The following is a 510,000-nucleotide window of genomic DNA, read 5'->3' as shown; positions in this document are numbered from 1 at the left end:
TGGGAGCGGATAGAGCAACTCATACAGATAGATTTACTCATACACAAACACACAGCTGCAGCTGCTGAGGTATGCACTCTCAGCCTCCACAGCACAGAAGGACACAGGCAGGAGCAAAGAAATTGCAGCAATTGCATTCATTAACTCATTTCCCACCCACCATTGTATAACTGGTTCATGTCTTTAAAAAAAAAAAGTATGTTTTCCATGGGGAATTTCCTCTAAGGTACTCCCCCTCCCTGCTCCCCTCTCTCTTTCTGTCTCTCCTTTTTCTCTCCTCTGAGACAAGCTGTAGGGCAGCCAGGACAACCTCCTGGGACACTTAGAGACTCAGGCCCCAGCTGGAAGATTCGAGCACAGGGATAAAGCCCAGGTGTTTCCCGTGGACTCCAACCATATTCTGACAGCAAAGAAAACAAGGCCCATAAGGGAGACATAAGCTCTGCTACTGCTGGGCAAGGTTGACGCTGGCTGTTCCTGCCACCTTTGGTTTGCAATGACGGGGAGAAAGCAGCCACCCTTGCCTGGTCTGCCCGCAGCAGCTGGTTTCTATTGACCCTTGCCTAGCTCTCTCCCTCTCCCTGTAGGAAAGTAAGAAAAGGTTAAGTGAATACTTGGTAAAGTAGTTTTGAGCCAGGGTCCTCTACCAGCTCAATTTGATTTTTACTTGATTCTTTGAGTTTTGAGCTTGGAACCTGGCCTATAATAAGCATATTACATTATTCTTTATTAATCTTTTTCCTATTACTCTTAGGACTATTTTAAAATCAAGATCAGGCCATGGAATGTTTGGGGAAGAATTTTTTCTCTTATTTGTTGCATGTTATGTCTGGAAGCCACCAAGGGAACACTAAAAATAACAGAACTAAACCACAAGGTCATCATATATTCATTCTTCCAGCAAACAGCCATGGGAATCATTCCAAGGAAGGAAAGAAGAAAGAGAGACAGACAGAGAGAGACAGAGACAGACAGACAGACAGACCAATTTACCATTTATTTCCAAAAAACTGATAACATCTTTATATGCTGGGCATTTTATGCAGTATTTTCAATATCCATTACCCTAACCAAATCACTGTCAACCTAATTCAAAAAATAGCACAAGATTCAGAAATTCTAAGTCTTGGACATTAGGCTATAAGATATTAACGCAATATCTGAAAAAAGTAATTAGGATAAAAGCATGCATAAGAAATGGAGAAAAAAGATTCTTGCTTGTATATACAAAAAAATTATACTCTCTATACTCTCGGCAGTCAGGAGGCTGAGACAGGAGGCTCAAGAGTTCAAGGTTAGGCTGAGCTCCATAATGAAGGTCCATATTTCAGAGAGAGACAGCAATCAAACTAATTCTACATAGCCTCTTCCCTGTAATAGAGGAAATTATTTCCTGACTCACTTAATGAAGTAAATATCACACTAAAATAAAACCAGATGACAGTATTAAAGAAGAAAACAGGTGAGTATCCCTCATAAACATAAATTTCATAGCAAATAAAATTCAACGATATATAAACAGAATTATTTGTTACAGCCAAGTGTGTGTACTTGGTTTACTATTCAAAAATCAGTCAAGGTAGTAATCATGTGACCACATCAGCAGAGTCACAAGAAAACAAACAAACAACAACAACAAAAAAAAACTGACTACACAGGAGACTGAGACAGGAGGATTGAAAGTTCAAGCCTTGTCTAGTCTCCAAAGTGAGTCAAGGCCAGACTGCCTTGTGAGACCCTGCCTCAAAATAAAAAGTAGAAGAGGGCTGGGGACGTAGTTCAGTGGGGGAGCACTTATTTAGCACTTACTTAGCACTCAGGAGGCCCTGGGACCAACCCTTGACACCGCAGAACAGCTGATGAAAAGGCCGAGTACAGGCACCTCTATTCCTAGCACTTCGGAGTCTAAGGCAGGAGGATTGCCACCAGTTCGAAGGCCAGCCTGTCTTCCATGGTGGGCTCCAATGCCAGCCTGGGTTATAGTAGAGACCCTGTCCCATCCCCCCAAAAAAGGGGCAAAAAGAAGAAGAATCTACAGAGAGCCAAACAAGTGAACTGGATTCTACAGTTCCTATGAAGAGGCAACGAAAAGGCAAAGCTAAGAACAATTTCAAAAGAGAATAAAATGGGAGGAACTGCCTTCAGGATTTCAAGACTCCTTTCACCGCTATTGTGGCCAGTGCCCCATTGTTTTCACACGACTTGATTAACTCAAATGCCTAAGACTGAAACATAGAAAAGGAAAAAAATTAAGTAGGAATTTTTAGCCTCTAGGGATAGGCAGACTTAAGACGCCAAAAGAGCACCTGGTGAAAGGACAAACTCATAAACAAGGCTCCTTCAAAGTCAGATTGGCTTTGCAGAGGTACTTCCCTCTGCGTTCCTCTTGGTTCTGCTTTTCCTGTCTGCTGTTAAGTTTCTGTTTTGGAGACAAGATCTCACTATGGAACCAATGCTGACAGTGAAATCCTGATCCTTCTGACTCGGCCTCCTGCATGTCGGGATGCCAGACACGCACCATTACGTCCGACCCTGCTAAATGCTGGGAATGTTTGTCTGTTCCCATTTGTCAGAATAGCTCCTAATTTCCCCTGTAATTCTTACATTGCTTGTTCGGTTGTGTTGTTCAGTGGTCACGTATTTGTCACTTTTCCAGTTCGCTTTTTGCTAAATTCCAGTTTCAGTCCATTGTGGCTGGAAAAGATACTTGCTGTTATATCATGTGTTTTAAGTCTCACTTCTGTCTCTTTTAGCAGACTATTCCACATGCACCTGAGAAATGATGTGGGGTGGTTTTTTTCTAACTTGATCATTCATTTATGATGATTTTTATTGGCAATTCTCTTGCATCATTATTTGGAGGCATACAATGTATTTCTGTTCATTATTCACCCTATGGTGATGCATGGCACTGGAATTAACCGCAGCTCTCAAACAATAGCGCTGTACAAACTGATTGGCCTCTCCTCCCTTCCTCCTATTCTCCCCACTCCTCTGGCAAACTGGGGTCTAGTCTGTTGAGAAGTAACTATAAATGATATATTTTAATGTCAGTGTTCACATGTTTACTGCTAGCATGAAGAAACAACACCTGATTCTATGTCCATCTTCTGGCCTGTATAGGGTTTCTTTCCTCATATATTCTTGCTGGATGTAGCAATTAGCTCCAGATTCATCCCTTGCCTTGCCACGCTGGCTACAATCCACAGCATGATGCAGAAGAGTGACCAGTGTGCACGGCCTTGGCTCATTCTCCATCTTTGTAGGAAAGCCTTTAGTGTTTATCATCAAATGTCATCTTTACAAAGATAAAAAGAAGCCTAATTATCCATCAGTAGACAGATGGATTATTTTTTTCATGTGATAAAGAATGGATTCAGTCTTTAAAAAGAAGAAAATCTTGACATTCACTTCCGGGGTGAAGCTCTGGAGCAGCATACTAAGAGGACTGTGACTGTGCCAGGCAGCAAAGACAATACTGCATGACTCCACTTGCAAGAGGGGCCCGCAACAGCAAGTTCAGTGGTGGCTTCCAGGAGCTTGGGGAGAGACAGAAGTTGTTCAATGGGTATAGCTTTTCAAGCTGAACAAATTCAACAGGTCTGTTGCATAACTTTAAACATGTAGTTACAATAGTAAATTTTATGTCATGTGGTTTTTAACCACACTTTAAAAAGGACAAAAAGGGAGGAGGCATTCTTGGTATATAAAGAAAACCTGGATGGCTTTCCAAGGAATTATGCTGCCGAAACCCCAGAAGGTTACGTCCTTTATGGTTCTGTTAATGAAACATTCTTGAACTAACAAATCTGTAATGATGGGAGATTGGTGGACTGGAGGCTGTGCAGTGGAGGATGTGGGTGTGGTGAATGTGGCTAGGGGTGGGTGCAGCAACAGGACTGGAACCCTGGTGCAGACCCAAATGATTTTTTTTTTCTTTTGAGACAAGTAGACCCGGCTAGCCTGGAACTTACTGTGTAGATCAGGTTGGCCTTGCACTTACAGAGATCCACCTGTCTCTGTGATGTGGGAGTCCCCTCTGTGTGCTGTGATTACCATTAAGTAAATAAAGAAACTGCCTTGGCCTGTTGATAGGACAAAACTTAGGTAGGTGGGAAAAACTGGACTGAATATTGGGAGAAAGAAGGCAGAGTAAGAGAGACACCATGGAGCCACCAGAGTCAGACATGCCGAGTCTTTGCCGGTAAGCCACTGCCATGAAACACTATACAGATTACTAGAAATGGGTTAAATTAATGTGAATTAGCCAATAAGAAGCTAGAGCTAATGGGCCAAGCAGTGTTTTAATTAATACATTTCTGTGCGATTATTTCAGTTCTGGGTGGCTGGGATGAACAAGCAGCTCCTTTTACATTTCTGCCTCCCAAGTGCTGAGATTAAAGGCAGCTTACACTATGCTCAGTTGAACAAATGCTCTTTACACTGTGTTCCTATCCATCTTCTTCTACTTGATAATTCAGGATGTCATCCTCAGCTCAGCATAGGGGCTCACATCTGTAATCCCAAACTCAGGAAGCTGAGGCAAGGGGATAACTGTAGGTTCTAGGTCAGCCTAGGCTTCAGAATAAGACCTTTTCTCAAGAAACAAACACAAAGAGTAAGGCATCAAAGGATACTGGATAAGGAATAAGAGACCTCTTTACACTGTTTCCTACAAAACATACATATCTGCAGCTATCACAGAAGAAAACGCTTAACTCATTTTAAGAATTCCTAAGTCTCAAATAGAACTATTAACTTTAAGTGATGTAGAGATTTTAGTTCTTAGCTTGTCTGAGGGCTGGGATAAGGAAAATGAACTGAGTGACTAGAGGGATGGCTCAGTAGTTTAAAGCACTGACTGATCTTCCGGAGGACCAGACTTCAATTCCCAGCATCCACATGACCTCTAAAAACTGTCTGTAACTCCAGTTCCAAGGGATTCAGCACCCTCTTCAGGACTCCATAGGCACTGCACACACACAGTGTACAAACACATATACAGGCAAAACACCCATACACATAGAACAAAAATAAATTTTAAAAGAATTTTAAAAGACAGTAAGAGGAAAGATGGGCATGGTGACACACACCTTTAATCCCAGCACTCAAGAGACAAAGACAGGTGGGTCTCTATGAGTTCAAGGCCAGCCTGATCTACACAGTAAATTCCAGGGCAGCCAAGGAATAAGACCCTGTCTTAAACATACACACACACACACACACACACACACACACACACACACACACACAGAGGAGTGAGCTGAAGCAGAAAAATCCTTCACGTTTCATGATGTCCTAGAAAATAAGAGTTTGGGTTTTAGTTGCCCCAGATTATTACCTGATAATTAAATAAAATAAAAAATTAATTTTAAAAAGCAATTCTGGGAAAGTTTATGCATTCAGTTCTAAAGAGAATGCCTGGCCAGAATGCTCCCTGTATTTTTGTCTCCTATGATAAGAAGCAAGGAATAACATTGGATATCAGGAGAAAAGGGAAGAACCCTCAGACCCCAGACGCTGTGGCGTGCAAGCACATTAGCTACAGAGACAAGCAGCCTTCATGTTGGAAGCCTTCTGATCCTGATCCCAGTTAGTCAGGGCCAGCATAATCCCTTGTTATCTTTTGAACAGACAGCAATGACAATGACTCCTTCATTTCCGCGGCACTTGCTTAGAAATCTGCCTGAGTGTTTGGGGATACACTGAATACAATTTGGAAGACCTACTACTCTGGAATTTCTATGCTGGTTATGGGAGCTCAACCACTTGTACCATGAAGAGACCATCACCCCCAGCAGGATGCTGGCTAATAGTGCCCATAGCTGAACGTAGGCAATGGTTGCAGGGGAGAAAGAGGTTCATGGTAGGCCAACGCAAATCTTCTCTGGAACATGCTTATAGGCTTCCAGTCTTTCTCTCTGAGTCCCCACCCCCCAACTCTAAAGTGCTGAGGCACAGTTCTCCCATAGCAATGAAGTCAGCAGCAACAAGCATTCACTGGTACCTTCCAGCATGGGTACTGCATTCCCTTGACAAGCTGGCAGAAAGGCATGCGATTAAGGACCCACCTTACAGCTCAGGGGACAAGGTTTCAGAGGATTTACAAGGTTTGCCTAAGTACAGCTCAGGGGACAAGGTTTCAGAGGATTTACAAGGTTTGCCTAAGGTCACTCAGCTGGCAGGGCCAGAGCCAGATTCTAGGATGCTAATCTACAAGTCCATAGACATCACATAAATTATGAAATCTAGTCTCTGCAGTCACAGGTTTTAACAGGTCCTTTCTACACACAATGGAAGAGCTGAGAGAAAAGGTGCTAGCCATACTTCTTTCAGTGGAATGGCACACAACAGGAACTCAGGAAAGGACCACTGAGCTAATGTCGGCTGCAGGGGCTCCCTTTCCACTCTGCTGTGTTCAAGAAGGTCTACTGAGGAGACCCCCACCTGCCTTTCCAGATGGCAAGGCTGTTGTTGACATCCTGGCTTGCCTGGATGCAGCTGTACCAAGACCTACAAGGCAGAGACAGTCAGTCTCTCTCTCTCTCTCTCTCTCTCTCTCTCTCTCTCTCTCTATCTCTCTTTCTCTCTCTCTCTCTCTCTCTCTCCCTCACCCACCCCCCACACACATAGTAGAATGCTCTAAAGTGCTTGGGCCAAAAAAAAAACCAAAAAACAGAAACAGGGTGAGCCCCAGGGAATGGGTGATGACCTCAGATACAAAGTATGTAGTGAGCCAGTTCTGGAACCTCAGCAAATTCAGACTAAACAGTGGGGGTGAGCCAGCTCTGGGCCTTGTGCTGAGCAGGGAGGGTTACAGCATGGCTGCTGGGTTGGCAGAATCCTCTATCTCTCCTTTCTGTGAACATGCTAGAAACAAACCAGCAGGCAGAGATCCCTGGACAAGAAACATGGCGGTCTAAGCAGTCCCTTAGCCTCCGGCTTCAGGGATTTCCGCTGCTTCTTCTTACATTTGTCCTCAAGGAGGTTGGACTGAAGTAGAGAACAGGCCCCCTTTGCTGAGTGAATCTGAGGCTGCTTCAGCCAAGGGGACTGTGACAGGGGCAGACAGTGGGGGAGGAGGGAGGGCAATCAGAAAGCTTCAGAGAAGAGAAGAAAGAAGACATTAACGAAGGAAAAATATCTAATGCAGCCACACTAAAAATACTTTCCAGGCACATACTTCTCCCAGTGCTTAGCAGTTCTTTCAATTAAGGATGTGTCATTTCCTGGGCTATTAAATCCAGATCATGGAACATTCCCCACTCTGGGGCAGCAAAAGAAGGGTCACGTTCCCAGCCTCTTCAAGCACTCAAAACACAGGAATGGTGGCCCTTGGCATCAAACCACTCCTCGCTGAGCTGCATGCAAGCTTCCCTTCAAGGAGCGATGTTTGGGGGACCTCTGGGTAGCTTTCTCATGTGTACCCAGTATCCCCACGACCACACTGGGGAGCAGCAATGTATCAAGCAGGTAAGGCCTCACAGGAACCATGATTTGGAGTAAGAAGCAGTGGTACTGGCCACTCCCATTAATGTCAGTGATCTTCAGCATCTTCTGAAACCAAAACCTCACTAGACTCTAAGAAACATACGGGATCTGTCCCATCCTGTCCTCTCAGTGTGAGGGACAGAGACTCTCATGCAGTGGATGCCCAGCAGTCTTTCTGGTCTGTCTGTGTTTGCCTCCCTCCTTCCCTCCCTCTCTCCCTCTCTGTCCCACCCCTCCTTCTTGTCCTCTGAAGACAATAGGATTCCTAGAACAGTCCTCCTAACAAGGAGCAGAAGACTGCAGTTCTTCCTGACTTGCATTGGAAACTCTTCGTTTACAACTAAACAATCTGGACAGATTATAAAGGTGAAAAGGGAAGAAACTGGATGCCAAAATGGGCTTTGGGAGGTAATACAAAATCTGAATTAGCAAAGATCCTGAGAGACCAGACAACTTTGGAATGTACTGTTTTCCAACAAAATTTGAATGTCACCAACATTTAAAAGTCAGCAATTTCAGGATTAAAAAAAAAATTCTAACTCGTGTTCCAGTTAAAATAACCAGCAGAGGTGGGGATCCTAGGCCTGCAGGCACTTTTGTCTGGAACCAAAGACTCTTATCCCCTTGGGCAGGGCAAGAGCATGGGGCAACAAGTGCAGTTCAGTTCTGTTTGATCTGGTAGCCCTGCCCTGTGCTCCTTACCCTGCAGACACATCCTCAAAGGTGTGAGCTGGCAACTTCTAATCTACTCCCCACCCTCCTAACTTCACACCCTCACACCCAGTTCCTTTGCCATAGGCGGAAGTGTCTCTAAATCTGTCCCCAAAGAGCAGATAGTAGGTCCCTCTACTGGAAGATGCAGGAGACCCAATACAGAGCGATAAAGGCAGGTACAGCCAACAGGCCTGCAGCAAAGGAAGGTGCCTGCCTGATTCCACCTACAGTCCCCTCTCTTCCCTGCACAGGTCAGAGTCCAATCCCATGAACCAGCACTTGCAGACTCAGGATTCAATCTATCATTTCTGGTCTGCTCTGGTGAGAAAGCAAGCACTGTTCCACTTCTGTACATACTGGGGTACCCCCACCCCCGCTCAGATTGTGTGGGAAGCATCAACACAAATCCTGAAACCATCCATCGTAAGGAGTAGTCCTCTCAAGGACTCTACAATGAGGACTCTCGGGACACAACAATCCTGTAAAAGACCATGACTAGCGGCTGTGAGTGACCACAGCGTTCAGGACAAGAATGAAACTCAATCATTACAAAACCTGTGTGTCTGACACAGGGCGGGGCATTTTATATTATGTTTTCTTTTATTCCTCTCTCCCATGAGTGTGTGGGCGAAGTGTGGAGGCGCTCACACGCATGTGGAGACTGGAGGGTGCCACCAGGAATCTTCCTCTACGATTCCCCACCTTATCCATCGAACCCAGAGCTCACTCAAGTGGCTAGTCTGGCCAGTCTGCCTGCTCCAGATCTCTGAAGTGCTGGAGTTACAGACAGGCCTCCAAGAGACCACCTAGCATTTCTCTATGCTCTAGAACTAGAACCCTGATCCTCACTCTTGAGCAGCAGCCACTGCCCCAGCAACACATTTTCTTATTTTTACTACAACCCTCCAAAGAGGGAAGAATTTAAACGCCAAAAATTCCATCCCAGGATGAGTGGTTCAATTTGTTAGAAGAAACTAGTGGAAAAGGCCTCTCCCAGGACCGGCCTGGAGGCCTAGGGTGCAAAGGGGGCCAGGGGCGTCTACTTACTGTCGGCTCTTCGCCTCCTCCCCATTGCCTGCTGTCTGTGCCTCCACAGCGCTGTTGAAGCTAGAGATGTTCTCAGCTGAGTAGAGGCCGGTAGGGTTGTTATACTGGTTTGTGATGATCCGGGGGGCAGTGCTGGGAGCAGGTGAGGCAGTAAATGGCATCGCACTTCGGTTGTGGGCACTTCCTATGTGCAGGACCTCCTGAACGCAGGGAGCAGAGGAGAAATCAAGGAGGTGTCCGCCCTGTACCCCATCATGTGTGATAAAGGCTAAAGGCCAAGGAGAACTTGCCGCTAAGCTACAGCAGCCCTGGTTCACATCTAACTTCAGCTGGAGACGGAAGGGTTCAGACAAACACAACGAGACAGTGAGCGATGACCCGAAAGCGTCCACAGACGCACACTGCACATCCCACACACGCTCAGTCAGCCCCATCTCTAGTTCTTCCGGCAGATCTGATCTCTGGGTATCTCTGGGAGGATAACACTTCATGCCTTAGGCTACCAGAACCCAAGTTAGGGCTGAAAAAGCATCCTTTCAGGACACATTCCAGAGGCATTAGAAAGAGGAAAAGAGGTGGCTTAGGTCATCCCTGAGCTCTCAATGCTAAAAGGTGTAGATAAATTCCTGGGTTGGATCATCAAGGAAAGTAGGTAATAGGAACACGGGAGAAACAGCTGCTGACTATATAGTCTCAGTCCTTACAATGAAGGCAGAGGGGCTGAGGGCCTATTGTTCCCTGTGGGTAAAACACAAAGTGGAAGGTTCTAGAAGCCAGGTTAAGGCAGAATCTGTGGAGGGAGGACTTTTGAGTTTCTATGTCCACATTCCAACTATAACCTCTTGAGACATCTATAAAAACACACCAAAGTCCTTGGCGGGGGAAGGGGGAGTCAAGACAGGGCTTCTCTGTGTAGCTCTGACTGTTCTAGAACTTGCTCTGTAGACGAGGCTGGCCTCGAACTCAGAAATTTGCCTGCCTCTGCCCCCCAAATGCTCGGTTTAAAGACATGCGCCATCACCACCCAGCTGTACTTTTTAAACTAACATTCCTTCAAAAAATAACCAGAGGTTACCTGATGAATCAGTTAGCAAGGTTCTCCCTGCTTTAATGCTCAAGATCAATTCCGGCTTCCTGTGCCGCAAGCTCTCTGTAGCCTACTGACCTCAACATGTTTTCTTAGTTCCCAAGGAAATTCTGATAACCCCAATTTCTTTCTTAAAAATCCAAATAACTGGAAAGAATCCCAGGCCCTCTATTGCTCTTTTTTCCTACTTTAAAAAAAAAAGAAACTCAGTGTTTAATCGGAAAACATTATGAATGAAAACTAACCTTCTAATGCATTACAAAGCTAATTTAAAGTAAAAGGCGGCATAGACATATTTTTATGATAAAATTTTTTTCATTATTCCAGTAAATTTTCGCTTCAAGATTTAGATGGTTTAGTAAGGTTTAGTTGACGTTGTCTGTGTCTGCACAAATAACCAAAAAAGGCTTGTAGATTTTGGGGGTTTTTTTATTTTGTTTTAAGACAGGGTTTTTCTACATAGCCCTGGCCTGTCCTGGAACTCACTATATAGACCAGGCTGGCTTCAAACTCACAGAGATCCACCTGTTTCTGCCACTAAGCCTAGCTACAAATAATCACAAAAGAAGATGGTAAAGAAAAAAATAATGGCCATCATCAAGGAGCGGTTAAGTAGTTTTATGTACGCCAACTCAAAGGAATTCTGAAGTCACTGGCTGTGAAGGCAGCAGCTGGTTTACAGACGAGGCCTGGGGCTCTCACCCCATCGCTAGGGCAGTTTGGGCAGCGTGACAGCATCCAGCATGCATTCTTCTGTCTGCACAGTGATTCTGGGAGTAGCACAGGATGCTTATTCTTTAGCCTTGGCTCAAAGTGTCCCTGACACTTAGTGTTTGGCTGTGGGCAAGTTATGCCTCTCGGAGCCCATTTCTCTAAGCTTCCTCGGAAGGACACGGGTGTGACTTGCCAAAAAGCACAGTGCCGGTTCAAGCTAGGCTTAGCCTTTTCTCCCGTAAAAACAAAAATAGTCCCGGTGAGAACAGAAGTTCATAGAGAGTCATGTCGCAGATTCATATTTATTTATCCACTGCCTGCATTTATAGATCAGAGGACAACTCAGGAGAGTCAGTTCTCACCTCCCATTTTATGGGTCCCAGGAGTCAAGGGTGCTCAGGCAGCCTGGAAGGAGGGGCTATCTCCCCAACCTCCCAGTCCCACCCCCAACCTGTTTTCTTTGGTGTGAATGGTGGAGTTTTTTCCTTTGGGGTAGCTTTTTCTTTTTTAATTCTTGAGTCTGGCTTTCTAAAGCATCTTTCAAGAATGCATCTGGTTTGTACATAAAAGAAACATCTCTACCCCCATGTGGATTCTAGTCTTTCCAGAAGGCAGGCGGATTTAGGGCTTGCCTTTTGGAAAGGGTGATGTCATTGTTTGGGCTTTGTATTTATCAGTCTCCAAGGAAACGCAATAATGAGGAAACACAAACTAGGTATGTAACTGTGTTGACCTCAGATAAGCTGGGGTGTTGGTTAGCTTTGTGTGAACAGGCAGATCTTTACAATATCCATGAACTCTGTTCTCACTGTTTGTCCTCTAGCTAAGAAGGCATAGAAATGGAAGACCTGGGAAAATGGGAGGTGGGAAGATTTTTGTATAAATAAAGAGAAAAATATACCCAAGCTAGCCTTCATAGTACCTTGAATGATTATTTTGATCTTCAACACATCGGTATTGAAGAAAAGGTATGAACAAGATATCAATAATGACTCAAGAGAAACATGAGCATTTTGGATGAAGCTAAACCAAAATATCCCTCGTGTTATGAAACATATGAAAACTTAACACATCAAAGGTTAACATGCACATAAACTTAATAAGTCGCTAGACTATCAGAGAAACTGAAATTAACTCTGGCATGATTCAAGTTTGTTTATACAACTGCCAGTTTGCAAAATTACATTTGATGAAGTTCCTTATAGGACTTATACAGAATAATATGCTTGCGTCAGTTTCGACATGGCAGATGCAAAACGATCCTCAAAAGTTTGATTGCTACTCATAACAGAGAAAAACTATAACTGCATTTCTGAAATTTTAATGGAATAACTTTTAAGAAATAAAGACTTGCTAGGTGGTGGTGATGTATGCCTTTAATCCCAGCACTCGGGAGGCCGAGGCAGACGGATCTCTGTTGAGTTTGAGGCCGCCTGGTCTACAGAGTGAGTCCTAGGACAGGCTCCAAAGCTACAGAGAAACTCTGTCTTGAAAAACCAAAAAGAAGAAGAAGAAAAGAAGAAAGAGAAAGAGAAGGAGGAGGAGGAGGAGGAGGAGGACGAGGACGAGGACGAGGAGGACGAGGAGGAGGAGGAGGAGGAGGAAGAGAAGGAGAAGGAGGAGAAGGAGAAGGAGAAGGAGAAGGAGAAGGAGAAGAAGAAGAAGGAAAGATTTATAATCAACCATTCAATTTATACACACCAAGGCAACATGTGAATTCAATTTCATCCAATTTCTATACTATACATAAGATAGTTGATTATGTTAATTTTTATTGCTATATAAAAACTAGTGTCTCGAACTTAGAAAAGAAAAATTCAATTTCAAAATCTCAATTACTAAATATTTAATAATCACAAGCCTGGTTTGAAAATTTAAAAATATATATCAATTGGTGGGATTTTGTTTGTTTTGTTTTTGCATGTGGGGTGGGTGTGCATGCACGCACAGGCGGTGCACAGGCACACTCACGCCTGCAAGTGTATGTGGAGGCTAGAGGCTGATGTGAAATATCTCCCTCAATCACGTCTCCACACTTCAGACACAGTGAACTGGAAACGTGGCCGTCTGTTGGAACTGGTGGACCAGCTCGCAGGGATCGAGATGCAGTTGGACACAGTCGTGCTCAGCTTCGATACACAGGCGCTGGGAATTCAAACTCCAGTCCTTGTGCTTGTGCGAAAGCACTTAACCCAAAAACCGCTTCCTGAGGCCCCTCACTTATCAATAATCCATTCATTTATCCAAGAGAGACTATACTTTGTTACTAGCAACATGGGGAATTTTACAAAGATGTTCTAAATATCTCTCTATTTCAAAACATACCCACACAGTGTAGATATTGTAGAAGATGCAACTAAGAGGAAAATTAAGACACCTAGAAGCAGTTATCTGCTGAGAGATTCACTTAAAAATACGGGGTCTCAGGACAATCTACTGTTCCAGAAAATTCAACTTGACCAACAAACAATGCAGTGACTCCTTACTATATTTTTTTTTCAAGATTAGCCACAATCTATTTTAACTAATTTTAATGTCTTTCTTCAAGTTTTACTGTAACAAGTGAATGACAACAGATTTCCACCCCGGACTCACAGGGAAAGAAAGGTTACTAGTAAACGCTGGTGTTTGGTTTTTCACTCTGCTCCAGGCCTAAACATCCTCACCACTGGATGATTCTTTTGTATCTAAAATCTGTAAGAGCAGAGTTAGCGCTCTGGTTCACTAGTGTCCTACCAATCCTGCGTGCAGAATGACTCTGCCCTCTTCTCTCATTGCCTGTCTTCCCGCTCCTAGCTTCCAGCCCAGCCCAGGCCAAGCCCCCTGCCCTGGGGTTTTCCAGCCCTTTCCTTCGGCAGTTCCCTTACGGGAAGAACTGAACTTGAGCCAGATCCCAGCAAAGACAGTGGAAGGCTCTCCCTGCCACTTGATCCCCAGACCTCCAGTGCAGGAAAAACAAGAGACTAGCTGAACAATGCCCAAGCAGGAAAGCAGCTGGCAGAGGAGGGGCAAAGATAAGCACTTACTTGGGGTTCCGACGCTAAATTCATCTTGTATGGATGCCGTTTCCCTTCCTCGCTCACTAGAGGAGACCAAATTTTCTGTTCAGACCTGCGACAAATGAACAAAGCTGTTGTTCCCTTCTATTTTGTTTTATTTCATTCTGCTTTGCAGTGCTGGTGGTCAAACTCAACATCTTACACAAGTCAAGCAAGGGCTCCAGCACTGAGTACCCTCCCCAGCACGAAGCTGCTTGCTGTCTCATTCATGTTAGATAAAGAATCCATTTCGACCTCTGTATCTACAGGTTCTGCTTTGATTCAGTCAGATGTAGAGACAACTCTGCACCGGTACTAAACATGTACAGATCTTCCCCTTGTCGTCATTCTCTAAATAATACGGTATAGCAACCATGTGCGTAGCACTTACTTTGTATTAGATATTATAGGTAATCCAGGGATGACTTACAGAATGCAAGAAGACACACACACAGTATGTACAATATTAAACTACTTTGTACAGAAGAGACTTGAGTACTCATGAATTTTGATATCCACAACAGTTCTGGGCACTGACCCCCATGGATGTCAAGAAACAACTTTACATACTAAAACAAATTAGTAAACTTCCCCTTTTCCCTGACTTTTCCCTTCTGAACTTGTACCCCGCCATCAGACCCACCTTCTGTTTGTCAGTTAGATGATAGCCATTTTGGACAACTCCTACATACAGTCTCAAGGGATTTCCAAAGCTGACCTGCCTTCTGATCTAGTCTCAGCCTCCTCCCTCGGTACAGTCTGAGGAACTGACACAGCCACCAGGCCCCTCTGAGTTGCTGGATCTGCCTCATCCTGCCACCTCCACTCAGGGTGGGACAGACTTCTACTGTGTCTTGGCTCAGCGTTCTGAGCCTGGACCATATCATAATTATGAATCGAGGATCTCTTTCTTTCTTTCTTCCTGCCAATCACACAACAACAGTCTTAGTCCAGTTTCTTCCATCAGCACTGGGGCTTTTTCTCTCTTCACGGTGAAGAATATTTAAACCTCCTTTGTATTTGTCACAGTAACCAGTGACAGACAATTATCAGACACACCTGCACAATTTGTTGGCAAGTGAACGAGAGAGAAAAAAAAAAAAAACCTCCTAATAAACGCACGAATGAGCTGAACATGAATTTGAAGGAGAGGGACATGGGCTGAGATGGAACAAGAGACAAGAACATAGCGTCAATGTGCTTTTGAAAGAGTCAGAGTGAAACGGTTCACCTCCCACCAAGGAAGTAGAGCTCTGAAAGGAGCAAAATGGTCTGGCATTTCTCATCGACTCTTGGTCTGTCTACCAACCACACAGCACAAGTAGGAGGGGGAAGAGGTCACAAAATGTACCTCGCAGATGAGAACCTGGTGCAGAACTATACCAGCTGAGGTTAGTAAGCCATTAAATGAAACAGGTTCACACAGCAGAAAGAACCTGAACCTGATCCAACAGGAACTAGGAAGCCACTAAAAGCTGAACCAATCACTCCTGACATCTTGGCTTCGTACGGCCACTTCCAAGACCAAGAGAAAGAAGAATGGAAATTCTACCCTAATTACAGCTTCCAAGGTGCTTTCCTCACCTGCCTGCTCGATGCCTGTGCTCCTTCCTCGCGGCGCACCTGAGGCTACACTTGGCACTTGGTCTAGCAGGCTCAGGTCCTTCCCTGCTGCTGTGATCTCACGACACAGCCCCCACTATTCAAGGTCCGACAGCATCCTACACTGAAACTCAGAGGGCCTCAGGAAGACATTTCAGTTCATTCTACCTTAACGGTGTTTTAGCTCATTTTACCTTTTCAGGATTTTCGTTAGCTGTATTAGATCAAGTGGAAATGTGGTAACTTAGATAAAGAGGCCTAGATGATGAGACATCCCGTGAAAAATCATTAAATGAACAGCCTCAAAGTCAGAAGCCTTCCAGAGTGCTTTCATCCAGTATAGTACAGAGCTGGGGAAAGCATCAGGACTTCTGAGATGGGGGAGATGGGTGCTGTCCACAAATAGCTTCCAGTCTATCAAGCATGAACAGACACTTCCACAGCCTCACCTGGATACTGTGAGGGTCATGTTGTCTGTGCAGCCCTTGATTTTGTTCTGAGCTTCCAAGTGTGTCATATTGCTGGTATCTTCCCCATCGATGGCCGTGATTAAATCGCCAATACATAAATTAGCTATAGCAGCCTTGCTTCCGGGAGTGACCTGGCAACAAAGGGGAGAGCACATTAGTTACCATTCATCTTCAGGAAAACCGATGAGTAAATACCATCAGGTTAAGTAGTCACTAATAAAGATCAAAGCATGGAAAAAGGGGAGCTTGGCATGGTGGCGCACACCTATAATCCCAGCTCTGGAGAACTTGAAGCAGGAGAAGATTTGAGGCTAGCCTGAGCTACGTAGTGAGTCTGAAGACAGTCTGGGATACATAACAAGATCCTCCAAGGATGAAAGAAAGAAAAGGAAAGAGCAGGGACAGAAGTGCTCAAGAAGGGGTGCTAAGATCATAATTTAACTAGCAGCCATCCTTCACATGAATACAATCTGTTACCATTTACCGAGCCCTTTCCTGTATGTGACCTCATTGTCCCATTACAAGAACGGAGAACGAACACCAGAAACAGAACTAGAAAGCTCTATGACCTAGGATCACCCAGTGAGTACATTACTAGCCATAGAGCTAGCCCACTGCAGACTCAGACCGTGAGCCTCACTTAGTATTCTAACCTCAAAGTCACCAACACAGTTTTTTGTTTGTTTGTTTTGTGGTTGTTTTTCTTTTATTCTTTGTAAATTTCACACCACGCATCCCAATCCTACTTTCTCCCTGTCCCCTCGTATCTGCCCTCTGCCTTTGCAACCTCCCCAAAAACAAAACAAAATAAAATTTAAAAGAAAAACCAAAAACGAAACAAAATAAATAAATAAACAGAAGAAGAGGAGGAAAAAGAAGAATACTCTCATTGTGAAGCTGTAGTGTGGCCCACTGAGTCACACAGTTTATCCTTTAGTCCAAATATCTTTACTTGTAAATGTTCATTGCTACGAGTCATTGGTCTGGTTGGAGGCCTCTGGATTCTGCTACCCCCTTGATAATGGGCTGTCCCTGGGACTCCTCTTGGCCATCCTGCTGTTGCCCTGTGTCATAGAAATTTTGCAGTTTTGGATCTGTAGGTTCACCCCCTTCACAAGCTCCAGCAGTTCATGGATGAGGTGGATATCAGAGTGGAATAACTCATAGCCCTGGCTCTGAGCCCAGGTGGTAGCTGAGCTGGTCGGTCTGCCAGCTTTCTCTCATCCTCAGGACCCAGGCAAGCTCTCCCGCTCTGCCCCAGCTAGCTCACCCAAGGCAACCCGCAGCAAAGAGTGGGACCAGTTCTCCTGCTCTCCGGTCCTCAGGTCTGACTCACCTACACTCACACCACCAGAGCCAGCCTTACTGTTCTGCCCAGGCGAGGTGCAGGGCCCACTCTCCTGATTGCTGTTGGGGCATGAGAGGGAAGGGGGTCAGCTCTCCTGCGCTAATGCCCTCAGCCAACTCACCTGCGTCCCTGCCAACAAGGTCAGCTCTAGTGTGCGACAGGGCGCAGGGCCCACTCTCCTGCACAACACATTTTTTAATCTCACACATTTAGAAAACATTGTGTACAGTAACTTCTATTTCTGTACACTCTTAGCATATGTCATGAACTATAAGCGCAGCAGACAAAACTGGAATTTCTCACAGTAACACATTTCAGCAGCATGTTAGTTTCTTTACAATTAGCTTGAGTAACTTTTACAATAAAAAAGCAAGTAATAAAGATAATTTTTAAATATGATAGTGTGGGTTGGCACCATGAAATCAGCTATGGTTAGGGTCCTACCCCACAAGTGGTTTTCTACAAGCTGATGCTTCCAAGTCAATAGTTCCAAATGTGTAGACCTCAGATGCCTGGGGAGGCCAGTGAGTCACTATCACAGGTCCTTAAGTCCATCTGCCCACCGAGGATTCCCTGTGGACAGAGTAAATGTGCCCCACACAGACTTTGCGAGTGGACACAGATGCTGGTGTGACGAATGGCACCCATTCTGAAACAGCACTGGCCTCAGACAGACTGTTGTTGGATATTTTCTCAGGCAGGATACACCAAAATACTACTATCACCACGCCAGGGCCAGCCCAGGACTGTATGCTATTAATAGTCCATTCTGGATGGGAACCCAGGGGCACAATGGTCCAGCCCCTAGTGACCAAAGGGCTCTGGCTTCCTCTTGGATACCCCATAGCTCCTGGGAGCTAGGAGATGTTGGAAACCACAGGTTGTCTCCAGAAGCTGGTTCTTCAAAGTGCCAAATCAGGAGACAAGACTACGGCCCTAAGCCTCAGTTTTCCACAGTCATGTTCCCAAATAGTCCTCACCAAACAGAAAACACAGCCCTCATAGGGCTGCTGGTGTGGGGGCCCTGCCATGGCCCACCCCTCCCTGGCACCCTGACCCCACAAAATGAGGGGTTGAGTTAGCCCTTGAGGTCCCTTCTGGCTTGAACATGTTCTGGCTTCACCAGAAAAAAAAAACCTGGAATGTGAAGACGTGGAACCAGTACAGAGCTCCTGACCTCCTAACCTTCCTCTCCCACTCTCCTGACATGTGTTTACAGAGATCTCTCTCACCAAACAAGAGCTGTGTCCCAGGCAACCAGTGAGTGAGATGTCTGACACAGGCCTTCCTCCCTGTCAGCAAGAGGAAACTCACTCTGAGTGACTCAGTGTGGCTAGCCTGGTGTTCTACCGTATACAGTCCACTTTTTCTAAAAGACAAAGCAGAGTTTTGCTTTCTTGTTTTTGCTTGTTTGGTGTTTTTGGAGAATGTCCGATGTACCCCAGGTTGGCTTCAAACTCTCTACGTAGCCACTGGCTCACTTTTTAACCGTCCGACCTAAGAATCCATTTATTTGAGATTGGTAATGGCTCTCACCCGGCAAATTCTATCTCCAAGCACACTAGCTGAAAAACCAGGAGAATAATGCCACTTATTTATAATAAATAATAATAACATGTTATTATGTTATTATAAAATTATATTATATTATTATAAAATAATATAGTAAATAATAAATAATGCCAAAGCCACTTATTTATGGTCAAATATAACAGTATAGAAGAGCACAGCAGTTCCCTTTAGAATACCCCAAAACCCTCTAGCAAGGCCCCCCTCAAGTTACCCCCTACTAAGCTCTAGCTTCCTCCTCCCTAGGTACTCTTAACCCTGCCTGCCGACTTTTCTCATCTTTTAAGTCTCTACTTAAATCATCCTTCTGAGTGTTCCCTGAGCGCCAATGTATGGCACCTATCACATGACAGTAGGAGTTCAAAATAAATAATCAATGAATGATTCGAATTAAAATACCCACTGCGGTTAAAGATGTTATCAAGAGCTGGGGAGATTATCCAAAGGGTTAGAGGTCTTTTGGTGTAAACATGAGAGAGAACTTGAACTCAGGTCCCCCAAACCCATGTAAAAGCTGGGTGTGTTCGCACCCTATAACCCAATGCTCAGACAGTGGGAGGGAGGGGAGGGTTGCTGAGGCTTTCAGAAAGCCAGCTAACAGAACTGGCAAGTTCCAGGTTCAGTAAGAGACCTTGTCTCTCAGGGCTCAGGGAACTACGTGGAAGAGGAGGTGGAAGATCATAAGAACCAAAGGGCATGGACACTACCAAGGAAACAGTGTCTTCCAGACACAACAGAGCTGATATCAGGCCTGCACAGGTTCAAACCAGACAGTCCAACTGTTCCTAACCAGAAACTATCTCCAATTAACAAGTGTTCACAAAGGAAAAAGTCAGCTTCTCCAAGGGAGTCACTGGGTATACAAATCACACTTAAAGGCCAGCCCCATGTCCAACAGCAATTGCCAACTCAAAATGTACTTAAAGGTATTTTTGGACCTGTGTTTTGTTTTGTTTTGTTTCTTGTTGGCTTTTTTGTTTGTTTGTTTTGTCTCATATTGCTTTGTTTGGGCATTTATTTCTTAACCTTACTGGTCTTTTGCTTGTATATTATGGTTTCCAATTTTGAGTTTTTATGGTGTGTATGCGCATGTGTGTGTGTATGTGTGTGTGCACATGTGTGTGCATTTCTCCTGCTCTTAGTTTCTTTATTGCTTGTTCATTTTCTTTTATTTTCTTTGTTTGTCTTTTTATTTGTCTGTTTTCTGGAGAGAGAAAGATATAGACTGTGAAATGTGGGGAGTTGAAGAGTCTGGGAGGAGAGGAGAGAGGGAAACAGTGATCAGAATATATTGTACAAAAATAACTTTATTTTAAATTTAAAAAGAGAGAGAGAGTCTGCCTGAAGGGGACAAGGTGGAGAGGGACGGGGAAGGCACTGACTACCTCTGTACCCACATGGCCACACACTACTTTACTATTTGAAAGAAATATTTCAAAATAATCAATTTTTTTTTAAATCAAGTAACCATTTCCCTTAAAATAACTATCCTGAACCAAAAATAAAAGTTTCTCTTTATGCTTTATGTTCAGTTGCTAAGAAGTCTGGAATTTCCAGCATTTGGTTCAAACTGTTTAGTAGGAGTGGCGTTTCTGCAGAGAACATCTCAACAGGCCCCAGACAAGCTAAAACCAGTCCTGGGAGCCCCACACCTGAGTAATTTGGACCTAGCCAGCCTATCCTTCAATCTGATTTCCTTCTCTTTGCCAAAGGAAAGTTTTGAAAATGAGAAGAAAAGATGAGCAGCTCTGACTCTGACGGAATACTCTTCTTTTATGAGCCATCTCTCTCTCTCTCTCTCTCTCTCTCTCTCTCTCTCTCTCTCTCTCTCTCTCTCTCTCTTTTTAAAGGGTTGGGGCTGGGGATAGATACAACGCAAAAGGTAGGCTGCTCACCTGGCGAGTACAAAACCCTAGGACTGATTCCCAACACCATATAAACTGAACCTGCTATCAATTGGGAGGAGGAAGCAAGAAGATCAGAAATTCAAAGTTATCTCTGGCTACACAGTAGGTTTGAAGCCAACTTAGACTACATGAGACCATGTCTCAAAAAAAAAGATGGGAGGGTGGTAGATCAAATAAATCACAGAACTTACCTTTACAGAGCCTATTCAAACCACATATTTAAAATAAAAATAAGGAGCTCACATAGATGAGATGAGCAGGAATATATTAGACAACATTTTAGAAGTAGGGCCAGAGAGAAGCTGCAGGTGGTTCAAGTTCACATCGCTAAAGGCTTCTGCCTGGTTTTAACACAGAAACCCTCGTAAATTCTACCCTTTTTTGCTTTAGTGTAATACCATGGCTGAGACTGTAAGCCCACTGTCAGAGCTGAAAAGAAGCCCAGAATCTAAGGAGGTGTATTTGCCAGGGCCTTCTATACAAAGAACGAGAGTGCCACAAAACCCTGATGGCCAGGTGCCTCCCAGGCATGAGACAACAGCTTCCCTGCTCTGTACTGAGTTGGGGCCCAGAGCCCCACCCATTATCAAACATACCAATTATAAGACAGAAGAGAACAGGGCTGCATGGGAGAAGACCTGGATCCTGCTGCTGAAGGATTCCTGTCCTGAATGGAGGACTCTTTACCACACACTTACTCAACCACAGTGAGCTTCAATTCTAACAGTAGCCACCATTAATGAGTGTGTATTACATGCCAAGTGCAATCTAAGTGGTTAGTAAGGCTTGGCTTATGATCCTTTCGTGGCGCTATCAGGCAGGCAATGTCACTTTCATCACTGAAGATGAGGAAATGGAGGAACAAGGGTAAAGCAGCTTGCTCAAGGTGACTCAGCAGGTGAGTAGCAAGCCAGGGCAGGCTCCAGGGTCCGCTACCCCACAATGTCTAGCCTAATTTCTTAGCAGCCATCACATTCCATCAGAACCAGCTCATGATGGAGTCAGCTTCAATTTCTAAAAAAAAAGAAAAAAAGAAAGAAAAAGAAAAAAGAAAGAAATCCTATACATCCCTCCAAAAACCCAAACCCATTAGTTAAGTGGACATGCCCCAAATTCCCTCAGTCAGACCTTTCCCCTAGAGATCATGCACCTAAAGCATACAACCCTTGCTATAAAAACTAGTGTGGCTTAGGTGCCGCAGTTTCTATTAGGGAAAGAATGTTCTTCTGGTTTCTGTAGCAGTCACTCAAGTTGAGCTCATCCTTGGGCCCACCCCCAGCCCCAGATAGCCACTTCTTACCTGGAGGCCACCACTCCCCACAGACTCTACACTTTAAGTCCATAAGGGGCCTTCAAACTCTGCTAAGATTTTAACTTCAGTTTAAGTAACACAAACCGTAACTGTGGTGTGGCTCTCCCTACTCCTTCAATGAGGCACGTTCACAGAGCCAGCAGAGGCTTAACACCAACCACAAGGAAGAGTTAACCCCCTCCTTGGCACGCCTCATCCTCCCCCATGCTTCCTTTCTCACTCACTCACTCATCACTCATCCCCATGCATATTCTGAAAAACATCGCAGCTTAAGATACAACTTCCGAGAGACAGGGGGGCCAGGACTTGATATCCTGCCATTGGGATTTAGTGCCTCGGTGTGCCTCACTCTTCGCAGCCCTGACTCGGGAGGCTGCTGTGAGGGTTAACGAACAAGATGACTCAAAACAGAGCAAGCGCCCAGAATTCAAAAAATGTGGAGCTCTTCGTGGTGAACTCCGGAAACCACATGCTATGAAAAGGGCCACCAAGGAGCTCATGGTCCCTGGAGAGACAGGCCAAAGATAAATGTTGTACTCAGAGGTACAGCGCAATTCAAATGCTAACAACGGGGGCTGGAGAGATGGCTCGGTGGTTAAGGGTGCTTACTGAACAGCCATGAAGATGTGAGTTTGGATGCCAGCACTTGTGTTACAAGATTGACATGGTCTTGCTGCGAACCTGCAACCCCAGCACTGTGGGAAGGAGAGGGGGTGTAGAGGCAGAAAGATTGCTGGTGCTTGCTGACTGTCACCCTGGGATGGGGAGGCATAAGCTCCAGGTTCAGGGAGAGACCCTGCCTCAAAGGAATAAGGTTAGAAGATACTGATGCCTTCCTCTGCCCTTGTACCTGCACATCCATGTGTACACACACACATGTACACACACACACACACACACCAACACACACATATATACACATGGCTACAGAAATGACTCCCAAAAGGTGGTGCTGTTTAAAACCACGAAGTCACAAAAGGGGACGTGAAATATCAGGCCAAGTCTCAAGACCGCTCTGTGAACTGCGCAGGTGAAACCCAGGGAGCAAAGGGAGGGGAAGAGGATATGAGACTGGGGATACGGAGAGCAGGCTATGAGAGCCCTGTATTTTATCTGGAAACACCAATGACGTTCCCACATAGTATCCACTGTGCTCCGTTACTACAAAGAGACCACCAGACACCATTAGCTGTGTGGAGGGTCAGGTGACCTCGCTGCACGGATACTTTCTGATTTAGTTAGGGTTACTATTGCTGCAATGAAACACCAAGACTGAAAAAGCAACTTGGGGAGGAAAGGGTTTTATTTGGCTTATACTTCCCCATTGTAGTCCATCACTGAAGGAAGCTAGGACAGGAACTCAGACAGGGCAGAAACCTGGAGGCAGGAGCTGATGGAGAACCCATTGAGGGGCTTATTGGATTGTTCCCCAAGGCTTGCTCAGCCTGCTTTCTTAATAAACTCAGCACTACCATCCCTGAGATGGCACCACCTACAATGGGTTGGGCCCTCTCCCTATCAATCACTAATTAAGAAAATGCCTTGCAGGCTTGCCAGAAGCCCAGTCTTATGGAGGCATTTTCTTAATTGAGGTTCGTTCTTCTCAGATGATGTTAGCTTGTGTCAGGTTGGCATAAAGGTACCAACATACTTTATAATGACAGTTCAAACTGGACTCATCCCAGGGGTCACTCACTCAACCCCTAGCTCAGCCATTCCTTTAGTGCAGTGGTTCTTAACCTGTGGGCAGCAACACGTTTGGGATCGCTGGTCAGACATCCTACGTATCAGATATTTACATTACAATTCATAACAGTAGTAAAATTACAGTTATGGAGTAGCAACTAAATACTTTTATGGTTGGGAGGTCACCACAACATGAGGAACTGGATTAAGGGTCTCAGCATTAGGAAGGTTGAGAACCACTGTCTTAAGTGGGTCTTTGGAAGGTCCTACCTAAAACCCACATTCACCTAGCAGCTGAATGCATCCTTTAACTTTCTGCACTTGACATTGGAAGCTGGGCCCATCAAGTGAATCTGGGCCACAATCAAGACTGCTTTGTATTAGTTTTAAATTTTAAACCACATACAAGGAAGACCTTGTAACAAGAAAAGGAAGGGAAATAAGAGTTCCCTACTGGATGATGAACTAATTTCTGCCCTATGATAGGTGTCAGAGTTTCAAGCAAGCATTTGTCAGTTGTTTTATATGTTCTGAGAAGTTGATTTTTTTCCCCCTCTTCCCTTTGAAGAAAAAAAAAAAACCCTCTTTATTCAAATGATTTTCTAACTTTCCCTTTGGTTAGGGCTACAAGTGAGTTCCTTAGTGTTACCGAACACCACTCACCTTGCTGCTTGGAGCTGGCTACTAAACCTGGGGCCAGAAATCAGCCCAGCTCACCACCAGCTCAGAACTGTATTTGCAAGGATGTGGTACTGATTCCCAATCTCTTAACTACCAGATACCCGGGGGGGGGGGGGGTAAATTATACAAAGAGCCCTACACCATCTCAGATCAATACAGAATGATCCAGAAGGATTCAAGCATTCATTCATCTTATTTTACTTTGTCCTGGGGGCCAAACCCAGGGCCTCTGGCACATTAAGCACACATTCTTACTACCAGGCTACACCCTCAGCCACTAATCTCTGCTTTTCCCATTTCCTAGCAAGCCTAATTGATGTTCACTGAATTTGGAGCCTTCAAGAGGGGTGTTGACTGTTTCTTTCCCCATTATTTTCTTCCTGAGTGAAGTTAAATTACTATACAGACAATAAACATTTAAACCTAAAAGTCCAGCTTCTCAAGAAACATCCTGAAGGACTTACACTCCTGTACATAAATGGCCCTCTGAAGACACTTCAGTTAGAATAGACTCACTTTCTCTCTCTCTCTCTCTGTGTGTGTGTGTGTCTGTCTGTCTGTCTCTCTCATTAAAACAGAAGGCAAGAAGGAAAGAAGGGAGGAAAGGAAGGAGAGAGGGACAGAAGAAGAGGGGGCAAGAAGGAGAAAGGGAAGGAGGGAGGAAGGGAAGGAGGGATGGAGAGAAGGAGGCAGGGAGGGAGGGAATGGGGTAAGAAAGGAGAGAGAAAACAGCCCTAACAACGCTGATTAACCTCTGAGAAGGAACTAAAGTCGAGTATTATCAAAGGCATGTCAGCCCAGATGTCCAACACACTCAACATGGTTCCCATTTTGCCCTGGCCAGAAAACGCGCAGCTAAACTCAGTGTGCAATTACAGAAACCAACAGATTTAACATTCCTGAAACACTATTGCTTCTGCTTCTATGTTCCAAATATTTCGTTAAATCTTAAGTATGTCCTTGTGCTTTAAATATCATTAATGTGTGCTTTTGGAGTTGTAAATTCCCTTAAGTCCAAGCGGAACAAAGTGAGAAAGGAAGCATAAATAATGATACATGTCCTGGTAGCACCAACGAAACATGAAATTCAAGTTCCATTGCAATGGCATGTAGACCTTGAAGCATGGTCTCTTGCGCTAACGGCCATGTCAGGGTTTTTAGGCATAAATCTGACAGTCTAAAGAGGGGGTGGGGCAACACGGAGGCAGCCTGGCTGCCACATTAAGTGGTGAATGTGAACTCCTCCCTGGGGCTCTCTTGGCTTGCAGGTTGTGGGTGCAGGCTGCCACCCAGACCCTGAAGCCACATCAAAGTCGCAAACGCTGCATGAGGATACAGAGGTTGGCCTGAAACAATACAGCTTCAGAATGTTCTTGGTTAGTCTATAACCACTTTCTCCAGGAAATGAGGCAATTAAGTAGGCTGGGCGCTTGTAGATGAGCTGTGCCCTAACCCAGCTTCCTTCACGCACAGTGCAAAATAGAGTTGTCAGTCCACAGAGGCAGGAGTTCAGAGAGACTCATTGCTTTCTTGGTCTGAGCAATCACCCTTCTGTAGACAGGAAGTAAAAGAAGCTGTCAATAAAGAGAATACCCTAACTTCTCAGTGAGAGATGTCAATTTGCAAGTGTCCAAAAGCCTGCAATGAATGACTGTGCATGCTTTAAAGCCGCCCTAACCACTGCCACCCACGACCAAAATCTGACGTTCATTTTTGCAGGCTATTCTGGCCGTTTCTGTTCCTTCACTGATCAAATGAAATTGGCAACAGTATCAATCTCATTAGGTTGTTCTTAAAGGGCTGAAAACAGTATCAGGGCTGGAGAGATGAAGCATGGATTAAGAGTGGATACTGGTTTTACAGAGGACCAGAATATGGTTCCCAGCATCTATGTTATACAGCTCAAAACTGCTTCTGATTCCAGCTATATGGGGATCCAACACCTTCTTCTGGACTCTGTGGATACTTGCACTCACCCATATTTATACCCCCCATACACATATACATACACATAATTAAAAATAAAGATAAAAAAATAAATAAATCTTTGTGGCTGAAGAGATAGTTCAGTGGTTAACAGCACTGGGTGCTCTTCAGAGGACCAGGGTTCAATTCCCAGCAACCACATGGCAGTTCACAAGCATCTGTAACTGCAGTTCCAGGGGATTCAGAGGCACCACACACACACACACACACACACACACACACACACTGCACAGATATACATGCAGGCAAAACACCATTCACATAAAATAAAAAAATAAATTTTGAAAGGAAAAACTTTTAATTACAAAAAAAAAAAGTAGCTACCATTAACGCATCTTTAACAGTAAGCTGCATCCCGATGCCTGCTATGGGTTATCCAGAGCGCTGAGCACCCAGCAGGCACCACCCACCTTCACGATTACCTCTGGAGGTAAATACTATTATTCCCACTTCTCAAACAGCTGCTGAGTTTTCAGGAGCTGACCTGCCCGCCCCCACCACTCCTGGACATATAAGTAAGAACTGGGCAAGACAGGGTTTAAACCTACACTCAGCTGAAGCCAAAATATGCATTTCCCCAGGATACTGAGCTATCTTTGATTCTTCATGTGTTGTAACAAAATTGTGACAGAAAATACAGAACAATGACGTCTACGTGATCCACCATGACACAGCAACTGACTCTGAAAATGTAACTTACAAGAAAAACAGGCTGGAAAGTCTTAGAATCAGATTTTAACAGCGATTGCTCCAGGAAGTACAGCTGGGAAAGGCTTTTTCCTTTGCCTTCCCTTACTTTTCCCTTCGACCTTCTGTTGTGAGAGATTTGGGGTGTTTCTTTGCTTTTCTTCAGACAGGACTTCACACTTATAGCTTGGGCTGGTCTAGGGCTTACTGTGTAGCTCAAGGTTTTGGACGTGCAGCAACCTTGCCTCAGCTTCCTGAGCCTCCATGCCTGGCTTCTTCATCATTTATGACAAACACATGTAAACCTACTAAGTGTAACGTACACACGGACAAGAACACAGACTATCACCTAATGCCTGGTGAATTCTCCCCTCCCCCCAAAAAGATGTACTGACGGATGCAGCACCCCATAAAGAACCTGAACATGAATTTTCAAACCTCATTTGTCACAAACCTTTTGACAAAGCTTAGCCCTAATTCTGGCATCTAAGACTCTAGGTTAATTTTGAACCTTTACTTGCTGAGCCATCTGGCCAGCTCTGCTGTGGGGTTTTATGTCATGTGACTCAGTCAGTAGGTGCCTACACATTATAGTTGTTAGTAGTCATCTGGATTATTTAAAATTTAGGACTACTGGGGCAGGGGAGAGGCTCAGTAGTTAAGAGCACTTGAGGACCCAAGCTCAGTTCAATGCCCTTTTCTGAACTCAATGGACACCAGGCATGCACACGTGGCACAGAGGCGCATGCAGGCAAAACCCTCACACATAAAAAATAAGTAAATCTGGAAAAAGCCTTTTTTAAATTTGATATTATTGGAAAATTTGCCATAGGGAAATTCTCAAGCAAGGAGTCATTGTATTAATTATCCGGCTAAAATTGTAAAGTCATAGCAGGTATTTTAGCTTTAGAAGTAGGAGTACTTCTATAATACTTTTAATAATGAATGCAAATCATCTCTGTACCATGTGCATTTAGGCATCTGTATCTTATATAAGTCATATATATCTATATCCTTATTAACTGAGCTTATATAGCTAATTGATTCAGTATGACGTCTATAATAATGACACTCTGAAGCACTGTTCAGAAGCTGGCCCCCTACAAGTCAGTGTGTTGTTTTGCGTATGAAGGGAATGTGCTGTACAGCACTGTCTTTGTGACTAATGAGTGTCCACTCCACCCACCATGAGGCTAAAAACAGTATAACAATCATAAAGGTACTGGAGCCATACAGAAATTACTAACACTTTTGTTTCAGGTGTTTATAAGTTGTCTTGGACATTGTTCCGTTGCTGTGAAGAGACAGCATGACCAAGGCAGCTCTCAAAGAAAGCACTTAATTGGGGGCTGGCTTATAGTTTCAGAGGTATAGTCCAGCATGGTGGCACTCATGGTACCAGAGCTGTACTGAGAGCTACATCCTAACCTGCAAAGCAGAGGGAGACAGACAAAGAGACAGAGGCAGAGAGGAACAGAGACACTGGGAGCCTGCACAGGTTTTTGAAACTTCCAAGTCCATTCTTCAGCAAGACCACACCTCCTAAGCCTTCTTAAATAGTGCCACTCCCTGGTGACTAAGCATTCAAATATATAAGCCTATGGGGGCCATTCTTATGCAAACTGCCACACAGATATGCTGCGTTTTGAACTTGGCTCAACTGACCCAGGCGCGTCTGGTTGTGTTCATTTGTCAGAAACTGTCCCCAGAGCCCGCGCGGGCACCCCAGCAAGTCTTTCTCTAATCAGTCCTTAACTCCTCCACTCGTCCATTCTCGGGGTTCAAGCATTTAGGACCCCAGAACTAACAACACCTCTCCCAGGTGAGGCCTCAGGCCTTTCTGAAGGGTCAAGAGGGGCCATGCTCCTTCCCAGGGTGCTCTGAGCTCAAGCCCACTGGCAACAACACAGGCACCCCAGCCAGTCCTCACAGATGCAGAAGGCTCTCGGAAAAGAAACCCAAGAGGGTCCTACTCTTCACACTGACGCCTGGACCAACACGAGGCTTCCCTGGAGTTCCGCACCGAGAAACACTGTTGGCAACGCAATGCTCATTGCCATGGCCTATCAGGAAGCAGAACAGTGACTGAAGCTACCTGCTGGCAGCCGCTGGTCCTGTACCCACTTTGGTCATGGGGTGCAGACTGGATGAAAGAGAGGGATGCAAGTACATGACTAGCAGAGCATAACATAGTAACAGTTATTAAGATGTCTGACTTGGAGCTGGCAGTGCCGCTCGCTGCTGGGCGGCACAGGCAGGCGATAGCTCCACCTTCAGTGTCCTCATCTGTAAACCGAGGGCCTTCAAGGTGCCTGCCTCACAAGGAATTCACTAAATACGTACAGTAGGGTCTTTCATATAAAAAGGCCTACTGGATATGTTTTGAGTACTCCGATTACTGCAAAGCCGATAAAAAAAAATCTCTCATATGAATCTTTTCTGTGTATATAACAGGTATGCTTTTATGATTAGGGATACAAGTCCATCTGAAAATATTCCTGAAGTTATGGCACATTTTCTCAAGCATCTTACAGTTGAAGGCACAATAACGCTATGAGAGATGCTGGGCTCTGTTATTCAAAGGGCACAGATACAACTTATTTGCTTGTTAACCATAATTTTTTTTAACTTTATCACCTGTCCACCTGGTGTGTGTGTGCTGGTGTCCCATGAGGCTAGAAGAGTGTGTTGCCCTGGAGCTGGAGTTAGAGGTAACTGTGAGACACCTGACATGGGTGCTGGGAACCGAACTCTGGTTCTTTGAAAGAGCCACAAGCACTCTTAACCACTGAGCCATTTATCGTCTTACATATCTTTACAGAGAAGGAACATGGCTTGCACAGGGTCACAGGGCCGCCTACTGAGCTGCCTAGGACAAGAGCTCAGCTTGAATCCCCACACTGAACACAGTACCCGGTCCCATTCTTTCAGCATCTCCCCTCTCAGTCCCCTCCGCCACCAAGACCCATTAGAAATAAACTGTGCTTTTAAAGTCAATTTTATAACATAGGCACTTTGTTCATTTATAACCAATCACTCTGTTACAAGGCAGTCAAGAAGCAGATGAGCCAATTTTTTTAAAAATATGTACATGAAAACAAATTACTTAACCTATAGGCTCTTGAACGTCCCCATCAACACAAAGATACCTGCCCTTGCTGTCCTCCACAGAACATCAGCAAGTCACGGCCAGGAGGAAAGAAGGCAGCTTGGGAGGCAGCCTTAGCTGGGCCCTGACACAGCAACCACTGGGTGCCTTTCCCAGTCCCGATCAGCCCAGGAGGGTACCACCCAAGATGCAATATCTGAAAGCTATTGTCCCTGCTTCATTCCTCATCCAAATTAACCAGCACGGAGCTGGAGAGTTGGCTCAGTAGTTAAGAGTATTTATTGTTCTTGCAGAGGACCTGGGTTGGGATTCCCAGCACCCACATGGCAGCTCATAACCACCTGTAACTCCAGTTCCAGGGGATCCAGCACCCTCTTCTGACATTCACAAGTACAAGGCACACACATAACTCACATATAGGCAAAACACCTATACGATAAAATAAATTAAAATCCATTAATTAAAATTTAAAGAGCAAACAGAACCTAATTTTGAAAAGAAAATTAACTTCCATGGTCAGTATCCTAGAGGTTTAGGAAGGGAGGCTCAAGTTTCCACCTCAGGTCATTTTCTTGGATTCCTCTGCCTCCCTTCTTCCCAGGTCAACCTCGATCAGCTGGAACGGCTAATGCTTCTGTGGTGATTTACTGCATACGACGCATGCAGGCATGCAGCGCAGGTCCTTTAATGCACACAGGGCAGTGTCACGCTGGTCTTCCTTTTTATTACCTAACTGACGAGCCCTGCTCTTCCAACCTTTATGACACAGCGTAAAACTCTACTTGAATCTAGAAATAACCCTCTTGAAAATCAGAAAAGACCTCTGGCTACAGAGTGACCATCATTAAGCACCCCCATGGGGTCCTTGGGCAAAGGACACAAGCACTTACTATAAAACCACAGGCTCTCAGCAAAGGGTTCCCCAGTACTCAAGGGGGAAATAAGTGGCAACTCCAACTAAGAGCATCCCCTTATCACTGGCCCCGCCCCTTCCTGTGTTTTTTCAGTTGTCAGCACAGTGGCAAGTAATTTCAGCATGGGTGTGGATTCTCTGAGGGTTCCCTTGAAAGCTACCCAAGGAAATACAAAATAACACAGAGGAGGGAAACACACACACACACACACACACACACCGTGCGGGGGAGTCACAGGGTTGGAACAGGAACCAACAGAAAAATATTTTAAAGAGCAGTTAAATACTATGTGTCTTCAGCAGCAGGGAGTCAAAGACGAGCCCTAAATGAGATACTAGATAGAAAAACATTAGTTTATAGCCATTTATAGTGAAAAATTTGGGCTGTGATGATTAAATTCCTCACCGAAACATAGATGAAAGCACAAAGGAGTAAATAGAAGACACACACACATACACACACACACACACAAATACATATAAAATGCTCTATATAAATCTGTTTAAAAACAGGCAAAATTCAGCATCTAGTGTTTAGGACGCCTGGTTAGTAAACCTATGAAGAAAAGCACACAGTAATTACTGGATGTCAGAACAGGGCCACATCACCAAGCATCGATGTATCACCAACACTGGAGATCCTGATCAGGGTGTGGCTGTACAGGTGCTCATTCTATAGTCAGGGGAATGCATCTAGAAAAAAAGAAATATCTCCAGTACACACAAGTATGAGCTCTATCCGGCTTCGTTGGTCTAGCAAAAGACAAGAGCCAATACCAGAATAATTCATGCAAGAGAAAGCAAACATGGTTATTTAAGTAAGAGGCACTCCTCTCCCTGCCTAATTTTATGGTTTGCTTTGGTGTGGAGACTTCAAGTCTACTTACACAAAACATACTAGCAAACTGTATCTGCCCAGGATACTAAATGTAGCACACACCAGCCAGAAGGTGGGCAGAGCTTACCAAAGCTCACACCTCACCATTATTCACTGTTTACAGAGCACTCTACATTCTTCAACTGGTAGCCAAGGGCTGCTGTTACCCCACTGCAGTGATAAATATAAACTCTGGGTGCTCACCTTAGGTACCGCTTGGATAAGAACTAGATGCCAGACCAGCGCCAGATCCCAGGCCACCCAGGCAACGTTCATGTCGTGACAATCACTTTCTCATTCCCAAGAGCTGAACAGAGGCAATGATACGATGAAGAAACAAGTGACTTATAGCCATTGTCACAATGGCAATGCCTCTGAGTCATTTTCACTTTTCAATGAAAGCACTTGCCAAAGGCATATAATAAAGATTAGCTTCCCTTCAGAGCCGTATCCTCTCAGGTCTGAGAAGTTTGCATATGCATATGACATGTACTCAATCAACATGAGTGTGGAGTGTGAAAAAAATACATGAATCAGGTGTGAGGGATGTAGCTCAGTTGGTAGGGTGGTTGCCTAGCATGCATGATGTCTGGGCTCAATGCCCTGAATTACATAAACCGACCAGGTGCCATACATCCCAGCACTCAGAAAGTGGGAAGCAGCAGGATCAGAAATTCAAAGTCATCCTTGGCTACACACAGATCAAAACCACCCTGAGACACATGAGAGTCTATCTCAAACAAGGAGTAAGATTAATAAATGCGTGAAGGTCCAAAGCAATGGATTTGGAGTGTTTTCCACCCCATGCCATCTTCTGGTGTTGTCTTTTAGAAGCAGCCAAAATGCCAAGCTAAGACTACCCTTCTAACAGACTGCCAATATAACCTACCCTACTTAAAAAGAAAGTTTTTTGGAAGTGGAGAGGCCTGACAGGTTAATTATAGACACAAAGAGCAGGAACAACTGGACTATGAGGTAACCAACTCCGAATGTGCAGAGGCAGTGCCCTTGGTGGGCAAGCATTCGTATTCTGTCTGCAAGGATACACTAGGTACAGTCAAGTGCAGTCCTGGGCCAGGCTTGGTGTAAGAGCTCCAGACTGGGTAAGGCACAGTTCCCATACTTGAGAACTTTGACTGGAGGCTGAGAAAACAGTTCACATCTCCAAAAACAAAGAAATCTCTGGGAGACAAGATGATGGAGTGGAAGACTCAGCCTTAAAGCCTTAATCTAGGCTGCCTGCTCATTTGGAGTAGGGTAGTCAAAAGAGCCGGCTGCAGGGCCAGGCCCACCTGTGAGAACCTGAGCGGCAGTTCAGCTGGCAGAAAAATCAAGTGGAGGCGGGAATGCTTCCACAACTCCCATCTAACTCCTTGGGCGGCTGGAAGGAGGGCCATCAGGATCTTTCTCTTCCATTTCCATCCTAGAACCCCTCTAAGAAAAAGGGGGATATTTACAAAACAGGGAAAACAAGTTTAAGGTCAGTCTTAGCTAACAAATGTACCAAAGAATAGAATGTGGTCCCTCTAGGCTATAGCTGCAGTTTTCCCCCTCTTCTTAATCAGAAGACATTTAGTAACACACACACACCTTCTATCTGAAGGGGCTAAAAATGCTGACTAGTAGTGGGAAATAGTCCTTGTTTGTCCCAGAAAAACACGTCCAGAATGTGGACCTTCAAATACGGAGCCTCAGTCTCACAGGAGGTTACATTTCATTTATGGGCCACAGTCTAGCAGCCTGCGATGGTCTCGGGCCCTCCCAGAGACGAGGCCGAGCTAACAGGTTTTCGATCACGACCACCACGCACAAGGTTGGAATTACTCTTCCCAGAAGGAAATGGGCTTGTCACAGATAACCTGGAGGGCAGAAAGGTGATCTAACCACCTAAGGCAGGGCGAGACTACGATTTATCTGGGGTTACTTTTCAAACTCCAGTTTCCTATGGAAGACTTTACGGAGCTGAAAACCAGCTTCGGGTCAAACCTTAAGAGTGTAAAATAGTTTCAGTTCTTAGTTACAAGAATCCCACTCGCCTTTCTGGGAACTCCTCTGTACTCCAATTCACCTTCTAGGATTCTCTGCTGTTTCCAATCAGTTCTCCCCGACTCTTCCCCGGTGAAGAGCAGGGCGTGCTAACTCCCAGCGCGCGGGGTCTGCGGAGCTCCAAGTCTCCACGGGCACAAAGAGCGTCTGCGTGCCGGCAGCGCCACGCTTCCGGGGCGCAGGAAGAAAACTGTCGTTGGCCTTGGCACCGCACGCATGGAACCCGCTTGTCCCTGAGCGAAGTGGCGGGGAAGGGGCGGTGGATGGCACTGAGCGCTCAGCGCACAGCACATCTTGTACGCACTGCCGCGATCGCCGCGGGGCTCCAACCACCCTGACTCCCCTCCGCACGCAGCGCGCCGCCACCCTACGGAAGCGCTCCGTTCCCACGCGCGTCCCAAGACACTCTTACCCGGGAAATGGCGAGAGGTTGCTCGAAGTCCTTGCCGCCCACGAGGCGGAAGCCCCAGGGTCCCGAGCCCTGGAGGATAATCTGCTGGGTGGTCATGGCTAGGCACAGTCGGAGGAGTACAGACGGGCAAGGCACAGAACAGCACGGCGCTCAGGGCTCCCAGAGCAGCTGTCTGAGAAAGAGCGCGCGGCGCGGGTTGGGAGATCCTGGGGCGGGCGGGACGCGAGCGGGGGCGGGGATAGATCCGCCCCCGGCCGTGTCGCTGCAGCCCCGCCCGACCTGCGCCTCCACTCCCAGTACCTCGCCAGACTGAGGTCGCCTGGTCGAGTTCTGCGGCTCCACCCAGCAGCCCCGCGCCTCCTCCCGCAGCTCCTCAGCCCTACCCACAACCGCCCTGCCACTCCCAGCCCAGAGGGCGCGATAGTGAGACGTGAACCGTGTCCCTACCCACAGGGGACCCTACAAAACCACGCAGTGTGTTTTGCAAAATCCGAAAAGTGCTGAGCTAAGTCAAGAGTCGTTTTCACTTTTGCTTTTGGGAAAAGGTGGGAACCCGTAGATAGGTTTAAGAGGCGGTTTCAGGTGACCTCACGTGATGTTGTTATAAAGAAGGCTCTCTAGTCTTTTTAGAGATGGAGTGAGTAATTGAGGCTGCCTGAGGTTAAAAAGACACCCCTAAGGCTACACAACAGTTTGGGGTTGCTACTGACTCACTTCCAGGCTCCCTGGGCCACGCTGGAAGTTTTCCAATGCTAATAAGACTATAACAGGAGAGGGGGGGATTATAATCAGTCTCAACAACTTTCTCAGAAACCTTTCCCTGGGGGGGGGGGGGACGTTGGAACTGGAGGCAGGTTCTGATCTTCCCGACAGTTTAATTCTGAAGTCCTGGGTGGGCCAATGCCTGGAAAGCGGTGAGCGAACACTCCTGGGTTCTTGGCTTCCTAACCATTTCTCCTGTGCACTATCCCAGAGGCACATTCTCAAACCAGATTAAGCCACAGTTCCTGTTGTCCACCGAGCGCTTGTTCACCCTAAGTAAAAACCCAAACCTCCAGAATGACTTCAATCTGCTGTGATCTGTCCCCTCCAACCTTGGTCACACAGGCCTCCTACTCAAAGTCTTGCCACCAGGCCTTCAGCAGGGCTACCCTTCCCCAAAAGATCCCCTTTTTTTGTACAGATATCATCTTAATAAGGCCATTTCTGAGAGCCTTTAAACATCCTCTATCTACCCTGCCTTAGTTTTCTTCCTGTCACTGTCTAATCTACTTGTTTGTTTGTTCCACTCACATTCCTAAGCACTAGTTTCAAGACCGGAAGGGCTTTTATCGGGCAAACTGCGTGAGCACTGCGGATGGATCAGCCAACCTCAGGACCACTGACTCCCTCTGGACACCACAGTTTTCCTGGTTCCCATTCTTTCTGAAAGCTGGACCCAGGTTGAATGAATTTGTAAAATAAATGGCTTCCCGTGTTCTTGTCATTCAGGCCATCCTTCTGTGGAGCTCTGCACACAAACTTACACAGGAAAGGGTCATCTGATCTCTCACCCACACGACCGCCTACGTTCGGGAAGGAGCTTGCTCATTCTCACGAATCAAGTTCTTCCCTGCTTTCTAGATCAGATCTTCTTAAATGTTTTCCATTTTCAACTCCTTTTCACCCAGAAAAAATTTACCCCAAGTATATAGGAATATATATTAGGTGGATACACCATTTATTGAAAAGCATAACCCCATTTATTTTAAGTTAGGACAATGACTCTGTCAATAAAGTGTTTGACTGAAATATGTGAGAACCTGAATTTGATTCCCAGAACTCATGTGAAAGATTGCGTTCAGTGACAGTCTGAAATCCCAGCCACTGCAGGATGGGTGGTGGGAATGGCCTCCCTGGAGCCCCCTGGTCAGCTAGTCTAGTCTGCTGGGTGAAGTTCTAGGCCAGTGAAAATCCGTCTCAGACAAAATGTGGAAGGCGCCTGAGGAATGACACCAAGGTTATCCTCTGACCTCCACATGTATGCTCAGACATGTGCATATGTACTGCACCCATACATATATATCCCCACACAGGAACAGACACACACAAAAATCTTTAAAGCTATTCTTTGGTATACACACAATTTTACTACTTATTAATGATAAAGACAAATTTACCTACTACCTATGAGACAGATGTCTTTGTTGACTTTTACATAAAGAATTAAACCCCTGCTGAACATCTGATAGGATAGGACATAGGGTAGCTTCACCATTTTACAGAGTTGATTGATATTTTGATTTTATAATTGTCAGGGCCAAGAGTGCCAGTTTGCATCATGGACATGCATTGGACAAAATGACAGGAATGTGTGTCTTGGGACACTTAAGCAATTGTTGGGGATTCTGTTCCAATCCCAATCTAACATTAATTGCACAGTTTTTATGAAACTCAAGTCAACCACTCAAACAACAATTTATTATGATTTTATATGGTGTGTGTGTGTGTATGTATGTATGTAATCATGTACATATCACAGCCTGTCTGTGGAGGTCATAAGACAGTTTATGGGAGTCCATTCTCTCCTTCCCCCTTGTAGATTTTGAGGTTCAAACTCAGTAGACAGGTGTGGTGACAAAAGCCTAAATCTACCCAATGGATCCATCTTCCTGGCTCTTGGTTTTAGTTTTTGGAGAGAGGGTCTCACTGTATACCAAGGCTAGCCTTGAACTAGCCTTGGCAGTTTGCCTGCCTCTGCCCCACAAGGACCGAGATTACAGGCATAAGTCACCATATCCGGTTATGCATAACCATGTTTATATGTAAGAGTAACTGCATTTAATGCCCAATATTGAAAAAACAAGCAAACAGTAAGACGTTAATGCTTTATTTCTATGCAGAATTTGGTAACATCAGCAAATGTCACCTATTTAACAGTCTTGATTATATTGTGTCCTAGTGAGAGGAGGCTGAAAGGCCACAGCTATGTGCCTCCCCCCAAGGGCGGGGCATGCCTCTTCTTCACCCCAGGTTTGCTGCCAGCGTGGATCTGTTGCACAGTAGGTATTGATGATGTTTTCACTCCACGCAGCTTTGTTTGTATGCAGACAGAGAGTGGGTGCACTAGCGAGATGTCTGTGAGGGCAGTCCCGTTTGCCTTGTTATTATATGTCCCCACTTGTTGTCTAGGTCTACAGAACAATGCCTACACAACGCCAATACTTTCAACCTCTCGGGGCACTGATCCCAAAGGCATGATTTAAAAGAAGAAAAGTTCTATGCATACAGCTACCAATGGCAAAATGCTCAGGTCGGCGAATAACAAAAATGAGATTGCGTATTATGACCACGTGATAAAATAGTGTGCAACATGAAAATGCTAGCCCTGAAGACTACCAAGAAAGTGTCCTCAAACGACCTAGGGAGTGATGGTGGCGCTAGAGCACCTACCCAGTGCACAGGAGATGGTATAGTCACTCCTCAAAAAAAAAAATTTTAAATATGTGAAATGAATGGAATAAATTTATTTGTATACCATGGGTTTAAAAACACCTGTATCTAGCTGGGAGGGGGGGAACCTATGAGAAAACGCAGAAGAAAACTTTACATTAGGGAGAATTTTCAAAGCTGGTTCCCTGGAGTGATGATGCAGTTTTCAGGACCAACCAAATGGCTCCAGCTCCCAGGATGTAGGACAAATGTTAGTCTTCCTTAGGATGGGGACCTTACGACCTGATCTCCCCTTCCCTCCCTAAGCATCCACCGCTGAGCAAGAGGCACACATCAGAAAACATGGCTGGCCCTAAACTTGAGCCTTACCTTAGAAGCCATTACTTATTTATCCACAATTAACAGTTCCCTCAGACGGTTGTTTGACTCCTGTCCCCAACATGGCCTCAAACAAACTCCGAACTTTAACCGCCTTGTTAATATAAAGCATTCCATAGAGTTTGTTGTCCTAAACACCCTTCAACAAACAGCTGGGTATTGGGAAAAGAGGAGACTGCAGGAGGAAAGGAATGAGGGGGAAGAGGAGGAGAAAGTGCCCCAAGAATCCGATGGGGGAGGGAGCACAGTGGATCTCCCCACCCTTAAGCTTTCCAAAGCAGATTGGGCAGCTAGCAGATCTGCGCCAGGCCTCTGCTGAACTGGCCACGCCCACACTCGGGCGTGGGACAATACTGAGTCAAAAGTCTCCGTGTAGACAGAAGTTGTGTAGGGCTGTGCTTGGCTACAGTCTACGCATAGTGTCTTCCTCTCCACAAGTTCTGGACTGACCCAGGGAACTTGGCTAAGATCAGGCTGTTTGTGACTAAACCAGGATTGACCCCGGAGCTCCACGACTGTTGCTTGATCCCCTCCAGCCGGGCTGAGCACTTCCAGCCCAGGGGCCGGAGAAACGTATGGTCCGGGCTGGACTTGCGAGTCAACTCGGATACTAGCGAGGCCAGAGCTACCTGGGCAGCGACAGAACCTGTGGAAAGTCTGGACTCGGCTACGCACGGTGCCGGGTGACCATATCTCCCTGGCCCAACACAAGTGCCACTACCTGTCACGGGACTCAGTCAAATGACATCTGAGGGACTGAAACATAAACTCAGAGTCTTGCAAGACCAACACAATTTTGCCCACTGCTCCTAACCTGTGCGAGTCAACACTGCTTCTTGGTTTACGTGGCCCTTGCTGATACCCCACCAGCCGCTTGTCCTTCAGCCCCACTGCTGCCGACAAGCTCGCTGACAGACACAAGGGTGCGGATTCCGCAGGAGACCGAGCTCCTGATTTGTCTTTTCCCTTGCTTACTGTTCTCCTTAGGCGGGAATCTTGAAGTGGCCTCTCAGGATTGGGCGCCTCTCAGATTTCAATTGCATAGAGCATGCTCCTGGCACCTCTAACCATAAGGACACCTGTGAACCAAACCTGACTGCCATATCTTCCGGCCCGGTGAGGGTGTGAGCCTATGAATTGGGAGGTCAGAGGACAGTGACCATATATACCTAGCAGAGGAAGAATTAAGCAGCCAGCCCCAAGGGCTCTGAGTGTGTTGTCCACTGGTCTTTTGGGCATCATCACACCCAGAGAGTTGTTTTCTGAGGGAGAGAAAGGCATGTGCCCAAAAGAAAACAGGAAGGAAAAAAGGGAAGAAAAGAATGGAAGGAATTTAAGAAAAGATCACATTAATATTGTTCAGTCAAGTATGTGGTGGTACAAACCTGTAATCCCAGCTGATGAGAGATGAAGGCAGGAGGATCAGTTCAAAACCAGTCTTCGATACATAATTCTAGGCTAGCCTACGCTACATAAGGCCCTGTCTCAAAAATTAAGCAAAAAGAAATCCCACAGTAAACAATAAAAGCACATTTTTCATATCTTGTATAAGTATTTCTGTGGCCACAGACACATACATTTATTGTGAAATATTAGTTAAAGATTTGTTATATTCATTTATGCTATAGAACATTTGTTTAATGATGCAAAAATGTGTTGCATTTGTTTAACTTTGTGAAGCTGTGTTACTTTGCCTGTCTAAAACACCTGATTGACCTAATAAAGAGCTGAACAGCCAATGGCCAGGCAGGAGAAAAGATAGGCAGGGCTGGCAGGCAGAAATAACAAATAGAAGGGAAAATCTGGGAAGAAAGATCTAGGAGGAAGAACAAGAAAAAAAGGAGAGGAGGACCCAGTTACACAGCAAGCCATGAAGAAGTAAAGAAAGAAATATAGAATAGAGAAAGACAAAAGCCCAGAGGCAAAAGGTAGATGGAATCATTTAAGTTAAGAAAAGCTGGCTAGAAACAAGCCAAACTAAGGCCAGGCATTCTTAAGAAATTATAAGCCCCAGTGTATTTATTTGGGAGCTAGGTGATGCCACCCCCCATCTGGAAAGAGTAAAGATCAAAGAAAAAAAAACAAAATAAAATAACCAACTACACGTACATACATCTTTCGTATCTCTTTGTATCTAGAAAAACTCCAGAACTCTAAACGTGAGACTTTATCGAACATAGAGTCACACACTGAACACTTCTTCAAGGAAGGGAAGATGCTTGGGGTCAGGGTTTCACTTCAGGCTCTAGTCTAATGCTCAGGTAATAACAGCCCTCACTAGTAAGCAGTGTCCTGAGCTGGGGCGGGTGCTGGGTGCTATGCATACGCCAATATACTTCAGCAAGGTTAGGGCCAAGGGATGGAGAGGCAGAGGAGCTGCAGAATCCAGAGGAGGCAAAAGGTTATTCAGAGGACCCAGGGTCCCAGATAACCCCCCAAGCCTTCTTGTCACAGAGGGGAAAATGACCAGATCTCCTTGTGCCACTGGTAAAAACACAACAGTGGCTGTTGAAATCATAAACTCCCAGCTGCCAACACGAGATCAAGCCAGTCAAAAAATTCAGCATAGATAGGCGAGGGCCACACCCCTAGCTGAGAAACTTTGGCTTTTGAAGGCTGCTAGGGCAGGGAAGTGTGCCCTGATAACTTGTCCAGGTTCCAGTGAACAATCCTACATTTCTGGGCCCCACTGATTGAATCTGTGGGTGAGGAAAAAAGGACATGCGATGGAGGGGATGTGGCGTGTGGTGTGTCTGGGAGGAACTGGAGTGTCGTGTCCCACGCTTCCGTCTCGCCAGCAAGAACCACGCGGGACACAGGATTCTTCTGCAGAAAAGCTTTATGTCTCTTGGGAGCTAGAGCATAAGCCACATGGCGGAGACCCAGATAAGATGGAACCCATCCCTTATATAGGAAACAGACCCTGCTTCGGACGTGTCATTCTTGGATTGGTCAACTGCTCCCAGTCCCAGGTGATACCTTGGGAGTAGTGGAAAAATACCAACACGTGTGAGCTTTCTAGCTCACCTGGCGGTGTAGCGCCATCTAAGGTGGAGAGTGTGGTTGCAGCCTTCTACAGTGTCGGGCTGATTTGACAGAAATACGCTGTGTATACGTATGAAGTCCTCAAATAATAATTTCGCTTTAAATATAAGCAAAAGCACCAGGTAGTGGTGACGCATGCCTTGAGTCCCAGTACTCAGTAAGGAGAAGCGGGCGTATCTCTGTGAGTTCAAGGCCAGCCTGACTCTAGGACAACCAGGGATACACAAAGAAACCCATCTCAAACACACATACACACATACATACATGCACACATACATACATACATACACACATACATACATGCATACATATGTATGAGCAAAAGTATGGAATGGGAGAGATGGCTCAGTGGTTAAGATCACCTGTTGTTCTTCCAGATGGGCTTGATTTCCAGCACCCACCTGGCAGCTCACAACCATCTGTAACTCCAGTTCCAGGAGATCCAACACCCTCTTCTGGACTCTGTCAACACTAGACACACATAGACATACATACAAGCCAAACATACTTACACACAAAATAAAAACAAATCTAAAATTTAAAAAATTTGAATCTCTTAAAGTATAAGCAAAAGCAAACAGGCCATTCTAGGGAACAGACAGAATAAGCAAGGTCATAAATGAGAGGGGTCAGAAGGGTCTTCTCAAATGGCATTGCTGGAGCAGGCTAGATATTTTGGTAGGAGGGCTCCAAACGCCAGTGAGACAATGGGCTGTGCAGTGGGAACACGCCATGGCTTTCCTTTATTCCCTCCTCATTCCAGCCATCCACTCTGTGAATCCATTCTTCCCAGCCAAGTCCACTTCCTTTCAGTGTTGGCCTCTGTCGCTGGCCTGGTCTGGCCGTGACTGATACTGAAGCTACCTATTTATAGAGTTTGAGGACAGATAGAGGACACTAGGGCAGTTTCCATGAGGTCAGGGCTCCTAGAGAGTGGTTTCCAGTCTGCTGTAACCTACCTACTCTCTGTAGGTCCACTTTTTTTCTGTTCCTTCCAAAACTCGATTCCTTTGTGCCTGGCCACGTTCAGTGGGATCAGAGCCAGAGGCCAGTTGGCAGTGACAATATTGATCCCAGGTACTGAGGCCTATTTCCCTCATGTGAACCACATCTAGGAAGGAGAGAAGCTTCACCGTCATTATTGAGCAATGTGCCCTTAGGTCATCCACTCTAACCCCCAGTCCTAGCCACTTAACCTTTAACACTTACCCACTGGCTAACCAGTGAATTTATAAAGACCAGAGGTAGGAAGAGAGGACTCAGACAGAGGTCTGGAGGTAAAGAGGACAGAAAAAAAAATGTGGTGGGGTAAGGACTGTGAAGATTGCTATAGTCCTGGCTAAACGTCAGCTCCCTGAGAACACGGTATAAAGACAATTGTGCCGTGGCCATGCACGTGACATAGGCTTGTGATTCCAACACGTGGAATGTGGAGACAAAAGGATTTAAAGGCCAGCCTGGGCTACAAGAGCTTGAAAAAGCGGGGGGGGGGGGAGGCAAGGAAGAACCGGGGGATTTTGGTACTGTCCAGGCTATTTTTCTTTTTTGTCTCAGTCAATAGCTGTTTACGGAATGATTCTCATTTTTTTTTAATTTTTTAATGTGTTCTGAGTTTCAAACCAAGACAAGAGCGAGAATTACTGTGTTCTTAAAGCAGCAATGTCATAAAATAAAGAAATATTAAGAATAAACAGAGCAGCTGAGCTGCGGTGGCTCACGTCTCTAATCCAAGCACTTGGGAGGCCGACAGACAGATCACTGTGAGTTCAAGGCCACCTAGTCTGCAAAGCAGTTCCCAAACTGCCAAGGCTACACACACAGAAACCTTGTCTCAAAAAAAAAGAAAGAAAGAAAGAAAGAAAGAAAGAAAGAAAGAAAGAAAGAAAGAAAATAACAAGAAAAAAAGTCAAAAAAGATTAAAGAGAGTGGAGACAACCCATATGTGATAGCCGGTGCTAAACTCGGACTATACTAGAGGTGAAAGCTGCTGACAAGGATGTCATAGAATCCACTGACAAAATTGGGTTCATCTGGTAGGTTAAAGGTATCATATTAATATCTAATTTGTGGGTTGATATAGGATGCCGTAAACAAATATTCCTAAGCCTTAGGAAATACATACTGGCAAAATTAGGGATAAAAGGCTTCAATTTCTCAAATAGTTAAGAAGAAAAGCTATGTATAGATACATATAATGTTGAGTTGGGGATGTAAATGTCACAGGAGTGACGGGAAAAGCCATCTCCAGAAGGCTGATTTGAGCAAAGACCTGTGCAAGGTGGGCGGGGATGCCATCTAGCATCTGGAGAGAAAGAGAACACTCCAGGGGAGGCCATAGTGGGTTAAAGGAGAAAACAAGGTTGGCCTGGTAACCAGCAAGGAGGCCAAGGGGCTGGAATTGGGCAAGGGAAAGAGTAGAGGGAACGGAAGTCGGAGAGATGGTAGCCCAGGAGGACAATCCAGGGAAAGCATCCGAGAGCCATGGAGAAAGACAGGTGCCCTGAGGGCTTTGTATAGAGGATTAATAAGATGGATGTGTTCTCCGCGGTCTGATTACTAGACTGAAAACACATGGAAGGGCTCAGGTAGTTCAGTTAATAAGTGATTGGCCTGCAAGCATGAAGACCTGAGTTTAAGCCCTAGAATCCACGTGAAAAAGCCAGGGGCAGTGGCATACATACCCTTGTAAGCCCAGGTCTGGAGAGACAGAGGCAGGGTGATCCTTGGCTCACTCAAAAGTCAGCCTAACCTACTGGAGAAAGAGACCATGTCTCAAAAACTGAGGTAGATATAGCTCCTGAGGAAAGACACCTGAAGTTGTCTTGACCTTGGTACATAAGCACACACATGTTCACCTGCGCATACATACATGCACGCACACAAAAGTAAAAGCAAAGAATAGGGATGGATGAGCTTCAAGATGCCAAGGGATCAGTGGGTAAGCTGCTACAGTGGTTCTCAACACACGGGTTGTGATCCCTTTGGGGCTGAACAACCCTTTCACGGGGCTCACCTGAAATCATCAGGAAACACAGACATTTACATTATGACTCATAACCATAGCAAAATTACAGTTAGGAAGTAGCAACGAAGATAATCTTATGGTTGGGGGTCACCACAATGTGAGGAACTGAAGTAAGGGGTCACAGCATTAGGAAGGTTGAGAACCTCTGTGTTAGCGTAACCCCGGGTGAGAGACCATCATTGGCTTGGACCCAGATCAGGGGCAGAGGCATCTGAATAGCGCCTAGATTCTGCCTTTATTTTAAAGTCCTTTCTGGTGGATAGGAGGTAAGGCCCAGGAGGCTCGGCAAGGATGACTCAGTCCTTGGCCTGAACAGCAGCTACAGGATGGAACTGCCATTCACTGAAAGGGTGGGTGGGTGGATGGGTGTGAGAGATGCAGCTTTTGAGAATATATATTCTTACGGAGCTTTAGTTGCAGAGATATTGAAGTCTCAGGCGCTCATTAAATACTTCAGTTGAGATGTGGAGCAAGCAGTTAGAAGTAGGAGTTTGGACTTTCAAGGGAGAGGCCTGGGCAGGGGTCCAGCATACAGGGGAAATCAAAAGACCAGAGATAAGAAGAGCACCAGGGAGAAGAGAAGACTGCAGAGAGTGGGTGTGGGTAATGAGGAGCAGCTAACAAAGACAGCTGAGAAGGAACCAAGCAAGTACAGTAAGGTCAAGAGAGGGGCGGCCTGGAAGTCAGCAAAAAGCATGCGTGGTGGACGAAGGAACCACGGCGTGTTCAGTGCTGCCCAAAGAAAGCCGCAAGGACAGATAAGATTTAATGCTATGACAGTCACTGGGGTCTTGAAGAAAATCCTGACTGCACAGCGTTCAAGAGGGAGTGAGAAGGAAGAACTGTAGAAAACAAGTGTAGACCGCTCTTTGGGAGGCCTTTTTCTGTAAAGGAATGAGCAAAACGAGGAGAATGAGGTTAATAGCTGCGGAGATCCAGCTTTCCTTTTGTTGCCCCTTCAAGTGAAAAGGGGGCTCAGCCACCTCTGCAGGGTCATGCAAGATTGCTGTAATTGTCCAGGGGCCACTTCATTGTTCCTAGGCAAACAGGGCACCATTGTTACTCTTCTTTCTCCGCCTGACTTTGCCTTGGGTTGATCCTTTAATGTCCCTGCGTTGGAGCTTAACTTCCTGTCTATCACATCTTAAAGCAACTGCCTTGGAAGCTCTATTCTATCTCCTCAGAGTCCTTTCTGCTGTCATCTGACCTTCTTTTCCTTTAATTTTCTAGATGTCCTTTTCAGTTCAGTATCTACTGTGAACTTGCCCTCTCTCCCTCCCTCCATTCCCCCCTTCCTCTCCCTCTCTCTTTCTTGCGCATGTGCACACACACACACACACACACACACACACACTCATCCCATGGCTCCATCCTTGATTCTTGAACACTTTCTTCTTGATACTTTGGAAACTCTCAAAACAATACTCAAGCCCATTCAGCTACAACCAGCCTTCCAGGCTGAAGGTGAGTAGGACACCTCTCTAAACCCACAGTGATTTTATAGGTTGGAAACATTTTATCATAGGATAGACTAGAGGGTGCATTCAGCTAAAGCAGGGCATAGGTTCTTCCAGGGAGCAAGGAACAAAGCAAAGGTAATTCTGAAAGACTGTCAGGTCCCATGTTGACGACAGGAATGTGTTTCAAAACCCGCAACTTCACCTTAGGCTTTGATCTAGCAACTCTATTCCCAGGAATTTAGGGAAATGTAGTCATTCAGGAACTAACAGCATGTCAAAGATGTTTATCACAGTTTCCCATAATTACAAAATCCTGGAAACATAGCAAATGTCGTTAATAGAGAATTGTTTAACACATCAGGACCCATTTATTCCAAGGAATATCAGCCATTATCAAGCTGGTGACACAGAGACCAGTGACTGAATATGTCAAAGAGGAGCTTATTGTAGCACAAATGATAAAGATAAACCCAGAGACAGATAATGGGGTTCAAGCTGAAGACCAGAAAGGCAGAAGAGCCAAGCCACTAGAGAAGCCTTACCTCTACCAAGGCTGGGTGACTGCAGACTGAGCCTCTGTCTTCTTCCGTCTTCTAGTCCCTCTAGTGCTGCAATTAAAGGCGTGAGCCACCACCATCTGGATGTGTTTCTGCATTGATCGTTGTCTGTAACCCAGGGTGGCCTTGAACTCACAGAGATCTGTTGGCTTCTGTCTCCCGCATCCTGGGATTATAGGTGTGTGCCATCACTGTCTGGCCTCTAGTGGCTTAGTTTTGCCTTCTTACTTTCAGGCGAGCTCTATCTCTTAAAACATAAGTAAAATATCACCATGGTTGATGACACAGTTGGTGAATAAAGATCATTGAAACTTGGGAGTTTCTTCCCACAGGGTAGGGAACCCTGACTGCTCTTTGGACTGGAGAGGGAGGGGGAGCGGGAATGGAGGGAGAGGGAGGGAAATGGGAAGAAGGGAGGAGGTGAAAATTTTTAATAATACTACCTGAAAAAAATCACTGAATACAGGTATTGAATCTCTATAAAACACATATTGAGGCGTTATCAGAATTTTAATTGCATACACTTTCCATTTACTTCTTAATGATGTTAACTAATACTTTGTGCTCTTTAGTTTTTATTTTCATCAGGATCTCTTATATAGTCCTGGCTTGTCTCAAACTCACTACTTCTTACATTTTTGTTTGCTTTGGTTTGGTTTTGGGTTTTTTGAAACAGTCTCATGTGACCCAGGCACGCCCTGAACTCCTAATCCTCTGGTTTCCACCTCCTTCATGCTGGAATTAGAAGTCAGTGCTACCACCCTTGGTTTATTTTATTATTTTCTTTTATCCAGTGCTTCAGTCTGTAGCTTAACTAGCCAGGAACTCACTATGTGACCCAAGTTGGTCTTGAACTTATAGCAATCCTCTACTGGACTGAGCTGTATTGTTTAATTTCAAAAGTACAAATAAGTAATTTGCCAAGGAGTACAGTTCAAACAAACAGATTAGATAGAGTTGCCCAGGCAACAGATGGAGGAAGGGGATCCCAATCCTCTCACATTGTTTACCTCCAGGAAGCAACTTCTTGGCAACTAGGAGCAAGCACAGGATTGCTTCTGGCCAGTGAGGTGCCGGGAGGACTTCTGGAAATGATATCTTTCTCAGGCAGGGGAAGCACACACAAAAAACCTGTATGTTCCATGTTGTATCCTACTTTATCTTCTAGATGTCAATATATCAGACGTGAGGCTTAGAATTGCCATGGCAACCAGATTGTCATCATGAGAGAATGGCCAAAAGAATCCAAAATTTTAGCCAGAGTCTGTGAAGTAATGATACCCACCCATGGGGATCACATGAGCTGTCATTTGTTGGGTCATTTATCACTGGTTACTACAGCTAAGGTCTTTTTTGGTTTTTCAAGATACGGTTTCTCAGTAGCTATAGAGTTAGTCCTGAAACTTGCTCTGTAGACCAGGATGGCCTCAAACTCACAAAGAACCCCCTGCCTCTGCCTCCTGAGTGCTGGGATTAAAGGCATGCACCACCACTGCTTAACGGCTAAGGTCATTTTTTTTAAAAAAACACAATTCTTTGGGAATTTCATATCAGGTACCCCCAATTCTTCTCACTTCCCAGTTCCTCCATATCTGTCCCTCACCCCTACATCATGTCCCCAACAAAATTAATTAAAAACAGAATAATAACAAAGAAAAATCACCTCATTCCTCTTTTTTTTTTCAACATCTCTTCACTCATCTAGTAACATTGGGAGCTGCGGGGTGTACTCTTGTGTCCATTAGCCACCTACAAAATGTCATTGCAGTGAGTCTTTGATCTGGTTCAAGGCTTCTGTCACACCATCATCATTGGACCCTCATCAAAAGTCCTCTCCGATATCCTGCTGTTGCCCCGAGTCACAGAGATTCTGCGGTTATCATTACTCAGGATTGGCCCCTTCACACATCAGGTCATAGATGGGGTAGATGTGAGGGAAGGTCAACCCAAGGCCCAAGATGTGGTTCTGGGTAGTCCAGGCCACTGGTACCGCCCCCTCAGGCAAGAAGCAGAGCAAGCTCTGCTAGGCCCAACCATGGTGAGGGGTGAGACCATCTCTCTCAAGTGGTGGGGTGGGGGTGGGGCAGCTCTCCTGCTGCAGTGTCCAGCGAGGGGCAGGGCCAGTTATCCCAGGGCCAGTGAAGGGTAAGGGCTAGGTTGGCTCAGCATAGCCCTTTGATTTCAATACACATAGTTTCTAGTACCCCTTGTGGTAAAATGAACCATGGAAATCATCACGGAGCCAGTGCAGTGGGAACATGAACCCAGACATGCCCTCAGCAGTGGCTCGGGCACAGACAACACCATGGTCTTGGTGGCAATGCAGGCCACCCAGATCAGTATGACCCCAGCAGCAGCAAGACCTTTGGACACCAACAAGGTCTCAGGGGGCTGCCTAGACCCTGGATGTCTGCTCAGCCCTGGTGATAATAGGAGCCATGGACATCAGTCTAGACCCTGGCTGCTGCTGGGTAACGATCCCAGACATGGCCCACAGCAGCAGCCTGGGCCTGGAAGCCACCATGGTCTCTTGTGATAGTGTAGCCCACCCAGATTGTTATGACCTTGGTGACAGCATGACCCTCAGACACCAAAGAGTTGTGGCACAGACCCTGGACATCCATGTAGCCTTTGTTGGTACCATGGGCCACAGACATCAACACAGAACCTGGTCGTGGTAGGACCATGGACCCAGACATGGTCCTTTGGAGCAGTCAGGGTTTGAATGTCATCATGGCCACAGGTGGCATGTAGGCCACTCATATTGGCATGGCTCCCATGGCAGTGTGGCCCTTGGACACCATCATGGCCCCAGGTCAATAACAGGCATTTTGTTTATTTTTATTTTATGTGCATGAGTGTTTTGCCACATTATGTAAGTGTACTATGAATATGCAGTCTTTAAGAGGCAAGAGGAAGGCATCTGACCCCTTGGGATTGCAGTTATAGATGGTTGTGAGCCACCATGTGGGTACTGGGACTCAGGTTCTCTGGAAAAGCAGCCAGTGTTCTTAACCACTGAACCATTTCTCCAGCCCCTAAAGTCACTTTTACCTAAGAAAATAAGAGTAAAAGTTCTAAAACTATAACTATAAACTTAACTATAACTATAACCTTAAACTATAGGACTGCACAAGGGGACCCAGGAAAAAGGTGATAAAGAGTTAGTGTGGTGGCAATGAAGAAGAGGCATGAAGTTGAACCAAACTCCCAAGAAGCTGTGATGACAAAGATGGCATGGAATCAATGGAGGTAGAGGAAGATTTCTTCTGTGCCATTACTGTTGTGCCAGCCCTAGCAGGGAGTGACGGGGACCTTTTTTTAAAAAATCAAACTCTCAATGCTTAAGCCAGGGTAGGCGCTCAGCAAAGTGTCGTCCCTGTTACAACTGTTTCATGATGTGCTGGAGATGCTGTAGTCGTTAGGAAAACATTAGATGATGCAGGTGCATGCTGCTCTATGCTCTTGTCTCAGCTGTCCCATGGAGGCAGCAGAGTGTGCTCAAAGGAAAAGATGCCAGCTCTAGAGTCAAACAGAATCTACTTATTTTTTTGCATATCATATTCCACTGGGCTGCAGTTCTGGGAGTCTGACAGAGATAAGGACACTTCCCTACAATACTGCAAGGGGAGGTAGGTGGTGTGTAGAATGCACGGTAGGCACCAGAAAGACTGCAGGGCTAATGTGGACCTTCTAAGTTGACTTCCAGATATCCTTGTTTTCCTCTTTCCTAAGAATCTCACTCGGACCCAGCCATTTTTGGCCCCTTCATGAGGAAATTAGGTCCAGAATGCTGAGTGGCATTCTGAGGTCTCATAACAAGTGAAACTCAGAGACACTCATCATTTGAACTCAACATTTCATCTGATTGCTAGTAGATGACTTTTTTCTGTTCGTTTCTTTCTTCCTTTTTCTTCTTCTTCCATCCATCCTTCCTTCCTCCCTCCCTCCTCCTCCTCCTTCTTCCCTTCTCTTCCGTTCCCTCCTCCTCCTCCTCCTCTTCCTCCTCCTCCTCCTCCTCCTTCTTCTTCTTTTCTTCTTTTTTGAGACAGGGTTTCTTTGTGTATCCCTGGCTGTACTAGAACTTGCTCTGTAGACTAGGATGGCCTCAAACTCACAGAGATCTATCTGCCTGCTTCTGCCTCCCAAGTGCCAGGATTAAAAGTGTGTGCCACCATCACCTGGCTGCAGATAGCTTTTTTTTTTCAAGACTTTTTGTAGAGGTATATAGCACACTTATCTATCACAGAAACATACCTGGAATCCTGAAGTTCTGAACTGTTTGCTTCTCCTCAAGGGAGTGATCCAAAAGACAATAACTGTGAGTTTTTATGCTCTTACCTCAGAAGTCATAGATCATCATTTCTGCTACATTCTGTTAGTCACACAGACAACTGTTGGGACAAAGGATCCACACCACTGAGGATTGCTGGAGATGGTCTTGGAGGCTGAAGCACCTTACCATTAATCTGTAAGTCACCTGACATTATGCATCCCCTAAGAGCGGGCTTTGTAGACAGAAGTTTCTATCCCTCCTGGTCCCACAGCCATTAAGTCCAAAGAAACACACAGAGGTTTATATTAATTATACACTGTTTGGCTTCTTAGTTGTAATTAGCTCTTACAACTTAAATTAACCCATAATTCTTATCCATGTTTAGCCAGATGGCTTGGTTCCTTTTCTCAATAAGGCATTTTCATCTTGCTTCCTTTGCGTCTGGTTGGAGACTGCATCTCTGCCTTTCCTCTTCCCAGAATTCTCTTAGTCTGGTTGCCCCAACTATCCTTCCTGCCTGGCTACTGGCCAATTAGCGTTTTATTAAATCAATGCAAGTGACAAATGTTTACAGTGTACAAGAGCATTATCCCACAGCAGGGCTTGGGAACTTTGATGTTAGTTTTTTCAAAGTGACACAATCTAGAATCACAGGAAAAGGAATTTCAGTGGGGGATTATCTTGCTAATGTTAATTGAGGAGGGGAAACCTACTCACTGTGGGTGGCACCATTCTCTATGCCGGCTTTTGAAGTGTTTAAGAGTAGAGAAAGGGAGCTGAGCACTAACATACATCCATTAAGTCACTGCTCTTTGCTCTTGACTGGATGTGACGGTAACTTTAATTTCCTGCCATCTTGACTTCCCTGAAACGATGTAAATGACCAATAGGAGACAAATAAACCCTTCCTCTGCAAGTTGCTTCTGTCAGTATGTCTTATCACAGGGATAGGAAATGAAGCTAAGTCAAGGGCCTAAGGGGACCACGGATCTTGCTTCAAGGTCACCAAGGCACACAATTTACACCGCCATTTGGAGCTGATTCATGGACCTACCTCCCTTCTGCACTTCTGCCTGTCAGATCTCTTTAGAGACAAGTCACCAGGGACCAGACTATCTTCACCTACTCACTCTTTTGGGCCTGATGATGCCAGAGCCAGGATCTCATAAAAGAAGATGTGCGTGAGGACAGACTCACCAGGGCCTGTGTGGCCACTCAGATCTGCGTATCCTTTTTGCTTCTATCAGTTTCTTCTAAAACCTGAATATAGCAGCCATCCTGTTATCTGTGGTTTCCCTTCCCACTGTTTCAGTCACTTTTGGTTATTCTGAGACCACACTCACATAACTTTATTTTTGACATGGGGTACTGCTATGTAGCAAAAACTAGCCTTGAATTTTCCTGCCTGTAATTGTTCTGTTTGTGTTAGCCACTATTATTTACTTACTCACTATACCTAACTTATAAATTAAACTTTATCATATGCATGGGCATATAAGTAAAAATACTCACAATGTAGGGCTGTGGAATATTCCTTTACACTATATGAATATGTCACTGTGATTGGTTTAATAAAGAAGCTAACTGGCCAATAGCTGGACAGAAAGAAACTGTGCAGGAGAGCCAGACAAGGAGAATGCTGGGAAGAAGGGCAGAGAGAGAAGTCACCAGCTAGACAGAGAATAAGTAGGACACACAAAATGAGATAGAGGTAAAAGTCATAAACCTCAGGGCAGCACAAAGATTAATAGAAATGGGTTAAGTTGTAAGAGCTAGTCAGTAACAAGCCTGAGCATTTATAATTAATATTAAATCTCTGAGACGGTTATTTGGGAAGTAGTTTGCTAGGACAACAGTGTACAGCTTAGAGTGTAGAACTTCTTTAAATCCAAACCATTTTCTCACTAATTCATTTAGCAAATAACCTGAATCAAGTAGTTACTCTTTCATAGTCCTGAAATCACTGACTTCTACATGCTAAGACTTGACAAATAAACCCATTTCTAGCTCATCCAAACATTTCTTCTTCCTTCTGGAGAATTCTTTCACTTTTAGTATGTGATATACTTTCCGCTGTGCCTTCATGGTCACACTGACTTCATCTACTGGGCAGAAGTCATCCTCCACTGGGTTCCTTCCAAGGTCTGGATCAAAGAGCTTCAGTATATTGTTTCCACTCAGCCACACTGGAATTCTCACTGGAACAAGATAGTGGTGTTTCTTTCCAAAACTTGCTGAATAATTCTCCAAGGCTAGATGCCATGAACTCCATGACTTAGGGACTGACCTACGTGGGGTGACTGAGAATAAAGAACTGACAGACACACATACAGAAAAGCTGGGATTGGGTGGGCCATGTGCACTAATGGAGATGCACCAGAAGTAGCCTGGAACTTGGTGTATGTGTTTTATACAGCACAATTCAGGAGTCTGTTGAGCTAATCTCAGGATGGGGTCTTTGTAAGGATGCAATCTCAGGCTGAAGTCTCAGGGATGTGCAAGCTGTGGATGATCTTTATACACATACCCACCCCCCCACACACACACGCACACACACACACACACATACACTAAACATCAGTGGTTGGACCAGGGGATGGCACCAGGTACCAAAATAAAATCCAGGAGGAATCTACCAAAGAGTCTGGAATTATTTTCTCAGGGGGAGCCAGACAGAAGCGCCTTTTCATCTAGAGTCAGAAAACTAAAAATGACATTCCCTGCACCCCATAGCTGTTCTCAGTAGTAGAAAATGCAGTCAAACAAGACCAGAGAGCCAAAAATAAGATACATACAGCAGAGAAAGTTTGAGTTCCTGGATCCACTCCTGCCTGAGGCTACTTTGAACTCTTTTTGGTATGTCTCCACACATGCCAATAGTGTTGGGTTTCTCACTAAAAGGGCCTTCATAGTGACTCTCTGGCTCATACTTGTACTGTGAAGAATCAGTCCCTTGGGCAGCACATGCTGAGAGAAAGCAACCAAGGGATGAGAAACAGTGAAGATCTCAGAGTGTTGAGAAGCTGCTGGCCAAAACAACAGCCCTTCAGGGAGGCTGGCTGCGGTTTTAATTGGAAGGTGGGAAACACACTCTCTTGGACTTGGCAGGAGTAGAAGTTGGTACCTCAGAAAGGGAACTTGACATTCTCCAAAGGTGTGAAATGTTTCTTTTCAGAGTCAATAGCTCTGCTCCAAACAGCATCGTTCTTTCACTGTGGTAAAAAGCTGGCAAGAATCTCACACGTGTATCAACAACAGAGAACTGGATGCACATCTTTTGGAGCTATGCGCAAGCTCTATTACAGGAAAATCCTAAGACTATAGGAAGTCATGTATGTTTAGCATGTAAGGAGAAACGAACCTACATTCATCAATGAAAAGAGGACAGAATGCTTGAGTGAGGACAACTGTTTCCATCCTATATAAGGTGACCAGGGGAAACCTTAAGCAGAACAAAACGAAGGCCCAAAGAAAGAGAGGAAGTCAACAGCTTTCGGGGAAAGGATCTTCTAAGCACAAGGCGTGGCGAGCATGATGCTCTCGGAGTGCTGACCTTAGGGATACAGGTGAGAACAAGTCACCAGAAATCAGCAGATAGGATTGTGGGTCACTACGGTGAGGTAAGGGTAGTGCTTATGGATTCAGTCCACAACCAAGAGTATACGGGCAATCTCACAATGAAGGCTTTGGCTGTCCTGCCATGGCTGGGGGACAGGAGGCAAGGGAGAAACCAGCAGGCCAGCTACAGTTACTGCAATGGTCTGGGCAAGAGAATACGGCTCGGTTACAAAAGTAAAAGTGGCCAGGCTCCAAATGGAGTTGGGAGAGACGGACAGAGGTACAAGAGAAAGGTCAGCAGTGCCTGTGAAAGTGGACCGGGCTGGAGACCAGCAGATACCAGAAAGCAACCCTCTCCTGACCTGTCTGAGGTCCCACCTCACTGTCTAGCAGTCGCAAACTACTACTTCGAGAAGGCAGAGGACAGGGCAAGAGAGAGGAGGGCTGGGTGAACGCTGCCTGAGTGAGGTGGCAGCTCACAGTCATGGAGTGGAGTGGCTGCAGGGGTGGTCGCAGAAGAGGGAAGGAGACTTGGATAGGGTTGAGTGTTTTCATATACTTGATGTGGGGAGAGAAGCCAAGCAACTCAGCACAGCGGAAGAGTCACAGCCACACTTGAGAGTGGAAAACTAAACGGCACGTTTGCCCATGTTTTGAGGAGCAAACCGAGACATATATATTTCATAAGGTTTCACTTAAGACACAGAGTCATTATTTTTGTTATCAGAACAAATAGTGTACTTTTATCAATGTATCGATGATCAGAGTTAAGCTACAGAGAAAAAATAGGGGGAGGAGAAGAAATCTGGCGGTCGGGGATTAAGAACGGAGAGGCGGGCACGAGAATCTGAAGCAGCAGTGGGGCCTCCCTCTCAGGAAGAAAGAACCAAGGAAGGACAAAAACACAAAGGTGCCACGTAATTCTGAATAAAGTTTATTAAATAATATGTACAGCAAAGTAGTAATTCAACATGTCTATCAAATCAATCCACTGCAATAAAGAAAAATAAATGAACAGAAAAATCTGTGTCTGCATAGTACATGCGCTTGGTGTGGAATTTAGATGCAATACCTTAGTAGGCTACATATGTCAGTTATTTTTTTCTGAATATAATCTTCTTTCTTGGAAGTAACCTTTTCCAGCAATAGGATTTAATACTACTGCAGATGAACAGAACTGCAAAATGAAAACTGTAAATGATATTATAGTTGTCGTCTTTTCCCCAAAGAACAATTTTATATGTTAATAATTTCCAACAACTATTTTTGTGCTAAAAGTCTGCAGGTGAATTATTTGAAATTCCTTCATTTAAATAAAAGTGGGAAAAAAACAACCCTTCAAGACTTCCTTATTTTACTCCATTTCTGCTCAAGTTTTAAAAATTATTTTCTATACAAGGTAGGTACATGGGCTACACAAAGTTAAATATACATTACATATTTACAGTCCCACTTCTCAAACATGATGTTTTTTCTTTTACTGATCCCAGAGAGACTGCAAAAGGTGAATAATTTAGGGCGTGCATTTACCTGGAAGCATGGCTAATATATCAAAACCGTGTTGTGAGGCATGCCGCCAGTTAGCTGCGCTTGCTGTTAGTAAACCTGTATAAACATTTCAGCATAAAAATAGGTACTTTATATTACTAAATGTCTGAAGACAAAGTATTAATTGGAAACCTTCGCTCTTTTCATTTTTTTCATTCATAGGAAGCTGGAACGATTTTTATTAAAGGTGGGCATACCTGGATTTCGGGAGATCATCTGTGTGACGCTGGCATTGGGTGCATATGTGGCTTTTACAAAATGGTTTTTTTTTTTCTAGCTGTATTTAAGGAGGTGTTTGAAGTTACCTACTTAACCAAAAAGCACCCCTCAGGAAATTTAGATACAATTGCACTATTCATGATTGGCATCTAGGAGTGAGCAAGGACTACATTCCAAATGGGTTAAAAAATGCACATATACATTTATTTATTTTATTTTATTATTATTACATTTTTTTTTTGCTATATTCCCTTGAGAGGGGCAAAGGAAAAAAAGAAAGCAGTGCTACCGGCCAGTGAAGCAAAGCTTCCAAAGCAAAAGGTCATAGAGTCACCAGGGCTTTTGTGCCCAGGAAGCTTCTACCCTCTCAGTTCCACACCCTTCTCCCTTGGGATTAAAAGCTCTGCTCTGTCAGTGAAAACAACGCCCCCTGAAGGAGGCAACACATTCCTCCTATCCTATATTTCAGTGTGAATCAATCAGTGGCAGTGTCTTTCCTGAGAGCCTCTTTGGAGAACTGTGGCTGATGGGTGGGAGGGGGGAGCGAGTGAGATTCTAGGCTATCTGGGGCAGCTGTAGAGGCAGCCACTGAAAACAAATGTTTCTGACTTGTAAAGACTCCGGACTTTGGGACAGTGGTTAGCATGATTCTCAACTACATGCAGAGAGCCAGGGGTTCCAGCATATACCCCTATCACCTACAATTCCTGCTATCTGTGACCTTGTCCATGTATTTGTGGGTAGAATACGAAGCTGAGAGTCTGGGGGGAAATTCCAAGTATTCCCAGACATAAATACCCTCAGACAAAGGTTCTCCCAGCATCCTCAGTGAGCTGAGGGAGATGCAAACCTGGCAATGTTTTCTAGGGTACCCACCCCAGGAGAAACTCATCCCTTCTCACACCCTCTGCACGTAGCACAGTCTCTCTAGATTGGGCTCCTTTTCCTATGTCGTCCGCTCAGCTGAACCCCTGGCAAGTAGAGCTCTGGGAACAGGCCATACCTAGCTTTGTGTCAATTAGGGATCTAACAATTAGTGTGGTGACAGCACCCAGGTGTCAAAGGGGTCCCCTCTTCACGGCCAGGACCCACAGAGGACAGACTCCTGGTGGCCATCAGAAGGAGCGGAACTGCAGCTTCATACCCAGACAGTGTATGACTCCTCGGCTCTGAATGGACATTTACCCATGTGCATCAGAACTCCCTGGCCTGGGGTGTTGTGGAGGAGGGGGACAAGGGTCGGGAGAGACAGCATTCCAAGCGGCCTTTGAACCCCTCCATGGGCAATACTGGGATCCCTCCCAGGTCTGAGGGTGCCTTACCATGGTGGCCCAGCAGCCATCTTGCACCTACACATGCTAAGAAAACTAGAGCTCAGTCTGTATTCTGTGGGCTCAGGGGTATCGAGCTCATACTAAGCCAGAGAAGAAAGGCACATCCCACCCTGCCCAGCCACTGATGGTGACCAGGAAAGGAGTATACTCCAAGTGACCTCCAAAGCCCCAAGGTAACTGCCTCAGTCACGTGGAAACACAAATGTAACCCATCTGTCTGGCCACCTGCTCCCAAGCTCAGGACAAATATGGCATGCTTTCTGTCTGAATATCAGAGCAGTCCAGAGCAATGTCACCCAGCTGACTGAATGCCAGGGCACCAGGTCTGCCTCCATTTCTTTACCTAGACCTCATCAAGTCATGGTGCTGAAGGAGAACCTCAGCAACCCAGATTGGCTTCCAGCAGCACTGGGGCTCTACTAGCTCTGGAACAGCCAGGGATAGAGGCGGGATGGTTGGTGATGTTCAGGCTGGGCCTGTGGGACATGGCTAAGGAATTGAGCTATCTGCCCCAGGGGGCCCCTTGGAAATGGGAGTGGGTAAAGACTGAGCACAGTTTTGGCTAACGCTGCCCATGGACACAACTCCAGATCGGATTACCCGAACAGTGGGGGCTGGAGCAGCTCCCAGAAGCAGCCACGTAAATACCAGTTTCCTCAACATACAGTCAAGCCCTGATACACAGCGGGTTTTAACACAGTTCTTTGTTCCTCTCCTTGAATTCTTTACCAACTGCAGTAAATTTCCTACTGACTCAATATTTAAATAAAGAGACCAGTTCATGAATGATGCTTCATCCTCCGAGAAAAATAATCTCTGTGATTTTTCAGTCTTCTTACAGATATAAAGGTTTTACATAGTTGCCCGGAAAAGTACCAAACTGCCTCGTCCTTCTTGAAGTGCCTGCAAGAAACATAACAAGCAAACAAAAACAGACGCCAAATGAGAAGACACGCTGAGTGCACAGAGAATTCTGGAGATTCTGCACGGTCCCTGGGTAACAATCCCACACAGTGGTTTCCATAGCTACATCGTTTGGGCTACAAAATGAGGAAGCAGGGTGGGGAGAAAGGGCAAGATCATACACGTTTCAGACGGAGGGACCCAGAGTTTAAGTAATACTTCTCAGGTCCCTGAGCTTCACCAATGTTGGAGGCCGAATCTGAACCCAGGTCTACTGATGCCCAGCCCCACTGGTCTTCTCAGCACTCTGTCCTCACCGACTAGAAATGCTGGACTGCTAAATGTGTACTCAGCTGTGCAAGGAAGATATTCATCCTAATGTCAACCAGGGTGCCTGCCTTCATGGGAGAACTGGTGTCCCTTCCCTTTGGGTTGGAAATGGAAGCACTCCTAGAGGAACTTAACAGCAACACCATTCTCAACCTCTCCCTCCTTCTCTCAACCCCCCTCCCGCCCCCGCCACTCACTTTTGGAGACACAGTCTTGTGGTACAGCTCAAACTTGCCTAGAATATGACATTCTCCTGCCTCAGCCTCACTCTTTAGTAGGACATCCACATACAATAACTAAAAATTGTGCTTCCAAGAACTTAGAATGAAAACAATATAAAATATACCACTAACATTGTTAATGTATTCAAAAGATAATATCTGAATACTTCAGGCTCATAAAACATCAGAACTAATTTTATGTGTTCCTCTTTATTTTTACAGTGTGACCCCTCTAAAACTTTAAATTTTACACTTGGCATGCCTGCTGCTACTGTGAAACTGTAATATGTCTCTGGCTAACTGATAAGAAGCCTGACTTCTGGGAGGACAGAGCCTTCTCTAGGGGGTGGCTCCCTGTCCTCCAACCTGTCTTCCTGAAGCTTCGTGTTCTGACCACTCCAGTCCCAACACTGCTTTAGGAAGCTTCTTCCGGAGAGTCAGACAAGGGCAGGTGTTGGAAAGGAGGAGACTGAGGCCCAGAGTGAACCAGTGGCTCCCGCTGTACTGACGGCCCAACAGAGAGGATGCATGCTGGGAAGTCTGGCATTTCCTATCAGAGAGACCTTGGAAGACTTATTAAATGCCACTGCCCCTCACTTTTTGAATTTGTCAAGAGAGGCTAATTTTTGTCTTACAGGGATCCTTATGAGAGAAGGCAGTGAAAACGGAGCAAGCACTCTGGGTCTGCAGCGGAATCTCTATGGATGTTGGCCTTTCTCTCCCTTTCCTGAAAAGGTAGATATTGCATTGTCCTCTCTCTCTCTCTCTCTCCCTCTCCCTCAATTCCTCCCTCCCCCTCTCACCTCCCTCTCTTCCTCACTCCCCTTCCCTCTCCCTCCCTCCTTCTCTCTCTCTCTCTCTCTCTCTCTCTCTCTCTCTCTCTCTCTCTCTCTCTCTCTCTATCTGTAGTCTGTGGTACTGGGGAACAAATCCGGGACTGAGTTTTATGCCCTCTATTATCTGAGTTGATTGTTTTTGTTCAAGTTATTAAAAGCCTAGAGTAAATAAAAGGGTGTTGGGAACATTTACACATGTGCTTGAACTTCATGGTGGAGACCTAGTCTAAGTCAGATGTTTCTTGTGTTGTTTCTTAAGAGCTTTAAAAATACAGTCAGTGAATGTTAAACGTATACACAATAGAAATACAAACTGAACCCAATTAATAGCAATGATGAATTTGACCCCTGCAGCCTGTGTCACAGACACCGGCCTAGCTGGGCTTTAGGTTCCACTCAGTAACATTCACACTGCCCTGAGAATGAGAGGCCCAGCATTCCTGCAGGCGCTGAGAGATTGCTCTCTGTGCAAAGAGGACTGCTTTTGGCATGTCCCACCATCTCTTGCCCTTCCCTCTATACACCACTAGGAAAAAAGAATGGTGGGTTCTTACCAACAAACCATCCGTCGTCGCATTTTTCCATGACGTCAACAATATCTCCATCTCGGAGCTCCAACTCATCATCGTTCTGCGGCACATAGCTATAAAGTGCTTGGTAGCTACATCGACAAATCAGGAAAAGGACCAGTGAGGGGCTTGGTTGCTGGCAGGATTTAATGACCATCTATAAATGCCAGTACTGTGACCCCAATATTTACATAATGTTTCCCGTCGGATGATAAAAACATTGTACTGATTATTTCTCTAGCTCTTGAAAAATTAAGACTGACAAGGACGGGGAGTTATTGAATATCGTGAATGATTGATCGTTAACCTTAGTTTTCTTTCATCACAATGGCAGACCTTTATTGTCTTCACCCCTCTCTGTCCACTTTACTGCCTTTAAAGTTAACCACACCCTTTTTGATAATAGGACAATATAGGTAAATTATTAAGAATAATTGGCAGTTATTTAGCTCCATGAGCATTACATTCTGGCCATATACATTAGAGAACAAAAGGGAATTGTAAAACCAGGTAGCAGACATAGGCAGGTGGGAAAATGTTTTGAATGGCTCATGTCTGTGATCTGAGCATGCAGGAGGTTGGGGCAGGAAGACTGTCATTGAGTCCATGCACACTCTGTCCTGCATGCTGAGCTCCTGGCCTACAGAGTGAGACTTTGTCTTAAAAACAAAATAACAACAACAACAACAACAACAATAATATAGCACATTCCCATTGTCACGCTGTTTAACGAAACTTTCTTGAGAGTTTCAAACTGTAGGGCTCCTTTTCAGGAGACTCCGAAAGCTTTCTAATTCTGCTCCACCCCAACGAGAGCTGCAGATAAGGTTTTTATTGACTTGCTCTTTGGCCTAGGACATCTGGCATGCACTGCTCTGTGTCCTGACAACAGTGAAGCTTGTTGTGAAACTGACATCAGCCTCAGCATCCAGGGCCGGCTTTGTTCTCACTCATTCCCCCAGCAACTGCTTCCAGGGACTCTCATAGGCACAAATGCCACAGCAGCACCAGAATCTTGTAAACGAGCCCGTCTAACGCCATTTCCAGTAATGTCAGTGAGTTCCAATGTGGGGTAAGAGCAACTAGAAACAAGCCCGCGGCAATGTCTTCCAGAACCGAGAGGCTTGCGCTGAGTGACACATCCTAGAACACCTGTTTCCACGACCCTTCCCTGGCTGTTGAGACTACAGTGGAAGGACACGGCTGCCAGAGCAAAGGTCTCTGGAGAGGAATTAAACGATGGGGGCAGATCTCCAGTGGGTAAGTGAATACCTTTTCTCACGTTTCTGTCTTTATTTCCTACCTAACCTGGATTCCTACAGCTAGCTGTTTAATGCATACCTGCACTAACATCTTACACTGACCGTCCCCTGAATTTCCACCACGGCTACTTTGTTAGTCCATGTTCTGGAAAATAATTCTGCTTGTTTGTAAGCAAATGATGGAGACAGACTGGAGAAAATCTGTACCCTTGTGGCCTTGGTCCCACTTAGCCCTAGTGTTCCCAGCAGCTCAGAAACCCTCTGGCTGAGATTCTCTGCTGGTTCCGGCACCCTACTCTCAACAGAGTGCTTCACATTCTTGTCCCCACTCTCCAAGATGGAAACTTGCTGACTTCTTCCCTGCCAGACCAGAGTCTGTCCCTTCTTGCTGTCCTGCCCCTGTTACCGTGTGCAAGTACGCTGTCTCCTGGCCATGCTGAACCCTCTTCTTCCACTTACAGCTTCTAACTTGTATCTTTCAATTTTCTCACCTATTTCTTTGGCACAAACATGCCTAAGACTCTGCCCTGTCTCCAGTGTCCCTTGATCTCCAGTCCCCCACCCCATCCCATGCATCGCCAAACTTCCTCTTTCTAATGGAACATTCACTATTGTTACAGTCGCTAGTCATTTGTCCAGCTGCCAGAGGGAATGCCAGGTGAGCCTTCTCATTTTTACTCCTGGTCTCGCAGAGGTGGGCAGCATGGCTGACCAGGCTATGGGCTCTGTCCTATGACAGGGAGCATTCCTGAGCCTGTGCCTGTACCCGCTGCCCTTTCTTGTTCTCCGTCACCGTCGATCACTCTTTACCCAGGCTCTCGGTTGGTAATCTTATATATTTCCAAGGTTACCAAAAGCTCATTCTGTTCTAGCTAAGACCATGACCAACTTCATATTTCCTAACCAACATACTTGTCCCTTATTTCTGAATCCCATTCTCCTTCTGTTGCCAGAGTTACCTCCCTAGAATAAACATGATCAATACACGCCTCACTTTGAAACCTTTAGCGGCTTCCTGGTGTCTGGAGAAGAAAATCCAAACCGATTTCAGCTGCAGTCTAGAATCTGGTCCCACCCCAACATCCTAACTTTCATCTCTGTCCTCACCTCCATGAACCCTCTGCTAGTCACACGGGCCTTCTTCAGGCTCCCAACACAACCTACTCCCTGCCTTTGACTCAGAGCTGGACTCAAACCACTTTTCATCTTCTATGGACAGAATTTTCTCCCATGTGTATAAACCATGGGATGGATCCACTATTTATTTTGGATGAATGAGTAAATAAATCAACACTGTTAATTCATTTCAGCTCAGAATTAACTGTTCCTTTTTCTTTGCTCTCCATAGCACTGATATTGAAACTCATTAGCACAACTCTCATTTCCCCTTGTATGGTCATTATTTCTTTTCTTTTTTTTTTATGTTTTATGAGACAGGGTTTCTATGTAGCTTTGGAACCTGTCCTGGAACTAGCTCTTGTAGACCAGGCTGGCCTCAAACTCACAGAGATTCACCTGCTTCTGCCTCCCCAGTGCTGGGATTAAAGGCGTGCGCCACCACCGCCCAGCATGGTCATTAATTCTTTACCCATCTCTCTCCGAGTTGCTCACGACCTCTTTCATTCACCTACCACCTGTCTTCATTGGCTGACAGGAAATATAGCCTTCCCTAGAAAACCCCAAAGAGGCGGGAAGCAATTAGCTCATTTCCCCCAAACAGCTGCTACGGAGTTAGCCAATCATTTTCCAAAGCAGAGAGTCCAACAACATAAGAACCGAAGTTCTCAGACTACTTACAAATCCTGTGAGGGCTGACTCCTGTCTGGGGTGACTCTCCGCTGCTGGGCTTGAGGTTGCTGAGAAACGATTAAAGATGATTTACTGTCAGAGGGGGGGACCTTGTGACGGAAGTCAAGGGGGTGAGAGACAGTGCTGCAGTAATGGACAGATTTCTCGGCAATGTTTATGATCTCATTGCAAACCGCTTCCTGTGAGGTGGCCCCGCGATATCCAGAAACCCCCATAAAACAGTCAATGTGGGGACACAAAAAAAAAAAAAAAAAAAGAGAAAGGAAGAGATGTGACATTCCAGACGAAGCACGTAAGTCCAGGGAGAAAAACAGAGTTGAAGATCCAGGTTAAAAAAAACAACAACAGAGATTCCAGTAGTGGAGTGCAGGAGGGATCCAGGTAAGCATGGAAAGACAGGTAAGACAGAGGAATTCGGCATTTAGTATGACTGTTTCTAGGGAACAGCAGCACAAAAGCCTGGAATTAGTGAGTAACTGCTACAGCTGGAATAATCTCGGGCTAGAAATACAGGAATGACTCCCCAAGTCATGCACTAGCACATTACTGAATCCCACCTGCAGGCAGAGTGCAACTGTCTCTAAATTCCTCCACTCTTTTAGAGGCGTAGAGGGTGGCCGAATCCCTGGCTCTACTACATCAGTCGTGGGCTCTTGAAAACCACAGCGGGATGTTTACCAGGCAGTTACTCTGGTCTACACGCTGCAGTCAGTAAGGGTTCTCTTTAGGAAAGCCACAGTCTTATTCAACAGGCATCTTACCACATAGTTCTTTTCAGATTCTGTGAGATCAGGTCCTGCGCTCAATGAATGATGAGAAGGCTGTGATCACCAAGCAAATCATAAGGGAGACATTTTAGCAGATGTCACATTGGAAAGGATTCAAAATAAAAGCGTGAGCAAATACACGTACCACACCACCACATTCAGATGACAGCGGGTATTTGTGGCCCGTGGCCACTGAGTTTCCATGACAACGTGGCAGATGCACAGGAGAAAATGCAGATGTACAGAGTTAGAAGCAAGCATCCGGCAATGAGATGGGAAATGGGACACATGAGGTGAGAAGGACAACACAGGGTCCTCAGACTGGCAGGAGAGACACTGAGAAGGGCTGCCTTTAAGAACAGACCTGCTGCCCCCGCCACTTCAAACCCTTTGATCTTAGTGAACACGTTTCCAGGGAGGGGCTGCGGTGTCAAAGGTGGATTCGGATTTTGGTTGATGGGGAGACAATGGTCAGGACCGTGAGGGAACCATCGGGACCCACATTGGGCATTCACAAGGACTACAGCGCTACTGAGATATCCCTGCGTAACAGATGAAGTCTCAGACAAGATCATATGCCTCCAAAGAATCTGCACATGACACAGTCAGGAGAGCTATGGAATGAGCTCCAGCTTGTTTCTAGACGCAGAGCAACGTGTCATTATCACCAGTCCAGGTGACATGTGTTGCTATGGAATTGAGGCCATGCAGACCTTTCTTTGAAGCTGGGCTCTCACAAGGAGGTCAAGTCTCTGTTGGAAGAGAGTTTGGGAACACTTTCTCCAGAGAGGGTTCAATTCTAAGCTCTAGGAAGTCTCTCTGGATAGACACTTGGAAGTCCACCTCTGGAGATGCCCTCCAGGTAACGTTTAATAGCCGCAACAGCTGACTGCAGCCCCACAATCTTTCAGAAGGGCACTCAGAAATCTTCTGTGCAGCACACACTCGCTTCAGAGAGACAGTGGGGTCACATGGGCTGTGCAGCGGTTTCCTGGTCCCGGCCTCTCCCCTGCCTGACCTCTTCCGCCTTCACACCACCATGCTCCCCTTATCCTTCTCAGGTGTGCCAAATGACATAATCACCCGTGACTGCACCCCCAAACCAGGAGACAGGCAGGGTGTGCTAACCACACCGCTCTCTAGAAAAGCATGCCCAGAAAGGAGTAGGGCAGCTGGGGAGAGGTGAACTGCTTAGCTGCCCCTCTTGCTCATCTCCGCCGTAGATGTCTGCACCCTGCAGCGTGCCCAGCAGAGCAACAGCTATGGCAGGCACCACTCTCTTACACTTGGTGTTGTTTGTTTTAGCGTTAGGTTTATTTTTTTAGCCTTATTTATTTTTATGGCATATGTATGGTTGTTTTGCCTGCATGTCTGTCTGTTTACCATGTACATTCGATAGACATGGTAGCCAGAAAAGGTCATCAGATTTCCTTGGAACTGGAGTTAGAGACAGCTGTTAGCCGTGATCTGAGTGATGGCAACTGAGTCAAGGTCCTTTGGAAGAGCAGTCAGTGTTCTTAACTGCTGAGTCATCTCTCTAGCCCCCCATGTTTGTTTTGAGAAGCTCTTCAACTTCTCTAAAACCCTTCCTAGCCTCAACCATTCAAACCTCCCCCTTGGACTCTACTCCGGCAGCAGGGAAAGGGCAGACAAAACTGCAGGGCCCATTATGCTACTCCTTTGATGTCTCAGGACTGCTGGCCTTTGCCAGGGGCCGGAGTCGACTTTGTGCTTCACTCACCATCCCCCTGCCTCTGTGCCAAGGCTTCCTCCAGGTCACAGGAAAGGAATGGACATTTCCAAACACTTGCTATGTGGGCATTCAGAACAGTAACGCTAACTCTGGGCGCCTTGTGTGGGGGATACTGATAGATTGTGACTTGACAGAAGGGACAGGTTTTTCAAGCAAGTGCCGTCCAACCACAGAAATGACTGTCTGAGAGATGGTGGAATCGTCTCCATGAGCTAGTCAGGGTGCTGATGAACAGTTTGCCTAAAATCCTGCTGGATGTTGGTTTCTCCCAAGACCCTACTGAAGCACAGACTCTGACTTTGTTATCTGGGCTGTGCCAGGCACTGGCCACTGCTAGCTGCTGGTGCTGATTGTTCTGGTTCTCAGCCTGACTTTGCAAAGCAAAGTTGCAGAGAATCTCAGGTGAGATTCTCTGGCCTCAGTGTGACAAGACTGGTCTAGGTCACACCTCACGAAAAACAAAAGTTCTCATTAAAACCAAAAGTCCAAACTCCTGTTAGTGACCTGATAACCTCAAGCCAGACGTAGACAACTCTTGGGATGGTGGCCACAGCTTAGAAAAGCCCCTAGCATCTTTCGGTCAACCCAGTCCCAAAGCTGTAGCTGGAATCAATCACCTGGCCAACAGTGCTGCTCCAACGAGGATCTGTGAACCGAATGCGAATGGAGCTGCTCTTTTATAAACACATGAAGGTCCAATGGCTCACACCTCACTTCATACCTTTACTAACTTTTGACTAGGAGAGGGCAGAGGAGGGAATTTTATAACCCAGTAAAGACTGGGGCCTTATACAGAGGCTGTGAACATGAGCTGAGCCCCTCTATGACTCACATGCCACCCCCTCATTCAGGCTGAGAAGGCTGACATTACCTTATCAACACCCAAATTCTACCTCTTCTCAAAATGGACACTGACCTCTCTTCCCGCATGCTCTATTCTAGATGTGTCTGGGCACCATAAAAGACAGCATCTGACAGTAACCCAAGGAACCACGGTATGAGAGGTATCTTGGTTAGCAGTTCCTCTCGTCTCTACCCATACCCGAAGCAGAGCATAGTCACTATCCGAGCTTTAACATCCGGAGAGTAGAGACAACCCCATTCCTGAGAGGTAAGGAGGACAGGGCTCCCCACTTAATATTGGATAAATGAAGGAAGTGGTCAAGATAAACACGATAGGTCTCGGTTTCCCCGTTTAGATTTAAGGAAGCATCTCACACAGCTGGAATGTACACCTCTGGTGAGAGAGGGCGCTCCAACAGAGCTGGAAACCACTGACACCCATTACCTGAATCAGCCCTTCACTTAGAAAGCTGTTTACCTCAGAGGACCTTTTTTCCCTCTAGGTACAAGGTCGTACCTTTCCTGTTCCACCTCTCACTGTCTAATACTTGGCCGGCTTTGCAGTTCCTCCTCAGCCTGGGCTGTCAGTGAGGCACCAACAGTCACAGGGGCCCTGAGTGCAAGAGACACAGAGTGAAGGGAAAATGCTACGGATGCAAAAGTAGACACTGACTTCCAAAAATCTTCTGAATATACTGGGCTAAAGGGCATACGCTATTAAAACTAACTCGGTCACTGTGTTTCATGATGTGGGTTAAAGGGTATACGCTATTAAAACTAACTCGTTCACTGTGTTTCACGATAGCTGCTAGGAAATCTTCGACTGCGTATGTGCTGCACATTCCCTCTGCTGGCAGCGCCTTCCTTCAGGGCGTCAGTCTGACCTTCCTTAAGCCTAAGAGTAGATACATGTTCTCATCAGGCCCCAGCCGGTGCTAAGAATAAAGAGAGCATTAGCTCATGCTATGTACATCTTGGATTCTGAAGTCACATTCCGGCTTTCCATCTGCTTGGAAAAACAGCAACCAGTCCAATGTGCAAGGTGTGTGTGTGCACACACTCAGGCAAGCACACACTGCCCTCCCTTCACCTCCCCACCAAGCATAAGCAGGAACTAGTTTGCTGATCCAGAAACTGCTTTCTCTGGACTCCCACAAGCTGCCTCAGAGCTAGGGTGCTCTTTCCGTTCTCCCCACGAATGTTGTGTGTGGCCTTGCTCTGCTTTAGCTGGCAATCTGTCTTTAGCTGGTAGTCTGTCGGAAACCTGACCTTAGCTTCCCTGGAGCTGATAATCCCCTCTGGACCCAGAAAGCACCTGGTGCTCGGGCAGTTACGTAGCATCCTGTTCCAGCTCTGGGGGTGTGCCAAAGGCGAAAGTCCAAAATAAGCTAACCACATGCTAGAGAACCCTGAAGGAATCGATGGGAGAGACATGCATCCGCTGTGTGGCCTGGGTCCCCACACGAACATTAGGAATCTGCTGTTCTGTTGAGCAGCCACTGGACCTGAGTCTCTGAGATGGCATCACTCTATCGTGCCCTGTGTCTCCTCAGATTCCATCCTACATTATGACAACCTATCCTGGTCTCCTAATGGGACAGTAAACAACCTGAGCTCCCAGACACTGACCGTCTTCTGAGTAAAGACTCCAAATTCCAAAATAAAACAATAGGGTTATGCATAATTCATAGTGTTCTTTTTGGCACTAGCTCTGTGATTGGGGAGTGCCCATCTTATCAATTAATAATTAGGAATGGGCAGCACTGGCATGCTCAAAGGAGGCGGTGATCACAGCCTCTAGACATAGATGGAGAGTTCACGTCTGTAAATGCGGGAGGTGAGGTGTTCACCAAGGAATGCGATACAAGACTGACTGCTCATGGAACATGGGCAACTCTGTCAGTGGAGTGGGGAGGCCTGCAAGACTCAAGCTCCTGTGTTTCTGTCCCAGGAAACCTCCAGAGAACCAGCCAAGAGGTTTCTGGCTTCACGGAGTTCTCCTACAACATCCAACGAGAAAAAGATGGTAATTTCACTATAAAGCTAGCTATCGACAATTATTTGGGCTCCTCACAGCTTAGACAATCTCCTTGCAGACTACCCATGGGGCAGCACACTGACTTCATTGGAATTTTAATGTTTCTAAGGCTCAGCAATACTCAGTCTTCCCACGGCAAACTCAGTCTGCCTTCCCCATTTCTGTCATGTTAGGGGAGATGGCAGGTGTATGGCTCAGGTGTGAGGAACTGGAAGGCACTCCCAGGGCACTTCATGCCTTTTCCTTCACCACACAAGAGAACAGAGAGAGACATTAATGTGCCAAGTACAAATCCCATGTTTTCTAATTCTTTGTTTTGTTTTTTTTTAAATTAAGATTGCATGGTGTGTATGTGAAAGAGGGCAACTGTTGGGAGCCAGTTTTCTTTTTCTACCCCATGGTCCTGGGGCTCAAACTCAGCTTATCGGGCTGAGTGAGTCAAAGAAAAACATTTCCCATCTTTGAACATCTTAATGTGTGTATGGTGTGTGTGTGCAAAGAGCATGATCTTAATGTTTCTAACTGCCCTTTGATCGTACAAGTTACATCTCGAGTTTCCCGTCCATTTCTGATTTCCATTCTCCAGCCAGGCCCCTGCCTTTGTTCTTAGCCTTCTAGGGACTGACTTAGTTTCCATTGGTTACTATAGCACATCTTTCAGTCTCCAGCTAAGTTGGTACTCTCTTTTCTGTAATCCTCCTGCCTCTACTTCCTGAGTTCTGGGATCACAGGGATGTGAGGATTGATTCAGAGATTTGATGAGGTTTTTCACAAACATCTAGTACTCTTAAACACAAATCCAGATTCCAGTCACCAAATTGCTTCTCGCGTAGGGATGGCCGAGATTTCCTCCACTTTGATTTTCTAGACTAGTTGTTCTACATGATATTAGCCAAAATTATGCCGAACAAAATTCAAGAACATGCCAGTTAAGGCTGAGGTGCTGTGTATTTTGTGTATATCTATGTGTGTTTTTTCCAGTCGACAAAGTTGTCACTCAAAAAACCAATAAAAGCAAAGTGTTTCCCAGTGGTGAAGCTCTACAGATCTATAATGAAGCCCGGACTTAACATTTTTTATGTTCTTTCTCATTTCAACTGAAATTCACTTGGGATCCCATCACAGAATACCAGCTGAAAGGAAGTTCAGTTCCCACGCCTGCATCTTTTGTTTATGGACAAGGAAGTTGCCGGGAAGGAGATGTGACTCATCCACAGACACTCAGCCGACTGATGGCAGAGCCAGAACCAGAGCCTGGAGACCAATGCTCTTCCCTGCTTCCCCTGAAGTCCCTGGCACTGATTTATCCCTTCTGTTGTTCAGAGACAACAAACCTAAAACATAAGTAGCCAGCCCATTCTGACAGTATAAACGACCAAGACGTCAGAGCACCTTCCGCAAGAGTTCACACATCCGGACAGTTGGGATGGGGGCAGGTGACCCAGGGGAAGGAAAGCAGCAGAGCAGGGACTGACTGGCAGTGGACAAGGGACAGCAAGGGAGATTCAGAGTATGGTGACTGCTGGAGGCATAGACAGATGTAGACCAAGCTATGGTCCCAGTCTCCTTGGCAAGATCCCACTGATCTATCTGTAGGCACACGCAAAGCTTGCTGAATCTAGGAACATACCCTTCTTTATATATACTTCGTTTTTCCCACCTCTGGGCCTTTGGCCATCAATCACCATCCCAATGTATCTATGGGAAAACTCCCTATTCTTTAAAGCCCACAACCGATGCTACTTACAATCACCTGGCTCCTCCTACGCTTACTATGTCTTCCATCTCGGGCTTCGGGGATAGACCGTCTGCGTCTCTCTCTTCTGCGGTGTAAGTACTTGTGAGCAGGGCTGACTCCACAGTCAACAGCATAAACTCTTCTAGTTCTGCTCAACTATTTTTTAATCTGTTCTTTCATTTAATGAATATTAATTGAGCACATTCCCTATATCAAGTGTCGTGGTCCCTGGCTGTAGGGCCTTCATGCTCTACAGGGACACAGGCCTGCAAGGGCATTTGAGCAAAGGCACGCTCACAGGGATAAGGCTCAGAGCTCTTTAGCCAGTTGAGCAGAGGTAGCCAGGAAGGCTTCCTAGGAAAGGTAGGGTCTATAGGAAGCTGAGAAGGACAAGCAGGAACACATTCAGGCACAAAAGCTGGGGAGACTTTGGAAGATGAGGCTGCCCTGTTGTCTAAACGGTCATTTCCCTAGTGAGCCTTCCAAGCCTGGGAAGAGAGACTTCCCTGAGAGGATGTCTGTAGTAACGTCCAAGGCCTTCGGCTCCCGTGGCACTTAGCACACTGCTGGATACTAGACAGTTAAGGAAAGAGTAAATGACTACAACACCTTGGATTGCCTTTTCACTTAACGCTCTGTTTACTGGTCAGATGCTCAGTCAAGTCTCTTAGCCCAATAAAAGTTCAAACGGAACCCAGGGCTCATCACGGGGAAGAACGGCTGGCAAGTTTCTTGATATTGGAATGTATTTACCCAAACAAGTGACACAGCCTGAGGTCATGTCCTGACAAGGCCACCACAGAACAGATGATGAAGTCAGTCCTTTCCATCTTTAGCATCCCTGTCAGCCAGACAGGCCCCAAGAGGATGGAGTCTCTTATGAAGGACCCATCCCCAGAGCCTCCTTGCGTGAAGTGAGAGGCTGAAAAGAACGTGTGTACACGGCTGCCCTTCACGAGTCCATCAATTCTATTCTCAAAAGGAATCAACCAGACCACGGCTCCCATACACCCAGAGGGAAAGGGCTTGTGCCAGGAATGCAGGAGGAAGGGAGGGAGCAGGAAGTGATACACCTGGTGTCCAGAGACTTGCCAGGAAGGGAGAACCAGTCCTCAACAAGCCTGGCCTTCCAATCAACACAATCTCTAGTATTGCCGGCAACTCCATTCCTGTCCTTGGTAGGAAGCAGGAAGTGTGCTCCCTGAACCTTATTGGTGCTGCAGGACTGTGCGCACTTCCCGCACACACTGAGTCTTGGACTGGGTTGCAGTGATGACTCACCCCTGGCAACCAGGAGGGCTCCACACACCTTAGGTTGATCTGGGACCCACTCCTCTGTCAATCTGACATTTCAATCTTTACAGCCAGTGACTTCATAACCTCTTCCAGTGAGCTAGTTGTTCCTCTGAATCAGACAGACACTTTTCTTTAGGGTACACAGTTCAGGAACACCTGTCCCAGACCCCCGTGCTTACTAAGAGATGGGACAGCCATGCACAGCAGCCATAGCAGGAAACCCTTGTCCAACAGAGACTGACCATATGCCAAGAACTCTACTGATGGCCACTATTTTATTAACCATCATAACAGCCCTTTCAGGGAGGGATGGACTGTCTGCTTCTACCCTTTATACACGAGCAACTATGGCAGGGGCAGGGTGGGGGGTACAGTGTTAACTTTCTGAAGTCTAAGCCCAGTCCAGATAAGCTAGCACACACTTGATTACCCTTGGTGATCTCCACACCAGACACACCGGCACGTGGAGGTCTGACCTGGAATGTCTTATGTCTCTGTGTTCCCGTTACTGGTCTGGTGGCAGAAGTATGTCTGCCACTGTCACTGGGTATGGGCTCCACAGGAAAGGAATTTTAACCACCTCTGGACCCTACCCATAAACCATACAATTCAAGGAGCTCAGAAAGCAAACAGAGCTACAAGGGGAAGCAGGACTGAAGGTCTGAAGGAGGAGCACGGTCGACTGTAGGTACTATATACGATCGACAGCCTGGAGACAGCTTCAGGACGGCACTTAATTCTATTGAGGGTCTATAATGCCCAATCTTAGATCACCTAAGACGGTAGTTCTCTCTTCTTTTCACAAACTTTCTTGTGCTTAACACCCGTATTATTTCAAGGAATTTTCTGGACTGTGCTAGGAGGGGGGGGGGTTATCTTCATTTCAGAAGTCAGAATCTGAGTCTCTAAGAGGGTGAACAATTTCCATAATGGCAATTAGATGGAGTTGATACTCAAATCTAGTTACTATGGAAATGTTGTTCAAAGTCCTTGACTCTCTGGGCACTAAAGAACAAAGGCAAAAATGAATAATGATCTGTCTAGTTGTCAAATTAATGTCCCTTCAAAACACCCTAAGTCTCTCTCGGCTTATATGCTTGAAATCTTTGTAGTTCACTTAGAAGGACCATCATTCAAAACCTAGGATACCTACTCAGTAACCCCAGCACATCAGAAGCCCCTCCATCCTGCATCCTCCCATCTCTGAAGAACCAAAATGTCTCTGCTCACTGTAAACATGGCACCTTAGTTCCACACAAACACAAAACGAGACACAGACCTGACAAAACTGAGCACCATGAGTTATGGAAACAGTGCATCTCACAAGAAAAGCACACCACATCACACCGAAGCCTGGTGTTCTCAGCTGTGTTAGTCAAAGCAAACCAACGACAATCTCTAGGACATGAATGAGACACACGGAAGGCATTCCTGCTCATGGGGCTTCTGTACCAGGGTAGCAGGTATCAATGGAGAAACACTTTCAAATCACCTCAAGAAGCTAGAATACATTTCCTGAATAATCCCCAGCCAATACCCTAGTCTACAGCTCCTCCATTCCCTCTTGGCCATCCCTTCATTTCTAAGGCAAGCAAACAGATCTCTCAAGCACCCCCTTGGCCTCAGTTAATGAACCAGGGGCGAGATATCTGGTATGTTCCACCATGCCAAGCAAGAGGCCAAGGCACCAACCGGTCATGCTTCAGGCCTACCTGGCTTACACCACTCTGAGCAGCCTTCCTGTCAGCCTCGACACCTCTGTGAAGCTCTGGTGGCCCAGCTTCCCATGCTGGGATAGGGCTACCCAGAGGCTTGAAGGACTGGCTGTCACCAGGAGTGTGGAACTCTGAGAGTCTCTGCTCAGAACTCAGGCACCTGACCACGTCTGAAGGTTTCAAGCAGCTCTTCTTAGAGATCTTGGGTCCACCAGGGCATCTCTCACCTGCCTCGCTCTCTGCTTTCCTCTCATAAGGTCCATCTTCTCGCCAGGGCTGTCTCTTGCTCTGGCTGCTAAAGGCATCACTAAGCTCTGAGATGACCCTATCAGAGTTTCCAAGCGGTGGCTGAGAGAAGCCATCTTGGTGGGTGTGAATACCACCATCTCCATTGACGTGAAGAGGAACCTGGGTACTGGGTGCCAGGGAGGAGGCTCTGTGGGGCGGAGGCAGAGCCAGTGGGGAAACCACTGAGCGCAATGTGGAGTGATCTGACAGACTTGAATAGGGGAGGCTGAGTGGCAAGGAGGGGTGGGCCCTTGCTGACAAGGCCAAGTGGTCCGTGCCATACACAGAAGCCTCAGGCAGAGGAGGCAAGGGTGGTGTCATGGCCAGAGAACGCCTGCCCGGGACCCCAACAGTCAACGAGATCCACTCAGAGGTGATGGCGTGCATCTCTGGGGACAGGGCTCGGCGGGAGTGGGGCAGTGATGAAGGGGCTGGCGTGATGAGCTTGCTGTGACTAGTCCACTTGAAAAGAAAAGGAGAGAGGAGAAAACAAAAGAAAGAAGCAAAGGTAAAAGTGTCAGCACAAAGGAGAAAGGAGGAACCACAAGCGGCATAAAGAATGAAATAGAGAGGATGAACAGGACACCCCGGTGTCCAAAACAGAAATATGGGGAGGCTGGGAGAGAAACCTCCTCGTGGCTGAGTGTGCACATGAATGTGTGCAAGCAGGGTGGAGAGAGGAGGGGCAAGTGGCAGGGAGATGGGACCGTTGTGGGGAGTGCTGGCCTGCTTTGCAGAGTCCCATTCCGGAGGAAAGCACTGGAAGTGCCCCACCCCAGCCAACTACACCTTTTCTGCAGCCACAGCCCTGACCCAGAACTGCAGGCTTAGGGGGACAGCCTCTGCCCAGGCCCCTTCTTCAGCTCTGCAGAGTTCTACAGATAGAAGCATGAATTGTGTGGTCATTTTGTATTACAATTACTCTTGGCCACAGTCGAGTGAAAATTCCCCACGCTCTTACAGAGCAGAATGCCCGTTCCAGTCTCACAGCTTCTCATGGGAGAAGGAATGCATTTCCCACCGTTTAGGAAAGCCCCTCTAGTGCTTTAAGCCAAGGGCTCTCTGTCGTGTCAGTGACCGGCATGGGGAGGGAAGGAAATGATAGAGGACCAGAGAAAAGAGACACCATGGCAGCGCCGAGTCCCACAGTTTTCAGCCATCCTCCGATTTCATTCCACAGGATGCCACCCTACCTACCGTATTTCTCTTGAACTCAGAGTTCTCGTTTCCCTTGGTTTTGGCAAAGTGGGCATCATTTAGGATTACATTTCCAACTATGCTCATAATTAATGTTCAGGAAAAAAAATGCTACTAAGGCTATAAACTACTCACTCCCTCAGAGTGAGTATAACTATACTATATAGTTATATATATAGTATATACACTGACCCTCAGAGACTGACACATTGTAAGTTTCTTTATCAACTTGGGTCCAGTGAAGGCTTGCAAAGGTACTCTGAATCTGGTCTACATGTCTAGGATGAGAACATGGAATTACCTCCTAACCCCTCTCATCTGTAAGCCAATCCTGATGGACAATATTGCAAAGAGAAACACGCTGGGCCATACAGGGGCAGCCATCCACACCACCAGCTTCACAGGGATGCACAAAATGACATCACTTGTTTTTTGTTTCTTTCCCCCTCTCGCCTCACCCCCACGGTAATTATCTTAAACTCTTCCCTTCCATTCAGATACTCAGAGTGCTAGGAAATGCCATAAGCTTGTATGAAAATAATCCCTACACTGCCCTGATCAAGGCGGTTCCTTTTTAGAGCCATCAGAGAGTCTTCCCCAGGGGGGCTGTGTAAGATGAAAACTCCGAGCTGAGGATGTAAGCTTAGATACCTGCGGGCTCGCAGTGGTACTGCGACTTGGGGAGGAAGAATAAGGCAGGTCGATGTAATCCACCGGGTTTTTCACCAATGGCCTCTTAAGCACATCCACATAGGTGATGGGGAAGATGCCTTGGCGGGACGTCCCAGGAATCCTCCCTTCGTACCAGTTCTCATCTACCTGTCGGAGCAATGTAATCCTCTCACCCTGTAAGACACAGCCAAGAAAGAGTCCTTGAACCACCACACCACAACCTATCTGAGGTCCCTGCCTGCACCCTACACTACCCTGCATCCTTCATCACACTCTGTCCTCAGGAGAGCCATCTCTATTTGCCATGGATGAAGTACTTGGGTGGAAATGCTAACACAGTAGCACTCCCTTAACCAGGCAGTTAGGCATTTCAGTAAAGAGCTCAGACGTATGCCCTCAGGCAGGAAGGCAACTGTAGTATCTTAGGCTCCTTTAGAACAAAGCAGTCACACATACAGTCTTCATCTGCAAGGCAAAGGCTTCGGAGAGTTGTGTTTGGAGTTGTTCTTTAGCATTACATTATAAAACTAATTTTATTTGTATGAACATTTTATCTGCATGTATGTAAGTGCACCATGCGCTTGCCTGGTGCCTGTGGAAGTCAGAAGAGAGCATCTGGAACTGGAGTTATGAATGGTGGTGAGACACGGTGTGGGTGCTGAGAATCGAACCTGCATCCTCTGCAAGAACAGCAAGTGCTCTGAATCTCTGAGCCACCTCTACAGTCTTTGCTGGGCTTTTTTGTTTGTTTGAGACAGGGACCACACTCTCTTATGTAGCTCCGCCTGGCCTTCAACTCTTAACAGTCTTCTTAATGCAACCTTCTGAGTGCTAGGATTACAGGTCTGAGCCATCACAACCAGGTCAGAAGGTTCTCTCTCTCTTTTATATATAATTTTTTATGTGTGGTTGTGGAGTGCTGGGGGGCACAACATGCAGGTGGAGGTTAGAGGACAGTTGCTGGAGCCCAGTCCTCATTCTGGGCAGCTAGCAGTGCCTTTTGCCCATGTCACCAGACCCTCAGAAGGTTCTCTTTATTTTCCTTTATATACTTTAGCTTGATGTGCTGTTATTGAAAAGTTAGAATAAGAGTAAACAAAAAGTAGAAAATAATTGTCCCCTATTTTGCTATCCTTGGGGATTACAACTGTTAACACTTTGACATAGGTGCTTCCCAGATTTACCTCTATGTGTATGAATTAGACTTGCCTGGTTTTCCTCTATGGAACTTGTGTACACATATTTTGACTTTCATACATGCTATTTTTTTCAAATTCTATTTATTTATTTATTATTGTGTGTATGTTTGGGGATACATGCAATAGTACCTGTGTGCAGGTGAGAGGACAACTTAGGCACTTTTGTGAATTCTGGGGATTGAACTCAAGTCTTAAGACTTGTGTGCTAAGTAATTTACCAGGTAAGCTGCTGCACCTTTGTCCTATGTACTATTTGATACTTAGTGATATAGAGTAAACCTTCTTTATCAAGGGGAACATACACACACACACAATCTTGTTATGTAGCCAGGATGCCCTTGAACTCATTATTATCCTCCTACCTCTGTTTCTCAACAAAACCTCACATAATTATGTATATAATATATATATATACATATTTAGATATATACAATTTAATTGTAGATGTTATACAATTTAATTGACCACTCTAGGGTAGTCTCTTTCCACATATATAACAATTTAATCATAGATTTCCCGTCATTGGGCAGTTAGAAAATTTCTAGTTTTTTTCTTTTACAAGGCATGAGCTAACTTCTCTGGATTCTCAATAAAATTAGTAATTCTAATAACTCTGGCAAGCTGGACAGTTATGACATACAGAGAATGTCTGAATCAGTGGGAAGAAGAAACTTGCCCCTGCTCCAACCATCCACAAGGTCACCGTGCTCACATTCAGCATTCTGAGCTCCCCTGCAGCAAGACCAACAGTGGCAGCCCTGCTCCTGCCTGCAGACTGAGCACTGACCAGGTGACCCGAGTCACACTTGCAATCTCACAGGTACTGCTTCTTTCAGGTTCCTCACAGCATCCTAGAGAGGCCTCCTCTCAGTTTTTGCATGAGGCAGTGGAGGCTTAGATCAAGTATTTAGCTTCACACAAATTGCACATCTGATGACTTTTGGTTTCAGAGCCTTTAAAATTCCTCCTGGTCCCAATGGCCTTCTTTTCCCCACTTGGTCCATATGTATATTATAAACCTAAGTTAAATCACCAACAAAATGCTCATCACTAAATGTTGGTTGAACACATTTAATATATGATGTCTAAGATACCATAAATACTGGCTTGAATTGGTGAGGTCAGTGTGGTTAAACTCTGACTTGATATTTAAAAACAAAACCAACTAAACAAACAAAAACATGGGGGCTGAGAGATGGCTCAGCAGTTTAGAGCACTGACTGCTCCTCCAGAGGACCTGGGTTTGGTTTTCTCAGAATCCACATGGTGGCTCTCAACCCTGTGTAACTCCAGTTCTAGAGAAACCAACAGCCTCTTCTAGCCTTCACAGGGACTTCACCTATGTGGTACACATGCAGGCAAAACACCCATATATGTAAAATAAAAATAAATAAAACCTCATCTCAGAAGAGCTTCTGATTCCCCTTATTACAAATTTTGATCAATTCACTGTGTTCTTAAGGCTACAGATTGGCACTCTATAACAATACTATATTCCCCAGATAACAGCACCATTCAAAGGCCCCAATGCCAGGATGAGACACGCAGCTTACCTTTCGGAAGGACATTTCTACTTGTGTATCACCATTAAAATTAAACTTAGCAATGGCTTCTTCATATTCCAAAACCTGCACAGGCGCCAACTTCTTGGGCTGAGCCTTCTCAGCTGGAGGAAGAAGCTGAGAATGGAAAGACAGCAAAAAGGAAGGGCAAGGAGAGGAGTGGAAGGGAAGAAAACACAAGGGCATGGTGAGAAAATGGTGTCTTAGCTGTGGCTGGGCTCTTTGTGAGAAAGGAGCTGCAGGCTGCAGTACCTCAATGTAGGTGCGTGGGAAGATTCCCACCCGTCCGTGGTGTTCACCTTCGTACCAGTTCTGATCAATCTGTTTGTAGATGTAAACAATGTCTCCCTTCTGCAGAGGCAGCTCCCTGTTGACAGAAGGTCATTGCCTGTTAGCAGGTGTTTCAAAATGTGGGCTTGGTGAAGACACTTCAGTTTTCAGTTTTACTGAGTAAAATAAGACTTCACAGAGTCAAAGGGGATGTGGTGATGTGAATAGAAATGGCTCCCCATAGACTCATGTGTTTGAATGCATGGGCCATAGGGAGTGGTACTATCAGGAGGTGTGGCCTTGTTGGAGGAAGTATGTCACTACTAGGACAGGCTTTGAGGTCTCATATGCTCAAGCTATGCCTAGTGTTGTTCACAGTCTCCTGCTGCTTGTGGATCAAGATGTAGACCACTAAGCTCCTTCTCCAGCACCATGTCTGCCTGCATGCTGCCATGTTTCTCACCACAACAATAACGGACTAAACCTCTGGAACTGTAAACCAGCCCCAATTAAATATTTTCCTTTATAAAAGCTGCCATGGTCCTGGTGTCTATTTACAGCACTAAAGCCTAACTAAGGCAAGGGATAAAGTTACAGAAGGTGGAAGGCTCCATACTTGGAAGTGAGAACTTCAATTGTCAAGAAATTATATCATATTGGGTATTTTTTCTAATCTTTTGTGGGATGGGTGTCAACACACAAACTTACTAGCACTAGAAAGTGCTCAGAGGCCTTATTAGCTTGCTGTGATTTTCTTAATATATTTTTGGAAAATTCTCTCCCTGAGATGTACCATCTGGAGCCCAGCAGTCTTAACTTACATTTATTCAATAGTGAAACATCTCCCTTTGGATACTTTCACTGCCCTACGTGTGCCTCAGCTAGACATGCCTGAACCATTTCAGGCTATGACATTCTGGCATCCTATCCCTCACCCATTCAGCCTTCCAGCCCCTACTTCACCATCCATCTCTGTCAGCCTACACTAGAAAGCTCTGAAGTTAGGCAGAGCTGAGTTCAAAGATTTACTAGTTCTGGGACTCAGACAAGAAGCCCGAGCTCTCAGTGACACTGCTCCTTTGTCTGACCAGAGCACATAAACTGAAGCTGGAGACTGTAAACTGCAGATGGAACACCCAACACAGTGCGTGTTCTGTAGTCACGCCTTCCTTCTCAACATGGGAAACAGGAAATAAAAATGGATGCTTTTTCTCAAAAGCTGTTTGTATCTTTCCCAACTATCTCTTCACACCCAGCTCTTCATTTACCTCAACTGTGATAATATTCACATCTAATGAGGACTTCTTTTGTTTTCCGGAGGAAAAAAAATAAAATGAAATTATATCATTATATTACATCATTATAGATTATATCAATATATATTTCATTATGAACAAAATGAAACAACAAAATTATAACTTGAAATTTTCTTGAATTAAAAAGAAAAATGTCTAAATAGTTTTCATTTTTGCACCACGCCAACATCATGAGAAGGTCTCTCACTGTAATTTGAGGGGATGTGCCAGTTTTGCAGTATGCCAGGGAGCCCCACGTGAGGGATGCTACCTAAACATTTGGAAAAACGTATACAATGTTGGCCATGAGCTGGAGAAAAGCATCTGAGGAGGCTTTTGTGGATCTTGTGTTGGAAGACTGGTTCTAATCCTGAGTAAGTCCACAAAAAGGATTTCATCTTCGTGCAAAGGAATGGCTCTGGCTACACTTTGTCAAAGCCTTCTCCCGGTCTAAGTGTGGCAGTGTGGCAGAGGTGAGACCTGAAATGGCCCCACTGTTAAGCTGAGAACCACCGCCCTGAGACAGATGAACACAGGGAAGTCTGTACTTGTGACCAACAGAGACAACAGGGCTCCTGTGGCTTAAATCCTTCCTATCCTACCTGCAAGGTGACAGACTCAGGCTTCAAACCCGGCCACCTTGGTACCAGCACTGCTGCACCTGACCTCTTCTCACAGAAGGGCTCTGTTTGCTTACTTAGGTGGCAGCTTGGTCTGATGGAAAGAACCAGGAACTAGTCCCTAGGAAAGTGGATCCGCTAGTGTCTCCCTCAGGCCACACGTTCAGCTCCCACGGATCCACATGCTAGAGGACTGGGATTAGCAGCACAAGATGCTTTCAGATGTGTACAAGCTTTTGTTGTTGTAATGCAACATCGTCACCTGCAAACTTCCAGGTCCTGAACCACACACCAAGCCCCTTCCCCATCATACAACAGCCTCATAATGTCTTATGCTTATGGACGGGAATATATTCATAACTATCTATCCTGGGCTATACGTAAAGCACTACAGATGGGACATAAAGATGTTTTCTGGAAGGTTGTTATATGTGTGGCCCTGAGTATAGGGAGACAAAGCCTGGTAGACTTTGTTGAATAAAATGGCCCCAGAGCAGAGTTATTTGTTTTTTAAAGGAACACACTGAAAATAATCCTGTCTGTGAATCCGGAATTTACTCTTTCTACTAAGTTCTATTGATTTTATTATAAGAACAGTATATCATGATGAGAACATGAGCCAGGAGGAAGGAACTGCTCTCTGGCATTAGCAGTATTAATAAATGGTGAAAATCTTGTGGACCTCAAGTCTTCTTACATCTTCTATCCAATAGGGGGGATAGCAAACTTTTAAAATGAAATCTTTGAAAATACATCACCCAAAGTATCAATTTAAAGAAAAAATATTATCTCCTTGATTAATCTGTAAATTAATTCATATATCTTCATCATTCCCTCTGGCTGAAAAATGAGGATAGAGGACAATCTACACTGAGTACTGACTTCTGCTACATTGTGTAAAAATCTCACTGGTTTCACCCTGGCTAGTCTCTTTGCAGGGGAGGAATTTCTAGTCTCATCTTAGTAACGAGAGAAGCTGAGGGTGAAACCCTGTATAACTTGGCCACAGTTACAGAGATGTGTGTGAGTGGCAGAGCCAGGACTTCCTGAATCCAAAGCCCACAAGGCTGTTTCTTTTAGTAAACTCAGGGAATGGAGTAATAACATCAAATCCGACCACATCAGATTCATGTCTGCATTCTTGAGACTTGGTCTGGCCACTCCTTTTGTGTTGAAGGAAATGGAAAACACGGTTGAGGAGCCTTGAGGCAGAGTTTTTCATCACTGATGAATGGAAGCACGCCCTCTCCCTGGTGTCTCCTGTCAGCCGGACAATGGGATGTGGCTGGCCACGTTATCTTCAGCTGCCAAGGAAAACTCACGGTCTGTTTTAATCCATGCTTAGCTATAAGGCTCGCAAGTCCTTCTGGGAATCTGTTTTTGGTAGCATTTCCCAAACTGTGTTCCATAGAAAACAGAAAGGTTTCCGGGTCACCTAAATTTAGAGAATACTTGGGCCAAATAAGCAGATGAAGTTTTGTCTCTGAGAGAGTTCCACGGCCACAAACATGCCAACAGCAGCTCATCTCCCCCAGGGGTCAGGGGCCTAAATATAGTGGTTCTCTGACTCATTTCTACTACACTAGTTTTTTGGTTTTGTTTTTTAGAACACCTTGCAGGATGAACATTCCGAGGAACATACTTAGAGAAATGCTAGCTAGCATCCTGTAGGCATTCTCTTTTGAGAATGCTCTAGTAAAATGGGTCAAGTTCTATTCCTAGAGACTGGTTCGGATTGCTTCTACTAAAGGCTGGGTCAGATCATGCCGCAATCTAATCAAGCAGAGCACCTACTCAGGTAAGAGGTAGTAGCTTCAGACACCAAGTTGCTGGGTTTGAACACTGGCTCTATCACCTCTCAAGTGGGCTAAGCTCCTTCATATTGGTTCCCTAATTTTTGGAAGTGGGAATGATGGCACCCACCCCACAGGACACAAGCCTTATTCACGAGAGCCAAATGAGCTAATATAGGCAGTGTAACAGCGCCTGGCATTGAGTCTACACTTTATTATTTTCATTTCTGTCTTAGTTGTTTCTCCCAACTCTTTGCCCTAAGCCAACAGTATTTTCAAAGCGGCAGCGAAGAAGACAAACATGGCAGGACTTACTTCAGTGTCTGTGCTTTAAAGTCAAACTTGGCTCGGGCAGGTCTCATCTAAACACAAGAAATAATGCGGAGTTAAAAGCTGTGACAGTGGAACAATGAAAAGGAGACATTCTCACAAGGTTCTAGGAAGCAAAGCAGAGAAACCCAATCTAACCAGTTCATTTCGGTTTAGAAATCTGAACCAAATCGCAGCACCTGACCTCATCAGAATGACAGACGGATGTTTAGTCAGCTGCGTCATGCATGAAAATCCCCCTTCAAGAAGGCCACACTTAGGTAAGAGATGGTTTGAAAAGCCCCTCAGGCATGCTGTCAGCCAGCAGTCTTCAGACGATCCTTTCCTGCCGTCTTACTCCTTGTGGGACAGCTCCTATTGGCCTGGTGTAAGCTATGAATTGAAAGCAGACCAAACTCTGGCCATTATCACGGCATCTTCTATTCCACATGCCCCTACAGTCTGTGACGTCATTCGAAAAGCCAGCTAGGGGGACCCTGACTCTACCTCTACATCCTGAAACTCCACCCTGGCTGTGGCAACCTCTTTCTCCTAGACACTTGAGCCTGGAAAGCCAGACCTCGCTGTCTCCACATTCTCATTAAGTTTGTCAGCAGTCACGCCTGCGTCTGCATGCCCTCAGTGGAAAACCCTGTTGCTCTGGGTCTGACCTCTGGTTCCCACAGACACAGAGCTTCCTTTGATTTTTTACCTTCTCCTCACTCTAATCTACTGTCACCCAGGAGCACAAATAACATTCTTCAAATTCTTCCTCACATGGGGTGGGGGGGGGGGGGGAGCGTTGCTTTGATGTTGGCTTGGGCTCTGGACTGTGGAGCAGATCAAATCTCTATCTCTAACCTGGGTGGAGGCTTGTGGGTCACAACCCCCTCACACTTAAATGTCTCTCTGCGTCACAATCTCCTGTGTGCATGCCACATCTCAGCCTTGAATTCTTTGGCCTCGAATTCTCCTCTGCCCTTAAACATTCTTTAAAAAGGGGACTTGTGAAATTGCTAGAATCACATGCATAAGCTATTTCTACAGGCAGAGCTCTGACCTTGTCAGCGGCTGTGGTCTCTGTCTAGGGGAGCAGCATGAAGGAAATGAATGGAAGACAAGGGCAGAGTGGAAGGGGGAGAGTGGAGCCCTCGAGGTGAGAAAAGGCACCCAAAAGCTTCACCGGGCTATTCTACTGTTCTAGTTGCTGTCCTTTGGTCATACACCCTGCATTTCCAGGCTTCTCGAGATGGTTTTCACAGAGATCTTCTAGGGTTCGTACTGCACCACAGCCACAGGAGTTTTTCTGTCTTACGCTGTTTTAGTGGCGCCGAGGCTGGCCTGGAGCTTTGGGTCTTCCTCCCTCCTCCTCCCAAGCTGAGATCACAGGCGTGTGCTGAGACTGGTTCTGCATAGGAAATTTTCATCCTGTATTCTCATGCTCCTGTTCCCTTCTATCTGTATACATATGCATTAAGGGGCAACCAAATAACCACCTTAGAATCAAGAAAATATCATATAATCCTAATACCTATATTTATGGCATACTTCAAGAGTTGTAGGCAAACACAAGCAGAATGGATGTGAGGGTAAGGATAAAGAACATGTCCACAATAGAAGACCCAAAGACCAAACTGCAAGAATAAAAACTTCATAGAAATCGTAATGAAAAAGGTGTCGGGGCAGAGATGGCTCACCCATGTCATCCAGCTATTAGCCGTGTGAACATTATAAAATGTATACCACAGCGGCACACAGCCGTTGTTTGGATAACTTTGAACTCTGATTTTCCTAACTCCACATCCCAGGTGCTGGGATTAAGGTATGTGCCACCTCACCTGCCTGACGTAATTATACATGAAGGTGATTTCTGCATAAGACATGAATTGTGTTGTTTCTACTCTACACGGATAGAGTGCTATACAGAATTAGGAGCTGCTGACTCCACCATCGGGCACAGGGCACAGGGCACAGGGCACAGGGCACAGGACACAGGGCACAGGGCACAGGGCACAGGGCACGCACTTGCTGGTGTCACTGTCTCAACTAACTGTCCTTCAACTAAAGGACAGTGATTCTTTAAACGTGGGCCTTAATACACCAAAGCGTCATACAACTTGCAAATTCTTAGACCCCACCCCAGATCAAAACATCAGTGGTGGGATGCATAAGTCTGCAATTTGGTTTCTGCATTTAGCAGTTCTCACACAATTTGGGAAATACCACTTTGGAGGGGATGCAGGTCCAGTAAGAAGAGCGTGCCTGCCTGTCACAGCTACTCCAGCTGAGCAGCCCTGGCAAGCCCATGTATCCCTACGGCAGTTCTGTAGGCTCCTTCCTCACACACAGGCAGGCTAAACTGTCAGCAGAGCCTTCGAAGCAGGGCTGTGCTGAGAAGGCTCCCTCACACTGAGTGCCACCAGGCTGCCTGCCACTCACAAGTGGACAGAGACTCGCCAACTTTTGTTTCCTCTACTACATTTCTTCTTTTTCTCCATACTTTAGAATCTACCTTGTCCGGCAAATTTCTTTCAAATTTCCTTCTCTCTCTTTTTTCCTTTATCACTTCTTCCCAGGAACCTTCCATTTCTTAAAAAAAACAAAAAACAAAACAAACAAAAACAAACAAACAAAAAAAAACCAAAAAAAAAAACCCCAAAAAGCTAACGATGCCCATTACTGGAAAGACAGAAACGTCAGTTATACCAAAGGTAATAAAACTAGGTCTAGTGTCACTTCCTCTGCCAAAGACACATATACTTTTGGAGAAGACATGACCCTCCACGGGATTACGTAAGGTTATACAGCAGGACATAAACTCCCACTCAAGAAGTAGCCTTTGATCTACCATATTGACCTTGTGAGAGGCAAGACCTGGATAAAATCACTACACTCTTGCTCTTCATTCCTGGCATAGTATTAAACTCTTGTAGGCTAAGCTTAGAAATGTGAAACTTAAGGTAGCAGATGAAGGGTCTCTTCACAGGGCTCTTATCCCCTCCACAGGTTTATCCTCGTGGCAGAAGTCAGAGTTCCAAACTTCTGTGCAACGCTTCAGCACCGCTGAGCAATCAGTACTACTCCCTGAGTTTTCAGCAGCAATGTCACTAAGTTTGGGGGCCTTTGCCAATGCTATAAAAGGTCACTAGGGAACTTTAATAAGGAAAGCTTCATTAACCATCTCTTTACAGAAGACCCTTGGGTTGTTCATCCCCAGGCTTCTGAGACACATGGCCAAAGGGACACAGCTTCTAAGCAGAACACAATGCAACACGGTACCACGGTCAAATGCAAGATGGAGAGAACTGGACTCATGAGGCAGCCAATGCTCTAAGCATGCAGCAGGAGTGTGCACCAGCAGATCCCAGTCCCACAGCCAGGCATGCTTAACATATAGAGCACAAGACATAGTGGGGCTCATTCATGTCTATTCACCAGCCACAAAAGAGCCAAAGCAAGGCTAGGGAAGCCAGGATGACAGACGCTGTTTGGAGAACTAAATTGGCCTACAGAGAGCAATGCCAAAGGAAGGCAAATATTGCTTTGGGTCAAGCAGCAGTTGGCGGCGACCAAAACAGACCTCTAACCCAGATTTCCTTTTTGCAGTATCATCTATATTGAGGAGGTCCCCAAAGCGCTCATTAGTGATAAACTGATGATGCGTCGGGATGACACCCGTGTGGCGTCGAGCTGCAATATCGGCCTCTTCTTGCTCACGCTTAAGTCGTCTCTGGTCCGCTAAAAGTTTCTGCCATGAAATTGTATAAAATGGGCAGTGAATTATCTACTCCAGCTTAATGGAAAATGGCCACATAAGCAACTAAGGAAGAAGGTATGGGTGAATAAGGAGAAGACATTAAGGGTCAGTGTCAAAAGGATTCATGACCATAACTTTTATGTTCCCTTGGTAATTATCTACTGTGTATTTTGTAGGAAGGAGAGGATACTTCCCAGAAGAAAGTGGGGACACTGGGATATGGGGACAAATGAGTCTATATTCTTTAGTGTCTGTCTGACTATCCTTGGGCTCAGTCCAAACCCTGTGCCTTCTGGCAATGAAGGTCAGGTGACCCAAGGGTACATATATAGCCTAGGCACTATTATCACGTTGGGTAGGTAGCTGGCATCCCTATCTGCCTTAGACAATTATACAGTCATACAGTGTTTCTAAGACATATGGTGGTGTGTTATTTTCCCCTAACTACACCAGGCCTCTCAGGCTACAGGTCTGGACTATCCAGTAATTAGGTTATTTTTTGCTTCTTTTATCAGTTACACTATCATCTTCTGCACACAGCTGAGCTGCCCCTTTCACAGAATGGGGCACCTCTTCTCCTAGGACAGCCACCTCTTCCCCTGGGCGAAAGTTCCAGGAGGCCTCAGGATTTACAGAAATGGTTCTCCATGTGGCTGACAGGGAGTCTTGTTACTGTCTCACTGGCTTGTTTCTACACTAGGTGAAATAAAGCTGAGTTTCAGGAATGCTGTAGACACAGTAGAGAAAACAATGGCCTCTGGGGTTAGAAGAAACAGATACCCCTACTAAGGAAATGAAAGGTTGGGAGGGAGAGTTGGGGGAGGGGTATGGGATGAATTAGAGTAGAGGGAGTGGGGGAGGGATTTGATTCAAACATTTGTATATTTGCATGAAATTCTCAAATAGTAAATAATAAAAGTATTTTTAAAAGAAAATAATCATCTATTTTTCTTCAAGACTTTTTTCAAATAATCCATGTTGCTTTTCACCAAATACCATTCATGGCCTATTCCAACGGCCCAATAGAAAAGAATGTTAATGACTTTTCTTATACCACTGCAATTTTCATTCCTGGATTAATACTCCTTGTGGAAAAGTATTTATTAGAACCAGTACTTCTTAACATGCTCAGTTAGATGTAAGTCTTCTTCCAGCAGACAATGGAATGACTCATGTGACATTCAGCTCCAAAAGATAATGGCCCAGTGTTCCTCTGGGATCCACAAAAACAACTCAGCAAATGGCTATGGGTCATCCAGCACTCCGAAAACAATCATAAAGAGTAAGCAAGATGACAGAGTGTTTTGCAAAGCACGGTGTCATAGAAAAAGTGCTGTTACAGGAAGGCGGAGCTTTAGTTCCTGGCTAAATACTTTCGAGAGGTGTCCCTGTTCAAGCCATACCCTTGTTGAATAAAACAAGAGGGTTGGCTTGGTCACCACTTCAAGGACCTTAAGAACAGATAAGTTCTCCTTTTCTGAAAGGCCGTTATCATCAGCATCAATCGTAACAGATGTGCATAAAAGGGTGCAGACTAACACTCTCCCGGACTGTTTCTACAGCAGTGGATTAGACATGCTCAAGGCCCTGTTCGAGAGCCCTAGTGCTCTGGCTGGCGAGTCATTATCTGCAGGGCAGACATCAAATGGAAAGGGTTTAAACCTGGTACTTAAACCTGACTCAGGAAATCCACCAGGTCTGTGGTTTAACTACATAAGCCCATGTCCACGAGGAAAGATAAACTATTTCAAGATCTGTCCATTAGGATCCCCAAGGATGCAAACTTCTCATGTTGAGTGTGCAGCCTTTAAGGGATTAAACCAAGTTAGGAAACTATGCCTCTTAGTAAGACTCACCCACCGAACCTTCCACAAACGTTTTAGTACTAAAATGGATTTTTAACTTTCCTCTCATGGCATGAAAACTTTGTCTCTCTGACAGAACAAGTACAGAAAAGTCTGGAAAAGAATCTGCTCTAAGTCCGGACAGACAGTCATCATTTATGAGTTTTAGATTTGGTAATTTAAACAATTCTGGGCACCAAACACTTCCCCTGGCTTCTGAGAGATAAGCACAATGTCTATAGAGAGACATGTTGGTTTTACACCACCTAATAGCAGTGATTATCATCAGAGCCCTCAGAGTCAGCCTTGCCTTAAACCCTTAAGGAAACTCCACCTAAACTTTGGGACCACTCAAGCCAGACAAACAGGGAAAAGGGGGATGGGAACAGTTGTGATATTTGAACATCCTCCTGCACTGCTAGCAGTTCAGAGTATCCATGCATCTCTTAACAAATGGCAGGATAGTGGACACTGGACTTATCTAATCTATGTGACTCCCTTTTCCTTGGAATGTGCAGCTGGAACATATGTGTTGTAAGGATTTATCCCAGCAGAAGTGAAGATGCTGCCCTCTCAGGCGATACACAAGATGGGCTGTTCATACCCTCCCAGGACAGCTCTATTCCAGGCCCTGAAAGTCATCCCACATGGAGACATTTCAGTGGACCCAAATCCAGACTCTGAAGTTCTCGTGTGGAGTTTGCCATCACTAATGTGACATCTCCTTTCTGCGGTAAAGCCAGCAGAATTACAACCAACTTCTTCAAATTGCTTATAAAGTGTAGTGTGGCCAGTACTGCCATTCTATTTTTCCGATGACAATCCTCTCCCATTGGGAGTATGCTCTGTGCCGATTCTGAGTACCCGAGAAACAGAAGGGTGGATTTCCTTAAATCACAACATGGGATGTATTGTTTGGAGGAAGGATGAGAAACCTGAACTCCGGTTTCTAAGCTTCCAAGGTATTAAGTCCAATACAGGCCATGTCATCTACCTTCAAGACACTGGAGGGAGGTGGCACTTAGAACCCAGTGGCCATAGGGGACAGTCGGTCCTGCTTTCCGGGAAAGCAGACTACTAGAGTGAATGGAGCCCATATCTTAAAGCCACCACTGCTTCTGGTCAATGCACCATAACCCTTCTGACAGATGTCTAGAAAATTCAGTTCCCTCACTTTTCTTTTCTTCCCAAACAAGAGCAAAAAGGTTAAGACAGGAGAATTACCTCTTTATCATCATGCCGTCTCCGGATAAATTCTTCCGCGGACTCCAAGTAATCAGCTGGTATAAAATGTCTTGGTGACTCTGAATCTTCAAAACAACAGAGCAGAGTTAAAACGGGCCAAGGTTTAGTGGGAAGCCAGGTTTTTTCTATTCTTAAGGTCAAGTTTATAAACATTGCTGAGTAACGCTTAATGACAAATGCTGAAGAAAAAAACCCTAAGCCCCAACCCCACCTGCTTTTTTGATTTACTTACAACCAATTTAATACAAAGACAACTCACCAGAAGGCCACCAGAAGGTGAGCAAAGAAAGGGACATTCTCTTAGGCATCCCCACAAAGAGGCGTGCAGGCTCTAACAGGGACAGACCATACACTCACACACATGGGGCCACGGAGAGAGGCTGCCTCTCAAAAAACCACAGGGAGACTGGGGATTGATGCGAACAGGGGTTTGAGAGTTCAAATGAACCCAGTTCTTGAATACAAGCTAAACGGCCAATTTTTCTTTCGAAACAGTTTGGTGGTGGTTAGTCTAAATGAAGTGGGGGGTTTGTTTTTAAAGAAGTGCAGCCACTACAAGCCATGGTTAATTGCCAAGCAAAACAAACAGAAGCAAAGGACAAGGCAAAAGATGAGCACCAGAGGTATACAGAGGGAGGGACAGAGCAAGCCAAGTGGAGACAGGGGAGGTGAGACTGGTCACACACACAAAATGCCACCTCCATGGGCCGCTGCCAGTTCCCTTTGCAGATTGTTGTTCCTGTCCAAGCCATGGTCTGAGTAGGGCATGGGGTTCCCGTTATTAACGGCCCCTGTGCAATCCTCCAGGCCTGCAGATCTGTCCAGAGAGGGCTCTGAGTTGTGGCTAAGCCTTGCCATGGTGTGTCGGGAAGACAGGCGGGTGGGGACCATGGGTTTCCCCTCAGAGTGGGGCTGGTCCTGAGGGCCCTGACTGGGGGTGTCTGCCTTCTGACTGGCAGGGGGCCCTGAGGAGTCATTGGGGAGAGGCTGTTTGGGGTGGTGTTGGAGGGGCTTTTTCAACCGAAAAGGGAGGGGGCTCATCAGGTAGATGTTTCTGAGGAGACTGTTCCTGTCCCCCCTGGAATCGGAGCGCCAGTCTGGCTGCCTGGAGGACTGTTGCTGCTCGTGCTTCCGGATCGTGGTGAAGCGGGTGTATGAGGCCGGGCAGGTGCCCTTGCACTTGTTGAGGCGATGCTTGGGGAAGTCTCCATGGACACTGCCCCCGCTGCCCTCCCTGCTGTCATTAGAAACATTTGAACAGTGGTCTAGCTCATCTGAACAGAGAGAAAGGGGCTCAGAAGGTTCAAGGCTCCTGAAGCTCAAGGCATGGTCCGCCATATTGCTACACGTGGGGGATGCATAGACCCCTCCAGAGTTCATCCCATCCATCTCTCTTGGACGGAGCTTCGTAGACTCAAGGAGGGACTCGGCCGAACGAGCTGAAGTCAGGCCACTTCTAGACAGCACGGGTGTGGGGGACTTGCTCAGCCTGCCAGAAAAGTCCAGGGATGGCATGGACCGGGACCGTTGGATGAGCTGCTCAAAGGCCGTGATACGGGAAGACACAGTGTGCTTGGGGATATGCTCTGAGCCTTCTTGGCTAGCACCCAGCTCACCCCTGGCTAATGCCAGGCTGCTCCTTTCAAAGTGGGAGGCGAGATCCCGCACACTTGAGGAGGAGATGGAGCCTAAGGAGAGGCCAGCTCGGTTGATCTGGTGCATGTCCCGGTAGAACATGGAGAAGTGCAGTCCGGCCTTTCTGGAAAGAGGGCAGGGCCTCCTGGCGCTGGTACCATACTCTTGTAGGCTCATGGTGCTACTGGACCTGCTGTCGTAATCCCGCCGCGAGCGCATCAGCAGGTTCTCGATGCTCCCCCCAACCCGGAGTGGGAGGCCTCTTTTGGGATCATTCAAAGAAACACAAAGGTTCTCACAGCTCTGAGCCTTCTCTGAGGGCAAAAGGACACTCTTCTGTTCCTGCAAGAGAGCGCTGGGAGCAGAGAGCCTGGGTTTGAATTTAGAAGGAAGGATCTCCGAAATGCAGGCTTTCGCAGCCGACAGGGGTTTCTTGTGCTTACACCCGGGGCCTAAAGCATTGCTAGTGTGAAACGTTCGGCTATGGACTGATGATGAAGAAATCATGTGAGCATTCCCGCCTTTACGATCCACTGGTAAGCATGCAGAATAAAATAAACACACCCATTAGGTTAAAGCTGAAAGCTGCCTTTAAAAAGAAGAAAAAAAAAGGAGAGAGAGAAAAAAAAGAGGAGGTAACATGCTCATTTATCATAAGGGCTTTAAAAAGTCTCCGATTGATGTCCAGAAGCAAAATAATTTGTGCTGCAAAGCAGGTGCAAAGATGCAACGAAAGAAATGGCCACCCCGCCAGTTAAGGAAGGCTGAAGCTCGGCTAACTCTAGGAAAAGGGTATTAGAACAACAAAAAGAGAGAGAGATGTTTCAGAGAGAACAAGGTTGGAGTTGGTGGTGGGGACCATTAATACCAGAAAGAAAAATGGCCGGCAAGAAAATAGGTGATGGGGCATAAGAAGGCTCCAAGGCCTGAACGTGGACCTGAATAGGCAGAGCTGTCCCCTGCTGCTGGAGGTCCATTCGCTGCCAACATTCAGGTGACAGGCATGTAGGAGACAGACGCCTGCAGTCTGCAGCCTGTCTGTTACCTTTAGTGGAAGCTGAGCTGGAGGGTCGCTTGAGCCCGCTCAGGCCCTGAAGAGGGATGTCGCCACCTTCCAAGACACTTTTATAAATCTGCCTTTCATTCTCCAAGCTAGCGAGAACCCCGGGGGTCCCATCTGGTTCTCTCTTCACTGCATGGAAGTTGGAAGAATATATACTACAAACAAGGTCATTTTGAGAGAGAAAAGGAGAGGGAGAAAAAACATACAAAGTTAGTTTGTTCAACATTCTTCTAGAAAGCCCCTTTGTCACCAGCTGATAAGAAAGTTGCTTTCTGGTTCCCTCCTCAGGCCCTGGGCTTTCTCGGGGCTTGTTCATTTAGACACAGATTTCTGCCGACCGGTAGGCCACCATGGCCTGGGTGCACAGGAACACTACCTAAGCAACAAAGCTCCCGAAGCTGTAATGTCTTCATTTGTCTAAAGAATAAATAAGGAGCTGAGCGGTGGTGGCGCACGCTTTTAATCCCAGCACTCAGGAGGCAGAGGCAGGTGGATCTCTGAGTTTGAGGCCAGCCTGGTCTACAGGAGCTAGTTCCAGGACAGGCTCCAAAGCTACAGAGAAACCCTGTCTCAGGCCCGCCCCCCCCCCCGCCCCAAAAAGAATAAAAGGAATAAAAAAGCGCTGTGATTCTAGTACCTGGGAGGCTGGGGCAAGAGGAGTTTAAGTTTGAGGCCAGCCTGGGCTACACAGTGAGATCCTATCTAAAAAAAAAAAAAATGGGTAGGATAACAAGGAGCCAAGTGACTAAGCACAAGACGGCACATCCAGGGACACGAGCAGGGGACACAGAGGCCTGATAGGGGAGTTCAGCCTGAGGTGCGGCCAGCAAATTCAAGCCCATGGCCCAGATTATGTTTTTTCTAGGTTACCTTGCATGAGAGCTTTGGCTGACAGAACCATCAAAATCACCAGCTAAAGGAAGAGAGCCCTAGCTATCTGTGGCCTCGGGGAAATGAGCAACCGAGCAAAGTCAGAACCTGGAATTCTATGCGCCCTTATCATAGCTAGGGCTTTGTTTTGAGGTTTTGACTCAGGTGATCTTCCGGTCTCAGCCTCACAGTGGTATAAACCCCTATGCCCAATGTCACAGCCGCATCTTGCATTCATTTCCCTCAAAGCTGTTGTCAGAATCTGACACCGTGTATCATCCACACACCGTTGCCCACTTATTTGCTTCACTTATTATTTTTCAAGTATGAACTTTATTCTGATTATATATATATATGTGTGTGTATACACACACACACACACACACACACATATGAATGCTTTGCCCACATGTATACATGTGCACCACATATATGTCTGGTATCCACAAAGGTTAAAAGAAGGCACTGGACACCTAGGAACTGCAGTTATATGTGGTTGCGAGCCATCATGTGGGTGCTGAGGACTGAACTTGCATCCTCTACAAGACCTACAAGTGCTCTTAACTGCTGAGCCATCATTCCAGCTTCTGATTCATTTATGTGTTTAAAGGTCTATTTATTTTTATTTTATGTGTATGAGTATGTGCCTGCGTGTGCATATATATGCACTACATGGCTGAAGTGCCCAGAGAAGGCAGAAGAAGGCATCAGATCCCCTGGAGTTGGAGCCGCAGACAATTGTGAGCTGCTAGAAACCAACCTGGTTCCCCTGCAAGACCAGTAAGAGCTCCCAAGCACTGAGCCATTTCTCTAGGCCTTCATTTATTTTATCTTCTTTGAAATCTAGGTATTTTTCAAGTTATTACAAACTCTCTTTGGAATGAGGTGCGGCACAGGAAAAACCCCAAAGTATTTACTCACTGAACTCCCTTTGCATATCTGCTTTTCCTGTGGTCTAACCTGCTGAAGCATTAACATGGCACATACTCTGTCTCTTTCTACCTCTACTCCAATACCTCCTCATTCCCCAAGAAGAGAATAATGTCTTTCTCATAAAAGTATATAGGCTTCTGTTTTATACTTTTGATCCTAATGAGATCATAAGATTTGTCGTAAGATTACTGTTATCATAAGATTTGTCAGTTTTGAAGACCAACAGCCTCATGGAATTCATTCACTCTAATATTTTATTGTGTTATCAGATACATAGAAAAGTTTAAAGATTAGGAAGAGTGGCCACTCACATCAATCCCACTGAGGTTTTCCAGGGAACATTGAAAGGTACTTCCTTATCACATGTCTATACATTTGTCTTCACGTCTACCCACTGATGAAACTTTCCATATTCCACAAACCCAGCCCTTCATTCAGCCTGAGTTCCAATAATTACAGATAACAATGGCAAAAAAAAGTATGACATAAAAGACACACACACACACACACACACCTCTTCCTTTGGTTTCAGATAAGGAAATGAAGCCCTGAAGGATTAGAAGCCTGTCAAGGTAGGCAAGATCAGCAGATTACAGAGCCAGAACCCTAGTTACACCACTGGATGTAGGTTGATTCTCTGATGGTGTCTTAGACTATTTCCGTCTGGTCAATGAGGCAGTGTTTCACACGCTGCAGGAGTCAAGGGTTTTGAGTTTCATTTTCATTATCACCAAACATCATCTGCCAAGACTCTATCCCAGGAACAAGTGGTACCCACACGCAGGACTCAAAGAAGAGAGGAGCCCCGGAGATGCAGTGGTGACTACATCTTAGAGTTCCTAAGTGCCTCCAGCATGAGCAACAGCCCTCATAGCTGTTGCCACTAACTAGCCATACCTCATGCTCACAGAAGGCTAAGGGCTTTACCACCATTGCAGAGGACCTGCCCAAGGCTACACGGGCTTCTTACTCTCTAGAGCCTGAATGAAGGGATTTTTTTCTTTGTTATCTGAAATGGGGGGAAAAGGCCACTGGAACCCCAAAGACTTTAAGAAAACTAAGTCTCAAGGCTGAAAACCACGAGAACGAAGCAAGCACCAAGCGGTATTCTCGATTCATCTCTTACTCGGAGACAAATGAAGCAGGCGCCAAGCAATTCATCTCTCACTTGGGAGAAAACGCGGAATAAGGATGGGCTGACCTTTTCTTCAAGGCTTTGCCTTGATTTCCCACAGCCCCCTAGACCACACTGCCCATGAGGGCACCCGGTGAAGACTCTGAATGAGTAAAAGGGTAAAACTTGGCAAACTTGGGCTGAGGTATGTAAAACCATGAATTTAGATATTCTTCCTTTAAAAAAAGTGATTTAGAGATGCTGACCCCTGGTATCTGTCATCACAGGTATCCAGCAAACCTGCCTGAAAGTACCACCATACCCCCAGAGAAAGGGGTTTGGGCTCAGGGGTCAGCCTGGAGACGCTGGCTCTGCCCATGTAGCTTTTGATCTACAGGGTTTGCTTAAAACAAAAAACAAAAAAACAAACAACAACAACAACAACAACAAAAAACCCTCCACCCTCCCACCCCAAGATTATGATAAAAAACTCATGGGCTCCTGTTTAAAAAAAAGGGACCCAAGGATGGGTCAATAGACCCTGCCTCCAGAAAGGACAAGTTCATCTAAATCGATTTTTTTACTTGTTTGGGTTTCCTAATTAAAGATCAACACAACAACGTATTTTATTCCTCTTGTACAAACACCAACTGCAAAACTATCCACATATTTGGTTCTTTGACTTTGTCAACCCCCAGATAGGGGGACTTAGGACTCTGATATGAGGGTCCTGCCCAGCCTGTGGTGCTGGAGAGTAACTTGGACAACTTTCACCTGCCACCTTTTCGTTCTGAATGACCTCAGGCTCAGTCAGACCTCCTACCTACCTTTCCTTTCCCACAGCTGCTTGACCTAGGACCTCTACCTCAGCAGCCCTCGGTACTCCCCCCACCCAGCCTGCCTGCTTTCTGTGTCCCACCCATTTCTTCCTGCTTCTCACAGAATGACAAGCCAGCACTCAGGAAATCTCTGGGAATGTAGCTGCTACAGCCAAATGTTTTCTTTCTGATACCAAAGCTAACAAAAGAATGTTTTTCCCAGATGCCCGAGGTGCAATCGAGGCACCTTATTTAAGAGCAGTGTGTAAGAGCCTCACCACATGTTTTTAAAGTCACCATCTCCAACGGCCTTCCTAATTTAGGGTCATTTGTTCCATTGCTCAAAAGAGGAAACTGAGGACCAGAGTGGTGCCTGCCTTTGCTTAAGGTCACAGAGTTGCTAGGACTTTGCTATATCCAAAAAGATCAGAGCTGAGAGAAGTCACACTGGCCTGCTGGCTGAGTGAATGAGCTACAGCCAGAGTAAGCAGCTACTGACATTAAACAAGACCAGGCAAGTTCGGAAGATCAGCTCTGTCTGAGATCTGGGTTCCGACTGAGAGAGCCGAGCCGGGAGACAGGACAGAGAACTGAGCCTCTGGCTGAGATGCAGAGCTGCCTATGGGGTTTAAAGAGGTTTCAACAGAAACACACTCGCTGGAAGAATAAAGTGAGAGAGCAGAGTGACCACTCTGCATCAGCTGCGTCCAGGTGTGCTAACAGAGCGGTCTGGGGGCAGTGGATAGGGTGTGAAAAGCCAGATTCCAACAAGGAATTCCCGCTGAGACGCACTTATGCTTACATTGTTTGAAAGCTTGCAAACAAGTTGGTTTTCTTGGCTTCAGTTTCTTTCATTTGCTAAACTAACACTGATAGTGAGATTGTCTAGCAAATCCACCAATGAACCTGTCTGTAAGCCTTTCTTTCCAACTCCACGCTGCCAGGCACATCAGCTGGATGCTCTTCAGACATCTCCAGCCCAACACATCCTACCCAAACCTGGCTTGTTCAGCAACCTGCCCATACTCAAGCAGAAAGCCTAAGGAATCAACCCCTTCCTCTCTTTCCTCACCAAACCCTATCAGCCGTCACCTCCAGCTTTCTCGCTAGCCTACATTAACCATCTTCCTCTCTACTACCAGGCTGTCGTTTCACTATCATTATCTATGATCCTGCTACACGAAGCCCCTCCCAGCCTCCAGTCCCAACTCCCTGCAATCACTGTTAGTATTATCTCCAGGAAAGATAGATGGCAATCCAGTATGTGCTAATTTACTAAACAAGTACTTACCGAGCACCTTCTACTATCAATCACTCTCATGGGTGTAAGAGATTCAACTGACCAAAGTTTCTAGCCTAGGAGAGATACCTTGGTAGTTATGAGCACACCCTGCTCTTACAGCAGACTTGAGTTCAGCTCCCAGCACTTCAGCCTGTTCACAACTGCCTCTAACTCCAGCTCCAGGGGATCCAACACCCTCTTCTCATCTTCAAGAACACTGAACTCTGGTGCACATGCCCTCACACAGACATACGCACATATACATAATTTAAAAAAAATAAACCTTAAATCTTTCTTGTTCAGAAACAATTGACAACTTCAGAAAGAAAACCAGGCAACTGTCATTAATGTGGTTTTGGGGGAGGGGTCCATACAGTCTTCTAAGTCATTGTTTTTTTGGTTTTCGTTGTTTTGTTTTGTTCTCCCCCCCCCCCAGCTTAAAAAGCCTTCTGTGATCTCCCGCCCTCTGCATAGTAAGAGGTGCCCACTCCCTTCTGGATCCCAGCATTACACCAGCCTCACTGGATTCAAATTACTGCTAACAAATCTGTTTCCCATTACACAGTGAGCCCTGGCAGACTACTGACTGCATTAATCTTCCTAAACCTGGTGCCATGTGAGGTCTTTTAACAAATGCTGATGGAATGAATGATTCCAAACTCAAATACCTACACACAGAGAAGCTTACAGTGCATGTCCAGGAACTGGGGAATCATCAATGTTTTATATAGTTCTTTAGCTTGTGTTTTGTTTTCAGTAAGGAAACTGCTCTCTGCTGGTTCAGAAAGAGCAGCTTTTCCTTGAGTGCCACCTTCTGGCTAAACAGCGCAAAGTGCTTTTGGTTAAGCGAGGGCAGTTTTAGTAGGCTGAAAAGATAAGCAATGGTTAGATGAAAATTACAAACTTAAAGATCCAGAAACACTTGGGGAATAAAATATAAAACCAGGCATATGCTATGACAGTAACTATAAAACATTCATTTGAGGGAGAGGACTGGTCACTGTGGTAGAATGCTGGGACATTGATTGACTATGAATACAAGATGGTTGACTCTGTTCCCACCCTCCCCTGACCGCCTGCTCTGCCATCATCATCATCACCATCATCATCATCATCATCATCACCATCATTTGCTTATTTGTTTGTCTTTTGAGCCAACTCCCCCAGACTGGCCTTGACCTGTCAGTTATCTGGCATGCTGCCAAATCCAGCCCTGTTAAAACTGTGAGACAATCAGTGTTCATGAACAAAATTCTGAATTTCAGTCAGCCCAAGAAAGTGTGGCTTTAAAACTAATTCTGTAGGTTCCACAAAGCTGCAAAGCTCTCCTTATCCCTTGGCAATGCTTCCTTCAACGTGTCACCCCAGTACCTCCATCAAGAGGCTCCAAGTTCAGTATGCAAACAGCCTGCCTCTGTGCCTAGCAAGCTGGGGTCCGGTTAATTGTGATATATGGGCCCAATAACTGCATGCTTCCCTTTATGTCACGTACCATGCTTGGGCTGGTTCCCCACCAGCTCCAGATATCTTACGTATTTGATCCAGTTTGTCCTACCAAGTATTTCAGATGAGCTATTCCCCCCCCCACACACACACACACCAAAACAAAACTGAGGTCTTTGGAGACTTATTTCAGTAATATAAATAAGATTGGAAGCCTGGTGTGGTGGTGCACACTGTTAACCCCAGCACTCAGGAAGCAGAGGCAGAAAGATCTCTGTGAGTTTTGAGATCAGTCTGATCTACAAAGAGAGATCCAGGAGAACCAGGGCTCTCCTCTGGTTCTCCATATAATGAGACCTCATCCAAAGAAAATAAATGAGAAGGAGGACAGGAAGGAGAAAGGGAGGGAGACTGGCTGGGAAAACAACACATCAAGTATCATCACAAAGGCTCAGAGGGTCTGAGAAAAGGGGGCTCTGTGAAGCACTTTACATTCACCACCTTTAATCCCGCTAGGCCAGTACTGCAAAGAGTTGCTTACAATGGATTTAACAGCTCAAAATCGGCAACCTTTAGTAAACCTCCAGCTACAGTCTTAGCAAGTTAGAATCAGTACAGTTTAGAAGAGGCTCTGCTACCAGCATCTGGTCCAGAGCATCACTACTTCTCTGAGCAGAACACTCACACAGCAGCTGTGGAACTGCGGGCAGGAAATGTACCCATTTCCTCACCAATACACTGGAGACTGATGGTTACACCTGCTCCTGGGGTGCTCAGTAAACAACAACAAAGTATGGGGAGACCCGTGTTCTTAGCCCTGACTGACCACAGTAGTGATGTCCACTTTACACACGTCCTCTGCCACTTTGTCTCTCATCTGTTACGCTCATTTTGTGGGGGTGAGGGAATCTCCCAGATAATCAAGGAACCATTCCAAAATTCCTACTGTGATAAGCAGCATAGTGCCAGCTGACCTAAGGGAGCTGGGCATTCAGTGCAGCAGGCTTCTCTGTCCGGTGTAGTTCAAGGAAATGAGAGGCAGCGAGAAGGCCAGGCAGCACTGTTAACTCCAGCCAACCCTGAAGCAAGGCAAGCAGAGAGTCCTGGTTAAAATGCTCACTGCAATCAAAACCAGCATCTCAATTTTATCAGGTCTACCTGGCACCCTGGAGATAGAAGGCCTTGCCCTTGGGGGGGTGGGGTAATAATCAGCAATTAGTTAAGTATACACAAATAACTCAAGATAGCTGGCAGTAGAGGCGGAGCCCAGAAGCACTAACACAGCCTGGGCATAAGCAAGTTCAGTCAGTAGGTGTTTACACAGCGTAAGAGTTTGCTGTCTACTACAGATCTACTGGGGCAAGATAAGGGGAGCCCTGGAAATACTCAGCCAGGATAAGAGCTGTGCGGAAAAGCCCTGGGAAAGGCATGCTGGGACAGGATTAGAGTTAGGACTCTGATTAAGTAAAGAATGGGATCGACCTCTAGGCGGAGACATGCCCTTGTCTGCTCCCATAAAGATGAATCCCATGGGGCTGTCGGTGGCTTGGGTATGGGGCCATCTCTAGCAAGGCAGGTTTATCTTATGATAATGTACTTTTCCTCTCCAGAATTCCCACCTCCATGTGCAGTCCTTGTGAATCTAGCCACCGCGAGGTTCAGCTAGATGCCCTAGTTTTTCTGAAGCCTGTTGCAGAAAAATGTAACTATTTTCTTCTCCTTTTCTGTCTTTTTTTTTTCCCCAGCTGCTAGCCAGAACTTAAGAATGCCTTTAATCTCCCTAATTCACATTTTGGGCTTCCTTACTTTTTTTCAAAATTTCCTATGCCAACCATGGGGCTGCCTGCTGCCAGGTGGCTGACCTGTAAGGGCCTCTCTCGAGCAAGGTGGCTTTTGTTCCTTCTCCATCCTCTTCCTCCTTCCTTCCTTCCTTCCTTCCTTCCTTCCTTCCTTCCTTCCTTCCAGGCAGCTAAGGGACTGACAATCCTGGGGTTCTCCTTTTCCATTCTAGTAAGATGTCCTATGTGTACCCATTCTTAAATTCTTGAATTAATGAAACTAAAAACCAAGAAGGGCCCCAATTTCCCCAGTATCATATGGTAGCTCTGTTGGGATACCCCAAGATTTTCATTTCTCTCCTGCCTTTCAATTAATTGTCAAAGAAAGTAAAACTATTCCTGCACCCTAGACAGTATCAGTTACTTCATAAAGAAGTGAATGAGGAGTGCATGCATTGTGCAGTCAAAATCTTAAAAATTGACAGAAGGGGAAAAAAAATCCACGTCCATATGAAAATCTAGGCTCTAGCTTTCCATCCTACAAGCCAGGACTGGCCTTAGGACTATCCTACTATCCTACGATCTGCCCCTCTATCTTTACTCCAGGTCTGGTACATCCTAGCTACATTCTGTCCCCTCAAAGATCCAATGAGGATAATTTTGATTCTAATGTAGACAAACAGGTCAATAAGACGGCTCAGCAATAAGAAGCAACTAGTATGTAAGCCTGGTGACCGAGTTAGATTCCCAGAGTTCACAGTAAAAAGAGAAGTGACTCCAAAAGCTTGTCCTCTGACTTCCACAGCCACACCAACACACCCCACCCATACCCACACCAACACCCCCCCCACACACCAACACACATCCACACCAACACACCCCCCCACACCAACACACAGCCACACCAACACCCCCCACACCCACACCAACACCCACCCACACAAACCAACATACAGTCACACCAACACCCCCCCCACCCACACCAACACCCCCCACCCACCCACACCAACACCCCCCACACCCACACCAACACCCCCACACACACCCACACCAACACACAGCCACACCAACACCCCCCACCCACACCAGCACACAGCCACATCAACAACCCCCATACCCACACCAACACACTCCCCCCACACACCAACACACACCCACACCCATACCAACACACATACACACACACACACACACACGTGAAATAAAATTAAAATAAACGTAGACAAATAACTTTACATTCCAAAGGTAACGGCATCAACCTGGGGAAAAGCTAGTAGGAAGGCAACATGAGTCACTGTAACAATAATTCAGAGAAAGAGAACAAAAGAAAACTAATTTGAAAACTACAATACCATCAAACTACAGGATGACAAAGTCCAAAGCAGAGGACTGCCCACTGCCCCGAGCCCTCCTCAGCACCAAAGCCCTTGCTGTTTCCCACCAGACACCACCAGACAGACACAGATGAACACCGTGTCCGAACCACCAGGCTTTCTCACTCTGTCTAGCCCTGAAAACACCGAGTGCCTACTTACTATCCAGGAGGCTCTGAGGTAACGTCTGGAGTCGGGCTGACTGCTGAGCTCTGTAAAAGTCAAACAGAAAAAGGAATAATGTAAAAAAAAAGAAAAAGGAACAGTGATTTGGGTGGATTTACAGGTTGCAAAGCAAGGGAAAAGAGACAGGCCACTTCAGTTCGGTCATGTAGATGGTGCCCCTGAGGGACAAGAGGCTTGGACACAAAGACTGGGGGGTGCCGGGCTCTCATCATTTGCCTCAAAGGAAATGAAGCCACCAACACAGATGGGCCTGGAGGTGGACTTCAGCTCACATTTATCCTCAGCAGCAACCCCAGGCAGCAGAAGCCCCTTCATCTGTGCCCCCCAGTCCTCAAACACCCCACCAAGTCCACTGTGGATCCTTTCATGCACCCCAAACGCCACCACATCCAGGAGGGTCACACAACACTCTAGGTAGAGACTGCATTTTAAAAATGCATTTAAGATGATCACACCATGTTTACACAATCCATTTATGCCTGTAGACTGAGAAGTGTGAAAATGAGACACAGTTTCACAAAATCCAGTGACAGCACTGTCAGTATGGGTTGGGGGATGCTTCATAAAACTACAGGCCACTAACAAAAGGAAGAAGTCAGCCAAGAGCCACTAGAAAGTGAAAGCAACGGAATCTGTAATTTAGAGGGTCTTTGGTTGTATTGGAGAAAAAAAAACAGGCCAAGGGTTCAATATATTTGAATGAAGCAAATCAATGTAGATGCTAACACTCCCAGCTATTCCTATTTAATAACGGCTATCATCATCCTCTCTACTAAAAACCATCTGAAGGAAACAAACTACCTGGAGAAGAGACACTTAGAGGAAAGGAGGCTACAGAAAGTGGAGGAAGGGACAGTGGGTCCGAGAAGAGCAGACTACAGGGAGGAGAGGTGGCTTCATTGGCGGTTCCTCACTGAGTCTTCAGCTCCAGCCTGCCAGTCTGGGTCCTTTTCCCTTCGAGGCACTGATGTCCCAGGGTGAGGTTTGCCTCTCCTCCCCCACAGCCATTACTTCCCAGAGCTCTGCTCATCCCCCTTCCCCATCATCCTCTAACCCTTCTGGCTATATTGATGTCACCTGTCCACCTCCTGCCACAAAGTGCCTACTTCTTGGCATTTGCCCCATTCAGAATTATACTTTCGAAGACCTTGTCAGTATCTCCACCATGAAAAACTTTGACATGGCCCTTTTAAGTCCTTCTGGGTCATCACCTCCCTGTCTTCTCCCTCCCCCATCCACATGTTTCTTCCCCACATGTCCTCAATAATGGGACATTCCTGCAGGACTCCGGTTCCTTTCCACAAACTCTAATACCCAGAAACCAAAGTCTGTACATTTCTACAACCTATCCTGGGGGTTTATCTTTTTAAAATCATTTGCTTATTACTGTGTCGGGGAGGGTATGTGTGCCATGGTGCATTCACGGAGACCAGAGAGCAACTCTCAGTTCTCGTCTTCCACCTACTCCATCCAGCTCCAGGAAGGGGACCCAGGTTGTCAAACTTAGACAGCAGGCAACTCCACTAGTCAGTCAGCTCGCTTCTCAGAATTTCTTTTGATCTCTCTGGAGCAGTTGGGTAGTTCTGTCTTTCTCCTCTTGCTCCATCATGCGACCTTCCACCTCTCTGACCCGTCCTTCCTGTACCTTGTCTTGTCAATGCCATCCAACATCTGAGTGGGTAGCTGTTGGTCCCTACCTCTCTCAATCTTTCATTTGCTGACTGGTGGACGTCTTCACTGACTCCCAAGACCCCCACAATCACCTCCCCGCAGGCAACTCCAATCAGCGTTTTAAGCCCTTGCCTGCTTCCTAAGATCTAGTCTTCCAGTTCCTACCACCTTCTGGATATCTCTACCTGATCTCCGGCCAGCACCCCAGAAGCCAAATACCTGAAACCAACTCCATGACTTTACCTCTGCCCTGATTCTCTTTCTAGCTTCTTCAACATATTGATATCTGTACTTTTCTAGCTTTCTGATCCAAACCCTAAAGGTATCCATCTCTTTCCCTTTCCTCAGCTCACCATTCCTCATGCCAGCTACGCAAACTAGCCCACTGCAACTCCCTTGGCAGCCTCTCTCCATCTAGCCTTCCCTCCTCCCTGCTGGTGCCTCCACTGTGTGGACTCCCACCGCTGTCTGCTTGGACCTTTGCAGCTGCCTCCTCACTGAGCCTCTGACATTCCCGTTTGCTGCCTTCAGTTCGACTTCTAAGGGAACGGTACTCTCACTCAAACACCTCTTTAGCTATATCAACGGTCTGAAGGAACCCAACATCTCCTCAGTCACACTCCTGAGTCTGTAATCTTTCCCAAACCTGTCCATCCACCCGCCCCCACCATTCCCATCAGAGATTTCTCATCTAGCTGGTCTGTCTTATCCCTTTGAACACGTACATCATGTTTCCCTAGTGCCTCAAAATGAATATCCCCAATAAGTGTGGTCTCAATTGCCATGCCCTGAAGGCAGTCTTTTTTGTATGTGTATAGAGCCCCTGCGAGCATGTCTCACATATGTTCAAGACTGACAGCACCAAATAACCAATGGAAATGGTTTGTGGATGCATCAGGCACCATGGTTTCCCTGGCAGGGTTTGTGCCCTCAGAGAGGTAGCTATCAGCTATAGCTGTGCCCCCATCTCTGCATGAGTTGCAGGTGTTCCTTGTTACATTTGACTACTCTGAAAGCATCTCTTGATTCATTTGGGCCAGCCTATTACTACAGACCTCTCATCCAGCACGTCAGTCATTGCTATTATTACCCACAGCCAGACCTCATTAGAGAACAGGCTGGGATAGTACTTCCTTGAATCTTCAACCCCACAGTAATTATACCAGGTCCCAGCATCCACCCTATTAGAAACCCAGAATCCCACTCTATCATCACCTCAATTACCTGCCTGCCTCAACTGGGTGTGTGACCACTTACCTCTTCACCTCTTACAGTTCTGATGGAGGAGAAGGGCCTAGCCACTACTGTCTTCTTCATCCACTGGTGCCTCTACAGACTCCAAGGAAGCAGCCATGACTGCCACAGTTCACTGGCTTCCCACTCCTTTACCCCGGACTCATAGGAAGGCCACCATCAAACAGTGGTTTCTCTTCCCCTTCCTGGGTTTGAGCCTCTAGTCTCTCACCTGACTTTTGTGCCCAACTTCCTTGCACTGGTGTTCCGACTCTTCTCAATAATGCCTACATGGAGCACACGTCCATTATCAACTGTACTTTTCCTCCCACAGACTGTGGCCCTTCCTGGCCACCGCAGCAGTGTCTGTCTACAGTACTTTTTTTTTTTTATTTCTTCTAAAGCCATTATTTTCTCCTATGAATCTCTTCAGTTTTGTCAGGGAACCTAAAGTCCACTTTTACCTTGGACTGGCTCTCTCCTTACCCCTTCCTCCCTTTTAACACAGACATTTTATCACAGGCCCAGTTTCACATGCGTGTTTCCGGGCTGTTTGATATCTGGAGTAGGTTTTCTATTGGGAACTTGCTGACCTCTACAATGACAAACACCATTGCTATTTCTGTTGCCTTGAACCCAGTTACCGCTGCTGTGTCTCTCAAAATGACCTCTGAGGTTGGCATCTCCCAGGGCTACAAAGAGGAAAAAAACTGCCCCCCAAAATAGCACTCTGGAAACTCAAAGAAGACAAAGGAAATAACTTTAAAAGGTCACCAAAGAAGTAGTCCGGGGCATGGTGAGTAGGGGAGAACCCAAATTATCAGCTATCCTGTATTTGAAAAACTCCTTTAAGGAAGACGCCAAGCTCTAAAGGAATCCAAACAAAAACCTGACTCTGTGTGTGTGTGTCTGTGTGTGTGTGTGTGTGTGTGTGTGTGTGTGTGTGTGATTATGCATGTGTTTGTGAGTGTGTGAGTGTGTGTGTGTATGTATGTGTGTGAGTGTGTGTGTGTGAGAGTATGCATGTGTGTGCGTGTGTGTTTGTGAGTGTGTGAGTGTGTGTGTATTTGTGTGTGTGTGTGTGTAAACAGCATTCAGAAAGCCATGCATTTAAAGCTAGCAGCATCACCCTCTGCCATCTGCACAACATAAAGCCAAAGAACAGAGAACAAAGCAAAGCAGGGCTTAAAAAGGAACCGACATGGAGAGAAAAACTAGGAAATACCTGTGGCGAGTTTGCACTGGGTGACTTATTAACCGTCTCCACTTTTTCTAAATCTGCCTCTAACTCTGCTTGGCTGAAGCTGAGATCTTTTTCTAGATTAGTCTGGTTCAAGAAAGAAAAGATGAGAAAGAAGGTTTTAGTTTAGAGAAAAGGAGAAGGAACGGAAGGTTAAGTTTGAAAATGAGGTTTGTTTCTTTTAAAGAGTCATATTTTAATAGGGTCACGAAGACCTAAGGCAACCACAAGAGCTCACTAGAAATTAGTTAAAGACGTGTAAACAGAGAAAGCAACATTAGGCACGTTCAGTGAAATCCTGAGTCTCAGAGCTTCAGACATTTATTCTACTTGGAATGAGAACTACAAATGCCACAAAACCTACCTGTGAGGAAAGGCCTGCTTCCTCTGTGTCAGAGTATAGCGACCATGACAAGGGTTCTTTTAAAAACCTCTATAAACATTAGTATGTCTCACAGACTTTGTTAAATAGTTTCATCACCAGGCCAAACAAGTTACTAAGTTAAAAAAAAAAAAAAGGAAAGAAAGAAAGAAAGATTTAAGAAAAGAGCAGAAACCCACAGCACACTCACGGCACCCAAAGCTAGAGGTCTAGCACCAGTCCGCGGAGGAGGCACGGGATTACCTTTCTATCCTCTCTAGGAAGGATAGAGCAGTCTCCAGGAGTATAGTCCCATATCTTTTTAGGAGGCTGACGGGAAGCAGAGGAGGAAATGAAGAAATGAGCGTAAAGACATAAAGACAAACACGGGGGCTCAAACAAAGAGGGGCACGCTAGGAACCGACCAACACAGAAAGGTGAGCTCAAAGCAAAGGGCTGGGGTCCCGCCCGAGGACACAAAGCTGTCTGTCCTGGGGCGGGGATGGGGCAGAAAACACTAACTAGGAAATGTATGTAAGTCTCTAAGAGTATATCAACCCAGATCCTCAGCATTGGAAATTTAAAATTAAAAGGGGGAGAAAAGCATCAATATAAATTTGAACAAATTAGAAACTTTTTTTTTTTCAAACGAAGACCGACACTGGAGAGTTTATATTTTGGAAATAGTCTCACCTGCTGTAAAAACAAAATCATTTCATGTCAATAGATGTTTAAGTCTACAGATTTTGGCCCAGGGAGGGTGGCCTGAACTAAAGGGGAGTCCGGTTTGTAGCGAGAACATCCAGAGTGGGGGGAGTTCAAACAATGCACACGACCATTTCACACTAGCAGCTTAACTGGTAAGGAGCAGAGTTCCGTGCTAACACTACCCCTAGAGGCACAGCCATCCTCCTAGGCAGATGGGAGGTACTCTGCTTGCTCCGGCGCTCTTCACAGACAATCAGAGAGGTAGGAATCTGCGAGGTGAAGGCTGTATGCTTAACAAGAGTGTGTGTGGATGAAAGCTGAGCACACTTTCAGAGACTGCTAACTCTGAACTTCTCTCACAGGCGATGTTTTCTGACTGTGTCTAGACACACGTGAGATCTCCCATACTATGACCTCTGGGGAGATCAGAAACCGAGATCACTAAGAGTTCCTAAGACAGCACACAAGCTTCATGTCAATTCACCGGACAGAAGCATTTCGAAGGCCTTAACACTGAGAAACAGTGTCCTGAGTTTCAAATCAATTTCCGTAGAAATTGGAGGGGCAGGGAGAAGAAAGGCAGGCCCTCGTGTTTCCGGTAAGGCCTTTCCAAGAGAAAAGCAAACTGACTCTGGCTGCTTCTGCGGACAGCAGCAGTGCCTGTGTGTGAGTCCTGGGCTAAGGTCAGTGACAGAGCAGCCACCATTCATTCTTAGTGCTTCCCACACGCGGGGGCTGTCTGGGAAGTGGACTTTCTACATGTGTTATCCTGTGACTTTCTACTCTCTCTGTCACTAAAGGCCAAAAGCAAGCGTCTCGAAATCACCAGCCCACCCTACCCCAGCCGGCCCTGGAGTCTCGAATCATTTGTCATTTCAGGGCAACTTACTGAGGTCAACAATCAGGATCTTGTTGTAATTTTCAGTTCTTTTTGACGGGCTTTAGGAGGAGGTTGGGAAAGAAAAAGCAGCTCAGCAACTGTGGGCACCAAAGTTCTAGTGGGTTTGACTCGGGAGTAACAGCCCTACGTTGGTGTGAGAGTAACAAAAAGAGCAGAGAGGATGCCTTCCTCTCGTGAACGGTTAACACATCTTCCAAAGCAGCATCCATGGTGCATGCCTGTTTACAGTGGTGCACTCTGTGCTTCATCATAATTAAACAGAGAGAGAAGGAAAAAGTTCTCGCTCTCCTGCTCCTTTCTCAGCTCTGCTGGCTCACCTAGAAAACAAGCTCATCCTAAGGACGGCTCAAACCACAGGCAAATGTTCTCTTGCTGGGGCTCCTGAGGATCATGGCCCATGTTCTTAAGGCTACACAAAAAGACCCCCCCCCCTCCAAAGAGGAGGCATTATTTGACGAATGGCCTGTATCCTCCATGTTTATATGAGGTAAGTTACAGTTTTTGGTAGAACTGTTAATTTATCAAGTTATTCTCAGGACCTGCTTGCTAAAGGCTGGGGTTGAACTACTGTCTAATATCAGTCATCTGCAATGATAGACTTATAAAAACATATGACTAGTATTAATTTAGTAAAGAAAGTTCCCCTAGCTTTTGCCAGAAAGTAGTATTTCAGATTAAAGTAGTTCAGTTATTTGGTAGATGGGGGGAATGGCAGCTCCTGAAAGGGATTTCAAAAATCACTGGCAATGGATTCTGGAAAAAGTAACATAAAACGAATATCTCCCGTCTTCTGCGAGTACAGCATGATACCACTGCTGTGTACATCAATCATAGTGCTTTGGCGTGGGCTACACCTATCAATACGTGCAATAACTGGGCAGGTTTTAAGGAAGAGGATTAGGATACTGCTCAGTATTTGCAAGTGGAAAAGACTGTGTGCATTAAATTTAGTGTCCAAATGGTGAGCAGCAGAAAAAGGGGAGTGAGAAAGGAGAAGAAACGAGGTGTGCACTGTGCACAGCCGCTCTGAGGAGGGGAGAGGAAAGCTAAAGCTCAGTGCAGTTGGGCTAGATGCTTCCTCTCCACTGCCCCTAGGTGGCGCTCTTCATCAACAACAGGTGGAGGTGGGGGGCATGCATGGAGGAAGGTCCAGAAGGGAGGACTACCGGCTCCTACGAGCAGAATGTTGGGAACTGGGCACTCCTAACTCAGAAGATAACCTGAACTTTCAAGTTTAATATCTTTAAGCCAAACCAGCAACTTCAAAGCACAGCCTGATTTCCCGTTGTCTTCCTCATGAAAAATACACAGCATGGAATTTAACATTTTACTGAACTACAAAATCAGTTCCTCTCTGCAAACAAAGCGATCATCCAAGACCGAAACCAATGGTTAGTCTCGTCCACGTGTCTAATGTTTCATTTTTCTATGCCCAACTCTTCCTCTTCCACCTATAAATTTCTTTTACAGTTCTCATTGGGAAGCCAAAGTGACTACAGGTTAAAAGTCCATCGCCCTGAGTGGAGGGATGAGCTCAGATTATCCTCATGCAAAAACTCATCTGGGCACAGGACTAAGGAACTCCCTCCCTAAGGGCCAGACTCAATTTGCACTGCCAAGTCAGAAATACCTCAGGGAAGCCGCCAAACACTAAATTTTCTAGAATTCTACCCTCCATTACAAATCCTGGAAAAAAATGCTAGCACAACTCAGAGAAACCATTCCCTAAAAGCTGCCTTTCACTAGGCTGGATTGGAGTTGTACCTAGAGAGAAGCACTTTTTGGGGGGGGGGGTGGGCTGCTCAGACACATGTCTCCTGCACATGCTTCAGAAACATGATTTGAAGCACTGCAACGCTGGCCTTCTCGGTGATGCACTCCCATGCCTGTCTTCAGTGTACCTTAAAGACTGCGTCAAGTAGTGACTGGATGGCAGAAAAAAAATGCCACCCACCCGGTGATATCTGTTGGGTGTGGCAGAGGGACGGTCCTAGGACAAGATATGTCCCAGTCATGCTCTCTGGATGTTCTAGGAAGGTGTATCCCGGAGCTCACTGTCCTTTCTGGTAGGAAAGCCTCCAGGCTGCTGTAAGATAAGACTACCCGACGACGGACGACCGTCATGGCTGCTCTCACTCCTGAACCCCTCACACAGACCTGACTCTGCAGCAGCGACCGTGCACCAACAGCATTATCTCACAAGGAGGACCACGGGAGCTATCGCACTTACCGGTTTCCCAAACTCCAATTCCGAAAAGAATTTATACCAAGGTTCATTCTTTAAATCTATCTCTTCTGGGCTTATATCCCGACTCTATAAGGGTTGGTGACAGGGAAATGGAAGAAAGAGAAGGATAACATTATGCAAAAGATTACATAGGAACAGGCCAGTAGAGATGCAGCGACTCTGGGTTACACAGCACCTGCTTCTGGAAGGGACCGTCCGGTTTTACTGACACCAGCAAAAATCAGGGCACCGAAACTGAAGGGAGAGGACGTGTTCATAAAAACAGGGACACTGAGGTTGGGAGCAGTGAGGGTTTCTTTTTCAGTCCTGCAGCAGAGGCAGAAGGACTGGAGCTGGAGGACTCGGCACCACACTGCGACCCTTCACCACAAAACAACACGGGCAGAGAACGCTAGTCCTCAGTCATTTCAGTGCTGCAGAAAAGATGGCCCTTATTTCCTCTTGTAAAGATACATTAGCTGTGAGCATATAAACTGGTGAGCACACACCAAACATTCAGCATCTACGTCAGAGTAAAACAAACGGTTTTTATGGGATAGGACAGTTTTAGTACTTATTTGCAAGGCTGCTTTGAGGGTTTCAAAAATAAATGCAAATAATGACATTTTAGAAAAGCCAATTGGTTAATACTGCATCTTTAATGGCACATGAATAGGTGAGATACCATGTGTCATACACGGCAAAGTGAAAAATGATGTAAGTCAAAATAGAGGACACAAGTGAAAAGCATTTTAAACAAGCATTCGTGGGGAATGAGTACAGACAGAATACACTCTGTGTTCTAACAAATAAATGTTAAAGGACTGAGAAAAAAATTAAGTGACAGGAAAGCTGCACAAGACAGAGAACAGAACGGGGGAGAAACTTCTGGGTTCTATGCGCTCCAAAGTCAGATTCCTCGCTTCATATGACACCAGGAAGTATCACATAGATTGATAATTTGATTCTATGATTTAATATTTCATCAGATATGTATTAAAGTTCTGGCACTTCATCTAGGGAATGTCAATTGCTTATTGAAAACACTAACGATGGATGATTAGAAATCACATCAAGTTTTCCAATAAAAGCAGTTTACTCATATGAGGCAGACGTGTTTGATGGTGAACATTTGCTTAAGTTCTTAATAACTTGGGAAATGACAAAAGACTGAGATGTGCTTTTTCTATAACAATCTGAAATACAAAAATGTACACGGTTTCTTAAGAGGTTGAAGATGTCACACAAGAAACTGGGCTGTCTCCTGGCCACAATGCCGAAGGCCACCTACAGGTCTTCAGTGCTTCTTCCAAAAGCCCGGGAAACATCTACACCATTCGTTTATTCTTGCTGTTACAGGTGGAAGACATGGGCACCTCTCAGAGACTGTCTTTAACTGAAATGTAACTTGAAACTAGAGGGGAGTCTATGCTGAACTCCACCCTCTTGCATCTAGATCAGTTTCCTCTACAGTTTCCACCTTGAAGGAGAAGGTCTGCCCATCCAGACATTAATAGTTCCTGGTGTGTGTGGCCACACGTATGTACCGGTGTGTTTACATAGCTCTGTACATGTATGTAGATATCAGAGGATAACTTTAGGTGCTGTTCCTTAGGGGCCGGTTACTTTGTCTTCTGAACCTGGGACTCATTGGCTTAGGGCTTGCCAGTCAGGCGAGGCTGAGTGGCCACTAAGTCCTGAGAGATCCTCCGGGGCTCCGCCTCTCCAGTGCTAGCACTGTAAGCACAAGCAACCAAGCCTGGCTTTTTAACTCTTTTTCTGGTAACTGAACTCGGGTCTCCAGCACTTTACCAACTGAGCCATCTCCCCGGCACAGTCTGCCTTTATTTGGTGAAATGAAGCACAGTGCCCACAGAGATCAAACCACTAGAGAACGATGGCTTAAACATGGGGACATTCTACAACCTAGAATGATGGATTTTCATGAAACCTACTTCATATTTGTTATTTTTACAAAGATTATTTATAAACCATTCCCTGGGAATAGGTTAGGAGGGTTTTTTTGTTTTTGTTTTTGTTTTATAAAATGTACTAACATACCAACCCTTTTGGGAAACTGCCTAACAGTAGTTATGATATTTACAGCCCTGAAAGAATTAACTAATTTTATTCTTGAATGCTGCCTGCAGAATAGTTGACCGCCAAGGTTAATGCTGAGTAAGAACAGGCTATGTTAAATAACTTGGGTCCAAAGCCTCAGTTCTTCAAGCTGCCCAGATATAAAGGTAAACAAGGACTGTCAACAGCACTCATGTGGCATTCGTTTGCCGGGTATAAATGATAAATGAGCAGTACATCCAATCAAGGAGTAGGCTAACAGGGAACATCCTTCTGGAAGCAGAGGAGCTACTCCCATACCCACAGCACTTCCACGCCGGACTCTGGTCTTCCCTGCTGTGATCTGCTCTTTTTCCAGCTTGACAAAATCCATGGAAAGAGCAAGTAGCTTGCCAGAAAAATGTCCTTTCCTCAAAGACAATGTTGTTGCTTGGATAGGAGCCAAAGGCCAGCTTCAGATTTCAATTAGTAAATCATATGAACACGGGGTGCTCACTTCCATCATGCTTTACGGTTTTGGGGGCTCTTAGACCCCTACCACCCATGCTGGCCACATCACCTGGCACACCGTCAGGTTGAAGGGCCAGATCATATTTCTATTCACAAATGAAAACCTTGAGATTCAAGAAGGTTAATTGTCTTGCCTGAAGGCATACAGCCAAGTCAGGACTGGAACCCAGAGCTCAGATCTTCGAGGGCTGATCCAGCCAGCACTGCAAACTACACTCATCCCCTTCATGAGGGTGCACATGGCACAAAACTCAAGCAGGGCTAGTAGCTAGCCTGAAATGCCAGGGAAGGAGCTCAAGTGACAGTTGCGTCAGAAGGAGCAGGACTGGGCAAACCCCCTTGTTCACACTTCCATGTTCATTCTGTGCCTACCGTTACCATCCCACTGTCCTTGCTGCCACACACCTACAAAACAGGAACTCCAAAATCTATGCCAAAGCTAGGCACGAAAAAGTTCTTTCTTTCTATATTTGGTTAAATGAAGCTCATGTCCTTTAAGAGATCTCAGGGAAAAAAGTATAAAGGAGTAAAGTCTAGACATTCTTGCCGAAGCAGGGACAAACCAATATAGCTCTAAGCCCAAGGCCATGGAGAAAAAGTTGACTTATACTTTGGTAGTGAGGCAAAAAGTATTTCAAACAGGTGAACAGGTCATCAAGGCTGAAAGTTACCCAGGGACTCAGAAGGTAAAAGTGTTTCATGGGTCTGGGGTAGTGTGAGCATGCTCCAAGGCAAGGGGTGCTCCCACAGCCCATTAAAATTCTTCCTGATGGTGACAGTTGGCTGTGCCTGGGCCTCTTCCATGAACTGGCAAAATTAAGTAGCTATGAGCAACTCAAATGGAAGAAAAAGTGGTTTTTCTTTCTGTCTTCATGAAGAGACAAAGCAAACTAAAATAAAATCTAACTTAGATTCTGCATCTGTCACCAGCTTACACATTTAATGGTTAATAAAATGATTCTTTAGTTCTCTTCAAAAAGTATATGAACGAGGGTGCCGCTCAAATCCTAGTCAGCCAGTATTCATACTAAAAGTCACATAGAAATTCACATAACAGTTTTTCTGTTCACGTGATAAAAATAGCAGGATTAAAAAGATCAAGCACAATGGACCAATTTAACCACTGTCAAAAAATTAAGATTCAACTGAAATTCCTCTCTAAAAACAACTTCTCTTTGGAAGGACAGAGCTAACTGGGGTAAAGGGCACTGAACCGAACTGTTGGGCAGGTGCCCACATACTGCCATGTGGGCCTCAGGCCTGGAACATCACAGAGGGACGCCTGCACTGGAACACCAGATGGTGTTCTGCTGTCCTGGTGGACAGTCTCCATCACCCCCATGGGTCCTCCATGGGAGCACTGTGGGGCACTTCCCAGCATCTGTAAAAATAATGCCAATGAGCCCAAGCACTGTGGTACCAAAGAGAAAAACAAAATAATGTGTTTTCCTAGTTCTGAATAGAGGTAAAATTACTAAGTCCAAGGGATGGAAATGGAAACAAAGACAAAATTAAGAAAAGGGGTGTACCTTCAATAAAAGCAAGGACAATCTATAAATGGCCACTGCCCAAATAAAAGCACCCAAAGGCCTCCAGAATCCCTGAAGTCACTTGACTTCTGTATTAATGCACAACGGAAGCCAGCAGGTTTATTACTAAAGAGTATGACTTTTTCCCAAGCAACCCTTGGGTTGAAGGTTGCCATGTGCATTTATTTCCTGCAGGTGAGAACCCCCAATGAAGCAAGGACCCAGAAGGAATTCATTTGGCTTGTCTCTTAACTTTCTGCTTAAAATACCCATGGTGCCCAGCAAATACTGAAGAATGACAACTCTAGAAGCATTTCTGTGAACTGATGACCTTTTTCCTAATTAAAATTACTCCAGCACATATAAAGGCGTCACATTTTCATTTCAATAAAAGTCAAATCAATTTAAAAACATGTAGAACAGTGGGGCTAACAGCTCTTAATGAAATCAATATTCAGTGTAACCTCTCCATCCTGCTGTCCAGCCAGAGGGCCACAACGCTGACGCAGCTCTGGAGAATCTCTTTAACCATTTACCGAAATTTAAACCAGCTTTTTCTAATGAAGGGTGAATGAAAGGAAGCATGATTGGCAGATATGGAACTAATCAATCTGTAAAGCCTTCCTATTTCACAGAAGTGACTACATTTCCATGTTGACCTGAAATTTCCACACCATTTTCCCACTCAATTTTCTAGAGATGTAAATTTGTTTAAGGGACAATAAGGCAAACTAATTTCATAAGTGAATTTTCAGCCATGTGCCAATCAAAGACAGAAGACCTAAAACGTAAATTCTAGCAGCCCAGGGCTTTGCCTCAAGCTACAACATTCTATTGCTTATTTATCTTGGGAATGATTTTAGTGCTAGTCTGGTCATTTCTGTAAATTCTATCCAAAGGTGCCTGCGAGAAAGAAAAATCTTTAATCAATAAGCCTGAAAAAGTGATACTTTTTTTTTTGCTAAAAAACAAAACAAAACAAAACAAAAAAAAACCAGAAGATCAATCTTTGTTAGTAGAAAATTAAAATGAGTTAAAACCATAAACCATGCATAATTGGAACAACAGAGCCACAAAAACAAAACAGAACAAAATAAAATAAAACAAAAAACCAGTTGCTCAAAAGCAGACTTGGGACTCATTTTCATCAAGACCTGAAAAATGCAGAGGGTGAGAATACTTCAATTTTCTTCATTGTTCTAAACAAAACAAGCCTATCTCAAGTGGGGAAGAATATGCTCCAACTACACAATGCTTTCAATCTAGACCACATGGGCAGAGGGAAACAAAAGGGCTTTCATATGCACATTACCATCTTCTCATTGGTCAGAACAGAAGACTTGCCCGGCTGATACTCGTAAATGCTTTTGGGCTCTGCTCGGTATTTTCTTGTGTCCACTTTCTTATCTGGGGGCTCCCAGTCGTTTCTGTAGAAAGAAAAATCCTATTTGCATGAAAGCGGCACCAGCTTCCCACACAGTCTGAGCCTGGTTGATCATAGTCTTAAAGAATCTTTATATCCAAGGCATAAAACTGGAATCAAGGGCTAGCAATTTAGGTGTACTGTTTGCTTCTCCAAACAACCCAATTCAATCTCCATCTTGGCTTTACAAGGGACATGAAGATACCCTGTACCTAAAACCTGGCACTAGTAGGTGGAGAGAGGAAGGGAGAGAAAGAAGAGAGGAAAACGAAGCAAGGCTTGTCCTGGAAAAACTCTTTCTCCTTGCTCTGCTCTGACGACTTTAACATTCCCCAAACACTCGAACTCCCACACAATTTATGCAAAGCATAAATGGAGGTCCTCAAGCTGCTAGACTGTGGCTCAAACCCTTGTCACCCAGATAATCACAGACTTTACAAACTCCTGAAGCTTTAGTTTATCCAACTGGAAGGAAGACCACTGTGTGCCAGGTCTACAGCCGCCCGAGGCAAACACCAGTCGTGTGCTAGTTCTTACCGATCCTGCGTCTCAACCTACTACACACTAACTTCAGCGTGCGTCAAAGTTTGGGGGTTCTTTTTATTAGTTTTAATCTGTCTAGGTGTTGGCTAATTTTATGTCAACTAGACACAAGCCAGAGTTGGGAGGGAACCTCGGTTTAGAAAATGCCTCCTTAAGATCCAGCTGTAGGGCATTTTCTTAATTAACAATTGATGGAGGAGGGCCAGCCCTTTGTGGTGGTGCCATCCCTGGGCTGGTGGTTCTGGGTTCTATAAGAAAGTAGGCTGAGCAAGCCATGAGAAGCAAGCCAATAAGCAGCATTCTCCATGGCATCTGCATCAGCTCCTGCCTCCAGGCTCCTACCTTGCGTGAGTTCCTGTCCCGCTTTTGATGATGAACTGCTAGTGAAATAAACCCTTTCCTCCCCCAAGCGTTTTGGTCATGGTGTTTCATCCAAGCAACAGCAGCCCTAACTAAGACTCTGTAGGTGTGGTGTGCATGCATTCATGCGCCATGCCACGGTGCACACGTGTAAGTCGAAGGACAGCTCTGTGGAGTCAGTTCTCTTTCCTCCCATCATTACGTGGTTACCAGAGATCAAACTCAGGTCAAGCGTTGGTGCCAGGCACCTTTACCGGCTGAGCCTCTTGTCAGCCCTGGTTCCAGTTTTCAGTCTGACATGCAGAGATGGGTTGCAAAGTCTACATGAGTCTTTGGAAATCATCTACCAACTTTTCATGCAGGAACATTATTGCACTTGGCACAATGGTTATATTTTGCTTTTCACGAATGACTGGACAATGATTTGTGTATTCTTCTGCAAAGTCTAATTCAATATGCACAGAACGTACCCAGTAGGTGCTTAATAAATATACCTAGAAAGAATTTCTGAGTATATCCAGTCTTTCTTTTATATTCATTATCAGATTCATCAGGTAGATGTGTCAGGCACAGGTGGGCTTTTAAAACAGCCATTCACTTGCCTGTAGAGCTAGGGAGGCATGAAACTAGATGTGACTTTAAGGAGAAATGTAAGTTTTATCTGCACAGAACTTTTAGTTTGTGGAAGTTGGCAAAAACTAAGGTCAGAGGACACATGGGACGCTTATCCAGTTGACAAGAGATGATTACTCCATAGGACATCTGTCTCGATAATACATGTTATATTAGTGAGTAGACATTACAGACTATAGCTGTGTTTAGTATTACAGTCTTTATTGTGAATATGTAAATGATAGTTCCAATTTAAGATTTTTTTATAGTAAATAGAGCCTGGTGGTGACACCTGTAATCCCAACTACTTATAGACTAAGGTAGGAGGGTTGGCAGTTCAAGCCCTGCTTGGGCTACAGGGCACGCTCAAGGACAGCATGAACAACTTACTGAGATGCTGTCTCGAAATAAACAGTGAAAAAGGAGGGCTGCCCAGCTCTGTGGCAGAGGACTTGCCTAGCATTCAGGAAGGCGCTGGGTTCAATGCCTAAGACTGCAAACGTTTCTTCTTGACTAGATAAAAGCCTATAATAATTATAGTCAATAGCAATTATGCTCACACTATGAGCCAGGCCTTAATTGCAAGGCCAAGTGCAATTGCTTGTTTTATCCTTGCAACACTCTCACGGAGAAGTCACGCTATTTTGATTCCTATTTCACGGATCAGGGTATGGACTGACAGGTGACAGCGCAGGGATTCGGTTTCTTGTTCCGAACAAAAGCTCCTGGGATGCAGATACTGGGGAGGCATGGATGAGCATCCAAGGGACCACTTACCTCTCCGGGCTGGACTTCAGTGAAGACGAGCGGGTTGGGAGGGGTAGTGTGGCCGACCTCTTCACGACTTTCTCCCCGTCAATGTAGTTCATCTCACTTTTTGAGCGAGGCACAGAAAGGGGAGACTTTGCTGGAGAGAAAGTACACACAAAATACTTTAGACTCAAATGAAAACTAAACCTGAAGATGTCTCTTCCACCATCCTCCTTTCCTCCCCACAAGAGATGCTTCACTTACTGTCTTCAGAAAAGGAATATCGAGGAGAGTGCAGATCAGAATCATCATCTAGTGAACAAAAAAGAAAAAGTCAGGGGGGACAGACTCAAGTGAGAGATCCAGGGTGCACACCACGCCCCCTTCCACAGTCCTGCAGATATCCAGCCACACCAGGGACCCAGAGGGGAAGGGACTCAAGCCTGGGGCTACATCACACAGACTACACTGCAGAGCAGTGTGGCTTGCAAGAGTTCTTCACACAAGGAGAAGGACCCCCACCAAAGCTGGAATGCAGGGCTCTGCATCTATCAGAGTGAGAAGTGGGGGCTCAGAAGGATCCAGTCACTCAATGCTCAGTCTCGGGTCTTGCCTGTTGGATGCCATGGCCTCTTTCCAAGGCTCATGGCTACTACTGGATAAAAAAAAGAGGTTCAAAGAGTGTGGTTACTAGCTTTCTATTGTAGATTTGACCTGTTTTGTATGCTCTTCAGACAACACAACTGGCAAAGAGGTCCTACAGCTAAGAAAAGAGTTCAAGGAAACCCGGATCATAATTTGTTTTGATTGCACCTCAGCTTTGCTTAGTGAGTAGACTTTTCAGGATCTAACACTACCACACTGATGTAAGGTTGCTCTGTGAAGGTACTGCCTGGGATGACGCTCTGTGAAGGTATCACTCAGGTGATGCTCTGTGAAGGTACCACTCAGGTGATGCTCTGTGAAGGTACCACTCAGGTGATGCTCTGTGAAGGTACCACTCAGGGTGATGCTCTGTGAAGGTACCACTCAGGTGATGCTCTGTGAAGGTATCACTCAGGTGATGCTCTGTGAAGGTACCACTCAGGGTGATGCTCTGTGAAGGTACCACTCAGGGTGATGCTCTGTGAAGGTACCACTCAGGGTGATGCTCTGTGAAAGTACTGCTTGGGGTGAGCATATAAACTGAGTCTGCAACAAGTCAAATTCACATGAATTTCTGTGGTGTGTGATGGGTTCTATAGGTGTGTGTATACACACCCCTAGATAAACTGAACACTGGGTTTTAAGAGGACCAAGAAAAGATCTGAACCCCTCAAGGAAAGGGGTGCATTAAAGTAGAAATCAGACCACAGGCCCATTTACAGGAACAAATCTGCCCCAAGTACAAGCTATGGCATCCATGATAATCCTTCCTAAACATTTCTTCTCCAGAGTGCCGGAGAGTCCAGTATCTTGCTCATCTGAATTCATGGTACTTGCATCTAGAATAAAGACCCAGTTTCATTCACTAAGATCCATAACACTCTCCCAACAAAGCACATGACCTAAGCAGCAAAGTCAAATCAAGGGATTTGAAATGCTGTATTAATGACAGTATTAATCAAGCCCCTGTTTCTAGGCAAATTAAGTATCAGAGCAAAAAAGGTCAGAATGTTCTATGGAATGTAAACAAAGCAAACAATACTATCACGTTGAGTACAGCAACATTCAAAAACAGCTTCTACCTTCTGGCCCTTCCCTTCTCCCCACTATTGTTTGTCCCAGGTGTCCCTCAGCCAAAACAACAGATAGGAATCCTGCACCAGGGTACCTTGTCCTCCTTCCAGCTCCCTTGCCTTTAAAAGAACTGGTCAACACCAAGGTTTGGCAGGGACTATGATTCTTTACCAACACAGCCAAGCCTTTCTTCTTTAGGATAGGATGGGAAGGGCCTTACTATGACGCTCAGGCTGACCTCTAATGTACAGTCTTCCTGCCTCAGTCTTCTGCCTGCTAGGATTACAGGCATGCATCACGACAACCCACTATCCTTTCATTATTATAAACTGAATCTTGTTAAGTTTATTTATGTTAACTTCCAAAAATACGGTAGTGGAAGGATGAAATGGAATCAGAAATGTATTTTTGGAAAAAGGGTTCTGAAGAATTCTGTGTTACTAGCTTTTCATTTGTTTGTTTTTAGAGGTTTTTTTCTGTTTTTTTTTTTTTTTTTTGGAATTTGATGTACTTATAAAGCACTACGGTATCAAAGCACACCAAAACTCAGCTTTAGCTAAGGGCACTTGGCCTGCCCCAACCCAAGTTAACTTCGAAAACAAAACACTGCTTTAAACCAAGCCTAATATTTTAGCTGAAGACTCTAAATCTCTTTGAACCATGGAAGATGGCAGCCTTGCAGCAGGCGGTGGGAAGGTCCGCTCCAACTATCACACAGCTACTAAAGCCCGATCAAAGTATGAGCGCAGGGACGGCATTAAATATGTTTTAACGTGAAGTTAAGATTTTCAACACTGTTTTGTCTAGACATTTCTAATGTCAAACTTTAGAAGGCAGTGAGAAATAGTTCTTATGTGATGGGGAAAAAAACAGTCCAAGGAGCCTGACTTAGGTTGAAAAGCAGAGGAAAGCAAGAAGGGGATGGGACAGGGCAAGGGCAGACTGAGTGGCTGATTCACTCTCTCCCTCTCTCTCCCCCCCTCCTCTTGTTCTCTCCCTCCCATCCTCGCTTCTTCTCCCTCTGAGTTAGAATCTCACTGGAACTATGTAGACCAGATTGGCCTTGAACTCACAGAGACCAGAGATCTACTTCTGCTTCTCAAGTGCTGAGACTAAAGGTGTGTCATCACAAGAGGCTGTGACTGATAATCTTAATGTTATTACTGGGTACAGATGGAAAACGGAGTCTCATCTGCCCTAAGCTACACATGGCCAGGGTGTCGCTGTGAGTGAGCTTTTCATTCTCATGCAACCACAGGACTCCAGCATGGACATAGGTTTAGGGACTGTACGAAGACACCCCGATGTCAAACGGGTTAATCTGAGAACTTCAACAATGATGACAAGGTCCACAATTATTTTTGTTATCTCTTTCATAAATCTAATAAAAGTAAATTTTACTTCATTTTATGAAGTAAAATAGCAATAAAATCGACCATTAATAATAGCAAAAACTAGTTATGCCACTCATTTTATAAACAAGGAGACCAGGGTCCAAGAAGGCAAGAAAAGTTGCCCTTGGTAACTCAGTAAGAAAGAGACAAGAAGGAGAGTCAGGATCTTGCTGAGGTCACTTCAGTCCTGGGATGGAGTAGCTGTTACTCATGACCTTTCACACCTTCATAGCTCCAATCCTGGGCAAGGAGACTGAAAACTCCATTTTTTTTTTTTTAACCATGGAGGAAACAATGAAAGGTGTCATCCTAAAACTGAAGGGCACCACATGCCAAGACATCTCCAGCCTTGAAGCCTTTGCTCTATTTTTCCCAACACCCACCCAGGAGATGCTTAGGCAAGCCTTCACAATGACTCTGCCACACTCACTTTGCCTTCAATTAGCCTCCGGGGATAATATAACATTGCTATATCCTGCACAGGCTGTCGTCTGAAACTTGTCCACAATGAGGAAGCTGGGTACACAGTTAGAATAACCAAGGACTGGAAAGCTGAGTGTAAGGTCATCCTTCAACCCATCCTGCTAGAACTAGTCAAACAGAGTAATATACATGTGCACTGTTTAACCGTAAATACACAAAGAAAAACCTTTCTCAAGTCTTTTATGAACTGGCGACACGGAGTATGCTGTCACATACTCCAAGGGTTCTTGACAATAATGCCAGGGGATTCAGCTGAGCTGGGATCTTGTGATTCCTGCTTGTGATGGAACTATATGCTATCTTTGCCCGTTGGAACAAACACCAGGCAACTGACATCAAACCTTGGCACCAACACTCAGAACTTCCCAAGTCAACCATTCCAGGAAGCTTGAACATTACGCAGCACACACAGGGTGAACTCTGTTGCCTTGAAGGCCCCTGATGGGCTCTGGTGTTGACACACAACAGCTCTCCCTGGCCTTTGGCAGTCTGGCCTTAGTGGCACAATAGTTAGTCCCAGAGCTGCCAGGAGCCGCATAATTGCCTTTTCAAACACAAGAACAACGTTACATGAATTTCTAAAAGTTTTCCTTCAGGGTTGATTTTGCAGTTGCTGTTTAGAATTTATATAATCCTGAAAGTCAGCTGGAGAGATTGCTGGACCAAACCATTTAAAGCTCTACCTAAGTGACAACATGGGATGCTTAGTCAAAAGCAGCATTCACAGAGCCACAAACGGTGCCATTCAATCTCCAGTTAGTGCTTCATAGGTCTTTAAACCTAAAATTATTTTTGTGATATTAATGGCTCACTTTAACACGATCTTATTCTGCCATTCAACATAATTCCTTCTGAGGCTTTACTCCCCTGTGCTTAGCAAGAACAAGGACACAAGGTGGAAACAGAAAACACCCCACAAAAAACAGCCAAGGAAAAGGAGACAGAGTCTGAGGAGGCAAAGAAAAGGCAAGCAAAGGGGGACAAAGAAGGCAGGTACAGGCGGCTTGTGTGGAAAGTCACAGAATACGTATGTTCTGGTTAAAGACTGTCATATATTAAGTCACAGAATATGTATGTTCTGGTTAAAGACTGTCATATATTAAGGGATGAAAAACAAAGGCCACAAGAGAGTGGAGAGAAGCTGCAAAAGACACACTCCTAAGAAAGAGAATTCTGAAAAGTTATTTGAATATGGGAAAGAAACAAACTAAGGGAGACAGCCTAGAAGGATCCATGGGCTAAGGGGACCCAGAGTCTGGAGGGACCCACGGGCTAGAGAAGGCTCACCATTCCCATCTTCATCCGTCCCTCTGGGTCCCGAGGTGGGAAGGGGATGTCTGCTTCAGTTCTTAACTATGCTGCAGACCAAAGACTTTTGCACATGCTGGGCGGGGACCTTCTGGGCAGCTCGCAGAAGGAGAACAAAGGTGACTGCACAAGCCGCTTGGCCCCTCCCCTGGGCAGGACTAGCAAAGTTTGGGGCAGGAGACACAAGTCAACCAAACATCTTCACAACAGAACAACTTCACTCAAACTCAAGAAAAATGAGGCTATTCATAGAAATCCTACACAGCTAGGAGAGTTATTTTTACTCAACTCTCTCTGTGCCTGAGAAAACTGCCTCCTGCAAGCTTTGCCTGAGGGAAAGCTGGAGCAGGAAGGAGGGAGAACATAGACGGACCCCTGTGACACCACAACCCAGAGATGCTTATAAGTGACACCATGAGTCACAGCAACAGAGATGGCAGTCCCAACCTCCAACGGGAAATGGTGCTAGGGGGAGTCACGGACCAGAAGAAAAGCTGCTCTCTGACCTCATCCCAGTGTGGTTCAATAGGTCCTCATAGGTCGTGGGTCACCAGGTAGCCTATCAGCTACTTGGCTTTGCTGTAGATTCTGGGACACAGTGTAAAAATATCTTGTTTTCTTGACATTGAATGTGCCAAGTCATCTGTCCTTACAGGGCCAGAGTTCTGAATCTCCACTCCTCACTCCAGTCCTATATTCAAACTTTCTTAAAATAAAAAAAAAGATTTATTTATTTATTTATTTATTATGTATACAGTGTTCTACCTGCATGTATGTCTGTACGTCAGAAGAGGGCACCAAATCTCATTACAGATGGTTGTGAGCCACCTTGTGGTTGCTGGAAATTGAATTCAGGACCTCTGGAAGAGCAGTCAGTGCTCTTAACCTTTGAGCCATCTCTCCAGCGCCCTCAAACTTTCAAACTTTCAAATTAGCACGTTGGTTCCTTGGTGCAGGGAGTGGGGGGAGTTTTGAGGAAGAAATCTTGATGTTTCAGTGGGCCTGTCGTGCATGGTCTCTGGTGTAGGAGTTCCTTCTATTGTGTGTTGCTTTCATTGGATAATGAATAAAGAAACTGCCTTGGCCTAGGTGACAGGGTGGAACTTAGGTAGGTGGAGGAGAGAGAACTGAATTCTGGGAGAAAGAAGGGCAGAGTGAGAGATGCCATGGATCTCCTGCCTGAGACAGATGCTGGTTAGAATATTACCGGTAAACCACAGTCACGTGGCGATACACAGATTAATAGAAATGGGTTAAATAAAGATGTAAGAATTAGTCAATAAGAAGTTAGAGCTAATGGGCCAGGCAGTGTTTAAATGAATACAGTTTCTATATGATTATTTAGGGTGTAAGCTAGCCGGACAGCTGGGAAAAACAAGCAGGCCCTCTCCCCATGCAACAGGTCTCATTGCTTGGGGAGCTTTCCTAACTGCATGTTCCCACACAGATCCCAAGAGACACTAACTCAGCAGCCCAAGATAGGATTGACTCAAGAGAAGTTGTCATGAGTTATCAGAGAGCTCTTGGCAAGGAGGGGGCAATCAAATGCACAGAGTCTATCAGGAGGGCAGGATCAGCAGAGCAAAATCCTGTGTTCAGAGTTCCCCAGACCTTGGCTTGAATCCCAACTCAACCACGTCCTGTGTGACTTTGCACAAACTACCTAATCTCCCCAAGATTCTTCAGGCTCGATTGGTGGGCTGCTAGGAAGATGAAAATGAGGTTGACAGTAGTGACATGATCCGCACACAGCCTCACACTGGACACCAAAGTCTCTAAAATTGTGGCTGAGTGTGTGGAGCTATGAAAAATTTGGAATCAGTAAAAGTTTTAAATCATGGAATGACTGAAAACGAATTCAAACTCAAAGAAAACAAATTCAAGGTATTTCTGGCTCCACCCAAGTACCAGGAAGCTCCATTGTGTCCTTGCTTCTGAGCAAACATGTACACCATGCACTGCACACAGTATCACACCATAAAATCCTAAGGTTGCCTGAAACACTCTAGCTCAGTGTTTTGACTGTACAGAGAAAGATTTCTGGGGATGATGATGATGATGATGATGATGATGATGATAATTTTGGTTTTTCGAGACAGGGTCTGTGCAGCTTTGGAACCTGTCCTGGAACTCGCTCTGTGGACCATGCTGGCCTTGAACTCACAGAGATCCACCTAACTCTGCTCCCTGGTCCTGGGATAAAAGGCATGAGCCACCAACATCCAGCTTAGGATAAATTTCTTTCTGGTTTATTATCAGTAAATGTTTGATATGTATATACATGAAGCAGCACATACATTTCTCAGGTGAAGAAGGTCACAATGGAAATGTTGAAGCAGCTTTGGTGTTAGGTGGAATAACAGTAAGGGCACGGAAGTCACCACACAATGCTGTCCTTTAAAGAAAATTTGGGGGAGGGGAAAGGTTGCCTTTCAGAGGGAAACAGAGAAGTGTGGGGTAGCGCCGAGCTGCCTTAAGGATTATAAAATGCCCAGACAGCTCTTTGCTGTAATTTACAGAGGTTTATTTTCTTTCAACATTTAAACTCATTAAGAAATGGCCGTCCCATTTATCTTCCAGCATCTGCCTAGAAGTTTACTTGCTCACTCAGGGAGCACATGCTCACAGGGCCCACTCAGAACAATCAGCTTTGAGATACTTAGAAGTATCTTCTTTTTTAAAAACGACTACAATTTAGACAGACATACCAGCACTCAGGTAGGCTGTCGTAGGCTTCTTACAGATAACCCTACTTCCAAATTCTGAATTACAAGACAAGAGAACAACAGTAGCACCAACCAGACTACCCCCCGATGAGACCCAGGGCTCCGATTTCTAGGTTCTCTCTTGTCTGAACTCTCCCTTCCTTCCCCCCTCTTTCTTTCCCTCTCTTCCTGTTTAAGGGTCTCACTAAGCAGCCCTGGCTAGTCTGGAACTTACTATGTAGTCCACTACAGCATTAAATGCATGGTAATCCTCCCGCCTCAGGCTCCTGAGCACTGGGATTATAGGTATGCACCTCTACTGCCTCTACTTCTCAGTGCATGTTAGCACCTATGGCAGAGCCTGCATTCGGTGCTGATCTGTAGTCAACGTGCAGACAGAGCCCCAGAGCAACCTGTGAGGCATGGCACCATGGACAGGGCTAAGGTGGACCTTTGGCACTCACAGACACGTTGCTTATGATGCTCAGACAGGATAAAAACCACAGATTCAGAAAGCCAGAAAACCTCCTGAACATAAAAAAAAAAATTAGACCCAACAATTATTAAAATTTCTCACGTGCCTTGCACATTTGTAAAAAGCCTTTACCTAACTGAATATAATCAGCAATATGCTAGACTTGTCATCTAGGCAGGGTGGGGGCGTGAGAGAATCTACCCTATTTTTAAAAGACCTCTTGGGGAAGACAACGTCTTCAAAATTCGTGTTAAAGCATAATCATCTTCATTAGTATGGCTTCTTATGCTCAACTTAAACTTTTTAACCTTTTAATTTTTTTAAGGCCACTTTTTCATTTTTCTGTCTCTGAAAATATTGTGGGTATACACAGACATACATAAACATACCCACTTCTGAAAATGTGTGACAAGCTCTCTTGCCTTCTCTTACTGTTTATATCTCTAGGCAAAACAGCCCTGCTTCCTCTTGTGCCAGATTTCCCATGTAACAGAAAGCAGACCCTGCTATCAGCCTATGTTGCAAGGTGCAGTGACCAAGAACTTGATTCTGGGCCATGATATCCTGCCTTGAGATCACAGCCAAGACAAGGGAAGCCAAGGGCCCTGTCTAGGACAGGCTTTGGGCCATCTCCCAATCCCGTGGGAGTAACAGGATTTCTCCAAGATACTTTCCTTCACTCACCTTTTACAGCCTTCTTTGATACTGTTCACCCCCATATCACACCCTCCCCCCCCCCTTCCCCAGCGTAAGAATAACTCCAAGGTAAAGGCATAGCTGTTCTCCGTATCAGGTCATACTCCAATCCAGCTCTTGTATGAAATGCTCCCAGTTTAGCCCAAATCTTCTTTTCAAGGATTATCATATCTCACCCAAACTGACACTTAACCTACACACCTCTTCAGGAATTCCCAAAAAGAGACACCCTGAGGACCTATGGCCAGAGGCGCCCAGTGACCACTACATGTAGTGTGGGAAACTGGTAAGCTTCTATTGTTGATAGCTGTCAGGTCTCCCTCCTCAGTTTCCTGAAGTCACTGCCCAGCCATCAGAATACACTAAGTGACACCCCAGACACCAGACCTTGGGTAGTTGATACAAGCTGCTTTTCTCAGAGCCCCACACATTATGAAAGCTACCCCTTAAGGTATGCAAACCCTACAGGGGCAGGTATTAAAATGCCATGTGGAGAGACAGTCACACAAAAGGTTAGGGGGAAGCAAATAAACAGGAAGATTTCCTCAGCTACCAGCAAAAACCCCATGGCGAGAAGTAACAGTACCAGTTAGGAGCAAGGCACATGATTCCCTGTAATTACCTTCAGATTTAGGACTAGGAGTAGATGCAGGAAACTGGTAGGTAGGAGTGTAAGGGTTGTCCTCTGCAGCAGAGAAAACCAGTGGATTTGAAGCCATCCACCACGAAGCGGAGGAAATGATTAACCCCCGGTTGATACTTTCCAATGATCATCTATTTTAGTGTTATTAAAGCACACAGGCATCACACTTAGATTAATGAATTAGGAAGGACTTAGTTATTTTAATATAGCACACCATGCAAATGAGTAAAATAAAATGTTCACAGGCCGAAAACGAATATTAAAAACAAAATCTAAAAACCAAATTGTACACCTATAATGGGACTCTAAGAACTAATTTAAAGCTATGACAACAGGTACACTGTCTAAACTTATGGTACCTTCAGAATTTTGCAGGATTTCAGGAAGTTCAGGGAATTTGTAGGTAGGGAAATAAGGGTTTTCTTCAGGAGTGTCTAGGCAGTGGGAGCACGTTTGAGAGAGAGAGAATAGAAAGATACAAACAGAGCGAATAAGTAGGAATCCACACAGTTTACACTCCTTGAATTCTGGGATACAATAATATAAATTCACTAATGATATAAAATAATTCTAAAATCCAGTCTTTTTGCCTGAATTAAGTCATCTCAAAAATATAGAAACTGGCTCCAATGGACAAGAAGTACTAAACACAAAGTTTCAAATTTCACATTTTTTAAGTCAGCAATGTGAAATATGATAAATGAAAACACTATCCTAAAGTGATTTTTTTTTCCAAATCAAAAGCTGGTTTGTGCATATCAGAATCCAGGCAAACAAGTGAGTCTTAAGCTTTCAGGTGCCTCTGCCTCCACTAGGGCAGGTAGGTGTGTCGAGAATCTGTAATTTAGCTGTGTTAATCACGAGAGCACAAGAAGACCATTGGTGCCTCGGAGCAGAATCACACACTCTGTGATATGCATGCATTCATTCCTGCATTTAGCCTTCCAAAGCCAGTTCTGACGGTGGGGGAGTCACCGATGGCTGGAAGAAGTGGGCAGTGACTTTACCGTGGAGACCCAGTCTTTAGCACCACCATGATGGAGCTTACCCACTTGACCTTAGCAAATGTACACCTGACGCAGAGAAGCTGATATTTAGGAAGAGTGTAGATCATTCTGAACCCAGCAAACCTAATTAACAGTGATGTTTAGCATATACAGCTAGGCAAAGAGAGTGGATATTTGTGACTTAAATGGGAACACTGACCGGAACACTATTTCTTTGGTGTATTTCACGGCAGGCGGCCAGACTGGATTTGGGCACAAAGAAAGACAAGATGCTCTGCTCTCAGGAAGAGTGACTCCCTTCCCACAGTGCAGTGACATCTCTGCCTGTCAACTGACTGGCAGCATAGGCAGCAGTGGGGGCTGAGCTTGTAGGGTTGTGATCTGCCAAAGCACGAGCCTGGGGTCCTGCCATCATGCTGGTTCACGCACTGAAATCCCGGGGCCTCTCGATCTGTAAGCCCCTCTTTCAAACTGAGCAGCTCCAGTGTGTCAGCTCACGACTGATTCTCTACCTGCCAAGCTCTGGTCCCCAGTTGGGGAAGCTTACTTCGCACACTAGCATAGCCTCGGAGATTCACAATAGCATTGCACTTCACAGGGTCAAGCGTCTTCCCATTTGAATGGCCACAGCATCCTTCAGAGGACTGGAAGCAGGACAGACACAGATACAAGATCCACCTAAGAGCACATAAGTGCCTGGAGGCAGGCTCCAGGGAAGAACAGGTTTCTGAACTCCCAGTTCAGGGCTTTGCTCAATCTGATCTTACAAAGCAGTCATGGGCTGACACAAGCTATGCCTAAAGCTGGAAGCAGGTGGGAGAAGGAACTGCCTGTTCCCCAGGCAGATAGGTGTGGGAGCAGGGGCGGAGTGCTACTCTCAGCCTCCTGCGTGGCACAGCAGCTGGGAGGGAGGACTTGCAAGCTGACCTCAAGTTCCCAAGCTGAAGCAGGCACAGGTACAACCCTTCCACCTGTGCTCTTCGGGTGCATGGCTAAAGTCAGGCAGACCAGTACCTAATGTAATCCAACAGAAGGGGCGCACTTCTGGAGTCAAATGAACTGATAACAGGCCCATAACCAACAGTCAACAAATTCCCACAGAATCACATGACTTATATAAATGAAAATTGGTACCTCTGTTCAGCTTGTGGATCTGTTTAAACATGGTTTTGTACCAGTCTTTTGATCTCTCGGTATTCTGGAGAAAAATAGAAGCAAAGGGTAAAACAATGGGCAATTCAGAATATCCATGACGACAAAATCAAAATCAAGCAGGGAGGTACTAGGATAGATCCCAGGGCCTTGCACATGGCAGACAAGTGCTCCACCACGCGCATCCCTGGCTGCAGTATTGAGAACTTTCTGTAAAGGCAAAACTTTTGAGAAAGCAGTCATAATAAAAGATTCAGATATGATTTTGAAAAATGAGATTTGGCCTAAGGATGTAACAGACAAAGGCAGATTTGAAATATGCCATGTTTTCTTTCTTTTAAAAACACATACTTATTTTTAATTTATGTACATGAATGCTTTGCCTGTATTAATTTATGTATACTATGTGCACACAGTGTTGGTAGAGACCAGCAGGGGGCATCAGAACCAGCCATGTGTACCCTAAGTCTTCTATAAGAGCAGAAAGTGCTCTTAACCACTGAACCATCTTCCTAGCCCTGTGCCCTATATTCCTTAAAATTTCATTTTTAGAGACAGTCTCTCTCCACACACAGACTTCAAGAAACCGAAGCTAAGCCTTCCCAGAACCACAAGGCAATAAATCCTTCTTACCACAATCTATCTCTGCCTCGTCTGGATTATTCTGTACAAATGTATGTAAGTCACCTTGCACAAAGCCATGTTTAAAACACATACATTAAAATGGAACCCAGATGGCAGCCAATTCCAGGATTTTCATGCTTACCTGGAACCAGGCCTTTTCCAAAGACAGAAATAAAATAAGGTGGCTAAATAAGATAGTATCACTCCCATTTTACAGATGAGGGAATTAAATAGAAAAAAAATCAAAGTGCATTGTCCCACGTAGAAAAGTGTCAGAAAGTAGAAGGGCCAACTAGTTGTAGACACTCTGCCACCCACACATTGTGAGATCTTGGGAGAGTGATGTGATCCTGCACATCCCTGCCTTTTTGACACTGTGTGCGGATGTGTGTCCTCTGTAGTTAATGGACTTCTCCCAGGGAGGCAGCACTAGGAGGTGCTGGAGAGGTTTAGGAGGTAGGGCCTAGTGACAGGTCCTTAGACCACCGGGGATGACTTCTCCACAAGGATGTGGGATGTCACCCAGCTACCCTCTCTGCTCCCCAGCACACTGTACGAGCACTAATTTTGAGTACACCCTTGTCATGACGTGGGATGTCACCCAGCCACCCTCTCTGCTCCCCAGCACACTGTACGAGCACTAATTTTGAGTACACCCTTGTCATGACATGCTATCCTTGTCAGAGGCTCCTGAAGGGCAGGTGGCTCAAATTTGGACTTGAACCTCCATAACCATGATCCCAGATAGGCCTTTCCTTACTCCATAAGCAGTCTGTGGTGAATATTCATAACAGTGTAGCTAAGCTGACTGATGTAGCAACCTATGAAAATGATAATTCCTTCACCACCCAAGTGGCAATGTAAGATAAAGTCCAACAGCTTTGATCACTCTCTTTCTCTGTTATTACATGTGGCCAAAGCAGAGTTCTTCAATGGCTTAGACTACTACTGTTTCTATCTACCCTCTGAAAGGGGGAAAAAAAAACCAGTCCATTTTCCAAATGGAAACCAAAGGTCTGGTGGACATATAAGGAAGAATGGGATTACTGTGATCCAGTCACAAAGGGCAAGTTTCCCTGAGCTTCTTGGGGGCTTCAGGAGCACCGGCACCTATCCCAGGAAGAGGCCTGTTGGTCCTGAGGCCTTGAAGGGCCTCCTCTGCCTGGTGGCCTTGTCCTGTTTACCTTTCATGATGAGGCAACTCTTATCCACGAATCTCCCTCCTGAACCCAGATACACAGCCCCACTTTGCTGGGGATGCCCTTAACACTGGAACAAGAATTGCTGATGGGTTCCACGCAGTGACAGTCTTGCCTATGGAGCATGGGCAGCCCAAGCCCATTGGCTGCTCTGCGGCAGAAAAGTTCCTCAACTTTGCTCCACCCAGGCGTTCCTTTTCTTATGAGACTTAGTAACACCCTACACCTACTTCGGAGAAGCTCACTGGGGTGCGGTCTGCGCTGGTGTCAAAGACAAAATCCCTCACCTCCCAGCCACTGTGACCCCCCCCCCCCAACGGGGGCTCACAGACACTCAAGGCCATACTCTTGGCAGTACTTGTTTAGGATGAAGCCCAAAGAGGACCTGAAGGTCCATTCGTACCCGGAGTGGGATGCCCACTTCATCCATGGACACATTGCTTAGGTCCTGTGTACTCTTCACCACCCGCCTGCTGCTGTCATCTTTTGCTCTCCTTTCGGTGGCCCTGCTGGGCGAGGTGAGTTCTTCTGGGGTTGGCACTGAGTCCTGCTCACCCACTCTTCTCTCTGAGGCAGGATCTGGAAATGAAAAGCAATCACAGGCTTAAATTCCAAAGCCAAAAACTCTCCCACAATCCAGTTAGGGGAAAGGGACATTTGCTAACTTCCAACTGGAACTAGCCCCACGTAGGTCAGGGGTCAGTGAAGTCCAGCCCACTGCCTGCCACCTGCTTTTGTAAGTAACATTTTACTGGAACACAGCCATGGTGGTTTGTCCACACATTGTTTATGAATGCTTTTGTGTGTTACCGTGGCTGAGTATGCTGTGGCCACAGGGCCTGCAAAGCATCAAATGTTTGTTATCTGGCTCTTTAAGAGAAGCCTGTAGAGGTGTGAAATTGCTCTGAAGATATCAGAAAAGGTGAGGGAGCAGGTAAAGTCTCAAGGAGATGGTAATCATTACTGGAAAGTTCCTTTTTTTAAAATCATGGGAGTCACTTAAATCTCCTCATTTAATGTTCCCATGCCTTAGTTTTCTCATTCAAAAAATATGGGAATGACATTTCCATTGGTAAGCTCACAAATATGCTGTAAGGCAAAGTGCTCAGACAGCTAGGCATTGCTGGGTGCTCATTACAATTTATTTAACCTGGTTTACGACTGGAACTTAGAGAGTCAACAAACAAACCAGGAATGGTCCACAGATTACATGGTCACTAGTTACTGTCTGTTTTTCCAAGCCAGACTATCCAGCTACTGGAGGTGTTCCCTAAGCACCTGCCAGGTGTTATGCCCAGTATTCTGCATGCAGACATGAAGGTGAACCTCTCAGACTCTTAGTCTTCAGGGGGCTTACACTCTAGTGGACCAGCAATGAGAATTTGAGTAGTGAGGGCCGACACCGGAAGTCAGTACCCAGCTTAGTTGCAGAATTTAGTTTCAGAGCCAACTTCTCTAAGAGGAGTCAACCAGATGAAAAGAAAGTGGAGGATGTTCCTGGCAGAAGGAACAGCACCATCAACTATGTGCCGTCTTGAACTATTCCGACTTAATTAGGTGCCTGGCATTGCACTAAACTCAATAAGACAAGAAGAATTCATGGCTTTAAATTAATTAATTAGTTAATTAATTAATTAATTAAAAAGGCCTTAGAGGCATCTAGGAGATGCTGCAGGACCCAGCTGGCATGCCTTGGCAGGATGGAGTTTACAGTTACCAACACAAAGATGATGGCAGATCTTTATGGTAGAAGGAAGTGAGCAAGCAGAGCCCAGGGCTGAAGTCACACACTGAAAAATACAAAAGAAACAGGCAGAGAAGCAGAGAATCCCCAAGCCTGTGTGGGAGCATCTGAGCAGCAGGAAAGGAACAAGAACTCAGAGAGAGCAATTTCAGGAGGCCAACAGGCACAGGCGCCAGACTGCAGAGAAAGGGACACGCGTGAAAAAGAAGCAGGGGTGAACTCGACACAGAGAGAAAGAATTGTGTAAGATGGAAACAGGTGGGCTTAAACAGATGGGCTTAAGCCAAGCAGGGTTGAAGTCTTATCAGTGAAGACTAAAGCAGGTCTCTCCGAGCCCAACCCTCCATCAGCTAGTAAGCACACCCTGACTGAGAAGTGCAAAGTGCTGGCTGGGGAACAGATGTCCCCTGGCAGGGAGGTGGAATATGAGGTTCCATGCAAAGCTGTGACAAAGTCAGAGGTGTCCATGTGTGAAGAAGCGGCTGAGGGGGTGGGAACGTGAAGTTCACATGCTCAGTTTTCTAATGCTGGCTCTACTCAACAGAGTCACTCTCCCCTGACCTTAGACAAGCTTCTTGTGGTCTTGCTCCATCTATGACGGCAGAATGGTTTCTAAACTTACTTGCCAATCTAAGGAGGGCTTAGAAAACCCAATCCCCATATCATTACCACAAACCTCCAAGGAGGCCAGGTCAGACCGCCTTCCTAGGATTTCTGGAATTTCTCAGGAAATTCCAATGCAAGGATAAAGAGCCCTCAGAAAACTCTGAATGTAAGAGGATTCTGAGTTACCAGTCTACCCTTGACTTGGGTCCCCGAACAGTCTCCTCCCACCTGGAAAGGCCTTCCTCAAGTGACATAAAAAAGGGACCAGTGAGCTGATTCCAAACTCCACCTTGCTTGGTAGGTAGACACTATGAGAAGATGTTATAGATATGTGTTCAAGGCTTCTGGGCCAAGTAAATCTTTTTTAAAAATGTAATTTCCCAGTTACTTTGATCTATAAAAAATTAGTGTGTGTGTGTGTGTGTGTGTGTCCTTGTTTAAACTTTAGAGGCTTAATATCATGGGATTCTGACACACAGAAGGCTCAGGCCCCAAAGAAAAAAATGCTATTTGATACAGTAAAACCCTAAAGAGACACAGGTCAAGGCAACCCTCTGAAATTCACAGTACACCTTCTAATCCCTTACATCATATTCTAAGCATCTCTTTCTGGTTTTACAATATGCTTCAAAAAGCCTTGAGTTGGAGGATAGAGAGACAGCTCAGTGGTTAAGAGCACGTGCTAGTCTTGCAGAGAACTGAGGTGTTTCCCAGCATCCACATGGGAAGCTCACAGTCACCTTTAACCCCAGTTCCAAGAGATTCGTTGCCCTCTTTTAGACTCCATGGGCCCTAGGCACACACATGGTATTCATACATTCATGCCTGTAAACACTCATACACATAAAATAAAAATAAATCTTTTTTAAAAAAAAGTTTTGAATCAGTAAATAAATGATAATGACACCCTCAAATGGGGTCTCTCTCGGGAGGAGGTGGGACAGATTTTCTGGATATCCAAAGCTTCCTGACAATCTAAAGTAATGCTTATATTCCTCTGGAGGAAGGGCAGTGGTCTCTCTACACTTTATGTCAGTATCTGCAGTCTTTAACCAAGGGGACCACAAACCACACAAGGCCAACACCACCAAGGCTCCATTCCCAGATAACTCTCCACAATGGTTCCTCTTGACTGTCAAGTTGACGGGAGTCATATTAGTGAAGTACATCCTTGGATATGCCAATGAAGACATTTTCAAAGATGATTACATTGTGAGGACTCTGTCCAATCGGTGGTTTAATCTATCCATGAATTCAAGATTTACTCTTGGAAGGTTGTGAAGCTGAAGCCTGGTTGGGGGAAGCATCTCACGGGGGCCATCATCTTGTCCTGGCCCCCTTCTGTTGCTGCTTCTCTCTGTTTCCTCTTCACAAGGGTGTGAACAGCTCCACCAGGCCCTCCCTGCCATGACAGCTGAATCTCCTAAAAACCACCAGCAACCAACAACTTTCCTTCCTTGAGGTGTTCTGCCAAGTACTTGGTAACAGCAATGAACAGCCGAATACTCTCTCATTGAGTGCTGAGCCCCGCAGATGTTCACTAAGACTGTGCTGAAGGGAAGGAGGCTGGCAGTCTTGAGTTTCAGACCTACAGATGGTGAGTAGACGCTCATATCCTTTAGAGAATTCTCTAGAAGCTAGAGAATGCCACTCCAGGAAGCTCCTGGAGACCAGTGGATCTGTTCTCAAACTCAAGGAAACCCAGGGCATTGTGTGCTAAGCCTGCCTGTGTCGTGGAGAAGCCGCCTATGAACACAAAAATCTCTGGGTCTCTCAACATGTAGCTAGATGCTTTTTCCATCAATTTCAACAATCCTTCCAAATTACCATAGGTAGGAGATGTTTCCTTCTCCCCAACATATGCGTGCGTGCGTGCGTGCGCGTGCGCGTGTGTGTGTGTGTGTGTGTGTGTGTGTGTGTGTGTGTGTGTGTGTGTGTGTTTTCCATCCACGGCCTCCTAGGCTGGCCAGTGGAATGAAGTGTGCTGGAATCTGGTGGTTCAAGAAAGGGTTGTGAAGGGCACCTTGAGATTAACCATAGTTTGTTCTGGTCCTGTAGCCAAGTCCTGATAAAGTTGAGAGGGTGTGAGAACCTCATGTCCTCCCCAGCCAGGCTCTGCCCAAATCACAAGAGCAGCGGTATGCTAAAGTCATGCAGAAACCACGTAGCAGCTGCTCAAAAACCGGTTGGCTTCAGTTACTCACTGGATCAGAGGTTCTTATGCTAGAGCTCATGAGCCTTTGCTCCATGTGCCCTGTGTACACACTGGCTTTGTCTGGACAGCCAAACAACTGCCTTCATTAGCTCCTCCCAAGGAGACCACAAGCAAAGGACAGTACTAAGCCATCACGCCACACCATTAGCTGCTGATGGGCAGCATAGCTCCCTTCAGCAGCCCCAGAGCCTGCCTCTGCACCAGGCCCAAGAGTGGAACTCAATACAGACCAGAGCCAATGTGAGCACCTGAAGACGACGGCGTTTCATGTGCTAAGTGAAGACTTAGCACAAAGCTTGGGGCAAAGTCACCCATTAGCAGAATGTCCCATAAGCTTCCCAACAATCTGGGATACATGGCCACTTTCTTCCTTCACAGAAGAGAACTGGAGTGTGAAAACCAGGGTTGGAAGCAGCAGGAAATGGTTGAATACCTCCATCCCGGGGTTTCTCCAGGATCTCAGCCTCCCTGGCTCGGCATTGTCTCATCCTGCATACCCTCTTAGGAAGGAGCCCTGACAACTGACTCTATTTGCAGTCACTCCACCATCAGGGACCTTGGTGATTACTCTACTTAAAGGTGTAGTCAGCAAGGAAGGAAGTGTCATCTGCTTGGGATCCAGACTGCTACTCCTGTCTATTAAATCTACCCTCTTGAATTGAGTCCCAACGAGTTTTCCAGGAGATACTGACACCAGCTTGAGTTCAAGTGGCAGCTTTGTGCACTGTGTGGGTCTGGGAGTGTTCATTCAGACTTGTCACCTGGGGCCATCCATCTACTGGCAGTATTTTTTTTCTATTCAGAAAGAAAAGAACTTCCCACATTTCCCAGCTCCCGATTCATCTCAGAGAGAGACAGAGCAACAGAGTGCTCTTTAGAGACCTTCCATTGGACTGTGCACAGTCTGGTCTGGCTACCTGGGTGCAGCTCACAGTTCCACAAGGCATGTTTACTACTGTGGTTTATGGGTCTGTCTGCTCCAGGGTATAGAAACTATTCCTATATATTCCTATATTCCTATATAGGATATTTTGCATTATCCCTGTGGCCCATCAATCAACACAAGGGAAATTCAGAAGACTGTGCCGATTGGACACTGGCTGGAACAGGATCTGAAGAGAGCAGGTAAATAAACAGATGGCTCACCTACCTGAAAGACTACTGAGTCGTTTTTGCTGTTCTGTGATGAAAGAAAAGAACACAATGTAAGTGATATTTATACAGCACCCGGCAAGGCTGAGAAGTCCCAGCATAACTACTTAGGACCTCACACTCTGGTCCTTGCTGTTTTCTAGGCTTGGGTGTTAAAACACACAGCCCAGCTGAGGCAGCAGTCATTGACATAGTGAGAGGTTCCCCCAGCTCCCCGACCTACAGATCTGCACCAGGACTTGGGCCCACCAAAGTGTTTTAGGAGTCCCTCTTGTTTCAAGGTGATCTCATCACTCATGACCCTTTCAACCACTCTGGGTTCACACAGATCTTGTAACATCCCAGACTCGGTCCCTTTCGGTAAATATATTAAGGATCAGACATGACAACTGCCATCTCCTGAGCTTGCCAAATGACAGCCCTGTTGTAAGAGCTTTTTTATCTAGCACTTGAAATCTTAGCAACAGCTCTGACTGTTAGGTACAGCTATTTTCCTCAATGAACATCCTTAGCACTGTAGCTTAGTCACCAAACATCTGCCTGCTCCAGGGTAATAAAGGAATTCTAAAAGTAATCATCATTAGCTAGGGGCTACAGGGGTTAGATTACTCAAGATAACACTGAAAACCATCTGGTTCTTGAACCAAAATCTCCAGCTTATAGTCTCCAGCTCTTCCCAACCCTCGTGACTGCCCCCCCAAACTGTCCTTCATGTAGTTGTTCACCCTTCTAGGTAATCATGTAGAGGGGAGCCCAAGGTCTCATTGGCAGCATCTTGTGTGCACTCACTATTCGATAAGCACACAAGTAAACTTTACCTTCTACAGCTGCCAAATATCAAGCAGAGAAATAAAAATAGACCATACTTGTTGGCCCATGCATGCCATTTTCCTATCCCATGGCCGCATTCCTATTCTGATGCTGGAATTGGTATGGGGATGAAGTAAACAGAGCAGTGTGGGAGCTCAAGGCTAATGCACATGGCAGCTGGCCACCTAAGCTTTGAGCAAGGGACTCGCACCAGCTGCACTGGAGCCTAGGTGAGTGTCAAGCTCAATGTAACAACGACCAGTCAAGTAACCATGTGGCCTCAGTTTCCTGATCTGTGATGTCACAGTGCTATGGTCTCTAAAGCGATTTATGGGTGCCACATTCTGTTCTGCGAGGTGTCAGCAGGGTCTTCCTTGTCACTCCTAACTTCAAGGTTTGTGACGGCTGTTCACTCACTTACAGGATTCTCTGGCTGTTCCTGTCTGGACCTGTCTGGGAACCATGAAGGTGGTCCACCGACAAGCACAATGGCCTGCTTGCAAACTTTCTATAACTCTGGAACCTTGTTCTCCTATCCCATCCCCAGAGTTCCTGAATCTGAACTGCAGGTTAACTAGACTCTCATGATCCAACACACAGTACAGGCGGAAAGGTCCTGAGCAGGGGGCCATGTGCCTCTTTCAGCCCTTCGGGTTTCCTGAGTCAAATCCCTGATTCGCTGACCGTGGATAAGCGATGCCCGGAACATGCTGGCATGAAAGCTCAAGAAAGGATGGAAAAGGGACCATGCTGTTCACGGCCACCAGAGTCAGGGCAGAGGCTCAGAGCCTGTTTGTCCCTAGTGGCAGGAGGCTGGCTAGGGGAGACAGGGTCATTGCCAAACAGTGCTCTGTGACAGTCTAGACAGAAAGAAATGGAATTATTTAAAAAGATGACTAAAGTGGAATTTCAGATATAGAATAAAGTTATCACCCCTTAGGAAACCTTGCAATAGTTAAGAATCTGTTCTTCTGTGAGGAGAAGCAGAGACGCTAGGCTGGGTACATTCCAAAGCAGTACCAAATACATTTGCTGCAAACCCCACTGATGGAGTTTCCTTCCCACTTCCCTACCTCTCCTGCCCTACCTGGGATGAACCCATAGTTTCTCTCTTTACGGGAAACCACTCATTAGTTTAAAGAAAATCCATCCGCCTGTGGCACCGTCACTCACATGCTTTTCTGAAGCACAATTCTCATTTTTGAACCCAAAACAGGACTTGGTCAAAATAAAGGCAGGAACCAAAAGTCCTTTTTAATGAATAAGAAAATTTTAGTCATTCAAGGAAGAAACAAAGAGGGAACTCAGACGTTTTGGTGCCTGAAAACGTCCCTGTAGGTGTTGTCAGAGGGACTTGGCAAAGGCAGCTGACATTACGCTTGGCATTTCCCAAAAACCAAGTTGCCTTGGGAATAAATCCCGATTTTTAAGAAAGTGTCTTTCTTTCTGGGAACCAACTTGCTTTTTAGAACAGTGAGTCATGAAGGAGTTCACAGAGAGGCTTTTGCTTTTTCCTGCATTTTTCTTTGTTCTACATGACAGACACTGGCAAAGAGAGGAGCTGCCAGGGAGGGTGGCAAAGCTAGAAGGAGAATGGACACTTAGACGGAGGACTCTTCTGTTCTTTGAAAGAACACTGGGGCCACACAGTGAAAAAAAAAAAGACAGAAAGAAAGAAAAAGAACTGAAACCACTAAAGCAAGCATTTCAGATTTGAGAGAACATATTTTAAGCGCGAGAAAATGCTTTACGCATTGACTTTCTCAGTAAAAAGCAGGAAAGAGAAACCTCTCTTCAGTATGGAAAGCAATGGAAATTAGATTTCAGCCCCATCTTCTCTAAGGGAGAGGCAGGAAGGAGAGGACACTATGACGTGGGTAAGGAAGGTGACAAGAGAAGATTGAAGTCAGGCTCTGAGCTATAGACAGTACACAGCCCTATGCTATTCCCTGGGTTCCACGCAGAAGAGCCCTCTCTGAGGAGATGGCCTCAAAATGTCCCATGCCATGTGGCAAAAGGACTTTTATAAACTCAAAGTTTATTCCTCTATACAACTCCAAAGTGGAAAAGTTGGGATTTAGAACCATTGCCTGAATTTTAAAGCAGAAAGGTAAAAATGTATTATGACTATTTCAAAGCTCTTGGGTTTTTATTGACCCTGAGGCCCCTTCAGAGATGCAACAGGACTAACTGGAACAGCCAGAGAAACAATAGGAACCAATCAGAACCCCTAAGCAGAGTTGTCTGGGCCATGTGGATGGAAGCAGTGCAGACAGACATATGAGTCTCCATCACGGAGATTGCCACTGAATGGCCACTCACCACAGAGTCTTCTGTAAGAAGAGGACTAGCCAGTAACCAGAAGACAGCCTAGGAGCCCCTGTTACAGAGCCACAAAGACATGCTCTACATTGTAGACAATCATCTATTCACTGTTTCCTCTTTTGAAACTTGGTATTGAAAACTATGCTTTCTAGAAACTGACTACTTTGAATGAGTCAGTCATTTTATGACAGCAATTAAAAGACATTGCAGGCACGTTTGAGGCAAAGCACCATCACAAATCATACAGCAAAGAACCAAGAGACACACACTTGCATTTTTGTACATGGACCATCTGCAGATAAACACACAAGATGAAAGCACAGCAATGAACTTGAACTAGCCCAGTTTCACAGATTTGTGACATCATTCCAGATCAGGGGCCTCTGTCTAGGACTGATCAATCTTGTGGGTACTACAAGAGCTGGGACGGATGGCCTGGGGCAGGGTTGGGGAGAGTTGCAGACTACACCCTGCAAGAGACTGCCTTACCTCGGTTGTGCTGCAAGAGCACAATGGTGGGGTTGACGATTGTGGTGGAGGGGTAGGCAGATGACGGTTTGCTTGTTGGAAGGAAGGCTTGGGAATTAGTTTCAATATGGGAAGAAGAAACTTCATTTAATAAAGGACTGCCCTGAAAAACAAAACATTAGAAAGAAGAGTGAATACAAGTTATCTAGAATTAAGACTCTGTAAGAAGGAATAAAAAACCTTTACAAAGACATTAATTATAAACAAAAATGTAACCAATGAGTCAATTCCAGTTAGAAGGTTAATCTGGAAATTTATTCTCCTTGTATGTATTAGTAAGGGGCAAGAGAAGGAAGGTAAGTAAATGTTGCTGAAAGTCTCAGAATCATCCATTATTTTCACCTAGTAATAGTTGTGTATCAATCTGGTTACTAAAAAGCAAATTCAAATCAAAATAGAACAACATGCAAAACTCATGCAATTCTAAATGCGATCCAAGAACGAGAACTGGTTAAGTGGAAAAGTCAGGGAAGTTAAGGCACCCTATAGAGAGATGTCAGAAAGAACAAAGAGGAACCCCTTTATAATAGTTCTCAGGAAAGTTATTATGAACTTCAGAATCACTGAGCAAATCCAGCAGCTTTGGCTTCTGAGCTCTAAGCAGGATCCTACCTTGCTGGGACATTTCTTCACTGAGCATCAAAATAACAGAAGTTCTTTGAACCAAGACATGGGAGCATCTTGACTTAATTTAAATACTTGAGACCGCCCCCAGCAATATTAACAAATTACTAACACTTTGGTAATCTGATGATGGGGGTAATACCAGCCTTTTGTTTCCTCTACCACACTTATAGATTCTGCAAAGTTTTTATTTTATATCTTCCAAACCTTAAAGCAAAGATGGCAATCCTCATGACCTAGTTCTGGGAACTGAACTTAGGGCTGAGCCTGTGCTAGGCAAACACTCTAATATCCTCAGCCCCAGGATGGCATTCTTTTCCCTTTCCCTTTTGTTAAAGATAGGCTCTCACTATAAAGCCCAGGCTAGCTTGAAATTTTCTAAGTAGACCAGGTTGGCATCAAATTCAGAGATCCACTTGCCTCTAGACATGCATCACTATGCTTGGCAAGATGGCATTCTTAAAGGTGTTTAAGAACAAGATATTGGTAGCTATTTTTAAAAAAATTAAGCTCAGAGACAGCTACTGCATATACAGCTGCAAGACAAGGACCCCATGCCTCCCTCTTCTGCCACCACACAACACAATACCCTGCAAGTAGCAGGTGCTCAGAAAAATACTGTGTGAGTGACAGGAGCTATCTACCAGCAAGGAATATGTGGGCTAAGCTTTGTGGCAAGAGAATGCAGGTTCATGAGGAGAAGTGTGGGTTTCAGCACCCTGGACAGCTCTTGACACACAGTAGGGGCTTTGCCACCAATGCCTTGGTTGGGTTTTCTTTAAGATGTTCCCTGGATCGCCACTTCTATGAGCTCAATTTTGTGAGTAAGATCTTTTTCCAAGGCTTGAGGAGTTTGTGTCAACTTACAGCCTGGATGCCACTCACGGGGCATCCAAAGGGGAAGTCAAGCAGTCTGCTTTTAATCTCTAACTGTTACCTAAAGCCAAAGTAAACGTTATTAAGTCAACTTCTGGAAAGTCTACTGCAGAACAATTAGGAAAATTGGACAAATTGTGTACACTATCTCAACTAATCTGTCCTGGCACACACACACACACACACACACACACACACACACACACAAAACAAACCCCAATATGCAAACCTAGAGCTAAACAAATGCCCAAAAGCAGAGTACATACCAGGATGTCTTATAGCAATATCTGAGTGCACTCTGCTAAAACTCACTCTGCTTGCTGCACAGAGAAACACACTAGAAAGATATCAGTACATCCTAAAGCAGAATGCCTTCAAATTCACCTAGGAGGAGAGGAATACATCAGTCTGCAGCAGAGATGAGCTCCAAAGCTCAAGCAGAAGAGCCAAACTTGTGGTTACAGCTGCCCTGGTCCTGGTCTAACTACCCTGAGTTCTATCTGGAGATCGGAGAAGAGTTCCAGCCCATGGTGTCATCGTTCTGTAAGCTTCCTTGTGCCTAACACTTCATTACAATTTCCCTACAGAGCCAAATAAGAACTTTCCTTCCTGTTCTCTGATTTGATTCAGCTTAACAAGCCATTTAAGCTAGCTTTGTTAGCATCCTTCCTCCAACAAAGGATGCTAGTAAATGCTTAGCTCGATCAGCAAATATTCAGCTCACTGTACATCTGTAAATAGTGTTTATGGCCTCAACATCAAAACCCTTTAGATACTTGCAACCAAGTGAGAGGCCCTGGCCCCAGCCCCTTCCCAGACCTTCCAAATCCATGATATATAAACTCGACTTCTCTAGCCTAGAGAGCGGCTGTATTCTACCCCCTCCTCCAGACTCTTCAAGAGCAGGAGCCCTGGCTCATTGTAAGTGGACCTGTGGAACCTAACTGCTTAAAAGCTGGTAGGGATGAAGCCATCACTAACTAACCAGTTACTTCTTCATTCACTAGTCCTCAGCAATGCAGCCAACAGTAACCAGATACTTCACCTATGCTGAACCAAACCATGAGTTCCTATCATGGGAACTGTGACTATTCAACCCCACTGAACCTTATGATGCCATACATTCAGATTCTCTCATCCTGGGCTCCTAGAGAAGAAGACATACTGTGCCGGAAGCAGCTGGGCCAGCTGTGAAGAGACTCACACTGAACTGTCAAGACCTTCCAACTTCCAGCAATTAGTGATATACAAGTTTGTCACCAAAACCACAGTGGCCTCTTCCTCAGGGGCCCTAGTAATTACCTGTCTTGTGAGAGAAGGTCTTGACATACAGGTTTTCGATGCATTTACTCAATTAAACCTCTCCTCCCCCACACCGTCTCTGTACTTCTGTTAAAAAGAGAGCTCACTTATGGAATCAGCCCAGAGGGAACCTGCTCCTCATTCACAACTCTCGCTCCGTCATTCCCACACCTGCCTATGGCTCTCCACGGGACCCTGCAGCTTTCCTCAGCCTTGAGAGCAATCTCTGTCAGGTCTGAGTAATGGCCACAGGTGCTTCTCAAAGGAAAGACAGAGTTCCACCAGGAAGACGTGCACTTGCAATAGAGCAGAGAAGAGAAAGTTCTTCAAAGTCAAGAGCGCTCATAGGTGGCCCACAGGATGCACAGGGAGGCATGCACTCGGAGACAGCAAACACAGGGCCAGCCATCACACAAGCACAGTGGCCAAGGCCTCCTCAGAACTTAGTACTTCAGTGAGAAAGGGAGGGTTTTACTGCCAGGAGCAGACATTCAGGAAGCCGTGGGGAAGGGGGTCCAGCAAGCTTACGGTACTTGTGACAGCTCCCGGGAGGTCAGGCTCCAAGCCTCTGTGGAGGTCCTCCAGTATGGGAGGGACCAGCGGAGGTGGTGGTGAGGGTGGTGGCCTCTGGCTAGCAGGGGGGAGGGAGCCACAAGCACTGGCTGGCTGGCTGTGGTGGGGCCGCCTCTGCAGATGAGGGGGAATGAAATCATCTAGTGTCGGGAAGGTCAAAGGTGAGGCAGCAGGGGTGGTCGCCGGGATAGTGTGGACGCAGCCAAGTGGCCCCAGAGATGCCGGAGTAGTGGCAGTGCCTTCTTGCCCTCTGTCAGTATTAACCAGGTAGAGAGGGACAACTATTACCTCAGACGAGGCTTGGCTGGAGGAGGTGGCATCCTGTGGGAAATAAGGGGTCGTTACGCAAAGGGGACTGCAGAGAGGCAGGAGTTCCACATTTAAACAGTTGCGCACGGACATGCAGTGATGCACTTTGAGAAATATTTAATCAGTGCCCTTTCCTCAGAGTACATGAGACAGTCAGTGCTAGCCAGTGCTAGCCAGCTGGCCTCCTGACACTCTATGACACAGAGGGAGCCCCATCCAAGTTCACTTTCCATCCATCTATTTTTGAATCCTTTTAACACTTTATGAGGGAGAAAGAGAGCAAACAACAGAATACGCAGGCAGGCAAGCAGGCAGTGTCTAACGTTGCTAAACCGCCACACAGCCTGCAAGCTTGGGAATAAATACAGCTTCTTTGGCACCTTCTAAGAGGATACAAACACTCTATCTTACCACATTATTAGTCTATGAATTCCACGCTCTGGCATCCTGAGACATTTACAGACAAGAGACAGGGAGACAGAAGAGGCTACGCTGGGCAGTTTAAAGCGAAGAATTCAGGATTCAAGCGCTGTAGTACTAACGAGGAGAGGGACGGTAGGGAAGCCCAGAGAACAAGCGAGCCACTAGAATTGGTTTTGAGAGAGACAGCATAGAAGACACACAAACATTCCTAGTTTCTTGCCTTGGCTGGATAACACGGCTGCAAAAGGTAAGTTTCTTTGTTCTTCTGGCTTTCGAGATCAGAGGTAACCTGGGGGCCTAGCACGGGAGGTCTCACTGCATCTGGGAACAAAGCCCATGTCCCCAGTGTGGGATTCTCACCACGGTTACCAGCATCTTTGCGGTGGTCAAAGAATAGCTTGGGAGGGTCAGGAGGAGGAGCAGGGGGTGGTTTTCCTGTGCTGGCTGTGGCTGTGCCAGGGACAAGGCTGGGCGCTGGTGCCTGGGTGCCTGCAGCCTCCGAGGGAGTGTCTTTGGCTGAGTCATGTGCAGCAGGAGGGTAGGTTTCCAATGTTGCCCGGCAAATGTTATTGGATAAAGACGGGACATATAAGCTGCTGACCTTTTTATTCCCTGTGGTCTCATGATGTGGGTTAGAGCTCACATTCTTACTATACACTAAACTGGAGCCTACATAGTGTGGCTGGGGCTGGGAGGAAGCATCAAGGACCATGGACCCCAAAAGCAATGAACCAGGACACGCTGCCCTTTTGGGAGCCAATCTAGCTGCCAAGGGAACAGAGATGGGCTGAGGCAGTGAGGGGTCCTGCTGGATGGGGGTGCTGGGCGGGATGTAAGGCTTTGGTGAGCTCATGTAGAGGGAGTCTTTGTGGGTGCGGTGAACGGTGGGGAGCTGCCATGCAGAGCGGTCCTTTTGAGGGAACGGAAGGCGTGGGGGAGATAGAACCTTTAGTAGTGGTTTCAAGACATGACATCAGAACAGGGAGAGAGAAGAAGAGGGAGATGGAGAGAAGGATCATTAGACACAGCACACAGCATGATAAAAGGCAAAACAACTCTTGGCAGACCTTTGAGCAAATCCTTCTGGTGCCCACAGCTGTCGTCTGGGCAGCTCCAAGGACTGACTCACACTTACCTGCAGGGCTGGCCTGACTCACAAGCCAGGGAGACCTGGTCAGCTCCAACACCAATGCTTGTCTGGCTGCATCTTTATTGACCCTCTGACTCAAGAACATGCTCAAGGGCTCACCTGCCAGTGAATGACGCCCCAGAGTTAAGTCCTCTTTCCTCCCCAAACCCCCCCCCCCCGCTTCTTCAAGGCTCTTATTGAAGCCTTTGGTTTTAAAAGTTTAAGTTCATTAGACTTGTCTGAGATACTTTAATTCTTTCCCAGTAGGAAAAAGAGAAAGGGAGGCCCTCCTGTGTCCGTGTTCACAGGAGGCAGATGTCTTCCTTGAGCCTCTGATTCAGCTCTCAATTCTACAAGCATACAAAATTCACTGAGGGGAGGAGGACATTTAAAACTGAGTCCATGTGTTTTCTTTCCTCAGAAGAAATCATCTGATAGAATTAATCACTAAGAACATAGCTGAGAATGTAGCTCAGTTTGCCTGGTGTATATAAAGCTCTGAATTCAATCTCTAGAATTATAATCAAAGGGCATGGACACAGTCAAGAGATTAAAAGCATGTAGTCTCCCACTTCTGAGGCACAGGGTCAAAAGAAGTCTGAGCCATCTGGCATGTAATTAGCCTATGGGGCTGGGCTGAGTCTGGTTTATTCAGTCGGTCCATCACCATGCACAGGAAATCATTTCTATACAACTTTAGTCACAGTGTGAGAGCAAAGCTCTGGTAACAGGCTCAGAGTTACAGTTAAAACCCGTACCTCTCCCTTCTCCACACAACAGCTTTCTTGCATGGGTCTCAGTAGGCAGAGGGACAGGAGGCATGGTGACCCTCCAGCCTGGTCCTTCTCAGCCAACCTGTGGCTCACCTGGGAACTAGACTCCGGAGAAGAAGCACCAATGCTCCCTCCCAGACTTTACTCGCTGGCCCTGATCTTCAGACTTCAGCATGAGAACAAAACCAGAACCGTCCTTTAAGTGTACACATGTGAAAGTCTAGAAGTTGGTGAATTATGGCAGACGTGTTGTAGTCAAAACCTAGGAAGGGGCTGGGAAGATGGCCCCATGAGTAAGCTTGCTTGCTCTACAAGCATGAACACCTGAGTTTGAATCTCCAGGACCAAAATAAAGAGGTTGGCATGTCTGTAAATTCTTGTAACCCTAATGATGTGGGGTGAGAGACAGAGGGATTCCAGAGCTCACTGGCCAGCTGACTGGCCGTAAGGGCAACCTTGGGATTCAGTGAAAAGCCCTATCTCAAAGGTGCAAGAAAGAAAACCATTAAGGAAACCACCTAACATCCTTCTTCTGTCTTCATATATGCGCACACACACATGAGCACAGCTGCATATGCACATGCATGTGCCATACACACTGATTACACTGAGGCTAATTCTCATTTTATTTTATATTTTGTAGGAGTTATGTGAAAAAGGGAAAAGACATTAGAAAGGGGACTAGGTGACAAATTGAAAAAATCTTTATGACTCTGGATCAGACTATCATCCAGAAACAATGAACAGCCTGCACCTAAAACATAAATCTGAGATGACAGATAGTCTAGGTGGAGAGACAACTACCTGGGTATTCTCAGTTAACCAGATCTATGTCTTGTCCCACATAGTGCCAATGGAGTGTGGCCATTTATACACGCCCCAAATCCACAACCAAGAGGCCCTCTGGTGATGAACTTAGGCTGAGTGCTGGGACACTCTGCAGTCTAGCTTACAATACCCAGACACAGCAACTGAACTAGCCCCCACCACTGGGATGGTCAAGTAGGGATAGGGCTGATGAGAAGCGAGCAGAAAATCATTTCGCTCCGGGCTCAGATTTACTTTGACTTTACACTAGAGCATCTTGCACATTATTCCTTTTGTCCAAACATAGAAATCTGCTTCTATGAGTTTTAAACTTAATTCACCCATGGCCATGTATGGTACTAGGACTGCATGACATCAGGCACAAGCCCTCCTAGGGTTGTGACCTTGCAGAGAGGACACTTCCCCAGAGTGTCCGCAATACACACAGAGTCAAAGGACTTCCTGTCTCAGGGCTTCTTTTAACTCTAGAGGAGGAGAGAGTTAGGCTAAGCAAGGACACAAAGGAACAGCTTTTTGCTTCAACCTAAGTATTGCAGCCCAATCTGCCCCCTGACCACTAACGAAATTCCACATCTTTTTGGAAGGTGGGCCTATGGGAGAGGGAGGCTATTTGGAAAACATGAGTTCATAGTTTATATAGTTTCCAAACTCATCCAAACTGCCAAACCTCATCTCTACTAGGATTACCATGCTGATGCTGACATCACAGAAAGGGACACTGTGGTTCCGTGGTCCGGGGAATAGCAGGTAGCAAGCCCAGGTGGGCAAGACATAGGATTCCCACCTAGCCCATCCATCTTCTGGACCCCAACTCAGTCCTTAAGGGAAGATGTTCTGCCAACAGATCCATAAACTCCACAGGGCTGGAACAAAGCCAAGTAGTTATCCAACTTGCTTTGCCTTTATTGAAGCCCATGTGCAATTATAGCAAGCACTACACAGTTAAAGATTCACGTTTACTTTCAGAAACTAAATCTGCAAAGTAGTAGACATTCTTAACGTTCAAATGGCAAATCTTACATTGGATGTGCAGGACAAAATTCTTGGGTCAGCTGTTTGACAGTCTCCCTGAGGGCAGCCCAGGAAACGTGAAGTTGAAGGACAAACAGATCAAAGCACGTGCTGACGTAGAGATATCACAGGATGCTCAACCTTACTATCCAGCTTCCCTTATGAACTCCTGGAGGACAATGTTTAGCCCATTGGCTTGAGTACTAGTACCTAATAAAGTTGTGTTAAATGCAAGTATTTTCAAAGGACTCACATTTATCTCCATGTGATATTTATTTATTTACTTATATGGTACTGGAAAACGAGTTATGGGCCTTGTTCAGGGGTAAGATTTTCATCCCTGAAATACAACCCTACCCTGGACCATGTTTTGGTGTGTATATCACAAAACCAAGAGGCATTGGAGGGTTAGCCTTTGGTGAAAGACAATGTACTTCAATCTCTGCTTTGACTAGATCTTGTGTTCAAATCTGGGTAGAGTAACAGTACCCATCCTTGAGACAACTGCGAGGAAGCGCCACTGCCACAGACAACACGTTACATACTCAGAAAACTTTCAGAAATGGGGAAATTTCAGCAAGTCTTTTAATGGACAAGTGATCTCTGGGAGGCCAGGCATCTCCACAGCTCCTGGCTCCAACCAGGGCCTAGGTGGACAAGGCTGAAAGTGGGGAGGTAAGTCAAGACAGGAGGGAGAAAGGCTTTACAGTGCAGCCTTTTGACAAGACAGATGAGGGACAAACTGCAGAATGAGGAGTCGGGTCTGTTCTAGAAGCATTAGAACGAGGCAGGGCAGCTTGTACCACCCAGGGATCTTCTGAGCAGTAGCATCTCCTATAAGGAAGATGGCTCCATTCCATGTTAGTGGCTCCTCCTTATAAGCATCCTTTACACATCACTAGAATTAAAGAATCTATGCCTTTTAACAAAATAACAGAGTATAGAGAGGAGAAGGAAGAAAGGGTAGGAAACCACCCCAACAACTAAAGTCAACCCTACTCCAAACTGTAATAGCAGTACAGGGCTGCCTCCCATGCAAGTAATGGCCATGCCTAACCCGGCTTAGCTTTCAAGATCACATGAGATTGTGCTGGTTCACGGTAGTATAGCTGTAGATGGGGGATTTTCTATTGCAGAGCAGAGCTGGACTGTGAAGCCAGCCTGTGTGTGCTGCCATTGTGATTTCTGTCCTCAGGCCTTTGGGCTACTGGGTTTATGGTCTGGTCACAAATACCTGATGTCCCTCTGTGACCACAGTGTTCAGAGTCTCAGCTTTAGAAAGTTAGTGGTGTAAATACCGGAGGGTTTCCTCTGATTATGCTCTAAAGAATTCCTTAAAAATAAGCTCAACCTGCCCAAGGCTAAATGAATTCCTTCTTTTAGAACCCTTCCACGTGTCTATTAATCCTAGAAAACAGCAGGCCTATTCCCAACAGCCTCACAGACTAAAACCTCAGCCCATACTCCTGCTCCCTTTGATCCCAACTCTCCTCCTAAGAAAGCTATTTCAGAGATAAGCAAAGACTGAACCCCTACTCCACAATCCAGCTGGGTTAGCAGGAAGCCACAAGTTTGGGCTGCCAAGTTTGAGAATAGGCACCACTACTGAGTTCCCACCCCATCTGTGGGCACACACCTACCTGGGGCTTGTCAGTGGAAAGGCTGGGATGCACGCTTCTATAGCCCTTGGCAGCAAGTGGGGAGGGCTGGGCGTTGCCATTGGCATCAGCACTGGACGAAAGTCTCCACTCCTCTGTGGCAAGACAAAAAACAAAAACAAACCCCATCACTCCAAGGTAACACCCGCTGGCTTTTCTTGAATTCAAGGATCCCGGGTGCCCCAAGGCACACGAGGAAAGTAGGCATGCAAAGCCGTACCTGCTGAAGGGTCCCCTTGCTCCAGGCCTGTGAGCGGAGCGAGAAGGATGAAAACAAAAAGGGAAAAACAGAAACGGTTACGTTTGAGGGAAGCAAGCATGAGACACACTGGCCGATGAAAATCAGCAGCCCTGGCCTGACACAAAACACCCTCAGTCACGACGGCCCCATTACCATAGGAACCCACTTGAAACCATGATGTGTTCACAGGCACTGACCTTTGAGAACACAAGGCTACATTCACAGGAATGAAGAAACAATTGTTCCTTGACGTTCTTTACAGACTGAAAGGCAAAAGAACTCTCTGCCGCCCAGTCCTTCGCAGTCTCATTCCCCATCCCAAAGCTTGCTGTAGGCTAAGCATGACTGCACCTTAGCAGGCTGAGTTAATTACTGGACCCTAGTGGTAGAACATGACTGAAGCCTCTATAGCATGTTTTCGGTTTTGTTTTTTTTTTGGGGGGGGGGGGGCGGTGGCTTGTTTGCTTGTTTGTTTTTTGATCCCTGTCTTCGTCCCATTGCACAAGGCACAAAAACATTCACAATATGGGCTGGAGAGGTAAAACATGAGGACCAGAGTTCAGATCAGAAATTTCAAAGGCTTTGACACGGTATATAGTATCATTCTTCTTCATATTTTTCTATCAGTCATTTAAAATATAAAAGCCACCTTAGCCAATAAGCTGGATTTTGCTCGTGGCCAGTTTGGCCACCCCTACTCTTGCAATCTTTTAACATCCCGTCCCCTATTTCCTGAAGAACCTTCTTTTCTCACTCCTGTAGAGACAAGCAGGGGACTCACTGTCCTTGAAGTCCAAGCCTCTACTTCAGTGTGGGTCTCTCAGACCAACAGTAGACTTCCCAGATGACAAGTTGAGATGTACAAACATTTATTAAGCACCTTTCGGGGGCCAGACATGGCTCCACTTTACACCTATTTAGTATTTAATTTCATTAAATGCTTACTGTACTTCATGGATGAGAAAGGAGAGAGGCCAAATGCATTGCCCAGATCAGAAAGCATCACACAGAGGGATGAAGCAGGACAGTAGCACACACAATGTTGAGTGGGTAGGGAGGTGGGAGTGGATCTACAAGGGGTTGGGAAGGGGAAGGTGATCAAAACGCTTTGTAAGATCTTCTCAAAGAATAAAGGTATTATTTCTAAAATATCCTTATTTGGGAGGAAACAACATATTGTCACACCCCCAAATCCAGAATTTTAAGGTGACTCAGTTATACTCCCTTGTATAGGTTGCCTATTACATCTCTGCCACTGCCTTACAGACAACTCATAGCTAATTGTCTTCTCCAAGAGCTGCCATGTTAAAGACTCACAGGGTATGTGTTCCACACATGCTGCTATTACTGCACTGTACTGGTTGGGTAACCAGAGCAAGGCTTTAACCACACTAAATTTCACATTTCTTATCTGTAAACCAGGATCCCTCCCCCGTGACCTTCTCTCAAAGTTGCCAAGGAATCTGAGATCAAGCATGTGAAGGTAACCATTTAATACTCACTACTAGCTAGGTGCCTGGCCCAGAGAGCTTCATGTACCTGGCAGCCCCGAGAATACAAGTGACATTCTGTGACAATGGCCCTTCATCCTATTCACTCTAACACTTTTCATCTCCCTTCTTTTCCAAGTTGCTGTTTCTAGACACCCCTTGTTGGGCCACTTTTCAAATGCATTGACTTTATATACACACCAGACAGCAATAGGCTTGTTCCTTGACAATGGGGGCAAATGCAGCACACAGACTTAGGGACACGTTCTTCTGCCGACTTTTCGGCTGCCTGCTGGGTAGGTTCTATTCAAGTCACACTAGAAAACAGACACGTCATGGAAACGGAGGAGTGACTGTTCTTCTAAACTACAGGCTTCAGAAGGAAGTGATCCTCATGCAATCAGATCACTTCTTGTGAGCTCAATCTTCTGACTTGTTGACTGCATCCTCACCTGCAAAATAGACATGACTCTTCCATGAGTCACAGGACCAAATGAACGTATATGGCACAGCGGCGGGAGAGACAGATGGCTCAGTGGTCCAGAGTATTTGTTGCTCTTGCAGAGGACCCAGGTTCAAGCCCCAACTAGTCAGTTTTCTTTAAGGGTGTAAACCCTGATATGTCAGCATGGTGGTTCACAACCAACCCTAACTCTAGTTCCAGGGAATCTGATGCCCTTTTCTGACCTCTGCAGGCACCAGGCATATGGCATATACACGGTACATGCAGGCAAAACACATAAAGTAAATTCAAACATATTAAAATAAAATATATGGCATAAAGTAGGGCTTTATAAAGCTAAAATCCAAAGCACAGGGAGAGAAATCCCCACAGATATAAATTACAGGGTATGTGTGTATTTATTATGGTTTGGGGTTTTGTGTATTTTATGTCAATGTGTGTAGAATATATATATATATATATATACATACATACATACATATTTGCCTATGTATGTGCATGTGGAGGTCAGAGGTCAACAACTAAGTGTCTTCCAGTCTCTATCCATCCTGATTTTTGAACAGGTCTCTCACTAGACTTGGCACTCACTGATTCAATTAGACTGCTCACTCACTAGGAAGCCCACAGTGTGTGTATCTCTCTCTCTCTTTCTCTCTCCTCCCCACTCCAGCACTGGGGTTATAGACAAACAGCTATGTTGGGCTTTTACAGGAGAGCTGGGGATTCAAGACCAAGGCCCTCGTCCCAGCACTGGCAGTACTGAGTCATCATCAGAGCCTTGTCTGTTTTTGAATCAGGGTCTTAATATACAGTCTGGCTGTAGCCCAGGCTGGCCTCAGACTCTCAGCAATTCTCCTGTTTCTGCCTCCCTAGTAGTGAGATTACAGGCGTGTAACACTACAATCAGCTCAAAACATCAGAAAATTCCCAGAGATATAAACTACAGTATATGATCTCTCCATTTAATAAAATCAAAGTCATCATACTGCCCTTGGAAATGACTCGGGTTTTCTTTTTTTTTCTCTTCTCATTTCAAATCTTCAAAACTGCTTCCCTCACTGTGCCCAGAAGGTTAGTTCCCCAGATCTCAGTAAGCAGCCTGGTTCCTCCTTACTGAAGGAGAGCATATCTCTGGCATCTTGTCAGTCCTCATCCATTATCTTTTCTTCTGAATCTCCAAGGTTGGGAGCAGCCCTGTGCCAATTATATCTGAGAGCACGAGGTGAAGCTTTACATACATAGTCATCAGTCACGGACTGCTGATGGAAGAGACTGTCAAGATGCTTCCTCCAATAAAATGGAAGGTTGGCTTATAGGTAGACTTGCAGCCTGGAGATGCTTAACCCTTCAGTAAAAGACGTAATCCACTTTGCCTTGTATCCCCATCTGCTCTTTATGGACCTTTCTGTCCCGTGGTTAAAGCCTCCAGAGAGCTGCTTTTATCTTATTCACTTCTAATTTCATTTTGGTTTCTTGCTTATTTAAAAAAAAAACCAAACAGTAATTTCTTCTTGGGGTTTTAGGCTACTGTTCATTAAGGCAGACTCACGTGGTCGGGAAAGAGCTCACAAGGTGATGACCTGTGCTAGAAGTAGGTTCACGTGTGCGCTGACTCTCACTTCTACCTTCCTTTTATTTATGTGACATAGTGGAGCATTTAATATCATGAATGAAAAAGTCTGGCCTTTACCCTAGGCTTCTGGGAGGTAAATCCCAAGTCCCTGGAATGCTACACCGAATAAGAATGTCTTGTTTACCTGGGGACTTGAACCACACCAATATGATTTGGAGCCAGGACTCTGAGCCAGTAAGAGCTTCATTGCCTACTAGACGGGTCTTCAAAGAAGACAGTGGCACCTATGTTCAGAGCCCTAGTAGAACTTCAGACACAGAGGCTCACACACTGGCGCTAGGAAACCATGTGTCTAGAATGCTTTGGTGTTTCCCCAGACCCTATACCATGCACTTCTCTGGGCTGATTTTAATCTCTATCCTTGGCCTGTAGTAAACAAACTGGACCCTTTGAGCATTAGCACTGAGCCTGAGGTGGTTTGAGAAGTCCCCTAAATTTGCAGTGGGGTGTCAGAAGGGAGGATGCTGTCTTCTGAGGCTCTTTCCTTGAACTTTTCAGTGGGCCCTAATTCTTAAACATATGCTCATAAAAATGACTGATTTAATGGGTAAAGAGCACCTAGTTTATGAGACATTTGCCACTGCCAATCAGAAGAGTGTTGCAGGGTATCTGTACACTGTGTGAATATATATTGCTGTGACTTGGTTTAATAAAAAGCTGAATGGCCAACAGTCAGGCAGGAGAGGTTAGACAGGACTTCCGACAGAGAAAGGAACTCAGGAGGTTAGAATCTAGAGGTATGAGAGATGCCAGCAAGACACAGAGCAAGTACGACATACAAAATGGAAAGGAGGTAAAAAGCCACATGGCAGAATGTAGATTAATAGAATTAATAGAAACAGATTAATTTAAATTATAAGCACTAGTTGGGAACAAGCCTAAGTTAAAGGCCAAGCTTTTATAATTAAAAATTTAAGTCTCCGTGTCATTACTGGGGAGTTGGGGTCCCAAAGAAAGCCCAGCTACAAAAGGGCAAACATAAGAATCACACAAGAGGAAACGAGTTAACTGTGGCTGCAAGTCATTCTGTCCTAGGGTAACTTTGCAGCAAACACTGGGGCCAATGAGTACAGTGCCCAAAATGCAAGAAACTGCTAACTAGAGACTGGCGTGTGAGTCAGGGGACAACATCTGAGGTTAGCTATTCGGCCTCCAGACCACACCAGAAAGGAACTGGGAATTGCACCCATGTCCAGCGTAGACTCCTTAACTACTCTTCCAAAAGGGTAAAAACAAAACAACCATAAAAACCACTGACCTAGGACACTGGTAAAGCAAACACCCAGACATGCTAGGTAATAAGATCAAAAGGAAACAAGGAGAAGAGTAACGAGGCTTCTCCCTGGCTCAGGAAGTCAGTACTGAAATTATTCCCACATTCTCAGGTGTCTCTAATCCCATGGTCCAAGGTCCATAATCAGAGCTGAGGTGTTGGTCAGGGACCTGGGGTCCAGCTACCATTCAAAAAAAATATTCTGGGGTACAGAAATGGCTCAGTGGTTAAATGCCCTTGCTGTTCTTTCAAAGAACCCTGGGGTTCAGTTCTCAGCACCTACATGGGACGGGGAAGCAGCCTGCAACCACCTAGAATTCCAGGTCCAGCGGCGTCTGTCACCTCTGTTTTCCACTGACACCTGCACTACATTTGCAACCCACATAGTGGCACGTACATACATAATTAAAAGTGAAATTCAAAAGTTTTAGATGTATATATCATAAACATTGAGTCTGAACAGTGGATTTAAATGGGCCATCTCTGAGGGCCCAGCTTCCTTCTCCCTGCCCTGATGCTCACATGTGTGCCCCATCTTGGTAGCAGCAATCCACGACAGAAGATTTCTCAATTTTCCTCTGGTTCATGTGGACTCACAGGACTCATGGATTCGCACTGTGGACTTTGATTTCCAAATGCCTCCTAGAACTTTCTCCTGAAGCCCTTCTGTCAGGAAACTCAGCATAGCAATGATGGAACAGAACATCTCTTCCCAACATCCTTCACAAATCCCTCATCTCCATGAGAACCATAATCTAGAAAACCACCAGGTCAGCCTGGGGTCCTTGAGTCTCACATCAAGCTTTATTATTTCATTCTTTCAAAGATACTTTATCTTGTCCTCCATCTCCACTGCCCTCACTCCTATCCCAGAACATCATGTCTTCAAACTGATAGGATTCAACCTTTAGCAGTCCTCCTGACGTACAGCAATAATGAGGACTATTAGTATAGGCCTATGCGAAACACTTGTTATGGGAGAGCTCAATTAATGCCACCGACTCCAGTATAATAGCACCCAGTTTATAGATGAGAAGATTGATCCATCTAAGATCCATCTTAGATCCATCTAAGGTTGATGGATTTGCCCAGATTTCAAAGACAGAAAATGCCAACGCCAAAACCCAGGAGACTCTGTGATAGTCTAGCTGTCTCTCTCAAGAGAAGGGAGCTAGAGCAATGGCTGACAATTGGAGGTATCTCTGTAACGTAGGTGTTGGGAGCCATTTAAAGACTGGCGCTTCTAGCTCAGGCAAATAGTCAGCAACATAGAAACTTATAGGGGTGAATGGGGGTGGCAAAGATGGAGAGCACAGGTGATGAAGGGATCCAATAGCCTCGGTTTACTAGGAGGAAGACACTTATTTACTATAAGATGCATCCTAGAGGAGAAACTGTCACCTCTGCTTTACCAAACCAGCATAATTTCTAATGACACTCAAGCATTTATCATTATAGCCACAGGCAAGTATAGTTTCCACCTCTTATCAAGGAAGCTTCTCTTTGCAACAAAGACCACTACAGAAAATCACAACCTGTTAAATGCATGGTTGTGAATCCCAGTCCCAACCAATACATCTGCAATACAAGTCCTACACTTATGGCTCAGGGATCATTGTGGAAAGGTGGGCAGAAAGATTCTAAGAGGCAGGGGAACAGGAAGCTTGCTGTGAGATTGTGCTGCCTAGCATCGCCAGAGATGCTGTATCCATGAAGTCTCACCAAGATGGCTGCCTAAACATGACCTGCACAAGGACAACACCAGCAGACATGATAATGTGGAAGGGGGAAGCTCACGAGGCCTCGACCTTAGACAAAGAACTAGAGGCAACTGAGGAACGCTGATTGCGGCAGAAGTAGTCTTCTCCAGGGAAGAGCACATCGTTGGCTATCCAATGCCAAAGGGCCAGCCCAGAAAACATATATATATACAGGTGGTAGTATACAGTCAGGGCACCCTGCATTCAGATATTTAGGAATACACCCACAACCATCACCACCACCACTGCCGCTGCCACCGTAGCCGCCGCCACCACCATCGTCGCCATCACCACCACCACCACCACCAATAATGACAAAGAAAATGAGGTCATGATCTTAATGAGACTAAAGACTGGGGGTTCATGGGCGAGGCTGAAGGGAGAAAATGAAATTATATGATAATATTTGTTGCTGTTTTGTTTTTCAAGGCAAGGTTTCTCTTTGTAGCCTTGCCTGTCCTGGAATACACTCTGTAGACCAGGAGGGCCTCGAACTCACAGAGATTCACCTGCTTGTGCCACCTGAGTGGTGGGATTAAAAATGTGCACCACTAACACCTGGCACTATAATCTTTTTTGAAAAAAATAAATTTATTTTTAAAAAAGGTGTGCATGACTGATAACTGCCTCTCAGTTCTTCCAAGTACATGTACTGTTAGAAATTTTTTAAAACTTGCTGAAAATATTGAATTCTTTCCCAACAAATTCACTGGGATGAATTTGTAGGGATTACCACAGAACAAAAGATGGTACTTCCTGGAGCACCTCAACTGCACACATAATTCTGTAGCACAGTAGTTCCACAGCATGCGCCACAGTGGAGAGAGCCAAGCTCTGTAGTCGTGCCAGTTACAACCACTAGAGGGAGTTCAAGCCTCCCTCTCCATCGCCTAAGAATTGGTCAGTAAAGTTTGCTTCACTGACTTTCCCTTTGGATCATCTCTTCCCCACACACCCTACAGCCTTCTGAAGAAATTATTTTGCCTTTCTTCTCACCCACATATTTCCCAAAGAAGAGAAAAGCTGCAAACTGCAACAGGTCAGGAATCAAGAGTGGGCTTAAAAATAAGACCAAAAAGCCCCCGGCCAGCTTTTGGTGCAGAGAACTGCTCAGGCCTTCCCTAGGCCTAGGAACAAAGATGACCTCCCGGAGGATTGGTATTATTACTTCTAGGGAGTTTGTGTTTGAACCCCAGCCTGGCCTCATTCTCAAGCATCAATCTTGGTACCCATGACAGGTTGCTGGCGCAGGAAGTCAGGAGATGCAAGCATTACTCATTTGCATCCTACATAATTCCACCACACCCACCTCCCACTGCACCAAAAGTTGCAAGCCCTCTTTCCTTTATACTCTGGTTTCCAAGAGTGTGCTAAGCTTCCCAGTTTCCTGAGAAGAGAAAACCCCATTTTCTGTGGCCATTTTCAAATGTGGTTGATGAGCCAGCTCCACAGCATGACCTCAGAACTTGCCAGAAACATAAAATCAAAGACCTCACCTCAGACTTACAAGCAGGCACCACAAGTCTCAAACTCCGGGCTGGGCACATCTTGCCTGTCTACTTCTGATGACTGTGAGGCACAGAGAATGACAGCCCTATAGAGTGTTTAGAGACCGAACCACTCTATACTAAAGTAGGGATCACGAGGCTGTGCCTTCACCCAAAGCACAAGGCCACCTATCAGTCCAGAGCTTGACTCACTAAGAATCATCACAGAAGGGACAGAGTCACTGCCCTGGGGACCCTGGAGAGGAAGGACTTGGCTGATGAACTCACAACACTTCTCTCTAGTCCTGCAGAACCACAGGATATTCACCTTCTCTTCTGCATATCTCCCCTCCCAGTCTGCAGGGTAACACACCTGACTTGCTCTCATGCTTCGGAGAGTCCTGAGGGCTCACAGGGCTGCTGCTTGGGGTTTCCCTGTAGGAAGGCGAGGCCCGAAGAGTCACTGTTCCTTTTCCAGTGCAGATTTTTGTAGGGTCCATGTCTGAGAAATAAAAATCCAAAGGAGAGAGTTAGATCCAAGATACCTGAGGGAGCTACATGGTAGACTGTTAGCAGATGGTTACAGCAGGGGAATGAGATGAACCTGGGTACATCTATGCCTACTCTCCAACCATCTATGGCCAATGGAAATTAATCCGTAGCAGCATCATGAGATTAGGGAGGAGAGGCAAGGCACGTGCTGAGTAAACGCATGAATTACAATGTCAGCTGAAACATTTCCTGATGGAAGCTGGCTCATTCCTTCTATGAAATGAAGTTCAAATGGTTAAGCGGATTTCTGGCCAGTTAGTATGGCATGGCTCACAGGGGAGTTCGTGAAAGATCCCTCAAGCTTGTAGATCCCCCTTCTCACAGAAAAGGCAGCAGGCAATGAGGCACATCAGGGATGTCCTGAAGAGAATCTCTGCTGCTTGTGTTTCTCGCTGATTAAGACCCCTGAACTCTGAGAAAGAGGAGGTGCTGTTCATGGATGGGAGCTCTCACACTCCAACGTAATGAGAGAACACATAGCCGGCAGGGTGGTCAGATAGGCTCAGTCCTCACGCAGCACAACAGTGTCCTCAGAACCTCTGCTGATCTACATAGACTCCCAACCATCCACCTTCAGAGGCACCAGGGTCAACAACGGATCCTGGGCATCTTTAAGAAAGCGTTCAAAGCATCCATCCATGTCCAGGGCTATGTGTCCCCAGTCCCTCGGTGATGTTTTAAACCACAGACACTACTCAGCCTCCACAAGCAACATCTTTTCCTATGCAATTTAAAGCTTGCGAGGAGCTGTCTGTGTCTAGAAAGTTTCGTTTACTATTTCTGACCGTGGCTCACTGTAACGAACTGACAGTGTGGTTAGCAGAAAGGACGGCTTGCTTTAATGGGCCTGGTGCCACCCTTCAGGAAAATCAGTGATGAGGCAGGAAACTGGGGCAGACCACGCAATTTCTGGGAGCGCATGTGCCAAGTGTTTCCTTATGTGCAGCTAAGCTAAGCTCAACTCCACACTCACTCCCCACACCCCCAAACTGCCCAGAGTTCAGTTTCTAAGCTCAGTTCCACACTCACTTCCCACACCCCCAAACTGCTCAGAGATCAGCTTCTGAGTTCAAACCCACACTCACTTCCACACCCCCACACCCCCAACTGCTCCAAGTCCAGCTTTCTGACCTAAAATTATCACAATGGGGACGAGAGGATGAAGCGCATGTCTGTTTCTGGGCAAGGGGAGTGAGGAGCCAAGCCTCCTTCCTCCCTGTTCTCAATGCCTACCCCAGCAGCCCTCTTCCACGGCAAGGAAAGCACAGGCACAGCACACCACAGACCATGTGGCAAGCTCACAGAGCACCTAACCCCATCAAGAGAGTGAGTGGCTGTGTAATAAGATTATTGGGAAAACCAGACTACGGTCACTTCAAAGGGGTGAGAGGCAAACTGGTAAAGCCACAGCCCATCTGTACGGTCCTGGACACACAGCCAGATCTGCTCAACTTCTGAGCTCCACTTGTCTCTCTGTCTACAGGAAACCCTGAGTCAGAGCCTCAAATGAACGGTACACCCCCGCCCCTTGGAGAGGAGAGGCAGGAAGTAACTGCAGGTGAAGCTGGAGAGGGGCTGGTCGAAGTGCTCCTGGGAATGGCCTGAGCATCATGCAGGGAACCAACATCCGACATCTATAGGAGCTGCTTCTCATTCACCCTGACTCAGAGGTTCTCTGAGAGGCCAGGTTAGCTCTCCCAAAAACTTGTGTTGTCTTAGGAGTTGCAAACCTCTTAGAAGAGCCTCATCCCAGAGTGAAGGTTGAGCGTCTGCATTAACCCTTCTAAAGCAGAGAGGACAGGCAGCAGCCTCAGATTCTTCCCTACACCCTGGCTTACAGACTTGCAACCAGACCAACCACACACACACAAAGATTCCCCTACTTCCTGGCTTACAGACTTACAGATAGAACACACACACACACACACACACACACACACACACACACACACAGAAGAAAGGAAACAACTTAGGGGAAGGAAATGGCTTCCAAACATGCAAGGATTAAGGCTCACAGTATGGTGTTAGAAGCAAAGAGAAGAACCCATGCACGATCCGACAATTAAAAGAAAGAGCCCCAAAGAGAGATACCTGGAGGGAGTACCAGGCCTGAAGGGCTTTTCACTGTCTTCACGGGAATTATTTTAACAGCAGAAATAGAACGAACACGTAAAGGGTCGGCAGTGGCTGAAAACACAAAAGGGTAAACGGTGCATCCAGAAAGAACATTTGGGAGACACTCAGGCAAGTTGAGGAACTGTGCAGAGACAATAGAAGGAAGTTGCCCACGCTAGGAGAACAATGCAAAGAGCAGTAGATGCAGTCATTAAAAATAGCCTGCTTTCTTTCTTTAGGGTTCTGGGCCAAGGCAGCAGAAGCCTTTCTCCAACCATCACTCAAATAGAGTTGGTCGGGGTTTATTGGCGCCTCCTGGCACACCAGGAGCTTGCCAAGGCTCTGGACAAAGAGGTTTACAGAGACCCAGATGGCCTGGCAAGTAGAGGAAGGGGGACACAATCAGAGTACAGGGTGTCCCCTGGTGACAGTGGGTCATCTGCTATGCAATGGGGGCTTGGAGGACAGGATCGTGGCTGCAGACGAGTACAGCAACAGGAGGAACATTCTCGTAGACTGCTGGTCCCTTCGGCAGTCACAACTGCTTCTCCCAAATCACACCTTTTAGGATCCTGTGCCTGCCCTGATGGTCACCACCCTCTGACCTCAAGCAACTCAGAACCCCCATCTGTTGGGAAACAGATGGTCTTGCTTTTCCTGGGGAGGGGGGGTGTCAAGCGTCCAAGTGGATGATTAAGGCTCTAGGCAGCAGCATGGTACACAGTACTGGATGCTGAGACCCTGTTCCTTGCCTGCCCAGACCACCATCTTAATGGCAGGCCCATCCCCAATCTTCTTGTGAGGCCTCCCTCACTCTTTCCGCTCAACGGCAGTAAAGAAAGACGTGCTGTGGTGACAAAGCAACTCCAGTGACGGTGCCCAAGGGGTAGACGGCTTGGAAACCAGACGCTGTTGACTGGGATTGTCAAGGAGGCAGGAAGGAAGATGGGAGACACCTTCAAAATGGGCAGTGCCCCTCCTGCCCATCACACTACTGCTTTGGAAGGCATTTGGCAGGCACGGAGTATGTCTGCAATAACCAAGTCAAACGTGACAATTCTGCACGTATCTAGATAAATGAACTCTCACAGGAATCCTGTTAGCTACCTTAAAATCATTTGGAAGACTGTGTTGGGGTAGGGGTGGATTTGGGGTACCGTTTTCAGAAGAAGAAGTAAGAGGCTAAGCCAACAACTCAGTCACTCTGTTCCCAAGTACAGAGAAAGGCACTCAGTTATCCTGACTTGGTGACTTTGACAGGGCGCTCTGATGATCTTTAAACCTGCCTCTTTGTTTCCTATCAAAGGCGAGTCTTGGTAAGGCAGAAGGAAACCATTACCACCTCCTGTGGTCCCCCCACCCCTAAAAACAAAACAAAACAAAAACCCTTAAGGTTCTTCTATAGACAGATTTATAGAATGGAGCTAGCTGGTAGTCCCAAAATTTCAAAAGCCCCTCCCATGGCCCTGGCTTAAATACCCACTTGCAGCCATTCCACAGCCCTGTCCCTCCATAGTCTCTAAGTGCAAGATAGCCACGATGGGCCAAGACCCCAGGAACGTAGCCCACATGAACCCACACAGTGAAAGGAGGAGGGTGGCAAGCCAGCGAGGTGGGGACCAAGACAGCACTGACCTCCTGTCGCCAAGGAGTTCAGCCTCATACCACCCAGGCTCCCTCTCCTGCCTCCTGCCCTCTGCCTTCTCTCTCCAGGGGATCCTTTTGAGTGAACATCTTCCTTCTCAAAGAGAGTATCTGGATGCATTTGATGAAAATTACAAAGGCTAAACATGGCAAACTCTGAAATTATACTTTGGGAATTTTTTTTTTTAAACTTCAATGTCCCATGCCGGGATTTTAGCCTTTCCTCACTGATACTGTAGAACACGGATAGGTGAGTGTTCGTGGAGTCACTGCAGCCCAGGACAGGATGCAGAAATAAACACTGAGTTCAAACTCCCTTCTTCTGTAGATAAGGGAACTCACACCTGCAGAGATGAAAGGGCCCCCTACAGGTCTCTGTTTTTCACAGGCAGAACTGGAATTAAGTTTATCAAATGACTCCAACTTGCTTCCTGTCACCCCATACTGCAACACTGATATCGGATTGGGGTGAGAGTATCCTGGGCAAACAGGACCTCAAGAGTCTGCTTCCTTCTTTGAAGCAAAGGGGATTTATTAAGTAGAAGAGTAAAAGCCCTCAATTGCTAAGAGGGAGCAGCAGAGAAGGGGCCTCCGAGGTGGGATGCCTGGATCTCAAACACATCATTCCATTCACATTTAGATCTCCTATCTGGAAGAATTTCTAAAGCGAAAATGTGAGGACCAAGAAGGCAGCTTAATGGGAAAGCGCCTGTCCAAAAGTGAGAAGTCTTTCCTGACTGAATGCCCAGCATGGGGTGGGGGGGTGTTAACAACTTGAGAGGATTATACATACAACTGGTGACAGTGAAATAATTTCTGCCATCGGACTGCGGATGTGTTCCTACTCATGGCAAGTGAAAGTGGCAAGCCACATATAGGTAATTCCAGGCCAATGAGAGCCCTATGAACCAGGCGTGGCACTTAGCTGGCACTGTCTGTCTACACTGTCATCCCAGCATCCTTGTGAGCACATCATCTCACAGCTGGAGAAGATAGTTCCAGACCCATGAAGAGCAGGACCACGGCTCAGGTCTCAGAGAGCCGCCATGGGAACTAGGCCTCTTAAGATAAGGCCAATGATGTCTTCCCTAGGAAGGTGGGAATGGCCCCTGCCCAGCATGCCCTGCATCTTCTGAAATGCTTGCTGATACCAAGCCAAGTTTCTCTTCCACAGCCTTACCTTTGTCTTGCCCATGGCTGCCGGGTGCCAAGCCATTCACAACAGCTTTAGAGCTTCCGGCATCATATTCTGAAAGAAGGAAGATGGACAGAGGGTTGGTGACCATGCCCGCTCAACAATCAGAGTCCCATGATGTGGGGATAAAGTTGAGGCATTCTACCCCGACAGAGCGGCTCTATCCACACAACCTATCAGATTTCTCAGGCCTGGGACAAGTCCCCTAGGGTGCACGGGAGAGTTAAGGCCTGAACCAAACAGGACACAAAAGTTATCTGGGAATAGGAAGTGTGTTATGGAGAATGCAAGCGCTACTGCCTCCCTGGCGTGGCTTCCTTGACTTTTGAAAAGTGTCTGAATGGCACCGCAAGTTCTACTCGTCAAAGACAAGCTGTCTTTTCTGTAAACTGCCTTCACATTGCCACCCTTCACTAGTCTAGAACCTTGGGTTACTGTTCCAGAGATGGCCATGGCAGCCTAACCAGTTCTTCCATCCCCTTTCCTATGAAGTCTCATCTACATGCAACAGTCCAGGGCTTCCTGTGTGTTCTCAACTCTGAATATGTGAGAGATTTTCATCTGTAGACCTTGGCTACAAAGCCCTCAGCCAGAAGACCACTTCCCCTTTTCTTTCTTTTCTTCCTTCCTTCCTTCCTTCTTTCCTTCCTTCCTTCTTTTACTTTTTTAAAAATTATTTTTGTTTGTTTGTTTTTTGAGACAGGGTTTCTCTGTGGTTTTGGAGCCTGTCCTGGAATTAGCTCTTATAGACCAGGCTGGTCTCGAACTCACAGAGATCTGCTTACCTCTGCCTCCAGAGTGCTGGGATTAAAAGTTCCCCTTTTCTTACTTTAGGGAAGTCCTATGTGACCTTGAGGCTCACCTTGACCACCACTTCAATGTCACTTCAGATTTTCCTGAGTTCTGCTCAGCAGCAGATAACACTGAGTCCCCCATGCCTAGAAGGTTCTCCATCCATTACTTTAGGGAACTTGGAGACAGTCCAGGTAAGACCAGAGGATGGGAAGACCATGTCACCCCTGGCGCTTGGAAGAACCCACACAGCAAAATACCAATGCAGCTGCAAACACCATCATAACTACAGTTCTTTAAACGTGTTTTGCCAGGATTGCTACTTCTACTTCATGTGAGTATTCCACAATTGCTATTTTCATTGTCTCCTTTAGGTCCAGTTCTTGGGAGCTAGAGTTAGGAATGGCAATTCTATTGCTAAGATAATAGAGGCTCAACGGGCCAAGTCTACCAAAGACCACTAAGCTGAGACTGAACTACTCACTCACAGCCCATCTTCCTCCCCAAGATAGCATTTTTGTTTCCTGACTTGCTATATATTTCCTCAAATGCTGGGCCTACAACCCATATCGCTAACAGCAAACCTGGCTAAAACTAAGTCACCTTAATCACTTTTAATAACCAGTCTTAGACAACAATGATGACACTAAGAGAGATTTACATAGATTTAAGCTACATGGGAAGTAAAAAAAAAGACAAGATCTCCTGAGTAAATTGGGAGCATGGGGACCTTGGGGGAGGGCTGAAGGGGTAAGGGGAGAGGCGGGGAGAGGAACAGAGAAAAATGCTCAATAAAAATCAATAAAAGAAAGAAAGAAAGGAAAAAAACCCAGTCTCTCCAAAGGCTGGGTATCTGATAAACACCAGTCACAGGACAGCCAGGCTGCTGCATATAGAGGGCCTGAGCAGCCCCTCCTTCACAGTGGCCTGGGACTGCCCAGGGTGCATGGGGTTGTGGCTCACATTCACCTGTAGACAAAGGCTCACTCTCTGGAATCCTCAATTCAGGATGCCTGGAAGGAGGGACTTGCTAAAAAGAAATGCAGCAAGCTCCAGCATCCCATTGCATGTTCTTTTGCTGCCCTGTCCCCGCCCACCTGATGGAGTCCCCTTGATCACATCCTTCTGACTGTTGGCCTTGCCTTGAGCCTGCTGGGAAGTTGTGGGGTGTGCCTGTGAGCTACCACCTGGCCCGCATTCTTTCTTCTCCCCTTTCCTTTTGCAATTAAACATAAGAACCAAACTGGAATAAGCGTCTGGTATTTAGTAATTAACACTCAAAGCTCAGCTTTTGCAGCAACTATGTTGCTGTGTATACAGCAGCCCATGTTTGCCTCCACTCCACACCAGCTGGCAACTCCACACAGGTGATTAATTCCTTGAAGCTCAGTTTCCCCATCTGTATCTCAGAGGCAGCAAGCCAGGCCCACCTGGGGGTTGGGGGGGGAGGAGCTGGGTAATAGCTTTCCAGAAGAATGAAACAGGACCCTGGCAGGACAATGATTCCCTCAAAGAGTGGCAGCCCAAGACCAACTGAAATAGTAAGAATACATTGCTTTACTGCGATTCTTTCCACTAAAGATACAACCACATATTTTCCATGTAGCTCTCTTCCCAATGATCAATTTCAATAGCAAGTAAACACGCAGTATACTGCTGTTCACGCCCCACCTTGAGGGTAGCATTTTTGTTTCCTTGGAATTAATATAGAAATTCCCAAGACAGGACTATCAGGCCAAAAGGCCTAGGATTTCAGACCCCTGGACAAAGCTCCCTTCCAGCACCTGCCTGAGAGGAGTCAGGGGAGGAAGGGCATCTGCTACACCTTGAGCATTGGTACACCCTCACCTGGCCTCCTCCTCCTCCCCCTCCTTCCCTTCCTCCCCCTCATCTTCCTCCTCCTCCTCCTCCTCCTCCTCCTCCTCCTCCTCCTCCTCCTCCTCCTCCTTGCTTTAAAACTGCCAGGAGCAGCAATACTGGCTTAGAAGAGACTTCAGGCTGCAGAGCAAAGTTTCTGTTTATTTTTAAAAGGAAACAGGAAAAAGGGCCCAGCCTGTTATAAATGACAACAGAAGCCAAAAGGCAGGACTAAGGGCATGGCTCATCTGTCAAAACCACTGTTAACACATGTGAGGCCCTGCCTTCCATCTCCAGCACCACATGCGCGTGGAGTGGGGGCATGTACACACACGTAACAGAGGCAGGACAATTCGGAGTTCCAGGTCATCTTTGCCTACATAGAGTGTTTAAATCCAGTCAGGGCTATATGACACTGTCTAAAAACAAAAGAACTAACCAAAAAACAAATCAACAATAAAAAGTGAACCAGGATGGGCAGTGGGGGCGCACGCCTTTAATCTCAGCACTCGGGAGGTTGATTTCTGTGAGTTTGAGGCCAGCCTGGACTACAGAGTGAGTTCCAGGACAGGCTCTAAAGCTACAGAGAAACTCTGCCTTGCCTCGAAAAAATAAGAGAAAAGAAAAGAAACTGAGTCAGTAAAGCAGTTCCCATGTCTGCTTTGGCACAGAAAAAAAAGGGGGGGAGTCCAAGGCAAACCACAGACCTCACTCTGCAAAGAGCAAGTCTGGGCTAAGAAGAGTAAGATTGCACTTGGGGAGGTATGGTACTCAATACATTAAGGCTTTGCTATACTCAGTCTAAGAAAACTCCCAATGGATCAGCACTATTACAATGCTCACCTCACAGAGGAAAAAGCAAAGGCACATCTAGCATAGACCCGAGCTGCACAGGAAGTATATTTGGAAGGGTGCAGCCGTAGGCTTCTCCACTTCACAGCCCTCCCAGGCCTCACCACGCACTGTCCTACACAGCTCAGGACTTGGCTAAACCAGCGAAGTATGTAAAGAAATGGGAAAGGCCTTTTAATCTACAGGGGTCTCTGAAAATACTCTCAATATGGTGCAGGATTAGAAGAACTCTGAATGAAATACTCAGGTAGTCCCCTGCCTCCCATCCCCACCTACAGGTTCAGAAGGTCAAGGTAGGAGCAACTCCCGGAAGGAAATGTCTCCAGGCTGGACACTGACAAGCCTCAGCTGCATTAGGCACAGGGATCTGTCCCAACTCTCTCTTCCCTGCTCCAAGATTTCAATCCCAGTCCAAGACTAAAAATACCTGAAACACGAATTTATTTGGATCTTGGTTCTTAAAAGCATAAGTTAGCTGTTCTGAAAGCAGGATAAAGGAAGTGCTGGGTTAGCCCCCATCCGGGGAAGATTATGATTAAACGGTGTATTTTGCACCAATCATCTTGATTAGGAAATGCCGCTAAGGTCTAGAAATAAGCCAAGCTTTATCAAATGCCGACTGAAAATACCAGCAGCTGATTGCATGTAGATTATATGTCACTAAAAGTCAAGGGGGCTCCTGTAAAGACAGACACGGCACACACAGTGTATGACAGAGTTCTTCACATGTGGGTTGAAAACTGTTGACACTGTAAGCAGTGATGTTAGTCCTGAGGACCTTAAGGTCTATGGAAATCTCAGGAAACCACAGTTTTGTATCTTTGTCAAGAGAAAGAGGGTTTGAAATGACTTACCAGAACTCATGCTGGCAGTGGGGCAAGTCGTCTAAAGCGGCAGCTGCGGATGGCTCTGCAGAAAAGCACACAATGGCGTGAATGAATGGCAGCAGCATGACAAATCCCCACAGTTAGTGTTAAAAATGCAAACACTGTAACCCTTGGTCAAACAGAGCTGAACTGGGAGCCACATGGCCAGGTTTCCAACTCATGGCCTGTCACAGATTTGGGGAATTTGGGCATCTCACACAGCTTCCTGCTCATGGCCTGTCACAGATTTGGGGACGTTGGGCATCTCACACAGCTTCCTTGCTTCACTTTTGCCACCAACTGTGTTTAGATGCAACCCCAGATCTCTGCTAGCAACAAGGCAATTAAAAACTTCAATTTTGTAAATGTTAAAAAAAACAAAAGAAAACAAACAAACAAACAACAATCATCAGAGGGTAATAAGTAATTAGGGATGTTTACAGATAGCTCACAATGTACCAGGAAATGTTCCGGATGCTTTAAATAATTTATTTGATTCATGACAGCAAGCACTGATGCAGTGTGAGCTCAAGGATGGGACCCAGGGAGATGAAGCCGCATGCCTAATTGTGCTAGAGTTGATCATGGAAACTGGGTAGCCTGAATCACTCACTGGTCAAGTGCCTAGGCCCTGCCCTCCTCACTTTTAGGCAGAAACTATCAACAATGATCAGGCGAATAGCCCTCAGAATTAGAAGGTCTCAAACCAAAGGAAACTTACAGTGTGCTGTCATTTTATCATCATTGGTCTCCAACAAAAGGTATCCATTTGCTTTGGTTTGTTCGGGTTTGATGGTGAAGATCAAACCCAGAGCTTCAAGGGTATACTAATCAAAGACTAATCTCTAACTACACTGATGCTCGAATCAAACATCAGATTTTGAAAAATAAAGTGGGTATAGTGGTGTGCACCTCAAATCACAGGGAAGTGTATGCAGGGTGATCACCAGTTCAAGGGAGGTGGCTAGCCTACACTATGTGAGATGGTATGCTGTCTACAGCCATACCTAACCTTAAGCGGGCCCAGTCTCATCTGAAGCTAGGAAGGATTGGACCTGATTTGTACTCAAATGGGAGACTATCTGTAAACACACACACACACACACACACAACAACAACAAAACAACCCTGTAACACTTTGACAAATAAACACACCCTATAAGTACCACTAAAGTCACAACATATAGCATTTCCGTCGGTTCCAGAAAAGGTTCCTGTGTCTCCTCACAGTCACGTTGTCACCCCAAGCTCCTAGGAACCACTGACTACCATCACTATGGCCCCACTATTTTCTACACACTATATCACATATATGCAACCTTTTGTGCCTGCCTTCTCATATTTAGTATGACTCTTCTGAAAAACAATGGCTACATATGTGTAAGTGTTCTTCTGGACTCTAGCCACTGAGCTATCTCTAGCTAATAACCCACTTGTTTGACTACTATTTCTACATAACCTTGAAATCAGTTAATATGTTTCCCTACTTCATTCCTATTCAAAATCTTTTTGGTCATTTTTGGTCCTTTGCATTTCTCAATTGTTTTATTTATTTGTTGTTCATTTGTTTTGTTTTTCGAGACAGGGTTTTCTGTAGCTTTGGAGCCTGATCTGACTCTATATTCACTTTGGGGGAAATTAATGTTTTGACAATATTGGATACTCCAGCCACTGAGCATGGTCTCTCCCTTCCGCCAGGTCTTCTTTCATTTCTCTCACCAATGACTCAACAGGCTTTAGAGTAAAGGCCCTGAGCACCCATTGGCTCCTTCCATACAGACACCTCATGTTTTCTCCTCCTCAGACAGGAGTGGGGACTGAACCCTCAAGAGAAGGCTGCTCACAAGAACACTCCCATGTAAAAAAGAAGAAGATAGATCCATTCCAATCGATGTATAATTGCAACACAGAAATACAATGTGAGAAAGCGAGGTTGCATGACTCCTTCAAACATTTGGAACCTCAGTAACTGAGTCCAAGTATAATCAAATATGTGAAATGCTAGACAAAAAAAAATTCAAATCTAGTTTTCAACATCATCGAACCTCAAAGAAGAGTCAAGTAAACAGACAGGTGAAAAGCAGAAATCAATCAAGGATTTGTGTAAGAAATTAAACAACTTCAATTACAAATGCAGAGACAGATTCTGAAAGAAAAATGTTAAGCAAATCTTGGATATGGGAAGCTTAAAGGAAAAAGAAATGCCCCAGTGGAAAACATCACCCATACACTAGACCACATGTGGAAAGACTATCACGGATTGAAAATAAAATTGAGGGCCTATGACATTCAGAAACAATTTAAAAACTAAAATGTAATTATGACCATAACAACTAAGGCCTCTGAGATACAATTAACAGACCAAATCTATAATCTATAGTGTAGAAAATGGAAAGAAGACACAGTCAAAACACATAGAAAAGCTGTTCAAGGAGGGGCTAGATAAGAGCATTTGTTACTTTTCCAGAGGGCCAGAGTTTGGTTCCCGCACCTACCTGTGCTAGGCAGATCACAACTACCCATGATTGCAGCTCCAGGGGATCTAATGGCCTCTTTGGCCTTTGTAGGTGGACATGCACACACGCATACATATAGCATTCAGATGCACACATATACATAAATGTTTTAAAAATTATAGCAGAAACAGCTATATACCTGAGGAAAGAAATGGCCATCTAAACATTAGTCCTTTAGAATATCTAAAATATATAATCAGAAAGATTCCTCCACATCATAGAATTAAAACATCAAGAAAACAGAACAAAGTAAGAACACTGAACGCTCCTTACAAACATAAGCCCATTCAAGCAACAGCAAACCTCTCCACAAAAATTGCTAAGCCCAGCAGAGTATGAAATGGTAGCTTTTATCCCCCAAACAAAGTAACTGCCAACCAAGATTACTTTATCCAAAATAGTTAGCCTTTAAAGCTGAAAAACTGAAGGATTTTACTGAGAAGAATAAAACCAAAGCAATTCATAAGCTCATGCGTGTCATAAGGAATATTACACCAGGAAGATGAAAATATAGAAGCATCAGAGCTTATAAAGATCCATCCTCACAAGGACAGACTCACAAACACAAATTAGAGTATGTTCAAACATTGCTAACTCGGTAAAAACATCAAACCTGAGTAAGAATACAACAAAGAAGAAACCAGGTCAACCTTTCAAGAGTCTCCAAAATCTAAAGACGCGAGGAACTGACTGGATGTTTCCCAAAATAAGATCGAGCTGTTTGCTTCTTGCTGGAAACTCACTCCACTAGAAAAGACACACACAGCTGACAGGCGGACAACGATATTCCAACAGAAAGGCTACCACCAAGAAACAAAACCCAAATGCTAGTGACAATTCAATGGACCTCTGGTGGGAAAGGAAATTAGTGAGGATACCGTGGAAACCACTGCAGAGGCTCTTCCAAACCCTAAGAAGAAGAACTCCTATATGACGGCACCTCCCGCCTTGATTCTCAGGCCATTATTCACAAGAGTCAGCTTATGAAAGTCTAGGCATGTGTCAATGCGTGAATAAATGACAACTTATGCTGGAGAGGTTGTGGGGGAAAGGGAACACTTCTGCATTGCTGGTGGGAATGCAAGTTGGTACAGCCCCTTTGGATGTCAGTGTGACGATTTCTCAGAAAATTAGGAAAGAACCTTCCTTAAGACCCAGTAATACCACTTTTGGGTATATAGCCAAAGGATGCTCAATCGTGCCACAAGGACATGAGCTCAACTATGTTCATAGTAGAATTGTTTGTCATAGCCAGAGCCTGGAAACAACCTAAATGCCCCTCGACCAAAGAATGGATAAGGAAAATGTGGTACATTTACACAATGGAGCACTACACAGCAGAAAAAAACAATGACATCTTGAATTTTGTAGGAAAATGGATGGAACTAGAAAACATCATTTTGAGTGAGGGAACCCAGACCCAGAAAGACAATTATCACATGTACTCACTCATAAGTGGTTTTTAAACATAAAGCAAAGAAAACCAGTCCACAAATCACAATCCCTGAGAACTTAGACAACAATGAGGACCCTAAGAGAGACATACATAGATCTAATCTACACGAGAAGTAGAAAAAGGCAAGATCTCCTGAGTAAATTGGGAGCATGGGGACCTTGGGGGAGGGCTAAAGGGAAGGGGAGAGACAGGGAGGGGAGCAGAGAAAAATGTAGAGCTCAATAAAAATTAAAAAATAAAAAGTATGAGTTACAAGCCAAAAATGAAGAAGTAGTTTGCTACAAAGAATTATGTCCTTTGCAGGAAAACAAAACTAGAGATCATAATAAATGAAATAAACCAGATTCCAAAAAAAAATATGTTTTGTTTCGTTTCATAGGTAGAATTTAGTGTAGTTTTGTTTCACTTAAAGAAAAAGTATAAAAGTACAACTGGAAAAAGTTATGGAACCAGGGTCAAAGGGCAAAGAAGAACGGCAGTAGTAGTAAACGAGACCAAAGACACAGTATCACAAAAAATGTCACAAGTGTGAGGGCTATTGTGAATTGTCTGCTTGACAGAACTAAGGACTGCAGGCCTCTGGGCAAGCCTGTGAGATATTATGTTAATTATATGGTTGGAGCAAGAAGACCTGTGCACTGTGGGTGACACCATTCCGAGACTGCATCTTCCCTGACTGTATAAAACAGAGAAGGCCAGCTGAGCACTGTGCATCAGTACTCTCTGCTATGAAGTGAATGAAGGCTTTTTAAACAATAATAAAGGTACTATATCAGATGTAGAACTCAAATATTTATTTTACATAATAAACCTCTGATACTAGCCCTGGGGAGACGGCTCAGTCAGTAAAGTACTTGTCACCAAACACAGGGACTGAAGAGTGGCTCCCCATCACAACATAAAATGCATGGTACCTATAATGCCAGTGCTGGAGAGGTGGAGACAGGAGGATTCCCAAGGCGTGCTGGTCAACTAGACTAGCTCCAGGGTCAGTGAGAGACCCTGTCTCAAAAATAGGGTAGAAAAGTGATTGACAGAGGTACCTTGTGTCGACCTCTGGTCTTCTCATATATGCTCATGAATACACACACACACATGCACACACACACACACACTGATACTTAATAGTTAAAATTTACTTTCAAGCCATGCTCTAAAACATGATTTGGTTGAACAAATGGCACAGCTTCAAAATCTCTAAATAAGCCCTCTCCCAGTCCAGGCACATTTGGGTAAAAGCCAAAAAGAATAAATGATTCCACGTAGTCGTGAAACCAACCAACTGGTCATTTACTTCCTTGCAGTTGCAGGAACCTAGAGTGTCCCAGCTTGGGTGGGCCAGTGAGAGTCAAGCCGCCATCCTACACCTGGAGCTGCAGGCCTAACCATACTTGGGCAAAACCCTGCGGCATCAACACAGACATTCCACCAAAAGAACAAGCTGTGTGGTAGCCAGAGTGCAGAATGATGATGATCCAGAGAATCAATGGTTCTCCTGGAGACCTCTCTACTTCTAAAGCCTGTCATTCTAAGACAAGCTTTGAAGACAAAGAAGGAATAATCTGCTAAAAGGCAAAAGTCACACTCACGCTTCCAGCTGAAACAGGACCAAATAAGCAAACATGAGCTATTGACCATGAAGGAAAGGCCCATATGTAAACAGTCTGGTGACACAGTGAGGGAAACTGGATCTGTAGAAAAGGAGTCAAGATCAGGCACAGATACTGTGAGAGCCGGTTAACCTCCCACACACCACACTCTAGCACCTGGTGCTTTGCCTTCAAGGTTCATCTCTGTCCCTAATGTAAGACAAGACTATAAACTGGAAGGGAAGGAAAACACCCTCTCACCCCGCCTCAGTGCTGAGTATGCAGTCATGGGCTTTGTCCTTGCCCCTACTCAACCACAGCCAGGAGGACCTACCTGCAGGATCTTTCCTTCAAACAACAAGACTCTCTTTCATTTTACTGCAGTTGCTATGTTCAATCTTTGAAATCCAATCTGAGATTGGCTTCCTGTCCAGGCAACTATTTCCAATAAAAAGAGCAGACAGCTCACAAAGCCCCAAAATTATATCCAGCCCTATTTCCCTATACTTGCTTATCTCCCAGCCTGAGTGGCCTATCTCTCCAATTTCTCACCGGTACCTTCTCAGTCGCTATTAATGTCTTTTCTCTCCAAATTCTCTCTCTGCATTATTGGAGGGAGGGCAGAAAGCTCTTCAGAAAGAGCGAAGGATAGACACTGAGCTGCCAGCACTTCCTTTCAAGGGGAAGAAACAAGGATAGGGTTGGCCTTGACATTAGCTTCGATCTGGAGTCCCAAGACTCAGCTGGAGGCTTGGAACACAACAGGCTGATGGTTTCTGGGGAGGGAGCACTAGGAAAACATGTCAAAAGGGCCTCCCTCTACATCCTCCCATTTCCTCCTGGAGTCCCTCCAACTCGGTTTCCGTTCTAACCAATTATCTGAAATGGCTTTCAGAAATGTCTCCCGTGAACATGCTCAGCCAAGTCCAACAGCTTCTGTACTAGTCAGGGCCTCTGAGGTCTACCGACCACAGTTAAGACAGCCAAACCCTTTTCCTTCCCACAAACATGGTCTGACTCCTGGGTTTCACCAAACACTGTCTTCTATTGGGCAATAAGGATCCTCCTGGTAGAACGGGGCTTCTGTGGATCATCTAGGAGTTCATGGCCACAGGGTCATGAGCTGGGCCTTGCTTCTTTCCAACTTCACACTCATTTCCTTCAGGGTTCATCCAGAGGGTCAGAACAAGACGATTCACAGGCCCTCTGGACTAATTCCATGGTTTCTCAACTGTGCTGGAAGGAGGCTTCACGAGCCCCCTCAGGCCACTGGGTAGGGACTCACCCACTCACTCCCCACCTGTCATGTCAACCAGAGCAACTGAGCCATCTTTCCAGCCCTTCTACACACTTGCCTCCTGCTGCTCATCTTCTTCTTCAGGACAGCCTCTGCCTCCAGCGTGCTGACTTCCAGCCCTTCATGGTCACCTAACAAACTGCATCACTTTAGAAGCTTCCAATGGCACCCATCCTCACTGCACAATTCAAAGTCCAGGTAATGAGCTTCAAGGCCTGGCTGAGTCCATTCGGCATCCCTCCTTGCTGCTCTGTCTCAGCTGCCTGAAGAAGCCCACCAGACAGCACTTACCGGGCTAGTAGCATGGCCAGTGTTCATCTCTGGTTCCTAATATCTACTATAAAGCCCGAGGTAGCACAAACATCCAATAATGTTGGTGAAGAAAGATCTGTCCCTTGAGAGTGTCTAAGGGCAACACTCTCTCTTCCTCCTTCGTATCCCCCATACCTGGAATAGATATTCTTCCCAATTCTTCATTTTCATTGCATGTATATCCTCATGCCCACCAGTCTGCTCACCCTAAAAGTTCTAGACCGTGCTGTTACCCTAATAAGTCTCAGATTACCAGGCGATGGTGGCACACATCTTTAATCCCAGCACTCAGGAGATAGAGACAGATAGATCTCAAGGCCAGCCTGGTCTACAGGGCAAGTTCCAGGATAGGCTCCAAAGTTATACAGAGAAACAAAAGCAAACAAACAAAAGTCTCAGATTCATTCCCGTCCATAACTGCCATGTCCTGACTTGAGCAAGAAAGAGCTCCTATATCTGATCCCAACAAGGGTCCCTCTACCCAAAAATTAGGCAGCACAGAAAGGAAAGAAATTTATCAGCAAAGTTTACTGGTCTAAAACTGTGTTCTTTAAGCACCTCCGACGCATGAGGACAGTGTCCAGCTCTACTGTTGTCTCTAAGACTATCACAAGATGTAGGATGAGAGGTGTGCCCAGAAGATGTAACAAAGCCAGACAGTTCTTCTATTTGACAATCTGGACAAAGTGCAATTAGGAAGAATTTAAAAAATGAAAAAATATACAAAAATTTCGATTAACTAATTGCATAATTTCTAAACTTATCCCAAATGTCCCATTGTGGAAAACGATGATCTATCTTAACATGCCACAGGACCTGGAAGAGCACGGTCGAGTGACTCTTGCAGTTCTGCCTTCTCACATGTGTTTCTGACACCCTAACTCTATGTGAGCATACTCTGACAAGGTGGTCCATTCCCAAGCTTTCAGGGCCCCTCCCTAGGGTAGGGATAGCACTACCCACACTGGAATAGGCCTTCCTACACCTATCAGAAATCAAGAAAATGCCCCCACAGACATGTTCATAAGCCAATCTGATGGAATCAATTCTTCAGTTGAGGGCCCCTCTGCCCAGGTGACTCTAGTTTGTGTTAAGTTGACAAAATAAGACACAAACAAACAAAACCACAAGCAAAACTGTTCATTTGAAATGTGTGAAACTAAAGGACTCTGGATTTTTACATTTTTGAGTATTTGCAAATAGGATAAATGAGGGATCTAAGGGCTACACGAAATTCACTGGTGTTGCATTGCACCTAACGTCCATATGCCTAAGGCCAACTGTAGATATTTTCAGCATGTTTACATTTAACTGCAACCCATCACATGAGGTCTTTCGTTATGTTAGTAGCCAAGGAGTTTTAGAGCATTTCAGCTAGGGCTTCAAGATCAGGGCTGTACAACTGTGTAAGACAATTTTCTTCATCAAAATTCATTTTTCTTAGCTCATCTTTGATATCTGATAGATAACTGTGTAACCTTTAGAACTTTCCAGAGAAAATTCTAGCAGATACACTGAAAAGTGTTGCTTATAATCTTGTCTATGAGAACTCCACACGATACCTTCTTCCACTGGATTAACAACAGCGATCTCAAGTTCAGAATTCTAACATTAATCAGATCAACTGCCTTTGCTTGTGAGGCCAGGCTACTCCAGTGTAGTCCTTATGAGGACTCGGGGGCCACAGAATGATTTGAAGGTTCTGTCAGACTTCCTAAAGAAGCAACTGCACCAAATATTTCATTTTAAGAGAGTTACAGGAATTGCCAGGTGGCAACACACACAGTCCCTCCCTTAGACCCTAACCTTGCCCTCTGCCAATTCCCAGCTCCTCTACCTTTAGCATTCCAGAGCCCCGAGCAACTTCGAAACCTCTTTGTATGTGCCACTTGGGGCACACAGAGATTCTTAACCATGCATTGTTAGCCAAGACGAGCCCTAAAAGTGAAAACTGGCCCATTTGTGTTTCCCAAATATGGTCGTGTCTACAGAACTCAAACAAAGCTGCCTAGCTGTGGCATCTAGTGAATTTGGAGCTCTTCCCTTAGACAATCTAGAGAATTCAAAACAGGGCAGATTCCCAAACTCATTAAATAAAAGCAAAGTGTCATTATAAAGATTTATAAATACAGAACCTTAAAATCAGGGCAACCCCGGGACTGAGCTACGCCACTCATTCTGAAGGGGTCACTGTACAGTGTGAACTCACTGAGAAATCACCATGGAGGCATCTTCTGTTCCCTGGAGGGTCAGAGCTGGGCCACACGCAGGTAAATGAGACTAAACAGTAAGTATTGTGTGAGGCAGAAAAACAAGCCTAGGAAAGTCTTTGAAGAGGGGCTGCTGCAGTTCATGAATGGCAGCAGGGTGGGTCTCCCACGCAGCAGAGCTGTCTGCTCTCACAGACAGTCCCACACAGCTCCAGCTCCCAAGCTAGGAAATCCCTGAGGCAACTTGTTCGCCACAGCCTACGTTACACAGACCTTTACAGTGTAGGCAACACCATGCTCAGGAATGAGAGAACACAGACTCCATTCACTAAAAAGACTTTGTGTCTTTTGCAAATACATAATAACCTAAATGCCTCAATTCATAATACTGGCTTATTCAAAAATTGCTTGTTTTCCTTAAATTTTCAAATTTCACTGCAAGTATATAGATTTACCCCAAAGTCAATACGAAACACTGAAAACATTATCTTTTCTGAGAAGACCTCCCTTCTAAATGTTTAATAACTGAAGTGGAACATATACACACAGGCCCAAAATCAACAGCCCTTGAATTCACACTACGAAACCAAAGATCGTTAGTGTCTAACTGTTTTAACCATGAAGCAGACCCCACTCCTATTGTGTACACTGGATAATATTACCTCCTTTTCTCTAATCCCTCCTCCCCTTTTAAAAAAAATCAGATATCAAATCTGTATCCAAGCATCTGATAATATAATGTCAATTTCTGAGGTATATTTTCTTTAAGAATAAAACCTCCAAAAGACTCAAGATAGTACCAAGCTGACAACAATCAACCAAAGTATTTATTTTAAATTTATGTCATCTATCAAACAAGATTAGCCAAAATAGTAGGGCATATAACATCATTATATGTATAATTAATATGCATAATTAATATGCATGTGTTTACATACAACAAAAACAACATTGAGGTTCCGGGCAGCGTAACTCTGGCTTATTTGGTATCTGGGACCCATTCTGACTTGAGCTTCAGCCAGTGCTTGGCAGCTGCTGGAAGCTGGCCAGAGCCAGAAGAAACAGATTTGGACCAAACTTAGCCAGGGTTGTTTAAATTAGGAAAGCCCTTAATTTGTCTGCTTCATTTTACTGATTTATAAAGAGATTAATAATACCTAATTTAATAAATTGTTCTCAAGGTTAAATTCAAAAATGCGTATTTACGTGTTAACTGTGGGGTAACAAGAGAAGTGTTCTAACAGAGGAGGTACTAGGCTGGCCCTTCCAATCCTCTGTTACTCTCTGGACAACAGCTGACGTGCATGTTAGTACTACTAATCACACCCAAAACCAGGTTTTACCAATTACAAGAATAATTGGCTCCCCCAGCTCTTACACTCTCAAACTGGGCAATGAAAGAACCTCATGTAACTGTCCTCTCGAAAGGACAGATCTCAAGAAACCAAACCAATGGCCGGGTGGTGGTAGTTCAGGCCTTGAATCCCAGCACTCGGGAGGCAGAGACAGGCAGATCTCTGTGAGTTCGAGCTAGCCTGGTCTACAAGAGCTAGTTTTCAGGACAGGCACCAAAGCTACAGAGAAACCCTGTCTCGAAAAATCAACCAACCAATCAAATACCCCACAGGCACCAAAGCTACAGAGAAATCCTGTCTCAAAAAAAAAAAAAAACCCACTATGGATAGATACATGCATGTAAAGTGCTGCGTGCTCACTATTGGACAAACAACGAACCATCTGCATTTCCCCAAAGCTGGTTGGGAACCGCCCACTTTACATATGTCATTTCTGATCTGAAAACACCTCCTTACAATGGAAAAAAACTGAGCCTCAGTAACAACTGCAAGACCTGTTGAAGAGTCAAACTGTTGGGGATAGAGAGATGGCTCAGCTGCTAAGAGCACTTGCAGAGGAACTGGGTGCAATCCCCAACACCCACATGGTGGCTCACAACCATCCACAATCGCAGTTCTAGGGGATCCAAAGCCCTCCTCTAACTTCTGTGGGCACCAAGCATGCACATCATACATATACATTCACACAAGGAAAATATTTATGTGCATAACCATTTAAAAATATAAAATAAGTAAATTTAAAGTTGTAAAACAGTGTCTACCTAAAGCAAGATGTCCCTCCTACACAAAGACTGCTCAGAGCACATACAGATGGCTTTCGCCAGGGGTTTTTTATCTAGCTGCAGCAGCGAATAGCCACTTTTGTCAACTAAGATTACACACAGGGCCTGGCCTCAGAGAGGAGATATTCTATATGTGAAGAAAGAAAAGACTACTAGCCTAGATATAACTCAGAGGCATCCATTCCCAGTACCCTCTTGCCCTGCGAGCGTGCGCGCGCGCGCGCGCACACACACACACACACACACACACACTCAGTCACAACTTGCTCTCTTCTCCCTCCCTTATAAGGTAACATGCTCTGCCTTTTCCTAATATGATTCTCTCTGTGAATTAACTCACATAACAAGTGAGGTGCCTGGTCCCCCTCACAGATGTTACTGGCAAGTGCTGCCTGATTTGCAGGTAAACTTGTCTCCTACGCCTTCTGGTCCTAACAAGCTGTTCTCATGGTTCCCACAGAGGCATCTAATTCAGCTCACAGAGCAGAACACAAGGAAGCAGCAGTACCGAATACACACAGGAATTATGTCAGGGAGACAGCACAAAATGGCCTTGAACACCAGGCAGTGACATTCTATTAGATCAGGTCACCAAATTCAAGATGAGTTCCATGAAAGGTCCCTAATCCAAGAGTCACCCCTGCTGAGAAGCAGCAGAATGCACTCTAGCCATGGGGACTGAGGGGACAGGAGGGCATGAGGCAGTCACAGGCGGTCACATCGATGTCTGGTGCTTTTTATGAGGTGCATATGAAAATTCCCAAGGGCACAAGCATCCTCTGCCTGGGAGGGAAGCTCCCTGCAATTTGGCTTTGAAAAGCTGCGTAGAAGCCTTGATTACAGCAACCACAAGTGACAATTTCTACATTTGTCTTCTTTTGCTTATTTGTAGCAAAAACTGCCATTCAGAAAGAATTTCATCATCTGGACATATTCCCTAAATCTCACTCTGCTATTGCTGCCCATCGGAAGGCTTCCGCCCCACAATTGCTTTGATGACTGACAAGAAAATCACCAAGAAATAAAAGATGTTGACAATCCTGTAGAACTCAAAAGAGCTAAGTAGAAAAACTGAAAACAGAGCAAACTCACCAAAACAGAACACAATGCTAACCAAGTTAGAGATGTTTGCGGGATCAATTTTAAGCTAATAAATGTTAAAGAGAATGGTACTTAACCCCAAATGACCAAGTCTTCACAACTCACACCTCACATAAGCATAAGAAATTGGACAAAGCTGGGTGTAGCGGCATGCATATGTAATCCCAGTATTGGGGGGAGTGGGTAGAAGAAGTAGGAAAATCAGAAGTACAAGGGCATTCCTAGCTGCATACCAAGTAGAAGGCCTGCCTGGGCCACATGTGACCCTATCAGTATACAAACATGAGGACTTGAGTTCAGATCCCCAGCACTCACATAAAAGCAGGTGTGCGGGCACATGCCTAGAACCTCGAGGTTATGGGGTAGACACGAGGAACCCTGAGGTTTGCCATCTAAAGTATGCAAATAATGAATGATATTTTTTCAAATAATAAGGTAAGCGAGAGATTCTTTCACAAAAATAAGGCAGAACTGGCCAGAGAAGCCTCAGTGACTAAGAACACTTGGTGCTCTTCCAGAGGATATGAGTTCACTTCCCAACACCATGTCAGGCAACTTACAACCTCACAACCTCTGTAACGCCAGCTCCAGAACTTTGAACACCTCTGATCTCCAAGGGCACGTGTGCTCATGTACACATACCCATAAGCAGAGAAACACATCTACATACAATTTAAAAATAGTAAAAAAAATCATAAAGAAATAATGTGGAGAGAGAATGAAGACACCAGATGTCAGCCTCTAGCTCACGTGCACACACACACACGCAAGCACATACACACACGCAGAAACTACACACTCAAAAGACACTGCAGGAGAAGAGCCCTCCCTTCTGCAATTAGCTTTAGAAGAGAGCAGAGGCAGGAGTGCGAGATCTTCACGAAGAGAACAGTAAACCCCACATCAACTCTAACCGGCAGAGAAGAGGCTTCACATTGGCTCTGCTACCACTGTAAACTCTGTCCCCACAAGCCAAACGAGTAAAACAGTAAGCAGTAAGGCCCAGATGGCAAGGATTGGGGTCCACTTGTCTGTGCCACACACTGCTAGGCACACAGGAAGCACTTCATAAATGACTGCATGTTGACATGATTGGTTTATTTTCTTCTTGTCTCCCTAGACCTCCAAAAGCAGAAGAGAGCTGGAGATGAGTGGAAATTCTGGTTAATGAAATGCTTCTTTAGTCACTGTTTAACCATAAGGCAACCCACTGGGTCCAGCGTGAAGACGGAAAAGTCACTGCCAGGAACGAAGGCTTTTTTGCCTTGGGCAGAGAATATTTAACTCAGGCGTTGTGGTAACTCCAGCCAGAACCCACATTTGTACAGGAGTTTGCAGGTTAAAGACAGCAAAGTCCTTGGTCTTCTGTGACAAAGGTTAATCACTGATTTCAATGGGGGCTGGGAGAAACATCCAGTCAACGTCATCTGTCTTTTAGGAAGAGATCTGAACATCTTAGAATTTTAGGTCCCCAAAAGTTGTCCTCTGATCTTCATATGTACAACAAAATGTGAGTACCTCTTCCAATTAACATACAATTAATTAATTAATCAATCAATCAACTGATTTTTTTTAACAAAGAATTTTGAGATTTAGGAATGTAATGAGCCATTAAGTTCTGAGCCATGTGCTGAGATTTAAAAAAAAAAAAAATGCACCGTTAGGGTCTGGGAAGATGGTTCAGTGTGTAAAGTGTTTGTCACTCAAAGCTAAGTGAATTTGGATGCCTAGAACCCACATAACGCCAGCTAGGATAGTACACATCTGTAATACCAGCACTCCTACAGGAAGACAGAGACAGGAGAATATAGAAATGAATAAGGAAGGACCTTAACTCAAAAGAGGTGGGAGCTGTTCTCCCATCTTCACATGTGCCATGACACGTGTTTCGCATACATATACATACTATACATACACGTTATCATACATACACCACTCCCCGAAAGAAAACGAAACATCCAAATATATACTCCCCTGAACTGTGAAAATCTCCCTCCCTGACAAGCACTTTCCATAGAGCAAGAGGGAGCCAAGTCAACAACATAGACTAGAGGTGATGCTATGTCTGGGGCCAGGCTGTACTTCCTAGACACTGGACTCCCTGAAGACAGGCGCCTGTGTCTGAGTGTATCACTGGCTGCTCTGAAATCACAAGATCACTAAAGTCGTTTCTGAATTGTTTCCTAAGTTTCACTGTGGCATTTCTTCTTCCCTAATAAAACTAAATAAACCCAAAATAAAATAAAATAAAATAAAATAAAAACCACCAACATATATCTGAACATAAAATCTTATACATAAGTACTAAAGGAATAAATTACCTTTTCCTGTTTGTAAAAAAGTAAACATTAACTAAGGCGAATCCGCAACCAAATGCCCTTTGGTGCTTCTGATTTTCAAATCATTCAAAGCACACTTTGCTGCCTATAATCCCAGCTCTACAGAGCTGGAGGCAGAAAGATGGGGGAGGGGGGGTCAACATCTTCTTCCGCTACACTGAAGCCAGCTTGGGCTATATGAAATCCTGGATAAAAATAAATCAAAATAAAAATCCCACTATATGTCAATGTTAAATTTAAAGAATTTATAGTACGTCTTGTTTATCTGGCACAAACCATAGAAAAATTTTAACAGTGTTTTTGTAAACTCTTAGCAATGTGAGAAAGGGTAAAGGGCCTATATGAGAGCCCTCATTCCCTCTGGAAGCGTGCAGTGAAATTCCTTCAGAAGAATGTAACCTTAGATCTCTGGTGCTGGTTCTCTTCTGCTCACAGGGAGCCGTGGGGTGTATAGGCTTTGGTGACTATATGACATTGCTTAAGGAAACCCAGTTCCAGAAGCCTGCAATTGGAGGCCTTCTTCCGTTGAATCAAAACAGTGCACAACCGAGTTCTTCTATAAATATGTAATAAACATTTATATAAATTCTACAAATATGTAATAAATATAAATATTTGGGGGAAACCTAAAACGTGCCTGAAGCCCTCACTAAAAGCAGAAATGAAAACCATCTGAACTCTCAAAGTGGTTCTGTAGCCCTTGAAGCTCCTATCTGCTAACACCACAGCTCTGCCGTCCAACTAGCAAACTGAAAAGTGGAGAATCAGACACAACGGGGTCCTGGGTAACTGGAAATTCAGAAGGACAATGCAGCTTCACCAACAGGCTTGCTCAACTGTCCCCAGCGGACAAGGAACTAAAAAATTCCAGGGACTGAAAAGGTGCATGTGTGTGATTTGAAATATATTCCTTCTTCACTGCCGGTTATCCCAAAACTAAAGAAGAAGAGAACAGGAAGGCTGAGGATTGTGCCCTAGAGCCCGATCACAAAGGAGGCCTCTGGGAAGGCCCTTTCCTGGAGCCACCCAGACACAGGCATTTCCTTACTTTACAGGAAAAACCGTCAGTCCTTCCAGCGAGGGAAACCCTTCCTTGGCCACTCAACTCAGCAAGCTCATTAAATCGAAGCCAGCTGCTAGGGAAGGCAAAGGGCATCCCAGCTGGGGCTCTGGAAATTCCTAGCTAAGAAAATAAATAGAGTGCCTGGATCATGGGAACCCAGATCTCAGGGCTGGAAGGCAACTGTCCGAAAGATAACGATGTCATCCCTGAGTGTGGCCCTTCCATCTAAGGAGCGGAAAAGCAGAAATGTCATCTGGCAAGACACAGGGGGTGTACTGGGGGTTCCTACTGCTCCCCTCCCCCCACTGTCATTAGAGAGGATTAAATAGATAAAGAGGAAGACAGAACCAGGACGGTGGGAGAGGGGCAAAAACAAATGAAACAACGAATAAGAAGCGGATCAATGTTTACTCTGGCTCAGATAATCCTTATGGGGGTAGTGGTGAAGACCAATTATTAAATTATTAAAGTTGGAGATTATCACTAACATGTATTTACTGCTTTTTACTGATATGTGTCTACACACTGATGAGTTATATAAAGATAATTTATCTCAACTGTAGCATATATTTTGGGTATACTTATAGAGATTTAAATACGTATCAAATTATTCACGAACTGATGTTCTAAGTTTCACCTACGCCTAATTTTATTTATTTTCTGTTAGTGAAATCTACACAAGTGACACTAGCAAGTTATAGGGCCGGGGGTGGAGTTTAACAGTAGAGTGCTTGCCTAGCATGCACAAGGTCCTGGCTCCATCCCAAAACAAACCAACAAACACCTCCCATTCAAGCTGGGCATGATGGCTCATTTATAATCTCAGTATTTGGGGCAAGAGACAGGAAGACAAGCCAGTCTGAGCTACATAATGAGATCCTGACTTTAATGGAGAAGTTCATGCACACACAGATATGTCATGTGAAATCCTTTTTTATTTTTTTGGTTTTTTGAGTCAAAGATAATCAGAGTGACTTTTTTTCATATATACATCCTGATGTTTTTGTTTCTTAAAGATAAATTATAACTATAATATCTTAGCCAGACATAGTGACACGGGCCTTTAATCCCAGCACTCAGGAGGCAAAGGTAGGCTGAGCTCTGTGAGTTTGAGGCCAGCCTGGTATATAGAGTGAATTCCAAGACAACCAGAGCTTTGTAGAGAGACCCTTTCTCAAGAAAACCAATAAAAAAAATTTAAAAAAAAAAACAAATAAGTAGCAAAAAAAAAAAAAACCCAGTAATATCTTAACACAGAATATGACCAGACTCAAACTTTCCTCTTTGGTTTTGAATTCAGCACAAAAGTCATGCCAAAGGGATGCTTTATGTTGAGTATAGGGTTGGAAGACACTCATAAAGTCATCCCTTCCCCCAGAAATGGCAGCGGCTTAACTTTATGCCCATATAAATTAAATTGCATTGTCACTGAGTTCAGCAGTGGTAATGCGCCTTGCCAAAACACAGGTCTTCATCTCTCCTCTCTAAAGTCAGCAATCCCCTGTTTTATAAATTCACAGATAGCTTAATAGTAAATGATTTCTCAAATACAAGGTTTCTTATAGACAGTAAAATGTATTTTAAATTGCTACTTGATAAATTACAGAATTCAGAAAAACCACAGTGATTTTTAGAAGTACTCTAATTGTGTCCTTCCATTAAATGTTTAATTTATTCTTTTAAAAAATCAACTTAATTGCTCAAATTGAGGACAAAGTATACATATAATGCCTTGAAGTTTCAAATCTCATTCATATATTAGTAAAATTATGGGCTCAAAATCAGTCAGCTTTGCTCTCAATTTTTAGGCATAAATTTGAACTCTCTAGATTTAAGAAACATTTCCAACTAGAAAACAACTCAATCTGAATTTATTTTGCTGATGTGTCTGTCGGGAAACTGCTCACACTGCAGGCTTGGGAAGCTACTCTGAAACACTTGTAGGGTCTACTCCTAGACAGCCGGCTGCAAAGCCCTGCAAGGCCCTGCAGTCTCCATTCCTGGAAGACACACTTTTAAAAACACTGATCAATACAATCAAGTATATACAACACACCTTCAATGTCCATGCCCAAACCTGAGCCATCACACAGCTGGGGATGCCTAGGAATTGGTCCCATCGATTTAAATAGTATTTATAAACTGCACTGACTGTGCCGGGCTTTCATTTAAGCAAGGAAACAGTTCTTCCCTTCTTCTCCTGCGAAATGTTCACAACGAATAAAACAGTGTGTGAGTTCAGCTTCACTTACAGGGCCTGCCAGTCACGACTGCCATCCCATCTGCATGCAGCCTGGCACTGGCTGCAAATGAGAAATTAGTAAAAGCACACGCATTTTTTATCTCGACATGTCTCAGCTAGATGTTGGGGAAAGCAAAGAATTCAAATGGGACCTTATTGTGAGGCCATTTCACATCATAATCCATAACGGCCGAAACCATTAAAGTGTTGATACAATATAAAAAGCAGTGTTTTTTAGTTGGGCAGTAGTGGTGCAAGTGTTTAATCCCAGCACTCGGGAGGCAGAGAGAGACAGATCTCTAGGAAGCCAGCCTGGTCTATAGAGTGAGTTCCAGGACACAGAGAAACCCTGTGTCAAAAAACCAATAAATAGATAGATAGATAGATAGATAGATAGATAGATAGATAGATAGATAGATAGATAGATAGATAGATAAATGGGCAAATGTCTTGCTTATTTCTAACTCTCAATTTACATCCTGCCATATAATCCTGTAATAATGTGAGGGCTAAATTCATACGGCAGCAAATCCTCTCCTCAATCAATCCTTCAGACCTTCATCAGTGCATTTTGATCACACTCACCCCGCCTCCCCTAACTCCTCACAGATCCACCCTACTTTCCTACTCACCCAACTTTATGTCCTCATTTTTTTTTTCTAAACCACAGATTCCAATTTGTGCTGCCCAGATACTCTTGAATGTGTGGCCACCCACTGTAGCATGTAAACCTACCAGGGGCCACTCACACTCTCAAAACCTGCTTTCCTTCCCCACCAGCCACCAAGTACCAACGACTAGGGGTAGGATTATGTGCCTACCTTCCTTGTTCATTGCATCAACTCTTAAAATTCCCAACTTCTCCAATTTTCACTAAATACAGTCCCATTACTCAAAAACAATAGTTTCTTTAGGCAAAGACGATTAAAACATAAAACCATCTCATGTGATTTTCGCTATAATTTGTTATATTATCTGGTTATGATAATAATGTATATGTAGTATTTTCTCCCTTGCTATGAAAGCCTTCCTTGGACTCCAAGGCTGAAACCTGCACCGCATTTCAGGTCCTTCCACGTCCCGCTTGTTTTTAAATTCATGTTTTAATGGTGACTTGGAGAATGTTCTAGACAAACCACTCAACACATTTACACAGCTCCTAAGAGTCCCAGAGTGGCACGGCACCCTGTGCTCTGGGGATCACCTGCTGCCCTTGACAGGCCTGCCAGCTAAGGCTCAGCGGTCACGTAATGGCAAGCTGCCGCTTTTTATTTTTAAAGCCATGTGATACCCTCGGAGAGTGACAGTAAACAGAAGCTTCCAATGTGGCCTGAGTAGCTCTGAGTGGCCCCTGTCATCCTGGAAAGGAAATGAGAACCAGTGGAGACCTCTTCACACCTCTGAGTCGCCTCTGAGGCCCTTTGCAGCACAGATTCTAACCCTGGAAATCTGGGCTCTCTAAATGAAGGTATCAGTTGAAAGCAAACATTTAAAAACAAATAAATAAACAGGCCAGATGCGGTGGCACATACCTTTACTCCCGGCACTCAGGATCTCTGCGTTTTAGGCCAGCCTGGTCTACAAAGTGAGTTCTAGGACAGTCAAGGCTACACAGAATAACCCTGTTTCAAAAAAAAATAAAAATAAAAGAAAGAAAGAAAAGAAAAAGAAAGAAGCTGGGGGTAAAAGAAAATCAAGGTTCTAGGAAAACAAAATGTTTTAAAAATCTGTTCGGTTATACCACGGGCATCACCTTCCAATCTCAAGTACCCTGTGAATTCAGCAGCTTCCTCCTTTGACTTGACTCTGTCAACTCTTGTGGCAGAGATGTTCCCAGTTCCAGTATGCACGGGGCTCTTTTAGCTTTGGCAGAGGTGCTAGTTGGGCTGGCAGTGGGGTTTGGCCCATCTTGGGCCAAAGTCTTAAGAGAGTCTTAATTTTCTTAAGGTACTAGCAGGACATGAGGGTTAATCAAGATGGAAGACCCCTAAGTGGATCGGCCCAGAATGGTGCCCCATAAGAAACGTCCCCATTTTAGGAAACATGGCCTTTAATAATTTGGCTCTTCCCTTTAAAAATACAAGGCTGCTGCTTGTCATGTTGTCTTCTTCCCTTAGAGGCACACACAGTGGTTCAGAATATAGGCAGAATAGAGGTGTATGCCTTTAATCCCAACACCCAGCAGACAAAGGGAGAGCAAGTTCCAGGACAGCCAGGGCTACACAGAGAAATCTTGTCTCGCCAAAAAAGAAAAGAAAAGAAGAAGAACATAGGCTATAGGCTATGCTGGTTGTCATGACATCATGATGTGTCTTAAGAGGGAGAAGCAGGCGGATGGATCTCTGTGAGTTTGAAGCCAGCCTGATCTACACAGTGAGCGCCGGGCCAGGCTACATAGTGAGACCCTGTCTCAACACTCACTCACCTACTCACCCCCCCCCAAAAAATAGAGGCTATGGCTTTATCAGGCAGTGAGGTAGCAACTGAAAGTAATAGAATTGATGTTATAAAGGATTTATTAATAGGTTTGCTTAGGAGACATTAAACCACACAAAGTAGAACTTAGTTAGCTGCCTCCAAAGCACTGCAAAGATTAGTGTGCTAACCAGGCCTGACAGAGATAAGCAAAACTTGGATGTAAACGCTTGTTGAACAGGATTGGCCATTAGACCCATCTCCAAAGAGCATGGCTCTTAACAGGCAACTCAGGGGACAGAACAGGGTTACAACCAATGATAAGGCCTGACCTGCCAAACAGCACCTGGTTCTCTTCTTGAGAAAAGCATAATTCTGCCAGATGGGTAAGACGATCCCAGGTAACAACTACTCAAACAGAACAACACTGTTGTACTTAAGACATAACCCTGGCAATATTTATGCTATGTAAACATCCCATCTGCCCAAGTGGCCAGATTTGCAGTTTCAAGTCTCTGTTCAAATTGTTCAAACTGGAACCTGGAGGAGACTTAAGGGTGACAACGTATGTAAAATGCACGAGCCTAAGGTACATTAGTGAAATATATTCAAGATGGCTCCTCTTTGAGCATTAGCGTGAGCTGGACAAGCACACTGAAGACCTTTTGGGAAGACATATTACTTTCATGGCAAAGCATTTGTCACACACTTTTGACCTGAGTTCGATTCCCGGATCCTACTGTAAAAGCCTATCACTAACAGCTGTCCTCGTTAGAACACATTAGAAATGGCTCCTCTCGGCATTTTCACTACATTAATGAAAAAGCAATCTGAGTAAGAAAGGGGGAACTGCCCACAAAGTCATTAAGTGTAGGATCCAACCAGGACTGAAGCAAAGACTCTTCACCTGTCTCGAGCTCTCGCCATCAGGACACGGTCAGATGCAGAGAAAGAGCTTTTCCAAAAGCCTTACCTCTGTGTTTACAGAACAGGTGATAAGGAGAATGCTTTGCTTAAAAAGAATCAAAATTCTTTATTCACTGCAAATATTCTTTCTGAATTTTAACACGGGCCCTTGGGTATGCTAAAGGGGTAATAAAATATAAAGCTGTTTTGATTTTACACAAAAAGGGAAGTGATTCCAAAAAATACTCTGTGTAAATTTCTTCTACATACAAACACCTACTGTCCACAAAGAACTAACAGACTATTCTGGATAAGAAAAAGACCCTCTTGTTAACTGGGAAATCCAACTTTTAAAGAAAGATAGCTCTAGTGAAGTACGATAGCATCACTGTGGACATTAATGACTGCTACCCATGCTGCCTCATAGATCCCAGATGTGTTAGCACTGTCTTGAGTTCAGTTTCCATCTTCTAGTAACAGTAATTAATTTCCCTCTAAATTCTAATTTTTAAGAACTGGTATCTGAATGAATCAAGCCAATAAGCCTTACATACATAGATAGAGACAAGTCTGAGCCAACTGACAAGCCACAAAAGGCAGTCCCAGTGGCTTATCTGCAGAAACCTATGAACACAAAATAGATTGTGTATACAGCCACACATGAGACACACTAGATCTCCCCACTATACAGCCAATTCCCAGCATGACAATGTAAATTCAGCTATCAATAGATTAGCCTTATCCATGAGAAATAATTGCAAGAAAGCACATACCACAGATTTCTCTTTTAAAAACAAACAAACCAATATAAAACAAACCGTCTTTCTAGGTGTAATCTGAGGTCAGAAAACACTGAACTCAAACTCCTTCACTTTCTATATTTAGTAGTTCAATCTTTTCACAGCCAGGAAGTCAAATGTTAAAATGCCACACTCTTCAGAGAGACACAGCTCACGATAAAGGAACTTAGGAGCTCCATTTTTCTCCTCCTCCTCCTCCTTTCTAATAGCTTTTAGGCAGGGTCTCTCTAAGTAGCTCTGGAACTCACTCTATAGGTCAGGATAGCCATGAATTCAGAGACTCACCGAGATTCACCTCTGCCTCCCCAGCGCTGGCATGAAAGACGTGCGCCACCATGCCAAGCCAAGACCTCAATTTTCAAAGAAAGATGCATGCATGGTCTCTGGAAAATCGTCTGTTTTATAAGGATGCTCCTCGATGTGTTCCACAGTGGAAAGGAAGAAAAAGGATGTGCTTTATGGACAGTCCGGGGTTCAGGAGGGAAGCTGCAGTGCACAGTTTAGCTGCGCCCGAGCCTCCTGCAAGGGTGCTTCATGACAAGAGTGGCTAAAAACGGCACGAGAAGAGAATGCTTACTGTGACCGGCCCCCTTCAATCACAGACCCTTTGGGATTCTTAATACGGCATAGTAAGATTTTACTAAAATATTGACCAGATTTCTGAAATTCAGATCCATGATTTCAATCATTTTATATGATGCTTAGTGTATGTAAAAAAAAAAAAATGCCAAGAGCAGGAAGAATAATCTTTCCAAGGAAAGAGCACAATTGGTTACCCCATGCCAAGTGGTTAGCCCCGAAAACATACATATATATTTAGAAATACATACATACAAGTATGTAACAACAGCTTATGAAAAAGGAGGCCATGAATTTGAAAGAGAGCAAGGAGGAGCATACAGAGAGAGGAGAAGGAAGGGGGAAATGTTATAATTTGTTACAATAAACCGCAGTAGTTTCTGATGTTACTCAACTCCCACCAGAGGGCTGAAGCTTTGGTGCCTAAACAGTTAACTCATTTAGTGATGTTCATGCCTTAGAAATAGGTAAGGTGAGTTCTTGTTCGTTTGAGAAGCTAGGAAAGATTGCACTAATTAGATTTGTCTCTCTGGAAATATTGCCAGCTTGTTCTTTTTGCTCTCGGCTTTTAAGTTGTGGGATTATTTTATATTTTAATTATTTTATTGTTAAATTGTATGTCTATGAGTTTTTTGGGGTGCATGTATGCCTATGCATCACGTATATGCCACAGAAACCACAAGTGGGTGTTGGATTCCCTGAAATCGGAGTTACACACGGTTGAGAATTGCCATGTAGGTGCTAGTTATAGAACCTGGGTCTTTTGCAGGAGCAGTTAGTGCTCTTAATGGCTGAGCCATCTCTCCAGCCCCTCCTTTAATTTTTTAAATATAATTTTGTTTCTTTCAATGAATTTAAAATAAACTTTTAAAAAGCCCTTTGGAACAATGACTATTTTGCTTTGTTCTGTTTCTTTAAAAAGAGATTTAAGATGAAAGAATTCCACTGACCAGAATTCTTGATTTCTAAAAATTCCTATTAGATGTATTCTCTGATTTATGAGATGTCTTGATCAGGTTGGTGGGGGACAGGGGCTGTTTGACATTTAAGACCATTTAAAAATATGCCTGTCTTTCAAAAGAGCTGAATGTGTGGCAAGTTCTGGCCTTGATGGCACCCATGGAGAACTGGAGTCTTCAGCACTTTGGGGCGAGGAACGGGCCCAGCTTCAAAGCAGCAAGGCTAGGCTGGCTCCCCATGCACCCTGGAATGGTACAGGGCAAAGACCGGCTCTGCTCCGATGTGGGGCCTCAGACCTGTCTGCCCTTCAAAGTTTCCTGCTGCCTGAGAAAACATGTGAAATATTTCCATGAAGGTCCCGCTGTGTAGAAGCAACAGGAAATAAAGGTTTACTCCAGGGATTCCCTGCGGATGGCGAGGTAGGGGTCCATCTGACAATCACAGTCTTCCAAACAACTTGTTATTTCTCCCAGATGTTTTCAAAGCAGGTCTTGTGCGCCGCAACTGAGGGATATTTTATCTTCTTGTTTTTTAGTTTTGGTATGGACGGTATTTCACTGTGAGCAGTACTGTAATTGAGTGCTAAAGACCACCCCAAATTCAGACTGATGTGGGAACCCCACAGAAGAGCCATTGAAATTGTCTTAGTGGTTAAGTGAAATGAAGTATTCATATACTCTGGAACTTCCTGGAGGAAGTAAAACACAAAACAAAAAACAGTTCTTTTGGAAAGAAAGAAAGAGAGAAAGAGAGAAAGAGAGAACGAGAGAAAGAAAGAAAGAAAGAAAGAAAGAAAGAAAGAAAGAAAGAAAGAAAGAAAGAAAGAAAGAAAGAACCTCTGTGGCCAAATGATGGCTAAGGGGAAGGGTGCTTGCTGCCAGGCCTGATTGTTGTAGTTTGATCTCCAGAACCCATGTGGTGGAAGGAGAGAACTGACTCCCACAAGTTGCCCTCCAACCACCACATGAAAACATACACGCACACAATAAATAAATTAACATAAAAAGTAAATTTTATTTTTTAAAAAAATTTAATCTTTATTCAACTTCTAGCAAAGACCTGCTTGGACTAAAGAAACCAGTTCAAAAATACATCCCATAAACCCCCTCTACCAACTGTTTGCTTGCCTCTTTCTCCAGTCGGCTAAGGCACCAGATGAACAGTACAGCCCTTTCATTCTCCTCCAGCTGCCACGCCCTCCCGGGATGGGCCCCAGGTCTTAACCATCTTCCCTCTCCTCCTCCTAGCCCCTGCAAGCTAAGTGTCTTGCTCACACCCTTTAACTGTTTCTGTCTGCTCCAAAGAGTTCTACGAAGGGTGACAGATGTCACAGCCCCAGCCCACCTGGCCATGCCACTGTATGTTTATAACTCTCTCCCACATGTAACCTGTGTGCTTTCATTGCTCATGTACACACCTGTCTAAGGTACCACTGCTCTCATCTACTGATGCCCCCTTATCAGGCATCCAGCTCAGAACACGAGCACCTGAAAGTCTCAGCACACACAGAAGACAGAGGAAGAAGGATGTACTGGCCACATGCATCCCAGCTATGACTGCAGTCCAATAAGCCCATTTTGCAATGCCAAAAGGTTGGGTACCTCGGGAGAGAGAGTCCAGGGCTACTTGCAGACCCAGCAGGGCAGAGTGCAAACCTCAGTCTCCCACTTCAGGTTTCCTTTCCTCATCTGCAAAGTGTGACGTCATCACACCTACCCTGGGTGGTGTTATGATTGAGCGTGGTACAGAGAAAGCCTTGGGTACAGAGAGAAATCAAGTCCTGCGTCACCATTACCACTACTGCCTTTCCCCCAACTCCTGCCTACACCCTTTAAAAATAGCTCCCTTATTAAAATCTCCTTAAATTACCTGACTTGAATATACCATATGTTTCCTGCCAGGCCTCAGATAAGCTCAGTTAAGTAACATTTTCCTTTCCTCATTTTCCCCACCTCCTCCAAATGTACCGTTTTCTTCCTTTAATAAAATAATAATTTTGCTTCTTTGTGAAAAAATAAAACCATGGGGCTGGAGAGATGGCTCATCACGGGGCTGGAGAGATGGTTCGTCATGGGGCTGGAGAGATGGCTTCATCATGGGGCTGGAGAGATGGCTTCATCATGGGGCTGGAGAGATGGCTTGTCGTGGGGCTGGAGAGCACCAGTTGCTGTTGTTGAGGACCAGGAGCTTGTGTCTCAGTATCCACATGATCACTCACCACAGATCTGGCAGCCAGGTTCTCCCAGCATCCCTCAGTCCCTACCTGGCATACTCCACCCACTACCCTAAACTTCTCCAATCCAGGGACTGGACCACCCTTGCCTATATAATCCAGCTACTTTGCTTACCAGTCCTTTCGTCTTTGATTTACCTTCCTGGTCTCATGGTCTCCTGATCCCCTGATGCTCCCCTTTCTCCTGCCCCCTCTCCTCACATGGTCCAGCTCTGGGTCAGTCTGAACTCTCCTCTGGTTATGCTCTCCCTCAGATCTACAATAAACCTTCTCCTCCACCACACTTAGGAGCAGTCTTATCCTCCTTTTTTCTCTTTTCATTCACGTACCATCTCAACGTCAACTTCTCTGTAAGTCACACTCATTCAAATTATAAATGCTAACATTGTGTCTGACTTAATCTGTACTGGAAATCTCATCCTCAATAATTTATAAGGTCATAAAACCTCAAGGTTCAAAACTTTTTTTTTTTTTTTCCTGAAACAGGGCTTCTCTGTATAACAGCCCTGGCTGTTCTGGAACTCACTTTGTATACCAGGTTGGCCTCAAACTCACAGATGTCTGCCTGTTTTCGTAAAAGCATTCTTAAGTCATCCTTTGCTAAGCGAACATTTCCCAAAGTATGTCCTACAAAGTACTGCTCCCAGAGAAGTCCGAGGGAGCACAGCACAGGAACCGTGGCAAGGTTGCGCCATCCCACCTAAGAAATCTTCAAAGACCATCAGTGACACATCTAGATGTCTGAAAAACCCTGCCATCAAGAATCCTGTCTAAGGTGGGCTCAATGGCACCTATCTACATCCTCCTTCCTAGAGAGGTCGAGGGCAGGAGCAGCACTTGAGCCCAGGACTTCAAAACTAGCTTGAACAACATAAGGGGACCAAGCTTCACTCTTAATCTTCAAAACTGTTTAAATTAACTAAAGGAGCACTCCATTTATTTTCCCCAGAATTCCACATGCATCCCTAAAAATAGGGCATCCATTAGCACCCTATACAACAAAGTACTGCAAGGAGAGAGAAGAAAAACAACAAATAACAACAACAACAACAAAAAAATGTTTCTTAAGTTCAGTCAGATAGTAATGGGGGCGCTGGCTGTACCACCAGATCTCTGGGGCCCTGCCCCTGTTCTTCCCTAAGTAGAGGCTCTCAAACTTTGACCTACAATAAAACCATCCAAACTTGTTGCACAGCAGGCAATGGAAAGCACAGCACACTCTCTAATGTAGTGGCTATGGTGTGCACTTCTAGCTAGTGCATTGCTGCTGATGCAACATCCTTCTGCAGCAGTGAGGCAAGATGGATAGCAACTGCCCTAAGAGAATTAGTGAGATATAAATGTAAAAATGTGAAAAATGACAAAGGCTTCAGCAACTCACAGTTCTACTGAAAACATCCTATCTAATTACCAAATGAGTAGTCCTAGTCCGAGTCAAAGCACTCCAACAGCTGGACAGTGGGAGTTTTAAGGTAAGTTAGATCTTAAAGGACAGAGAGACCCAGGCAAGACAGAGAAGCCTCCAAGTAATAAAAATATTTCTAAGATGTCAAAGACTTCAGAGCAGGAAGGGTCTGGCCTGCTTGTCTTTGGAAAACTCCCTGGTTCTTACATTTGCATAAGGGTGTGACCACTATTTCAAAAATTCACATCAAAGCACTTGTTACATAGAGTAGCTGCTGTCCAAATAAGTGATGCTGGGGTCCTGGCAAAGGCCTTTCTGCTCCTTTTCCATCTGTGCCTTCCCTTTCTCTACTCACCCCTTTGGCCTAAGATCCCAGCTCTGAACCAAGCTATGCTGACCACAAGATCTCAAAGACAAACAACGTGTGCTTTTCAGGAGAAAAGCAAAGCAAGATCAGAAAGTCAGAGTCCTAATGGAGCTCTGATGAAATTAAGTTACTTCCTTGGTACAGCTCTCTTCCAACAGCACAAATACTGGCAAAGGGGTTTCCATGGATGTGCCATAGGCAAATTCCTCAGAGGCACAGCCAGGGTTGAAAGCTCTATCTAAAGAATTCCGTAGGCTACACAAGGCACCAGGCCCCACTCCACTGCTACAGTGCTGCTGCTAGCCACGGCTGTCAAAGAACGAATGCTGGCTTGCACAGCGTAGAAGATGCTACACCTCCCGCTCCTCACTCACAGGCACTCACTAAACTTTGGTGGATTCACTAGTCGAGCGCAACTGGTACAATGCAAGTGAAACTGTTGCAGCTATTGTCACCACCCTCCCAGATTAAGGCAATGAGGCAGGAGGAGCACGGAGCTGAACACAGCGTAAGAGGCTACGGTTGAGGAGGTTACTCCAGGCCACTGAGGCAGGGATATGAAGAAGAGGAGATGGAAGGGAAGAAGAGATGGCCCATGAGCACCTGCTGCTCCGTGCCACACACTGTCGGGTCCTCTATCTGTTTTCTCTTGCCACTGCCATCCCATCTGTAAAGGGAGAACTAAACACCTGAAGCTTAAGTGAGTCTCCTAGGTCAAATACCTAACAAACCTCAGCAAGGGGATTTTTGAATCCAAAAAGGGATGACCTTTGTTGTTGTAAGACAAAGGACTCTTGAATTCCCACTGCTAAAGACAACTAAATCAGAGTAAGAGCACTTTCTAGACATTTCTAAAGATTCGATTGATTTTATAACCTAAAACATGCTGAAATCATTCAATAAATGCTTACTCATGTATGCACACATGACCTATACAGTTACCTGAATATAAACGTCTGATTATTTATTCTAAGGCTGTGATTTAGTCATATGTGGGGAAATCATTTATTAGAGATGCATTTGAGGAGCGTGAATCCACAGTATGATGACTTGAAACACCATCTTCACCCTTTTCTTCTAGGACGTTATACAAAAGCAACAGGAAATGGGAAAGGGTAAACATGGGATCTGAGTTAATCTAAGACACATATAATCCACACACCCAATACTGTGTTACAGCTTCTAAAAGTCACTGAGGTCGCTTCAGAAACATACAGATGTTAAGTCCATCTTAGGATACTTGTGTTCCTACATCTGTCAATATGCCAAGCACTGGTCTATCAGCTTTATATAGACTAGCAGGATTTGGGTTTTTGTAATAGAATATCTTTTATTTATTCTTTGACAATTTCATACATGTAAACAATGCATCTTCATCATATACATCCTAACTCCTCCCTCTTACTTCTTCCAAGCACACCAAATACATTCCCCTCCATGCTTCATGCCCTCTGCTTTTTTTCTTTGGCGTCTTTGTTTAGTTGGTTTGAGTTTTTTTGTTGTTGCTGTTGTTGCTGCTACTGTTGTTGTTATTGTTATTGTTGCTTTTTGAGGTTTTGTTTTGTTTTATGCACAAGTACAATTAATGTGGCCTACTTGAATGGCTGGTGTTGTTGGCTTGATCTTAACGAGGTAACCACAGATATTTATGAGCACAATGGGTAAGACACACCAAGAGAACACATTTCCCAACACTGGCCCCAGCCTCTGCTTGGCTCACATTCTTTCTATCTCCTCTTTATCAATGTTCTCTGAGCCTTGGAGGGGCAAGGTTAATATAGATGTACCATTTAGGGCTGAGCACTCGATAGAGACTAGTGTTTTTAATCTTCACATCCTGACACTAAGATAAATATCCGGTTGTCAGTGGGAAACTGAGGCACTAAAAGGTTAACTGGCTAAAACCACATAGTGCAACAGTAACGGGAGAAAGTAGTTTCAACTCTTGCCCCTGAGTTCTAGAGTTCTGCTTATAACACCAAAGCAGAACATTCTTTAGTGGATGGACACCAACAGTCACACTATGCCATGTATGGCTTCATAGGTAAAAAACTGATCAACAATTGCTTGTATATTATCACACACCCCACATCTACTTTTTTAAAAAACAGCTAGTTTCCAGAGACTATGCAACTCAACTTGTCAAATAGAAGGATCTCCAAGATCATGGATCAAAAGACCACCACGGTTAAAAATACAGTAGAGGGTATGAAGGCATCTGTGCAGGGAAAGACACAAGTGCTTCTGAACATGGAAGACATCTCCAGAAGAGGATGCAAGAAAGTGGTGCCCCAGACTGCCTCTGAGGAGAGCTGTCCAAATACAGGAAGGAAAGAGACCTGCTTTCTACCGCAGATAGTTTTTAATTTTTAAATTCTGTACATGATCACATGGCATCTATTTACTTAAAGAAAACTAAATCCAAAGTGAATTAATTTACAGCGAGGTGGATAAAGTCAAGTCAAAGTAATGAGAGGAACGTACAACAAAATCCTTTGGAGAAGTTGGGTCAGCAGTTAAAATACTTGCTGCTCTTGCGGATGCCCCAAGCTCAGTGGTTCACAACTGCCTATAACTCCAGTTCCAAAGGACTGAATGATATCGTCAGACCTCTGGGGGCACCTGCACACATATAGTGCACATACATACATTCAAGCCCACACACATGCACAAAAATAATAATAAATCCCATTTTAAAACCATGCTCTAAATCGTCCTTTAAACTTTGCATCAAAAAGAAAACAATTTCCTGCAATTTCATAGAGTCTGAATTTTGAGCTGAAAAAAACCAAAAACAAGCAAATACTTGCTTTCTTCAAACATGACACTGTTTCATTAAGATGTCATTAACAGGGCAAAGAATATAGCCCAGTCGTGAGCTAGATCCCCAGCACAAACATAAATAATAAGCAAGCAAACAAACAAACAAATAAATAAATAAATGTGGGTGGCAGTAAGAAAAAAATCCCTGCGTCAATTTGTTCTAGCAAGAAGTACATCATTATTTGTGCATAGAGGGGGTGCCAGAGAGCCCTAAATATTTAAATGAAGACAGCAGTTAATGAACCAGTACAACCACTGAGCAGCTAAAATAGAAAAGTGTATGTCACCTTCATGACACCAAAGAAACAGTCTCTCATGTCCTGAAAAACACGCACGGCATCTTGCCTTGCCAAATTTAAACAGGGGTATTATTTTTAAGCTACTATAATTAGTTCCCATTTGTCTATGAATCAGCCTTTATGAGGCAATAGCATCTAAGCCCATCAGATGAAACACGACGCCACATCATGTCTGTTTATTATTTTGAAGAGGGAGGGTGCCAAGTTTCCTGCAACACCCAAGTCAAACACTGAAATTCGGAGGACAGAATGTCCTGCTGTCCACGTTTGAAGATAGGAATATATTTTCATCTAATACATCAGGTTCAGCTGGCAACAGGAAGGAATTGAATTCCAGAGGCCCAAAATAGGACTTGAGTGCTAAAGCTTTCAGCGCTCATATAGGATAGAAAGTGTTTGTGTTTTCATACATGATGTTAGAGCATTCTTTAAAAGTGTCCATTTTGTCAGCAAACATGATCAATTTTTAAAGATGTCTAAGTGACAGGAAATGAACTAATGTGTTAAAGCTGCCTTGTTGTGGTGGTTTTGGTTTTGGTTTTAGTTTTTTATTCCTCAACACACTGATTTCCTAAGTCTCTCAGAGCTTCAACCCCAAGCATAAAGGAAGGGGGTGAAGAACCCTTCTGATTAGCCTTTTCCCTAAAGAATGTAATACCTGAAGTGAGGTCTCACAATACAATAGCCTTCTTTGGTCTTCAAAAAAGTCCAGCCAGAGAGCAAGGCACTAAGACGGAACAGCTGGTTACCTTGGTATGACCCCAGAGACCCCATTAGAGGGCACAGGGACATCAGACAGCAACAGCACCATAAATAACAGCTCAGGCAAGTTGGGCAGGAGGGAGGTAGTCGAGATGTGTAGAAGAGAGGGCAGGGTCTTCACTCAACACATTCGTGGTAAGAAAGGCTTAGTATTTTCACAGACGGCCATCTACCTACATGAACACTTACAAGAGTGCCTACAGCCACTTGTAAAGCAAGTTCATGGGCTCTGGTACAGCTCTGGATATCTACTGGCCACAATTCCTTCAGGAAACTGCTTTAACCCATTAGAACATTGGCTATCTCACCTATTCAAAAACAACAAATAGGGGCTAAAAGAGTTGGAGTAATACTTGCCAGGGGCAAGCTTCTCAGGAATTCTGAAAACCAAAACTATAGTGTTTGTGTGAATGTGTGTGCAAGCGCATGTGTATGTATATATGTATGCATTTATGTGTGTGTTTAATGAATATTAAATATTTTATCATAACAAGCATGGAGTGCTTTATAATTCCAAATTTTAACAACCCTCTGGTAATAGTACCTCTGGTATTTACTCTTTTTCACAGATAAACTAAGGCCCAGAGAGGTTTAGCAATTTTTCTGGGCTATATACCTAATGGGATTTGAACTTCAGCAGTCCAGCTCCAGGGTATATGCTACTGTGCACTACACTGTGCAGCCTACGATCGTCATCATTATACTATGATGACCCTTACATCAATCCCAATCTCACAAATGAGGGTGATCACAGAACTGGCAAGTGGTCAGGATGTGAAACTCAATCCACATGACTACCATGGGCTCTCGACAAGGGAACAAGTTTCAGTCCACAAATTCTACTTTGCACCAGCTGAGCTCCAGACTCGATGCTCTGAAAACACTTTTAAAAAGATGAAGGCAGCAGATTACTCCAGGAGCCAAAAGGGTTTCCACCTCCCTAGGCTAGATCAGCCCTTCCCACACTCCCGGAGGCAAAGGCCAAACTAGCCGCAAACAGCAGGTGCCCAGAGATCGCGGGTGCCAGCACGGATGATGATGATGACAGACATACTTTAAATACTGGCCTATGGCTTCCAAGGGGAACGACACAAGTCAGTTTGGAGGGGGAAATGCTGGACAGAGCAGAACGCTAGCAATTTCTACAGCATTGTCAACAGGTATGGCCTATCTTAGCAGGTGGGACACTCCTCTTACTTATTCATTCCTAACCTTTCAACTCCCAGGTTCTACTTGGGACGACCCTGTAGTGTCATACCCGACCCTAGAAGGCTATTAGGTTTGACACCCTTGACTCCCCCTCGCCCCTCCACACACACAGACATACACAGTGGTTCTAGCATAGTGCCTTGCACAGAAGAGGCCCACAATGTGTCTCAGTTGACGAGACTGATGGAACAAGATGGTTTTGAAAGCGCTCCCTGCCACCGCGCGCAAGTGTTGCCAAGCAGCAGTCTCCACACTGCTGAAATGACTATGTGAGAATCATTTTAATTAGCACTCTCATTGTTTGTATGCAAATGCACATTCCGAAAGTGGGTTCCTTTAAAAGCGCTCCTTAAATCAAACATCCCTCACTATGATTTGCCTCTTTAAATCCTTTTCCATAGACAGTAAAGAGATCAGTTTCAATAGAGCTGCGAGTCTTAATGATTCCAGATCTCTAACAATAGAGTTGAACTCCTTTTTTCTACTAGGTCAGCTCAGACTTCCCCGCCTTGGACTTGGTCATTCCAAAATAAAATGGATCCCAAGTTGCAGAACAGTGAACCAGTGCCTGGATTGTGGGGTTGAGTGTCTTCAGGGTAACCACAGATTTTTCCAGCTCCCCCTCCTCCCTTCCTCCCACACTTTACTTCCCACTCAAGCTACTGAGCTTCCTAGCAGCCCATCCCTAGCCTGTTCTTTCATTTGGCTTCTGACCTGGGGATTCAGAAGCCCTGGGCCTTGGCCTCAGCTCAGGGAGAGGCCCACAGGCCCCAGGAACATTCAACCACAGTGGAGTTGTCAGTGAACTAGTCGGAACCAGTTCAGCCCAGCCCTGGGTGGGAGTCCTATGGGACAGGTCATCTCGGGAGTGAGGGTGTGCCGAGAAGTTCTGGGTGGTCAGCAGGGTTGAATCCTGTAAGAAGCCATTGCCTCTGCCCTACATTGCTGAACCAGGTAGCCCAGAAAGTCAGCGACAAAACTGGAGGGCAGAGAAGGTAAGAAGCTAAATTCTTGGAAGGGAATAGGGAACTCATGTTTATCTGAGCTCAGAGGAAAGCCCTTTGGTTCAGTGAGGGTTAGGAGGCTGAGAGCAGCAGAACTTTGGGGTCCTTTAAAAGGCTACAAAGCACTCCTAGCACTGGAATGTTCTATTTGTGTCTGGGACACAATGAAGGGGACAGAGTGGAAGCTGAACAAAGCATGCTCAAAAGATAAGGCCTTGGATGACTTAAAACAATGAAGTATGAAAGACCTTCAGGAGATGGGGACTCCATGCGGGCCCTTGAGGACAGCTCAGGGTGTTGTTCCCCAGCCGCCACCCACGGTTTGTGTTGGATCTCACCGAACAGGTGAGGCTGGCTGGTCAACAAGCCCCCAAATTCCGTCTCTGCGTCTCTAGCCCTAGGATTAGAAGAATGAGCCACTGCTTGACTTTTTATGTGGGTTCTGGAGCTGTAGCTCAGGTTCTCAAAAGCATTGTACCAGCTGAGCTATCTCCCAATTTTAAAGTCGTTCTCTTGGTGAGAAAAACGGCTAAACAGCAACACGTCTGTTGAAGTGGCCACTGGCCACTGTAAAACGACAAGAGAAATCTGCCGGGCTAGTCCTACCTGTTCCAGCTACAAGATTTTCCTGAAAGGGAAAACCGGTGAGAGCAACTGAGGAAGAAGGCAGCTGTGGGGCTAGGACAGCTACAGTTGCCTTAGGAATGGCAGGCTTTTGGGCTCAAGTCCATTAGATCATTGACAATTTAAAAAAAAAAAAAAAGACAAAACTGCCATTGATGAATCATTGTCAATAATCCTTCAAAAACCTCAAGGACGAGGATGGAGAACAGTGTTGAAACAAGGTCCTAGAAGCATACCAAGAAGTCTCACATCAGTATCCAGAAAAGTTCTGACCTAGAAAGTTAAATAAATCAACAGCTAAGAAAAGCTAACAGTTTCCCGTGAGCTGACACAACTCACAATAAACAAGTGCAGAGCTAATCAGTTGTCTTTTAAGATTAGATTTATTTGGGGCAGGCAGTGGTGGAGCACGCCTTTAATCCTAGCACTTGGGATGTAGAAGTAGGTGAATCTTAGCAAGTTTGAGGCCAGGCTGGTCTACAAAGCAAGTTCTAGGATAGCCAGGGCTGTAAATTAGAGAAACCCTGTCTTGAAAAAAACCAAAACCAAACAACAAACGAAAAAGTTTAATTAGATTTATTCGATCAATGGTTCAGATGAGTATAATGTCACTTGAACCTGTCTTAACAGAGCTCCACAATCTCCCTGTGAACATGATGAAAGTATCAGCCATCCAGCAAACTTACACACAGATGACTAAGCCACCATCCCCTAAATGTCACCGTTTTACTGCGGGCACCGGAGTTTGGCCCTGTCCTGTACATTTTGATAAATAACATGTGTCTAGAGATGATCAAATGAGGGTCTTAACTACCCTGCTACTATCAGATTGTAAAATGGTACAATTTAAAACACTAAAAATTAAAGATGAATAACTCTAAAGTCTACCTGTAGCAGAAGACTCTGGGAGGGGAAGCCCTTTCATGGACCACTGGATTACCGGAGGGGATGGTACTGTCTCAGATACACGGAGATCCTTACCATGGCCCTCAGAGACAGTCACGTCAGCACACAGTTCTCAGGCTAGTCCTGCCCTCCACCACAACCCCTCACCAACTGCCCCATCCATAACCCTGGTTCCCTATGACCATATGGAAAAGTTAACACATGCCTGGAAGAGGACCAGAGCCTGGGGCCCAAGAACAGCTGCCAGGTCCTTCAGGTCACAGCCCAGGAAGTTCCTGTGGGGTTGAGCCCTTTTAGAACCAATGCAGACTGATCTGTCTCAACATTTCAGATAGTCATTCTTGAAACTAGCCAGTATAGGGGCACCCGTGGGCAGGAGAGGGAAGGGAATGTCAGAAGCTCCTTAAGTTTGGTGACACATTGCTCACACAGTGACCTATGACTGACAAGTTACGATCCCTGAATGGAAATGCCTGGCAGAACTTCTTAGCTCGTCAGACAGGCATCTTTGGAGTTATTTTTTCCAAGGAAGGGGATGTCCCTGAAGGAAGTAAGCAGATGCCAAGCAGAGAATATAGCAAATCAAAACCCTTCTTGACGCAGCCCAAATCCTCGGCTGATGCACTTCCAGTTCAATGCCTGGAACTCAAGACCAGCCCAGGGAGGATCAGATGCTCCCATGTGGCTGGAAGCCAACAAGGTCCAAAGTGGCTTCAGAAATCCCTAAGACCTAAGACACTGGACTTCTTCCAAGACACGGGATTTCTAAATCCTGTGAGCTAAAAGGTCGTTGTACATTGTGTAGTTCTTACTTGAAAAAAAAAAAAAAAAGAAAAGAGGCAAAAAGGAAATGCATACAGAAGTGCCTGGGGGCAGGGCAAACTGCAAAGCTCTGTAAGTGAAAGGTGGCCAGGCTCAGTGGCTCAGGGCCACAATCCCAGCACTCGTGAAGCTGAGGCTGGAGGATTGGAGTCCCAGCCAGACTGGGCTACAGTCTGAGACCCTATCTCAACAAACCAAAACAAAACAAAACAAAACAAAACCAAAAAAAAAAAAAAAAGAAGAAGAAGTCAAAGACCAAAAATCTCTGGTCTCCAGAGTACTTTCCCCAAAAGAATAGGCAATTTTAGCCCTCTACTATTTGGTTAGTTACCAAAGGAGCCCAAAAGTTCAAAGTCATGTCACCCACAACAGTCAACTCAGCACTGATCCTCAGCACTTGGGATCAATGGTGGTGAGGGGCTCACGTGAGCCATGGCGATTTGGAATCAACCACACAAAACTGTATCATCCATGGCCAGGCAGTAAATGAAGGAGACACACCCTATCCTGAGTCAGGCTGAAGATTCGCTCTAGATGGACATGGTTAAGTCACTTTGTCCAGAAGCTTCACAATAAGCTTTGAGTTAAAAATACACAAGCAGGCATTTCTAGACACCCCACCTCACATCCCATTTCCAAGGGTGGGTCTGGAAACAAACAGATTCACGTTTTCACTAACAAAAAACGTCCTGCTACCTAATTGCTTATGGCTTCCCTGGTCCTATGGGCTGGCGGGTGAAACATACACTGTTGCTGTTGTTTGACACACGTTAAGTCGGGGCATTTTGAAGTTTTGAAGTGGCAGTGAGAACAGCCAGGACAGGTGAAAGCACAGGCTCTGAGTATCTGACACCACGAACTCTGAATGAGCAATTCCTCTATTTACTTAGCAACGGTTGCTGATACTTACCCTGTCCAAAGATAAACCGGGACAAACCCGGAAAAGGAGGGGGAAACAGTGAGGTAAGGCTGTTGTAAACCTGGCACACGGCAGAGGAAAAGCTCTTAGCATTGTCAGGACACCGTTTCCCTCCCCAGGAGAAAACTTAGACTCCATAACACACTCAGCAGTCGCTGCAGCCAGGCACTAAGCAGAGGCAGAAAGGTACCATCGTCACACACCAACACATCTGCAACCATCATGGCATGGTGCATTGGGAACAAGAGGAAGGGAATCCTTGCTCTGCCTAGAACAAGCTAGGAGATGTAGGTCTCTGCAAACTATAATATGAATGAGCCATGAGGCTGGAAAGATGGCTCCAAGGTTGAGAGGTTACACTGCTCTTGCAGAGGATCTGATTTCGCTTCCCAGCATCCGTGTCCAGCTCTAGGCAATTCACCCCTCTTCTACCCTCCAGGGATACTTGAGCTCATGCACACATTCTCACATAGAGATGCACACAAGTGCACATAATTGACAGAACGACTGAGTAGATCCTAATCTCATGGCTTCCTTGTAGCTCTAACATTCAGTTTACTACCCAAACTTCAGTTAAGCACACATCCACCCAGCAAGCACATGTCAAACACCATGTGCTAGCTCTGCTAGGTACAGGGACATTCTTACACTCAAGGAACCTTCCAATCCACAAATTAAGAGGCTGAAGCAAGCCTAGACAATGCACATATGTGTACACAGGATGAAAGGTTGCTAGCAGGGAACAGAGAAAGTAACAATTGTCAACAATTTCCTAGAAATGAAGCCTAGATCAAGACTTGAAGTAGGAATTAAGCATGCCAAAGGAAAAAAAGAAAATGGGGCCGAGAATAGCTCATCTGGGAGAGCATCAGGCTAAAGAAAGGCAAAAAATGGAACAGCATGACCAAAAGAACTCAAGAATGGCCAGCAAGGCATGACTTGATGAGAGGGGTCTGGAGAGAGAAAGGGCCTACGTGCCATGCTGGAGAAATCTGTAGCTCATCATTTCCTCATCAGGCTTACCTCTCCTGCTGTTCACCTCCCTAGACAGCCACCTCTCAGGGTCAGAAATAGCTCCACACCAGATCTACTTACACCAACAGCACAGCAAATTCCCAGTCCCTGCCCCCAGACCAGGACTTTGCAAATTCCCAAGTCTCAGTTGACTTCCTGAACACTCACCCCACACCTGCTAAGGTGGTGGCTTCCTCTCGGGCTGGCAGAAGGTCTGTTTTCACTCTTATGTAGCTGATGGTGCCTAACCCACGTCAGCTGTTCCAAATAGTTTCCTTCTTCCTAAAGCCACAACCACATCCCACCTACCCACTTTCACACTCAGAAGACAGCCCCCGCTCCTCCATTCTCGGGGAATGACTGACCATCAAAACTCTCACAGCAATATTCTTGTTCTGCCCACCCAGACAAACCACGGTGTCTCTGTTTACAACTACTGAAAAAAGTAAGGGTAGCTGTTATAAAACAGAAATACCAGACTTGGTGGTTCTTGCCTAGGTGGAGGATCAAGAGTTGAAGGACATATGTAGGATGGCGATCAGCCTAGCATACAAAAGACTCAAAAAGTACAGACAAAACCAAACTAATAAATACAGAAACCTTAGTCAACAAATGCTGTTTCTCACACATGAAACTAGGCTCTAAGACCAGCACATTTAAGTGTGATGCAAATACTTCTTGCTGATCTGTAAATGTTGTTTCAATAAACAAGCAAAGAAACCAACACTTTGATGTTAAGAAGTCATCTATAAAGTTGACACACAGTATCACTGGGTAGTGAACCAAGAATGTAGCCTAGAATTCTGCCAAGCAGATCCTTTCTAAAACACAATGGCAAGACCTTTGCAAGCCTTGATTTCTGGCTTCTCATTGGCTCCACTTAATTAACTCAAGCAGGATTGAGTCATTTCAGTGTCTATTACTTTGCAAATGATTTTCTAAAATTAACACAATATATTTAGTACAATACATACCCACCATGATACATTTTATATGTGATATACTATGAGTTTTGTGTGAAGTGTATGCATGTAGAGATCACACAATCTCAGGTGTCTACCTTGTTTTTTGAGACAGGTTCTCACTCCAGAACTTGACAAGTAGACTGGGCTGGCTAGCCATTAGGTCCCAGTGATCCACCTGTCTCTATTTTCCAAGGGTTACAAGCACATGCCATCAGAGCCAGTATTTTTTATACAGGTTTTGGGAGGTAAAATTTGCAATCTTTTTAATTTTTTTAAAAAAAGATTTTTCATATGTTTTTATCATGTTTTACCCTCCCCTAATTTTCCCCAGACCCTTCGCCTCCCAATCCACCCAACTTTATGTTCTTTTTCTCTATCTTTCAAAAAAAGAAAACAACAAAAACCAAGAAATACAACCACACCAAAAAAAATTCCACAAAAAAGAAAATCAAAACAAAGTCCAACAAAGCAAAAAACATCAAAACAAAGATAATAAAATTTTAAAAAGCAATCCACAAAAATACTACTGAATTCATTTTGCGTTGGGCAACTATTCCTGGGCAATTTTAGATAGCCTCTTGGTTCATTCAGGGTGGGACCCTGTGTCTCCTTCCTCCTCTCAGTATGGGATCCCATCCGGCTTGAACCTGTGCAGGCCCTGTGTGAGCTACCAGTCCTTGTGAGCTCACATGTGCATTAGTTCTGTTGTGTCTGGAAGGTAGCATTTCCCTAGAGTCCTCCATTACCTCTGGCTCTCACAATCTTCCCACCCCCTCTACCATATACATCCCTGATAAAGACATCCCATTTAGGACTGAGGGCTCCAAAATCTCTCACTCTCTGCACTGTCCAGTTGTGGATCTCTGTGTAAATTCCCATCAGCTTCAAGAAGAAGCGTTTCCCATGTGGGCTGAGCAAGGCACAGATCTATGGGTATATCAGTGTGTCAGTAGGAGTCATTTTATTGCTATGTTCTTTTAGCATAATAGTCTACACACTACATATACTCTAATAATAATAGTAGGTTTCCCCTAGTAATAACAGTAGTAGGTTTCCCATGACCTATCTAGACTGGTTCCTGGCCACTGTAACACTAACAAGTGTGGGTTCCATTTCATGAAGTGAACCTTAAATTCAATCAAAACATAGTTGGCTACTGCCCTAATATTTGTGCCACTACCCCCTCAGCATATCTTGCAGGACAGTCACTGTTGAAGGTCACAGGACTTGTCACTGATGATACTGGTAATTACCTTTCTCCTCCAAGCTCGTACAGAGTACCGCAAATGTTAGTCAGTAGAGGTGAAGCTTCTAGTTAGGCAACAGCTCAATTTTTCTAAAGAATTCTCATGCTCATAAGGTATGCACTTTACTAACTGAGTTATCGCTCAAGCCATACTGTGTGTGTGTGTGTGTGTGTGTCTGTGTGTGTGTGTGTGTGTGTGAATAGTATAGGTGTATATGTGTACATTTTCCAATATTTTTAGTACTCAGCCCATGACTGGTAACACAGGCCTACCACACAACACCCTTAGCAGCCCACATTCACTACCCTGTGTTGAACATGTTCTATTACATTTAAATTCGCTCTGCTAAAGCATCTTTACAATTTTTTTTTTGTTCTGACCAACTCCTTTGTCTTATAATAGTCAAGAGACAGTAGACAACTGAGTTGGAACCTGTCATAAAGAAATAAAAGTATCATCCTACATTCAAGAACTAGGTGATCCAAGTCTTATGAGAACCATGAATGAATGGGGTGAGGATGTAGCTTTGTAGATCTAGCCACAATTCCAGAAAGCTAAAAGTCCTCCTGCCTGGCTCACTCCTGCACCAGACTTTCCGAATTCTGCCACAGAATTTCCTCCCTAGGGAGCTATTAAAGGTCAGCACCATGAGTTGACAGATAGGAACTCACTGCTTGGTTGTTTCTCATGAGTACTACAGGTAGCCATGCAGAACACATGAGGAATTAGGGGCCTTCCATCAAGACTCGGCTCTTGTAAATCTGCAAAGGCTGTCAGACCACTAGAGCCTCAGGCTTTCCAGAACTTACCCCCACCCCTAAGTGGGTGCTCCTCATGAACAAACAGGCATTTTGAACTCTAAGAGTCCTATTTTTCTATCAGAAGTAGAGCACATGCAAGGGAGGGCTGGTGGTTCAAGGGCAGGTGGAAATCAGGGTCTCCACCCAGCCAAAGTGAGGGCTCCAGTTTCTCCAGGTCCTGCCCAGCATACCAAGAGTCTGACAAGCTCTAAACCCCAAACTAGCAGCTAAACATGGAATGAGCTGAGATGTTGCTTTCATCCTGGCTACTAGGTAGTGTTCAGAGGTTTATAAAGCCCACTCGGGAAGGGAAAGACAGGAGAAACAAAACCTCTTAACCAGGACAACTCATAAAATGTGAATGGTTTAGATTGTCTACACGGTCATTCAAGTTTTAGGCTAGGTTTGCTGTCTTTTCTTATGGTTGTGAACTTCTTTTTATGCTATCTACTGAATATTGTGGAAAGTAAAAGGTAGCCAAATGCCAGACAACCCTGTGTCTTGTTAAAATGTGAGCAGGGCCTGGGACTTAGCCCAGAGGTATGGTGTTTGCACAGCATACATGTTCATGTAATACACAGATGGATGACAGACAGACAGACATTAAAATGTTGGTGGCAGCAAGAACACAGTTGGATAGAAGCGAAAGTTTTAATGTTCTCTAATAGCAGAATAACTACAGTTGACAACAATTAACTGAATATTTCAAAGCACAGAGATTTTTAATGTTCCCACTGCAAAGAAACATAAATATCCAAAGTAACAGAGAAGCCAATCATCTGGATCCTGATTATCACATGTCCCTCTTTACATGTCCCCATAAACACAAAGACATTTTAAACAGAAACAAAACAACATCTGTAGAAAGATGATCACTTCTATTCAGTCGTAAGTTTGTCTGTATATTATAAAAACAGAAAAATGCCTTAGGACATGGTCAGCCATTTCAAGTTCAGCGGTTTATTATATAAAAGAGAATGCTAAGAATACTTAACAGCAAACAATATAACTAGAAAATTTGTACAAATGTTTCCAACATGGTAACTATATGAGCAAATCCAATTATACAGAGTTCATTATGTTTCAAGACAAATATAATGGCTTCATATTTGTAGAGAATACTAAAAAGTATTACATTATTGCTTTCTTTTTCCTTTCCTTTTAGTTAGATCTCCTTGAAGAAAAAAAGCATACAATTTGCCTAAATATTCCAACTGATTTGCTCCTATTGTTTTAAACTGACTTTCCCAATTTTAAAAGCAGAGGAAACAAAATGTTTCATTGACCCAAAAGATCCTTTGATTTTTCACAACAGGATCTGAGATAAAACATGAAGTTTGAGGTTACAAAAACCAAGCAAGGAAATACAAAGCAAATGAGCAACAACTACTGATGCTCATGCAAGATTTGGCCCCATACTGATAGATGCTCTTGTTTTTCCAAATCAACTAAAAGCCAAAATAACTTAAATTAAAAATTTAAAAACATCTGACTGGCAACATTCTGTCCTCCATTTCAAAACCTTTTAAGACAATGCTGCAGGTGCACATTTAGCGAGCAATTGCCACGGAGGACAACATGCTGTAAAGATGACAATCTCAGGGAACAGCACAGCATCTACAGTCATGGCTTTTGTTGGCTGTCTCTCCATGTACTGTAAAATACATGCATTTTTAAAAAAAAAACAAACTTTTTTTTCCTTGGCCAGAGAAGGGGCTGAAGAGGGAATAAATGAACCTGGGGGAATGGGGGTGAAATTTGGCAGTCAGAAAATAAAAATGTAGAAGGTGTCTCTGCAACAGCAGCTTACATAAGAGAGCATTTCCGGCTTTGGGTTCATATTGGAATAGCTCTGGAAGCTACAAATTGCACTGAAACTAGGCCGCCTTCAGCACAGCTTCATCTAATCAGAAAAGCAATCTTAGAGTCGGTGCCTTCCACTCAGAGCCATCCAGAACTGGCCACATTTAGAACTGTGTGTGACTAAGCATAACTCAGCTGGAGTTGTCACCTCCTGGGAATGCTCAAGGGTTCTATGTGCATATCATATACATACATATACACCTTAATAGAGGTTCTTGACTGCTCCCCCAAAGTTCAAGAACCAACACCTAATCAATCACGGCAGTGAAAGTTGGATTAGGTTAATCCACAAGCACAAAAGGTGCTTTTATTTTTTAATCACACCTCTGTAGAAACTACTTTTTATTTAGACAAGCTCTGATGAGCAGAGCAGAGACACTTGTGCTTGAGGGAAACACTGAATGAGTCATCTCTGTTGACAAAGGGACCATAGGATGAGGGCACTACTGTGCCGTCAGCATGAGACGATGCTTTATCGGTCCCCAGAACAATCAGGATGATTCTGTACTATGATGGGCAGTAATCACTGGACACAATGTCAATCTCCTTGTTCTAAAGACAACTTCAAGTACAACCTAATGTTTATGTCCCCAAACCAAGGAAGAAAAGGAAAGTCGAGAAATACTTTCTTTTATCTGTAGTTGCAATAGTCACAAGATGGAAGAGGGGAGAAAAATATCTTGTTTCTACACATGGCCAGCAAATGTGACATAATTTCCCGCTTGTTTAAAAAGTGTAAAATCAAATGTGTAAATCTCTTGGGAAAACATCAATATCTAAGAACGTCAATGCTGCACAAACTGAGTTTTGGCCAGAAAATAGACTTACAAATGTCTGGTAACAGAATAAAGTTGCAGCCCTAAGAAATACTTCTAGACAATGAAGTTACAGGAACAGCACACACTGCCAACGGCAGGAGGGGGATGGGCACCATCGCTTCCAGGCACCAAAGTCTACCTCCACTCTCACACAGCTCTTATGTCTCTGCATCCAACTCATGCAAACTAAATTTTGAACGCTTTCCTGTGCCCGTGGAGATTGTGGGCGTGTTAAGCGCACACATGTGTAGAGATGTGTGCACATATGGGTACATGAAGGTCAGAGGACACTGTCAGGTGTCATCCTCTATCACTCTCCACCTGGGATCTCTCCCTGAACCTGAAGTACTTTCCTGATAGGTGAAAGGGAGGATAGGGAGAAGAGGGGGGAGAGAGAGAGAATTATCTGCACACGTGTATACAAGTGCATGCACATACATGGAGGTCAGAGGACAGTATAAAGCGTCATCTCTACCACTCTCCACCTTATTATTTTGAGATGGGATCTCTCCCTGAATCTGAAACTTTTTTTTTCAGCTAATCTGGTAGCCATCAAGCCCCAGTGACCCTCCTCTCTGTGACCTCAACAGTGTAGTTACTTGTACAAGTGAGACACAGCCAGGTTGTTATGTGGGTTCTGGGATCTGAACTGAGGTTCTGATGGTCGTGCGGCAAGTGCTCTTAACCACCTCCAAGTCACCCTTCCAGTCTGGACAGACTTATAATACAAAGAAGGAGTTTGGGTTGCGTCTTAATTTACCTGAATTCTGGGACTAGAAACCATCAACCACAATGGATTCCAGATCTCAAGTTCTATTTTACAGTAGCAGGAAGATTTCACTCCACACTTACTTAGGTTCAGTTCCCAGCACCCACATGGTACCTCATTAACATCTGTAACTCCAGCTCCAGGGATCCCATGCCCTCTTCTGACCTACGCAGCCACATGGTGCACAGACGTGCAGGAAAAACGCTCACACATATAAAATAAAATGAGAGATTCTATTTTTAAATTTTTGAAAAGATTTCATTCTAAAGGTTGTGGCAAAGTTCAACTGAGATGGCCTTATCTGTGAGCCAGATCATGGTGACTAAACCACACCTAAGGGGCTTATTTGCCTAAAGCAGGAAAATAAAATGTTGACTAGAAATACCCTTCTATCTTTTCAGAAATCAGAACAGAAAAAGGGAAGACACTGGCCTGACTGACCTATTCCCACGCGTGCAAAACTTTGAAACTCAAGTTATGAACCCTTGTTCTTATCAGAAATGAACTTGAAGCCCCCCCCCAAAAAAAAGATATGGGGCAGAGTGAACAGGCAATGACTTAAATTAAGATAAATCAAGCAACAACAGTTACAGTCCAAGAGATAAATGAAATTAAACTCTTTTAAATAATTAAAAGGGATACTTCTGTGGCCCTGTTTAAAGGTAATAAGCAATGAAAAGAACATGCTTTTTATGTTAGAACATTGCTTGGTATTTTGAGGATGCCCTAAACATTACTGTGGTCCTATGAAGCATGTTGTCTTTTACCCTTCTTCACGTAATTTTTTAGATGATTTATTTTTAATCATGTGTGCAGGTGTGTTGTGGAAAATTCCTTTATACTGTGTGAAGATATTTCACTGTGATTGGTTTAACAAAAAGCTAAATGACCAATAGCTAGACAAGATTTTGGGGACAGAGAAAATGCTGGGAAGAAGAAAGGCCGCGTCTTAAGAAGATACCAGGACTCAGAGGGAGCAGCGGGGGCAGTACAGAGTAAAGGTACTAAAGCCAGGAGACAAAAAGTAGACTGATAAACACAGATTAATTTAAGAGCTAGTTAGTAACAAGCCTAATCTATCGGCCAAGCTTTCATAATTAATAAAAAGTCTCCATATAGCTGGCAGGTGAGACAGAAAAATCCGCCTACACAGATGTGTGTCTGTGTGTGGATATGTGCATGTGTGTGGGTGCATTAAAAGGTCAGAGGTATCAAATCCCCCAGCACTGGACTTACGAGCAGTTTTGAACTTCCTAATGTGAGGTCTGGGAACCGAACTCTGATCCTCTGCAAGAGCAGTATGTTTTCTTAACTGCTGAGCCACCTCTCCAGCTCCTCTCTCCATGGAATTTTGTCACATCTCTCTGTGACAGCAAACTGCTTTTCAGACAGTTTGCACTCAGTGGGCCTTCAGATTATCACTCTTGCATAATGTAATTATGGGATGAAAGAAACCTTAAGTGTATGAGCAGTGAATTAAAGTCAGCCACAAATCCAGCTTGTCAGAGCTCCAACCCATATACAGAACAACGTAGTTTACAGGTTGTTGGCAAGGGACCCTGGTCTTTCTGCTTGTCAGCCAAAGGCAGGCATCTGCCAAGGGCACGAATGCAACTTACAAATTCTCTCGGCAGACCAGATTTTATATTGTGCAAATCTAGAATGAATTTTCTTGATTTGGAGAAATCACAGTGTTTTAACTTTTTAATTAGGGTGAGGCTTTGTTATGGCTTTCATCTGATTTGCACAGTTCCTAGTTACAAACAGTGAAATCATACCACATTTTCTTGCATGTATCCTTTGTTTACTTCTTTTAAAATTTTTCATTGCACTTATTTCGTGTACCTATGCACATGCATACACACTTTACAGTGTAAGAAGACAGAGAACAACCTGAGGAGAGCTGGATCTCTCCTTCTACCACGTGGGTCTCTAGAAGTGATCTCCAGTTGTCAAGCTTGGCACCAAGTGCCTTCACACTCCAAGCTTGATTTACTTCTTGGATTTTTGTTCAGAAAATTCACCCTTTGTCTTTCCTTTCTCTGTCAAAATTCTAACATCTTCTTTCTCTTCCTAAATGGCCTCATTCAGTTTAGCTTTAAATACCGTCTAGATTTGATGACTCTCATAGATACTATTTCCAACCTCAGAGAATTTTCTATCTCTATGGGAATGCTGCATGGGTATCTCAAAATTAATAAAGCTCAAACAAAATTTTTTTTTCTGAGGATCATATAGCCCAGACTGGCCTCAAATCTACTATGCAGCTCAGACTGGCCTTGAATTTATATCCTTTTGCCTCTAGCTCCTGGGTGTTGTATTAAGTTTATGTGGTGCTGAGGAATCAAACTCAGAGTTTTGCTCATGTCAGATGAGCACCATGTCAACAGAGTTACACAGCCAGCCTCGAAACCAAATACTTAGGGTCCTTCTTTGTTTCCTGTCTCAATAAATGGTGGCATCATTTACCAAAAATCCCAGCTTAGCTTTGCCTCTTCTCTTTGCTCATATCCCAAACTGAATCGCAGACTCTAATTTCTAAGCATAATCTGAACCTGACCACTTGAGGTCACACCTCCCCCTTGCCTGATCTCCCAAAAGTTACCTTAGGAGTCCTCTTGCCCTCATTTCTATTCTCCATTCAAGATCCGAAAGAATGACTTTAAAGTACAAGATCACATCAACTATTACACTCAGACTTCTTCAGTAAAACCCCAACTCTATCCTGGCCCTATACAATCTGGTTCCCACCTACACAATCATCCCATTTCACACCACTCCCTCCCTAAACCACCTGCAGCCCAAGTTCAGCCAAACTGGAGTCCTTCCTGCTTCACCACCATGCCAAGCACAGCCTACCCCAAAGGCTTCGCCTTTCCCTGTTCTCTCTGTGAACATCCCACCCCACCCTACTCCACCCCCAGATTCCTATTCCATTCGGGTCACTATAGAAAATAGGCACTCTCTCTCCCTTTCCCACCTTCTCTTATTTTCTCTCCCCAATTCTCTCTCCTGCTCTTATTTTTTTCATAGCATTTATGATTACCTGAAATTGTATTTTTCTACTTGGTTTATCTGCTTGCTTATTCATAACCACATACATAGTAAGTACCCATTAGGATCTAGGGTGCTAAGGAGTGGAGATACAGCAGCAAGTGATGTAAGCAAAGATCTCAGCCCTCTTAAAGCTCCCGTTCTTATCTGCTATCCTTACTCTAGTCTAAACTCCAGAGAGAAGACGCACAGTCTACCTTGTGAACAGCCAATCACCAGTGCCCCAAACAATGCTGTGACACAGAGGAAGCATACACACACACATCAACTGACTGAACAGGATAGCCATCTGCTTCCCTGAAGACACCACTATAAACTCTTCTACCTGACAAAATTCAAGGTGGAACCTAGAATGCCCAACATGTCCCCTGAGAGCAGTCTAAAAAAAAAACCAGTCCCTAACCCTAGGCCGGGTTGTCCCAACTTCCAACTGTAGCACCCAGCAAGCTCATCCAGGGGCTGTGTCATTAGGATTCATCTCACTGGATCACAAGAGTACTAGATCATCTGATGGATGCTGACCAGGCAGCAACATTACACAGCTCAGATTTTCTCTACAAACTGGCCAGGATCTCACAGCTTCCCTGGCTCCTGTGGTCCTCGTCCTCAGGAGATTACAGGACACTGTCAACTTGAACTAGCTGTCACCCATGTGACCATTCCTATTTAAGAAGTGAACACAAAGTTGCTAAGGGTGTGGTTTTAATTCTTACAGCTGCTATGGAGGCAAGACATTTGCCTGCTGTGATGAACAAGTTTCTCCCAAAGAACATTAGAAGCATAAAATGATTTGATCACAAATAAACATGAAGGTAATTGTGAAATACAATCCATTCACTTTAAAAAGGAAGGAAGGAAGGAAGGAAGGAAGGAAGGAAGGAAGGAAGGAAGGAGGGAGAGAGGGAAAGAAGGAAGGAAGGAAAAAAGAAAAAGCACAGCTATGCAAAAGAAAAATTAATTGCTTCACTCAAGGGCAGGCCCCAGACCAGCGGTAGATGGCCAATACAAAGTGAACTCAATGGTATTTTTGGAAGGTTTTTTTGCCTCATAATGCTTTATCTGAGCTTTTTTTTTTAACCTTATAGGTCTCTTGTTTATATACTATAGTTTCCAACATTGAGCCTTTCTAGGATTTCTGTGTGTGTGAATGTGTTTGTCTCTGCATCCGTATGTCTGTCTTGTACCTTTTCTTTGGCTCTTTTTTTGTTTGTTTCTATTCTGGTTTGGATTTTTTATTGTTTCATCTTATTTTCTTATTTTTTAGATGCCTGATTGTTTTCTAATCGGGGAGGAGTATGGATTTGGGTGGATCAGGAGGACCTGGAAGAAGCTGAAGGAGGGAAAACTATATTCAGAATATATTGTATGAAAAAAATATTTTCAATTAAATAAAGGAAAAAACATTGAAAAAAATAAAATACAGCCGGATGGGGTGGCTTTAATCCCAGCACTGTGAAGGCAGAGGCAATGTAGATCTCTGTAAGTTTGAGGCTAGCCTGGTCTACAGAAAGAGTTCCAGGACAGATGGAGATATTACAGAGAATCCTTGTCTCAAAAAACCAAAAACGGAAAGAAAATAGCAAATATAAAACAGAATTAGAGTGGTAGTAACAAATTTAGAAAGAAAAGAAAATGCAAATATCTTAAAGAACCACCCTAGAGGTCTTAGAAAACAAGTATTTCAAACCCACATTACCAACCTGTACACATGTGAGGGTAATGTCTGTTATTTCCGTTTAATGTACTAGTTAACTCAAATGCGACAGGCTTTAGTGTCCTGACTCTCTAGCAGGTGAAGGTGGACACGAGTATCACAGGAAAGGCCCTGGGCTGCAGTGATCTGGGCCTAGCAGCTATTTCTTTCAACATCTGGGAAGCCGGGAAAAGCTGCTTAAAGTAGCAAATCGTGTGTGACAGAGAAGAGCTGCAATGTATCTCAGAACCCAAGGCAGTACGCTGTCTCTGTCCACCATATCTCAGAACCCAGGGTAGTATGCTGTCTCTGCCCACTGTATCTCAGAACCCAGGGCAGCATGCTGTCTCTACCCAGTGTATCTCAGAACCCAAGGCAGCACGCTGTCTCTGCCCAGTGTATCTCAGAACCCAGAGCAGCACGCTGTCTCTGCCCACTGTATCTCAGAACCCAGAGTAGTATGCTGTCTCTGCCCACTGTATCTCAGAACCCAGGGTAGAATGCTGTCTCTGCCCAACACCTCACTCTCCCTTAAGTGTTTTCACAAACATCTAATCCTCAAAGCAAGCAACTCTGCAGGGTAAACAAGACGGGATCTATTTTGCTGTGATGAACCCCAGAAACCACACAATTATTCCAGATCCCTCTGTAAAAGTGGCAGAACCTAGACATGCCTAAACTCAGCTGTGGTGGTTTGAATGAGACTATCCCTCATTGATCCCCAGTTGGTGACATCGTGTGAACAGGTTTAAGTAGTGTACCCAGTTGGTGGCATTGTATAAACAGGTTTAAGAAGTGTGCCCAGTGGGTGGCATTGTGTGAACAGGTTTAAGAAATGTGCCCTTGCTACAGGAAGCATGTCATTGTGGGCAGGCTCTGAAGTTTCAAAGCCACAAGCCATTCCCAGTTCACTCCCTGTTTCCTGCTACCTATGGTTGGAGATAGACGTTCTCAGCTATTCCTGCTACCATGGCTGCCACCTGCTGCCACAATTCTCTGCCATGATGTACCCTTATTCCTCCTGAACGATGCACCCTAATAATCCCTCCCTTCTAGAAGGTGCTGTGGTCATGGTGTTTTATCACAGCAACAGAAAAGTAACTAACAAGAGATGAACATCACTATCTGGAGATCACAGTACAAGGTCAATGTGTCTCTTCACTGCAACAGAAGAAAAACACTTAACTCACCAGTGGTTTAAAGCGGTGGGAAGACACATTGGTCCTGGGCTCTGGGCAGAGAGAGGGTTGCAGATTCTTCCAGTGGATGTCAATTCCTGAAACAACACATAAAATACCATGAGTATACTACAAACACACTGCTTTACCCCAGGAATCTCTCCTCAACCTGGCAGGCACCCCGCTCAGACCCAAAGCCCGCATGGTTCTCATCCGGTCTAAATCCCTGGCTTGGTTCCATTTCCCACAATAGAGCAATAATCTTCAGTTCACACATGGAAATGGCTCCCGCAACAGTGACAGGATCTCAGACGCAAGGATGATCATCTGCAACAGGGTCGCAAACTGAAAGCAAAGGGTCGTTTAACCTGCAGAGGCACAACACTGCACCTGCTTCGTATGTCCTGGAACTCTGTGAGCCTGAAGTTAAAACTCAGGAAAGTCGCATAAAAGCTCAGACATCTTAGGCCTGCAAGATGGCTCCATGTGTGCGCACTTAGACACACGCGCATGCTCACAATAGTAATAAGTTATGATGATGATGACGACAACTACGGTGAACCTCACATTTTTGGCTTCTCTTTGAAAGCTAAACAGATCAGAGGATCTGTAAACACAGCCAACACTCCTGTCAGACAGTGACGATCGTGTAGTAAACAGTAGCCACCCTTCACAAGCAGACTTGCCTGCTCTGAATACCAACCCTAGCAGTCTGTGCTTTCTCTGCACAGCGAACTGCTGCTTTCAGTCCCCACCACCTCATTTGTCTCTGCTTTTGTAGAGAACCTGGATCAATTCCCAGCACCCACATGACTTACGACCATCTGAAACTCTAGTTCTAGGGGATCACAGGCCCTCATCTGGACTCGAGGAGCACTGTACGCACGTGAGGCACATATACACATGCAGGCGAACACTCATAAATATAAAAGACAGTTTTAAAGGGAGAAACCCAAGGGCTGGGGAGATGGACTCCATCAGTAAAGCGTCTGCTGCACAGCTCTGATGACCTGAGTTCGGATGCCCGGAACCCACATGTAAAAACCCAGCCTGGTAGCCAGTTTCTATAATCCCAGCACTGGAGGAAGGGTCAGGGGGACAGCAAGATCCCTGGGACTCGTTGGCCAGGAAGGTTATCTGACTTGGTGAGCTCCACAGTCAGAGAGAGATTCCGTATCAGAAACTAAGGGGGGAGAGTGATTAAAAAGGACAGCCAATGTTGACACACATGCACACACACATATGTACACACACACACACACACACACACACACACACACACACACACGGTAGGGGACAGGCGTGGGAAGGGGTTTAAAGAGTTAGAGGAAAGGTCAAATGTGAGGTGAAGGCTTCGGTTGGGGTGGGAACAGATGCAGTATGAGGACGCCAGGCACAGTCCCCCTGAATGGTGGACAGAATTTCACTAGAACCGCAAAGGTTTGGCAGGTTTCTGTATCTGGCTGAAAATGAAAATCACCTGGAAAACTAAAAAGACTGTAATAAAAATAATCTTATTTTTGGTTTGGCAACACAAAGCACTCCCATGGGCGGTTCTGGCAGGCAGCTGGAGATGGGTGGACTTTACCAGGAGCGCAGAAACTCCAAAATAATCTCCTCAAGGTCATTAATTCAGCATCCTCCAGGAAAGCACCAGGACCTCTGCAGGAGATTTACTCGTCCTCAGTATGTCCATCTAATTTCTATTCCATCACGACACCCGCTGCTTAACTCCATTAAGTAGATGACAGAATGCCTGCCGGCAGCGAAGATGGCAACTGAGAGTGAGGCAGGCCTCCCTCCTTTTAGCGGCATACCCCCAGTCTGCGTGTTCCCAGATGGAACTCGGGCTGCCTTGTCCCAGCAGTCCACCCGCATCTCTACATACCCACGCAGCTACCCCTTCCAGCAAGCCACAGGATCTGCACTCTCCAGCCACAGAATGGCCTTCGAGGAACAGATCCAGCACATAAGCATTCTGACCAGGTCCTCCTGCCCATCAAAGGACAAGCACTGCGGACGAGTGTGACGTGTGGAAGGCTGCCAAGCCAGCTGAGCACTTCTCGGTGCAGATTTCCACTCTGTGGTCAATGTAATGGCTTCAGCCATCCCAAGCCAAAAATGGCAAAGTAAATGTATGTGCCACAAAGATGACAGATTGGAGCAAGCTGCTTCCTTGAATGGACCAGCCTGGAGAGATCTCTTCCTGAGGTCACCAGGTGCTAGCGGGTGACCTTCAGAAATCCAACAGCAGAGAATTTACAGAAAGTCAAGGTCAACCTTCTTGAACAAAAGGCCAAGCAACTAGCCTCACTATCCTACAACAAAACAAGGAGACACTCCCAGAATCCCAAGAAATCCACAGCTAGCCAAGGTCAGCCTTCCTGAACAAGAGGCCAAGCAACAAGCCTCACTCTCCTCCAACAAAACAAGGAGACACTTTCAGAACCCCACTTCAACCTAAGTATCCTCCACGTGAGTCAGAAATCAAGGTTAGAAGGGTGTGGAGTAGCGGGGAGTTTGTGGAAAGCAAAAGGACCCCCTCCTCTCTGGTAGCCCTCAATTTAAACAATTCACTCGTTTTCCTGCCGTTCTAACATACCTGGGCCTAAAATAAGACACTTCTCTAGTCCAGTGCTTCAAAAGACATGACAGTTTTTGTTTCAGGCCCTGCCAGACACCCTGGGGCCTCACCTCCTTCATCTGTACCCTCTTCTCTTCTACTCTATTCCAAGACCACAGTGCCAGCTGCTGTAAAGCCATCTCAGTCACCCTCATTGCTACAGAATGTTAGCCCATCAGTCCACCCTTTCCAGCTGACAGGAGCCTCATGCCCAGATCTCCTCAGAAGCCTATGCACTTCTCCTTCATGGCACGGATTACATCTACTTTAGCAAAGCATTTTCTCCAGCCCCTAGACGGACAAGGATCCATACCATCCTGCTTTGCCTTCTTATTGGTGCTGTTCATTGTTTTCAAGTTTGACTGCCAGTCACGTATCCCAATACAGTACCTCAAAACTCTGGTTTCTGTCAAGATATACCCCAAACTTTGTGCCACCCAGCCAGACTTGGCTGTTCTCTCTTTGTTCTTAATACAAGCCTGAGTTGCTTCCCCAGCTCATGGCAGACGTTTCTCTCCTACCAGCAACAAATCCAGAGACAACCTGCAACCAGCCTTGAGGCTGGCCAACTTGAAATCTAAGGACTTCACCTTCCCAGTTTGTTTTCATGTCACACTGCACTATCCTATTTAAGATCACTTCATAACCCCTTTTAACCTTGAAAGGGATGTCCTGGGGACACAGGGGCTATCACCAGTGCCGACACCCTAAGGGACTGGATTTCAGTGAAGCTTTCACAGGCTCCAGACTAGTGTGGCTCTCTCTGCCCTGGTCCCAATTCCAGCGCATCCTCTTCCTCCTCCTGCACCCATAAGCAGAGAAAGTAGGTTTGGGGGAGCTTTTTTAAACTCTCCCACCTACTCCACAAATTTGGTAGGAGGAAGAATGAATGTTTCCAAGTTCTCTGAATGACACAACACTCATAAATACAACAGAATTAGCTGGAAACTAGCAAAAAAATAATTTTAGCTTCCCTTTAGAAAAGTATAAAAGCACGCCTACTTTAAATGATTCAGAGGGACTTTATGTTGTTTCTTCTACTTAAATACGCATTTGTTTCCCCCAAGCTGATGGTCTCCTCTCTGCTCCGCATCCTGGCACAGTGTGTGTAGGACCAGGCTTCCACAGATACATATTTCGTCTGATCTGGGGCACTTGAGAACATCTTAGCAAAGCCAAGCATACTCTATTAGTGGCCAGAGGCTACCCCCTCAATACACAGCAATGCTATTTGCATTTACTATTTCTAGTGCATAAAAAAATCAAATAACAAAAATTCTTTCCCTATATCTTGCCAAGGATGAGGCATTCTAAGCATTGAGAGCTCAGAGGAAACAATACCTCTTGACCAAGGCCACTTCTGATTCTGAAACCTTACTTTCACCAGCAAAGGCCCCTTTCCTAGCAGAACCTGCCATGGTCCACTATCATATTTATCTACTTCAAAGGAGCAGGGATCTTGTCTGACATGTTCATTTCTATAACCTCAGGACCACAACAGTTCCTGACACATAACATGTGCTCAATAAGAGACACATTACTGAGCAAGTGGGTGGAAGAGGGCTGAGATGCTCCATGGCATGACTCATTATAGTCTCTGGGATGAGTCTCCTAATGCCTCTACCTGTGATTCTTCAATTCTGTCACTACTTAGATGCTGACTTCAATGTATACCTCTACAGTATAGCCTAACTTTCCCATTGAGACTCAATTACCAAACAGGGCTCTTCTTACTCTGCCCCCACCCAGCCGTACACCATTGGAGAACTTCGGATATCCACTGCAGTGGCTGACCAGGCCCAAACTCACACCTGGAGCCACACCTCCATAGCCCACATCACCCTCTCTCACTACCAATGAACTCACAGAATGTGGTTATGGACTCCCATTCTTGAACTCTAAGCCTCCTTCTGCCAGCTCACTGCCCACTAGCTTCTTTCCAACCTTCAAGCTTCCTAGACGTGGTCTGGGCCCAGCGTCCTTCCCCACTACACTACTGTGTCAACACCCCAAAATCATCTTCAATATGTCTATTTTCCTAACTGGGTGTCCCTTAAGGATCAGTACCCAACTTAGCAGATCCCTGGGGGCTCTGAGACTGGCACACAGTAGGTGTCCTGAACCACACACTGACGTACAGTGCCCACATCCACACTGACTCCTTGAAGAGCCTCAACATGACTAACAGCAGTGCCCTATTGATAACACGTTTGCTCAAACCTCCCTCCAAGAAGTCATGGCACGATCATCGTACTGAACCATGGATAGGGAGAGGCAGAGGGCTGCAGCACAAAGGGGTGAGAACCAAGAGCCTTCCCTCCACCGTGCAATCGTAGAAATGTTATTTTCCCTCTCTGGTCTCAAATCTCTTCCTTGGTGAGATGAAAACATCCAGTCAGAAACAAAAGAGCATATATTATATGATTCCATTTACATAAACTGTTTAGAGTAGACAAGCCCACAGAGACACAAAGTAGATTACCGGATGCAAGAGGATGGGGAAGGGGGGATTGGAGGTAAATGCTGATGGACAAGGGGCTTCATTAGGGGGAGCTGAAAAAATGTGGCAATGATTGCACAGCTTGATAAATATGTTAGAAGATGCTGAACTGTTTACTTGAAATGATTAAATAGTGAATTTTATGGAGACTGAGTTTTATCTGATAAAAAAAAAACAGACAGACTAGAATAGAGGTTAAAAATTAGAGACTCGGCAGGCCTACAGCATGTTCTGTGGACCGCAAGTCAAACATGTACATGTACGCACTGTGTGTGTGTGTGTGTGTGTGTGTGTGTGCGCGCGTGTGTGTGTGTACACTTTCCCAGTAGAACCTAATATAGTTCCACCAAGTTAGTTTAGCACTCACTATGCAGCCCAAGCTATATTTGAACTTTTTATTCCCAAGCTTCTAACATCCATATGCTGGGATTACAGGCAAATATTTTAATTGTAGTTGTTATTATATAAATAGTACACACAATAAAACTGCGTGGGACAACACACACATGCACAAATAAACCCCGGTGGACAGAGGTCTATAATAAAGTCTACATAACAATGTGTATACATTGTAACAATGTCAGCTTCCTGTACTAGACACTCTGCTATAGTTATCCACAATGTTATCACCTGAAGAAGTGGTGCACTTTGTCACTTCCTAGCTGTAATTATTTCTTCTTTTCATTATTAAACCAAAGATTTTATAATTTTATAGGGTGGCTTCTCTTTAAAAATAGAAAGGTGTGGTGATGTGGAGCCTCAAAGACCACAACTGTATGGAGCTCGGTAGTAGCCATTTCTAGATAGTCAAAGTAAACACCAGTTATCTGTCCAACACCAAGGCCCCGTGTTGATGGCCATTTATCATGGATGCATGCACTGATTTTCTCTTAAAGGGAACTATTTCTCTATCAACTAGAAAAAGAAAGACCAAGAGTGTCTCAAGTTCATCACACACACACCCCAAAAAAAGAAGGCAAGCACAACATTCCTGTGAAAAAGGAGAACATTCCATCCATTTTGATCTTTATCTTCCACCTAAGTTACCTGCCTGGTCTCTGAGGTATTTGAGATTTCAAACCCTTGAGCTGTGGCTCTTTAGGACCAACTTCCTTAGACTGTCAACACATCTTTAAACAAACCACCAAAGAACACAACTTGAGTACACAGTATCCTGTTCTCCCTAAATATGCTGGTTTCTTGATCTTTTCTTTCCTGGCAGGCTCCTCTGCCATTAATATGTGATCACAACTAGATAAATAAGAAACTGCAGCTGTGTTAAGCAGGGGAGGGAAAGGGCGCTTAGGGTGCATATGCCCTGCCCTTCCCACCACACCACCATTCCCCTCAAAGACAGAGGGTGGAGTTCAAGAAGCCTGGAAAGGGGGTAGGGCAGAGTTACAGACAAGCCATGTAAACTGCCCAGTGAATGTCTAAGGTACAGTCGGTCCCAATTAGGCTGCAGAGAGGAGCATTTGGGGCTCCAACCTGATGGACAGACACTCAGACTGTCTGGTACTGACTGATGTTTGCAAACCAGTCATCTGGAAAACTGTGACTCCCCCCTGCCCCGTCACCTGGGTAGTCAGGTAAGACACATCTCTCTAATCTAGAGATGCTAAAGCCAAACTGTCTTTTAGAGACACTATTAACTCACAAAGCTGCAGAGGGTGACACATGGCTAGTATGACTTGAGGCAAGTCTGGCTAATATATACACTAAAGACGAAATGTAGCTCACTGATTGTCTTGTTTTGTTTCGTTTTTTGAGACGTGATTTCTCTGTGTAACTCTGGCTGTACTAGAACTCATTCTGTAAACCAGGCTGGCCTCAAACTCAGAGATCCACTTGACTCTGCCTAGCACTGGGATTAAAGGTGTGCGCCACCACCTCCCAACCCCAGCTATGTGAGTCTAAGCAAGGTATTCATCTCCTGTGTAGTTAACTTTCTTCCTAAGTGAGTATTATATAACATCCTGAACCCGGGGCTTGGGTTTAAGGTAGAGCAAGAGAAGCTAACTGAAGGTACTTGCCATGTACCTTCTCACACATCCATCCTTCTTTCTTAAAGAGATAAAATTTGATCTCTTAGTCATCACCCAGCTCTATACAGAAGCAGCAGATGGCCCAGTGGTTCTCCTACGACAAGACACACAGATATCATCTGCACCACACAGAGATTAGAGCATCTTGATGCCTTCATCCGGGAGTCACTCACAGCTAAGGAATTGGGACCAGTACTATTAGAAGCGCCTTCGGCTTCTCTGGCCAACAGTCAAGGCAGGCCGGCCTGAACAAGGGAAGTGTGGCCTGTGGAGAGGGAAGAAGACTGTTGGTCAGTATCTTTTCAACCTAGGTTAGAAATAACTATCCGTTCTGGATATTGTTGCAAATGTAAAAAAGGAGCTGGTACTTTCTGTCATCAAGGTGATCAAACAGTACGGACACGGGGCTGAGTGTCTTGCAAAGTGGCAGAGTATTTACCTCTCATGTACAAATCCCTGGGTCCAATCACCAGCATTGCAAAAATACATACGCACACACACACACATACACACACATTCTTTACATATATGTAATATATATATACACATATATACATATATATGTATATATACATATGTATGTATACACACACACACACACACACACACACACACACACACACTACAGACAATGCCATGGCACCTTAAGGCTTTGGCAAGCAGGTTAATAATACTATGCAGTGCGGCCCTCCACCAGCAGCACGCCAGGAGGCTCGGGGTACATGTTCTTTCTGGCCTTGCCTGTGACCCAGTGGCACCAAGCCTTCATAAAGCTCCATGAAGGCCACTCTTCTACAGAAGAAGTTCCTGCTATCTCCAAACCAATACAAAGGGTTCAAGGCACAGACCTGCAAGTCTCAGTAGCATCCGGATTCTGGATCTTTAGCCTCTTGGAGAAAAATCATCATGGAACATGAATGTTGGACAGGCAGCATGCACAAATCGACTGGACCCCAGGAGGCTGGCTGCCAGAGGAAAGTACTCTTTATCTAAGCCAAACAGTTCCTGCTCCTTCTCTTGCCCTAAAAACACCCCACCTCATCAAACCAGTACAAAAGAGCAATTACTTTTGGAGGAAAAAAACTAAAGTATCCTTCTCCAAGAATATTTTTGTGACTAAAATGTGACCTAGAAATGCAAGCTTTTCTTCCTGAACGCAAGTGCCTTTTCTATTGATGGGAAGCACACACTCTGAATGAATGAGCCTACTCCTCCAACGAAACCCAAACCACATCAAACTGCTTTTGAAGATAGGATATAAAGCGAAGAAGCAACTAAATCTGAGAATGCCATTTCTGTGCTTTGTTCTTGTTGGATTTTGTTTCATTTTTGAGCCAGGCTTGTGTAGCTCAGGCTGGCATCCCACTCCTTATGTTGCCAAGGATAACCCTGGACTTCTGTCTTCCTCCCTCCCGCTACCTCAGGACTAACCAAGCACAGTTTATGACAGACTGGGGATGAAACCGCCTCGTCATAAACAGCAGGCATACACTCTACCCTCAGCCATATTTCTGTGCTTCAGATTCAGGAAAGTGACCTGTGGTTCCTTCAAGGTGGCAATGACACAAGCTGACTCCATCAGTCAGCATTTGGGACCTCAAGCAGAGCGTTTCCAAACCCGCCACTCCCTGTCAGCCTCTGCCTTCTAGACTGGGCACGCTGGAGAAGCAATATACAATCGGGCTTCCATGCAGCAGAGCTTTGAGGCACAGGAAGTTATCCGTAAAGTCCCTCCTACATCTCTACCTGGTGATGGCCAGTGCTCCTCCTAGTCCTGTCCTCTGCTCTCCACACCCACCCCACCCTGCTCTTTAAAGCCTTCTCTCCCTCCTCCTTCCTTTGGCTTCAGTTTGCTCTTCTCACACACAAGGACTGAGTCTTCCAGATATAAGTACAGCCATTCTTTAACACACATTCACGTGCAACTGTGACCCTCTCCAGCCCCTGGTCCTCCAAGTTCAGCTTCTACTCATTGCTCTCACTCTATATGAGGAAGCCCAGATACAGCTAACCAAGACAAAGTTGTCCTTAGAAGGCAGAGTAACCGGGAAAGCTGAGTAATAGGCAATGGAATTCTCCTCAGCGGAGAGAAGTTCAAGAACATTCACAGAGGTAAGGCACGAGGAGTAGTGAGCTACAGTCTAGGCATGTTAAATATCGGACCTACTCAGACCAGCTCAGGTCCAAGTTCAAGAAAGATGTCCTTCCTATCCAGGATAGATCTCTGCTGAACAGAGGCCCTCAGAGCAGCCACTAATCAACCACAGCACTTTGGCTTCCAGTAGCTTCCTGCTTGGCTGTATCCACCACCATACTAAATGGGAGAACACAGTATATGGTGAGAGGTAATTCTGGGTCTCGGTCTGCAGCAGAAATCTACCCGTGTGTCTGAGAAGTTGGCAATGATCACAGCACGAAGAACTCTGAGCCCAACACCAATCAGGACTCTGGAGATGGGTCTACTTACAAAAGTCTGGCCGTTACACGCACTTAGACAGTGGGAGACAGAGGAGGAAGGAGAAACTGTGCACTGATTCAGCCTCTGCTGTCAAGGAAGAGGCAGAGGGGATGAGAGCCATATAAGGGAAAAGCGACTCCTGGCTGCAGCTCCTCGTAAAGGGAGTTAGGGAAAGAGATAAGGGGCGCACTTTGTGCTGGAGAGAGGCGACAATCTGTGTTCTGGCCCTGCTACGGATCGGCTGTGGAGCCTTGGGCAAGCTTCTGCATCCCTGGTTCTGTTTCTATTTCTCCAAAATGGGAGGGCAGACTAGAGGCCTTTGAGTTCTTTTGCCGCACGATATTCTACAATACTACAACATTAGGAATACTGGCTGTGGGAATTACAAACAGGTAGGGAGAAGGGAAATACAGAAAACGGAATACAAAGTATGACAAAATCTGTTGTTACTGACACTGATTATAGCTCTAAGAAAATATCCACTGTGGCTTCACACCAAAGGCCAGGCACAGTCAGTGAACACAAGTCACTTTCTGGGCCCTTAATCTTGATGGAACTACAGACACGCGATAGTTTTTGCTTATGGGGCACACTAAAGGGCAGTGACTTCCACTCACTTTGGTGAGAATGCCCTCACCCTAACAAGGCCAGAGCCCATTCCCCCTGGCCTTAGTAGTGCCAGAACAGAGAGAAGTCCATGGTGCCAGACTCTCCATCAAATGCAGAATGCCATTATGTAGGATCCCTGGCAGGCACAGACACTTAGAAGCTGACATACAAACTCGCCTAACTGTCCTAAGAGGAGAGGAGAATCTGACGTGAGAAGCCAAAACTCACCTTTCTTCCCTCCCTGGAGTAGCTCCCCACGTCTCCTTATCTATCCAGGAGACAGGAATTAGGGCTCTCTGTGCTCCCTGAATCTGCAGGGCAGAAGAGAGAGCATTCTGACGAACTGCACGGAGGCAAAGCGGGGTCACTGCTGTGGTTGGGAAACGCCTCCCTGGACTGCTTACGGCCTCAGTTCCTTAGAAGAAAACAATGAAGGAGGAATCCAAATCCAGCTTCAGTTCACATACACACAGTTCCCACCTAGTCTGGCAGAGTGTGAGAGAAAAAGCTCCTGGCCCACCGGTGCCCAGTCACCTCATCTGCTGGGGACCTGTGCCGGCACAGACAACACAGCAGAGTAACAGAAGACACAGGAAGGTGAATGATGGACTAGGACGTTCCATTGATCCAATGCTGAGGTCCTGTTCTGCACAGCCTGATTACATGGGGAAAGGATCAAATGTACAGAAGCAGTAAGAAGTGGGAAGAAATGTAAATCTCAGATCTGCTGCTTTCAAACCTCGAGAACTTGAACAGATCATGCAATGTTTAAGCCTCAATTTCCCTATCGAGTCAGGTGGTGATGGAGCACACCTTTAATCCCAGCACTTGGGAAGCAGAGGCAGACAGATCTCAGTTCGAGGCCAGCCAAGTCTACAGAATGAGTTTCAGGACAGTCAGAAAGACAGCAGAGAAACCCTATCTTTAAAAAAAAAAATCTCTAACAATAAAACTGAGATGAAGAAATGAACTGTCATCTCCTCGCAGAGAAGTTGTAAGGCTCACACGAGATCATCTGTATGGACACTGAACACAGGATCTGACACATAGAAAGGGCTCATTTGACTAATGCCAGCTAACATTACAGTGAGGCTGACTGTAGGGATGACAAGGAATGAGGTGGACAAAGGTTAGCATGACCAAAAGATTGTGCTACTGGGTTTTAGGTTGTTAGATGTTGCTGCATTTAAAAAAGAAAATAAAATAAAGGCAGGTTTATGAGAGAAAACAACAGCATACCGAAATATAGAGATGCAGGTTTCAAAACTGCTTTAACTACAGAACCGTAAACTTGGGTCCTTGACCTAGAAAGTTCCTCAGAGGTAGCAATGAAGACACATGAGTATCTAACAGAAAGGCCAACTCAAACTCCAGCGAAAACAGTGTCAACGCCACTAATCAAGTCAGGTGACTCAAACAGGCAGTTATATCTATCTTTGACCAGGAAAGGGAGATATATTATTAACAAATACTCTTTAAAGCAAAGGGTATTTTGAAGTAACTAAGCATGAAATAACAACAAAAGGACATTTTCGATGACAGAAAGCTGGAGACACAGTTCCCATGGCAGCCCTGGCTCCCTATCCCTGTTTCCATCTGTTATCCCTCCCATAGTCTCCACCTTGCTACCCCTTGGACAGATTGAAAATGGATTCAAAAACATTCATGCTTTTCTCAAAACAAAACATCCCCCCAATATAAAACTAATGCGTGTTCATTAGAAAAAGCCAGAAAAACAATGGTGTCTCGGAATAAATCCACCCATCCACACTAACACGTTAATTTATTGCTGCCCTTGCCCCTCCAGCCCTGGCTTTAAGGTCATTTTTACTGAAAGACTGAATGTCACACTGTGTTTCGTAAGACAGCACGTAGTTCTGAAGGTTCAAGAAAAGCAATAAACGCTAGGAACAGTCTAAGATTGGCCGGAGCATGAAGACAACCCAAGTGTCTACTCACACCCACATGTGTCAGGTGCTGCCTCTCAGACCCTTGGAAACCCTCAGAACATGTGATGGGCACTCTTTATTTAAGAAGTTTAACTCTGGACATCAAGAAAAGGACCCCACCCACTAAAACAATGCTCTTTCAGTATCAAAGTGTCTACCATTTCAAAGGAGCATTTTGGAAAATGTTTTTTAAAATCTAAAACCTCTCCTGTGTACATTGGCACAGAGCTGGGTCAGGTCCTGGTCAGTTCCAAGACAGAATTCCAAACGCTACCTTAATTATTCCTAATGTCACTGATACCGTCCTATCAGACTCCCGTAAATCAAAATCACAGTGAGGAAGACAAACAAAACTGAGCCTTTCTGCAACACACGGTTGCTTAGAAAACAGGAACCTAGGATGAGTCCATTTGGGGGTCCCTCATAAATCCATTCCTGACACAGTTTATGCCACGGCAATAGGAAGAACAATTTTCTCACCATTCCAAAGAACTGTGTCCTAGAGAAATTTCCAGAGGTCCCAAGTACTGAAGGATAAAAAGGCAAAGCTAAATCCTAGGGCAAGCAGGAGATCATGAATCAGCTGTCTATCAGGCTTTATCAGTTTACGGACAGGCTCTGGAGTTCAGCTAAGAGGATCCTCCTACCTCAACCTCCTAAGTGCTGTTACAGGTCTGTGCCGCCACACGGACTCAGTTTATCTGCACCACTACTCAGACACATACACAAATACCTGTTCCTAGTATTTGCAAAATTTGGTCCCCCCAAGGCCTGCTTCATAGTTAATGAGGGAGTAGGTGCCCTCAGAAGCCAGAGGTGGCAGACTCCCGGACGCTGGAGTTCCAAGGAGTTGTGAGCTGCGGTGTGGGTGCTGGGTGCTGATCTAAGGTCCTCTGCGAGAGCAGTGAGTGTCTTAACTCCTGAGCCTTCGCTCTAGTCCCCCTTTAAAAATGTTTCTTCTAAAAAGATTTAAAATTAAACACACACATAGATGGTCCCATACAGGGGTGAGATAGAAAGAAATGAAAAAGAACCTAAGCAAAGCAGTTGGTGGCCTAGGCTATTATGTATCACTATTTGATACTTTCGTAGAATAAAGGCAGAATGTGGTACTTTTCAACAACAAAATGAAGCTCCAGGAAACGGTTTCCTTAAATAGCTTAATGCGATGCTCTGGACGAATGGGACAGGAGATCCTGTAAGTTCCGATCAGACTAGTGAGGTACACAAGGCAGAAGGTTTAAGCCTGACCTATCTAGGCCATACAAGTCCACTGATGTTTCTTGGTACAGTGGAATGTCCGTGACATCTTCTAATGTGCCTGTCGTCCACCTTGTATCACTTCTGAACAAGAACAACGGTTTCTTAACTAGGAGGTGGCTTAGAGGAGCCATCTTGAGCTCCTTGCAGTCAGAGGTATTGAAAGCAGAGCTATTCCAACTGCATGGTTTCCAAGAGTCCTTACAACTTTAAGACTCCTAGTCTTCAAGTATTTTACAGTGGAAACCACAGGGCATGGCCCCTGTGAGCTTCTCTCATGCCTTAAGAATGAAAAAGATGGTAAGATCACTAACATAGCCCCAGTGAAGTCTCCTCCAGAACCCAGAAGGGCCATAAATAGACAAGCAAAGGACAGGCAGTAAGTAGGAGCCACTCAGGAGCCTGGAGGAAACAGGATAAGCCTGGAAGAATAGCCTCTGGAAATGGACAAAGAATTTGGAGATGGCTGGGCGGGGGGGGGGGGGGGGGGGGGGGGGGGGGGGGTTAAAACAAAGCGAAACTGACAATGCTCAGAAGCAGCTCACATGCTATACGCTGAAACCTCGACTGTCGGCAGCTCGGGGGGCAAAGGTGGCAGCACTACTAGGACTCCATGCAGATTCTAACTGGGTCCCCCGAACCCTGGCATCTTCCCCCTGCTCACAAATCCTGGACATTGCCAGCCAAATACAAACAGAAGCTAGCATTTTGCGAGTATCCTGTAGTTCAGAGTTCAGGGAAGGCACCTTCTCTCCTCACGAGGTTAACCAGGTGAGCAAGCACTTCACTGGGGTGGGATATTTCTTCTACCTGCTTTTGAGATAAAAGCCAACACTGATAAACTAGGCTTGTGTTCATAATAATCTGGTTTAGAAAACAACCCCCTTGAAGGTGTTTTAACATCGATCCCAACCAGACAGGTTCTTGCCTCTCTCTGGCTGACAGCCTAGTAACGACACATGGTACAATTCAAACCTGCATCTTAGGATTTTGAAGCAGACTTTAAAACTCTGACAAACCAAATCTTAAGAGGCCAAAGGCTGTGCATGCTCCACATAAGGAGCCCTTGTCCCCTTGGAACAGACGTGACACTCATGACTTTCACAAAAGCAAGACAGAGTTTTTCTTCCTTCAAAAACAAAAGGGGGTGTGGTGTACAGGGAGGAGAAGGAAAGGGGCCAAACCCTCAGGCTCCACAGTGGGAGACAACATAATGTCCCCAAAGTAGGAAGGCATCAAAGTTATTTTTAAATGCAGAAGCAAAAATACAAAATAGATATACTCAGGGAACCAAGGTGTTAGAGGAGAGGAGGCAAGGCACCATGACACTGAAAGGATTTGATCCCTAAAACTATATGCACATATAAGTCCGAGAAAAACTGTGGCATGGGGTGAGTGTGCGTCCTTGTGAGCCAGCAGGGAGTGTCGGACCTGTCCTGTCACTTTCTTCTCTCCTTGAAACAGGGTTTTTCTTTGAACTTGGGGTTAGGCTGCTGGCCAGTTACCCCAGCAATTCTCTTGTCTCTACCAACCAAGGATAACACATGTTGGGGTTACAGGCTCGTGCACGTAGCCACATCAGCTTCTCTTGTGGGTGCCAGCATCTGAACTCAGGTCCTTGCACTCGAACAGCAAGGGCCCTTGACCACTGGACCATCTCTCCAGCTCCAAGGAAAACTTTTGGAGAGAAGAAAAGGAGAAGAGCTAAGACGCCACTAATTTAGCAGATGCTTTCTAGCTCCAGCCATTTCAAAGCAACACATTGGGTAAATGATATCTAAGGACTGTTGGACTCTATTTTTCAGCAACAGCATTAAAGTACTATTTTTCATTGTTTAGAAAATGAGAAAGTAACCCCCCTCAATGGAAGAAAGGTGGGGGCACTAGTACATGATGCAGAGGGGTTTCCACTTTTACATGTACATCCATGTATGGAAACACATGATAGTCTTAAGTTTTTTGCCCTCAAAGCAATAAGACTTTTGTGGGTTTTTTTTTTTTTTGTGGTAAAAGGGGGAATTCAGTCTACAAGGACAGACATGGAGAGTTGTACACGGCACAGTCACAAAATGAAAGCTAACAAGCAACAGCCAGAAAACCCTTTCTTCAAAGTGACGGTGTGAGTTTTTGGTTTTTGTTTTGCTTTGCTTTGAGAATTTCCATCTATAAATTGCATCAGTGAGGTGGGATCTTTCCTGCAAACTGGCTTCATCTAGAGCTGTTCTACTTTCTGTCTCTGCTAAGAAGCCTCTAGTGAATTTTCTGGTCTCTACCTATCCATCACTGGCCTTCCCTCAACCGCACCCAGGCTTCCTGTTTTATTCTCCTCTCCTGTGGGGACCTGTGCCCTACCATTCCACCCTGGCACACTATGGAGCCGAGGGCATTTCTTGGTGCTTTTTGTACTGCAGAATGGAGTTGGATGTCCCGGGGTTGAAAACTGGAATACACTGTACTCCATGCATCCATTTTCTTGGGTCTACTGCTGCCAACTTGCCTCTGCTTGGCTTTGTTGTTTATTGTTGGGATTTGATCATCTTGGAGCTGAGTGGGGGAGAGGGGCCCTCAGAAAAGTAATTAGAAAGGCCTAACCCCTGTCTGGAGACACCAGCACAGACCTGGGGGAAATCTCTGCATATATAAGGAACGTTTTCCTAGAAGAGAAACCAGAGAAAAAGGAGCTTAACTCGCGTCAGCCAAATTTGTACCGATTCTGGGGCACGAGCCCAGCATCACCCCATGTGGGGAAAGCATCAGTCGGTCCAACAGGCAATGTAAATTAAGCACAGAGGGTTTGTCTTTGTTGTTTGAGCGGGGGGAAAGGTGTGGTGCTGATACTCAGGATCATGACTCTGTTTCTGAGCGCTCCAAATGCCTGGTTCTTTTCTTCCACAAGCTTCTTTCAAAGTCAGGTCATCCTTACACTACACATAGAATTATTTTACTTTGCTTTGTTTTGACACTGCGTCTCACATAACCCATGCTGGCATCAAACTCACTATGTAGCTGAGAATGACCTTGGATTCCTCAGCCTCAGGCCTCTACTTACTTTCCAGACAGTATGATTATAGGCATGGGCCACAACACCCGGGTTAGGATAGTTGGGTAATCTAGATGCTAGACTCAATTTACAAGAGCTTTTTAGATTCTAATGACTCTAAAACTAATTCTCATTCTCTCTCTCTCTCTCTCTCTCTCTCTCTCTCACACACACACACACACACACACACACACACACACACACACTTCTCTTTATCTCAGAAGTCTGTACAATTCACATGGTCGCTATTCAGAGCTCTAATGTGTCTCATAAAAAATGTTGACCATAGCAGGTCCAGGAGTGATCCCAAGTCACCACAAGAAGCCTCCATTAGAAGATGTAAATCTAATCTGCTAGTTCAGTCAATCCTGAACCTACCTGCAATCTTAGCACCCAGATTCCATAGGCTCCTAATAGCGTCTTCTGATCAGCTGTCACTGTATCAAAAAATACACTGGTTGTACTTACAGTACAACCCTCAGTCCATGTCAAGAAAGGACAATGAGACAGGCATGGTGGTACTGCCTGTAACTCTAACACCTGAGAGCCTAAAGCTAGGGGGTCGCAAGTTCAAGGCCTCTCTGGGCAAAATAAAAGAAAGAAGGAAAAAAAGGAAGGAAAGAGGGAGGGAGGGAAGACTAAGCAAGACAAGACAGGACTTGGCAAAGCTCATACTCCAAGGATTTACAATAGAGCACTCTGCTGTGCTCTTCTTGGCAACGACTCTCAGCCCATCTCCTGGTGAAGATATACAAAATGAAGGAGAGACATGAAGGTATACAACAGGCAGTTCAATGATTCCAGAGTGTTCCCTCCAAGAAAGTCAAGAGATAGCTCTAGTTGAAAGAAACACATTTTCAAACTAAGTTTTCCACAGGTCCAGAGCTCAGAGAGACCTGTTCTCAAAGGGCACAAGGAAATATGAGTTTTCATGTGCTGGTAAATGTCCCTTTTAGATTTGTTTCAAACCTTAGGGGATGGTTTTAGATAAACAGATTTTCTTGAATTACAGAGGCTATGGGGTGAGTGAGGATTCTGAAAGAAAGAGATTACCCATGATTCACTTTTTCCTGTACAAGGGTCCAGGGCCTTTGCCTGTACCAGGTCTTGACCAGGTACGTGGGATCCACACGAACCTGGGTGGAGGGCACGTACTACGGTGAAGTTCAACAGAGCCATGACTGGTACAGCTTTTAAGAGCACTGAAACGCATTGCTCTATCCAGCAAAGGGCTGGAACATCAATCCTGGCTTAAATCAGCACCCATAAGCCAGAGAGGGAGGTGCGATGTCCTGAACAGCAGTTGGCCGAACACGTGTGAGGGAGGTGCAGCTGCCAAGCCTTTCGTGTTTACCAGGAAGGAAGAGTGTTGATTTTGCAGATTTTTGATAATGTTTTCACAGCCAGTGTTATTCCCAGTCTGTTTCAAAATGCAATCTGAGAAATGCGCCATTCCTCACCAGTCTACTTGTCCTTCAACGGTTCCATCAACCGGAGTCACAGAAGCCCTTTCTCTCTGCTGACCACATCGCCAGGCAGCCAAGAGGAGAACCAAAGGGGAGCCAGGATTCCTGCCATAGCATTGCAGGGCAGGGAGAAGAAAACCAAACTCAGATGCAGAACACCACGGCATAGGACCTAAGGCCAGATAGGAGCTGCTAGAGAGTCTCACAACTCCGTCTTTGAGCCTGAGGTTGTATTTACTGCTCTCACTTTTAAGAGAAGCCACTTAAATGTGATAGGCCATGAAAATTAACAAAGAATAGCATGAACTGGAAGGTTGCTTTGGACTATGGGCAAAGACTAGACAAAGCAAGGAGAAACCTTGCCGACTGGGCATGGATGCTACGACAGAAGCCCCTAGGCTGGAAAGAACCACTAACAAAAAAGGCCCAGGCCCTTAAGAATATGGGTTCGTGATTTGTTCTGGTTTTTGATTGTTTGTGTGTTTCACACAATCTTGAATATTGACTACTTTGTAGGAGAGAGAGAGAGAGAGAGAGAGAGAGAGAGATTGATTCAAAAGAGAAAAACAGTCTTGGGAGATCCAGGAAAAATGCTGTTTGAAGTTAAGACTCCTTCCTGTGTCTCTCTTACGCTCACTCAGCTAGGCTTATGAGCAATCCGTTGCCATGGTTTAACGCCAGCATGTTTTGTCATAGCCAGCAGCCTCTGCCATCCACTGATGCGGTGGGGGAGTTGTCTGGTTTGATCCCACCCTGATGCTGCTGTTTTGGTTAATACCCTACTCTGGTCATGACCCAAACATGCCTGGGGTCTCCTTAGAAGAACTACTAGGAACACTGTTACTTTATCAAGATCATAACTAAAGTTTTGATCATAGATTTGAAATGTATATACAGATCAAATAGAAGTCACTCTGTTAGAAACATCATGGTGAACCAATCTGTCCATCATCATGAATGAAATATGTGTAGCTCCAGCATTCTGTGGACTCTATCACATCTACCACGCTTACAATACATGCTTACAATACAATAATTTCAGAAATGAAATCAGCCCAGAGGAAGCTAAACTATCAATCATACAAATCAAAACAAAACCCCAAACCCTACTGATATACCAAGAAGTTGTGAGAATGGATTAAGCGTGAACTTCAGATGCATACCAGGCCCAGAGGAAGAAGTAGATTTGGATAGCAATATATTGATAGTAGACACTCCAGCTTTTAGCAGACCTTCTTCAAAGTTATAATGGAAACCCTGAGGCTGGCTAGCCACTGTGGACAGCTATGGCAACTGTGGTACCTACAACATGTAGGCAGACTGAAAGTGAATCAAATTCTCTTCGGTTACCTCCCTGAGTGTGGATCTCAACCTGGCGTTAGAATTCCTAAGATCTCTCTAGACCTGAGAAATCAAAATAGTTGAACATGACAAGAGGATCTGCACTTTTAGCCAGCTAATCAACATAATTCCCAAAGTGTAAGAACCACTGCCAACAGTTTTCAATTATGAAATGGGTTTAAAAATAAAATTATTTTGTTACTACTTCATAACTGTCATTTTGCTACTGTTATGAACTATAATATAAATATCTGTGTTTTCCAGTGGCCTAAAGTGATCTCTGTGGAACTGTCCTGACCCACAGGTTGAGAACTGCTGCTCTAGCCAATCTAAACACCTGAGCTGACATCTACACTCACACAACAATAAGAAAACATGGATTTCACCTGTCACTTCTGAGGTGTACGGCTGTGCTGGACTAAGTGCCGTGAGCAGGACTTCTATAGGTAGAGCCACTTAGTCAGTAGTGATGGCCCACACCTACCATCACCAAGTAGGCACTCAAATTTGGGACCACTCTGGGCATACAGGGAAGCAAGCTTCCCTAAATAAACAAAATGAAAGCTAATCACCAGCCCACCACCATCACCTGAGCACTTGCTTAAACTGCATTGTCTACGAGCTCTTGGAGGAGGGGGGAGACAATGGCATACATGTGCTACAGGGGTAGGGGTGGGGAAGCCATCTAGGGAAGGAAAGGGACCAGGCAAAGAAGGGTAGGATGTGAGGAGGATGGTAGGGTGGGGGTAATTAGACAGAAGAATAATGATACACTTGAAAAACATCATAATGAAATCCATTACTTTGTATACTAACCAAAAAGATCACATTTTAAAACTGTGTCCACACTGAAGCAAATCCTCTGATCCCACCCTAAACACACTGAGTTAGAAATTCTGGAAAGAGGTCAGCAACCTGGATCTTCACAAGCCTTCTGTGTGATTTTGACACAGCTGAAGTCTGGGACCAGTGGGTTATGCTATTGATAGTATGATCCACAATGGTTGATCAACAAATGTAGCATCACTTGCACAGGCTAATATATTACCTTAGGGATACCACCCTGAATCCCAGGGCTCTATGATTCATTTTACATCTCAGAGCAATGCTGAGGTTTAAAAAAAAAAAAGCAGCAGTACCATCTTGCTGTGGAATAATCCTTCTACACGCTGTATAAACTATGTTGTTATCAGTTTAATAAACAAGCTGACTAGCCGATAGTTGAGCAGGATAAGGTTAGGTAGGAAAGTCAAACTGAGAATGCTGGGAGGAAGAAGGACAGAATCAGGAGTCTCAAGCAGATGCAGAGTGAAGCAAGATGAGCATGCCATGCTGAGAAAAGGTACCAAGTCACATGGCAAAACATAGGTTTAAAAATATGGGTTAATTTAAATGTAAGAGTTAGCTAGTAACAAGCCTGAGCTATTGGTCAAGCATTTATAATTAATATTTAGCCTCCGTGTGGTTACTTGGAAGCAGCCTGAGGGACAGGAACTGCCTACACTATCCTGCCTTATAAATAAGAAGATTCAAGTTGGAGCAGGGCTGGTACAAATTAACCCTACCCAGGGACCTGGAGCCCACTCACTGACAACCTCATGCAATCAGAGACTTAATTCCAAGTAATTAAACATTACCAGCCCACACTATTTTCTTTTCTCCACAACCCAGAGAGATACTGCTGACAGGAGGCGTGAAACTCACTTTCTTTGTATGGAGTCCATTGGTACTCACCTCCAAGTGACTACTTCTAAGACCACCATAAACTGTGGTGATAAACCGAAAAGGGATTTTAAAATCAGTAGGAGTCATACTCAGTCTCGAAGCTGCCCAGACACAGACAACTGCCTCAAATTAGAAAACAGGCAGAGTGCAAGAAGTTTACTTACAGGTGGAGGGTTGGAACTCACATTGTGTCTTCCTAGAACTTAGTGGAAAGATAGTGGCTAAAAACCCCAGGTCAAGCCACAAAATCCTGTCCGCAGAAGGCAGAGGCAGGAGGACCAGCTTCCTATCGGTTACACAACATGAGAACAAAGCTCACATTATTTAGCATCCTGAACCTCAGTTTCTTCACCCATAGTCACAATACTCACCTTGAAGGATGGTTGGGAGGATCAAATGACAACGTACATAGTCTAGCATAGCAATGACAGTCAATAAATGACTGGTTCCAGAACGACTAAGGGAAAAGAAGTAAGGTGATAAGTTCCCAGGTAGTAGTAGAGCATCCCCTGCTCCCCTCTGCTTTGGACTTGCTTCAGCTATCAGCTCAACAGTCACTTCTTTGGGAACTTTCTGTATTCCCCTGAACAGGGTCAGACATCTCCAGTGTGTGCTTCAGTGGTCTCCACTACTTCCTCATCAAGACTCCCTGTGATCTTGAATTGACTTTTACTGACTTAATGTCTGTCTTTCCTACAAGCCATAAGACTCGTGAATTACACGAGTAATGTCTTTTCTCTCTGGCACTTTGCCCTATGCCTGGAACACAGCAGACGCTCAAGTGTTTGTAGACTGAATCATACTAGAACAGTTGTGCTAGGAAGGATAAAGGCAAGAGGAAGTCGTATGTGCACACAGCTCACAAGTCAGAGGTCTGTGACTCAGGGCTACCTGGAGCACACAGAACTTTTTCTGCACCGATAGAATCTGTTTAGAGCTAGGAAGATAGCACAGCCCATGATGAGTTTGCTGTGTAAGTATCGAGAGCTGAGTTTCAGCCCTAAAATCCACATAAAAAAGAAAGGTGGGATCCCTGAGGCTCACTGACAAGCCTGTCTGGCCTACTTGGTAAATTTCAGGTCAATGGGAGATCCTATCACAAAACACAAAGCGGCTAACACTTGAAGAACACCAGAGCCAGAATGGCTGATTATGAAATGTATGGTGATTAAACCCACAGGCAGCCTCTTCCAGTGGGTGAACACCAACCCAGGTCTTGGTCTGCTCACAGATTTGCATTAAATGAAATGAAGATGCTGCAGGGTGCCATAAAAAGTTTTAAGATTATTGCTGCCCTCCCTATATCAGTCCTGGCACAGTCAGAAGCCTGCATCAAGGCATGGATGGAAAATAATGCAGCAAAATGGGACTACTGAGTGTGACATGCACCAGAAACAGTCCTAAGAGACCTTCCTTCAAAACCTGTTGAGACGGGCAGTCACCATGCTACAGAAAAGGAAACTGAAACTCGGGGAGCTTAAGCTAATGTTTACAAGCAAAGTAAATAAGTAGCACGGCCAGGAACTAGAACCCAAAGGAGCTGAATACAAAGTACCTGGGACACACTCAGCTACCAATCACCAAATGGGACTCAAGCCTCTGTGGAAAGGGGACAATTCCAGTTTGGGTTCTTCCACGGCTTTGTGACCCAGGGTAGGTCTCCTCACCACACCAGGTTCTGGGGACACTCCCTCCCCACTGATGTAAGAGCACAGCACATGACCAGTTCCAAAGAGACTCAGCACTGCTGAGCCCACGAAGTGCTTACCAGTCAAAACCTATCAGGAAATGACATCTGCCTGGCTGGGGACCCAGCCTCGCAGTTGCTAAGCTCTCACCCAAACTGCAGGTTATGAGAAGCTCTGAACTTTTTCAAAATGACAGAGGCCAACAAACTGTTTAAGAAACCCCTGAAACTGGCCTGGAGCTTGGAACGAGTCAACAATAAACAAGGAAAAGGAGACTGATTACATACATCTAAGTAAATCCAAACCCTCCTTCTATGGGAAGTTGAAGGTAAACGCAGTAAAAGGAACATGTATCCCGTCCCTAACCTCCTTGAGCTGACACTGATCAGCAATTACCTCTGCAGCACAACCCCCTCTGGGACATGCCCAACATCTACACAACTGAAGGGCAGTCTCCAATGCCAGGGCCATCCGACAACTAGGTCTCCCTAGTTTCATCCCCTGCACTGCTGTACAGAGCTGGAATTTACAGTCCCTTTCACAAAGCCTTACAAGGTCAAAACCGTTCGTGTTGTGCAATTCCTATGATGAAAAGCCTGTGGAGCAGTCCAGACTAAATGGCCAATACAAATGACACTACAGAATCCCAACAGCCAAAGCGTAGAGTCAGCAACGGGCAGCACTAGAGCCTTTGAGCCTGGTGCTGGCCTGACTTCAGCCACACACACGCCTACTCCTGTACTGGTTCCTACGCCCCACCAGTTCCCACCAAGAAAGTTCACAGCCACCCCCAGCACCCTGCCCTATTGCCCCAGCACCATAAAAGGGGACAGAAAAAAACTGGCAGTTATGTGAGGATGACCCGAGCCTTCGCACTCCACAAAGCCCACGGCAACTTTAATAGGTACAGCGAGGCATGGGGGAAATAGCCAAAGACATTCTGCAAAAATGGATCATCAAAAACATAGAGTGAAGAAAAGGACTATCTATCTTCATTTTTAAACATCAAACATAGCAACACACAAAACATTCCCGGGGCAAGAAAGTAGGGAGAGTCAGGACTAATAAGGAGGGAGAGAAGGAAAGGGAAGAGAGAGAGGGAGTGTAAAGAGCAAGGCCCTGCTCAAGTCCCCCCATCCTAAAGCTGCCAAACTATTGCTCTGCACCCCTATTCGTAACCACGGTCCTGCCAAAATGAGGTCTGAGCCAGGAGGTGATGGCACATGCCTTTAAACCCAGCACTCAGGAGGCAGAGGCAGGAGGATCTCTGAGTTCAAGGCCACCCTGGTCTATACAGTGAGTTCCAGGACAGGCTTCAAAGCTACACAGAGAAATCCTGACTTTAAAAACAAAAGCAAAACAAATGTGACCTGAAATTCTACCCTAAATATCAAGCAGAAAAGACACAACAGAGCCAGGCTGGTATAAGAGGGTCTTCTATGTGCTACTTTCATTGGTTAAATAAAGAGACTGCCTTGGCCTTTTGATAGGACAGCAGCTTAGATAGGCAGAATAGACCGAACAGAAAGCTGGGAGAAAGAAAGCAGAGTCAGGCAGACGCCATGGCTCTTCTCTCCTAGATGGATGCTAGTTAGACTCATGCTGGTAAGCCACAGTCAATTGGCAATACAGATTATTAGAAATGGGTTGAATCAATATGTAAGAGCTAGCCAATAAGAGGTTAGAACTAATGGGCCAGTCAGTGTTTAAATGAATACAGTTTCCATGTAATTATTTTGGGTAAAGCTAGCCGGGAGTGCTCCTTTTACAACACCGGGCAGTAGTGGCACACGTCTTTAATCCAGCACCTGGGAGGCAGAAGCAGGTGGATCACTGAGTTTGAGGCGAGCCTAGTCTATAGAGTGAATTCCAGGACAATCGGAGCTACACTGAGAAACCCTGTCTCAAAAAAACAAAAACAAAAAAGCAAGACTGAGAATAAATCTAATCTATTAGATCCAAAGCCACGATCTCCAAATGAGGAAAGGGGTAGTCATGGCAGCTAAAACAAATCCAACAGGCATTCATGCTGTAGCTAAAATGGACACTTCTACAAAAAGATACCTCAAGTGTCTTTATATAACCAACATCAACACTGAGTCACACTTAGTCTGCAATAGATGGTTCTTGTTCTATTAACATCCTGAATTCAATTACCTCAGTGATAACTATTAAAGATAGGAGTGTACACACCTACTACGTGTCATACCCAAGTGAACTGTGTACCAGATTCCCTTCACTTGGCCCCCCGTTTCCCCAGTCCTGAAACAGCCGTGTGGGTTAAGAATGGAGAAAAATGACAGAAGAGCACACCATCCTTCAGACACAGTGAACAACTGAAGGCAGAGGTGACACCAACGCCAATCTAGCTACGACCTCATCATCACAGAGACCTGCAAACTGCCATCATCCTCTCTCAAGTGGCTTCTGAGTGGCTATTCCCAGCCTTCAGGCCTTCCTGACAAAGGCAGAAATCTTTCCCTGATGTCACCTTGCTTCTGTTCACCAATAAAACAAAAATCTGAAATTAAAGAAGACCTGAGAGGAGTAGGAAAAAGAATGAAATTACATCACTCACTTCCAAAAGCCAACTACAAACAAATCCCATGAGCTCCCATACTCCGACGACTTCAGGTCAATACTCGGAATCAGGAGGCAAAAGCTAGAGGAGCGTCTACAGGGCCAGAGTTCTTTCTGCATGACACCGAAGACACACAGGAGCCAATTTACAAAGTTGGCACTAATGTACTGTGCACATGTTTATAGGTCAGGCATCTGACTGGTGCTTACTGACTGGTGCAAGGTTAAATCAGTTTTTACAACAAATTTGAAGCCAATTTTATCAGCCCAACTTAAAGATGGGGAGGGGGAAATTTTGCCCCAAGTCACAAAATGAATTAAAGAACAACACAAAAAATATAAATCCAGGACTATTCGACAAGCACACTTCACCTCCTGGTGATGGAGAGGAAGGAGACAAGACATCAGAATATCTGGATGCCCTATCTTCTGCATGTGGATATGGCAAGTGGAAATGAATCCTGGGGTAGGAAACCTGCATGGCAGAAATAACATGTGAACAGCTTCTCCATGGCTCTGATAAGGTGGCTCACCTCCTACACTGTTAACTCACATTGCTGCTCTTGAACATGTTTAAAGTTAATCCCTTCCTGCTATGTAAGCCTTTGGTACAAAGGAGCAAAGTGTGGTCCAATCAGGGACAAGTTCCATCCTAAGATTTAACTAGAATTTTCAAGTTGCAAAGTGAATACCACTAGGCTCCTCTCAGGGCTGGCTTCCCTATTTTATCCTAGGCCACCATGGATGAAAATAACATGGTGGCGATACAGCTCCAAGCAAACTGGTCCAGCAGGGATCTACTATAGCCAAGTTCTGTACCCTAAGCTCCCCACAACTGAGTGTGCATGTATGAAATTTGGAAAAACAGTTATAAGAGGCAATTGACTCTCATTAGAACAAGAGAAAATAAAACCACACTTATCAACATTCCTGCCACTGGATTATTTTGGGACATTTCTTTATAGTTATTCATAAATATTTGGCACATGGCTGTGACCACAGCTTATAGATAATTTTATTTGTCTTTCTTCTAACTTCTATTGTGGCTTAAAAAAAAATCAAGATTTATAGGTCCCATAGCACCTCACCTGCCAGCCATCCCCTGCCCAGATGAAACAGACCCTTCCTCGTCTATGCTGCCTCCCACTCTGAACACACCTGAGTAACCCACTTCTGACGTACTACTGATTAGGCAATTCAGCAGGCTCTGAAGCACAGCCTGACTGTAAGCTTTGGTTATTTCCCTGGTAGTACCGAGACATACACCAACATGGGCCAAGGTAGAGCAACAGAGCTCCGGCTAATTTGTTTTAGTCATTCTTCCATTTTCTTTTTAAATGTGGTTTCAGTTTTACTGTAGACAAAATATAATTTCTCTCATGCATATTTAACTGATTGTAATAAAAGTTTCTTAGAACTACTATCGACCAACTGTAAAGTCATCTAAGCCAGAAAGAACTCTGAGGACCTACGATGTGGATCAATGCACTATTTTAAAACAGGAAAGTGAATGCTCTCAAATTTTACAAGTAAATAAGCCCTGACAGCTATAAGCCAATGGTGATTCTTGACACAATTACAGAACAAATGATACTGGGGAAAGGCAGGATGAGTACACAAAGATAAAGCTACTAAAAAAATTTCACTTTTTCATATAGTGGTTATCACGTTGATAGACCAGGTGAGGTGTCAGAGATTTATATTTCAGCAGTATCTAAAATATTCTACCGTAAGGAGCTAGAGTGGTGGCTACTTGGTAAAAGGACTTGCCACGCACACATAGAGACCTGGGTTCAAACACTAGAACTCACATAGAAGCCAGGCATGATTAGCGCATGCTTGAAGTCCCAGCACTGGGAAGGCAGAAATAGCCAGATCTGTGGAGTTTACTCACCCGCCAACATAAACTACAAGCCCCAGGTACCAGAAGGAGACCCTCTCCCAGGAAACAAGGTGGATTGTTCCTGAAGAACACCACACACACACACACACACACACACACACACACACACACACACCACACACAACCACCTACACAAACATGCATATACACACAACACACATACTTCACCCAGAACTCACTTTTACAAGCTAGAAAAACAAGATAGGGGATAGCCACTTCCACTAATTGTCCCTCCTTCGGGTCAATCACACTTATACATACCCCTCATGAACTTAAGTTTGGCTGGGCTACCCATCTGTTTTCCTACAACCAGGAGTCTGAACACCGTGGCCAAAGTCCAGCCCCAGTCCCTCCCCTGTTTTTGTGAAGTTTTACTCTGTGACGTGTTGTCTCTGGCTACTTGGGTACAACGGTGGAAGAACTGACTGCTTACAACAGAGTACAACGAACTGAGCTTCAAGGGAACTGCCCACCTCTCCTCGTGCTTCAGGCAAGAAGGTGGTCTTACTTCCTCTGTTGGTCCTCAGCACTGCCACGGTTCCTGGCACACTGCAAATATCTAGGGAGTGAATAGGTGATCACTGGCATCACTGTCCGCCAGATGACCAGCAAGTAAAAAGGCTGCTGGCAGCATGACACGGGATTTGATTCTTAGCCACACCCTATCCAGTGTCTCTTTAACAATGGCTTGGATAAAGACACAGGAGGTAGACTTATCAAGACCTCAGGTGGCACAAAAAGGGGCAGAGGAGCTAGTGCTTTAGGTAACAGAGTCAAGATTCAGATGATCCTGAGAGTCCAGCCTGTGGGCCAAACACAAAGCCAACTGAGCAAGTATGGGCTGGGATCCGGTCTCAACTTCCCCAAATCCACAGACTCACAGTGTGGCAAGGTCCATCGGAGTCCACAGTGCAGGTAACACAATCTCTCCCAGCAGCGAAAGTAGGACAGTGTGCAGCTCACAAAACCCAGTACCGGGCCCTCACCATCCAGTCACAGATGGGGGTCTCTGCTCAGGACACCACACTTTTTAAAGTATTTTTAATAGACTCCAATCATATACTTGAAAAGGCACCAAACAGTTCATAATAAGTCCCCCACTCCACTCAGATGCCTAGTTCTCTCTCCTCCTCTCATCTTTTTGAGACATCATCTCACTATGTAGCACAAGTTGGTGTTCTGCTTGCAGTAATCCTCCTGCATCAGCCTCTCAAGTGCTAGAACTATAGTCATATATCACTATTCTCAGCTAAAATATGAGTCATAATTCCTGACATAATTCTCAACATATATGTGTCATTTTTCCCTTTGGGTTACATACACACACACACACACACACACACACACACACACACACACATCCTTTCTCAATTACACAGATACTCCTGTAGGAAAAAAAAATCCAACAAACGGAACTTTATAATCCAGATAAATATTGTCAAACTGGATGTCACCTTTTAAACAAGAATAAAACAAATGAGTGTTTTTCCAAAAGAGAGGCTAAAAGTTTGGCACTAGACGAAAGACCTAAAGTGTAGGGTGTTGAAAAGTGGCTGCAGAGGGGAAGGTGAATATGGCTGGTACCAGTGTACTCAGTCCTACTGCTGGGCTTGATGCACAGCTGAAGTGTCTCTACATCACCCCACTGACGTCACAACTACCCTGGGGAAAGTATCATTATCCTTTCATTATGCAGGTATGGAACCCAGGTCACAGTCCTCTTGCCACGGCTCAGGAGAAGAAAGAAAAGAAGCTACACTCAAACCAAGCCAGGTTAACACTACAGTCCAAGTACCTCACCCTACAACCCTGTCCCCTCCTGACTGGGCCCTGGGGTCAGAGTGGCATTCGCAGACTTTTCTGTATCAATGCTGCCCAGAAACGACCCCAGATTCCCAGGTACCTCTTCAGGTGACATCAGGCATACTTTTAACAACTCAACACTCAGGTGACTCCAGTGTGCACAGGTGTTGGTTAATTTTTGTCAACTTGACACAGGCTAGTCAGCTGAGAAGAGGAATGAGAAAACAGCTCCATAAGATTGGCAGGTAGGTAGGCCTGTGGGGCACTGTCTTGACTGGTTATTGACATTGAAGGGCCTCGCCCACTGTGAGCAGTGCCATGTCCAGGCAGGTGATCCTGGGGTATGTCAGAAAGCAAACTGAGAATACCACAGTCAGACACAATATGGAGATCACCAGACTGGAGCCCAGCCTCAGATGAATACATCTGCAGCAAAGCTCTTGCATCCATGGCTCGGTGAACATTGTGGATGATGGGTAGGAAGATTGTGAGTGCCAGAATACCACGATGTCTGCTACAAAACTGTCCCTCCCAGAAATGGCTGTGTAAATAAGACCTGACCAAAGACAACATCAATAGACATAGAGCCAGAATACCAAGATACAAAACTGTTTCTTCTAGAAATGGCTGTGTAAACAAGATCTGACCAAGGACAACATCAATAACACGGAAGGGGGGAATTTCTCGGAGTTCCCAGCACTAGACAAAGATCTACAGACAATGAATGACTGCTAAGAGAGGGAAAATTAGCCTCTCCCAGGGATGGACTCCCTAACTGTTTATCCAGTACAAAATGATCGTCCCTGAACCCACATATACACAACCAACCGGAACAGACTCATCAAGTTGTATTTCTATGTCGGCGCCTGTATACATAAACAGATGTAACAACCACTATCAAAGAGGCTACTAATTTGAGAGTGAGGGGAGGCAGGAGAAGGGTTGGAGGTGAGAGGCATGGGATGGCAGGGGATGGGAAAGAGGAGGGAGAGTGATGTAATTATACTTTAACTAAAAATGTATTTCAAAAGAAAGTAAAGCAGTATTCCTCCCTGACTTCTGGTTCAGCTCCTGCCCCAGGTTCCTGCCCAGCCTTGCCTTCATGCTAGACTGTGTAAGATAAAATAAAGCTTCTCCTCCTCAAGTTGCCTTTGGTCATGGTCTTTATCACAGCAACAGAAGCCACACAAGACAGCACACAAGGCTGGGAGCTTCTGTTGTAACCTACAGCAGTTCTCTAACTAGGCCAGATATCAAAAGCACCTACCAAGAGCTTGTAAAACCGATGGGGGACCCCGCCCCCCGAGTTTCTGAGTCAGCTGGTCTAGGTGGGGCTGGAGGATCCACACTTCTAATAAGTTCCCAGGTGATACTGATGCTTTGGCCCAGGGACCAGGCTAGACTGTCAGAACTACTCCCTAGAAGAAAGAGCTGTCACTACACTTGGTAATTAGCATGTAACATTTTACAAGGTGCACTGTGCCAATGAACTTGTACTGCAAGTCCAGCGGGAGAACGTGCTCTATAAAATGAGAGGAAACAGACAGGAACATGCATGCAGGGACACACAGACCTGCCCATGGGTGCATACTGTACACACACATTTTAAAAAACACAGTGAAACTAGGTGCTCAAGAGAAACTGGAAGACAGGCTAAATTTAGCTCAGATTAAAGAATTTAGTGGGCTAGAGATGCAACTCAGTTGGTAAAGGGCTTGCCTAGCATGCCCAAAGCCTTAGGTTTATCTCAGCCCCACATAAAATCCAAGCATGGTGGTAAATTTATAATCCAAGCACTCTGAAGGTGGAGGTAGATCAGAAGTTCAAAGTTATCCTCAGGAGTAAAGCAAGCTTTAAGTCAGCCTGAGCTGCAAGAGATCTGAGGATGACCCTGAACTTAATCCTCTTGTCTCCATTTCCCAAGTGCTGGGATTACAGATATATCCAAAAATATGAGGAGAGGCTACACAGCTAAGTGACAGAAATGTCATAAAGCACCTATGCACTCCAAGCCAGTGGGAAGCTGACATTCATCACTGCTAACACTTTCACAACACTACAATGAGTTTGCATGTGCTCTAGTAGAGAGCAAGGGCTTTGTAAGTCACTTGCTTCTAGAGGATCCAACCTACCAACAGCTTCATGGTATAACCAGTTGCACTGCTGTGCCTCCGTTTCTCACAGCACAAAAGGAAGATGCTGGTAACCAGTTCTTGGGATTATCTGATCAAGTTGTTTACTAGCAAACAGTAAGCAACTAAAAGCTGTGCCAAAGTACTGAAAATGCACACAAGATCTGCCTTTCTCCCGCCGCAGTTCTACACTGCAACTAATCCTTTATCTGTTATTTTCGTGAAAGTCAAACTTGTAAAGAACCAAGGGCAAATTCAAAACCACATTGATCCAACCTTCACGTTCCATGTTTTTACCAGCTAAATAACCAGCATGTCATAAAAAGGCATTCTTGGGCCAGCAAGATGATTCCATGGGTAAATGAACTCGCCACAAAAGCTGGAGACCTGAGTTCAATGCCAGGGACCCATATAAAGACCCACAAGCCATAGTGTGCATATGTGCAAGGGCACACACACACATACACACACACCATAGTAGTATTTTATTTTAACGTTAAAGCCATATTTTCAACAGCCATTTGCTGTGTACCTCCTCTGAGCAGAGAACCATGCAGGACCCTCGAGGAAAACAGAACAGGTTGCCTTCTTGGTGCCTCTTGTCTCTACACTTTCGCAGCTTAAAGACAGCTGTGGATTCCCATCACCCAGGTGACGCCAAGGGGTTCATCACAACTTACCAGTTGGACATCTGTACTTACAGAGCAAGGAAAGTCACAACACGGAATGACGGTAACAGTGAACCAAGACCCACAAGACGGTTCTCAACTGGTAAGATCTAGGACACAAGGTGTTGAAGGCACTGAGGAGATACCTAAGAGTAATGGATAAGAAACTAGGAATTCCTGGGCAGTAAGTAAAGCTGCTTTTCACTTTGTACATTAAAACCATTTCTTCTAATAAGGGACCATTGGGAAGGGTTATGTGTCAATGAGCAGTCCCTGCCATTCTAAGGTAAATGGTTTCTAGCTAGCCTTTTGACAAAGACTGAACAGATCCAACAGGCTACTTATATGAATGAGGAAAACAATGAAAGCCACAGAGGTAAAATGGTTTGCTCAAGTCAAATCTCCTAAGTTCAAACATAGCTATGATTGAGTATGACTTGACTGTCCCCCAAAAGTCCAAGTACTAAAAACTTGAACCCGGGGGTGGCAGTACTGAGGAACTAGAACCCTCAAGAGGTGGAACCCAGCTGAAGGAAATTAAGTCGGAAAGACTTCACTCTCAGAAGTGGATTAATCCAAGTCTCACTGAAGTTGGGTCATTCCCCAGAGAATGGGCTGTTGTAAAGAGCCAGTCTGGCCCCTCCCTAGCCTCCCGCTTCCTGCTTCACGATATGACTGTTTTCCTCACGTGCTCCAATCCTTGTGATACCACCCACCACACAGACCTCTCCTAAGCTGAGCAGATGTTCTTGAGCCTCTGGAACTAGGAGAGAAAGAACCCTATTTGCTCTGTAAAGCACCCAGACTAGACTACTCTGTCACGGTATCAGGAGATGGTATAAGTCGTTAACGTTAGATGCATAAAGATGACTACACAGGGTTCCCTTGCAGGAAGACTGGATCAAATAGAGCTCTTCTGTTGCTAGAGAACTCTGTCCACAGCCCCGTCGCACTATTTCCTAGTCACACAACTGAGCACCAGCAGGGCCCCGGCTGGACGCCGGTCATCTCTATCACAGGGCAGGTCTTCATAAACTTCTTTACCACAGGAATGAATGCTTTACTTCCCTCTTCCCTCTGCCTAGAGCGCCTTCCAAGACACTGCTGCACCTGGCACACTTCCCACCCAGCCCAGCTCCGATGCCACCTCCTCCTCCACCAGGCACAACCAGGCACCCCCCCCCCCCGTCCCACGGGACCCTGTGCAGGCCTGGTAGCACTTATCATACCTCTCTGTAATCATCTTGTTTACCTACCAGGCAGCTCCTCAAGGGCAATGACTTCCGCCAGGGAAACCTCAGCCCCAAGCTCAGCTTGCCATGAAACACTTGCACGCCCAATGCTTAGAAGGTGTTAAATGAATGGGACACGGGCAGAAAAATTGAGAGGGAGAGAGTAATCCAGAACCTTACCACGGACACAGACCCAAAACCCTACAAAGCTGTGGATGTGTTTCAGTGGGCGGTGGGGACAGGGCCTATCACGGTATTTCTTTTGCTCGTATCTGAAAAGTTGAGGTATTTTCTCTCCAAGCCAGGATGATCAGACTGGGATCTGCTGCACTTGGGAAAAGTCTCATCATCTATGTCCCCTCTACACACCTTTGAGCCACGCTCCACGCCCAGCTCCCTCCTCCTCACCCTTCCACACCTAGCAAAGCAGTCTCTGGGACTCTGCTGGCCACGACCGCCTGTACTCTCTCTGTGCACTCTACACCGAGCACAGGCACTTATATCTGCTCATCACTCTCACTAGCTCCCGTGGTACCCTGGCAAGGTGGCATCTCCATCCAAAACTCCCCAGAGCTCAGGCCGAGGGAGAGATTCCAAACACGCAGGGCTGGAGAGGAAGATTTCAGACAGAGGATCATACTGTAAAGAAAGGCCTAAGCCAGACTGTTGCCCTCAGCCAGGTGCGGAGAGCCTGTTCCTCTGGGAAAGTTCCCAGCCAGGGAGAACATGGCAGTGCCAACCTGGTGTCAGGCTTTGCATGGCTCTGTGCAGATGGCGTGGCTGGCTTCACCTGCACCACTCTGATCCTGATCCCTCTGCCCACTGCGCTGCCAGTCTGGACCCTACTTTGTAACTGTGGGCACTGTCAAGAGGAGAGCCACGGAACTGGGCTCACAGGGAAGTGTCTAGATGCTCTACCTGCTGCTGCCACGCTGCCCATGTTTATCGCAAGTTTACCCAGTCAGCACGTCTGCTCGCCCTCAGTCAGAACCTTCCGTTTCCAGAGCCGACAACCCTTCAGACCTTTCTGAGGGTTTTCCCCCCTCCCTTCACATTTTAACTGCCATACAGAAACAAGATTTCCTGACTCTCTCTTGTGTTTATTGTGCTCAGGATATGTTTCCTAATGCCCTGAGAATTATTCTCATGGGGAGCATTCAGCTCCTTCGGAAACCTGTGACACTGAAACCCCCTTTCCTGAGTGCCTTCCTTTAGGGGCACAACAAGGCTGGCTACCACTGATAAGCCTTGGACTGCATGGAGAAGCAACATGGCCAGGAGGCAGGCAGTCTGCTTCCTAAACTGTGAGACACCCTCCGACCACATCCATTCTGAGTCTGTTTCCCCATCCATAAAGCACAGATGCACCTAACCTAAAAGGTTACTGTGCAGATTTGAAACAATGTACGCCCGGCATATGGGGCACAAGGCTGGCAGGCCGACCTCCCCTACGACGCAGGAACACACAGCATTGTCACTGTTTTTCAGGCACAGACGACTTGGAGCTAGGGAAAATGAGGTAGATTTTATTCTTGCCTCCTGCCGTGAATAATTACAGTCATGGAAGAGAAGAAATGAAGGGGACCGCTTCGACATCACAGGTGTTAAATATGCCTGCTGTCCTAGAGCCAATGGCCTCTCTCTCCCAACCCCCACGTTCACACTGTGGGTTATCTGAGACAAGTCACTAAGGCCCAGTGAGCCTCATTTCCTCAGCTGCACAGCCGAGATAACCTTTCCAGCAACCCTGAGGGCACAGGATGTCACAGCAGTTGTCCCTGGGTGTGCTCAGCAAAGCACCTGTGTACTGGGTCCTGGTGGGAGCCTTGCCAGCCTGGGATCCTGATTCCTCCTTCCTGACCAAGCCTCTGTTTGTTAGGGTACTGCTCCTCTTTTACCATGGAATAAAGCCCACCCTACATCTGGCTTCAGAACCCCACCCCCTTTCTCCACTCCATGGACAAGAAGGGTAATTCCTTCCCAATAACAATAATTGGCTCAAGAAAGACATGTGACTTAAATTCAGCCTATGACTTAAGAAGGGAAGAGTGTATGGTGTACTTCCAGAAGCTTCCTAACTCCTGACAGAGTGCCAGCATCCATCTGGAGCTTTCAGGCCTGAAGTGCCTGACAGGTTTCTGGAAATGCTGCGGCCCTCAATGCTAATGATGGCTAGATAGGTAGGACCTGGGGACTTGCTGCCCTCACGCAGACACTGAAACGGTCAACTCCAAGGCCCAGCCTATGTCTGAAGTCAGAAGGGCACACAATTCATAGTGCAGGCCACAAGAAGCCCCCTTGTCTAAGAAGTAATTGTTTTCCCAGTTGCTAGTCATTCTAGCTTAGGCTTTGTTACCTGAAGCTGAAAATACCCAGATATAGCCTGCATAGTCTAGGAAGCATGTTAAAAATGCAGGTTTTTAACATTCCAATAGGGAATGATACGTATGATAAATAAGTACCACAAAGGGTCCTTCTGTCCCCCCAAAATTAGTAATAGCTGACTTCACAGACCATGGAGACTCCAGAGCAGCATCCGGCACACAGGCTGCACTTGAAACATCGACTCAGAACAGACTTCCCAGAGAAGGACCATCCCACCTCCCTACTTCCTGTGAAAAGCTATTATGGAAAGAATAGATGCGGGGAATCTGAGCTGTTAAACAAATCTCACCTCTTCCTCCCAGAGGCTGCTTCTGCACAGAATTAGGAAATCAGCTGCTAACATTTGGCCAAAAGCCTTTCCCATGACAACCCAATACTGCTGCTGCATCTGAGCCGCCACAGCTGGGGACATCACCTGGACCTGCTTGCCATGCTAACCACAGTCCACAGCGCGGAAAAACTGTAGCTGTTCTCAAGGCTATACCGCTGGTCATCCCCATTCGCCCAGTGGCCTTTTTAACTGTATTAAAAGGTCAATTTCCTGGACTTGCTATTTCTTATCCTGGAATGATCAGCCCTGTGGCACCAGGAAGCTACAAAGGAAGCTGAAGTTATCAGACAAAAGGAGGAGTTGCTGGGCCACCAGACAGAAGAGCCCACAGGGACCACAGCCATCTCCCTCATTCCAGAGTGGGGCTGGGCCTGTGGCTCCCCTTCTGCACCGTCAGAATGACAGGGAGTGGGTTTTCTCACAACACAGATAACATGTGGAAGGGAGAACAGAGACTTCTTGGATTGATAAAAGGAGAGGCTAAAGGGGGGGTAGGGCACTAACTCAGAGGGAGCCTTTGAGGATGCCAGTTGGCCACACAGACCATGAAGGCCAAGAGCAGTGCTGAGCATGTCACCTCTGCTTTTCAATGCTAATGCGTTGGATTCTAGGTTCATTTAACTAATGTGAACTTTTTTGTAACCGGTTCAAGAAATGCCTGAAAAAAATGCTAAATGCAGGAGCTGTGATGACAAGAACAGGGAACAGAGCTGAAGGCAACACAAACGCCATAGACTGAACAGCAGAGATAAGGCAGACGTGATAGAAACCAAAGACAAGTGCCATCTTAGGGAGCCTCCCCAGCCCTCCCAAACTCCACAGAGGTCATACACCCTTTGCTTGGTGCTTCCTCGGCACCCTGAGTCTAACGTTATCACCACAGCCACCATGGTGCACTGTTCCTGACTGTCTTCTGACTCTCTGAGCAAAGTTCACGTTGTTTTCTCCACCGGTATATATCTAACAAAGGCTTGGCACTGGGAAGCACTCACTCAACACTAGCTAGTAAAATAGATGAGGGAGGGAGGGAGGGAGGGAGGGAGGGAGGGAGGGAGGGAGGAATGAATGAACGACTGGAGATTCCAAGGAACTGTGGCCAGTGAGTCAAGAAAGCTTTGCTGACAGGCTGAGGGAGCAGGGCCAGACCAAGTGCAGCTAAAGCCCACTTCCTCCAAAGTGCGTAGAACCACGTTACATACAAAGTTGTTGTCTAGTAATCCAATATAAATCTACCAAACTCACTTGTCTTCAAAAAAAAGGAATCTTAGCTGGTGGTGGTGGCTCACACCTTTCACCCAGGCCCTCGGGAGGCAGAGGCAAGTGAATCTCTGTGAGTTCGAGGCCAGCCTGGTGTGCAGAGTGAGTTCCAGGACAGCCAAGGCTACACAGAGAAACCCTGTCTGGGGGAAGAGAGAGGGGGGCTTCAATTTCACTTCCTACAGCCTTTTGCTTCCTAGAGAGACAAATATAACCCCTCAATAGTAATTAGTGAACTAAGGGAAAGACAACTGCCTGCTGGTCTTGACAAACACTGTTCCGAGACAGTGTGAAAAATGAGGCTACTCCATTTGTCTTGACATGGAGTTTCCAGGACACACTGTTAGGTGATACAAGCAAGTTAGCTCACCTTTCCCCCACCCCCGAATGCTCGAAACTGCCTTCAGACATCTTGGAAGACTACACGAGAAACTAATAAAAAGGATTGCCTATCTGTTGAGTAATATAATTGTTTCTGAGAAAGAGAATGTTACTGACTATATGCTGGGTCAAAGACCAAACACTGGAATTGTATGGAGAAAAATGGAGGACATGCTCACTCTACCTAACGGAGCCTAGAAGGGAAGTAGACCCAGTAGAGGCACGGCTACTGCCATCCATGCATTTTACAGTGTTCTGATTTCCAAACTGCGTGCACATCAAATATCCCCAAAGTAACAACAGTCTTTTATTAGATGGGAAAAAACTTAAGAATTTAGCTTCCCAACTTTTTCAGATAAAAGGGTTCATCTGGGAACACTGCTGAATGGTCAGCCGAAGAGCTCCCCCAGATAGAAAACAAAGTCACCCACCACTCACAGCACCACCACCTCTTCGCAGGGCCCAAGAAAACAGCCTGGGTGGGGAGAGCTGTACATGGCCTAAAAAGGCTGGGAGACCATGTGGGGCTGCTAGGACGGAGGGACAGAGGGGAATATAAACAGTGTGACACAGACATAGAGCAGCTCAGGTTTTACACAATCATGACAACAAAGTGAGATTGATTCAGGACTGAATTAAGCTCTTTATATTGTTTCTACTTAAAAAGGAAATGTATTGACTACAATCCTCCTCGCAGATTTATCTTGCCTGACATCAAGTGCATTCATAACCTATTTTAAATTCCAGAGGACAATGGCAGGCTTAAGAAAGTGAATAGCTGAAGGTTTTGCCAGGTCGTTTGAGACACTGAACTGAAGCTTCCCTGGCTCTTAATTGTTCAGGAAATGGGCACATTGTAGTATTTCTTTTTCTTATCAATCAACTTCCAGTTAAAAGAAGACTTGTTTGCCCAACCCGGAGGCAGGTTTCTCCGGAGTTGCTGTCTGGACCCGTTTAAGAGACTATGCATGGTGTCACTTTCTAACTACTTCCCTCCTTCCAGATAGAACTGCAGTTCCTGAGGCTCAGGCCTGAACTGTCAGCCTAGAGGGCACCTCGTCACCAGCTTCCAGACTACAGCCGGTACTAGGGCCACTGTCCTTCCTAAACCTGCTCAACCATCTCCTGCGGTGGAACCTTCACAGACTGCTCCATAATGATTCGTGGACTGCTGAACCATAAAATTTATCATCCAAACAGGGTCATTTGAAACTGGCAGGGGCACTGTTAGTAATGACACTGGGAGAAATGGTATAGGCACCCCCAGACACCCAGATGAGGCCATCCTCCTATAGAACTGTCCCAATCACTGTAGCAGAGTCTGACTTCAAGCTCCCCACCCATCTGACCCACTCCAACTTCCTGTCTTTTGCATCCTGATCATATCATAGGGTCACCACTACAGGCTACAATTGTTCCACATACCTCGGGCCTGATACCTCTGGACGTTTGCTCACTTCATTTCATCTTTCTGCCTCCACCTACTGTCAGTCTATTATATCCCCCTCTACCATCTATGTAGATCTAAATTCTAGCTTCCCTTCAAGATACAAATTACTCATTACTGCATCAAGTTAACACATGTTCATCAATTGCTTATTATGTGTCTGGCAAATGAGAAACAAAACTAAAACACTTGTACATCTCATAAAACTCGTGTGTGTGTGTGTGTGTGTGTGTGTGTGTGTGTGTGTGTGTGTGTTAGAGAGGGGGGCCTACATATGTATATGTGCATACCACTGGAGATTGACAGAGTAATGGGCCAGAACCATATTTCTCATTCCACAAGGCCATAAAATTAGAGACCCCCACCCCATAAACAAACTGAGTGAAAAATTAACATGAAAGAATCCTACTTACTTAGTCTAAAATGAGTGTGGTTTGTTGGTTTTGTAGTGTTGGGGCTCAAACCCATGGCACAAGCACCCTATACAAGCAGTCTACCACTGAACTATCCCTAGCCCTCTAGGATAGCTCTAACAGCTCTAATGGTGAGTAGTAAGGGCATTATCTTAATAAAGGAAAGAAAGTACAGCTAGCTGAGTCCAAGTTATTTCCATACTCACAGAGATGTAGCCCCATCAATTCTCAGCAGCCTGGACTGAACCCTACCCACCTGTCACCTGCTCAGCTCACGCGCAGCCCTGGGCCACACAGGCTCTCATGCCTTGCTGTAACTTTTCTTCCAAGTCTCCAACTACTACCACCATCACACCGGGCCTCCATGGAACGGGGAGGAGCCCAAACTGCACATAACCAGTCAGGTACAGCAGAAGTCCTTGAAGCTAAAGATTCTCAGACAGGCCTTCCGCTCACCTGTGCAATACATGCGAAAAATCCCAAGCCCCCAGTGGGCCGGGTTTCTTAACCTCCACATGTCCTAAGGGCAACTCTGCTCCAGGGAGTTGTCGTATACAATGGAAGACATTCAGGAACATGCTTAGTCACAATGAAATACATGCCAATGGCTCCTCCAAAACTGTAATAACCCAAAAGTCTCCAGATATTGTCCCCTAAAGTGCAACTACCCCAAGAGGGAGTCATTGAGAAACAGTAACCTCCCTAAATGTGCCATCCCATCCTGATGGGTCAAACCACCGCAATCCATAGTCCAGCAGACAGTGCGGGGGTAAAGGTAGGTGGAGTATTAGATTGAGCAGGCCCCACTCTATACTTCTGATCTTTATTCTCCCTTTCCCCTGCTCCCCTGCCTCACCTTTTTTGAGATGGGGTTTCCCTGTGTAGCCCTGGTTGTCCTGGAACAAGTTCTGTAGACCAGGTTGACCTCCAACTCAGAGATCTAGCTGCCTCTGCCCCAAGTTTAAAGGCATGCGCCACCACCGCCTGGCTATACTTTGGATCTTAAAGACCTATGTGTTGAAGTCTTAGTACCCAGCCTGCAATGCTACTGGGGAATGGTTGAATCTTTGGAGGTGAGGTCTAATGAAAGGGACAAAGGAATGTCTATGAAAAGGATACTGGACCCTAGACTGTCTTTCTGTCTCGGGCTGCCATGAGCAATTTAGCTTCTCTCTTCCTGTGCCTCCACCATCCTGTGATCCCTGGCCTTGCTGACAAGGCCACACCGTCATGGAACCCTGAGCTGAACTATGCCTTTCCTCCTTGTAAGTTTATTATCCCAGACACTTTATCCCAATGACAGGAAAGTGAGCAGCACACACAGACTGAAGGCCTGGCTCTATCTTACAAAGTCTACCATGACACAATCTCTTAATTTCAGTTCCTTTGTCTGAAAAACTATGGGGATGGGGAGGAGGGAAGTACCTACTTTACAGTGAAGCCATGGAAAGTCCAAAAATGACACACGAAGGCTGCCTTGTACAGTCAGTGTTCAATCAGTGGAAACTTCCCTTAGCCAAGCCTACAGTTTACTCTTCTATTTCTGGGGCTTTTGATCTCTCCCCTTCTTCCTAGGCGCTTTACACCTGTTCAAAGCTTCTGCTCTGAAGGAATCCTTCGGGCTGGTTCAAAGGCATCTGAGGTTAAAGTGAAGGAAACGCACCGATGCGCGCACGCAGACACACAGAGGACCTTGCAGACAACCCTTGCCCACACCAACTCTCAGGACAAAAGCTCCCATTGTTGTCTAAATACAAACCTTTCCACAGGGAGCCTTAAAATAGCTCTAAGGACCAATCTTCAGACTTCCACCTCTCATCTCCATCCTGCCCCTGACCTGGCCATATCCTCCCTCCTTTTTGTGTCCCAGTTTCCGAGCTGTAAATCACGGGTCTAGCCATGATGAGTTCTGAGTGCCCCCAGCAGCGGTAGCTGGGGTTTTGAACTATCCTGGAATGCTGCAGCCATGTTTTAGGTAAGTGCTTAACTTGGGCATGAGGTTCACAGAGGCAAGTAATTCTCTTTGCCCTACATTTCGGAGGCAGCCAGCAGAATAACAGGTATTTATTGCCACAGGAGTTGGAAATCCAAACAAAATGAAATACCACTAAGACCCTAGACAAACAGGTTCCTCCCTCCAATCCTACAGCCTTCCTTATCTGCGGCCCAGGATAATCACAGAAGCAGAAATGATGAAAGGATTATTGTCCTAATTCACTTTTTGTTGCTTGGATAGAACACCGTGACCAAATCCAGCTTGGGAAAGAAAGGCTTCCTCTGGCTTACACGTCAGAGTCCATCATGGAGGGAAGCCAAGGCAGGATTCTGAGGCAAGAATGGGAGCAGCAACCGTGGAGGAACGTTGCTTGCTGCTTCGTTTTGCCTGGCTTGCTCAGCTACCTCCTGCCCGGGGTGGCACCATCCACTGTGAGCCAGGCCCTTGACATCAACTAGCAATTAAGAAAATGCTCAACAGAGGTCAACCTGATCAAAGTAATTCTTCAGCTGAGGCTCTCTCATCCCAAGTGTGTCAGGCTAACAACCAAAATTAGCCATCACAATTATAAAAGTAAGACCAGGAAAGCGCTTGAAACAGCTAGCACACACACTGAGTATTCGGAAAGTATGCTGGGCATGGAGGCACACGCCTTTAATCCCAGCACTCCAGAGGATCTCTGAGTTTGAGGTCAGCCTGCTCTCCAGGCTAGAAAGCAAGCAAGCAAACAAGCAAACAGAAAGCATAGACTGCCTGCCTTCTTCCTGGACTCCCTACAGTAAGGCCTGCAGTACAGACCCGGCCATTCCTTCCTCTGAAAAGTCTCTCCTAGAGCTCTTTCCTTCCACTCCTCATCCTTCGAGGTTCTGCCCAAGTCCTCCTATGCCAGAAAGCCTTCTGCACAGATGTTCTCAAGATTGAGGCCATGAGTTTCCCAAGATTGGCCTTGGGGGAGGTGGCAAGTCCAGCAGGTCCTTAACCTAACAATTTCCTTTCTGCGGGCTCAGGAAGATTAACTCCTTCTCTGCTCCACCCCAGAACGCAGCACTTAATTTTCAACACTGCCATCCAATGAGGTTTACATGCCCATTATGTCAGTATCAAGAGCACCCTGAAATGTAAGATGACTCACACCTGATCGCCAGAGTGCCTCCCCTGCCTCCTGCCCATTCCAGGAGAACAAGGAAAGAGGACTATGTGGTTTCTTCTCTCACCTCCTTGGAGTGGCCCCACAAGTCTCCACCCCAGATCCTCCCCTGCCCAGAGCCCAGGACTGTGATCGCTGCAGAGTCTGAACGAAACCCAAACCCTAACAGTGACTACTGTCCCAGGCTCCGGAAAGGAAGAACTGACCCAAGGTCTCTCCATCGATTCAGAGGCGGCAGGACTGCAGTTAGAACAGCTTTCCCAGCTCTTTCAACTGCATCCTCTCCTTTTGAAACCATCTCTCTCTCCCCTCTCTTACTGGTCCTTCAAAACTCTGAGATCTCTTCGCAAGGAAGCCTGCCCTGGTCCCTAGGCGACCCCTCCACCCAGCCAGCCTCCCAGCCAGCCTCCTGCTGCCACCCTGCTGCCAGGGTCATAGAAGCGTGACCTCACCAAACCACAAAATGACCACTGTGAACATTGCCACGTCCCGTCTACCTCCAACCTTGGCATTGGCATGCATCCCAAAAATATCCAAGTGCTTCTTACCCTTGCACTTGAAACCCTCCTTACCTTTCAAAGAACAACTTAAGGCGCCTGCCCTATGAACCCCCACACCACCCCTACCGCCACCCCAGCTGTCTTGATCTCTTTGCCTAGAATGTCCTAATTGTTCTTAAGCCCATGTCCCCTCAGGTCCTCCCTGAAATCCAGGACTTTTGGTACTGACTAAGCTGGGCCTCCCATAATACCTTGAACCAAAAGGATGCCACTGAATGGCTTTCACAGTGAACTGAAACAGAATCTGTCCAGCTCTCAGGCCAGTCTGGGCTCCTGGGTAGCCTCAAGCTCCCAACATCCAAATGACCTCTTACTGTTCTTCCAAGATTGGATTTGGGCCCAGACTGAGTCAAATGACCTCTTATCATTCTTCCAAAATTAGGCTTTCTTCTTTAATTACACCTTATCTAGCCACACTCAATGTGGATTCTAATTACGTAATTACTTCAAGTCCCGGGCTTAAAAACAAAAACAAAAAGAGAAGCGTGAGCTCGATTACACAGGTAAGGAAACACACTACATATGCACACTTACATATACTGTATACCACTTTCTTGTTCACATGCAATGTTGTAGGCCAGAAAAGGGTTCTAAGTCACATTAAGATAAAAAAAATTATGCTAGGTACAGAAAAATAAGACCTTCACTGAGTGGTCTGATGAAGGTCTTAGAAAAAAAGCAACTCCTCCACCATGCGATGAAGAGAGGGACCTGTATGAGCCTGAACATGCTTGATTTGTACAGCATGGTCCCTCCTACCCTACACTGCCATCCCTTGTGAGTCTTAGATACTCCTTGTGCTGTGACCTCCAACGCACCTTTGCACAATTCGCCTCTTCCCAACTAGCCCAGGTCTGTCCTGCCCAGCCTTTCCCATCTGGCATTCTGGTATTCCACATTGCCAAACACTCCCAACCAGAGTAGAGGGCACCTAGCAGACCTTCCTTCCACCCCGCCCTCCAGCCTCATTATAGTATTTGCCCTCGCTCTACACCTTCCATACCTTGCCATTGCACACGCCAGTTACTGTCTTCTCCTGGGCCAGCTCCCACCCCTTCCTGTGTGTCCATATGTCACCCTTGCCTAGCACAGTGCTATCAGACATTGATGTTAAAATGTCTTCATTTCCCTACCTCTTCCAGAGAGCAATAGTCACCAAAGTTTCCATTAGCCATATTTATTTATGAGCTAATTATAAAATCTGCACTACTATAAATAGGAAATCCATAAATTTCTTTTAAAGAATAAACAGAATTTCAACCAACAGCCCTTTTTCCCTATACTTCGGGGATATCTTGAGAAGTCAGTTGAGGAAAGCACGGTTGTTGATTTATTATTGATGGTGGTGGTGGTGGTGGTATCATTTCTCTATTTTCTTGGGATCTTGTGTAAAACCCAAAACTTACGAAGCAATCAAATGGACTCATTTATACCACAGCGAGCAGAGCACCCTCTGTGCGCCAGACACTTGCGAGGCTGAGACGGTGACAAGACACGGCCACTCTCTTCATGGAGCCCACACACTGGTCGGATGGGCAGCCCGACAAGCCTTACCCAGTGGCTGAGACAGATGCCATGAAGAACGTTTCGTCCAGAGCTACAGAACCATGAGAGGCTAAGAAGCTGACTTAGTATGCAGGGTCAAAGGAGGTCTCCCTCCAGCGCATGATGCTACAGGTGAGGTCTGAGGATGGGCGGAGCTAAAGGGAAGGGGGAAAGAATACCTGAGGCCAAGGAGCCTTCATTGGCTGTTTAAACAGTCCATTCAAGGAATGGCTCAGCCCCACCCTAACCCCAACTTCAAGGTAAATCAGAGCAGGTAAGCTCTTGGGCACCCACAGACTTCCTACCCCATCTTTTCTGAGCAGCCCAGGAGCTCCTAAAAGACCCGGGAAAACTATGCAGGTTGTCACAGGTACAACCAATCAAAGGCTCCTGACAGGTTAATGAAGTGTTAACTATTTTACATATTCCGGCAGCAGTCTCTCTGCCTGGCCCGTGGTAAAAAGAAACGCTATATTCCCGAAATTAAAGACTCACTCAAAATAAACTTGAGAGCAGGTGCAGCCCACAAGCTCTGCGCCCTGCAGTCAAGGGTGCCCTGTCCTCCTTGAGGCTTCCTTGCAAGAGCCACAGGCCACAAAACGCCCTCTACACTGGAGCCGAGGAAGGGAAAATTATTCACAACACTGCTTCAGGTGAGCATTGAAATAGCCCAGAACTTTAATAATTAAAGATAAAACCAAGAACGTGGACTGCCATGCAGGCTGGCTGGCAGCCGTGGGGCCTCCTGCAGCAGCTGTCTTGACAAGGCACATATCTTCTATCAGTGTGCTGGGATGACTAATATTTCCCGTTCCCCAAGGGGCCTCGCCCCCTCACACCTGCCAGCGCTGGCTCACTTACGCACCAGGTCCCACAAAGCAAACATGAAATGGTCCGAAAAGGCCTACCACTGCCTTGGTCGGGGTTTGTGGGCCTGGCGATCTGATGTCCAGCAGTCACCACCAAACCGTGCGGAAGCCTGAGGCTCTCCTGGTTTCCTCCAGTGACTCTAATTTCGGTCCCTATTGGGACTTTGCTTTCTCCAGGGCCTCTATTCTCTTTGTTCCGCTTAAACACAGATCTACTCTGGCCTTAGTCTCTCTACCCAGATCTCTACTGACCAGGCCACTGGGGCAGCGATTCAGATCTCCCAGCTCCTGCTGCAGCCCTCCCTACCTCATCCCTACCCTCAAGATTCTGCCCTGTCATGGTGTGCCATGCCCACTGTCTAGGAAGCAAGGCCAAGTGCAGGAGAGCCTGCAGTGTCTGCGCTGTACTGGTCTTGGAAAGATTCCCTAAGAACAACACACTGAGGAGCTGTCCCCATTTCCAACTCTACTTGCTAAATCAAATATAAGCCTTGACCAATACCCTGTGCTCACAGGAGGCAGTCACCCAACACTGGCACTGCCCTGACTAAAGACACACTCCAAGCAAAGAAGTGCAACCTGCAAATGAATCACCTATTTGTATAACCGAGAAGGAAACTGTCCATGCGTACGGGTACCACGCAGACTCTAGGCAATAGGAGACATTGTTTAGATTCTGCACTGTATGACCTTTCATACTGGGAAACCAAGCTCAAAGGTCAGTCTACAGGCTGCTGTCAATAATCAATGCATGAGGTACCATATAAATGAGTAATAAGCATTCATATTGACCTGTGAGCAGAAGGGCAATTCCAGAATCTACTAAACACCCATTCCTATTATAGCTGCCACATATAAGCCAGAGTGCCCACCTCCTACCCAAGGAAAAAAATGGGGAGGGACTGACAGCCAGTCACAGGCTGGGCTTTCAGTAGTTAATGCTCCTGAGCGTCTTCCCCATATGAAGAATTCAGGTTATTGGAAACAGTCTCCTCACAGCTCAGTGCTGGGTCAGCCACTTACAGACATGTGCTTCAGATACGTCACTGAACGCCGCTTGCCCTTTGCTCCCAACTTGGGTGAGACATGATGCCACATCCTTCAGGCATGTCTAAAGTGCCCTTCCCGCCTGAATCTCCCCAGCTTCCACTCTGTCACAGCAAATAAAGCTATCCTCCTTCAATACCAGAAACGCACTGTTAGCTGCCTGCCAGGGGAGACAGGGGAGACCTACTCTCTTGTGCAAATGAGGAAATAAACTTATGAAGGTGGAGCCCTGCCTAACCTCTTCAACACCTGCTTAATGAAGAAATCAGACTGCAGTGGTGTTGGGGTTCATAGCCAGGGCCTACACATGCTAGGCAACTCATCTACATCCCTAACCATAATAGAGGTTTGGTTTTTTGTTGGGGAGGGGGGGTTGTTGTTGTTTCAGTTTTTGGTGTATATGTGTTTGCTGTTGGTGTGTGTGTGTTATTTATGTAACCAAAGCTAACCTAAACTGCAATCCAGTTCTGGAGTTACGGCTGTGCACTGCCCACCATCTGTAGGACACTTCCTAACTAAGTTCCATATAAAAGCATCCCTGAGACTAACATCAGAACTTTCTCTTCATTCTGTGTACACTTTAGTTAGGCCTGCTGGCAAGATGAGGCACTTATGAGAATGACATCACCAAGTCCTGAAACCCTGAAGAAGAGATCAAGCCCCCACAGCTAAATGACCCAACTTCTGTCCCTTCTCTCATCTGAACTCCTTTGGTGCGTATTTCTGTTCTAGTGTATGATGTGACCCCACTCTTCCCAGAGGACAGAGACAGAAGGAGGAACGCAGGAACAAGAGACAGGTCAGAATTAGGTGAGGCAAATCAGGAAGAATAAGACAGAAAAAGATCTAGGGTAGGAGTGACCAACTTGAGGATTCAAAGCAGCCCCTGGCTTTGAAATCTCCAGTTCTGCCCTGCTCCAGGAGGTCAATGGGTCTAGAAACACAGCTTCCCCTGACAATTTCTCTTTCCAGTCTCCAGTCTCCTATTTAGAGAAGCCTTGTGGACTTTATAACTTCTGCCCTTGTTTCATTCTCTGTAAGTGATCAGTGGGTTGAGGATGGTGCTCCCCTGCAAAAATGGTTGTCTAGGCTACGTGAGCACCACATAAAACCAAACACAAAGGCCCGCCTATAATCCCAGACCCGGGAGATAGAGACAAGAGGATCAGGAAGTTCAGGCTATCCTGGGCTACATGAGACTCTGTTTCAATACTGACTCTGACCAGTATTTATGGTGACAGCTGTGCCCAGGCCCTAACACTTGCATGACTGAATCATTTAATCCTCTTCCCTGACGTCTTCTTATTCTCACAGCTGAGGAAACTGGGTTGTTCTGGGGCTCCAGCAGGATCTAGCAGGCAGCAGAGTCAAGACCTGAACCAAGTATCCTGGGAACAGAGTCCACACTCCTACTCACGCTCTACCCCTGCATCCAGCAAGGGGAGAGCCGCGCTCAGCAAGGAGAGACCTAGTACCAGCTTAGTCCATCCAACCTCGTACCCTTAAGCAAACAACTCTCTGTGCTTCTGTTGTCTTTACTATAGAGCAAGCTAGTCACAGACATATGGTAGAGAAACTCGAGTCTTAGGGCTGCAGTACAGTCTGCCTGAAAGAACTGCCTGAAATGAGGCAAACATGCTAGCTCTGGGCTATCCACAGAATGGTCACCAAGCACAGAGAGCCACTGAACATTCAACTCGGGCACATGTGACTGAGAAACTCAATTTATTCAGGTAGTCCATTTAAATGAATTTACACAGTCACAAAGAGCTACTGGCTACCACGCTGGACAACTGGACTCCAGCCTGTAAGTGCCAGGAGAGCAGGTGTCATTCTCTTTGACACTATATTCCTAGAACCCAGTACGTTCCCTGCCGCTCAAAACTATCCACTGAGCAAATAAAAAGCAAAGCTCTTTCCAGGTGCTTCAATAATATTTCATCTCCCTTACACGTATTGATTCTCCAGCATTCCTGTCAGGAGGAGGAGAGCGTTTTCTGAAAAGGTGCCTCAGGTCTCCCCAGGCAATCTGTCAGGGAACCACCCATACCATGAAAGGTCTTCAGTGGAGCCAATCAACAGCTCAAACTTCCACTTACTAATCCTGGCACATAGCTCAAAGGTCTAGGAAAGCCAAAGGAGTTATTAAAAAGCCCTTAAGTGTTTTTAAACACTTATCTATATGTAATATCTATCTATATCTAATCTCTATATGTAACTCATTGTCATAGTTAAGATGACATCCATCTTACATGATAACAATGTGGGGCTCATTGAAAAAGTCCACGACTACAACTCTAGAGGCTAGAGTCCTCTCAGGTCAGGGCTGCCATCCTGAACCCCTATCTCCACCGACCTTAGTATCAACACATCTGAACTTCTCAGCGGCATGAGTGGCCAGGAAATGAGCAGCAGGACCCCAACATGGAGACCTTTTCTCTGAGAAAACCCTGTAGATTCTGGCAGACGGACTTGTTTTCATATTATCTCAAGAACCCTTGGTGGAAAAATCAAGTTACTCTGAATCTCCCATGTGCCAAGGACTGTGAAAGACATCAAAGATGAAAAGATGACTATAAAACCTTCCTACAAGGCAGCCACGGTCTAGAAAGAGTAAGAGATAAGATATACGAAGGACTTGCTCTATAAGACATGGAGTTAAGCTTTAGAGAAAGACATAGAGCTTATGATATAACACAAGAGTTGAACATGCAAAACACTACATGACTGCCCAAGCAATGATCTCTGGAAGAATCCTAATACTGTGCTGTCTTGGTTTGGGATTCTACTGCTGTAATGAAACACCATGACCATAAGACAAGCCGGGGAGGTAAGGGTTTGCTTGACTTACATTTATGACAGCCCATCACTGAAAGAAGTTGGAGCAAAAATTCAAACAGGGCAGGAATCTGGAGGCAAAAGATGCAGAGTGCACAGGCCATAAAGAAGTGCCACTTACTGGCTTGCTCCTCCTGTCTTGCTCAGCCTGCTTTCTTATAGAACCCAGGATCACCAGCCTGAGGATAGAACCACCCACAATGGGCGGTCCCCTCCCCCCATGAATCACTAATTAAGAAAATGCCCTGCAGGACTAACAACAGCCTGATCTTATGAGGCATTTTCTTTTCTTATCTACCCCTTCCCCACCCTACCCTGTCTTCCCCTGCCACAAGACCAGGCTTTGGCTGCCCAGGAGCTCACTTTGTAGACCAGGCTGCCTGAACTCACAGAGATCCGTCTGTCTCTGCCTCTCAAGTGCTAGGATTAAAGGTGTAGCAGTCACCACCACAGCCTGGCCTGAAGGCATTTTCTTAACTCCCTCCTCTCAGATGACTTTAGCTTGTGACAAGCTAGCGTCAAACTATCCAGCACACGGGCTTTGCACCAGCAGCTCCTCAGCACTGAGAACTAAGCCAACACCTGACCAAGCGGGATGAGTCAACTGAGACCCAGATAGCATAATAGATTCTCAAGGTAATTCATGTTGTTACTTATAGGGCAAAATACAGCTCCTGAGCCTCACCATTCATGATGCCAACATTCCACGACCGTGTTTCATGGTACTTTTCTTTCTATATCATGTGAGAACAGGCAGTATCTGCTGCCTATGATTACATCTATTGCAAAATAAACCATGATTTATTTTTGTAAAATTACATCTTTGGGTCTGTCTGGAAGTCTAATGCCTACTGTATTTTCAAAAAAAAAAATACATTCAATTGTTTAGCAACCATCTTAGGCCTGGGGTTACATCAGAGTGGAAGAGCACTTGCTAGCATACCCAAAGCCCTTGGTTCACAGCACCACAAAGGTGTGTGTAGGTGGGTATCTCTTGGGCATATACTCAGTATCAGGTAGCATAAGTTTAGCAGCTTGGCTAAAGAGATGAAATAAATTTCTGATAAAATAAAAAAGCCGAACATTTTGTCCTCTATCCTCTCCTCAAATACCACTAAAAGAACAAAAGAGAAGCTTGTTTCTAAATGAAAGAAAATAACGGCACCACCCAAGCTATGCCAGCAGAACTCGGAGAGACATAGTTGATCACCACACAGCAGCTGACTTGGGATCAGCTTTGTCTACTCTAAGTGCCAGCTGGGAAAGGAACCACTAAACAAGTGGCCAACCCCTGGCAGAGAACCTGAGGAGTGCTGGGGAACTAGGGCCATCAGTGATTGGAAGGGTAGAAGCAGGACAGGGCTACAGAACAAAGCTTACTTTCTGAAAGTTCATACAAGGAGCAGTCAGACCCAGGTTCCCTTCTTGAAGCTACTCAGGTGGTACTGTCAGTCAGCAGAGGACTCAGACCCAGCAAAGGGAGGCATCTCTTAGATGACAGTGCGATTGAGTAAAAGCCTTCAGAGCAAACAAGATAACTATAGCCCACTCCACCCGATACACACACACACACACACACACACCAGAGAGAGAGAGCAGGCTGAACCCTCTACACAAAAACCTTCAGTAGGAAAGCCCCAGAAATATCTATTGCTACCTAAGTTATTTGTGGAAATAAATAAAAAGATTCTCTAAGGGATGACCCCACAAGGAAATTAACAGGCCCCTCTATGTCCCACAGATGCCTGTCCATCTTAAAATATAAATGAACAAGCAAGGATCAGCAAACATGGGAAGATGGCTCCAATGGGAAACACTGCAACCAAAAAAAGCAGAAACAGGGACTTGGAAGAAACAAAGACGTTGCAAAGATCAGCAGAAATTTTCCGAAAGCAATCAAAAGTAAAAATAAAGAAGCCAGACATTTGAAGAACATCTGTAATGCCAGCAAGGAGACAGGCTGGTGGATCTGGAGTTCAAGTCCAGCCTAGAACATGGAGGGAAGGGAGGGGGAAGAAGAGGGAAAGGGAGGGCAATGTTGCAAGAACTAAGGTAGTCTTAGGAAATAAAACATGTACACATATGTCATGTAAAACCATGAATATAGATATTTAAGAACTGAAAAGGGTTGAAGATACAGATACTCCTCAAAATACAAATGTAATAAAAAAAGAAAATGAGAAATTGAAGCTTTTTAAATTATGAACTCAATCTAGGAAGTCTACTAGCGGGACTTCCAAAGACAAAATACAGGAAAATAAAAAAAAAGAAACTGAATATTCATATGTAGGAAATTTTTCAGACTTTGAAGGAGGTAAGCCTTCACCAAAATAACAAAGTGCAGCCTCCTATCTTGTCCTGTGGATCTGAGCCTGGAGCTCATTATGCATCTGAAGATGGCCTTGCATTCCTGATCCCCAGGGCTTTCAAGTGTTGAGATTACAAGTATGAGCTATCACACCTGGCCTAGACCAAAAATGTTTAAAACAAGGAAGTTCCAAATACAGGAAATGAGAAAACATCCTAAATATTAATAAGGTCCCCATAATGATCAAAAATAAGAATAGTATACTAATTTTCAGCCTCAATATTGGCACCCTTTAATTCTGTAATGGAGGTGTCAGGTGTGGTGGCATACATCTTTAATCCCAACACTGTTGTGGGGGGGGGGCAGAAAAAGGCTGGTGGGGGGTTTGTGACAGAATAAAAACCAACACATGAGAACACATAGATGTTTTTAAACTGCTGTCTAAGGCTTTGGGGGTTAAAAAAAACTAACTTGAAGAGGTAAGGCCATTAAGTCAGTAAATTACATAAGATAGTGTCATTAAAGTATATTACAAGGCTCAACCATAAAAACTGTTTGCTCAGTCAAACAATACAAGTATTAAGTACCAATGTAACTAAAACCTGTGATGTTGCCATATGGAAAGGATGGGAAAGAAAAGCTGGGGAGAAATATTATCAGGAGAATTAAACAGTATCAGGAAAAATAATAAAGGGTATAAAGTAACTATAATGGAAAAAATGATTGCCCCTCAAAGGTGTCCAGATCCTAAGCTCCATACTAGGAACATGTTTAGTTATGTGGCAAAGGGGAACGGAGGCTGCAAACGGAGTCAAGACTGGTACTTAGGGGGCTGGAGGGATGGCTCGCCAGTTAAGCACACTTAATGCTCTTTCAAAATAACCAAAGTTCAGTCCCCAGCATGCATATCAGACAGCTTAGAACTGCCTATAACTGTTATTCCAGGGAATCCCAACACCCTCTTCTGGCCCCTGTAGGCACCTGCACACACATGTGCATCCACAGAAACTAACATGGAGCAGGGACCGGGGGGGGGGGGGGGGGGGGAGGACGAGGACAGGGATGATAAATAAATAAAGGGAAAGAAGAAATTTATATTTTTAAAAATTGCTAACCAACTGGTGCTAAAATGGGAGACTGTCCTAGATTATCCAGGCAGCCCACAATAATTACCAAGCTCCTTAAAGGCAGAGAGGGAAACAGACAGCAATGAGACAGTACCCATCATAGCCAAGCAATGGCAGAATGGCTCAGACATCACTGGCACTGGCTGGACTGGCTAGTTTTATGTCAATTTGACATGAGCAAAGTCATCTGAGAAAAGGGAAACTCAATTAAGAAAATCTCTCCAAGGCAGTGTGGGTACACATATTTAACTCCAGCACTCTCAGGAGGCAGAGGCAGGCACATCTCTGAGTTCAAGGCCAGTTTGATCTACAGAGTGAGTTCCACAACAGTCAGCAATACACAGAAAAACTCTATCTCAAAAAAGAACAAAAATCCCTCCATAAGATCAGGCTATAGTTAAGCCTGTAGGGCATTGTCTTAAATAGTGATTGAAGTGGGAGGACCCAGCCCATTGTAGATGGGACCATCCCTAGGCTGGTGGTCCTGAGCTCTATAAGAAAGTAGGCTGAGCAAATCATGGGGAGCAAGCCAATAAGCAGCACCCCTCCAGGGCCTCTGCATCAGCTTCCAGGTTCCCTGTTTGAGTTCCTGTCCTGACTTCCTTCAGTGATGAACAATGAGGAAACATAAGGCAAATAAAGTCTTTCATCCCAACTGGCCTTTTGGTCATGGTGTTTCACTGCAGCAATAGAAATCCTAAGACATGGGCTTTGAAGACGAGGAAGACAGGTTTGAGTAGAGAATGCAGGCAGCTTCTGAAAGATGGCATCAGTGGGCAAACAGACTCTTCTCACAGTAAGCACAGTCCTGCTAGTACCGTGATTTTAACTCTGTGAGACCTCAGATTCCTAAAAGAAGCTAACACAAGCCTGGGTTGCTGAACATCACTGAGTTTATGGCGCTTTGTTCCCGCAGCAAAGGAAAACCCTACACAGTGGCTGACTCTAGGGAATGGGTTACCAGGATGATACTGCCTTCTTTATAAACCTTCACGTTTCTTGTAGTTAATACTGCAGTGTGTATGTGTGTGTGTTTGTGTGTGTGTGTGTGTGTAAAACGCTTAGATACAAACTCCACGCTTAGATACAAAGACCACTGGAGAGGGAACAAATCTTAGCGTCAGAAGAGTCCAGCCTTGAGGATGTAGGAGAACCAGCAGGTAAGGCTGGAGGGTAGTTCTGAACAACAGGTTTGAGTCTGCCCTACTCCCGGCTTCTCCAGCTGGGTTATAGACTACTGTGAGCACTTGGAGCAAGCTCAAGATAAACAGAGCATTTTCCTGGTCCATCAGTTGTATTCAACAGCAAAGCAATTTAAATATGTTTACACTAAAAATAGCACAGATGTTATAGAGTTGAACGTAAAATTCAGGCAGATTTCTAGTAGAAAAACTGGAGACTTCAAAGTACTTTCTTGCTTTTGAGGATCCCTTTAGATATTGAAGTGCCTGACGACTGAACCCCAAGACTCTCAATTTTGGAGCTGGAGAAATGACTCAGTAATTAAGAGGGCTTCCCAGTCTTGCAGAGGACCTAAGTTCAATTCCCAGCACCCATGTTAGTTGACTCACAACTGCCTATAACTCCAGCTCCCAGGGATCTGACGCCCTCTCCTGGCCTCCAAGGGTATCTGCAGACACATGTACATACACAGAGACACACACATAGAGATACACATATAATAAAATAAATGAAATGTTTAAAAGACTCGGTCTTACAGAAGGACATTATGATGCTCACCAACACACTTCCATCGCAACATCTAGAATTTCCCACCAGCAACCTGCTGGTGTGTGGCTTTGCCCAAGATGGGCACAGGATACCCCTGAGTTCGACCCAACATTCATGGGAAAGGTGATAGTATCTTATTCTTTTCTAAAGGGTTCTGCATCCTGCTATATCCAGTAGGGTTGGTGTAGCCTGGGAAACACAAAACCATCAGACTAAATTCTCCCTGGACGGACTCTCTTGGCAGTAGCCTGCCAGCTTCCTACCCCTAAGTATTACCAGACTCATATCCACCACCAGCACCCGTCCAGTCTAAGCCTTCTTATAAAACACATTAATGATAATTCTGCCATTGAAGGAAGTCAAGAAACAGGATACATCTCTTGGGACAGGGTGTCCCTGGTGGCTCACAATATAAGGGTGGAAACTCTTTCTACTATTGTAGCTGGTTTTGTTTTTAAAACAATAACCACATGACAGAGACCCTGGGGGAATTTTTTTTTTTCTAGAAAGAGCCACTACTGACCACAGACAAGAAGGGGGAGAGGAAAATCAATGGAAGGCCACACAGAAATAAAAAGCAGTTTAATTAGGTTTGCTTTTTGTTTTGTGTGTAATATATATATACATTCCAAAAGACTAAACTGCTTTTAAATTAAGAACAGAGAACATAAAATTTTAATGAGACAATAATACATTAAAACACACTACAAAGATATATTACTAAGAGGATGAGGGGAGAGAGCAGGAAGAAGGACACAACAGGAAAGGAGAAAAAGGAAAAGGATGGAGGAAGGAGATGCAGGGGGAAAAAGCCTGGAAAGCAACAAGGTACAGGGTCTCACAATGTGCCTGAAGCAGGAGTGACTGAAAAAGCCACGGGAAGATTTCCTAGCACCTGAGAGCTGGCCAGAGGAAGACCTGCTACTCATGGCTGGTGGCTTGGGCCTCAGACTTCAAAGTATTACCATCTTTTATTCTTGCCTTTGAATGGTTAATGCTCTGGTTATCCACTGCTCACTGCCCTTTAATTGCTCACTGGAACACTGTGACGCTTAGCACAGCAAAGGTGGCAGGCCAGAGCCTTCCCACCTCCCGAAGATGAGCCACAAGTCAGGAGCTCAGTTGTCTCCAAGTCACTCCCCTGAAAAGGCAGTACATGAAATAAATGCTCTCTCATAAAATGTACGGAAGTCAGAGGAAAAAATGCTGCCTGCACTAAAAAGAGATTCAGTCCCTGGAAAACTTTAGTTTTGTGCTGAAAGAAGAAAAAAAAAAAACCACACACACATCAAAAAGAAACTGGAATTTCAGCAGAACTGGACCCAAGTTCAGCTCTCCCCAGCACCTCTAGCAGCGCACCTGACTCTGCGCGTGTTTAAGTTCTGCCTGCTCTGGCTAAAGGTCTTGCTAGGCTCTGAACCGAGCAGCTTCAAACTCATTCTACAATCAGAGAGTCAGCAGGGAGAGTCTAAGATAAGATCAGCATTCAACACCTCCTCAGCACCACACACACATACATACATATACACACATAGACATACACACACATACAAACATATACACACATTCACACACACATGTGTACATATACACACATACATATACATGCATGTGCACATACGTGCGTGCGCACGTACACACACACACACACACACACACACACACAGCTAAGCAAAGGGGCTCTTACTTCATTCTCCACGCCAAGGACACAAAGGCTTGGCTCCAAAGGCTGAAGCTCTGGCTTTCCTCTTCATCTCTTGTTTCCTCCTCCTCACTCTTCTCCCTCCCTTCTTCGGCTCTTCTCACAAAAGGGAGAGTTTCCCTCCAGAGCATAAGACCCAGACTCACATCCCCATCTGCATCTTGCTAGCTGTGACCTCAGACAAACGGTCAAGCCTCCCAACACTCACTCCTCACAGTGAAGGCTGTTGAATGGAGCAATCATAGGGGGAGGTCCCCTCCCCATGTTCCCAACATTTAAATGTTCACCTGTGCAATCATAAATAAAACATAGATGGGGAGAGAATGAATTACAGAAACGCCCTTTCCTCAGCAATCTGCCGTCCCGTCCAACCCTCCCCCACACGCCAACTCACTCTGAGGCCTGTGTCTCTCACTCGGGATCATTCTGAATTATTTACGTACTCTAAAACCACATGAATCGTACCAATCAAGAAAAAGGTAGTCTGAATCCAACATAAGCCCGAGCTTTAAAGTGCTTTTTTAGTCCTGTTGCTAAATCCTGAGAATTTAACATCCAACCAGCAAATAGGAAAGGATCTAAAATCGCCATCACAAAATGTACTTGTGAATTTAAATTACGCAGTGCCATGGGGAACCCTAGAAAGTCATTGCTCTAAAGCCACCCGCTTTCCCAAGAACACAGAATAAAGCACAAATCCAAGGCACAGAGGGTGCTGGCCAGAGAGAGCCAAAGCTGGCTGTGCCGGTTCTGGTCCAAGCTCTTCCACCAAATCTTTATTTCTTTTTCTTTGGGTCATCCATTCCTCCTTCAAAGACAGAGTAGTTAAATCCTAAATTGCCAGTGGGTGCTCTCTGCTTCCACAGTCAGAGAACAGTCCAGAGAGAGTAGAGCTGGGGTGACCAGGTCATTCCCAGTGCCACACAGACAAAGCCCTCTTCTCTGGGCCCTATCCTTCCTCACTCTGCTATCTGCACCCCACTCTATTTCGGAGAAGAAAAAGAAGAGCTGAACGGGTCTTTGTTCTGCCAGGAAGAAGCAATTTTCTTTTCTTCTTTGCCATCATTCCAACCCCATCCTAATAATTCCAATCTCTTCAAAAAGTTTACAGAAACTCTATCGCTATACAAATAAAAGCAGGTAAGAGGAAGACAGTCCACAAAGGGGGCAGGGGATAAGGGGGGTTCCACAGATGAGGATGGTGGTCCTTCACCCCACAGGGTCAAAAGCATTTCATTTCAGTTACTAATTACCTGGAGAGAAGTCACCAGACAGTTATCACAGGGTCTCAAGCTGAGGAAATATACCATCTTTGACACCCCCCCTAAGAACTAACCCTTCCGTAACCTCCAAAGATGACCTGAGGAAGAGTGACCCAAAAGACCACCTTTTTCCCCTCAGACTCAAGAAGGAGACCACAGGGTAGGGCTGGCATGAAGTTATTTAAGGCAGTAGCAGGAGGGTGGGGCAGAAAACTGTTGGCAGTATCTTGCTTCTCCACCCCTCCCCCTCAGTCACACACACACACACACACACACACACACACACCTCTCCCTCTGTAGACATCTCACTCCCCAAAGGCTGAAGCTACAGAAATCTGTGGTCTTCTGTCATTGACACGGCTGTTCACTTCTGCTGTCCACCCCACTTTTAATCCACCCTTCAGTCACCACCAAGCTATCTTTCCAACCAAAAACACACACTCAAACCTAAACAGAGGCATTCAAAAATCAAAGAAACATGTGGTCAGACAAGCCATTCCTGGCCTTCACCTAGGAAAGAAAAGGGCGCACCAGTATGGGGGTGAGGAGGGGCTGAAGGGTGGGGAGAAGCAGTCAGAGGCCTAACATGCCAGCCAGGTTCTATGATGTCTCTAGATGGACCTCCCACCTACTGACAGTGAAATCAATTTGAGCCATTTCTGTAGGCTGGCCCGGTGACAGCAAGGGCATCCCAGAGCTCAGCGATTCAAACAAAAATCTAAAGGCTCATCCAGAACATGCCAGGGAAAACCCTCGGACTGGATGAAATGAGCCCGCTCAGAGGAATCCCTCCTGCTTTTATGTAGCAAGGCATAATAAATTCTGTCAGCCCGAAAAAAAGCATGCTCTGATGAATTTCTAAGCCGTAGTACGACAAGCTGAGGCATCGGGATACAGAATTCGACAGCACATCGCCCTTCAAAGGACCATAATGACTTTAAGACTCTTTTTCCTTCTATCTTGAATGTCACTACCACTTATCAGGAAAACCACGCTGGAAAGCCGGGAAGGACTGCCGGGGAAATAGGAGAATGGAGTAGCTTTCTGTCCCTTTGGCAATGGGCTGCCTAGCGAGAGAGAAGCTGTCATCTACTGGAAGGATGAAGAGGCCTGGGCGGTGAGTTGAAGTACCTTATCCCCGGACACACACCCACCACCACATGCGGGTACAGGCGGGTATGGGCCAGCATCGGAGTCCTTGCGCCCATCCCGCCGCCCTCGGCTTTGGAGATGGGGCGCGGGGGCGGGGGGGCGGTGGTGCTGATGAATGAACACACCTGAGATGCCTCCATCCCGTCGCTCTCTCCCTCCTTCCTCCTCTGACCATCGCAGAGGAGACCCTCGGTAGTTTCACTTTCCAGCACAAACCCACCCGAGATCTCCTGTCTCCATCCACCCACACTGCAGCCAGCCTGAAGCGGGCGGACATTCCCTCCTATCAGAGGCCATGATCGCACTTACCTCCACCTACCCAAACCGAAAAGGCATAAAGAAATCTGGAATCCCCCAAGCTCCCTGCGTCCTAGCAACTTTCCTTGAAGGGATGAAGCGGGGTGGAGGGAACACACGGAGCAGCCCGAAGGCACGGCTCGGCAGAGGTCCCCGGTGGCCACCCGGGATGCTCTGGGGGAGGGGGCCCCCCCAGGTCCCTCTAACAGCTGGCCCTTTAAAAGCACCTCCTTCGCGCGCGCGGAACAAAGGCGCCGCTCCGGGGGCCCGCTGCGCCCGCCCGGGAGCCACCTCCGGAGAGCGCAGCCGCCGCCCGCTTACCTCGCGGGTCTCCGGCGAGGGCTGCGCGCGTCCAGCCCGGCTCGCGCTCCACGCTGCAGTCAGCCCCGCTCTGTTTTTCTGCTACTCCGAGCTGACTTCACCGACACTCCGCGGCCGGCCAATGGGCGGCGGCGGCCAGCCCCTCATTAGCATGCCCTGGAACCGTCCACTCCGGCAGCGCCCAGGGGGCGGGGCCTGGCCGGGCCGTGACAGGAAGGGGCGTGTGCGCCAATGAGGAGGCGAGGAAGAGCCCGCCGCCAAGTCTGCGTCCCTGGGAGCGGAGCGCGCGCCCGCGGATACTCCGGGGAACGCGCGCGCGCACCCGCTAACCCTTTCAACCCTGAGCTGGGCGCGAGTGCGTCCTGACTCCCGGTCTTGTGGCCTCCCTAAGGGTTCGCCCCCAGAGAGCTTGAAAGGAACAGTAAGCATAAACCAGCAGCCAGTGTGTCCTGGCTATATATAAATTCTTAAACCCTGTACCCTTTTGACGATCTGTAAAATGGCACAATAGTTATTCTTTGCTGGAATGTAACTATTCACATGGTTAACATATGTAAGACATTTAGATCCATCAAATCTAGCTCATGACACTGCCACTCTGGTTATATTCTACCAGACAAGTGTCTAATGCTTCCTTTTTTTTTTTTTTTTCATTTGATCTTCACAGCCTTGTGAGAGAGACCCTATTACTAATTTCTCTTTTTTAATTTTTTTTAGATGCTCATGTATTCTAGGGTGGTCTCAAACCCACTGTGTAACCAAGGATGACCCTGAACTTCTCATCTTCCTACCTCCACCCCCTGAACGCTAAGATTACAGGTATGCCACCACATACACACCCCAGGCCATCCTCCTGACTCAGCCTCTGGGATTACAGGCTGCGCTACTCTGATTGACTGGCACTGAGATTTTATTCTTGCAACCTATATTCAAGGCTCAGTGGGCATGAATGCATTAACCCCAGGGGTTACTGAAAAGGACCCTCCCCTTAAGAAGCTAACATTTGAGGGAGGGCAAATAAACCAGATCATCTGTAAATGAACGAGAGTGAGAAACAAGCTTGGGCAAGGACAGGCATGTGTGCAGTTTTGCCCTTATGCTTACTGCCTTATGACCTTCCCCAGTTCCCTACAGAATAGCAGAAAGGAATGGGGTGGAGAGATTGTTGGGCAGGTTCAGTGAACCAGCAAGAAATAGTCTGGAACTTGGTTCTTCCATGACCAGCTTCCCAACATCCCAAGGACATCCTTCAAGGTAGGTGTCCTAGTCAGGGTTTATATTGCTGTGACCAAAAAAAAAAAAAAAATCAAAGCAACGTGGGGAGGAAAGGGTTTATTTGGCTTACATTTCCATATCATAGTTCCTCATTGAAATAACTCAGGACAGGCACTCAAGCAGGGCAGGAACCTGGAGGCAGGAGCTGTTGCAGAGGCTGCTTACTAGCTTGCTCCTTGTGGCTTGCTCCCTGTGGCTTGCTCAACCTGCTTTCTTGTAGAACCCAGGACCACCAGCCCAGGATGGCCCCACCCACAATGGGCTGGGCCTCCCCTATCAATCAGGAAGAAAATGCCCTACATGCCTGCCCATGGCCCCATATTATGGAGGTATTCTCTTAACTGAAATTCCCTCTTTCACATGACTTTAGCTTGTGTCAGGTTGATGTGAAACTTTCCAACACAGTAAGATAGTCACCCTTCAGGCTGAGCACAACTAATTCTTTTCAGCTGCCTTTGGCAAGAATCTTCAGCCCAAGCATGTTCTCAGTTAGCAGGGCTGTGTGGTGGGGTAAGGATAGGCCTTGATGACTGCACCAGCGAGGGGATCCCCATCTGTGAAGGTTCTGAGATCAGGGAACAGTGACAAGTCCTTGCTGAGCATCTGCTGTCCTGAACTGTGTTGTCTGTTAACTTATACTACAGTCTGGACAAATAGCTCTCGGGTCTGTAAAGCAACAGAACAGTATTCGTTTGCCTGTCTGGTCTGCTGTGCACTGCTGTACTTGTGCTAAGAGCTTTATGTGCACTGGTACATACCAAGCAACAAACCTGGGGAGGTAGGAAATAAAAGGCAGAGAAACTGAGTCTAGCTACCTGCCAAATCCAGGTAACAGGATTTAGAATAGGAAAAAAAAATAAGTCATAACAATTCAAATGTTCAGTTTGGGTGGATTGGTTAAAGAAAATAACAATACAATTATTTGACAGAGTTCCAGGTAGCTATGAAAAATGGGAAAATATTTTTGGTTATTAAAAATATCAAGGGCTGGGGGATTGGCTTAGCAGTTCAGAGCACTTACTACTTTTGCAGAGGACCTGGGTTCAGTTTCTAGCACACGCGATGGCTCACAGCCATCAGTAACTCCAGTCACAGTGAATCCAATGCCCTTTTCTGACCTCCAGTGGCACCAGGCATACATGTGGTACATGGACCTACATGCAGAAAAAAATATCTATACACATAAAATAAAAAAATATTTTTTTAAAAAAAAATCAGATCTCCCTCTTTCTTTCCCTGGCTGTCTTTGAACTCCTGAGCTAAAATGTTCTTTCTCCCTCAGCCTTCTGATTGACAGGCACTACAGAATGTGCCACCAGGCCCAGCTGTTGGCATATCAACACTCAAAGATGCTTGTATTATTGAATGGGAAAGTTGATTGAAAAACCCCATTCAAAGTTTTCCTCTAGAATTATGTACAATTACTTTTGTTCATTTTTGGTTTTCTGATTTTTTTTCCTTTATAAAGATCTATCAAATTGTCCAGTACAAATTTTAAAAAAATAATTTTAAAATGAAATGCCAGACTGTGTTCAGGGAAATCTGAAGTCTAGTCAAGGCCATTCCTGGAAGTGAGAAATAAACTCAAGGGACCTACAGTGATGCTGGAGTCTTGAAGTCACCCCTTAGTGGCTTACCAACTGTCCCATTTCTCACTGGAAAGCATAAAATGGGGTGTCTAAGAGAAACAGAAAAATCTGGAATGGACAGGAGGATGGCAACTGGGAGAAACAGAGAGAAAGAGAAACCTTCTACCTCCAAACATCCCTCAGACATCTTTTCCATGAAGACCTAAGTGGGGCAGTTTACGCCTGTGAAACCAACACTTGGAAAACTGAGGCCCTGTCTGAAAGAGCAGATCCACGACTGTGGTCTGATAATAGTTCATAATAAAGGCAACCTGGGAGATCATTAGGTTTAATTATACCAACTCACCCTCTCTCCAGCCATTCACTGCTTCATCTGGGAGGCAGGCCTGGCGCTACGTGTATGAGGCAAGAATGAGACCTGCCTCCCTGCTGCCCCAAGGTGAGGCTCAAGGAAGCAGAGACCCAGTCAAGCTCATGTAGGCTGTGCTGAATAGTTTTATGTCAACTTGACACACGCTAAAGTTATCAAAAAGAAGGGAATCTCAATTGAGACAATGTCTCAATTGGACTGTAGGGCATTTTTCTTAATTCATGATCGATGGGAGAGGTCCAACCCACCTGGGTGGTGCCATCCCTGGGCTGGTGATCCTGGGCTCTACAAGAGAGCAGACTGAGAAAACCATGATGAGGAAGCCAGTAAGCAGCACCTCTCCGTGGCTTCAGCATCAGCTCCTGCCTTCAGGTTCCTGCCCTGCTTGAGTTCCTGCCCTGACTTCTTCTGATGGTGAACAGTGCTGTGAAAATGTAAGCCGAATTAAACTTTCCTCCCCAAATTACTTTTAGTCATGCTGTTTCATCACAGCAATAGAAACCCTGACCAGAGTATGGGCCAATCTCACACTAAGAGCAAGCAGCCTCCACTGAGAAACTGCCCACGCTTTAATGCTGTGCTCACCTCTCTTGGAGCTCTTTATTTTTATACAGTAGATCCTGAATTTTTATTTTGAGCTATACCCTTGGGTTAGGGATAAAGCTCAATGGTAGAACACCTAGCGTGTGTTAGGCCCTGGGTTTAATCCAAGAACTGAGCCCTATAAATTATGTAACTAGTCTCGAGAAGGGGAGACACCAAGGCGAATGGTGTACATCCATGTGAGAGCCTAGAGCAGTGGGTCTCAGCCTTCCTAATGCTGCAACGGTTCCTCATGTTGTGGTGACCCCCAACCATAAAATTATTTCATTGTTACTTCATAACTGTAAGTTTTGCTACTGCTATGAATTAAAATGTAAATATATGCATATTACATATATATATACATATATATTATATATGTGTGTGATATGGTTAAGAACCACTGGCCTAGAGCAAAGACATACAAGTGTCTTCTGCATGGCCCATCTCATTCCCAGCTCCCCGGGGATATGGGAAAGCCCCCACTTTCCAGTCCCACAACACTCTGCCTCTTCCTTTCATATGGAGTTTACCGTATTTGGCATGAACTTGTGTTTATTTCCTTGTAGTTTTACTCCTCAGCTCCTCTTTAAACAGACTGCAAATACCACGAGGTCTTAGCTTGTGTATGCTCATCTCAGTGCTGTTTGCTACTGTTCCTCACACGCTGCAAAAAAATCCACTTAAGTTTAATTTAATCTTATTAGTAACTCCTCATTTTCTCTTCACGTGCTTCGGATTGTTCCCAGCAGTCTCTCTACTACTGGAAAAAGAAATAAAAACATGGAACAGGAGAGTCATCCACACAGGCCAGAGTCCAGTAAGTTCCAGCATCTCTCAGCGGGCCATCTGCATAAGAAATCAAAAGAGGAAGAAACAAGGTTTTACAGAAAAGCTGAGTCGCCGGTCTTTCTGCTGTCCCTGGGATCACACAGGTTTAGTGGTAGATCTCCAGATGACAGTGGCAAGTTACAGACACAGCAAAGTGTCCTTAAAGAGCCAGGGGTGGTGGCGCACGCCTTTAATCCCAGCACTCTGGAGGCAGAGGCAGGCAGATCTCTGTGAGTTTGAGGCCAGCCTGGTCTACAGCGCAAGTGCCATGACAGACTCCAAAGCTACATGGAGAAACCCTGTCTCAAAACAAAAAAAAAAAAGTCCTTAAAGAATCAATTCTCATCCTTGCATGATAGTACAGGGGAGGGGGAAAAGAAAGCAAAACCATAAAACATGTGCCTAAAAGTACAGAACTGATATAAAAAACTGTGGGGGGCACCATTCTGTGCCGAGGATGGCAAACTCCTGGGTTACATCCCCAGTACCTCAGAAAGACACACACATGCACACACACACACACACACACACACACACACACACACACAAAACTTAATGGAATGTCACTTCCAAGAATTCCACATTCTTTGAAAGTCTGTGACCTCAAACACTGCCGTAGGGAAACTTGGTGAAAGGAGTGGGGATTGGTCAGGACATGTCTATGGAGCCAGATAGAAAATAACAAAAGCAATAGGGATGAAGAGCCAGGATAGTATATATAAACCACTAACCCTAAGATTCCAATTACCAAACCTGTGTTTATCAAACTACAAACAGGTGTACAAACAACAAGCAACAACCACAATTCAGATGTGTTTTATGCTGTTCCTTGGGTAAAGGCATGCATATACAATGGAACCCCAAGTACTGTATTTTATTTGACCAAACAAGGTTGGTTGCAGGGGTTGACTTGGACATTTTCATATGCTGTTACATAGTCAAAATAAATATGATAAAAGTGTCCCAAATGGACTTTTGGTAGAAATCAGAATACACTGCTGTCAACCTGTGTCTACAGAAGGGTCCACCACCCTTAGTCAGAGATTCAGAAGGTTGAGAGACAAAACAGCCCGCTGACGGTATTGTTAGACAATGTAGAATAATTTAATTAATGGAGTATCTACTTGAGAAAACCATATTTAGGGTGGGTATCTTACAGCTGACAACTCTCAAAGAGGCATTCTGATTGAGGCTGGAGAAGGGAGAGAGAACTCGGAAGGAGGAATCTGAGGCTGGCACAGAGAAAGAGGGAGGATAAGAGAACCTGGAAAGCCTGGGAGACCGTGTTAGATGGGGCGAGGGAAAAAAATTCAGCAACTTCAGAAATGGGGAAACTAGCCTTACTAAACAAATCGCAATTTAATAAGGGTTTAAAAAATCAACAGCAATGACGTTAAAGAAAATAACTGGCATTCTGGAAGCTGCGGGAGACTTATCAGAGGTAATTGGAAGAGCCCGCCGAGGGACTCATTTCAGAAGACCAAATTAAGTCACAAGAAGGCCTTGGGATGGGAAATTCTGCTTCTTGGGCATTTATCAAAAGGAGTGCTAAGGGAAAAGAGCGTACGGAAGATTGCTGTGTAATGTTTTACTCTCTTGGCTCTTTGAGGGGCCCACCACCCAGCTCCCAAACATATTACACAAGGAGGCTTATTCTTAGTTGTGAAGGGCCGGCCTTGGCTTGTTTCTTGTTAGTTTTTCTTAAATTGTCTCATCTGTCCTTAACCTTGGGGCTTGTATCTGGCTGTATTCCTGGACACCTTTTCTTTCCTTCTTACTCCGTGTCTGGCTGTGTAGCTGGGTTCTGGCTCCTGAAATCACCCTCCCCTTGTTCTCTAGTTGCTCTCCCTCTTTCATCCAGTCTCCTTCTATTTATTCTCTCTGCCCTTCAGTCCTGCCTATCCTTGCTCCTGCATTGGGCCTATCCCTCACTATTGGGCATTCAGCCCTTTATTAGGTATTCTAGACAGGCAAAGAATCACAGCTTCACAGCGTTAAACAAATGCATCATAAACAAGTCATACACCTTAAAATAATATTCCCCAACAGAAGATGGCTAGGGTACCCACAATGTTTCAGTGCCTTTATTATCTCAGCCCACCTGTCCTGCCCCAAACTTGGTTGCCTCGTCCTCACTCAGCAAAACCTAATCCTTTCATTACCTCAACCCATTGCCCAGAACAGCAGTTTAGTCTCCAGGCCATGCTTCTTAGGTATCTGACTACCTGCTTCCCTGATGAGCTGACCCCCAACAGTTCATCCAAACACAAAGGCACTCAGTGAGAGGGGGTATGGGAAAGTCACCTCTTCCCTGGGAATATAAACTCAGGGATAGAGTGCTTAGCATGCCTGTAAGGCCCAAAGGAAAGACAAACGGAAAGGAGGGAGGGAGGGAGGGAGGGAGGGAGGGAGGGAGGGAGGGAGGGAGGAAGGAAGGAAGGAAGGAAGGAAGAGGTAGAGAGTGGGAGTAAGGGTGAGAGAGGGAGAGAGGAAGAAAGAGAGGGAGGGAGGGAGGGAGGGAGGGAGGAAGGAAGGAAGGAAGGAAGGAAGGAAGGAAGGAAGGAAGGAAGGAAGGAAGGAAGGAAGGGTGGGTAACCCAAGAATCAATCCTGTCCAATGACAGAATAAAAAGAGAACTGGCCAAAGACATCTATCTCTTTCTTAGGCCAAGAGGGCCAAGAACTCTAACCTTGCAGTTGAAGTAGAGAAGGAAAGCAAATTAGCACCAGGTTTCCACAGCCATCTGCAGCCCAGAGAAAGAGGTGTTCCCAGTAAGCGCTCCATGGATGTAAGCAAGGACCCCATTGGAACCAGAGGCAGTTCCTTTGCTTAGACTCAATGCGACCCTAGACATGGATGCTGGATCTGTGAATCCCACTCTTTGACTTTAGAGGTTGCTGGATCTAGACTGGGACTTCTAACAACCAAAGTTGTGCGGGTTGGGAACACAGCCAAACAAGCAAACCTGGAGCTCTAGGAAGAGAAATGTCTAGCCATTCAAGTTACAAACATTACATGGAAGCCAAGCCTCCTCTTTTCCAGGTCCTTTCCCAGGGCTGGAGAACCAGAAAGAGGGGACAAAGCCTACCACTCTTGCACAGTCTAATGGGAAAGGATGTAGGTTCATAGGCAGTTACCAGACTGTGCCAGACACTGTAGTCAACAAGCCAGTTGGTGAAGTTGTGTGACCATCTAGGATAGCTATCTAATTCCAGAACATTTTCATTATTGCAAAAAGAAATCCTATTTCCACCAGTAGCTATTTCCCACCTCTCCTCTCTTCTCAGGCCCTGGCAGTCACTACTATACTTTCTATCTCTATAGATCTGCCTCTTCTGAACATTTCATATACACAAAACCATACAACATTGGCCCCTTTGCCTGGCTCCATTCTTTTGTAAGGTATGCCTTTGTAGAATGTATCAGTACTTTGCCCCTTTCCATGGCTGGATAATATTCCATTATATAAATACGCTACTTTTTCATCCCCTCATCATTTGACAGACACCTACATTATTTCTACTGTCTGGCTGTTATAAATGACGCTGCTATAAACCTTAATGAACAACTTTTTGTATGAACGTGTTTTTGGTTCTCTTGGGCATACAAGTGGAATTGTGGAGCCATACACTCTGTTTTACTTTTTAAGGAACTCACAGGTTGTTTCCAAAGCAACTGTGCCAGCTGACATTCACACAACACAGTAGGGCTGCAATCTATAGCCTCACAAATACATGTTATTGTCTACAGTTATGGCAGCCATGATTGGCAAACGATATTGAGTTTTGTGTCCTTTTGGCCCCTTGTATATCTTCTTTGTAGAACTATCTGTTCAAGATTTTTGTCTTATTGAATTGGATTGTCATTTTATCATGGATTTATATGAATGGCAGAGGTGAGTGTCATTTAAAATGCCGGGGGGTAGAGAGGATAAGTAGAAGATTCTTGTCACAGAAGCCTTCCTGAGGGCGCTAATGTCTGGGATGCCTAGGAAGCAGTAGAACCAGCATTTTTCTACTTAACAGCTGTCTACCAAATTTCCATCCTTCCCCACTGTACTGGCATAAACTGACTGAGAGTCCTTACCCCTGAGGAGAGAGGCAGCTGTTTCAGACTCTCCATTGCTTCCGTAGAGCCCCAGGTGGCCTGACCCTGACCCTGACCCTGAGTCTGCTCGGTTAGTGTAGGGCTTGGATCTCACCTGTGCCTTCCATTTTCTAACCACACTTGAATTTAACCTCATGACGTCATGGGGGAATTTGAGTGGCTGTTTATTGCCACTGGATGCCTTGGAGCCAGCTGGCCAGCCAGTCCTGCGACATTCAGATCCTTGCTGGGTTCTGGTTCCTGGAAGACAACCTATCTAGGATGAGACCTGGTGCTTTCTAGTGCCACACACACTTCCCCGAGCCAAAACGCTCACTCCAGTCAGGTCCCTGAAGACCTACCTGGTTCCAAATACACAGAGTATTTTACACACCCGGTATATGACAGGAGAAAGCCCTGCTTGGAATAGCTGTTCCAATATATTACGGCTTTTAAAATAGGTTATTGAATAGCATATATCATATTGTCATATTTAAATTATTGTTTAATTATGTATAGTGGGAGTATGTGTGCATAAATGCGGGTGCCTGCAGAGGCCAGAGGTGTTGGGTGTCCCTGGAAGCAGAGCTGCTGGTGTTGAGAACCACCGATATAGATGCTCAAAGAAAATCCAGGGAGAGCATATGTCCTTTTGACTGCTCAGCCATCTATCCATCCTTCTTTTCTTTGTTTTAATTATGTGTATAGGTAAATTTGACAGATACAATTTAATAGAGATTACTTAATTTTTTTCTTTTTGCTTATCCGCAGTTTCTAAATTTTTCATAATAATACCATCTTGCTAGTATATTTAAGGAAAAATAAGCTTAGTGCCACAAAATATTACAATTTAAACATCACCCGATGTTTTGTCTTACAAATGTAAATTAATGATAAATTAATGATTTAATACTCTTGTGATTTGTGATTTGCTCTCCTAGATAGTTCATAAAATCATATTACTTGCTAATTGTGTCACTGATGCCCAGGGTGGTTTGGAAACAGATGCCTGTGGTTGATTACAAAACAGAAAGTCCTTACTTCTTGCACATACCGGCTGCCCAGGCTTCTCAGTCTTAGCACCAAACCTTGGCATATGCCAGCCTCTGTGGGTGTGAAGCCCTGGCCTGGCTTTCAGAGGCTTAGACCAGAATTGCCACAAAAGCATCAGAACAATAGAATGTGATGTCGTGGGCATCCCAGAGGGAAATGAGGCTAGATTGAAATGCATTTTTGCATCATTGATTTTCCCTGCTGATTGAACCCTGTTTATCTCATTTGCCAGATCAGCCTCAAAGTGCATGAACTATTTGTGCCTCATTAGTTTCCAATAGATTGATTTTGCTAGGATTGCAAATTGGCCATCTTGAATTGCAGTCTGCAGAAGCAGCTTTTCCTCACCCACAGGGACACAGACCCATGGAGCCACAACAGTCCAAACAGCCATTGACATGAAAAGTCTAGAAAACTGCTTAAGACCACAGTACAAAGCACCTTCCATCCCTCCTGGGAACCAAGAAGGATAAAACATAGACTTAAAGCAAACAAGTGTCCATTCTCTCCTCTTTCTCTCTCATTATGTTCTAGTACCCCCCCCGTCTCTCTCTCTCTCTCTCTCTCTCTCTCTCTCTCTCTCTCTCTGTGTGTGTGTGTGTGTGTGTGTGTGTGTGTCTGTGTGTGTGTCTGTGTGCGTGTCTCTCTCTCTGTCTCTATCGCTCTGAAGATATAATACATACAGTATAATGATTTTACTTTTAATAGGAATAGAGGAAAGTCAGGCAGTGGTGGAGCACGCCTTTAATACCAGCACTGGGGAGGCAGAGGCAAGCGGATCTCTGTGAGTTCAAGATCAGCCTGGTCTACAAGAGCTAGTTCCAGGACAGGCACCAAAGCTACAGCAAAACCCTGTCTCAAACAAAACAAAAATGAATGAAGCGGCTGGGGAGATGGTTCATACAGGAAAACTCCTGCCTTCATACAGGTTCATACAGGAAAACACACAAGCTTAAGGACCTGAGTTTGGATCCCCAGAACCCAAGCATGAAGATTTATTCCTGTAATCCCATGTTTGAGGGAGGGGACAAAGAGAGGTAGATCCCTGAAATTTTGTGAGCTTCAGGTTCAGCAAGAGGTTGTCTCAAATAAAGACACATGGCCCCAGACTCTGGCACACACACACACACACACACACACACAGAGAGAGAGAGAGAGAGAGAGAGAGTGAGAGAGAGAGAGAGATACAGACATACACAGAGATACTCACACAAACACACACACACCATGTACACCATTTTATAAAGCATAATATAGCCAAAGAAAAGGATAAAAGAAGCCAAATGAATCTAGTAGAGCTTTAGGTGCTGGGTATGTGGGTGGTATTCATTTTTACCTTTAAACTTTTCTTCATTTTCAAAATAACCTAAAATGATTAGTAACATATTTTTCCTCAAACTTATAAAAATAAAAAATGGGTAAGGCAACAAAATGACATGTGTGAACATACAAGAGAAACTCATTCATCTCATTCACCATGGGATACGAGCCTCTGCCAGTTAAAACAGCAGAAAATTCAAGCTAGTCCAAATGGAAAGGGGGAAATGTGTTTGATTAGTAATTGAAATGTCAAGGGCAAATCTGGCTCAGGCATAATTCAGTCCAGGAACCCCAGAGCTGTCACTGGATCTCACTTCGCACCTCTGCTCTGCTCCACGTATTGGCTGCAACCTCTCCTTCTGCAGACAAGACCACCTTTTCCCACATAACAAGCCACCTGGCGATTCTGGACTCACCCATCCAAGTCTCAGAACCTAGGTGAAACTCCCCGATAGCTCTGGTATGACAAATGCCTTAGGAGACTGTGGTTAAACCAGTTGGGGTCATGAACCAGGATAAGTCATCCCTGAAATAGTGACAAGAGATTGGCTGGCCTGCGTCACGTGCCACGATAGGAATACGCAGAAGGCTAGAAATGAAACACAAAAGCATTTAAGGGAAAAAAAATCCTAAAATAAGAGTTGTCTCCCTTGTGGGGGTATATGATATACTTAGTTAAACCAAACTTAGGCAAGGAAGAAAAACTCAAGGGGGATAAGCAATAGATTCACTGCAACAAAATAGAGCATGGCACATTTCAGAACGTAACTGATTATCCTGCAATGCCACAAGCAATAAATTCGAGACCAGGCCAAAATGATCTGAGGAAGCGTGATGTAAGAGAATAAACGTGAGTTTGGCGCAGTGAGATGGTGAGGTGTAGAGAACACAGAAAAGGGGGAATGTCTGTCGAGATGGAGCTGGTGGCTGGGCATAGCTATGGAGCTGGTCAGGCGCAGGATGTGCAGGACAGAACAGGAGGGTAAGGATGGCTGTGTGTGATGGCACACAACTATCCCAGCACTCAGCAGGCTGAGGCAGGAGGATTGCCGTGAATTTGAAGCCAGCCTGGGTTCCATAGCAAGACCCTGTCACAGGGTGGGGTAGGGAGGACCAAACAATTAAGAAGAGGTTTTGGGAATGTGAGTGAGCGAACGAGATAGTCAGGGTAGGTAGAGCATGGTGGCTAGAAAACCAAACTCCAAATTTCAAACTCCTGTTTCAGTCAATGAAGAAGCAGCAAAAGTGTTTAAACAGGAACTCGTTGATGAAAGTGACACACAGGGGCAAACCGTCTGGTGTCAGCGATGGCAGGAGCCAGTGCTGAGAAAGTAAAGAGACAAAGCACCCAGTTGAGAGGCGACTGCCACAGCCCAGGTGTGAGGTAATAAGCGCTGGAACCAGGGAGGTGGCCAGGGGAATGGAACGCAAGAAGCATTTCATGCATCAGCTCGCTTACTCGGTTAGCAAATAGTTGCTCAGTTGTTCATCTCGGAGAAGCAGGAACTGTGTGAGATATCAGAAAGTGTTGCAAGACTTGCCTTCTGCTGAGATACTGGGCAAAAAGCAAACAAAGACCTCTACATCACCAGGAGAATTTGCCACTAAGAGAAATAGGAAGTCTTAGGCTAGGCATCTGAGACAGCATAGTATGAATTCAGTTCTATGATAGACCAGAGCAGAGAGAGGGGAACTAGCCAGAGACTAGAAAGGAGTGTGAGACGTGAGTTGGGGAGGGAGCTGGAGGCAGGAGCTGGACACACAGACACCTCTGTGAGGACAGGCTTCACAGCCACTATGACATGGGAAGGTCAGAGCCAACAAGCCCAGGCCTATCACAGGGACAGAAATGGAGATATTTTTGCTTGTCTGCTCTGTGCAATACTGTGCCTCTCTTTTGTGATTCCTGACACCACAACCCCATCAGCACCACACAAGCTGAGATGATTATCAAGGAGTTGATTGAGATCTCTGATCCAATTCCCATTCTACCCCTCGTTTGAACAGAGTTCTTCCTCCTCTCGGCTAGGAGAGGGTGTACCACAGCCAGATGGCAAACTGTGGACAGAAATAAACTCTGTTCACGTGTAGCAAGAATATTTATATCCAGTCCCATAATATCACAGCAGGCATAACTGTACCCAATCCTATTGTGGGGATCAGGCATCCAAAACGACCCCAATATGCTGCAAAGACCAAGGAGATGTAGCTAGTGGAACAGGGGCCAAATAGCTGCCCCTGCAAGGTGGCTGGGCAGACACAGGGTGGGACTGTTTGGAGATTATCAGAGGCATCACCGGTGGAGGCCAGAGAGGATATGACGCTTTCAGAAATTTGCGCTCCTGTTTCAGTAGTACTGTTTCTGTCTATCACATTTGTAAACATCCTAAGATTGATGCTTATTCACAGCTCAGGCTTAGGAAACATAGGAAGTACCATAATCCCACAATATAAACCAGCATTAACATTCTTCATATCACTGAAATATGTGCTGAAATAGTGTTTTAAAACTCCTGTTCATAGTCATACAATGGAAGGCTACAAAGCAGCTAAAACGAATAAGGAAGATATTCATGTACAACAAATAACTGGTAAGTCTAATTCTAAAAGGTAATTTGCAGAGACAGATATTTTAATGCTATTTATTGGGGGGCTAAAACAATAATAGGTATAAAATGACTAGAAAATTGAAAAGAATTTCTCTGGGGAAGGAAGAAAGAGGTAGAATTTTCTTTATTGTTTTAAGATATCCTAAATTAGGGATTCTGTAATTAATCCTGCATTCCTGTGATCCCAGTATCTGGGAAACTGAGACAAGAGGATCAAACTGAGTCTATCACACCCTTCTCTACCTGCAACCCTGGTAACCTGTGGTCTGTCTCCGTAGGCTGCGGTTTGCCCTTTCCCAGAATGCCCTGCAGTTGGAATCTTGCAGGGTACCTTTCAGATACACTTCTAAATGAAGTTTTGTTCTTCCATTTTCATGTGTGTGTGATATGTGTGTGCTTATATGCATGTTTGCATTGTGTGAGCACATGTAGTTAGTGCACATGCATGTGCATATATACAGAAGCCCAAGGATTGGAAAACATCCTCTCTCTCTCTCTCTCTCTCTCTCTCTCTCTCTCTCTCTCTCTCTCTCTCTCTGATTTTTCCAGACAAGGTTTCTTTGTGTGGCTCTAGCTGTCCTGGAACTAACTCTGTAGACTAGGCTGACTTTGAACTCACAGAGCTCTGTCTCCCAAGGGCTGGAAATAAAGGCATATATCACCACTGCCTAGCTGGAAAACATCCTTGATCATGCGTCCACTTTATCCACTGAGGCAGAGTCTCTCAGTCAAACCCAGAGCTCACCGACATGACTAGACACCCTGATCAACTTGGTCTGCAGATTGTCCTGTCTTTGCTGTTCCAGGCTGGAGTGACAAGTGAGCAACCCCGCCACCCTGAATTTGGAGTCTAGGGATACAAACGCCAATGCTCACATTTGCAAGGCAAGAGCTTTAAACAGCAAGCAGCATATTTTATTTGTGGGGAAACCAAAAATATTACAGCACTTTAAAAAGGACCGAGAACCCTGAGCCTCAAGGGTCTGGGCAGTTTCTAAGACATGCTTAGAATCTGGACAAGTACAGATGAAGATGAATTCCCCAAAAAATGAAAAACAATAACAGAAACAACAAAAATCAAAAAGGAAAATGCAGAAAGGCTTTAAAAACCCTGAGCTATAGTTTAGATCCTAAAGGTCTCCTGAAGGACCATGTGTTAAGGTCTTGTTTTTAGGGTGGAACTATAGGTAGGCAATAGACTCTTAAGTGAGGCCCAGTAGTTGGAAGTTAGGTCCCTGAGGGTGTGCCCTCCTAAGGGACTGTGGAGCCTGAATCCTGTTCCTTTTGCTCCCTGAATCATGATGTGACTGGTTTTGCTGCATGGTGTTCTTTGCTGTGATATGATGCTTATGGCAAACACAGAGTAGATGCTCCAAAACTGTAAGCCTAAACAAATCTTTCCTTTCATGCATTAATCCTCTCTGACGTTTGGTTGTAATGATGGAATCCTGACTAACATGCCCTGTACAAAGTTCCTAATTGCATAACAAGTTTTTTTTTTAAGTGCCGACTGCTGAATATGCCTCTTGCCCCTTAGCAAGAAAGAAAAATGCAGAATCATATGTAAAAGATAAGATCTAGGCTAAGTCTCTGGATAAATATTTCCCCCAAGGAAGAAGATACGTAAGTAGCCAAGAGACACTCAAAAATCTGCTCAACAGCCCTAACCATCAAGGGAACAGAAAACAAAACTACCATGCGACACCACCTCACACCTGTCCATAATTTTAAAAGTCAGATGATGCTTTGGAATGATGTAGAAAACTGGAACCTTCGCATACTAGTGGTGAAAATGCAAAATAATATAAACACTTTGGAATACAGTCTAAAGCTCACCAGATAACTAAACATAGGGTGGACATGTGACCCAGCAGCTCCACTAGAGTACATACACAACAGAAATAAAAACATATGCCTGCATAAAAACTTTCACATGAAGTTTAGAGTGGCATTATTCTGATTGACCAAAAAGTAATAAGTGATCCAAATACCCACAGATGAATGTGTAAACAAAATGTGGTGTATACATAGGGGAGAATATGACCATGACAGGAAGTACTAACACAGATTACAACGTGGATGAACCTTTGCCAAAAGTTCAAAGGAATCAGTCATGAAGGTCTACATATTGTATGATTCCATTCATAAAAACTGGCCAGAACAGAGAGCTCTATAGAAACATTAAGTAAATTATCAACTGTTTAGAACTGAGTGGAGGAGGTAGGATGAAAGGGGATAGACGGACTAATGGGCCTAGGGTGATAAAAAAAAAACAAAAACAAAAACATTGCAGTTGTCTATTAGATTCCAGCCTCTCAAAGCCCAATCTTAACAAGAGGCTCCAGTCCTCTCACAGTCAGGGAGACCATCAGCAACCAGGCTTTGAAAGACTTTGCCTGTGTGGCAGTGATGCCCTCCCTCTGAGACTGGTCTTCTCTAAGTCTTTTCATTGAAATACAAAAGCCTCGAAAGGAAAAAAAAAAAAAAAGTCCGTTATGTGGGCTTTCTTTTCTTCTGCACTCAGTGCTTTTCTCACTTGGCATGATACAGGCAGTGGGCTTTCTCATGACAGGATCTGTGAGGAGTGATGGGTAGGCTAATGAATTAGTTCTGAATAAAAAAACATAAAGCCAATTATAATGAAAGCAACCATCAGAACTCATTATTTTGAGATAATAACTATCATTAAAAACAACTGACCCTTTCTCCTCAGTGGGCGCACAGCGTGAAGTGCTTTGTTCTCTTTATTCCCCCTTCATAACATAGTAGAAAATCCATGTGATTTCAGATGGTTGTTATTGGTGCTGGTGCTGGTGCTGGTGTGGTATGTGTTCCTGGAACATATGTATGTAGGTACACACACATGCAGAAACCAGAGGAAGATGTCAAATGTCTTCATTTATCGCTCTCCTTCTGTTATTGTTTTTGTCTGTTTTTGGAGTCAGGGTCTTTCACTGAACAAGGCTTGTGCACAGCCATGCTCAGTTTTTGGTGAATGATGAATAGTCTACTCAGGTTCTCTTGCTTGTACAGCAAGTGCTCTTAACCACTGAGCCATCTCCCCAAACCCCTTGTTTGCTTCAATATCTGCAAGAATGTTTTGCGGTTTATAATAATACATTTAATGGTTTGTGATAATGAATTGGTGATTTAACCAATATTTTACTGCAGAACAGGAATTCTTTCTGGCTTTAAGTCTCCTCTTAAGCTAGAAAAAGCCCTTGAAGTCTCCAGGCAACTGCGAACACAAGGCTATGGGGAACAGACTTCTGATCACTTAGACAACATGAGTGCCCTTCATTCTGGGTCCCCTGCAGCCAAGGTTTATCACTTTCCTCTCAGTGACAAACACAGTCTAGCACCCACCAAGCATTTGATGGACATGGGTTGAGCAGATCTGACATGCTCAGAACAAGTTACTTTGGGGTGTCTCTAAGCAAATTCCTGAACCACTGTACTGCAAGCATAACTCTTTGGGGAGCAAAAGACAGAGCTAATACTGGTAAGTAAGATTCTCCAAGCTTAAAAAGCCAGGGTGTGGCTGTAATTCTATCATTAAATGTGAGAGTGGCAAAGAGACAGGAGAATCCCTGGTACTCACACTAGCCAACAGTGAGCTCCAGGTTCAGGGAGAGACCTTGTTTCAAAAATAAAAACAGTAAGGTAAAGATAGAGGAATACACCTGATCTTGAGCTCTGGCCTCCACAAGCATGCCAGCACAAATGCTTATGAGTCCCCTCATACTCAAACCATGCACACATACTTACACTACATGCACACAAATAAAACAGGGAGAAAGAGAACTTAAAGGGGGGACCCTGCTGTGCAGAGGAGAGCCAAAGGGTGCCAGAAAACTGGGATGCAGAGATGGGTGTCTTAGCTGGGAGGCAGAGACAGATGTCTTAAATGGGAGGCAGAGACGGGTGTCTTAAATGGGAGGCAGAGACGGGTATCTTAATTGGGATGCAGAGATGGGTGTCTTAGCTGGGATGCAGAGATGGGTGTCTTAAATACTTCTCCTGTTGTTGTGATAAAGTTCTCTGACAAAAGCAACTTAAAGAGAAGGGGTTTATTTTGGCTCATGGTTTGAGGGTGTGGAGGTCTTAGGCCATATTGTATTCAGTTAGGATGGAGCTAGTGATAAATGCTGAGGTTCAACTAGTGTCCCACCCCACCTCTCCATTTCAGACAGGCCTTACTTGGCTGGCATGAAACTCACTTATGTAGACAGGTTAGCCTCAGACTCATAGGTATCTGCCTCTCAAGTGCTAGGATTAAAGGTCTGCACTACCACATTCGGCTCTCTCACTCTTTCTCTCTTTTCTATAAAATTTCAAACTGCATTTATTATTATCATGTGTATAGTGTATGTGTATGAACACAAGCAGGATGAGTGTCACAACACACGGTGAAGATGGGAGGAAAATATCAAGGAGTGAATACTCTCCATTCACTGTGGGTTCCAAGAATCAAACTCAACTTGTCAGATTTGTACAGGTAAAAGAGATTACCTTTACCTGCTGTGCCATCTCAACCTTCCTCCCTGTGGTGATTAGTTTTAATTCTCAACTTCACACACTCTAAAATCATTTGGGAAGAAAATCTCATTGAGAGATCATCTAGACCAGCATGCCTGTGGTTATGTCCCTCACGATTACCTGGATTACATTAATCGAAGTGGGGACACCCACCATGGGTGACGCCATTCCCTAGTCAGGGGGTCTTGAACTGTCTAGGAGTGGAGAAAGCAGGCTGGACACAGACACGCATGCATCTATCACTTTCTTCTTTATAGAGTGTGGAGGTAAGGTGACCAGTTCGCCAAAGCTCATGCCTTTGCAACTTCCCTCTCATTCCAGGTCGTAATCTAGAATTGGGAGCAAAAATCAACTCTTTTTTCAGTTTGCTTTTGTCAGAATACTTTTATCACATGAACAGGAAATGAAACCTAGACACTCCTTTGTATGCGGTCCAGTTACATAGCACAGGGAGAGGTGTCACCCACTTTTAGGAGGTGTCTTCCCATTTTAACTGATGAAATTCAAGATAATCCATCACAGCCAAGTCCAGAGGCTGTCTTCTCCGTGACTCTGGATCCTATAAAGCTGAAAATCAATCTTAACCATCATAGGTGGAGTCGGAGGATACTGAGCATATCCCTGAGAGAAACTGGAGAATGGGGAATTCAGAAGCCGGTACTTTATAGTACTGCCTTGGGGCACCACAGCCTGAAATACAGGAAGTGCTCTGGACACCTGAACAAACCTCCCCCACCCCCCAGTGAGTTTAATTATATCCATAGAGGACTCGGTATCTGGTACAAGACTTCTGGTTCAATCCCAAACTCAGTTACTTTTCCCTCGTTGGAGGAATGGCTAAGCTATAAAAGCATAAACCCCAAATTGGGGGGAGACCAGAGCACCACCTCACAGAGTCATGCAAAGGTTATTTGATTATATTGTATAGCACTAAGCAAACTGTCTGCCACTTCTCGAATACTCAGTAAGTGTAAGTGGTAATGATTATGATGAAAACAAGACACAAGATGCTCTTGCTCTTGTCAGACACAAGATGACGCAAGACGTAAGCAAGACAGACTGAGAAAGCATGATTCTTGCACAAGTGCATTTTCACCTGAAGGCTCTGAGCCTTTCATAATGCCTGACATGACCTGGATCCAAATGGGTGGAGAACCGTAGGAACAGGAAAGAGAACCAGCCCATTAGATAACCCGAAAGGCATTTGGGCAGCTTCAGTGATCTCTGCAGCTACCTGCCAATCTGCATGTGTGCTCTCTGTGTTTGAGTTTGTTTCCTTGTGTAACCACTGCTAGAACCTGGCTTTTGCTCAGAAGCTGAGCCTGGATTTGTGGGTGGATCTACAAATGGCTGCTTGGCCTTTGAGACTCTCTCCTCCTTGCCCAGTGAGATTTCTCTCTCCCAACATCTCTAAACATCACCACCCAATCCAGAAAATACCCTGGATCTTTTTCCTTTCTTTTTTCAGCAAACTTTGCTCATTCTATCATCAAAACAGACTTTATGGACTGGAGAGATCACTCAGCAGATATTAGCACGTGTTGCTCATGCAGAGGACCGGGTTCAGTTCCTGGCACCCACATGGTAGGTCACAATGATCCATAGCTTCAATTCTAGAGGATCCAGCACTTTCTTCTGAACCTGGGTACCTGCATGGGTACTAGGCACTCAGGTGGTATATATACATACTTGCAGGCAAAACAGGCCATATGCATAAAATAAACCTAAAACAATTTGTTTAAATAAAAACAGAGTTTAGGTCCCCTTTTCTGCTCTGGCCATTGGCATCTTCCTAAAGGAAGCCTCCTTTCTCATTCATCTAAGACCCTAACCTACACACAGGTACAGGCTGTTCTCCATCAGGGACCAGAGTGTATTTTATAAATGGAAATCAGGCCCTTGCTGTCAAGGATTGAGTCCCAAGATGCATGCCCTGACATAAGGATTCACAGACCACTGTTTTACTTAGAAAGTATCTCAGGAGATAGACATAAGAGTCCGGGAGGAGACAGCATGGGGAACGGAAGAGACAGCAGGCAGGGACGAGGCCAGGAAGCCTAAGTTCCCAGTGTATCTCCAGTCTGGGCCAGATTCCTTTGGCAAGTTGGGAGTTGCAAATTATATCCAGAATTTTGTTTTTTCCAAAAACCAAGAGTAGGCTTCCATGTTCTCATTGAACTAGCAAAGTCATGGGCTAAAGAGGCTTTAGGGGAACTTTCCATTGCTGACAAGAAGATAGCTCAGTGGCTCAGGGCTCTCATTGGAGCCAAGTTGTAAAAGTCAGGGATTGATATACCGGAAATACAAAAGAAACCCAGGAGAACCTCTGCAGAACATTCCAGACTTTTCCCTTGTGTCCTTTCTCAGGCCCTTGTTCATTTCCTTGAAGCTATATATTCTGGAATTTAAGTAATTAATGTAATAATCTGTCTCTGTCCTTGTTTTCTGTCCCCTCTCCAAATAGACACATATTAAAATAAGACGTCTTTATTGTCTTTTGAACTACATTCCCTAGGACAGGTATGGATTCTCCACATAAGTAATGAGAATACGTTAATGATGGAATCTTGATCATACACCTTCAGCAGTGGAGAGCTTCTGCAGCATGGGATTACTAACCTCCACCCATGTTTAGAGAAAAGACTTAGCAAGCAGTATGCCCCAAGACCGAACTCTAATCTACTTCTCAGTCGTTTGCACCAACTGATCTCTCTGAAAAGACTCCTGTGATGATTGCTTCTGTCTGTAACCCCCTCACATTCCCAGTGTTTCACTCTTCTCTGACGCAAGCTAATCCACACATCATCTCATTCGACATGGATTTTAGACTCCCTGGCATCTAGAAGCCCACGAGTCTTACAGCACAGCACACCACCCTGAATCTACCCAGTCTTGGGAGGTAAACGGGGGAGAAGCAGAGAAACTTCTAGAAGAGTGACTGAAGATTAATTAGCAGCCAGAACTCCCTCCAGAGTCAGCACAGCCAGGTTGAAATCCTAATACCGCACATGACTGAGGACTGATATTGGGTGACATGCTTATTTCTCTAAACCTTAGTTTCTCTGTGCTGAGAAAAACAAGAGTCCCCACAGTTCAGAATCACTGTAGTGGTTAAATGAAGACAATGGATGTCAACCACTTAGCAGAGTGTCTGTGTCTGATATATTTCTAAGCACCCAGAGCTCCCCTTCTAAGCACCTTTCTAAGCACCCAGAGCTTCACTTCTGACTTAATGTTCACAGTCAAATCCGGTTCCAGCTCAGACACCTCCTCATTTCTTCAGGCGTGATAATGCCCTCCTGGCTATTGTTTCTTCCCATTTTCTCAACCAGACTCTTCCCCTTAGGATTCTCTGGGTCTCTTCCACCTTCTAACTCCTCCCTCTATGGATAACCCTTGCCCATTCTCCCTTTCTCATTTATTCCTCTTTTTGCTCGATCTCACTTGGTTATTGTTTTGCCCATCTTTCTTTTAAGTATAGAAAGTTGAGTTAGTAAGATATGTTGTTGTTGTCAATTCTGGCTCCTACCTTGGCTCCAGATAGAAAGAAAAAAACCGTCGGAGCAATAAATGCGACGTCTCTTTCCTCTGAGGCATCTTCAACTGTGACTATTTTGCATCTACTCTTTGCCATAGACCGGTAGATAACCATGAGGACAAAGGCAAGTTAGAAGTCAGCATGGGAAACGGGCCATCAGCCATGGCCCTTCATGCCCTCGTTGAAGCTTCCCTTCCTCACATTAGATCCCCGATAAAAAAGGGAGCTATCTGTCATGTCATTCACTGGGACAAAAATTCCTCTGATAGTTTACTATCAACTGTGGCTCCCCACACTGGACCCTCAACTAGGTTTTGGAATAAATCGTCTTTATCCAACTGGAAGGAGCTCTCTTCTATATTCCTGTTTAGCTATGATACAGCATTGAGTTTACTAGTTTTGGGTTTCTAGACAATATTGGAGCCCTGAAGATAAGGAAAACAGAGGTTGGAGAAGGAGCAGAAGAAAGGATTGAGGTCAGGCAGCCAGCCTGGGGAAGAAGGAGCATCCTGTACTGAGAGACTTTGATGGGACACTTAACCCTCATACTTAGTTTTTAAATGGAGACGTAGTATAGTTCTAGGGGACCTCTGGGTATAGTAACAGCACAGCTGGGCTCTAGATCTTGTGATTTACAGAAACAACGCTCGATTTTTCAGAAGCATTTTGGCTAAAGCTGAGATAGCTGAAACTCAGTCTACCTTTCACATGGAAGCTTTCCTGCGGATTGATACTCCCTGTCCTCCTAATCCACTCTGTGAAAGCTGGTTCCTGTTCTACTTTGGGCAAATCAGAACTTGTTTCCACCGTCCCCGCCCCTTGAAGAAAATCCAGGAAGGAAACCAAATCATTTCCAGCAGAGATAAAAGCTGATTTTAGAACTATCTAAAAGGGCTTTTAAAGAGTCCAGTCCTGGACTGGAGATATAAATCAGTGGTTAAAAGTACTTGCTGCTCTTGCAGAAGACCCGGGTTTGATTCCCAGCATCCACGTGGTGGCTCACAATCATCCATAGCTCCAGTTCTGGGGGATCCAGAACTCTTTTCAGACTTCTCCGGGCAGCAGGCACACTTGTGGTGAACACCCTTGCTTGCAGGCAAAACATTCATCCTCATAAAATAAAACAAATAAATCTGAAAATAATTGAAAGATTTCAGATTTGCATGTGGGAACCTTGGCATCCAAGGAGTACTGTTTGCTCTGTATTGACAGTTTATCAGGAGGCTGGGGAGGAGCTAGGGCCGGCTTCTGCCACTCTGACAGGAAGCACTGTTGGAAGAAGGCGCTGCTGGTAAAACATTGACAGGGAGCACACCACACTGGGAGGGCTCCAGCAACACTGATAAGATTCCAGGGCCAGTAATAAACACACACAGTCATTTCCCAAAACACCAACCTGCTCCTGATACCAAATTGATGAAGGGAAAGGCTCTAAGTTCATGCATTCCTTGGCTTGTTGCTACTGTATTAAACACCTGAGACAACAAACATTAGAGCAACAAAAAGCTAATTTCAACTCGATTTGGGAGGCTTCAGTCCTTGTTGCACAGTCAGATTCTTGCAAGCCTCTGGTAAGAGGGAAGCATGTCACAGAACACACAGAATAGCAAAACCGCTCACCTCATGGTGGGAATGGGAGAGAAGAGGATGGCATGAGGGCTTTATGGTTCCCATTGGAAGACGCACCACAAACACACAAAACAGTCTTTCATGAGGCCTCCCCTCTGAAAGGTTTTCCAGCCCTCTGTAGCGCCAAGAAAGGAACCACACCTTTTATATACAGGCTTTGCAGAGACACTCCAGATCTCTTGTCTTGATTGCTTGTCTACCTCTGTTATATGCTTGCTCTTGCTTTGTGCTGACCTCAATTAATGGATAATTGGTCAATCCGCCCCGTGCAAGTGAGAAATGACTATGCATCTCTTCCTTCCCCAGTCACACTCTTCGTAACTGGAGAGAGAAAAACACAGGTTCTGCGACCTGTCATAAACGGAAAATTTAGACTCAGCAGCGATGTGTGAGACAGCTTTGGACTAACCTCAGAAGGTAATAAGTGAACAAAATCTACAAGAAAAAGTTGAAGGAGCTGGCGTCGCTTGGCTTTAAAAACGGAAGGTGACAGTCTATTACAGTGGCTGATTCTCCAGCCCAAAAAACAAGATCATCTGTACTTTCCAGATCTCCTCTGTGCTCTGCCAGTGGTGCTGTTCTGGAAAAGCCGTGAAGCTGGCCTCAGGAGAGTGAGGCTCAGTTTCACCATTGCTAGCACATGACCTTTGTGATCAAACGGCTAGCCGGCTTCTGCTGGGCTCAGCTTCCACCTCTGTGGGCCTTTTGGGGAACTCCTCATCAAGACTTCCTTTAAGGGTCCATAAGAGACTAAGTGTCTGGAATACCCACACTGTGAGTGTTGTTATTATTATTATTACTATTACTGTTATTATTTGTGGCAGGCTTTTGCTGTTGGGCCACTAGCCAGCTCCCAAATCCTGACACAAAAACTTATTAGTTATAAATGCTCGGCCTAGCTTAGGCTTGTTTCTGGCTAGCTGTTTTTTTCCCTTTAATTTAAATTATCCTGTTTCTCTTTATCTACCTTTTGCCTCAGGGTTTTTTACTTTTCATCCTGTATTTCCTATTCTGTGGCTGCAGGCTGGCAGCTGTCTGGTTTCTGGCCCTGGGTATCTCCCTCTCTCCCTTGTTCTCTCCTCTCCTTACTCTCATTCTCTCAAGACTAGATGTCTCCTATTTATTCTCTCTCCTGCCAGCCCCGCCTATCTCTCTCCTGTCTAGCTATTGGCCGTTCAGCTCTTTATTAGACCAATTAGGTGCCTTAGGCAGGCAAGGTGAAACAGCAATATATATGTTCATAATTACACAAATGGAGCATAAACAAATGTAACACACCTTCACACAGTTAAAGTAATATTCCACAGCACAAACAAATGTGACACACCTTTACACAGTTAAATATTCCACAGCACAAACAAATGTAACACACCTTTACACAGTTAAAGTAATATTTCACAGCACAAACAAATGTAACACAACTTTACACAGTTAAAGTAATATTTCACAGCACAAACAAATGTAACACACCTTTACACAGTTAAATATTCCACAGCACAAACAAATGTAACACACCTTCACACAGTTAAAGTAATATTCCACAGCACAAGCAAATGTAACACACCTTTACACAGTTAAATATTCCACAGCACAAACAAATGTAACACACCTTCACACAGTTAAAGTAATATTCCACAGCACAAGCAAATGTAACACACTTTTACACAGTTAAATATTCCACAGCACAAACAAATGTCACACACCTTCACACAGTTAAAGTAATATTCCACAGCACAAACAAATGTAACACACCTTTATGTAGTTGAAGTAATATTCCACAGCATAAACAAATGTAACATAGTTATATAGCTAAATATCCCACAACAACCATTATTATTATTATTATTATTATTATTATTATGTGCAGGAATGTTTTGCCTGCATGTATGTCTATGCACCAAATGCATGCCTGGTGCCAGAGGAGGCCAGAAGAGGGTATCAGGCCACCTGGAACTAGAGTTACAGATGATTATAAGAAACCACGTGGGTGCTAAGAATCAAGCCTAGGTCTTCTGGAAGAGCAGCCAGTGCTCTTAACTTTGGAGCCATCTCTCCAGTCCATGGGATAGGATACTTTTAAATCATCACAAACCAAAGGCACTTATCCAGTGACTCACTGGGTATGGAATGCAAGAGGAAAAAAAAAACCCTAATGAAGCAAATTCAATAAGTGCGAGGTGGTGCACACCTGCAATACCAGCACTCAGGAGGATGAGATAGAGGATTTAAGTTCACAGCCAGCCTAGATTGGTGCAGGAGAATTGTCTGTATTCTGTCAATCATGTATTTTAATAAAACGCTGCCTGGCCAGGCAGGAAGTATAGGCGGGTCAACCAGACAGGAAGTAGAGGCGGGGCAATGAGAATAGGATAAGGCTAGGGAGGTGGAAGCTCCCTCCGCCATTCCTGCGCAGACCACCGAAGAGGCAGCATGTAATGTGCCCAGCTGAGAAAGGTACTGAGCCATGTGGCTAATGTAGATAAGGATAATGGGGTAACATACGTTATAAGAGCTAATAAGTAGCCTGACCTAATGGGCCAATCAGTTTATAATCTTATGGAGGCCTGTGTGTGGTTTTCTTTGGGATTTGCCAGTTGTGGGGTACCGGGCGGGACAGATACCCCAACAAGCCGGCCCCTCATACTATACTAGATTACATAGGAAACCCTGTCATAAGATATTCTTTTTTTCCTTATTTTCAGTTAGGAAAATACTAAAGTCTCTCTAGAGCTGGTTTGGTTGTTGTGTTTCCTGTATCATCTCAGACTCCTTAATCCCCAGCATGCACCTCCTCGCACATATGGTTAATGATGTATTTACTGGGGTTCAAACACAGAGACATAGAAATAACATACAATAGATTTTCTATACCCATCACCTACCCTGAAGAATCTTCCCCAAAGGTCACCCTAGCTTTTCTGTACTTCCACTAACTGACCCTAAACCTCCCTGCAAATTATTCTGAGGCAAGTTCCAGAAATTCTATCATTTCAACTACAGATATTTCAATGTACCCTTGTTTTGCTGCTGTTGCTTGGTTGGTCTTTGACACAGGGTTACTATATAGCTCACAATGGCCTTGAACTCATAATCTGTAGTGTGATTTCTAATTGGTGTTAACAATAAAAGCCCAGAGTCATATATTAGAGGGTGAAAGCTGAAAATCAGAGAAGCAGAGCAGTCATTCACTAGTTCTAACCTCTACAAAATCCTCAGACCAAATGAAATATCCTGTCTTACAAGTCCTCAGACTGAATGCTATCTCTACAAACTTCAGATTGAATCCTGAGCTCCTGTCTCCTCCTGCCTTATATTCTTCTCTCTGCCCAGACTTATAACTTCCCATCTCCACCTTCCTAGTGATGGAATTAAAGGTGTGAGACACCTCTTTTAGACTGATTCAGTCTCATGTAGCCCAGAGTGACTTGAACTCATAGAGATCTGTCTGCTTCTGCCTCCCAAGTGCTGGGATTAAAGGTGTATGCCACCATTGCCTGGCCTCTATGATTAACTAGTGACTTAGCTCCATACTCTGATTTTCAGGCAGGTTTTATTTATTTATTATACAAATCATATATCACCACATTCTATTATCTCAACCACTAGAATGCTGAGATTATCAGTATGTGCCATTATGCCCAGCTTCAAGGTATCATCTTAAAAGATAAACACTTGGGGCTGGAGAGATGGCTCAGTGGTTAAGAGCATTGCCTGTTCTTCCAAAGGTCCTGAGTTCAATTCCCAGCAACCACATGGTGGCTCACAACCATCTGTAATGAGGTCTGGTACCGTCTTCTGGCCTGTAGGTATACACACAGAAAGAATATTGTATACATAATAAATAAATAAATATTAAAAATAGAAAGAGACAAACAAAATGGGTATGTTGTGTGTATAATGGGGATGTATGATGTACTTTTTTTAAAAAAAGATAAACACTTGGTAAATACTACACAACTGCACTATCATTATCTCATCTGAAAATCTATGATGCATTCTCAAATTAACTCACTGTAAATTTAAGTGTTCAAATTTTCCTGATTTTCCATAAAGTGGTTTTTAAAATAATTTGCTTAAATTAAGATCTAAGTCTCATTGCTGCGTGATATGTTTACTGTTGCGATTAATCTAGAGCCCTACTCTAGTTCGATTAATCTAGAACCCATATTAGTTTGACTAATCTAGAACCCTATTCTACTCTCAACTACTTTTGATTTACTTGTTGAAGAAACGGGGTCGCTTGTATTCCATACAAACTGGTGGTGAAGCCAAAAGTTGGATGAGGTCCAGGTTCAAATTCTCAGCAAGAATGCCTCATAGGTAGATTTCTGTATTTCTCTAAAACTGTTGGAAACTATTGATTATCTAGATACATTATTTCATTCAGGGCAGCAAAAATGCTGATATGGTAACCTTATTTCTCAGTTGGAATATATCTATAAGCCTTCATTAATTCCTTGCTTATCTTACACACAGATAAGAAAGGAAGGGCAGAATAACTGTTGCTCTTTTTCTGTATTTACCTTCTCAGGAGTGAGACCTGGAGGTGGAGCTCATTTGGCAGAGTTTTGTCTAGGTTTGATCTCTAGCACCACATAACCCAGAAATTCCAAGTCATCTTTGGCCATGTAGCCAGTTAAAGGCCAGACTGGGCTATATGAGATCCTGTCTAAAAAAAAAAATAGTGGATTGTTTCTTTACCATATTTCAAAGCATGACAGTCGAGAAGAGGGTCCTTTGTGTTTTGCCACTGCGGAACACATGTTCTCAAGGCTGCCAGGAGTTTCCTGGGAAGAATTATCGTGGGGACAACCACACAGCCAGACACAGGAGACTAAACAACACAGTAAAATTGTCTAGCCATCCAACATCCCACTTAACCTCTTCCTCCATGGTGCACTTAAGTCCCTTAATCACGGTGGAAATGAGACAGAGAGATATTAACTCAGCAAACAGCAGGCTCCAGACCTAGATTTCTGGCTTTCTGCCTGGGATTCACCAAGGAACACATATCTCTTTCCACATGCAAACGGTCTTCCTTTTCTGAGAGTGTACCTTTTTAGGAAATTCCTTCTGAGTGGCTTCAGTTATTTGGATCTGGTGGGGGCTTCCTAAAGGTGACACTAAAATTTAGCAGCTGGGCAAGTACTGCTGTAGACCAATCAGAAGAGATCCTGAGTCCCAGTGTCCCAGTGTGGGCCAGAGTGTGGGTAAGGAACATGGGAGGCTTGTGTGAACAGATACATTGGTATGCAAATATTTCATTTAATGAGTTTTTAATTTAAGATTACCTTTTCCAATGTTTGATGCTTATTTGATTCTATTTCCTAGATTCCAGTTGTCTTTTGAAATGCTTTTACCCTAATATGTTTTCTTTATTTTCTTTACTCTATTGTAAAATCCTTTTTTGCTAACTCAAATATTAGAACCATTTGTGGGGCTGCTTTCATGGTTGCTTTTTTTCCTTGATTATTAGGTAATGTTCCTGCTTTTTAACCAACTCTGATTACAGAAGAGACCAGAGGCAGCAGGTACTGATTGACGTTTCTTTTCTTCTGCTAGCAGACATGGCCAGGGACTGGTCCTGTCAGTCTGGTTACACAGTCCATTGGGTTGGACCAATTTCCAATTCCCTTCATCCCGGTACATCTCTGAGTCTTTCTGATGGTTTGATGAAGCCCTCTTAAGCTTTGGACTGACAGCCTGGCAAGTCTCTTGTCTTCTCACTCCTGAAAGCCTGTGGAAGATTCCATTCTGTTCTTAGGAACTTGAGCTAAGCAAGCTGTTTGGTGGCTTACTCCCAAGTTTGGCAAACATCTTGAGAGGCACACCCATCTTATGTTTGATGCAGACCTCCTCTTTCCATTAGGACTTTGTTTCTCAAATACGATAAGCCCATGGGAAATGTAGCCTGCCATTAAAGCCCAGCTTCTGCTGCTCCATCAGACTCCATTAGACTCATCAAAGTAGATGCTTCCTGAGGCCAACTGTCCATCAAACTCTACTATGTTCTCTTTGTCCCAGGAATGACCTCACACTGGGGACATTCTGTGGCCTCAACTCTCACCTGGGTTTGGAAGAAACAAAACAAAACAGGATACAAAATTGTCAGTTAGGACCAATTCATTTGGAAAGGGCTCATTTCTCTCAAAGTTTTAGTCCGCTAGACCTCATCACTGTCAGAGCTCTCTGTGTCCTTAAAAATATGATTGTTAGCCAGGCGGTGGTGGCGCATGCTTTTAATCCCAGCACTTGGAAGGCAGAGGTAGGCGGATCTCTGAGAGTTTGAGGTCAGCCTGGTCTACAAGAGCTACAAGAGCTAGTTCCAGGACAGGCTCCAAAGCTACAGAGAAATCCTGTCATATATATATATGATTTTTATTGTTATACCAAACCTAGTTTTACTAGGCATTTTAGCAGCATACACTTCGTATGCAGAAGAGGAGACTCCACACAGCTCTTTTAATATTTAACCATGGTAAGGCCACACAAATGTGACTGTCAGCCCAGATCATACGGCAACGTCTCCTCATACCTACTACAGTGAGAACCAATGACCCAAGTAGACAAGTTAGGATCTTTTAAAACTGAAATGGGGAGAGATGGGGGGGAAGTGTTACAAAGTTGTGGGGAAAGTCTAGAAGAAGTTGACCAAGGAAGGGCTAGAGAAATGAAGCCCTCACTCTGGAGAGGGGGTGAGGTGGGGGTAGGTTTGGAGCCCTGATACTTGTCACTTGCTTTTTCTGTGATTTGAGGACTTGAACTACATTTCCCTGAGCTGAGTTCAGGCGTTTGAGAGGCTGGACCATCATAATCCATCTCTATCATTGGGCTCTGTGAACACCCGGCAATGTGGAGGCGGTTTATGTTACCTGAGTTCAGAGTCTTAACTAAGACTGCTGCTATAGTGACAGACTCGTCTAGCGGGGTCTGTGGAAAGGTACCTCCCTCACCACGGAGGAAGAGAGCATGGATGGAGAAAGACAGAGGCCTTGACTTTATTAGATAATGGGCCCTGGAGGAAGAAGAAATTGGAGCTTCTGGATTTGGGTCACACAACCCTAAGAGGGAGGAGCTTCAGATATATCTAAGATGCCATCTGAATATCTGCCTGAACCAGGCTGTTCCCGACTTTAACCAAACCAGGAAAGTAAGTTCCCCAAGTGGCATCCGAAGATGGGAGGGAAAACAGGAGGTTCTTGCATTTGTACATTTCACCTCCACTCAGAACCTGGCTTGCAGATGAGCCCTGAGTTTACACCAGGGAATCAACGGGGGAGCTATTTGGACCTCACACACCACTTTGCCAGTTTCCGTTCTCTTCAATTATTTACCGTCTAATTGTCTACAGTGAAACAGAATCTGCAAACAGAATCCAAGATGTGGCCTCATGAGCGATCCGGAGAGAGCAAGCTGAAACTGTGATAGTTTTGTGTCAGCTCGACACAAGCTAGGAAGGAGGGAGCCTCATTGAGAAAAATGCCTCTTTAAACCTGACTGTAGGCAAACCTGTTGGGCATTTTCTTAATTAGTGATCGATGGGGGAGGACCCAGCCCATTGTGTAGGGGGCCAACCCTGGGCTAGTGATCCTGGGTTCTATACGAAAGCAGGTTGAGCCAGCTATGATGAGCAAGCCAGTAAGCAGCACCTCTCCGCGTCCTCTGCACCAGCTCCTGCCTCCAGGTTCCTGCCCCACTTGAGTTCCTACCCTGACTTTCCTCCGGGATAGACTATGATGTAGAAGTGTAAGCCAAATAAACCCTTTCCTCTCCGAGCTGCTTTTGGTCATGGTGTTTCATCGCAGCAATATAGCCCTAAGATAGATATAACCGGAGCATAAGCAGGACACCCCCTCCTGCATCCAATGGCCTTCAGGGACTTAGTGCTGGGTGGAACCAGCACAGGGCAGTGACAGAGCCTGAACTGGAAGGAACCTCAGAAGTCTGATCTAGTCTCTGAGGCCCAGCACTTCTTCAGGGTTGCTTTGGGCCACAGTCTGGACTTGGCCCTCACTTGTTATGTCTCCAGATGCCCCTAAGTTCTGGTTTCTTTTGTTTCTTATTTTGTTTTGTTTTGTTTTTTGTTGTTGTTTCGTTTTTAGAGACTAGGTTTCTCTGTAGCTTTAGTGCCTGTCCTGGTACTGGCTCTGTAGACCAGGCTGACCTTGCACTCACAGAGATCCACCTGTTCCTGCCTCCCGAGTGCTGGGATTAAAGGTGTGTGCACACGGTCCAGCAAGCCTCCCGAGTGCTGGGATTAAAGGTGTGTGCACACAGTCCAGCAAGCCCTGGTTTCTTCATCATCAAAAGACAGAATGAGAAAGGGAAAATAAGACTCTCTTTAGATTGAAAAGACTGCTATGACTAGTATTTTGTCAATCATAGGAAAAATATTAGTAGCTGTGAAAACAGGAAAGATGTCTTAAAGTAGAAAACAAAAATACAGATAAAATTCACTGTACTCGCACTGCTTGTATTTAGCTACTTTCCTCATTGCTATAACAAAATGACAGGCGAAGCAACTTAAGGGAGGAAGGGTTTGTTTTGGCTCACATTGGACAGCACAGTCCATCAAGATGGGCAGCAATGGCGGCAGGAGCTTGAGGCCATTGGTCACGTGTCATCCACAGTCAGGAAGCAGAGAGGAGCAAAAGCTGGTGACTGCTCACTTTTTCATTTTTACTTGGTTCACAACACTAACCCATGGATGGCGTCTCCCTTGGTTAGGATGAGTTTGCCTACTCCAATCAGCGGAATCCAGAAATTGCTTCTCAGACATACCCAGATCTCTCTCTCCTAGGTGAGTCTCGTTCCTATCAATAACTGATACTACCCATCATGTTGCTCAATAGGATTTTCTCAGGAACATTTTGATATCTTTTCTTTCAGCATTTCTAGACAACTATCTGCAATACAATTGAGAAATACTATAATTTTTTTTAATGTTTCTTTGTGTGGGGCGGTGGGGCTCGTGCTACTTCATGAATGAAATCAGAGAATAATGTGTGGGAATCAGTTCTCTTCTGCTATCGTGTGGGTTCTGGGGAGCAAACTTAGATTGTCAGGCTTGGTTGACTGGCAAGTGCCTTTACCTGTTGAGCCATCTTGCTGACCTGAGAAGTATTATTTCTGTCTAGTTTTCCTACTGACATTTTATAATGAGCTTCTTCCCAGTGCCAATACATACTTATTCTAGTTTGCTCTTTTTTGCTGTCATAAACACCATGATCAAAGTCAACTTGCGAAGGAAAGGGTTACTTCATCTTACAACTCTCAGGTCACACTCCTCACTGAGGGAAGTCAGGGCAGAGACTCAAGGCAGGAACTGAGCCAGAGACCTCAGGGATGCTGCTTACTGGCTTGCTCACCTACTGTCTTATACAGCCCAGGCCCATTTACCTAGGGATGGTACTGCCACATCTACCAGCAATCAAAAAATGTCCCCACAGATTCATCTGATGGAGGCAATTCCTCAACTGTGATTTCCCTTTCCCAAGTGACTCTAGTTTGTGACAAGTTGACAAAAACTCAGCTGCATGGTATTCTTCCAAAACAAGATGCTTAATGATTAATTATTACATTGTAAGGAGGTCTGTGATTAGAACTCAGTGGATTCATTTGGTTGTGCTTTAAAAAGCGGCTGGGGAGCGAGGAAATGTAGTGGTAACAATTCAGTCACAGACTGATAGTGAGGATCAAGAACAAATCTGAAAACAGCTCTTTCCGATGGATCAACCTCAAGCAGCACAATGACCCCCCCACACACACGCACACACGCACGCACAATAATAGACCTGAAAGGAAGTGAGAATGGGATGAGGGACATGCATGACCCTGGTGACTGCGTCTAATCATGTGTATGGGCCTAAGAACGATGGGGCACTTGCTGCCTTTCTATTCATATTTCTTTCCAGTCTCTTTTCTAAGCATATGACCCCTGCCTCAACATTCTCCTAGCTGAAATCTACAGTATAAAAAAAAATCTAACTTTTTTTCATTTGTGTAAATTCAATCTTTGGGTTTGACTTATGTAAGTTTAGATTCAGGGAAAGGAAAAGTGTTAACAGGAAAAAAAAAATGAGTCTTCCATTTGCTAGTTAGGGTCCTATCTGTGCCAGCAGGTGCAACTTGATGTTTGCAGGGAAATTGGTCCAGGTCTTCCAAAATGGATTTTGGGGTAAAGAATGAAGGAAGAACCAGACACACCCACAGGTTGTAGAAGAACGCCACCCCCTTCATCCTCAGACATCTAGGGGGAGGGGACAGGGGTAAGTAAAGGCATGTTGCAGAAAGTCAGCGAAGCATCCACACCTGCTCTCTGTATCAAGTGTCCAGAGACTCCCTAAATAATTGAGACGCAGTTGGCGCCCTCCCAGGGCAGGTGTGGAAGAGTTTCCAGACCAGCAGCTCCTCTTGCAAAGCTGGAGCAGAAATGAGGATCTCATTACTTGAAAGGGGGTCCAGTTAGTGGCTATGGTGACCTCCTTCAGCCTTAGGATGTACCTTGAAGCTAAGGCACAAGAAACTTCTGGGGAGGCTCTTCAGCTGCCCTTCAGTGGAGGTTGAGAACTCGGAAGCCCACTGTCTCTTGTTTAGATCCAGGTTCCCAAGTGACCTTGAGATGCTTACTCAACCTTCCCAACCCTCACTTTCTTTATTTATAAAACAAAGATAGCAATTCTCTCAGATTGCAGTATCATATATAAGGGTCCTATTGAAACATAGTAGCCATGCCCAACTAAAACATAGTAACTATGTCCAAAGAATGGTATTACCTCTTAAGAAGGGATGCTCGGTGGTTATGTCCAGGGCTAAGGAAAATCTATTCTTTAGAAGTACACATTGTAACATGAAACCAGTATACTGTGTGCTGAACATGATGCTGAATATCTCATAGAGGATCTCAAAAAACTTACTTATGGATCAGTATTGCAATAGTTCAGAAATGTTATAGACTTTCCCTTGGTTAAACAACAAGTAAGGATAAAAGTTTTAAAAAGTCCATGTCCTTACTCTGTAGGTGAGTGGGCCTCCGGATGCAGTTTAGTGATTCCTAGGTGAACAGAATGGGAATGAGAGCTGATCCTTAGACTGAAGAAAAGCAGACTTGCTCAGCCCATGGGGCTAGACTGCCCTCTAGCGTTAGCCAAGTCCGGGGGACACGTAGCTCAGAGGGAGTGAGAGCTTTTCCTCTGAGGTGAAGTGCAACCTCCTCCCCACCTCCCCCCAACCCGCCCCAGCAAGCTCTGCCTGTGCCCTCATAGCGCCAGGAATACAGGCATACATGGCTACATCCAGGTCCTAAAGGTGATTCTGGTGGCGCAAACTCAACCATTCATGCTTGTACAGCAAACATTCTTACCCACGGACCCCATCCGAGTCCTTTCTAAACTTACCAAGGCCTCCAAGACAATCACCCTTCCCCACACTGTTTAGACTGTCATAACAGAACACTGGAGGTCAGGTGGCTGGACAAACAGCAATTTATTTCTAATAGTCTGGAGCTGGGGAAGTGCAAGGTTCAGGAATCAGCTCCTGGGGAGGGCTTGGGTCCTGGTTCACAGAAGGCAGTCTTGTTTCGCTGAGGTTTTAGCTGGTCCATCTTTGGGGCAGTTTGAAGGTATTTGAGGCTCATAAATTCAGTGATAACTAAAGACTCCAGTGTGTGTGTGTGTGTGTGTGTGTGTGTGTGTGTGTGTGTGTGTGTAGGAGGAGGAGGAGGAGGAGTCTCAAAGTTGTTGTACTTAGCTTTGGCCATCTCAGGCAACAGAAAACATTCTCCTGGATACTTCAGGTTCAAAATCAAATCTCTGTCACTTCATGCCCTTCTTGATGACAGGTGTTCACATTGCCCAGGTGCTTAAATGGCTGGTCAGACTGGGCTCTGCACCTCACTGTTCCTGGGGAGGACAAGTCTGGCCTTCTGGGGAGCAGATGTAACAAGGATAGGAAAACCTGACTCTTGAAGATAGCCTCATCAGTAACAAGAAGCTTCTGGAATTTGTGAACAACACTGAGCTCATGAGGACTCATAGCAAGTGACCATCTCTCCCTCCTCAGCTGTGCCCACTACATACCTTATTATCTATGCAGCAGACACAGCAATAGTCCCGAGGAGAGAGAAGCAGTGTGTGTTGACCAGGCCACTCATTTTCCAAGTGGTAGAGCAGAGATCTGAATCCAGTTTATCATCCAGTCTTCCAATTCGAAAGAAATAAGAAGCCAACTAAAACTTTTTTATTAAACAGAATTTATTTGTTGCAAAAGGAGCGGCGGGCTGCATTCCCACCTGGATCCCGGCTAGCTTACCCCCGAAATAATTACATGGAAACTGTATTCTTTCAAACACTGCCTGGCCCATTGTCTTCAGCCCCTTATTAGCTAACTCTCACATATTAATTAATCCATTTCTAATAATCTGTATATCACCACGAGGTCGTGGCTTACTGGGAAAGATCTTAACCTGTGTCCATCTTGGAGAGGAGAGCCATGGCATCTGCCTGCCTCTGCTTTCTTTCTCCCACAATTCTGTTCTGTCTACTCCACCCACATAACGGCTGGCCTATCAAAAAGGCCAAGGCAGTCTCTTTATTAGCCAATGAAAGTAACACATAGAAGACCCTCCCCCATCATTTATTGATTCTTTGGGAATTTCACATCATGTACCCTAATTCAGCTCATCTCCCACTCCCCCATAGCTTCTCACAATCCTTGCAGCACTCCCTCAAAAGAAAATTTTTAAAAAATCTAACCTAACCAAAATAAAGCAAACAAAAATAAGAACAAAACTAAATAAGCAAAACACCCAAACAAAAAACTTTCTTCACTTTTCCTCTTCCCCACCTCTCCAACACCTCTTCATTTGTCCTGGTGGCATCGAGAACAATGTGCCCAATCAGCTTTGCTAGCAAACATTCATTGCTATGAGTCACTGGTCTGGTTCAAGTTTCTGGCACACCATCATCACTGGGTCTTCACTGGAACTCCTCTGGGAAATCCCATGGCCACCCGAGTCGTGGAGATCCTGCAGGTATTGTTCCAGAGGACCAGTCCCTTCGCAGCTCAAACTAGTTTAAGCAGAAAACTGAATTACTGAGTTGAGCCTAGCGGTACGTTTCAGATGCAGGTGGAAGGAGCCAGGCTAACTACACAGCCTCTGGCTCCTCCTTTCTCGTGGATGACGTTTACACATCTTCTCCCTACACAGTAGGCAGACTAGATACAATCAGCTTTAATCTCCTTGGAATAGACTTTATGGCCCCAGGAGACTAGTGCTTGCCTTTCCTAATAACTGCATAAAAATTCCACCAACAGGCTATTTGGTCAAATTTAAACCACATGCCCAGCAGAGTGTTTGGATTAATGAGCCCTGAATCATGTGAATGCCAGTTGTAGACAAGGGGAAGCAGTGCCCACTTTGAACCATGCCAACTGGCAGGCTCGTGACAGGGCCAGGGAGAGACAGGTTTGTAAAGTAATGGATGAGGGACAGATATTCCTCTCCCCATGCAGTCCTTGTGTGTATCTAATAAACAATCTCATGTTGGTATGGAATGTAATCACAGAAAACCTACAACCACGCAGAACTGCCGCTTGAGTAAGAGCATACACTTACATATGCCAGAGGGATTTTTTTCTTTTGCCCCTAGTGGGAACTGGGAGACTCAGGGCTGGCTCGTCATTTTGTGGCACGTGTGGTTAGGAGTTGGTAGGAGGCAGGACCTCAGGAGTAGCCTCAGAATAAGAGATTCCTTCCCATAGGACAACCCAGTAAACACTTGGTCACCCAAGTGTTTCTCAAGACTATGGCCGCCTCCTAGTCCCCTTTAGGTTTCTTCAATTTGGATGGAGGAGAGGGTGCTGGAGATCCAGTGTCTGTGGAAATTGGTATATTTACAGGAAATGACCTTGACTAAGCTTTACCTGCCTTTTCTAGATAATACCCCATCCCTGTCCCATGCTGTAAAAATGGCATCTCCAGGAGAGATGATACCAAAATCTACGGCTAGGACTCATTTTCTTAAAGTGTTATAGCCTGCCCTAAGTCAGCCGTCACTGCTCTCAGACTTGCTGGTTTCCTCCTCATGCTGGAGCTTGCTTGCACCAACCTACTGCCCGCAAGCTCTACCACTCCCAGAACCCATCTCCCCCAGAGCCCATGTCCCGGCCTTTGTGGGGCCCCCAAGGGCTCCACTCTTTTGGGGCTGCTACTTCAGACTCCTGGGGCATCTGCTGTCTGGTGGGAGCTGGTTGTCTTTCCAGCTGGACCTTGCTTATTGCCTTTTCAGGCAAGCTATGTCAGAACTCCCCCTTCATGGGGCAGGGCAGGCTGGGTGGCTTGCCAGACCATGTAAGGGTCTGGCTGAGAGGTAGAGCCTGGAGCCAGACTGGGAATATGATCTCTACGACTGTGATTCTTATGCCCATAAAACTACTCTGAGGGTCAGAAGCAGCATGTCAGTGAATAATGGCTTCTTTGGGAGGCTCTCGAGAAACAAGATGTCTTTGAAATGCAGACTGTAGAATACCAGAGACTAAGTGCAGGGCTAAAGGGGAGGGAGTAAGGGGATTATAATTTCACAGATCATGAGCATAAACTTAGTTACAGCCACAGTGAACCAAGGACATGAGTAGTGTCATGGTGGAGTGGATATCGTGGGGGCGACATGTTGTGCACACCCCAGACATCAGATCATCATATAAGCAGCCTCCAAGTTCTTCATGCCCACTGTCCTGTTTTCCTCTCCTCTCGAGGCCTGAGTCCCTCCCTGGAGGGCTTCCTGGCACCACTTCCATGGAAACTGCACACACACACAACCTCCCACCCTCACCTAACTTCCAGAGAACAGCAGGCTGAGAGCAGGCAGGGGAGGAGGGTCACCACGCAGGGAGAGGGCAGACGAGGGCGAGGACAAATAAGGGAGAAAGTTTGAAACGTGCGCACGGGTTTTTATAAGAATTTAATTTCTCAAAAAAGGGGAAAGAATCCAAAGTATTAAAATAATCCTCTAATCTTTGTTCTGGAGGTCAAGAATAGGATGACAAAATAATTCATATAAAAAGGTCAGGCATAATTGTAGATCTTCCTCCCACTTGCAGGAACATCTTGAGATTCATGCCTCCAGTGTGATGCTCAGATTCCAACTACATCAAAGGTACCATGTGTCCCTGGCCAGGGACAGACTGCAGCTGTCTGGGATGCGCACCCTTAAATTCATGAAGGCCAACTTTCCCAGGGAAGTAGGTTAGACCATTTTAGGCACCGTTTCCGGTGAAAATGTTTAAGGTTTTAAGGAGTTGCCTCTCCTTAAAGATTCCCAATCTCCCCTTCCGAAGATGAGCATGTATAAAAGAAATAAAATTACACATGGAGAGTCTGAGGATGGCGGGGTTGGTCCTGGTCGAATGCCAAGAGACCTTACCTCACTGAGGTAATACAAGCAGCCAGGACTTCCTTGTCATTGATGTGAGGTGATAAGGGACAGCTCTCCCTTAGTTTCTGGGGGCAGGGGACTGGGGAAAGCCCAGTCTCTGCCAGCACGAATGGTTCTCTTCCTAAAGACTGGACTGTGTGGCCAGAGAGCCTGGCTGGTGGTAGAGCCTTGCCTAGCACGTTCGAGACCCTACGGTCAACCTCAGGAACAGAGATAGACACATACAAGAAGCTGGAATGGAATATGAACATTAGCTAAGACTGGAAATGCTGAGTTGAGCCAGAAGCATAGGTGAACTGTCCGGAAGGCAGACCCTTCTAAGAGGTGGGGATGAGGTTCTCTCTGCAGATCCTTGAGGAGCCCAACTGTGACAGTCTGCACAGCACAGTCCTGACCACCTGGCTCCTCTCAGCTGAAGTTTCTCTGGGGAACAGGGAGGTTCTCGTGAAGGTACTTTAAGCTGCCGTGCTCCGAGAAGTCTGAGACCACGTGGTCTTGGCCTCGAAGCAGCCACTTAGTAGTTAGCAATCCTTCCAGTCCTACCGGTCCCCGGGCATGGATTCGTGATGTACTGATTCCTACTTCAGCTCCTATTAAAAAGCAAAACAAAACAAAAAAATCATGGAGAAAGGTGTAGCTTTCACAGCCACTGCTGCCTGCTCTCCTGTGAGCCCACAATGAGTATCTTCTCTCTTGACTAACTTCTGGCCATCCTCCCTGGCCAGCAAGCTGGTGTTCCTCACCCAAGTGAGTGTGTTCTATACTACAGATGACAATGCCCCTTCCCCCACTGCCCTTCATCCAGGTGTATTCTGACAGTTTTACAAGATCTATCTGCATCAGTTTAAGCATCTCAATTGTTACCCCAGTATGTTTTGAAGTGAACAAAAACAAAGTCTAGTATAGAGTTCATCTCCCTAAACAGTCCTCTCCTCTCCTCTCCTCCCCCCCCTCTTTTTCTTTCTCTCTTTCTCTCTCTCTCTCTCTCTCTTTCTCTCTCTCTCTCTCTCTCTCTCTCTCTCTCTCTCTCTCTATATATATATATATATATATATATATATATATATATATAGTCTTACGGTATAGCCCAGGCCAGTCTTGAATTTTTCATCATCCTGCCTCAGCCTCCTGGGTGGTAGGACTTCGGGTATGAGCCATTATGCCAAAAGAGTATTTATTTTTAAAAGATTCACTTATTTTTATTTTGTATGTGTAAATTTGCGTGTACATATGTGCACCACATGTGGGCCAGTGCCTATGGAGGCCAGAAGAGAACATCAGGTCTCCCAGAATTGGAGTTACAGTTGTAAGTCACCTGATGTGGGTGCTGAGAAAAGAACCCGCATCCTCTGTGAAAGCAGCATGTGCTTTGAACCCAGGGCCCCCCGAATAGTCTTCATACTGTCAAAAGCATAGTCCTTAATACTCCTCAGGAATTTAGCACGAAGGCACCTGCCAGCTACTGCCAGTTACTGCTCATTTCTCTCCCCTCTTGCTCCCGAGACCAGGGATTTTCCTGGGTCTGGCTCAGTGTTCTCCACTGTGTTCGGTGGGAACTGGAATTCCCCGAGCATCACAACTTCATTGAGTGTGCACGGTGCACCTGGCCTCGGGATGAAGTGGGGAAGAACGAGGTCCTGTTACTGTGGAGCAGATAGTCACTGACAAGGGAGCCAAAGTACGGCCAGTTGTTACTTTTCTACAGTGCTGGAGTCCAAGGGCTGTGAAAATTAAATCAGAATCCCAATGTGACAGAAACGGCAACTCAAAGTCAATGACTGAGAAACTGTGGTAAATTCCCTTACAGCTTTCCATGATCAGGGAGAGGGGTTTCTCCAGGCAGATCATGTATTCCAAAAGGCTGGGGTGGGGGTTGATGGGGAGGAGGAGAGGGTGTAGCTCAGTTGCAGAGCAATTGCCTAGGATGTTGGAGGCCCTGGGTTTGATCCCTACCACCAAAGAGAAAAAAACCAACACCAACAACAAAACAAACAACTACACCAAAAAGGGTAAGGAGATTACAATTCTCAAATGTTGGCTGGGTGTGGTGGCACAAGCCTTTAGTCCTCACACTTGGGAGGCAGAGGAATAAATGTCTTTGAGTTTGAGGCCAGGCAAGTCTACATAGCAAGTTCTAGGATAGCCAGTGCTATGTAGGAAGACCCTGTCTCAAGAAACAAAACACCACCAACACACACCAATGTAGTAATAGGCCACTGGTTGGTTCCCAGGTGTTCAGCCCCAAAAGAACCACACAGAAACTATATTAATTAAATCACTGCTTCACCCATTAGCTCTAGCTTCTTATTGGCTAACTCTTATATATTAATTTAATCAGGGTTAACTCTTTTATATTAATTTAATCATCTCCATTAATCTGTGTATCGCCATGTGGCAGTGGCTTACTGGCAAAGTTTTGGCATGTCTATCTCTGGTGGTGGCTCCATGGCTTCTCCCTGATACTTCCTCCTTTCTCCCAGCATTCAGTTTAGTTTTCCCCCGCCTATCTAAGTTCTGCCCTATCAACAGGCCAAGGCAGTTTCTTTGTTCACCAATGGTATTCTGTAGAGGGAAATCCCACATCATACCAACACGCCAGCACGCGCGCGCACACACACGCGCACACACACACACACACACACACACACACACCTAACACCTCAAATATTCACAGAATATGCTACAAATGTCTTACTGGATGCTTGTTTAATGGTCCCTTGGAAAATCAGACGGCACAAACAACTCTAGAGAGCTGGACGTTTTATAAGTGAGGAAAGGACCAGGTGTCTATTTCTATGATCACATTTGTGCTGGTGCTAGAGGTGAACCCAGAGCCCTGAGCATTCTAAGTACATGCTTTGGGCTAAATCCCCCACCTCCCACCTCCGTGCTGGCTCCAAATATTGGTGCTTAGGCTCTGTATAGATGCCAAGACCAGCCCCTTCGGTTCTATGTGCAGTTCAAAGCTCTGAGGCAACCTGGCTGTGTCACTCAAGTCTGCAATGGCATGTTCTCTGGGGGCCACAACAGCTTGTGAACCAAGGTAAGTTGTTCCTGCCTGCATTGCAATGGGGGCACCTGGGCTTGTGCATATTGGGTCTGACACTGGCTGTGTGACTCTGGGCGAGTTATCCGACTTATCTCTAGGTGCCCCTATTTATGGAACAGGAACCAGGAGCAGGTGAACGGTCTGCCAACACAGGTGGGTAAATGGGCCTATTCTTGACTCTGTTCTTTATACAGATCACACACACGGCTGGAGGAGGTGTCTTTAGAGCCTGTGGTGGGAGAGCCACGGGGGACTCCTTTTCTCTGTCTTTCTTACCCAGTCCAAAGCGGTAGCCATCAGAGAAGCGAGTGCTAGCATTCCAGAACACGCAGGCACTGTCCACGTGCTGCAGGAAGAACTCCGCTGTCTTTTCTACAGGGAAAGAAAGAGGGACCAAATGAGGATGACCCGTGGAGAACATGCCCACTTCTGGCCACTCCCTGGTGACAGATCTGACTGCACATGTTCTTCTCACATGTTAAACACACAGGCTTAGGAGAGCTCTGAAGGGAAAGATGGAAAACCAGATCCCATGGTCCGAGCTGGTAGGGGACCGCTGGAATAGGGTCTCTAGGTAGTTATGCTCCATGCTGGAACAGCCTGCCTAGGTCTGACCTCCAAGTCCACACACATTAGCTCTTTGGCCTTGAGAAGGTGTATGACCATCTCTGCACACACGAGAAGGGGACAGTACCTACCTCTCACAGTATGGAGGATGAAGCCAGTTGGCTCGAGAGCCCTGACCCCAGGGCCTCATGGTAAGTGGTCAGCTAATGATGGCTGCTGCTTGAGGCTATGGTAGGACTGCCGGCAAATTGGCTGTGAACTCCTCAGGGGCCATATGGCTTCTTGCACCACAAGGCCTCACAGCCAGACACCCTGACACGTCACTGATACGCTGTTTGGGCGGTAAATGAATGAGTGTGCATCTGTTCTGCTCTTAGCTTCCTGGTACTAGTTCCCTCAGCTATAAACTTGTTTTTCTTTTTTGGACTCAAGGTCTTACTATGTAGTCCAGGCAGGTCTCCAACTTATGGCAATCCTCCTGCCTGAGATTTCTGGGTTCTGAGATTTACAGGTGTTTAGTCACAATGTCTAGCATTGAACTACTTGGTAAGGCAGCGGCACGGGTAAGGACAATGCCTCTGAAGACTGGGAAGCCATCATTAAAGTGGTACGAATCATCTCTGTCCTGCCAGTGGGGGCCCTGGGATGGACCACAGGTATATCAGAGAGCACGCCAATGCCAGGACTGTTCCTGGTCAGTCTGGAGTGTGCTTTCCTGCAGGACCAGAGCGGCTGAGAGCCGCAGCACCAACTGCAGGTCAGAGCAAAGAAACCTGGCACCACATGCTAAAGTCCTACATACTGACCATTCTCTGTGACGATGACATCTGTGTGGGAGCTGCCGTATTTATGGATGTGATCAATGGCTTCCTGGACACTGTCCACCACTTCAATGCACACTTCCAGGTCACCATACTCTGTTCGGAGTGACTTCACTTCTGAGGGGCTGAAGGTCAGGTAGGAGGCAAACTTGGGGCCTGCGTGAATTTTTACCTGTCAGAGAGAAAAATCCAGTACAGAAACAAAAGACTGCAGCAGCAGCAGGAACCAGCAGCAGGAACCAACAGCAGGCCTGCGTGATGAGCTGCTCGTGGGCCTGGAGAGTGACCTCCCCCTCCTCACACCAGCATGCTCTGCTCCGTGGTAGGCCACTTTTCCAGCAACAGGGCCCTGAGCAACCTGGGGCAGGGATTCCAACGAAAAGCTTTTGAATGTATGAGGTACGGAAGCCCTTGACTTCTGGCTTTTGAGTAAAGGAACCTCTAGCCAGAAATTCCCATTCTCTATGAAGTGGAACCTGCGCGGGACTCATGACAAGAAAGAAAGCGCCACAGATGTATCTTTATTCCCTACACCCCAGGGAAGCCCTGGCTTGGTACTTAAGACTACCTCAAACTAGTTTCCTGTATGATTTTGGCCTGTCATATCCAGCTCCAGGCTCTCAAACTGATCCATTTCCTGTCAGACGGACATAAGGATCCTGGGCTAGCCTGAGGGACTTCATCAGTCTGCTCGCACACAGGCCTTGTTCTCCGAGACTGCAGACTAGGTACATGCCCTGACTCCTTCAGGTCTTGGCTCCAGCTATGACAAGCTCTATCTGTCTTGCCTGGTGGCTTGACTTTATTAGGAAGTGTACTTTCTGCAGGACTGAGGAACCCCATCTGTGATCAGGTCACCCCGAGGATTTGGTTCCTACATACAAAGGTGCTGTGTGCAGGACACACATTGCCTCATCTTGGTCTGAAGCCTTTGAAGGCAATCCTCATCCTGACGCCGAGGATGCTGAGGGTTTGCCCACGCTGGGATGAGGAGGCTCAGTTCTAGCTGAGGATGGCTTTCCTCCTAGGCAGTGACTGTGGTATTTGGCATCTACAGGTAGATGGTCTCTAGTGGATGTGGATGGCCGTGAACACGAGTAGTCAAGTGTTCTGATTCCCGTTTACTCTGTGGGTGCAGTGACTTTTGGTGCTGGGTGGTTCTGGCTGCTCACCTGATTGGGGGTTTGTGAGGCACACCTGTGCCTGTGTCTGTGACGGGCTTTCCAGAGACACCTAGATCCTCAGGGCTCTGGCCTAATGGATTAAACTTGATGGATCTGTAGTAGGATGGCATTATTGGTAGGGGGTGGAAGGCAGAAGGTGGGCCTACATGACCAGAGACATGTCCTTGAAGGCTGTGTTCCCCTTTCCTCTGCTTCCTGGCTCCCATGATGAACAGCTTCCCACCATGACAGAATGACCCCTCTGTAAGCCAAGCCAAAGAGTTACAGATGGCAGCAGGCTATGGGGTGACTAAGGAAGCAGCTGCTTTGCCAGTTCTCAGGTTTGTTAGTTGCAGCCTTGAGGAAAACGCTGAGTCCCACTAGGAAGTCACATTTTCCCACTTCTACTGACAGCCTATTCTGCTCTACACTAGACTGATACACAGTGCTGAGCTCAGACACAGAGATTCCAGGCATCTGCTTTCCTTTCATGGATTTGTGTAAGTTTTAAAAATTTTATATTGTGGGTATGTGTGTGCATGCATATATGTATATCTGCAACATGAATGTGGTTATATGTGAAATTTATATGTGTAATTTATATGTGAATGCATATAAATTTCACCCTTGAAAACACTTCTAGGGCTAGAGGAATGACTCAGCAGTTAAGAGCACTGGCTGCTCTTCCAGAGGACCCAGGTTCAATTCCCAGCAACTACATGGCAGTTCAAAGTTGTTAACTCCAGTTCTAGAGATGCCCTCTTCTGGCCTTTTGAGGTGCCAGGCACATGTGGTATACAGACATACAACCGTAACATTCATGCACATAAAATAAATATTAACCCCCACAAAGCCCTCACCACAAAACCAAAACCATTTCTGCACAATTTTTAAAAAATGTTACATAAAGGTAATGCCTAGTTGGATATATAGTTTTGCTACCCAAATGAAACACTGCTGTAAAGATCCACTCTGTAGGGTGGTATAAGGTCTGTTACCTTTGCATCCTTGCATCAGGGATACACGCGGCCATCTGGACATCAGTTCCATCTACCCAGCAGACCGCCACCTCTGTGCCCAGCACAGCACGCACAGTGCAAGTGCCACACACTAGTCCCTAAGTGGCCCAGAAGCTGCTCTACACTTTGCTGTGGGTCTACTGTACCTGTTCCACTCTCAGCATATCAATGATCTGGTCAAATAACGGTGTTCTCAGCAGATCACGGTGGATGAGCAAAGTCTCCAAAGCATTACAGGCAGCCGGATACTCACACTTGGAGTCCCTGACTGGAGAGAATGGAGAGCAAAGAGTGAGTCCTGAACACATGATCCACAGGCTCAGAGCGATCACCGGCACCTTCTGCTCACTCCCCAGGAGTCCCAGGCCAGCTCACCAAGCCTAGTGACCTTGTCCACACTGGCCTCGGAATCCACATACATGTGGCAGATCCCCTCGCTGTGGCCCATCACTGGGATCCCCTTGGCAGCTTTCTGGATGTCTCTGACCAGCTGGGAGGAGCCGCGAGGAATGATCAGATCTATTATTTTGTCAAGGCGGCAGAGATCCTCAACTTCTTCTCTGGTATTCACCTGAAGAGGGAGAAAACCAAAAAGATGGCATTTTCTGGCTGCACAAAATATAGAAACAGCAGCTTCCTCTTTACAGACCAGTGTCTGCACTCCCCGATAATGAACTCCAGCCCTGGGAAAACTTACTCTGAAAGCAAGTTCCTGACTGTGGACACTGAAGCGCTGTCCAGCAAACTCTGGCCACACCATACAGCGACAGGACTGTGGGCCGCACTGGGATCCCATGCTCTGCATTTCAGAGAGCTCAGTCCCAGAGGGAGGATGGTGGGGCAGCTCACCACAGCACAGGGCAGAGGATGCTCAGGAGGGGCAAAGAGTTGTGGGTGAATCACCAAACCCAGGGCATGTTGGGTCTCATTAGGAGGTCCCATTTCCCCAAGATATCCCTGAAAACCTATCCTAGGAGGCAGACTGTACTGTCACAGTACCTGGGTTGGACACAGAGATGCCAGGCATTTTCTTTTCTGAACTTATCACTGTCTTCCATCTAGTCATGTTACAACAGAAATATAAAGGTACATGTGCCGGAATATTCATAGCTTCTTTATTTCATGAACCTAACACCTGGACAAGACCAAATACCTACCAACAAAAGAGATGAACTGAGTATGTGGCTATAAATGGACTACTACACGGTAATGAAAAAGCAGAAAGAACTGCTGGATGCAAAAATACAGGCGAATACCACAACCTAATCACAAACAAAAGTCATGGAACAGAAAAGTACGCTATGGATCCTCTACTGGAGTTCAGGGACAGACAGAAGCAACCGAAAGTAGTGACAGTCAAAGAAAGTGTGGTGGGCACAGAGGAGGGGCCCTGTGGTGTGCTGGGGGCATGTGCTTAGTGGCCATGTATATCCACACAGACAGAGTCAGAGAGAAGTCTATGTGGTCTGTGTACTACTGTACATACGGTACACATTGGCAGGGAGGGAGGGAGGAAAAAAGGGAACTCTTTCAGCCAGGCTGTGCTAGAGCTGGGCTGAGTTCCTAAGCCTGGAATCTTCCCTGAGCAAGCAATGCGGCAGGCCCTCCCACCAGGGAGAAGGGACTCCTGAGATGCTGGAGGGAGGAGCCTTCCATGGGAAAAGATCTAAAAATGGCTTAAATCAAATCTAAGCCCTACTACAGACTAGCGAATTTCTGTACCTGAACCTGCTTTTACGCGGTCCAGAACAGGGCCTAGGAACAAACAGCACCTCCCTGCAGGGTTCTAGAGGATTACATGGGAAGATGAAAGGGGCTCGCACGACTTGCAGCTGATCCTGTGGGACTCTTCTGGCAGCTCGGGCCAGGCCAGTGGCCACAGTAAAAGTGGCAGCAACAGGGTCTCATTCTTCCATACCACACGATGACAAATTTCCTTAAAGTGGCCTAAGTCAAATCTAAACTCTATCAAAGACTGGTGAATTCTTTACCCCTGAATTGATTACCCTAAAAAACTCCCCCAGTGAGAGGAACCCAGCCCTAGAGTGGGTCTGTCACTCCTGTAACCTGATGAAGGAGGGTCTGGTGGCCAGTGGTATGTATGGCTCAGCAGGTAAAGATGCTTGCCATGCGAGCCTGGAGACCTGAACCCCAAATTCCTGGGACCCATGTAAAGGTGGGAGGGGAGAAGGGGCTCCATAAAGTAGTTCTCCCCTCTCTCTCTCTGTATGGTGGTAGCTGTCCCAAGCCAATGAAAACCCATCTGCTCTGCAGAATGGCTGGGTTCACAGGATCACAGAGCCTGTGGCCTCTCTAGTCAAGCTTGCCTGTAGAAGCATCTTGGCTTCACACAACCTAATACTTGCTACAAATTTCCATAGACGTCACCTGGCCCTATGACTTACCAGCTGGATGGCGTCTTTGACTCCATGGATGGACAGCGCCTCCTGGGTCAGGAGGTGAAGGATGCGGTTGCTGTGTGCGGCCTCCTTCCCTCCTTTGAGCAACAAGCCATTGCCACTTGCAATAGCCAAGGCTGCCACCTGCAAATCAAAGGGAAAACAGGCAGAGTGACAGTAAGTTCGCATTGCTGTGTGCCTGTGTGCATAATACAGTGTCCACCTCACCTTTACCACTATCCAATTATATTACAAACTCAGTTTATTCCACTCTATACTGAAGCCCAGGAAGGGTGGTATCACCGCCCCCCGCCCCTCACACAGTTTATACACGTAGGACTGGCAGAAAACTTGTGAGATGTCTGACTCTGGGGAACTACAATATATGGCTTCCACAGAAGCACCAGCAATGCAACCTGAGTTCAGAGGCCAGGGTCATACAGCAATCCCTCCCCACTCTGGTCACAGGCAGTGATGGGGGAATGGGGTGCTCAACTCCCTCCACAGTAAAGTACCAGTTCCACTGAGTCAACAGAGGCTGGGAGGCACCTGCGGCCACAGCCCACTGTGGTCCTCGAACTGACCTGGGTGTCCTAACTGCTCGATGCTAAGAATCTGGAGAACATGAACTCAAGCCAGCCCTGGACGGTGACAGCAGCCTGCTGGGAGGAGCACACTGCCCAGGGCAGGGAAAGGATGAGCTACCACATTAAAGCAGTGAGAGACGCCAGTCTAGCCATCCTAAGCCTGAGGCTTGATTTTCTGAATACTTTCCAGATAAATGAAAATCACCCAGGTTTGGCAAGGAAGGGAAAAAGACTACCAAAACTCTTTGCCTGGCCATTTAAGTCTCCAGATTAGGGGTTCTTACTCCTTTCTATTTGCTTGAGTTGCTCTTGCACCCCTTAGGAAGGTTATGCAAACTTCCTCCCACAATTTTTAGGATTTGTGTGTTGTTGTCCAGGACTTACACTTCAGGTGAGGAGCCCTGGCCACAGTGGGAAGCCTATTCCTTGTGAGGATTCGGGTGGCTGAGAGGTGCCATTTCACAAAGAGCCACACAGAATCAGAACTCATACACATCTGCTAGTACAAATGAATTTTTCAGCCACCACCAGGCTCTTCCACAAGAGGCACTTGTGGCCAGAGGGGTAGTGAGCCTGGCTGAGGACAGACAACCAGGGGGAGGGAGATCTATGAGGACCAAGCTGCTGTGAGGTCCAGCCAGGAAGTACTCTCCACAGTGCATTGCAGGCTCCACAATCCCCTATGCTTTACACGCAGAAGAGCTAGATTTTCATTTTAAAACAATTTCTCTTTGAGACCTCAGAGCCAATACAGAAGACAGAGTTGATCTTGTCCCACTCACAGCTCCGCGGGGGAAATGATTATCAGTTCCTCGGAGTGGAGGGTGACAAAGCGAGGCCACCTTCTACTGTACCTCATGTTCCCAGCCCTGGCACTCTGACGTGTGCTAACCTTAATCAGGGCTGCATGCTACTTCCACTAATGGCAGAAGTGCTTTTTCTAATAACGTGCCTACAGGAAGCACTCCGTGATGCTGATAACAGAGTCTTTTCGTGTGGGGGTAGACAGGTGTCAGGCAAATGATGGCAGCAGGCTACAGGGTGTGCAGTCTCAGAACACAGTGCACTGTGAGCCAGGAGAGCTGAGAAAGTGCTTTACCCGTCCTGCAGGATGACTTGGGCTCAGGTGACAGCTCTACACTTACGAGTGTGACAAGGAATATTAACTTTATAATGTTCGGTTGCATCTCTGCTCTAGGATGCCTGGAAGGTTGCAGAACATAACCCACCCAATAACAAACTGACAATGCCATGGAAAAATAGTTATCTTTGGGGTTTAAGAAAAAGATCGTTTTCTCTCTTACACATCCACATGTTCATACACACAGACACACACACACATCTTGTGATGTCTTCTCTCTAATCCTGATAATATATGCTTCCTCCAACCCATTTCCAATGGCAGGGCCACGGTCACACAAACCTGCGGAAGGCAGTCAGGGCGAGACTCAAAGATCACCAGTAAAACACCTATTGGGACAGTCACTTGTTCTAGCTCCAGGTTTTTGGCAATCCGAGTTCGGCGCAGAACACGGCCCACGCTGTCCTGGGAGGAAGCTGCGATCTGCCGCAGTCCAATGGCCAGGCTGTTCAGTTTAGACGTGGAGAGGCTCAGACGCTTCAGTAGAGGGGTCGCAAGCCTTCCTGAAAAGGCAGCAGGACATGATAAAGCGGCAATGTGGGCAGGCTTCAGCCACCAGCTTTACTGTAGCAGGGACAGACAGAACTGAGGGTCTGGGTGATGCAGCGACATGCAGTCCACATAGCTCCTCCTGGGGGACGGGAGGGACGGCTTGAAACTGTATCTCGTGTCCCAAAAACCATCACTTTCAGCGTGCAGCAAGTACGTCAGAGCATTTCAAAACAGGGATACCTGGATTCTACCTGACAGTTTAGACAAGAAGCTGTGATGTAGCTGTTACACATAATCTACCATGGCTACTGAGAAGCCATCTATCTGGGGTATGGCGTGTAAAATCTGCTAACTGTGAAACATCAGGTCTGTTCATCAAACATGGCTGTTGTACAGGTTGATGTATTGATGGCATCAAGAACAATGACAATTTGTCTACCTTTTCTTTCTGCTATTACTGTTGTTGTTGTTTTTATTATTATTTGCGGCAGGGTCTCACTATGTGACCACCACACCCAGCTCACCTCCACAGTCTTAAATTGGCACAGCAGAAAAGGAAGGAAAAGGAAAGAAGGCACCTGACCCTAGCTGACTGTAACTGTTATCTGTGATACGACATTAGCCACATCTCCTACATCGCCTACACAGTCCCACCATGAGGGCCACACAGACCGCTCTGGACAGCCCTGATGACGGCCATAAAGATAGCACACTGGTTTAATGGCCCAGGAGGTACCCCATCTTTCCCTGCAGACAACACAAACCATTTCTGTAGCTCTTTTATGTGGACAGTTCATCTGGACTGGAATCCTGAGCCCGCCGTTGGTCAGATGACTTTGGGTGAATGGCAGCTTTGCTGAGTGGACTAATAAGCAATAGCTCCCTCAGCCACACTAGGTTGTGCAGTTTAAAGGCGACCCTGCTGGAAAAGCCCTTAGCACAGTGCCTGTCAATACGATGGTCTCAGCTATCAGTAGCTGAGCAGCCACAGCAGCCAGAGCTCACATGACTCCGGCGAACAGGGAAAGTGCCTTGGAGGGCTGGACTAAAACATCTGGAAACGGGGCAGGAGTAAGGACCACGAATGGTTGGCAAAAGCTTAAATGTCACTCGATAAAAACTACACATAATTCATAATGCGATTTCTTCTGACAATCTCTCCTTTGGACAGACGTAAGAATTACCATAAAAGAAAGGACAATGATAAATGTGTGCATAGCTCCTACCCTCCGCCTCCTCCAAGTCTTTTTTGTTGGCTAGCAGGATCTCTTCCCGCTGGTCCGTCAGCAGGTCAGCCAGATGATGGATAATTTCTGCTCTCTGCAAGAAAAGCAAATCATGAAGGCACCAGGCAGGTCCCAGAATGCATGTGCTTCTTCGTCCACCCTCACAGTGCCAGGCTTGTCCCTGGAGCTGACGCCGTCAGACTGCAGTCCCTTTACTTCCGTTCACACGCTCCCGGCACTGTCCACCTTCTTACATGATTCCACAACCTGTCCTCAGTTCTTCTGTTCCCTTCCTGATTACTGTCATTAGGGACCCACAGCTCAGCACTGGGGAGAGGATATGCTGAGTTATATAATTTGTCCATGAGATAAGCTGGAATGAAGTAGGAATGACACATGGCACAGCTTTACAGATTTTGTTTCCATAGACAGTTTATTTCCCAGGTAGTTTTTGCATCTGGCTTTTCCTTAGATTTTTTCTTTTCTTTTATGTGTATAAGAGTTTTGCCTGTATGTATGTCTACACACCGCAAGCATGTAGTGTCTGAGAAGTCCAGAAGAGGGTGCCAGAACACCTTGAACCTGGAGCTACAAGTGACTAAGCTACCATGTGGGTGCTGGGAATCAAACCCAGGTCCTCTGCAAGAGCAGTCAGTGCTCTTAACTGCTGAGCTACCTCTCCAGCCCTCTGGCTTTCTTTTTTGGTCACTTATTGGCTATCATTTTGGGAAATGATATCATTTGGGGAAATGTGGTCATAGGTGTGACGATCACTGAAGTAGAGCTGAGTGGCCTAAGAGAGGAGCCGGGCTCCTTCTTTAACTTTCCTCACTTGTAGCCATTTTCTCCTCCCTTCTCAGACCAGAGTGCGCCACAGAAGAAACCTGTACCACCCCAGCCACAGCACCACAGCCCCAGGCAGCCAGTCCCCTTCACCTGGCCAGCATCTGCAGCTCTGTCACACTGCTGCTTACACTGATCCACCATGGACAAGGAGCGGAGGACCACAGAGCAGGCTCGCAAGCCTCCCTCTGTAGGTGACTGATTCCCCATGGACAAGGAGGGGAGGACCAGAGGCTTTGAAGCTTCCCTGCCAGGTGTTACAGGTGATTCAGAAAGGACAGGAGAAGGTAACTCGTCCATGTGTCCATGTCTGCAAGTGTCAGATCCACACTTTCCTAATCTTGTCTTTGATCAAACCATGGTGACAGAAACATTGACTTCAAAGGGGAACATAAAATTAATTCTGATAATTCTGCTAACACTAGGAATAAATGGGGCCAGCAGACTTGACCATTAAACCAAAATGTATAGCACGCTTTGCTCTGAAACCTACCAGACTGTGAGTGAGTGCCTCACCTGCTCAGGCTCTAATGTAGCTAGCATCCTCCCTCCGGACCGAGCCATCTCTCCCTGCTGCTCCACTGTAGGGCCTGCAAGAGCACATGCAAGAATCAGACCATGGTCAGCTTCACACTCTCACCTTCCCAGCCCATGCTTCGCTGACCGCAGAAGAATGCTTGTTATCTTGGTGTGCGTGGCTGATACCATGAGATCACCAGGGCCACAGAATGATCCCTCCCCCCCGAACCCCCGCTGCAACCAATAAAATGAAAAACCACAAACAAATCCATGACAGAATAACTCAGGGATAAACAGAAACTTCCCGTGTCCAATGTAACAGGAGTCTGTGCCTTCCAGAGTTCAATTTCATTTTGGCATGCACATTTCTTATGTGCACATCTTTGTGTGTGCTTCAAAGCACACACCGTGTCTTAAGCACCTCTGCACCTCTACTGCTCATTAGTTCCTGGCAGGCTTAGCAAATGTTTCCTGATTTTGGAGAATAGGAGGACTAGGCAGGCAGATTAAGACTCTAACAAAATCCAGTTCTGTAAACTGTTTGAAACACTAGAATTTGTGATGTGACCACACTGATTTCATGATCTGGATTTGCATGCAGGACGAGAGCTCAGGCTTCAGCTCCATCTAGGCTGGGGTGGCACTGGCTATCACCCACAGGCCCTGGGACTTGAGGGAGAACTACTCACCTGCAGGCTTTACTTCTGAAAAGAAGGTGCCGACTTTTTTTCCCTCCACTATGTCTGTGATGACGTGCCCAGACACCTTTGGGTGGGTTCCATTGGCAATGACGACAGAAGTACCACCTTGCAAAGCCCAGAGGGCTGCCTTCACCTAAGGGATTAAGTTAGATCCAAAGATGAAACTCAGACCTAGACCTACACAATCTGAACCTGCACGATGACAAAAGATACAATCTGCTATCTAGCAAGTGAAAAAAACAGAGGGGCGCGTCTAACAGCTCAGATCTGGGAAAACACATACAGCCATCACTTCCCAGTACAGCCTCAGCATGTACCTCCTGAAGGAGAACCAATGTGCCCTGTTTCCTCTGAGAGCCTCTAGAACTGACTCAAAACTTGCACATTTTGATTAGTTATGCCTGAGCATTTTGATTTGTCATGCCTGAACTTAGCAACACTTGAGCAGTTAGAGAAGCGGCGGGAACAAGGTTGGTGCGAACAAGACGCTGCTCTTTTCTGCTGTTGCTGTATGATGCTCTCCTTAAGGGTATACAGAACAATTAATGGAGAAATTGATGGGAGGGAAAGGAGTCTTGAAAAACTTCCAGAAATATCTGAGATGATAAAAGATTTATTGTGTGAAAATTATACAGTCTCTGTCCGCTATGGGCTTACAACACTGTGGAAAGTTAATTTCCATCATCTACTTGACTGGATTTGCATTTATCACGGAGATCCACTTCAGAATGTCTGGGAGAGCATTTCCAGAAAGGGGAAGTGGAGAAGTAGGACCCTAAATGTGAGCTGGGGTCGCAGGCTGAGCTGGGAGAAAGTGAGCTGGGCACCAGCACATCTTTATCTCCTCACCGTGGATACAACGTGGCCAGCTGCCATGTCGGCCACTGTCATGTCGGCCACTGCCATGTCGGCCACTGCAATGACGTCCCTGCCTCAGAGGGCTCACTCTCTGACTGTGAGCCAGAAAGGCCTTGGTCAGCTATTCTGTCATAGCAACAAAGGGTAATGCACACATACACAAAATATACTGCTTATGCTAATAAAAATACATGGAAACACATAATTTAATGTAAGTATACAACAGTCATGAAACATATTTAGATATGTACATATTTAAGTGCATGTGTGTGGTATCTGAACCATAAGCTCTCAGGCAAGTTTAGCAGTAGAAAATGATAAAATACCATTTGGGCTTAAAGACTAAAATAGTTCAGTATCAGCTCACCTTGGCTTCCATGCCCCCTAATCCCACTCTAGATTTGGTTCCAAACGTCACCGACTGCTGGTCTCCAGGATAGAATATGTCGATGAGCTTTGCATCATCAGTGCCTGGGGGACTGTCAAAGAGACCTAAAGAGTGGAAGAGAGTCAGCAACAATGCACTGACCCAAGTGTGTCCCCCACAGGCCTCCCCAGGCACTTGTCACTATACACAAGCAAACAAGCAAACAAAAGCAATGAACGTACTGTACCAACACCTGCCTCACCTGGAAAGACAACAAGGGATCAGTGAGCCGACCCACACTAAGCAACAGCTCCAGCACCTTTTGTGCTCTCTTAACCAGCCTTGAACAAATGTCTCCTGACCTCTGAGCGACGTGACATCCTTGGCACAGTGCCCAGAGCACTGTGGGAGCCCTTCCCTCTGCTATCATTGCTTATCTTGCTGCACCTCAAGGATATAAGTTAAAGAGAGACAAGTACAGAAATAGCACAGTGGCCACAGAGCATCTGGGCGGGAGGAGATGTGAAGTGGGTACTCATTAACTCTCTCTCTGGACCCTTTGATTGATACCTCCTGGTTATGAGTGAGCGTCTTGGAGGGTGGATGAAGTCAGCAGGAGAGTTACAGCTGTCAGTATTCGGGCTAGATCTATTACTATGAACATATAACTCACATGCATCTGAGCTGGGGGGCACCACAGGGAAGTGAAATGTAATGGGCGTACGTACACCATGAGGTTAAAAAAAAATCCTCACAGTTTTACTCTGAAAGCACAGAGACCTGGAAGGGGAAAGGACAGGGATAAAAGAGGCCTGAGAAAACAGTGCTAAATCAAGATGAAAGGAGACACACATTAGGGAGACATTGCCCACGGCTGGGAAGAGCCTACAGGACATTTTGGGTGGTAGAGCATTTTGGTTTTGTGTTTATGTGCACATGTGTGTGCAGGTACACAGGAGTGCATAGGTATAAACACATGCACAGGCGTGTGGGAGGCAGAGGACAAGCTCAGGTGCCGTTTCTCAGCCACTAGGCACCTTTATTTGACTTTTTAAAGACAAGAGTCTCACTGGAACTTAGCAAGTAGGTGAGGCTGGTTAGCACCAAGCTGTTCTACCTCCTCAGCTCTCAGATGACAGCCTACACCACTAGGCTTGGCTTTTTCTTTTTAATGTTTGTTCTGTGGATCAAACTCGGGTCCTTGCAGGGGCTTTGCTCAGAGCCATCCCACCCCCCCCCCCCGGGCCCCCGAAGCCGGTTTTGCCTTTAAATCACTGCTTTTCCTGCACAAGACGCCCACGTCGTCCCAGATCTCCAGGACAATCCCCGTCTGTGTGAAACCTCTCTGGGACTGGGGGAATTAGGGTGCTACCTAGGGCAGAGCAAGGCTAGAGCCTGGGCAGCAGTAAGTGCCCGGCCGGCCTGCAAGGCTCAGGCAGTGTCACAGCTCCAGGGTTCCGGGCAGGTTCTCCCCAGAAGGGGACGGGTGCAGACTGAGGGGCCGCTGAGTTTCAGGTAACGGTGTGGGAAACTGTCCCATTGGGAGACATTTTCCAGAGGCCCTACCAGTACGCTGTAATTCTTCCTACTTCTCCCCCTCCCTGCCGCCTTTCAACCCCACCTTCAGGATCTTCAACACAGGACACTGTTCTAAGAATGAACACTTGATGGCAAAGGCGCTTATCACTAAGCCCAAGTTTGAGTCACATGATGCTCACAACTTGTCCCCTGACTTCAGCCTAAGAATTTCTCATTAGGACATTCTGTGATTGTAACACAGAAAAACATACAGTAACAAATAGGTACCTCAGACAAATTAGAACCCTCGTACTCTGAGGGTGGCAACATCAAATGGCACAGTAGCGTGAAAAACACTAAGGTGGTTTTCAACACCAAGTTACCACAAGAAGCAACAAGTTTTCTCTCTCCTGCCCCCTCTTCCTCACATCTCTCTTAATTACAGAGTTAGGGGATTGGCTCTAGGGTCTCGTTCTTGGTAGGTAAGCATTTTACCATGGAGCCTAACAATTACACTCTTTTCATTTGTTTGTTTTGTTTTTTGTTTTTCGAGACAGGGTTTCTTTATGTAGCTTTGGTTATCCTGGAACTCACTCTGTAGACCAGGCTGGCCTTGAACTCACAGAGGTCTGCCTGCCTCTGCCTCCCCAGTGCTGGGATTAAAGACATGTGCCACCACCACTTGACAACAATTATACTCGTAGGTGAAAATAAAATACTCATACAAAGTAGGTTTATAAAAGCATTATTAGTAACAGCAGAGACGCCCACCAACTAATGACTGAATAAATAAAATGCAGTATGTCCAGAGTGGAATATTATTTGGCAATACAAAGAAAATGAGCATTGGTGCATGCTATAATGTGGATGAATCTTGAACACACTACATAAAGGACCACATAATATATGGATCCATCCATATAAAACCTCTAATAGGCAAACCCACAGAGACAGAGAGCAGACTGGAGGTTTCTATGGCTGGGAATTTGGATGTAAGTAGGCAACTGCTAACAGGGGTGAGGTTTCTTGTCGGGGTGAGGAAAAGAGCTTATAATTGATAATGGAGATGGCTGTACAGGCGCGTGAATGAGTCCAAAGATGGCTGAACTGAAAACTTTAAGTAGGTGAATTATGTGGAGTGTGATTATTTCCTTTAAGCTGTTTTTAAAACAAACAAAAACAAAAGCACCTAAAAACACAATTTCTGCATTCAAGCTGCATTCCCCAGAAAAACCCACTCGAGTCACAGAAACAGCTCAGATGGCTCAGGGAAGAACTCCACAGTGAAAAACAATCAGAAGGCAAACTATGTACAAACAAAAGAAAAAGGCATTGCCGTGTACCTTCTACATCTGAAAGGACAATCAACAGGTCAGTTTTCATTTCCACGGCCAGGCGGGCAGCCAGGCTATCGTTATCCTTAACACTAATAACCTACAAGGCAGGGAAAAAAGCAGTGAGTTAGCTATGCAGTTTCAGAAGAAATGCCCAGGAGCCGCCAGCTGGGCTCTGGCAGGCAAAACCAAAGGTTCAAATATGCACATAAGAGCTCAGGCCCCACTGCCTGCACCACACACAGCTTCCTTCCAAGCATGCATGCCGAACTCTCCAAGCCATGCTCACACACAGCACCCCCTAAGCCGCAGCGGCACCTCACCCATTGACTGAAACTCCCTCATTTCAGAGGTGCCACCGCTGCCGTGGTTCTGCAATGCCAGGTCTCCCAACTCCTCCTTTCGCTCATGCGCAATGTCCAGTGTTAGTACATGCAGCACAGCGTGTGTTAGTGTCGCCAGCATGCTCAACTCTCAGCACTACTTTACCCACATTTACCCCCTGAAGATCACTGTTGGGCTCAGCCGGGGGGACGACAGCGTCATTGGTGTTGACAATGGGGACGATGTTCATCCGAAGCAGCTCATGCAGTGTGCCGTTGAGATTCCGGCGCTTCTGCTCATCGTGGAAATCCAAGTTGGTCACCAAAATCTAAAGAGATTGAACAGGACATGTAGCAGGGAGGAAAATGATAACTTTTTTGGAACGGCATTGAACTTCTGGAATAAAACACGTCTTTGGATACTGATCCAATTCCTTGTTTTATTTTCCAATTTTAATGAAACAAAATTTTTTTGGCCACACTGGAGATCAACCCTGGGGTCTGGTATTTCTAGCCAGGCAAGCTCCCACTGAACAATATTGCTACCAGGTTTAGCCAATGGTCTGAGAGACCCCTGAAAGGATTACAATTGTCTGGACGATTTATTTAATGATGCTAAGATCTCATCTGCATACAAAGTTGGGAAACCAGTGCACCTACTTTAAAGGAACATTAGAGTGATCCAAGACTTGATTGAAAAACTATCTTTGTACTCTAGCGTCTGAATCAGGGGCTGGCCATAGTAGGTACTTATGTGTGAGGTGAGGGGGCCACTGGTTACCTGTCTGGAAAAGTGCATCAGACACTAGGGCTAGGCTGTCCCTAGTTTGCTCTGACGCTGAGCACTACCAGAGTTAAGACTGTCTGAGTATGCGGGAATAGGAGTTGGAGCAAAAGAAGGGCTGGACAGAACTTAGCTCGGAGGAAAGAATCAGAATAAGGTGTTCATGGGTGGACAACTGGAGTGGAATTCATCAACGGGTCTGCTTTCATTAAAGAATTAGAGTATCAGGCAGAAGGAAACAGCAGAGAAACGTGAATGAGAATGATAGCAAGAAACTAAATGATAGCATACTCGGGAGAAAAAGTTTCCCTGCAATCCCTGCCACAACAGTGGGAGGAAGGCGCTGACACAGACAGCGGTGAGGCCTGCACCAGGGCCTGGCTAGGAAACACAGCCCTGTCCCTGCCACAGTGTAAGGTGAGGAAGCATTTCTAGAGTGTTTGTTCTGCAGGCACTCGGCACTGGACAGGGTCAAAGCTGAAGCCATTGGTTCTGGCCCCCGTGTGAAACTGCAGATGAACAGAAGCAGAAGGGTCCAGAAGGGGTGTGGGAGGGGTGAGCAGGAAGTCTAAAGGTCCCGGGAATCACCTGTAGCTACACAAACAAAGGCTGCAGCTCTTGCTGGGAAGGTCGGGTCGGGGCCTCCCGGGTGGGGACGCAGGTGCCTGGGCAAAGGGAATTTGCTGATAGGACAGGGCAGACGCATCTCTGTGAAATACGAGCGGCTGCTGCACTTGGGTGAGTCTTTAACCTGAGGCCCATGCAGTGGGGTCTCAACCCCACTGATAACGGTCTTCTACACAGGGTTCCTGCAGAGAAGAAGGAACCACAGGACAAGGTACAAAGAGCAATATGATAACCCCTTGTGGGGGAGGGGCCAGGGCAGAAGAGGCCCTGGACTGGAGCTTCCTGGGAACAGGATGGGCAGAGCTTTTACCTCACTATCAATGCGACAGTGACAGCGACTTCGAATGGAACTGTGGAACTGTCACTACAGAGGAAGCTAAACAAAAACTGTCCAAGAGCGTCAACCTCGAGGGGGGGAAAAACAGCAACAAGAACAAAAACCCGAAAGTGCACAAAAGTGCAGTCCCTGCGCCAGTGTGCTGCTCACCTGGCTCCAGGCACTGACAACGGACACTGCTGATGGATTAGAGGAGAAGAAAGATTAGGTGTATGTGTGATGGAAATGGAGATTTCTATTGCGTTTACACTAACTTGTGGTTTTCAACCTTTCTAATGCTGTAATCTTTTAATATAGTTCCTCATGTTGTGGCGACCCCCAACCATAAAATGATTTTTGTTGCTACTTCATGAATATAATTTTACTACTATATGTAATGACTACTGTAATGACTCGTAGTGTAAATATCTTTAGAGATACAAGTTTGTCAAAGAGGATGAGACCCACAGGTCAAGAACTGCCGTACTAACTGAAACTCAATCTCAGATGACAGCCAAGGTCATAAGGGAAGAACTCCAGAACCTTCTGCTTCGGCACACTTGAGAACACAACTGTGGGTGGCAACCACAAAGAAGACAGAGAACCAGAGAAAGCAATAGGAACTGAGAACACAAAACCCACACATCTCCCGTCTAAAATAACAGACACATAACTAGCAGGGTCAAAGGTACCAGAGGAGTCAGCAAATAACTTCAGGCTTTTTACCAGTCATGTGACTGTATTTTAGATGTTTTTACTTATTGCACAGCTGTACAGGTTGCTATAGAGATTGATACTTTGTATTGGTATAGATCTTGGTTTATTGATACAAATTTAAGGTCAATTTTGTTATACTGTGTATATATATTCTGCTCTTGATTAAGGTATTAATTATGTTTGTGCAACTCATTTAAAAAAGTAATGTATAATTAAGAAATATAGGTTAATAGATAATCATCTATAATAGTCAAGCATGTAGTCATGTTAGTTAGGTTTTCTAGATATACAGAGATATACTTCAGTTAGATAGCTATTCTTCAAACTTTTCAAAGACCACAGAATATGACATTTAAAGTATTTTAAGAACTTAGGAGTTTTCATGACAATGAGACACATCTGCTCCTAAAAGCACCAATTAATTCAAGAGGAAGATGGACATTGAAGAGGCTCCTTATGAAGTTTGCTAGCCATTTGGGCAAGAAATTGCTCTTGCCTGGACTGCTTGATGTTATGCTGTATGAACTGGACATGCAGGACCCACAGAAAGATTACTGCTGAACTTGCCTAAAGGTGAAACGGTTCCTGCTTCATGAAAGAGTCTGCAAGACATTCTGCAGGACACAGAAGAAAGCAACTGATGAACTTTTCTATTACAAGGCAGAATAGATCCTCAAATTTCCTGCTTCATAGAAAAGTCTGCCGGAAACTATGGGCCTGTAGGCTGAAGATGGATGCCCCAACGGTACAGAACTTTGGGTGACTGTCCAGGCAGCAAGATGTATCTGTCAATTCTAGAGTTTTGGAAGTCACTTACAATGTACTTCCTGTTTACTTAGGTAATATTATATTCTTCTGAAGTCTTTGATGGAGTTGAAGAATAGATAGTTATAGTTTTCCTTAGTTATTATAAAAGATAAACTAGATATAAATATTGTAACTATAATTCTTGCTTGATACTTGTCTTGTTATATGCAATTTTACTATGTTAAAGTTAAAACCTTCCTTTTTATTTAAAAAGAAAAGGGGAGGTTATGTGGGATTCCCCTCTGTATACTGTGAATACTACTAGTTAATAAAGAAACTGTCCTAGGCCTGTGCAAGGTAGAACAGATCTAGGCTGGGAAAACTAAACTGAATGCTGGGAGAAAAAAGGCGGAGTCATGAGATGCCATGGAGCTGCCAGAGGGAGAAGCCACGTAGCCCTGCTGGAGACAGATGCCAGAACTTTACCCAGTAAGCCACAGCCTCGTGGCGATACACAGATTAATGGAGATGGGTTAGTTTAGGATAAAAGAGTTAGCCAGAAATATGCTTAAGCTATTGGCCAAACAGTATTGCAAATAATATAGGTTCTGTGCGGTTATTTCGGGTCTGAGCAGCCGGGAACAAACAAGCAGCCTCATACAACAAATTGGCACCCAAGAGGTGATTAAAATCACAGTTTAAAGAAAGTCAAGACATTTAGGTAAAAATAAAATAATGTAGAAAAAAGACTCACAACATTTAGAGATAAGTACTCAAGAGTAAGTCCCATGAGGATTGGAACCTTGTACCAGAGAACTCCAATGCCAAGCAGACTTCTTTGTACATCAGAAATGACCAGTATTCACTGGATAAACAAGCCATTCACCAGAATTCCTTCTTCCCCATCAACACACTATGTATTTACTATAAATGACAACCAGGCACACAGAGAATCAAGCTACCTGGAGTCAGAGAAAGCAATGAAAGTGAAGTCTATTTTGCCTGGTTCAGGAGCATCTACCCAAGTAGCAGTCTCTAGAGCAGTGGAGGATACTGGGGGTGGGGAGGGAAGAGTCATGTATCAGATAGCCTGCATATCAGATATTTATATTACTATTCATAACAATAGCAAAATTACAGTTATGAAGTAGCAACGAAAGAATTTTAAAATTGGGGGTCACCACAACATGATGATGGTATTGAAGGGTTGTGGCATTAGGAAGGTTGAGAATCACTGCCCTAGAGTTACTACCTCAGTAACTTGTGGGCTTGAGGTGTATATACACCAGATGCTACCTTAAATACCTTTCATGTATTTTCTCCTTGAGCCTTTTCTAAAACTCTCTGAAGTAGGCACTGACATTACCTTATTTTTCAGATAGGGAAACTCAGACAGAAGCTTACACACCGCACACTGGCACCTGGCTGCAGGGCCTTGCTTGCAGGCTTCTCACTCCACAAGAACCGCCCTCACAGGTCCCACACCCCCAGGGAGGCCCAGTCTCTCACCTGGGCAGCACAGATGCTGTATTGTGTAAACATGGCCTCATACAAGGCCATCAGCCCACTCTGTCCAGCAGCTGCGCAGGCTCGGGCCTCTAAGACTGGAATTGCCTGCAACACACCAATCAGACAGTAAGTGGTGGGGAAGGAGGGGAGACCTGAGGACTTTGGGGACAGGGCTGGGGAAGCAGCACTCACCAACTCCTTCAGCTGGTTCTGCCCTGAGTGCAGGGCCTGCCGCACACTCTGAGACAGAAGGATCTCATGGCGCAGGCGCTGCTTGCCGAAGGCAACGGCTCCACTGGTGACCAGCATCATCTCTCGGCCCTGATTCTGCAGCACTGAGACCTGCAATGGAAAAAGAAAAATGCACAAGTCATGGTGCTGCCCTCTTCGCTCCTCCCAAGAGATGCAGGCAGGGCAGACATGAGTGGATTCTAATAGTCTTCTAGGGGACAGTGTTCAGCTCAGGAAGAACTGCTGACTGTTTGGGTGGAACATTCTTATACTGCTTCAAGTGTCTGTTTAACAGGTGGCAGGCAGAAAAGAGATGATGTAGGTGATGCTAACAATGTTGGAATCTTGATACCTTCCACCTATAAAGCAGAAGCAGTCTGGGAAGACTCTTGATTCCTGTGGGTCACCCTCACCAGGGACAGATGCTGACCCTGCTCTACTCTGTCCAGGACTAGCTGTGGTCACTTGTGATACCTTAGATAGATTATCTGGAAAAAAAAAATCGAAGACTCACAACGCAACAGTCAGTGCTCCTAACTGTTCATTCCCCTAATGAATGAACCCTGTGACCTGCGGAATTCACAGTGGCTGCTAAGAAGTGTAATATACAAGTCAATTCTGTAGACCAGGCTGGCCCCTAACACAGAGAGGCCTGCCTCTGCCTCTGCCTCTGCCTCTGCCTCTGCCTCTGCCTCCTGAATGCTGGGATTAAAGGTGTGAGTCTCAAATGCTCAACTAAAAACAGTCAATTCTTATCTTAGAAAATTTCAGTAGCTGGGGCCTGGGGAGATGGCTAAGTGGTTAAGAGCACTGGCTGCTCTCCCAAAGGACCTAGCTAGGTTCAATCTCCAGCACCTACATGGAAGCTACAACTGTCTGCAATCCCAGTTCCAGGGGATCCAACATCCTCATATGGACACACATGCAGGCAAAAACAATGATGCCCATGAAATAAAAATAAATAAAAAATAAAAATTTCAGTATTGGCTGGATAGATTGCTCAGTGGTTATGGGTACATTCTGCTCTTGCAGAGGACCTGAGTTTAGTTCCTAGCACCCACGATGGGCATTTTACAACCACCTGCAAATCTGGCTCCAGGGTGACCCAATGCCTCTGGCTCCATGGGCACCTGCTTGTATGTGCACATACCCACACACAGATGTGCACATACCCACACACAGATGTGCAGAATTAAATAAATCTTTTTTTAAGAGATGCATTGGTCATTTGATTTTTTTTTCTTTTTCCCCTTGGTTACTGGGGACAGGGTTTCTCTGTGTAACAGTCCTGGCTGTCCTAGAACTAGGTTTGTAGACCAGGTTGGTTTCAAACTCACAGAGATCTGCCTGCCTCTGACTCTCAAGTGTCAGGATTAAAGGTGTGCGCCACCACTGCCTGGATGGAAAATTTTTTTAAAATCAGTATTTAATCAGAGTGGTGAGGATGATTTTATAAATCATACCCAGTTTTAACTCCTCCTAGAGCTAATTTTCCTCTCCAATGAAGCATCCACAGCTCCACCATGGTTTGCCCTCAGTCCCAGTCCTCATGCATTATGTAGGTATCTCTGCAGCAATCCTTAAAACCAAGGAATATGCATGTATGCAAAACCATTATCACCCAAAACATGTGAAAGGCCTCCTCCAGATCAAATAGCCAGAGCTTACATTCCTGCCCAGCTTGCCTTTTAGCTTGCTCAGACTGCAAAGCAAGATCAGCCCACAGAGCACAAGCAGTTAAAATACCATTAGTCTTTTAATCCATACATTTTCCTCTCCACCATTTTCTGGTTTGCATTTTTCTGCTCCTCTGAGCTCCTCTGCCTTCATGATTTCCTAGCCCTCATTCTTCGGACTCTGTCCACTTCAGGTACGGAGGCTTTGGCTGGGGTGTGTGCCAAGGATTTTCTTCAGGTTATCAGCTTAATGCCAGGTCCTCTTCCTTTCTGTGATGTTGGCAGCGACTGCTGACCACCACTGATTCACTCTTCCCTTGGGGTTTGCAGTATGCTGATATTCTAAGTTAGACACGTGCTGATCAAACCCAGGGCCACGGAGTTGCATCCCGAGCCTTGCCATCAGTGAGTGCCTGAACTCAGAGTCAAACTCTTGCTGCACCTGAGCAGCTGCTGCACTCATGCAGACTTTTCTATCTACGGCCATCGATGGCACCTGATGCTGCCTTCTGAACCCACCTAAAACGACCAGCTGTCTGGATAAGACTGTGTTTAAGGCCCTGACCTGACTGCTAGAGTCTTTCTATCAGGTCCACAGCAGCGAAAGGCAATCAGGTGACTGGAGAAAGTCACTGCCAGGTTCTCCCAGCCATTTCATCAAGTCTCTCCTCTGATCAGCATCTTTTGTCCCCTGGGAGGCTGAAGCACTGATCTAGTTGACGGTCTAGAACGCACTCTGCTGTGATGTTCACTCTGCTTCCCAGCCTCCCTGGCCGTCCCATCGCTACTCTCAAGCTTGGCTTCTCCCTAGCCCATCTACTCTCACACACACTGTTCTCAGCAAGCTGATCCACTGGCATCGACTCGGAGACCCAGCTTTAGTTTAGCAGAATTTTCCACCTTGATAATTACCTGTTCAACAATAGATGCCAGGCGCCCCAATGCCAGGCCGCACTCATCTCCTCTGGTCACCACGGCACTGCCAAGTTTCACTACAATTCTCTTGGCATGCTTCAGCTCGCTTCGGTGGGCAAAGGGCTTGCCATGGGCACGACTGAGGGGTACCGTGATAAAAGGGATGTTGCTCCAAGAACGAACATGCCTGACAGCTGAAGGCTGGACTGGATTTGTATATCCCAAAGTCAGGGAAGAAAAAGAGAGAGAGAGATCCAATATAATTTTGCAATGAAAAGTTGCATGGATATTAACCAGCTGAGCTATCGCACTGTATCTCTAGTTCTTAAATACAATCCCTTTGTTGTTTTGCTTTTGAGTCAGGGTTTCAATATGTAGCCCAGGCTGGCCTCAAACTCACAATTCTCCTGCCTGAGTCTCCCAATGTTAGGATTACAGGCATGTGCCACCATGCCCCAGCACACACAAATCTTAAAAAGATTGTCTTATACAATAACACCTAAGAGCCCTTTCCTTCATTATATGACTATTCTTCCAAGTGACTACATTTCAGGTTATGAAAAGGCAAAGAAAATAGTCTGGCTTTTGTACAATGGGCTTGCAGTCTGGCACCTCACAGAGATGCTCACTGAGGCAAGATCTGGGATGGGAGGGGCGGGGCTGTAGCATCCTTACTGGACCCACAGGTACACTCTTTTTTCCTCCTGTGGACATCCCAGTGGCTGAAACACTAGTGTATTTGTTGTTGGAGCTGCCTGCCTTCTCCAAAGTAACCAATACAGCTGCCCTACCTCAGTCTTCAGGGTATTATTCTAAATAACATGTGTATCTACGTCTAACCGTGATCTGACAGAGAGAAGGGTAGTAGGGAGGCAGACTTACACCCTTGGGGTTCAGACCTGGATCACAATGGCGTTTACAGAGCCCTGCACCCCACCAAGTATCACATGTTCCCTTGGCAGCTGTCAGGACCACACCTGCTGGCTTTCTGTCTCTCTGATCTATTACAGGGCCTTCCTTGTCTTGGGCACGTGGGTATGGAAACCTGATAAGAGTACCTCAGGGGCAGAAAGAAACAGTATGCGGTCCAGGTAGTGAAATGGCAAAAAACAATCAGAAGCCAGCAGCTGGGCTAGCATGAAGAAGGCGTGTGATCCACACAGTCTCTATCAGCAGAGGAGCATGGTCTGCCCTAGAGCCAGGCAGTCAAGGGACTCGCAGGCAATGGGGCCCAGACGAGGGCTAATAAAGTTGAAGAGGGGCCATAAATATCAGCAAGGTTTCAAGCAGATAAGAACTTAATGGAGTTCAATGGGGCATTCAAGGGCAGTTTCATGTGATTCAAGGTGTAGGAGTTTCCTGCTGAACAAAACCATTTTATCGTCCCCTCAAATGACCTTACCATTCCTTTTTTTTTTTTTTTTGAGTTAGGGTGTATCATGTAGCCCAGGTTAGCCTCAAATTTACCAGGTCGCCAGAGCTGGCTTTGAATTCCCAATCTCCTTGTTTTTGCAGGTCAAGTGCTGGGAACATAAGAGTGTACAACCATACCAGCTTCTTGGGGGTATTTTTTTTATACTTTATAATTTATTTTACTTTTAAAGGTTTACACTGAGGACTGTTATGACTGGACCTTAAAGTCCCTTAATATAAGCAAGCCTTGGTACCCAGCCTATGGAGCTTTTGGAAGGTGGTGCAATCTTTAGGGGTAGGACCTAGCAGAAGAAGGTATGGTTCCTGTGGTGCGTCCCTAATCCCTGAAGGACCTATCGTGACCCTTGTCCCTCTCCTGCTTTCCAGCTGCCACGAGGTAAGCAGTCTTCTGTCATACACCTCTGAGTGAGGCACTGCCTTACCACAGGCCAAGGCGTAATGGGACAGCAACCATGCACTGCAGCGACCATGTGTTGCAGTGAACCTGCATTGCAGCGACCATGCATTGCGGTGACCATGCATTGCAGTGACCATGCACCAGAGCCTCTGAAACCATGAACTCAAACAATTCTTTCCTCATTTCAAGCTGATTTTTTTCAAGTATTCTGCCACAGTGACAAAAAGCAGCTCAACACGTGGACTAAAAAGATTTTGATTAATTAGGAAAACCAAAAGCGTCCGGGTAGTTCTTCCTCAATTTCTAAGAAATCTTTACTTCCTGGGCACCAAAGAAAATCTGTGTCTCTAGAGGAAGTTATGTGTGCACAAGCGTGTGGTGGGGTGGGTGTGAGAGGGCTGGTCATGTTTAAAGCATGCCATGGGTTATAGACCAAAGGATGCAAAGCCCTTTGCCACAACTTTGCACCCTCCTCTGAGTCCGGGAAGTTCAGTGATTAATGAGACTGCTGCAGACTTCAAGAAGGATCTTGACATTGTCTCTCTTTCTCTGGCCTTTAGCTTCCTTCTGATTTTCTCTGAAAACCCTGTGAGGTGGTTTGAATGAAAAATGTTCCCCATAGGCTACCATAATTGAATAGTTGGACTCCAGGTGGTTTGACGGGGGGGCACGGGGACACGGCTATGGAACCTTTCAGAGGGGCAGCTCTGCTGGAAGTACATCACTGGAGGTGAACTCTGAGGGCTTAGAACCTCATGTCACTTCCTGTCCTCCTCCTCTGCATCCTCCTGATAAAATGTAATCAGCCAGTCTCCTGCTGCTGCCAACATGCCAGGCCTTCCCTGCCATTATGGACTGGAGATTCTGGAAACATAAGCCAAAATAACCCTTTTATCCTGAAAGATGCTTTTGGTCCTGATGTTTACCACAGCAGTGGCAAAGGCACACACCTTGTCACGCTGTCTTTCTTATTTCTTGTCTGCTCTTTGGCTCTCCATGTCCAGTTAACCCAGGGCTCTAGTACCCAAAGAAATCTGGATACAAAAATGACAAAAGTCAGAAGTGCCTCTTTTTATAAATGTAGATAAATAATATCAAGTATAAAGACACCAAAACCTGGGCCAGGTGATACACGCCTGCACTCTTTGTCCTCAGAGGGTGGAGGAAGGGGGATGATGAGTTCACAACCAGCCTGGGCTACACAGCAAAGCTGAGACCAGCCTGAACTACTCAGAAAGTTTGAGTCCAGCCTGGGCTACCCAGTGAGATCCTTCCTGTCAATAAGTAAATAAATATTTAATATACAGTGGAACTGAGCACACTAGTCACATGTACCACGTGATGACCCTGTAGAGATTTCCTCAGGCACTGCCACGGCAACAGGAAACAGACTAACAGTTATTGTGACCATGGTTTTATTGTTTTTTATGAGTTAAGGCTGATAAATTCTCCTTTAGTTATTAACCCTATTTATAAATAAAGAAACCTAGGCCAGGAAAAGCAGCAATTTACCAACATTACCAGATTGAAGAAAAATAAAATGACCACAGTACTTTGCAGCTTCTTCCATCAACAGGTAGGCTGTCTACTGGACGGTGGGAGACCACCTGGAACACAGATGAGCTAGCGTACCAGCAGGAAGCCCTGACCACAGCAATCCCTGAGCCAGTGTGCAAGCAGACAGACACACAACCACTGTAAGCTAAGTCAAGGCCCAAAAGCCAGCCCAAAGAACAGTGAGTCCAATGGACAGTTGGTTTTAGCTACTAAGTTATTTCTATTGCGAGCAGGGAGCTAGCGTTCAAACTCCGGGAGCGGGTTCCAGATCCACACTTAACACTCTTCTGTACCTGAAAGAACAGGGATTCTCTGACAGTGGGAAGCAAGCTATCTTCCAAAGAAGCTGGTAAGATTTAGATTTGATATAACTTGCGGTGACAGCTAGCTAAAGACACCAGTCTTTCAATAAATGATGCCAGAGTACCTGGTATCTACCCATATGCAAAAAAAGGAACTTTGACAGACTCTCATACTCTGCGCAAAAATGAACTCAAACTAGCTTATGAACTTAAATGTAAAACTTTAAAATTTAGGGGGAGAAAAAACACAGGAGAAAATTTTAGAATCTAGGGCTATCTACTGAGAGTTTTTGGACGTGGCTCTAAAGTAAAATTCATAGCAAAACCCCAGTAAGTTGGACCACATCGAAACACAAAGCTTTCCTCTGTGAAAGACCCTGTTGGAAGAGTCAGTCGATACATCAATAAACTGCAGGGACACACCTGCACACGTACCTTACCAAGGATGGGCACCTAGAAGTCAGGACTGTACACTTGGGCATTCATCTCCAAGACATGAAAACTATGTTCACATAAAGCCCTGTGCATGTGTGTTCAATGTGGCGTTATGCATAGCCTCTCTGCATCCTTGAGAGTCAAAGCCCGGATATCCTTAGTGAGAGTGGTCATTCTCGCTACTATTTTAAGATGGTTGCCTTCATCATTAGCTACTACTCAGATCAGGCTCTGGAGAACCATGTTGAATTAGCGGAAAAACAACAGAACCCAAAACAAAACAACAAACAAACAAAACAAAAAACACCAACAAAACAAAACAAAAGAGTAAAGCAACCCAGAAAATTCAAGTCACACATCAGATGATTTCATTTACATAGCATTCTTCAAATGAAAAAAAAAATAATCATAGAAGAGATTGGTGGTGGGCAAGGGTTAGGGCTAAGGGAGAGGAGGCAGTAATAACAAAGAGATGGACACAAATGTCTGATGGTTTATCTTCACTGTATTAATCCCAGCATCCTGCTAGAAACACTGTTTGAAATTGGGTAAAGGATACAAGGGCTCAGTATTATAAGTGTAATGATTTAAAAAAAAGAATCAAACTAACTTGTACATATTTTGGGAGGAAAGACTACCCCCCCACAAAACCAAAAACCCACATTATTGACAAAAACAAATACTGGAAGCATCCAGCAGCAGGCAGCCTCCTGTATACTTCTGCTGGCCTGCAATCCACTGACCACCTCACTCCCCACATACTCAGCAGTGGTACATACGCAATCTGGGCACAGCTACAGATTGGACCCAAGGCAGCAGACGCTGGCTGAAGGGCTGGAACCCAGAGTGGTGTATGTATCTCAGCATGGCGAGACGTGGTCACGAATCCAAACACCTGTGGGAAGAATTTTTTAAAGGGGGGGGTCATGAGAAATGCTAGACAACACATTACACTCCCCTCCGTTTCTTCTTCTCACCGTAAAACTGTGACTTACGTGATTTAAACTTTGCTATATTAGAGAAACGACCACCTCCTCAGTGTTACAGGAAAAGAAAAAGAACAAAGAGCTTCCTTCACTCCCCCCCTTTTTTTTAAAGAACTGTTTTACTTTTTATATACCAGACAGTAATTAGAGACAATGAATATTTTGAATGATAAAATATTTTTAAGATATAATGTTTAAATGTCGGTATTAAGTCTTCATTATATTGCCTTTCCTGTTAAGGGCTCTCTAATGATTAACAGATCCAACCTCAACAGCAGCCTGCATTGTCTCCCAACTGAACGTGGAGGCCCGCAGAACTGAAATGTCAGCTTGGTCCTTGCCAGCACAAGAGGAAAGGTGTGTGTGGGGGGAGGGTGAAGGGAATGGGGCGGGCAGGGGCATTACAGTCAAGTTCTTCTTCTGGTGGCCGCAGGAATCTAAGGTAAACTCTGGAGGTCAGGGAGGTAATGTTTGTAAATGGCTAGCATCTTATTATTGCATTTATTATTAGTAGTGTATGTGTGTGATCTCAACAGTGAGGATGTAGTGGTCATGAAGATTTTCTTATCCTGGGTCAAACCTAAAGTTTAGACAAAGAATGTCCCACACATAGACATACAAAACCACAGCAGAGGACTCACTCACTCTTGTAAGTACACAAATCAACCGTTACTGAGTTCTTATGCTATAAGGTCACTGGGGTTTCACAACATAAGAAAAATAACTGCATTTCCTTTGCTGGTGGCCCCCCCCACTTTTAACTTGTGCTTCAGAGACTGGGGGATATATTCCAAATCCTCTGCGTGTATATGTGTGTGTTTGTGTTGGGGTACCTGCAAACATGGAGGTCAATTCAAGTGTCTTGTTCTATCTCTGTCCACCTGTTTTTTGTTTGTTTGTTTGTTTGTTCTTGAGATCAAGTCTCTCACTGAACCGAGCTTGCTGCTTTGGTCGGGCTGGTGGGCCAATGAACCTGCTTGTCTCCTTCCCCTAGCTCTGGGGTTACAAAGGTGTATCACCACACCCAAATTTCACATGGGTGCTAGGGATCCGAACTCAGGTCCTCACGCTTGCACAGCGAGCACTTTCCCCACCAACCATTTCCTCTCAGGCCCCCGAATCCCTTCTTCAGTGTGCCTCATTGGCTTCAGAGCAATGCACCGTTCTACAATTATCCCGCACGAAAGCGCAGACATGGAGAGAGAGGAGATGATAGGCTCGCTCTGCAGGAAAACATATGGCAGCGGGCTGACAAGTGCACGCGGTGAGGGATGGCTAATAGTGACATACTTCTGGTCGCAGTCCCTTTGCACTGTCCTCTGCAACTCTAGCCTTCAAAGTTGAGCATAATCCTCTAGGTGAGCTGCTTCAGGCACTGTTGCTCTCCACAAATGAGTTATCAACTTCCCTTTGGTGCAGGGTACACAGGATGGGAAACACGACTTTAGAGTTGGGCAGACTTGGGTGTTCTACCCTTGCCAGGGTATGCCTTTTGGAGGTTTACTTGGTACTTTGTAAGCCTCAATTTCCTCGTCTGTAACTGAGGGATAATAACGGTTAAGACAGCATGAGATCACTATGGGAATTAGACCAGGCGATGCACGGAAAGCGCCTGGGTACACGGGTAAGGCTCATGTCTGCCTCCCTCCTCTGCCTTTTAAAAGGCACAGACATATCTTCATGTTCAGAGACACAAAAAGGTCAAAAGAGCCACTGATGGACAGCTGAGTGTGGTACCACTATTCTGTAATCCCAGCAGTTGGGGGAAGGAGAGGCAGAAAGATCAGAAACTCAAGGTCATTCTCGGCACATAACCAGTTCTAGGCCAGCCTGAGCTCCACAGCACCCTGGTTCAGAACAGATTCTGATCTAATCACATACATGTTTCTAGATTGTTTGCCCCGGCTTGTCTAAGTACAGAAAGCTCTGAATGTATCCATTAAGTCATTGGGTCTTCCCTTGTACCTTGTCTCTCTCCCCAGTAGGTAGCCCGTTCTTTCAGTGCAATGGACTGTTCAACCTGGCAGTTTACTGTGCCAGCAAAAACCAGACAGGTGATATAAAGACCCAAAGTGTACGTGTGTCGAGACTCTGTGACCGAGACGTTTTTACATTTTAACTCAGAACATCTCTCAAGTACCTATACACAACTACACTGAAAGCTCTTATCTCACTTAGAGAAGTGAACTTCAGTCTCAACAAACCACCCAGAAAAACACATGCTGAGTTCATGGTTCACTACTTAACAAAAAGACAAAAGCCCAAAGATAAATGTCCCTGCTTCAGAAGGAGGGGGATGATCCTGGGGTGAGGCGTGATGAGTGAAAATCCTCAGGGCACCCTGATTGTGCCAAGAGATAATTGCCACAGACGGGCTCTTGGAGTAACCCTGGCTGCAGGGAGTATCAACCATGTACAGGCCCCATATGTCAGGGCGTGAGCAACAGAAAACTGCAGACCCAGGCCGTGGGGGTGTGCCGGCGGCTCATTACATACATACATACATACATACATACATACATACATACATAGGTGTATCACTACTCGCAGCGCTGGGGCACTGGAAACCGGTTCGGGATCTGGGTGAGAAGGGGTTGCAGGGTCTTCAGGCCTCCACTTGGTCGCGTACCCAAGAGATCGCCTGATACCCGGGGCCTCCTATGCCCCACACAGGGAACTGTGCACCAGCATCTCAAAGCACCTGAGTGCCCCCGGCCGCCACCACCCGCGACCCGCTCCCACTACCTCCCCCGTGGATGCGACACTGTTCCGTACGCACCCTCGCCCAGTGTGTCACCCGCTGGCCTACCTGCTAGCAGCCGACCCCAGTCCCGGCCCACTCTCCGCGCCGGCTGCCCTGGCCTCCGCCTTTTCTTCCGTCTACGTCCCCGCTCTCCGGCGTTGCGTCAGCCGCGTTAGAGTGAACCCCGGCCGCGGCGCCAGCGCAGTTGACGTTAGGCGACGGGTCCGACCCGAGCTACGCCGCGGCAACGGCGCAGGCGCTTCTGAGAATCGCGCCCACGCTCCACGTGGCGGCCCCCTCCCACCCCCAAGCGCGCCCTAAGAGTATAGGGGCGGGGCTCCGGGCACCCAGACAGGAGCCTGCCCAGGCAGCTTCCCAGCCAGGTGGAGAACGAGGTTGGCTTCCAGTTGCTGATGGAGTTGGTAAGGAGTGTTTGGCAGTGATCATCTGTACGTCAGGTTCGCCTGAAAAATAGATTGGATCAATTAAGACCCTCGCCCCCCTCAAAAATAAACAAAAACTGGCTGTTGAAAACAAATGGCACCATAATAAAATAAGTTGGCACCTAGTTATCCGGAAATAACAGCCCAAGAGTTTTCCGCAAAGGCGGTGGTAAGAATACTGCATTTTAAAACAGTGTGTTTAATCTCTAATAACTGATTATTCCAAAGCTGAATGTGTAAAGAGCACAAGCTGTCTTCTTCCCAGCTGGCTGTTCTCCTCACATCGCACATAGGCACATTGTGGTTGGGAGTTGGTGCTTTGGGCTTTTGTAGTCCTGACAAGTCTGCTGAACCTATTCGTTCATTTTCTCATTCACTAAAGAGAGCTTACCGTCGCTTCTTAATTCATGCTGCAAGAGTATCAGGAAGAGAAGCCTAAAATTTAGGAGGTTTCAGATCAGGACGGATCAAGCTCATGAATGATGGGTTTGCAGAAAGGACTTCCCCTTCCATTCTTCAGCCATTCTATGGCATTTGGGTTGTCTTTCATTCTGCCTTGGGAAGGGGCAAAATATGAAGTCACGATCAAGCCAGGGTCTTGATCGCTAACTTCCCAGCCTCTAGCACTGAGAAATCATAATAAATGAAAAAATAAATAATCAACTACCCAGACTTTGATATTCTGCTACAGAATACATGTAAGGCATTTCCTAGGTTGGGAGTGAGGCGTTGGTTGGTTCAGTTTCTATATGAGAGAGATATATGCAACTCATTACAAAACAATGTGATAAACATGAATGGGTGCCCAGACTTTAAAGAGAGCTGCCATTTGGACTGTGGTATGAAGAACAAGTTTACTGAAAATACAGGGCCCTTTTGAAAATAGGGATGATGAAACAGGATCTCAGGCCTTAGTAGGCCAGAACTTTCTTTGGGCAGCCAACCAGCACCCAAATAAAGACAGGGAGACTAATAATTAATTAAGAATGCTCAGCTGTAGGAGGAGGAGCCGCTTGTTCGTCCCGGTCGCCCAGAACCAAAATAACAAAAATTATTATTAATATATTATTTATATATTATATATAAACAGAAACTATATTATTTAAACCACTGCTTGGCCCATTAGCTCTAACTTCTTATTGGCTAACTCCTACATCTTGATTTAACCCATCTCCATTAATCTAGATATTTAAGCCTTTATATTTCTCAACTTACAATTTGCACCTCTGATGTAAGATTCTTTTCTGAACTTGGTAACAAGAAAAGCTATAACTATATCATCTTCAACTCTATCAGAGACCCAAGAAGGACATAATATTAAATGAGTAAACAGGAAGTGCAAAGCAAGCAACTTCCAAAACTATAGAAATGACAAAGACATGCCTGGACAGTCACCCAAGATTCCTCTGTAATGTCAGGGCATCCATCTTTGGCCTGCAGGCCTAGACTATCTGACAGACTTTTCTGTGAAACAGGAATTTTGAAGGACTGTCCCACCTTGTCTTGGCAAAGTTGAGCAGTTTTTCCCTTTGTGTCCTGCTTGTTCAGTTTGGACAGTATACTGTCAGCAGTCAAGGCAAAGGCAGTTTCTTGCCCAGATGGCTAACTTTGCCACCACAAAAGCAAACTCCATATGAAGGTTCTTTGATGCCCATCATTCTTTTATGAAGTAGATTGGTGCTGCCAGGAGCAGACATGTCTCACTGTCATGAAAAGCCTTAGGTTACTTAAACATCTTAAATGTCATATTCTGTAGGTCTCTTGAGTGTTTGGAAAAAAATCTATCTAACCTTGAAAACATACCTAACATAACTACAAGTCTGATTATTATAGATGATTAGCTACTAGTCTGCATTTCTTATTTGTCCTAAACAGTTTGTAATAATAGCTTTCAAGGGCTAAAAATTTATATTACATTTTCCTCTTCTCCTCCTTCTATTTTTTGAGACAGGGTTTCTCTGTGGAGCTCTGGTTGTCCTGAAACTCATTCTGTAGATTAGGCTGGCCTCAAACTCACAGAGATGTGTCTGCCTTTGCCTCCTTGAGTACTGGGATTAAAGGCATGCACCTCCACTACCTGGCATACATATCAATATACAAAAATCCATACCAATGTAAAATATTTGAGATGAATAGTTTTTATCCTATCTTTCTATATCCAGACTAAATAATGACAAACATCCATAACCCACCAAATAACCAAAAACAACATATTCCACCTCTTGGAAATGTGACAGTTGTACTCTCTAGACTGCTTCTTGTTTTCTGGGAGTGACAGCATTTCCAGGGGACCCTGAGAAATTTGAGAAAATGGTCACATCCTAAGAAAACTAGCCATGCATTTGTTATCCAGTCTCTGTGTAATGGGAATGTGCCAGGCTTATCTGAAGTCCTGGCTGGCATAGTTTGTGAGGCTGGACCATCTCAGCCAGCAGCCTTGAAGCTGTTTTGAATGCAGAACTCTGAGGAAACTGCAACAGAGGCATCTGAAAGGCTGGGTCACCTGGGCCACCCATTTTCACTGATGTCTACTCCCCTTGCTCTGAAAACACACAAACTCTCAAAGGTAGCATGCATATCTGCATTAACACGAGTATGGAATTGTGGTGTGCACAAGTCAGTTAAAGATGATTTTTTGTTGTATGTTTGAGTAGGTAAAAGACTTCTTTCAGCTTTATAAATTTGTTTGGACTGTATAACCAAGCCTCTATCCATGTTATATGAAAGGATAGGCATCCCTAAAGTATCTAGGCCGGTTTAATTTAGCAATTCTTTTATAATCCTATGTCTCTCAGCAGCTGCCATTCACTCATCAGCATTCAAAGAATTCAAAGTCAACAAAGCACCATACAAGATCAGGATTCCCTGTGCATTATCCATCTTTACATGGCTTATTCTTTTTATATTACTTATTCTTTAAAGACTTAATTATTTTTAAACTACTTAGTTTTTCCTATAACTGTCTGTACCCATTTTCTTTTCTTTCTTCAGCACCTATGCACACTATATACAACCCGTTTAAAGAATTTTTTTGGATCTGTTTTCCTGTGCACCTGTAGCATAAGAGCCAAACTTTAAACTGCTAAGTGGCATCTATGACCTTCACTGTGTGGCTCTGGCAGTTGGTTTTGTCCCCTCATCAGGTCCATAAGAGCCGAGCCTTAAGCCCACAGGACTGGCCAAGAGTTGTGTTTAACTGGGAGCTGCATCTTAATGGTTAAGAGAGTCATTTAGCCACCCCAGCTCTAAAAGTTGGTGCCTGCAACTGTGGCAGACATTTTTATTCAGCTTGCTGTTTCTACCTAGCATGCCAGCTGCTCAAGTGTTCTCCTGCATGGCAGTACCTCTTAAAAGAAGCCATATCTGTGGGGTTTTTAATTTTGTTTCCTTCCGGTTTAGCTTTCTCAGGCCCTATGTGGAAATTCAGGCCCCAGGTTGGGTGCCGTTTGTAGTTGGAATTTTCTTTGAGTCACCAACCAGCTCCCAAATAAAGTCACAGAGACTTATCAGTGATTATGAATGCGTGGTCTTAACTTACGTTTGCCCTATTAGTTATTTTAACTGTTTCTATTCGTCTACATTTTGCCTTAGGGCTTTTTACCTTTCTTTTATTTTATCTGCACTACTCTCATGCTTTGTCTGTGTTTATCTGTCTGTGCCCTGGAATCTCCCTGGTGTCCCTTTTTGTTACTTCCCCAAGCCTAAATTCCTCCTCTTACTTATTCTCTCTGCCTGGAACCTACACCTCCTCCCTCACTATTGGCTATTCAGTTTTTTATTAAACCACTCAGGTATCTTAGACAGGCAAGGTAAAATAGCTATAGGTTTTGTGTCAGAAATCTATAAAGTGGTGTAGAAACCCGGAGGTTGGTTAGCCTACTGCAGCGGTCCACATAAGAAATGATGGGTGATGGACGGCTCCAACAGGGGGCTTGAGGGCAGCAAGGAAGGCCAGCTTGCAAGGCAGCACTAGGAAGCGGTGCTCTTTGGACCGTGACGGAACTGCAGTGTGAAAACTAGGACGCAGATGAGGGCGCTGTGCTTTGGGAATAGAGTGTCAGTGCCAGGCTCATGGTAAAATTTGAGCATGCTTTGGGTAGGGACAGACTCAAGAGAAACAAGTTAGAAACAATGCAGGAGCTGGTTAGACCTGGTACCTGGACTTCTCCAAAAGGTTCTCATATACTTAGGGCACTGTGGGTGTAACTAGACTAAAGGACTAGGACTCTGTAAGTTAGAGGGCTGATTCTGGCTCTCCAGTTCACCCACACACCATCTTATGCCAATGCTTGTCTGCCTTCCCTCCTGGGGAGCAAGACTCTGAGAGCAGGAAAAATTATTCCTGGAATAGAAGAGACACTGCCTAAGTATTTGAGAAGTGAATAAATTTTATTTCTTTAGTTTTTTAAAAAATTTAGATTTCTCAAAAAGAAAATTGAAATTGACCCCCGTGCCAAAAAGAAATTTGGCTATTAACAGCATCCTTGTTAAGCTGGGTTCATGGGGCATGCCTGCAATTCCAGCATTCCAGAGGCAGAAGTCAGAGGATTGAAACTCTCCTTTGACTAGCCTGGGCTACAGACACAGTAAGTTCCAGGTCAGCCTGGGCTCTGCAACATCTCACCTAAGAGTCTCAAAGAGACAAACACAAACATTCTTAACATTCTACCATTTTGATTATTGTTTTTTTTTACATTTCACTTATTATTTTGCCACTAATATTCTACTTTGCCAGTAGGGAGAAAGGAGTGGACAAGGGAAAATCAAATCCTAGGCACATAAAAAAGCCTTTTTGTCTCTCTGTGAAAATCAAGGAAGTAATTCAGCTGTAGTATCTTTCCCACAGATGATAAAACAAATATTCTTTTTAAATTTTTTTTTTATTTTGCCTGGGGGGAATGTAACTTCCATCTTAGCAAAGGGAATAAGGCTGAACATGACCAGGAGGTCATGCAGGAAATAGGACATTTAGAATAGGACCTGACTATATAGCGCTGGTTTCCCTTAAATTTGCTGTTCTTGAATAATTGGTGGAACACGTAGAAGTCAGTTCTTTGCTTCTACTGTGTGGGTTCTTGGAATTGAACTCAGATCATCAGACTTTGCAGCAAGCACCTTAACCTGTTTAGACACCCTACTGGCCCCGGAACTTGCTATGTAGAATAGGTTGTCCTTGCTTCCTAAGGGCTGGGATTACAGACATATGCCACCACACCGCCAGGCTGAATTTTCAGAGGCCTGTAGCTTCAGGAGCCAGACTTAATCTGTCTATTTTTTTTTTCTTTTCGGGGGGTTGTGTTGGGAGCAAGTTCTGATGCTGTAGGTCAGACTGGCATTAGGAGCATGGGTCACCACAACCAGACTTTAAAGTAGCCTCCAGTTGTTAAATTGTAAAAAGCAGATACCCATCCCAACAAGGCAAATTACTGGGTGAGGGTGGGGGAGTAGCAATTGAGTCTCCAAGGGCAACAGGGAAGTTTAGATCTCCCAAGAGACAAGAAGAAACTGGAAAATTAAGAACCAATGCCATCCTCCACTTCTGAGTCTCTTTATTACACATCTTACACACACGCCACACTCTCATTTTCTTGAAAATTAGTCTTCCATTAGTGCTTCTGAAACTAATGTGAGAGTTGTGGAATATTAAATAAACAGTGAAAGGTTTATTAACACACAGCAAACAATCAAATGATAGTGAAAAAATAAACAAAGAACCTGAATTGTTTCTGGCAGCATTTGTTGTGTGGTGCATCATGAAGCTTCAGTCACCCCCAGAATTGAACCCCTCCCCAGTGCCAAAAAGAAACTTGACTGTTGACAGCATCCTTGTTAAACTGGATGCAGTTCCTGCAATCCCAGCATTCCAGAGGCAGAGGTCAGCTTTCCATTTCCTGATCGCTAATCTATAATAAAAGAGTCTTAAAGTCCCTGTTTCCTGCTTCTTTCCCACAGGTGAACCAGACTCTCCAGAAGCAGGGTTCAGTCTGTGTTTTATCTTAATGAACCCCAGTAGGATTTTTGGGAACCTATTCCCTATGCTGGATTGCCTTGCACAGCCTTGATGTGGGGGAGGGACTTGGCTCTGCCTCAACTTGTAGTACTATGCTTTGTTGACTTCCATGGGAGGCCAGTCCCTTTCAGAATGGAGACACAGGGGGAGTGGATGGGGGAGAAAGAAAAGGGGAGACTGGGGGAGGGAACGAGAGGAGGGAGGAGAAAAAATTAATAAAAAGAAAGAGAAAAAAAGGCCAGGCGGTGGCGGCATATGCTTTTAATCCCAGCACTCCAGAGACAGAGGCAGGCAGATCTCTGGGAGTTCAAGGTCAGTCTGATCTACACAGCGAGTTCCAGGACAGGTTCCAGGCTTCAAAGCTACACAGAGAAACCCTGTCTAGAAAGAAAGGAAAAAAAGAACCCCAGCAGATCACAAAGTGACAGACACATGGGAATGATTCTAGACAGGACTGGGATATTGACTACATCAACAAAAAAGGGAAGTTAGTCATTGCACACAATATTCCTGCACATAATAAACTGAGGTGTTTTTTTTTTTAAGAGAATAGATATCAAGTTTCTTAAAAATACAGTATTTTCTGGCTATAAAACAAGATATCACTTTTAAAAACTTTAATTTTGACATGTAGTCATTTAAGTTTTTGTTTCCCATTCACATATATATGAACATTTTTATTTTTTAAAAATAGAACTATAGAGTATCTGTGATATTTCATAATTTGTTTTGCTCACTTAAAAATAGGTCATGAGGGGCTCAGTGGCTAAGAGTCACATAGTGGTCACACCATCATCCTCAGGTATGTGTATGGTATAGAGACATACGTGCAAGAAAAAACTCAGACACATAAAATAAACCTAAAAGAAAATTTTAGAAGGCTCCATCTTAGTTAGATAGAGATTTTAAAAACAGACTAGTTTCATAGTCTTGGGTGATGTGGGCTGTCTCTCTATAAGCTGTGAATATGTTTTATTATCAATGGTTAATAAATAAGCTGATTTGGCCAATACCAGGCAGAATCGAGCCAGGCAGAATCGAGCCAGGCAGGAAATCCAAGCAGACAGGGAGAAAGACGGCAGAGTGAGGGAGATGCCAGCAGCCACCAAAGAAGCAAGATGTGAGGTAACAAGCCACAAACCTTGTGGCAAAATATAGAATAATAGAAATGGGTTAAGTTGTAAGCGCTAGTTAATAATAAACCTGAAGAAAAGAAACTTCCAGTGACACTTGGATATAGGAATAAACACCTGCACAGAGGAGAACAGAGTGGGGGACTGATTCCGGAAAGAATCAGTAGTTGGCTCCAAGTGTCAGCTAGCCCACAATTTAGGATTATTAACTTTTAAGTACTCTAACACGTAGTGGTCGGAGTGACCATGACTGGGAGCCAAGGCTACTTAGCTAGATAACCCCTATGTAACAGACTCTGTGAGGAACTGTGCTGCCAGCTTCCCAAGTTCCTGCCTGCCCTTAGTAGTAGCTGCTGTGAGACTTTGGCCCCTTTCAGAGAAACTGGTTATTTGCTGAGGACTCTGGAAGGAAGAAAATGACAAAGCAGTTGAGATGGTGTATATAGCCAGATTTTCTCTCCTGAAGCAGGGCTATAACAGTTTTATTAAGACAATTTGAGTTTCAGAGCATTAATACATGGTAGAAGAGAAAACTTCCAACCCTCTCTGCCTGGCTTCAAATTCCCACAGGGGAGCCTCCTTCCATTTCATCCATTCAGTATTTTTCCTACGATAAGTTTAGTCCATGGAAACACCTGGGCCTCCCAGGTTCCCAGGTCACTTCCCCCTCCCATTCACTTTCCCAGGCCCGTAGATTTGATGTTACTGCCAACCATATTGGCTGTCTCTCTCCAAACAAACGTGTCTCCGGTGGCACACACCACGCAGAGGCAGATGGTGAGGACAGCACGTTTCCCTGGAGTTATTCTTTATGTTAATCTTTAATATTAGATGCTTGATGTTTAAAATAATTATATATAATGACGTTTATTCCCTCAAAAACTTGTCTTAATTAAAAAGACAGTGTGAGTCTTTAAGTTTCAAATTTTTTACTATTAATTCTCAACCAATTTGTCTTCACTCAAGAAGAATAGGAACCCATGTCTTCAAGAAAGTTCTGTGCATGTTACTATCTGTGAACTGGCCAGGCAGTCAGGACTCTGTGCAAACTACGAAAGCCTTACCCTTAAACAGATTTCTAATAAATGTCACGGGCATAAAATTGGAGTGAAGGGCAGTATCTCCCTAGGAAAAAACACAAGCCCCTTGATTTGAATACTACTGTACAATTTAGAGTCCTAATCCCCTTTAAACCTCATACACATAAAAACGTTCAGGTGTATCACAGGGTCAACTTCTGCCACGATGTCACTCAGTAGAAGAGAGTCTCAGTCACTTGTATTTCTCCACACCACCAAGTAGGGAAGGACAGAACAGAACGGTGGGGTCATTTGCTAGTGAGAAAGATGGGATTCCATCCATTTTGGAAAATGAATAGAAAGAACGATTTTCCTACCTCAGGTCTGGGCAAGGGGTGTGGCCACACTTTGGCAAAAGAGCCAGGCAAGATACAGAGCCAGCAGTTTCCTGGCTTGAACTGTCAGCCCTTCTGAGGTCACTCTGGGTGACAGCAGGAGCATGGGCCTGAGAGCAGCGGAGATGCTGCACACTTCAGACAGAACACAACGTGAAGAGATGGAGACTGTGGCCTGGCAGCTTGAGAAGCAGAGAACCCAGTGTCTACCTGGAGGCCTGTGGAGCCCTAAGCAGAGAGTTACGATGATGGAATATTTCTAATTGAATTTTTAGAATACATCTTCAACTTATAAAGATTCCTGGCTGGGCATGGTGGGATGTGCCTTTAATCCCAGCACTTGGGAGGCAGAGGCAGGGGATCTCTATGAGTCTGAGTCCAGCCTTCGTCCACATTGGGAGTTTCCAGGCCAGTCAAGGTTACACAGTGAGAAAACGAGGGAAATTTTTCCTTTAGTTAGGTTCTGTTTCCCTAAATGGCCTCCTGTAATCATGAGAAAGCAAGGACCTCTTTAGCCAAGACAAGTAGGCTGTCTTAGAATTTCCCATGGGGAAAAATGAAACCTGATCACTCTCTCTCTTCACTTAGTCTGTGAGTTGAGAACCCCGAGTAGAAAGATGCACAGGACGAGCAGAGGCGAGGCTGAGTCCTCCTGAGCCCTGGCCCCTCTGCTGAATGCCACTTTGAAAGGAAAGAAGAAATCAAACGGCAGTTTCCAGTCTGTTCGAGGTTGATCCCTTGGTGGCTCTGGCTTCTGAGTAATGTCCACAAAGTTCACAAGAGTTGTCAAAGGCACTTCTATTCCTCTCTGGTGCTCCTACAGGGAGAGAGGCAAGGATAAGTCAATTCTTAGTATATTCCACAAAATCTCCACCAGAATTATTTTCTTTGGACTGAAAATAAACATGCTTTAAGAAATATACATCTTCTCCTGGAATAGTCCCATGTAGTTCTCTTTGTGTGAGATATAAGCAAACACATTTCTAACAGCCCATGACTCCAGAACTGTGAACAGGTACACCTAAGGATTCAGTCTCAGAGCCTGGCACACACGTCCTTGGAGGGTAGAGACAGCAGGATCAGGAGTTTAAGGTCATCCTTGACTACAGCAAACTGGAGGCCAGTCTGGGCTATAGAAGACCCTATCTCAAAAGAGACTTTCACTATCTCTAACTAGGCAGCTGACTGGTAGCAGAAAGGCCAGATGACCAAACCACTGCCACTACACCCTTAGCAGCTCTCCTTTGCGGCCCAGGAACTGTAGCTCTGAAGCCATACATAGTGGAGGCAGTGAAGACGGCTGAAATTTCAGGGAAAAACAAAACAAAACAAACAAAACCTGACCTCAATAACCAGAGTCACAGATTCTTAGGTGTAAACGAACTCCCAACCATCCACCAGTTCAAGTCAAGTAGAAGGGACATTCCCAGGAGAAAAGTCTGGTTCCTTTTCATTGCTTTCCGAGGCAGAGAAGAGACTTCAACTCAGGGACTTAAGGTCAGCGTACATCTAGATCTGATTTCCCAGACACCCAAGAGCTCAAGAAGGTACTGGGACACCTGTGTCTACTCAAAAGTATAGTTTTGAGTGGCATTTTCATGACTAAGAAGCTGCATACAAGAAGCTGTCTGAACAAGGTCCTCTGAGCTCCACAGGACACACAGCCAGAGCTCCTTCTTGTCTACACTTTCACGATGTCTTCAAAACAGCGCATCCAAGAAACGGGCACAGAAACGGCCCTTTCCCTTATTTGGCAAGATGGTAACCTAAGGAAAATGTGGGTGGAGACAGGGTTTACAAAGGAAATGACGGCCATGTATGAGGAGACAGAAATGCTCATTATTCTCATTTGATCATTACACCGTGAATCAAAAGCCTATCCTGTATCCCATAAACACTTCCACTTATTATAGTCCAATTAAAAGCAAGGCAGTCTCTGCAGTTGTATGAGGGCTCAGAGGAAATGCAGTCCAGAAGACTCCCCAGTTAGAAGGGATGGGATTGGACTCATAAGGGCACTGAGGAACACCACATGTGGCTGACCCAGTGGAGAGTGCTGTTTATTACCACCAGAGAACAAGGATTTTCAGGTATGTTCAACACATTAAATTGGGACTTTGAAGTCTAAAGTTTCTTTATTTGCATTCTAAAGTTTCTGTTTTTGCATTCTAAAGTTATGTACAGGCAAAAAGCGTCCAGCGTGTGAGTCACCGAAACAATCCCCTCCAACTCTGCCGGCCCGTTTCTTTTGTTGGGACGAACAATGACACAGCCGCGGCAGCACATTTCTCTTTACTGCGGTTCCAGTTCTGCTATGGGTGGTTGATTTCATGTATTTCCACTCTAATTGGGAATATTTTATGATGTCTACTCTAGAAATCATTGCCAACACTTCCTGAGGTTTAAGGTTTGCTTCACTTTAATCTAAATGCAGCAAATTCCTTTCTTCAATATAAGCTTTAGTAGCCAACAACGTGAAAAGTTTGGGTGAGGTTTGTCTGGCTTTTCTAACAGGATGTACACCCTAAGTAGTATACTGCATCTTAGTCAATTCTTAAACCACCATGTTCTCCACCCAATCATTACAAATGAAAACTCCTATTAAAAGGCTGGGGATTCCTCTCTGACATCCAGTTTGCAGCTACACTTAATGTCTATGAACTAGAACAGACATCTTTGGCCAGAATGTAACTCATGACTGAGATACACAAGTTCTTTATCATACACCAAAGAACACCATTGGGTAATATATTGTGAGTATTTCCCTTTTGCCTGGTTTTTCTCTCATTTTTTTTCTTAAATGTCATTCTGTTTGATTTTAATGTTTTATCTGATGACTAATTTATAAACAATAAAATTGATGTGCATTAGGTCAGAGTTCTGAATGATAACTGTGTGTAATCACAGCCAAAGCCAAAACAAGAGCCAGAAGGTGTGTCTGAGATAAGTGATCCCGTTTCAGTCGTATCACTGGCCCAGTTAACGGCTCGTGATCAAAACACAGCTGAAATTCTAACTACTATCCGATTCCGGCAGGAAGACTCAATAGCGCTGCAGGCAATGCAAACAACTTGAAAAGCTAACTACAAACTACCAGAAAACGACATGGGGTAAAATATACAGGTAAGGAAAAGGGCACTGGGTGGCTGTGGTGCCCACAAGCACGAAACCAGTCCTGCGACAACAGAACCCAGGTTACAGCTGAGAAGGATTGATCAGCAGATCCAGTGCGGGCTCTGTGACAGGCTACGTGAGCCTCACAGAAACATGGCCATCTAGACAAAGAACAGGAAGCTCTCAGGGAATCGTTCCAATCACCCAAGTGTTAACACCACTGATAGGCAGACAACCAAGCTCCCCAACTCTGCTGCTTGGGAGAGTAAAAGTACGTGACGCCAGACCTAAATGTAGCTCCCAGTTTCTTGTCTGGAAAGTAAATATATTGCAACAAACAGAAATTCCAATGTTGTAATTTTCATTAAAAAATAATATCATGCCAGTTCATACACATATCATTTCACCTCAGTATGTCTAAGTTTAAAAGTTTACATACTTTTGAACCTGTAATGCTAAAGATTACACTCTAAAACCAGGGCAGATGGCAAGTGTATCCTATAGAACATTACAAACAGCAGACATATGTTTACTAGAAAGAATTTATTTAAAGGAGCGTATAGAAGAACTGATAACTACACCAACAGCTGAGTCACAATCAACATTTCCAAAACACCATTAACTGAGTGACTGTCACAGTGAACACACAAGCAGGGAAAATGCTTTCCGTGGTCAGATGAGTAGTAACAGCAGGATTATTGAAAAGAAATTAACCTACACTGCTAAAATTGGGGCAGGGTAGAGAATACAGTTGCATTCACTGTGACAAAATATTAATTTTTGTAACCACCTTGGAAGGATAGACTCGAAAAGCATTTTGGGGACTCGCTCTGAAGAAACACTGAGTGGAAATGTATCCTGCCTCTCCTAAGCTTAACCATGCTCTGGTCACCAAAGGGCTGCTAGGAACTTGACTTACCTGCACAGACTTGCATTGGTACAGGAACCGGGATCCTGCCACATGTGCTTGTGGGTTGGACTGAAGTCCTATATGTGCCCACAACACCTGGATCTCCAGGGAAACCGGTATGAGACAGCAGGAAGAGCAGTTAGCAGCCTGCAGAAGGCAAAGACACAGGCACTCAGTTGCCATTGTTTTTGTTTTCTTAAAGATTTTTATTTATGTATATGTGTCTTTCTGTGCATTTGCACATCTGTACAGATGTGCATGGAGGTGAGAGAGGGTGTCAGATTCCCTGCGGATGGAATTATAGGCAGTTGTGTGCTACCAGCGGGTGCTCTTAACTGCTGAGCCATCTCTCAGCATCTCTTGAGCAGCTACTGCTTTTAAAGCACTATGTAGTAATACAGAAGGCCCCTATGGCTTAGAGAAGCACAAAACTAGACCGTAGTAATGTTCTTAATCTCACAAAAAGTTGTAGCTATAAGTAATCAACAGGTTGAAGATTCTTCTGAAAGCTAACGATGAATCTATCAGACGGTCTGGCTACTCCACTCGGGTGTCGGGTGTATACACTCAATAAAAAGAAACCCAGATGTTAAGAAGACAGTTTGCTGCAGCACTATTCATAGCAACCAACAGGATCTCAACTGAGGTTCCCATCAATGGGTGAAAGGATGAAGAAAATGTAGTATTCATATAATGGAATAAGATTCATTCATTCGTAAAAGAAAAGAAAGCAAGCTTGTCATTTGCAGTAAAATGGGTGGACACGGAGAACACTACCCCCTGTGAAGTGACACATGGACACACTGTCACATGAGTGGGAACTGACAATGTTGACCTTAACACAGAAGAGCAGACTTCTACAGTGATTACCGGACACTAGTTAAAGTTGGGGGTGGGGTGCACAGAGAGGAAGGTGGGACCATCAGTACCAAGCTGCAGTTAGACAGGAAGAACCTCCTGTGCGCACAGAACAGTAGGGCAACTACAGCTCTAAATCACTGGTTGTGCATGTGCATTTTATGCAGAATTTGAAAGTTTAATTCCCACCACTAAAAGAAAAACGAACTTGAAAAGGAGGAGCTAACAGACTCTGAAGGTAACAATAAAGAGGAGAAAATGATCACTAAATATTGTATGTATATACTGAAGTTTCACACACAGCTCATAAATATATACAGATTATGTTAATTAAAAATAAAACTTCCAAAAAGGCACACAACTAAGAGCACATGTTGCCAAGGAGAAAGACTCACTAAGTGGCAGCTACAAAGTGTCTCCTAGGGACCAAGGATATGAAAGGCCGTAGCCTTGAGCAGATAACTTGGAAAGCAATGACAAGTTAGATAAGACACATCAGGGTTAGATTCAGAAGCCATCCAAACAGTCAGTTTTGAAGGCATCAGAGAGCCATGTAAAATTTCAGAACAGAAATATGACATATTTAAAGCAGTACACTAAGAGAAATAATTTTAAGATGTAGGAAGATACATTGGGGCATGGTCTCTCTCTCTTTAAAAAAGCAGCGGCTGTCCTCCACTCTCTCTCTGGCTTCCAGCTCCACTTCCGGCTCCTAGACTCCTTTCCTGATTGTGCATTGGGGCTGTTGTTTGGGACGGTAATCTGTAAGTTTTTTCCCCTTTGAATAAATAACCATTCTATTAATCATAATTCAAAACTGGTGTGGGATTGTTTGTGACTTACACCTTCACCTGTCCTAAAAATCTAACCTGTGGCAATTACAAGAGAATGTGCCTGCTGTCAGTCTCATAAACAAACCTGTATTGACCAAGAATTTAAGACTGTATATAGGGTTGGAGAGATGGCTCAGAGGTTAAGAGCACTGCATGTTCTTCCAGAGGGCCTAAGTTCAATTTCCAGCAACCACATGGTGACTCACAACCATCTGTAATGAGATCTGGTGCTCTCTTCTGCCCTGCAGGTATACATGTAGACAGAACACTGTATACATAATAAATAAACAAATCTTTCAAAACAAAAAGACTGTATATAAGTATAGCTGGAAACATGACTCAGCAGGTAAAGCTTGCTTGCTGCCAAGCCCAGTACCTTGAGTTTGACCACCCCCAGGACACACATGGTAGGTGAGGACCACCTCTCCAAGCTGTCCTCTGACTTCCACACATATGCACACCCAGGATAAATATAGTGGAAAATGAATACAAGAGAATATTTGAAATATATGGCATGGCTTTGAACCAAAAGTAACCATCAGTGGTTCTCAACCTTCCTCATGTTGTGCTGACCCCCAACCACATTACTTTTGTTGCTACTTCATATCTGTAATTTGCTACTGTTATGAATTGCAATGCAAATATCTGATATGCTGGATGGTTTTACCCTGGGAAAGGATTGTTCAAACCCCAAAGGGGATGCAACCCACATGTTGAGAACTACTGCTCTAGATTAGCAAGTTTCTTTAAAGTCAGGAAAACAGATTAGATGCATGTGCAACCTGCAATAGTGACCTCAAGCAGTCCTGATTCCTTCCATTCCTCTTTATATGATAAATACAAACAGAAGGAGGGCTGGTTTTTGCCTTGTTGCCCATAAGTTCAGAAGTGGGAAATGAGCTGCCAGTCAGCAGTGGCTTCCTTACTGTAACACTGCAGTTCCTGCCGAGGATCCTGGTCCACCCTCCTTTCTGGGCTGGGTCAGCATTACCAAAGATGGCAACGTGCTCTGGCCTGGGCCCCCCATGAAGAGCCTGATAAATCTCCTCCTGCAAATGGCTGCAGCTCCCCTCTTTGGGTCTGGAAGTAAACAACATAGAAGCTGGAGTCCAATAGTAACATGGTAGCGGCCATATTAGCATTCAAACATTAATATTATGACACACTGGAGGAAATAACCTTAATAGGTACTTCATGCCATCAGAAAACACTTGACATACAGTAACAGATATAAAGACTATCATTTTAAAGTGTTATTTAAAGTGCTAATATATCAATGTAGTCCCTATAAAACAAACAAAATTGTGGGAAGTGCTCTGAAGCAAATAATTACCTTAACTTGCATCCAGATACTGTGTTCACTCCAAACTGTATTTCATGTCTCTTAACAGAGCAAATTCCACTACCTTCACTCTGCAACAGAGTCATCTGAGGTGCAAAAGTGACGGTCAAGGCGAGTATAACAGGAAGAGGAAGTGCACAGGGCTGGGAAATTGATCTTTTCACCGTTACCTAAGCACTATCTGCAATTAGTTTTTCTAAAAATAATTAGCCATATATATTATGTATGTTATATAAAATGTGTGTGTGTGTGTATATTAGCATATGAGTATCTCATTAAAATAAGCAAAAGTCAGTACAACTCTCACTTGCAGTTAGTCTATAAAGCCTTTGGTGGCATCAACATCTGAGAATATAAAACACTTTGGTAAAGAAAGTGCTGAACACCAAAGTCCAAGGGAACCTTGAGAACTGAACAAGTCGCAACATCAGCAGCATTTCTTGTTGGCTGCGACAGTCCACCCAGCTCCTAAAAAGATACCGAGTGACCAAAGTCACCAGTCAGCGCCAAAAGTGGCTTCCCGATGAGGTAGCCAGGATTCCCACTTCTGGGACCAGCAGGAAGAGCAGCCACGCGTGGTTCGAATGCCTGCAGAAGGAAGATGACAATTGCGGTGTAAACATACTTTCCTGCCGGACTCACGTCTTCACACCTTCCCTCCTCGTAGGCAATCCAGCAGCTGCACTGAGCAGCCTTATCCCCACTGTTCCCTTTCCGCCCTCTCTAAAATAAATCTGAACTGATCTGTTTGCTGTTTTGTTTTGGGGAGTACTGAGGACTGAACTTAGGGTCCTCTATGTGCTAGGCAATCTGAACTGAAATTCACTACAGACTAACTCTGCCAATGTAGTCCCTATAAAACAAACAATGATGAAGTCAGGGACCTACTAAGGACCCCTTGACACTACTTCTCACAGTTGACACCGATTTCATGCAATGTGTGGCCTGGCTGAATCCAGAGGAATTTAAATGCAAATTTAATCTGAACCAGAAACAGGGCTGTGAGGGACACAGAGCTTGGCTGATCACAGACTTGGAAAGAACTCTGCTCAGTTCAAAAGGAGGAAAGAGGTAGAAGAAAGGCAGAGAGGTGAGAGCAGTGAAGGCTACAAACCAGAGACTCAGTGAGAAATAAAATTATGAATGTCTGAAAAAGAGAAAAAAAGAGGAAAGGAATTTCTGTGTGCTGCTGAACTTAAGACTCACAGTGAACATCTTTAGCTCATGGTGAACATCTTTAGCGAGTCTGTTTGAGTACCACTTTGGTTGGGCCCAAACAGAGCATCAGAGAAAATGTTACCCACACACATATTGAATATCTGTCACTCTAGCCAAATTAAGGAACAGTAAATGTCGAGACCTCACATAAGACCAAAGCAGGTCTTGTTATTCTGCTTCTACTTTGCATGCATTACAGAAACAGAGTGCTATTATTTCTATTCTGTGAAGCGGAGTGGGAGATTTTATTAACGACATTTTAGTAGGAGAAAGAAAGGTGCTCAGAAAGACAGACAGACAGACTCATTATGGATCCTGGATCTTCAAAGTGCTATTTCTAAGACTCAGCCCCTAAACCCTCTCTGAAAGAAGGTCACTGACCCTAAAGTGAATGATGAAGTCTTGTTGTAAGGAAACGCCTGGCTCGACAGTCAGGTTGATCTGTCGAAAGCTGACAGAGACTTTCTGGATCCCAAAGGTCCCATTGGTCTCTATCTCATAGATGACCTGAAAAGTAGAAGAGTCAATTAATAAACAAAAATAAATACAGATCGAGCACAGAAGCCTCTTCTGTCTGTATTTTAACTGCATGCGAGAGACTTGAGAGTAATCAGAAACACACCAACAATAATAGCATGAAAAGATAAAGATGACTTGATATTGCATTTGCATGTGAAAAAAAAGAGACCAAATAGGGCTCTAAGGAAAAGTTCACGGGAGAGGTGTGATTAAGACAAGTGTTTAGAGTGGGCAAAGATGGGCAGGTAAGGTACTGGGCAAAGGTAAGCACGGAATGGAAACCTGGGTTATCAGACCCTCACAGTGTCAGAAGAGAAATAAGAACAGCAGCTGGGGACAGAGGGGAACACAGTCCTTAAAAATGCTACTTTCAGATAATGTTTACTCCTCTACCCATTTCATTGACTATAAGAGACCACTAAAGTTGACTCATCTCAGATTCGGAGAGATATTGTGTCGGCAGACAGAAATATGAAAAGTCAGGAAGAGCCGGCACAAGGCTGTGTGTGTGATGGAAGAGGAGGAACCTACAACACTGGACGACAGCAGCGGCGGCCATGACGGAAACATGGTGGGAAGGAGGTGATGGGGTCAACTCCAGCAGTTCAGTGAGTCGGTACCCAACTGTGGGAATATGAGGTCCCTCTGGCAACAGCACCATTTAGAATCCATACCTGGGAAACTATATTTTGACACATGTTTCCAGCCAGGAGAGGAGGACTTATTTCTGAGGCAAGTGTTACCGGAACCTGGAGCTGGCAAGAGAAAGAAACCGAAAGTGGCCCTTTCTCCTCTGGCTCTGTATCATGCTTGAATGAATACATTCTTTCCCCTCGACTATTCCAATTTTCTCTCCTTCCAGTGCCGGATGACTTAAATCCGAGCCATTCTCAATTAGCACATCTCAACACAAGCTTCTTGGGACACCAGTCCTAGTATACATGAAACAAGGGCCCACAGCCAATCAGATGTAAAGAATTCTGTATTCCACCTCCAGACACTGACAGTCCATGAAAAGACTCTGAGACGCCCACTCCAAACGTAGCATTTTAGTTAGATTTAACTCAGGCGTTCACTAAACTTATCAACATCTCATCGATCATTACCTCATGAAGTTATGTCTAGAGCCACGCTTGACTGTGGTTCAAAGTGCCTATATTCTCCTTCATTATTATAATCTGGAATGAATTGGCCTCGGCTGCACAAGGGCCAGACGTTCTTTTTTCCTGATAAATTCCATCATACCTTTGTGTTCTGAAGGTCAGCCAGTCCTCTTGGAACCTAGGAAAGGCAAAGGACAGAGACATGAGGGTGCATACGCCTTACAGAAAACCACCAGGAGTTTCCACTTCACAGGACCCCACCCAGACTTTTGTGGGGGAGGGGACAAAGATCAAAACACTGGAGTGGCCTCTCCTCTGCCACCTGACTCTCCAGAGAGTGGGGCTGGAGGCCAGGCTGGGCTGCAACGCCTCCCTACCCAGGCAGAGCTCCAAAAACAAGACCAACTTTGGCGAAAACCGGAAACCGTCACTCACTCCTTCACTCTCTCAAGTCAAGCCATTAGCCAGGAGGGTGACAAGGTCTTTCTTACCTTGGATCTACTGCTTCTGATTCGTCCATCTTTCTTTAGACAATAGTTCCCATACCCTCTACCGTATATATAAGTCTTAGGAGTTATGGCTTCCAGCTTAGGGATTTTCTAACCCATGTTGTGGGTGACAGTGTGAACGTCGTGATGAAGCTGAGCGATTTGAGGGAAGAGGGTCTGTCGAGTGGGGACAAAGGAACACCTACCTTCAAGACTGTGAAGTTATAATAAGTGGCAGCATCCAGGGCAGGCTCCGAGGTGCAGCTACTGGCCAGGTCCCTGAAGAAACGGGTGCAGGCTGTGCTTTTGCTCTCTAGGAAGCCTTGCAACACAAAGAATAAAGAGGGGTAAGTGGCACGTGAGAAAGCTTGCTTCCAAAAAAACCAAAAGACTGGTGGACTCCTGCCCCAGACCCACCTGCAGGGTTGCTCTCAGTACAGAGTCCGCCAGCTCCCACTGCTGCAGGCTGCCTCAGCGAGCTCACTGCAGACCAGCTGGGGTAGTAAGTCAGGATGGGATCCCCAGCCTGAATGAACACAACAGAGGACAAGCTCAGCCACAGTAAGGTTAGGCTGAACAGCCCAGAAAAAGGAAGCAGAAACAAGTTAGCTCGATGGAGCTGACAATGGCTAATCTCATTGTAGGAGGGAATTACAAAGTCACACTGCCAACTGTACTCTGCCAGGAAAACCAGACTATTCTGCCCCTTCACCTAGGCTCACCCTGTAAAACGGTGATGGCGGCTGGGTTTCCGGTGTTGAAGTAAAGGGTTGGCCTCCAAACTCTGCAGCCAGGGCCTGGAAGTTGGTTGCATTGACTGTTTGGAGCTTCTGGAAATAGTTTAATTTTGCTAAAAATATTTTTAAAAAGAACAGATACTTAGATAAAAGCATTTTCTTTTTAAATATCTGACATAATAAACAACATTTGAAGTACAACAAACACACATTATCACATGCAAACGAACATCAGAGTTTAAGAACAGACTACAAGCCAGGTGTGATGGACGCCTTGAGAGGCAGAGGCAGGGGGATCTCTGTGAGTTCGAGGCCAGCCTGGTTTACAGAGCTAGCTCCAGGACAGCCAGGGCTGTTACACAGAGAAACACTGTCTGGAAAACAAGACAACAAAACAAAACAAGAGACAAGATGGTTCAGCAGGTAAGGGTGATTGCCACCAAGACTGACAATGACTTGAATTCTTGGGACTTACATGGTGAAAGCAGAGAACTGATTCTCCCAAGCTTTCCTTTGATCTACACAAGTGTGCTGTGGCATACACTCATTCATATGCATGTGTGTGCCCACACCCTCTCCACAACACAAAGTAAATTAATGTAATTTTAACAAAATAAAGTACTTCTCAGACACAGGTGTGTTGACACCTGGTCTGTGCACCACCTCCTAGCACAGGTGTGCTAACACCTGGTCTGTGCACCACCTTCTAGTACAGATGCACTGACACCTGGTCTGTGCACCACCCCTAGCACAGGTGTGCTGACACCTGGTCTGTGTACCACCCCCTAGCACAGGTGTGCTGACACCTGATCTGTGCACCACCTCCTAGCACAGGTGTGCTAACACCTGGTCTGAGAACCACCTTCTAACACAGATGCACTGACACCTGGTCTATGCATCACCCCTAGCACAGGTCCGCTGACACCTGGTCTATGCACCACCTTCTAGAACAGGTGTGCTGACACCTGGTCTGTGCACCACCTCCTAGTACAGGTGTGCTGACACCTGGTCTATGTGCCACCTTCACGTGTGCCCTGCATCTCTAGGAGCTGAGGCTGCCAGCTCTGCAGCTTCCAGGAGCAGATTGACATTTCCTCCAGAAACTGCACAGAAAGGCTATTTACTTCATATCAAGTCCAGTTACTGCTACCTTTGTAAGAAAAAGTTAAAGTGAAGTGAGGAGAGAAGATGAGGTCGGACAACCAATATCCATCAATTCTTCCTGTGGCTTTTATCAGTAAGAGCAAGTTACCTCTTGCCCCTCATTTCAGTACAGGTGTATTGGTGGAAGGAGATGGCACAGATAAGACACCGACGCTAAGGCTATATTACATATATATGTCCACCATTGCACAGTTCAAAGGTAGACTCTGATATAACTGTGAATTCAGAAAGTGATAGGGGAGTTCAGCCAATCATATTCTGTTTTCGGGGCGTGCCGCCCTCAGGCAAAAGCCTGCCTAAAAACCTTGCAAACACGCTCCGCTAGCTCTCTTTTCGCCTGGCTCCTGTGTCCGGACGGATCGGTTGGATTTTGGTGTAAGCTGTTGTAAGTCTTACTTCTGTTTATTAAAGTTATATATTTTGTATCAAGATAGTCTGGGGACTTTTCTTTACCAATCGCCCTGCAGCTTCAAGAAAGAAGCCTAGAGACCATCTCATCAAATCCCACTAGAAAATTTGGATCCTCAGAGACAAATGAGTTGCAAGAGCCTCAGAATAAGCTAGCCAAACCAGGAGTAGAACGCCAATCTCCCAATTCCTGGTCTGCAGTTTTCCAAACCCACATGAAGTAGAGACCCTGGTGAGAATAGCCTTCACTGATCATTACCAGGAGGTATTATCTCTTATTAATAAATAAAGATATGGTTTGTCCTCTTAAAAGGCTAACAATTTATCTGGAGAGTCCTAACAGTCACATAAACTGCTAACAATACTAGGAACGCTACAAGTCCTTAAGAAATGATCTAAGACGGCGAGTGTCTCAGAACTTCCGAGGATGGGCACATTTCCAACTTGGACAAATGACCGAAGAGTCTTAGGAGAGCTAAGGCTTTCAGAATGAAAGGAAAAAGAGGAATCATGGAGAAAAGTAAAATTCAAGGCATATTTTGAGGACAATGAACATTAAGCTGACCAAAATAAAAGAGTGTAAATCATTAAAGAAAAGCTTGCAAAAAAAAAAACAACAAAAAACAAAGTTAACTCAGACTGCCAAACTAACGGAGCTGGGCAGTATTTTCAAGGTAAAGGCGAGTCACCGGAGGTTTCTGACATTATTAATGTCCTCTACTAACTGAAAGGAAGAGGGTAGTGGTAAGGGGCGGATTCAAGTTGAAACAAACAGGGCAAGTCCAAAGACAAAGCCACATCTTAAATGACAAGAACAGCGAAACTTGTTTCTACTCACAGTTGTTCACACGGACACAAAACTGTGCAATTCCACTGGAATCCGTGAGAACTCTGGAAGGAAATGGGGAGTTGCTCCTGAAGATAAGAGAGTGGTCGACACACAACCAGCTGGAGGATCTGTGAGCAAAGAAGAAGATACTGAGGAGTGGCAAGGGTAGGCTTAGAAGAGGGGCCCCTAGGATGTTTAAAGGCTCAGTTCTACAGAAACGGGAAGATCACTCACAGTAAAACCCAGGGGGAACATCCTAGGGCAGGAAATAGGGGTAGGAGGCTCACTCTAGACCCCAAGAGCACGACAGCAGTTCACCTTACACTACCAGGAAGGCAGAAGGAAAAGACTGTCCTGGGATGGAGAAGATCGCAGTCCTTGTCACAGCAGCAGTTTAAATCGCAGGTACCAGGAGTCAAGTCACAGGTGCAGATCGGTAAGGCTATATGTGCAAGTTAAAGCAAAGAGAGATGAAGTTCCCCAAAAATTTCCCGCGCGAACAGCCTCTTCTATCAGCTGTTCAAAATCGGCAAGTCAATTTTGTCCACAGAATTTAGATCTGAGAAACCAGTATTTCCATCCCATATCCCGCCGCATCACCTGGGGAGGAGTCTGTGGTTGTGTTCTCGGGCACCGACGGAGTTCCAGGAGTAGGGCCCTCAGACCAGTCCGGAGGAGCTGCAGTCGCCACTTCGGGCGTCACTGGCCCCAGGGCCGAGGAGGTGGGCAGAGCCTGGGCTGGGGAGGTGGGCTGAGGTCTGGCTGCATCAGGAAGTATCAGGACCACCACCGTCAGCAGGAGCAGCTGCGGAGTACACATAGGGCAGCCGGGCTGCAGAAGGGTGCAACGGGACCCTAGCTCTCCAGAAGCGTCATAGGAGCGCAGGGAGGAGGAGTCGCATGACGTCATCAGCTTCCATCTGCACATTGGCTCAGTCTGTTGTTGAGTGTTCTTTAGCCAATGGAAGGCCGTGTTGTTGAGACCCTGCGTATCCTACGTGCTGTGCCCGCCTCCTTAGCGGCGCGTGGCTCCCGTCACCTTGGCAACCGCTGTGCGCCATCCCGGCGGCGGCGCCCTTGCCCCTTCCCGCCGCTAGGTGGCGGCGCCCTTGCCCCTTCCCGCCGCTAGGTGGCGGCTGGTGCCATGTTGGTGCCCTATGAGGACCTGGAGGAGTCGAAGGAGGCCACCTTTGAAAGGAAGAGCCAGAGTCAGGCACTGGAATTACAAGGCTCTTTTGATCCGTTTTCCCAAGGTAAGAAGAGGCACTTTCTGTGGAAGGGTCATGATCTAATAAAGAAAAACAAGTCACATCCTTTAAACATGCCGGAAAACCGAGGGCCAGATCATGCTCGTTACTCTCGAGACTCAAGCAGGATCACGAGTTTTAGGTCAGCCAGGGCTACAGAGTGAGATGGTGATCCTTAAAACAAGGACAGAGTGATAGGGGCTGGAGAGATGGTTCTGCTGCTAAGGACATTTGTTCTTTCAGAGGACTGGGGTTCTCTTCCCAGCTCCCAGAGTGTGTCTTACAACCGTCCGTAGCTCCAGTTCCAGGGGATCCTTTGATTGTGCCATCTTCTGACCTCACTAGGCATCAGACATCCACAGATGCATGCGGGCATAGCATCTAGAAGAAAAATTTAAAGTATCTCCACTGTAATTTATGGTATTTTTTAAGGTACAATAAAAGCAATGCTTATTCAACTCCATGAGTTTCTTTTCTTTCCTTTTGAGTCACAGTTTCTATGTGGCCAAGGATGACCCTGGATTTCTCATCCTCCTGGGTAGCTGAAATTACAGTCCTAGATGCCACCACAACATCCTGGAGGGCAAACTCAAGGCTATGGCTTTATGCATACTGTGCAAATAATCTACCATCTTCAATTTTATTACTGAAATAAATAAATAAATAACCCTTTAGTAAGTACATCACATCTGTGCAGGTGACCTATGTGCTTGTTGCTTGAAAGGGTAGTGAGAGGAGAAGTTCGGTATGAGTAACAGGGTGGGGAAGAATGTGAGGGGTTGAGAAAGTCAAAATTTAGAAATATGTTCTGAGGGGAGAGTAAAACAAGATACAGAAATGGAAGCAGCCAAGGACCTGAGGAGAATGCTTATTTCTTTTTTACCATTTTAAATACAAAACTTTGCGACACTCTCAAGAGTGCTTTTGCTTTTCTTCGGAGTGGAGCTGACTATCCAAATAGCAGAAGCATTCTGTGTTTGCCCTAATCTGATCGACACAGGCATGTATGACCGTTGCTCACGTGTTGAGCACCGAGAATGCTCGAGCTGCTAAATATTTAATTTTAAAATTGTAATTAATCCAAAGTTAAATAACTTCAGGTGACTACTAGCTATTTAATTGAGCAGTTGGATTGTATATGATCAAAGCCTACCTGCCAGACCTTGTCTCCCTGTAGTTGCAATTCCAACATCTGGATTATTTTCATTGTTTGTTGGTGAAATAAAGTAAGTTACCTGACTAAACTCTAGTCCACATCCTTAAAATTGACTTTTGATAGCTCTCTTTTCCAGTGAATTTCCTGGGCGGATAAGATTTGGGACACTTGAAATTGTTCATATTTCCCAGAAAGATCTTAATTTTGATAATACCCTGAAATTCATAGCTAAATACTTATTTATGCTCTAAATAGTCTCAAAGTTTTTTATGTGATTGAGTGGTGAACAAGGAAATAATAAGTAAATATTTATGTAGTGTTTGACCTCAATACACTTATTGGGTGTAGTAGCAATTTCCATAGTTTATTTTTTTCTATTTACTTTTTCTTTATGTGTAAGTGTCTCTCTGTGTGCCTCATGTGTGCGGAACCTGTGAAGGACAAAAGAGGGGGTAAGATTCCTAGGGAGCTGGAGTTTCAGGAGGTTGTGCCCCCTGGGTGGATGATGGGAACGGAATGCTGGTACCCTGGAACCGCAGAAAGCAGTCTTCCACCCTGAACCATCTCTCTAGTTCATATTCCATAGTTTTTCAAAGATCCCTTGCCTAGTCATGCTAGCCATGTTCATATATAGGCATTTACGATGTATATTGATGACTGTTTTGTTGAAATCCTTCAATTTAGTTCTTGGGTCATTATTTTAAAAACTCTGTTTTATATCGGATCATAAAATCTTTTAGATCTGAAAGTGAAGAATTCACATTTCCCCTCAGCCTTATTCCTGGATGATTGTTGGGAAACTCATCTGATTGAAGCAATCTCAGGGTTGACTGATAAGGAAGTGCTGTTTGGCAACATTTCAGTTGCTTTTTCTTATCTTCAAGTTTCAGCACCTCAGGACTGGGTTCAGCTCAGTGGCAGAATGCTTGCCTACTGCATTATAGGCCCTGCACCCTGTCCCCAGCACCGAGGGAGGGGCAGTTTAGGTCTCCATCCAAGTTTTCTGTAATTTGTAGAGAGCTGGGAAAGATGGAAGAAGAGAGTTAGAATTTGTTCCCAGTCTTCCATCTTGATCCAATCTGCTATGTTTTTCAACCACATATTGCATGCTTTTCCTCTCAAACAGAGACAGTTTGCTGAAATCATATGATCTAATTTGGAAAAATCTTCTCCTAAAGTGATGTCATATTATCTCATCCAAAGACTTGACACTGTCTTAAAATTGGCATCTGCTTGGCACATGAAAACAAATTTCATTCTCCTCAAAATTATCTTTTAGATTTTATTTATTTATTGGTTTTTCTAGACTGGGTTTCTCTGTTTAACAGCCCTAGCTATTCTGGAACCAGCTCTTGTAGACCAGGCTGGCTTTGAACTCACAGAGATCCTCCTGCCTCTTCATCTCAAGTGCTGGGACTAAATATGTGTGCTGCCACCACCTGGCTAGATTTTAATATTAGATCTCCAATTGGATTTCTTTTGTTCTTTTATTTGTTTTTCGAGACAGGGTTTCTTTGTAACAGCTCTGGCTGCCCTGGAACTCACTCTGTAGACCAAGCTGGCCTCGAACTCACAAAGATCCACCTGTCTCTGTCTTCCAGGTGTTGGGATTAAAGGTTTGTGCCACCACTGCCCAGCAAGAATTGAGATTTTTGTGGTACAGGTTCCAGCAAACAAAGTAGGAAGAATTTAGGCAAATTTTTGGTGAACCTGTTAGAACTGGGAACGAATTCTCTCCTCTGTTGTAAATCTAAACATCACAGCAAAGGCTGCTGAGTGCACAGACTCATGTGCAGAAATGCACACACCTTGAAACTGAAAAACAAGAAAAGGAGAAGAGATTACAAGCAGACAGCTGTGAGCTGCCCACCTGCTGTAGCTTTTGGTGTTGTGGAACCTCAACAAGCGAGGCAATCTCTCATCTCCTACCTCTTGTGAAGTTTTTGATCTTCTGCTGTGTTTTTTTTTTGGCTTTTCTGGTTGTTTTGAGAGAAACCTTATCAACAAAGGAGATGGCCAGCAATGTTACCAACAGGACGGACCCTCAGTCCATGACATCCCTAGTATTCATTGGGAATCTCAGTACTCTGTGGTCAGGAAGTCTGGTGTGGAGACAATCGCTTCAAAGTATGGCAAAGCTATGGCTCACTCTGCCTTGGTCAAGTATGTTAATGAGAAAGATTAACTTCTGGGCTGCTATAGCCACAGAGGATGACAGAGTGATTGCTGGCCAGAGTTTAGATGTTAATTAATCTGGCTGCAGAACTGAGAGGGAACTGAAGAAGAGTAGGCGTGAAACCATCGGCAGCAGGAAGGTATGGTTCCTTGTTTGACTTGAACTCTGACTTCCCACGGAACTATCATGACAGGATGGATGTGCAGTTACCCATCCCATCCCCAGTGGAGATGAAGAATGAGAGGTCTAGAGAAGGTCTGTCTGTGAGGAAAGATGGAGTCTGAGGCAGATACAAATGGCTCTGCTGAACAGGTGGCCGTCTGGAAGATGCAGGAAGGGTGTGACAAGCTGGAGTTGATCAAAGATGATGAGGAAGAGGCTGAGGAAGGAGAGGATGGCTCTTAAGCACAGGGTGCAATTAAGAAGTCATACCCTGTTATTCCGTTACCTAGGCGCCTGTGAGAGACTGAACTAACAGCAGCTCCTCTCCCCTGGTATCTTCAGCAATCCCCATTGCCCTCGCTCTAGTTCATAATTGCCCTTCACCTGATTCCACTTCCACTTCCTCTGATGCTCCTTGGTAGTTCTGTCAGGTCTTACCCTGCAAGTTTCGCTTTACATTTTGGTACCTCTTCGACTTCACAATAAGAAGATTTTTTTGTTTTTAATCAAAAAACCAAAACCATGAAAAGGTGTTCTCAATGATTGTATATATATTCATAATATATATTATATGTATAATCATATATATATGATTATTTGTGTATGTGAAATAAAGACTTTTACCTAAACTATATGAAGAACCCATAGGAAAGTAACAAAAATTGGTCAAGACTTGACCAAGTCCTTTATGGAAGAGGATGTCTACTTTAATTTGGATCTGAAGTCTCAGAGGACCAGTCTCAGGAGCTGTTGTGTGATGATAGAACCTTCTAGAAGTGGGGCGTGGCAGGAGGAAGTTTCCTGGGTGCCATGAGGTGAGTACCTTCCTCTTGCCCTGTGCTTCCCCTTCACGTTCTGCCTCACACAGGCACAGAGGCTGTGGGCCGAATGACCATGGGATAAAACCTCTTGCATAGAACTTTCCTTCTTGAAAGCTGTTGTGTCAGGCATCTTAGCACAGTGCTGGAAAGCCGCCTACCACAATATCCAAATGACTAATAAACCAAAGTGCAGAAACTTCGTTGATCAAGAAAATCAGAATAAAGACAGCAAGAAAATACCATAACCCTCAGAAGAGCAAAAGATAGGAAAAACCAGCTAATAGAAAGTTTCAGTGAGGGTGTAGGATTACTAGATTTCCCTCTCTTCCCTTTTTGAGACAGGATCTTCTTTTATAACCCAGGTTAACCTCAAACTGATGTAGGATGTCTTTCTGTATGCTGTGAACATGCATTCCACCCATTGGTTAATAAAGAACCTGCTTTGGCCTGTGACAGGATGGAATATAGCTAGGTGGGAAATCCAAGCAGAGACAGAGAGAGAAGGAAGGTGTGTGAGCCGTCCACAGAACTGGATGCCAGAACACCTAAGGAAATGCCATGGCCATGTGACGATATACAGACTATTAGGAAGGGGTTAATTTACAAGTGAGAGCTAGCCGGTAATAGCCTAAGCCATTGACCAAGCAATTATATTAATATTAGCTTCTGAGTGATTATCTTATAAGCGGTGTGAGCACTGATGGGCAGAAAAAACCAGTCCAGTGGGACCTGGAGAGATGGAGGAAAGTCTCCATTTACATCAAACTCACAGTGATCCTCCTGTGTCAGACTCCTGAGTGCTGAGATTACAGGCCTAAGATATCATGGTGGCTTCACATTTGTTACTGGGAGGGTAAATTGTTATGACCAAAAGGCTTACATGAGAATATTTATAGCATAGCATTGTTTATATCTCGCCAATGATCACACAGCAACAAATGTATATAAGTCATAGTATAGTATAGTCAGTCACATGAAAGAACAATATATTGCAAAGAAAATGAATAATTTTATGTGATTTCATTACAAATCTGTGCAGATATATTTATTTTGTATGTATAAGTGTTGTGCCTACATGTATATATGCGCTCATGGAAGCCAGAAGAGGACTCACGAGCCCCCGGAGCTGGAGTTACAGATGGTGGAGACTGGGAATGGAACCTAGACTCTCTACAAGAACAAAGTGCTCTAAACCCCTGAACCATCTCCCTATCCCCTTGCTCATTTAAGGAAAACTCAAAACAAGGCAGAACTGTCCTGTCACTGAGGCCAGGACACTGGCTTGGCTGAGGAGAGCTGCGAGTGGGTGGGAGGGCAGTGGTGTGTTCTGAGCTGATCATCCATTTCCTCAGTTTACTGCACAACTGTATGGGGCTTTTTGTTTGTTTGTTTCCCTGAGACAAGATTTCTCTGTGTAGCCCTGGCTGTCCTGGAACTCACTCTGTAGACCAGGCTGGCCACAAACTCACAGAGATCCGCCTGCCTCTGCCTCCTGACTGCTGGGATTAAAGCACAGTGTTAGTGAATGTGTGACCTGCCCAGCACGACTGTGTGTTTTTGGCAGTTCTGCGCAGTGTTAGTGAATGTGTGCCCTCATGTTTCTGCCACCACAGAAAAGGCACAGAGCTCTGTCTCCTTCCCATTGTCTTTTCCTACCAAATCTGTCCCCTTCCTCCTGCTCCTCCCCATGATGCAGTTTTAACTATCATTAATTTATAATAGACATGATTACATTTGATCGTATAAGTTATTTAAAAATGAATCACAGCAGGGTGTGGTGGTACCTTTAATCCCAGTGCTTGGGAGGCAGAGATAGGAGAATCTCTGTGAGTTTGAGGCCAGTCCAATCTACATAGCAAGATCCAAGACAACAAGCACTACATAGAGAGACCTTGTCTCAAAACCCAAAATGATAGTAATAATAATAATAATAATAATAACAATAATTAATGATGATGATAAAGCAGCTTACAAACATGTATCAAGAATCAAGTGTATGGTGTTTCTATGTTACCTAGAGGTAAAAAGTTGATTAGCTCCAGAAGAACTGAGTCTGCCTGCCTGCCCTCCTCCTCTCTTTCTTCTTTCTTTTGAGACAGAATCTCATTTAAAAAACCCAGGGTGACCTTGAACTTCAGTCCTCCGGCTTTAGCCTCCTGCACTCTGGGAATCCAGGTGTGTGTCTCTATGCCCCACTTCCGGTTCAAGTTTTTCAGTGACCCAACCATCAGCCACTTTATATATTCTTGCAGTGCAGAAAACAAACCCTCTGCACTGTCAGTATTAAGACCACACATATCAGAGTTACCCTGAAGCAGTGTCCCTGGTCTTCAGTGAGCCTCAGTCCTCACTATTTCTGCAATTCTATTGTCTCTGCCATTAGCTAGAGCTACATAAACTCCAATCTTTCCCAATTTGGGGTATTGAAATGGGTTTTCTTTTTAAATTTATTTGTAGGGGTTTTTTTTTGTATGTTTTTAAATCAAGAAACAGGGAACTATGAGCAGTTTCTGTTAGAAGTTGTACTTTTAGTGTCCAGTTGTCAGTGCTAGGGTTTCATATGAACAGGGTAAGCCGAGTTTGCTTCTGACGTACAATGAATCTCATGGAAGTTGGTTGAGTCAAACAACAAACCATTCTTATGATTTATTGGTCCCAGCCTTCTGAGCTGGGCGGGCTTGGCAGGACTGGATGGTCTCAGATGACCTCACCCAGCAGCCTGGGTGGGTCGTGGTGTGAAGGTTGGGAAGACACACATCTGGAAATGCGGGCTAGTTATATTTTTGTTTGCTTGCTTTGTTTTGTTTTGAGACAGGGTTTCTCTATGTCTCTGTGTCTCCTGGCTGTCCTGGAACTTGCTTTATAGACCAGGTTAGCCTCAAACTCACAGAGATCCACCTGCCTCTGCCACTCAAGTGCTGGAACTAAAGGCCTATGCTACCACCACCTGGCTCAATGAGATTCTTTCTATACTATCTTAGTCTTTTTAGTTTTTTTTAGGAAAAGGTGTGTATTTTGAAAAGTACATATGATAACAGGATGTAGGAGTTATATGGTGACTGTATATTAGTTTACTCTTATTTAAACAGCTAACTTTAGGAGTAGTTAACCCTAAGTTTTAAAAGGTCTTAGTTAAATATGAACCTTTTAACTCCCACATATGATCCTGTTCCAAAAATCTCTTAAGAATTTCAGAGAACATTACCAAGTTTATTTTCATCATATTCGATCAAGAATTACTAGATAAATAGGTTGGTCATAAATTTTAAGTGTAAAATCTTATATTTTGATTGTATGGTATTAACTCACCGTCTGGGTTATGGTTTGACAGTGTTTACAAGACAATAGACATTTAAATTAAAAAAAACAAAACTCTTGGGGGTGGCGAACTGGCTCAGTAGTTAAGACTGCATGTTGCTATTGCAGAGAACCTGTGTTCAGTTTCTAGCACCCACATTGGACAACTCACAAGCCCCAGGGGACCTGATCCCCTCTTCTGGCCTCTGTAGGCACCTACACACACGGCACACAGACATGCGCTCAAACACACGTACACCAAAAATAAAATAAATCTTTAAAAAAAGTTCTTAAAGACTAATTTTTGTGATTAGATTTATTTAAACTCTTTATACAGATAATCTTTATTTATAAAGATGTATTTAAACACATTTAAGCTAGAAATCTAAAGAATTTCGGGAGTAATTCAAGGCGGACTCTCTTGGAGTTCTCACCCGTTCGCAGGTTCCAGCACCCTGCCAGCTCTACGAAGGTCAGGAAGAAACTGTAGAAAGTCCTCTCTCTTCCCTCCCCACAGTGATGCTTGAAAAAGGAGGTGGTGCCACTGTGAAATCCTTTCAAGCATCTCTATTACAGAACATAAAACTTGGTGTACAAAATGTACGTGTGGGGAGAAGCAGTATTTGGCTTGTCGGCCCCGATGAAATACCATTGTGGGGTGGAGGGCTTGGTGGCTCTGCTCTCACCTCACTTAAATTTCAGAGGCTTTACTTAGTCAGGGGAAAGTCCCCACAGACAAAGGAGCTTTGGGATGACTTCGAACCCCAGCCCATAGATACCTAGTGCAGCCAGGGCAGGAGTGTGGGACGAGGGTGGGGAGTTAATTCCTCTCTGATCAGGAGGAGAAAGAAGGGAAATCTGCCATCTAGCTATACAGCATATCTATGAATCAATTTAAATAGTCACAGATAGTTCGGTTTTAGGGAATAAACCTAAAGATTTGTGCAGATAAAAATTTAGTATGTCTATATTTTGTTTTCATTGTGTAATAATGACATTGTCCCAGAAATAAGATATAGTTTTTTTTAAAAAGTTTAAACTTAGAAAACTTAGTTTATCAGATTTTTCCTTATTCCAGTTAATGATTCCCAAATAAAAATTATAAAAATGTATCAACCTTAATGATATGCTTCTTATTACTTAATATTAAATTGTCTTAATTTGTAGTTATTAATATTTTGTCTTAGGTTAACAGGCAGACATTTGTAATGTTAAAGGAGACAGAGACCTTCATAGCCTTATTTTAGCTTGGAAAGCAGGACCATATGATTCTAACTCTGAAACAAAACAAAACACTTTCTCCCAGGACTCAGGGTTTGGGGTGTAACCGGTCATGCTTCCTCTGGGAAGCGGGTGGTCTCTGTAAAGTTACCCATCACACCCTGTGTGCAAGTTACAGTTCTGTGAGAAAGAGGCCGCCTTGTGTTCTGAGCTTAAGATTATATTGAAAAACAGAATAAGAAGTTTAAAACAGCTTCACTTATGATATTATACCAAATAGAACTAATTAAGTTCTTCTTGGAACTAATTAAGTTCATATTCTCTTACCCCTTGCACAATACTTTTCTTTGTTTATTTATCTGGTGTTATTTTTATGTCCAGTCAGGAGTATATATAATTTATATTCATTTTTCTAAGAGGAATTTCAAAAATTATTTCCTTTTTTTAAAATTAATAAATTTATTTTTTTAAGTTTTGAGACAGGGACTCTCTACATAGTCATGGCTGTTCTGGAACCCACTATGCAGACCAGCCTGGCTTCAAATTCACAGCGATCTCCCTGTCTCTGCCTCCAAAGTTTGAGCCCAGGATTGAAGGTGTACACCACCACACCTGGCTTTATTTCTCTCTTTAAAATTTGTAACTTTTACAAAACTGTAACACAGCAACAAAAATGGGAGAGGGGTTGTTTATCTTTGAGATTGTATTTTAATGACATTTCTCCCCTCCCTCCTTCCTTCCCTCTCTTCCTCCCTCCCTCTCTCCCTCCCTCCCTCCAAATCCTCCCATATGCCCCTCCCCACCCTTCTTCAAATTCATGGCCTTTTTCTCAATTGTTATTGTATACATATATGCATTTGTATATGCATATGTATTTCCAAATATAACTCCGTATAACTTACCTGTATGTATGTTTTCAGTGCTAATCATTTGATACTGAACAACCAGCTTCAGTTTTGTTTTATTTTATTATTTTATTTTTTTAATTTTTTTTTTCCAAAAGATTATCCTCCAGCTCACGGTAGCCTGTTGCAGCACTACTCATGGTAGCCTGTTGCAGCATTGCTCACGGTAGCCCGTTGCAGCACTGCTCACGGTAGCCTGTTGCAGCATTGCTCACGGTAGCCCGTTGCAGCACTGCTTATGGTAGCCCGTTGCAGCACTGCTGACAGAAGCCTGTTGTAGCATTAGCTTAGGTGTTTGCCGGTGAGTGACCGAATAAAGAGAATGTGGCACACATGCACAGTGGAATTATATTCAGTTGTGAAGAAATAGGCCAGTTTCAGAAAGATAAATAATGTGGTTTCTCTCGTGTATGTAATCAAGATTTGGGAAAAGGGCTTGAGGAGGAGGGAAGGTGGTGGGTTTTGGATGGGGCAAATACAGCCAATGATGTTATATGCATGTATGTAAGCATCACAGTGAAACCTGATAATTTGCACAATAAAAACAAGCTAAAAACAAGTAAAATCAAAATAAAAGAAAAAATGGAGTATTTTTAGGTCCACTTCTTTGCACATTTTGGGTGTTGTCTTCTGTTTCAGTAAGCCTCGGGCCTGAGGTTGCCAAAAGATGATCGGAAAGAGAATACAGGAACCATTAGTTTGAAATTAAAGTTTTGTTTTAGAAATAGCAAAACTGGTATAAGTTATGTTAAAGGAGAGAAAGTGTATTCTTATGTTCTTATTTAGCCTATAAAAAACAATCATAACAATGTAATGAATTTTGAAACAAAGCAAAACAAAATATTTTCGCAACACATTTTGAGGCTGATTCCCGAAAGGAAGAAAGGAGATGACAGGGTCCTGAATGTCACTGCAGTCATCCCTTTAGGAACCCTTCCATCTGCAGGCTTGGCTTTTATGTCTGTGCCTGTATAAAATTATGTTTATTAGATGATCTAAACCAAAGGTTTGTACGCAGACTTAGAGATGCATCAGCCGGTAAGAGCACTTGCTCTTTCAGACGACTGAATTTGATTTCCAGAACCTGCATATTGGCTCACAGCCTCTCACAACTCCAGTTCCGAGGGACCCGACACCCTCTCCTGACCCCGACAGACACCAGGCAAGTATATGGTGCACAGACATATATGCAGGCAGAACACTCATGCTTAAGATAAAATAAGTAAATCTTTAAAAATTATTTGGATATTTATTTAGTGATTCTTTTTATGCTTTTCTGATTTCTTCCTAAACTTCATAGTAACTAATTTTTGTGCACATTATTTAAAGCAAAAGTTCTTTAGGTAAGTGATTCATATTCTTTTTCTAATTCCTTTAGGTTTTTGTGTTGCTTTGTTTTTGTTTTTAGGTTTTACTTTATTTATGTGTATATATGTGTGTCTGTGCTCTCCCTTTCTGTGTGTGTACATGCGTGTGTGTGTGTGTATACATGCGTGTGTGTGTGTGTGTGTGTGTGTGTCTGAAGAGGCCAGAAGGGGGCATCTGGTTCCTTGGAACTGGAGTTGCAGGCAGTTGCAGGCCATCTGATGTGAGTGCTGGGGAGCAAACTCACAAGGGCAGTATACATTCTCATGACATCTCTCAAGTTCCTCTCTGCAGTTTTGTAAATCCTGCCTTTGTGTATTTTGTGCCTCTGAGGTTGAGTATTGGATGTTTATACTTATTACACTGTCTGAATGTGTTTTAGCATTCTGTTCCTTACTTGTTAGTATCTATTAATATTCCTAATCATAAAATTTATTTTGTCTGATATTCAGATGGACATTTTATATGACTCTCTATGGCTCTCATTTACATATTTGTACAGTTTAACCTACAGTTTATTTGTTTTAGACAATACATGGTTTGATATATCTTCCACGCAGTCTGTATTAATCAGCTTTGTCAAAACCCACTCAAAATAATAGAAGGGCTGTTTGGCTCAGAGTTTTGGAAGTATCTGTCAGTGCACAGCTGGTTGCCAACCTTTGACTGTTGGTGAGACGTATCATGGCAGGAACTCATGGTAACAGAAGCTTCTTATTTCTGTGTTTTGATTGTGTGTGTGTGTGTGTGTGTGTGTGTGTGTGTGTGTGTGTGTGTTTGTGGGTATGTGCACAGGAGTGCAGGTGCCCTTGGAGGCCATAAGACTGGATTTACAGATAACTGCTGAGTTACCAGGTGTGGGTTCTGGGAACCGAACAGAGGTCCTCAGCCAGAGCAGCAAGTCCTCTTAAGTACTAAGTCATCTCGCCGGCTCCTTCAAATAGTTTTAAAAGTTTGTTACTTTAAATACTTTATTTGGTGACCACTCTAGAGAGTCTAAGATAATGTTTAGTTGATATGAACAATCACGTGGACGCTGATGTGCTGGTAATAGAATAGAATAGAACCAATTTTCTCCACTACGGTTTTATTTTCTCCTCTTGTTTTTGTGTTTGGAGAAGCAGTCCTCAGAGTTCATAATTTTTTCTAGGAGCTTGTGCTAAATGTGCTAGATTGCAGGGTTTACCTATCTTCTGACACCAAGCTATTCCTGCAGCTAGAAGCTTGGGGATCCAAGTGTAATACTGGGAACTTCTCACTGGTCAAGAAGAAAGAAGGAAGTTGGCTCTGCCGCTTGCTAAAAATTCTTGCACCCTCTGCCTTGGGCTTCTTTCTAACAGCAATCCATTGTGTGTGTGTGTGTGTGTGTGTGTGTGTGAAAGAGAGAGATCTGTGTGGCAACCCTTTGGGACTTAGGGGGAAGGGGAGCCCTTGCACACATGCTGATGCTGGTTCTGGCTAGGAATGACCAGAGGCTACGACTTCCACCTCTTCTGCATTTCCCCCTAACAAGTCACCTACCTACATGATGATTCGCTTTGTTTTTATCTAACCTGTGCTTCATTGGTACTTGATTTTCTTAGATTTTCAGGTTATTTTTAAAAATCAAATCATTTTTCCCTAACAACTTGTCTGAGATTAAACTCTAGACTCATTAACCTCTGACTTCTGTCTTCATAGTGTGTAGCCCCTGGGGTGTCTACCCGTGCTTCTATTGTGTTTTGGTCTGCTTCCCTACAAGTTGCCCAATGTTTACCATACTTTAACGGAGGGTGCTATAATTGGGTGTAGCTTGTCCCTGCAAAACCTCAGTTTGAAATTTGGTTGCCAGTTTAGAGAATCAGCGGTGTTAGGAGGCTCTGTCCTCAGGGATGGCTTAGTGTTCATATTAGCATATTGTTGTAAAATATCCTGAACCTCCTTGACACCTCTTCTCTTTCCTGTGGTGGAGTTATTATTCTCCCAGCGCACCCATTCTGTGAAAAATGATGTAGCATGAAGCCTCAGCAGCTGCGGCTGCCTGCTCCAGAATGTCTCTGCCTCCAGAGCCATGAGCAAAAAGAAAGATCATTTCTTTATAAATCTTCCAGTCTCGTGTATTCTGTTAGAGCAACAGAAAACAGAGATGTCAGCCAATGTTAGGTAGGGAAAAAAACAATCCCTGAGTCTGTGGAGTTTCACGCTGCCTATAAATCTGTGTGTGTTAGGACTCTCGGGCCTGGCTCTCACTTTTGTTAGTTTCTTTTTTTTTTAAATCTCTCGTAGAGAGATCTGAAGACCTTCTGTCAGTGCAGAGAACCTCAGTAACGTTCTGGATGGTCCCCCTGTAGACCCCACTGGAACCGCAGAGCTGCGAATCTCCCCCTTTCACGCCCAGTGACTGCCACTTTGACAGGCTAGCTTCCTCCTTCCACTTTGGATGTGAGTCAGGCTTCTCTGGGGGGAAGCTGCTGGTGTCCACGGCCAGCCCTGTGCTGACGGAACTTCACTTTGCCAAGCTTGTGTGTTGGAGGTGGACAGGAAATAAAACACATCCAGGAAGGCAAGTCACAGTTCCCATTGTCTTTACCCAAAGCTTTGGCAAATTTTCAGAAACAAATGCTCTCCAACTTCTTTTCTTTTGTCTGATTTTCTGTGTCCAGAAATGTACTTGATAGTAGGAACCTTTTCCTCCCTTTTTTAAATTTCTTTAAATACGCCTTTAACATACATATAAGGCTTGACAGAACACAAATGCTATTTTTCTTCATTCTTCAAACAAAATTTAAAAAGCTCAAGAGAAAATTAAAGACTGTTGTGCTCTCTTGTATTTTTGGCTCTGGGTCCTCTTCATCCTGATGTTACCCAAGAAATTCTCCTGCCTCTGCCTCCTGTGCGCTGGGATCATAGATGTGGACCACCATGGCCTGGCTTTTTCTTGGAACTTAACTCTTTTAGAATTCATTCAGCTGTTAGGCCTTTTTATTCAAACTATCAGTGTCCTCATGGAAGTATCCTTCAGAAGTAGATGGATTTTGCTAGATTCCTTGCTTGTGGGTTTCATCTATGGGCATCCTGTAGGTTCAGGCCTTAGGCCTCTCCCAGGTTAAAGTAGCCCTGCTTCTCTGTAGCACAAACTGCCCAGGTACTGGCTCACTTCTAGCTGCAGCCAACAGCTTCCTTCTATCCAGGAGCTTCCCAGGATTCCTGCCCCACCTCCTTTTTTTTCAGATTTTATTTTTACTTAACTATGTGAATATGCATGGCTTTGTCCAAAGGAATGTGCATTGCCTATGGAGGGAAGAGTGGGTGTTGGATCCCCTGGAGCTGGAGTTCCAGGTGGCTGTGAACTCGGGTGTAGGGAGCCAAACTCAACTTCTCTTCAAGGGTGTGTGCTGGGAACTGCTGCACCCTCCTGAGCCCCAAGGCGGTGATGTTCGTTAGCAGTGTTTCTGCAGTAAATTACACTCCAGCAGACGTCCAGAAATCAGTACAGACCCTCTTTGTTTTATCTGGTGATGTTCCGGAGCAGTCTCATCGGCTTGTGAGCCTTATTTGTTAAGACATGGAGCTCTACCATTTGAGAATGGGCTCACATTTGCTATCCACAGGGTTTCCTGACCTTCAGAGTCCAGCATGGCTTGGATACGTGGAGTTTTCCTGTTTACCCGAGGAAAAGAAAAGGAGAAAGTTGTTTAATCAAGAGCAGGTCTTGTCTTAACAGACCTGGATGACCACCAGAGCACAGGGCTTCCATCATGTTTGCTCTCAGGAAAATGTCTCCCCCACCACTGAGAGCAGCGGGCAAATTTAGCCTGGAAATGACCCCCAGGTCCTTATTCGTGCTTGGAAGTTGTGTAAGAATTCCCTGCAGATAATTTTTATGTGGCCAATGTTTTTAATATCATAAAGATTTCCTTTAATCGTTACCCATTTTGCTCATGGAAAGAATCCTCCCCCATCCATCACCTTTATGAGTTGCCAGTGTCAGAACTTAGAACGTGGGAGAGTATGATTGCTCTAACTCCTATCTCCTGTTTACTGGCAAAGTCAATGCTTATCATCCACATTAATATAAATATTTATCATTCATTCCTTCAAGTGCATGCATTTTCTTATTTCAACCTACAAGTAGTATTATACTAGGTGAAGGTTTCCCTTCTATTCTTCTGGAGTAAAGAATTCTAAAAGACACGGCTAGTTTATTTAGCAATACAAAGCAAAGCACTTCAGACACACACACATACACACACACACAGGACAGGACTGGAGGAAGGGATGGCAGCTCATTCAGTTCTGCATTATGTATTTTAAAGAATATTATAAATATTCTTGAGGTGGGCGGCATATCCATGGAAGTAAGGCGACCTTTCTTGCTGTCCCAAATCACGGTGGCCTGACTCTCCCTTTCAGGTATTTCTCCTCTTGATCCTTGTGAAATGTCCACAAAAGAGGCTCAGAATCACAGTGCAAATAGTATGACAATGAAGCCTGGTGCTTCGAGGACGCAGACCTTCGTCAGTGTTCACACATGGCCTTTAGGGCAGTCTGCCAGGCTTTGCTGATGCCATGGGAAGACTCCACCTGCAGCTTTAGGGACGATTAGGGGCATCTGCCCATCGGGAGGTACAGCTGCGTTTCCCTTGGTTCCCTCACGTCTATCTCCCTGCCTTCCGCTCTCAGTATCTGTTGGCATGACTTTGCTCATGGGTAATTACTACCAGCTGTCAGCCAAAAGCACTCCTTTGCAGTTTAAAAAATGTCAGGTATTGTGGGGGCACAGTGGCACACGCCTCTAATCCTGGAAGAAGCAGGTAGATCTCTGTTGGTTCAAGGCCAGCCTGGTCTGATAGCAAGTTCCAGGTGAGACTCTATCTCAATAAAATAAAATAAAGGCATGATTTCAAGAGTTCTTGCAGAAGGTCAGAATTTGGTTCCAACCTCCCACTTTGGACCACTCTTGACCACCGGCAGTGCCGGCTCCAGGGGGTCTGATACCCTCTTCTGGACACCATAGGCACTTGCATGCACACAGATGCACAATATATACATAATTAAAAATAAAATCTTTAAAAATGTAAGATGTAGTGGGGTAGAGTGATGGCTGTTACGTGTGTTTTCTTAGACAGGCCGCTCTGCTGACGCAAATAATTCCAATCAGACTGAATCAGACTGAATAAAAGATGCCCATGTTTAATGGAGTCCTCCCTGATGGCCCCGGGGAAATGTGGAGAGCAAGAGAGAGAGAGGGGGAGGGAGACCACATGAAACCTGGAGATCACATGTGTATTCTCTGGGGGGCAGTTTAAATAGCCTGTGGGAGTGGTCTTGACCTGCCCAGGAGAGGGGATACCATTTGGTGGGCTTTATCAGAGGTGGAGTTTGAACTGAGGTAACTCCCAAAGGAGGGGGCTTATGCCAGGAGCTGGAGTGAAACCCCCAGGCAAACAATGGCTTAGTGGTTAAGAGCACTGGCTGCTCTTACAGGGGTTCTGACTTCAATTCACAACAACCACATGGTGTCTCTATCGTGGGATCTGATGCCCTGTTCTGTCATGGAGGCACACATGCAAATAGATCACTCATATGCATAAATAAATGTTTAAAAGATGAAAACAGACAAATGGTAGACTTCTATTTTGATAGAGGTTCTCTTAGCAACATCCTCAAAAAGATACTAAAATAATATCTCCCACTTACGTGGTTGTTTCTGGCAGTCTGATTGTAAAAGTCTAACCAAGTGGAAGCTTTCATATTTGATATGGTAGTTATATAAACATCAGAATATTCACCTAGACATTCTGTGCAAGTTTCAGTTTCTTTAACCCAGGTGAAATTAAATCTTCATGTTAGTTAGTTAATCTTAGTTTTAGGTTTGTGATTTGGAGCAATCTAGTTTGAGAATATGAAACTAATAGCCTTGTAAGGCTAAGTACTGAATTTCTTCCATATTACTTGGATTTTCAATCTTTTTCTCTCTTTTAAATATATATATATATATATATATATATATATATATTAATTTAATTTGGTTTTTCTAGACAGGGTTTTTCTGTGTAACAGCCTTAGCTTTGCTGAAACTTGCTCTGTAGACCAGGCTGGCTTTAAATTTACAGAGACCTGCCTGCCTCTGCCTCCCTAGTGCAGGGATTAAAGGCATGTGCCACCATGGCCTGGCTAAACATCTATTTTAATTGTAGCCCTTACAATACTGTTCCCACCAGTAATCTACAGAGAAGCATGCCATGGGCTCTGAAAATGATCTCTGTCAAATGACTTTTCTCCTCCTCTTCCTCCTCACTGGAGACATTTTATAGACTTTCCTATAGAACCCAGGTTAATCTCAAGTTAGCCTCAGACTCAGTCTCCCTAAACCATGGTTTTGGTTTTGTTTTCAGGCAGGGTCTCATGTAGCCCAGGCTGGCCTGGAACTCACAAGGTGATGTCCTGGAAGTCCTGACCCTCCTGCCTTCACTTCCTGCGTGCTAAGATTATCCACACCTGGCTTGCCTGGAGGTTTTCAAAAGCCCCTTCCAGCAGTGTAACTGGGAATCTGCTTTGCTGGGCTGTCAGGCTGGAGCTGCTGCATCTGTTGCTCCTCCACAGAGTTCAGGAGGGCAACTTCCATTGCTTCCTCAAGATGGTGTGATAATGTGTCACAGTGAGACGCAGAGATAACCAAAGCCCAGTAGACTTGCTTTACTGAAAAGGGCAGCCCCTTTCCTTCCCTCCATTCTAAGTCTTCCTGCTCCCCACCCACTGCGGGAGACTTGAAACAATGGAGCCAGCAGAGAGAATGGCACCTTTGTGTTAGGACCTTTGCTTAGGAGAGGTTGTGTTTTGTAATGACGTCAAGTCTCCACCTTCCTCTGCTTTGTCTAGGATGAATAGGAATGGTAGATGCTTGTTTACTCAGAGGCGGCACATTTACAAGGTGTCTCCCTTTCCCAAAGCTTCTTTTGAGAACTGCCACACCGGGTGTGAGCTAAGGCTGATTCACGCTTACTGTGCCCTCGTTCTCAATCTGTAGCAAGGCAGAAACCTCGGCATCTCCATAGAGAAATGATAATTTTGCTAATTCACCGGCTTTGGTTATGGAAACACAGGTGATGGTCTGTCGAGTATTTCTTAGGAACGCTACCGCTGCTGTCATTGCTGTGCTCTTCCCACTAAAAGGGAGGTGAAAGAAGGGACCAGGACTGGAGGCTGCCACCGGGCTGTCAGGGTGGAGTTTAGGCCTAAGAGGAAGTGGTTGAAAAAACAAGCACCCTGTAAGAAATAGAAGGAAACAAAAACTGGCTTATGTTGTGGTGGCTGAAGCAAATCACCATGTTGAAAGGAAGAAAGGAAGAAAGAAAGAAAGGAAGAAAGAAAGAAAGAAAGAAAGAAAGAAAGAAAGAAAGAAAAGGAAGAAAGAAAGAAAAACCTAGAGAAATAATGCATGAATCTGTTAAAAGCTGACATGTAATTAGGCTTATGTTGTCATTCCCTGAGCCCCCCCACCCTCTCGCACCCCCACCCCCACACCCCCACCCTGCCAGCTCCCCTGTGAGATGGAATGCAGGAGGGCTTTCTAGGGCAGATGGGCGGTGCTCTGTCTTGAGCCATATTTCCTGCGAGGAGTATAAATAGAATATAAATTCATTTTTATTGGAGAGGGGGGATTAGTGGAAATAAAATAATTATCAATAAATCCTCCCTTTGGTGATGGTAAATATTTATGTAAATGTCATTCTAAAGAAGCAGTGGGAAAAATTGTCTTATTTGTTTCTTAAACGCATTTAAAATCGGATTTGCTCCTAGAACTGCAAGAGAATACCAATATTGCACCCTCGATTTTCACAACTGCGGCTGCTATGGTGTTGCAGCCCACCCAACCCCCTCTGTTTCACCATACAGTGCCTGTTGGTCTCAGAACCTTGACCCTCCTGCAGTTACCAGAGTGCTAGGATTGTGGGCGGGTGTCACCAGACCTGGATCACAATAGTTTCTTTAGGTCAACAGGACCTACCCCGTTAGAAGAGTAAGAAAACATTCAAGGATTTACCCAACTAGCAATTTTAACAACTAGTTCAAGCCAGAGCTAGAATGCAAATTTCTATTTAGAATTTTTTCTTCCATTTGCTTAGACTGCCAGGTAACGCTTCCAAGTTCCTTTCCGGTTTCACTGGTTTTAGCTAACACCTAAACATAACATCTGTATAGCCACACAGAGCTATTTGAGGTTTTAAATGTTGAAGCGTGGCAATGTCTGAATGCGGAAGCCCTGGGTATTTGCTGCTCACTGTCTTCTTCCACCTTGTTGGGTGTCCCGGTTGGCCAGTCAGATGAAATGTGTCAAGGCAGGGAAGAGTGTGAGCTCTGGCCTTCATTCTTCAGCTCCTTCAGCTGTTGACCTTGTGACTCCCTGACTCACATACCTAACCTCTCTGCTCCGCTCCTTATGCGTGAGGGTAACTCCTTTTGAATACATCTGACATTTTTCCTCCCAAGCTTTCTTTCCAGTCACAAAACCATACTGAGTCCATGCACAGGGCAGGTTAACAGGCACCAGTCCGTCCAGAGAAGGTCCGTGTGGCAGTGGCGCAGGTGAATTAGCAGACCAAAGCCTCCACTTCTCTTCCTTTGGTTTGAAACACCAGTAGCCTTGTTCTTCCCCCTCCCCAGGGTCCTTGTCAAGGCTGAACTTAGGGGCATTCAGCTGTCTGCTTCTGTGTTCGCCTTCCTCCCCCGCTCATTCCCCCACACCTCTTCCAGTGCCTCCTGAGCTTGGCACACAGTGCTCACACCTAAGCCTCAAGGTAGGCTGCGGAGACGTCTACCTCAACACCAAAGCCACAGCTGTTCCCACACAACTGCGTCCTTACAGCCATGCTGCTGGACTCTGGGAACCTTTCTCCCTCCCCTTGAGTCTCTTGGGCAATGGAGTTCTTCATGAACACACAGTTGTTAACTGGAGAGCAATTCACTGCCTTTGTGAGCACAGCCGTGGGACAAAAGGGTGGTGGAATCTTTATGTACTATCACTGTGCATCCTTTTCAGTCAGGAAGGTGAGGCTAACAGCACTGAGCACCTGCTTCTTCCACAGAGGTCCCTTTGAGAGGCTGAACTATGGAGGTACTGTAGGCTAACCAAATACTTGGAAGCAACAGGAGTCGGGGCAGCGACATTGTAATGTGGTTGTAACCATGACGTCAGAAGAAGTAGTAAGGGATTGCCTGTGGGTTTTCCTCAGGCGTAGAGACTGCTGTGAGGGAAGAGCTGCTCTGGTCCTGCTTGCGCTCTTCTCGGAGGCAAAGGTGCTTAGTTTGTCTGCAGTCCAGATCTTCCGTGACAGCCCGCGCTTCTCAGGACAGCAGTGTTCTTCTACCCCAGGCTGCCTCATCTGCCATCTTTGGTATTGCTGTGACCAAATTTACATTCGGCAAAAAGACTTTTTATGGAGTTTTGGAGGGACCCCTGAGAAGGATGTGCAGTGCTGAGAGTTGGGGCATCTTAGAGGATGCAGCAGAAATAATAAACCGGCCTTTCCTTGTGGAACTTGGGGTCTGGCAGTAATAGAAGGGTGGGTAGGAGTGAAGGGAAGTTTGAGGTGAGAGCAAAGAACAACATAAGCATGGCCGGCCACTTTAAGAAGTCATTCATTAATGTGCAAATATATACGGTGGTTTGTGGTTGTTCTTAAGACGGGTTGGCTTGGTACTCACTATAACCAGAGTGGCTGCAAGCTTGTGTGTGTGGGAGGGGCGATTTCTTCTTCAAACTTCCACCCACATAAAAGATAGCAGTGCCATTACACTAATTACAAGGCTACCCACCACACACTTGTATCGCACCCACACCGCCTCAGGACTCCACTGTTTCTCTGACCCCATACTGTCTCCTGGTTGTGTTTGCCTGATTTGGCCTTCATCACTTATGAGCAGTTAGGCCTCAGGTTGGGAGAGCATTCTTTACTTGTGCACACAGGGAAGTGCCTAGGAATTTATCTTCAACTTTTACTCTTGGATACATGACTGACAGATGCAAAAATATAAAGTTGAATTCTCTTAGCTCTCTCCAGATAGTTATTTCAGGTAATTCCACGCATCTTTGGGGGCAATTCTGGGTGTACAACTTTGTTTACATATCCTAAGTATTTACCAAAAGTAGTGTTTCTGCATGGAAGATGTCCTCCCTGAGTCTACGTGAACTAAGCCAGTCTTTACCATAGTAAGAAAAGTAGGGGCCTTGAGATGTGAAAAGTGACGTAAGGGAGAAACCAGAATCAAGGACTTGAGCACTTCCTTTTAGCCAGTACTTGCTGCCGTCTGATGACGTGCAGGATCTTTGAGGGGCTTGGTACCTAGTGGTGAACAGCTGAGCTCTTGTGGGCTCATCTAGCAGAGTAGTGAGGTCTGTTCAGCGGTGATCTCATACGTAAGTCTTTTCACATTGGGTTAGTGCCACGTAGAACACACTGAGTATCTCTGCAAGGGTACACTTGGGAGGCTAATTTTAAAATATGACAGCTTTTGGGGGGGAGAAAATTTGGTTATTAAATTTTAAAAATTTTCTTAATGTTTAGATGATGTGTACATTCCGAAATTCATTGTAAAGAATTGTTTTGCAATTTATACTTGGAATTGAATTTTATTACAAGTAGCAAAGACCACAGAACAGCAATTTTAAAAAATAATTTTATTATTATTATTTTTAATCTCTTGTTTCTGTGATGCTGGGAATGGGAGCCAAGTCCTTGCTCATCTTAGGCAAGATCTCTATTCCTCAGCCATGACCCTAGTCCCAGTTACTCATCCCATCCGAGTTTCTAACTCTCTTTTCTGTCTTGGTGTTTCTCCCTATATCTTATTTGGTAATATCATCTAGATGGCATGTTTGGACCTATTAGTCACACTTCCTTTCTGGTCCAGGTCCAATGTGGGTCTTCAGTGAAGTGAGGAAGTGAAGGGGATCCTTGTGATAGAGCGGGAGACTTGTAAGTATGAGAGGCGGTCACATGGGCAGGAGAAATGCTGAGCTCACAAGCCTGTCACGCTGTGGTATCTGAAGGCTCTGAATCCCATCCTCATAGTTACTCAAAACTGAAGACCCGTGGACGCGATTAGCAAGACCTGGGACTTCTGGAGTATGGCAATAGAAGAAGACAGAAAATGAAGGAGACCGGAGGTCAGAAGTGGATCCTAGGCTCAGAAAAGTTCTCTGCACATGGTCGGTGTTCAAGAATGTGTGTTGAAATGTGCGCATTAGGGCAAGACTCTGCACGGAAGAGAGCAAGCCATTACTTTGCATCAACTCCTGCAATATTTATGCTAACGTAATGGCCTAATTAGAATTTTTTCAAATTGTTACCTGTGCCCACCTGGGTTTCCAAATGCTAAGGGTTCAGGTAAGAATAGACTCTATCTTTTCCCCAGAGGATATCAGGTATTAACACATATGATGATAGGCAAATCCGAGACCAACAGGTGTGAAGAACTCCAGTGCCAAGCTGAGGCTACCGGGCTGAGGCCCCCGTGCTTGCTCAGCCCAGCAGTCACTTTCCAAAGACTTTGAAACCACAGCTTCTCCTCACTAAAGCCAGGTGCGTCAGTCAGCCGGCGTCTGAGGAGCTATTGGAAACGTGAGTCAACACGGGCAAAACTGGACAGAGACAGGCTTGAGTCTGTGGGCAAGAGGGGAAAACTAATTTCTTCTCACCTCAGCTAAGACTTGTTACAGGCAGGCTGCCCATAGCCATGACGACCTCCTGACTGTTTGAGTGGCTAGCTAGAAGCGTAAACTCTGATTTACAACTTGTTGTCCCTACTGCAAATTTCAAAGAGATCAGAGTAGCCAATGAAGGTCCGATATTAAGTAAAGGACTGACTACCTAAAGCCTGGAACTCCAGACAGGAAATTCAACTGACTGCAAGTTGTCAGGATCCATGAACTCCTGATAAAAAGATCAACATACCAACCACCATTGGCGTTTACAACATTGAAACAGCAGGGAAGAGACTTGCCGATGGAATCTTCTACCCCAAAATTCTCTTTTCTGCCCTAAAAAGCTCCCAACCCCCCTGCATCCTGGCGCATAGTTTCCACTCCCGGGGAGAGATTGCTGGCTTTCATTGTTATGATTGAAAGACAACCTGCTTCTGTTGGGGGGGGGGTCCTCCTTTTTCGGTTATTACCTTATCACCTCCACCAATACCAATCTAACATTCAGTTCATATACAAAACGCTAGACTAAGTGCCGTGGGGTGTAGGAAGTCGAATTCATTCAGGTTCCAGAACTCCAAAATACACTCTGGGTTGTACGCATGAAAATATTACTTATGTAACGCTAGGTATGCATGGCGTTAAAGAAGGGACAAGCTGCTTGGAACTCAAGAGAAGTTAATTATAATCTTAGAATTGGAAGGAGAGGGAGATGCTGGGAGACTTGAAAGATTTATGGCTTGAACGAGACCTTGAAGGATGAGCTGGAATAACCCCATGGGCTAAGTGAAAAATCCACACGTCTGTAAACATAGTCTCAGAAGTCTGAAAATTGTGTTATCTTTTCCTGTCCCCCCCATTTCCTTAGGCTCTGCTGGCCCTAATATAGAGGGAAACAGGGGGCCTTATTCTGGCATTGTCTCCATGGCTTGTCACCCTTGGCTGATCTCTGCAAAGGTGGAGGCCTTAGAAGTGACAAGCGTCCAGCTGGAGCCTGGCCTGAAGCTATTGTCTTTAGGAGCTGGGTGTGTGAACCCCACTTGTGAGGTCATCAGCACTCAAGGGTCTCATGGTCTTTAGAACTTTCCACTGCCTCCCAGGAGTGTGAGAAGACAGACTTCTGCACTTTGGGATCCTGACTGCATGGAAAGTCTAGTCCTCTGGCAGCTAGGGCCTGGTGAGTGTGGTGAAACCAGCTTTCCTGCCTCTCAGAACGCTCAGTTTTCTGGCAACGTTCCCATATAATTTAGCCTGTCTGGGGAAGCCCAAGCCTTTTCCTTCCCTTTTTTTTTTTTCCTTCAAGGCCTAGACTAGCAATCTTCTCCTTCCTGCTCTCCCCCAGTGTGAGTTTCTGACGTCTCCCTAGAGACTCGCATTTGGAAACTTTTCCAGCCAGTGAAGAATCAACTTAGAGCGCTTTCCTTGCCCTGACCAAAGGGAATATTGTGTGTCATGGAATGGAAAGATTTGAATAGCACTATCACATTGAGGATAACAGGCTACTTGCCTGTTTTGGCACACAGCCCAAGTTTGCTTTGCTTTGCTGAATGTGGATACAATGGGTTCTGTTTGAACAAGAAATCATGTGTAACAGACGCTTTTGCAAAACCATGGCCACTTAGCAGTCACTTCCATAAAAATGTGCTTCAGCGGCGGACTTCAGTACAAAAGTTGCATCTGAACTTTTATACCGTGTTGGATTTGATACATTTGTAAGTAAAACTTCAATTTTAGATTAATCTTCAGTTTGCAGAAAAGTCACAGTAGTACAGATGGTTCTCATACGCTGCACACTGTGGCTCCCCCTAGTTTTAACGCCGCCTTACGTTAGAATATCATGTTTGTCAATTAATGAACTAACATTTTTGTTTGTTTGTTTGTTTGTTTGTTTGAGACAGGGTTTCTTTGTGTAGCTCTGGATTGTCCTGGAACTTGCTCTATACATCAGTCTGGCCTCGAGCTCAGAGATCCACTGTTTCTGCCTCTTGAGTGCTGGGATAAATATGTGCATTACTATAATCACTTATTACTAATTTTTACTGTGTGTGTGTGTGCATGTGTGTGTGTGTGTGTGTGTGTGTGTGTGTGTGTGTGTTAGTTTTCTCCTTCCACCATGCGGTTCTCAGGGTCAGAACTCAGGTTGTCAGACTTGATGGCAGGCGCTTTGGCTTGCTGAGTTTCTGACTGGCCCTGATAACATTCTTAAAACTAAAGTCTGAATCTGTTGTGGCTTGACTATGGGATGTCCTTCACAGACTCACCCAGTGATCCCGGCCCCAGTCCTTGCTACTTCTCTGCTTCCTCTCATGAGACATACTACTCTGCATTCACCTCCACTTTGCTAATGCTCAGCTTCACCACATACTCAGAATCAATGGTGGTTCGTGGACTGAAAACTCTGGGTCCCTGAACCCCAACACATCTTTTCTCCTTAGGTTGCTTCTCTGAGCTCTTTGGTCACAGAGATAGAAAAATCTAACACAAGATTTTATTCATATTCCCTTAGCTTTTTCCCCCCAGATGTCACATATTATTTTTAATCCTCATGTTTTTTAGGCTACTCATAGCTGCTAAGATTTCTCAGACTTTATTTTTGATGACCTTGAGAGTCTGAAGTAAGTCTGGTCAGGATATGACATGAGTGTCCCTCGGTCGGGGATAGCTGTGTCATCTTTCTCATGGTTAGCCTGGGGTTAAGTAGCTTTGGAAGGAAGACCATCGAGATAAAGTTCCATTTGGGGACATCATCCTGATTGTGTGTATAGCAGGACTCGTCACTATCGCTGCTGATTTTCCTTCTTACTTCCTCTCTATGGTGTACTCTTTGGAAAGAAGTAACGAAGTACATGCCACACGCAAGGGGTTTTGCTTGTCTCCTGGGTAGCAGAATACCTCTGTGAAGGTTTTTGAGTTCTACTGAACAGAAATTTGCTTCTTTTCTCCCATTTACTTATTTAAAAATTTATCTATTTAATAAATAGTCTATATAATAAAGTCTCATGGATACTTACTTTGTAGTATAATAGAATCTGTTTTGTTGCTTGGATTAGAAGGTCTTCAACAGGGCTCTGTTTTCATTTTGATGTGCCTATCTTTGCAAGCTTTAAAAAACAGTTTTCAAAAATCACTTTGGGACTGGAGAGATAGCCCAATGGTTAAGAACATTGACTGCTCTTTCAGAAGACCCAGGTTCAATTCCCAGCACCCATGAAATGGCTCACAACAGGCTAAAACCGTTTTCTGGACTTTGTGTAGACACAAGCAGGCAAAACATTCATTCACATAAAATAAAAAATAAATTTTAAAATAAAAACCCACCTTGTGGCACTCTGAGATACTTCAGCCTCATCATTTGCTTGTACCAGCCCTAGAGGCAGTTATTTCTCAGAATAATTTTGGTTCCTGGGATTGGAGAATGACTTTAGAGGTAAAGGGATTGGAGAATGACTTTAGAGGGAAAAGCTTGTTGCTATTGAGGCATCTCTGTTCGCTGATGCTGTCAGCTGATGACGTGAAGAAATACGTGTGTATTCTCAGCCCAGTATCTCTGTGCAGCGATAAATATTGCTGTCTTTGTCCACATGTATCTGTATTCAACTGAACATGAACTCATATGACTCTGATTCCAGTCTGTTGTCACGTGTATCGTTAGAGTAGCCTCTCCTTGTTTAAATTGCCCCAAAGCTGCTACCCAGAGAGACCTGCTTCCTGCTGCCCATTCTTCTCCTCCTTGTTTGATTCCAGTAGTATGAGCAGTGAGTGGTCTTTCTGCCCCCCTTGTCTGATGGCTGCCACTCAGCTCCAGACTGATTTAAGCCAGGGCCCTTTTTCCTCCCAGCCATTCAGTGAGGTTGGTCCCACACTTTAAACACAATCAGACACTTTTTTAAAAACCACAACCTACACTTTGTTTTGGGATCCCTTGACCTGTTGAATTTTTAAAAAAAAATAAATATTAAAGTTCATTCTTTGTGTGATAAAGTTTTCTAGGTTTTGACAAATGTATATTGCTGTGCAGATAGCATTACAATATCATATAGAATATTGTTGTGGTACTAAAAATCTTTTGTTATGTCTAAGGATCAATTCCCAGTTGTACCAAAACAAGAAGCCCCATACACACAAATTCTCGCTCACCTATTTAAGTCATTCTCCCTTTCCAAGAGTCTCAGGCCATACTGATGTATTTGCTGTCTTTATAGTAATTTGATAGATTAAGGTTTTAAACTTTAAATATTTTCAGATTGCTTAATATTCTAATATGAAGTCTTATTCTTTAAGTTATATAGGTATTAAGTATTATAGGTCATAGTCATTCATGTTTGTCATACTTATAGTTAGACTAATCAGGTTCTTTAGATACATAGAGATTGTATTCTGCATAGATAGGTAATCTTCAACCACTTCAAAGAGCTGCAGAATATGGCATTAAAATAACTTAGGGTTCTGTTGATGTGAGACTCGATTGCTCTTGACAGCACTGATCTATTCCCAAGAGAAGGTTGAGTGCCGAACACACTACACTTTGATCTTGTTTTCTTCTTGTCAAAACTGGCCTTTGGGCAAGGAACTGCCCATGCCACGACCACTGACAAAATACATGATGTTTGGACAGGACAAGCAGGATACAAGAAAAAAGACTGCCAAACCTTGCCAAGACAAGGTAGGATGGTTCTAAAATTTTTCCTGTCTTGGAAAATGGTTATTATAGGCCTTAGCCAATGTTGGTTACTTCAACATTGCAAATGAGACTTTGGGTGATTACCCAGTTGTCTCTGTCATCTACTGCACATTTTGGAAACTGCTTGATTGTACTTCCTGTCTACTCAAGTAATATTATCTCCCTTTTCAGCCTTTGATGGGGTTGAAGATTAAATAGTCAAAATTACTTTCCTCTTATGATTTAGCCACACCATTTCTAATATAAGACTTATACTTATTAGGGTAGAATGATTATTGAAACATTTAGCATATGTTTTTTGATTAATATTGTTTATGCTGGTTGTAATTTTAATTTTTATACTTGATATTTGTTCTTATTATATATAGTTTTGTATTAGGCTTAGAACTTTTTTAAGTTAAACAAAAGGGGAGGTGCTGTAGAAACTCTTGCAGCAGTAGCCTTTAAGATACCAGCCCCCCTGTGCATGGCCTCTTGTACTATAAATGACGATGACATAACGTGCACTCCACTCATTCCGTGCACATCCATGCAGAGGACTGTAATCTGTGGGTCTACCCCTAAATAAATAACCCTTTATTATACACAGTTCTAAGATAATGTGGGATTATTTTGTAACGTCCATCTTCTGGTGAAAATTAACAAAATCTCAAGACTAGATTTTTAATTGTTTTATAATGTATATTCCCCCCCAATTTGGAGAGTACTTTGACTCACTGTTTTTTTGGCATTGTTACCAGTGATAAAAACCCATTTTTAATTCTTCTCTCATCCATTACATCCCACCTGCAGTTTCCCTGCCCTCTACTCCTCTCAGTCTCCCTCCTCCCACCTCCCCTTTCCCCCAGATCCACTCCTCCTCCTTTTCCTTTACACAAACAAAAACAGGTCTCCCAGGAATATCAACTGAACATGCCCTAACAAGTTATAATAAGACTAGGCACAAACCCTCATATCAAGGCTGGACGAAGTAACCCAGTAGGACAAGGGTCCAAGTGCAGGCAAGAGTCAGAAACACCCTCCCACTACCACTGTTAGGAGTCCCATAAAAACCCATTATTTTCATATTCTTTTTACCTTAAACAGGGCATGGTGTTCACTCCTAAAAAATGCTAGCCTTTGGGAGGTTGAGGCTGGAGGGTTGCTACAGGTTCAAAACCAGCTTGAGCTTCACAGTGAGACCACATCTTGTAAAAACAAAACAAAACAAAACAAACAAATAAAAAACAAAAAATCCCAAACTAAACAAAGACCCCTTCGTTACATCATGCTATTTAAAAAGTACCAAAGGAACATAACATTTTGAACATTGAAATATTACAAAGAGTGTTTCAGTTTATTCATTCATAACAAAAGCTGAATGGATAAATGCAGGCGTTCTTGGAACTGGCAGAGTGAGCCATTTATACAATAGTTACCCTGGGCATTTATTTATGATGCATAAAACCCGAGTACCTCTTTTCATGAGTTTTATCAAAGGACTACTGTCTTAATGGAGGCTTAGAAACAATATGGAGACCAGAATGCCCATTGTCCATGCAATTCAACCAGCTCCTTCCCCTCCCCCTGCCCTAGGGATGCAGACACTTCATCAACACTCAGTCTGATGAGTGTAGCTTCTGCCTGATCACTACTGGGTATATAGAGAGCCGCACTGCATGCTGTACATTGGACGGAGTGTATAGTCCTTTCTGACTTCTGTCACATCAAAATAAAAGGAGATGTGATATTGCTTCTCAGTTTTGTTCTACAGACAAATTGCTCGGTGAATCTGTCTATCTTGCTTACACTGGTGTTCTTTACAGGTTTGATCAGCTTATTGATCAATCACTTTTATTTTTCTTGCAAATGATCTCTTCCATCTGACCATTTAGGGACATGCTTGACCTGGTATTTTTTATTTATTTATTTTTTGCTCTGTTGTTGTTTTGTTTTTGTTTTTGTGAGACATGGTCTCTCTATGTAGCCTTGGCTATCATCAAGTTTGTTGTGTAGACTAGGCTGGCCTTGAACTCACAGAGATTTGTCTGCCTCTGTCTCCTGAGTGCTGAGATTAAATGCCAGTGTTATCTTGCCAGGCTTGACTTGTTTTATAATGATCAACTTGCCAGATTACAGTTTTTTAGGCAGAACCTTACCACAGTTGAACACTGCTACCCTGAACCCCAAGCTATTGTAGCATATGGATACAGACTCAGCAAACACCGACCAAGCTCTCAGCCTCAGTTCCACCTTGTAGCCAGTGTACATCATGAATTCAGTATCTGTAACATGAGGGGGCTGGCTTGTTGGGGTTTCTGTCCCGCCCAGTACCCCACAACCGGCAACTCCCAGAGAAAATCAATCGCACAGAGATCTCTATAAGTTATAAAGCTGATTGGCCCATTAGGTCAGGCTTCTTGTTAGCTCTTATAACTTATGTTACCCCATTATCCTCATCTACATTAGCACATGGCTCAGTACCTTTTCCAGCGGGGCAGCTTACATCTTTCCTCTCCGATGGTCTGGGCAGAACTGCGGAGGGAGCTTCCTGTTTTCCCAGAATACTCCCAGTCTCTTTGCTCCACCCCTACTTCCTGTCTGGCTTTCCCGCCTATACTGCCTGCCTGGCCAATCAGTGTTTTATTAAAATATGATTGACAGAATACAGACAATTCTCCCGCACCAAGCGTCCACTCTTCGTCTAGAATCACTTTTTAACCTTTTATTTCAGGAAGTTCCAAATGTTTAAATTATAGAGAAGATACTACTTCATTTCCTCTTTTAATAGCTCATCTGTGCGCATTTCATCATGTATCTCCAACGGATAGACTTAAAATTATAGCCGTGACAATATTATGCTTAAAAATGAAAAATAATAATAATACAAAATAGCCAATCGTTCAAATATTCAACTCTCTTGATTTTTTTTTAAGAAGTTGTGCTGTATATTCTAGGATGGCCTCTGAGTGCTGGGATTATAGGAGTGCGCCACCACACCTCCCTCTCTAGAGCGTCCTGATGTGTTCTGTTGTTCTGTGTCAAATATTTCCTTTGAAATGGTATTTAGGCCTAGAAACTCCTCCTCCTTCTTTCCTTTCCTCCATTCCCCCCCCCCTTCTTTTACACAACAGCTTCAGACAAGATGGTCTATGCGTTCATCAGAAAGTACATAATGATGTGTTGTACCTCCTTTTGTGATGCAGACAGCACTGATGATTATTCCATAAACACATGGTGTAATCAGTTGTTAGCGAAACAGTGACAAGCAAAGGCTGCCAGTGGTGTTCCTTTCTTCTCTGTAAGCCTTGAAAGAGAACTTTCCTCATGAGCCATTGGGTTGTCTGGTACAGGTTGTGCAACCTAGGTGGTGGAGTGTTGATTTCCACCCATTATAAACACTGCCCATCCATGTCACATATCTTATGAGTTTCAACCCATTGTGGTTATTATTTCGATTTCTGCTTCAACTTTTCCCACTTTGACTAATGCCATCTACCTGGGATTGGCCCCTCATTCTGGTGTGGCCCTAGCTGTTTTGGATAGCAGTCCTGTTTTCTCATATTACAAAATGCTTCAGACTTATATTCTCATATGCTTTCTGCCTTAGACTTGGGCTCAGATGTCTTTCCAGAGAGTCTGGTTCATTATTGGAGAATAATAGTGCAGATCACAGCCTTGATGGTAGGTTGTATAAAGGAGAATTCCTTAAAGAGGCTGTGTCCACAAACTGCTAAAACTGCACCATTATGGAGACATTAGAATGTTACAGGTCCAGAGGCCAATTACCTTCTTTTGGGTAATTAGCTCTTTGAAGCCACTCCTTGCCCATCTGAGTGTCAGAACTAACAACCTGTAACAAATAGCTAAAATCCTTTGAAATCTACTAACTTAGTGGGCGCTAGGGGCGCTAGCTTCTACCAACTCTAAGCTAAGAATGCCATCAGACAGCATCTTGAGATTCTAGAACAGCCTCCCTCCCCCTCTCTTATGTAACTGTAAAATCATCTCTGGATTGGTGGAAGCTAGTGGTCTGCTAAGTTTCAAAGGTTTTTATCTATTTGCCTCAGGTAGTCAGTTCTGACACACAAGTGGGTGAGGAGTGGCTAGCTCAAGATAAGGTCCTGAGCCTCTGGGACTGTAGCAATCCCAGTTCGCCTTTTAATTGATCAAGCAGTCTTTGCCGACACAACTCCTTTCTCAGGAATTAGGAGGGAGTGGTGGTGACCCAGGGAAGGCAAAGTCACAATCTGTGAAAAGGGAAAGAGGCACCAGGCTGATGGCATATTTGTTTTTAAATAAATAGAAACAACCAAAATTGTGGAAAACTACATATAGCATAAAATGTACACTATTAACATCTGTGGCTAATAGTTATGCCTTGTTAAATACATCTGCACTTGAACAACTGATCTCCAGAGTGTTGTCATCCTGCAAAACTGAATTCTCTATGTTCATTAAGTCCCAGAATTCATTGTTAAGAGTAGGAGTTATTTAACTACTTTAGATGCTAAGGGAGGGACTGACATAATGTAGGAGATTGAAAGTATAGGAAAAAAATCAAGCTTTTTTTCTAAGAACATGCGTTAAAAATACATTCCATCAGTAAAAGGAGGACTGGTATATTTAGCTGTAGCAACCCCCATCTTTCTTGAGCACCTTTCTTACTTTCTACTTTCTTTTGGGAAAAAAAAAACAAACCCAAATTATAAGGATGGATTTTTTTTGTACAGAATACTGAATTTTAAAGCAATTTTCAGGCCTTTACACGGCACTTCGATCTGCCGTCTCTTCTGTAAGCTGCTGTTCCTCTGCATGTGAGATAACACATGCTTGCCTATCATGCTTTGCCGACCGATACCAAGGAGCTAAGCAATACAATTACAACACCTCTCCTGGCTGAATCAGAAGTTGGATATTAGATTCTCTTATCTACCCAGCCCCATCTGTTGCTGACCAAGCCAAAGAGAGTGAAAGAGAAGGAATCAGATTTTTAAGAAATCTTTAGTCGACAGCTTCTGAGTGGGACACGAATTTTAATTTTTCATTTTGATTGATTGATTGATTGATTGATTGACTTTTCAAGACAGGGTTTCTCTGTGTAGCCCTGGCTGTCTTGGAACTCACTCTGTAGACCAGACTGGCCTCGAATCCCAAGAGATCTGCCTTGCCTCTGTCTCTGAGTCCTGGGATTAAAGGCATGCATCACCACCAACTGGCTTTAATTTGTTTTCAGTAGAGCACTGTGACCTCATAGCCTCAATGGAGGGTTCACTGTTAGGTTTGGGTGAGTTCCTGACCCTTTCTGCGCTCTGGATCTTCCATTAATCATGCCCCCCTCTCTCTCTGGCTTTGGTAGTTTAGCTTCCGTCTTGGAGGACACAGATTATTTTGTAGGTATCCTTTTTTTTTAATTGTCCCCTAAATAGTAGCAGTACGCATGCAATCACAAAATCTCAAAGATTACTGATATTTGCAAATATCCCATTATGCCACTTTAAGACAATGCTACTCTTACAGGACAAATGGCAAACCCATATTCATTATTAGAAATGTAGGTTAAACTGGCCCTAGAGAAGGCATTCATTAGATTTTTCATTTAGTGTAATTAATTGTTCTTCTAAATGCAAACTCCTGTAGTTATGCACAGAAAGACACAGAGAGTCTTGTGATACAGTTCTGGATTTATCTAAGTACCCAGAATTCCCTGAGCACATGCTGTGTGGCAGACACTGCCCTGTACAAAACATCTAAACTGAAAAGTCAACCCTGCCCCCTTATTATCTGAAGTAAAATAGTGTAGCAGACTGAAAGTGTAGAAGAGAATGTATTGCCATCAAAGCAGTCTTCCGTGGTCACCAAGAAAAGACTTTTGTGTAGAACTATGTTTTGTGGTATAATTAGCTTCAAACACGACCTCTCTGCTATAAAAGAAATACAGAAAAAAAAGCAAAACCAAAAGCAAACATGAGCCAGGAATCCGAAGGCGGTGTCTGCGGTCCTGCATTGCTGCTGTTCACAAATCAGCTGGTACTCCGTGTTTAACTGAGTACCTGCACTGTGGGAGGAGCTAGTGTTGAGTGCGTGATGGCAAACAGGAGAAACTGGACTCCATGCTCTGTGGCTTGTGAATAAGCAGGTGGTTTAGTTTCTTGCTGTCTTGTTTTGATGGGATGCCTGAGGTCTCCTTTAAGCCTCAAATGCTAACACATAACTCAAAGGAGCAACTGTCCAGTGACTTTGGGGTTGAAGACTTACCTTCTTCCCTGAGGCCTAGCCCTTTTCTTCATTTCAAAACAAGTTCATAGATAGTTTCAAATTTATTTGGTCAGCCTCTCGCCTATATTTGGGTCACCATGCAAAGTCTGGGAGTGGCTATCCATGTTTTAAGACTTTGGAGGTAGGGAGTCAAAGTTGGGAAAGGTGGGTGATTTTTGTCACTTGGGAGGTGGCAGTGGTGAGCAGTTTGCTTGGCCTTGACTATCAAGGGCACAGGTTTCTAATTATTTGGCTTCGTAATTACAGATACAGAGTTTTGTTGTTGTTATTTTTCCTCTTGCAGAAAAAAAAATTAGAGAGAAAAACAGATTTTCTTTTTTTTTTTTTGTAACAGAGAGGGTGAGGGGTATATAAAAGAAGAAGGGGAAGGAAAGAGCCTTGAACACATACTGCTTCAAGCCCAGGAAAAAATAAACTACAACCCGTTACAACCCCAGTAAGCTTTCGAGTAACTAGGGAAACGAACCGCCTTACTCCTCTACCAATCTGTATTTCTAGTCAATGAAAAGGACACAGGCTTTGAGGTTCCTTCCGAAACCGGCTGGCTAATTTAGCCCCTCCCACAAGCCCTAGGGTCTGTTATATCTCTGATCCGTGAGTACCTCTCTCACAGAAAGCCACCCCAGCAAGCAGAGGCAGCAAAAACAAAAACACCCAAGACAAACGAGGAAAGAGGAAGAAAACAAAAAGCTGCCCCTTATGGAAGATATAAAGGGTAAGACCAGAACTGATTTGATCCAAACCCTTCAGGGGAAAAAAGCCCAATTCCAGAGCAAGTTCTTGAAAGAGGCATAGGCAATGCGCCTGAATGAACTTTCCCACTCTCCTCCTGAGCGAGGCGGAGGGAGCTTTGGAAAGCAGAGCTCTGGGGCTGCCGTGCAGGCTGGCTCTTGATGAATATTCATAATTAATTGGTATGCAGATCTGCTTTTTTTTCCCCCTTCTTAGCGGCAAGTAACTGTTTTTCAATCCTCCGGTACCTAAAGAGACAGCTGTTTCATCTACAGTCTGGAGTCATCTCGTCTCGGTTTGAGTCCCTGGTTAGCAGATGCTGGGTTCTGCGTGTAGATTTGTTTTGTTCGAATTTCCTGCGTTCTTACTTCTGGGACATTAGCAAAGGCTCCTGCTCCTTCTCTGCCGGGAGTTGGACAGGCAAGTTAATGTGGCAAGAGACTGTCACAACAGGACCCTAGAGTATGCCTTGTAAAAAAGGCTGCAAACTTCTTGAGCTATGTGGGGGAGTGCGCTTGTCCCCGCGAGGGAGAGGGCTGGAGGGAGGAAAAGGAAGAGATCCTCCAAAAAGAGCAGGTCGTATCTGACTGACCACATTAGATTTTGTCTAGGAAACTACAACGGCAGACTGGTTTGCACAAATGGTGTGCAGTCTCTGCCTTTTTACCTCTTTTGGGCATTTTCTGCCAGGACGGAGAGCCAGCTGCTTGCCAGTTCTGGGGAGCCAGGAACAAAGGGGGAATGTAGGGTCGCAAACCCACTTCATCGCCAGCTTCTAATATGCTCACAGGTTTCTGTCACATAGGTTGCAGAAGGGACTGGAGAATAGCAAACAGATTTCTTCCTAATTAAAGTAGAGGACAGCTGTGTGGGTTTCCTAAGTCTTTACACTGTGCTCGGACCCGTGTCCCCTTTACCATGCATTCCTGCTATGCATCTCTCTCATCCATATAAGGTAAGTGCTATCCATATCGTGTCTGTTTCCTGAGGAACGAAGAGGGCAGCTCACCTTGTGATCCGGTACTTAGGAAGTGACACCTGTGAATGCAGGCAGGCATTCTGTGCTTAGGCAGTGGTAAGCTTGGATGCAGGGGGCCAGGGGACGACTACTGTCTACTCCACGCTGCCGCTCTGTTCAGAGGGCTCTCTTGGACACAGTCTGGATCACTGGGTTCTAGGCTTGTGGATCTCTGAAGCCACTGGGGAAGAGTTAGTAATTCTAGTCTGTCAAAGAATTCGTATTTTGCAATCAAGTTTCCACCGCCAGTTTCAGTTGGTGTTAATGGTAATTCTTCATGGGGGAGAGGCAGACATCCTTATTATGTGTGGCCTTTAGGGGGAGAATCTGAGCTCGGAGGCGGGACTCAAATGTCTATCTGTCAAAAAGTCTAGATCTGAGGAGAGTTCCTCTACTTCTGGTTTCTCTTCTGAACATGTCCCCACCCCCAAGAAGCCCTCACCAGCCACTTTCAGTTCCCTGGGGAACTGGTATTTCCTCCCGCCCGGCCTGCACTTTCCTCTATCTTGAAAGCATATCTGACCACTTTTCTTCCTTATCCTGGAGCCAACTCCCCTCTGTTTGAATTCCAGTGCCATCATTTTTACTGTGAGCCTCAGTTTCTCACCTATGAATTGAGGAGAATAAACCTGCCTCGGAGGGTTGTAAGGACAGAAGAACGATCTATACGAAGTTCCTTATGTAGACCATGTACTCAATAAATGCGGACTGTGGCTGTTACTCCTAGATTTTTCTTGAGTATTGCTCTCTCATTAAGCCTCTTCCACACTTTCACCTAGATCAGCACCTGCCTTGGATGTTTCTACAACACCTCACCTTTAATGTTTAAGATGGCACTTATTATACCCACCTGTTTTCCTTATCTCTGTCATTTTCCAGCCCCAAATGATAACGTCTATATTCATCTTTGAATGTATGATATCCAGCGCACCTTTTCCCCCCCAGCCTTAAAAGTCATGGTCACTTTGTTGTCCATGCAGGCAGAATGGTGGGAGAGAGGCCTCAGTCGTGACCACAGGGCAGAAGGCAGCTGCGGTGCTAACACAGTAGCCTTAGAAGATGTGGAGCTGGGTGACACTCAGCAAGAATCCTGAGCCTAGGTACTGACTCAGTAAGAGCCACAAGGCAGTCAGCGGCCTGTGGCTGGGCTAGCAGTTTCACCACACGAGGTCCACACACAGGTCTCTGATGTCCTTATTATGAATCAGCTTGGTGCTCATAAGCCACAAGAAGAAGTCCTTGGACTTGGTAATTAGCCTTTCAGAGAAGATGCTAGTTTCGTCTAGAGGGTGGGGCTTCACAGGCAAGTCTAGAAGTTCTTGTTAGCCACAAGCACCTTGAGCTCCTTAGTGGGCTTTCAGCCAGTATCTAATAAGCTATTGTTATTGTAGTTGGTATCCACTCAAGAGCCCAAAGGGTTTACAAGGGACCTTAGAGTTTGTAGTATGGCTCACCCCCCACCCCATGATGCGTGTAACTCCTAACCAGTCCACAAACAAATTTCTTGGTAGATACTCAGAAAAACAAAATGCCAACTTCCTCTAGGTTGATGGTCTTAATTGGCGATGTGACTTCATGCCAAAGCATCCAGTAGAGCTCTGGATGAACTTCAGTCTCTATCCCTAATCAGCTAGACACCAAAGTGGAGATTTTTAGGATATCTCCTAGCATACCTTTGCTGTCTCTGAACAAAACACCTGATTTGATAGTGCCTCTCTAGTCCTGCTTTCTAGAACCCTTGCTGTCTGAGGCAGTGTGTTATGGTAATGAAAGAAATGCAAACACTGCCGAGCCTGGCCCTGGGTAAAATCATAATGTACACTGTTTGTTCCCAACACCCCTCTTTTCCTCTTCCTGGCGTACCTTCAAAGCGATTTGACAAATAGTGTTTGTCTGCCATTTGTAAGTACCTGTGCCAGCTCCTTGGGATATAAACAGTCTGCACATGATGTAGCAGGGAAGGGAGACATATGAAACCAATTCTAATGGAAGCCAGACTCTGTCGAGTGCTAATAATAGCTCGCATTGATTATTAAGTGCCAGGCATTGTAATGTTTTATGTATGTCGTCTCATCTAATCATCTCATCAACTCTTTGGTCTTGATTTATGTTTGTCACCCTTATGGAAGGAAGTCACTCAGTCAGAGTCACCCAGCTGGTAAGAGGCAGAAGGATCATTTTTGGCCAAGTGGTCAGTCTATAAAGCCTGAACTAGCAGACGAGTCCCTCACCTCCTGAGAGCCACAAGAGCAGTCCGATGGCAGGGACATGAGGAACACAACTCGGAGTGATGACTTCTCAGAACACTTCTCAATGGGCTGCTTTCAGTTGGCCTTAACAAGGTTAAGTGAAGTGCAGCGCCCACAGAAAGCCCCTTCCTTCCCAGTCAATAACGCCGAGGGAAGTTTTCTTCTAACTAAAGCTGCAGCCTGCCCTGTGGAGTGAAAATCTCCCTCTCGTTTCCACCTTCCGAGCAGGACCTATTTGCTTCCTGTCCTGGAGATTCGAAGGCAGAGTTGCGGGGAGTCTTGACCATTGTTGTGGCCAGTCCTAACAATTGTAGAGAGTTAGGGATAACCAACCATGCAATTAAGTAAACATTTACAGAGTGATCAGCTGCACATTAAATGATGTCCTTTATCATGATTTCCCTCCGTAGCAACAGAGGAAGTGATGAGATACATCTGGCAACAGCGATTGCAATTCGAATTGCTCTTAATTGTCCAAAGCGTCTTTTCCTCCTCTGTGGTTTTACAGTAGCTTCTCTATTCTAATCAGTAGTTATGACCAAGAGAGAATTTAATTCAGGTGTGCTGGGCTCGGCCTGTGCGGGGTGATGGCAAGGCCTGTGGGAAATTATGTAGAGTTTATTCCTTCAGATATTTTAGAGAGAGGCCAGAACTGAGGGTAGCCCTTGTGGTGAAGAATCGTCAGGCATCTTGACGATTTGACGGAAGGGAGAGGGAGAGGCATGAGCTTAGTTGTGTGCCTCCGTGTGTGCGTGTGTGCATGCGTGCATATTTCTGGGATTGAAGCTTTTAGACTTCAACATGCATATGTATCTTTGAAGATAATAAAATTCAGACCCCTTCAGAAGCTTTGGGGTGTGGCTGAGGCCCTACAATCCTCACACAGGCCAGGTGTGATGCTGACCTCCATAGCAATCTGACTGACTGTGTCAGAAGGTCATCTCTTAGTCTTGGGGCTTATTTGGTACCCATGGGTCCACCCTTCACCCCTCCTTCACCCCATACTCTCCGAGCTGCCGTGGAGAGCCACTGAGTAACCAAGCCATTCAGGATAATGGGAAGTCGAATTCATTTTTACTTTCAGAAAAATATATACCCTACGACAGGATGTTCAGCCTCGAGTTTGCTATAACTTAGAAACAAGCCCGCCTTTTCAGCACACAATCTACTACAGAACAAAAAGGCCTTCTGTTAGAGCGCATAAGTATTTTTGCGTTTAAAAGGTTTGTTACTTTTAGTTGCATGTATGTGTGTGTTTGTGTGGGTATATGCATGTTACTGCAGATGCCCATAGAGGCCAGAGGTATTGGATGACTTGAAGCTGGGGGATTCAGGCAGTTGTGAGCCACTGACATAGGTGCTGGGAGCAGAACACAGGTCCTCTGCAGGAAAGGACATGCTCCTAACAGCTGAGCCATCTCTCCAGCCCCTAGTCTCAACTTTTCTCAGGGAAGGTGGGGGCTACAGAGACCCAGGGTTTGGACACTGGGCGTGGTCTGTGGGAAGGGTCCCAGTTGCAAAGGTAGGAAAGTAGATTCAGAGAGGAATGCTGGGATTTCTTTAGGTTTGGGAATTGAGGGGATTCTAAGCAGAAACCATTGTTGGAGAGGTGAAGCTGAGGAAGATGCTGTCTGATGGGCACACGGCTTATACTTTTCTGATTCTGTACTATCAAGGTACTTTAGAGACCAAATTATAGAACTTGATCAACATGAAGAGGTGTTTCCTTTGTTTATTTTTGAAATTTTTATAGTTTTATATAATAGTTTTTTGACCTAGACAAAATGTCTTTTACACACACACACACACACACACACGTAAGGCCTGGGATCCTATTGCCTCAAACCCCTGGTGTTGGAATATGGGCATGTGCCACCAAGCCTGGCAAGGAAAAATGCTTTATAAAAGGAGAAAATAAGTAACAATGACATTCAAAACAAAATGGGAGGAAAAAGGACTCATGCCCTTGAGGTAGAGTACAAGGAAGTAGAAGATGAAGGAATGTAAGGAATTATTTTTTGTGGTTGAAATTCAAGGAATCATTTCAGAGATATTTCTCTTGGCCTCACACAGAGTGTGTGTACAGTTCCTCTGTGTCCACGGGGATGCCAGTGGTCCAGTGCATACCGTGAGAACTCCATGTAACCCTGATTAGGGGGAGGAGAGGGCCTCGAGAGCTGGGAGGGGGGTCTGCCCCCTCATTCACCTTTCCCGAGTACTACCTTGAATGAAAATGATAGTGACATGATCACCAGGCTGTGTACAGTTTTAAAGTCTGGCTTTAGGCAGCGCGTGAATCACAGGTATTTTCCATTTGTAGTGCACCTTTCACAGTCAAGTAGATTTAACCATTTCCATCTTTTGCAATGCCCCTAATACACGGCTGTGCAGGAGCTTCTTCCCTGTAAGTAGGGGTGCACTCTGAGGATGGAATCCTAGAAATAGGATTACTGGTTTAAAACCCGTAAATATTTTTTGAAGTTTTCTGTCACCGTTGCTAAGTTACCATCCCAAGGTCAAGTTGGTTCCCCAAGGTCAAGTTAGTTCCCAAGGCATGAGCCCTTGGGTTCCCCTGCAGTTCCCTGTATTCTGGCATTCCCAACAGTGCTCATAATTGGTTAAAACTAATTGTATCAACTTTAAAAGTCTTTGTAACTTTTTTAGTTACTAGGAGTCTTTATGGTTCTCTTCACACAGTATGTTTCGTCTTTTGCATAATGTCTACAGTCTTTGTCATTTATTACTAGTTTGCATTTTATGTTTTTAATTTAATTTATGTGAGTGATCCATCACCTAAAGATATTTAATCTTCTGCCATACTTTCAGTAGTTTTGTGGAATATCTTCCTAGTGTTTTCATAATATTTTGTACTATTTTTATGAAGACATCCAACTCATTTTTAAAACAACTTTGTAGTTTATAAGTAGTTTGATACTGTATCTTTATTACCTCCTTAACCCATGGTAATATGTTTTAAGACTAAATGATTCCTTTTTTTGTTTAGATTATTATTAATTTTTCATTTGCTTCTTAATAGTTAGAGAATATAGTTTTATAATATCTGAAATATCCTTGTAAATAAACATGATGAGTTTTTATAAACCTGTGAATACTTATAAATGTAATTTATTATTTTTAAAATATAAAATTGATATTAATCAGTTTAATTTCTTTAATTATGTTGTAATTCATCTCCAGTTATAATTTTCCTCCATGTGAAATTATAGTGCACATGCATTCACTAAGTTTGAGAGCATGTTAGTGTGTGTGTATGTGTGTGTAGTGTACATGTGTTTGCACATGTATGAGTGTAGGTTGATGCCCGAAATGATGTTAATGCCTTCCTCAAAATCTGTCCACCATGTTTATTAAGGCAGGGTCTCTGGCTGAACCAGAAGCTTACTTGCTGGTAGGCCAATCTGCTGTCTACATCCACCTGTTTCTGCTGCTCAAGACAGGCATTCCCAGCTATGCCTGACTGTTTACATGGGTGCTGTAGGTTTGAACACAGGTCCTCATGCTCTCACAGCGAACACTCTTACCTACTGAGCTATATCCCTATCCCCAGACTTCAAGTCCTTTGAGAGAATAAATTGCTTTGTGTGCTAATTTGTGGTAGCAGTCATTATTAGCACACTAATATGGTAAGTATTTAATAAATGGATATGAAGTTACTTTAGTTACCACACAGATGGGATTGGGTCACATACTTTTCTAATCACTTTACAGATGTTAATTTAGTTTTGAAACAACATTAGAAATTGGTGCTGTTTAATTTCACTCTTTTACTGATAGTTGAGGAATGACAGCAGTTAAGCAACTCAACGAATGTCTCTCATTTGGGAAATGTAGAGTTCAGACTCAAATTCTAGGCATTGGTCTCATTGTTATTTGGAGATATGGCTCACAGTGACTCTTGTATTTGAAACTTACAATGTGGTGGGTGCTAGTATAGTTCCATAATTGTGGACGATTGTCACAATCAATTTTTAACATTTTTGTTATTCCAAAGCCTCTGCACCCACTAATAATCACTTCCCATTTCCTAAGTACTCCCCCACCCTTCTCCTGTCCCAGGCCCCAGGCACACACAGTCTAGTTTTCTTCATAGCTCCGTCTGTCTCATCTATGTCCCTGTCTATGACATTCTGTGTCACATCACCCTTTAGCTGTGCATCACTTGGTTGCTACGGGAACTGTTTTATATTTGTTTTTTTGTTGTGAAGGATGCCGCTTTGTGTGTGTCTGGACAAACGTTTGTACAGACAGTACTTTAATTCTATAAGTCTAAACTTGGAGTGGCATTGTTCGGTCCAGTGTGTCTATGTCTACTCATTTGAGGTACAGCTAGACCATTTACTGAAGTAGGTGTGCTGTTTCACACCCCAGAATGTGATGTTCCAGTGTCTCTGCATCATGGTCAATACTTGTTGTTTATCATTGGTTAAAACCTTCCTAACAGGTGAGGAGTGGTGATTGGTGTGCTTTGGGTCTTGTTTCTGGATGGTTGATTGCTGTTATTCATGAGTTCTCAAGGCAATCATGCATCTTTTTTGGAGAAATGGCCATTTGGATTGTTGGCAGAGGCCGCTTGTTCATTCCCAGTCACCCAGACCTGAAATAAACACATAGAAACTGTATTAATTAAAATACTACTTAATAATAAGATTATTATTATTATTATTAACTTATAAATATTTATAGCTGGCTCTTATATCTTAAATTAACCCATTTGGCCTACTGGTGAGGCTCTGTCTGGCGTCCAGCTTCTGTCTCTTGCTGCAACTACATGGCTTCTCTCTGACTCTGCCTCTCTCCTCCTCTATCTGCTTGGAATTCCCACCTTGCTCTATTCTGTGTTGCAATAGTCCCAAAGCAGCTTCTTTATTAACCAATGGTATTCACAGCATACAGAGAAGAACCCCACATCAAATTGTTTTCCAATTTTTAAAAGTTTGACTTTTTATTGTTGATTTGCAATGATTCTTTATGTATTCTTTTTGTTCAGATGTATGATTTTCAAAAATTTTCTATATTCTAAAGTTCTTCCCATTTTTATAATAACTTTTGCTTACAAAAGTTTTACATCTTAAAGATATCCATATTTTCTTTGTTTTTATTTGGTTTTGATGTCATCTCTAAAAACTTAGTGCCTAGTCCATTTATACCTGTGATTTTTTTTAATTTCTTTTATTTTGTGTGTGTATTTTGCCTGTGTATGTGTACCTCATGCATGCAGTAGCCATGGAGTCCAGAAGAGGTCATCAGATCCCCTGGAACTAGGCTGCTAATAGTTGTGAACCACCATGTGTGTGCTGGGTATCAAACCTGGGTTCTTAACTGCTGAGACATCTCTCTAGACGCCTATGTTTTCCTCAACATTTTTCTGGTTTTTATCCTGATATTTAGATTTCTGATCCTTTCTGTCCCCCCCCACCCCTCTCTCTCTTCTGAATACCCAGTTGCCCCAGCATCATTGACAAGTGTTGCTATCCTCAGTGAATTATCTTGTCATAGTGGAGAATGAATTTGCTGTACATGAAGGTCTGTTTCTGGAGTCTCAGTCCTGTGTTCTCTCCAGACTGTCCTGGTCACTATAATTTTGAAGGGAACATCACAATCAGAAGTTTAAGTTCTATAGCTTTGCTTTCCTTTTCAAGATTGTTTTGAGCCCCTTGGGTTTTGAAATGAATATTGGGATCATCTTGTTAATTCCTGCAGAGAAGCTGCTTGAGATTTTGATAAGGGTTATACTGTTAAGGATGATTCATTATGCTGAACATAAATGTGTTTGGAGAAGATTGATGGTTGTTTTATCTCCAGCACAGCGGCAGTGCCTTAATCTACTGCTCTTTCAGCCAGCAATCACAACTCCACAGTTACTAGCCTGCTTCTCTATCAGAGACCTAGCTGCTCAGGTTGTATGCAGCCTTGCGGGAATTCTATTCCTGCAGGCACTGGCTTTGCTGCTACACCAAAGGTAGCTTTAACTAAATCTCTACTGTTCTTTTTATTAATAAAGCTTGAGGCTCAAAGACTGGGGTGAAAACCTGCTAGCTCAGAGAGGTTGAGCAGCACCTAGCTAACCTTCTGTTCTTGCTGGTGTCTTCCCCAAGCCCATCCTTCTGCTCTGCCAAAACAGAAGAGCCTGTGCCTCTCAAAACTCCTCCCTTCTTCTTCTCGTGTGTCTCTCTATCTCTCCTGAATGCCCTCTGAGGCTCTATGATTACTTTCTATCAACTAGTTGCTAACTCAGCCTCCTGACCCAAGATTAATTAATTTTATTTAATTAATGCAAAGGCAAGCTTGGGTTTCACAGTGTGATTGAATATCCCCAACAATTGTCATTTTAAAACTATCAAAGACAGATGCTAATAGAATTCCCAGTAAACTCAAGGCAACCTGTAGTACTGGATTTTAAATAGATGAATGAATCACCGTAAAAATCAGGCTGCTTTCCCATGAACATGTGGTAGCTCTCTTTTTATCTCCATCTTTAACTTCTTTCAATAACGTTTTCTGCTTTTTAGACCATAGGTTTTAGGTTCATTTTGTCATATTTATTGCTAAATTTCCTCTCTTTTGATGCCTTTTTAAGAATAACTGGAGCCAAACACATGCTTTTTAAAAGAATTTATTTATTTATTTTATGTCTATGGGTGCTCTATCTGCATTCATGTCTTTATGCCAGAAGAGGCATCAGATCCCACTAGAGATGGCTATAAGCTACCATGTGGTTGCAGGGAATTGAACTCAGGACCTGCAGAAGAACAGATCTTAACCACTGAGAAATTTCTCCAGCCCCAGACACATGCTTTTAACTGCAGCACTTCTGAGGCAGAGGCAGGCAGAACTCTGTGAGTTCTTGGGCTCATATATACTGTCCATCTTTATTTCCAGTGCATCTATATCATTTTATCAAAGATAGATAGATAGATAGATAGATAGATAGATAGATAGATAGATAGATAGATAGATGTCCTTCCTCATCTAAAACACTAGCTTTTGAAATGAATTTTCACATTGTTTTGATGAAGGAATTGAAATAGTCCATATTTGTTTACTTCCCTTTTCCTTTTGACCCTGGACCTTTGCTTATTCATTGTCATGAATGTAGCTTCAAATATGTGGATGATAGATATCTTACTTTCAACTCTATGGTAATCTGAAAAGGAAAGCACCTTGTGTTTAAATGTATCTTAATATTGAAGCAGAAATGAACAATTTTGATCTTAATGTGAAGAAAGGACTCAACAATTCCAGCTTCCCACGCCCATTTTTATCTTAAGTGTCTATCCTGTGCATGTTGTCAGCATCAGTGCTGGGGACATTAGTTGTCATGCATGACAGCTTTCCTCTTTAGCTATCAGTAAGCAGACTCCTTCCTGGAGACGCGTGCTGGTTGGTGTTCATTGTGATTCATTTCTCACAGTGCAGTCTGCATTCTTGAGCTCTTAGTCTGATGAGCTATTCTCTTAGCACAGCAAATTAACTTTCCAGAAAGATGATCATCAGGAGGAAGGGTGACTGGCTGTCCTCAGGACAGACGTCTTCACTGCCACATCCCCAGGAAAGTTCCTGCCGTGTTTCGGAAAGCCTGGAGCCATAGAGAGGCTGAGGTCGATGACAGTTTTCTGCCAGAACTGTTTGTTGTGCTCTGTATCCCAGCGTTATGATGTTTGCCGCAACGTAACTGAGGATAGACTTCCTTCTTCAGATTGGCCTAGGATAACCCTGCTGCTTTCCAGATGCAGCTGTTCTTAAGGGAGTGAGGGATCCCTCCCGTGGTTGTCCCTGACTTTTGCCTTAACTCTGCAAGGCTTATTATTTAGATATCTTTGGACTTCTATGAAAGTCCAAGTCTATGATTTTGACTTCTATGAAATCTCTGTGTTTGTTCTTTCTCATAGCAAAATCTTCTCCTAAAATCAAATATTTCCCTTTTTTTCCCTCTTTGTATCATTTTATTGATGGAGGTGACTTTCTCCTCCAGAGTTCAGCTTTATTGCAAAAGTTTTTTTAAAATTATTTTCTGTGTATGGGTGCTTTGTCTGCATATATGCCTATGCAAACATGTGCCTGCAGTACCTATGGAGGCCAGGAGGGGGCGTTGGATCCCCTGAAACTGGAGTTACAGAGAGTTGTGAGTTACCATGAGGGTGCTAGGAATTGAACCCAAATCTTCCTGTGGAAGAGCAGCCAGTGCTCTTAACCGATGAGCCGTCTCTCCAGCCCCATCTTTTTCTTTCTTTCTTTTTTTTAAATGTAATGGTTTAAACACTGGAGCTTTATCTCCAGCAAGCCTGAGAGATTTTGGGTGGGTGGTTTATCCACAGCTCTTGTGGAGTCAGCTTGGATCTCGTTTAGGATCCTCAAAGACTAGATCCTCAGTGTGGGAGGAGACCTACATCCTCCGGGCAGGACAGCGGTTTCTGACCCAGGAGAGAAGGCAAAAAGCATCTTGAGTATTTTCATGTTTCAGAAGACGGGGAGACTAGGCTGTCAAGTTCTGTCAATATTGTTGTCCAGAGGCTCAAGACGTCCGGGAAGGACCCTTCTCTGGGACTTGTTCTTGCTTTGCTTCTTCCTCAGAGAGAAAAACTGGAGCTGGGCAATGAGCTCTGCCCTGTGCTTAGCACGCTCCCCACTGCGATGCTGTCGTGGGTGAGGGTGTGGGTGGAATCAGAAACAAGGCACCAGAGGCTGCCCCAGACATTCCTTTGTCCCTCCTGTCACATTGTGCTGTATTTCCTCCTTCATGTGTTCTGTTGTTTCCAAGTGTAGCAGGGTTAGGAAGACATCTGAGTCCTTGCTTTACTTGCTCCTGGCCATACCACCCAGATAAAGACATGATGATCACTACTGCGTGTTCTTTATCCTAACATAAAATTATTTTATTTTGCAAAAACGTACTTCCTTTTGGATACACAGGTGGATTTTACTAAGACCGTGGGAAAATGTGGCAAAATATTTTGACTTGATATTGACATTGTCATCATGTTCAGTGGTCACAAGATTGTGCAATTGCTCTAGGGACATTTTAAGAACGAACCAGCCAGTTAGTGAGCAGTGATGTGGGGGTTAGCATTAGGCATCTGCAGTAACACCTCAGTAAACGAAGGATAACGGGGTCAAACACTAGAACGAGGACAGAGGAATGGGCAGGGAGAGTTCAGTTTTTTTTTTTTAAATATTTATTTATTATGTATACAATATTCTGTCTGTGTGTATACCTGCAGGCCAGAAGAGGGCACCAGACCCCATTATGAGATGGTTGTGAGCCACCATGTGGTTGCTGGGAATTGAACTCAGGACCTTTGGAAGAACAGGCAATGCTCTTAACCTCTGAGCCATCTCTCCAGCCCGAGAGTTCAGTTTTGACAGTGTTTCTGAAGCGGAGTTGGAGAGGTAACAGTTTAGGTGGCTTCCTGGGGGGAGGGGAGGGAAGAAGGATGTGAGGACTTCTGAGTTACAAGGTAGAGGGTTGGATCAATAACTATTTATAAATCAAGGCTGAGGACAGGTGAGGGAGAGCAGATTTGCAGGCTAGATAGCAAACATCTTGGATGCTAAATTGAGACGTTTATAAGACATCAGGTAAGGCACAGGTATTCTGTTGGTTGCTGGGAATTTGGATGTAGATCTCAGAGAGTGGGAGACTAGAGGAGCTGCAGTTGAGATGTAGAGTTAGTGGTCGGGAGTACAGGCAGGGATAAGTTAGTCTGTAGTACGGAGAATACAGACGGGAGACAGTGGGAAATGATACCTAGGGAAGCACCACGTTAAGAAAGGAGCAAGGAGAGAAAGGGATTAGGAAAAGAGACTCAGCGAGAATACCTTAAAAGGTAGAGGAAAGTCAAAGAGAGGGTTTGGACCTGGTAGTCAGGGGACCAATGTTCAAGTTCACAGCTGCAGAAAAGGCAAGAAGGATAGTGGGACTATATGCAGCCTCTCTCGTGGCATATCCTCCTGCATCCTCCTTACTGCCCAGTATGAGGCTGCATCCAGCCTCTCTCTTGTGGCATACCCACCTGTGTCCTGCATCCTCCGTCCAGCCCACAATGTGAGGTGAGGGTGCATCCAGTCTTTCTCTTGTAGCATTCTCACCTGCGTCCTTCCTACCCACAGCCCAGTGCTTTGGGAACTGAGATGCATTTTATGCTTGCTGCTAAAAATGCTCTTCTCAGAAAAATGAGGACCAGCAAGCTGGCTCAATGGGTAAAGGCATTTGCCATCAAACCTGCCAACCTGAGTTTCATTCTTGGGACTCATATGGTTAAGAGAGAGAGCCAATTACCCTGCAGGTTGTTCTCTGACCCCCACATGAATGTTGTGGAATGCAAAGATAAATAAGTGTAAGGGAATAAAACCTCTCATGGTATGTTTTACCATGAAGGAAATATGGTGACAGGATTGTGGAATTGTTATGTTGCTTGTGTGGATAGAATTCACATATTAAGAGACCAAAGTACAGGAATCAAGAAAGTAAGAATGAAGGGCTTCATGTGAGAAGAGCGGTGTTACTGGAAACTAGTGAGACCAAACAAAGAGTGAATTTGGTTATATTTGAATCATAAAAGTCAGCCGATGGGAGATGACCCAATATTCATTCATCAGACTGTACTTACTAAACAAAGCATGTGCAAAATGCATTTCTAGATGCAGAGGATACATCAGGAGACAAAATAAACCCCTTGACTTTTATGAGGCTCATATCACAGAGGAGGGGGTGCGGGAGAAGTAAAGCGTCTGTGTGCTCAGTGACAAGGGTTCAGAAGGGATGCAACAAGCAAGGAAGGTCAGAGGGGGTGTCCTGTGACAGTTTCTGGGATGACCATTCCAGGCGGAGGGGCCATTAGCTACAAAATCCTAAAGAGAAGTGAAAGGCATAAGAAACAAGGTCTGCAGCATAGTTCCTGGTGACTAAGGTAAGAGCCCAGGGACAGAACGTCTAGGTTCTAGGGGACCGCAGATGGGCTCAGCTTGTATTCACAGAGAGATGAAACATTACGGCAGATGCCGAGCACAGCCGTGGCTTTGTCCAGTCTGTGCTTTAATAGGGTCACTCTGGAGCGAGACTTGCTAGGCTATCACTGTAGTGATGTGGTCCAGAGATAAGGGGAGGTGCCTAGTAGTGATGGCTGCAGCGGAAATATTGAGAAAAAATATTGCATTGTATCTCTTCTGAAGATAGAGGCTGTAAAATTTCCTAGTTGAATTGAACAGGAAAGGGAGAGATGGAAACTTGACTTCAAAGACTTGGCACCTTCTGAGGAACTGGAAGGACAGAGTCCTTGAACTGAAGATAGACTACAGATGGAAGAAGTTTGGGTGGAGAGATGAAAAGTGTTTATGTGAAGTCTAAGTCTATTGTCTTTCCCTGTGGATGTGGTAAAATACCTTATAGAAGCAGCTTAAAGCTAGAAGGGTTTCTTTAGACTCAGGGTTTAGGAGACAGAGACTATCTTGATGGGGAGGGAATGGTGGCTGGGACCAGCATGGTCCAGGATGTTTGGGGCATAGATTGCTCAGCTCTCCACAGGTCAGGAAGCAGAGGGCAGTTGATCAGGCTGGCTGTACCTGCCCCTCAGCCACTTACCACCTGGAGCCAGGCCCTTCTTACCACCTACTGGAAACCAAGTGTTCAAACGTATGAGCCTGTTTGGGGCCTAGGTAGGAGGTAGGCATTTTCCGGTTGAACCACAACAGACAGCTATTTTAATGTTAAGACTTCAGAGCCAGCCGGTAGATATAAGCAGAAATCTGGAGTTTGTGGGAGAGCACTGAACTAGAGATAATAATCTGAGTTACCAGGAAATATTTAAGTTCAATGAAACTGGATTTAGTTATAATGAGAAAAATCAAAAAATAGGTATAGATAGAAAAGCAAAGAGGTTTGGGGAACTGAGCCTTGGACTATTCAAGAAGCATGCCCCCCTCCCGTGTGTGTGTGTGTGTGTGTGTGTGTGTGTGTGTATGTGTGTGCGTGTGTTGCCTGGGGGGAGGATAAACTAAGGGAGTATGTGGTCCTGGGGAGCCAAGCAGAATGCTTCGAGATGAGGAAGTGGTGAGCTGGGTGTGCTGCTGTTCATGAGTCAAATTCAGGTGAAACTGGAGGTAGGGGACATTAGGTGGCCTTTGTCAGACATTGGTGGAGTGCCGGGGGCAAATTATCCATGGAGGTGGTCCTGTTGTTCTCCTGTCTCCTCATTCCTATGCCTTTCCTCTGTACCAGAACTAAGGAAGAATTTGTAGCATCTGAAGAACTTGGTTGAGAGGGAGGTAGATAAGCTTCCTCAAAGGAAATTTTGAAAGTTCTGGTGTTGGAGGAAGAGGAAATGAACTCCTGGCACTGAGTAACAGCAAACATCCACTTTGGCTACAGATAGTCTGTTGCTGTCCTTTGGAAACATTTGTGTTCCTGTCATCGGCGCCACATGAAATCGTTTAGGATGGAAACTCTTCTGGGCAGGCTGTAGTTCCAGCTCTTGGGTATCCAGATTATAACATCTTCTATGAGAGAAGTGTCAGCCTGAAGAACAAGACAGTCCAGTTTATCCGTGAGCATGCTGCATCCTTGGCAAACAGAGGTGCTCTTTTCTAGCAGAGAAAATGGTTCTCAGATATTGGCTTAGTGAGGTTTTCTGTTGCTGTGGAGAGACAGCATAACCACAGCAACTCATAAAGGAAGACATTCAATTGGGGCTGGCTTACAGTTTCAGAGGTTTAGTGCATTATCATCATGATAGGACATGGCAGTGTGCAGGCTGGCATGGTGCTGGAGAAGAAGCTAAGAGTTCTACATCTTGATCTACAGGCAGCAGGAGGAGACTGTGTCCCACACTGGGGGAAACTTGAGCATGTGAGACCTCAAAGCATACCCCCACAGTGACACACTTCTTCCAACAAGGCCATACTTACTCCAACAAGGCCATGCCTCCTAATAGTGCCACTTCCAGTAGGCCAAGCATTCAAAGACATGAGTCTATTGGGGACAATCCTATTCAAACTGCCACAGATATTTTTAGGGTTATGAATGTTCTCCCTTAATCAAAGATCACCACTATTCCTTGATAATTTTTTTAAAGTATATATGAGTGTACGTATATGCATGTGTGGAGGTTAGAGACAACTGGCTGGAGGTGATGCTCTCCTTGTGCCTTGCTGAAGCAGGGTCTCTTTTATAGTTTCTACAGTTCTGTGTACTCCTGGCTAGCTGCCCCCCAAGCTTCTAGGTACTCTCCTGTCTCTGCCTCCTGTCTTGCATAGGAATGCTGGCATTACAGATTTGTACATGGCCTCAAGGTTTTTAAAACTAGTTTGGAAATCAAACTCAGGTCATCAGGTTTGCCCAGGAAACACTCTCACCTGCTGACTTATGATGCTGGTTACTCTCTGACTGATTTTTAACCTTATTGTTTCCAAAATTCTCCTTCACTATATGTGTGGGTCTTTGCAACTACCATGACCAGGCCCTTATTATGAGCTTGTCAATCTACAGAATCTATCTTTATGGCAAGTGTCAACTGTACTTTACAAAGAGTTTTGGTGTAGTCATTCATTAAACTTTATTGTGTACAGGGAACTGAGTTATTTATCACTAGGAGATTTTTTCACCAAATTGTGCTAAGATTAAATATGCCTAAAATAAACTACTTGGGGTCAGACTCCTGAAGCCTGAACACCTGCTACTGAGTCCTGTTTTAAGTAGATAACTTTGTATGTCAAAATTAAATGATTGACATGTCTTACGAGTCATCCTATTGCATACAGTTTTTCAAGTATCTTAGGAAGCACTGCAGCTTATCCCCAGGTATAGTCCAGAAGCACTTCCCATGGCTCCCAAGCACTCAGACAGAGCTGCTGTGTACAATGGGTATTTTGTGTGAGTTGGCTTCAGGGTCTCTGAATGGTCTATGATATCAACAGTACTCCTTGAATGACACATCATACAACCTGCATCAGGCCCGTTTTTCCTCCTGAGTCCAAAATCAGTCGCTAAATCAAAATCTACCAATTAATGCATCATATATCATGAGTATCATGAGTAGGCCCTTTTCTAATTAGTTGCTAGATTTTTATATAGCGTCATTCCAGTTCAAGCTGTGTGTGTGTGTGTGTGTGTGTGCACCTTATTGATTCTTGCAAACACCCATCCTGACATACTATACGAATATTATTTAAAGTGTTTATAATGAGAGGCAAGGCAAAGGAAATTAGCAAGACTCAGGCAAACCACTAATAAAAAAGGGTGAAGCTACCATGCCAAGCCAGATGACTGGGAGAAGGGAAACCACACATGGTACTTTTTGTCTACCACCGTTGCCTAATTGGCACACAGACTGTGTTTCCCAGCAAGCCAATCATGTGGCCATGGGTGGGCAGATGACACTGGACTCCTGCTAGAGCTCAGCAGCTGGATTATGAGTGAGGGAGTCTCAGTCATTTAGTCATGACTAAAGACTATGAGAATAATATGATATCCCTCCCATTACTAGCAAACCAAGATAATTGCAATGGTGAGGCACTGTTTTCACTTGCCAAAGGGAAGGGCTTCTCTTGTTTATTTTGTTTGTTTTCATGGTCAGTACCACTGAAGATACAGGAAAATTAACATTCTCACATTGGCCAACGTATAGGTTAAACTTTTCTGAATGGTAGTTTGGTTATAATTATTTAAAACACCAAGAATGTTATTATCCCGACATAGCTACTACAAAAATTGTCTAAGTAAGCTATCGTGAGTATGTGCATAGCTGGGTCCCAGAGGATGTGCATTGGTGTGTTGCCTGCAATAGTGACCAGAGGGAAATAAACTAATAGATAGCTATATTCCAAAGAGATCAGGAGAAAACTTGTGAGAATAAGGGAAGTATTGTGAAGTGGAAAACCAGGTTACCAAAGTGAACAGACAAGACCTATTGATTAGAAATAATATCCCTGACACCAAATATGTACATAAGGAAGACTTAAAAAGGTGAAATATTAAAATAGATTGTTTACATAGATTTTATTTTCCTTTTTGATATTTTCTGTACCTTCTGAATTTTAACAAGCATATATTATTTTTTTCTGCTATAAAAAATACTAAGTGCTACTTAGAAATAGCTCTCATTTAAAGTTAACAGCAAAGTTATTAATTTACTAGTAAAAATTAATCAGATATGCTGGGCAGTGCTGGTGCACACCATTAATCCCAGCACTCAGGAGGTAGAGGCAGGAACTACAGAGCTAGTTCCAGGACAGCCAAGGCTACACAAAGAAACCCTGTCTCGAAAAACAACGAAAATAACCACAAAAATAAGCAGATTTAAGAGGACTCTATGAAACACGGTAGCCTGCTTATTAGCCTTATTTAAACTCTATGTGTAGTTCCTCTACCATTTTACACACATACAAAATCTGTCTTTCTGAGAGTCAGTATCATCACAGAATATCAAGAACTTAGCTAGATATGGTTCCGAAAAAATATTCTAGAAACTAAAAGCAAATACATCTGGATTTGAATTAAGAAAAAAGGCAGTAAAGGAGCTAAGGTGCAGGACTCACAATAGGTCGGCACAGGAAGCCATGCGTTTTGATGTAATGTGAATGTGTGAAGGGTGGAGCTGCTCCGGAAGTGGGGATCTAATTCTTTTACCATCTGTAGAATAAAAGCTCATGGACAATGAAAGAAAAAAGTCACGTATTTAAAACAAAACAACTAACCAATCCCACAGTCAGACCTGCAACAGCCCCCTCTCCCTGCCTTATTAACAGTTTCCTGCGCAAACAACAGCTCCACCAGAGGACATGGCTATCTAGTGCTGTTTCAGGGCAGAACAGAGCTTTTACTCTGGATAGATGGGTGAGATATTTTTTCTTATAAAAAATCAGTGTTTTGTCTCAGAGCAATACAAGTGTAACTTAAACTCAAGTGTACTGAGTGAAACAAGAACTGCTCTCGCCCCTCCCACAACTGCCCCCGTCTTCTGTTCCTCCTGTCCAGGACGGCTCCCTTTAACCTTCGTACAATGTCATCTGGCATGTACATTTGCTCCGTGTCAGTTGAGATAGCTGTTGTTTTCCTATCATGACAGCCAAATGTCTCACCTTCCAAACCTTCCCTCTGCAGTGATGGATAGATCTGGTATTCTCTGCCTACATCAGCATCTGAGCAAGTGTTTTCCTCTTAGGTTTCCTTCCTATGTATCCTTTACCCTGTTTCTCTGCATGCTTAGTTTGCTGATTTACTTGGTGGTTGTTTTTTTTTCTCCCTAAGCCAATGCACATTTGGTTTACTCTCCGTGATCAGTAATCCTACAGGTGTATTATTCTTTTTTTGGTAGTTTTTGTTTTGTTTTATGTTTTCCCCTCCTCTTCTTTTCTGGCCTGTTCATTTTTAAAGTCTCCTTTCTGAGACTTTTGTCCTGTTTAGTTTCAGCCGGTCACTCTTTTGTCACGCTCTCTCTGCTGGCCTCTGTCCCGTGTTGACTTTCTTACTAACATCCCTTCCGCTTTCTAGGTTCCCAGCCTCATCTGGGTGGAGCACACCCTTCAGTAACTCCTGAAACCAGGCACACTGAAGGAAATGTCAATGGAGGCTCTCGGATCTTTTGGGATTTCCAAGTTACATCTCTTCTTCCCAAGTGTTTTTGTGTCGCTCGCTGCTCCCACCCTACCCGCTAGTTCCAGGAAGGATGGAAAGTCTTTTTCTTTCTAGTCCTTTACATACTATAAAAGTTTATGATGACGTGTTTTGGCACAAGTTAGTTTCTATTCACTGTGATCCACTTGTTTTGTGTATTGTGTGGGAGCATTTGTTCCCTCCCAGCCAAAGACTCGCATCTTCCAGTTCTGGACATTTCTTTCATCTGCTGTCCGATTTCTTCTCATCGCTTTCTGTATTTCTGCAAAACCTTCTGAGTTACAGCTGGGCTCTCTGACATGCACTCACACTTTCTAGGGTATTTCCTTGACTTTGTGTTCAACATTTTTGTGAAGACACGTCTTTTGGTTACTTCTGTAGAAATTTCTAGAAGCTTCCTTAAGCAGAACCACATCTTTGGGCTCTCACAGATGCAACATCTCTTGTACAGGGACTGACATTTTCTGCTTTGTTTGCCCTGTTTCTAAGTATGTTTTGTTTTTGTAGATTTGTCTTTGATATTGAAAATCTTTTCTCATTCTTATTTAATCTTTGTCCTATATTTCAAATATACCCTCCCCCTTGTTTTATAGTTAGTGAACTTAAAGAATACATTTGTTCTTACTTTTGTTCTCACCGTAGATGTCTGTATTAGTTTTCTCTTCACCATGACCGAACACCCAGCAGAACAGAAACTTGGTAGAGGAAGAGTTCTTTTCTCGCTCACAATTCAGAGGAATACAGTTGTTGTGGTGGGGAAAGCATGGTGGGAGGAGCAGTTTGGTGTATGGTGCCAGGCAGCAAGCAGGTGAAGAAGACCAGGGATCAGTGTTTCCCTTTTGTTCAGTCTGAGCTCTGAGTGAACAGCAAGAACCATCTATGTTCAGGGTGGGGCTTTGTACCTTTGGTAATCTCTGGAAATGACCCCATAGATTCAGCAGATCTGTGTCTCATAGGCAACTCTAAATCCAGCCAAGCTGGCCATGAGAATTAACCCTTACACCACCTAAACAATTTATCATGGACCAATCAAAGCCACAGTTTAGCTTCTTAACTAGTTAGCTTTTCTACTGAATTCTTTTTTTTTTCATTTTAAATTTTCAATTGATTTTATTGAGCTATATATTTTTCTCCCCTCCCTTTCTCCCCACTCCCCTTCTATTCTCTGCCATGATCTCCATGCTTCCAATTTACTTAGGAGATCTTGTCTTTTTCTATTTCCCATGTAGATTAGATCCATGTATGTCTCTTTAGGGTCCTCTTTGTTGTCTAGGTTCTCTGGGATTGTGATCTGTAGGCTGGTTTTCTCTGCTTTATGTCTAAAAGCCACTTATGAGTGTGTACGTATGATGTTCTTCTTCCTGGGTTTGGATTACCTCACTCAGTATGATGTTTTCTAGATCCATCCATTTGCCTGCAAATTTCAAGATGCCATTATTTTACCCCCTGCTGTGTAGTACTCCATTGTGTTTATCCATTCTTTGGTTAAGGGGCATTTAAGTTGTTTCCAGGTTCTGACTATGACAAATAATATTGTTATAAACATAGTTGGGTACATGTCGTTATAGTATGATTGAGCATCCTTTGGGTATATATCCAAAAGTGGTGTTACTGGATCTTAAAGTAGGTTGTTTCCTAATTTTCTGAGAAATTGCCATACTGATTTCCAAAGCGACTGTTCACGTTTGCATTCCCACCAGCAATGGAGGAGTGTTTCTTTTACCCCACAATCTCTCCAGCATAAGTTGTCATCAGTGTTTTATTGAGGATTTTTGGGTCAATGTTCATGAGTAAGATTGGTCTGTAATTCTCTTTGTTAGTAATGTCTTGTGTAGTTTGGGTATCTGGGTAATTTTAGCCTCATATAAAGTGTTTGACAATGTTTCTTCTGTTTTTATTGAGTGGAGCAATTTGAGGAGTATTAGTTCTTTGAAAATCTTTTTTTGACTGGGAAACTTTTGATGACTGTTTCTATTTCTTTAACAGTTATAGGTCTATTTAATTTACTTATCTGGTCCTGATTTAATTTTGGTAACTTATTTCCTATAAGTTTCCCAATTTTGTTGAGTACTGGTTTTTGAAGTGTGACCTCATGATTCTCTGGACTTCCTCCATGTCTGTTGCTATGTCCCCCTTTTCACTTCTGATTTTATTAATTTGAATATTCTCTCTGTGTCTTTTGGCTAGTTTGGATATAGGTTTGTCTATTTTGTTGATTTTCTCAAACAACCAACTCTTTGTCTCATTACTTCTTTGTATTGTTTTCTTTTGTTGATTTCAGTTCTCAATTTGATTATTTCCTGCCATCTAGTCCTCCTGGATGAATTTTCTTCTTTTTGTTCTAGAGTTTTCAGGTGTTCTGTTAAGTCACTACTGTGGGAGTTTTTCAGCTTATTTATGTAGGTATTTAGTGCTATGAACTTTCCTCTTTCATTGTGTTCCATAAATTTAAATTTGGATATGTTGTATGGCTATTTCCATTGAATTTTAGGAATCTTTAATTTCTTTATTTCTCCCTTGACTCATTGATGATTCAGCTGAGCACTGTTTAATTTCCATGTGTTTGTGGGCTTTCTGAAATTAGTGTCACTGTTAAATTCTAACTGTAAGCCTTGGTGATCCGATAAGATATATAGGGTTCTTTCTTTCTTTCTTTCTTTCTTTCTTTCTTTCTTTCTTTCTTCCTTTCTTTCTTTCTTTCCTTCTTTCTTTGTTTCGGTTGAGGTTTGCTTTGTTACCTAGTATGTGGTCAATTTTTGAGAAGGTTCCATGAGGTGCTGAAAAGAAGGTATATTTTTTTATGTTTGGATGGAATGTTCTATAGATGTCTGTTAAGTACATCTGAGTCATAACATCTGTTAGTTCCCTTATTTGTCTGTTAAGTTTCTGTCTGGAAGACCTGTCCAGTGGTGAGAGTGGGGTATTGAAGACTCCCACTATTAGTGTGTGGGATTTAATGTGTGATTTAAGCTTTAGTAGTGTTTCTTTTTACATATGAGGGTGCCCTTGTATTTGGGGCATGGATGTTCAGTACTGAGATTTCCTCTTGATGGATTTTTCCTGTGACAATATGAAATGTCCTTTTTTGTCTCTTTCGATTGATTTTAGTTTGAAGTCTATTTTGTTAGGTATTAGGATAGCTATACCAGCTTGTTTTCCAACCTTTTACTCTGAGGCGATTTCAGTCTTTGAGGTTGAGGTATATTTCTGTACGCATCAGAAGGATGAATTCTGTTTTCATATCCAATTTATTAACCTATGTCTTTTTATAGGTGAGTTGACTCCATTTATATTAAGGGATATTAATAACCAGTGGTTGCTAGTTTCTGTTATTTTAGGTTTTATTGTTGGTAATGTTATTTTTCTGTGTTTTCCCCTTCTTTGGGGTTTGCTGCTGTGAGGTCATCAATTGTCTGTGTTTTTGTTGATGTATGTAGCCAACTTCCTTGGGTTGGAGTTGGTTTTTTTTTTTAAAGATTTATTTATTTATTATGTATACAGCATTCTGTCTGGATGTTTGCCCACAGGCCAGAAGAGGAAGCCAGATCTCATTATAGATGGTTGTGAACCATCATGTGGTTGTTGGGAATTGAACTCAGGACCTCTGGAAGAGCAGCCTGTACTCTTAACTGCTGAGCCATCTCTCCAGTCATGGCTTGGAATTTTCATTCTAGTACTTTGTGTAAGGTTGGGTTCATGGCTATGTATTGGTTAAGTCTGGTTCTGTCATGGAATATCTTGTTTTGTCTGTCTATGGTGATTGAAAATTTTGCTGGGTATAGAAGTCTGAACTGGCATCCGTAGTCTCTCAATGTCTGCATAATGCTTGACTAGGACCATCTGGCTTTCTATGATTCCATTGAAAAGTCATGCATAATTCTGATAGGTTTGCCTTTATATGTTACTTGGCCTTTTTCCTTTGCAGCTCTTAATATTATTTTTTATTCTGTATGTTTAGTGTTTTGATTATTATGTGATGAGAGGATTTTTTTATTTTTTGGTCCAGTGTATCTTGTGTTCTGTAAGTTTCTTGTGTCTTCATATGCCTATCTTTCTTTAGGTTGGGAAAGTTTTTTTCTGTGATTTTGTTGAATGTATTTTCTATGCTTCTAAGTTGGACTTCTCTTTCTTCTATCCCTATTATTCTTAGGTTTGGCCTTTTTATGATGTCCCATATTTCCTAGATATTTTATGTTTAGCTTTTGTTAGATTAAAATTTTCTTTGACTGATGAGTCTATTTCCTCTATCATATCTTCAGCACTTGGAATTCTCTCTTCCATCTCTTGTTTTCTGCTATTTATGCTTGCATTTGTGGTTTCTGATTGTTTTCCCATATTTTCTGTTTCCAGAATTCCCTCAGTTTGTGTTTTCTTTATTGTCTCTATTTCAGTTTTCAAGTCTTGAATCATTTCTTTCACCTGTTTGATTGCTTTTTCTTGGTTTTCTTTAAGGGATTTATTGATTTTTTCCCCCAATTTTTTGTTTGTCTTTTTCTTCATTTCTTTGAAGGAATTTTTCATTTCTTCTTTAAGAGCCTCAAGCATTCTCCTAAAGTCATTTTTTACATTATTTCTTCTGCTTCATCTGTATTGGGGTGTTCGAGTCTTGCTTTTGTAGAGACACTAGTTTTTGTTGGTGTTGTGTTGCTCTTTGTGGTGTTGAGTGTGTTCTTACCTTGCTTATCCATCTTTTCCTCTGATTGGTGAAATTGGCTTTGTGTCTGGTGATCACTCTTTCAAGTGCCAGTGGATCCAAGGCTCAGTGGTTGCTCCTCATGGCACAGTCGGGGCCATGGTTCTACTCACACTGAAGGTCACTTCCAGAGGCCACTCTGCAATCCTGGAGGATGTTCAGACCTGCTCCCATGGAAGTCGCCTACTTGGGCCTCCTCCTGTGGAGGTCAGTCATTTGGGCCTGGTCATGAGGAAGTGGCAGGCTTGGGCCTGCTCCCTCAGGAGTTGCTCCCTCTTACCTGCTCCTGAGGAGATCACTGGCTCGGGCCTGCTCCTGTGGAGGTTGTTGGCATGGACTTGTTCCTGTGGAGGTCACTGGCTTGGGCCTGCTCTGACAGTGGTCACTGACTTGGGCCAGTCCCATAGAGGTCGCTGGCTCAGGCCTGTTCCTTCAGAGGTCATTCCCTCATACGTGCCCCTATGGAGGTAGCTGGCTCCCTACTGAACTCTTAAAAATCTCTCCTCACCCTGTCTGGGTTGTCTCATTAAGCTAGACAATTCTGTCTGTTCCAAGTTACATTAACCTCCTTCCCCTTCCCTTCGTCTCCCTTCCATCGTTAGAATTAGTTTTCCCTCTGCACTAGATAGAGCCTTTGCCATATGTAGGGGTAAGGCCATCAGATATCTGAAATGATACTGTCTTGGCTCTTCCCCTAACTTCAAGAAGTCCCAAACTAACCCTTCCGCTTAGGCCTTTGCTATGTTTTTAGCTTTCAGCTTATGGGTTTAAGGAGTAATTGAGTCCTCATCAGTAGATTGATTAATCTTTCATTGGTCTCATAATTATGTGATGGTGTTGTTGAAAAGAGGTGAAAGTAGAAGTCTTGTTGGAGGACTGGGTCACGGTGGGCCTGTCCTTGGGCACTCCATCGTGACTCAGTCCTCCTCTTCTATTCCCTCCCCCTCTCTCTTCCCTGCCTGAGGTGAGGTAGGAACCCTCCCTTCCTTCTCCTCTTACCAGGATGTTCTTCCCCAGCTCTTAGAGCCAGTCATGTGACCACTTCGAAACTGAGCCAGAGACAAATCTTCCCTTCCTTAAGTTGTGTCTGTCTTTGGAGAGTGTGAAGGAGGCTGAAGCTCTAAGCCCAGAAGCCCTAAGCAGACGGCTGCCTTTGGGAAGCTGCAGACCCACCTCCTGACTGGAAAGGGCTCCCTGTAAGTGTGTCTGATCTTACACACATTTGCTTTGAAGGATAGCCTTGGATTGGCCTCTCGTTTTATTACTGTGTCCTGTTGCTTAGCCTGGAAAATTTCCCATGTAAGTAAGTTCTTTCCTAGTTTTGATATGTTTCTCACATGTTCTGATTTCTTGGACACTATTTAACATGCTTTCTAAATCAGGGTTCTATGTATGCTTCATCCTCGTTGGCTACTGCTGTTGCTTTTGGTGTTCTCTTTTCCAAGTAATCGCAAGTGAAAGTTCTAAGTTGATTTGACAAAAGGAAAAGTCTTGCTAATGTAAAATAAATAAATAAAACCATCTGATGTATGTTACACCCAGTCCATTGTGCACAGCGAGGAAGGAGAGAGACAACACTTATGGGTTCCAAGTTCTTAATAAATCACCATATAAGTGGGGTCACTGACAGATCAGGGCTGCAGGACAAGGACTTGGGATCCTTGTTGTTCCTGGCAGCCCTGAACACGGGCAGAAGCGGGGTTTATGAGCACAGAAATTACAAACATTTGTTGGTTGCCAAGTTACACGTACAATTTTCACCAATCAGGAATCAAAGATTAGGGACTTTCCCTCTGTGTTCTATCATTGTCAACTGACACAGAATGTAAGCTTTTCAGTACAACCAATCAGATTCATTTGTTCTTTCTGTTGTTAGAAACAGCCATAATGTCTTAGAGAACTAAGGGGCATAACAGACTATTTCTATTGTCTAAGGAGGAGGTGGATCAGTCATTGGAAAGTTCTCAGCTCCCCTGGGGCTTGGGAACCTGAACTTTATTTCACTCTGCAGGTAAAATGGAGTCTGAAGTCAAAATGACAGTACTTAGGACAAGGTGCTTTTGCCCACTCCCTTCAAAACCACAATGCAAACAGGTACTTTCTAGACATTGTGTTTAGCACTCAGTTTGTGTTATTTTATTTGCCGTTTATAGCAACCTTTTGACATGAGGACTATTGTTATATCCATTTCATAGATGAGAAACTGAGGCTAGTGTCACACAACTAGGAAGGCTGAGGGTCTGATTCAGACTTAATACCACAGCCCGGTTGTGCTGTAACCTACGGAAGCGAAGGTCTCTCGTTACATTTTAGTGACTGATTGCCGACATTTCTGATATATCTAGTCCAATGAGTCATCCTATGTAGTTCCCCTCTATTGCATTTTATGCAAGTTATCACTGACTGTCCGATTTATCTAGGCTAATGAGAGGTCCTATGTATTTCCCTTCTTTATCAGATCATGCTAAGATCATTTAATAGGTCAACATTGACATTTGAATGTTAATTTTTATGGTCCTTTATATGTTAAGAAATCTCTGACCCTCTATCTGGTTCCGAGTGCACATCAGGCAATCACACATCTTCAGGTCAGTGCAAACACACGTATGAAGTATGAAGGAGGACATGAGTAAGGCTGGGAAAGTGCTCTCACTTCAGTAGCTTTGAGAACCGTCTAATCCCTGCACTAAGTCCTCCACAGGCTTTTTGTATCTGTGTGTTCATCTTTGTAGTTTTCCCTTCTTTGTTGTTAGTGTATTTATAGACATGAATCGTGCCTGAAGTTCTTTGTACACGGACAAGAGTAAGAGGAAGCTGCTTTGGGCATGGGTGAATGTAATGTCCAAGGGACAGGAACAAAGCCACACTTGGTCCAGGCCATGACTGCATGGATTCAAAGACCCTGAACTAAGGTGTGTGGTCCAGTTGCAGGATCATCTGACAGTTATAATCTTGGTCTGTGTCCAAGTTATAGGGTCAGGGGAATTGTTCTCAGGGATTCTGGAAGTCAAATTCAGACTCTAGGGGAAAGTAGTGAGCAGAAACCAGTGTAGACGGTCATCCTACCAATTTGGTCAGCGTTCAAGGTGAGACCTCTGGGTCTGAGGGTAGAATTGAAATACAGACAAGGCCCTAGATAAGCAGACAGAATGTTGGCTATATGTCTCATTACATACTGGGGAGTAGATTGAGTCAAGGACCTTTTCTTGGATCCTCCCAAAGGAGAGTTTAAATTCCAAGACCTTACCATAGGCACGTGAGCAACTGGTTATCAGTTACCTTCCAGCTAGTGGGGGAAAGTCTATCATGCGGTTCAGGAATTAGGTGGGACTGATCCTCAGAAGACAAACTTACTATGTCTTCTGTAGCACAGGGAAGAACCGGCTAAGACAAAAGGAAAGACAGATGGCTCCTGGGAGTTCTGTGAGTAGGAGTCGCTGGCCTCCTTGGGGTCCTGGACCCTCCTGTTTGGTAGTGACTCAGAATACTCTGTCTGATCTGACGAGAATCCTGCAGATCTATAGAGTAGTGGAGGATTAATGCTAAAGAATGGCTTTCTTCACCCGCTAACCCCAAAGCAAGTTGCACATCTAGAACATTCCCATCACACAAGAACGTTCCTCATAGCCCGGGTGGTGGAGCTTGCCTTTAATCCCTGCATATAAGAGGCAGAGGGAGGAGGCTGGTGAGTCCAAGACCAACCTAAGAGAGGAAACAGCAAGATGGCACCAAGTCTACAACATGAGTTCAATCCCTGGGATCCATAGTGGAAGGAGAGAATCATTCTTGAGAATCATTCTTCAATATGTCCTTCAGCCTCTACACTGGTGCCCACGTACAACACTTTAGCTAACTAACTAACTAACTAACAGCCAACTAACTAAGATATATGCATTTAAAACTAAAGCAAAACAAAATAGCAACAACAACCCTAGCCTGGGCTACATAATAAGACCCTGCCACCAGCAAATACAAGTGCCTCTGTGAGTCGATATCTATATATTCATTCTTGCATGGTTTGCTGAGTGAAGAACTGAAACTTGCTTATTCCTGGTATGCCTCCCTTTTGTTTCTATTTTATTAGTGTATATCCTTTTTGTTTCACATTTGAAGTCAGAGAGTGCCAAACTGTGTGGGTCTTGCAGAGTGCAGCAAGATCCAGGACCATATCATATAAGGAAGGGCGTGTGTCAGAAGGGGTAGTGAAGATGAAAGTGACTGGTATTAGCATGGTAGCTCTAAGTCAAACTTGCTCCTGGTCATTCAAAAAGTTTAATTAAATGTTTAAGAGCTGCACACATGAGCTTGGAGAAAGGACACTATAGTGCTGGAGTCAAAGCTGTTGCAGGGCCACCAGAGGAAGCTCCTCGTGGTGACAGGAGGGTAGGTGGTCATGAAGGAGGAGGACGTGAAGGAACAGGAAAAAAAAAGAGGCCATGTTGCCTCAGCGACTCCATCCTTTCTTTTCTGTATTATTTCATCTCATCTCTGTTTTTTCTTTCCCCGTCATTGTTTCTTTCTCCCCCCTCCCCAAAAGCCTTTCCATTCTTTTACCAATTTCTAAATTGATTATCTAGAAATTCTAAGGCTGCTTTTCAACTCCTGGTCCCCTGGACCACACATCTTACTGGTTTTAGAATTCTTCAGGGATAGTAGCTATTTCGGGTTGAAGGCACTGGGCGGATGTCTAGGACAGGTATGCTGAGGTGCAAGTAGACATTCTGATTGAACTTGATACTTGGTTCCATATGGGTTCCACATGGGCTGGGCATGCTCCCAGCTTTAACATTAGGATTTTTAAACCTATGAAGTGTGTGTGTGTGTGTGTGTGTGTGTGTGTGTGTGTGTGCGTGTACCATGGAACATGTGTCTTAGGGAGTTTCATTGAAAAATCCGAGAAGAAAGCAAACACACACTTTGAGAGGGTGTTGAGACAATCAAAATGTGATGTTTTGCGAGTACTACTGTTCTTGTTACCACACTTCCAATTACACACCTAGTTTTACCTTAATAGTGCCCTAATTCACAACCATTTGTATCACTCACAGTGTGGGAACCTTAAACGGTGACTTTGTCTATGATTTCCCAAAAGTAATCTAGCCTGGATTCAGACGTAACTCCGGCAGTGTCTCTAATGGGCACATCAAGAGAGCATTTCAAAGAAAACAGGCAACATTGCCACTAGAGTTGAGAGCTAGCATGCGGTCTTGCTGTTCCCTTTCTACACTGGCACTCCCCGCTGGTCCAGTGGGAGTTGCATGCATCTTGCAGCTCATTGCAGTTCATTTTTACCCCAAACCCTCTTTTGCATGTCCCATATTAAATATTTTAGGACTTGACATTATTCTTAGAAATTTCAGCTAAGTATTGTTGGACTTCTTATTTCATAGATATTCAGGGGAGAGAAAACAATACCCATTTATATTTTTCCTGGTATTTTGGTGGTAGGAAAAAATGTTTGGATTTATTTTAAGGACAAATCACATGACAGAAAGAATAACAAATATTTGTGGTTGCCTTGGGAACTAGCTTCTAGATATTTTTGATTATGGAAGGGGGAACAGATGTAGAGATCTCTGCAAACATATGTTTCTCACCAACTGTTTTCTTGTCTGTTTCTGATTATCATATTTATCATATCCTGCCTTCCTGAGGGAGAAATGGAGTTGGAGGCTTTAGATAACCAAATTTGGGTTTATTTAGGGAAAAGGTGGTAATTTGTTCCTTCGGTGTTGCAGAGGCAAAGAAAATGTAGACAAGGAGATCCAGTATCTCATAGTTGTGGATGCTTCTTGAAACTGCCTGCCAGTCTTGTGATGTGGCCTTGATGCTCACAAATATGGTTTGCTCAGGACATACAGACTATGGAGGTGCTGGAAGTAACTTCGGGACTGCTCGTCAGTGCTTTTAGCCCCAGCAGCTCTTTATTCCTGACAGCATCAGAGACCCGGAGACTCCTATGAACTGTGCTGTTTTGTGTAGAGAATGAGACGACCTACAGGAAAGAGCATTCTGACTTTGTTCCCCAGTCCTAAGGGACCCCAGGAAGCAGCAATTCTGGAGGGTAATAGCTATGAGGCCTTCCAATGTGTAAATGGTGCCTGCGGTGTCTTACTTTTTCCTCAGCAAACATTTAACGGAAATTTGGAATACTTAGACATGCTTGGAAGGCTTCTACAGGTCCCAGCATTCTTTACTCTGGAGCTGAGTGAAAGACAATGAAGAAAGAGGGATGGGTTACCTGCTGGGAGAGGAAGTCTGGCTGGAGGTTGTGGAAGCGGCAGCAGGAAATGAGCATTAGGTCTGCAAAGCTTTGCTGCATCCCAGCAGATGGTAATGGAGGAGTGGGAGTGTGAGGAGAGGGGATGAGGGTGGGCTCAGTCATCTGAGGTCACAGGGCTGTCAAACTATGCAGAGTCAGAAGACACAGCTAAAGACTCTACAGCTGTGTGTTGGCATCTCAAGGAGTAGGTTTTATGAGGATGAAGCAGCCACAGCCCAAATGAGCAGACAGCCACTGTGGACTTCCCCTTTCATCACTCCGTGGTCCTCAGAACTCAGCTCTGCGCTGAGTCTGCTTTCCTGTTTGTATCTCTGCTGCAGTGACAGGACAATTACTCTCAGTTCTTAAGACTAACATTCAGCAAGGTCCTTGCTTGACAGTAGAAAAGAATAGAAAGGCAGAGAAGGAAGGAAAGACTGGAGGGAGGGAGGGAGGGAAAGAGGAAGGGAGGGAGGGAAGTAGGGAGGGAAGGAGGGAGAAAGAGAGAGAGAGGGAGAGATCCACGCAGAGTACCAGGCATTCAAATGTATTGGCTTTTAGCATCCTGGCTTGTTTCTTACTAGATGGGCAACATTAGCCAGGTAATTTACCTTCTCAAAGCCAGGTGACTTAATGTATCAATTTTCTCCAGAATGACTTTGATATCTGTCCTTAGCTTAAAGCTTTAAATGATGTAATGGATACAGGCCTGGCCCATACTTACTTTTGACTCCAGTAGCAGTTTCTAGAATAGTCTCTTTTGGCCAAGCTCATAAGGTCACAGGAAGCAAGATTGGTCGCAAAGCCAAACCAACTACTTCTGAAGCAGAGATTCTCAGAAGACGGCTGTGTAAACTGGTTACACTCGACCAAAGGGTGTAGGCGTCAGTAGGTGTGGAGAATGGAAAAAAAGGAGTTAAACGTGTAGGTTTCTCCTAGAAACAAAATCCCAGAACCCCCAGAATGAACCAGGCTTGGGTTCCTTTCCCCACCCTCATGCTTAGCATCTGTGCTACTGTGAATGCTTTGGTGAGCTCTCTGACCTTGGGTTCTCTGGTGTGCAAAGTAACCTCGTGAGACAGGTGGCTGCTGCTGCCAGGCTTCCATGAGCGGTGCATGCGAAGTGCCCGTGAGCAGCGAACGTCAGTGCATGGTGCAGGGGAGATGGTTCTGTGAAGCTGTGCTGCTCCAAGGAGGCCAGTGAGCAGATGCTGGAGGAGCTGCGTTTGTCTGAGTGCCTCCTTTCTGAGCCCATCTTCTGCCCCCTCCCCCCACACCCTCCCATACTCCTCGCCAGGTTCTATGGAGAACCCTTTGTCCCATTCCCTTGGGTTGATTTGCGGTTTTTGCCCTTTCTCATGAGACTCCAAATCTTGTTCTTCCTGTTGAGCTGGGCCACATTTGGTAAGAGGATGTTATAGTTCTCTTTTATCTTAAAGCCATCAGGGATCTTTTAACTTCACTAAATAGACAAAAGAGCGGGAAACGACGGAAAATGGAGGGTACTCTGAGCCCAGAACTTCCACATCGGCTTAAGGAGTCTGAAGATTAAGCATAGAGGAGAAGGAAGGAGGAGGGAAGGTGTGCAGGTCCCCAGCCTCCCTGCTATGTCTTTTTTTTTCCCCTCTGAGAAAGTGAACCTTGGTTTTTAGAACCTGAAATACTAATGCTGTTCTTCCAAGAAAAGGGCAGCTCAGGATTGGTACCCACCCAAAGCTTACTGTCAGAAGGGAAAGCCTAGTTCTCAAAGCACCAAATCCAGTGAGCAAAAGCATTGGACTTTTTATGTGCGTTTGTCTGCGTGTTTGTGTACAATACATATGAGTGCATGTTTGTGTGTAGAGGACAGACATTGTCCTTTATTATTTACCTTATTTTTTTGAGATGGGCCTTCTTCCTGACCCCAACGCTCCCTGATTCTCTGGACTATCCGCCCCTGAGTTTTGGGGGTTCATCTGTATTCCTCCCACCTCCCCAGCTTTAGAGATATAGATGAGTACCACCAAGCCCAACATTTCACACAGATGCTAGCGAGCCAGGCTCAGTCCATATCCTTTCATGGCAGGCAATTTTCTGACTGAATCTCTCTCCAGCTCATTCAAAGGTAGACATACTTAAGGAGGGAGAGCAACTGTCAAGGTGACATTTATCTGAGTAAAAGCCTGGATACATGAAGTTGGCAGCAATGCCCAGGGCTTTGGGGAGAATATCAAGGAGGAAGAAATGCAAGGGCCACCTAGTTGATCCATGCCAGGCAAGAGGGTACTGGGCACAGGGTGCTTCTTTGTGAATTACAAGGCTGAGACAAGCAGATGGGGGCTCTCCCTGGACAGTGTCAGCTAAACTCAAGGAGTCTGTATTCACTAAATAAAGACACTATTGTTTCAAAGATGATTTTTTTCCACGTCGGTGTCATTGCTTAAACTCTTATTTTCTTATTTGTAAATGAGATAAAGCAGTACTTATCTACTAGGACATTTGAAAACATTAAATCAAATTTAAAGATGCCTCATATATTGCAAAGCAAAAAAAAAAGGTGCCTCGTTTTTTTCCATCACCTTCCCAGACTGTTTTCAGTCATGAAAATTCTTAAGCACAGTAACTTTATCCAGATATTAATTAGAAATTCAAATTTCCGAAGTCGAACATGGGTAACTTCCTTGATTTTGTAAAGTAAAGAAAGATGTTAATGGCCTTCTTCCCTGACTTAATTTTAATTCAGAAGAAAGACTTAGCTCAGAAGGTGGGAGGAGTAGCTAGGTCATTTAGACATTAGGAAATGTAAGGCATCCGAACTCGTGGCCTCAATTAAAGGCGTCTGTGTGTGGCGCATGCGTATGCGTGTGCGCATGTGGAGGCCAGAAGTCCATGCTGTGTCTTCCTCTGCCATTCTTCACTTTACTTTTTAAAGATTTCTTTTACTTTCAATTGCATGTATGTAGGGGTCACATGGATGTGAGTGCAAGTGTCTACAGAGGCCAGGAGAAGGCATGGATCCTCTGGAGCTGGAATTACCGGTGGTTGTGAGCCAGCTGAGATGGGGGTGCTGGGAACCAAACTCAGGTCCTCTTTAAGAACAGCAAGTGCTCTTAACTCCCGAGCCATCTCTCCAGCAGCAGAGTCTACCTTAGTTTTTGAACTTGGGCCTTTCAGTGAACCCAGAGCTCACTGTTTAGGCTAGAATGGCTGGGCAGCTAAGCCCAGGAGTCTGCCTGTCTCTAGTGCTAGGATTACAGGTTTGTGATGCTAGACCCAGGAAAATCAGTTCAAACTCATCCTTGGCTACATAGTGAGTTCCCTGGGCTCCTGAGATTCTGTCCCAAGCCTCCTCTCCCATAAAGTGGGAAAAGAACTGCCACATGGTGTTTGTATCTGCTCAGTACTAATGAGGGTCCTTTAACGCCACACCACAGTGGACATCAGTGACACACACAGCATAGGAACGAGCCATTAAGTTTCCATTAAAACAACAACAATAATTCAGGGAGTTCTGTGGGCCAGGCCAGGGCTCCTTATAAAAATCTATGAGAACTATGGAGGTGCCCTCTGAGAAGTAACCTAATCCTTTCTAAGAATAAGGGTGTGACTTATGATCTCCTAGTAGGCTCCACCTGCTAAAGGTTCTGACAAGTTCCTATGTTACTACACCTGGGACCACAGTCCCACATGGACCTTTGGAGGAGCAACCGAAGCCAAACCATAGCAGTAAATGAGACATTTATAAAATGCGGTTTGTGTGGTCGGGGAAGGAGACAGCAAATAGTTCATGAGAATGTTTAAAATCTAGGAGGATTTTTTTCCAGCCACTCAGGGTAAGTATCTGCTGTAGATGAGGCAGGAAAAAAAGTCAGAGATAACTGACTTTTATCAAGTTGTTCTGGTGTGGTTCAGCATTTGTGCGAGCAGATGTACAGTAGGGATGAAGGATGCAGAGGAACTGAAACCGCCAAAGGATCTCACGTTCACCTAGGAAAATACATCCCAGTCTGGACAGTGTGAGCATGCATCATTGCTCTAGAGTGTTTTCTACTGATAAACACCATACCAAGAATAACTTGGGAAAGAAAGGGTTTATTTACATGTACGCTTCCAGGTCACAGACCATTACTGAGGAAAGTTAGGAACTCAAGGCAGAAACTGTGGAGTAACCAAGTTGCTTCCTGGTTTGCTCCTTAGCTCGTTCTGGCTTATCCATGCTCAGCTAACCGTCTCATATAGTGTTGAGCCACTTGCTTAGGCATCGCACAGTGGGCTGGGCCCTTCCAGCAATCAGGACAGTGCCCCACAGACATACAGTCCCATCTAGGCAGTTCTTCAATCCAGGTTCCCTTTTCTCGTGTGACTCTTGAACTAGCACAATAATTGAGTGTTGGGGGAAGGGCACTTGTCAGGGGGTCAGAGGACAGCTAGCACGCGCATGGAAGTCAAGGACACCTTCTTCCCAGGGTTTATTCTCCACTTCCACCATGGGTTGTGATGATCAAACTCAGGCTAAGCCCAGAGCCAGGGCTTGTGGGAGTCTCTAAACAAGTAGAGAGAACTTTCCAGAGATTGTGTATGCTCTTTGGATTCTAAAGATTTATAATCTACACCACAAAGATTGAAGAGAAAAAACTGAGAAAATTTCCCCATTAATGTTTAGCTTGATGTTTAGAAAAATATGTAAATGAATATAGAAGACTCATTACCACTAGGAAAAGAAACTGGCCTGGGTTCACCAAATCAGCTTGGAACGAATTACCATAATATGGATGATAGGTTAAGAAACTTGGCAGTCTCTCAAATTCATAGAAGTAATATATTTTATTTCAACAGGAAATTTAAAAGGCATTTTAGTTACAAGAATTTCAAACAAAAACAAGGCTGCTATGAAAGACTATTTTCAGCGGTTGTCAGTATTCTGAGAGTTTTGTTTTTTCTTCCCCTCTTTGCCTCCTGCAACACCTTTTGCTGTTGGTATTGAAAGAAGCAAATCTGGAGATTCTTTGATTTTACTGTTGGTACTCTAGTCTGAGGAAGATGTACGGCAGGACTTCATGTTGTGTTTTAGAGTGAGTTAGAGAAACTTGGATTGGAGAAGGAGCCACAAGCACAGGCAGTAAATTGGCCAACAATACAAAGCACTCAGTGAGACATAAAGGAGTTGCTGTAGACTTTGGAGGTGGGGGGGGCTGACATTTAAATGGGTACATGAGGTGAGGATCTTGACTTGATGATGGGGGGGTGTCTGAAGGTTTTACCAGTTCAAATATCTGAAATGACTAGTCACATTGGTGTTAGCTTTCAGTTTGCAGATGAGAGGGGTAATACCAACACCTCGCCTGCATCACCTTCAGCCACATCTGCAAGTTTTGATGGGGTGACTAACAAGCACTGACCACAGTGTGATTAGGGTGACATATCGGAAAACCATGAACTGGGGGTTTGAGATTTGAGGACAGGAAACTTGAGATGCATATACTGGCTGTCTTTGAAGTCTTGAAGAAAATAGTATAAAAATGAACACATTATAAATTGCTTGATAGTCTAGAGCTGGGTCTGTGGGTAAAAAAATAGAAGGAAACTAGACTTGGGTCAAAATCAGAGTTTCCTAATAATTACAGGTATCTGTTATTAGCCTGGGTGACTTTGAAATGCTGTATCCCATAGGGAAGAATGCACTGCAGAGGTTAAAACTTAGCTCTCAAGAATTCGTCAGCAATGGATTGTGGCAGCAGTTGCTGCACCCCAGCCACTCATTAGAATTACCCAGGGCCATTAGGCTGGACCATAGCCTGGGTTCTGCCCTGGGAAGGACTGGGGAAGTCCCTGGGGGTATTCTTCTGTGCAGTTGGTGCTGGGAATTCCTGGAGGGAGGGAGCACTAGGATCCTTTCCATTTGAAAGAAGGTAACTGCCATTCGTGGGATACTTTAAAAGTCTGAATGGTCGGAAGCCTCGCTATGGCAGTAAAGTCAGTCTGCACCTGAGCTCAGAGCAGAGCAGAGGGGACTCAAGAGTCAGAGCCAGCAGGAGGGAACACAGAGGAGGTGCCTGCGAGGCTGGCCAGTTACTGGGGTGAAGCTGGGTTGGCTGGTACAGAGTGAGTGTGGCAGAAGATGGGCACGTCTTCCTGGGAGTTCTCTTGGAATGTAGGCCTTGCAGTAGTACAACCAGAACAGCGCTGGGAAGCTGGGATGGCTGCCAGCACTCCTCAAGAATGCGCCATAGGCTCAGAAGAGGGCAGTGCAGGGAGAGCTCCACTGTCCTAGTGACTGCCCTGCCATCTGAGAGCATCACATTGATGTGATTGTGGTGCTCCGAGGCAGAGACATCCATGTTCCCGCAACTGTTTATTCCAACCTAAGAGCCTCGGCTACTACTTGGACCAGCGTCTTGCCAGGATGCCGTTTGTGGCTTACATGCTTTCAGGAGCTGCCTTGGGAGTTCTTTCCTCACTAAACGGCTTCTTGCACCTCCTGGCCGGGTACTTCAGCCTTCCTCCCACCTTGATGAGCAATGCCCACAGTGATTTCAGTAAGCTAGCTGACTTCAGGGAAGGGGAACAGGGCTGCCTTTAAAAAGTGAGCTAGCAACGACTGAGGAAATTACCTAATAAGGAGCTGACTTGAGGCTTGTTGGCCTCACATACCCTCACAATTTCTTCTTCTAAATGGAGAAGTATGGAGGCGAGTTGGGGTGCTTTACAGAAATAGTGCGGAGAAAACCCCTCTGGAACCACAAGAAAAGGCTCGTAACTGCTTTAAGACATAAAGAATAAATTCAGTAGTCTTATCCCCTGTACTTCTGGAAGGCTTCAAAAGTCCTCCTCTCTATCGATATACATCGGTCTCCATCTAGATTTATGCAGTTCATTGTAGGTAATATTTCTCTATGTATGCAGGAGATAATGCATGACGTAACGTTAACTAGGTAGGCATGGCTATAATGTACCATGAACTGGATGGTTTTCAAAGTATGGTCCCAGCATCGCCATCATCACCCAGCACCTTGTCAGAAGTGCAAACTCTTTGGCTTCACCTAAGACTTGCTGAATCAGGAACCCCAAGGAGCCAGCAGCCCCTGCTTTCCCAACCCTTTAGATGGGTCTGGTGACTGAGAGCTTTATGTTCTGTCTTTAGAGGAAGGGTGTTCTGGGGCTCACCCTCTGACATAGGTTTGAATAATGCAAACTACATGCAGATGTCCCTTCAGTCCTGGCCACTGAGCCAGGTTGGAGAGCAGAGGTCACATTTGCTTGATAAAGGAATTCGAGAGTACTTGTACAGAGCTAGACACAGACGTAATGGGAACTGGAGTTTTAAATGTGTTGTAATCTGTTTCATCTTACTATGAAAATATTCTATCACAGAGGTTATAGGTCATAGTTCATAGGTCAAAACTCTGTGTTGACAGGGAAATAGAAATGGGCTGAATTTTAAGAAAGTGATTTGGGGGACTAGAACACTTGTCGCTCTTCCAGAATCTGAATTCTGTTCCCTGTGGTCACCTGGATGTCCACAGTTTTCTGTAACTATGGTTCCGGGGCTTCTGATGCACCCTGCCGGCCTCTGTGGGCACGAGGCACACCTGGTACACAGATACATATGCAAGCAAAACGCCCATACATGTAAAATAAAAATAAATACATCTACAAAATGAAATGATTTGGTTGCTACTATTTTAATTACTTTGGGTTTTGTAGTAAGGAATCCCAGAAGTGCAAGATGGACCAAGAAAACCATAGGCATGCCAACCTTAATAACAGTCGCATCAGCAATAGCAGCAAAGCAAACACAGTGGTTCTGAGCAGAACTGTACTTGGCCCTGGCATAAAGTCACAATTGTCCAGGCAGTAAGACTCGAACTCGGGGCCTTGTACATGCCAGGTAAGAGCTTCACTTCTGACTTGCATCTCCAGCCGTCTTCTTGACCTTTTAACCAGTAGTTCCCAGTTGTGGCTGCATGTTAGATAGTCCAGGGAGTCATTAAAAATGCCAAGACCCGGGCCTTTGCCTCAATTCTGATTTAATTCATTTGAGGTCCCAGAATTGATGTTTTTCTAAAGTTCTTGCACGAATCTCTTGCAGAGCAGATCTGGGAAATATTGCTTTAATGGCACATCTACACAGGAAAGTAAACTATTAGATTACGCTGTGTGCTGTGAAGAAGTTTGGACTGCTTCAAGGGGGTTAGAGAAGGAACATCTGAAGAATGCCCGAGGAAGCAGTTTGCAGCTGGAATCTGAGGGAAGAATAGAAAACAGTTAAGCAAAAGGGTGGGAGATGAATGTTCCAGGCTGAGAAAACACATCATGCTGGGATCCTCTGGAAAGGGGCAACTTTAGTGATTCATGGCCTGAAGAGCGACAGAGTGAAGGAAAGGTGATAATGATAAGAGAGGAAGAGGCTAGGGATGGGGAGAGGGATGGGGCTAGGGATGGGACTAGGGATGGGACTAGGGATGGGGCTAGGGATGGGGCTAGGGATGGGACTAGGGATGGGGCTAGGGATGGGGCTAGGGATGGGACTAGGGATGGGACTAGGGATGGGACTAGGGATGGGACTAGGGATGAGACTAGGGATGGGGCTAGGGATGGGGCTAGGGATGGGGCTAGGGATGGGCCTAGGGATGGGGCTAGGGGTGGGGAATTGGATGAGGCTAGGGATGGGGCTAGGGATCTGGCTAGGGATGAGCCAAACTATGGCCTATGGGTTGTATTAAGCTCCTTGTTCTGTTTTACTAAGAGCGGTGGGGAGTATGATGTGTTCTAAAACTAATGTGTTATGTGTGGACAGATGGACACTTTGAAAGGCTCACTTCATCTTCAGTTGAAAAGCATGGTGTTGAGAGGAAAGAGTGGATGCAGGGACCAATTAGGAGCCAGGCCTAGGCGGATGTTGTGGTTGGAAAAGAAAGCAGTGGAGTGCTGAAGAGGGAGGGATCCATGGCATTGGAACGTTTGGGAACTAGAACCCTGGGATGTAGCAAAGAACTATGCAGCATTTGCTGAGGGAGCAAGTTGTATGGATGTGAAAAGAGAGGGTAGAGGTGAGAGAGGGGTGGAGGGGGCTGCTGCTCTCCTTGGTGTCAGGGAGGAACAAGTTTGGTAGGGAGCTGAGCTGAGTTCTCTTTGACAGGATATGCTTGTGGGGAACCCAAGCTGAAAGGACAAGTTGTGGGGAGCATCAGAAAGGTCACCCATTCTTATGTCTGGGCAGAGTTGCTCCTGTGCGGATTGTGACAGACACAGGACTACACAGCTCACGATGATCACCCATTTTCTTATAAAGCTTACTCTCTCTTCTTCAGCTTACCAAAGTAGGAAATAGCTTTAAATTTTAGTATAAAAATGAAGATTTAGAAAGATTAAATAACTTGCAAATAATAAGCAGGGTTGAGATTCCATCATGTAGTTATATATAGGCGATGGTGCTTTGCTACTTAAACGTAGTCTTCAACCAGATGACCGGTTTTCAGAAACAAAGCAAGATTAGCCATGTTTGCTAAGAATGGCCAGCTATGGTGCAGTTCTCTCAATTATAAACATGGAATTTAAGTCTCTTATTGTTGGTAATCCATTGAAAAACATATCCGGTGGAGTGCATGACTAAGCCTTGGGATTCAGGTTTGGGATTTATTACCCAAACATCTGTCCTCTTGCTTCCTACAAAACACACAGACTAAAGTTGGGCTTGCATGGCAGCTCACTAAAAATAGAACCTCGGGGCTGAGAAGTTAAAGCACATTTGGGATGATCAAAGCTATCTCTGTCTCTTTTCCATGGGAATCATTGCATACTGAAAGTCCAGATCAACCTCATCCATTCATTTATCCTACGGAATGTGCTGCTGGCCATACCCTTTGCTGGGCACTGAAAAGGTTCTTAAGGTATCCAGACTCAAATAGAGATTGACGCTGGCTAAAGGTTGCTGTTGCACTGTGGTAGGAGTACCCTGAGGCCAGAAAATAAGGACTTTTGGGGAAGCCATTACACGTAAGTGCCTATCACTGTCTTAATTTCCCCATTTGAGATGGATTTCAAAAAGGGGGGTGGGAGGGAAGGTTTTAGAGAGGAGATAGGAATAGATTTTTTTTTTTTTTACAAAGCATACATGTTTATAGGGAAAAGGAGCCTAATTTCAGAGCCTAACATGTTAAGTGCCTTGACTTCTGTAGTTAGATGCCAGAGTATCCTTAACATTACTATTAAAGAGTCTGGATTTAGCTAGGTGTGATGGCTCAGGAGGCAGAGGCAGAGGCAGAAGCAAGTAGATCTTAGTGAATTGAAGTCCAACCTGGTCTACATACTAAGTTCAAGGCCTTCTAGGGCTACATGGTGAGACCCTGTCTCAAAAAGAAAAACGTTTGTATTTTATTTTGAAGCTTTGCCGCTTTAGATCACCATGCTGGCTTCAAAAGGATTGCTTGAGAATGAAATTGCATAGACTTGGTAGGGCCCCTGCAAAAGCTGCTATAAAAATCTAGGGAAGAAATAAAAAAGAAAAACAACTTGACTTAAGAAGTATTTACTGAGTAAAATTTTAAAAAGACTATTTAGAGTTTTGAGGGAGACTGTGGATTCTAAAAAGATATGGGAGGAAGGGGTAATGGACTTAATGAACAGATTCTGTAGAAAGATTAAGTTGGAGTGGAGAAGGCTACATCCAGGTATGGTGAGTTTGCCTGCAGAACCTTGAAGCAGACGTGAGTGTGTGTGTAGTGGGGGTGGGGTGGCTGTGTCATAACAAAGCCAGGAGAGCGGCCGGTCTAGTGGTGAGGATCATGGAGTCACAGTCATTGAGACTAGGGAGTTGTAACCGTTGAGATTAGGAAGTTATCCCATAGGTACTGAGAAGCCATCACCACTCAGTCTGAGCCATGTATGTACAGTGGGGAGAACCCTGTGGGGCAGCCATTCATGGATATAGAGCAAAGGCCCAACAAGCATGGACCAGAGGAGGAGGCTTGCGCTAGGAGTCCGGCATCATGGGAGCTGAGAAGGAAGAGTTTAAGAGGCCAACTGTGTCAATTCTGCAGGAACTATAAATGCTGAAATATACCCACTGGACTTAGCAACACAAGATTGTGGGTGATATTTGTGTGAGCAACCTCGGCGCGAGCCGCATGGGCTGAGGTGCGGGTGGTCTGTAGGCTATGGAGTTTGGGAATGCGCATTATGAAAAGAGGAGAAGCTAAAGTCCAAGAGTTAAAAGAGGTAGAGTTGTAAGCCTGGTGTTTCAGGAATTAGATCACTGCTGGTTTGGAACAGCACCATATAAAGCTCTGTGGGACAGTGACCTCACCCCACTCAATTCTGAGAGAATGGGGGAGGGTGGGTCCAGTGTTGCCTTTGACATCCAAGTATTGTCTTGGCTCACTGTCTCGACCTCAAGGATAGTTCTGCCAATTTGTCATCCTAAAGGTCAGTTCTAGGTGACAGATTTTCCCAGAAGCTGGAAGAAAATGTTCCTCTTTGACTCAAGTGTATTTCTCATAGACGTTTGCCCTTTACGAGTCGCTAGATAATTCCAACTCGACTGGCGCTCATTTCCTCGGGTCGACGCGGTGTCGTGAGCTTTCACTGAGGTGGAGACTCACTTCCTTCCACTGAGAACCTCATTGTAGTTCCAGAGGAAAGCAAAAAGGAGAAATAATTCTTGTCTCTCTTGGTCCTCCCAAGGGGACTTTCTGGTCTGACTCCCTTCCTACCTGCATGAGCCTGAGTCAATGAGGACACAGGAATCTGAGTGTGAGCAGGAAGCCAGAGGTGGAGCTCCCTGTCATTCATGTGGTCTCTGTGTTCTCTTTTCCTGGCCTTCTTTTTTTTTTTTAAGCAATTATATTTTATTATACAACTCTGTGAACAGAAAATAAACAGAAATACACAATCTACTTACCTATACATGTGAACCTACTTTTTAAGCTACAGATTCTTATTCTAGCTTATACTGATTTAATTTTACGGTTCACAGCTATGTATAACCTCATCGCATTAAGGATAAATTCTACATGGAGTAGTCACAGGTAGACCACATTAGGCATCAGCAGTACATTCAAAAACTGTACCTCACATGGCCTCTGAGTTTAGAGGGACAGACAATCTACTGCACTTTGTGGAACAGAAAGAAAGAGAATTCTGTGAAAGCGACATTTGAAAGATGGGGATGTAAGCTGTAGTGTGCGTTTAGCAGCAGCAAGAGCTAGCCGGTTCATTTTCCTCTTTATGGAAAAATTGATCTGGTCGGGGCTGGAACGATGGCTCAGCAGTTAAGAGCAGTGACTTCTCTTCCAGGGGATTCAGGTTAGAATCCCAGCATCCATGACTGCTTCCTCAGCTCCTGCTGGAGATGCACTGCCGGTCCTTCTCACCATCTTTTTAGTCCATGCAGTTGGCCCTATCCCCAGCGTGTGCATATATTCTTTCCATATCCTGAATATAGCAGTAGTACAGTACCGCTTTCGTAGTCATAGTCTAGATTTGACAAATTTTCCAAGACATAGCACTAAACACAGTTTTTCTTATGTGTGGGTAAATGTGGTAGAAGACATTCTCATCTGTTGTATTGGTCTTTATTACATTGCTTTCAAGTGGATTAACTTCAAACCACTATGCTCGGCTTTCATCATTTTTCATATAATTTCTCTACTGAAACTGTACTAGCAGTTATTCCTTTTAGATGTACAGTTAATATGGATTTTGATAAATACGTATGTAGTTATCTAGCCATTACCACAAATAGGATAAGAGTATTTCCGTCATCACAGAAGACCTTTGTGATTCAGCAGAGTGAATCTCCGGCCCCTATCCCGAGCCTTTGCTCAGTGCTCTGCTTTGTGCCACTAGTTTTACCTTTCTGATATTAGAATGACGTCATTCGGCCTATGGCCTTTGACGTCTAGTGTGGAAATTTAACCTCCCAGTATGTTCCTGAGGCTATGAGAAGGTACATGGATAGGATGTTCAATGGCACAGGCTGGGATCAGCTAAAAGACTATTATCTTTCTCCAGATATATATATATTCTATAACATCACTTATCACCATGCCTTTGAGATGAGCCCATACTATTGCATTTATCGCTAGTGTATTCCTTTTGGATTGCTGAGAATCATCCCATTGTGTAATTTGTACACAGTCACCAGTTGGTGGACAATTAGATTTTTATTTTTTATGGTTATAAATAAAGCTCTTAGAAATGTGTAGATCCCAGTCTTTGTATGGAAATCATCTGTACTTTTGGGGCTAACCACCTGAGAGTGTGATTACCTGATCATAGAGTAAATACTTAGAGGTGTATCTTGGTTTCCTTGGTTGGAGTATTGGCTCACTCTGGGGTACCAAATAGATTGAAGTAATACAGGGCTCATCCTCTGGTATGCTTCACAGCCTCCTACGTTAGTTACAGTACCTGATGAAAGGTAAGGGCTAGGTCTGCAGTTGTTATACTGTGTTGTTAGGGACTAATGGCAAGGGAAAAGTCTGAACGTATTTAGTTTAGACGCAGTTATTCTCTCAAATATGTGTCTTCTACAGTGGACTGAGTTTTCAGGTGCAAAACCTGGAGGTATGAAGGCCAACTATATTTAGTTTCATAACTAACTGCTGGATATTTTTCCAAATTGGCTGTGTCATATTGCATCCCCAGAAATAATATATGTGTTCCATCTGTTTCTTATCTGATCAACTCTGAGTACTGACAGTATTTTAAATTTGGGGGCCACTCTAGAAGGTACATATCTACAAAAATATGAAAAAATTCTACTGAGATATCACATATCTTTTTTATCTACATATTTTTCTCATTTTTGTTTTTCCTTTTTAAAAAACAAAGAAACAGCAACAACAACAACAAAAATAGGACCTCACTATATAGCCCTGGTTGGCTTAGAACTTGCTATGTAGACCAGGCTGGACATGAACTTATGGATCTACCTGCTCTGCCTCCTGAGTGCTGGGAATAAAAATATGTGCCACCACTCTGGTTCCATTGACATCCTTTTAATGCAAGATAATTCTAAAGCATTTCAAGCATTTCTCATGTTGAAAATCTTATGTATTTTCTTTTCTTTAAATTACCTATTAATGTTCTTTTTCTAGTTTTCTATTAGCTGGGTTGATGATTTTCTTTTCTTTTTTATGCTTTTGTTTGTTTGTTTTTCAAGACTTTGTATAGCTTTGGAGTCTGTCCTGAAACTCTCCCTGAAGACCAGGCCAGCCTTGAACTCACAGAGATCCGTCTCCCTCTGCCTCCCGAGTGCTGGGATTAAAGGTGTGCACACCACCACCTGGCCAATGATTTTCTTAATGATTTTAATGTCTAATCTATTAGAAAACAAAATATTTGATAGTGCTGAAAACATTTGCCTGAATTTATCACTTTAATTTTGTTTCATTCTATTTTTTCCACATTAATACTTTTGTGCATGCTCTAGTTTGTGCCTAAAGGCTGAAAAACGAGGCACTAGGAATGAGAGAATTTACACATGTAAGATATAGGAAAAAAGCCCACCAGGACAACATAGTCTGTGTGAGTTAGTTCATGATAGTTCCACTGTTGCCCACGGGCCTGATGCATAACCAGAAAGGATTTTCTCAATGGCTGTCTGTTTCTGTTTTTGTCTGTCTGTCTGTCTGTGTGTGTGTGTGTGTCTGTGTGTGTGTGTGTGTGTGTGTGTGTGTGTGTGTGTGTGTGTGTGCTGGCAAATAACCACAGCTTGTTGACATATGCAGCTGCTTCTGAGAAAGACTAGAGTCCCCGGGGCACAATTGTTTGATTTCAGATGTGGAGAAGACTTGTTCAGTGCAAGCCATGTGCAGAGACCTCAGATTGTTATGCCTCTTGGCTAGAACACAGGGAATTCCAGTGTGCAGACTCAGTGACATCACTTTGCCGGAAACAGCCCTACTCCCTGCCAACCCTACCCTTAAACATGGGGATTCCGTGCTAATCACAAAGACCTTTTATGCTCAATGCAATCTGTGGGAGAATGAACTCAGTGGGAGCAGGAACGGGAGTGGGTAAAGAGAGTGGGTGCTGTGGTGGGAAGAAGGGAGGACAGGAGTGTGGGGAGGGAAACCCCTTTGCTTCCTTACTTCCCCGCTCAGAACTCTGTTGGCATCTGAGTTTGCAGACACTAGCATTTTCGAAACCAGGCACCATCAAATGCCGTGTCAGTGACATTGGCTATTGGACAAGAGCACATCACACAAGACTGCTGAGGGGGCAGCCTAGGCTTGCCTGAGCCTGCTTGTTCTGTGTGCCATCCCCCTCCCCACTGCCTGATTATCCCCGACTAGGTTCCCCGGCCAGAACTCATCCTCAGAGCATCTGCCAGACTCAGTTAAGATAAATATACTTATTTTTCAAAAAAAGAGCTGCGAGGTGAGAAGAAGAATCAGCTAATTAGAGCTCAAGCGCAAACCAGTAATTACTTCTCAGAGGGCTAAGGTTCAAGAGATCAGTGAGCTTCGACCCTGGAATATAGCACTATACAGAATTAATCATTCTGTACTCAGTTCCTGTCTCCTTTGCTAGCCTCATCCCCACCCCTGCCCTTCCTGCATATTCTCTGTCTTTGTGTCTCTCAGCTTGTCATTTTGCTTCCTTTCCCTTTCCTTTTGCCTTCTGTCCTTCAACCGACTGATCATAATCAAGCCCCTGAAGTTCATTTTCAGCAGGATTCCCCACCACCCCCCACCCCCCACCCCGCAGTCAAGTTTACTACTTTATCCTTGAACTGCACGTGGAGTGATTGGAGGAATGTGAGGGATCTAAACCAGAGTAAGGTCTTCTCAACTGAATGAACCTTGGGACCCAAGGATGGTTGACACTGAGCAATGTCTGTAGGTCTCTAGTACAGGAAGACAGTTGGAAACATTGGAGTGGTGTCAGAAGATGCAAATCAAATCCCTGTTCTGCCTTTTGTAACATTTATGGCTGAGCACATCCCCAGATAGTCTTGCTAATCACAGTCTTTGCCACCAAACTGTAAGCTTTTCACGGTCTGGATCAAAGATACTGCAGTAGTAAAGGGTAGAACATTGGCTGCATTATCAGAGAAGTCTAGACTGTTCTCCCGTCACTGTTGGTACTAGCTGCTTCCTCTTCTGGATGATGAAATTTCCTGCTACGTGTGACATAATATCCCAAGCACTGTATAGGATTTTGGAGACAGGGTCTCTCACTTAATCTGGAGCTCACCAATTTGGCAAATTTACTCCACACATCCCAATGCCCCCATGGTGGGGTTACAGATGTGCACCACCGCACTGTGCCTGGCTTTTACATGAGTACTCAGGATCTGAACTTGGGTCCTCATGCTTGCACAGCATACACGATGGACCAAACCATCTCCCGGCCAATTAATTAAAGATTTTGAGCTGACGCCATTCCATATTTAAAAATAGGTCAAGCTGGGATGGTAATGCACACCTCTATTCTCAGACTCAAGAGGCAGAGGTAAGTGGGTCTCTGAAGGTTCAGAACCAGTCAATAGCTCTGCATAGTAAGTTCCAGGACAGCTAGAGTTATATAGACTGTGTCTCAAAGACAGAAGATTAGAAGTAAAAATAGGTCAGTGACTGATGTTCTAATAAGAGAAAAGCCAGACGTTTGACAGTCAGAAACACACTAGAAAGGGGATGTGAGGAGATAGGCAGGAATTCGAGTGATGCCAAGGAATGCTGGGAATCATGAGAAGCTGGAATAGGCAAGAAAAGCATCTGCCACAGAGCCTTGGAGTGGACTGTAACCCTGACAACACCCAAATCTTTGACTCTGTCCTTAAAATTGTGAGAACTTTTTTTTTTTATTGTTTTAAGCCACCATGTCTGTGGTCATTTGTTGGGGCAGGCTTAGGAAACTTATGAAAGTCTTATCTACCTGATAAATGACAGTATATTTTCTCATAGGAGTTAGTGGATTCGTTTGTGGTAGATGCATTATTATTTAAAAGATTAAAGTTTAAATCTGGGCCTCAGAGTTCTTAAGTGTGGGTTATGTTGTGAGCTCACTGCATCTTACTTCACCTTGTGAAGCAGGTATCATACCACTGCCCATATTGACACAAGGATCTAGAAGGGCCCTCAGAAGGGCTGCATAGGCAAGCAGTCTGAGCATCTCTGTGGAGTTGGTTTCTTGCTGGGAGATTCTGGTGACTTTAGCTCCGACTCCTCCTGAGATCCTCTCTTAGCAAAGCACAGAAGGTGTTGAGAAGACTTCATGAGCATGGTACTTATTCCTGGACATACCTGCTTGACTGTTTTGGACCAAGATCCTAGTCTGGCCTCACTTGGCTGTGTAGTTATCCCATGGTCTGACCTAATGGAGTAGGCTCATGCTGTATTAAAAAAAAAAAAAGCTGGGAAATGTTGCCCTACATGACTACATCTTTATAATGACCACATCCTTAAGCCCCAAGGACTTCAACAGCCCTTGATGGATCTGTGTTTACCTCTAAACTGTTGAACATAATTCATACAAATGACTCTGGAATACGTCATATCTTTCAGAGTAGGGCAATGACCTTACTGGGACCTCCAAGGTCTTATGAGCCAAGTCCCCTCTTATCCCTCTGACTGTGTTTTGCCTTTCCCCCTCTCATCTCTCCCCCAGCCACACTGTCATCCTGGCCAGGCCCTGTCCTACCTTGGAGCTATTTCCTACACAGCTGCTTAAATGTTCTGATCCTCTTGACTCTCTCAAGATCACCTCAAAGGCCTTCCTGGGTTGCCTTATTCCTCTCTTTGTACCTTTTTTTTAAATTTATTTTTTAATTTTTTTATAATTATGTAATGTTACATGGAGAGAGGCTCATTTGTCCCAGCTGCCTGGCTAGCTTACAACCAAAATAACCACACAGAAACTGTATTAATTAAAACACTGCTTGGCCATTAGCTCTAACTTCTTATTGGCTAACTCTTACATTTTGATTTAACCCATTTCTATTAATCTGTGTATCACCACGAGGTCATGGCCGACCAGAAAAGTTTCAGCACGTCTACCTCCAGCTGCGGATCCATGGCATCTCTCTCTCTCTCTCTCTCTCTCTCTCTCTCTCTCTCTCTCTCTGCCCTTCTTCCTCCCAGCATTCAATTCTGTTTTCTCCACCTACCTAAGTTCCACCCTATCAACTAGGCCAAAGCAGTTTCTTTATTCATTAACCAATGAAAGCAACACACAAACAAAAGGAACTCCTACACCAATGTAATATCCTCCAAATTTTACTACTTTGTCTTACTTTTCCTTCCACACTGATATATAAGTTCCATGAGTGTGGGAACATTGTGTGCTCTGTTCACTAGTATAGCACAGAGCCACAGGCAAGTCTAGTCCCATAGTGCGGTGTATTCAATGATTATTGAACACTTAATTGAAAGATCGCACAAAGCACAGCCACCTATCCAACAGCTGTAGAACTCTGAAACAAAAGTGCTTACTAGAGGGTAGCACACAAGGGCAGACTCTAGTGGGGCCTGCAAGTCGGAACAGCAGGGAGAGGTACCTGCAAAAGCCTGATGACCTGAGTTCAGTCCCTACAACCTACACGGAAGGAGAGAGCTGACTTAGACACACATGTGTCATGGCACCCGTGCACCTCTAAACACATGTACACTAAACGAATGCAATTTAAAGAAGGGGGGAAAGTATGGAGAGGAGTTTAACCTCCAATTGAGCCTGATGTAGGGGCAACAAAGAAAAAGACTTGGTGAAGAATGAGGAGAATACAATTCCAAGAGAAGAGAGTATCACATTGAAAAAAAAAAAAAAAGTCTGAGATTCCAAAATTCACTCATTCTTTTACCCTGGAGACACAGCTGTGAACAAGCCAGAAAAGCAGTTCCTGTCCCCGGGGAGCACATGCTACTGATAGTGCTGAAATATCAGTCATTATCATCTTGGACGCAGCAGGCAGCAGGAAGTTACCACAGATTCTTGGTCAGGAAGTTCCTTGTTCTAGAAGATCTCTACAATCATCCAAAAGATGACTTCTGACAGGGAAGGGAACCCGGAAGTGTGGGAGCCCCTGGAAAGGGCTTTCTGGGTCAGGTGGGACGGGAGTGTCAAGAGCCAGGCGGTGGCTGTATCCAAGGGACCTGGCACAAAGCCCACCAAATGTGATTGCGGCCTAAGTGTATGTGTCCTCTGATGGCCAAGAGGAGAGTAACAGAGACAGGCTGAGACAGACTCAGGAAGGAGGGGGCCCTGAACACCATGAGCGAGCAGCCCTCCTCTGCCCTCCTCTGCCTGGAAGACAGGCCTCCATAGTGTCTCTGTCTCTCATCAGCATTTATTCGTGGATGCTGTGTTCTCCCATGACAAGCCAGGATTACTCTGGATGCGGCCCCCTCAGTTGCCTGGGATCCATAGAGGAAATGTTTGGTTGCCTTTGCCTGAGACTCATCACATCTGTCAACATTGAAAAGCTTTTTATCAATGGAAAAGTGTTTGAAAGATTATCTTTTCGGTATCACATAACAGAGATCCTAGGACTTCTCTCTACAGTGGCATTTTGATAAACTGATTATGATTTTTTACTATAGTGAGATTCTAAACTGAGATCAAGAATGAAGAATTGAAGTAGGGATTTTTTTCTGTAGCTTATTGGCTTGAAATTAGTTTGTATTTTCCTAAAATTTGGGCTTCTTTCAGATATTTCTGTCAAATGAAGGGTGGAAGTTATTCCTTGGTATGTGGGTCTCTAATGTTAAACAGAAAAACCTGTTTTCCTGTCATGTGAAGTGAAGAAGGTGGCAGCTCTGAGCTTTGTGCTTTGTGCTTGGATATTTTTGGTAAAATCATTTCTCGAACCTTTAAAAAGCATTGTGTTATGGGCTAGGGACGTAACTCAGTTGGTAGAGGGCTTGCCTAGCATGTATGAGCCCTGGGCCTGCTTGCCTAGCATGTATAAGGCCTGGGCCTGATATCCAGAACCATATAAAACTGGTAAATGTCGCAGGCTTGTAAACCTAGCTCCCAGGCAGTGACAGCAGGCGACCAGAAATTCAAGGTCATCTCAAGCAAGTTCAAGACCAGCATGCCAGCCCACACGAGTGGCACACACTGTGTGAGCCCTGTCTCAACAAACAAACAAACAAACAACAAAACCAGCAAAAACAAAGGAAACACACACCACACTATGTTCAGTGATGGAAACCTCCTCTCTGTCACCCATGCGTCAGTGAGCTGTGGCTTTCTCTGCAGAAGAGAGTCAGTATGAGTTTTCATAATAAACACGACTGTTTTAGTAAAACCGGATCTGAAAGAACTGCAGGCCAAAGGCAAGAGTGACGAAGGTGGTTCCCCAAACCTCTTTCCCCTTTTCACTCTTGGAAATTGAACGCAGAGACTTCCACATGCCGAGCAGGGGTCCCCCTGCAGCCTGTCCTTCCTTTTTCTAACCAGCCTGGACCTCCACACGTAGCACCACTTCCTGTGAAATGTCTGGTTGTCTGCCTGTGCTAGGGCTTTTGAGAAGTCCGTGGAAGACACAGCATCTCAGTTGCTCCTCGCGGGGTAATGACGTGAGCAACAAACTCACAAAAACAAATATTTTTGGTAGTAAAGATTTTGAAAGTTACACATGAAAAATTTGTATATTTAAGTTCTTTTGCTTATCTTTCATAAGAAATAAGAATATGGTGAGGGTAAATGTGGAAAGCGATTAACAAATATTTGCATAGAAAAAAGTTACCTTGTTGCCACCTTGGAGCTTCTGTTGTTCTTGTGCCTTCCTTCTGGAATGATCCTATTCCATCTCACAGACGGTGCTTTCCCATCACCCAGTCCTTAGCTGAAACATCAGGGAAGCTTTCTTGGCCTATAATCTAGCACTATAATTTATTTATCTCAGGTCCCAACTCTACATGAATCAATTGACCACATTCCCTGGTTTTAGTTTCTTCTTAGCACTTACCATAACCTGGGAACATTTTTTTCATGTAACCTCTTTTTTTGGTTTGCCTGTCTCTCTCTCTCAATGAAAGGCTAATTCTAAAGAGCAGAGATCACGTGATCTCTTTCATTGTAGTGGTTTAGATACTAAGAATAATGCCTAACTAGATGTGGTAGGAAAGTGAGTCAGCAAAATTGTCACGTGAGAAGGAAATAGCTGTGCGGATGGTACTGTGTCAGCAGCCTCGGGAATGGGAAAATAGCAAAAGTGACACGTAGCGACAAATAGCGACCTATCCACATTGTACCTGGTCGTCCAGAGTCCATGCTGGATAGCACTGTTTTAACTCCAAAGCTTTGGAAATGAAGAAGGTGATTACTCGCAGATAGCCCTCCCGACTCTAGAGTTCTGTAATCAAAGAGGACAGTTTTTCTGCCACAGCATCTGTACATGGATGTTTTAGCTTCAGGTAATTATTATCCTGGCATTATATCAAAGTATAATCTTACTGGAAGATGAGCTCAAGGTTGATCAACTTAGCATCTCTAAATGATCCTGAGGACTCGGGTTCCTCCTATCTCTCTCGGCTCTGCCATCAATGTCTGACATCTCATCCAGGCAGGGCAGTGAGAAGAGAGAAAGTTTCTGCATTTTCACTAGTCTCACTTAAGTAGATGTCAGGTGGTCGGGGTGGTGATTCGGTGTCTACCCATTGTGGAGACCTTCACAGGTAGGGGTGTGCAATCACACAAACCTAACAGGTCCATTCCTTAGCTTGGGGGAGGCAGATATCTAAACAAGGTGCGTGTTTATTCAGGAAGAGAGAAAAGCAGTGTTGTGGGTTTCATTTTCTGTTTCTTCTTTGGAAGTAAGAGGTAATGTATGGCTAGCATTTTTGTCCTGAGTTTTGTACCATTTGGCTTGATGCATCGAGACTTCTTGAAGACTCTGGGGGTTGGGACAGACTAGGCACCCATGTTACAGTCTTTTGAAAAGAGTTCAGGTTTCTGCTCAAGGGCATAAGGAAGAGTTCCCACGTCAGTCCCAGCCAGCTCTTGCTCTCACTCTGCCCTTAGAGAAAGGTAAAGTTCTTTGGAGAACCCAGCTCATTTAAGATGATTCTGCGTCATGTGTTCCCATCCTTCCGCAAAGTCGAAGGAGACATTTGAAGGTAGCTGGAGAGACTGGAGGACAGGTGGAGTCATCCAAATGGATGGACCTTCTGCTTCCTATATGTGTCCTCCGTGTGGTCTATTTAAGTCCAGGTGAAGTAACTTTATGTGATTCTTCTAGTGGAGCTTTGAAAACTTCCTTTGCTAGGGTATGACTAAAACCAGAATGGATTAGCTAATGGAATGTCAGTTTACCGTATGAAGGTGATGGCATCCAAAAGGCGTGTCAAGCCAGAAAGTGTTCTGCAGTGGTGGGATTTGATGTTTGATGGTGTACATATGATTGATGTCTTTTTATTTTTTTAGCAAATTAAATATTTTTTTGTATAAGTGTGTATTTTAAGAATAAAGAGGGCAATTCTGTCTTCTGTTAGCTGTTACTTATCTTTTATAGACACCCCAGATCCATGAAATGAGGCAGCCATGATACTCTTCCTTATTCCATACTAGTTTTACCCATTCTTTCTCCCATACCACCAGCTTGGTTTGGTCCTCATGGTACAGAAAAAAAACTTATCCTTCAATTATTTCCAATTATTTGCAACTCTCTTGTGGATACAAATAGGCTTCATATTAATGTCTCTGGTGTTTCTGGATAGTCATAATAAAACCAGAACGGGAAGAAAAATCATTGTTTATTGATTTCTTACTCATGTTTTGGTTTTCATTTTAGATTCTAAGGTGAAGAGATTTTGCTCCAAAAACATCTTGATCATCCTCAGTGTCTTCTCTCTCTTGGCCGTGATAGCTTTGATTGCTGTGGGATTGACCCAGAACAAACCATTGCCAGAAAATGTTAAGGCAAGTGAAATTACGAATATTTGTAATGCAGTCATTATTTTACTTTATCTTTTAACTTAAAAATGTGGTAAATTTGTATATACATTATAAATATACTGTTTTATGTTCAAACTGAAAAGACAATAAACATTTCTATAAGGGGCACATCTCACATGAGTGGGCCTGTGAACCATGTAGTGACATGTGCAGAAGTTAAGTCCTGAGACACACATTTTGAAATATAGTCATTCTACTGATGAGAAGACAATGACCTATGAGCCTGGAAAGTCAAATGCTCGCTCGCCCTGTTTCTGAAGCTGTTGCCACCCACATCACTTGCTGTGTAGAAAGGCGTGGGTGTTCCATTGGCATCTGTTTGTCACACAAGTTCACCCCAGTTGTTCCGTGTACAGCAGCCGCTTTGTCAGGATAGAAGTTGGCGCCGTCTCATTGATGGTGGTCTCTTGCCTTTAATGTTTCGTGGCATTGGTTCTCTTGGCAAGACTTCACTCGCAGCTAAAGCCTCATGACATCTTGGTTTTGCTATTTGTTTACCAGCTCCAAAAGTAAGTGATTGCCTTCTCGATCTGACCTTCTTGCTTCAGTCTTGCATCACAGGGGAAAGGGCTGCTGAGAAGGTAACACTTGTGCCCTGTGTTCCCAGTGTTTGCTGCGGTCAGGGCTGGCTCCTTCGCTCGCAGTGGTCTTCAAATCTGCTGTGCTTCTGTTTTGTTCCATTGTTTGACAAAAGGGAGTCGGGTCTTTGACATTCATTAGATAAAAGGTAATAGTATCGTATCACAGGAGCAGCTCTGCCATTGAAGCGAATATGGAAACATTGCTGATAATTTTACATACAAAAGCTGGTCATTTGTTAAAGTTCCTTACTGATTTCAGTAAGAGTTCTGTCACATACTGGGAATGAAATGTTCAAACGTCAGTTGAGTGAATATGGAGTATGAGAACGTTTTTAAAATCTAAAACAAGAAACAAAAAATGGAACCATTTTTATTGTGTGATTGTCACATCACAGCCTACTAAAATATGTTGAGAACTTAATTAGTAAGATGAGCAGTTGACCCTCAGAGTCTATAGGTTCCAAGACATCCACCTTTGAGTATAAAATCTGTGGTATGGGCATGGGAGAGCTGGCCCCGCCCCTTGCAGGGGCAGGGTGAGGCCCAGAGGAGGGCCTGGGCTGACAACTCAGCTACCACCCAGGCCCAGACCCAGGGCTTTGAGCTGGCCCACCCCAACATCTACCCCATCCATGACCAGCTGGAGGGTGTGAAGGGGCCAGTCCTATGATCTCCGTGACTCTGGGCAATAGCAGGCTATCTGAGAGGAGTTCCAGTGAGGGTCCAGAACTGATGGGTAGCAGAGGCCAGAAGCCTTAAACCAGACCAAGGACTCACTGCAACGAACATTTGCAAGTAAAGCTGTTTGGGCGAAAGGGCGTAGGGCATGACACAGCCCAGGTCCCAAGGCCACTACGATGAATGACTATGATGAACGAATATGTGATAGAGAGGCGGAAAAGGCAGAGGGGGGACAGGATAGGACCAGAGATGCGGCAGCTGTGAGGTATGAGAGAAGGTTGTGACTGACAGAGGAGCAGGTTGTTGCCCAGAGGGCTTGACAAGACTTTTTTTTTTTAATTTTAATTTTTTATTTTCTCTTGGTGGGGAGGTTACAAGGGTGGATGGTAGATTTGGAAGGACTGGGAAATGAGTGAAGTTGGGATGTATAATGTGAAATTCTCAAAGAATCAATAAAAAGATTATGTTTAGAAAAACATCTATGGCTAGTCAAGCCCTTTATGATACCCAAAGGGTAATATTTGCATAGAACCTATCTGAGGTTCTGAGCTAGAATTCCTGTATATTTAAAATAATCTCTAGATTCCCCATAAATTCCAATATAATATAACATCTATGCAAATAGTTGTCACACTGCATTGTTTGGTATGTATTGTATGAAGCTGCTGGTTCATTTCCCGACTGCCCAGCAGCTCAGACCCCAAATAACCACACAGAAACTATATTATTTAAAATATTTCTGGACCAATGACACTAGTGTATTTCTAACAAGTTATTACATATTAAATTAACCCATTTCTATTATTTTATATTTTACCATGAGGCTCTACCAACAAGATTTCGACTGGTGGCTTGCATCTTTCTCATTTGGTGCCTCCATGATGTCTCACTGACTCTGCCTTCTTTCTCCAGGAGCAGATGTGTCTCATTGTCATGAAAGGTCCTAAGTTCTTAAAACATTTTAAATGTCATATTCTGAAGAGATCTGGAAGATTTGAAGAATACATATCTAACTGAAATGTATCTCTATATATCTAGAAAACCTAACTAACATGACTATAAACTTGACTATAATAGATGATTATGTATTACCCTATATTTCTTAATTATACATTGCATTTTTAAATGGACTACACAAACACAATAGCTTAATCAAGAGCAGAAATATACATATAAAAATTGACCTTAATTTTGTGTCAGTAAACCAAGATTCATACCAATGCAAATCTCTATAGCATATCATCCTTTAAATGTAAACAAACATTTATAAACAGTCATTTATGGAATATGGTGTAGTTCTCTCCAAACTGTTTCCTGCTTTTTGTTGGGCAAAGTAATTTTTAAGGGTGTTTATGGCAACCTTTCAGGGGATCTTGGTCCATCAGATCACATTAGCTTAGAAGGATTCCACAGGTTCTCATCTTTGGATAAAGTTCTGTGCAGTGCCTGTCTCTGGCAGGGCTACATGGCTTCTCCCTGACTCTGCCTTCTTTCTCCCAGCATTCAGTTTAGCTCTATTCTTCTAAGTCACCGGCCAAACCAGCTTCTTTATTCTTTAACTAATAAAAGCAATACATAAGCAGAAGGACTTCCCACACCCAGTATAAACAAATTTTAGGAAATGTTTTTGCTCTTCCACTTGCATATTTTTTTTAAAAAATATTTATTTATTATGTGTACAGTCTTTTGTCTGCACGTATGCCTGCAGGCCAGAAGAGGGTGCCAGATCTCATTACAGGTGGTGGTAAGTAACCATGTGGTTGCTGGGAATTGAACTTGGGACCCCTGGAAGAGCAGTCAGTGCTCTTAACCGCTGAGCCATCTCTCCAGCCCCCACTTGCATATTTTTGCTCTGCCATCTGCTGTATTGTTTCTGCCATTCTCCATGAGTGCAGGATCCATAGACATGCAGAAGTGGTTGTTTTCACTTCTAAAATGACCATGTAAAAGATAGCACTTAATTGTCTGTACACAGATTTTTTTGTTTTATGCAGATGATCTAACCTTGTTTTGTTTCTGCTTAACATGGTTTGGGTTCAGTCTTGCTGAGGAGGTGGTGGCCTCCTGTCTGGGATACACCTGGCAAACACAGCAAGAGCTCCGTATTGTGTCCGCATACTTACTCCCGGGTCAGCTACTACCCAGTTCTAAACATACTGAGGACAGGAACTGGGTTCCATTTGTCTTGCATACATCTTATGTACTCATTCATTTAAAAGACAGTCATTGGTGTTCTGGAAATATACCAGTGAGCAACACTGGAAAAGTATATACACTGAGGGGGAGGAAATAATCATTGGTCAAATAATCACAATGTTGTGAGTGTTAGCTCACAGCCAGTCTGGCACTTGAATTGAATGGGGATGCTATAAAAAGTTGCTGACTCGGTAAAGTGAACAGGATCTGAAGAAAAAACTGCATCCTTCTTGGACACAGGGATGTCAGTGGAGGTGGCAGACCACCAGCCCAGGACCCTCCAGACATCCTGTTTACCCTCAGTGTGAATGTGCAAAAAGAAAGGTCAGGAATCTTTCTTCAACAGACATCCTAAGGCATTCTCTTGCCAGAGAAGTCATTGAATCACTGGGTACCAGTACTAAGTATGCACTTTTAGATGATCCATCTATGCTTCTAAAAAGAAAGGCTTCAGTGGAGTGGACAGTCCTTAGCAATGTCTAATTTTGTCCTTGAAAGAGTGCTTTTGTGTCCGTGGGTCTAGGTGGAAAAAGACTTTGATTTTTGCCCTATCCCCTGCTCATATGGACACTGGCCATTGGTTGATACCATTTAGCATGAATAGTCCACATTTTGATGTTCTAACTAACCCTATAGCAAGCCTTCGACTTGTGTTCAGGATGCCCTTACTCTGGAAAGTAGGCTCAAGGGGCAGGATTTTTTTTTTCAATCACAGTAACAGTGGGTTTAAGCAAGGTAAATTCCTTCTTCTTAACCTCATTTTCTCTGCATGTCGAGTGAATAGTAAAAACACCTACTTGGAGGATGGGTTGGGATTAAATAGAATAAAGCAAGAGGTGGCATGTAAGAGCATCTATTGCAACATAAACTGTGGGTAGTGGTCCACTGTGAACACCCCTTTACAGAAGATGGACTCCATGGAAGCCCTGTCGCCCTTAGTGGGTTGGGGTTTCTGCCAGTGCTCTGCAGGGTTTCTCACTTCTGCTGAAGGGTGGTGGACTTCCCCAAATCTGCCTTTTCAAAGCAGACTGAAATGGTACTCTGGAATTGGCATTTGTGGTTCTCTCTTTTTATGGAGACCTTGAAAGAATTTGCTTTGGCTTGCACTCTTAAATGCTCTTGGAAAATAGCTGTTGTTATTTTTACTTTACTGCATTTTAACATTGTCCAGCACATGGAAACGAATGGCAGTGATTGCTGGACAGCAATGGTAACGCAATCACCAACTGCTAAAACGGTTCACTTTAAAATGGTTCACATAGGACAGTCTGTGTTATGCGTGTTTTAGAATTTGTATTCAAGAACAAGTAACTAAAGAGAAAGAAAAGAATAAATAATTTCCTAAATGTTTATCAGCTCCACGGGCCTCTCTGTGGCTCCCCAGAGCCTGTTTATAGGGATTAGAAACACATTGTAAAAGATAGGTTTTGTTTATAAACCCAGGCTCCCTGAGCCGGACCAACAGGGCTGCGGCAGTTACTGTTAAAGCTACAAGGCCTTTATAGGGGTGGGCTAAAGAGTCAGTATTTCCAGAGCGGTCCTGTGAATTTGCTCCTGGTAGCCACAGTCAGAGTCCCTTTTGAACTACTCAAACCGACTGCCATACAAGTGTGATTTGTAAAGATTGGCGTTTGCTTTCTCCAGCTTCTGGAAGAGTGGGAAGTCCAAGGTCCGTGAACTTGCGTACTTCAAGTCTTGCAAGGACGAGTCTCTGGATGCTGTGTTCACAGCAGGGGAACACCACTCCTCTTCATATGGCAGTGGGTTTGGAAAAGACAGACCCCCTTCCCAAAGCCCACTCATTGGCTCATGAGTTTACTCCTGAAAGTAGCATTTTCATGTCCTGCACACACCACTCCCATCAGGCCCCACCTCCCAGCATACTCATGTGGGAAGTTAGCTCCCAGCATATTCACACTGGAGTGGAAACCACCAGCTAAAGCGCCAGGCGGTGCGGTTTGGAGTATAGTGTGTAAAACAGCCCCAGGGTCCCTGCTTTCTAGCCTGAGACTGTAGGTAGCTGAGAGCAAGGTCGTTTGCACAGACAGATCACTACCCTGTAAAAAAATGCACACTTAAAAAACACTGGAAGGAAGCAAAGGTTTGGTGATAAAGTGATAAAAACATCTAGATGGAATTTCAAATGTCTTTCCCCTTTGTTTTCTAGGTGATATTGAATAGGTCCTTAGCAATCTGAAAATGGAAAATACTACTGAAATAATAATAATAGTATAATGATAATAATAGTGGATGCCAAATTTCTTCCTCAATATTAATATTTTTCTTTAAAATGAAAGGCATACTCATAGGGGTTTTTAGAAATTCTCTGCATATGGCTACAGGAAAACAATGTTTTTTTCTCAGGGTCAGATTTCCCTGACATATTCACTAGCTAACGGGATGGTGGGTCTGGAAGGGAGGGCGAAGGGACGTGCCCCAGACTCTGGGCAAGGTTATTTGCTGAGATTCTGTGGCCCTGTTCTCCCTGTAACATACTCTGGAGAATGCTGTGGTGACGGACAGGCACAAGCTGGGGGCTATCTGGGCTCCTGGGGGACACTGGAACCACAGGAGGCAAACACCCCTAATGTGTAGACTGACAACATTGGCAGTCTAGCTTTAGCTGTTCTCAAAGTGTCAACTGATTGTTCGATGAAACAATTTGGAGCAACCTAAACCAGCCCTCAGTGGGCAGGGTTCACAGGTTAGCCTTCAGTGCCATGCATAGGCTGAAATGTCCTCTACCTTTGAGAGCTGTGCAGGGCTACCTTCTTAAACACTTGCAGACAGATGCATGAATGTTTTCATCTCTCTACTGTCTCACTGCACAGGGCCTCAGAGAAACAGGCTGACAGCAGCAAGGTCAGCTCCTCGGCTCTCCTGGAAGAGAGGCTTTCATGCCAACAAAAATAGAAAGACGAGGGCCTCCTGATTGCAGATGAAGGCTGCTTGCTGCTGTCTCGCCAGCTTTTATCATATGCCACTGTGGCTGGAACATCTTCTGGTAGGAAGAACTCAGGGGCCTTGCTGGGAGCAACGGAATTTTTTATTGTTTAACCCGAGAGCCTTTTCTCAAACCCTGGGAGGTTTCCCTGGGGTCTGAAGGCCGCAGACCCCAGTCAGCAACCCCTCCTGCCCACTGTGATTGCCTAACTAAGCCATCTTGGATTCCCATGTCTCAGAGGAGCCTGGCCCCTTTGCTTCTTGGTTATACTTAGGGCAAGTATATAGATACTATTTTTTGAGCACTTAAAACTAATAATTAAAGAGCCCCCCCCCCACACTGTACGTAACAAGGCAGAAAACACTGAGGGGGTTTGGGAGGGTCAAACATTCGTAGGAGGTCTGTACACTGGTGCCTCCCAGTGAAATGGAATGACCCAAGAGGCTCTACCTTTAGCTATTCCTAGTGGGCCGGGGTGGTCTCTTACATCTTCACTCCTGCCTTTTCTGCCTGTAAGCTCTTAGGTATTAATAGATGAGACAATGTGGACTTATATAATATAAATGCATATCACACACACACAATTTTCAAGTGGAAGAGCACATTTTGAACTATGCAGTGCAAATGGGACTATTCCTCTGCTTTTCTTGCTTCCCTGTTAGAGATGAGTAAAACCTGCGTGTTCTAGGGCTAGGAATTCGGCACTGGTGAAGCACTTGCTGGTGAGCAAGAGGATCAGAGTTCTGGTCCCATAACCATACAAATGTCGGAGGGCAGGGCAGCCTGTCTATAATCTCACCATTCAGAAGCTGGAGATAGGAGATCCCATAGCAAACTGACTAGACAGACCAGCTATATTGGTGATCCCACCTCTGTAAACCAGCGGGAAAGCAACTAAGGAAGATCCTGGTGTCATCCTTGGGCTTCCACATGCACTCACACACATGTGCCAACATGTATGTGAACACACATACTCACAGGGCACCACTTACACATAGTTATGTAGGAAAACAAACTGTGTTCCATCATGTTGTTCTCATGAAGTCCATGGCAGACAATGCTAATCGACATCAGATTTATCCCCAATTTAGGAAAATAATCAAAAGTGAATATCAGTTTATCAAAATGGACTCTTGGTAGTTTACTCCAGGTGATAAATAGCTTTAAAAATATACTCCATAAACACGAAATTCCCAAAAATGTTCAAGGCAGCTATATTGCTAATAGTCTCAATTAGAAATGATTCGCTGTCCATCAACATCAGAATGAATAGAAATATAGTTTGTGCACATAGTGGGATACTCCCTAGCAATGGAAAAGCATGAACAAAGGGTACAGCTTAAATGCACTTTACAATGTAGCGTGACAGGGATTATACCGAATGGCTATGCTATGTGATTTCCCTTTGTTACAGTTCATGACAAAGGTCATCTGTGGTGTCAAACATCAGAACGGCCATAGATCCTTGGGGAGAATGACTAAGAGGAAGCCTGCTGGGGCTAGCAAGCTCTCTGTATCTTGATTTTGCCAGCGGTCAGATGAGTGTGCACTGGGCAGAAGTTCACTGGGGTGCATCCTCGCATCTGCGTGCCACACTAGAGCTGTCCTTGGCTTGTCCTGAGGAGGGGGCATCTCCCTGGAGCCTGGCACTCGGCCTTTGCTCTGTGTTCCACAGATAAGGCCTTGATTCTGGTCTGCTTCAAGCTAGAATTTTTTTTAACCTTCTGGTAGTTGCTTATCTATATTAAAATGATAAAATTAACCCCTGATAATTCATGTCTAAAATGCTTGACATGGTCAGCACACTCATGAAACCCAGTGTGGAGACGTTATTCTTCCCTTTTCTCCTTTAACCACCTAGTTCATCTCCACACTGCCTTTTCCTCTTATCCTCTGTGTGGCAGGAACACATGTGTGTGTGCATATGCATGTGGAGGCCAGAAGGCAACCTCGATGTCATTCCTCCTCAGGTGCCATCTACCTTATTCTTTGAGCAGAGCCCTGGCTGGGGCCTGGGCCTTGCTGATTAGGTCAGGCTAGCTGACCAGTGAGCCTCAGACCCACCTCTCTGCCTCCCTCTACAGTGTTGGGATTCCAAGTGTACACCACCATGTCTGGCTTCTCATGTGGATGCTGGGGCTCGAAGCGCTTTATGGCCTGAACTCCCCCCCTGCTTTCCCTCTCTCCTGATTCCCGTTATTCTTGCGACCTTCTCCTTTTAAAGAGCTGCGAACATGAAGCTTATTTACCTTAAAATATACTGAATACAACTTCACAGTTATTTTTGGAATAAAAAAGCAAGCACACTTAGTGTTTCTCTCTCTTAAAATACACTCCACAGTCACTGAACCCAAACCAGATGACCTTATATGCAGCCTCCGTGGGTTAGCCCAATGGTTTCCAGACTTGTCTGCACGTAAGAGTCCCATAGAATCTATGCTCATGACTAGACCACTTTTAAACCAGTGTCTGAGGTAATCCCAGGGTGTGGACAAGTTTGGGAAGCACTGAATTTATTTTCTGTTCCTTCCACAGTATAGTATCTCAGTTGCATCTGCACTAGAATAACTGAGCATTTTCTAAATAACCCCAATGGCTCGGGCCTGCCCTGGGCATGGCCCAATGTTTGTAAGATGCAGTCTACATTAAGGGTCCTTATCTAGAAGAATGGCACACTGGTAATCCTTGGGATTGGGTGACTCTAGTCTCCAGCGCCAAATGTTCCCCGTGGGTTAGAGTACTTTCTCTTTATGGTGTGGAAAAATTCCTGCCGCTGTCTACTTCCTTTGTAAGCTAAATATGGAGAAGCGTGTGCCATGCTGATAAACTTTTAAATTTGCTTCGCCCTCAGTTTGGGATTGTGCTGGATGCAGGGTCTTCTCACACCAACTTGTACATCTACAAGTGGCCAGCGGAGAAGGAGAACGACACAGGCGTGGTGCACCAGCTACAGGAATGTCAAGTGAAAGGTAAGATGGAGGCCAGGGAAGTGGGGCAAGTGGGACACGAGGGCCTGAGAGGCTCTGGTAGTACCCAGGAACAGAAGGAGCCAGCACAGAGCCACGCGAGGAACACAGTGGAGCCACCGGTACTTTATGGCCACTGTAAAATGACTTTGAGCCAGGCCTAGTAGCACAGGTTGGTGAACAGGAGGATCCTAAGCTTCAGGTCTCTGCCTCAAATGTGTCATGGATGTAGACTAGCAACAGACAGTGTCTCACATGGTCAGTTCCTATTACTGACAGTCATCATCACCATCATCATCATCATCTTGAAATCAATCCTTGAAAAATAAGCAAATTTAAAAATAGCTGAGGTGTTGAAATTGTGGCCCAGTGTTGCTGTCCAAGCTTTATAATCATGATGTCCTCAGTTAGATTTCCAGCAATACACACACACACACACACACACACACACACAGAGAGAGAGAGAGAGAGAGAGAGAGAGAGAGAGAGAGAGAGAGAGAGAGAGAGGATTGAGCAGAAATAGTTCTCATCAGCAGGGCTCTCCTGTGTGTCTGGCCCTAAGAACTCAACATGGGTTTTCTCGCTCTTAGGATCGATTGGGTGAGTCGCAGCAGCCATGTTTTAAAAATGAAAGCAGCAAGACTAAGACAGCAGGCCACTTGTTTAAAGTTACTTAGGCTGGCAACTGATGGAACTGGCTGTCAGACCCACATCTAAGCCAGTGGTTCTTAGACTCATGGCCCTGAACTACTGGGTGGGGGTAGGAGAGAAGGTGGACCTCTCAGAGCATGGATATGGGGCCCTCTACTACCAGAGTTTCTGGGGTCAATAGATCTGGGCTGGAGCCTGGAGATTTATGTTTCTAAAAGTCCCTGGGGGCTTCTGATGGTATGATCTCCAGTTCTCTTTATTTTTAGACTCAGCTCTGCAAGTTGGAGGAAAATCTTAACCGCTTTTGGTCTCTTCTGAGGCAGGGAAGAGCAGATCACAGACTTGTAGGGCTGGGGTCATCTAAACCCAAGGAGGGAAACAAAAGCCTGGAGGATTAGTGCCCCTCAAGTGGCAAGAATCTGGCTGGTGATCCAGGCCCCTAGCTGAGCTATAGGGCCATAAAAGCTTTATATGCTGATAACTGCCCCACCCCCATCCTCATCCCCCACCTCCAGCTCCCAGCCCAAGTCCATTTTAAGGTCACACCCAGAGGCTGGCTGACTGCCGTCTCCCTGGCTTGCTCCAGCCTGCTCTCCATCCTGCACCAGACACCACATCTCACCACCATCCCTGTGATCTTTGACTCTTGGCCTTAGGAGCCAGGAACATCCTGTTTCTTTTCAAACAGGTAATCTAGATTCCAGAAGAGAACTGGCTTTTTATCAGATGGCCTGTAGCTTCCACGGGTTTTTGTAGTTTGTCCAGGAACTAGGCAGGGTTGGGGAGAGAATGCCATGCTCCCGGAGCCTCTTGGGCCTGGCAGTAATGGGGCAGAGCTCCCCGAGTTCCTAGAAGTTCCACCCTTCACTTCAGACTCCACTTTAAAGTACAGTAAACGATTACAGCAGATGTCTTTCTTCTGAGACTCAAGCCATGGATGCAGGTGTTTGGCTCAACAAATACTGGAGTTTCTCCTCCAATCAGAGTTAACAAAACAAAGGGTTTTCTGAGTCAGAAGTGAGCTGCTAACACAGCGTGAAGTGTCTCATTGTGTTAAGCAAACAGGCTCTTGAAAAGCCCATTTGAATAATCACCTTGAAAGCGAATTCTTGCTAGGAAGCACTCTGGAATTCACCTCAAAGTGAGAAGGAACCGAGCAGTGCTAAACTCAGCAGGTCAGGAGTCCGGCTCCAGTGCTCTCCATAGCAACCATTAGTTTGCTCTAAAATGGAAATAACAGTAGGGAGGCATGGTGCTGGAGTGGAACAGACTCTCAGGACACGCAGGTTCTCTTTCTGTTTATTCCAACAAAGGAAGAAACGACATAAATTTTAGGGCACATGCTATGACATAGCAAGTTGGTGACCCGTTCTGTCGTTTCAGGAAAAGCCAGTGTGTGGGGTGCTTTACTTTAACTTTTGCACTAAATGTCATCTTTACCTCGGCCCTCTAGGAACTAATGTTGCTAATTATAACCCCATGGCAGGATCATCCATAAGTGGCTAACAGGCCACCATAGAGCCAGAGGGCATGACTCAATTGAATATGAAATTGCACCACCTTGTGGCTGAACTACTGAACACCAGGCTTCACCGGCAAAGATTTTAAAATTACATCACAAGCAAAGCATAGGCATTAGCTACATTTTTCACAACTATGATGAAACACTAGAGAGTTAAGGGAAGAAGCACTTATACTGGCTCTTGATTCTAAGGGAAGCAGCCCACCATAGTGGGGAAGCATGGGGACTGTGGTACAGTAGTGGTACCATATCCTGACTTATCCGGAAGCCAGGGTATGCTTAGAGCTGCAATAGGACAGCTCTGGAGGGGTAGAACCAAAATAGGACAGGTCTGGAGGGGTAGAGCCGCAATAGGACAGGTCTGGAGGGGTAGAACCAAAATAGGACAGGTCTGGAGGCTGGAGCTGCCATGGGACAGCTCAGCCCTGGAGGAAAGGTGTCCTGACTATTGGGAAGCTGGGGTGTGGTGGGGGATGGTCTCCCCCCAGGATATAGGGATCCTGCTCCTCTCCTGGAGAGCTGCAACAGCTGAGTTCTGCTGTGTTCCCTTACGGGAGTGTCCTAGCAGATAGCTCTCTGCCTCTTCTCCAGCCCAAGATGTTTCTCCTGCTAGCACTCTGCTAAAGGGTGAAGCCCCCTGCAGAAATGTGGCAACCTCAGCTGGCCTTGCTCAGCCCCCTTAAGGCTGAAGCAACCTAGCAAGGTTCTTCTGTTCTGCTCCGCCTTGCTGAGGCCCACTAAGGAGTGTCTCAGCAAGGTTTTTCAGCTTGGTCCCCTAAGGGATGTCCCAGCCAGGTTCTTCTTCTCTGGATGGCAAATGAAGGTCATCACTCAAGACTCTTTTGAGAAAGAGATTTATTAGGAAGGAGGAATCCAGGAGAGTGGCTACTCAAGGGTAGCTCGTAACTGAAGGGGTGGAGAGGCTTATATATTGCTTCTTAGGGGTGGAGTTTTCCCAGGGAGAAAGGGGATTGGTTAATTTTTCCCTGCTCAGGGATTGGACAGTTTAGCTAGTCAGGGGCAGAGATGGCTCTGATTTCATGGCCAATCTGTGTTTCTTTCACTGGTCCTTTTTAACTTTTTGATTCTCATCTTAGGACCAGGGCATATTTCTTTTACTGGCTCTAATTCGAGGGGCAAAGTGTGTTTCTTTGACACAAGTTGCACAGCCAGGACACATGTCTTTAGTCCCGGTTCAGGGATAAAGATGTTTCTCTCCCTGGCCTAGGTCTCAAATCCAGGGTGTGTTTCTTTCTCTGACTCTGGGTTCTGAGTCAGGGTGCTCAGTGATTGGTCGGTTCCCTGCCCCAGTTTTCCCTTTTACTCCACAGGGGCAGGAACTCTTCACATCTGGGCAGATGGGGAAGCAGGAAAGGCCTTGGCCAGCTTTCCCTTTCCCCTTTTTTGCTCAGTCTGGAACTCTAGCCCCAGGACCTTGCTTCCTGCATCTGCATCTTTCCCCTCCAGCTAAACTTCTCAGACAGCCTCACAGACACGCCCAAAGGGTTTTAGGGTTAGGATTAGGGCACTCATTAGTTCATTCACCTGGTGCTTCTTACTACAATTAACTTGACAATCAAAACTGACCACAATTCCCTCTAAGTAACGCAGCATAATATATGTCATATTGAGAAATGTTTCCTTCTGATTCTCTTAGCAAGCACGTTTCTTTGATATGGTTAAGGTATGCCCTACACATTTCTTTCTTTCTTATTTATTTATTAATTAAGATTTTCACCTTCTGTATCTTTCCTTAGGTCCTGGAATCTCAAAATATGCTCAGAAAACAAATGAAATAGACACATACCTGGCGGAATGCATGAAAATGTCCACTGAGCTGATCCCAGCGTCTAAGCATCCTGAGACGCCTGTTTACCTGGGAGCCACAGCAGGCATGCGCTTACTTAGGTAGGGCAGTATGTAGAGACTAGGGTACCAGAGTACAAGGCAGTGCCAGGGCACCTAGGATTATGGGACTTATAGCTACCTCACACACCAAATCCTGTGCTAAGAAATAAGTTTCATTAAGTATATATAATGGTAAGTCTTAAGTATCTCCCTTGGAGACATTAAAGGGGACAGATTATTGGAGAGAAAGATTAAGGGTGTGCACTCTGAAATAAGGGAATGAAGATAGAATTAATCAATATCTGGGAGAAAAAAGGCAAAAGAAGACCCACAATATCCCAAGACGAGTAGGTTCAGCTAACAAAGCATGGTTGGTCATCCCATTGGTACGTGAATTGTTTCTATCTTCCATCCATCCATCGAGGGTGTTGTGAGTGCCTGCTCAGTCCACAATATAATGAGAAGGTAACCCAGCCTTCAAGGGAATTAGACTTCCATCCAGAGCAATCTGTTGTTTGTGCAAAGCTGCTGTGGGAGGCCTGGCCTTGCTCAGGATGGAAGGTAGTCAGAATGGCTTGCCACAGCAGGGTTGCGTGAGCTGGACCAGGAAGGAGGGGCCAGAGGGGAAGGAAGGGCAGTGTTGGCAGAGCACAGCTGGCAGAGCACAGCATCCATTCAGCACCTGTGACATGTCAGAGAGGGCTTTAAGTGCTGGGGATAAAGTATTGAGCAAAACACAGCTCCTGACTCCATGGAATTTGTGCTCTAGTGGATGCACAAAAATAGGGAAATGAGAGAGACCAGGGCAGAGGCAAGGATTGTCATACATCGTCACATGCAGAAGGGTCTGCATGGGAAGGAGATGGGGAGGCAGTAAAATACTAATAGAAGCTTGTGTTCTCAACGCTGTGTCAATACTTGACACACATTATTTAATCAAGGTCGCTATGAAGCAAAGATATTAATTACTGGAGTTGAGCAATGTTGTCACTCACCTGAAGCCCCATGGCTGGAAAGTGGCAAGACTAGGGCAGTGGGTGGCAGGACCTACACTAGGAAGTGCCTTGTGGACTGCGCCAGGAAGGTTGGAGAAATGAGATGCTGTTTAAGGAAGTAACACAGTGTTGATACTAGAGGGGGGACTGGGACAGAGAGGCTGGGGGCGCTATGTCTATGTGAGACCCAGCAGGAAGAGAGGCTAGGGGCGCTATGTCTATGTGAGACCCAGCAGGAAGAGAGGCTAGGGGCGCTATGTCTATGTGAGACCCAGCTGGAAGGTGCTCCCTCTCATTCAGGGGTTCTCGGAGTTTCAGACTAGGTTTCGGGAACAGTCCACATCATCATAACACAATCCTAAAGACTCCCTTTAGGTCTCAAAGTTGCAAACAGACTTAAGAACTGAAGGATAATAGGAAGATTTTTCCAGGCTGCCTTCAGGGGACCTTGGGCATCTGTTGCTCGTTTCTACAGCCCTAACTGACGTCACTCAGAGTCTAAAGTATAAACAAGCAGGGGCCACAGTGATGGTTAATGCAGCGCATGCCAACCAGTTCTCAATGTGGCAGCACCAAGCTGCCACCACAGTCAGTCTGAAAACCTCTGGTACTTTGAACTGGGGAGCAAGGACAGACCAGTACTTTGGAAAGATACATCTACTCAGTGGCTGGAGGATTTAGATGTGGAGAAGCAGAGCCAAAAGGATGACTCCCGTGAAAGTCACGCTCCGGGCCCTTGTGTCTCCTATCCTAGTGTGTTACGTTCTCCAGCTGACATGGGTAGGGGGGACTACGAAGACAAAAAAATGATAACCTCACCTCTTCTTTTGTGTAGAATGGAAAGCGAACAAGCAGCAGACAGGGTCCTGGCTGAAGTATCAAGAAGCCTTAGAAACTACTCCTTTGACTTCCAGGGTGCCAAGATCATCACTGGCCAAGAGGAAGGTGCCTATGGGTGGATTACTATCAACTACCTGCTGGGCAAATTTACTCAGGTAAATACCTCACACCAAGGAGATGGTTCCTAGAGAGTCAATGCCACTGCTGTCTTAGGCAATATTTGGATCTTTAGCAAAATGAATGATGGACGACAGATGTATGAATGAATGAATGAATGAATGAATGAATGAGCAAACGAGCTCCTACATTTGCAACCATCCGTAGAGGTATATTTACTTTACTTTTACCACTGGAGAATATCGAAGCCATAACTTCATCCCTGGGAAACACAGAGGAGATTAATATCTATTTTAAAGATTTTATTTTTATTTTTAAAACGTATGTGTATGGTGTGCCTCTGTGTGGCCACGTGTACACAGGCGCAAGTGTTTTCAGAGGTCAGAAGAGTCTGTTGGATCTTCTGGAACTGGAGTTGCACGCAGCTGTGAGCTTCCCAAGGTTAGGAAACAAATCCAAGTCCTCGGCAAGAGCGGTATGCGTGCTTAGCCTCTGAACTTTGCCAGCCCCCATATCTATTTCACTTAAGGTCATTTTCATCTTATTTAAAGTAGGACCAACTGGGCAGATCTGAGTGAGACTGGGGCAGGAGGATTTCAAGTCGGAGTCTAGCCCGAGCAACATAGTGAGACTAGTTTAAAACAAAGCCGAATGAAGCAGTGTTTGTAAGTAAGGAGTGCTTAGGGCTCTTCTCTCTTCTCCTGGTGTAGCTCACCTCTCAGGACAGCACCCCCATTAGCAGACCCCACCCCCATAATGAAGCTTGAAAACAGAATGAATCTTTTCTGGCCTAGGTCATGTAGTTGGTGATCGAGTGGGGATTTGCTCTTGTTCTCTGAGCTTTGTGTTCAAAGCCCTCTTGCTGCCTGTCGATCTGGCGCTGACTGGGGAACCCGCAGCGGGCTTTGCCCCACTCTCTGACCCTGGCCCTCCATCTTTAGGAGGCAGGATGTGCAGAGACTTCTACTATTGTCCTTTCTTTCAGAAACAGGGTTGGCTAAACCTCATCTCAGCAGACCACCAGAAAGAGGAAACCTTCGGCGCGTTGGATCTTGGTGGCGCCTCTACACAAATCACCTTTGTGCCACTAAACAGCACTATAGAGGCCCCAGAAAACTCTCTGCAATTTCGCCTCTATGGTGAGGACTACACTGTGTACACACACAGCTTCCTGTGCTATGGGAAGGATCAGGCACTCTGGCAGAAACTGGCCAAGGACGTTCAGGCAAGTGCAACCGAATTCAGTTCTCCCCACATCTGGTCCTCAGCCCCCACATCCTGTTGTTCCCCCTTTGTAATTCAGCAATCGGTCTGAAGCTGGGCATTGTGCCTTCCAACCCTTCTCAGGCAGGACACCAAGCTCCATCTGGTGTACCCCTGTGAATCCACCCAGACATCCCCTCCCCTGTTTGTTTACCGCACTATCTCCAAGGACATCTCTTTTCTTGGAAATTAGTGTCTGGCCCCAGTGGTGTTGATAATGCGAGTTACACGCTAAAGTATTGTCGGGGGGAGGAGTGGCCAATTGAAAGTTTGTCCACACCATTTTTTAATCAAAGAGGGAAAAAAACCCCACTGTGTGGAAAATACAGAATTTGTCAATCAGCACTTTAAAAATTGTCCCCAGATGTTTTCTGTGGTTTGAATTCAAGAATAAACACTTGATGCAACGAGAGGACTGGACACACCCTGGCAAACACACACAGAGCGAAGTTGTCACGGCCAGCTGTCCCCTCTCTGGGAAAGGACAGCCCTCACCCCATGCAGTCTCTTGTTCTTAAAACCATCACCATCAAGACTGCCATCTTGAAGCAGGTGCAGCCGAGAGGTGCCCCCACACCCCCAAGTCCACACTACACTTAGCCATAACAGTCTCTCTTTTTCTCTTGGGGCTTAAAATCTGTTTGGTTTTTCATTCCTGGGATAAGAGCCCTGAGGCATCTTCCCTCTCCTGGAGCCCCCAGTCTGATGCGGGAGGAGAAGGGATGGCATGCAGACCCAGCTCCTTCTAGGCTGGAGTCTCTGGATGTGTGTCCTTGTGAGCCTGCTCCTCATCTGTGATCTTAGCACTAAGAGCCCAGGGACATTCCCAGCTCATGGCATTTGTGGGTTCATGCATAAATACCCTGATACATCATATGCTATGCCTGGGCCCTTGTCTCTAAACCTTCCTTTAAAAACTAATTCTGAAGGGGGATAAGGCAGGGCAGGGCCGTGAGAATGCCGTTCTGAGGACCATCATTTGGCATTCAAGTGCTTCTTCCATTCAGGTTTCAAGTGGCGGGACCCTCAGGGATCCTTGCTTCCACCCGGGATACAAGAAGGTAGTGAATGTCAGTGAGCTCTACGGCACCCCCTGCACCAAGAGATTTGAAAAGAAGCTACCGTTCGATCAGTTTCAAATCCAGGGCACAGGAGACTACGAGCAGTGCCGGCAGAGCATCCTCGAACTCTTCAACAACAGCTACTGCCCTTACTCCCAGTGTGCCTTCAATGGCGTCTTCTTGCCACCTCTCCATGGGAGTTTTGGAGTAAGTTTATGAAATGATGAGATATATCAGCTAGAGTGTTTTGGGTTATCAGCTGTGCAAGATGTGCCTATAAGGTATTTAAATAATACCAGCTTCTTTTCTTACGCATAGTAATATCTTTATTTTATATATTTATTTATTTATTGTGTATACAATATTCTGTCTGTGTGTATGTCTGCAGGCCAGAAGAGGGCACCAGACCTCATCACAGATGGTTGTGAGCCACCATGTGGTTGCCGGGAATTGAACTCAGAACCTTTAGAAGAGCAGACAATGCTCTTAACCACTGAGCCATCTCTCCAGCCCGCATAGTAATATCTTGATGCGACTGAGGGTTTGTCACTTGGTCTCACAATGCCAGTTTTTAGGATCACCTTCTCCGTTATCTTTTTAATTTTTCTCATGATGCTAAGAGTGTGCCTACAGCTCCAGGCATCACATCGTCACCAGCCGAGTCAAGGTAGGAAAGAGAATGACGGCGAGGGGTTTCTCTTTGTGTGCCTTTCACGCACCAGATGCCTCTCGGGGTCTGTTGGCCAGACCTTGGTGAAGTACACGTCCTGATGCCACTGATGAAGGGAATTAATAGGATATTTAGCTTAGGTTAATTGTCGTTTGTTCCTTCTACCTGGGTAAAGTGAGGGTTTAATAAGCAAGGAAGACAGAAGCTAGCTGCAGGATATATACCCCTCAGAGTAGGCGCAAGCAATGAGCTGCAAACCTGGGCTCAGTGCTAAGCACACAGAGAAGGATGTCGGAGTAGCAGCAGCCATGGGATGACGCCACTGAGGGATTTCTTCTCTAACAAACAGATAGGAAGCAGAAATTCGGGAACCAACAAGGGAGAACTTAAATAAGCACCCATTTCATTAATAGTAATAAATAAGCATCCCTCAAAGTTTGGAGAGCTGGAGGGTTATTGGATCCTGACTGCCCATTCCTTCTTTTCCTAAGCTCTCCAGAATAGGATAAAGTGTTGGTGCTGAGGAGGAGGAGATGCCCCTTGATCTAGTCACTGTTCACACTGCCTATTTGTTTCCCAAGACCAGGCACTACTGTTATCACAGTTAAGAAGTATATCGCAAGAGTTTCCCACCATCTGCCAAGTGCCAGCCGCAAAGCAATGGTTACAGATATATTCATTGTCTACAATATTGAGCAAAGGACCAGGGCCTTTATCTTCCTTTCTCTCCTTTCAGAAACCTGAGCAGAAGACAAGGGGAGGTTCAGTTTGGCCCCTAGACCTCACAAGAGAGGAGTTGGTTTGTTTGTTGGCAAGGTCTGCACGCCCAATTTAATGTCACATAAAGAGCTCAGGGAGAGAGCACCGGGTCTGTTGTCCTCAGACCTGACAGAACCCCTGTCCTGTGAGCTGTAGGTGCTCTCAGTTCTAGTCATCTCTGAGGAAACAGTGGGGGAGCCATGGACCCAGGCCTGCCTTGTGGCGAGACTACAGCTTTCCCCTTTGCAGGCTTCTGGGACAAGCACAGCTCAGTGATGACTGCTGAGTAGCTGTTGGCATCAATTCTAACCCGAAACCTGGCTTGGGTGCCATGTGGCTGACTTGGTACTAGCTTCCTGCCATGGGGCTTTTGGGAGACCAAGCGACCTTGCCTGACTTAAAAGAAACTTTTAGAAGAGGAAAGAAGGGAACCCAAGAGGGAGGCACATGGCTAAGGTCCCTGGAGACAGCTAAGGGCTTTTTCGTTCTAGTTGTAGCTAGGGAGGATAAAGCGAAAGAAAAGTGAATGCATTTTCCTATTAGAAGAATGCATCCCTGTCATTTCCAGAGCCAGTTAGCCCAGAGCTGTGAAACCAGAGCATTTGCGGAGGCAACTGCAGCCGGCCTGATGCTCTGTACCTCACCCTGTAAATGCAGCATTAAAATCAGTCCGTGTTCTCTAGTCTGGCTGTGCTGTGGCCTTGGCATCTAGATTGAATCTAACGTCAAAGCAAAGTGGAAACATCAAGAGGAGAGAGAACATCTGTTGAGAATTATTTATGAGGTAATTTAGAAATTGTTTCTTCGGAACGCATTGTACAACTTACATAAACAAGAAGGAGCAGAAATAGAGACATACAATGAAAGCTCATTTAAAATGCTTTATATACGCGTGTGCCCTGCCGGCCAATGAGCAACACGATGGAAAATCCACATGCAACAATTTAAAAATTACTTAAGCATTTATTAATAGGTGCTTTTTAACTTTGCATCAGGGATTTATTAAGTTGTCCAGACTGGCTTTTTTTTTTTCTTTTTGCAAGCTTCCTGGCTCCAACTCCCAAGTAGTTACTTGGGATGATAGACATGTGCCACGAGATGTCCCTTTCTTCCTCCTCCTCTTCCTTTCCCCCTTATCCTTCTTTTTGTCCTTTGAAAGAAATCAAGTTTGTGAGTATTTATTACAAATCAAAATTGAAGTTCTCAGTGTGACCAGACATGAAAGAACCTAAAATTCTTAAGGGTACAGTGAGAAAATCAAGGCTTACAAAACCACATTTGTCAGAACCAAACAGAGACATCTTTAGGGGAAATGCCCAAAGCCCCACTGCCTAGATAATGCCATTGTTGTTATCTGATCAAGGGACAAAAATTCAATGCCTAAGGTCTCAGCTTCAATCTCCCTTCTCTTTTTACTGCCAAGGAAGGCTTCATGCTCACCCTCTGTAGTTGGTCTATTGAATGGTGTATAAGACTGGCTGACATTTACTTGGCGGTTACCTCTGCCCAGCCTCAGTATGCATGGATCCTCGGCTGTTGGATTGGCTGTTTTTCTCTGTCATCTTGTGGCTCTGAGTATTCTGGGCATCTGTGTTAGTACAAGAAGTGAGGTGATACTGACCTGGAGGGGGCTTGGCGTCCTTGGGGCTCATCTGGATTTCTCTTATCATTTTTATTTTGTTTAAATATTTATTTATCATGTTTACAATGTTGAGCCTGCATGTATTCAGAAGAGGATACCAGATTTCAATCCAGATGCTTGTGAGCCACTATGTGGTTGCTGGGAATTGAACTCAGGATCTCTGGAAGAGCAGGCAGCTCTCTTAACCCCTGAGCCATCTCTCCAGCTCCTTATTATTTCTACTGCTGCCCACTCTGCTTGTTTCTGGCAAGAAGGCTCCTGTAGAGTAGTGATCTGTACCCACTGTCCTCCATACGAATTCTGTCGCGCTGGTCTGCTCTGCTGTCCGGTCCCCAGGCTGTCAGCATTCTCACCTGTTCCCACACTGTGTGTGTGGGGTGGACTCCTGTGGTCAGTGCTCATAGAATCGCCACAAGAAGTTAAGCAGAAACCCGCGTTCTGCAGGGCTAGCACTGTGGGGCCTGTCCGCCAGGAACACTTTCTGACGCCACCTTGCCTATTCCCCGCAGTTCTTTTGGAGACAGTGTAGAGGAACCCTGTTATGTGGCTGCGTTTAATGCTATCTGCTGCATGTTCACTGCCCTGAGGTGGCCTGCAGCAGAGCCTGTCACAGCTGCTGCCTGTACACCCTCATGTTCTCCTCCAGCAGCATGAAGTCTGTCTGTCTGAACACTGACAAGTTACTTGATGGGTTGTTATCTTTGGAGGCATCCGGGGTACAGACACATCCTCCTTGGTGGTGCTCACTTCTGCTGATGAAGTCATGTTCGTTTCTTACTAGGAACCATTTTATTGTCTTTCATAATGACATTTCTGGCCACTGGCTGCCACCACCACTGATACAAAGCAACTGGGGCCAAAACCCCCTGAGTGCTGCTTTAGAGGGCAGTGGTGATTTTTGGGTCCTTGCCTCACTGATCCTGGTGGCAGTAATGACAGATAGACAGTCAGTATCTCTGAAGTCTATTCTCTGTTCTTGCTACTGACCAGACTTTGAGCTCCCCACAAAAATTTAGCTGCTAGTAATATATTGCTGTTGACTAGACTCTTTGCCAATAACCTTGACAGCCAAGTAAAACATATTTTCTATGTTATGCATAGAAATAAGCAGTGGGAATATGTAGGAACACCAAGAGATAGCTTTTTGCCACTGTACAACTGCATTAAGAGATGCATAGTTCATGGGACAAACAGTAGTGCAGTGTGGCATGTCTGTCAACTAGAGGTTTGCGACACAAGAGCTCACCATGAAGCGGTGCGAAGGGCCATGCAGTGGTGACAGTCGGACAGTGACTGGTGTATTAGCCCTTGGTACTGCACCATTTAGGTTTCTCTTGAACATTAATGGTGTCCTACACTAGTACACATGAGTGCCGGTGTGCATGAGATTTGATCTTTTCTCTTAGATTTACATGTGTTTTGTGGTAGTAGATGATAAAATACCTTCAAAATCCAAATGTCCCAGTCTGAAACTCTCTGAGATCTGAGATTCAGATTTCAGAATGCTGTCATTTGGCCAATGAACACCCTCCAAAGGTCGGAGGGTGGAGGTCCTCGGAGGGAATAATCGGATCCCATTCTCTGTTTCTTTCTTCATTCCTGTGAGAACAACCCACAACCCCACGCAGGCTATTCCAGATGTGACACCATTGCAGCAGAATCAAAGGCAATTTGTGCTTTTGTGACTGGCCTGTTTCATTTAGCTTAATGTCTTCAGCAATCCAGTCCGGTCTGAACCCTCCAAGGGACCACAAAATTTTTGAGAATTTGATGAAAACTAAGAATCTTCCAATCAGAAAAATGGACATCAAGAAATAAACTGAAAACTCAGCATAAAATTTATAATATAATCCCTTATGGTGAATCTGTGATCCCCAGCTTATGAACCTTTATCCCACACCAAAAAGCACATGGAAAATAGAAATTAAAGTCCAGGCCTGAGCCTAACTAAGCAGGACAGTGTCTAGGAGTGAACACTCCTACAGGCGCTGAGGGCCAGTCCGCACAAAAGTTTGGAAGGCAGATTCAGACACCAATGCCCAGACATGTGATCCCAGTGCTTACACCACCGCTACCTCCTGCCAGGGTGGAGTCAACCTAATCCCTGGTGTTTGGTAAACAGACAAGTAAGTTGGAAGGAATGAGCAAGACAGAATGCAGAAAGGAGTAGGGACATGTCAAGTGGTCAGTTTGGGGGCAAGTGCCTGAAGCCCGTCTCTGTCCCCACAAACGTGCATGCTTACCCTCACTTCATCTAAACAACAGCAATACCCACAAACAAGCTTACCCTTGCTTCACTAAACAATGTCCACACCACCTCAGTGCTTACACCCCATCAAAACAATGCTAACATCCCTCAGTGTGTGCTTACCCCCCCACCCTGCTCCATCTAAACAATGTCCACACCCCCTTGGTGTGTGCTTACCCCCCCTGCTCCATCTAAACAGCATCAACACCCACAAATGTGCAACACCCACAAACATGCTTAACCCCCCCTCCTTCTAAACAACGTCAGCACCCATCAGTGTATTTTGGTTGTACCTTTTATTGGTTGATGGATAAATTTGCCTTTGAGTTAACTTTCTTTGTTTTCCTAGAAAGCTGAAAAAAGTAGATTGTCAGCTATAGTACCAGACAACTATTTAGACTGGAAATGCGAGAAAAATCAAAGTTAAAAAATGAAATCTTACTCCATACAAATGAACCATGTGTCATACAAATGGACCAATGCACAGTTGCTTACTTTTGTTGCATTAGATATGAGTTCTAGATAAGCGAGGTTTTTAAAATTATGCGGTTTTAAAGAAGCTTCCGCTGGGTTTATTTTAGCTGAAATTGAAGCAGCCAGCTTGTTTCCACCGTGGGATTGCCACTAGAGAGTTCCCTTGTTGTTAGTGTGGGGAGTGAGCTCTGGAAGGGTCTGAGTCGAGGCTCCTGATGCTCCTGCATGTTGGACACAGCCTGACACTTTGCACTCTGCTCTCCCAGGCATTTTCAGCTTTCTACTTTGTGATGGATTTTTTTAAGAAGATGAAAGAAGACAGTGTCTCCTCTCCGGAAAAGATGACTGAGACCTTAAAAAGTTTTTGTTCAAAGCCTTGGGCGGAGGTAAGTGACCAGAAATCACAACTGTGAAATTGGTCCTGCACCCACAATGCCATGGAGGGCGTGAATCTGCGCGTGACTCTCTAGTGGGACTAGCAATGCCGTCATCGCTGTGCCCTGATGATTTATAGCGGCCCAAGCAACAGCCTACATTTCTCACTTAATGCACAATTTTGCAACAAGCAGCTGCTCCCATGGGTTTAGTAGATTCTGTCTCACTTAGCCATTGCTTCTTCAGTTCAGTTGCCATGGATACAGGATGGCTGCCATGGCCTTTATAGGTCAAAAGAAGGAAGAAGCAGGTGCATCTATCCTTTTGCAGGATAAAATAGACCATCCCAGAAATCCCTCATCAAAAATAAAATCATCCCTTTATTTTTAAAAGCTGATTTTTCTATTTTTTTATTTTATTTCTGATTGATACATTTTTATGATATTTCATATGATATTTCAATGTTATATGTACATCTGATATGATATATCATATCAGAATAATGATCATAATTGTCATCTTAATCATGTACCATTTATTTGTGGTGAGAGCATTCAACAACCTTTTCTAGGTTTTTAAATCTGTAATTTGTTACTGCTAATTATAGTCAAACTACCATACAAGAGAAGAGCATCGTTTATTTCTTTCTGGTGATGACCTATCACCTCCTTACTAACCTCCCTCCATTCCTTGTACCATTGCTTTTCCTGTTCTCTGATAGCCAACACTCCTTATCTCAATGCTATGAAATCTTTTGTGTACTATTTATTATATAATAATGGGTTTTGTTATGGATGGTTTACTTTTTAATATTCCATATAAAAATAATTCAGTATTTGTCTTTTTGTGCTTGGTTTACTTGACTTAATAATAACATTCTCCAGGTTCATCTGTATTGTACAAAATGTCAGATTTCATTATGTGGGGTGTGTGTGTGTGTGTGTGTGTGTGTGTGTGTGTGTGTGTAAGACAGACAGAAAGACAGACAGACAGACAGACCGACAGAAACAGAGAGAGAATCATCGAGTGAAAATGCAGGTCCTGAGTTCAAATCCCTGGGCGAAGAAGGCTGCCTTCCTCAGGATGCTGATGCTGTCTGTCCTCCAAGGGCTGACCTGAATGCTAAGGCTTTGCATTGTTTCCTTAAGATACCCATAGAGGCCCTGCACTAACTGTGAACACTATGTAAGACTCTCTGCTAAAACGGAGACCAGTGGACTTCCTTGAGACGATGCTTTCATGGCGTTTAATACGCTAATACATGTTGAGTTAATAATGTTGAGTTACTCCAAGCATAGGGGATGGAATTAGATGCTGAAACTGACTGTTTCTGAAGCTCCTAGATGGAAGAAAGGAACTACCTTTCCCCTAGAACACGCACTGTTCTCACCCAGAGTCCCTAGGAAGAAAAACTTCCTTGGGAGACCCATCTGAAAACCCTATGCCTTCTAAGGAGTGAAGCGCCATCCCCACAGCCTGTAGGAGAGACTGACCCTCAGATCCATGTGAGCTGGGACTTCTTTGGCTCTTTATTGGATCTATCAGTGAAAAGGAGCAATAGAGGTGCCCTCTCTACGGGTTTGATATTTCCCTCACTACTTCTAGGTAAAAGCATCCAATCCGAAAATAAAGGAGAAGTACCTGAATGAATACTGCTTCTCTGGGGCCTACATCCTCACCCTCCTTCTGCAAGGCTATAACTTCACAGGCAGTTCCTGGGACCAGATTCGTTTTATGGGCAAGGTAACTTGGGAATTGGTTGGGGATGTGGAAGTTGGGGACAAAGCAGTTTTAACTTAGAAAAGGTAGGAGTTCGAGTGATTTAAGCTTTGGTTTGACACCTGTTCCATCCACCATCCCGCCAGCTGGCATTGGTGTCAAGCCCTTCTGGGAACAGCAGGCTTGTTCTATCTATCTATAGGCTGCCTCTAATCATAGCTGTTCACATTCTGTCATTCACCTTTCCACACACACAACTCTAACTGGTTCTCGAGAGGTCAGTTTATTCATTTACTAGTATTTTATCAACCGCTGACCTGCCCTGACTTCAGAATTCCCCAGAGGCGCCCCTTTGTGACTCCGGGGAGGGCGATCTTGGTTTCTTATCAGCCTTGCTAATGGGGCTGTTGCTTGGCAGCACGGCCTCAAGTGAGACCTGGGAAGTAGTTTCCTTGCTGTGCTTCCCCACAGTGCCACCTGCAGGCATCCAGGAGTAAAGAAGCAAGCAGCCCATGCCACTCCCTTTGACGCCCAACACCTTGCTAGCCCCATGCCTGCTAATGCCTAAAATGTTTTAAAATACAGTGATCTCGGACAAACCAAAACATTAGCATCAGGATTATGGCAGCTCCGAGACATTCATGCAATAATACTCTCTTCCTAACGGATCTTGGTCATTCTAATGAACCTTTTCCTTATTTTAACACCCCAGGCTTCCTTCCATACTATAAGACTATTTCATATTTTTTTAGAAGAATCTGTGTTAAATTTGGTTGATACATTGGGCAGTGTTGATTTATATTCTTGGAATGCTACTGCATGATCTGATATCTCCAAGTCGGGGTGATGACTCCCTTAAATCTCGAGACTTCTTTGACATGTACAGTCAGATAAGGTTTCCATCCCATGTCAAGAGGAAAAAATAGTCCTTTCACACATTATTGTCAGTATGGGTTAGGGTCAGGAAGAAAGGGGTATTGTAAATTGGCACAACCTCTTAGGAGGTATTTTTTGTCGATATGTGCTGAAAGCCTTAAAAGTGTGTCTATCACTTTGTCTTATTGTTCCATTACTTGAGTACTAAGTAATTGGTTAAAATGGGTGAAAAGTGGTCTGCTTTGGAAGTGACAATCCAGAAATGTGTCAAGACAGCAGGGATAAAGTATTACTATGTAAATTATCCCAGACACAATTTATTATTTACTTATTTATTTTGTAAAAACAGCAGCAACATGCTCTCAGAGGACCAGAAGGAAATGTCACAGGAAAGGCCTGCGCAAGTCTGTGTGGCGCTGCCTGTAGAGCTTTGGGTTCCTTCTTCAGGCCGCCTGTTCTTGCTAACTTCTCTTTGTCACCATGGACAGCTCTTGTCATAAAACTTTTCCAAAATTATTATTCAAATATCACCTCTATTGCTGCAAGTTCTGAGTGACTGGAAATTATTTTTTCCAAAGGCTAGAAGGTCAGAGAATGCCTCATAACTTAATAAGAATCTTTATCAGCAGCGAGGTGCACAGCCTTCCAACTTCACAAAGCTAACTTGCTGAAATTATTTCCCCCGTGAAGCCCTGGGTCTACATGGCTTCTCTGGCCTGGCAAGGATGTAAAAGGCTAGAACCAATCATTATTCCCTCATCTTTTTACCTGTTTCCTGTTACCCCTTACTTAGTCTCCCAACTCATGAAACAGAAAGAATGTGGACTTATGGTCTCTTTGAATTAAGTGTTCCCAGGCAGGTAAACTGGACAAACATTCACTAAACTTCCTGAACTTCTAGAATGTAACGGTGAGGCTCCAAACTCTACTTTAATCATTTGCTTTGTTTTTCCCTCCACATCATTCCCAAAGTAGCATATAAAGTTAGTCTATTGTGTAAAGTACGTAAGGTGGTCTCTTCCTATTGGCTGCTCAGTGTTATGGGAAGGGCTGCATGACTACTATGGATTATCTCTTTGGATCTCAAACAATGGAATTTTTCCCTACCGTTTTCAGATCGAGGACAGCAACGCAGGGTGGACTTTGGGCTACATGCTGAACTTGACCAACATGATCCCAGCTGAACAGCCGCTGTCTCCGCCTCTTCCTCACTCCACCTACGTCAGCCTCATGGTCGTCTTCTCCCTAATCTTGGTCGCTGTGGCCATCACATGTCTGCTCATCTATAGAAAGCCTTCATATTTCTGGAAAGCGTCTGTATAGCAGGAGCAGCCGGAATTTGCTGTGTGGAGCGAGAGAACAACTTGCCCAGGGAGCATTCCTCCCTGCATGGGACTCCAGGGTCACCGGCCCTGCTTTCCAGGGACAGTCTGGACCAGCATGAAGCTACTGAGGCTTTTAATGAAGCCTTTCCCGGGGAGCACTCCACCACCTCCACAGCAAGGACTTCCTGGTGATGTTCTGACTTTCCCAGCTCCCTCCCTTCTCCTTTGTCCTCTGTGCTTCTGATCATGATTTTCATGGTCTGCGCTTCAAAAAAGAACAATATCAACTTCGTCTCAAAGAACTAAGAGTCCCAAGTGCCACACTGCCCAAGGTGAGCTGGTTGTCATAGCTTTGGGACTCCCCCTTCCCCATCTCGTGAGAAAGCCGTGCAGTGCCTTTGGAGAGAAGAGACACAGACCCATCCCAAGCCTGCCCTTTGGATAGGAGGATTTTCTGAAGTAGATGAATATGTGCTAAAGCCAAAGAGTTTTGTGCGAAGGAGCCGATGTGCTTGTGCCATTGTTGTGATTCACCATCTGCTGAAGATAAGAGTGGAAACAGTGTGCATTCCTGTGCGGTGCCAAGCTTCTCTCAAGGAGAGCACACAGGGCAGAGGTTTTTGAAAAGCAGATACACACGTTGGCATTCTGGGGACACTGTGTGATAGTAGTGTGTGTTGCTAGGGAGAAAACTACAGTTACCACTCAGGACCGGGAAAATATATCCTCTAATGCATCTTGTAGAGCTCTGTGGTTTTTATGTTAAAACACCCATAACATACATTTCACCATATTCACATTCAGCTCAGTACAGTGGAATATCATTTAGTACATTTACAATGTTATACAATTATCACTATTTTGAAGATTTTGTTTCCAATTATCTGTGTATGCGTGGGTTTGTGCACATGAATACAGTGAATATTGTGGCTGGAAGAGGGTACCAATCCCTTGGAGCTGGCGTTAGAAGCAACTAGTTGTCGGCTGTCCAGTGTGAGTGCTGGAAATCAAACTGGGGTCCTCTGCAAGAACAATGTGTGCTCTTAACCTCTGAGCCACCTCTCCAGTCCCCACACCACTATTTTATCCCCTTCTATAACCAAGGTGTTGGCTGGGGATGAGAGCACACATGAATTTTCTCACACCACAAACTGTTCCATTGATCACTAAGTGAACTCTGCTCCACAGAGATGGCTTACTGGGTTTGAAAGCCATACCGCATCCTACTGTCCCAAAACTTAATTTAGTGAGGGGGGCAGGGTTTTGCCCTGCTGTGGTATTCACACATCAAGTGTTGCTACCCCTCTGTTATACAACACATGCTTTATTTCCTTATTTCATGGAGTGTTTTGTGGGGTAATGACTAAATGGTTATTTTATTATGGAAAAGTGGAGAGTTCTTGTACCTTTCCTATGAGTGTTGCCACAAAAATTAACTGTTAAGCAGAATTGAGCAATGATATATTCTCACCCTGCCCCAAGCTGTCTGTCCATCTCTGGTCTGGGGACTTACTGCTCAGAAAGGAAAGTTTCCCATAAACTAGATGTCAAGTGCTACGTATCTCTTGGGCAGTCAAGGCATTTCTCCTTTTTACAAGTGTCTTCTGTTATTCCCAGTGAATGTGCTGACTGTATCATAGTTACCATTGACCATTGGCTGAGCATCTGTGGGATGTTCTGTGCTTGGGTACACTGTGTTAATCTTCCCATTCTGTCCTCACAGCAGTCTGAAGAAGGCAGCTCTTATGGCTCCCAGGGCTCATGCAGAGTTGTGCTCAAACTCACATCTTTTTTCTTTTTCTTTTGTTTTTGTTTTTTTTTTTTTTGGCTTTGCTTTGTTTTTGTTTGCTTTTTTTTGTTTTTGTTTGTTTGTTTTAAGACAGGATTTCTCTATGTATCCCTGGCTGTCCTGAAACTCACTCACTCTGTAGACCAGGCTGCCCTTGAACACAAATATCCACCTGCCCTGCCTCACTGGAATTAAAGGCATAGGCCACCACACCTGGCCATTTTCCGTCTTTTGAACACCCCACTACCACTGCTGCCAATATGTTGGAATTCAAAATGACTAGTTTCCTTCAAAGAACGAAAATATCTCTTGTCTAATTACATTTTTATCTTGTTTCCCAGGTTCAAAAAAATAATAGAGACAGTTAGGTACAACCTAATCTCAGTTACATTGGCGGGAAGGTTAATTCAGGGGTCTTCTTTGGGCCCTTCTGGGTGGAACAGGCCAATAAAATTGAGCAACGATCAATTAATTTTAATATTGGATTGCTCATTGGTTGTAGTTAATTATTGTTCATCTCTAGACTTTTACCCAGGACTCAGAACCTGGTTCTACTAACCCTGTTCCTTTGCAAGTTGGTATTTTTTTTCTATGAACCTACAAGAGCAACCAGTCAGCTGAAGTGGGCTCATTAGGATATAAATGAAAACATGAAATTATAGAACTAGACTTTGTATGTGTGTGCACATGGGTATGTATGGGAGAGAAAAGTGTCAAGCATCCAAATAAATAAAAAATATAATGTGACATAAACAAAAGTCTCAAAAGTACATTTTATTTTAGTGTTTTGTTAACCAAGATGCACATGAGAAACAGATGGTGTGCTCCAAGGCAGGAAACAAGCAGAGTTTAAGAGATTAAACTCAAAATATTCCCATTTCAATAATTAATCAGTGTAAAAATTATTCATATATGGTTTCAAAATCCCAAGCTTCCAAAACCTGTGGCGTGTATTACGTTCACTTTATGATGAAGACTAGCCACCTTGTAGGCGCCCAACACTGGCTACATGTTGGCATATTGGCACATTTGGAAAATGCTTCTGATGTTTACAAGGTAGGTAAGAAGTAAGCTCTCATTGCCTTCTTCTTGGGGAGTGTAGGCTGCAACGTCCCTGTTCTCTTGTTACACACAGATATGAATGTTACTCCTAAACAAGCTGCTTAGATCCCAGCTGAGCATTTTTCTGTGTTCCTATGGCTTTGCTGCCTTTGTGTGACAACAGGACCAAGACGTGTGATGTGAGCTTGATAAAATTCCACTTGGAATCAAAGGTAATACTTCATGCTTGCATTTCTCAAAATGTAAATTTGAATGTCAAAATAAAAATCAAAGATTATCTTTAAAACCTTCAAAAAAGTCTTATATGTATGGGTATTTTATCTGCATATTGTATGGGCCTCACCTGCATGTAACACCCAATGAGGCCAGAAGAGGGCATCAGAGCCCATGAAACTGGTTTTGTGGGGGGTTTTGACCCACCATGTTGGTGCAATGAATCTAGAAGAAAGTCTTCTAGAAGAACAGTCAGTTCTGGTTCTCTATAGCATCAAATCTCTTTTGAAAAGTAGAAATGGCTGTGTATGGTAACACATGCCTTTGATTCCAGCCTGGTCTACATAGTGAGTTCCAGGACAGCCAGGACAGCCAGGGCTATGTAGAAAAGCCAAAGTAGAAATGATATAGAGTACTCTTGTATGGAATTCTCAAAATAAATAAATAAATAAATAAATAAATAAATAAATAAATAAAATTAAAAAAGAAAAAGTTTAGCTTTAAAATAAAAAAAAAGCCCTCAATTTAAATCATTCTATTCCTGATTGAAATCATAGGTGACTTCCTGTTGCCTACAAGTAAGATCCCTGGCCATACCCGAGGCTCCACTAGCCCCTGGCTCTAAGCGCTCTCCAGCCTCACAGGCTCACATCCCATTTCACCCGCGGTGTTCCTTGGGTTCTGTCCAGCTAGGTCGAATCTTATTGGGCTACCTTTGCTCCACTCTACCATCAACGCTCAGCCCAGGTGTCCTCCTGCTGCAATCTGTGTCCTGGTCTCCAGGCCAGCGACTTCCTGTACTACCACAGCTCCTTAGAGTTTCGTTAGAAAGCTCAGTCCATTCTGTCCAGAATATGCTCCTTGGGGCAAAATATGTGACCTGTTTCCTTCCAAAAGGCGGGACTCAGAGATACTTTAGTGGAGGGAACAGTTCCAGCCGACCTCTCTCCCGACTGCCCGGCCAGCTAGAAGCCTCTGCTCCTAGAGGGTTCCTCTGAGATGACCTCACTCCTGCACTGCGCAGCTGACTGGGCAGTGAAACCTTTAATTACTCTAGACACATGGAGCTTTTCCTACTGGGCAAGTGCAGTCTTGCCCAGTTTCTGAGTAGTTCATCGTCCAGCACTGGACCGTGGATATTAAAATGGAATTGCGTGGATTTAAATGAACCTTAAATGGTCATGTTTATCAACATTTAATGTTTATACAAATCAACTGACTCCCAGAGGTTGTCCTCTGACCTCCTCATGCATGCCATGGCATGTGTGTACCCACACAATAAATAAGCACATACAGAAAGACATTGGTAAACGTAATAAAAAGAAAGTCCTTGATGGCACGGTGGGTGCTGGAGGCCAGACACTAGGTAGGACAATACCATGTAAGGAGAGGAAAAAGATTACTTTTTTCTACAAGTTTGGACATAAAAGAAAAGAAAGAAATCTGAGGATTATTTTCCTTTTGTTGTTGCATGAGGAAGGCAGAGCTGGTACAATGGGGTGGGGAAGGGGTGAACCTGATGCTTAAGTCACCAGTAATGTCACAGGAGCCCAGAAGGGATAGTTTGGATGGGACCCAGGACAGATCAGCCATGATGGGCCCGGCATACTCATTCTCTTGGAGCAGGAGCAACAACTGTCTGCTCATGGTAGGTTGGCCTGGTGTCTAATGTTCGTGTCTGAATCTCTGCTGCGTCTGAAAAGCAAAGCCAGCTGCCGAAAATTCGAGGCTGACAGTGGGGTGGGCTTGAGAAGGGACAGAAATTAAACACCCGCTGTGGGCAGGAAAGGAAATGACGGGAGGGCTGCCCCACGGACTGTGCCGTGTGCTCTCGGGAACCATCTGCTTGTGCGATTTTATTCGTAAAATTTAGTGTCTTTTTCATGGGCCCAGCAGTGAAGGGCACCTGCTGCTCTTACAGAGGCTGTAGTTTGCTTCCCAGGGCCCACATGAAGCAGTTCACAATTGTCTCTAACTCCAGCTCCAGGGCGCCTGGTATATATATGTACATACACATAAACAAATTAAAATATTTTAAAATTAGTTTCTTTTTCAGTGAGATGGGGAAAAAATGATCAGACTAAAGCCACAAAGGTGGGAGAAACAAAAGTCAAGGAGATTTTGGGCTGGCGAAGAGAAAACAGACCCAAGCAGCGTGGTAGATGAGTCCAGTGGATGCTGTAATGACAAACAGTGGTCAGGGACATGAGCTTGATGATGTCAGAGACTAAAATTAAAGGGAAAGAGGGGCTAGCAGTTAAGAACACTTGTCGCTGGGCTGGGGAGCCGGCTCACTGGTTAAGAGTGCTGGCTGCTCTTATAGGTGACTCTGGTCAAGTTTCCAGCACCACAGGGTGGCTCACAATATCAAATTTCAGGGATCCACCTCCCTCTTCTGAGGTCTGTGGATGCTGTACATATATTGTGCACGTACATTCATGCAGACAAATTGCTCAGACACATTTTTAAGGGCAATTGTTGCTCTTGCCAGGATCCAGATTCAGTTCCGGGGATTCACATGGTCACTCACAACCACCCGTGACTCCAGCTCTAAGAGATCCAAGGCTCTCTTCTGACCTCTGAGGGTACCAGGCACACATGTGATGCACAGACTACATGTAGGCAAAACACTCATACAGATAAAATTAAACATTTTGAAAAGACAAAGGAAACAAAGGTGAGCAGAGAATGTCAGAGTTTTAACCACAGTGATTGGTGGAACTCAGGGTTCTAGGCCTGGGCACACAAAGACTATTGCAACCCTCCTCAACCCCAGGATCCTGCAGCTAAGAAAAAAAGACTCAATTTGGTGCCAAATTCCTTAATGAATACAGAGTGACCGGGAAACCTGTAAATGACCGTGCTGAGCAGAAGAGAGGTAAAATGTATAAGAAACTCGGCGTGGTGGTGTGTACTTGTGATACCAGGTGTTCAGGAGGCTGAGGCAGGAGGGTCTAAATTTGGAAGCCATCCTAAGGGCACACATTGTCAACTTGTCTGTAAAAAGCAAACAGGAAAGTTAAAGAGAAGGGCATGTGTGTTTTAGAAGGTAGAATGTTGGCCAGGGAATAGTCAGGAGGAGACAGAAAATACAGAGGCTGCTGCGAGGCCCTGCCAAGTGTGGGGCATAGCTCTCCCTGTGGGGAGGGGCTGGGGAAGTGATGTCCTCAAGCAAAAGCCAGGCTCCAAAGGTTTGCAGAGAGCATCCTGTGAGAGGAGGGTATAGAGGAGGTCACTGTGTGGTCGCTCCAGAGTCCAGGGGAAGAGCCGAACCTGAAACAGTTAACAGGCAGAGGCAGCGCGGAGACGGAGATGACAGGAAAAGGGCCAAGTCACTGGGCGAGTGTCCGAGGCTAGAGGCAGACTGGGATTCCACCGAAGCTTCACTGTTCTTAAAGCTTCACAGCAGAAGACTTTCTGTCGTTGTACTGTTTAAAAGGGAAAATAATTATAAGAAACTCAGACGTGACTCTCAGAAAGAAAAAAATTAAGAATGTTTATATTCTCTTGACATAATATGTATATTCAGACAATAAAATCAAATCTTGAATTTCAGTAGGCTCGTACAAGATTTCTGAAAAAGAAGGGCTCGACAAATAAGTTCTGAATGTTGATACTTGAGAAAGAGCTTCGAGCTTTCATTTACGCCGCGCCTGCTGAGGACCCGCGATAGCTCTGTCTCGGAAGTGGAGGCTTTGCTGCACCACCACCCTGCGTGCTGCAGCTGCGCTTGTCGCTGCACAACTCTGGCTTTGTAACAGACAAGCTGTAAGAAATGGACAAAGGGACGGGGTGGGGGCAGGACAGGCCTGCCTGGGCTTGAAGATTCTGACTGCGGTGGACATAGATTTTGAAAGGGACTCCCGCACAGCAGGGGCTCCCTCCCAGACCCCAGGTTAGGTACAAACCAAACACCTGTTTTCCCAGAGAGATTCTTTACTAAGCAGGGAAGAAAAGTTCAAGTGATTGCTCTCTGGCTCATGCAGACAGCAGCAGCAGATGACCTTGTAGGTGTAATTTTTAAGAGCAAAAAGGGAGGTCTGTGTTGGAATGGTAGGATGCCCTGGTAAGAGAGACAGGGGACAAGGGAGAAGGGGGAAGGGACAAGGGAAACAGGAAAGAGGTATTTGTCCCAGAAGGATAAAGGACAGCCTCTGGATAGAGAGGAGACAGGAATGGCCCATAGGCAAATGGGGGCTCATAAAGGAAAAGGGGGAAACCCTATGTTAGGATGAGGTGCTTAAATTTCATTGGGCATGTTAATTAGGTGAACCAAAGGGAGCTTCTGATTGCTGGACTTATAATACTTCAGTAATTGGACCTTGGTAGTCAGCCTCAGGAGGAGGAATTGGCCAAATAAGGGAATAGCCCTTAGTGGCTAGCTTTAGGTGTGTAAGCTAATGACTTTTAGCAAGGCAGAGGGAATGGGGGGGGGGGGGAGGGCAAGACCTGCCAGAGCCACATGCTTGAGTGAGCTACTGACTCTTCACGTATAATGTAGAGACAGGTATATATCTTCCATGTGGAGATGTTGTCAGAACAGATCTAATACCAATTATGGAGTGGTCTATATTAACTGTCAATCTGACAGGATCTAGGGTCACCTAGGAGACAAGCTTGTGGGGGGCTGTCTAGACTAGCCTAACCTCCAGGGACAGTCTGCAAGCAGTTTCCTAGATTAGAAAAGTTAAAGTGGGTAGACCCACCCTAAGCATAGGCATGTGCTGTCCTATGGACTACAGTACTGGGCTAAACAAAAAGGGGAAGAAGTGAACAACGGCATTCCCCTCTCTCTGCTTCCTGACTACGGCTGCAGTGTGACTAGCACTCAAACTCCAACTGCCACGACTTCCCAACAAGATGGATGGACTGTACCTTAGACCGTGAATCAAATAGAGCTTTTCTCCATTAAGTAGCTCTTGTCGGGGCATTTTATCACAACAACAAGGCAAGTCACTGGTGCACATTGTTGTTCATATAGAACAACGGGCAGTTTTATTTGGATTAGCAGGGATTGCTCTTTGATGGGAGAGTTACCACAGCAGCAAACTTAACACAGTCTTCTGAACTTGAGAGTGTTTCCAAAGAATATCCCAGAAACTTCAGAAAGTTATGGAAGATTAATTTCTATTTTTACAAAGTAGAGACCATCACTCAAAACCCCAAATGATTATAATAATTAATATCTGATTATCTCAACTTAAGCTCATTAAGTACAGGGTTTAGGGAAGGTCATTTCTCACTATGTTGTTTTCCTTCTTCCCTAGAACAAGAATGCTCTGTACCCTGAAAGGGTAGCTCGTACTTTACTTTATTCTTTTCTGATTCTTCCCCAATTGAGGTGGCTCTTGTCTGTGATGGTGTGATGTTTCTTTTCCTTTTTAACTTTGAAGGAAAAATAAATGTCTATTCCGGAAGAGCAAGCTGCTGTCATAGACTTAGAACTCCTCGGGCTACCACACAGCCTACAGTGCACTTCCTCACATCTCTGCCAGATTCTGCCAACATCCCAGAAAGAAGGACAAAAAACAGCATGATTTTTCAACTCTTCCCCACTGTTCAGGTGACAAAATTGGACCTGACCAAGTAGAGATCCATGGAGGTCTGAGGTAGATACATCTTCCAGAGCTCAAGTGGTGGAGGGGTCACTTTTTGACCAAACCATCCGAGACATGGCTTGCTTTCAGCAGATAATGTATACTTAGGAGGTGGGTAATATCATAGATTAAGGCACTTCTCCCCATTCAATGTTGTTGTTGTTGTTTGAATTGGGATCAGGAAAAGGATCACGCTGTGTAGCTAACCTGGACTGACTGGGAAACTCAAGATCTCCCTGCTTTAGACTCCTTAGTGTGCCGGGGTCCTTCTTAGTGTGACGAGTTCATACGTCCCAGGATAGGGGCGTGTGGGTTAGAAATGTCAGGCAGAACAGACAGAGATACAAAAGAAATACAGAGACACAGGATAGTACCGGAGGCAACTCAGTGAATCTTGAATACTGAATTTGCCCGCGTTTATTTTCCATACACTTATATACCCCAATACAAAAAGGAGGCGGGGGAAGAAGGCAAAAGGCTGCTTTAACATGATACAGAGGACAACCAGAACGGTTACTTGCTTCAATACTTGAGACATCAAGCCAATATTTTCTGAGTTAAGCATTCTGATGTTTTGGGCAGGATATGCAGCAAATATACCCCAGACTAAGTATCCTGTAGGTGTCCACTCCCTATGTCAAACCTTCTGCTTTCAAACAAAGGAGCAGGAATAAGCTTGAATTCTCTCACCTTTGATCAGGGTGGAACAGATTCACCTCTCTGGGCCATCTTAATGTCCAAAACACCAAGTAACCACACCGTAGGTCAGGGTTTCTTGTTTGTAGCCACACCTGTTGTCAACAACTCTGAAAGAGTAAAAATAAACTCAAACTCTCTGACCTTTAGTCAAGATGGAACAGCACTCACCTCTGTGAATCCCCACATTAGTGCCAAGATTGCAGACATAGGCCACCGTCTCCAACCTTCACTTAACCTTCACAGATGGCATTTTAGACTCAACTGCCCAGACAGGTTGAGGCCCTAAGTAAAAGGTGACCTGTAACATGAGGGCTGGCTGGCTGGGGTATCTGTCCCGCCCGGTACCCCACAACCAGCGAGTCCCAAAGAAAATCACATGGAGTCTACATTATGTTATAAACTGATTGGCCCATTAGGTCAGTATTAGCTCTTATAACTTATGTTACCCCATTATCCTTATCTACGTTAGCCACATGGCTCAGTACCTTTTCTAGCTGGGCAGCTCACATGTTGCTTCTTTGGTGATCTGAGCAGGACTGGCAGAGGGAGCTTCCTGCTTCCCAGAATATTCCTGTTTTCATAGCCCCGCCTCTACTTCCTGTCTGGTTGACCCACCTATGTCTGGCCAATCAGCGTTTTATTAAAATACATGTTTGACAGAATACAGATAATTCTCCCGCACCAGTGACCAAAATAAAGAAGATCATAAAAAGGCAACTGATGCTGGGTCTCAGGGATGGAGAGCTAAAAAGGCCACTGTGAAATGCCTTGGAGTAGCTTTGCCTGTGGAGAATGGGAAGACCTTCTCTCTGGTGGAGAATGGGAAGACCTTCTGTCTGCACAGAAAACAGCTGCAGATTGCATATCATTGACTACTGCTGCTTGGATGGCTGCCTGCCTGCTCGCCTGCCTGCCCGCCTGCTCGCCTGCCTGCCCGCCTGCTCGCCTGCCTGCCCACTTGTACAGATGGTGACTTTCTAAATCTTTGCCAAGAAGTTCAAACTTTTCTATGAAATCTTCTCTCTAGCTGGAGCAGTGTACGAACAACAGCAAGGAACTGAAGCAACAGTTCTGCGTGTGACATTGGACTACTGGGCTAAAATATCCCCTGGAATGCTAATCATCTCTCCACTTCCTCCCCTCTGACAGAAAACACTCTTTAGTCCTGAAAATATTTAGGATTTCTCAACTTCTGTACTATAAACTCTCTAGTAGGCGATCTCAAGTCCTGTACTGCGTTGACTTAGTTATTTGGACAATATATTTAACACTCAAGTATAATAATAATACATCATGGTATGCATACACACAGGGATTTTCTTAAAAATCCCTGACACTGGATGATAATCCTAGAAGTTAAAGTGTCCTTAAAGTATGTCATATTCCATAATACTTGCCACATGCAGACATACCCCGTTTAGTCCAAGACGTCAGTATTTAAGGAAAGCGTTCTTGACTCTGCTTCAAGACTCTGCTATTGGGCTGTAGGCATGACTCAGCCCTTAGAGGCTAGGCTCAAGACCAAAGAGACAAGAATTTACTGTCATTGCTTCTAAAGTGTTATACCTACTGTCATTGCTTCTAAAGTGTTGTACCAGATGAGCCCTCGATAACAAAGACAAGAGAACCCCAAGGATTTTATTAGGAATGAGAATTTGGCCAAATAATTCTGAGGCTTAGACACTTTGAACAGTGAGTAGCTTTTTGTTTAGTTATTTATTTATTGTCTAGATAATGAGGCAAATGGAACTTCTGAGTTCACTTCCTTGTGCTCCAGGGTCCCTACCTAACCCACCACCTTTGCAGCAGGTTTATTTCTGCGCTCCCCTTTTCTCAAGTGTGGGACCGTCTAGTTTTAAAGCCCTGCTACATGTCTCTAGAGTCGCAGACCAAGCCTTCAATGGGGTGAGCATAGAAAGCAATTCATTAAATGTCATGTTGGAATGATGGGGCACACGGCACTGTGCTGAGTCCCAGTCGCAAGCTCCCAACTTTGCAGGGTGTATTTAGACCATTATTTTAACAAGGAGTAGGCACATGGGGTGGAGGTGTATTGTTATCTGTGTCTTTATTGCCTGAGTGGTACACTTACAGTGTAGGTGCATTCGGAGGCCACAGTTTCACGATGGTTGGCTTTCTCTATCACACTCCAGTTTATTTACTGAGGAATTGGCCTCTCCTGGAACCCAGAGCTTGCCCCAAGGATTCCAGCCTCTCCCTCCACACTTGCCTGGGAATTCGAACTTCACTGAACTCACACGAAGTGTTTTATGTGCTGAGCCATCTCCCCAGCACAATCATTAATTAATTTAATTAATATTAATTAAATAATTATAATCACTTAATTTATAAATCTATTTAATTAAAATAAATCTATTTTTAATTATGTGTGTATGGGTGTGGGAGAATACATGTATGTGTGAGGTCAGGTGCTACTGAGGCCAGAAGAGGGCGCCAGACACCCTGGAGTCAGAGTTACTGATGATTGTGGGCTGCCCAACTGGGTGCTGTGAACTGGGAACCTTTGCAAGAGCAATAAAGTGTCCTTAACCACTAAACTCTCTAGCACCCAGCCCAAGACTCAAAAGATAATAAATTTGTGACACAAATTGCAAACTCTGAAAATAAAAACAAATCGCTTGAATTGAAATCTGTAGGCATAGGTCATATTCAGGTCACCTGAAATGAATGCACACACATCCTGCACCAGCTCTCGTGTCCTACTCCGTGGCAGGTGTGACTCTCAAGCTTCCCCCCCTCTTCTCTATCACCCCCTCGCTTCCCCCTCCCTGCCCACAGTGAGGAGGAGCACGAGATGCTGACGACACAGGGGCTCACGAGGAGATCGTGTGCTTGGAGGCGGAGCTGAAACCCAGTGGCAGGAGAGCGGAAGGGCAGCGCAGAGAATACTCCCTTAGACAGGGAACCCACATCGCGCATGCTCTTGGGCCGTGGGCGTTGGTAGCTGCTCGTGATCTGCCTTCACTTCCCAGGCGTGTCGAAAGAGCAGTGTCCGTCAGGTGAATGTCCTGTTGTCCTTTAAGGCCCTCACGCTGGTCCCTGAACACACTGGGGATGGAGCCTTGCGCTGTGCGGAATCTTGGGGCTGGGATAACACGGAACCGCGCCTCCTGCCTGCCATCCTCATGAGGAATAGGGCTGAAAGCTTGTGTGTTCTCCAGCTTCGAGGTCAGTGGGCGATTTGGATTAAGTTCAGGTCAGAAAACTATTTCCTGAGTGGAGGAAGGTGATCGGGTGGAGTTGAACTCCCTGCTGGTATAGACATTAAGATAACACCTTAGATAGAATCAGCGGAAATACGAGCTTCAAAGGTAGAAAGTAAGGACCAACAAAAGACGGGTACCAGAGCCAAGAAAAGTCCCCAGAAGACTGTAGAACAAGAAGTAGGCCTGGTGGTGATGGCACACGCCTTAAATCCCAGCCGTAGGGAGGCAGAGACAGGCAGATCTTTGTGAATTTGAGGCCAGTCTGGTTCCAGGACAGACTCAAAAGCTACACAGGGACAACCTGTCTTGGAAAAGAAAAGAAAGGAGGGAGGGAGGGAGGGAGGGAGGGAGGGAGGGAGGGAGGGAGGGAGGAAGGAAGGAAGGAAGGAAGGAAGGAAGGAAGGAAGGAAGGAAGGAAAGAAGGAAGGACTCAGTCCATTGAAACGGGTTGCAAAACTCAAAGGAAAGGAGTGGCAGGGAAAATAAATACTTGTCTTGCCTCAACATTTATGTGGCAAGTGTGGCCTGAGGGCCTCTGGGTTGTCTTTCTCCAACTGAGACTAAATGCATACCCACAGATGGCGGCTTTTCAGGCTAGTATCTAAACAGCCCAGGACTCCCACCAGCTTATTGGACCTGGTGAGTATGTTTGCGCTGTAAATTAGATAGTTCTGATCAATTTCCAGATAGGAAAATTCCATTGCCTTGGATATATTACATACAAACCTTCAATCTATGGCAGTCTATGTCATCTGTTTCCATATTTATTTCAGCTTTTATTCAGCACACCTTCCTCATGGAGGTGAAATCTTGTCACACAGGAGAAGGCTGTGATTCTCCACTTGGGCTTGAGAGCACAAGGGAACTTAGCTTTGATGCTTTCCAAAGACACCAAATTACAGTTTAGGTTTCTTTTCAGACCATGTGTTCCTTTGATCCTCCTGCCTCAGCCTCTCCTATGCTAGGATTTTAGGCATGCATCACCAGGCTGAGCCTGGGCCATGATTCCCACTTATGTCGTTGAAAGAAAATTCCAATTGATGAAAAATGGGAATTTTGAACATGTCTGATAGTAGACTATCCGAGGGTCATGATGCTTTTTGTAGACTATAGCTGGTGTGATGCTTTTGTTAAAATCTGCCCTGTCTGTTCCCTGCTACTAAAGGGTAGCTGATGCTATATGTCTAGTGGATTTGTATTTGGAGAAAATGCTGCCCACTGTTTTAATTCTCACTGGAATCTTTTTGGCACAGCATTCTAACTTTTTTCCTTTTTTCCTTTTTTCTTTTTTTCACACTGGAAGTTGTTTTAGATATTATGCAAAGTAATGGGTTTCCTTATGGTATTTTCATACACACACCCTTGTATTTGCGCATACCTATCCCATTACTACTTCCACTTGTCTGACCCCACCCCCAACCCCAAGGAGTCTCCTTCTTCCCCCTTTCTGCTTTTTAAAACGTTTCTTAGATTTTTGAGGCTGAGTTACATTGTGTTGTCTTGACTGGCTGGAACTTGCCATGTAGACAGGACTGGCCTGAAGTGCATAGGGATTCACAGTCCTCTGTCTCCAGAGTACTGATGTTAAAGACCTATAGCACCACAAGACCTGCAGTACCCTTTGTACTTTCATACAATGTCTTTCTGTGTGTGTGTGTGTGTGCATGCGTGTGTGCACACATGTGCACGTGTGTGTGTAAGAAAATGTGTCAATGTGTCATTTGTCTTTCTTTTTCCCTTCATTATTCTCTCTTGATTCTGCCAATTTTCATTTGATAGCTTTCTTCTCCCTCAGTCTCCCTTTTCATTTTCATGTCATAAATAGATTGATTCTGCATATGAGAGAAAACGCATCTTTCAGAGTCTGGGTTATTTTGTTCAGTATCATTATCTTCAGTTCCAGTAATTTTTCCCCTGAGAGTGATAATTTTATTTTTCTTTATGACTACATAAAATTCTATTGGATGGTTGGATGGATAGATGGGTACAGAGATATGTCACATTCTTTATTTATCCATCTGTTGATGGACATTGATGGTCCGTATGTTGGGTATTGTAAATAGTGCTACAATAAACGGATGTGCACATATCTCTGTTAATATGCCAGCTTATATTCCTTTGGGCACAACCCAAGAGTGGCTTTGTGTGACACTCTTTCTGGTGAGATGTGAATTCATCTCAGATAGGGAATTGATGACAGACCAAAGTAAGGATATCATCAACATCCAACTAAGTGAGTCCATGAGTTTTGGGGGCGCTTACAGGCTCAAAAATGACTCAAATTCAGGTGCATCACCAAATTTGCCCCAAAATGGATGACATCTCATGAAAGCTGGAAACCTGGAGCATACTGTACAACTTGTTATACAAGTTGGAGGGTATCTCTCTGCAGTCCTTACACTTACATAAGCTTGAAAGGCGTGGGGGAGCTAGTGCTTCTGCTAAGTTTCAGGGACTTCCTGTAAGTTTTCTAGTTGCCTACATCCAAAGTTTTAATGAACTTCCATGCAAGGTAGAATATTTAACTTTCCTTTAAAACATTCTGTGCTTTAAGGAGCTTCCTAGATGTAAGGTTTTATCAGAGGATCTTGCTACACATCAGGTACTGAAATTTCTATTAAAGAATAAAAAATGTTAAGTATTACGTATATATTATATATGTTACATATATAATGTTAAATATTACATATATATAGAGAAAAATGACATTATTTTTCATCTTATTTTTTGTGTCTTTTTGTACTTTCAAATGCCATATCTTTTTTTTAATGTGTATGTGCATGTTACTTGCATATATGTCTTATGGACCATATGCATACATTGCCAAGAAGGACAGAACGGGGTTCTGGATGCCCTGGGACTGGAGGTATAGGCAGTTGTGAGCTGCCGTGCGGGTGCTGGGAAATCAAACCTGGGTCCTGTGGAAGAGCATCTAGTACTCTTGACCACTGAGCCATCTCTCCAGCATGTTTTCAATCCTGTCGCAATAGTCTTGTTTTAATAACATGATTTCTCATTCTTACTTATTTAGAAAGTGAAAATAAAAGAGTCATCATGAAAAAGATCTCAAAGAGAGGAGAGGAGATTTTTAAAAAGGTAAAGTATTAATGAGATTTTTGAGGGCTTTTAAAAATCAAGTTTTGTAGCATTTTACCAAGAGGCATGTTTTCCTGAAAACAGTGTTCATTTGCATTCAGTTGCTTTTGTGGTCTCTTGTTACACATTATGATCCTTAAAGTTTGTAAACAACTTGGATATAATAGCACTGGAGAGAAATTGGTTTATAGAGGTCAGTAAAAGCATCTCCTGCTTCCTCCCAGGCAGGGGGAATTCATCTTATGAGTTCATCTACTGGACGGCATTTCTTACCTATCATGCATAATGTACAGCAATAAACATAAATGTGCGAGCATCTTTGGTTTTGGTTTTGTGTTTTGAGACAAGGTGTTTGTCACCTTGATGTTCTGAAACTCTCCTTTGTAGATCAGGTTGGCCTCGAATCCGCAGAGATACACCTGCCTCTGCCTCCTGAGTGTTGGGATTATAGGGGTGTGCTACCACGCCTGGCTGCAAATACCTTTGATATGTTGACTTGAGTCTATGCCTAGGAATAGTATAGCTGAATTATATTATCATTGCAGCTTCAGTTTTTCTGAAGAGGCTGCATACTGTTTGCCTAGTGGCTGCCCCAGTTTAGATTCCCACCAGTGCATGTATGAGTTCCTCTTTCTTCACATACCCACAGCCTGAATTCATTGTTTGTTCTCTTCATGATGACCATTCTGAGAGGAATGGATAGAATCTCACACCAGTTTTAATTTACATTTCCCCGGTGACTGAGAGTTTTGAGCACCTTTCCAAATATTGATTGGCTACTCACGTTGCTTCTTTTGAGAACTGTTTAGTACACTTGGTTAGGGTTTTTATTGTTGTGGAGAGACAGCATGACCACGACAAATCTTATAAAGAAAACATTTAGTTGTGGTGGCTCACTTACAAGCTGTGACTTTGGACCACCTCATCTTGTTCCTGGGCTGCTGCTGCCACTCACTTTTGAGAAGAGTCTTCCCCTCAGTTAAACCTTCTGGGAAACACCCCCAAAGACCTGCCCAATGGGTGTGTCTCTTACTTAATCTCAGATTCCTTCAAGTTGACAGCCAAGATTAACCACTGGAGGGCTTATCAGCCTGGCTTATTATTACCAAAGAATCAACTCCTTTTGTGATTGGTTCTGCATGTTGTTCTTTTAGTCTTCATTTTATTAATTTCTGTCCTGATCTATTCTGTCTCTGATAACAATCTGGCTTGTTTCCCTAAGACCTTGAAGTAAGTCATCCAGTTATTTATTTGGGAATTCTCGTTGTAAAAGCCTTTGTACCTGTAACTCTTCCTTAGTCATCTCCTAGAGCAACTGTTCTCGACCTGTCGGTTGCGACCCCTTGGGGTCAAATGGACCCTTCACAGGGATCACCTAGGGCCATCAGAAAACATAGATATTTACATTATAATTCATAACAGTAGCAAAATTACAGTGATGAAGTAGCAACAAAAATAATTTTATGGTTCTGGTCACCACAACGGGAGGAATTGTATTAAAGGGTTTCAGCACTAAGAAGGTTGAGAACCTCTGCCTAGGGCTTTGGATAAGTTGCACTTTTATTTTCATTTGACTTTTGGAACTTTTACGTTTCTTCCTCTATTTCTTCACGGATGCACTGTTTTTTCGAAAGACAGTTCAGTCTCCAAGTGTTTGTAATTTCTAGGATTTCAGCTGCTGTCAATTACAAGTTTCATTCTATGACTTGATACAAGAAATCACTTTGATCCTTTTGAATCTGCTAAGGCTTTATCGAGCTAAAAACAACTAAATGGCTGAAAATCAAAAGCAGTAATTAAAACTCCAAATATAAGATGAAAACGAGCAACAAAGTAGAAAATATTCCCGACAGCATTTCCTCCTAGTCGGGGTGCATGCTGCTCCCTCCTTCCCTCGGCTGTCTGTTAATGCTAGCTTTGTAGATGGATGAGGGGTGCCAGGCTCCTTAATCCAAACAAGTTAGTTCAGAATGCCCTCCCCACTGATGTTGTGAGGAGCTGCATATCTATATCACACTGAGGAATGTTTGACAAAATTGTTGGAAATTAAAACTAGATCTCCCTCAACCAATCTCTTGCCGAGGTCCACGTTCTACCATCACTCCCAGGCCACTATCGTGGTATCTTTAGCTGTCTTGACGATGGCCTTGGTGGTTAGTGAGAATGGACATATCAGCTCATGGTGACATCATTCAGGAATTTTAACTGTGCTTCAGGAATCACTGGCATATTTTGAAATTCTTTTGTAAAGTCCATTGACTAGATTCTTGTTATATTAATTTTTTCAAACCACAAATCAAAATCACAAACATTTTGATGTTTTGATAGCCTGCTTTGATTTTCAACATGAGTCCAATCTTAATTTTTTATTACATTTACTTATGTGTGTGTGTATGTGGGTGTGCGCGCACGTGTGTGTGTGTGTGTGTGTGTGTGTGTATGTGTGTGTGTGAGCGCGCACGCGCATGTGTGTATGTGTATATCCACGCATACATATTCACGCCACAGAACACCTGTGGAGGTTGGAGGACAATTGTGGGTATTAGGGCACTTGTTCTATCATGTGGGGCCCAGGGATAGAATTCAGATCGCCAGCACTGGTGACCAGCACCTTCACCCACTTGAGCCATCTCACCAGCTCCCGAATCCGTGTTTTTAGTGTAATTGTGAAGCTAACAAGCATCTTTTTACTTTTCCTGCTCCAGCTTCACACTGTTTTGGTCAGCAGGGTTTTTCAAGAGTATATAATAAATTACAAGATATATAATTATCTCGAAATTAAAGTTTAAAACCAGCTCTC

General features: G+C 44.8%; 6 protein-coding genes and 2 long non-coding RNA genes across 61 annotated transcripts in view; 3 read left to right on the top strand and 5 right to left on the bottom strand.

Moving 5' to 3' along the window:
* Nucleotides 1-34,903, bottom strand: part of Pdlim1 (PDZ and LIM domain 1) — a 45,450-nt gene extending 10,547 nt beyond the window's left edge. The window contains exons 1-4 of one of the 2 annotated variants that reach the window (XM_048452791.3): nucleotides 34,697-34,903; nucleotides 16,143-16,294; nucleotides 14,080-14,164; nucleotides 9,253-9,452 (exon numbers count right to left, since the gene is read on the bottom strand). In XM_048452791.3, coding sequence (XP_048308748.1) covers nucleotides 9,253-9,452; nucleotides 14,080-14,164; nucleotides 16,143-16,294; nucleotides 34,697-34,792 — 533 coding nt within the window. In that variant the 5' untranslated portion in view covers nucleotides 34,793-34,903. Of the gene's footprint in view, nucleotides 1-9,252; nucleotides 9,453-14,079; nucleotides 14,165-16,142; nucleotides 16,295-32,442; nucleotides 32,530-34,696 lie in introns of those variants that run through there. The other variant, XM_085693860.2, reaches the window with a different exon arrangement.
* A 20,442-nt stretch (nucleotides 34,904-55,345) lies between these two features.
* Nucleotides 55,346-278,799, bottom strand: Sorbs1 (sorbin and SH3 domain containing 1). Of its 50 annotated transcripts, none has more exons than XM_085693903.2 (36): nucleotides 278,647-278,799; nucleotides 219,521-219,606; nucleotides 168,801-168,855; nucleotides 164,431-164,499; nucleotides 161,583-161,678; nucleotides 159,313-159,441; nucleotides 150,813-150,839; nucleotides 150,575-150,687; nucleotides 145,414-146,139; nucleotides 144,417-144,782; nucleotides 141,048-141,189; nucleotides 137,422-137,451; nucleotides 132,110-132,285; nucleotides 129,866-129,929; nucleotides 128,084-128,158; nucleotides 127,704-127,766; nucleotides 118,566-118,613; nucleotides 118,329-118,458; nucleotides 115,926-116,040; nucleotides 110,499-110,582; nucleotides 106,924-106,989; nucleotides 106,284-106,385; nucleotides 102,131-102,180; nucleotides 92,340-92,512; nucleotides 90,358-91,827; nucleotides 89,639-89,724; nucleotides 86,394-86,561; nucleotides 82,820-82,866; nucleotides 78,779-78,893; nucleotides 78,518-78,643; nucleotides 75,745-75,939; nucleotides 73,606-74,358; nucleotides 64,220-64,279; nucleotides 63,447-63,637; nucleotides 60,373-60,479; nucleotides 55,346-58,431 (listed from the first exon to the last, which is right to left on the bottom strand). In XM_085693903.2, exons 3-36 carry the CDS (start codon nucleotides 168,808-168,810, stop codon nucleotides 58,364-58,366), a joined length of 6,240 nt encoding a protein of 2,079 aa, XP_085550029.2. In that variant the 5' UTR covers nucleotides 168,811-168,855; nucleotides 219,521-219,606; nucleotides 278,647-278,799; the 3' UTR covers nucleotides 55,346-58,363. The 50 variants fall into 50 exon arrangements, with proteins under 50 accessions (XP_085550029.2, XP_085549992.2, XP_085550005.2 ...); XM_085693866.2 differs by lacking the exon at nucleotides 90,358-91,827 and adding an exon at nucleotides 188,607-188,696 and having other exon boundaries at nucleotides 278,647-278,798; XM_085693879.2 differs by lacking the exons at nucleotides 90,358-91,827; nucleotides 161,583-161,678 and adding an exon at nucleotides 188,607-188,696 and having other exon boundaries at nucleotides 63,447-63,505; nucleotides 144,417-144,575; nucleotides 144,750-144,782; nucleotides 278,647-278,798.
* LOC125412210 (uncharacterized) lies at nucleotides 61,048-71,210 on the top strand. The gene is made up of 3 exons (XR_015738343.1): nucleotides 61,048-61,647; nucleotides 66,921-68,847; nucleotides 69,985-71,210. It is a non-coding gene; the product is annotated as an uncharacterized LOC125412210 (long non-coding RNA).
* Nucleotides 278,800-317,008: 38,209 nt separating the features above from the next.
* Aldh18a1 (aldehyde dehydrogenase 18 family member A1) lies at nucleotides 317,009-352,032 on the bottom strand. Of its 3 annotated transcripts, none has more exons than XM_048452845.3 (18): nucleotides 351,871-352,032; nucleotides 348,855-348,970; nucleotides 343,948-344,156; nucleotides 341,321-341,470; nucleotides 341,129-341,233; nucleotides 336,599-336,757; nucleotides 336,115-336,205; nucleotides 333,254-333,378; nucleotides 332,017-332,161; nucleotides 331,325-331,398; nucleotides 329,966-330,059; nucleotides 328,530-328,750; nucleotides 326,526-326,663; nucleotides 324,496-324,691; nucleotides 324,267-324,388; nucleotides 321,924-322,110; nucleotides 320,827-320,922; nucleotides 317,009-318,091 (listed from the first exon to the last, which is right to left on the bottom strand). In XM_048452845.3, exons 2-18 carry the CDS (start codon nucleotides 348,940-348,942, stop codon nucleotides 317,910-317,912), a joined length of 2,382 nt encoding a protein of 793 aa, XP_048308802.1. In that variant the 5' UTR covers nucleotides 348,943-348,970; nucleotides 351,871-352,032; the 3' UTR covers nucleotides 317,009-317,909. The 3 variants fall into 3 exon arrangements, with proteins under 3 accessions (XP_048308802.1, XP_048308804.1, XP_085550039.1); XM_048452847.3 differs by having other exon boundaries at nucleotides 336,605-336,757; XM_085693913.2 differs by lacking the exon at nucleotides 351,871-352,032 and adding an exon at nucleotides 350,352-350,506.
* Nucleotides 352,033-357,779: 5,747 nt separating this feature from the next.
* On the bottom strand, nucleotides 357,780-375,217 carry Tctn3 (tectonic family member 3). Its single transcript, XM_048452848.3, has 14 exons — nucleotides 374,928-375,217; nucleotides 374,646-374,769; nucleotides 374,337-374,455; nucleotides 371,912-372,039; nucleotides 371,607-371,715; nucleotides 371,396-371,511; nucleotides 370,844-370,879; nucleotides 370,273-370,353; nucleotides 369,461-369,586; nucleotides 368,342-368,449; nucleotides 367,853-367,947; nucleotides 367,446-367,599; nucleotides 364,838-364,975; nucleotides 357,780-361,621 (listed from the first exon to the last, which is right to left on the bottom strand). Exons 1-14 carry the CDS (start codon nucleotides 375,145-375,147, stop codon nucleotides 361,385-361,387), a joined length of 1,791 nt encoding a protein of 596 aa, XP_048308805.3. The 5' UTR covers nucleotides 375,148-375,217; the 3' UTR covers nucleotides 357,780-361,384.
* A 235-nt stretch (nucleotides 375,218-375,452) lies between these two features.
* Nucleotides 375,453-494,064, top strand: Entpd1 (ectonucleoside triphosphate diphosphohydrolase 1). Of its 2 annotated transcripts, none has more exons than XM_048452849.3 (10): nucleotides 375,453-375,580; nucleotides 463,601-463,728; nucleotides 473,018-473,135; nucleotides 477,063-477,213; nucleotides 478,984-479,143; nucleotides 480,091-480,330; nucleotides 481,376-481,636; nucleotides 487,489-487,608; nucleotides 489,203-489,340; nucleotides 491,309-494,064. In XM_048452849.3, exons 1-10 carry the CDS (start codon nucleotides 375,472-375,474, stop codon nucleotides 491,513-491,515), a joined length of 1,632 nt encoding a protein of 543 aa, XP_048308806.1. In that variant the 5' UTR covers nucleotides 375,453-375,471; the 3' UTR covers nucleotides 491,516-494,064. The 2 variants fall into 2 exon arrangements, with proteins under 2 accessions (XP_048308806.1, XP_048308807.1); XM_048452850.3 differs by lacking the exon at nucleotides 375,453-375,580 and adding an exon at nucleotides 409,856-410,014.
* LOC125412215 (uncharacterized) lies at nucleotides 397,323-405,702 on the bottom strand. The gene is made up of 3 exons (XR_015738341.1): nucleotides 405,505-405,702; nucleotides 404,119-404,228; nucleotides 397,323-397,780 (listed from the first exon to the last, which is right to left on the bottom strand). It is a non-coding gene; the product is annotated as an uncharacterized LOC125412215 (long non-coding RNA).
* A 10,621-nt stretch (nucleotides 494,065-504,685) lies between the features above and the next one.
* Nucleotides 504,686-510,000, top strand: part of Cc2d2b (coiled-coil and C2 domain containing 2B) — a 90,655-nt gene continuing 85,340 nt past the window's right edge. The window contains exons 1-2 of the mRNA XM_087907720.1: nucleotides 504,686-504,743; nucleotides 507,136-507,200. Of these exons, the coding sequence (XP_087763846.1) occupies nucleotides 507,159-507,200 (42 nt within the window). The 5' untranslated portion in view covers nucleotides 504,686-504,743; nucleotides 507,136-507,158. The remainder of the gene's footprint in view (nucleotides 504,744-507,135; nucleotides 507,201-510,000) is intronic.

The sequence above is a fragment of the Myodes glareolus genome, chromosome 7 (assembly GCF_982192425.1).
Source record: "Myodes glareolus chromosome 7, mMyoGla1.1, whole genome shotgun sequence".
In the NCBI taxonomy this organism is placed as follows: Eukaryota; Metazoa; Chordata; class Mammalia; order Rodentia; family Cricetidae; genus Myodes; species Myodes glareolus.
This window is presented reverse-complemented; position numbering and strand designations above follow the sequence as displayed.

What these genes read in the sequence shown, in the direction of transcription:
- Sorbs1 (XM_085693903.2), bottom strand. An exon ending in TCCTAGTCCTAAATCTGAAG is followed by an intron (nt 118,614 to 127,703) that starts GTAATTACAGGG and finishes TTTGTTCACTAG; the next exon opens with ATGATGATTCTGATCTGCAC. An exon ending in CTCAGAGTGGTGTAAGCCAG is followed by an intron (nt 64,280 to 73,605) that starts GTAGGCCTGAAG and finishes TGGTGATCACAG; the next exon opens with CCTTCTCATCATTCATTGAG.
- Tctn3 (XM_048452848.3), bottom strand. Translation starts at nt 375,147, where the DNA reads ATGTGTACTCCGCAGCTGCTCCTGCTGACGGTGGTGGTCCTGATACTT. An exon ending in TACTGAGAGCAACCCTGCAG is followed by an intron (nt 371,512 to 371,606) that starts GTGGGTCTGGGG and finishes TTGTGTTGCAAG; the next exon opens with GCTTCCTAGAGAGCAAAAGC. An exon ending in ACTTCATCATTCACTTTAGG is followed by an intron (nt 368,450 to 369,460) that starts GTCAGTGACCTT and finishes TTCCTTCTGCAG; the next exon opens with GCATTCGAACCACGCGTGGC.
- Aldh18a1 (XM_048452845.3), bottom strand. Translation starts at nt 348,942, where the DNA reads ATGCTGAGATACATACACCACTCTGGGTTCCAGCCCTTCAGCCAGCGT. An exon ending in TTCAGAAGTAAAGCCTGCAG is followed by an intron (nt 331,399 to 332,016) that starts GTGAGTAGTTCT and finishes GTGCTCTTGCAG; the next exon opens with GCCCTACAGTGGAGCAGCAG. An exon ending in TGGCTACCGCTTTGGACTGG is followed by an intron (nt 318,092 to 320,826) that starts GTAAGAAAGACA and finishes GCTTTTTAATAG; the next exon opens with GAGCTGAAGTAGGAATCAGT.
- Entpd1 (XM_048452849.3), top strand. Translation starts at nt 375,472, where the DNA reads ATGTTGGTGCCCTATGAGGACCTGGAGGAGTCGAAGGAGGCCACCTTT. An exon ending in CATTGCCAGAAAATGTTAAG is followed by an intron (nt 463,729 to 473,017) that starts GCAAGTGAAATT and finishes CTTCGCCCTCAG; the next exon opens with TTTGGGATTGTGCTGGATGC. An exon ending in GCAGGCATGCGCTTACTTAG is followed by an intron (nt 477,214 to 478,983) that starts GTAGGGCAGTAT and finishes TCTTTTGTGTAG; the next exon opens with AATGGAAAGCGAACAAGCAG.